Here is a 576,716-nt window from a genome sequence, read left to right as displayed (position 1 = left end):
TTTTTATTTGCGCGTCATCTGAACCGTACGATACACAGACGCGCCATTACCGGATATATATATATATATATATAATTAGTAAACTGTCGGGGGCATTTTGTGCCCCCCTTAACTGATTTTCGAGGGCATTTTGTCCATTTTCAAGGGCATTATGCCCCAAGCCCCCGTTAATTTCGAACCCTGCTCCCACGCGTTACTCCTCGCCACTGAGAGATCGATCTGCGCAGGTGAAAAGATGCGACTGCTGTTACCTCAAGTACCGGAGGGGACTTGTGCTATGTATGACTTAGTCCACATTGCAGCCGGCTTGTGGGAGGCAAGAAACAGCGTTCGTGACAGGGGAGGGTTGAATTGGATGATACGAAATTGGGATGGGAGAAAATATAGAAAATGGGAGAAAAAGTGGATAAAAAAAAGAATCAGCATTTTCGACTAACTTTGATGTGGGATAAAAACCATTTCTCCCATAAGCAGTTTATGAAACTGCCACGGTTGTACTTAGTACTTCTTAGACTACTTGCACAAATAATATGATTTTTTTTTTACTGTGTACTTTTTGAGTAATTTGGGTTTAAAAGTCCTCAAGAATGAGCATTTTCGACTAACTTTGATGTGGGATAAAAACCATTTCTCCCATAAGCAGTTTATGAAACTGCCATGGTTGTACTTAGTACTTCTTAGACTACTTGCACAAATTATATGATTTTTTTTTACTGTGTACTTTTTGAGTAATTTGGGTTTAAAAGTCCTCAAGAATGAGCATTTTCGACTAACTTTGATGTGGGATAAAAACTAGGGATGCCCCGATCACGTTTTTTGCCACCGATCGTCGTGAGCCATATCGGCCGATACCGATCGTTTTTGATTAAAACATTTTTAATTAAATTTTATATATATATATATATATTTTTTATAAAATATATATATTATATAATTAGACTTGTACTTGTATTATCTGCGAGACATCGCCACCACGCAACAAGCTCCACTGTCTGTGTGTACTCTAGTAGCCTCCAGCTACGGCCAGGATTCTCCGGAGCTGCATCTGGACCCTATACTCGAGTAGCCTCGAGCTACGGCAAGGATTCTCCGGAGCTGCAGATGGACCCTATTGGTATAACGTTACTGTAGAGCCATATGAAATCCGTTTTATTATTTTCCAAATTCCATTTTATTTTTTCCCAAATTCCATTTTTTCCGTTTTAATATTTCAGAATTCTGTATTTTGCCTTTTATGCTAATTTTACCATCAGAAATAGTGTCTAATAAGTGGGAATGAATAAATGTCCACAATTGAATACGATATAACAGTCCATTTAATGTTTTTAAGTGCTGCAACTCAGAAATACAGTTCAATTTTACACAATATTTTTCAATTAATATTGTGACAAAATAAAAATACATATTTCAAGTGTAAACAATAGATACAGCTAGCTATTACTGACATTATCACAATGACAATGTCAGTAACCTAGCTATATCTATTATATTGTGATGAAATTTAGTAATGCATAATTTAGGCACCTTTAGTTTAGTTTATTTCGTTTATAAAGGACAGTGTATAATGGCAATCGTTTGCATTAAACAAATGGAAGAAGCTATCATTTCCATCTATAGTCCTATGTACTGTAACGTTTCATAGCTATTTAAGTTTATTTAGATGATAAAGGGCAGTGTATAATGACAATCGTTTGCATTAAACAAATATGGGTGCACCAGATTTAGCTAGAACTTCTAGAAGCTATCATTTCCATAGATAGTCCTATAACGTTACATAGCTATTTAAGTGTATTTAGTTTATAAAGGGCAGTGTATAATGAAATGGATGGGTGCACTAGATTTAGCTAGACGCTAAACGTCCTAACGTTGCGGGTCCAGTCCACGGAACGTTGACAGAATTAGCAAAACACCTTATCACCGGAGGCATAAAAGTCATTAGGATACTGTTCTGCTCTGAATTGAGGGCTTATTGTGGAATTGTTTCGCTTCTTGACGATGTACTGAAGCAGCCAGACGCTTGAGCACCGCGGCTGTGTTGTGTGTAACACGTTGTAGAGTCCCCGCCTCCCCGGTCGCGTGTGCACCAAACGTTCCACCCAAAAACGAAATTTCAGTCCAGATTAGGCCAAATTCTGCAATATTCCACGTTTTGCAGTTGATTCCATTTTTATTGGTTAATTCCGCGATTCCGTCCGCGATTCCGTGAACGCGGATTTCATATGGCTCTACGTTACTGTGGTCATATCACATTCAGCAAGCCCTCAGCTCGAATACGCATCGAATCAGTGTTATAAGACATTGATATCAGGAGCTATCTGTAGCTACTGCTAGCCTGATATATAACGTTAATACAACGCCTCAGTGAATTATTTAGTTCAATGGGACATTTCGTTTTGAACAGTGAACTAACTTGCTCTAACGTATGCTAACAGCTAACAGGTACACGTCTCTACTAGACTTGATGGAGCGTTTGTTGATGTCAGGAGCTATCGGTAGCTGGCCGGCTAGATACTGTTCGGTTAGACAATGCCTCATCATGTATTAAACTAAAAGTGAATAGTTGACTGGGTCATTTTGTAACGTTAGCTAAGCTAACGTTAGCTCAGGGAGACGCCGTCCTCCCGTGTCCCGTCCCACTAGACTACTAGACCCGTGTTTACATGCGTGCGGGAGGGGCTGGAGGGATGAGCAGACGCCGCACAGCTCCCGGTGTCTGAGACGGAACTCAGCGACAGCGAGTGAGATCGGCTTTGACGATCGGCGAAAATAAAGCATTATCACCGATCGCATATTTATACTGATTATCGGCCGATAACGATCGGTGGCCGATCGATCGGGGCATCCCTAATAAAAACCATTTCTCCCATAAGCAGTTTATGAAACTGCCATGGTTGTACTTCTTAGACTACTTGCACAAATTATATGAATTTTTTTTACTGTGTATTTTTTTGAGTAATTTGAGTTTCAAAGTCCTCAAGAATCAGCATTTTCGAGGGCGTCTACGTGGCGTAGTGGGCAAGGCGCTCGCCACGAAATCTGGAGATGCTGGGCTTGCCTGTTCGAGCCCAGCGCTCCACATTTGCTTTCAGTTTAGCTGGTCGTCCGTACTAATACACATTGGCCGTATTAGGGGGTGGGAAACTGATGGGTGGGGATCGGGCGTTGTGGACAGCGACTCCTACAGGTCGGTTGGTGCGCCTGCGCAGTAGAATCAGGAAGTGTCGGGGGCAGCGTGAGCCTCCCACGCGTTACTCCTCGCCACTGAGAGATCGATCTGCGCAGGTGAAAAGATGCGACTGCTGTTACCTCAAGTACCGGAGGGGACTTGTGCTATGTATGACTTAGTCCACATTGCAGCCGGCTTGTGGGAGGCAAGAAACAGCGTTCGTGACAGGGGAGGGTTGAATTGGATGATACGAAATTGGGATGGGAGAAAATATAGAAAATGGGAGAAAAAGTGGATAAAAAAAAGAATCAGCATTTTCGACTAACTTTGATGTGGGATAAAAACCATTTCTCCCATAAGCAGTTTATGAAACTGCCACGGTTGTACTTAGTACTTCTTAGACTACTTGCACAAATAATATGATTTTTTTTTACTGTGTACTTTTTGAGTAATTTGGGTTTAAAAGTCCTCAAGAATGAGCATTTTCGACTAACTTTGATGTGGGATAAAAACCATTTCTCCCATAAGCAGTTTATGAAACTGCCATGGTTGTACTTAGTACTTCTTAGACTACTTGCACAAATTATATGATTTTTTTTTACTGTGTACTTTTTGAGTAATTTGGGTTTAAAAGTCCTCAAGAATGAGCATTTTCGACTAACTTTGATGTGGGATAAAAACTAGGGATGCCCCGATCACGTTTTTTGCCACCGATCGTCGTGAGCCATATCGGCCGATACCGATCGTTTTTGATTAAAACATTTTTAATTAAATTTTATATATATATATATTTTTTTTATAAAATATATATATTATATAATTAGACTTGTACTTGTATTATCTGCGTGACATCGCCACCACGCAACAAGCTCCACTGTCTGTGTGTACTCTAGTAGCCTCCAGCTACGGCCAGGATTCTCCGGAGCTGCATCTGGACCCTATACTCGAGTAGCCTCGAGCTACGGCAAGGATTCTCCTGCGCTGCAGATGGACCCTATTGGTATAACGTTACTGTGGTCATATCACATTCAGCAAGCCCTCAGCTCGAATACGCATCGAATCAGTGTTATAAGACATTGATATCAGGAGCTATCTGTAGCTACTGCTAGCCTGATATATAACGTTAATACAACGCCTCAGTGAATTATTTAGTTCAATGGGACATTTCGTTTTGAACAGTGAACTAACTTGCTCTAACGTATGCTAACAGGTACAGGTACACGTCTCTACTAGACTTGATGGAGCGTTTGTTGATGTCAGGAGCTATCGGTAGCTGGCCGGCTAGATACTGTTCGGTTAGACAATGCCTCATCATGTATTAAACTAAAAGTGAATAGTTGACTGGGTCATTTTGTAACGTTAGCTAAGCTAACGGTAGCTCAGGGAGACGCCGTCCTCCCGTGTCCCGTCCCACTAGACTACTAGACCCGTGTTTACATGCGTGCGGGAGGGGCTGGAGGGATGAGCAGACGCCGCACAGCTCCCGGTGTCTGAGACGGAACTCAGCGACAGCGAGTGAGATCGGCTTTGACGATCGGCGAAAATAAAGCATTATCACCGATCGCATATTTATACTGATTATCGGCCGATAACGATCGGTGGCCGATCGATCGGGGCATCCCTAATAAAAACCATTTCTCCCATAAGCAGTTTATGAAACTGCCATGGTTGTACTTCTTAGACTACTTGCACAAATTATATGAATTTTTTTTACTGTGTATTTTTTGAGTAATTTGAGTTTCAAAGTCCTCAAGAATCAGCATTTTCGAGGGCGTCTACGTGGCGTAGTGGGCAAGGCGCTCGCCACGAAATCTGGAGATGCTGGGCTTGCCTGTTCGAGCCCAGCGCTCCACATTTGCTTTCAGTTTAGCTGGTCGTCCGTACTAATACACATTGGCCGTATTAGGGGGTGGGAAACTGATGGGTGGGGATCGGGCGTTGTGGACAGCGACTCCTACAGGTCGGTTGGTGCGCCTGCGCAGTAGAATCAGGAAGTGTCGGGGGCAGCGTGAGCCTCCCACGCGTTACTCCTCGCCACTGAGAGATCGAGCTGCGCAGGTGAAAAGATGCGACTGCTGTTACCTCAAGTACCGGAGGGGACTTGTGCTATGTATGACTTAGTCCACATTGCAGCCGGCTTGTGGGAGGCAAGAAACAGCGTTCGTGACAGGGGAGGGTTGAATTGGATGATACGAAATTGGGATGGGAGAAAATATAGAAAATGGGAGAAAAAGTGGATAAAAAAAAAAGAATCAGTTTTTTTTTGCATACATTGTGTGTTGAGTACTGACTTTTAATAAGTTTTGTTTTGCAATAATAAAAAAAAATTAAAAAAAAAAAAGAATGAACATTTTCGACTAACTTTGATGTGGGATAAAAACCATTTCTCCCATAAGCAGTTTATGAAACTGCCATGGTTGTACTTAGTACTTCTTAGACTACTTGCACAAATTATATGAATTTTTTTTACTGTGTACTTTTTGAGTAATTTCAGTTTCAAAGTCCTCAAGAATGAGCATTTTCGACTAACTTTGATGTGGGATAAAAACCATTTCTCCCATAAGCAGTTTATGAAACTGCCATGGTTGTACTTCTTAGACTACTTGCACAAATTGTATGCATTTTTTTACTGTGTGTTTTTTGAGTAATTTCAGTTTCAAAGTCCTCAAGAATGAGCATTTTCGACTAACTTTGATGTGGGATAAAAACCATTTCTCCCATAAGCAGTTTATGAAACTGCCATGGTTGTACTTAGTACTTCTTAGACTACTTGCACAAATTATATGAATTTTTCTTACTGTGTACTTTTTGAGTAATTTCAGTTTCAAAGTCTTTTCCATAGAACAATGAGCATTTTCGACTAACTTTGATGTGGGATAAAAGGCATTTCTTCCATAAGCAGTTTATGAAACTGCCATGTCATACTCATTGCCCCTCGTAGTCATTGTTTCACGACAATACACTCAAAATGACCATTTCTAACTAAGAACTACAATGAAACCTAACACTTACCTTTTCCGCCCTAGTGGCACACTCTTTAGGAGCTGGTTGATGTGTGGAGTGATCACTTTAGAGGTAATTTATTATTACTTTGAGTTAATGTGTGCAATAGACAGTGATACTTTCTTGGAATGTTAACTTATTCTTGGGCACTTGGGTTTAGATTTTTCCTTTTTCCTTTTTTTAACATTTCTATTTCGAGGTCGATTCCATGCCGTAGTAAAATTAAAACATTTGGTTATTACTCTGGATATAAAATTAACATAGACAAAACAGAGCCACTGGCTATTGGGGGGAACATTTCTCAACGGGCCATATCCCTCTTCCCTTTTAAATGGCCAAGTACTGGTATTAAATATTTAGGCATACCATAACACCCACATTTGACCAATTGTATAAAGCCAAGTACACGAGGCTTATCAATAAGATCAGAGAGGACGTGGATAGATGGACTGTTCTGCCTCTTTCCTTGATAGGGAGGGTGGAAATAATCAGAATGAACTCCCTAGACTACTGTATCCGTTTCTAATGCTGCCCATCCCAATTGATAACCACACTTTTACTAAATTTACTAAATCAATTACTCTCACGTTTAATATGGCAGGGGAAATTACCTAGAGTGCGTTTCAAAACATTACAGCTGGCCAAAACTGCTGACTGTTTGGCCATCCCTAACCTCAAATATTATTTTTGGGCTGCTCAACTTAGACCCTTGCACACCTGGCTCACAGATGATTTGTCATCAAGATGGTTAAAAATGGAAAAAGCCTTATCTACACAGAAACAACTTACTACCTTATAGTGTTGTCAAAAATATCGAAGTATCGATACATATCGATACTGAATATTTAAAACGGCTTCGATACTCATTTCCCGAAGTACCGATACTTCTTTCTGCAGTATCGGTACCAGCTGGCGAGTGTTCTACCGCAAGTTGTTGACGCGCTGTTCAGAGCGCTCAGCGCGCTTGCCCCCCCGGCTCCTCCGAGTCCAGCACAGAGTCACAGAGAGCAGTCTTCAGTTAGTAAACAAACATTTTAGCTGAAGATGGTAAATGCAGAGCCTCCGCAACTTGTGCTTGTGGATAAAGAAAACAGCAGAAGTGCTGTTTGGAGGTACTTTGGGTTTCAAGTAAACAACGAAGGACAAGCTACAAATGCCCCAATGCTATTTGCAAGCGGTGTTAGAGCAGTGCCAGCGCCGATCTCCATAAAGAAATGAAAGAGGTTCGTGACAGCTGCTCTTTCAACGTCACTGTGACTGAAGCATTAAACCATTAACTCTAGTTTAATTAGGGATGGGTATCGTTAGGATTTTATCGATACTACTACTCCTATCGATACTGCTTAACGGTTCGGTACTTTATCGATACTCTTATCGGTTCTTTTTGATAATTTTTTTATGCTTTTTATATTTGCAGTTGAGAGCATTGGTCATCTCCCTACAGTAAAGATTAGAAATGATTGAATTATTGTAAATGTGTGTGGAGTGGTGGGAATAGCTGCTTCAATAATAACTTATAACAACAACAGACAAGTTAGACAACTATGTATACAAAAAAAACGATATACACTGAATGATTAGTTGTTACCTAAAGTCCTTGGACTCCACTGTAGAGAACGGGTGCAGGCCTTTGACAACAAACTTTGTCACAGCCCTGTGACACTCGTTCACCCTATCCTCTGTCATCTTTCCTCTAGCTGCTAGGGAGAAAGGACTTTGGGTGGTGGAGGTAGAGCCTAGGGAGGATGTGTGGTGGGCTCACTGGCCTGGGACACATTGGTGGCTGACCTCAGCTTGACGATCTATAAAAAGTTTTTAGATTGTAGTATTTGTAGCTAAACAATTATTTTGTTTATTAGCCTATTTGTAATAATTCGTTATTAGCCTAGGAAACTCCGTATCTTGGCTTACCGGCTGCAGTGGACGTGGATGCAGATGGACCACTGCGCGCAAGGCAGTCGAATACGGCGCATTTCTGCACACTAATATAGTGTTTTGCAAACAAATGTTTTGATAGATTGCTCGTATTGCCACCCTTACTGGCAAATGTTTTGTTGCACTTGTGAACGCTTCGCTCTATCCGCCATCACGACTCAGTCCATGCAGAGCTGTCTGTGTCTGTGTGCAGCGCGCGTCGGCACGGAGACAGCGCTGAGATGCTTCCAGCTGCAGCACATCAGGTGTGCGGGGCTTGTATGTGCGGGGCTTGTAAGCGCTGCTGTCTGACGTGCTGCAGCTGCATACTATTGACAGCGCTTTCATTAAGGAGTACCCGTATGTATGTGTAGCGCGACTCGCGAGGAGTGTGTGTAATGACTCGCTGCTTCTCGTGCAGAGACAGAGAGAGGAGAGATCGTTCGCAACTTTTAAATAATAATAATAATAATTTCTCTAGAGTATCGATAGCAGTACCGAGGACGTCGGAGCTTATAAATACTCCGGTATTTTCTAATATAGTACCGGTTCCCGTTTAAAACCGGGGTCCGGGGGGCATCCCTAAGTTTAATACATGATACGTTGTCTACTGATGGCGCATAATGTCAACAGCTGATTCGTTGTAACGTTAGCTACTGCTAGCTCCGTTAGCTTAGCTGGCCACTTTTATAACTACTGCATGGAAACGGAGTAACGTTTAAACGTTATGTCGAGGTCATACAATACTACAGTCGACATAAGGTTAACGTTACCCCGTTTCCATCAAGTGTTTAAATAGCAGCAATCTTGTTGAAAATGTAACGTTACTAAAATGCTCCGAGCATAGTCTCTCTCTCTCTCTCTCCCTCCCTCTCTCTCCCCAACTGTAATACAAACAGTTCAGTTTGTCAGGTACATGCAACACAGATTACAGTGTTTACATCTGTCTGCTTGAGAAAATACCATGTTCTGCATTTGCAATAAAAACGATTGAAGTGAGATGAAGTTATTTTTAAATGTGTGATCTAAAGATAAACAAAGGGTTTTAAAATTGTTATATTTATCTTCTCTTATAGTACCAGAGAGAAGCTAAATTTGTTAAAAAAAAATATATATATATATATATATTTTTTTTTTTGATATCGAAATAATATCGAAGTATCGATACTTTTCAAGGTATCGTGTCGAAATTCCAGTATCGTGACAACACTACTACCTTATTATTCTCTGGACATAAGATAAGGGAGGACTCAATAGGTGTATGGTCCAGATTTACGATACAAGAGCCGTCCAGAAAGAGTTCAGTTTGCCTTTAACATCGGGCCTGACCTCAATTGGTTTCATTGGGGACTTTACACCATCAACTCTGGATGCAGGATTCAGTGGATGGAGGACAAAGGGTCTGAAATTTGTTCACCAATTTATTCACTCCGGCCAGCTTAAATCCTTCGAACAACTCAGAGTGGAGTTTAGCCTTCCTAGTACTGACTTTTTCAGATGTCTCCAATTAACACTTTAACTGCCGAAAACGCCGGAACTCGTCATTCCCCGCCATGCTCAAGTTGCAGAGGACGCCGGAACTCGTCTTTGATATCAATATTTCAAAAATCTGTGATTGGAATCATATTTCCCCTCTGCAGCCTTGACACACAGTTCTGATCTCCTCTCAATCCTCTAGCGGTTCAAGAGCGCCATCTGGTGGCCGATCGGCAGATCGAAAAACCGGTTGTCAACTTTTAACCCGGCAGGACTCACTCCATATGTGGTCCGGGCACTCGCTAATGTTAGAGAGACACAGTCTTCACACAGTGAACATCGATCGGTGGAAATAACTCGAAAAAACAACATGATTTGGACGTATATACTATTATACAACCTGGAAATAGATCCGGTATTTCGACATCCCATAATTGAAAACTGTCTACTCCACGCTGATCGCCCAACGGCCCGAGGAGACTGGGGTGAGTTTTAGCGTTATATTCTAACTAGGGATGCCCCGATCGATCGGCCACCGATCATTATCGGCCGATGATCAGTATAAATATGCGATCGGGGAATTCCGATAATGAGTCATATTCGCCGATCGCGGAAACTGATCAAGTGGATATCTCACTCGCTTGTCTCAGACGCACAGGACCTGCAAACTGCTCCTCCTCCCTAGCCCCGCCCGTACCTGTGTAGAGTTTGTAAACACAGAGGAGGCGGACCTCCTCTGCTGAGTCTAGATAGTGCATTCGACCTGAGCTAACGTTAGCTACCTAGCTATCGTTACTGTTTAAACAAAATTACCCAGTCAACTATTCACTTTTAGTAGGCATTGTCTAACGGTATTTAGCCGGCTAGCTACTGATAGCTCCGGATATCAACAAATGCCCCAGGAAGTCTAGTAGTCCATGTTGATATCTCCGTTAGCTTGCGTTAGCTGACGTTAGTTCACAGTTCAAAACGAAATGTCCGATTGAACTAAATAGTTGTCTTAACGTCATCTAGCCGGCTAGCAGTAGCTACAGATGGCTCCTGATATCAATGTCTTATAACATTGATTGAATGCGTATTCGAGCTGAGGGCTTGCTGAATGTGACAGTAGTAACGTTATACCAATAGGGCCCAGCTGCAGCGCCGGAGAATCCTTTTTGGAGCTGGAGGCTACTAGAGTACACAGACAGTGGTGCGGTTTGCAGATAGCGAGCATTTTGACTTGTTGCGTGGTGGCGATGTCTCGCAGATAATACAAGTACAAGTCTAATTATATAATATATATATTTTATATAAAAAAAAATTATATAAATTTTTTATTTCTTTTTAATCAAAAACGATCGGTATCGGTATCGGCCGATATGGCTCACGACGATCGGTGATCGGTATCGGTGGCAAAAAACGTGATCGGGGCATCCCTAATTCTAACGTGTTCTTTACTAACTGCTATGATGAACATATGACCCACATTAGATGAATGGTATAACGTTGCCCACGGAATTATAAACGCCCCCTCGCCCATCCGGTCAACATCGGATGACGTGTAGTAAATTCTAGAAGTACGTCCAATTGAAATTTTTGATCTCGCACAGATTCCTACCAAACTGTATTTCATCATCAATATAATGCATTTGGGGCTATAAATCACGTTCTGGAGAAAGCTGCAGAAAGAGATGAAAACAGTTATACTTTAGACCAGGGGTCAGCAACCTTTTTGACATGGAGTGCCTGTTTGAAATATAATTGTAAATAGTGTGCCTCAACAATATTCCATGCATCGTAATTTTTTTTTCTCATAATCAGGTCTTTTTAATGATAATTTTTACATTATTACATCATTATTGTTATTGTTATTATTAACAATATTATTATGATGGTTGTATCAACCCTAAATCTGAGTTGGGGGGGGGGGGGGGGGGGTGCAATGCAGACAAACAGCTGCATACAGTGCAACCATTTCATTCACATTTGCCCATTCATTTTTGGACACATCACACACCATCGGTGGGTGTACTGTACGTATGCTGTCATAGCTCCACCTACAGGCCTAATGGAGAACACCAGGAGAACACCAGGATGTGAATGGAGGGTGAATGTGAGGTATATCATGTAAATAAGTTTTGATGGATCGCAAGACTACACTATAAAAAAAACAGAACTTAAAAATATTGAGTTCAGTTACTGTGCATTAAGGTTTTCAGTTTTCAATCCATAATAAGTTAACAGAAAAATAAGTACACAACCACATTATTTCAACCTAATAAAACTGTTTATTGTCATTGTTTTAAGAACACAAGTTGACTTGGTAATACTCACATTTTGAGTAAAAAAAAGGCTTTTAACATGTGCAATGTTCAATGAAATAGAAAAATAAATAATACAATTTGTTGATTAATCCCACTGGTCACAATGGTGACCGTAATAATGTTTTTGTTATAAGGCTCTGCAAATGTTACTGAATGATGTAGCAATGTATTTCCAGCTAAATTGAAATAATAAACAAATAAAAGGTCTCAATTAAATATGTGGTAGTAAAAAGAACCTGTGGGAGGATTTCAACAAGATAAATGCGACAACAGTGCAAAATATTTCACTATAATATTTCAAAGCAAAAAAAAATTAAAAATAAAAAAAATTATATATTATTATTATTATTTTTTTTTATGCTGTCCCCTGTGCCTATGAAAATGCCCCCGCGTGCCTATGCAGGCACGCGTGCCTAGGGTTGCCTACCCCTGCTTTAGACTATATTTTAGTATGAATATGTGAATGAAAAAGTTTAACGTTGCTACACCATGAACAATACATATAGGACCTTGAATGGGCCCTAATAATGGCAATCTAGCAATAGAATTTAAAAAGTTATAGCCCTGCAAAGAAGGGGAACTTCTCCATGTTAATAGAGCTGGCAACGGATGGTATATCATGAATTTAACCTTAGGCAATCAAAGTGTTAAGGAATTTTTTTGAAAACCAGGAAGATTGGGACAAAAAATTCAACACCCTTCTCCAATAGAACGCTTTATAGCTAATATACAAATTGATGCTTCAAAACCAAAAATTCGTTCTAATATCAATGAACCCCAACGACTCGCTATACATTAAGTTGAAGTGGGAGGCTGAGCTCCAACAGGAGATCTCACAAGAAGAGGAGTGGTTCGATGTTTGTACTGAAGCACATAAGGTGACTAATTCTAACTCCTGGAGAGAATATAAATGGAAGGTCATTAGTATGTTTTGTTTTTCAAGACCCCCTTATTGACTGCTAAAGCAGGTACAACTCCCACAAGCCAATGCTGGCGGGGATGTGGTGAACAAATTAACCATAAATTTTCTGGACATGCCCAAAATTATGTCACTTCTGGGTAGGGTGACCAGGTGTCCCCCTTTTGGTTGTACTGTCCCACCATTTGAGACCGCGTCCCACATATTGAGAGGATGTCCCTCTTTCTTGGAATTTGTGATGTCATCGATACAAGTGACACTTTTATTTTAGTTGATCCATTGACATTGAATGCGTGACCTACTTTGTGAGCTCACAGAATATTTGTTTGAGCCGTTACACCCAAATTGGCTTTATTTAAATGTAGGGCCTACAGCACTGAATCAGGAAATGTAGCCTCAGCCTTGGGATTTGCCTTTTGATGACATCCTCAATAGTCTTGTCGCTCAGGTGTTCAGCTTGAGACTCAAGCTTCAGCTTGAGAAGGAGAGACTTATTCATATTCACAAATCAAAACTGAGCTGTTCAATATTATAGAAATAACATGTGATTTCTATCTTAGGGTGGATTTCCCATTGAATCTTTGTGCCAATGCATCCCATTGTTATTATTTATTCACAAAAGCGAATCCCCCTCCATCTCCCCGTTTTCGTATCCAGCTGAAACGGAGCCTCACGAGGGCAAGAGGAAGGTGGAGTCTCTGTGGCCGATCTTCAGGCTGCATCACCAGCGGAGCCGCTACATCTTCGACCTTTTCTACAAAAGAAAGGCCATCAGCAGAGGTAGGTGTTCTTGCAGACGCTGGGTGTTTTTCCCCCCAAGTTCAACAAAGGAGATGCTGGGCATCTTGTTCCTCCTCCACATGTCCCACTGAACTCCACACGGAGGGAGATGCTGACGAGGTTGACCTACTTCACGTCGACCTCAGATCAGCCCCTGGCGTCGTAAGTCACTATGAGAAACCACAACCGATGGTGTCTGTCCACAACACTTGATTCACACAGTATTTAAGATGAATTCAGATACACCAGTGATTCTCAACATGGTGTCCGGGGAGCCCCATGGGTCCTTAACACATTCAGGGCCAACCACGTATATATTTGTGTTTCGGATCCAACGCTTGACAGCCAACCACGTGTATATATACGTGGCAAGGTTGTTTTGGCTTTTATTCCATTCTAATATCCTACTCAATGTCACCGAGCGGCACTGCAGATTTACCCTACTCTTGGAATTCTGAAAAGTGCATTACCGGCCAGATCCTCATAGGGGCGCTGTCTCGATAATGCAGTGTTCCCTGTTAAAGACCGGTGTTTTAAATTTTTTTTATTATGAATGGGCTTTTCTGTTAGCCTAAAGCTATGCGTGTAGCCGATGGCCTGGAATAGTTTTTGGGACGCTGAATTCAGTATGCAGTAAAGGAATATATCATCAGCCAATGGACATATGGATCTACCAGATGGCGATCGATAACTGGGAAATCCTTTTTGGGATCCAACCGGCCACAGGTAAGAGCGATTTGACGTCAATTACAGCCCAATCGGGCCTTGCTCTCATAGCCATCCACCCGGTCAGCGAATAAGGCTACTGAGGCTAATGCCGTTATTGGTAATCAATAATCAGAGACTACGTCCCCCGCCCCCCCCCCCCCCTTTCATGCATTCATGGTGGACCATGATACAGACCATATGCATTTAGAGTTTTAGCTCTAGCTTGTCTATAGCTGAAACGTTATTAGCTTAGCGCCCTATAACTCGCGTTCCAGGAAATACCCCAGAACATTCTGCTATAACGTTCATATTCATGACGCTATAATATGGGAACGTATTGATGAGAATTATTTATTTAAGGCATATTGAAGGGACGGTTTATAGTGTCAATTGACAATGAGAATGGACAGATGGCAATAATATAAAGTATAGATTTAGCTCTACAAACAGCCTCACGCACAATGAAAGTTTGTTTTGATATGCTGACCGTATAGAGTGGGATTAGACGGATCCCAATGGCCCTGAATGTGTTAAGGGTGGTTCAAGGGGTCCCCCAGAAAAAGTGTATTCTTATTTTCACTATTTAATTCACTAGAAGTTAGCTTGAATGAGGGAGTGACTATTCTGATTATACATCTCAATCTCTCCACTGTGACCTCCTCAACTACAGTATAGACGGCTCTTCTCAGATGTCTCTCTGAGATTTGTGATTTGTGATGTGTGTGAAATTTAGTTTATATTGCCAAATGGGTTTCCGAAAAGGAACAAGAGATGCAATCTGAGTGCCAACTCAGAATCTTTGGCGAAAAATCGATAGACCAACAGAAGAAGCTGTATATTTGCTTCATCGATTTCACGAAGGCCTTCGACAGAGTTGAACATACATTGATGAGAACAATGGAAGAATTCGAAATACCAGTTTCTGACCGAAGAATAATTGCCAACTTATACTGGAGGCAGAAGGCTAATGTTAGAATAGGAAAGGAGAAATCAAGAGACTTCCCGGTGGAGAAGGGTGTAAGACAAGGATGCATCTTGTCCCCTGTACTCTTTAATATGTACAGTGAATCACTAATGAAAAAAGGTCAGAGGAGGGAAAGGAGTAAAACTTGGTGAAGAGAACATCACCAATATAAGATACGCTGATGACACTGCTATAGTGTGTGTCGGAGGAAGCATGTGATAGTCTCCGCCCTCCCGGACCGACGGTAGGGGGTAGAGTGGCAACGACCAGGAAACATTGGGATGGGAGAAAAACGGAAAAAGAAGGGGTAAAAAGATAATTAATTAAAAGAAAAATAACGCATGGATATAAATGTACTGACTTTTTATTTATTATTATATTGTAATATATATATTTAATCAAATCCGATATATATTTTCCCCCGATACCTGCTCCAGCTATTTTAGTCATATCCGATATCATTATCGGATCGGTGCATCCCTACTGAAGTATTTGACCAATGTCTCCTTTCCATCTCTCTATCCCTCCCAAGAAACTCCTGGGTTTACTTATGTGTCTGCTCAACTCGACATATGATATTTGAAGATTGCCAACACTCAAAAAAATCCCAACCATGTGATTCTTACTCCAACCCACTGTTTGCTGTCTGTGTGTGTTCCCAGAGCTGTATGACTACTGTATAAAGGAGGGCTATGCAGACAAGAACCTCATCGCCAAGTGGAAGAAGCAGGGTTATGAGAACCTGTGTTGCCTGCGCTGCATACAGACACGAGACACCAACTTTGGAACCAACTGCATCTGCAGAGTTCCCAAGAGCAAGCTGGAAGTAGTAAGTCTCCCAATACAACACTTACTTCTGATCACTGTGCTTGGTCAAGAGACATTCCACGAGTGTTTATACATAGAACCATGTGACCTACCTTACATTAGTGATGCACGATGCACGCCCTTATGACCATATTAGGGCTAGCGTGCCAACACTGAAGTCAATGGGAGGACGGGGAAATTTGCGAACGCATCTTAAATTATGGCTGTGTGTCTAATACACCCGTGGCTTATCAATGACTTGCTTGCAGTCAACATGTACGAAACGGATTGTTTTTTCATTGGTACATTTCCGTTTTATACCGTTTTGAATACAAGTATAGTTTTGGAGATGTCTAGTAATTCCAGAGAAATTCCACGATAATAGCTCTTTAGTGGAATACACAAAACACGTTTTTTCGGCTGATTTATCGTTTTCAAATAAACGCTAGATTATCGATAGTATGTGTACTTATGCACGCTAGAGAAGCGGGCTGAAAAATCTATTGTCCATGCCGTGGTCAGCGCTAACGTTATGCACACACACACACGCTGCGATGGCGGAGAAAAAAACGTCTGATTAACCCAAGACTGGTAAGATAGAGTCCTTACCTCACATCAGATGTTCTGCAAAAAGATTAATCCAATTCCTGATCGCCATTCCAAATATTGATCGCGTTTATTGATCCAACGTTATAGTCCAAAACGCATAATCGAAAGCTGCTCCCAGCCTTCCCAGTGAATGTGATAACAGCTACTGCTTGCCTGAGAAGGGAAACCCCGGGACGCGCGTGCACACAACACAGAAAGGGAGACTGGCTTATATGAACTATCCAGTTCATATATCGATCAACTTATATCAACTATCCAGTTTGTTTTTATAGTGTAACGTTACTTGAAGGAGAGAGAGAGAGAGAGAGAGACACTGAGGGCTAGATCCACAAAGAATGGATTGCACGGAGCAAGTTGCACCCTTACTTACAATTCATTATGAATTGAAAATGGGGGACCCTGATGTAAACAAGACGAAAGTCTTTCTCTGGTCTGCATCCCCTTAACAATTGTGTGTATTGAGCCGTACTGTATTGTACCCATTCTGCAGTAACATTCATTCAATCAATCTGCACGGTGATCGATTGAAAAATTGTATTAACAGATTTCAGAATGGGTACAATACAGTACGGCTCAATACACACAATTGTTAACACACTTTGCCACCCAACCACGAGTTAACTCGGGTTTCGGTGCCATGCGTTGAGGACCGTTGAGTTGTTATTGTTTTATTCCATATTAATAAACTGATCAAGATCCCCGATCGACTCTGCAGATTTACCCGCCTCCTTGAAATCGGCGACATGCAATACCGGCCAGATCCTCTTAGGGGCGCCATCGCTCCACTGCAGTATCATTGAGGGCGAATGGGAAAAAATATTCTTTTACTGTCTATGGGCGTTTCATATGAGCCTGGATCCCAAGTGAACATCCTCCACCGTTGATCACGGTTCGAAGCGCAGATTTCAGCCTGGAATAATGGGATTTATGATCAGCCAATGGACATATCGATCTACCAGATGCCGATGAATAATGGGGAAATGCTGCCGGCGATCACATGGGCTGACGGTAGGACACTCTTCCCCCAAATTACAGCCGGATTGGACATTGTTGTAAAACGCAAGCGATCGATCAGTGAATGTGGCTACTTGAACGCACACTGTATTGCTAATCAATAATACTAATCGGCGTCCCCCGCCGCCCCCATTTCATCCATAGATGCTCTGTAATAGTCCGGATGCTAAGCAGTTTGTTTTATTTCATTCGTATATATAAAACGGAAATGCCGTTCGATATAACGTGACTAGCCTTTAGCCCTATAAATAGCTTTCCAGAAAAAATACGAGACGAAAACTGCGATAAAGCTTATATTCACAACGCTATAAAATGACAACCAACCGATGGATTTTTATTTTCTTTAAGCCATTATGAAGGCACGGTTTATGCACTCAAGTGACCATGAGAATGGACAGATAGCAATACTATAAAGTATATATATAGCTATCAAAAAGTACATCGGTTTGTTTACAAAGCGTTGTCCTCCAGCCACATATTGGATGGCGAGGGCCGGTCGTCAATGTGTTAAGGGGATGCAGACCAGAGAAAGACTTTCATCTTGTTTACATCAGGGTCCCCCATTTTCAATTCATAATGAATTGTAAGTAAGGGTGCAATTTGCTCCGTGCAATCCATTCTTTGTGGATTTAGCCCTGAGACTTGTTACGCGCGACACTAGTCAGTCTCTGAATTGTCTCGGAGTTGTCTCAGAATGGATTTGGTAGTTCTTTTTCTGCGTCTCCGTAGGCCGTGTCGCACCACCGTTTTAAAGTCTTAGTGAAGATTGATTTATATGAAAACCGATGTATGTATAATTTAGCTAGCTCGCCAACGTTACTGTGATTAAAGCAAACTTTAATCACGTTGGCGGGTAGGGGAAACACTTAAAATATATAGCCTACATGAAAGGAATTGGGTCTGCTGAGAGCAGAATGTAGATGTGTGTCCATTCTATTCCACTATAGCTATATCCGTGCAATTATCTTTAGTTCTAAAGTTCCACTTTATTTATATAGCACATTTAAAACAACAAATTTGACAAGTGCTGTACAAGTCCACAAACATAGGATAAAACATAAAACATAAAAATTGAATAAAAGCACACAATAAAACAGTACAATGTGTCACATAAAAAAGGCCAGTCTCTCAAACGGTTTAAAAAACAAAAGCCAGAGCAAATAAGTGTTTTGAGGCGTGATTTAAACACCTGCAGAGTGGGGGCCTGCCTAACATGCAGTGGCAGCTCATTCCAGAGCTTTGGGGCTGCCACTGCAAAAGCACGGTCCCCCCTAAGCTTCAGCCTGGAGTTTGGAACGGCCAAGAGGAGCTGGTCAGAGGACCTGAGGGACCTTGGAGGAACATAGGGTTCCAGCAGGTCTGAGAGGTAACCCGGTGCCAAGCCGTTCAAACATTTAAAAACAAACCGTAAAACCTTAAAATCAATCCTAAAACGCACAGGAAGCCAGTGGAGGGCAGCCAGCACAGGGGAAATGTGCTCCCGCTTTCGCGTTCCCGTCAGCAGACGGGCAGCGGCGTTTTGCACCAACTGCAAACGAGAGAGGGAGGCCTGACTGACGCCCACGTACAGGGCATTACAGTAATCAAGGCGAGAAGTAATTTTTTTTTTTTTTTTTTTTTTTTTTTTTTTTTATATTATTCACATGAAAACAAGACGACACAATACAATAACCATAATAACAATACACAGAACTTCACAGGGAGATAACAGAAACAATAATAAAAGAATAACAAATTATAAAAACAGTACAACATTTTAAATTTTAAGGGGATACTATCCTACAAATGGCCATTCCCAGTATTCAGTACCGTTTCCCGGCCGTGTGGCTCTATATTAATAAGACTTATGTCTTTAATTCTCATCTTAAGATCTTGAGGTAGAAAACGCTGCTTTTGAGTACTTGACCAGAAATACAAAACAATGAACCCCTTCGAAAAACAACCTACAGAGTGTTCCATAGACTCACAGGAATCGTGCAAAAGTTCCCAACTAGTGAAGAAGGAGCAAAATAGCTCCCCCCCCCCCCAATAATATTCCCCCAGTTAAAGTTAAGAAGGACAAGACAAAAGACTAGACAGACGAGACAATTCCACCTCCCACGAGACCTCCGGACTCCCCCGAACACTCACCCCAACCCCGCTCAGCCGCACACGGCGGTCCTGACCTTCTCAGCTGCTGCAAACCACAGGTCAATACCAGCCTGCCCCACCCCAATCACCCGCGCCGTGGATATCTCAAGATAAATCACATCCAACAGTGTTAGGGACCAGTTAATCACTGAGCTTCTCAGGCTCCTTCCATCTCATTGCTATTAGCTTCTTCGCCGCTGTGACGCCCGCCAGGACAACCCTTTTCAGTTGTACGGACGCGGATAGTGTTGTTATATTGTTCAGGAGTAGCGTAACAGCTGTGAATGGGATAGTTAAGCCACACAGATCTGAAAGTTTGTCCGTTATTGATCTCCAGAAGCGGGCCACTGGTGGGCAATCCCAATACATATGCATATAAGTGCCAGCGGCCCTTTGAGAGCACAAAGTGCACTGGGAGTCGGTTACCAGACCCATAGCAAATAGCCTCCTAGGTGTAAGATAGGTCCTATGAATATAATTAAAATTAATTTGCTGGTGATTGGGGTTGCGGGAATACAATGCCACATTTGCCCAAACATCATCCCAGTCAAACTCGGGGTCCAACTCCGGGATATCCACACGCCATATTGTATCCAATGATACATTTTTATACGTGGACTGAATTAAGAGCGTATAAAAGTCTGAGACAAACCCTCTGGAGGTCGTCCTGTCCACTATGAGCCTGAGGAAGGGGTGTGGTTGCAAAGCTTGAGCCCACGGCACGCCATGCGCCCTCAGCGCTGACCTTAGTTGAAGGTAAAGAAAGAAGGACTCGCCGGGAAGATCATAAAAATCTCTTAAGTCCTGAAACGCACGGAGGCCGTTCTTATCATAAATATCCTCCAGAGTATGAACCCCCCTTCTTTGCCATTGAGGAATATTAACCGGCTTGTGCCCAATAAGTAGTTGCTGGCTATTAAAAATTGGAGAATCCAGGTGCCATGGGCATTTAACCCCACATGACTTCTGTACACTACGCCACGTCTGGATCACGTGAGTTATGATCGGTCCATACCTCAGTCGGCATTTCGAAATAGGGACAGTGGAGTACACTACATCCTGCAATCTTAGCGGTGAAACCGCCGCCGCTTCTAAGGATCGCCAAGATACAGCCTCTACAGGGTCTAGCCAGCACATCGGAGGTCTCAGTGAGAAGGACCAGAAATAAAGCTTAAAATCAGGGATTGCGAGGCCCCCCCATCTTGTTTTCTACGTTGAGTAGTAGCTCTTTTGATTCTCGGGCGTTTGTTATTCCAGATAAACTTAGATACCATCGATTGTACCTTGCGCCAGTGGTCTATAGGAGGGGCCAAGGGGAGCATTGAGCTAACAAAATGTATCCTAGGCAGGACGTTCATTTTGATTATGGAAGCCCGGGCTTGTAAGGAGTTAGGAAGGGACGACCACCTGTCTAGATCCTGGCGTATTTTATCATAAGTACCCGTGAAGTTGTACCTAGTAGTTTGACTCAGCGTGGGGAATATCTCTATGCCTAAGTATTTAAAATGTTCCACTATGGGGATATCAGCTGGTAGTCGCACCGCCTTGGCCAGCTCATTAAGAGGTAGGCAGGCTGATTTGTTCCAGTTAATCTTAAAGCCTGACAATTTACCAAAGTCGTCGATTATTCCCAATAATTTTGTGTTCGACCGGGAAGGGTCATCCATAAAAATCAGTAGGTCATCCGCATAGAGAGCAATCTTGTGTGGTGTATTATTGATCATTATGGGGACGATGTCCTCCGATTGCCTAATAAATTGGGCCAACGGTTCGAGGGAAAGCGCAAATAGTCCTGGGCTCAGAGGACAACCCTGTCTAGAAGATCTGGAGACTGGGAAAAGTGTGGAACAATTGTTGCCTGTCGGTATCATTGCCGACGGCGAGGCATACAGGACTTTGATCATATGAATAAAATTCTTTCCAAGACCCATGACCTCAAGTACCTTCCACAGGTATGACCATTCTAGTCTGTCAAACGCCTTCATGGCATCCAAAGACAGAACTGTGGACGGAGCTGTATTGACTTTACTGTTATCGACTACATGCAACAACCTCCTAAGATTATCTGCAGCCAGGCGCCCCGGGATAAAACCAGTTTGATCGCAGTGTACCAATACCGTCATACATTTCTGCAGGTGGCGGGCCAGCACCTTGGCAAACACTTTTAAATCGGCCCGAGAAGACTCAAGGGCCTATAGCTACCACAATCATTGGGATCTTTGTCCTTCTTGAGAAGTAAAGAAATCAATGCCATGTTGACATCTCTTGAGAACTCCCCTTGTTCGATAGCGTAATTGATCATATCGAGCATCAATGGACCCAGTTGGTCCCAGAAAGCTAAATACACCTCGGGTGGAATACCATCCCAGCCTGGTGCCTTACCCCTCTGCATTTCAGCAATCGTCTCCCTCAGTTCCAAAAGAGTGATCGGTTTCCCCAGTTCCTTGGCCTCTTCCTCAGAAATGTGGGGTATCTCAAGCCCGCCAATGAACGACTCAAATTTAGAGTTGTCGAGATTAACCTCTGAGCTATATAACTGAGAAACTCTTTAAAAGTGTTGTTGATCTTTTTCGAATCAGTAGCGACTGTTCCCTGTCGTGTCTTGATCGAAGGGATATCCGAGAATTGATCATTCGAGCGTATTTTCATTGCCAACAGATGGCTAGGCCTGGAACCGTGAAAGTAGTAATTTTGCCTTGTCCTATGTATCAAGAACTCAGACTGTTGTTTAAGTATAGAGTTTATTTCTTTCTTGACTATCTTACGTTGTGTGTTTAGTCGTTCACTATAGTTAATTTGCAAGGATGCGTATAGGTCCGCATATAATGTTTCCAGTCCTTCTAGCTTTTTTGACCGGGATTTACGCAAATTGGAGGCGAAAAGTGTGACATGACCCCTGTTAAATCCTTTCAATGCATTCCACAGGACCCTAGGGTCTTCGACCGTGCCAACGTTGATCTGCAAGAATTCAGCTAGTTTACTCCTGAATTCAGAACAGAAATCATCGTTCTTTAATAAGGTTGAGTTAAAACGCCACCTGGGAGCTCTCGTGGAGAGCCTGCCAAAGGTTGCCGTAAGGAAAATCCCCTTGTGGTCCGAGAGAGCCAGGGGAACCAATGAGACGTCGAAACTATCAAACATATTAGGGGACGCGAATGCATAGTCTATTCGAGAGAAGGTTTTGTGTCTGGCTGACAGGTGAGAGTAATCCTTGAGGGTGGGATTGGATATGCGCCATAGGTCTGCGAGCCCCGTGTCCTGGGCCCACATCCTGAGGGCCTTAGAAGACCGTTTTTGGTCGCCTGTTTCAGAGGACCCGGACCTATCCATCTCCGCATCCCAGCACGCATTAAAATCGCCACCCACAATGAGAGCGTATCCAGTAAGTTCCAACATATTCTTCGTGATTGTATTTTAGAACGCTGAATCAAATGTGTTAGGGGCATACAATGCTATTATTGCCATCTTCCTATGAGAGAACTCAACTTTTGCTATAGTAATCCTTCCCTCCGTGTCCGACCACACGTCCAGGACTTTGATATCAAGGTTACGTCTTGTAACTATGACGACTCCTTTCGTCTTATCATCGGCTGAGGATGAGGAGATAACGTGATATTGTCGATTTGCCAGCCTTGACACATCACCCACCAATAAATGCGTCTCACTAAGGAGAGCAATGTCAATATTTCTTCTCTTCAATAACCAAAGGACACTGGCACGCTTGTGTGGGGCGTTAAGACCCCCAGCGTTCCAAATTAAAATATTCAATTTAGCCATGGTCAAATTTGTCTAAATGCGTAGAGAACATACCAGTGCAGCCAGGCTGAGGCTCGAGGCGCTGATCCAGGCGGGCCCAGGCGGTCAATCCCAGGAGTTCAGAGGAGGAACAATCACACACATATAAGTGTATATGTATAACAGTACATAAAACACAGAACAATACCACCCCAGTTACAACCCCCCCTCCTTCTACTCTAACCCTAACCCACCCGTCCTAGCATTAACCCTCCTATACCCACTCTCCCATCCCCTCACTCTGCCCCATCCACTAAGGATGGTCATCTTCCTATCATTTCCCACTGGAGTCATGGATCCAATAAGACACACTCCACATCGACCCCCCTCTAGATAAACCCCTGATTAAACCCCCACTAGTCCACTAAACACAAATAAAAATTAAATTAAATTCAATAAAGATATCGGTCGAAAACCACCGTGAGCCTAGGCCCTAACATGAGACAACTATAATGGAAAAATTAGCCATTACTATATAATAGCTCAACATCAGCCCTGTAACCATCTACTTCCGAGTCTGCGTATTAATGTCGCAACGTTATAGCATAAATGGATAAAGGAAAATTCAAAATAAAATTCAATTCAAGCATACCAGCAGATAGACTAAGGCAGGATCGGGTCACAATTAAATTGCGCAAATAGATGTCATTTAAACAGCGACAATGAGAAGAAAAGGAAAAAGGGGTTATGGACTAAGTGCAAGCATGTAACAGCCCCTCTGGTCAGGCACAACGGCTGGAATGACATAACCTATGTAAGAAATAGAATTAAACACCTTCATTAACCCGGGGATAATGAGCTATACCTGACACAACCTGTTATCACATATTGCATATATATACTCAACCAACCTTCTACTACTGGAGCCCAAAGCTCAAAACAGCCTGGAAATAAAAATTAAGGCATACAAGAAGTAAGATAAGGACCCGATAACCGTTGAATTGTGCATAGGCAAACATTATCGGGTCTCGAATGTCTCGATGCGGGCGATAGCCGTAGCCTGCTAGTTAGCTCGATGCTAGCGCGCAAGCTAGTGATGAAACCAGCCCGTACGCTCGCATCTGAAATGAACATTGTCGAGCTAGCTCGCTAGCTATCATAGAGGCGACGCACACGTACGACCATGAGGTCAGCATTTAGCAAGTCACAGAAGTCATTGGGCATGACGACCAGCATTTGTGCGTAGTCCGCCCTATCAATGTATCTAGGTCCACCACATCAAGTCACTCACCCGACATAGCTATCAAGCCACCGTCTCGGCTAACCCCCTTAGATATTCCTCCGCCTTGGCCAACGTCCAAAATGAGTGACTGTCATCGCCCTTGCACCGCACAGACAATCTTGCGGGGGCAAATAGTGTAGGCCTCATGCCCAGTTCCCATAGCCTGGCCATGACCACTTTGTATTTGCTTCTCTCCGCTTGAACCACTGGCGTGAAGTCCTCGAAAATGGCAACTTTGTGATTGCCGAGACAGAGTTCCCCCCTCCTGGCACGGGCCGACCGCATGATGAGTTCCCTCTGTTGTAGCCTGTTTAGCTTTACAATGATGGGCCTCGGCTCCCTGCTCACATCAGGACTGGCCTTGCCTGCTCTGTAGGCCGATTCACACACGGGAGGGTCGGAGAGGACTTCCTTCCCCAGTATCTTCTGCAGTAGCTCCGGCATGCTCTCCGAGAGACGTCCTCCTCCCTCACCGCCCTCCGGTACACCGACAATCCTGATGTTGTATCGTCTCTCCCGGGACTGCATATCCATAATCACTGACTGTAGTTGGGAAACGTCAGCCTGCCTAGCCTGCAGGGAGCTCTCCAGACCAGCCACTCTCTCGCTCTGTCGAGAGGCCTCTGTCGTTAGCGAGGCTAGCTCATTAGCATTAGCCGCGGTGGTAGCGTGTAACGACTCCATCTCTTCTCTCATCGGGGCGACCGCCAGCCTGATTTCCTCCGATATTACCCGATGAAAGGTATCAAACAGCTCCGCCTGCGCTTTCCTTTGTGCCTCAGCGAAGCGTTCCTCAAAGTCTGCATGGAGTTTGGTCACGGCCGAGAGAATTTCACTAATTTCTGGCGACAGCGTGGATGGGCCCGGTGTCATTTTGCCGGCTGGGGTGCTCGAGGCTCTGGTTCCCAATGACATCGTGAAAAATTGAAAAAAGGTCGACGAAAGTAGTAGATACTCGACCACTCAACAAAAGGACCAATAAAAAATTTAAATAAAAAAGACTAGTGGGGTGACAAGTGTATTTCGCACAATAATAGGGAGCTCCCGTGAAAACGTGACCTACTCCATGAACGCCTGGCCTCAAGGCGAGAAGTCATAAAAGCATGGATAACCGTTTCAAAAACCGAACGGGATAAAAAAGGTTTGACCTTGGACAGCCTCCTAAGTTGGAAAAAGCTCCTTCCCACCACAGTATTGATCCGCTTGTCCAACTTTAGGTCACAATCAAATTTTACCCCTAGGTTGGTGACTGTTGGCTTCACAAAAAGCCCAAGAGGGCCCAAGTCACCAGGAGGAGGCACATGACCATTGCTCGGACCAAACACCATGACCTCTGTTTTACTGTCATTGAGACAAAGACAGTTTGATGCCAGCCATGCCGTAACATCGTCAAGGCATGCTAATAATAATAATAATAATAATAATAATAACTTTATTTGTATAGCACTTTTCATACAGAGGTTGCAGTTCAAAGTGCTTCACAACAGTAAAAAATACAGGCATAAGCGAGTATAAAAAGATAGACAGGTAGAATCACAGTGTTTCACATTAGGATCTAGCATCCCAATAGGCTCTCCGCTTACAGTTTTCAGTAACACAAATAGTAAAAATAGTTTAAAATGATTCAGTTTAAAAATAGTAAAATAAAAATAAAATAAAATAAAAATTATAAAATAGAACGGACATAAAAAATACAGGCATGAGCGAGCATAGCAAGATATGGCAAGTGACAACAATGCATAAAGTTTACAGACAATCCATGCTGATTGATCTGCCATAAGCAAGTGAAAGTTTACAGACAATCCATGCTGATTGATCTGCCATAAGCTACTACAGCCAGGACACAGTTAACCTGGTTCTACAATGCTACAGCCAGGACACAGTTAACCTGGTTCTACTAACAGCCAGGACACAGTTAACCTGGTTCTACTACAGCCAGGACACAGTTAACCTGGTTCTACTAACCGCTACTAACAGCCAGGACACAGTTAACCTGGTTCTACTACAGCCAGGACAGTTAACCTGGTTCTACAACAGCCAGGACACAGTTAACCTGGTTCTACTACAGCCAGGACACCGTTAACCTGGTTCTACAATGCTACAGCCAGGACACAGTTAACCTGGTTCTACTAACAGCCAGGACACAGTTAACCTGGTTCACTAACCGACGGACATAATAAAAAAAAAAAAAAAAAAAAAAAAAACAGGCATGAGCGAGCATAGCAAATAATAAGAATAGTTTAAAATGATTCAGTTTAAAAATAGTCATCAGTAAGAAGTATAAAGTGCAATAACCGACGCATGAATTTGATAGGCAGTGTAAAAGAGTAGGCAGGGTAAGAATAAATACAAGTTGTGTCAGGATATCCCTGATGTTTCCTCTTGCCACTAGGTGGTAGCAGATATCTATCAGTGAAATGCCTGAGCAAAGAGATGGGTTTTAAGCTTTCTTTGAAAGATGTCTAGCGAGTTGGCTTCCCTGATGTTTTGGGGTAGTTTGCTCCATAGTTTTGGGGCATAGTTGATAAAGGCTGCATTACCGATCCTCTTTTGACTGCTTCTGGGAGCCTCTAGTAGTCCAGCAGCTGATGATCGCAGTGTTCTTGCTGGTGTGTAATTTATTAGAGTGTTGGCGATGTAGCTAGGTCCCTGTCCATTTAGAGCTTTGTATGTAAGGAGAAGGACCTTAAAGTCAATTCTAAATGTTACAGGAAGCCAGTGTAAAGCGGCTAAGACTGGACTAATGTGCTCTCTCCTTTTGGTTCTAGTTAGCAGTCGGGCTGCAGAGTTTTTTGATTAGCTGAAGCCTCTCTGTGGTTTTCTTAGGTGGTTTAATAGTGGTTTTACCGGGTTGCTAGTATTTCTTTTTAATGGCATGTAAATCTGGCTGTCATCTGCGTAGCAGTGAAAGGAGACGCCATGCTTTCGAAGTATAGGCCCTAACTAGGGGAGCAGGTACAACACAAATAGAATTGGCCCCCGAGAATTGAGCCTTGAGGAACCCCGCAGGGGCGAGGTGCTGTGGAGGATACAGCGTCGCCCAGGCTAACACATACATTTATGTATTTATTCACTGTCATTTGCAGTGTTCGTGTAGTACTTATATTTATTTTCGGACATCACGATGCCTCGGCATGACTATAAATGTAAAACGCTATTTTTCATGATCCAAATATTATCGTATTTATTATTATTATAATTATTTAAATCAGAGGATGTCTGTAGAATCGACGTGAACGCAATTACCAAATAATTTTTCCTAAATGAAGTTAAGAACACGGCGCACACCAGTCTGTCCGACTTACGGACTGCTTTTCCGCACTCTTAGCAACGAGCCAATCGCCTAGAAGGAACCGTTCGTGAAATCGCAAAATCGTCCTGAAAAGGTTGTAAGTGGAGTTGCAACCTATTGGGTCAATACCAATTCGGAGTCCTGATAACTATAGTACCGATTGAGATTAATCTAGACTCTGACCATTACTTTCTCAAATATATTGAGTTCAAATGTTCTCCCATCAGAAGTCTCTTTTGTTTTGACTTCTGACCTGGCTGTTATCAGATTCTAATGTTCTTGTTTTAGCCTGGTATCTGCCCACTATCTCAGACCACCTTCATCCCCATCATTCATGTGTGTTTTATTTGCAGTTATCCTGTATTTTAAACAGCTAGATGATGAAAGTCTGTACATCTCATGTTCTAAACCCTGGTTTTTGACTCTCTACAGGGAAGGATCATCGAGTGTACCCACTGTGGATGCAGAGGATGTTCCGGCTGAGTGTTCATGGCTTATTCGTACGTCAGGGCTTCTTTTCCCATGGGACAACAGGGCTCATCCAACCTCCACCTGTGTGCTCTGACGACCCTCAAGCAAGATTGTGTTTTCATTAACCGCAGCCTGGTTCAGAAACAAACCTCATGGAGCCTTCCACCTCTGATCACAGACATCCTTACATGGATGTATATTCAAACGGTGCTTTGGTCAATTCCATTTTAATTCGCCTTGCAAGCCAGAAAGATCTTGCAAGTTGTTCACAATTCCAGGAGAGTCATTTCAATTTGGGGCTGTTGTTGTTTGGCATTATACTAAATACCAAACCAATCGGAACAACTAATACCCAACCAATCGGAACAACCGCTCATGTGACAACAACACTGCTTCATTCCCAGCCGTCGAATGACAACGGAGGCCAGACGAATCTCGCAAGATTCTCTTTTCTGGCTCATGCGGTTGAAACCTGATTTCAACAATTTAAATGGTTTTCTTTTTAAAAGCTCCTCAAAGCTGAAATTGTCATTCAAGTCGGCATTTTGAGTACAAGATGCGTAGAACATGTTGAAGTTGTTATACCTGTAGAATGCCATAAAAATTAAACTAATACACGGCTACAGATGTTACAGAATTATCATCTGTTGTCGGTATATGTTGATTTTTTTTTGTGTATTCCTACTGTGTGCATTTTCTCAGACATAGATGAGTGCATAGGAATGAGGCTCGACTGAATCTGGCCTTTTCTTTTCCAGCATGTTGCTTAACACCTTAACCTGGTGCCCTCAGATCAGTATTATGGTCCAGTGGGAGGAGTTCGATTTTTTGTTTCTGGACCAGGCTCTCCATTCCAGTTGTTAAGTGTACACTGTTGAAGGTAATTCTAAGTGCTATTGTGTTTCATTTAATCTGAATGAGGGAGGGGGGGAAGGGTATTTTGGAGAGAAGGGGTTTGTTGTGTTGTAACATGTCATTGCTTTAAACCTTGTTCTTTATAATTTTAAATAAAATCCTTCTGATTGACTTGTTCTCTTACTCTTTGTGTGTGTGCGGACAAAGGCCAGATCCATAATCAGAATATAGTGTTGCCTGTAGTTTCAGCTTGGCCCCTTTTATTTGCTTTAAAGGTCCCCTATTGTAAAAATGGCATGTTCCAGTGTTTTGCATTGTTTTCAATCAATGTGGGGTTGTACCAACACTGACAAAATGTGAAATCTGTACCAAGTCCCTTTTCTGCAGTTAAGCTGAGACAATAACGCCCCCCACTGTTCGACAGTGTTCCTAATCGTGTCCTAATGATATTGTGCTCCACAATAAATGGGCCAGGGCAGTGGGCAGCAGTTTTTGGGCTACACGCTGTTGTTCAGGAGACTCGGCCACGGCTGAGATGAGACTTGCTTTACCAGCTTCTCTCCTCTCGTCCCTCCCTCTCACAGACACGCACTCGCCAAACTGCAGCGCTTCTCTCCTCCCGTCTCTCCCTCTCAGACACACACACCTGCCCAACTTCACGTACACGCACGCACACACACCCAGAGACGGAGCAGGTGTGTGTGCGCTTTGAAAAGGTTCCTCCATCCTAGCGTATCTGCCAGTGCAGGTGGGTGACTGTCAATCAAAGTGCATTGCGAGTATGGGTGGAGCCCAGCCAAAAACGGCTTGTACTTTGGAAGGGGAGAAAGTGGTGCACCAAAGTACTTGATTAAAAATACAAAACAATGAGTTTTATTGAAAAAAAAACGTACAGATGTGTTCCATAGACTCAGGAATTGTGTACAATTGCCCAAATAGGGGGCCTTTAATGTTACTTTCATCAGACAAAACACTATTATAATTTCTTCTGTGTCTAATTCTTGACACAGAAACTGACCATATAGGGAAGTAACTGTCTTCAAAATGGAGCAATACATGTATTTTGAGGTATAGGGGATCTGAAATCTTATTGATGTTTTTAAATTGTTAAGTTGCTATTTCATTAAAACTTATTAATACCGCTGCAAGTGTTTTAATTTTTTGTGATCAATAATATATTTCATTACATCATATACACAACAGGTAACAACTAGGGCTATCAATTAAACTTGACAGCCCTAGGAAACAACACAAGACATATCCAGTGTTTTTATGAACTTATGCAGTATGTATAATTTGTACAATATGTATATATCATGGAGGATATATAATAATGTAATAATCCATACTTTGCCTGTAGCCATGAACATGTACCCTCATATTCGGCATACCTCCCAGTGCTAGTAGCTTCCTTACCATTTCAGCAAAGCCTGTGGTTTCCCATATAGCAACATCTTGGTAAGAATGGTGAGAAAGTTCCCTTGAAGGATCATAATGGGTTGAGAGAATATGTACAAAAACAAGGTGGTTACTGCTGAGCGTTGTGAATGTTATGCCCCAAATCCATATGACTTATCACTGCAATGTTGATGTTTAAATCACTAGTTTGTTCATTTTTGTTTCTATTAATGTCTCCTCTCGTTTGCCTACCAACATGTCTGCAATGATACTATTGATAGGATACTATTTGAAGTGTGAGCCTAGAAAGTGCACAAAATATCCTCTGTTATCACTGTATAGTCATTTACACATAATCTAAATGGGCAGGAGTCATAAAATCTTCTAGTCAAAGTGCTGTTCTCAAGGTGCAAAGTGTTTCTGCTATGTCAATAATCATCACCACCATCATCATCATTGCCATCATCAGCATGTATCTTTTCACCATTTGTATATGACTTTCTTGAATCTGTGAAACACTGATTGATCGATTAATTCAAGTTAATTCATTTATTGTGTCCCCTTGTCACAATAGTTCTTGTTATCATTCTTAGGCCTGTAGCTTGTTGAGGCTTGTTAATCTGAAAACTCTTATGTAATTTTCCAGAGAACCTAAATAACATTTCAGATTGACAAATACAAAGACTAGACAAAACCCATTTCCGCATTAACCCATAATACAATGTGTAAGTCTGTAAGCCAAGTGCACCTCTGTTATCACTGTATGACTATTCCAAATGCCTCTGGAGACCCCTCAGAGCTGGAAAGCTTTACAAATCCTAATATACAGTCATTTATATATAATATAAATTGTCGCGAGTCATACAATCTTATGTGTGTTGTGCTCAAGGTCAACTAAAACTCCAGGTGCAAGTGTTTCTTTCCTTGTTTTTTGGACCATTAATGTCTTCCTAGGAGACACGTCCAAACTCTATGGTTCCTCAGTACAAGGCCATGGCTAAACTATTATCCAGAGGTGGAAATAATATTTACTACATCTGTTACAAACAACAGAAGAAGGCAATATGAATAAAAAAGGAGTTATCATCATCACCACAGCTGTCATTGCTATTCTACATTTCTCATAAATCCATTGATCAGCTGGCTCAGTTCATTGGTTGGCAGAGCTTAGTTGACATACTGTCCTGTCTGGATATAGTATACAGTACAGCACACACATACACTCATGCATGCATACACACACACACGTAAATATCAGTACATTCCATGCTAGTTACAAAATAAAACACACCAGATTAAAACAGGATTAAAAACATCAGTAGATTATGAGGTACACTCTGGCTCACAAAGCTCTCCCTGTATAGCCAAATCCAACCTAACTGTAATACAGTGAATATGAAAGAATAGACCAAGTCACAGCCAATCTAGCTATCTCTTAGATCAGTGGTTCTCAAAGTGGGGTCTAGGGATCCTTGAGGGGATATCAAATCTCATTAAATGGGGATCTGTATAAAACCAATGCATATTAGTTTGGGGTCCTTGATGTGAAAAAGCATGAGAACCATTGTTTTAGATATAGTATGGACATTCTGAGATACCTTTCAACTGGTGACATGACACTATCTGAGGGACAGTGAAGCCATCTTTGACACTTTGATTGAACAATGGACATTGTTGTTTTTTCCAACTCTGGAAGTGGCAATGCCATTGTACAGGTATTTGAAGGATTGGTTGTTCTCTGCTCTGATGAATGTTGTAGGCTGAAACATGTTGGCTGGTATTATAGTTCAATCATGAATTCATTAAAGCTATACATTTATTTTAATTTGACTCCTAAATATATTTTGATGTGGACACACTGACTGTCAGTCTACTGTGAGGTAGTGTCACTGACCAGTGTAGTAGTAGTGCAGAGATATTCCATTCTGAAGTATAACTGCAAGGCTCCCCCTTCTAACCAATCAGTCTAACCAATATGTCTGTCCCTAATCCTCCATCCCTGATTAAGACAATGGCCCTCATGACCCCCACCCTGTGCCCCCTACAGCCCCCACTCCTGCTACGCCACAAAACTCCTCTGTGAGGCTTATTGATCCCTTTAATGTATTTTATTCATCAATCTTTCAAAATTCAAATAAAAAAAATCTTACAATTGTAGTTTTTCTAGTTGCCTATGATATATATATATATAGGCTATATATATATATATATTATTATATATATAGGCTATATATATTTGAAGGATGTAGAGACAACTGGACCCAGCCTTATTTGTGTTAAAGGGTAAGTTCCAAATTTTGTGGCCCTATTTCCTACTTACCGATGATGTTGTCATCAATTGGTAGACTCCCTCCTCTCTAAAGTTAACGGGCCATTGTAAAAAACACCAAAACATCAAAACACAAACTGCTTTGCTTTGGATCCACTGAGGAGTAGGCTTCAGCATTTATTTCAGGGCTCGTACAGACTAGATCATTGCCCCAATTACTTTACATTAGTTTTGTGGCTAAACTAACCAGAGCTGTGGGATTGTGCTGAGAAAGGATTATATCCTTTAACAACATCATCGATGGACAGGTAATAGGACTGGTAATAGGACTAACTATTTAATTGTAAAATGTCAGCAACAGTGTCATGTTGTATATTTGATTTGTTACAGTCAGAAAGTGAGGAACATCTGATGAAAATAAACCAAGTCTTCAAAGTCATTGTTTGAACTGTAATGGTATCATTAAAGGTGCTATAGATAACATTCAACCACTAGATGTCACACTAGAGCACCAGCATGTCATTTATCCAATCAGGTGCATTCCATGTGGGGAAATGGGAAGTAGGGAGGGAATACATGTAAACAACATACATTTTGGACCCGCACATTTGTTTTAATAAATTCATTTATCAAATTTTTTTGGGGGGGGGGAAGCAATACTTTTATTCCACATCTTTATAAAAGTTCTGTAGATGTTAACATGTTATCTCTATAGCACCTTTAACTCAATCAGCGCCAGACCCGAGGATAGTCGGGGGTTTATTTATTTTATTCAATATTTTTATTCATTTCTCTCACACGAACCTCTGGGTTACCATAGGGAACCACTCTGAGATCGCTAGAGTGCAATACCGGCCGCATCATGATAGGTGGCAGTATCGCCCACCCTTCGAAACCTTTTCTTCACACCCAGTGTTACGTTTAATTCACTCCGGGCGCAGTTTTCTTGATCAGGCGAGTTTAGCGGTTCACTCGATGGCATTGAAACACGTCCAATGCCCCCGATGCATGTGTTGTGGTGTATTATGTTGGCGACACGATGGACACAAATACTGGAAATCGCGATCAGACAATTGGAATATTCTTTTTGGGGTACCTCCTAGTGAAGGAGGACTATATGACATCAATCCTGATTTGATCCGACCATGATTTCACATTGATCGCAACGACCATGTGTAACGTACTCCAGAACGTATGCCGTTGGTGATGATCAAAGCATCAAAAAACTACCCCCCCCCCCTTTCATTCATGATGAAACATAATACCTATTATATACATTTGATTTGGAAATAGTAGCGTGTCCAGGCGAGCAACGCCAACGCTTTTAGTAAAATTCATGTATTCCTCCATAGCGCCGTTTCATGGAATTAGCAAGGATCACTCTGAAACTATACTTATATTCACCACAGTATAACACGCAAACGTATACATGAAAAAATTTATTCTTTTTCACATATTGAACGATGGATAGTTGATGTCAAATGTGCCATAGTATTGTATCCATAGCTAGAATATAGATATAGCCCTGCATGCAAACACGCCACGCATTCCTATCTCTTAGAGCGGTGGCACAGTAGGAACAAAGATGCTCTACGCCCGCGGCGCTGAATGAGTTAAGTACTCATATTGGTACTCTGTATCGGCAACTACCCAAATGTAAGTACTTGTATTTGTACTTGGTCGGGACATCCCTAATATAGCCATATTACATGGGAGATATCTGTCTGCTGTTACAGCAGTATGTTTCAGAGGTCTATACAGTATATTAGAGCATAGAGGAAGGGTGGTGTCAGAGGTCTATACAGTATATAGAGCATACAAGAAGGGTGGTGTCAGATGTCTATACAGTATATTAGAGCATACAGGAAGGGTGGTGTCAGAGGTCTATACAGTATATTAGAGCATACAGGAAGGGTGGTGTCAGAGGTCTAATCAGTATATTAAAGTTTTAAGATTGGTCTGAATGGACAACCTCCCTTATTTCTACAACTCATTATTGGCAAATAGGTACTCACTCACCCCCCCCCCCCCCCTTGCGCACACACATGGCCCTTACACACACAGACAGACAAACACAGAGTATTTGATCTTTAATAATGACCTGTGTACGTTGCATTGGCCTTTCTTAAGAGTATATCTCACAGTGAGATTCAGTAGTAATCAACATGACTCATATAATCAAATAATCAACACAACATATATTGATGTATTAACTAGTCATCAACAACAGATCACAACAAACATCCCAATGTTCTCTAATAATTTAATGGAATAAATGACTGTAATCAATATCACATAGCAGGATCCAGAACCTCAACATATGGTGAAAAACACTAGTACACACACTAGTGTACCAAACTATAAGCCCCCCCCCCCCCAAGGCCAAAGTCAATGTGGTAAAGACATTTTACCCAGATGATAAATACATTAAGACACAAACATACACAATATGGCAACGCAAGGAAGAACACAGGGTTGGAACACATGTTAAGCACACTGTGGTATGGCTTATTCAGATTACATTCACTTTTTTTTTTGCATCAAAAGACAATGGTAACATCATCTCAGAAGAAGTGTAACAATAAAAAATTGAAATAATACAATATAAATGAAGACATCTCATGAGGGTAATGACATTAGTGCTGTGACATGCACAGTGAAATTGCATTCTAACAGAATGTCCATGGAGTCAGGATTATAATTGGATAACACAGTGGATGGAATGGGCAGGTAAAAGATTGCATGGCATTTTTAAATAGCACAGAGAATAATATTTCTGCAGCAGTTTTACACAGTAGTGTCGACACACTAACATTTCTTCAAAATAGAAATGTCTCCCTCCTCCTGGTGTGAATGGGACAACTGTCGACTTGTTCTTTGATTGATTGATTGATTGAAAATTGTATTAACAGATTGCAGAATGGGTACAATACAGTACGCGTGTATATTTTCCCCAACAGAGTTTCACTTCCGCGTTCGGTTTGCGCGATCTGATTGGCCACTGACGTTTCTTTTCAGCGCCAATCGCGTTACTCCTAACAATCGCACCAGCAGGCTGTTACCCTAACCAACTAACCCTAACCAACTTCGAAAGAGAGCGACTTCGAAAGAGTCGCCAAGCTTAACCAGTTTGTTAGGAGTAACGCGATTGGCGCTGAGAGAAGCGTCAGTGGCCAATCAGATCGCGCAAACCGAACGCGGAAGTGAAACTCCGTTGGGAAAAATATACAGGCATACAGTACAGCTCAATACACACAATTGTTAAGGGGATGCAGACCAGAGAAAGACTTTCATCTTGTTTACATCAGGGTCCCCCATTTTCAATTCTTCGTCTATAAACTCTGGACCTGCAGTCATAAGAGGGTTGTTCTCCTCCCAACTACAACTCTACAGTCGGTATAGCATTGTGTTCAACAATTAACGCCTCAGTGTACAGGGTTACCGGCTACGTCATTCTGTACACTCTGAGGACCAACATTCACTTAACATAACCTATGGTATCACTTATTGACAACATAAACATTCTAAATGGACCCAAGTTTATTTCCTGTTGCAATGTTTGCTAATGCAATAACTAACAGTAAATACACGTGACGTGGGTCCAAACTGTTACCTAGCAACATAATTCCAGTGAAACCTATACCATCTATATCTGGGCCCTAATTAGATCAGTAACCTTTATTTATTTATTAAACTGGGTTTTGCCTAGTCTTTGACAGTCTGAAATGTTTGTTTTTATAACATAGATACTCCTTGCCGTTTGGCTGGAGTCTTCAGAAGCCTAAACAAGCTGTTCAGTTTCTTCCCCTCGATGATGTCACAATGGGAGGAATTAGCTTTGATTAATCAATTAGCTGTGCTTTTTGGAGCCAGGAACACTGCCAACCTAATGTACTGCAAGTGGCCAGGCAGGGAAGGAAATAATTCATTTAGAATGTGGTGTGTTGATACACCCGCCAAGAACGACAATAATACAATTCAATACAAGGGAAGAAAGAGGTGCTGCTGGGAAATAAATAATTCTAAATTAGATGTAGACTAGTTTTTTTGCAAAAGAAAAACACAACATGTTACACAGATTCAAGGAAGTTGCATACAATTGTAAAGATACATATTCCCCCTATTTTATTATAAAAAAAAGAAAAGAAAAAAAGTTGTATACAGATCTAATTGGGCCAAGATATCAATGATACCATAGTGGAAGACTGCCTTCAGGCCATGTTAAGTGAATGTTGGTCCTTCAGGTCATGTTAAGTGAATGTTGGTCCTTCAGGTTATGTTAAGTGAATGTTGGTCCTTCAGGTCATGTTAAGTGAATGTTGGTCCTTCAGGTCCTGTTAAGTGAATGTTGGTCCTTCAGGTCATGTTAAGTGAATGTTGGTCCTTCAGGTTATGTTAAGTGGATGTTGGTCCTTCAGGTCCTGTTAAGTGAATGTTGGTCCTTCAGGTTGTTAAGTGAATGTTGGTCATTCAGGTTATGTTAAGTGAATGTTGGTCCTTCAGGTTATGTTAAGTGAATGTTGGTCCTTCAGGTCATGTTAAGTGAATGTTGGTCCTTCAGGTTATGTTAAGTGAATGTTGGTCCTCCAGGTTGTTATGTGAATGTTGGTCCTTCGTCATGTTAAGTGAATGTTGGTCCTTCAGGTCCTGTTAAGTGAATGTTGGTCATTCAGGTTATGTTAAGTGAATGTTGGTCCTCCAGGTTATGCTATGTGAATGTTGGTCCTTCAGGTCATGTTAAGTGAATGGTCCTTCAGGTTGTTATGTGAATGTTGGTCCTTCAGATTATGTTAAGTGAATGTTGGTCCTCCAGGTTATGTTAAGTGAATGTTGGTCCTTCAGGTTATGTTAAGTGAATGTTGGTCCTTCAGGTTATGTTAAGTGAATGTTGGTCCTTCAGGTCCTGTTAAGTGAATGTTGGTCCTTCAGGTTATGTTAAGTGAATGTTGGTCCTCCAGGTTATGTTAAGTGAATGTTGGTCCTTCAGGTTATGTTAAGTGAATGTTGGTCCTCCTGGTGCACTTCAAGAATGACAGTTAGTAACGCAAAAAAGTGCTGCAGAAGTAATCACGCAGGTGGAAGCTCATCTTTGTACTGATCAAAAAAGTCAGTCCTTGATGGTTCTGGGTGACGAGACGACTTGACCGTCTGAATTACTGTTTTTAGTCCGGTTTGTATCGGACATCAATCATTGGGTTTTGCTGCCTCTAGTCAAGATTTTGTGTCTGGAATAAAATATTCTATTACACTTAATTCTGAATACACAGGAGAGTAACCCATTCAATTCCATCCTAATTGGTTTGATGAATCATAAAATCTTGCGATTCAATTGAATTTATGTTGTTACTTTTTAAAAGTTTAACAGATGGGACAAAAGTGTCAGGACTGATTGTATGAAATAATAACCTTTAACTGACTTCACAAAATGTTATTCATAAACAAATTAAACTAAAACACGTTGATGTCAATTATCAATTCATAGACTGATGTAGTTGGATTCCCACATTCATATTGATGCATCAATTAAGCAATAGAACATGAGGGATAGTGTTATAGTAGCTCTATAACATCAGAGCTGTGGTCACAGGCAAGAGCCGCAGGGTTCCATCCATCATCTCAACCATGTTAAATACTAACATTATAGGAAGAATATCTTTGTAATTTTTACCTCTGTCCTCTGCATTTAACACATCCTAACTATCTAAGAGCAGCGCCTAGGGACCAACGCCAGTTGTAATGCCAATGCCATGGTCAATGACAGGAGTATGTACCAAGCAAGCATCCTTAGGGCACCGTCTTTTATACGGTGTGGGAGGAAACCCACGCGAATACACGGGGAGAACATGCAAACTCCACACAGAAAGGCCTGACGCTGGGGGTTCGAACCCAGGACCTTCTCGCTGTGAGGCGACAGTGCTGACCACTGCGCCGCCTCCAGTGTTCTACTGCTTTTATACAATATCTGATTAATATTGTGAAGGAAACACTGAGATATCACGTTTTGATTAAGAGATAATTCTGCTCTGTATAGATGTGTTGCTAAGCAACCCCTAGCCATGAAGTTATAGTGCTTGATATGGACAAACTTTGTTCATCCGAGGGAAGCAGCGGTTGCGATTGGAGGATCAAGAAAAGAGGGCGGGGTTAGAGATAGGTCCATTCACACAAAAGTCTGAACTCCAGACACAGAGTCTGAAGAGGAACAGCATAGTTCAGGTGTCCGAGCTAAAAAACCCACAAGACACAGTGGCATGTGTTTGTAGCGGGGCAACTACTGCCCCTGCCTTTTGTTGTTCTAGGTCCCCTAAGTGCTCATTTCAGATTGAGAAATAACATTTAAAAATAGTTTTCACTAGAACATTGCTGCTGGTGTCTATTTCCTGGCTGGAGAGGTTTCCTAATCAGACACTTTAGAGGCACAATGAGTAGCATTTTCCTAAAAAGAACTCCCTCTCAATCATCACTTATTATGACCCACTAGAAGTTTGTGTTTGTGTCTTTATGACCCACTAGAAGTGTGTGGTGGTGTCTTTATGACCCAATAGAAGTGTGTGGTGGTGTCTTTGACCCACTAGAAGTGTGTGGTGGTGTCTTTATGAGCCACTAGAAGTGTGTGGTGGTGTCTTTGAGCCACTAGAAGTGTGTGGTGGTGTCTTTATGAGCCACTAGAAGTGTGTGGTGGTGTCTTTATGACCCACTAGAAGTGTGTGGTGGTGTCTTTATGAACCACTAGAAGTGTGTGGTGGTGTCTTTATGACCCACTAGAAGTGTGTGGTGGTGTCTTTATGACCCACTAGAAGTGTGTGGTGGTGTCTTTATGAGCCACTAGAAGTGTGTGGTGGTGTCTTTATGACCCACTAGAAGTGTGTGGTGGTGTCTTTATGACCCACTAGAAGTGTGTGGTGGTGTCTTTATGACCCACTAAAAGTGTGTGGTGGTGTCTTTATGAGCCACTAGAAGTGTGTGGTGGTGTCTTTATGAGCCACTAGAAGTGTGTGGTGGTGTCTTTATGAGCCACTAGAAGTGTGTGGTGGTGTCTTTATGAGCCACTAGAAGTGTGTGGTGGTGTCTTTATGAGCCACTAGAAGTGTGTGGTGGTGTCTTTATCTGCAGAGACTCTTCCCTATGTCTGGATTTTCTTATGTCGCTGTGTTTGGGACGTTTCTGGGCACCAACCTTTGGATGGATGTGGTTAACCCTTTCACTGCCACACAACAGAAGGTTAACCCTTTACTATCACACAACCGATGGTAACCGGCTGTTGTGTGGCAGTGAAAGGGTTAATCTTCTGTGAATTGTCCCAGTGAAAGGGTTAACCGTTTTGGTAGTGCGGCAGTGAAAGGGTTAAAGGTCCCATATTGTCAGTGCTTGTGAAATACATCCGAGTCTCTGATGGGCCTCAAACTGTGAAATAAGACAACCCAATCAGATTTTGCACCCAGCCCGTATTCAGAAAGTGTGCCTTTAAACGTGTACAAATGGTGGCTTGCTTGTAAACTTAATCTTTTCTACCTAAAGTTTAACCTAAAATATGTTTCCGACAACTATTTTTGTGGCAAATTGGATTATGATATTGCTGGATCTCAAGTCATATTTGACCCGCAACACCTAGTAGTTCGACAGTTTGATTTTACAAATTTCGTTAGATTGTGAGCCAATCAATTGACTCATGTATTCAAACATATTTTTGTGTGTACAAAATAGCGGCTTGCTCATAAACATTCTCTTCACCAAAATATGTTTCAGACAACATTTTAGGCAGGAAATAGGATATGCAATGGCTGGATCTTAATTCAGTTTGATCTGCAACACCTAGTTTGACAGTTTGATCTGAAATCCATGAGCCAGGCGCGCTGCAGTGCCTACTGTGATTGTTGTGTTTACTACAACAAATACCAATGTTACTCGTTGTGCCTTTAAATATGTAATTTAACCAAGGGTTCATGCCAGAGGGGCACTTGTGCCAGAAAAGACCATGTCTGGACCCCTCTACCATAGGCTACACTCCTAAGTAGTATGGAACTCCGAGTATTTTTAAGGAAGTTTCCTTTTTTTGCCCCTACCCCTGAAAAATCATAGATCGGCCAACAGCCGTCAGTCAAGCGTCAAACTCGCAAGCCATACATCTCTACAATGCCACAGGAAATCACCTTCGTCCTGTAATGGATCAATGACAACAACAATACAAACAGTAATTTCTCAGCAAACTTCATCGGCAGACTTATTCAAAGTCAGTTCGTCATCGGGTTCCTTCGCGGAATACAACAAGAGAGAAATATAATTTTACATTACGCCGATTCACCCTTTTACAATACAGTCTCATGCTGACGCCACGATATAACACTCTCACACAACTTCAAGTTAGACTACAGTGAAATTCAGCACATTTAAGGTTAGGAGCTTTAAAAATGTGACAGAGTATATCCATAACAAAACGCCAGCTAGCAGTCAATAATACAGGGTTGGGTTTTTTTGGCCAGCGTGTGAATGTGTTATGTGTGCCATGACAACGTGTTATTCTGGACATGCAACATTACATGGAGTTGACCGGGACTAACGCACGCTACAAACACACTTTCTCATGCATCATTGTCATCATCATCATCAGCCTCTCGGAACGTAGCTATAGACTCTACGCTCTCCCAAACTAATATTTCAAATATTCTAAAATCAGAACCGCAACCGGGGTTCTATGTTTGGAACAAAATGGACTTTCATCCTGTACTGCATGAATGTGTGGTCGGAACATGGTCTGCAAATTCAGAGTGTTAAAGAAAAGAAGGTATGGCGGAGAGCACTGAAAGAAAACACACATGGCGAGAGAGAGAAAGCTGGTGAGCGGGAAAGAGAAAGACGTACAGAGAGCAAACTGGTTAGCGTCTCCGAAAGGCTACAGCCCCTTGTATATTGTCTTGTAGTTTCTTTAGACAGAGGCCCGTCATAAGACCAGCTTTAACAAGCCTGCTTTACAGTGCAGCAAGAATAACCTCTCCGCTTGTCTAAGACGATTTCATGGACAGATTCAGAGAAAACCTTCTTCTGCTGGAAAGCAGGCGAAGACGGTCAGCAGCAGCACAGAGACCGTTTCATGACATACAATGAATCCATTAATCCAACACGATTATATCTACCCGAGATCGCATTACGGTGGACAAAATCGATCAGTGATCGGTGGATGTTCAAATAGGGCCGTGATTTGTCCCATTGGCAAGCTCGTTAAGGTAAGGCGATCCCTGTGTGCCTATGCGCGCGCAAACAACTAGGCAGCCATCTGGGCTTGTGTTCAGCAAGATGAAAATGTGGTAAAGAAAAAAAACTATGAAAACGTAAACCGATAATGAGTTGGCGATACCGTTTTTCCACGTTAAGCAAAAAGCACCACGAGTGACTTGCAAGACACGGAGAACACCAGGCCAGCAGCAGATAAGCTGCCATATGGGTCTCAGCATGTCGTTCTCCACCATATTATAAACACACGTAAAATACTCATTTACATTCATTTCTCACCCTGTCTCTTCTTCCCTAATGGTAGAGAAGAAAGGAAAGTGAGACAAGAGAAAGGCAGAGAGGGGCAGAGAGAGCGAGAGAGAGATTACACTGATAGAACAATAACCAGAGCTGGGATTTGTCCTGAAACTAAGATATTCTTGGTATCAAGATCAACATCCTTCCATGTTGGACCAGGACGACCTTGGCGCGAAGAATCTCTTGGGAAAACCGGACCCACAACCACAAACAACAAGAACAACGTCAACAACAACAATGCATTCTTCTCCAGTCATCATCACCTCAGCATACTGTCAGATCTTGTATAAAACGCTGGTGGTGTAGTTGAAAGTGAAAGTGGGCGGCGCTGCCGCCGCGTTGGCACCCCCTGTGGTGGCGGGCTGCAGGTACAGCTGAGTGATCAGCTGGCTGAGGTAGAGCAGTATGTTGCTGTCCTCCTCCCCCAGCCCCAGCTGCTCCTGCAGGAAGCCGTGGCGCCTGGCCTGCACGGCCTCCGGCCCCTCCCTGGGGCTGACGGGCAGGTGCAGGTGGTGAGTGAAGGTGAGCAGGTAGGCCTTGGCGGCCAGGCTGCTGAGAGTGCTCTGTACGTGCAGGAAGTAGGTGGAGCCCCGGCGGATGAAGGTGCGGTGGTCGGCCACGTTGGCGAGGAGCTGGCCGCGGTAAGGCGGGCAGCGCAGGGTCTTCTGGTCCGCGTCCAGGATGGAGATGTAGCGGCTGTAGCGAGACAGGGAGCAGAGCATGCTGGAGCCCACGGGAGACGCCACTCTGTGGGAGGACAGGGAGGACAGGGATGATCAGATGTTCCTCAAATGTGCCCCGTGTCCCCAAACAGCTCCGTTTCACACCAATGAGTTAACACAAAACTTGTGTCTAGACCGGATCTGTGTAGCATGGCGATATATGTGACGTAGCAGTGAATAGCGGGGAGTTCTGTGCGAGGACCAGGCTGTCTTTTATTCCATTGAATGGTAAAATGAGTCGTGACTGGAATACAGATGAAGAGGGAGTTGAATGGGGTTAAAAAGATATGGATGTTCTATCAGTCATCAGGTCATTGACTCATAGCTATTTGGATCCGATGAGTAATAAATTGCCATGCGACGTGAATTGGAAAGCTGTTGGACTGTGGTAATTCCATGTACGAATAAATAAATGATGATGAAGTGGCTCCCAACTCCTTTCAATTTCATAATCTTTGTTTGTTAGCTTTATTTTTGTATTAGTTTTCATTTATTTTCTGATCAAACTGAGGTCCAGATATAAACAATGCCATGATGGAAAACTGGCCTCTGGATTATGCTAAGTGGATGAACTAACGGCCTCCAAAAATGCTGGTGATGTACTGTAGCTGGCAACCCTTTATAGAACAAAGTTTAAATATATGATTATGACATATATGATTATCAGACAGCTCTAGGCAACAATCAGAATACAGCTCTGCATAGCTTTTATGTAAAATATTCAGTACAATGACAATCGTATTTTTCGATCCCAGTGCATTTATTTATAGAAGGTATGTTGATGTAAATTTGCCCAACATTTTAGAACTATTGTTGTTGTGAAAATGATGATGAAAGCCTTTTGATATCTATGCCCCTAGATATTAACAACAGAATCAAACCATTTCATATATCCAATCTGCTTCCCTGAAGAGATTGCATAATCTCTTACACTGTACTCATAACTACCTTCATTATACCACTTTATAAAACGGGTAGCTCAAATCAAGCAATATGATTGGTTCATAGCCGTGGTATATTGAGCATATATCCATATCTATGATTCTAATTCCTTTTCACAAAATCATGGTTTAATCAGTATCACTCCGCATCTGAGGAAAAAACCATTAGCCTAGTTAAATGAGACGGTCTGGTCTACGGGGAGACTGGGGTGGATCCAGATCAGGGAATCCCTCGCGTCATGGCACGCACGTATGCCCATATATGCAGCAAATTTCCAAACAGTCGTTATTTGGATGAACTGACTACATATTTGGAATTTAAATGATTAAATTCTCGCCTGAAAAATATTAAAACTATTATAATGGTCCTAGGTCGTAAGTTAAAACAGCGTTTGGCCTTGGTAAATAGTTGGCATATCTGCCCGACTATGAAAAAAAGAATACCAATGGAGGGCGGCTGGGTGGCGCAGCGGACATTGCGCTCGTCACCAACGCAAGAGACACCGGGTTCGACTCCGGCTGTCGGCGTTGCCTCCGGCTTGGGCCAGTCGTCATACTAATTCAATTGGCAGAATAAGCGGGTGGAAGTCGATGGGTGGTAATCTGGACGTTGTGGACAGCGACTCCTACAGGTCGGTTGGGGACGCCTGCACAGCAGAGACAGGAAATGGCGGGGTAGTGTGAGCCTCCCACACGTTACACCTCGCCAATGAGAGTCCGCGCTGGCAGGTGAAAAGATGTGACAGGCTGCCTCCTCGTGTATCGGAGGGGACACGTGATGCAAGGCTTCTATCCTCCCTACAACCGGCCAGTGGGGGGCATATGCGAGCAACGTTCAAGACAGGGGAGGGAAGAATTGGCACGATGGAATTGGGATGGGAGAAAAATAGAAAAGGGAGAAAAAGTGGATAAAAGAAATAAAAAAATAAATAATATCAGCTAGTTGTTATGTATGTATGTTATATTAGTTGTATGTTGCATAGCAACCGCCTTGCAGTGCAGGCAGCCAGGAGAGATTTTATTTTGAACATTATTTACTAATAGAAATGTACTAATAATAACATAAACATTTAAATTGAAGTGCGTCTTACTTTCATATTACCATAGCCTACTTGGTAACGGTTTTATAAAAGCAATAGCTCACTTCAGGCCATGGCAAATGGTTATTATATCACCCATAGCAGCGATCACACTGGTCCCACAAATGTGTTTACATTTGAAAGCTTCATGTATTATGTTTCATATTATTCAATCAGGGGCATCTTGGTCACAGGTGATTGTAATCAAATAGCAGGTGGTCGTCATTAAATGACAACTGTGGCAAATTAACAGTAACTGCACTGCACCATATTGTATGGCAATAAAGAAACCTCATGAGAATACTATGAATAGTAACTTGACATCTCCTTTCAATGAACAGAAGGCCACGGCCACGCCCCCTCAACATACTGAGAGTTGGCTGTGCTCAGAGAGGGTGCACTAAAACATAACGAATCAAATTATACTGATCTGAAGCTGAAAAGATTACACTCCTTACACTCATTAACAAGACAATACGATTTGTCTGACTGAATTAACATCATTGAACTGGTTCTTTAATTTAAAAACACAATAATATTAAAATATTATTACAATATATTAATATATTATAATTTTCAAGGATTTCTCCGCCTTATAATTTATGGTATAATTCTTTCACAAATGTTGGATTATTCCGCTGTTGTGCGTTTACTTTGAAGTGGCTCTGGATCAGGGTGTGTGACTCCTCCGTACCTCTGTAGCCCGATGAGTTTCCACCTCTGCAGGTCCATGAGAGTGAAGGGGCAGGACAGCCAGGGCTGGACCCTCTCTCCACACCTCCCGGGCCAGGGAACGAAGAGGGCCAGGGCTGAGACCAGCCGACGGACCCTCCCCTCGTCCACCCCAAGCACCACCAGTGTCCTGCCGCTCAGCAGACACCACAGGGCCTGCATGGCGAAGGGGTATTGCCGTACGAACCTCAGCGCTCCCTGGCCCGCCTTCTTCCTCTGGCGCAGGGTCACCGCGCCTCCATATCCCAGCGGCGAGGCGGCCCGGTCGGAGCCCGTGGAGGCGCTCATGGTGCAGTCCAACCCATCCTCCGCAGAGCACCGGGAGAAAACGTCCCCCCGGGAGCTCACGGGCAGCTCCAGCCCGGCGGTGGGGCTCTCTGAGCGGGGAGAACCCACGGTGTACTCCCCCTGGAGGGGCAGCGAGGCCTGAGGCTCCTGGTTTACTACCAGCGAGTGAGGGGGTTGGAGGGGGGAGCCGTGCCCGAGATCGGCCACCGTATCCAGGGCTGGAGAGTCGTAGAGAAAGCCCTCCTGGGACATACAGCAGGCTGTGTCTATCTGAACTAACGACTCAGTCTCCGTCTCGCTCGCACCCTCGCTCTCCCCTTCCGCTTCACACTCATCCTCCCTGCTAGCCTCCATCTCCTTCAGACCCTCAGCCAGGGACACAGGAGTCTGGTCGTCGCCGTTTTCAACCTCCTCTTCCCCAGCTGTAGTCTCCACCTCTTCACTGGTGCTCTCCCTCTCTGGGTCAGTGCTATGGTCAGGGTCATGGTTAAGATCAGGGTCAGGGGTAAGATCGGGGTCAGGGGTAAGGTCAGGGGTAAAATCAGGGTCAGGGGTCAAGTCTGGGTCAGGGGTGGGGTCAGGTTGTTCTGATTTGATACTCTGCTCTCCCTCCACACTCCGGTCACTGCTAAAGCTGCCTTTGGTCTCCTCTGAGCTCTCCTGTGTCTCTAGGGTCTGGTCTGAGGGGGAGGACTCCAGGCAGCTCTCCCCAGGTCCCAGCTCACTCTCCTGGGTATGGCTGGTCTCTGAGGTGGGATCCAAAGGATCCAGAGGCTCCAGCTCTAGAGGTTCTGGACACAGCACTATAGGGGGTGGGTGTTTGAGTGTGTTGTTGTCTACAGCATGGTTCACAGCGCAGAATGGTCTCTGTGTTCCTCCCTCCTCCTCCTCCTCCTCAGCATCCCCCAGGTCTTCCTCAAACAGGAAGTTGGTGACCTGCTGCTTCCTGCGCAGCGCCCTGTCCAGCCGGCGGGTGTTCAGGTAACACAAATCCCCGCGGAAGCTCCTCTCAGTCTCCCGCAGCAGCTCCACCGTGGCCTCATAGAACGTCTCGTCGCAGAGCTCAGAGAGCGTCTTCAGACGCTTGTCGAAGCACTTGGCGGACTTCGCTTTTATCAGCTGGGGAGTGTAGGACGGCCTGCGTTTACCACCCCCCTCCTCCCCATCTCCCAGGGCGGTGTGATTGGGTTTCATGGGGTTGGGAGGCGGAGCATATTTTTCCAACAGCGCTTCACACTCGCTCACACACTCCGACATGCACGTCTGGCAGGTGACGGCGTGGGGGTCGCGGCGCGGCCGGCAGGGGAAGCAGCTGATCTGCTTCAGCAGGTCTCTGTGCTCGTAGATGCTCTTCTCCACGTTCGCCAGCTCGTTGGCCTTCTCCACCACGTGTGCAGAGTAGATGCCCGGCGGCGCCGCTTCTCTCTGGAGCCCCTCCTCCTTCTGTAGTACGGAGCGGGTGTACCTGACAGGGAAGACAGCGGGTTAGAGTGGAGTGACGGATTAGAGTGGAGGGACACTGGGACAGGTTAGAGTGGAGGGACAGGTTAGAGTGGAGGGACAGGTTAGAGTGGAGGGACAGGTTAGAGTGGAGGGACAGGTTATCGCCGTACACTCGTAGCCTTGGTGCAAAAAGTGATTAATTGTATTGACAAAATAACTGTTTTGACAAGTATGTCTTTATCACAGTAACGCATACTAGTGCAGTGTGTAGGGCTGCGCCCTCATAGTTGGTTTTTATGCTTTACTCCATGCTTGCTGAATGAGTTATTTCATGAAAGTATTACAAGCACGTATCTGGTATGAATTAGATTTCAAGTGCTCGGTCTCAATTATCACATGTGGATAACTAACATTTTACAGATTTGTCAATTAAATCAACTAATCAATTAGTCGACAAATCCTATTACTCGAATAAATTGTATGAATTAAATTCCTAGCCCTAGTGTGAATTAGAGCAGCAGAGTAATTAGAGTGCCTTAAGAGAACAGAACCAGAGCACAGCTTATCAAAGTGTTCATTCCCAGGGACCAGCACACCGTGTTTTTATCTTGGGGGCTAAGACAACAATGATATTGCTACCGGCTTTTATTTGAGTTTGCTAAGACTATACTTCATACAGGAAAATAGGCGATATCTATGTCAGCTAATAAGGTCAACGACCATCCAGCATCAGTCCCCTAGACCGGAGTTGGAGAAATACTGATTGAATACTCAATGGAATTGGGTTGCTAGGGAATAGATGTTGGGCCTTTATTTCCTGTCAACTATAACAATTAGTAAAGACTGCAACAGGAAATACACTTGTGCCTTGTCTCCATTAGCTATGTTCAGCATGGCTAGCCATGGTATGGTATGGTTGGGTTTGTGTCTCCATTAGCTATGTTCAGCCTGGCAAGGGATAGCCATGGTCTAGCATGGTATGGTAATCCTCCAATGTACAGTTTCTACGTCAAATGTATACCCTCTTTTCTAGACTCTTTTTGTATCACAAACAGTACTGTATTTGCAAATCTGGTATTTCATAAATGTATAGATGTAGCAGTACTGTCTATCTGTATGTCGTGTATGTCATATATGTTATGATGAATTGAAAATGGGGGACCCTGATGTAAACAAGACGAAAGTCTTTCTCTGGTCTGCATCCCCTTAACAATTGTATGTATTGAGCTGTACTGTACCCATTCTGCAATCTGTTAATAAAGTTTTCAATCAATCAATCAATCAATCATGGTATGGTTGGGTTTGTGTCTCCATTGCATTTCTTGTAATCCAGTTGCTAGGCAACCATTCAAAATGCACACCACCAACTGTGCTACACAAGCTAAACCATGATGATACAACAGTCCCAGCCGGCTTTGGCCAGGTCTGGCCAGATTGTGAAAGGTAGCCATAAGCCATCTCAGTCCAGATCCAGCCAGGTTTGTCTAGGTTCTAAAGACAATGGAGACCCTCACTGTGTGCCAAACAGGCCACAACACTGCTAAACTCTGGTTAATGGAGACGCTCACTGTGTGCCAAACAGGCCACAACACGGCTAAACTCTGGCTAATGGAGACGATCACTGTGTGCCAAACAGGCCACAACACGGCTAAACTCTGGCTAATGGAGACAATCACTGTGTGCCAAACAGGCCACAACACGGCTAAACTCTGGCTAATGGAGACGCTCACTGTGTGCCAAACAGGCCACAACACGGCTAAACTCTGGCTAATGGAGACGCTCACTGTGTGCCAAACAGGCCACAACACGGCTAAACTCATGCTCACTGTGTGCCAAACAGGCCACAACACGACTAAACTCATGCTCACTGTGTGCCAAACAGGCCACAACACGACTAAACTCTGGCTAATGGAGACGCTCACTGTGTGCCAAACAGGCCACATTACAACACGGCTAAACTCATGCTCACTGTGTGCCAAACAGGCCACAACACGACTAAACTCTGGCTAATGGAGACGCTCACTGTGTGCCAAACAGGCCACAACACGGCTAAACTCTGGCTAATGGAGACGCTCACTGTGTGCCAAACAGGCCACAACACGGCTAAACTCATGCTCACTGTGTGCCAAACAGGCCACAACACGACTAAACTCATGCTCACTGTGTGCCAAACAGGCCACAACACGGCTAAACTCTGGCTAATGGAGACGCTCACTGTGTGCCAAACAGGCCACATTACAACACGGCTAAACTCATGCTCACTGTGTGCCAAACAGGCCACAACACGACTAAACTCATGCTCACTGTGTGCCAAACAGGCCACAACACGACTAAACTCATGCTCACTGTGTGCCAAACAGGCCACAACACGACTAAACTCTGGCTAGTGGAGACGCTCACTGTGTGCCAAACAGGCCACAACACGGCTAAACTCTGGCTAGTGGAGACGCTCACAGGCCACAACACGGCTAAACTCTGGCTAGTGGAGACGCTCACTGTGTGCCAAACAGGCCACAACACGGCTAAACTCTGGCTAGTGGAGACGAGGCATTGGGCCCATTTAGAATATGTATTTTGTCAAGTTTGAAAAGGTCTACACTAGAGACTCTACATTTATAATAGTTTGGGGATTGACAACGGCCCTTACTCTAGATCCCGTAACTTCCTCTGCAGTTCCCTGGCGAACGCCCGTCGGTTCCCCGTCTTCAGGCACTCTGAGGCTCGGGAGAACCGGAGCGACAGCTCCCTGAACTGCAGCATGATTTTCCTCTCGTCCGCCGAGACGTACGCCATGCAGAAGGGCCGCACGAAGCCCCGAGCCTCCAGGTCGTACAGGGTCAGGTGGTGGACGTAGGCGAAAGCCCCCTCCTTCGAGTCGCCCAGCACCACTCTCGAGTCCTCCACGAAGCTGAGCCGCGGGTAGCCGCTGCCCGGGGGGTGGCCCACGAACGAGGCCTGGTAGTCCACCGACATGATGCGGAGGGAGAAGTAGTTGAGGTCGAAGGTGCCGCAGACTTTAGAGTCATCCGGGATGGTGAGGAGCGGCTGAGGGCCCACCTGCTCCGAGAACTCAGAGATGAGGATGAAGTCTTTGGTGAATTTGGCGTAAGAGGTCTTGGCCCACGGGTTGGAGTTACTGTGGGGGTAGAGAGGGACGGAGAACTCCTCTGGGAGAGCCCAGGGGTCCGGGTGGGAATCATCCCCATACTCATCCTCTTTACTGAACGCCACCACGTCTGGTGAGCCTATCATAGTGCTGTTGTTATACACATGGGAGACACACGGCACCGTCCATCAGATGAGCTGTCAACATCTAGACATGATCAGATCAAAGCAGAGGAGAGACACCCAATGTACTGTCACATTATTCATACTAACTGGTGCCACACTGGTCAATACACTGACTAGTAGGCTAAGTCCAACAACACTAATGACGTTTAGCAGTGGGCATATACAGCACCTGAACCAGAAATGTCAGTCGGTCACTCACTCTGTAAATAAGGGCATAAGCTTGCGACAATCACAGGATGCTGGAGTTTGCTTGGATTTGCTCCAGGCAGTTAGCGAATCGTGCAAGCAGAGAGCGAGACGGAATGTGGCCGAATCTGGAGCGGCATCGGTGAAGAATATATATCCTCCTTTCCAAGCACAGTTGCCATACGGTGTTTTGCGATTAAATCCAATGCACTATCGCGGCAGAGGCACATACATGGGCAAACAGAAACGCTACATGTAAAAATGTTCATTGTGAGAAAGACGCCATGTTTACCCAGCTGGTTGTAGTCGTGTCACGTGACCACCCCATCTTCAGTTTTTTTTGCACCGGTGTCCACAAGTTATTACGTGGTCGCCCCAAAATGTTATGAAACATTAAAGAAATAACAGTCATTAATAATTTCGCAATTATAAAATACTAATAATGTATCTGTACAAGACAATCGATAAGACGTGTTCGACGTTTTACGACAATCATTTTACGACAGTATTTGACAGTCGGGCGCGGAAATGGGAATTTTGTAAACACCGACTTTCATGCAGCAGCCTGGCTAACTCGGTTAGCTCTCGGTTTTATCATTTTCAACTACCCTAACATTACCATAACAAATGTGCAGAAGTGTCTTTACCCAAATTAATGGCCTAGCTTTCGCTCTTTGTTTGTGAGACAAGTTCACAAAATCCTATTCAATCAGACATCTTTCCGCTCATCACGCTAACTGTCTTGGCTATGTCTGCTAGTAGCATGGAACACTGACACTGAGCGGGGCTGCGTGTAGGACGCGCTGCCGCTGCGGGGGGTCGGCAGCGAGACATGCTAGTGCTCACCCTCGGGACAGCTCTGCTCCGAACGGGACTACAGCGGCTCAGGGGGCTCCAGTGGACTGGTTACTGTGGTGGACAGACGGGACGGGACGTGGTACCGCTGCAGTCAGCAGACAACATGATCCGCAGGACTCAGATCAAGCGAGTTCTCTGCGTGGCCGAGAAGAATGATGCTGCCAAGGGGATCTCTGAGATCATGTCCAACGGTGGGGCCAGGAGAGTGAGTGGAGGGTCACCACACACACACACCACACACACACACACTGAAGTCCAGATCGACAGTATGTTAATATGCAATATGGTTGTTATGAATGATAAAGAACCGAGATTACTAGAAACGTATTATTGTAGTAGGTGGCTCTGGATTTACTCATACACATAGGCGGCGGATGGGCTTATGGTCTAGGTAGGCTGTATTGTGACCGCCCCCTCGCGTGTAGCGCGAGAAAAATTTGACCTTTTATTTTTGGTTTCACGCAAACTGTCCAGGTTCTGATTTCATATACACACACACTACTAGGCTATACTACAGCGAGCCCCACTCATTTATATATAGTGCAAATTAAGTGTTCAAATGAAGGCATCCAATAATATATGAACCATTGTCTTACCTTAATGCAGATAAATGCGACGTTTCGTCTTGGTGAGAATTGAATCACAAGTTGCAATGAAGTGAACGTTTTTCGTAATTTAGATCTCATCATGCTTTGAAAACAATGTACATACAGTAGCTCTAAAAAGTTTTCACGATTTGATGAACTCGGACTCTCATCATGTCCTCTTAGAGCAAGCCCTTGTTTGCCAAGATAAAACAACATACAGCCGCTCAGGTGATCGCTAGTTCTGTATCGTTAGTGGCTTAGCTTGGCATCGCTACTGCACTATCTCGCGTACGTGCACGCGTACTGAATAAACCACAAATGTACCTCTAATACCAGTATTAGTCTGACCACACCCCTCATCAGCTTACCTTCATAAGCAGGTGTGTGGTCACCTGCTCTCCTCCTTCTCGCTTTCACCACAAGGAAGAGGTGCCTCGGTAGATCCCCACACTTGACACCATGATGGAAGAAATTGGATTAGGAACAGCTTGGGAAACAAGGATACGTTGACATCATATCTTTATTTTCTCTCTCACTATTTTCGAGAAAATACGGCGATATTGTCTTCGTACTGGAGTGTCTAGAAGATGATGATCATTCTACAAACCCTCCACCGGTTTTCGTATTGGGAGCACGCCGCTGCATGCTTCTCAACTGCAGTTCCTTGCTGTGTTTGTTGGGGTGAAACCTGTCAGGCCACAGCTGAACTGTCGGACATGCCGCTGTTGTGAGGAGCGGTGCGTTCCAGGTTGGGTGAGTAGTGTTTGCTGGCGGGCTCCACTTGTCTGTTAGTGCTATGGGGGCTACTTGACAAAGTTTATGGAAACCGGCCCCAGGCTAGGGTCCTTTGTTTAGCCGTCTAGGCGACAGAAGGCCTTGGTCTGGCGACCATTATAGTTTTAACTAGTGGGCCGCGACCATTGACACTGGTGATCCCTGTGTGTTCTGGACGAGTGGATTCTCTCTGTCACCGTGTTAAGACCCCATCTTTCATATCCAAATGAGAGTATTCCTTCACGAGGGGATATGTGCATGTAATGTGCGATAGCGGCAGATTCATGTTCAAAGTCAGCTATACAGGCCAGTTGGTACTGTGCTGATTCCGCCGGACGTGGTAAAGTCACCGTTGTGAAGCGGTGTTGACGTCTTGTTTTCTCTTTTCTCTTAAAAAGTGAGGAGGGTTCAGAACGGCGGCCTGTCTGGGTGAGTGTTATGTCATTGTTTACATGTTCATAGCTTACGGTTAGCCGGTCGGTGGCCTGGCGCGGGGTAGCTTGGCTTCTCGCGCGCCGCCGGGAGCTCGCTCCTGATCGCGTGCGTCGTAGATCGGCGTCTCGCGAGCGGAAGCAATAGCACCCGAACGGTTGGAGCAGCCGTTAGCTTGATGCTATTCTGTTGAACGTGCTTTGATTTTAACATGTTTTACACTCTTGACCACGACGTCATCCTTGACAGGGGATGTTCGTCGACCCTGCCTGAGCCTAGACGGGGATTGCGTCAACAAAGAGGACTGTAGCGACTGGTGGAGCGGCGACGCTGCCCGGATCGAACAACACGGGACGGCTGTGTTCTACGGTGGCTTGTGACTGCACTTCGCTGATCTGCGTTCCGGGCAGGTACGGGGTTGGCCAGACCTCATAACACGTCTTCTGGTTTTACCTTGCTAAATGTATTGTGAATAACGGTGTTTTTTCCCAAAACGTGTGTTGTTGCAATGCATTTGAGATACGTTGCGGGTTGTGTGTGAGCTGTTTTTGTCACTGACAGTTAGCTTCTCCGTGCAGATCGTGATGTATTGATCTGGTTGTTGTGTGAGAAACATCATGGTGTTTATGTGTACCGTGTACTCACTACTAAGGCAACTAACCTATGAAGCTATGCTTGGTGACGAGTGAGTAAAAGAATGTTCTTTCTCAGACTGTAATGACAATGAACAGTGAGTTCACACATTAACAGGTTTTCCTGTTTTAACTGGCCGTATTGAGGGTAAAATAGGAGGATTGTGTTTTCCCCCCCCGGTTCCCTGGGGACTTTATCACCTCCTATCAGACATGTTGTGCATTAATTGTGTCTTTTGTGTGGTAGGGATACGATGTAACTCTCAGCTTGATTGCTGAGGTTGTGCTAAATCTGCTGGAGAAACTTATTTCCTAAAGGGAAATTGGTTTGGTTGCTGTCATGTGTGCTTAGCAAGGCCTGTGGTCGATACTAATCAAGAATGATGTATTCTCTCATTGTGAAAAAAACGGCGTTCCTCTGTTGAGTGTTTTTGCCATTTTTTGTAGGTGATGATGGGTTGTGTGTGTCATGTGACCTACAACTGGGTTGTACTGGCCACAGAAGCACATGTGTATGTTGGACCGGGGTTCTTAGAGCCCTCTCTATTCTGTGTTTTTCCTTAGTAAAAATCAGATAGCAGGTTAGCTCGTGCGCTGTGTGGAGCTGTGAAACGCTTCATAGAGCTGACTATGACTGTGTCATATTCTCTTTTTGTCGTTACGTCGTATCATGGGTGTGGGGTCGTAAAGGGGTGAACTGGTAACCTTTCCTCTCCCCATTGTTCTGTCGGTCAGGGGTACACCCCCTGTCCTTCAAGGTTCCCGTCACGTGGCGGTTCGGCACGTTACGGGGGGGGGGGGGGGGGGGGGAGGGAGTTCCTGGTCCCACGGCCTGGTATATTGGGCGTGTGCACCGCAGGAATTCCCCCGCCATAGAGTACGTCACCGTGCGCGTCTCTGTTGGTAGGACTTCCGTGTGCTGTTCAGGTCCATGTGATGGATCTGTTTTCAGGGGGGGTGGTCAGGGCTCCTCCTCACCAAGCGCCTACTCAGGCCTTCTGTGAGTTCGGACTCCTTCTTCCATGTGAGGAAGCCTCCATCAGAGTACAGAGCCTTCCTCCTCAGATTGTCAAAGTGAGTGGACCCTCTAGAAGGGTCCTTTTCTATTGTATGTATATTCGATTCAATTCGTTTATTGAGTGTGTATGGGTTCGGTGCCTCTTCCCCGGAGGCCCTAAAACCAGTTTTTTACATGGCTCAAGGTGCAATATATTCTTTTCAATCTGTACAGCTCGCGTGGGAAGTCTCTCTGGGGATCCCCGTCTCTTTCCTATGGGAGGGTGGTGGGATGTAAAAATGTGAACATTTTTTACCCCGGCTGTGTAGACTGGGATACATACTGTTGATGCTTCCTTCTTTCTATTCCAGAAGTGTTGGAGTTAGGGAGTGTCACACCCCTCTTGTCGTTCCCCTGGGCGCCTTGGGGATTCAATGACAGGTCTAAATAGCCTGTTCATTGATGGGGGTGTGTCCCGACGCACGTATAGTGCTAGCTCGCTGTAAACAGGCGATTGACTGGCACGCCTTAGTTGCTTGTGGTTGAAACAGCGTTTTTATAAAGCAACTGAGATGGGGGTTTTTCCTCTTCCGGCGACCACATCCCATGACCTGGGTGGGTTGTCGACGGATTCTCGTTCATGTCTGGGGGATGATGACGGGATGGATCTGAACATATGTAGTGGGGTCTCACGCCCTTGGGGTGGGCCACCAGGCGCGGTTCGTCCCGACGTCTGGGTGGCGCCTTCTTTTCATGTTAAGATCAACACGCATATCTGCCCTTCTCCTGGAGTAGGCATGTCGGCGTGGTTAGGGCACGGGACTGGTTCTGGTCACGCTGGTCCAGATCAGTTGAACCCGTTGTCCGCCGGGGATGCAGATCTGCTGTTCTGGTACCCTGAGGGACTTGGGCTTTTTTCAGGGGGAAAAATGCCAGGTCGGTCTGGGTGTCACAGGGTTAAGCGCTATGGAGACCCTGGTTGGGTATGTTTTTACTCAGCACTGTCGTCATGGCTTACAGCCATGCCATTCTGTACGCGCTCGATCTCGTCGGATCTCGGCCGCTACACAGGTTGGTCCTGGTTAGTACTTGGTTGGGAGACCGCCGGGGAATACCAGGTACGGTGTGCTTAGGGGCTGGTTCTCCATTATTTTTCGCTCCTCTCTCACGCATGGCGAAGAGGGGCCTGTGGGGGTGGTTTTTTGACCTCCTCTGGTGACCCTGTGCTTCCCGTACCGCCAGGCCCGGTCCGAAGTGATGTTTGCGACCCGTAGGCCTGGGTTAACCCTTTTTGGAAACTGAAACACTTGTACTGCGGTATAGCCGGTGTATACCCGCAGGTGTGTTTTGGAGTTTTTTCTTGAGGGGTTATAGGAACGACCACCGCATTGGGTAACACCGAGGTGGTTGATTCCCTGGTGTGTTGGAGCAGTGTCAACTCCCGGGTTCACCGGTTGAGGGTGCCCCTGCACGTTCATGACGTCTGCCAATCGTGTCAGCCTTCTCTGCCTCGACCCCTCTGGGTGGGGGTTGTTAAATGGAGGCTTGGTCATGCAACACCGCCAGCTTACGCTCCTTCCGCCGGGGCGGCTGTGTTCAGCTGTCCCCTCTGGCGCCTGTCTCGTCCGCAGTCTCCAGGCTAGGGTTAACAGCCTGTTGCCTGGTTTTTCCCCGGTGCGCTGCCTGCTTCCGTTGGTTAACCTTTTTTGTGTGCTTACGGCCATGCTGACTGCCTATTCTGCAGGGTCAGTGTGCCAGGCGGTGTACTATTGGGGGGACGGGGCCCGCTCGGCTTACGGCCATACCGACCTGAACACGCCCGGTCTCGTCCGATCTCGGAAGCTGGGCAGGTTCTGGCCTGGTTGGTTCCGCCTGGGAATACCAGGTGCAGTAACTGAGGGGCCTTTGTCCGAATACGCTGGCGATGTGGGGGGCGGGGCACTACGTGCCCACCTGGTGGGGTCTTGATGCTGGCATCATGGACTTCTCCGGGCCCCCATTCCAGGGAGTCCAGTCCTTTTGGTGGGTCTGGGTCTTCCTTCGTGCTCCGCTGCTACGGCCTTGCCACGGGGTTGGGTTTGCCCTTGACCCCGTGATTCTGGGGGCAGTAACGAGGTTGTTCCTCCGTTCGTTCCCGGGTGGCATGCGGGTTGTGCGTGTGTGTAGTCGTGGGGTCAAGCCACGGTCTGCTCACCCTGTGCGTTGAGTTGCTTGAGTGCCTCTTCGCACGGTCGGGTCCGTCGCCCTCCCGTGACGTCCCTAATAGGGGGGCTACCCTCCATTAGGGGGGGTCGGGGGGGCTCGGCCCTCCCTGTTCTGATGGTTTTGGGGGGCTGTCAGCGGGGTGTATTTGTCAGCCAAGTGGCTCCGCTTGGCCTCCCTTGTGCAGTAGCGATGCCAAGCTAAGCCACTAACGATACAGAACGTTGGGTTATGACTATAACCAAGTTCTGTTAGTTAGGGGCGATGCTTGGCATCGGACGCCGCTGCAGCCCTTGTCCTCACCTTGTGGTGAAAGCTTGGGAAGGAGGAGAGCAGGTGACCACACACCTGCTTATGAAGGTAAGCTGATGAGGGGTGTGGTCAGACTAATACTGGTATTAGAGGTACATTTGTGGTTTATTCAGTACGCGTGCACGTACGCGAGATAGTGCAGTAGCGATGCCAAGCATCGCCCCTAACTAACAGAACTTGGTTATAGTCATAACCCAACGTTAAGCCTCCTCGCTTCTCTACAAAGCGATCGGCGGGCTGAAATTCAGAACACAGATGTTTGCTTTACTCTGCCTGCGGGATCAGATTCAGGATGATCATGTGAATGATGTGATTGGCCACATTATTTAACCTGAGCCTATGCGTGATTGGTTACTGCCTGTATACCTGGAATGTTAAACGCTGCCACAGATTGACACCTTCGTCGTTGACACCTCGGCCAGCGAGCCGGCTGCAGCACAAGACACACACTAGCCAGCAGCCTGCGCATATATATTATATACATTTCAACAGTGGCGGCCGCTGGCGCTGGTGCCTTGTGGTTCGCAGTTCACGTTAATAGGTCGAGTTGAAAATGTAATGCTCTGAGATGCTCTGGAGCAATCTCTCTCGGTCTCTCGGATCAATCAAATCAAATAATTAACACATGTATGTTGTCATTTTAAACAACTCACCATTCATTCATTATGCATCAGCAGCAGCTAAATTATGTTTATAATGTTTGTATAATGTTTATACAAACGGGTGCGTGCGATGTGATTGGTACAGACAGTACTGGATGCGGTCTGGAATGTCAACTGTGTCACCACTGAATCCCGCTCAAGCCCATGTCCATCCCACTGCTGTTGTGTCCTTGGGCAAGACACTTAACCTACTTGCCTCGTATGAATGTGTATGCATGTGAATGAATGTTGGTGGTGGTCGGAGGGGCCGTAGGCGATGATTATTCGCCACGCTTCCGTGAGTCTGCCTCAGGGCAGCTCTGGCTGCAATTGTAGTTTACCACCACCGGTATGACTGTGTATGAAGTGAACGAATAATGGACTCTGTAAGCGCTCTGGGGTCTCTGGGGTGTCACGAAGAGCGCTATATAAATCCAATCCATTATTATTATTATTACCACACCTACCCATTGACACCCCCCCCCCCCCCCCACACACACACACAGACAGGCTGCCTAATTCTGCAGTATGCCCAATATTATTTATATATAAATGCTAAATATTTACATCAGACATGTACAGACAATGTACAAACAAACAATAATTCTACATATTAGGTACAGGCAAGCATATGGTGTTAGAGTTCTGCAGGGATGTTGTTGACAAGTTCTTTTTTAACCATGTTTTGAAGTGGGGGTGGGTGGGGGTGGGTGGGGGCTCCTGCCAGTCTTCAGTGTATTCAGGCCGTCTGGAATGTTAAGTGTCACCACACCTATCCATTGACGGACCCCAGCCCCCCCACACACACACAGGTACACAGGGGGAAAAAATAAAGGCTAAAACCCCCCCCCCTTTTTTTTTTTTTTTTTTTTTTTTTTAAATAAATAAAAATAATGTGTCGACTGGTCTGGGAAGGCACAGCCTGCCCCAGCCTTATACACCCGCCGCCCCTGCTCATACAGTACTTATGACTGCAGATAGTATTGGGTATGTATATGTCAGTGATGATGTCACTGTCGTCTTCTTCTTGCTATTCAATGTGTTGTTTGTACATTTGTCTTTGTTTCAGACAGATCCATCTTGTTGCTTATAATTGCCATAGTGTTTACTCTGTTGTTTTCCTTTTGTCAGAGAGAAGGGATGTCAAAGTTTAATAAAATCTACGAATATGAATACCATCTCTTTGGACAGGTAAGTGAGATTGAACATTTATTGTGTGTGTTATTGTGTACATATGTTCACGCATGGTTGTGTGTGGGGGGTGGGGGGTGTGTGAGTGTGTGTGTGTGGATGTATGTGTGTGTCAGTGTGCACTCACTGGCGGACTCGGGGGGCTAAAAAACATTGCGCTAAAGTGCATTTTTGAGTGGAGAAAATGAGACGTGCCCTATTGATGCCCCTCCAATGGTTAAACTTGAACATGTGCCCCCACAGTTGAAAATCATCACGCAAAAGTGCCCTTTTGAGTGGAGAAAATGAGAGGATGTGCCCTATTGTTGAAAAACGTCACGCTAAAGTGCCCTTTCGAGTGGCAAAAACGAGAGGATGTGCCCATTTGTGCCCTTTCAATGGTCTAAACTTGACCATGTGCCCCCAAACAAACATTGCAAACATTGCACTAAAGTGCCCGTTTGAGTGGCGAAAATGAGAGGACGTGCCCTATTGGCTGCCCTTCACATGGGAAAACATAGCAAGAAAATTTAAGAAAATTAGCTTACTAGGGCAGGCTTTCCCAAAGTGGGTGCCATCACTGCCATGATGATGACAATCTAGGGGTGTTGCCAAATAGGTAAACCCTGCTTATTTTCAAAACACATTATATGGCCATTATTAGCAAATATTTTCAGAGTTTTTGCAAGGGACCCATGGGCTATCTAGCTAACATTTTGATGTTAGGTTACTGTGGGGAAGGGGATTGCTCACTCACTGCTGGCTAACAGTAACCTGCGGACTGTCTAAGCAATGGCGAGCGAACTATTGGAGATTATTATGAAGAGGACAAAACTATCACACTTATGGATGATAAGGTGCGTTTTCACCAGACTACATTGGACTCAGCACTTTTGGTAAATCATAGTCGCCGACACTAGAGTTGAGAGCACTCCAGACTAGGGCCAACTAACGTTCGGCAATGGTGTTCGCCTAGACAAGCAAACTATTGGAGATTATTATGAAGAGGACAAACGTGACTATCCATCCATAGCATAAGGTGCGTTTTCACCAGACTATGTTGGATTCTAGTATTTTCAATACGGAGCAAGAGTGGATAGGGGTTTGGTGGACCTGCTGACAAAGGTAACATCTATTTTACCGAACCCCATCATAAAACATGCCTTTGTACGGACCCCCCCCCCCCCATGGTTTGAGAATCATTCTACTATGGTCATGTTACCTTTGACCTGGAAATAAAAATATAGGTGGCAGGCAAGCAACCCGCATGAAATGCGCATATGCGCACAAAACACGTCATATCTCGCATTCCAGGAAACGGAACTGGATTATTTTGAAACGGGGTGATTTTTAGCATGGGATAGCACAGGAATGGAGGTATGTACAGCAGAACTAAACTTTTTTTCCCTGTTGGAGTATACATATTTCCTTTCAAATGAGCCATACTATTGGCTCCATAGCTATAATATAGAATATACGATGGGTCTGCAAACATCGTGAAAATTGTCAAAAAACGCTTGCGCCAGGGAGTACAGATGGAAAAACAGCGTGGCAGTCAAAGAGTTAATGGACATGCAGAGTTATTTTCAAATGAGAACACTTTTCAGTAATCGATTAAATGGTCTTAAAATCATATTCCTTCATATAATTGTCTTGAAACAAGTGTATCTTATAGTTTAACATATAGCATGAAAATAACCTAAATATTTTCTTTGGAGGTGTTTGTGAAATAAACATTTTAAATGTGTATTGTTCCCTGTGTGTTTTTATCATAGAAGTGTGGTTATACTTTTAATAATCTGGATTGCCGCCCTAGACTACATGTTAATCTTAATAAAGGATGAGGACTATTTCATCATACATGACGCATCATAGCTTTTTGCTCGCTGAGGGGGTCCCATTTTGTGCAGTAGGTGCCCTTTTTTCTTTTCGCCCTTGCCCTTCAAACAGCGTGTGCGTGTGTGTGTGTGTGTGTGTGTGTGTGTGTGAGAATAAGTCGGTGCACTTATACAACTGGTTTTATTTTCCTTCTTCCATACAGAATGTGGCGGTGTCTATGACATCAGTATCTGGACATCTGCTGGGCTTGGAGTTTAAAGCACCTTTCCAGAAATGGTAAGCAGGAAATAAACCTTTAGCTGCACAAAATGACAAACGTGCTCCTCTCCCACACAATGAGCTAGGGCTCCTCTACTACCACCTTTACCTCAAGTCAACTTTTACTGGAGGTAAAAGGGCTATATGTCAATCCATGCTGTTCTTCATACTGGATATACTCACAACTCCAGCTAGTTAATAATAACTAGTGCTGTCAGGCGATTAAAAAAATTAATCTAATTAATTACAGGATTTGTAATTAATTAATCTAATTAATCGCATTTTAATCGCATAACTATTTTATGCCTGATATTCTATATTCTATAATCATATTTCAAATTGCATGTGTCCGGATGGCAGAATTCAGTACTGTATCTACAAAACCTTCTGTTTAATCATCTTCCATCTATTAATTTGCTTAGATTTTTCAGGTCTGGTCAATTTGAGCATGGTGTTATTCACAGTCAAAGATAACAAAAAAAATATTGATATTCTCATTTGGTTCATTACAATTTACTCAAAATAAAATTTTCATTCAATCAATCACAGCGCAGATTGAGTGATTGAATGAAAATGTTATTAACAGATTGCAGAATGGGTACAATACAGTACGGCTCAATACTGGGCCGTAAGGGGATGCAGATCAGAGAAAGACTTTCGTCTTGTTTACATCAGGGTCCCCCATTTTCAATTCATAATGAATTAAGTAAGGGTGCAACTTGCACTGTGCAATCCATTCTTTGTGGATCTAGCCCACAGTATTTCTGACACTGGGAATACATTCCCTGAGATTCATAGATGTCCCTAGAATCAGATACCAAGAACATGCAAATGGACCATATTAAAAAAAATCTGTAAATGTGTATTCTACATTCTTATGGAATGAATGAGATACAAAAAAAATATTATTTAAAAAAAAAAAAAAAAAAAAAAAAAAACTTTTTTTTGTAATTAATTTTGAGTTAATTTTCATAACGCGATAATTTGCTGTGTAATTAATTAATCTAATTAACGCGATAAACTGACAGCCCTAATAATAACTGATGGAAAAGTCACTTTAAAGGAATGAGGAATATAAAAGCCACTTTAAGAAAAGAAAAGAAAAGATGTGGCTTTTGTATACTATAGTTTAGATGTAGTAAATATAGCACAATGACGGAGTTAAAATTGTATATATTTTTTTTCATTTACATACATACATAGTACATACATATAGTACACATTACAGTACAGACATATAGTACACATTACAGTATAGTATCCCTGCAGTATATATAATAGTATATAGTACATAATAGTGTATACAGCACATATATAATGTGATATTATATATATAGTACATGATATATACAATATAATATAGTACCATAATATAATAGTATATACTGCAAATATAGTTCAATATAATATACAAATGAATTATAATATGATTATATAATGTAATATGATATAACGTACAATACAGTATCATACGTATTTCTTTTTATTAATATGCAATTAAAGCTCTTCTTCCCTTCTGTACCTAACAAGTCTAGATTTGAATTGATTTATGTTTTCACAATATTAGCGAGCCCATTCCACAGGGTGGCTCCGTAAGAGGAGATACACATTATTTTCAGGTTGGTTTTCATCACAGGTTTTTTGAAGTTCAATGGTCCTCTGAGGTTTATCCAGAAATTTGCTTCTTACATTTACCGGTAATTGATTATTTCTTGCTTTGTACATAACTTGCAGTGTTTTAAAGTTTACCATATCAATGAACTTCAAAATGTGTGATTGTAGAAAAAAACAGTGTGTGTGTGATCCCGATATCCTGCGTTGTTTATTACTCTTATTGCTGTAGGATAGTCAATGTATTTATGGTTGTTTTGTATGTGTTACCCCATACCTCTGTGCAGTAATGCAGGTAAGGCAAGATCATTGCACAGTACAGAGTGTGCAATGAGTTTGGATTGAGTACATGTCTCACCTTACTAATAATTGAGATGCTCTTTGCCATCTTAGCCCTCAAATTTTTTATTATTATCTTTTTCCTCCTTTTTTTTCCGTTTTTCTCCCCTCCCAATGTTAGTCGTTATGCCAATTCCCAATCCCCTTCCTGGTCGTTGCGCACTCTACCCCCTACCGTCGGTCTGGGAGGGCGGAGACTATCGCATGCTTCCTCCGACACATGTGTACCCAGCCCACCACTTCTTTTCACCTGGCAGCGTGGACTCTCACTGAGAGAGTGTAACGTTATTGCACTTTCTTTGCTGAAAAATAAGTGCTACATTGGCTAAATAGCTCACGGAGGCATTTAAAGATGGTGGCATGTTGATTTTTTTGCAGGAAGTCTATTGGCACATCCAAGGTAACTACCTCCCGCGCATGCTCAGTGCTGAATTCGAGACGCGATCCGTTGCGGTCTGACCACGGCTCGTTCTGACAAAACGAAAGTGCTCAGATCGCAAAACAAATGTCTAACTCGGCTGCCACTACGTAGCGCTCTGGAAAGTGAAACTCATCTTGAAAACGAAACGAAAACACCCTGTGTGTAACCGACGCCTTAGATCCTTCCCTCGCTGTGCAGGTGCCCCGACCGAACTGTAGGAGTCGCTGTCCACAACGACCCAGACCCACCCACCGGCTTCCCTCCCGCTGACTCTGCCAGTATGACGGCCGGCCAAGCCGGAAGCAACGCTGACAGCTGGATTCGATACCAGTGTCTTTTGCGTTGGTGACGAGCGCCTTGTCCGCTGCGCCACCCAGCCACAGCCCTCACATATTCTACATGCAATTAGTTGGGTCGCCGATGAGATTGAGTCTCTGCACTTGACCCATCCCGTCGTCCTTCCCCGCCTCGACCAGTCCTTCATGCCAGCGGCCATCAGGCTCCACAACCGCCTCGACCAGTCCTTCATGCCAGCGGCCATCAGGCTCCACAACCGCCTCGGCCAGTCCTTCATGCCAGCGGCCATCAGGCTCCACAACCGCCTCGGCCAGTCCTTCATGCCAGCGGCCATCAGGCTCCACAACCAGGGGCATGGACCGCTGCCAGAAGCTGGAGAACTTAAAGCGGCAGACCTTGAGAACTATTAGAAATGTCTGACTCTTAACCACTAAACCCTGCATGTGTATATGACCAATAGGGTTTACAGACCCTCATCTGCACCTTTGTCTACTGTTTACTCTTATTCATATTTTATATTCATATTCAGTTTCTTTATTGCCTATATTTACTCTCTTCCTATTACCCTGCCAATACTAGGAATGCACCAATACCAGGCTGAAATGCAATATCGTTATCTGAGAATATCTTGATTTGCTGCATTTTTGAGACCTAGAAGCATGTTAGCTCTCTAATGGCTGCTATGGCACTTGCATTTCCCCAAGGGGATCAATAAAGGAGCATCTTATCTTATCTTAAGAGGTAATAGGTAATAATTATTAATAATAATAATATGATCCATAAGTATTCTGATTTTCTTCCTGCTTTGTGGCCTTGAGCACAGATACCAGCACAAACGGTAGCTTGTTTTGTGCGTTTGTGTTTAAGCCTGTATGTGGTCTCTGTCCCCAGGCATAGCTGCAATCCTGTGCTGCTGTTTGATGCTGTGGTGGAGAAGTATTGTCCTGACAACATGGTGCAAATCAAGGTAAGCGCTCGCTGACTACTGTATCAGTCGTCTTGGACCCAGAATAACACATTGTTTGTTTGTTTTTCAAGAGGACTTGGAAGTACGGTCCCATAAGTATGTATTTATTATATATATATATATTTTTTTTTTAAATAGGACGGCTGAGAAGGACAGAGTAGGGTACAGAGAAAGGTCTGACAGGATTAGGTTCTTGGCCAGCAGCACATGTCATATCTCCATAAGCAGACCCTGTCAGTGTGCAATATAGACGGTTATTGACAAAAGAAACAACATAAACAAGCAGCTTTCTAGAGCAGACTGATTGATTTCCTTTCAGCTGTTCATATTAGCAAACACTGCTTCTTAGCAACACACCTCCTCCTCCTCCTGTCTCCCCCCTTCTCCATCTTCCCTTCTCCTCCTCTCTTCCCTTCCTCCACTCCCTCCTTCTCCACTCATCATCTCCTCCATTCCACCTTCTTCTCCTCCACTCCTCCCATCTCCACCTCCACTCCTCCTTTCTCTTCCTCCTACTCCTCCTTTCTCTTCCTCCTACTCCTCCCATCTCCTCCATTTTCCTCCTACTCATCCTCCTCTCTTCTCTTCTCTTCCTCCTGTCTCCTCCTCCACCCCTCCCTCTGTAGCGGACTCTAGAGAAGGAGGTGAGACAGTGCCAGGCCCTGGTCATCTGGACTGACTGTGACAGAGAAGGAGAGAACATCGGCTTTGAAGTCATAGACGTCTGCAGAGCAGGTAACAGTTACACTGTCTAGTAGGGTTTGGTGATGATTCCATATGATCATTAATCTTATAATGATGAAATTATGATATTGTAATATCGTTGCACACAAATCGACATGAATGATAGCAACCACATTATTAACGAAAACCTTTCTCAAAATTAGATCTTCAAGATTTGAGGGGATGTTATTTGAAAAGAATAGAGTCTTGGTTTGATACTGTGGTGGAAAGTAGCCAAAGCTGAATAACTTACTCAGTCAGAGGAGACCTGGTTAATACAGTTTATTAACTCAGTCAAAGTATCAATACAAAAAATGTCAGAGTAGGCTGGATGACTCTCAACGAGGTGACTAGCTGGGACACCCGGAAAGAGAGCACCCCCACTGAATGAGAGCCCCCACTGAATGAGGAACATCTTTATACAAAACTGGAGAGGGTGGGGGTCAATGGAATGAACATCTGGGAGGGTGAAGGCGCTCCCATAGTCCAGCAGACTGTACACAGAGCAGACTCCGCGGATGTCCGCGCGGCTCTTTGAGCTTTCATAGTCGAGCAGATCTCAGCGGACGTCCGCGGTCTATTTCCTACATTTCTCGCACCAGTTTTACTACATTTCCCACAAAAAAAGTTTTACGCACTTGAATAACAGGTATATAGGCAGCGAGATGCAATGTACCGTATAGGCTTGAGGTGGACAGCGCGTGGTGCTGAAATGAAACACGCATTGCATGAAATAAAAGCACCAGTTTTATTTAAAAATGTTGGAAACGGAGATAACATTCTATGTTATCTCCGTTTCCAATATTTCGAAATAAAACTGGCAATTGTACACACTTCATTTAGAAAAGCCATTCAAACATCTCTCTTGGCACGGAGCGAGTGGTCAGAGTAAAATGCAGATCGGCGTCACATTAAATGCAGTTCGATGTCAACCAAAACGCCGAGCAGTGTTTTGTGTGACACCAAGTCAGCGGCGCGGATGTCCGCGCCTCAGAAAATAGGAGCGTCGCACCTGTGGGTCTGCTGTCCGCTGAGATCAAAGCTCAAGAGTCCGCGCGGACGACCCTCTCTGATTGGTTGAGGACATTTCTGCAGACCCCTCTCTGATTGGTTGAGGCCATTTCTGCAGACCCCTCTCTGATTGGTTGAGCGAAGCCCCTCTCTGATTGGCCCCTCTCCGAATCCCGGATCCCAGTTTTCTGATGAATAGCCCCAAAACATGGAGGTCTCGAACGCAATTTATACGCATGGAAGTATTGATTACGCCATAACGAATCATTAAAAAAATATACCGTTAACTGGAATATGTTGTGTGTGCCTTTACACATATGTTGGATAGGATTATGTAATTGGTTTGTATAGCTTCGCGTATAACGTTATTTCGCGTGACTTCGTGGTTTATTCATAACACATTTCACAACACAGCCAGCGTTCAACTTGTTTACACTCCCCACTTACTGTACAATGTAACATTTAGATTAACCCAGTTAATGCTTTAGACAGTTACAATGTAACATTTAGATTAACACAGTTAATGCCTAACTGTACTGTCTATCTGTATGTCATATGTTACGATGAATTGAAAATGGGGGACCCTGATGTAAACAAGACTAAAGTCTTTCTCTGGTCTGCATCCCCTGGCCTTAATTGATTGATTGATTGATTGATTGATTGATTGAAAACTTTATTAACAGATTGCAGAATGGGTACAATACAGTACAGCTCAATACACACAATTGTTAAGGGGATGCAGACCAGAGAAAGACTTTCGTCTTGTTTACATCAGGGTCCCCCATTTTCAATTAATCTGGACATATATGACATACATGACATACAGATAGTCAGTACTGCTACATCTATACATTTATGACATACCAGATTTGCAAATACAGTACTGTTTGTGATACAGAAGGAGTCAGGAAAAGGGAGTATATACATTTGACGTAGAAACTGTACATTGGAGGAGGTTGGGTGGGGGGGGGGGGTTGGGTACACTGGGATATTGACAACCATACTGGGTAATCTACATTGGAGGTGGTTGGGGGGGGGGGCACACTGTATATACAAGCAAAACTGTACATTGAGGGGGGGGGGGGGGGGGGGGGGGAGACACTGTACAAACAAACTAAATTGTACATTGGACTATTGACAAAACCATACTAGGTAAATGACTGTACATTGGAGGGGGTTGGGTTAGGATATTTACAGGGGCCAGTGTTGAATTGCAGTCTCCCGTAGGTGTCCCTTGAGAGAGGTTTTGAAAGTGGGTAGTGATCAGTGTTGTGCTAGTTACTGAAAAATAGTAACTCAGTTACTTTACTAGTTACTTCATTTCAAAGTAACTTCGTTACTGTACTAGTTACTTACACCCAAAAGTAATGAGTTACTGTGAAAAGTAACTATTTAGTTATTTAAAAAAAAAATAAAAAAAAAAATTGCTCAAGTCCCATGCCCCATATACTCAAAATCGGTTGATCAACTTGACAGTTTCCATTCACATCACCGAACTCTGCTAAGCAATGTGGTCTAGAGCGTTTCATTATATATTCCCTCCCCGCTGTATGTATATTTCTCTCCCACCCACCCACCCCCTCCTAATGTACAGTCCCCTCCCCATCATATGTATATACTCTGTCAGGATCTAGGGGTAACAGTACTGTATATTTGAATACCGCTTATGTCACAAATGTATCAGTACTAAATACCTATATGTCCCTATGCCATAAATGTCATGTATGTTGTGTATGTCATAAATGTCTATATGAATTGAAAATGGGGGACCCTGATGGAAACAAGACAAACGTCTTTCTCAGGTCTGCATCCCCTTAACAATTGTATGTATTGAGCCGTACTGTATTGTACCCATTCTGCAATCTGTTAAATAAAGTTTTCATTCATTCATTCATTCATCCATTCATTAATTCATTCATAACCATCTTGCAGCGTTGTTTAAGATATCAATCAAAGCATTGCAACGTTAGAATAGTTAGGATATCAATTGTGCATGAAAGGACTATATTTATATTGTTTGATTAGTATTATGAGATTCCCTGGCAGATTTCGTACAGTCAAAATCCGTTGATCTTGAGTTTCAGTGAACACATTGCACTCACCGTCACCAGTCTGCGGTGGTCGAGATGTAACGTTAGTCCAGTTGACTCCAGCAGCCCTTCAAACATGTTCTTTATCTCGTTTCCATGTTGTATATTAATTATCTCTCCAAGTAGTTGCTAAATGGTTTGTTAGTTCGTTATTATTACTGCATTCTTATTATGTAGATTCATAGCGAGCGTCCTCTTGTTGTTTACTGTAGAGAGCGTCTATTTCTTTCAGAACGTCAGTGGCCAATCAGAAGTGCGAAAACCAGAATGAGGCTACGGAAAGAATAATAATAATAATACTTCGTTTTATATAGCGCCTTTCAGTCTACAGTAAACAAAACAAACGCAGGCGAAATAAGGACGCTCGCTATGAATCTACATAAAAAGAACGCAGTAACGAACTAACAAACCATTCAGTAACGTAAGTAGCGTTACTGAATTTCAAAAGTAATGCGTTAGAGTACTAGTTGCGGCAAAAAGTAACTTCGTTTCTGTAACGCGTTACTTTGTAACGCGTTAGTCCCAACACTGGTAGTGATCCACATTCCTTTACAGCTTTGGGTAGGGCGTTCCACATTGATGTGGCATAATTGCGAAACGTGTTTAGTCCCTTATTTGAGCCGAATCTGGGTTTAACATGATTTGTGGAGCTCCCTCTGGTGTTGTGATCGTGGTATTCACTGACCTTTGGGAAGTATTTTGACATGTACATGGGTACCTTGGTCGTGTAGTGTATCTTGTAGACCAGGCCCATTGCAAGTTGCTGTACTCTGTCGTCTACTCTAAGCCATCCTAGGTTGTCAAAGTGGGCAGGGGTGAGGTGGGTTCTAGGAGTAAGGTCAAGCAGTAGTCTGACCAGTTTGTTTTGAGATGTTTGTAATTTTGTTTTTAGCGCCTTTGAGGTGCTTTGGTACCATGAGGTGCAAGCATAGTCGTAGTACCCCTGAATGAGTGCTCCTGCCAGAGTCTTCAGGGTATTCTTGTTTACCAGAGAGGAGATCCGGTACAAGAATCGAGTTCGTTGGTTGACTTTTTTTATTACATTGGATGCCATTTTGTCACAGGAGAGATTAGCCTCTAGGATAACAATTGTATGTATTGAGCTGTTTACTTGTTTTATTGCACAATGTCATTCTATTGGATTCTATTATATGTTATTACTATTGTATTATGCACATCGTTGCATAATCATTGTAAACTTGTATGCAAATAAACAACTTGTGACAAATAAAATTCTTGACTTGACCACCAGCCTCTCTCTCTTAAGGCATTAACTGGGTTAATTAATCTAAATGTTATATTGTAACTGTCTCTAGTTATTGATTGATTGATTGAAAACTTTATTAACAGATTGCAGAATGGGTACAGTAGTACAGCTCAATACATACAATTGTTAAGGCCAGGGGATGCAGACCAGAGAAAGACTTTCGTCTTGTTTACATCAGGGTCCCCCATTTTCAATTCATCGTAACATATGACATACAGATAGACAGTACAGTTAGGCATTAACTGTGTTAATCTAAATGTTACATTGTAACTGTCTAAAGCATTAACTGGGTTAATCTAAATGTTACATTGTACAGTAAGTGGGGAGTGTAAACAAGTTGAACGCTGGCTGTGTTGTGAAATGTGTTATGAATAAACCACGAAGTCACGCGAAATAACGTTATACGCGAAGCTATACAAACCAATTACATAATCCTATCCAACATATGTGTAAAGGCACACACAACATATTCCAGTTAACGGTATATTTTTTTAATGATTCGTTATGGCGTAATCAATACTTCCATGCGTATAAATTGCGTTCGAGACCTCCATGTTTTGGGGCTATTCATCAGAAAACTGGGATCCGGGATTCGGAGAGGGGCCAATCAGAGAGGGGCTTCGCTCAACCAATCAGAGAGGGGTCTGCAGAAATGGCCTCAACCAATCAGAGAGGGGTCTGCAGAAATGTCCTCAACCAATCAGAGAGGGGTCTGCAGAAATGCGGCTACGAATTGTAGAGACGCAGGAAAGAGAGAGAGGGGAAGGAATGGGAGGAGGGGTGAAGGAAAGATGGGTGAGAGATTAAAGAGAGAGCGGGGGAGGGAGTTTTATCTACCACAATTCACTCTTTCTTATCTTATAATGTTAATAAAAACTTTTGATCAGAAATTACAATCACATAGTAATCCAGTAAATTAAAATAACTAGATACTTTAACCTAATGGTTAACAAAAACACACACTTTACATTATAATGCCATTCAATGCGGTGAACAGCAATTAGATTATTCTGTGTATATGGGTAAAGGGAAGGGGACTGTCGACCCTCAGGTTATTTATATAACCACAACTGCCAGTCATGTAATAAAAGGATGATCTTGACGTGTTTCCAGTGAAGCCCAACCTGCAGGTGTTCCGTGCCAAGTTCTCCGAGATTACTCCTAACTCCATCCGGCGAGCCTGCGAGGCCCTGGTGGAGCCAGATGCTAACGTCAGCGACGCCGTCGACGTTCGCCAGGAGCTGGACCTCAGGATAGGTGTGTTATCACTCACTCACTCACTCACTCACTCACTCACTTACACACTCACTCACTCACTCACTCACTCACTCACTCACTCACTCACTCACTCACTCACTCACTCACTCACTTACACACTCACTCACTCACTCACTCACTTACACACTCAAACACACATTCACTCACTCACTCACTCACTCACTCACTCACGTCACACACACGCATTCACTCACTCACTCACTTACACACTCACTCACACACTCACTCACTCACACACTCACTTACACACTCACTCACACACGCACATTCACTCACTCAGTCAGTCACTCACTCACTCACACACACGCATTCACTCACTCACTCACTCACTCACTTACACACACATTCACTCACTCACTCATACACACACATATTCACTCACTCACTCACACACATACTCACTCACTCACTCACTCACTCACTCACTCACTCACTCACTCACTCACTCACTCACTCACTCCTCTTCCAGGTGCGTCGTTCACTCGTTTCCAGACGCTCCGCCTCCAGAAGATCTTTCCTGAAGCTCTGGCCAATCAGCTCATCTCCTACGGCAGCTGTCAGTTCCCCACACTGGGCTTTGTGGTGGAGCGATTCAAAGCCATCCAGGCCTTCATACCTGAGACCTTCTACAAGATTAAAGGTAAACACACACACACACACACACACACACACACACACACACACACACACACACACACACACACACACACACACACACGACAGTGGCTCGGGAGGTAGAGCAGTCGTCTGGTAATCCAGAGCTTCCTGGTTCCATTCCCTCTCCTCCCGGGCAGCGTGTCGAAGTGTCCTTGAGCAAGAGACTTAAAGGAACACGCCAACATTTTGGGAAATTTGTTTACCGTCTTCTCCAGAGAGAGACAAGAAGTTAGATACCAGTTTCCGCTCTGTGCGTTCAGTAGAAAGCGATCTGTTCTTTTAACCCCTAATTGCTCCCGATGTGCAGGTTGGCACTTTGCATGGTTGCCTCCGCCGTCGGTGTGTGAATGTGTGAGTGAATGGGTAAAGTGTGAGGCACAAATTGTAAAGCGCTTTGGATAAAAGCACTATATAAATGCAGCCATTTTTTACCATTACACACCAGAGCAGGTGGATTTTGAAGTGAGCGTGGAGTGGGTTTTAAAATGGGTTTGAGCGACTCTGGAGCGAGAGCTCTCCTCCGCTCCGAGCCGCTCAGTGCACACGATCACACAGAAACTGATGTAATATACCGTCACTACACATCCTGCTAAGTCCAAAGTAGAATCCGCCATCTTTAAATCACCTCGGGCGAACGCAACATTTATTTTCAGTGAGAAACAAACAAAGTCAAAAAAAAAAAAAAAAAATTATACATTCACTGTGTTCTGCCTCATTTATTGATGAAACGAAACCAACATCAACACAATGTACCACCAAGAGCGGAGAGTTTATGTCTCTCAAAAAGCGAGAGACTAAAGTTAACGCTGTTGTTGTTGTTAGCTTACATGCTAACGTGGATGGGATCGGCCATAGCATTGCGGCTAGGCTAGCTACCATAGCTTAGTACAGCTAGTTGAATGGATAAACGTTATTTAACATTGCAGAATGGGTACAATACAATACGGCTCAATACAAACAATTTTTTTTTTTTTATCCAATTTTTCTATATTTTCTCCCATCCCAATTTCGTATCATCCAATTCAACCCTCCCCTGTCACGAACGCTGTTTCTTGCCTCCCACAAGCCGGCTGCAATGTGGACTAAGTCATACATAGCACAAGTCCCCTCCGGTACTTGAGGTAACAGCAGTCGCATCTTTTTCTCTGTGGCGAGGAGTAACGCGTGGGAGGCTCACGCTGCCCCCGACACTTCCTGATTCTACTGCGCAGGCGCACCAACTGACCTGTAGGAGTCGCTGTCCACAACGCCCGATCCCCACCCATCAGTTTCCCACCCCCTAATACGGCCAATGTGTATTAGTATGAACGACCAGCTAAACTGAAAGCAATGTGGAGCGCTGGGCTCGAACAGGCGAGCCCAGCGTCTCCGCATTCGTGGCGAGCGCCTTGCCCACTACGCCACGTAGCCGCCCAATACAAACAATTGTTAAGGGGCCCAGGGGGTGTAGACTGTTGTAGTTTGGTCAAATCAAGCTAATTTACATCATGTTCCAAAAAAAAATAAAAAATCTGCTGAGCGAGCTGTGGAGCGGGGAGCGCTTGATTCGTAAATGAAGGTGAGCGGTGAGCAAGCGGAGAGCGACTTGGGGGGCGGGCCAACCATGAGCAGAACCAGACGTCTAGAGCGAAGAGCGTATTTCTCGGGCGCTCCGCTCACATGCTCTGGTACACACACACACACACACACACACACACACACACACACACACACACACACACACACACAGAGACAAACACACGCACACACACACTGACATCTTGGTTAATAATAATAATAATTTCTTGGATTTATATAGCGCCTTTCAGGAGACCCAAGGCGCTTAGAACTTAAAATTAGTTATTTTCACTCCAAGGCACATTCGATTCAACATGTCAGCGCCCCAAGAAAACAGAGAGACTTGTTGGACCATTTCAACAACTTCGATGTGTTTGACAAATAAGTGTCCCGTATTTAATGTTTAGGTCATACAAAATGCTTCTGAGTAATTAAAATGAAATTACATAACATACCGTCGCCCGGGAGATAAAAGTTAATTTCAGTCTATGTTAATTTCCCTGGTTATGATATGAATCGAGCAAAGTGTAGTGATACATATACAGCCGGGAACCAGCAAATAGCAGAAGTGCTATAGCTATGAGTTTTATTTAAATATAGGGCTTACAGCTCTGCAAATGTACCCATATCCCAGTCATATCACCATGGGCACTGTCATAGTGTCCTAGGAGTTGTTCCATTATTTACTGTCTATGGAGCAGTAGTACTGTCATAGTGTTCTAGGAGTTGTTCCATTATTCACTGTCTATGGAGAAGCTCCAGGATTTGTCTATTGATGACATCATCACCAGAGTCTTGTCTCTGGTAACTCAAGTAGAGACTTGTTCATATTCACATATTGAAACTGAGCTGTACAGTATTTCAATTAGATTGTTTAAGGAAACTTTAACAAACTCCCTAGAGCACTCATGTAGCTGCTTCTCCGTGAGCTAACACCATGCTGCCACTATTGTTCTGTTGTCCGTCAGTTGTTGTTGTTCAGTTCAGTTGTTCCTCTCTATGCATGTCCTGCCTTTTTAATAATGTTCCTTTGTGTTTTCTTTTTATTTATTTATTTATTTTATTTTATCCCCCATCCCCTTTCCCCTAGGCCTAGGGGGCTTTTTACCCCCAAATAGGCCGTTATTGAGAATAAGAACTTGTTCTTAATTAACCTGCCTATTCAAATAAAGGTTTGATCAAGTTCAAGTTCTTTAATAGTTGTCATACAGAAGTACAGAATACTTTCATACAAAATGCTTCTTACTGTTACGCTCCAGAGACTGTGCTAGACAAGATAGTATCAAATAACATAATATAGCATGTAATTTAGAAGAAGAAAAATGAGGTCACAGTGTTCGGTATAGACATATGTACAATGTTCTGAGTTACCATATAATATACAATACTATGCAGTGTACTAATGTACAGTACTATCTAGTGCAAAGCAGAAATGGGATGAGGTACAATTTTAGGTACAATTTACAGTAAGGTGTACGAGTTGTAGTGCAATCCTTCATCAATAAATATAAAGTGTGGGGAGTGGGTGCTACAGTGTGTTTGTTTAAAGTGGGTGTGTGCTATAAAGTGTGTGGAGTGGGTGCTACAGTGTGTTTGTTTAAAGTGAGTGTGTGCGTGTGGATGTGTGTGCTATGTGCGTTTGGTGGTTGTTGTTGTGTAGTGTTCATTCATTGTTCGTTTAGCAGCCTGATGGCCTGGGGATAGAAGCTTCTTCTGAGTCTTTCTGTGCTCGCCTTGAGACTCCGGTATCGCTTGCCTGACCGCAGCAGTTCAAAGAGGCAGTTGTTCGGGTGACTGGAGTCTTTAATGATTCTCTTAGCCTTGCCCGTGTAACGCTTGTTGTAAATGTTCTGGAGGGTGGGGAGCCCCCCTCCAATTGTGCGTTCGGCTGAACGTGTCACTCTTTGTAGTCTGATGATGATGATGATGTGTGAATTATATTTTAGCATGGACTTTCACTTTAAAGGAACACTCCAACATTTTGGGAAATACCCAATTGCCATTTCCACCAAAGTCAGACAAGAAGATTGATATCAGTTTCATATCTTGTGTGTCCATTAGCCCCAGAGAGAGGTCCAGGTGCATGCTAGCCTAGCTTAGCGCTAGTACTGGAAGCAGTAGGGAGCAGCTAGCCTAACTCAGACAAAAGTGTAGAAATACAACTTCCAACAATTTCTCAATGAACGCACAATGGGCCTCATTCATGAAGCGATATAAGAACATATTTCGTTCTTATTTTGTTCTTACCTGGGATTCAGCAATGTTTTCTTATTGTTGCTTTTCTCTCAGGCAAGATCAAATTCTAAGAGTGGTCGAGAGCACTCTTACCCAGATAAGAAACTCTTACCCAGATGAGAAACATTTAAAAAAGCCTACCATTCATAATAATAATAATAATACATCAGATTTATATAGCGCTTTTCCTAATGCTCAAAGACACTTTACAAAACAAACAATATAATACAATACAGTTTTAGTAGATCAAATTAAAATATATATAAAATGGTGAGAGAGGAAGGAGTTCATGGGTTGAAAGCAAACCATTGGTCAATTGCCCCCAAATACAGTACCCCCAAATACGACTTTATAAACTCAGAACTTTTCAATAATAATAATAATTATTATAACTTATTGCGTGTGTTCTGCTTCTGAAATGGATTATATATTGCTGTTAGAACAGTTAGATGCTGGCTGCAGGCCGTATGCATAGAACGCATGCAACCTCTCCTCTCCTCCCCTCTCTCCTCTCTTCTCTGCTCCACACCTAAAGTTCTGAGCGAACTCTGGGTTTTAGCCACAGCCTGTGTGGTGGAACGGCGTGGTACCGCGTGGCATGAGCACTGCACCTCTGGCCACAGGGACATTTCAGAGAGAGATGACAGGTGACAGATCCGGTATTTCCGAACATATAAATACCTGATCTGTCACCAGTGTCATCTCTCTCTGAAAGGAGAGAGCATAGGATCAGCGGCATATACATATCAGTATACTGCGCGATTGGTTCTTGACAAAGCCTACTTTGCTGGAACGATTTATTTCGCACTATACAGTACGTATACGTATAAGTACAAGTATAAGTCTTTATTTGTCATCAGATTAACACACACATGCGATGAGCGACCCACAGGAACACACATGCATTGAGTCGCAAGTCGTGAGACGTGTGTGTGTGTCATTTTGAGATCAGTCGCGCAAATCGCTTCCTGTTGAATATATCAGACGGGGATTAGATGCCGAACCACATCTGTTTTACACACGCCTCATTCGCCTTATAAGGAAATTGTGGGCGTGTCGGTATGCAAATGTATTAAGCGCGAGCGTGCATTTGAGTTTAAGAATGAGTGGGATAGGGGAGCTCCAGTAGCTCACCACGTACCGCGAGTGCTATTTCAGCGCCGTGGACAACCGTGCTCGTCACGGATCTGGGGCTGAGCGCGTTCGAATCCCGGACGGCAGCCGTGCCTTTCCCAGAGTGTCTTCCCCCCCATCTGAACCCTTTCAGCCTGCTTCTGTCGGTCGAACTTGACCAAGTATGAATGCGATGAAAAAGCGATAAACGCTAAAAGAACCAGCTGACTGGTCAAAGTTAAAAAAAAAAAAAGAATGAGTGGGATTAGGGCAGCTGAGTGGTGCAGTGGGCAAGGCGCTCGCCACTAACGCAGGAGATGCTGGTATCGAGCCCAGCTCTCGGTGTTGCTACCGGCTTGGCCGGTCGTTGATACTAACACAATTGGCAGTGTTAGAGGGTGGGAAAGCCGGTGGGTGGGGATTGGACGTTGTGGACAGCGACTCCTACAGGTCGGTTGGTGCGCCTGTACAGCAGAATCAGGAAGTATCGGGGCCAGCGTGAGCCTCCCACGCGTTACTCCTCGCCACTGAGAGATCGCGCTGTTCAGGTGAAAAGATGCGACAGCTGCCTCCTCGTGTACCGGAGGGGACACGTGATGCAAGGCTTGGTCCTCACTGCAGCCGACCAGTGGGAGGCATAGTCTAGCAACGTTCGAGACAGGGGAGGGGAGAATTGAAGGGGGAATTGGCGAGGCGAAATTGGGATGGGAGAAAAATTGAAAATAAGGAGAAAAAGTGGATTAAAAAAAAAATAAGTGAGTTGGATTCATCATGCAAATCTCTGGGTAAGCACAGAATTCGACGTCAAGAACGGCTTGATGAATGTGGCGGTGGCTTTTCTTATTGTTCTCTTAACAGACGGGTAAGCAAGAATATAAGAAAAATAATAAGAGAGTATTGTTGAATGAGGCCCATTGAGATGAAAGATGGCAAATACGTGTATTTCCAAAAATGATGGAGTGTATCTTTAAGCTGAGCCATACGTAGACACATAGACACAGTGGTAAAGAAGGCGAAACAGCGCCTCTACCACCTGAGACAGTTAAGGAAGTTCAGGGTATCGGGGAAGATACTCCAGTCCTTCTACTCAGGAGCTGTAGAGAGCATCTTGACCGGAAACATCACTGCCTGGTATGGAAACAGCACGGCACAGGACAAGAAGGCCCTACAGAGAGTGGTGCGCTCAGCCGAGCGTACCATGGGTATAGCACTACCTCCCCTGCAGGTTCTATACAACAAGAGGTGCAAATCCAGAGCCTGCAGAATAATGAAAGACCCCCACCACCCCAATAACAGCCTGTTCCAGCTGCTGAGGTCAGGCAGACGCCTGCGAACCCCAGCTACTAGGACAGAGAGGCTTAGGCTCAGCTTCTTCCCCCAGGCCATCAGAGCCTTGACCAATGAACATTGAGTGCCACAGAACACTGAACTATCCACACACAAGCACACATGAGCACACACACGACACGCACGCTGTGCACGCTCACACACTAGCAGCCACTTTAACACTTTAACATGAGCGGGCACACACTCATGCCGCACACACCCACTTATGGCCAAAAGGAAAGGCCACTTTAAATTAGTATAACAACAGTAACAGTGTATTGCACTACCAAAGCTACCTAGCATGTCCTATATGCTCTGTAAATAACTATGTACAGATACCGAGATGTCACACCATGTTACCTGTTACCTGTTTATTGCACAATGTTGTTTTATTGGATTCTATTATACGTTGTACCACTGTATTGCACATCGTTGCGGGCAAGACCACCCGCATTTCATTGTATACTTGTATGCCGTGACAAATAAAACTCTTGACTTGACTTGACTTGACGTCTTATATATCAGAAATACTTTATGGAACATAACACAGTTGAAGCTCTGAGGATCAGAGATGTAGTGGAGGATAAACTTTAAACTTTTTTTCAATTTTATTTGTGAAGTGGAGTTGACCACTTCTACTTCACTTCAATCCAAATAGGATTTTTGTTGTTGTTGTTGATTTGTCGTCGTTGTCATTCTTTTGAGAAATGGCAATATATCTCTCTGTCTTTGTCTCTTTCTCCCTCTTTCTCTCTCCACCCCTCTCTCTCTCTCTGTCTCTCTCTCTCTCTCTCTCTCTCTCTCTCTCTCTCTCTCTCTCTCTCTCTCTCTCTCTCTCTCTCTCTCTCTCTCTCTCTCTCTCTCTCTCTCTCTCTCTGTGTCCCTCCCTCAGTGCTCCATGAGACAGAGGAGGATGCTGTAGAGTTCGGCTGGAGAAGGAACCGCCTCTTTCACCACACAGCGTGTCTGGTTCTCTACCAGATCTGCATGGAGGTGTGTGTCTATGTGTCTCTGTCTGTCTCTGGGTGCTAGCCTGTGTGGGATAGTTGGGTTGGTTGGTTGGTTCGTTGGTTCGTTTGTGCATGGCGTGTGCTTGATTGCTTCCTCAGCCACACAGTTGGTCTCACTGCAATGCTGAATTCCTCACCCACACACTCCATAACTGCACACAACTGTCCCAAGCACCAATACATCTCTAGCAGACTTGTTTTTAATTTAGATTATACATATATCCCAGTTTTCCAGTGTGAGTATGCTATGTATGTATGTATGTATGTATGTATGTATGTATGTATGTATGTATGTATGTATGTATGTATGTATGTATGTATGTATGTATGTATGTATGTATGTATGTATACAGTATGTATACAGTATGTATGTACAGTATGTATACTATGTATACTACTTCCTCCCCCTGCAACTCCTCCTTCTGGTCTTTTGTCGTTGATAAGAATGTGTTCTAACGGGCGGCTACGTGGCGTAGTGGGCAAGGCGCTCGCCACGAATTACGGAGACGCTGGGCTTGCCTGTTCGAGCCCAGCGCTCCACATTGCTTTCAGTTTAGCTGGTCGTTCATACTAATACACATTGGCCGTATTAGGGGGTGGGAAACTGATGGGTGGGGATCGGGCGTTGTGGACAGCGACTCCTACAGGTTGGTTGGTGCGCCTGCGCAGTAGAATCAGGAAGTGTCTGGGGCAGCGTGAGCCTCCCACGCGTTACTCCTCACCACTGAGAGATCGAGCTGCGCAGGTGAAAAGATGCGACTGCTGTTACCTCAAGTACCGGAGGGGACTTGTGCTATGTATGACTTAGTCCACATTGCAGCCGGCTTGTGGGAGGCAAGAAACAGCGTTCATGACAGGGGAGGGTTGAATTGGATGATACGAAATTGGGATGGGAGAAAATATATAGAAAATGGGAGAAAAAGTGGATAAAAAAAAGAAATTGTTCTAACAAGGGTTGTCCTTGACTAGGAATTCTCAGTCAACTTGTAGTCATAGGACATTTTATTTTTGTCAAATCGATTAAATTATTAAATTGACAAATCTGTAAAATAGTGTGGAGCTGCAACAAACACAAGCCTAACATCACTACGCGCCATGATGAGCATCGTCTGGAAAGCAGTAAAGCTCTTCGCTCTTCAGACTCTGGAGCAGCGGAAACGCATTCTCTGGAGCGATGAATCGCGCTTCACCACCCAGCAGTACGACAGACGAATCCGGGTTTGATGGATACCAGAAGATACCAAGAAACACGTCTTAACACATTAATTGCCAATAACAAGTATACTCGTGGCCGCCATGCGTTGAGTGCCAACAACGAGTAAACTCGTTTTTATGATCGTTATTTCTTTTATTCGCTATTGGCATTCATAATTCATCCAGGAAGCCTCCGGGAGCCAGCTGGACCCTGTCTGATATTGCAACGCCTCAATACCGCCGCCTGTTGGATTTCGGGCGAGTTACACTCCACTCTAAACCGGAGGTGGCGCTCGGTGCATCGGGGAAAAAGCTCCGCCAGAGATATGTTGTTACGTGGATCAATATACACACCTCGAGTGCATTGGATCACTTTCGAGACGCAAGAATCAATATGCAGGGCGGCCGGGTGGCGCAGCGGTCTAAGCGTCTGCCCACCACCACAGAGACAGTGGGATCTAATCCAGCTGTGGTGCTTCCGGGTTGGCCGACCGTCCATACTAACACAATTGGCAGTGTTAGAGGGTGGGGAAACCCGGCGAGGGTGGGTCCTGGTCGTTGTAAAACAGCGACTCCTACAGATCGGTCGGGGCGCCTGCACAGCGAGGTCGGATCCTGGGGGAGGTAGTGTCCTCCACACGTTACACTCCCCCAGTGAGAGTCCGCGCTGCCAGGTGAAAAGAAGTGGGGATTGGCTACACATGTGTCGGAGGAAGCATGTGATAGTCTCCGCCCTCCCAGACCGATGGTAGGGGGCAGAGCATGCAACTACCAGGTAGGGGATTGGGAATTGCCATAACGACTAACATTGGGATGGGAGAAAAACGGAAAAAGAAAGGGGGAAAAAGATAAAGTAAAAAAATTAAAAAAGAATCAATATGCTTTCTGCGTTTATTGCGTCATACAAACGGAAAATGGATCTAGCAGATCGACGTCAAATAATTGGATTTTTTTTCTCCAGACGCATCGGCCAGAGGTAAGAGGAATCTAACGTTATTTCCAGCTCGATTGTCCATTTATTTCATTGCAATCTGTCCGATCAACGTATGGTGTCTTACTAAAGAAAGCCGTTAGTGACAATCAAGGAATCATAAACGACCCCCCCCCCCCTTTCCTTCACGCATGATGGAGCATAATGTATAGCGATCATATGCATTTGAAATCTTTAATATAGCGTGTATAGGGTAGAAACGCCAATCGATCATGTATAATACGCATCGGGACCTATAGCGCGCGTTCTAGGAATTACTGCTATACAGTCTAAAAACATACTTATATTCTCGACGGTACAAACACGACAATGTATGAATGGAAAAATATAACGTTCCCACATCCGGAACGATAGATACCCGATGTTGAATGGGCCATAGTAATGTCGATATAGCTATAATATTAAAAAAGTTATAGCCCTGCTAAGAAAGTGAGCCACTCCATAGGCTTACAGCACTGGCAGAGAGTGGTAAAGATAGGCATACTGCATGGCACCCAATGTGTTAACCCTTTAATCGCCAATGACGTGTTAAGACGTCATTCTCCGCCATGCGTAATCTGCCAATGACGTCGTACAGCGTCTTTGAGATCAATATTTCAAATTTCTGTCATGGCAATCATATTTCACCCACGGAGACTTGACGGGTGCTGTAGATCTCCTCTCAACTCTCCAACGGTTCAAGACCGCCACCTGGTGGCCTATCGGCGAGTTGCCAAAACCGGAAGTGAGCTGCCGGAAGTGGTGCTCACCCATATTTCCATCTCGACACACTGGACATGGATCCGTTGCCATAACTCGATAAAAACAACATGATTGGACGTATATTAGTATTATACAACCTGGAACTGGACCAACTAGATCCATAGATATCTATAGAACACTAGATAGCTTAAGGCGGAGTCACCAGCGTCACTGAACCGCCGCCATCTTGCTCCAGTTAGCCTTGAGTGAGAGTGAGTGAGCTGCACAGACAAAAATACTCATAACTCGCTGAAATATTGACGGATTTACAAACGGGTTGGTTTGCTATAAACATCAAAGATGTAGTCATGATACTGCATACTTATAAAAAAGAAATTTTAAAGATGTTTTTTTTTACAAACCGCTTGAATCATAGCCACGTTAATAATGCTTGTAATAAACCAAACCGTTTGTAAATCCGTCAATATTTCAGCGAGTTATGAGTATTTTTGTCTGTGCAGCTCACTCACTCTCACTCAAGGCTAACTGGAGCAAGATGGCGGCGGTTCAGTGACGTCGCTCTCCATTGGCCGGCAGCGCGGGCAAGCTATCTAGTGTTCTATATATATCTTGTCACAAACAAGTAATTTATGACAAATAGGGAGTCCACACGTGATAACAATTTAACAAAGAATGATTTATTTAAACCTATCTAACCACACAAAAACATAAGCACATGAACACTGGAATGTTTTGTATTAGAATCAGTGGTGAGTGCAGTGTGTGGATGAGTGAGTAGATATGCTGTGGTGTGTGTTTGGTGTAAGTATCAGTGTTACAATATGTTAAAGGATGCAGCTTGGGTGTTGGTACAACCTGTGCCTGGGAGTGGAGAAAGCAGACAGAGAGGGAATTAGCCAGAGACACATATATTGAGGTGCAGGCAGCTCTGCTCTGCACAGGTGAGTCTCATACAGTTAACGAGCCACCCACTCCACCATGCTTCCTGGTGAGTCAGACTCTCCATTTAGCAGGTAGAGTGGGGGTCGTCACAATCTATGACTAGATCGACATCCCATAATAACGATCTTTTTGCTCCAGTAGCATCCCCCATCGCTACGAGGAAGCTGCGGTGAGTTTCAGCGTGTTTGATTATTATTATCCATACCAACTGCTCTGATCTATACATCACCCATACTACATAAATGATTTAACGTCGGCCACAGACTTATAAACCCCCCCCCACTCCGGGCACCAGCAGATGATGAGTCATGACGTTTAGGACCTTGTACAATTGAAATTTTTTATCTGAGACACATATATTGAGGTGCAGGCAGCTCTGCTCTGCACAGGTGAGTCTCATACAGTTAACGAGCCACCCACTCCACCATGCTTCCTGGTGAGTCAGACTCTCCATTTAGCAGGTAGAGTGGGGGTCGTCACACCCTCCCCCTAAAGAAAAGGGTTCTTCCCTATTAACAAATTACATTTTTATATACAAGTGACTAACCAAACTAAATCCATACATAAACTCAAGTAACACAATATTTTGTCCCCTATATTCAAATAAAAAATAAACATTGTTTTACCCTTCACCCATTCCCCTCACCATCCTGCCTCCGCTCTCAGCAACATAGGGCCCTAAGAAGCTATTTAAGAGAGCAGGAGACAGTAGGGATTGGGGAACAGATAGAGAGAGGCAAAACAAGGTATCCTCATGGGACCAACTTAGGGTATGCGGGACAATGCGTCCGCAATCACATTCTGAGACCCTTTAATGTGACGAATGTCCAAAGAATAGGGCTGTAAAAACAAAGCCCACCTCATCAACCTCTGGTTGGGATTTTGGAGGGACTTTAAAAAGGTCAAAGGATTATGATCCGTGTACGCCACCAGGGAAGTCACCCCTGACCCCAGATACACGTCAAAATGTTGGAGTGCCCAAATCAGTGATAACGCCTCCTTCTCGATAACTGAGTAGTTAAGTTGGTCGGTGTTAAATTTCCTCGAGTAGAAGGCCACCGATTTATCCACCCCATGCACATCCGCCTGCAGGAGGACTGCCCCTGCCCCCACGTTGGAGGCATCCACCTGTAGTGAAAAGGTGTCATTTAAACGTGGAGCAGTTAACACAGGTTCAGAGCACAATAGGGCCTTCACATTTTCAAATGCCACTTGGCATCTGCCTGACCAGGCATACTTGGAGTCCTTCCTCAACAAGTTAGTCAACGGCTCTACTACGGATGAGAAGTTGCGACAAAAACTCTGATAATAGCCCACTAAACCCAGAAAACGCATCAAATCCTTTTTTGTCGCTGGAGGGGGATAATTTACAATAGCCACAACTTTATCCTGAACCATGCGTACGCTGCCCTGACCGACCACCTTTCCTAAATAGGTGACAGTGGCTCTTGCAAATTCACATTTGGCCAAGTTAATAGTCAACCGTGCCCAGACCAATTTTTTGAACAGTGCCCGGATACGCTGAAGGTGTTCAGACCATGTGTCGCTGTAGATCACCACATCATCCAGGTAGACGGCACACCCATCCAGACCAGCCACTACTTTGTTCATAAGACGCTGGAAAGTAGCGGGGGCGTTTCGAAGACCAAACGGCATGACTAAATATTTGTACAACCCAGAGGGAGTGATAAAAGCGCAAACCTCCTGGCCACGCTTAGACAGCGGGACTTGCCAATAACCTTTTAAAAGGTCAAACTTACTCACGTAAGTAGCCGATCCCACCTGATCTACACAGTCTTCCATGCGGGGAAGAGGAAACGCATCTGGTTTGGTAATGTTATTCACTTTACGAAAGTCAGTACATGGTCTATAGCTTCCGTCGGGTTTACCGACCAACAGGCAAGGCGACGCCCAACTTGACGAACATGATTCGGCAATTTGGTTGTCCAACATATACTGAACCTCATTGTCCAAATGCTTGCGTTTCTCGGGTGAGACACGATAGAAGCGCTGCTTTATTGGGGCTGCCTCTCCCACATCCACATCATGTTCAATTAGATGTGTGCGTGAGGGTACATCTGAAAATAAAGCAGGATAACGGTTAATCAGAGCTATTAACTCAACACGCTTCGAGTCATCCAAATCTGCCAAAATCACATCCAACCTCCCCAATGACTCTGAATTTTTCAACCGCCCCTGCAACACCACATCCGGGTTTACTCCTTCCTCAGGGCCGGCTACTGGAGAGGTGGACCTGTCCACTGTAGTGGTACAAAGAGAAACCTTCTCAGTCTCCCCATTATTCTCCCCATCATTCACCCCCCCTTCAGCACGGCCAGAGTAGTAGGGTTTTAAAAGGTTCACATGACACACCCTATTTGCCCTCCTGCCTTTGGCAATAACATAATTCAGGTCAGACACCCGCCGCACAACAGTGTAAGGGCCCGTGAACTTTGCCTGAAAGGGAGACGTTACTACCGGCTGTAAAAGCAAAACTTGATCGCCAGCCTTAAACTGCCTAAGCTCAGTGCGACGATCATAAAGGGACTTCATCTTTCCCTGAGACCTCCCCAACTTCTCCTTCGCACACTCAACAGACAAAAACAACCTGCGTCTGAAACCATTGACATAATCAACCAATTTCCGAGGGGGTTCCGTCATGTCCCAGCTGTCTTTCAACACAGCCATGGGACCACGGACTTTGTGACCAAAAACCAGGTAATTAGGGCTAAACCCCGTGCTCTCCTGGACTACCTCCCTGGAGGCCAATAGAAGCCAGGGCAGGCCCTCCTCCCAGTCACCCCCTAACTCCACACAATAGGAGCGCAGCAACGACTTCAACGTCTGATGAAAACGCTCTAACGCTCCCTGAGACTGGGCATGATACGCTGACGCTTTGTTGTGCCTGATGTGCAGTTGCCGGACAACTGCCGCAAACATGTGTGAGGTGAAATTGGAACCTTGATCACTCTGAATGATCCTGGGTATCCCGAACACAGAAATGAACTGCGTCAGCGCCTTAACAACAGACTTTGTCGTTATTGACCTAAGCGGAAACGCTGCCGGGTATCTGGTCACCTGACACATTACCGTAAGCAAATACAAATGTCCCTGTTTGGAACGCGGCAATGGCCCAACACAGTCAATAATCAAATGTTCAAATGGCTGATCAACAGCAGGAATAGGAGAGAGCGGGGCCGGTGTGATGGTCTGACTCGGTTTCCCAGTTAACTGACACGTGTGACACGTTTTGATATATGCGGATATATCACGTTTTAAACGGGGCCAAAAACAGTGTCTCAGCGCACGGTCATACGTTTTCCTCACTCCCTGATGCCCTGCCACATTGTCATGACAGGTCTGCAACACCAACGGACGAAATTTGCATGGTACCACAAACTGAAAAATGGGGTCACCCACGAAAGCATCCCCATGCGGTATCCACTTCCAAAACAATAAACCGTCATGAAGACAGTATCCCTGCGCCGAGCTACCTATGTCTTCAAACGGCACGGCCTTCTCAAACAGTTCTCGTAAAGCTGGATCATTAACCTGTTCTGCAACCAAATCAGCCTTCGACATGGACTGGAGTTGCTCAGGCAGAATCAAACCCACATGAACCAATTCAACACCTGTCGCCTGGGTAACACCCGGTGTGTCACCCGCCGATGTCATGGCACGCGTAACCGCACAGGCTGGATACACAATGACATCAGATGAAGTGTCTAACAAAGTTGGACTAGGTGACTTTTGGGTGACTACATTAGGGAGAGGCCCATCGGCCCACACTCGTACCCCGGCCAGATTGTTACCCAAAATGATGTTCACTCCATCAACAGGCAACTCAGCACGCACACATATCTGCACATCACCATTCCCCAAACCTGAAACAAGAGAAATGTTATGCACAGGAACAGGGAACACAGACATCCCCATCCCTCGAATCAAGATAACATCCCCTGTGTCAGAATCAATTGAAAAAGGCAACACCGACTCACGCACAAACGAATCGATTGAGCCAGTGTCCCGCAGTATCTTGACCGGCACCCTAACGTCACTGCCCTGTAAAGACACAAAACCATCAGAAAGAAACGCACCATACTCTTCCAGGCACGTCTGTCCTATGGTCTTAGCAGACGGTACCGATGGTGACACCATGCTTTGGGTGAGGGAATTGGCCAGCAGAGCAGGTTTTACTTGTGCCTTAAACCCACCCCTCGAGCCAAGAAGTGGGCACTCATCCTTCCAATGTCCAGAACGCTTACAGTAGTTACATGTTTTGACAGACGCCGGTGGCTGTCTATACCGTGTGTCAGACGCAGGTGGCTGTCTATACCGTGTGTCAGATGCAGGTGGCTGTCTATACCGTGTGTCACAATCACCCCTCCTCTCCGATCCAAACTTTGGACGAGGAGAAAAAGTCTCTCTGCTATGAGCCTTCTCTATAGCTAAACCACCGAAGTTACCCTTGTGAATCAACACATACTCATCTGCCAATGCTGCAGCCTCCCCCGGCGTCACCGCACCCTGCTGTGTAATGTAAGTTGCCACATTTACAGGAACAGAGTTTTTAAACTGTTCTAACACCAGCAGATCAGAGAGTTGGTCAAAGGTATCGACACCAGACGCTACACACCAACGGGTAAACTGGGTACTTAAATCCCGTGAAAATTCAAGATGAGACTGTTTGTCCCTCTTCTTCCACGTACGGAACCGCTGTCTGTACGCCTCAGGTACAAGTTCGTACACCTTAAGCACTGCCGATTTCACCCGCACATAAACCTTACAGTCCGTGGGACTCAATGCAGAGTACGCTTCCTGGGCTCTACCAGTGAGAACACACTGTAACATCATACAACTATCCTCACTACTCCAGTGCCTTGCATCTGCCAAACGTTCAAACAATGAAAAAAAAACATCGGGGTCCTTTTCATTAAACTGAGGAAGCAAACGCAGTTCACGTAAAACGTCAAATTTACCCCCCTGAGACGGATCCCCAGTACCATCAGTAACATCAGAACCGAGCCACTTTCCTTCCCCGACCAAATCTAGCTTTCTATTCTGCACCTGAGCTTGCACCTCTACTTTGGCAAGCTCAGTCTTTTGCTTAAGTTCCTCCAAAGCCAACTCCTGTCTGTGCTTACCAAGCTGCACCTTTGTATTGACCTCTGCCTGCAGTAGCAGAAGTTCCTTCTGCTGCTCAAAACTGAGAAGCGGTACCCCAGCTGGCTTGAGAACACCTTTCTCCACCAACTCTGCCTTTAAAGTGGCCTTGACTGCCACCTTTGACAGTCTAACGGGTATCTTAATATCATAATTCTCAGCAATCGCTAACTACTGCTCCTTAGTACACTGATCAATCAGTTCTACTGATGGTGACTGCGCAAATTCCTCCACAACAGAGGCCGTAATGTACTGTACCAGTGGCTACAAACAAACCAAACTTATGTCGGGACCATGAAGCGTGAACACCAATAATAAGACAGTCTGATCCAATGAACCTCCCCACCCTGACTAACTACAGGTCCTAACTAACTAACTAACTACCTCAAAACCTCAATCCTCGTGCCACTACTTGTAGGGGGTACTGATGCACTAGAACTCTCTGGGCAGAAAAAGTACCTGTTATACAGCCACTCCTCTGAGCCAGAGACGTGCTCCCGAGAGGACAAAAGCGCCAATGCCAGTGCCTGTCTCTGCCTACGTTTTTGCGGCCGCCTAAAAAAGAAAATACCAAGACAAGTCCCCCTATTGGAAACCTGCCCTCTTCGCCTACCCGGGGATTTTTGGTTCCCAAAACACACAGACTGTATTATTAAGGCATCAAACCCCAAAGCCACAACACAAGCAATAACAAACAAACAAACTGTAAACAAAACAATAAAACAAAATAACAAATCTCTACTACAAGAAATCTGCACAAACAAACTGCTACTCTCTCCCAAATCCCACACAACAAACAACCCCAAAAACAAATCACGTGCTAACTCCCCAACACTGGCATACAAATAATTAGGCTACAAACAAACACTAGCCAACAGGCTACAAATACTAGCTGCAAACCTACAGGTCACAGACACTAGCCAAATTAAGCAGCCTAATTACCTTTCAAAATAGCCCTCCTGTACTCAAGACAGAGCCCAAACAAATTGTCCCCATAGGAACCTAAACACAAATGCCAGCCAAATTACACAATACCAAATGCTAACAAACTACAAATACCAAATGCTAGCATGAATCCAACCAAAAATTCAACCACACTAGGCCAAATACAAACAAATGCACCAACTCCTACAAACAGGCCCTACAAACGGACGAGCCCCCAATTTGTCACAAACAGGTAATTTATGACAAATAGGGAGTCCACACGTGATAACAATTTAACAAAGAATGATTTATTTAAACCTATCTAACCACACAAAAACATAAGCACATGAACACTGGAATGTTTTGTATTAGAATCAGTGGTGAGTGCAGTGTGTGGATGAGTGAGTAGATATGCTGTGGTGTGTGTTTGGTGTAAGTATCAGTGTTACAATATGTTAAAGGATGCAGCTTGGGTGTTGGTACAACCTGTGCCTGGGAGTGGAGAAAGCAGACAGAGAGGGAATTAGCCAGAGACACATATATTGAGGTGCAGGCAGCTCTGCTCTGCACAGGTGAGTCTCATACAGTTAACGAGCCACCCACTCCACCATGCTTCCTGGTGAGTCAGACTCTCCATTTAGCAGGTAGAGTGGGGGTCGTCACAATCTATGACTAGATCGACATCCCATAATAACGATCTTTTTGCTCCAGTAGCATCCCCCATCGCTACGAGGAAGCTGCAGTGAGTTTCAGCGTGTTTGATTATTATTATCCATACCAACTGCTCTGATCTATACATCACCCATACTACATAAATGATTTAACGTCGGCCACAGACTTATAAACCCCCCCCCCACTCCGGGCACCAGCAGATGATGAGTCATGACGTTTAGGACCTTGTACAATTGAAATTTTTAATCTGGCGTCAATCGCTATCAAACTGCATTTGATGATCTAATATATGCATAAATGGCTATAACTCACGTTCTATGAATTACTGCAGAAAACGATAAAAACATATATATATTCTCGACGGTATTTTAGTATGAATGTGTGAATGAAAAAGTAAAACGTTCCTACACCCTGAACAATAGCTAATCGACGTTGAATGGGCCATAGTAATGTCAATTTAGCAATACAATTTAAAAAGTTATAGCCCTGCAAAGTAGGTGAACATCTCCATAGACAAATAGAGCTGGCAGTGATCAAACATTGATGGATATAACTAAGCGTGGCAGAGAAAGGGTTAACTACAACAAGCAATGCTGTTTGTTTTTTAAGATGAGGTCGGACTCGGCACTGACAGATTTGTGTTCATTATGCTGCTTTTATAAAGCCTCAAATGACTGCTTACAATATACAATTTTGGCTGGTAGCTCTCGGCTAGGTGGTAAATTAAAAAGTAGATCTTGGTTCAAAAAAGGTTGGGCACCCCTGCGGTATCTAGCCGGCTAGCTACTGATAGCTCCTGATATCAACAAATGCTCCAGCAATAGTCTAGTAGTGCATGTTGATACCTCCGTTAGCTCATGTTAGCTCACGTTAGCTCACTGTTCAAAACGAAATGTCCCATTAAACTAAATAGTTCACTGAGGCGTTGTCTTAACGTTATCTAGCCGGCTAGCAGTAGCTACAGATAGCTCCTGATATCAATGTCTTATAACATTGATTCGATGCGTATTCGACCCTAACCCTAACTCAAGGAAGATACACCTGGCGCCATAACCAGGTACTGAAGTGCTTGGCTGCCGAACTTGAGAACAAGAGAGTAACCACCAACGCCATGCCTCTAAATGCCCAAACTACCTTCCCACGGAAAACAACCTTCATCCGGGAAGGGGAGAAACGGCGGACCAAGCCATCACCTCCGAACTCAGGCCCACTGAACGCAGCCCGGGATTGGGAAATGCGGGTAGACCTCAGCCAGAGGCTTACCTTCCCACCCGAAATTGCAGCGACTAACCTGCGCCCAGACCTGGTCCTCTGGTCCAAATCTTGCCGGCGTGTCTTCATCGTTGAGCTGACGGTCCCATGGGAGGAAGCCATCGATGAGGCATTCGAACGGAAGAGGCTGCGATATGCCAACTTAGCAGCTGAAGCAGAGGGGCGGGCTGGAACATGAAGGTGTGGCCAGTGGAGGTGAGCTGCAGAGGCTTTGTAGCCAGTTCCACCACAAGGCTCCTGAAGGAATTAGGGATCAGAGGACAGGCCCAACGGAAGGCAACCAAAGAACTTGCCACTGCAGCAGAACGGAGCAGTCACTGGTTGTGGCTGAAACGTAGAGACGCATCATGGGCTGCTAAATGAACATGTGGTGCCACCGTGCGACACACACCCAGGCCTGATCAGCCTGTGGTGGGCCAACCTCGGCAGAGGGTGTATTGTGATAAATGGCCGAAACACCCAATGAGGTCGGGGAACACAACTGAAGATGTGTCGTACTGGTGGCACGTGATCATTGCCAAATTCCACCCCACTCCAACCTCATTCAATTTTTTTTATCCACTTTTTCTCCTGTTTTTTTCTCTGATTTTCTCCCATCCCAATTTCGTCGTTATGCCAATTCCCTCCTCCCCTTCCTGGTCGTTGCTCGCATGTGCCCCCCACTGGTCCGTCTAGGGAGTCCTGAAGTCTTATCAGATGCTTCCTCTGTCACATAGGAGACAGCCAGCAACCTCTTTTCACCTGCCAGTGCGGACTCTCATTGGTGAAGTGTAACGCATGGGAGGTCACACTACCTTCAACATATCCCTTCTTTAGGCGGCTACGTGGCGCAGTGGGCAAGGCGCTCGCAACGAATGCTGGAGACTGAGCTCGAACAGGATGCCTCCTGTTCGAGCCCCGCTCTCCACATTGCTTTCAGTTTAGCTGGTCGTCCACAGTAATACACATTGGCCGTATTACGGGGAGGGAAACTGAAGGGTGGGGATCGGGCGTTGTGGACAGCGACTCCTACAGGTCGGTTGGTGCGCCTGTGCAGTAGAATCAAGAAGCGACGGGGCGGGGCCCCTCCAAAGCCCAGACCCCCGACGCTGGAAGATCGAGTTGCGCAGGTGAAAAGATGCGACGGCTGTTACCTCGAGTATCGGAGGGGACTCGTGCTATGTATGACTTAGTCCACATTGCAGCCGGCTTGTGGGAGGCAAGAAACAACGTTCAAAGACAGGGGAGGGTTGAATTGGACGATATGAAAATTGGGATGGGAGAAAAATAGAAAATGGGAGAAAAAGTGGACCAAAGAAAACATATCCCTTCTTTGCTGTGCAGGCGCCCTGACCAACCTGTAGGAGTCGCTGTTTACAACGACCAGAATACCACCCCACCGGCTTCCCTCCCGCTGACTCTGCCAATTGAGCCAGTATGACGGCCGGCCAAGCCGGAGGCAACGCTGACAGCCGGATTCGATACCGGTGTCTCTTGCGTTGGTGACGAGCGCTTAGACCGCTGCGCCACCCAGCCGGCCCAACCTCATTCAATTGTTGTGCTGAATATTTAGGGGTCTTTAACAACTAGTCCTATTAAGAATCCATGTTAGAATATTTTTTTAAATGTAAAAATAATGGTTATAGATATAGAGGGGCGTGCCAAAACAGCGCCAAGCCAAAAAAAAAACGCCTATATCGCCTGTAGGAAGCTCCGCCCCTAACACCTTATGAGATGACTTGGATCAACGTCTTTGATTGGAACGCTGCCAGCCAGCCGCCTAATCGCCCCAACCTAACTAATGCTCCTGTGGCTGAATGGAAGCAAATCCCCACAGCAATGTTCCAACATCTAGTGGAAAGCCTTCCCACAGGGTTCGCACAAGATCCTTGAAAGTGCTTGATTTTTTACCAAAAAAAGTCAAGGCCTGGAATTCCTTGAAAACAGCCACTTTTTTTAACAAGGTGCTTGAAATAAAAAAAATTGTGCTTGGAAAGTACTTGAAAGTCCTTGAATTTGGGGTGGCTGTGTGGCGCAGCGGACATTGCTCTCGTCACCAACGCAAGAGACACCAGGTTCGACTCCGGCTGTCGGCTTGCCTGCCTTTGGCCGGCCGTCATACTAACTCAATTGGCAGAGTTAGCGGGTGGAAGTCGATGGGTGGTAATCTGGACGTTGTGGACAGCGACTCCTACAGGTCGGCTGGGGACGCCTGCACAGCAGGAACAGGAAATGGCGGGGGTAGTGTGAGCCTCCCACACGTTACACCTCGCCAATGAGAGTCCGCGCTGGCAGGTGAAAAGATGCGACAGGCTGCCTCCTCGTGTATCGGAGGGGACACGTGATGCAAGGCTTCTATCCTCCCTACAACCGGCCAGTGGGGGGCATATGCGAGCAACCTTCAAGACAGGGGAGGGGAGGGCGGCTACGTGGTGCAGTGGGCAAGGCGCTCACCACGAATACTGGAGACGCTGGGTTCGCCTGTTCGAGCCCAGCGCTCCACATTGCTTTCAGTTTAGCTGGTCGTCCGTACTAATACACATTGGCAGTATTAGGGGGTGGGAAACTGATTGGTGGGGATCGGGCGTTGTGGACAGCGACTCCTACAGGTCGGTTGGTGCGCCTGCGCAGTAGAATCACAAAGCGCAGACCCCTGACGCTGAAAGATCGTGCCGCGCAGGTGAAAAGATGCGACTGCTGTTACCTTGAGTATCGGAGGGGACTCGTGCTATGTATGACTTAGTCCACATTGCAGCCGGCTTGTGGGAGGCAAGAAACAGCGTTCGAGACAGGGGAGGGTTGAATTGGATGATACGAAATTGGGATGGGAGAAAAATAGAAAATGGGAGAAAAAGTGGATTAAAAAAAAAAGACAGGGGAGGGGAGAATTGGCACAGCGAAATTGGGATGGGAGATTTTTTTTAAAAAGTGGATAAAAAAAAAGTCCTTGAATTTCATTTTGCAATGTCTGTGGGAACCCTGTTCCCAGAAGAAGCTGTGGAGGCTGTTATAGCAGCAAAGAGGGGACCAACACCTTCTGCAATTCCTCCTCCAGGCCATTGCTGTGGATGAGAATGAAAGTGTTCTTAGTCATCTGGTTAAATCAGGTTTAACATAATAGGAGCTCTAGAAGTCTAGAGAACAATGCATATAATCTTACTCTTTCACAGGATCCCATAGCAACAGTCACCTCAGTAACCAGCAAACCCAAGAGCAAATGGAGACCATTACCCCTGGACACAGTGGTGAGAATATATATATATAATTTGCCTGCAGTAAAAGCCAATACTATACAATACAGCCCAATGCCTAATGATTGTTTCTTATTGGTACTACTCATTCTAGCTAAATTACAACACACAATTAACTTGTTAATTCTAAGCATTTTACGCCTGCTTTGATGTGGTAATAATACATAAATGTTGTAATTAATATTCAAATGTGATTCATACACTCAACACACTTCGTTTTCAGGCAGAATCTACAGTATGTAGTACAGATATTTAGTGAATATTGACGAGAGAATCTCTTCAAGTTGACGAACCAACTCCATAAAGTGGTTCCTTGCTGTGAGCCGTTCTGACAGGCCTGTATTATGTATATCTGTCCAATAGGAAATGGAGAAACTGGCCTCAAGGAAGCTGAAAATAAGTGCCAAAGAGACCATGAAGATTGCAGAAAAACTCTATACTCAAGGGTGAGTGTGTGTATGTGTGCGCTTGTGTGTGTGCGTATGTTTCTGTTTGTCTGATGCTAAAGCAGTATAAACATACTCTAGGGATGGGAAAATATATTGTAATTCAATATATCGCAAATACAAATACATGACAATACATATTGTTGTGATATCGTCTACAGCAGTGGTTCTCAAACTGTGGTACGCGTACCACTAGTGGTACTTGGTGGTACTGCTGGTGGTACTTGAAAACATTTACAAAAAAGCACACTTTCTTTTTTTCAGTCAGGCCACTGAACTTAGAAGCAGGCCAGGCCAGTGTTTCTGGTTGCGGCGGCGCGATAGTTAGATAACCTAAGTGGGGAACAACCAGGAGATCACTGTGACAGAGAGTAATTCAGTCTAAACAGTCATAAATCTTTAATTCAACTTCAGCCCTGATCATAACCTCTTTTATTTTATTTTTTGTAATGTCAGATAAAAAATGAAATACTCCCACTTTTCTGAAAAGAGTTGGTGTTAAATCTGACATTACAAAAAATCCATCAAAATCTGTGTTGCTGCTAATCATTGACATGCCTAGCCTGTAATAATCCCCCCCAGAAAAATTTACTTTGCATTTGATATATTGAAAATATTTTACTTTGTGTGTTTTTTTAACAATAATTTGTGATGCCATCACACAAACTGGCATTTAAAGGGTAAAAATTTAAAAGATTATTGAATATGTGTTTTCTTTTCTTTTTTACAATAATTTGTGATGCCCATCACAAACACTGGCATTTAAAGGGTAAGAATTCAAAAAGTCCTGCACCAGAATGCAGGAAATAAAGTTTTTGTAACAAAATGTGTGTGTGTGTGTGTGTGTGTGTGTGTGTGTGTGTGTGTGTGTGTGTGTGTGTGTGTGTGTGTGTGTGTGTGTGTGTGTGTGTGTGTGTGTGTGTGTGTGTGTGTGTGTGTGTGTGTGTGTGTGTGTGTGTGTGTGTGTGTGTGTGTGTGTGTGTGTGTGTGTGTGTGTGTGTGTGTGTGTGTGTGTGTGTGTGTGTGTGTGTGCGTGCGTGCGTGCGTGCGTTACGATGCCATCAAAGCACTGCATGGCCCCAGGAAGCGGGCGACTGCTCCAGTTCGATCAGTCGACGGTTCTAAACTCTTTAAGGACCGACATGAGATCCTCACCCGCTGGGCAAACCACTTTGAGTCTTTACTCAATCACACCAACCCCACTGACCCACATATCCTGGATAATCTCCCAGACATGCCACCAGTCATGCACCTGGACACCCCACCACACTTCTCTGAGACCAGTCAAGCCATTGCGGGTCTAAAGAACAATAAAAGCCCTGGACCCGATGGCATCCCAGCAGAGGTTTTCAAACACGGAGGGTACCTCCTCACGCGCCGTCTGCACCTCCTGATCTGCAACATCTGGGAACATGAGACCCTCCCACAGGACTGGAAGGATGCAAACATTGTGGTCATCTACAAGCAGAAAGGGGACAGAGCAGTCTGCGGAAACAGCCGTGGAATCTCTCTCCTCTCCATCGCAGGGAAAGTGCTGGCGAAGATCATGCTGAACAGGCTGGTGGAAAACATCTCTGAAGCTGCGCTTCCGGAAACGCAATGTGGCTTTCGGAAGACCAGATCCACCACCGACATGGTCTTTGTCCTGAGGCAGCTGCTAGAGAAGAGCAGAGAGCATCGCAAGGATCTTTACATAGCCTTCATAGACCTAAGCAAAGCCTTCGACACCATCAGCCGTGAGCTGCTCTGGAAACTCCTCAACAAACTTGGGGTACCACCCAAGTTTCTCTCCATCCTTCAGCAGCTGCATGACGGGATGCAAGCCAGAGTCCAGACGGGTGAACTCCAGTCAGAGTCCTTTAAGGTTAATGTTGGGGTGAAGCAGGGCTGTGTCTTGGCTCCGGTGCTCTTTAATCTCCTCCTCTCTGCCGTCACCTGCCTCTTCCGCCGAGCCATGGGACATGAAGACGGTGTCCATGTGGAATACCGCCTTGATGGTAGCCTCTTCAACATCCGCCGGCTCCAGGCACACACAAAGACAAAATCCTGCCAAGTATGTGAGCTACAGTACGCTGATGACTGTGCCATCTTAGCTCACAGTCCAGAGTCTATGCAGCATGCTCTCGACACCATATCCAGCCTGTACCAATCCTTCGGTCTCCAGGTCAACATACAAAAAACCGAAGTCATGTCCCAACTCACTTCCCGAACCTCTACACCTCCCAGTTTTCACATAAACGGTGTTCCACTCAAAACAGTGGATCATTTCACCTACCTCGGCTCCACTCTGTCCTCATGCTGCTCCCTTGACGCGGAGATACACACACGTATCAATAAAGCGGCATCATCCTTTGGACGCCTACGCAGCAGGGTTTTTGAAAACCGAAACCTGAAGATCAGCACCAAGGTTGCCGTTTACAACGCAGTATGTCTCTCCACTCTGCTCTATGGAGCAGAATCCTGGACCCCATACCGCCGGCACATCACCAACTTGGACGCTTTCCACATCCGTTGCCTCCAAAGGATCCTCTGCCTGACCTGGGAAGATCGAGTCCCCCACACAGACATCCTCAACAACACCAACTCAATCTGTATGGCCGCAGCTGTGGCCAAAAAACATCTTCGTTGGATAGGGCACACCATACGTATGCCTGACCACCGCCTGCCCCGCCAAGTCCTCTATGGCCAACTGAGAGGAGCAAAGCGGGCTGCTGGAGGCCAAAAGAGACGCTTTAAGGACTACACCAGGGACCTCCTAAAGTGTGCAAACATCACGCAGCTTGAAACTCTGGCACTCGACAGATCAGCCTGGCAAGTCACTTGTGCCACTGCAGTTTCCCAAATACACCAAACGAACCAAGACCGAAGATCTGAGAGGCGCACGCAACGACACCAGCGGGCGGCTGGCATCCCCCAGGTATCTGGCTTCCCTTGCGCCATCTGTGGACGGGTGTGCGGCTCAAGGATCGGACTCAACGCCCACGAGAAGTGGCACCAGCGGCAGTGTCGCTAACTCCCCTCCCCACCCCCCCCTCTCCCCATCCCTGGAGCAAGCGTCATCATCGAACACGATGGACAGCTAAGAGAGTGTGTGTGTGTGTGTGTGTGTGTGTGTGTGTGTGTGTGTGTGTGTGTGTGTGTGTGAGAGAGATAGAGAGAGAATTAAGTACATTTGCTGAAATACAGTTCTTAATTTTCTCACTTGCTATGTGAGAATGTTAGTTATTATGTTCTCAATGCCCCTTGCATTGTATGAGTTGTGTGGAAGCGTTTGCTAGTTCTAGTGCTATCCCTTTGTACATTGTGGCTGTGTCTGACAAAAGTTAACAATAAATAATAGTATTATTTAGGAATACATTTGCCTCCTGCGTGAACTGTGCATAGCTGAATAGACTGTATTTTAACGCCGGTCATATGGTGGTACTTGGAGAGCCAGCTACATTCTCAGGTGGTACTTGGTGTAAAAAGTTTGAGAACCACTGGTCTACAGTTTATTCTGCCATAGTAGTAATCACATTAGACTATGTTGCCCCGTTACACAGTTTGTACAGCAGAGGGCACATTCACCATTTTGTATGCAATAGATATGCTTGATGTAAGTCATGATGTCAACGAAAAAAGTAGTTCGTATTGCATTGAATTGAATATTGTGGTCGTCCCCACTGTTCAGTGTTGTGTTGTCAGTGTGGCGGAGGCCCGTCACAATATCTGACGGGTCCACCGCAAATAGATTTCAGAAAAGGACGCAGTAAACTAGTGACTGTGCTTCATGGTGTTGCCTGGACACTGACTTCTCTGCTGGCGAGTTAACTCCATCTCGCCCAGTGCAGAACCACAACCAAGCATAACCTACCGACATGTTTGTTTGTTTGTCTGACTGACACAAATGCAGTGTAAGGTTTAGAATGTGGGAAACAGTAGCACATTTCCAGGGCTATACAGTATGCACATTCCTCATCAGGTGCAATGTGTGAAACTCCTTAGGCAATAATCTGTTAATAAGGCTCTAATACAGTGAACGCCTGATGGTTTATGTCCTAATCTGATTCAATTCTCCACATCTTTTTTGTTTTTACACATTTATTTGGTTTATAAACCTAACCTGTAACTGAGGGGTACAATTCCCTGACTGTATTGATAAGTATGGTATCATTAAACCACTACCGCTTGATGTACTTTAACTTCTGGCCATCCAGTACACGATATCTAAGTATGATGAACACTTTCCCACATATGAAACCAGGTCCACACAAATATAACAGTCGAAGGTTTAATATAGCAAAAGGTATATACAACATTCACTTAATTACATTTATGATTTGAATGCACTTGTAAGGCAAATGAGTATTCGTAGGCAAATCAACACTGAATGTCCAATCTCTGGTTACGCAGGAAGCAAGTATACAACCTGGTTCTTTAGGGAAACTATAGCGATGGTACTTAAGGATTATAGCGGGATACTAAAGGGGTCCTGCTGGTTGTAAGTCAGTAAGGGGGGGGGGGGGTTTGGAGAGCCGTCAGCTGCATCCCATCTGGCCAACGATTCCTGGGGAGAATTCAGGTACAGAAAACAGTGCCCGCAGGATCTTGATCCACAGATGAATACACTTGGGCCCTCTTGTAGACGGTAGCTGTAGGTCCACAACGAAGGAGAAGCGAGGCGGCCTCGGTCTGGGTAGAGCGCCGTCTCACCTGGGCTCCTCTCGGGGGTAATTCCAACACTCACTGGCGTTGGCTGTTATCCGCTCCACAAATCAAAGCACCCAAAGCAAATAGATATTCCATGCCGTATAGGCTCAGCAGTCGTCCGGGTAGGTAATCCAATGTGCAGGTCCACTCGTCCTCGCCCAGAACTCCTCGGATGAAAGCACCACGCGTGGTCTGCCCAGCCTGGTTAAGACTCGAGATAACGCGAGGAAACGTTGGGGGTGCTGCTCACTTTAGAACTTTAACCGAACGATGCACCATACATAATAGACTATTATTACTTAATAGAAATACGTCCCACTCGACGGTACAGTGCCAAACTATGACAATTCAGCTATGAATTTACACAAGGTCTCAATGCCTATTCTGGGGCCAAAATAGGCCATACTGCACCACACGTGGGTCGTGGGTGAGGCTTCACGTCTGTTACTAGGTTGGAGGGTAAAGGACTAATGGACTAAAAGAAAGTTCTACTTTACTTGCGCCATATTTATATTCACGGTGAACAAATAGTACCATTCGTATTTCGGTAGCCGTATTCCTACGCGGAACCGGGGCTAGTTGGGACATGTTCGTCGGCACTATTGAACTTGACTCAAGGGGCCTGTCTGCTGGCGCCAGGTTCTTGTCCAATGAGAGAATGAACTATTATGGGCTGTAGTAGACTAAAGGGATATTCAGTGTATATGTACAAAGAATATACAAGGGATATCAAACGATATACAAATACTATTAAATATATATCCATAAATAAATATATATATTCGGTTTAATCTGATCCTTCACAACATAACCCTTACCGTTACCTCAAAGGGCCATACCAGTGTGAAGGTGCATAACAATATACAGGACAGTGTGTAATATACAGTGTATATACAGTCATATACAGTGTAATAAGTGTTTTCAATGGAATACAAAGCTAGTGAGTAAGTGATTACCAGAAATTGCACTCCGTCTTTAACTAATTATGTGTTTGTTGGTTTATATACGGTGTGAGTTGTATCTGATCTCGGCTTACCTTACTAAATACACATTCACACTGCCGTTGAAGTTGAAAAGGTGTGGAAAGTACTCTGAGAGACTTGAAAGTCGCTAGGCACAGGTAATTCACCCTTATGAAAACCACTAAGTCGTATATATATTTAGCTAACGTTACTGTACAAGCCATTCAAATCCCCTTGTCGAACTTTGAGGTTGAGTTTCTGGGTGTGCTTGTTATTAATCCTCAGGTGCTCCTGATTGATGCGATTTGAGGATGACTACAATGGCGAATGTTGTTTTTGAAGGACTTTTAATTATGCTTTTAGGCAGTCAAATGGAATAATGTGTTTAAGAGCTTCTAATGGCTTACACAGTGATATAACACTTAGGGATGAGTGATGTATCGGTGACAATATCAGTATCATGATTTTTTCATATATCAGTATTGGTCCGATGAGCAAAACTGAGCCGATGTGAACAACTGATGATTATTTCTCTGTCTGCCGTTGTGTGTGTGTTTTTTTTCTTCTTTTTTAGACATGTAGAGTTTGTTTGGGTAACGTTACTGGCATGTGACAATGATGAAGCATAGGGTTGTGGGTAGGGATGTTCGATATTGGATTTTTCACCGATATACCGATATTGTCCAACTCTTAATTTCCGATACCGATATCAACCGATATATGCGGGGTTTCCCCCCCAAAACTATGGAATGCATACTTTTCACAATAAATAAAATAAGAATTTGTTCTTACTTGCTTGCCTGGGTAAATAAAGGTTAAATAAATGTTAAACACTTCCGGTTGAGCGAGCTAGGAGATGGCAGCATAGGAAAACATGCTCTCGACCAATTAAGTTAAAAGTAGCCCAATACGACTCGAATCAACTAAAAGTTTTGAGACAACTGGATGCAAGATTGGGCGCCTTGAGAATGCCTAGAAAGACAAAGAACTCAACGAGCAGGGCTATGGAGGGGAATGACCCACCGACCAGCAGTGACACGGAGGATAATGATACGCCGGACGGCGACTGAGAACAAACAGGCGGAGCGGGCCTGGACCTCATACTGAAAGAATTGAGAGAGTTCAGGAAAGACAACAGCCAGCAGCTGAAGAGGATTCGGGAAGAAATAAAGAAAACTAACACTAGAATCGAGATGGCGGAAGAGAGAATAGAGACGGCTGAGACACGGATACAAGCGGCGGAGGGGGCGGTATCTGAACTGTTGTCACTCCAGATACAAATGCACGCTAAACTGACTGACTTGGAGGGTCGCTCCAGGCGTGAAAACATTAGAATCCACGGAGTTAAAGAGGGAGCAGAAGACGGAACTCCGTTAATGGTTTCCTATGTAGAAAGCCTGTTTAGAGAACACCTGGAGCTCCCGGCCACGTTCGAAATACGAGTTGAAAGAGCGCACCGCGCCATGATGCAGAAGCCGCCACCAGAAGCGTCTCCAAGGTCCATAGTAGTCAAACTGGCCAGCTACAGGATGAAAGAAGAAATACTGAAACAGGCATGGCAGAAGCGGGGATTTCAACTTTTCGGGAGAAGGGTAAACCTTGACCATGACTATGCCCCCGATGTCTTGACAAGGCGAAGGGAATACGGCGAAGCGAAATCGGTGCTGAAGGAGAAGAATATTCGTTTTCAAACTCCGTTCCCGGCCAGGCTGAGAGTTTTCTACCAGGAGGGGATGGTGCTATATGGATCAGCGGTGGATGCGACCAGCGACATGGCCAAGAGGGGGCTCCAAGTGACCGTCATCAAACAACCAGCGTCTCTGTTGGAGCAGGTCCAGCGCCTATCGTGGAGCACGAGCAAGAAAACGGGGAACAAAGAAGCTGCTGACGGGAGGGGAAACTACAAAGATAAACTCCAGGCTTTCAGGCGTTAGGACCAGGACTCAGAGTGACTGTAAGTAGAATGGAAAGTGATGGAAATTGACGTTTATCTGGTGAGCCCACCGAAGAGAGATTGAGTTTCAATATATTTTAAAAACTCCGAGCCCAGCCTAGGACATTCGGGACAGACTGTGAATAATTACTGCAAATGAGAAGAGTACTCTGTGGGCAATAACTAACGAATATACATGTGTGGTCGGGGCTGTTTCCTTAGCCTGCACATAACCTAATGGACAGCAGCATGGACTGGAAAATGCTGACAAGTGAAGGCCCTCTCCCACCAATAGGGGGGAGAGGTTATCCCTCAAAGCCCTCTTACAGTCGGGGCTCAATTAGGGTCATAAGGAAGACCCCACAAATGGAAGTCATTTTTGTTGTTAATGTTTGTATTATTATTTTGCTCATTTACGTTTTTTTGGTGGCTGCTGTTCTTTGCAGCCCCAGGGGGGTTAACTTAGATAAAGTGAGTTCACTATTGATAATTGTGTTTAATTCTATTGGACAATATGCAAGCAGTTAAAATTGTAACGTATAATGTGCACGGTTTACTCAATCCAATCAAAAGAAGCAAGATATTAACTAAATTGAAAAGAGATAAAGTGGAAGTGGCTTTTTTGCAGGAAACGCATCTTACAGACATAGAGCATGCAAAACTGAAGAGAATGGGTTTTAAATACCAGTTTTCTTCCTCATATCCGGCGGGCCACAGGAGGGGAGTGGCGATACTAATTTCCAGCAAACTTTGTTTTGAACTCACATTTGAAAAGAAAGATACGGAGGGGAGATATGTTTTGATAAGAGGAAATTTGGGCGGGACATTGATAACTTTACTAAACATTTATGCCCCACCTAACTCGAAATGGGAATTTTATAGGATTCTATTTGATTTGATAATAGCAGAGACTCAGGGGGTCCTGATTTGCGGAGGGGACTTCAACATTAGATTAAATCCTAATCTTGATACATCCAAAACACGCATAACTCAGCCAAAACTGACAAACAAGAAAATAAATACCGCAATGAAGGATATTGGGTTAATAGACGTTTGGAGAGAGTTGAATCCACAAAGGAGGGACTACACATTTTTCTCCAACCCACATTCGATGTACTCAAGGATTGATTACTTCTTTGCTTTTGGTAAAGACTTACACATGATTGGTGACTGTGAAATAGGCACTATGGACCTCTCGGATCACAGCCCTGTCTATTTAAAAATGAATCTAGTACAGGATCAGAGAAATACTCTGTGGAGATTAAATACCCTCGTCCTGAATCATATGAAGGATCAAATTGAGGTGGATATTAGAGAGTACTTGGAACAGAATGACAATGGAGAGGTTTCCCCTCCGATACTGTGGGATGCATGTAAAGCAGTTCTGCGGGGTAAAATAATTGGATACAGTGCTCATTTAAAGAGGTCTCGGCAAAAAAAAATGACGATTTACAATCAGAATTAAAACAATTGGAACGAAACCATAAAGACACAGTAGACCGGATAATTAGAGAACAAATAAATAAGAAAATGAAATAAATGAGATTTATACAGAAGATATTCAAAGAAAGTTGATATTTACAAAACAGAAATACTATGAAGGGGGGGCAAAAGCAAGTAAACTGTTGGCGTATAAATTGAGAAAACAACAGGCGGAGAATTCAATTCATAAAATTAAAGACCCTCTGACTAACCTTATGCAACACAAACTAAGTGATATACAAAACTGTTTCGAAACATTTTTTAAGAAATTATATTCCCAACCCCAATTTGACAAAACAAAGATGGAGGAGTTCTTTAAGACAATTCATCTTCCAAAAATAACCAGTGAACAGAGTAATCCGCTCGCAATTGAAATATCGGAGGAAGAAATTAGTGCGGCCATAGCTCATCTCAAACCAGGTAAAGCCCCGGGACCTGACGGATTTCCTTCAGAGTGGTACAGATTAATGAAAGATTCGCTGATGCCGGTGCTGAAATCCACCTTTAATTGGGTCCTTCAGGAGAGTAAAATACCCCCCTCCTGGAGGGAAGCGGTAATCTCACTGATTCCAAAAGAGGGAAAGGATACATCTGAGTGTGGTTCATTCAGGCCGATAAGTGTTCTCAACCAAGATTATAAGCTCTTTATGCATATACTGGCAAAGCGAATAGAGGGACTTTTACCACAAATCATCAGCCTAGATCAGACAGGTTTTGTCCGCGAAAGACAAACGCAAGACAACATCAGACGGACCTTACATGTAATTAATCATATAAAAGAGCATAATCTAGAGGCAGTGTTGGTGGGGCTGGACGCCGAAAAAGCCTTTGACTGTGTGAATTGGTCATTTTTATACAGGGTTTTGGATACATTTGGCTTCCATAGCAGTTTTATTAAAACAATACAGGCTCTTTATGATAAACCAAGAGCAAGAATTAAGATAAATGGGACAGTGTCTAGTTCCTTCGGACTAGAACGCGGGACTAGGCAGGGTTGCCCAATTAGTCCTTTATTGTTCGCAATTTTTATTGAACCCCTGAGTCAGTGGATTATACAGAATACAAATATTAAAGGGATAGATATGAAGGGGGGAGAACAAAAAAATTCCTTATTTGCGGACGATGTATTAGTGTATTTATCAAGCCCAGAACATTCACTTAAACAGTTATTTTTGCTTTTAGAACAATATGGGTCATTCTCAGGGTATAAATTGAATGTAACGAAAACGCAAATTCTTAGTTTTAAATATAGCCCTTCAAGAAATATAAAGACGAAATTTAAATTACAATGGGAAGCAGAATCCATGAGATATTTGGGAGTAAATATACCAAAAGATTTGTCAAATTTGTTCACCATTAACTTCCTCCCCCTGAATCAAAAGATTAAAGAAGACATAAGGAGATGGGATGCAATACCTCTTCTGAATTTTGGATCGCGAATTGAATCGGTAAAAATGAATATTTTGCCGAGATTACTCTATCTGTTCCAGGCCCTCCCTCTAGACCTACCTGACCAAAAATTTCAGGAATGGGATAAACTTATTTCAAGGTACATCTGGCAAGGACGGAGACCTAGAATTAGATACAAGAGTCTACAACTAGCAAAGAGCAGGGGAGGGGTTGCACTTCCATGTTTGAAGGACTATTATATTGCAGCTCAATTAAGACCAATGACGTGTTGGTGTAATCCAGAATATTTTGCCAGGTGGAAGGAGATTGAGATGGCGGTAACAGCAGAGTATCCAATTCAAGCTGCAATTGGGGATAAGGCTTTGATGAATGATTTAAGGGAGATGGGAAATCCATCGATTAGTTTACCACTTAAGTTGTGGAGTAAGGTAACAGCCCCAAAATTTTTTAAAGAAGCCATAAAAGTTTTGAGATGGTGTGCGTATGACCCATAGTTCGTACCCAAAAGAATGGACGTACGGTTTAAAGGGTGGGAGACTCTAGGCCTAACAGCATATTCTACCTTTTTACATCAGGGGTCAATGAAGAGCTTTCAAGATCTGAAGGTGCAGCATGGTTTGAAAAATGAAGATTTTTACAGATATCTTCAGGTTCGGCACCATATTGAGCAACTACTGAAGCAAAGTAAACAAACACTTTCTGAAAATATTTTATTAAAAGTCTTCAGAGGGGCTTATGTCTCGAACTCGAACCAAAAAACCATCTCAAGACTATAAGGGATTACAACAGACGAAAGGTAATTCATTGTATGTAAAACAGAAGTGGGAAAGGGAGGGAAACCTAAATATAACAGAAGAGGAATGGGAGGATTTATGTGAAATACAATGGAAAACATCAAGTTCACCAGTATGGAGAGAATTTTGTTGGAAATCCCTGATTAGGTTCTTTAGTACTCCAGCTCAAGGGAGCCACCATACCAAATCTTCCAACTGCTGGAGACAGAGTGGCCTCTCAGAGGCAAATCATTACCACATATTCTGGTCATGTCCCTTGCTGATGCCTTTCTGGAGGGAGGTCCATACAATCTTTGAAAAAGTATTCCAGTGGGACATCCCATTTAAATTGGAAAGCCTATACTTCGGCGCCAGGCCATTAGAAAATGGGGATAGATATATATTCCAGATATTAAGTGCGGCCAGCAGGAAAGCCATCACTAGAAAGTGGTTAAGAACAGAAATGCCTACAGTGGATGATTGGATTGATATTATTTATGATATTTTTAAGATGGAAAGAATTACTTTTTCTCTTAGGTTGCAACAGGATAAGTTTAGGAAGAAATGGGAAAGATGGATAATGTACATTACACCGTTACGACCTTCATTTGTTTAAGGTGTATAGAAATGATCATTCGGGATAATTGTTAAGTGAAACTTGTGTAAATGGAGGAGAGTATCAGGAAGATGCACCCCAACATATTATTTGGTTATTTGTTTACTTTATGGTAAATGCAGATATATTGGAGAGGTACCATAACATATAATTTTGTCTTGTTGCGTTTTGTTATTTATTATTTTTTTGTTATCGTTTTTGTTTGTCTAGAAAAAAAAAAGTATAGGATGTTATTGACTGTATGGGTCCTCACGCACGTAATGATACTTCTGCACTGCAACTTTTAAGTTAAGTAATAATTATTAACAATTGATGCAATTAGTACAGCAGAAGGCGAAATCAAGCTATTGTTTGTATGGACCATGGTGAAAATCAATAAAAAGATAATTTCAAAAAAAAAAAAAAAAGCATTTTTTTTTTTTTTTTGCAAACCGATACCGATAATTTCCGATATTACATTTTAATGTCAATATCGGCCGATAATATCGGTAGGCTAACATTGTTCCAGTATGTACAAAAATAATATGTAAAAAATTTGATTATCATAATTTTTTTTATTTATACAGATCATATCGACATTGGTCATTTCGGTTATCGGCCATAACAGAAATGTTAATATTGGTTATCGGTATCGGACAAAATGTTGATATTAGATAGATAGATACCTCCGTAATTACACTATTATAATCTATCATAGATACATATCTCTGTAATTACACTATTATAATTATCATAGATTGATACCTCCGTAATAACACTATTATAATTATCATAGATAGATATCTCCGTAATAACACTATTATAATTATCATAGATGGATACCTCCGTAATAACACTATTATAATTATCATAGATAGATACCTCCGTAATAACACTATTATAATCTATCATAGATAGATATCTCTGTAATAACACTATTATAGATAGATATCTTCGTAATAACACTATTATAATTATCATAGATATAGATACCTCCGTAATAACACTATTATAATCTATCATAGATGGATATCTCTGTAATAACACTATTATAATTATCATATCACCATTGTACTACCAGTATGCTTCTGTGTGTATAGACAATTGTGTGTACATCCACACAGAGACGGAACCGATCATTTTCGTTTTCTTTTTTTTATATATCTTTTCCCCCCTCCATTTTCCGCAGATTTTTCTCCCATCCCAATGTTTAGTCGTATGCCAATTCCCAATCCCCTTCCTGGTCGCTGCGCACTTACCCCCCACAGTCAGATCATCTGGGAGAGTGGAGGCTATCACGTGCTTCCTCCGACACACGTCCAGCCAATCAACCGCTTCTTTTCACCTGGCAGCGCGGATCCTCCCTGAGAGGGCGTAGCGTGTGGAAGGATCACACTATCCCACTCAGGTCCTATCCACGCTTAGCAGGCGCCCCCGACCGAACTGTAGGAGTCGCTGTTTACAATGTCCCGGACCCACCCCGCCAGCTTCTCCCACCCTCTAATACAGCCAATTGTATTAGTGTGAACGGCCAGCCAAGCTCACAGCTCCGGGGTTGGTGACGAACGCAATCTCCGTAAAAAAAAAGTTTCTGTGTTTTAGACTTCACTCTTTTATTTTGAAACCCCCCAACCGGAAGTATTATTGTTGTCGTCCGGTTCTGTGCTTCTGAGCTAACACTAGTTAAGCTAGCTAATATTTGTCTTCCTTTGACTTGTTGAAAATGTCTAGGATACAAATGTTGAGATGGTTGGTGAACAAGCGACTAAGGTCGCTTTCACACAGGGGCTGTTTGGTCCGGATTATCAGACCAGAATTCGATAGTCCGGTTTTTCGGGTTTGTGTGAATGCGGTCGAACTCGGTCCGCCGGACCAAACAGGCGAACTCTGGTCCGCCTGAAAACGTAGGTCTCGGTTCGCTTCATCGGACCAAACACGAACCAAATATAGGAAGTGCTTCACTGCTCGCAGCATTCAATGCAAAACAAGCACACTGCATCTATCTCTCTATTTATCTATCTATATATCTATATATCTAACTGTGCATCTTGGGAAGAAGGAAGAAAAAACGCGGCTTATTATATTGTTATTATTTTATAATTATATATAACAACGTGGTGTACAAGTTGTTTAGCGAGAGGATGGTGGTAATCGGCTTCAATAGAACAACTCGCCTCCGCTGATCTGGAGTCAGACAGAGCTCGCAGTCCACACACAGACACACACACACGCGCGCGCGCACACACGGGCTCGCAGCCACACACACATTTCCACTGTCCAATAGACGAGCGCCCTTTTCGACCGCGTGACATTGTTCAGATAGTTTGGTGCGCCTGACAGATTGCTATGTGAACGCAGGCGAACCAAATGAAGAATGCAACAATGTTGCAACTTCACCACCAGAACCGCACCGAGTCCACCAAAACTATATGTGAAAGCGTCCTAAGTGCAGCTATGTTGCAGTGTGCACACACTGTTGAGTCTTGACTTTAGGCACAAAGCGGACATTTACGCATACAGTATAACGTAGAACATTTGCGCATATTGCTCCGGTCAATAATAGTTAATAAAAGTTGAGACGTATGTAGTACCTACCGTAAATCCTCAAATATAGGACGGGTCTTCTATTTACCTCAGCTGCAAAGAGCACCAGGCCTTTATTAGAGAGAGGCTTATATAAGAGGCAGGCCGTCATTTCTAAAAATGACACTCATGGACATAATCCCTTCATTTTCAGACTTGTATTGCATTATTATTATTATTATTATTATTATTATTATTATTATTATTATTATTATTATTATTATTATTATTATTATTATTATTATTATTATTATTATTATTTTTATTTTTATTTTTTAATACGTACATTGTCTGTCTACATCTATTTAGACTAGCATTGGTATTTAAATATTGAGTGCAGTTGAGTAATTGTGGGATTAACGTAATTCACACACTGAAGTTGGAACTGTCTATACTAGGTTGCGGGGTCCGGGGACGGTTTAGCGTGTGGTATCTTCTCGACTTCCTCAGTCGAATCGAGTTGTTGACATGCAGGGAATAGCTTTAGCTGACGCTATCATAGCATCATGATCTGTAATGTCTCAACTGGACAACGCCAGCCTCGTCTGCCAACGCCATATAGATAGCGAACGTTAACGTTTGCAAACGAAGTCAACGTCATCCAGCTGACACCACAGATCTAGATATTATGACAACGTTAGCTAGCACTAAAGCTAACGCTAATGCTAACGCGAGGGAAACGTTAATGTACGGTAGTCAGTGTAGCGGGAGGCAGCACTTGATTTCCATTGGCAAGAGTTTATCTCATTCTATATCACGGCACGAAAAATAAAAAAATAACTTTTTTTTGCGACCTTATATTGGAGTGAATGAATGAATGAATGAAAACTTTATTTAACAGATTGCAGAATGGGTACAATACAGTACGGCTCAATACATACAATTGTTAAGGGGATGCAGACCTGAGAAAGACGTTTGTCTTGTTTCCATCAGGGTCCCCCATTTTCAATTCATATAGACATTTATGACATACACAACATACATGACATTTATGGCATAGGGACATATAGGTATTTGGTACTGATACATTTGTGACATAAGCGGTATTCAAATATACAGTACTGTTACCCCTAGATCCTGACAGAGTATATACATATGATGGGGAGGGGACTGTACATTAGGAGGGGGTGGGAGGGAAATATACATACGGCGGGGAGGGAATATATACATGCGGTGGGGAGGAGACTGTCTATTAGGAGGTGGTGGGGGTTTTGGGCATTTACGGTGGCTAGTTTCGAATTGCAGCCTCCCGTAGGTGCTCTTTAAGAGCGGTTTTGAATGTGGGCAGGGATTCACATTCCTTTACAGCTTTGGGTAGGGCGTTCCACATTGTTGTGGCATAATTGCGAAACGTGTTTAGTCCCTTGTTTGAGCCGAATCTGGGTTTAACATGATTTGTTGAGCTTCCTCTGGTGTAGTGGTTGTGGTATTCACTGACCTTTGGGAAGTATTTTGACATGTACATGGGCACCCCGGTCGTATAGTGTATCTTGTAGACCAGGCCCATTGCAAGTTGCTGTACTCTGTCGTCTACTCTAAGCCATCCTAGGTTGGGGGCAGGGGTGAGGTGGGTTCTGGGGTTCAGGTCAAGTAGTAGTCTGACCAGTTTGTTTTGTGATGTTTGTAATTTTGTTTTAAGCGCCTTTGAGGTGCTTTGGTACCATGAGGTGCACGCATAGTCATAGTACCCTACCAGAGTCTTCAGGGTATTCTTGTTTACCAGAGAGGAGATCCGGTACAAGAATCTAGTTCGTTGGTTGACTTTTTTTTATTACATTGGATGCCATTTTGTCACAGGAAAGATTTGCCTCTAGGATGGAACCCAGGTAGGTAATTTCGTCTTTCCTTGTGACAATATTGTCACCCACTGTAACTGAGAAGCCGTCGGTCTTGCTGAGTTTGTTATTTGAACCGAAGAGAATGGACTCTGTTTTGCCCATGTGTAATGATAGTTTGTTATCAGCGAGCCATATGCAGATTTTGCCTAGTTCCGTGCTGAGGGTTTTTTCAACCTGCAACTTGTTCTTGTCAGAGACCAGCAGGGCTGAGTCGTCCGCAAACAGGAACAAGTTGCAGTCACAGGCTGACGACATGTCATTTGCATAAATTAGGAAGAGTAGCGGTCCTAGTATGCTTCCTTGTGGAACACCACAGCTCACTGTGAGGGGGGGGGATAGAGTACCGTTTACCTCTACCATCTGTTCTCTCCCCTCCAGGTAGGATTGCATCCAGCTCACTGATAAGCTATCAAAACCAATTGCTTTTAGCTTGTCCATTAGAATGGAGTGATTGACAGTGTCGAAGGCCTTTTGTAGGTCCAGCATGACCATGCCGCAGTATTTGCCCGCGTCCACCTCTTGTTTGATGTGGTCGTTCAAATAGAGGAGGCATGTGTCAGTGGAGTGGGACCAGGGAGCGAAATTAACTTTTTGACTCACCGGCCAGTGGCGGGTAGATGGGAAGAGTCTACCCGCCAAGCATATTTCTTACCTGCCAATATATATTTTATATATACAATTTTTTTTTAAATAAAATATATATTATATAATCATACTTGTAGTTGTATTATCTGCGAGACATCGCCACCACGCAATAAGTCAAAATGCTTGCTATCTGCAAACAGCTCCACTGTCTGTTTTGGCTGTGTTGCTCTTCTAGAAAAATAATCCTTTCAGGGTTGCCTATTGAAATACTGTACACTTTCCTACTGTACACTTTCCTGATTAATTGAAATGGGGGACCCTGATGTAAACAAGACGAAAGTCTTTCTCTGGTCTGCATCCCCTTAACAATTGTGTGTATTGAGCTGTACTGTATTGTACCCATTCTGCAATCTGTTAATAAAGTTTTCAATCAATCAATCAATCACACCTCCAGTACAGAAACATTGTTTGAGTTTGCGTGTCAGGTAGACCATTGATTGACAGTCGAGTCTGCCAATTACATCACATCGCTTGCACTCCGGTGCTGCAGCTGGACCCATTGCCCACCTCTGCTGTTGATAACGCTAGCCAAGTTATTATACACACAGATACACAGTGGGCCAGTGACTTTGGTGTAGGGGTGTAACAATGCATCGATCCTAAGGGGGAAATTCAACTGCATCGATTTGAAAATGTTAGAATAGATTATCGCAATTTTAATGTGTACACGTTATGTTATTGTCATGTCCGTTACAGCCAACACACCGACATACCATAGCTGTCAATGTTTTTTCGAGCTCTGCACAGCCTTTTTTACGGCTCACGGATTGGTACGTATTTTGTACTTATTATTATTATTTTTTTTTTACAAAATGGGTGCAATTCTCCTCCGTGACGACAGGTGGCAGCAGTGTAGAATGGACCGTTATCACAGGAAGTCAGACCGTTGCTACCAGAAGAAGACAGCGACGCGACCGGAGCTCAGAGCTCAGGGGAGAGAGTAGATGATGCACCGAGGCGGCCGCGAACCGAGGGTGTCATCAAATCAACTTAGCCAGTGTCTCTTGATTGCCCACTCTGTGGCTTTTGTCTCTGGAACAAAAGGTTTGCAAATCTTCTGTGGATAAAACAATACAAATGCAGGAATGTGTAAATGTGATGGTTGGTGAACACTAACAGCCGTTTGCTCCTGCTCCTGCCATTCCTCCACGGATAGCATGCTTTCACTGACGCCCAATTTCCTGAATGCGATTTATACATATAAATAAATTGATCCGTTTTAAAAGTTGTCGTGAATTGTCATGGTATGACAAATACAGTTACTGGTAACTCGCAGGCATTGCAGAGATATTGAGGAAAAACACAAAATCGCATTGGCTTTTTTTCTATCTCATTTTTCTCTGTAGAATGAATGAAAACTTTATTTAACAGATTGCAGAATGGGTACAATACAGTACGGCTCAATACAGACATACTACACAGACTTAATAGACACACACACACTGTTCCAAAAATGATATTCCCATTTCCCACTGCTAAATTAATGACCATAGGTATTCTTTATAGCTTTTTCAGGAACATGGCATGTCTTTTTTTTATCATGCATATCCTGTGTCTATATTTTTTTGCATTTTGCACAATCAATGCAGGCGTGACCACCTGCATTTCACTGTATGTGACAAATAAACCTCTTGATTCTTCTTGAGTTGTCGTATTAATATAATATAGGGGCGACAGTGGCTCAGGAGGTAGAGCAGTCGTCTGGCAATCCGGAGGTTCCCGGTTCGATTCCCGCTCCTCCTGGGCAGCGTGTCGATGTGTCCTTGAGCAAGACACTTAACCCCTAATTGCTCCCGATGAGCAGGTTGGCACCTTGCATGGTTGCTTCCGCCGTCGGTGTGTGAATGGGTAATATGTAAGTAACAAATTGTAAAGCGCTTTGGATAAAAGCGCTATATAAAAAAGCAGCCATTTACCATATGTAGCCTACAGTGATGAAGGTATAAAGACACTGGTAATACATTGATTGATTGCTAACTAAGGCGCAGCTCTATTCAGATGCAAAAATACCCCCCCCCCCACCTCTCCTCTGTGGAGAGTACAAACTGTTTCAAAACAGTTTTAAACACAGAATTCTTACAATTAGTTATTATATCTGTTTGCTGTTATACTAAATATGTTCTTCATGTTCTAAGTGGTTGCCTAGTGGAGATTTAGGATTCACTGACTGTAGACTGTAAGAAAAAAAGCTGCAAGAAAACTAAATGTCTGGCATCTATGGTTTCCAAATACTGTCAAATTACAGTAAAATCAAATGCATTTACAGATTACAACCTTTATTTAATGGTTAATATTTTGATAAAAGGTAATTTACTGTATTTATATAGCATTTACACTCTACACAGTAGGAAAACAAAATAATACCGGTTTTGACCAGCAGATGGCAGCGACGAGGCAGCTCCATTGGGCGGGGGCGGGGCCGGGTGGGAGGGGGCGGGCTGAGGGGGCGGGGCCAGGAGAAGGGGCGTGGCTAAAACCTGTACGGATTTTGAAATCCCAATGTTGACAGCTATGCGACATACGCTACTGCATCAACGTTATGATTAACAAAGCAAGGCATTCGTTTTGTTGCATTAACGTTATATTACTATTGCTATCGATAAATCTAGGTGTTCTAAAATCTATTGCTATTGGTAAGAGAGACTATAATAAGTTGGTGTCTCGGAAAACGAGAGCCCTGATCGCGGAGTTTCAGGAAGTAAACAAGAAAAATGAGAGCTTCCGATTGGTCATTTGCTTTATTTCCCATGAAACCAGTCACTTCACTCTACTGTGATTGGACCGTTGGCTTGAGTGCAATGTGGGACTTGTAGTTTTTTAACGATCTCGCAGCGGAGGAAAAAAAAGACGAGAGAGGCTATAATCTGTATTCGCACAGCGTGCGCGTAATTGATTTTTACCGTTCGCATACAAATATTTTTAGGGGCCTGCTTATGAACTACACGTCTACACGCCACACGGCGGGCAGCCCTCTAAGTGTCATGCGCCAAAGGTAAAAACAGACCGCCCCTGGCGGGCGGCGGGCTTTAGTTTCGGTCCCTGAGTGGGACGTTCTGAAGCCAGATTGGAATTCGTAGATTAGATTTTTTTCCGCCAGGTACTTTTCGACCTGTTCGTAGACTATTTTCTCCATGACTTTCGAGATGGAGGTAAGAATAGAAACAGGGCGGTATCTGCCTGGGTCTAATTTGCTGCCCTTTTTGTGCAGAGGGGTCACTCTCGCAATTTTGAAGTCCTTGGGGACGTGCCCCTGTTTTATAGAGAGGTTTATTATGTGTGTGATGACTGGGGTGATGGCGGCTGCTGCGTCTCTGAGGAATTTGGAGGGGATGTTGTCATGGCCAGTGGCCTTGTTAGGTTGGAGGGCGCTCAATTTTTTGAGTACCTCATCGGTTGTTACCATTTCAAGTTTGAAGTCGTCTTTGTGGACCCCTAGGTTTTTGTAGTATGCTACTATGTGTTCTACCCCATAATGCCCTGAGTGGGAGGGTAGTTTGTTTACCAGTGTTGTGGCTATGTTTGTGAAAAAGATGTTTAAGTAATTGGCTACATCCAGCTTGTCTGTGATGAGCGTGTTGTCCGTCTTTATGTTTATGTTTGAGAATCTGGTTTTAAGTTTTTTACTGCAGCCTAGTTGATTATTGAGTAATTTCCAAAGTTCGCGGGGTTTGTTTTTGTTTTCCTCAGTTTTGTCGTTGATGAAATTTCTTTTTGCGGTTCTGATCATGGTGTTTACGTCATTTCTTAGTCTGTTTCTTTGAATTTCTAGTTCAACCACGTGGGCTTGGAGACCGGCCTGTGTTTGTCTAAATGCATCAAACCCCCGGCCATTGTAAGAGGCCCCTCCTTTATTGGAGGTCCCTCCTCTATTAGAGGATTTACGGTACTTATTACTGGTCACAGGAGTCTTCAATAACGTTTGGATGGTAATCAATTTTGTGAATACATTTGTTGAAACAACATATTTGTTGGCAGACGACTCCTTATAAACACTGCTATCTAACGTTAGCAAGCTAAGCGTGCATAGCTCGACCTGTGTAACGTTAAGTAACTTGTTTTCCACTGGGAAAGACCGTTCATCACTGCATACAATTTGAAGTAAGCGGCGCACTCATCTCATGCTACGAACGGACACACAGACACGTCACGTATAGAAGCGACTGCTGACACAGAAGCTATTTTATGAAAATTCAGAAAGTTGGCTCCCAATTTTTGTACACGCCAGGGTGGCGAGTAGCCTCCATAATTTACCAGCCAAAGAGTAAATCTACACGCCATTGGCGCTTGGCGGGTGCTTATTTTGTTCCCTGGGTGGAGAGTATCCAAAAAGCGCTGTCAATACATTTGGTTCAAGATTTGTCTCAATACTTCTCGAGATGGTTTCAAAAATATTTGTCCAATACCTGTGCAAAGAGGGGCATATCCAAAACATGTGAGTATATGTGTCTGGGCCGAATGACATCTATCACATATAGGATCGATATCCTCATACATTTTGGCTAATCAGGTGTACTCGATGAACAATTTTGCATTGTATCAGCCCGTGTCTTGCACAAATAGAAGAAGAATGAACAAGACGTAGAATGTCAACCCAAATGTCATCCGAGATCTCCTCCTCTAAATCCTCCTCCCATTTACTTTTTTTTTTTTATCCACTTTTTCCTCCCATTTTTCTATATTTTTCTCCCATCCCAATTTCGTATCATCCAATTCAACCCTCCCCTGTCACGAACGCTGTTTCTTGCCTCCCACAAGCCGGCTGCAATGTGGACTAAGTCATACATAGCACAAGTCCCCTCCGGTACTTGAGGTAACAGCAGTCGCATCTTTTCACCTGCGCAGCTCGATCTCTCAGTGGCGAGGAGTAACGCATGGGAGGCTCACGCTGCCCCCGACACTTCCTGATTCTACTGCGCAGGCGCACCAACCGACCTGTAGGAGTCGCTGTCCACAACGCCCGATCCCCACCCATCAGTTTCCCACCCCCTAATACGGCCAATGTGTATTAGTATGAACGACCAGCTAAACTGAAAGCAATGTGGAGCGCTGGGCTCGAACAGGCGAGCCCAGCGTCTCCGCATTCGTGGCGAGCGCCTTGCCCACTACGCCACGTAGCCGCCCCCTCCTCCCATTTACTTTTAATATTGTTTATTACATGGCGTTTTCACATTCGCCGAAATGCTTGCTTGTGATTGGTCAATAGCCCCCCGACAGCGGTCATTATCAGACAATAATGACCGCTGTGGGACAATAATGACCGCTGTGCGCAGCTGTTCGCAATCAAGCCCACTGACACACACTGTTTCAGTGCAATTAGACACTGCCGGTGTTCTGCTGCCGGCGATGACAGGGGGCGGAGCCAGAACGCAGCCAGAACCAGTGTTGCGAGTCGATGTAAAATGAATTAGGTATATTGTTAGTAAGTTAGCCATGTAATAAGCGGGATAATGTATAGCTATACTCGATCATTGTCGCAAAATAATTGACTCGCCGAGGCGGCTCGGTATTTTAAACTCTGTCGGTCAATTATTTTGCGACAATGACCTCGTAGCTATACATTATCCCTTACGTATTGGGGTGGGACATAAGGAGAGAATGAGATTATACATAGTCGATATCATGCCCTTGGTGGAAGACATCAGGGTTAAAAAGGAGTCGATGGGTGTTACCTCTGGAAGGTTGGGAAATATAGGGTTAATGCTACAGACATAGCTACGAATCTGTAGATACCAAAAGAAATGTCGGCTATGGATTGAATATTTCTCTGATAATTGCTGAAAAGAGGCAAAAACATTATCTATATACAGGTCACCTAGTGTGTTAATACCGAGTGAGGCCCATAAGGAGAATTCTCCATCCATCAGTGAGGGGTGAAATAAAGGGTTAGCTGCTATCGGGGCCAAGTGGGATTGAGTTTTGAACCCAAAGTGGCGTCTGAATTGATTCCAAATTCTGAATGTAGTTTTAACGATAATATTTTTGAAGTAGGGGGCCGTAATAACACTATTATAATTATCATAGATAGATACCTCCGTAATAACACTATTATAATCTATCATAGATGATATCTCTGTAATAACACTATTATAATCTATCATAGATAGATATCTCTGTAATAACACTATTATAGATAGATATCTCCGTAATAACACTATTATAATTATCATAGATAGATACCTCCGTAATAACACTATTATAATTATCATAGATTGATACCTCCGTAATAACACTATTATAATTATCATAGATAGATACCTCCGTAATAACACTTTTTTTTTTATCCACTTTTTCTTTCTTTTCATATTTTTCTCCCATCCCAATTCCACTGTGCCAATTCTCCCCTGTCTTGAACGTTGCTCGCATATGCCCCCCACTGGCCGGTTGTAGAAGCCTTGCATCACGTGTCCCCTCCGATACACGAAGAGGCAGCCTGTCACATCTTTTCACCTGCCAGCGCGGACTCTCTTTGGCGCGGTGTAACGTGTGGGAGGCTCACACTACCCCCGCCATTTCCTGTCTCTGCTGTTTAGGCGTCCCCAACCGAACCTGTCCACAACGTCCAGATTACCACCCATCGACTTCCACCCACTAACTCTGCCAATTGAGTTAGTATGACGGCTGGCCCAAGCCGGAGGCAACGCCGACAGCCGGAGTCGAACCCGGGGTCTCTTGCGTTGGTGACGAGCGCAATGTCCGCTGCGCCACCCAGCCGCCCGTAATAACACTATTATAATTATCATAGATAGATACCGCCGTAATAACACTATTATAATTATCATAGACGAAGGTTATTACGGAGGTATCTATCTATGTCATGAGTCAAGGACCCCCATATACAACAGCATACAGACCCCCATCTGATTATATTTTGTCTAAGGATTTTTGTCATTAGATACAGAATTGTTTAGGTAGGGAGATAATTAGAGAAAGTGAAACCTAAGACGGGAATAGTCATTCTGACAACTGTATAGAGTATCTATATAATATCTATATTTGTTGTCTGTTTTTCTGATTATTTGTATTTTTGGTCTCACACCTTGTGTAAAGTTGGACATTATGTAAAGTTGGATGCTTACACTGTCTTGTAAGTCCTTCCATATAAGATAAGATAAGATATTCCTTTATTCATCCCTTTGGGGAAATTCGGGATCTAATAAACTATTCATTCCTTCCTATGATCAGAATAGTAATTCTCACACATCTTCTCATTGTACTAATGTCTTATGAATGAAATTGTGAAATGAACCATTACGCATCACACAGGGGACTCCTTCAAGCACCTCAAGCACCCTCAAGCACCCTCAGGGGGCCCAGCGCTCCACTTTTGGGAACACACCACTGATCTAGTATGAATCTCTGTGTCCCTTTTCAGGCTCATCAGCTACCCCCGTACTGAGACCAACAAGTTCCCAGAGGGCTTGGCCCTGGGCCCCCTGGTGGAGCAGCAGACACACAGCCCGGTCTGGGGGACCTTCGCCCAGAGAGTCCTGGCCCAGCCCGGGGGCCCTAACCCACGGCAGGGCAACAAGTCTGACCAGGCCCATCCCCCCATACACCCTACCAAACACACCAACACACTGCAGGTACAACCAGTCAGACCAGGCTGGCCCATCCCCCCATACACCCTACCAAACACACCAACACACTGCAGGTACAACCAGTCAGACCCATCCCCCCATACACCCTACCAAACACACCAACACACTGCAGGTACAACCAGTCAGACCAGACCCATCCCCCCATACACCCTACCAAACACACCAACACACTGCAGGTACAACCAGTCAGACCAGGCCCATCCCCCCATACACCCTACCAAACACACCAACACACTGCAGGTACAACCAGTCAGACCCATCCCCCCATACACCCTACCAAACACACCAACACACTGCAGGTACAACGGCACAGCTGCACCTACAAAACACACACTAGTCTCCAAAACATAATTTATCTGCCACATTAACGGATGGAGGACTTAAAACACTGTGCTTAAGCCTTCCGCTGCTGCTGTGTCCCAGCTGCCATGATATACACACACACAGAGGGAGGGGTGCCTCGCTCTCTCCACCACACACACACGCACACATACTCACACACAGAGGGAGGGGTGACACTGAAACCATGCCCTACACACACACGCACACACACACACAGCTGTGCATAAGTACATACTTGTACACACTCATTTGCACACAGACACTGAACTGTACATACACACACAAATATACTAAAACTAGAACAATGTAGTCGCTACTGGTCCCTGGTGAGAATGGCCCAACAGTAGTCGTCTCCGCCGCCTCTGTTCACTTCTCGGCACACCTTGGTGACATACTTCCGTGATGGGCACACGCACGCGCGGACGGAAGGACGCATCCACAACGCTCATAAACTGTGCACAGGCTACTGTATCACTGTACTGTATGTGTACATATTGTCAGAAACATACATACTCCATAAACATTGTACTGAAGTTATTCCAAACATTTTCAGATGACGGAAGATGACGCATTAAAAGCAGCGCCAACGGGATGACGTGGAGTGGCTCCTGTCTCCTAATAAGTGTGTGTGTGGGGGGGGGGTGACAGTGGCTCAGTAGGTAGAGCAGTCGTCTGGTAATCAGAAGTTCCCGGTTCGATTCCCACTCCTCCTGGGTGAATGAATGAAAAACTTTATTTAACAGATTGCAGAATGGGTACAAAACAGTACGGCTCAATACACACAATTGTTAAGGGGATGCAGACCAGAGAAAGACGTTTGTCTTGTTTACATCAGGGTCCCCCATTTTCAATTCATAGTGACATTTATGACATACACAACATATACATGACATCATGACATTTATGGCATAGGGACATACATGACATACAGGTATATAGTACTGTTACATTTGTGACATATACGATATGCAAATATACAGTACTGTTACTCATAGATCCTAACAGAGATTATATACATATGATGGGGAGGAGACTACATTAGGAGGGGGTGGGTGGGTGGGAGAAAAAAATATACATACGGTGGGGAGAAAATATATACATACGGTGGGTTGGACCTTTACGGTGGCCAGTTTCAAATTGCACCCTCCAAGAGCGGTTTTGAATGTGGGTAGGGATTCACATCTTTTTACAGCTGTAGAGTGTAGGGCGTTCCACATTGTTGTGGCATAATTGCGAAATGTGTTTAGTCCCTTGTTTGGCCGAATCTGAGTTGCACATGATTTGTGGAACACCCTCTGGTGTTGGGGGCGTGGTATTCACTGACCTTTTGGGAAGTATTTCAACATGTACATGGGTACCTGTGTGGTGTAGTGTATCTTGTAGGCCCATTGCAAGTTGCTGTACTCTGTCGTCTACTCTAAGGGGCCTTTCTCACTCACCAATCGGGGTCGAATCAGCGCCCCCGGGGACGGGGGGGGGGGGGGTGTTCTCACTCAGACGGACACACCCCTTTTGGGTTCGAAGCGGCGCTGATTCGTACTACCCCCCGCTGAACCTGGGACGCTTGAAATAGGTGGTCTCGGGTGCGGGCCAGTGGGAGCGGGGGGCGTGACACACAACGTCGTTACTGTAATGCTTTTCATGCTTGCTTGAATTTTGGGCAGATAAAACCACACAGCAACAACTGGACAATACCCACAAAAACGATATTTATGGAGAATTTGAGAGTTCAGACCTCAACCAAAAACAAGCATGTGGGGCCTCACAGCTCAGTGGATGAAAACATGAAGCCGCGTTACAAAGCACAGCACTTCCCTGGCTCGCATTAGGCCTGGCAATTTTGTTTGCCATGCTATGTCTATACATTGGTTTCTTGTTTGAATGCATTTATTTCTATTAGACCAGTGGTGCCCAACCAGTCGGCCGTGGTCGACCAGTAAATCAATGACATGCAATATAATTGCCACGAGCGATGGGATAATGTTAGCTGCTGAACAGGCTAAGCTAACTAGCGTTTGCCACAATGCTATACTATTATACTGGCATATTCCATTCACGTTAGCATGTAAGCTAACAAAATCAGTGCCTATGAGACTAAACTCCGCTTTTGGTGTTCAATTGTGTTGATGTTAGTTTTGTTTCATCAACAAATGAGAGGCAGAACACACAGTGAATGTATCCGTTTTGTTTATTGCACGTTCTTTGCTGAAAAATAAGTGCTACAGTGGCTATACTAGACTAGTACTAGGCTAAGCTAACTAGCGTTAGCCGTTAGCTTAGCGTTAGCCCTGGGAAACGCTCAAAAGCGAACTCTACAACACCATCCATTCGTGAGAAAAGGGGGTGGGTTATATTGACAAGGCTTGACAACAGAGGTTCAAATATAACTTCATTTGATTGGTTATTTGTTTATTTTATATCTGCATCCAGTCTCCACCGTGTGTTAAACTCTTCCTGTTTACATTTTCGAGCGTGACATCATCGCCTACGGCAAGCTTACAAGCTCAAAACGCAAACCGTAAACAAAACCCAGAGCGCACCAAGACTGAGTGTGTACACAAACTAGAGGGGGGAGAGGGGGGGGGAGTTTGCATCAGATCTCGGAACGGACCAGAACGGAATGGAACGGAACCGATTGGGGTGAGTGAGAAAGGCCCCTAAGCCATCCTAGGTAGTCAAAGTGGGCAGGGGTGAGGTGGGTTCTAGGAGTAAGGTCAAGTAGTAGTCTGACCAGTTTGTTTTGTGATGTTTGTAATCTTGTTTTTAGCGCCTTTGAGGTGCTTTGGTACCATGAGGTGCAAGCATAGTCGTAGTACCCTTGAATGAGTCTTCAGGGTATTCTTGTTTACCAGAGAGGAGATCCGGTACAAGAATCTAGTTCGTTGGTTGACTTTTTTGATTACATTGGATGCCATTTTGTCACAGGAAAGATTTGCCTCTAGGATGGAACCCAGGTATGTAATTTCATCTTTCCTTGTGACAATATTGTCACCCACTGTAACTGAGAAGCCGTCGGTCTTGCTGAGTTTGTTATTTGATCCGAAGAGAATGGACTCTGTTTTACCCAGGTGTAATGATAGTTTGTTATCAGCGAGCCAGGTGCAGATTCTGCCGAGTTCTGAGCTGAGGGCTTTTTCAACCTGTAACTTGTTCTTGTCAGGGCTGAGTCGTCCGTGAACAAGAACAAGTTGCAGTCACAAGCTGACGACATGTCATTTGCATAAATTAGGAACAGTAGCGGTCCTAGTATGCTTCCTTGTGGAACACCACAGCTCACTGTGAGGGGGGGGGATAGAGTACCGTTTACCTCCACCATCTGTTCTCTCCCCTCCAGGTAGGATTGCATCCAGCTCACTGATAGACTATCAAAACTAATTGCTTTTAGCTTGTCAATCAGAATGGAGTGATTGACAGTGTCAAATAGGGCTGGGAGATATGGCCTAAATATGATATCACGATATTTTCTGACCTTTCGGCGATACACGATACACATCACAATGTTTTTCCTTTTTTCCCCAAACAATTCATTATGAGGTTTACCAAGACAGTATTTGAGTTTGCAAGCTAACATTAAAGACAAAAGACTCATGCATTTAGCATTTTTATATTATATATTAGATTTAGATTATTGGATTCTTAGATTATATATTTAGCATTTTAGCCTTTCGTTTTTTTAGATTATATATTAGATTAGATTTACATTATTATTTATTTATGTATACATTTATTATTTGAACGGCTTAAGGCTATATCTGTACTTGATGTTTGTTTGTTGTGTTGCATATAAATAAACTTCAATCCAATCAAATCAAACCCCCCCTCTTAAAAACAAAAACCTGTGTTTAACCTAGCCATCTATAAAACATCATGCTAAAACTGTGAAACAAATGTCCTACTCCCCTAAAGAAAGAAATACATAGCAAACATGACTCAGTTATCAAATAGTGCTGCTGCTTTTTATTTTATTTAGTTAATAAGACTAAAAGACTACAATATGACTACAACGATTTAATGATGGCTTCCTGTCCTCGCATTCCATTTCCGGTTAACGTTAAATAAACAGATTGCTGCTAATTAAACACTTCATGGAAACGGAGTAACGTTAACGTTATGTTGAGTTCATACGTGTAGTGTAGTATGAACTCGACATAGCATTAACATTACTCCGTGTCCACTGTCCACTGTTGCGTCGCAGATGGATGGTACACTCTGTTAGCTCCGTAGCTAATCCACTCATAGACTACCGATAGCAGTACCGTTAACGTCGGAGTTTATCAATACTCCTGGGTTTCGGGGGGCATCCCTAGCACAGAGCCACCGCCTCTCTGTCTCTGGCTAGGTGTGTGCGCTTGCGTGCGTGTATGTGCGTGTAGATGACGTAATTTGGGCAAGTGTGTGTGTGACTGACTTTTTTTTCTGCAAGAGGGAGGCGAGAGGCATAGGCGGAGTTTGAACTTGACGCCAGGGGGTGCGACTGCTTGGCGAACGATTTTTTTGACCTTTATTTGATTATTTTAGCGTTTTTACAATGCCCTAACCCCTAATTTTTTATTTTATTTAGGTAGTACAGCAGCACACACACACACTCACACACACAGCACTACGGGGGATCATTTTTAACTGACTTACTCTTAATCATTGACAAAGTGACAAAGATAAAGGAAATACTAAAATAAAAAGACCACAACAAGTATATTGCTGCTCCACTAGACCACTTTACTGTACCAAACATGACATACAAAAATAACAAAATACTGTGCAACACTCTGCCAAGCGCACAGCCGCGCACACGTATGCATACAGTAGGTTGTCAAAGGCTGTACAAACAAAAGTTCACATTTTCTAATAACAGCATTATTAGACATGCCAATCCAACGAAAGATGTGCTGGTCGCACTGGAGAAAAGAAAAAGATGTTGCGTTTGTCTTTTACATGTTATTTGTTATTCTAAGATGCTAATTCATCTGTATCTGGATAACCAATGAACGGATTCTGTCGGGGCAGGTAGCGTTATTTCGGGGAAATTGATATCTATAGTCTGGTATATTTTTCGTCCAGGAAAAATGGAGGCTCTAATTATTATTATTCATAGAGACTCTCGAGCAATAATAATTATTACAGCCTCCATTTTTCGTGGACGAAAAATATACCAGACTATAGATATCAATTTTCCCGAAATAACGCTACCTGCCTCGACAAAATCCGTGCATTGGTTATCCAGATACATTAATTATCATCTCAGAATAAGTGGCTTTGTACAAGCGTTACAATGTACTATCGCGCGGGGCATTCTGCTGCTGCTGCTGCGAATGGTGGTGCTTGGTGGTGCGTTAACCCTTTCACTGCCACACTACAGAAGGTTCGCCTTATAATGTGACATGATTACTACTATAAAATGAATGTATTGTAAAACAAAACATAATAGAATTCAGATTTGTTTCTCACAATTATTATAATTTTATTAAAATAAAAATAATCTTGATAAAAAAAAAAAAAAAGCAATTTCACCCCCGGCCACCCCCTGCACCCCCATAAACTCCGCCCATGGCGAGAGGGAGAGGAAAGCATTTAGCACTGCGCTTGTAAGTCTCATCTCAGCCGCGGCGGCCTCTAACGCGAGGGCAAAACATCACGATATCCACGATACGTTTAAAAAGTATCGTTAATGAACTGTACCCAATATTTATATAATATCGTCATATCGCCCAGCCCTAGTGTCAAAGGCCTTTTGTAGGTCCATGCCGCAGTATTTGCCTGCGTCCACCTCTTGTTTGATGTGGTCGTTCAAATAGAGAAGGCATGCGTCAGTGGAGTGGGATGTTCTGAAGCCAGATTGGAATTCGTAGATTAGATTTTTTTCTGCTAGGTACTTTTCGACCTGTTCGTAGACTATTTTTTCCATGACTTTCGAGATGGAGGTAAGAATAGAAACAGGGCGGTAGTTGCCTGGGTCTAATTTGCTGCCCTTTTTGTGCAGGGGGGTCACTCTCGCAATTTTGAAGTCCTTGGGGACGTGTCCCTGTTTTATGGAGAGGTTTATTATGTGTGTGATGACTGGGGTGATGGCGGCTGCTGAGTCTCTGAGGAATTTGGAGGGGATGTTGTCATGGCCAGTGGCCTTGTTAGGTTGGAGGGCGCTCAGTTATATTTTTATTTTTATCCTATTTTTCTCCGCCTGATTTTCTATTTTTATCCTCCATCCCAATTTAGTCGTTATGCCAATTCCCCCCTCCCCTACCTGGTTGTTGTGCGCATGTTCCTCCTACTGGTCGGTACAAGGGAACCCTGAAGTCTACCACACGCTTCCTCCGACACATGTGGAGACAGCCAGTGGCTCTTTTTTTCACCTGGCAGCGAGGACTCTCATTGGTGAAGCGTAACGCGTGGGAGGTCACGCTGCCTTCACCATTTCCTGCCTTTTTGCTGAGCAGGCGCCCAGACCTGACCTGTAGGCGTCGCTGTCCACAACGCCAAATTACCACCCTCGACTTCCCTCCCGCTAACTCAGCCAAACGAGTTAGTATGACGACCGGCCCAAGCCGCAGGCAATGCTGATTCCGGGAATCGAGACCGCAGCCTCTTGCATTGGTGACGAGCGCAATCTCTGCTACGCCATCCGGCCGCCCAGTTTTTTGAGTACCTCATCTGTTACCATTTCCAGTTTGAAGTCGTTTTTGTAGTATGCTACTATGTGTTCTACCCCATAGTAGCGTGTCGAAGTGTCCTTGAGCAAGACACTTGACCCCTAACTGCTCCCGATGAGCAGGTTGGCACCTTGCATGCCTCACTGTCTGTGTGAATGTGAATGTGAGGAACAAAATTGTAAAGCGATTTGGATAAAATCGCTATATAAACGCACCATTTACCATTTTAGACGGGCACTGTCATTATCACTTTCAGCGCCACGCTTAACACTTTCAGCGCCACGCTTAATCCCCATCCCTGCCGCTAGAAGTTTAAATTAGTCATGTCCGCGGTGTTTCACGATGTTTGCAGAGCTGTGTGTCTGTTCTGTATTATAGCTGTGGAGACAATGGTGTGGCTCATTTGACAGACACTACTTGTAGTTCAACATGGACATTTTTTTTGTTTCTACACACTAGTTTGTAGTTTATTACACGCTAAACGTCGTGCATTTCCAAGATAATCCAGTCTTTTTTCATAGATCAATAAGCCCGAATCGTTCTGGTTGATTCCCTGAACCCCCAAATACTCCCAAATAAAAGGTATATAACATATGTGACTCTGCACCGTCTAGGTCGACTTGTGGCGGTAGATAACATTCCTCAGAAATCGCGAAAATGTCTCATTTCAGAAATCGGTCAAAATAGAAATATTGCATTTTTGACTGATTTGAAATGTTCTATCTCTGTTTCCTTATTTGCAAAACTTAATATAACTGGTAAATTAGTTAATTATTGTTAGATTGTCCGACAGTATGTATTCCGAAGCATTGGAAAAAGACTACATTTGCGGTGGAGCGGAGCCTCGGAAGGGGTGTGGTTTGCGTGTGCGAGCGCCTGTTCATTACGCGTTATTTTTTAACCTAGCCGCACTTTTCGGAGACGCTCTCTGATTGGCCACTGACTGACGCTCTCTGATTGGCCACTGACATGTTTGCCCAATCACGTGACGAGCTGTGTCTTTGCCCATGTCCGGGTCTAACAGCAGCAAACTACCTAACGCCTAGTTTATCACTGGTTAAGCTTAGGCGACTCTTTCGAAGTTGGTTAAGGTTAGAGTTTGGAATCAGGGCTGGTGTTCTATCGCCCTGCTCTAAGACAAACTCTAACCTTAACCAACTTCGAAAGAGTGCCTAAGCTTAACCAGTGTAGAAACAGGCGTCGGCCAATCAGAGAGAGAGCGTCTCCGAAAAATGCAGCTAGGTTTAAAAATAACGCGTTCATTACAGCTCAGCGTCTTGTGAAATCCACCCTTGGCCTGAAGAATAAACTTGACTGTTTGGTGTAGGCCAACCTTAATAAACCGGCAACGCTATGGACAACACAGCATTAGCGTTGGTTTTATTATAAAACCAGAGACAAGCGTCTCTCTCTATGGTTTATCATTACGCGAGTCTATTCTGACTGCCCGTTCTGTGAGCAGTCGCCCGACATTAAACAGCAGTCTGTCATAATCACATTTAACATGTTAAGAATTTTATGAGCGAACGAATTTCGTTAGATTGGATTTAATGTTATCTGATGTCATAAATTAATTGAATCGACTACAGTTGAGGGGGGGAGTGGCTTTTTTGTTCTTGGCCCGCAGTTTTCGATTTACACACACACTCGCGGCTCGAGTCGCTCACACTGTGCACATACGGGTACTTGAGAGGTGCTGAAGCACACACACAGACGGAGAGCTCTGCTTTCATCATAGCGGAGAGAACGAAACGTTCGAAAAAAGCATGCATAGCGCGACCTGTGTAACATTAAGTTACACTGCTATCTTAACGTTAGCAAGCTAAGCATGCATAGCGCGACGTGTGTAACATTAAGTTACACTGCTAACTTAACGTTAGCAAGCTAAGCATGCATAGCGCGACCTGTGTAACGTTAAGTAACTTGTGTTCAGCGGGGAAAGACAGTTCATCACTGCATACAACTTGGTTTAATCCTGTTACATTCAAGCCTAAAATATGGCTCGTCAAGGCCTTGAATGCGACGTGGTGGACACAGGACACTGGACAAAAGTTTATCAAAAATAACTATTTATTTACAACTAACTAAATGGACAGAAATAGTGGGAGCTGGGTGTTCCAGACTCCAAAGTTAAACAACAAAACTATAGGCAAAAGGAAGAACAAGCCGAATGTACAACAAAACAAAGAGAGCAGGTGAGACGCTGGAGAGCTGCGACATCTCCTGTGAAGTGGGGGAGACTTGACTGCTGCCTGCACTCTGCATTTGTAGGGCGTGGTGCCTCATCACCACACCTGTGATGAATTAGAAGGGCGGCCATTTTAATAACAAAAACAGGAAGAAACAGTGTGTCAATTAAACCACCAATTAGTGACAGCACACTTAACCACAATGTGAATATGCACCACAGACAGTAAGTATCCCTCCACCATGTGAAAGTAATACGTAACACCCCCACACCGAATATTTATGTTCTTCTCCCAACTATAGCCCAAAGAAACCATCACCAAGAGAATGAACATAAATAAATAAGGGGATACTTACCAACCTTACCAAAAAAAATGCAACCACACACTCCAACATGTGCAGCGCCTGTACTGTGTTGAGTGTGAGCCCCGGTCAAGAGTCACACTCAACTGTACATAAAAAATTAATTGCGACCCACAGCCCATGAGTCACTACCACAAAGCGATAACGGGTCGGCCCCTGTCGAACACGACCCTCAACACCGTCGAATGCTCCCTACTGAGGAACACTCGACACCGTTGCTCAGCACAAACAACCCCGTCCTGATACCCGCTCAAGCAAGACCCCTCCAAAATGTATCCAGCTGGGCCTGGATGGAGCGGAGCTGGTGGAAACATGTGGGCAACTAAACCCCACTCAGCCCCCACTGAGGCGCAAGGCCTAGAAGAAGATAATCCACCCACCGACACATCACCACCAAACAAAAAACTCATGACATCAGGTCCCTCCGCCGATACAGAACTGACAAACAGAGACAAAACAGGAAAACAACAAGAAATACGTCCCCGTGGCACCGCCACCGAGTCCGCCTCCCCCACTCCTGGCGTCACCAGGTCAGGAGATAGCAAAGCAGGATGAACCGCCACAGGCATGTCGTCCTCACCGCTGGAACACAGTAAACCATTATCCACAGAAACCGACATGACATCCCCACCACAGAAAATGGTGGCACAAAAATCAACGTCATGACTCAAAACGGAGGCACAAAAGACTGCACGGTCATAAGCCACAAATTCTACTTCAACAGGCCGCTCCACCGATACCGACCTGGTAAATAGAGACAACAAACCAAAGTTATGTTCCTGACAAAAGTCAAACTCATTGCGCTCAGGACAACCAACAGGAAAACCACCAGCATACTTCCCCGGTACCATCACAGCGCCCATCTCCTCCCCACCTGGCACTGTCGGTACATGAGACTGTACTGAGGGCTGTACCCCCGTCAGCTGTACAAGAGACTGTGATTCACGAACATCCAGAGCAGGATGTACCACCTCAGGCACGTCCTCACCGTCCCTGGAACATAGCAACACATCGGTCACAAAAGCACTTGGATCACCATTCAAAATGGTGTCACAAAAAATAACGTGGCCAGGATCCAAAATGGTGTCACCCAAATCAGAACTGTCATGAGCAACAATGGTGTCACACACATCAACCTCGTCATGAAACAAAACGGTGTCAGAAACTTCTCTACTGTCACAAGCCAAAATGGTGGCACACACAGTAACATTGTCATGACACAAAATGGTGGCACACACACCAACTTCGTCACGATCAAAATGGTCGTCACCCATTAGACTAGGTCGTGAAGACTGCTCCTGCTGCACAGGACACAGGTAACCAGGTTGACTAGCATACCCAGTGCCTGGCAGAGAGTCAGTGTGGTCACATGAATCAATATCAGAACTACTGACCATACTGGGATCATCACTGCTGACAAGTGAGACATCATGAACGTCAGGCCGGCAGCCCAATTCTGGCCTTGTAGCCTCCTCAACCAGAATGGTGCCACATGAAATGTCAGAAACGGTGCCACATGAAGTAGCAACATCCTTCTCACTCTCATCCTCCTCATTCTCCTCCTCCAATTCGTCTGTGGCCTCAGCCACTGTAAAGGCTGGGAAGCCCACGAGATACTGCTCCGCCACTCGAGTATCTGGCACGCATGTCACCTCCGGGTTCAGCACCGGGCCAGACACTAGGGCACAAACAGGAACAACACTATGCAGAGGTACATTCACAGTGTGCATTCCAAAATCTTCAACAACAACACCTGCCCCTGCAATAACTAAACTACGCCGTGCCATCACACGGTCAAACGCAGCCTGGGCACGTACCTCCTGTGCACGGTCAAACGCAGCCTGGGCACTTACCTCCTGTGCCACCTCAATAGCTTCCCGGGCCCGGGCAGCAGCATACTGAGCCACTTCGATAGCCTCTTGGGCCTCGCGCTCCCGTTGTCTCTCAGCTGCCTTTGCCTTTGCAGCTAGCACTTTAACAGCTCCTATAGCCACTTGAATAGAGCGAAAGCGAGTGCTGAGAACCTGGGCCTCGCCCCCCCGTTTCCTCTCAGCGTGCCATCTATCAAAACACTCACCCATTGCTTGCAGCAATATCTGCTTCTGTTCCTCTATAGGCAACAAGGATATGTCAAGATACATGACAAAATGCAAACATCCAAGCAACTGATATTGCAAGTACTCCCTCTCCAGGCTTGCTTCAAACGTTAACATAGAATAATGAGCCGCTAATTGCACCAACTCATCGTCAGAACATTCTTTTACCTTTGCCACTGTTGGCCTCGCAACAAAATCCTCCATGTCCAACGTCATTTTTACTATGAGTAAAACCAGTAAATGACAACAAATGAAAAACAATATTAACTATTAATTAATTAATCAACCAATTAATTAATTACCAATACAAGGCAATACTACAATTAATCCACAACAAGGGATATAGTTCCGTATCCAAAACACAAGCAACTCACCCACTGTTCCTACGACCTGGGGTTCAAACTCCAATTTCCCTGTATCCACAAAAAGGTGTAGCACGTAATTAAATGACAGTGATTGAAGATACACGGCATAACACAGCACGCAATTAAACTCACAAGCAGTAGTTCAAAACACGGCATTTTATGTTAGCACGCAAAACAAATCACACTGTATTTAAGACACACGGCATAACACATACTGGATCAAAAAGGTCAAGCTCAATAATGCACACAGATCCTATACTAGAGAATCACAGCAGACACTGCTACTGGACACTAGCTACAGGCCTCTGCTGAGATGAACCACCCACAAGACTAACCCTGTGGTAGACATTTATCCCAAAATACTGGAACAAACGCTCTTCAGTAACAAACCAAGTGAGGCAAAACCCCTTGTGTTACTCAACAAACAAATTCTAATACAAACAGGTGCTCCATACAATCTGATTTGACTCACAAATAGCTTCTAAAACCTATACTGCAGTCAAAAGAAGGACTGCTAGGCCCACCACATGTCTAATCTAACAAAAACACTTACATCAGGTCCTAACACACTAATTACATTTCCCGGCCCCCTAACCTACCTATACTGAAAGCTAATACACTGTAGACCTAGCTTTCTTCAACCACACCTGCTACCAGCCAAAGATCATATACCAATCACTTCTTTGACTGCCCCAGGAGTACGTGGTACACAGGAGGCTAACAACAGCCAGAAAACAATGAAATTACCTACCTGTGGTGTCCACTAAACTAAATATTTTAAAGCATACCAGTAGTCAAATCAAATTATAAATTAAGAGCATACTTACCTGTTTGAAGACCGGCTAGAGCCCCCCATGTTACATTCAAGCCTAAAATATGGCTCGTCAAGGCCTTGAATGCGACGTGGTGGACACAGGACACTGGACAAAAGTTTATCAAAAATAACTATTTATTTACAACTAACTAAATGGACAGAAATAGTGGGAGCTGGGTGTTCCAGACTCCAAAGTTAAACAACAAAACTATAGGCAAAAGGAAGAACAAGCCGAATGTACAACAAAACAAAGAGAGCAGGTGAGACGCTGGAGAGCTGCGACATCTCCTGTGAAGTGGGGGAGACTTGACTGCTGCCTGCACTCTGCATTTGTAGGGCGTGGTGCCTCATCACCACACCTGTGATGAATTAGAAGGGCGGCCATTTTAATAACAAAAACAGGAAGAAACAGTGTGTCAATTAAACCACCAATTAGTGACAGCACACTTAACCACAATGTGAATATGCACCACAGACAGTAAGTATCCCTCCACCATGTGAAAGTAATACGTAACAAATCCAAACGTCCATTCAGAAACTTTGTATTATGAAATTATTCTGGGATGTCTGACTATTTCCCTATGCATTGGTGCAAGTTCAGCTGACAGTGCATCCATAAAGTCCACGACATAAGTTCATGAGATGCTCTGTTCTCTTGTTTATCATAACGTTTTTTTTTAAGTACACAAGTCAGGTTTTCATTGCCATCAATTATTTTTAGTTCCTTTTCTCCACAAGTGTACACAAGTATACCCACATACCCCCTCCCACTAGATAAGATTAACCTTTCACTACCACACTACAGAAGGTTAACCTTTCACTACCACACTACATACGGTTAACACTTTCACTTTTGCATGTGCAGCCTGCTGGCTGCCGGCTGACTGCACATGCGTCGGAGGAAAGCATGTGACAGTCTCCGGCCTCTTGGACCAACAGTAGGGGAAAGTGCGCAACAACCAGGAAGGGTGGGATGGGAGAAAAAGAAAAAAAATCGGAAAAAGGAGGGGGAAAAAGATAATAAAAAAATAAATAAAAAAAAAACACTTTCACTACCACACTACAGAAGGTTAACCTTTCACTACCACACTACAGAATGTTAACCTTTCACTACCACACTACAGAAGGTTAACCTTTCACTACCACACTACAGAAGGTTAACCTTTCACTACCATACTACAGAAGGTTAACCTTTCACTACCACACTACAGAAGGTTAACCTTTCACTACCACACTACAGAAGGTTAACCTTTCACTACCACACTAGAGAAGGTTAATTTTTCACTACCACACACATTTTTTAATTACTATCTTGACTATTTTCCTTTATCCTCTGTTTCAAGTTTCTTTAATAGTTGTCATACAGAAGTACAGAATACTTTTATACAAAATGCTTCTTACTGTTACGCTCCAGAGACTGTGCAAGACAAGATAAGTATGAAATAAAATAACATAGTATAGCATGTAAATTAGAAGTAAAAAATGAGGTCACAGTGTTCAGTATAGACATATGTACAATGTTCGATGCAGAATAGACGTAACTGAGTTACCATATAATATACAATATACTATGCAGTGTACTAATATACAATACTATATAGTGCAAGGCAGAAATGGGATGAGGTGCAATTTAGGTACAATTTACAGTAGGTGTACGAGTTGTAGTGCAAATCCTTTATCAATAAATATAAAGTGTGTTCGTGTGATCTAAAGTGTGGAGAGTGGGTGCTGCAGTGTGTTGTTTGTTTAAGTGAGTGTGTGCATGTGGGTGTGTGTGCTGTGTGCATTTGATGGTTGTTGCATAGTGTTTATTGTTCGTTTAGCAGCCTGATGGCCTGGGGATAGAAGCTTCTTCTGAGTCTTTCTGTGCTCGCCTTAAGACTCCGGTATCGCTTGCCTGACCGCAGCAGTTCAAAGAGGCAGTTGTTCGGGTGGCTGGAGTCCTTGATGATTCTCTTAGCCTTCCCCCTGCACCGCTTGTTGTAAATGTTCTGGAGGGTGGGAAGCCCCCCTCCAATTGTGCGTTCGGCTGAACGTGTCACTCTTTCTAGTCTGCTACGGTCTTGTGCAGTGCTATTCCCAAACCAGGAGGTGATGTTGCCAGTCAGGATGCTCTCTATTGTACATGAGTAGAAGTTCCTAAGGATCTTCTGACTGACTTGGAACTTCCTTAGGCGCCTGAGGAAGTAGAGGCGTTGTCGTGCCTTCTTCACAACACTGTCAATGTGTGTGGTCCATGTCAAGTCCTCGGATATGTGGGCTCCGAGGTACTTGAAACTGTTCACTCTCTCAACCGGTGCCCCGTCGATGCTGAGGGGGCTGTAGTCCTTGACCCCCGACCTTCTGAAGTCCACAATCATCTCTTGTTTTGCTGACGTTCAGGGAGAGGCAGTTCTCCTGACACCACTGTGACAGATTCTCTACCTCTTCCAGGTAGGCCCTCTCGTCGTTGGCAGAGATCAGGCCCACCACTACTGTGTCATCAGCAAATTTGATGATTGTGTTGTTGTTTCGCTGTGCCACGCAGTCATGTGTGTACAGGGAGTAGAGGAGGGGGCTCAGAACACAGCCCTGGGGGGCCCCTATGTTGAGCGTGATGGATGAGGAGGTGCAGTTGCCTGCTCTTACCACCTGGGGTCTGCACGTCAGGAAGTCCAAGACCCACTGGCAGAGGTCATAGTTCAAGCCCAGGTCCCTGAGCTTGGCTATGAGTTTGGAGGGGACTATGGTATTGAATGCTGAGCTGTAGTCGATGAACAGCATTCTCACATAGTTCCCCTGCCTCTTGTCCAGGTGTGATGCTGCTGTGTGCAGCACATGGGCTATGGCGTCCTCCGTGGACCTGTTGGGGCGATACGCAAATTGCAGGGGGTCCAGGTTGATGGGGAGGGAGGAACAGATGTAGCCCTTCACTAGCTTCTCAAAGCACTTCATGGCTATGGAGGTGAGGGCTACAGGGCGGTAGTCGTTGAGGCAAGCGGGCGTAGATTTTTTGGGTACAGGGATGATGGTGGACTTCTTCAGACAGGTGGGTGTCAGTGAATACCGGGGCCAGTTGGTCGGCACAGACTTTTAGGACGCGGCCGGGGATGCCATCCGGTCCTGCTGCCTTCCTGATATTCACTTTTTTAAAGGTCCGCCTCACCTCATGCTCTGTTACCCTGAACACTGAGTCTCCATCAGCAGACCCCCCCCCCCCCCCCGCCGATTGCAGTGGTTTGTAGGCTGGTGTTGTTATTCATAGCCTCAAACCTCGCATAGAAGGAATTGAGATCATTTGCTAAGGAGATGTCACTGTTCAGTTTGAGGGAGGTGCCTTTGTAGTCTGTCATTGTTCTGAGGCCCTGCCACATACCTCTAGAGTCAGCCTGTTCAAACTGAAGTTCAACTTTATCCCTGTAACGCCGTTTTGCCTCTATTACTGCTCTCCTGACGTTGTATCTTGCTGGGTGGGTAGGTTGTAGTTTGCAGGGTCACAAGACAGTCATTCTCTTCGGTTCAAATAACAAACTCAGCAAGACCGACGGCTTCTCAGTTACAGTGGGTGACAATATTGTCACAAGGAAAGAAGATATTACCTACCTGGGTTCCATCCTAGAGGCAAATCTTTCCTGTGACAAAATGGCAACCAATGTAATAAAAAAAAAGTCAACCAACGAACTCGATTCTTGTACCGGATCTCCTCACTGGTAAACAAGAATACCCTGAAGACTCTGGCAGGAGCACTCATTCAAGGGTACTACGACTATGCTCATCTCATGGTACCAAAGCACCTCAAAGGCGCTAAAAACAAAATTACAAACATCTCAAAACTAACTGGTCAGACTACTGCTTGACCTTACTCCTAGAACCCACCTCACCCCTGCCCACTTTGACAACCTAGGATGGCTTAGAGTAGACAACAGAGTACAGCAACTTGCAATGGGCCTGGTCTACAAGATACACTACACGACCAAGGTACCCATGTACATGTCAAAATACTTCCCAAAGGTCAGTGAATACCATGATCACAACACCAGAGGGAGCTCCACAAATCATGTTAAACCCAGATTCGGCTCAAACAAGGGACTAAACACGTTTTGCAATTATGCCACATCAATGTGGAACGCCCTACCCAAAGCTGTAAAGGAATGTGAATCACTACCCACTTTCAAAAACACTCTCAAAAAACACCTACGGGAGACTGCAATTCGAAACTGGCCCCTGTAAATGTCCTAACACAACCCCCTCCAATGTACAGTAAATTACCAAGTATGGTCTTGTCAATATTCCAATGTACAGTTTTGCTCGTACAGTTGTACAGTGTGTGTCCCCCCCCCCACCCCTCCTACCTGTCTGTCCTATCTGTACCGAAATCAATTACCACCACCATCGTTGTGTGGCATTAAAGTATCTTGTATCTTGTATCTTGTATCTTATATCTTACCCAACCTCCCCCCCCCCCCCCCCAACCACCTCCAATGTACAGTCCCCCCCAACCCCCCCCACCTACCCAACCTCCTCCAATGTACAGTTTCTACGTCAAATGTATATACTCTTTTTTTCTGGACTCTTTTCGTATCACAAACAGTACTGTATTTGCAAATCTGGTATGTCATAAATGTATAGATGTAGCAGTACTGTCTATCTGTATGTCATGTATGTCATATATGTTACGATGAATTGAAAATGGGGGACCCTGATGTAAACAAGACGAAAGTCTTTCTCTGGTCTGCATCCCCTTAACAATTGTATGTATTGAGCTGTACTGTACTGTACCCATTCTGCAATCTGTTAATAACGTTTTCAATCAATCAATCAATCAATCAATCAATCAACAAAGGTCCTCAGACTGGAAAGCTGCCAGGTGTGAATTGCTGTAGAGGAGGAGGTGACATTGATTACATTGAATTCTGGGTAGAGTAGTGTAGTGATATGCAGTAGGTACCATATAATGCCGGTGTGCAACCCGGACGATATATAAGAGTGCACCAGTATGTATGAGCGTCGCTATGTCAACCAAGTAAACTTGAGTCCAGTCTGCAACTCGGTGTCTTCATTGTCTCGATAACACTTCAAGTAGTTGTCTTACATTGTAACATAATTGTCCCCATTCTCTTTTAAGGCCCTGTATCTCTGAATACGTATTGTGATATCACCATGATTCATAGGACATAGATTGAAAAGTATCCCCCCAATTTTTTCAAGTGATGGCTTATTTTGAAGGTATGAATCTGTACTTTCATATCATGTAAAAAAAAAAAATTATAATAATAATAATAATAATTTAAGACTTCTCTAAAGGACCCAAGGTCTGTACCTAGTCACATATGTACCTTCACAAAATCATCAAGGGGGGGGGGTTGTCTTACCCCGGAAATCCGATCGTTAGAAAAAGCCTAATTTATGACCCATAAAGTAAGCCACTGTGATCGTTACATAAAAATGTTTCACGTTCGGTAAAATAGACATAGGGGTCCTTACCTCATCCAAAAAGAATAGTTCCAATGATCCCATCGGCGATTGCGATTACCCGTTATATGTAATTACACGTGTCTACGGGACACTATAGGTTGCGAGGTGATCAGATCCGCCAGCGATTGCTTTGGAAGAGCTCCTCCCCCACAGAGCGAGCCTCGATAGTCCGTACCGTCCGGTGCATTCACTGACTATCCTGTTGCCTTTCTATCCGAGTTCAAAAGGTACTGCCACCTAGTGATATTCGATCGCCATTGCAATTCCAACGTATACAAACGACCCAGGGACGGCTAGAGTGACCCGGATGATGATTTAGAACAAGGATCAGAGGAAAAAGATCCTTTCTAAAAACGTAATATTACGTGTTTGGCGCTCAACCACTGGCGAGCAAACACGTAATATTGAATGGAGCCTGTGTCCACTCTAGTCTCTAACATGGGTGGGAGTAAGCCAGCCAATGCCAATATTATGTGATTCATGGTTTCATCTGCTGTCTCCAGGGCAACGAGGGCCGCGTGTATGAGTTCATCGTGCGCCACTTCCTGGCCTGCGTGTCCCAGGATGCCGTGGGACAGGAGACAGTGGTGGACATCGATATCGCCCAGGAGAAGTTCTCCGCCTCGGGACTCATGATCATCGCCAGAAATTACCTGGATGTTTACCCTTATGACAGGTGGAGCACCAAGGTAGGTAGGTGTGTGTGTGTGTGTGATATCACTGTAATAACACTATTATACACTTAGTCGCCTCATACATGTAGTTGTTTAAAAACACAGGACATGTAGCGTTCCCATACATGTAGTTGTTTAAAAACACAGGACATGTAGCGTTCCCATACATGTAGTTGTTTAAAGACACAGGACGTGTAGCATACTAGCGTTCCCATACATGTAGTTGTTTAAAGACACAGGACATGTAGCATTCCCATACATGTAGTTGTTTAAAGACACAGGACGTGTAGCGTTCCCATACATGTAGTTGTTTAAAAATGCCCATATTGCAGTGCAATCTTTCCATTCCTTCATATTGTTTTTTTTTGTATCCACTTTTTCTCCTCTTTTTCTATTTTTCTCCCATCCCAATTTCGCTGTGCCAATTTTCCCCTCCCCTGTCTTGAACGTTGCTCGCATATGCCCCACACTGGCCTTGCATCACGTGTCCCCTCCGATACACGAGGAGGCAGCCTGTCACATCTTTTCACCTGCCAGCGCGGACTCTCATTGGCGAGGTGTAACGTGTGGGAGGCTCACACTACCCCCGCCATTTCCTGTCTCTGCTGTGCAGGCGTCCCCCAACCGACCTGTAGGAGACGCTGTCCACAATGTCCAGATTACCACCCATCGACTTCCACCCGCTAACTCTGCCAATTGAGTTAGTATGACGGCCGGCCCAAGCCGGAGGCAACGCCGACAGCCGGATTCAAACCCGGTGTCTCTTGCGTTGGTGACGAGTGCAATGTCCGCTGCGCCACCCAGCCGCCCCCTCCATTCCTTCATATTGTGACATCATTGTGACATCACATCCCTAACAGGAATACAAGCTTGTGTTCAGAGGGATAATTAACTGTAAAACCATCTTTAAATAAAAGTCCTCTGTGCATTTACACTGAATATTCACACTGCATAAACGTGACTCACACAGAAGAGAGGTTAATTGCTTTAGATTCTCTCTGATACATAGGTAGTTAGGCACAGTGTACAGTATGCAGTCACATTTCATTCAAGGAACACATGCTCCTAAATTTAAACATCTATATGAGAACAGGAAAGAAGTGTGAGACCATGACCTGTGAACATGATTGTAAATATCTCCTGTGAATAATAGCTGCTGCTTTATCCCTGTTCTGGCAAGCAGAAACTCGTACTTGGCAGCATAATGCTCCTGAAACAGCTGCAGTATAGAGACTCTTACAGTTTATAAACTATGATGATCATCCAAATGTCTGATTTGATTAATGGAGTCTAATTATACCTTCTACTTCAAGTCATGTTCTGCATTTAAAGGAACACTCCCAACATTCTGTGTAATACACTTATTTGCCATCTTCCCCAGAGTCAGACGAGACGATTGATATCAGTTTCATCTCTGTGTGTCAGTTTTAGACTTGTTGGAAGTTAAGTCCTTGTGCTAAGCTAGGCTAGCATGCACCTGGACCTCTCTCTGGGGCTACTGGAGACAGAGATTAAACTGATATTAATCTTCTTGTCTGACTTTGTGGAAGATGGTAATTGGGTACATTTAGCCCAGGACCCGCTGTCGATGTGTTGTGTATAGTTCAGCGGTTCTCAAACTACGGGTTGCGACCCAAAGTGGAGTCGCGGGTAGGTGACAGTGGGGGCATTGGCAAAAAAAAAAACTCAGATCGAGTTTTCCACCCGGCAGCTGTGTGTATTTGCCATGTCTCGCGACTCTCGCCCCTTCATCAATGGAGGCCGACACACGTATTCCAATACACATCTCACTACACTCTGCACATTTATAATCGCGGGAGGGGGGTCTGGTCTTTTGTGTGTAACCCAGACTTGCAAATTGATAGGTTTGTTGTCAGAAGCGGTGCTGGTTGGCCGCGATGAAATGGGCTCTGCCTCTGATCTCGAGGCAGAGTATTCGCCTTTGTTAACTCGGAGAAGAAGCGCAGATTTTCCTTGCAGACAAAAACAACACATTGGCAGAGAAATGTGCTGATAATGCGCTGGAAACTCCGTTAGTGGCACTCCAGGATAATCAGCGGAGATTTGGGGGTATTTACTCAGCTTGATGGCTTTTTGTAGGAACAGAATGCAGCCAGGAGACGCTCAATGATCTTTCGTGTGACGAGCTACTGAAAGTCAAGTTCACTGGACACTGGACAGGCCCTCGCAAAGTTCTGGATATCAGTCCGGAACGAGTACCAAGTGTTGTGTAATGCTGCGCTGATAAAGCGTGTCCCCTTCGCATCAACATACCTCTGTGAGGGCGGATTTTCAGAGTAGAAGCGGATCTCTGCCAAAGCACACGTGAACGCATTTTCTTTTCATGTTCTGGCAACATATTTTGGCTAAATATGCCTCGTTTTATAGATGTGTATACAGAAACAATTCCATTGCTTTTGTTGATAATATTCATTAATTTAATTGATAACATAGTGCTGTAATTTCATTTTCGAAATAACATGCTTTTATTTTGATATTCCTTATCTCCACGTTGAAATTACGCGATACATTAAGTGTGGGGTCGCCAAAAAATATCTTAAAGGGGAACTATCTTATAAATGGCCTTTTTGAGTGTTTAGCATTGTTTCCTAGCTATGTGAACTTATATTAATATGATCTATGTCTCAAAATTCTCATATTGGCGCATTCTTCCAATTCTCCTCTCACAATATTCACCCTCACTGAACTGAGTCGTTTGAAAATGTGCCTATATGTGATGTCATATAGTCACTGCTGCATGTTAATGTTGGGACGCTCCGCAGTGGTTTAGGTGGCACCTGCAGCCCAGGCTCAAAACAGCTCGAAATCTTGAGGTAGAAAAATGCTGTTTTTGAGGACTTGATTAGAAATACAAAACAATGAATAAAAAAAATATATATATTACAGAGGTGTTCCATAGACTCACAGGAATTGTGTAAAAGTGCCCAAATAGTGAAATAAATAGTAAAATAGTTCCCCTTTAAATAAAATGGGGTTGTGGTATAAAAAAGTTTGAGAACCCCTGGTAGTTAATCCTTCGCTTTGTCAAATGAACAACTTCCAGATCAGTTTATAATTAATAACTGTGTAGATAAGACTATGCAGCAAGCAACCCAGAGTTTCTATTGAGTGGTTTGAGCTAGGGATGCACCGATCCGATATTGGTATCGGTATCGGCCGCCGATATCAGTAAAATAGCTGGATCGGGTATCGGTAAAAAAAAAATATATATATATATCTTATATATTTTTTTATTTCTTATTATAAATAAAATAAGAAATAACCATTCAGTACATTTATATATATGTGTTATTTTGTTACATTTAGTTTCACTAAGTTAGGAAAGTAATGTTTTAAGTCAAGCCTGATGTTGCCTTGCACAAAAGAATGATCCCTCTTCCACACAGTGACAGTGAGGCATACAGTTTATTAATTGAATGAATGAATGAAGTTTATTTTCTGTCTTTGTTTACAACAAATCAAAAACACACTTGTGATCCTTTACAATTCAAACAAAATATATTTGAATATAAAAAAAAACGTGGATTAAATTGTCTTTTTAAACTTTTTTGGGGGGGAAATTTGGACAATGGGTATCGGATCGGTATCGGTATTGGCCGATATTAATTGAATGAATGAATGAAGTTTATTTTCTGTCTTTGTTTACAACAAATCAAAAACACACTTGTGATCCTTTACAATTCTTAACACTTTGGCTGCCATGGGTTCATTCATTATCAACCGTAGGTTGCCGGCTCTATTTGTCTATAGAGAAAGTCCCCTTCTTTGCAGGGCTATAACTTTTTTAATTCTATTGCTACATTGCCATTATTAGGGCCCATTCAAAGTCCTATATGTATTGTTCATTGTGTAGCAACGTTAAACTTTTTCATTCACATATTCATAGTAAAGTATGGTCTAATGTATAAGTATGTTTTCATCTCTTTCTGCAGCTTTCTCCAGAACGTGATCTATAGCCCCAAATACATTATATTGATGATTTGATTTGATTTGATTTTATTGATGGATTAAAAACACAACAAGGATCCAAAGGATAACATGAGAAAGAGTAAAACCTTTATTTCCGTCATGGTCCCAGGGCTGTTAGGCCACAACAAAAAACACGACAATAACACAACACTCATACATTTAAAACATTATAAGACTAACCTATCGCTAAAATTGTATACCCCACAATAACTAAAAACTGATTGGAAACCCATTCAAACTATAGGGGGCTATTCTTCTATTCTGTCCATGAGCCACTTCCTGACGCTTCTCTTGAAGCTGTGGAGGCTCAAGCTCTGCTTGATGGGGATAGGCAGCTTGTTCCAATCCTGGGCTCCAGAGAAAGTAAGGGAGCATTGGCCCAGTTTCGATCGGAAAGAAGCAGGCTTCAGGTTTGCTATGCTTGCTCTAGTTCTGTGGTTGTGGGATTCGTTGACCGGGGTGAAGTAGTTTTGGAGGTATCTAGGGGACCTTTGGTTTATAATATTGTGCACTATGTTCAGTCTGAGCTGGGTAACTCTGGCCTCTATAGGAAGCCAGTTTAGCTCCTGGAAGTGACTCCTCCCTAAGTGGGTGCGAGGGCCAAGTCCCATTACCACCCTTACTAGCTTATTTTGGGAAACCTGAAGCTTCTTTTTTATGTTCACTGTCAGGCCCTCGAACCACGATACGCTACCATAGTCAAAGTGGCAGAGTACTAGGCTATTTGCTAATAGCCTGAGGCTATCTCTGCCAAGGAGGTTGGCTTTCCTAGCTAGGTACCTGGTGCGGGCGTTGACTTTGCCCAGTACTTGGGAGGCCATAGCCTCCCCATCTAGGCACCCGTCTATCATACAGCCTAGATACTTTGCTTTTTTTTGCTGTTTTAGGGTTACAGCTCCTAGCTGGATATTAAACTCCCGTGCTTTCCTGAGCTTGGGCTTGGAGGCTAATAGTACTGCCTCTGTTTTACCTAGGTGAAGAGAAAGCCTGTTGTCCGAAAGCCACCTGCTGACCCCTGCAAGTTCTTCACCTAGCATCTGTTCTAGTGTGTTCTGATCCTTGTGTGAGACTAGCAGGGCTGAGTCGTCTGCAAATAAAAACAAGTTACATGAGCATGCTGCTGACATGTCATTTATGTACAGTAAAAAAAGGAGAGGTCCTAGCACGCTTCCTTGTGGGACCCCACATACAATGGGCTTGGCCTCTGACATAGTGCCACTGACCTCAACCCGCTGCACCCTATCAGCAAGGTAGGAAGAGAACCATCTGACCACTGTCTCAGACATACCCAAGGCCTTAAGCTTGGAGAGCAGTATGTCATGGTTCACTGTGTCGAAAGCCTTCTGTAGGTCTAGAAGATCTAGCCCACACAGCTTACCTGAATCTTTCTCCCTCCTGATACTGTCTGTAAGATAAAGAAGACATGTTTCAGTAGAGTAAGACTTCCTAAAGCCGGATTGGAGGTCGTACAGGAGGTCATGGCTGCTTGCATATTCCTGGACTTGTTCATGGACTATCTTCTCTAGGACTTTGGATAACACACTTAAAATTGAGACTGGTCTATAATTGCTGGGGTCAGATTTGCTCCCTTTTTTATATATAGGGATGACTTTGGCATTCTTGAAGTCGGTGGGTACCTTGCCTATGTCCAGGGAGAGGTTAATAATATGGGTTACTGGTGGAGCTATAACTCCGGCTGCATCCCTCAGAAACCTGGCACTGATGCCATCTACACCTGTGGCCTTCTTGATTTTGAGCTCACCCAGCATCGCAGCCACTTTGACTACTGACACCTTGCTTAAGGAGAACGAGTTTGCCTTAACCCCTCGTTGGCTATAGTAGTTGGAAACAAAGTCATCACCAAACTGCTCTGTCTTGGGAGGTAGGTTAGAGACAAGCTTACCTGCTACCGATGTAAAGAAGTTATTAAAGATTGTGGCTACATTCTTTTTATCAAACTCCATTCCCTTGTCTGTGGACAGGCCTATGTTGGACTCAGTAGTCCTTTGGTTGGCATCGCCCCCACAGCCTAGCTGCTTGAGGGTTTTCCACAGTTTCAGATCATCGTAGAGTAGAAATTTTATCATTATGGGATGGCGATTTACCCGGTCCATCTCCAGCTTGTATAATGGTATATACGTCCAAATCATGTTGTTTATCGAGTTATTGGCAATCGATCGCTATGTAGTGTGTCGAGATTGAGTCCCGGAACCTATATTGAGTGCCCAGAAGTAATACGGCCGACCAGCACAATCTCTATAGCACTTCCTGTTAAGCGATTGCGCTGATCGGCCACCAGATGGCACTCCTGAACCGCCAGAGAGCTCAGTGGGTCCTCCTGGTGGATCTCAGGCCAGCGGAGGGGACATGTGAATCCGATCCCAGATTTTTGAAATATTGATATTAAAGACGCTGTAAAGCGTCTTTGGCAACTTGAGCATGGCCGGGAATGACGTGTTAAAGCGTTTCCCGGCACCCAAAGTGTTAAAAACAAAATATATTTGAATATAAAAAAAAACGTGGATAAAATGTTCTTTTTTAACTTTTTTGGGGGGGGAATTTGGACAATGGGTATCGGATCGGTATCGGTATTGGCCGATACCCAAACCCACATATTGGTATCGGGACTGAAAAAGTCGGATCGGTGCATCCCTAGTTTGAGCCTGGGGGGGGGGGGGGGGAGTAGAGCCTGACCAATTGTGAATTTTTGGGAGTAACACAAATAAATCTGATATCAATATATTGCCGGATATTCGCATGCAAGATCTCTCAAATTTGGTTATCAAAGATTTATGGCAAAGATATGTACTGGAGGCGGGATATTTTATAGTTGAACAAATTTCCTCATAGTATACATAAAGTATGTAGTACTTACAAAAGAATAATAATAAGCTATTTGTACTGCATGCAAAAATAACTGCATGGTTTGGGTCTGCATGGGACTAGCTTAAGCTTCTCTTTACTAGCATGGCTGAAAAGAGAAGACTTGTATGGTTCCAATTAGGGATGCACCGAATGGGAAATTCTTGGCCGAAACCGATACCGAAAATAGAAAACAGTTGGCCGAAAGCCGAAAGGCCGAAAATGATTCATAGAATAGATTTTTTTTTACCAATGTTGCGGAACATTATGATTATGTAAAAATATATGATTATGGCAAAACTTAACTTAAATAATAAATAATCACTATTATGGGTCCATAAAACATTTATTCAGCACTTCTGAATGCATACAGTACATTAATTCCATCTTTTCTCTGGCTGCCGCAGCGGACATCTGTGCTCTACTGAGCACACCTTTCTAGTCCCCAGCTGAATGTGCTCGCTTGACTTTGGCACAGTAGACGCGCGACAGACAGACAGCGTCAATGTGAGAAACACAATCCCCCCCCCCCTCTCGCTCTGAATAATATGCATATTAGATCACTCAGTGATTAACCGTGACGGGCAAAGTAAATAATATAGTAAATAAGGATATAAAAGCATGTTAAAGACGCATTTATTGGACGCGTTGCGCGCAGAGTTTACATAGAAACAGCGCGACTCCCGACAGCGCGACATCATCACAACAACACGCGAATAATATGCATATTAGATCACTCCTACCGCGACGGGCATATAGTAAATAAGGATATAAAAGCATGTTAAAGACGCATTTATTGGCCGCGTTGCGCGCAGAGTTTACATAGAAACAGCGCGACTCCCGACAGCGCAACATCATCACAACAACATGCGAGGTTGTTAGGTTGTTTCTGTTTCGGTGATATATTTTCGGTGAAAAAACTCTTTCGGCCAAAAGCCGAAAGGCCATTTTTTGCCATTTTCGGCCGAAAACTTCCGGTGCCGAAATTTCGGTGCATCCCTAGTTCCAATGAGCCTATTTTCATCCAGATATATTGAGGTGAATGATCAAGGGACCCCTTTGAATGTCGCCAAGCCCCCCCCCCACCTCACCAAATATTGCTTGATTTTGTGGCAATATCTACCCTCTTTGCAGATGAGCTTGGTTGACATCATGGCTGGTATCTATGGATTTCTTGAGAGCTCTAGTAAAATCCTGTGAGTCAGACTAGTCTCTCCTCTACTCTGTCTCCATCTCAGCCTTCCAATCAATTACAAATGATAAGGGGGTGTGAACTGCCAACTCTCCTTTTACAAAACTGAAAGAAATATATAGTCAACTCATCATGGCCTTGACAAGGTCTTTGTCCAGTGTCTCTTCAAATGGAGTCCCTGTGTGTATTACAGGGTTGGAAATCGTGTGTTGTTGTTGTTTTGCCCACACAAGGTGATTTTGGTGGACACTCTACAGCAGTTACAGGCATTTTACTGAAAACCATTTTTAACCTCTTAACTGGCGCCCCCAAAAGTGAATTTTTTTTACTTGAACTTCATACTTTTTTTGCAAACCAAAATACTATACTTTATACTTAAAACAAGCACTTTTAATGCTAATGAAATAGAGTAATTTTTATTTTTATTTTATTTTTATTTTCTATTTTTTTCAACATGAAACAAAACATATCACAATACAATAATAATAATACATAAAAAGACTTCCCAAGACAATAACTTAACACCACATGACAAGACAATAACTGATACAGACTGTACAGTGATCATCCTACATGGACACTCGCTTGTTCTCTCCCCCCCCCCCCCGCTCACCCAAGGACCTCAACATGAGTCACACTCACAATACATTATTCAGTAAAAAACTAAAATCAAAACAAAAATTTCCAAACTTATATGCATTCTTTTAACTGTGCCACTGCAGCCAACCAAATTGCGATATTAGATTCCTTAACCCCTATAACACGTGCCGTGGATATCTCCAAATAGATCACATCAAGGTAGGTGAGAAACCCTACCTTCGGGCAGAGTTTGTCTGGGTGAAACCAACGTGAGGCAATACATTTTTTTGCGGCTGTGAGGCCGGCCAAAATGAGTTATTTCACCTGTATAGAGGTCGGTAATTGAGAGAGATCATTCAATAATAATACAGAAGGAGATACAGGTATGGTCAAAGAGAAAAAGTCTGAGAGCTGAGATGTAACATTTTCCCAAAAAAATCACAACAGGAGGGCATTCCCAGTACATATGCATAAATGTACCTGTGGCGCCGTTTGGACACAAGGTACATAAAGAGTCAGGTCTGAGACCCATTGAATTCAATCGTCTAGGGGTTAAATAAGTCCTGTGAATAAAATGTTGATGAATCTGTTGGTGATCTGGGTTGTGTGAGGATAACCGAACATTTTCCCAGACTGCATCCCAATCAAAATCTACATCCAACTCCGGGACATCCTTTCTCCAAATCGTATCCAAGGGGAGGTCTTTATACGAGGACATGAGTAAATGGCGATAAAAGTCAGAAACGAAGCCTCTCGATGTCTCTTTGTCATAAAATAATTTGTGAAAGCGGTGATGCACTAGTGGAGCGTCCCATGGAACACCATGAGCCTTCAGAGCTGCTCTTATTTGTAAATAAAAGAAAAAGGAGGTTCCGGGGAGATCATTATCTGTTGGATATATCCTGGAAAGAGAGGAGACCAGAGTTATCGAAGATATCCCCCAATGTGTGGATGCCTTTCTTTTCCCATCTAGGGTACCTAATAGGTTGTTGTCCAATAAGGAGAAGATTGTTATTAAATAGAGGGGAATGCGTGTGCCATTGATGGCGGTTAGTACCCAGAGTGTCACGCCAAGTCTGGATCACATGTGTGATAAGAGGGCCAAATCGTAATTTACATTGTTTAATTGATATGTTGGTATACACAATATCCTGAAGTCTATATGGGGACACCAACTTCTCCTCCAATGGTCGCCAAGATACAGCTGCTTGAGCGTCAAACCAAGTGATCAGAGGTCTCAGAGAGAAAATTACGATTTGGCCCGCTTATCACACATGTGATCCAGACTTGGCGTGACACTCAGAAAGTGGGTACTAACCGCCATCAATGGCACACGCATTCCCCTCTATTTAACAACAATACACAATATCCTGAAGTCTATATGGGGACACCAACTTCTCCTCCAATGGTCGCCAAGATACAGCTGCTTGAGCGTCAAACCAAGTGATCAGAGGTCTCAGAGAGAAAGCTTGAAAATAATATTTAAAGTCTGGAAATGCTAAGCCCCCATCGAGTTTACTCCTTTGGGCAGTTGATCTCTTCAAGCGCGGGCGTTTATTGTTCCAAACGAATTTATATGAGGCAGAGTGCAATTTCTGCCAGTAACCAACAGGAGGAGGTAACGGGAGCATGGAGCTGATAAAGTTAATTCTGGGTAAAATATTCATTTTAATTATTGACGCACGGGCCTGTAATGATTTTTTTAATTTGGACCATCTGTTGAAGTCATTCGTAATCCTGTCACCCAAGCTGGAGTAATTATACCTTACCGTCTGGCTAATAGTGGGGAATATTTCAATCCCGAGACATTTAAAGTGCTCCACCATAAGTATGTTTGCCGGTAGGATGGTAGCCTTCGCAGGCTCATTAAGTGGAAGAAAAGCAGATTTTGGCCAGTTGATCTTAAAGCCAGACAGGCTGCCAAATTCATCTATCACGCCGAGCAGATGAGGTAGAGAGACGGAGGGATTCTGCATAAACAGGAGTACATCATCTGCGTATAAGCTAATATGGTGATGTGTGCCCTGAATTGAAATAGGAGATATAATTTGGGATTGTCTTATGTATTGAGCTAGAGGTTCGAGGGATAAAGCGAAGAGTCCGGGACTAAGAGGACAACCCTGTCTAGAAGAGCACGAGATAGAGGAGTGGCGAACAGAACTTTCCTGTGTATAGAACTTTGATCATATGAATGAAACCCTCACCCAACCCCATCCTTCTAAGAACTGCCCATAAGTAAGACCACTCCAATCTGTCAAATGCCTTCATTGCGTCCAAGGACATGACCGCTGTAGGGACTGCAACATCCTTGCTGTCATTAATCACGTGCAGTAACCATCTGATGTTGTCAGTAACCAGGCGGCCTCTTATGAAGCCGGTCTGATCAGGGTGAACTAGAGATGTCATGTGCTTTTGAAGTCGGGTGGCTAGAACCTTGGCATATAGCTTAAGATCGGCTCCAAGGAGACTTCTGTAGTACATGTCCAAATTTCATAAAAATCCGTTCAGAAATTAGTGATTGGGAGCGATTTTGGTAAAAACGAAAAAAAGGCTGCAGAAAATCATTTTTCCATTGACTCCGATGCATTCCGCAGACATTTCTCTTCCTGTTTGCGCTCGTGACTTCACCTAGATCCCTGATTTGCTCATTCCCACGTGGGGTATCATTGGAAAGCCAGACTCATTGGTTACAACCCTGTCCATTTTCGAGATCGCCAAATGATTGACAGAGGTGGAGCCTCGGGAGTCGCGGGTGGTATTCGGAAAAAAAGAAAAGTCTGCCGTGTACTTCGGCGCACGCCTCACATATCGGCATGTAATTCGAGAACCGCTGAATGCATTTTGTCGCCTGAAACAACTGAAGCAATCGACAGGCAACAAATAGGGCTTTAATTTGATATATATATTGTATAAAAAAATATGCACACCCGAGCCGCTAGAGGTCGGCAAAGTGGCGCGGCGCGCCAGTGGACAAATTGTCCTCAAATCGTATACGGGCCATTGCCAGTTAGGGGAATAACACCTATTTTAAGATTTATGTCATTTCTGTGCACCGGGACAGTTCAGTTGATAGTGGAGAACATGCACTAATCTCTCCCAATGCTAGAAATCGGAGAGAGATCCCTTGAACATGTGATGTAAAAGGGGGAAAAAGGAATCGGGGCAGTAAGTTGTAAATTGACATCCAGAGGACATCATTGTATGGAGCAGCCTTACATTTTATATCCAGATTACATCAGTCATTGTATACTGTATGGAACAGCCCTAGATTTGACATCCATTCAATCTTTATTTAATCTCTAAAGATCATTGAGAGCAAGCATGTTCTCTTCCATTCATTTCCTACTCTGATGTATTTTCTGTCAAATCAAAAATCAAAATCAAATCGAAATCAATTGGGTGATCCCAGTGATGTTTACCTCCATTAACTCATTCAGCGCCAGTCACGATGATAGTCGGGTTAACTCGCCATCGCTTGAGCGCCAATCACGAGTATAGTCGGGTTTTAATCGTTATTTCTTTTATTAGCGATATCCATATCGCTATACAACTATAGGCGTAGACCAGGATCTAACCCCTGGTCGTCAAGAGAGACGGGAGATGAGGAAGATGGTGCTGATGGGGAGTGAAGATGAGCTGGAGGACTGATCATACAGTATATACCCCACACACACAAATGCACACACACACTGTGTTTAAGTTATTAAATCATAATAATTGTCCAAATCTCTTGTCGGTTCTATTTATTTTTTAATAGGCCTTTATTTTCACAAGTACATTTCGGACAAGTAAGTTTAGCTTTCGGACAAGTAAAATATCTGAGCCACTTGTCCGAAGAAAAAGTTAATGTCAAGCCCTGCTATATATAAATTTGATCGTTGATCTGATACGTCTTTCTACCGCGATCGCGGCTGTCTCTGTGTGTGTGTGTGTGTGTGGCTGTGTGCCGTTGAGTGGGAGGAGGCGGCGGAGCCCCGCGGTCCAGGGCTCTTTTAATTTTTGCATGAGGAAGGATAATAATGATGATCTAGCGTTGATTTCAGGAAGATTCGATAATCAGACGAAAAATGACAACGTGTTTAGTGTATTCCACTAAAACGCTATTATCGTGTCTTTCTCTGGAATTACTCAGAAGCACCCAAAGTTATATTCATCAAAACGGTATCAAACTGAAATGTACTGATGAAAAAAAACAATCGGTTTTGTACATGTTGACTGGAAGCAACTCACTGATAATCGACGGGTGTATTAGACCCATAGCTATGATTTAAGATATATTTTAAGCAGGCGGCTGAGTGGCACAGTGGGCAAGGCGCTCGCCACTAACGCAGGAGATGCTGGTATCGAGCCCAGCTCTCTGCGTTGCTACCGGCTTGGCCGGCCGTCATACTAACACAATTGGCAGTGTTAGAGGATGGGAAAGCCGGTGGGTGGGGATTGGATGTTGTGGACAGCGACTCCTACAGGTCGGTTGGGTGATGCCGGTACGGCGGAAACAGGAAGTATCGGGGGCAGCGTGAGCCTCCCAAGTGTTACTCTTCGCCACTGAGTTTGAGCTGTTGCGGTGAAAAGATGCGACAGGCTGCCTCCTCGTGTACCGGAGGGGACACGTGATGCAAGGCTTCTATCCTCACTACAGCTGACCAGTGGGAGGCATAGTCTAGCAACGTTCAAGACAGGGGAGGGAAGAATTGGAATTACGAAATTGGGATGGGGGAAAAATAGAAAATGAGGAGAAAAAGTGGATAAAAAAAAGAAGATATATTTTAAGCACTCGCAAATCTCGCAGTCCTCCCATTGACTTACAGCGGTGGCGCAATAGCGCCATCTCGCGGATTAAGCTCCGGCGCTGAATGACTTAAAGGGGCTGTAAGTGATATTTAGTTGTAAAAAAAAGATAAGTGGTCTACATGTTAAAATAATAGCTCTACACTCCGGCAGCCATCACTGATATAGAGTGTTTGATCAGTAACATGGGTCTTCCAGTCCCCTCACTCTGCAATAAACAGAAAATATATGTTCTGGTATCCTGTTCCTACTTTATCCACTCAGGAGAGAGAACACACTCCAAAAATGTATGTCCTACTCTGGTGTATTAGGTGATCCCAGTGATGTTGTCCTCCATTAATGTCCTTCTCTGGTGTATTAGGTGATCCCAGTGTATGAGCAAGGCTCCCAGTTCCAGCCCTCAGCCATAGAGATGGTGGATGGACAGACCAGCCCCCCCCAGCTGCTTACTGAAGCTGACCTCATCTCTCTGATGGAGAAACATGGCATAGGTACAGTACTTACATGTATATTGTTTTATCTAACATAACATAGTTACAGTACTTACATGTATATTGTTTTATCTATATGAGGTGAACTTAAAACACATCACTGGTTCTCTTTCCTTTTTCTTGATTTTGGCGGAAATGTGCCTGCAGTGAAAGCCAATAAATTGGTGTCACAAAGCACTGCCCAGTGCCTAATGATTGCTTCCCATTGGTACTACATATAATAGCAAATTCAACATACAATGAACTTCTTAATCGTAAATAGGCCTGTTGCGATAATTACTACATTGTACGATATATGGACATGAACTCGATCATTTTGCGGATCTCGATATTGCACAATATTTCCATGCGTGTTTGTTTACATAAAGCATGTCACCAACATTTTAGCCAGTCACGCTGCTTCTGTCCCTCTCGTCTCAGTCTGCTCTCTGTGGGAGGCGTGGCTCTCTGTGGGAGGTGGGGCTCTCTGTGGGAGGCGGGGCTTAGCAGCAGTTCCTCCAGCACACACACTATAGGCCTTTCACACCGGCCGGGCTCCGTGCCGGAGTCGGTTCCCGAACGTAATCTCGAACTGGCCGGTGAGTTCAAACCGGGAATAATTGGTTCGGAACATGACGGAAGCTTTAGTTCGGAAAGAACTAAGAAAACACTGAGCACCGATTTTTCATGTTCCGAAGCAATTATTCCCGGTGTGAACGCGCCGGCCGGTTCGAGATTACGTTTGGGAACCGGCTCCGGCACGGTGTGAAAGGCCTAACAGTGAACAGCATGCAGCAGTGAGCCAGCCAGGTGAAGTGTAGAGATAACGTGTTACTCCAGGCTAATAGGTGGACAGCACGCAGCAGTGAGCCAGCCAGGTGAAGTGTAGAGATAACATGTTACTCCAGGCTAATAGGTGAAGTGTAGAGATTAGGGATGTTCGATATTGACTTTTTTACCTATACCGATATTGTCCAACTCTTAATTTCCGATACCGATATCAACCGATACCGATATTTGCAGGGTCCCCCCCCCCCCCCCCCCCCCCCCCCAAAAACGGAATAATTTCAGGTAATTAACATTCCATATCTCTTGTCGTGGAATTAACACAACATTATGCATACTTTTGACAATAAATAAAATCAGAATTTGTTCTTACTTGCTTGCCTGGGTAAATAAAGGTTAAATAAATGTTAAAAAAATAAAAATACAAATTCTATAACCGATACCGATAATTTTCTATATCACATTTTAATGCCAATATCGGCCGATAATATCGGACATCCCTAGTAGAGATAACATGTTACTCCAGGCTAACAGGTGAAGTGTAGAGATAACATGTTACTCCAGGCTAACAGGTGAAGTGTAGAGATAACATGTTACTCCAGGCTAATAGATGGACAGCATGCAGCAGTGAGCCAGGTGAAGTGTAGAGATAACATGTTACTCCAGGCTAATAGGTGTTTTTCCTGATTACTGCACAATTCCAGCCAGAATGTTTGAAAGAATAAATAGACTTGGTTTCAAAGCCTCATTCCACAGCTCTAGTGTGGGAACATTTTGGGTTTAAGCCGAATGAGAGAGGAGAGCCCATTAATAACGTGATTGAGCCGGCATGTCAACTGAATACCCATTTCATTCTCCTCCTCTGAGTAAATATTTTCATCTAAGTGCTGAAAAGCAGTCAGGAGAGGCTCAGTGTTTTGGGTCACGCATCAGACTCACCGAGACAGGGGGGGGATGAGACGGGAGTAAAAATGTGTCGTCATCCGCACCCTTCAGTGGCTGTGTCATCCTCACGTGTCGTCATCCGCACCCTTCAGTGGCTGTGTCATCCTCACGTGTCGTCATCCGCACCCTTCAGTGGCTGTGTCATCCTCACGTGTCGTCATCCGCACCCTTCAGTGGCTGTGTCATCCTCACGTGTCGTCATCCGCACCCTTCAGTGGCTGTGTCATCCTCACATGTGTCGTCATCCGCACCCTTCAGTGGCTGTCATCCTCACGTGTCGTCATCCGCACCCTTCAGTGGCTGTGTCATCCTCACATGTGTCGTCATCTAGGGCTGGGGCGATAAAACGATAACGATAATTATCGCTATATATTTTAACACTTTGATTGCCTAAGGCTAAATTCATGATATACCATCCGTTGCCAGCTCTATTTAACATGGAGAAGTTCCCCTTCTTTGCAGGGCTATAACTTTTTAAATTCTATTGCTAGATTGCCATTATTAGGGCCCATTCAAGGTCCTATATGTATTGTTCATTGTGTAGCAACGTTAAACTTTTTCATTCACATATTCATAGTAAAATATGGTCTAAAGTATAAGTATGTTTTCATCTCTTTCTGCAGCTTTCTCCAGAACGTGATTTATAGCCCCAAATGCATTATATTGATGATGAAATACAGTTTGATAGCGATCGGTGCCAGATGAAAAATTTCAAATGGACGTGCTTCTAGGAGTTTCTACGTATCATCTGATGATGACCGGGCGGGGGATCGTTTATAATTCCGTGGGCAACGTTATACCATTCATCTAATGTGGGTCAAATGTTCATCATAGCAGTTAGTATCGAACACGGTAATAATAAACGCTAAAACTCACCCCAGTCTTTGCGGGCCGTTGGGCGATCAGCGTGGAGAAGACAGTTTTCAATTATGGGATGTCGAAATACCGGATCTATTTCCAGGTTGTATAATAGTATATACGTCCAAATCATGTTGTTTATTGAGTTAGGGCGAGCGATCTATTATCCAGTGTTTCAAGATGGAGTCGCAGGAGCTATAGAGAGTGCCCGGAAGTAATATGGGTGATCACCACTTAATCCACATGACTTCCTTTTTGGCGCTTCTGCCGATCGGCCACCAGATGGCGCTCTTGAACCGCTAGAGGGTTGAGAGGAGGCCAGCACTGTGTCTCGGGGCTGCGGAGGAAAAATATGATTTCGATCACAGATTTTTGAAATATTGATATTAAAGACGAGTTAGGGCGTCCTCGGCAACTTTAGCATGGCTAGGAAAGACGCCTAAACACGTTTTCGGCACTTAAAGTGTTAATAATCGATATCGATCGATAATAAAAAATATATCAATAATTTTTTTTTTTTTGTGACCTGCAACAGGGCAGTTTTAAAACCAGAGACGGTGGACAGACTTGTTTTTCTTGCCTGCAACTTAAAGTAATGGCTTTGCTTGTCCAAATGACATTACTGACCAAATTGAGATTTATTTTTCTCTTGTCCATTTATTTTGTTTGCTTTCTAATTAAAAATACCGTCTGTACACAGTAGGCCAGTGGTTCTCAAACTTTTTACACCAAGTACCACCTGAGAACGTAGCTGGCTCTCCAAGTACCACCATATGACCGGCGTTAAAATACAGTCTATTCAGCTATGCACAGTTCACGCAGGAGGCAAATGTATTCCTAATACCATTATTTATTGTTAACTTTTGTCAGACACAGCCACAATGTACAAAGGGATAGCACTAGAACTAGCAAACGCTTCCACACAACTCATACAATGCAAGGGGCATTGAGAACATAATGAACATACGGCACGGTGGTGTAGTGGTTAACACTGTCGCCTCACAGCAAGAAGGTCCAGGGTTCGATTCCCGCCATGATGCCAGGTACCCAGGTGGGGTATCTCCCAGGCCTTTCTGTGTGGAGTTTGCATGTTCTCCCCGTGCTCGCAAGGGTTTCCCCCCGATAAGATAAACCCAATGGAAAAACATGCACAACAATAGATCGCTAACGCTGTGGCGTCCTTGACGAAGAAGGAGCACTTGGATTGGTCCCCTGGCGCGGCTCACGTTGACGCATGTCTGCTCCCGGCTGCCCTTGGGGGGGAAGGACAACGGGATGGGTTAATCGCAGATACGAATTGCATGCATGCATCGCATGTGTGCCGATTGATGACCTCTGAGCAGGTCCTAAATTATTTATTATAATAACTAGGGATGCCCCGATCACGTTTTTTGCAACCGATACCGATCACCGATCGTCGTGAGCCATATCGGCCGATACCGATCCGATACCGATCGTTTTTGATTAAAAGAAATTAAAATTTATTTTATATACATTTTTTTTTATAAAATATATATATTATATAATTAGACTTGTGAATCAAAACTTGAATACACAGAAAATGCAGAAAAATTTGGAGACCCGAGGATGTATAGAGGCAGTGGGAAGTTTGATCTATTTGGCTACATGCACTAGACCAGATTTAAGTTTTGTAGTCAGTAAACTTTCCCAGCATCTTTCTGAACCAAGTGAAGAGCATTGGAACACTGTAAAACATGTGTTCAGGTATCTTAAGGGTACAACAGACCGTGGCTTATGTTTTAAAAAGAATGATACAGGTGAACTAGGCCTAATAGTCCACAGTGATGCTGACTGGGCATCAGACGTTGTAGACAGACGTAGTACCACAGGGTACTGTGCCAGTCTAAGTGAGAGAAGCTCTCTCATTTCATGGAAGAGTAGAAGACAACCAACAGTTGCACTTTCTACCTGCGAGGCAGGATACATGGCCTTAGCATCAGCCATACAGGAGTGTATGTATTTGCAACAGCTACTCAAGGGTATTGATGGATGTCAGTATGCACAAACCAAGGTTTATGATGATAACCAAGGAGCTATTGCACTAGCCAGGAATCCTGTAAACAGGCAAAGATGTAAACATATTGATATAAAATATCACTTCATAAGAGAAACTGTGAATAGTGGGAGGATATGTTTGGAATATTGTCCTACTGACAACATGATTGCTGATGTGATGACAAAACCAGCCACTAAGCTACAACTGAAGAAGTTTGCTCAGTATTTGTTTGGCACTTAGTTAGAGTGAAAGAAAAGCATGGATGTGCCAATATGTTATTTTTTTTGTTGTTGTTTATTTTGTATTGCAGGCCAAAGAGGGAGAATATATATATATATATATTTGTTTTGTACCACAATAAGCTAAGTTCGAGTGGGGGTGTTAAATATATTATTATTATGTGCGCCCTTGCTCATTTGTGTTCTACAGAGGGCGATGTAGTAAATCCAGTATGTGACGTCACTGACGTTTCCTTTCCATTCCTGTTCCGGTCTATTATTTGTGAATGATTGTTGTTGATATATATAGCGGCACATTTCGCCGTTCTGAATGAGTGAACTCAGCTGTAACATTACTTACTGACTGTGGATCGCTCGTGCTATCGCGCAACGTGATTGGTTGTTTCAAAACAAAGTGGATCTGGGAAATGAAGTGTGGATTCGCGCAAAATGAATTAATATATATACATTTAATAACGTTAATTTTTAATCGTTGGGCATGGGGGGAGGTATCAAGTCTTTTCAAGTCAAGTGAAGTTGCGTAGCAACAACAGACAAGAAGTTGACTCAGAATAACTCATGTACAAATACCGATATGCCCTACTTTGTTTACTTGTTTATTGCACAATGTCGCTCTATTGGTTGGATTCTTATTATATATTATTACTATTGTATTATGCACATCGTTGCGGGCAATTTCATTTTATAAATAATAAAAAAATATATATATTAGACACGCTGGGATTCAAACCCCGGGCGTCGGCTTGAAAGGAATGGGCATAAACCACTAGACCACGGTACTAGACAAAATATATCCATTATATATCCCTTATAAACAGAGCCCACCTGGCACCTCCACTAGCTATCTACACAAAATATACACATTGACTGCTAATTCGACAGGTCTTAACGGTTTAATTATTTTATTCAGCAACATTGCGTACACAAACTTATTGTTACCAAGAAGCATTACACTAACGCTTTCTTTTGATGAAATGAATGGACAAGAGAGCCGTACGTCGGCCATCTAATGAAGTTAGATTTGACACGTTTTAATATATACACTTTGACTGCTGAATTGACACGTTTAACTTATTCATTCTTTAATTCAGCAACATTCATTCATGCAGTCTGTAGACATACTGTAGGACGTTGTAGCATCCTATGAATGAAGTCACCAGCTGTAATGGAACTGAATGGAACTCGAGCTTAGTCCAGCGCGGAGCTCCTCCAATGAATGAACAAAAATACAACGCCTCAGTGAATTATTTAGTTCAATGGGACATTTAGTTTTTAACAGTGAACTAACTTGCGCTAACGTGAGCTAACAGCTAACAGCTAACAGGTATCATACCTACCTACTATACTTGCTAGAGCCGGCGTTTGTTGATGTCAGGAGCTATCGGTAGCTGGCCGGCTAGATACCGTTCGGTTAGACAATGCCTCATCATGTATTAAACTAAAAGTGAATAGTTGACTGGGTCATTTTGTAACGGTAGCTAAGCTAACGTTAGCTCAGGGAGACGCCGACACGACACGCCGTCCTCCCATGTCTCACTAGACTAGACCCGTGTTTACATGCGTGCGGGAGGGGCTGGACTCGAGAGCAGACGCCGCACCACCGGTGTCTGAGACAGAACTCAGCGACAGCGAGTGATCGGGTTTGACGATCGGTGAAAATAAAACATCACCGATCACCGATCGCATATTTATACTGAATATCGGCCGATAACGATCGGTGGCCGATCGATCGGGGCATCCCTAATAATAACTAACATTCTCAAAATTAAGAACAACTGTATTTCAGCAAATGTACTTAATTCTCTCTCTATCTCTCTCTCTCTCACACAGCAAGCAATTGTCCGTCATTCTCTTTCTCTCACACACACACACACACACACACACACACACACACACACACACACACACACACACACACACACACACACACACACACACACAATTATTTTGTTACAAAAAGTTAATTTCCTGCATTCTGGTGCAGGAATTTTTGAATGTTTACCCTTTAAATGCCAGTCTTTGTGATGGGCATCACAAATTATTGTAAAAAAGAAAAGAAAACACATATTCAATACATTTTTGAATGTTTACCCTTTAAATGCCAGTTTGTGTGATGGCATCACAAATTATTGTTAAAAGAAACACACAAAAAGTAAAATATTTTCAATATATCAAATGCAAAGTACATTTTTATGGGGGGGATTATTACAGGCTAGGCATGTGTCAATGATTAGCAGCAACACAGATTTTGATGGATTTTTTGTAATGTCAGATTTAACACCAACTCTTTTCAGAAAAGTGGGAGTATTTCATTTTTATCTGACATTACAAAAAATCAAAAAAGATAAATGGTTATGATCAGGGCTGAAGTTGAATTAAAGATTTATGACTACTCTCTGTCACAGTGATCTCCTGGTTGTTCCCCACTTAGGTTATCTAATTATCGCGCCGCCGCAACCAGAAACACTGGCCTGGCCTGCTTCTAAGTTCAGTGGCCTGACCGCAAAACTTATTTTTTTGCTTTTTTGTAAATGTTTTCAAGTACCACCAGCAGTACCACCAAGTACCACTAGTGGTATGCATACCACAGTTTGAGAACCACTGCAGTAGGCTATGTGTGCTAGCAGAGCTAGTCTCCAGTCGCGAGTCATGGTGCACGTGTGGTGGTTTGTCCACCAAAAAAGCGCCAAAAGATAGAAAAGAAACTAGCAGAGCCAGAACTATTCAACTCCCCTGGAGCCACAGCCAGCAGAGAAGCCGGTTTACTTTAGCTTTCAAACCACCTGCAGTCGGAACTGGAGTGAGGGGCTGTAACACTAAAGATGGCGGCAACGACAAATAATTGCTGCATTGCCTGCGGCTTGGGCCAGTCGTCATACTATCTCAATTGACAGAGGTAGCGGGTGGAAAGTCGATGGGTAGGGATTGGACGTTGTGGACAGCGACTCCTACAGGTCGGTTGGGTGACGCCTGTACAGCAGAGACAGGAAGTATCGGGGGCAGCGTGAGCCTCCCACGCGTTACTCCTCGCCACTGATAGTCCGCGCTGTCTGGTGAAAAGATGCGACAGCTGCCTCCTCGTGTACCGGAGGGGACACGTGATGCAAGGCTTCTATCCTCACTACAGCCGACCAGTGGGAGGCATAGTCTAGCAACGTTCAAGACAGGGGAGGGGAGAATTGGCGATACGAAATTGGGATGGGAGAAAAAATAGAAAAATAAAGAGAAAAAGTGGACACATTTTTTTTTTTTAATGTATTAAATTATTATACTTTTTGTTAATACTATAACAATATCGATAATTATCGAGTGGCTGTGTCATCCTCACATGTGTCGTCATCCGCACCCTTCAGTGGCTGTGTCATCCTCGCATGTGTCGTCATCTCTCCCTCATCATTCTCTCTTCTCTCCCCTTATTTAGCTTTTTAAAAGAATCCGCTATAGACGGCTTAATTTGGGCACTTGCTTGCTTGAATGGGTTGAATAGGTAATAGTCATCACAATGAATACGCTTTTTTTAGACTACGCAAAGTTACCAGTTACGTTATTATAATATAGACTGTAGGTAGACATTCCTGGCATGCTCAACTAATAGAAAGATAAGCAATACCAGTGCAATATGTCAAAATATAATCTTAAAATAGATTCTTTGTTTTAATTAACACAAGTGCCACTAAGTCAAATATGAACTGCACTTCCCAAAAAAGCCCTGAAGTGCCAACTTTGGTTGCGGCAAAATAATATCATTATATCAGTGGCATAAAATGGTCTTAAAATGACAATAATATTGATTATTGCAATTATTTCTGGGACACTATATCGTCCAACAAAAATCATGACAGGCCTAATTGTAAGCATTTCATGCCTACTTTGATGTGGTAATAATGTGTAAATTATATAATTAATATAAAAATGTCATGAGAATTTGCCTCATTTCAGCCTATTCACAGATGAATGGTATTCTTAGGGACAATTGACAGCCATAATGGGCAATATGGAGAAAAGAAAAGATCACAATAGATGATTTTCAATACTGGTATACAGTATATCTGAATATCTGCTGGGTATTGAAAATACATATTAATACAGTTGATCATATTGGACTGCGTGGTTATTTAAAGTGTATCAAACTGAAACTAATTGTCAACTAACATGCTCACATTTCTTAAATAGATTTGTGTGAAATGCGACTCTAAGGTCAGATTCAGATTCCTTTATTGAGCCATTTGTGTAAAAACACATTGGTAATTGTTGCAGCAATACAGTGTATGCATTTTCTTTTCTTTTTTCACAGTAAACAACACCAACACATGACAAGAAACGAAACAGTGCAGTGGAGGATTAATCAATAAAATACATATATATATATAAAGTGAAGAGTGCAGAGTTCCAGTACGGACTAGTGCAGTGCAGTCAGTGTCATTGTGCCAGTGTCACTTGGGGGCAGAGGGGGGGGGGGGGGGGACCTGAGGCATTGATCAGCCTGGCGGCTGAGGGGAAGAAGCTCAGTCTGTGACGAGCTTTCACAGCCTTTGGGATTCTCAGCCTTCTCCCAGAGGGGAGCAGGGTGAAGAGGCTGTGACAGGGGTGGGATGGGTCGGCCATGATCTTCCTCGCCCTCTTCAGCGCCCTGGAGTCGTGCAGGGACCTGAGGGAGGGCAGGGGACAGCCGATCACCCTCTCCGCGGAGCGAATCACCCGCTGCAGCTTGGCGAGATCTTTTGCCGCTGCAGCGGGGAACCAGGAGATGATGGAGTGGATAATGATGGCCGTGTAGAATTGGGCCATCATGGTCCTCGGCAGTTTATATTTGTTTAACTGCCGGAGGAAGAACATCCTCCCCTGGGCCTTCTTGAGCAGGCCCGTGATGTTGAGCTCCCACTTCAAATCCCTGGAGATGGTCATACCGAGGAATCGGCATGACTCCACGGAGGCCACCTGAGTGCCTCCCAGTATGATGGGAGGGGGCAGGGCTGCTTTCTTCCTGAAGTCCACTACCATCTCCACTGTCTTTTGAGCATTGAGCTCCAGGTTGTTGCAGCTGCACCAGCTCTACAGCCTCTCGATCTCACTCCTATAGGCCGACTCGTCCCCCCTGGAGATGAGACCCACCAGGGTGGTGTCATCAGCAAATTTCAGGAGTTTGACCTAGGGGTGTAGAGAGGCACAGCTGTTGGTGTACAGGGAGAACAGTAGTGGGGACAGGACGCAGCCCTGCGGGGAACCGGTGCTGGTGGACCTAGAGCTGGAAATGCTCTTCTCCAGCCTCACCCGCTGAGACCTGTTGGACAGGAAGTCCGTAATCCACCTGCGAGTGGAGGCCGGCACCTGCAGCATGGATAGCTGCTGCTCCAGGATGGGTGGAAGGATGGTGTTAAAGGCCGAGCTGAAGTCCACATACAATATCCTGACATCGTTGCCTGCGTAGTCCAGATGTTCCAGCATGTAGTGCAGAGCCATGTTCACAGCATCCTCTGTGGATCTGTTGGCTCTGTATGCGAACTGCAGCGGGTCCAGCACAGGATCAGTAATGAGCTTCAGGTGGGCCAGGACAAAGCGCTCCAGGACCTTCATGACCACAGAGGTCAGGGCGACAGGTCTGTTGTCATTAAGGCCCGTGACCTTGGCCTTCTTGGGGACGGGGATGATGGTTGAGGCCTTGAAGCATGCTGGGACGTGACACAGCTCCAGCGATGCATTAAAAATGGTGGTAAACACCGGTGCGAGCTGGTCAGCACAGTGCTTCAGGGCAGAGGGGGAGACAGAGTCCGGGCCGGCCGCCTTCCGAGGATTCTGACTAGAAAACAGCCGTTTCACCTCTCTCACACTGACAGAGAGAGGGGAGGGGGGGGGGGGGATGGGAGGGGGGGGGGGGGGATGGGAGGGGGGGGGGGGGATGGGAGGGGGGGGGGATGGGATGGGGGGTGGGGGGGATGGAGGTTGTGACCGAGTGGGTGAAGGAAGAGGGCGGGGGGGAACCTCTTTCTCAAACCTACAGTAAAATGTGTTTAGCTCAATGCTATAAAAATGAATGTCCTGCCAAAGTTTCTTTATATATTTCAGTCCCTCCCAATCCAAGTCCCTTCTAAATTTTTCTCCTCCCTGGACGGATTGATCAGACGGTTTATATGGCGAGGTAAATCTTAATTAAACTTACTTTAGACTATACAAAGGGAGGACTGAAACTTCCTAATTTTAGATTGTATTACTTGGCGGCACAAGCCAGATTTTTGGCTCAAATGTTTGAGGGGGACCTCTCAGCCTCATGGTTGAACATTGAATGTCTAGACATCAACGAGACCGCCCCGTCTGATACCTTGTACAAATGGGACGTGAAATCAATTAAGACCATCACCCAGAACCCCTTCATGATCCATTCAGTCCAAACCTGGTTAAAATTACAAAAAAAACACAATAGCCCTCTATCACCTAAAACCCCCATATGGGGAAATAGGCTTATACCTATCTTATACCAGAATAGAGACTTTGAGTCCTGGCCTTTACAAGGTATCACTCGACTGGAACATTGTTATGAAAATGAGGTTTTTATGTCCTTCCAGCAAATGAAAGAGAAATATCAACTTCCTGGAAGAGATTTCTTTAAATACCTGCAACTGAGAGATTTTGTGAGGGTTAACACTCAAGGTCAATGGAAACTCCCAGAAAAATCTCCCATTGAAAGTCTTTTTCATAATGATCAAAGGATGGTGAGAACCATCTCTCAAGTCTATAACACCTTACTACCCTCTCTGCCGACCACTGAACCTGATAGGTCCAGGACTAGATAAGAGAGAGATTTAGACACAGAAATTGATCCAGGCCTCTGGGAGGACCTATGTAAAGATGGGGTCACATGCACACTAAATTCAAGATATAGACTGATTCAATTCAATTTCCTGCATCAGGTCTATTTTACCCCCTCCAAATTACATGGGTTCAACTCTAGTATCTCGTCCCTCTGTTTTAGGTGTGGCCAGGAGGAGGGCACGTTCCTTCACTCCACTTGGCATTGCATCAAACTGCAAAGTTTCTGGGAGCGGGTCTGTGAGGCCATATCACAAATTCATAATATAACATTTCCGACTGATCCCGAATTATGCCTCCTTGGTAACTTTACAAACTCAAACCTTACACGCAGTCATTCCATCAAGCTTACAGAACTCCTCCTGGTTATTGCCAAAAATGTGATGTGTTTGTTTACATATGTAGGGACCTCTATCACTTTATCTTACACATTTACAACCATTTACCATAGGAGTATATAGGCACCCACATGTACCGGTAGTTGTTGTTATTGTTGCTGTTATTACTGTCCTGTAATTGTCTCAGTATTGTCATTTGTGTATGTTTTGAATAATGGAAAATCAAAACAAAATATAAAAAAAAAAAAAAAATGTGTTTAGCTCGTTCGCCAGGGGGAGGTTATCAGGCGCCTGTGGTGACTTCGGCTTATAGTTTGTAATGGTCTTGAGGCCTTTCCAAACGGAGGAGGAATTCCCCTCAGAGAGCTGCTGCCGCAGTTTCTCTGAGAAGCGAAGTTTCGCCTCCCTCACCTCTTTGGCGAATTTGTACTTGGCCTGCCTGAACCGATGAGCATCACCACTGAGCCTGGCCACCTCCTTCTCCGACCTCAGCCGCCTGAGTTGGGCTGAAAACCAGGGCTTGTTGTTGTTGTAGATCTTCCTAGTGCGGAGGGGGACACACACCTCCTCGCCGAGGCTGATGAAGGATGTCACAGTGTCTGTAGTCATCCAGGTTGTTTCCAGCCTCAGGCCCCGCCATATACCCGTCATATCTGTAGGATGTATGCTTGTTTAGAATGAGAACCATGTTGACTCAAAAGACAGGTTCAGTTTCATGGAATCACCTGGAATTAGGTTCTCCACTCCTTCACTGGCTTCCAATGAACCCTCCTGTTGGTATTTAAGACCAAAAATGGCACAAGTCCAACCTGCCTTCAGGAGCTTCTCACCCCCCAAACCTCATCCCAGACACTAAGGTCCAACCTACCTTCAGGAGCTTCTCACCCCAAACCTCATCCTAACACTCAGGTCTGGCTGCTCAGACCTCCTCACGTGTCCTGGACACTCAGGTCTGGCTTCTCAGACCTCCTCACCGTGTCCTGGACACTCAGGTCTGGCTTCTCAGACCTCCTCACCGTGTCCTGGACACTCAGGTCTGGCTGCTCAGACCTCCTCACCGTGTCCTGGACACTCAGGTCTGGCTGCTTAGACCTCCTCACCACGCCTCAGACACTCAGGTCTGGCTGCTCAGACCTCCTCACCACGCCTCAGACACTCAGGTCTGGCTGCTCAGACCTCCTCACCACGCCTCAGACACTCAGGTCTGGTTGCTCAGACCTCCTCACTGCACCCCGGACAAAGCTGAACACTGTGGGGGAACATGCCTTTTCAGCACTGGGCCCACGACTGTGGAATCAGCTCCCAGAAACAATTGGAGCCTCAATCAGAACTTAAATACACATCTCTTCCACACATGCACAGGGGGCAGACACACACACACACACACACAGTAAGCAACATAAGAAGCACTGTCCATATGTCAGTTTGGGAAATATCTTTGTGGCGGGTCTGTATGATATTGTGGTGGGTTGCCACAAATACATCTACACACTGGAATGGCAGGTTTGGAGCATAATCAGTTCATAAAAGACAGATTTTATTCAACAATTCTATTGTTTATTGTGTTTTATGAGGGAATCTTCTTATGCATGCACAGTCACAGTCTAGGGGAAGCTCGCAGAGGAAGCATCCAAAATTCAATTAGAAATCCACGATGGCAGCATGTCAGTGTCTCTGTTCAGTGTCTACTAGCTACCAGGCCAGCCCCAGGCTACTAGCTACCAGGCCAGCCCCAGGCTACTAGCTACCAGGCCAGCCCCAGGCTACTAGCTACCAGGCCAGCCCCAGGCTACTAGCTACCAGGCCAGCCCCAGGCTACTAGCTACCAGGCCAGCCCCAGGCTACTAGCTACCAGGCCAGCCCCAGGCTACTAGCTACAAGCCCAGCCCCAGGCTACTAGCTACCAGACCAGCCCCAGGCTACTAGCTACCAGGCCAGCCCCAGGCTACTAGCTACCAGCCCAGCCCCAGGCTACTAGCTACCAGGCCAGCCCCAGGCTACCAGCTACCAGCCACCACCACTAGGCCAGCCCCAGGCTACTAGCTACCAGGCCAGCCCCAGGCTACTAGCTACCAGGCCAGCCCCAGGCTACTAGCTACCAGGCCAGCCGGAGGGCTACTAGCTACCAGCCCCAGGCTACCAGCTACCAGCCACCACCACCAGGCCAGCCCCAGGCTACTAGCTACCAGGCCAGCCCCAGGCTACCAACACCAGGCCAGCCCCAGGCTACCAACACCAGGCCAGCCCCAGGCTACTAGCTACCAGGCCAGCCCCAGGTTACCAACACCAGGCCAGCCCCAGGCTACTAGCTACCAGGCCAGCCCCAGGCTACTAGTTACCAGGCCAGCCCCAGGCTACTAGCTACCAGCCCCAGGCTACCAGCTACCAGCCACCACCACCAGGCCAGCCCCAGGCTACTAGCTACCAGGCCAGCCCCAGGCTACCAACACCAGGCCAGCCCCAGGCTACCAACACCAGGCCAGCCCCAGGCTACTAGCTACCAGGCCAGCCCCAGGCTACCAGCTACCAGGCCAGCCCCAGGCTACTAGCTGCCAGCCCCAGGCTACTAGCTACCAGCCCAGCCCCAGGCTACCAGCTACCAGCCACCACCACCAGGCCAGCCCTAGGCTACTAGCTACCAACACCAGGCCAACCCCAGGCTACCAGCCACCACCACCAAGCCAGTGCCAGGCTACCACCACCAGGCCAGCCACAGGCTACCAGCTACCAGCCACCACCACCAGGCCAGTGTCAGGCTACCACCACCAGGCCAGCCCCAGGCTACCAGCCACCACCACCAGGCCAGCCCCAGGCTACCAGCTACCAGCCACCACCACCAGGCCAGCCCCAGGCTACCAGCTACCACCACCAGGCCAACCCCAGGCTACCAGCCACCACCACCAGGCTACCAGCTACCAGCCACCACCATCAGGCCAGCCCCAGGCTACCAGCTACCACAACCAGGCCAGCCTGAATTCCCACTGACTGATCGGATTGGGTAACGTTGTCCTAGCCTAGGCAAGGCTACCACCATCAGGACAGGCCATCAGCCAACTAGACCAGGCTACCAGCCAAGCTACCACCATCACCAGGCCAGGCCATCAGCCAAGCTACCACCATCAGGCCAGGCTACCAAACAAGCTACGCCCAGGTACTGAATGATGGCATCATCTCGCAAAAATCTTAGGAACATAAATGAAGTTGAACCTGAGTTTGTAACTAGGGACACTCTTAAAGAAATGCTGAATCAACAAAAGACTATTTATGAAGAGATGTTGAAAAGACAGGAGGTATCTTTTATGGGCTTTACACAAATGATCCTTGAGTCAACAAACAAAAAAAGGATTGATGGAATTGTGAGAGAGTTCCAGGACATGTGCAACAGTCTGAAATACTCTCAGAAGGACATTGAGGAAATAAAAGCAACACAGGCTGGCTGTGGATAGAAATGCTCTGAAGGACTTCACTCCACTCCAGTTCAGTCTGATGCCATTCTTGAGCAACTTGATTATCTGGAGAACCAAAGCAGAAGGAACAACATCGTAATTGATGGAATAACCTCGGATCATGCAGACAAATCAAATCAAATCAAATCAAATCAAATTTATTTATAGGGCCCGACAACACACGTTAATGTCCCCATGGGCCGTACAGGTCTTCTTTAAACAAGTCAAGAAGACAACATAACAATAAGTCAAGAACAGAACAAGAACACCATAGGGTCCAAACATTTTTTAGATGAATGCAAATAAATGAAAGAATGCAAGCACTCCCAGACATACCCCACGCGAAGGTAAGGAAAAACTCACTAAAACCTAACAATAGGGAAAAAAGCTCCACAGGCAATGTGGAGGAGAGAAACCTTAGAAGGGCCGTTCAAGGGGGGATCTCCCTTCTTAGATGTCGGTGATAGTAGTGTTGCAGACGGACAGTTGGTAAGCATGCACTCATGTGTGTGGTGAAACACAGATGAGTGCATGCAATAGCAACTGTACATTTTGAAAAATTAAAGATCAAGTTCAAGTTCAAGTTCTTTAATAGTTGTCATACAGAAGTACAGAATACTTTCATACAAAATGCTTCTTACTGTTACGCTCCAGAGACTGCTAGACAAGATAGTATCAAATAACATAATAACATAATATAGCATGAATTTAGAAGAAGAAAATGAGGTCACAGTGTTCGGTATAGACATATGTACAATGTTCTGAGTTACCATATAATATACAATACACAATACTATGCAGTGTACTAATGTACAGTACTATCTAGTGCAAAGCAGAAATGGGATGAGGTACAATTTTAGGTACAATTTACAGTAAGGTGTACGAGTTGTAGTGCAATCCTTCATCCATAAATATAAAGTGTGGGGAGTGGGTGCTACAGTGTGTTTGTTTAAAGTGGGTGTGTGCTATAAGTGTGTGGAGTGGGTGCTACAGTGTGTTTGTTTAAAGTGAGTGTGTGCGTGTGGATGTGTGTGCTATGTGCGTTTGGTGGTTGTTGTTGTGTAGTGTTCATTCATTGTTCGTTTAGCAGCCTGATGGCCTGGGGATAGAAGCTACTTCTGAGTCTTTCTGTGCTCGCCTTGAGACTCCGGTATCGCTTGCCTGACCGCAGCAGTTCAAAGAGGCAGTTGTTCGGGTGACTGGAGTCTTTAATGATTCTCTTAGCCTTGCCCTTGCAACGCTTGTAGTAAATGTTCTGGAGGGTGGGGAGCCCCCCTCCAATTGTGCGTTCGGCTGAACGTGTCACTCTTTGTAGTCTGCTTCGGTCTTTTGCAGTGCTATTCCCAAACCAGGAGGTGATGTTGCCGGTCAAGATGCTCTCTATTGTACATGAGTAGAAGTTCTTAAGGATCTTCTGGCTGACTTGGAACTTCTGGTAGCTTGGAAGATAGAGCTAATAGCGATAGCAACTGAACATTTTGAAAGATTAAAGATAGAGTTGATAGCGGATCTATTTGAGGCATGGACTGAGACAGGGAAAAAGGTGCGTGAGCTGTTAAACACCAAACTGAAAATGGAGGCTGACTCAATTCAGATGGAACGAGCCACAGAAGAGGTAGATTCAGACGAGAAGCTGAGAAACCCAGAGGCATCATTGTGAAACTCCTAAGGTTCAAAGACGAGGAGCGCATCATGGAAAGAGCAAGAGCACATCTGAAGAACACCTCAGTGTACATCAATGAGGACTTTTCAGAATGGCTGAGGAAGAAGAGAGCTGAACTTCTGCCTGCAATAATGATATTAATAATTATAATAATAATGCAGGACTTTGGAGAAGTCTTTATTTGGCATGCAGTGACACACATGCGATGGGCGTGCCGCGATGGGCACACACACAGGAACACACACGTGCAATTGTTGGGTCGCCGATGCGAACGAGTCTGAAGAGCTGGTAGCAATGAAAGAAGCTTGAGCAAAGGGTAATTATGCCATAATCAGCTATGGTTTTCTTATTGTGCGTCCAAAGAGAGAGGGATGAGATGGACATCAACCTAATCTTAATGACATTTGTTGACTGTTTTTTGAGGTTGCCACTTGCCAGTGAGAATGTGCCATAATGCTGATTAATCTACCAAAGAAAGGACTAAGAATTGCTCACCTAAATATCTGTAGCCTTAAAAGTAAGGTGCAAGAATTGAGTTCTGTATTATTTGAAAATTATTTACATGTTATAGCCTGATCTGAGACACATTTGGATACATTTATAGAGGATATGGGTAGCAAGGCATGGAGGAGGTGTAGCTTTTTACACTCGAGAACAAATACCAGTCAAAGTGAGAACTGATCTAAGTGTATCAGGTGTGGAAATGCTATGGTTACAGAGGCATCTACCTCATCGTAAACCCATTATAGTAGGTTGCTGCTATAGACCACTAGGCTCAAATACTCAGTACCTGGAGGATATATGCAAACATTTGCAGACCGTTACTGACATAAACAGTGAAATATATTTTGTTGGGGACCTGAACATAGACTGGTTCTCTAAAACATGTACACTGAAAAAGAATTTAAAGGACGCAGCCAGTGTTTATAATCTATCACAGATTGTGCATTTACCCACAAGAGTTAATAGCAGGGGCATGGGAAGATCTTCCTCTACTTGTATAGATCATGTTTTTATTGATACGTGTCCAAAGGTTGTATCGGTATCAGTAGGCTTTAGTGATCATAATATCATTGCAGTGGCAAGGAAAACTAAGGTGCCAAAAGCTGGGCCTAAGGTAATTTACAAAAGAAGTACACTTTTGTGAAAATGCATTTGTTGAAGATCTGAACAATATAGAGTGGGATAGTGTGGTTAAATTAACTCATACAGAGGAGGCCTTACAATTATTTATGAAATTGTTTTTAACCATCTGTGACAAACATGCCCCCGTGAGGAAATTAACCGTCAGAGCAGCAAAAGCCCCCTGGCCTGATTTGGAGTTAAGGTGTCAGAGAGGGAACAACTGAAAATAAACTGCTATTACATCTGGCAGCTCAGATGATTGGCAGGCTTGTCGTTCACTGAGGAACTAAGTCACAAAAATGAATACTCAAAGAAAAAACAATACTACCAATTCAAGTTTGAAGAAATTAAGGGCGACAGCAAAAAGTTATGGAGAACCCTTAATGAAGTAAAATAACATGAAAAAGACTCCCTCATTTATATAATCTGGTGGTGGATTTATCACCAAACCTCTAGATATAGCAAATTATTTTTATAATTATTTCATTGAAAAAAAATAAGGACTCAAATGTTGCCAGTAGTGTTGAGTAGGCTCTCTGAGTCAATAATTAAGCAACAAATTATGTACAACAAAAAATATGAATTTGATTTCATGAACATTAATCTAGAACACATGGAAAAGCTTCTCGTGTCTTTACAGTGTGATAAACCTTGTGGCTACGATAACCTGGATGGTAAACTACTTCAACTGTCAGCAAGAATTGTAGCAATGCCACTGTGTCATATTTTTTATTTAAGTCTGAATGAAGGTGTTGTTCCTCGGATGTGGAAGGTGGCGATGGTCACTCCTCTACCAAAAAATACCAAAGAATCTTTTAACTCATTCAACGCCAGCCACGAGAAAAGTTGGGTTAACTCGCCAACCGTTCAGCGCCATTCACGAGAAAACTTGGGTTTTAATCGTTATTTCTTTCTTTTATTAGAATGGGTCTGAGCTTGCAAAAGGGCAAATACCGCCGCCTACGCCTTCCAGCAGGTATTGCACTCTATTAGAAATGGTGTAGTTTCTTTTCAGGGCCGATCTGAGCCGTGCGGGCAGGGTTTAAATACTCAGACGAGGCAGGCCTTTACAACGATGGCATGGTACACTAACCCCGCTCGCCCGTTCATGTGTAACGCTCTGTAATGTGGGACGGACCTCCACGAGCAGTAGTTCAAATGGTGATCAGATAAATTGGATTATTTGTTTTGCATTACATCAGAGACGAGGTAAGAACACTATATATAAAATCTTGCGTTGATCTGATATTTCTTTCTACCACAATCAAAGCTATGTGTGTGTGTGTGTGTGTGGCTGTTTACCGTTGAGTGGGAGGAGGTGGCGGGGGAGCGCCGCGCTACGAGGGCCATTTCATTCTTGCATGAGGAAGGATAATAATGATAATCTAGCGTTGATTTCAGGAAGATTCGATAATCAGGCGAAAAATGACAACGTGTTTAGTGTATTCCACTACTAAGAATCACCAAAACTATATTCATATTCAAAATGGTATAAAACGGAAATGTACGGATGAAAAAACAATCAGTTTTAGGCCTGCCACGATAACACATTTAGCTGGGCGAGTAATTGCCCCCGAAAATATCGCGATAAGCGATATTATTGCGACCGGTTAGAGATTTTTTTTTTTTTGGGAAATTTATTTCCCAAAAGTTCTCAATTTTCACTAATATAATGATAATAGCATAATAATGCAAGGACACCGTTTCAAAGTGCAATAAACTTTTATTTAACATTGGAAGACATTTTAAATATCCTAAATAAAAAAATGCTCAGTTTGATTTATTATAAAACAAACTGAAACTGAAAACAAGCCCTCTGTCTGGCTTTTTGTGTCATCCTTTTAACATGTACATGTATTATTAATGTACCTTGCGCCGCGGTACCATGTACAAAATGTTAATAAAGTGTGAGGAAAAAACTGGAAACGTAATAAATAAAAAGGCAGTGAAACAATAATCAAATAAAGACCAAAATATATACTATCTCTATTGGAATGGAGACTTCAGCACAGGATAAACTAGGGATGGGCAAAAATAATCCAGATCGATTGATCACATGATGTACTCGAGTACTCGTGGAGGAAAACGCTGTACAAAATAAACGTATTTTCCGGTGTTTTAGACTTTTATTTTGAAGCCCACCGCTCCGTCTTTTCCGGTGTTTTAGACTTTTATTTTGAAGCCCACCGACCGGACCGGAAGTATTGTTGTGATTATCCTAGCAGAACCTATGAGCGGACAACTTGTCTCATCCGGTTCTGTGTTTTTGAGCTAATGATAAAACAAATGTTGAGATTGTTGGTGAACAACTAACTTTAGGTTAGTTTTAACGTTAGCTACTAACGTTAGATGCAGCTACTACAGGCAATCAACGATGAGGAGGAAGCGTCAAATCCGTATATAATAGAATAGTAGCCCTGTGGTGCGTAGGCACGACTCGAAACTACCTGTTATAATAAATTAATTCATGTTTAACTTGTCCCCGTGTCCAGTCCTTTGACTAGCCCCACCCGTTCATTGTAAACAATAATGCATGTAATTGTATTAACGTTATTCTGTGTTGTAGCTATGCTATACGTTGTATTTCGTTTGTTAGCTATTTAGCTAATGTTGTTAGCATTGAATGAGCATCAACGCTCGATCTTTCATCTTTATTTAGCAGTCCAGTTTCTCCGGGCAGTAGCGAGTAACTACTTGGGTCTAAAAATAGCTTTTTTTTTTTTATCCACTTTTTCTCCCATTTTCTATATTTTCTCCCATCCCAATTTCGTATCATCCAATTCAACCCTCCCCTGTCACGAACGCTGTTTCTTGCCTCCCACAAGCCGGCTGCAATGTGGACTAAGTCATACATAGCACAAGTCCCCTCCGGTACTTGAGGTAACAGCAGTCGCATCTTTTCACCTGCGCAGCTCGATCTCTCAGTGGCGAGGAGTAACGCGTGGGAGGCTCACGCTGCCCCCGACACTTCCTGATTCTACTGCGCAGGCGCACCAACCGACCTGTAGGAGTCGCTGTCCACAACGCCCGATCCCCACCCATCAGTTTCCCACCCCCTAATACGGCCAATGTGTATTAGTATGAACGACCAGCTAAACTGAAAGCAATGTGGAGCGCTGGGCTCGAACAGGCAAGCCCAGCGGCTCCGTCATTCGTGGCGAGCGCCTTGCCCACTACGCCACGTAGCCGCCTTGGGTCTAAAAATAGCTAACGTTACACTACAAATAACGCTACTTGGTTAAAAGGAGCAACACTATTGAGAAATGTAGTTAAGCTATGTGGCGTTGCCCCACGGAGCTCCCGTGCTGTGCTCTGTAGTAAAGCCAGCGGCCCGCCTCCCCACACGGAGAGTGACTGACGAGGGGTACTGGTTCCGCCTCATTAAAACAAACTCGCAAATAGCAATTAATCGCGCCCGTCAAAATCATTGCATTCATTTTAATTATAGCGGCAATTAATCGATTTATTGCTTATCGCGGCAGGCCTAAGTTTTGTACATGTTGACTGGAAGCAACTCACTGACAATCGACGGGTGTATTAGACCCATAGCTATAATATAAGATATATATATATATATTTTTTTTATTATCTTTTTCCCCCTCCTCTTTTTCCGATTTTTCTCCCATCCCACTGTTAGTCTTTATGCCAATTCCCAACTCCCTTCCTGGTTGTTGCGCACCCCCCCTACTGTTGGTCCGAGAGGCCGGAGACTATCACATGCTCCGACACATGCGCAGCCAGCCGGCAGCCAGCCTGGCAGCTCAGATTCTCACTGGGAGAGTGTAACGTGTGGAAGGTCACACTACCTCCCTCCAGATCCTTCCTTCACTGAGCAGGCGCCCCGACCGAACTGTAGGAGTATTTTTCTGTTTACAACGCCCAGGACCCACCCATCAGCTTTCCCACCCTCTAATACTGCCAATTGTATTAGTACGGACGACCAGCCAAACTGAAAACAATGTGGAGAGCTGGATTCGAACACGCGAACCCAGCGTCTCCAGCATTGGTGGTGAGTGCCTTGCCCACTGCACCACCTAGCCGCCCTATAAGATATATTTTAAGCACTCGCAAATCTCGCAGTCCCCCCATTGATTAAAGCGATGGCGTACTAGTGCCGTCTGGCGCATTAAAGGAAAACGCCAACATTTTGGGAAATTATGCCTCGTTTTCTGCTTACGCGTCCGGTTCTGTGTTTGTTGGTTTTCGTTTGCTAGCAGCATATCAACACCAGCCATGGGAATACTGTTTTCTAAATTGTGGAGGCTTTTAATCGTTAAGGTAAGAGGATTTGAAGGCATGGTATCCATAAACTTCAATCGGTTCGGATCCTTTGAATGAAATGAGAATGTAAACAAACACTGGCGTCACGTTAGAAAGTATCACTGCGTTGCGTGAAATCACTGACTGAGCCCAGAGAGGAGTGGTTAGGCAAAAAATAGTTCTGAGTATATTTGCTTAGAAAACGTAAATGTCGAATTCAATCATTTTTTATTTCTCCACGTGGTAAATACACAGGTCACAACATGTTTGCAGGAACGTTTTGGAGTTGTATTTGGAGTGTATTTCGTGACTGTAGGGGACTGTAGGGAACTTCAGGGTAAAGGACTGCCCCACTTCCAGTGATGAAGCTAAGCTACTCTAACGGTGCGGGCGTTCCCTAAGCCTACTGCACGCACAGAGAAGAAAAGGGTATGTATCTTCTTGTCTAACTCCAGGGAAGATGGCAAATAAGCTAATTTCCCAAAATGTTGGCGTTTTCCTTTAAGCGATGGCGCAGAATGAGTTAAGGGACAAAATAGTAGACCTATCAGTATCCTTCCTGTTTTGAGCAAAATCATGGAGGGTGTTGTATTTAAACAGATTCAGCACTATCTCAGAAAACAGCATCAACACTGAATTCCAACATGCATATAAAGAGGGTTATTCAACATTTACAGCCCTTAACACAACTAACAGATGACTGGTTACAAAGTTAATGGTGGGCACTGTACTATTGGACTTCAGTGCAGCTTTTGATCTAATAGATCATGAGTTGCTACTAATCAAATTATCTGCTTATGGATTTAAAACATCCGCTATCAATTGGATGAAAAATTATTTATTTAATACTAGACAACAGTGTTTTATTTAATGGTACCAAGCTTTAGATCACTACAATGCGGAATTCCACGAGGGAGCTGTTTAGGACCTCTCCTATACAGCATATTCAATGATATGCTGATGATACTACCATGTATTGTATGCATCAGCAGACAAGACTGAGGAGCTTAGCAAAGTCCTCAAAAGTGAGTTGATGCTGGTAACGGATTGGGTTTCTGAAAACAAGCTAAAATTGTATATCTCAAAAAACGAAGAGTGTTACTAGGCTCCATGCATGCTTTAAAAATAGACCAGAAGCTAATCATATCTTTGCAAGGAGTGATGATTGAGCAGGTTACTGAGGCCAAATTATTGGGTGTCACACTTGACAAAACACTTTCATGGTCCACTCACATTAATAAGCTGGTTGCCCAAATAAGCAGAGGCATTTCAATCATTAGAAGGTGTGCCTATTTCATAACAGAAAATGACAATGGTCATTGACAAAGTAATACAACCCCTAGTCTTATCCCACCTTGACTACTGTCCAGCAGTCTGGTCTAGTAGTGTGGAAGGGATGCATGCCAGGCTGTCATGGTTGAGGGGGGAAGCCAGACTGGCTTGTAGCATCATCCTCTTTGGTAGAAATATCTGTACCTTGAGAGTGCCTATATGTTTATGTACACAGATGATACATACTAAAGATCAACATGTTTATAATACCAGACCTGCAGCTATGGAAAGATTCACGCTTCCACTACCCAAAACTAACTCATTAAAGAAAACTGTAATGTATAGAGCTATGTCAAACTGGAACAAACTGCCATTACATCTAACACATATTACCAGTAAGACGAGTTTCCAAAATAAATTGAGAACAGCGATTTTACAGAAAGAAATAATTTTATGATATACTTTTTTTCTTTTCTTTTTTTAATGCAAATTAGGGCTTTGTGTGGTGGTAGGTGAGAGTTGGGACCTCTGTCACCTCTCCACTTATGTGGAGCTTCATTCATGTAGACATACAAATGACTATCTTTACTGTCATTATTATTCTTTGTTTTGGTGTTGTTGCTTGTACAATGTGCATGGAAGTATTGTTTTATTCTGATTGTACAATGATTTTATGTTTGAATGTGTTATGTTATTTTGAGAGGACCCCAGTAAAAGTAGTTGTTACTAAATAAACTAAACTGCCATTGTACGCATATAATATGTATGTAACAAATAAACTTTGACTTTGTGTTTATACTTTATATACTTGTGTGTATTAGCCAGGCATAAAACGCCACTCTTCTCACAGTTTAGATCAGTTTACATCTAATAAATGCTTCAATGTGTCAAAAAGTTACTTTTTGTTTTGATTTCTGACATGTTACACAATGGCTCTTGGCATCAGACTTATACTCATCAGAGTATCAGGGAAATTCTCAGATACTGATACCCTATTTAGCCTAGTATCAGACCCATCAGATAATGATACCCTATTTCAGCCTGGTAACAGGCTGATATTAGATACTGATACTCTATTTAGCCTAGTATCAGACCCATCAGATAATGATACCCTATTTCATCCTGGTATCAGACCCATATCCCATACCAGTATTGATATCGGTGCATCCCTAACATTTGCTACCCTCCTGAATGTAGTTAGGTCAGAATATGGCAGTTGATGCTATAGTATCTGGGCTCCAAGATGCATATTTCGAGGTATTATGAAGTATTATGTTGTGTGACTATACTATATATTTCTCTCTACTCCAGGTACGGATGCCACCCACGCTGACCACATAGAGACCATAAAGAGTCGTAGTTATGTTGGGCTGACGGCCGACCAGAGGTTTCTGCCAGGAGAGCTAGGCATGGGACTGGTGGAGGGTAGGTATATACACACACACACGCACGCACACGCACGCACACACATGCACACACACACATTTTAATACTTTATTTGGTTCCACAAATTATATTACATAAACAGGGAATCAAATGTATCGGGGCCAAGCAGCACTGAACACTTAAGGGTACACATAGCACCTCCACATAGCACCTCCTTCTCCACACACACACACACACACACACACACACACACACACACACTGACATATATATATATATAAGGCTGTCAAAGTTATCGCGCGCGTGTGTGTGTGTGTGTGTGTGTTCAGGTTATAACTCTATGGGTTATCAGATGTCCAAACCCAACTTGCGCTCTGAGCTGGAGGCGGACCTGAAGCTGGTATCGGAGGGGAGGAAGGGCAAACAGAGCGTGCTGCAACATCACATCCAGAAATACAAGACTGTCTTCATTGAGTCTGTTAGGAAGGCTAAGAAGTGAGTTACAGAGAGAGATGGAGAGATATTTTATGTGGTAGTGAGTGTATGGAGGAAAAAAGACTAATTTCATGCAATCTTTAAATGATCATACAGACCATTATTTTTTGTTGTCTTGTAAACACTGTTGTTAGTTGGTTCCTGTCCACTGTTTGTTGTGACATTGATTTAAAAAAAAAAAAAAAAAATGAATGTGTTTTGTCTCTCAGACTAGATGAAGCTTTGTCTCCATATCTGGGAGTTGCTCAAGAGTTCACTGAAGCAGAGCAGCAGGACATGGAGATCCCTCTCCCCATCAGGACATGTCCCCAGTGTGGGCAGGACATGGTGCTGAAGAAGAAGAGGGAGGGAAACAGGTGAGACGAAGAGAGGGCTCCATAGAGATTGATAGAGTGAGTGAGCACTTAACTCATTTAGCGCCAGCTATTAGTCTTGGCCTTGTAGCTAACATGCCAGGTTTCCATTACATATTATCACTGTGCGTCACTATGTTTGGAGAGCTATATCTATATTCTATATTATAGCTATGGGGACAATACTATGGTCATTTGACAGTGACTTTCTTCCGTCCAAGATGCAAAAGAAATAGATAATTCTTCCATGCATACGTTTGCACGTTATCCTGTGGTGAATATAAGTATAATTTCAGAGTGATCCGGGATAAATCCTGGGAAGCGAGTTCCCTAGGGCGCAACGTGAATTCTACTATAAGCATTGGTGTTTCTTGCCTGGACACTAGGGGTGTAACGATTCAACCTCACAACAATTCGATTCGATTACGATTCTTCAGGCAACGATTCAATGCATCATGAAATCTCTTCATTTGACCACGCTTCGATTCGATTAGATACATTTTCGATTAATTTCCGATACATTTTCTATCAGTTAATTCCCCAAAATAAATTTGAATACACAAATGTGGCTGGGGGAACTGATTCACTCAGTATGAATGGACTATAGGTCAATAAAAACAATACACACCAAAGAAAAACATTACAAAAAAAATATATATATATTTCTTATTTCGATTAATTTAGATTATAATCGATTCTAACATATTCAAATCGATGGAAATGGTAGCGTGTCCAGTAGGGGTGTAACGATGCATCGATTAATCGAAATGCATCGATTCTAATGTGTTCGATTAATCGATGCATCGTTACACCCCTACTGGACACGCTACTATTTCCAAATTAAATGTATATAATAGGTATTATGTTTCATCATGAATGAATGCATGAAAAGGGGGGGGGGGTCGTGTTCTTTTATGCTTTGATGGCCAGTAACGGCATTCGTGTTGAACACTACAGAAGCCAATCAGCTGGATGGATATGAACCGGAACCAAGATGGCGCCGCCCACGGCTGCCTTGGCGCTACAGTGTGTTGCGTTCTGTTTGTTCAGTGTTGTATCTGTGTCCTGTTTAACTTCCTACACTAAAGAAGAGCTTCTGCACATCGGGTGTTCAAACCCATCGGACACTTTCCCAACACTACTCACCCGTTCCATGGATTTATTGGATGTACTGGTCAAGGGGACCGCGTTCTTCGCCAGTGCTGTGCGCTGGATCAGACGGAAATGGGGAAGGAGAGGTGGCTGTCTGGTTCGCCCGGTATATTCCTCGGAAACGTGAACTCTATCCCAAATAAAATGGACGAACTCCGGTGGCTGGTTGCAGGAAACAGGGACTTCCACTCCACAGCTGTCTTTGCGTTCGTGGAGACTCATCTGAAGCCATCAGTTCCAGGCGGGGCTGTACAGCTTGAGGGCAGCTTGAGGCGGTGGGTAAGTCGCGTGGAGGAGGACTTATGTTTTTCGTAAACAATCTCTGGTGTTCCGATGTGACAGTGATTCAACAACACTGTTCCTCTGCTATTGAATCCCTCTTCATCCGCTGTCGTCCATTCTATTCTCCTCGTGAGTTCAACTCTTACATCCTCGTCTGTGTTTACATTCCTCCTGACGCTGACGTCACCCCAGCAGTAGACACGCTGGCCGAACAGCTGACGAACGTTGAACGAAACCACCCGGACAGTTTTGTTGTTGTATTGTGGGATTTTAACCAGGCTAATCTGAGCCGGTCTCTCCCCAAATACAGGCAGCAAGTCACTTGCCCAACTCGGGGAGCGAACACTCTTGATCATTGTTATTGTACAATTCGGCAGGCCTACCATTCTGTCCCCTGTGCTGCGCTGGGCAACAGTGATCATCATCTTATCCACCTGATCCCTCGCTACAGGCAGAGATTAAAACTATCAACCTGTAGTGCGGAGCTTCAGAGTGTGGTCCAGTGAGGCATGCAAGTGTCTCCGCGCCTGGTTGGAGAGGGCAGGCTGTGACCAGGACTTTGTTGAGTGGGCGGGGCCTGAGGCTGGAAACAACCTGGATGAATATACAGATACTGTGACATCATTCATCAGCCTCGGTGAGGAGGTGTGTGTCCCCCTCCGCTCTAGGAAGATCTTCAACAACAACAAGCACTGGTTTTCAGCCCAACTCAGGCAGCTGAGGTCAGAGAAGGAGGTGGCCAGGCGCAGTGGTGATGCTCATCGGTTCAGGCAGGCCAAGTACAACATTCTGTTGTGGAAGGACAGCACATTCACTGAGAGACTTACACTGCATCAGGGTAAGACATTTTAAGTAATTTAGTAATATCTTTAAACTGAGACTTGATTGCTGACCTGACCAGCTGACTTGATTAAGGGGCGTGTTTAAAGCAGCCATTTTGTTTCCTTAAGTGACCCATTAAGGGTCAGGTGTTAGACAACACTAATTAGTGATAGGGATTTAAAGGCTTGCTGGCTTAGCGTCAAGAAACGAAGAGGGACAAAGAGGAATTTTCCTGGAGGAGTTTTCCTGGAGTTATTCGCCGAGGAATCCAGGGATCCACCTAGTGCGAAGTACACCATAATACTATCTTACACTCCACTCTAAAAAATCCCCCTTTCCCTCCCACTCTGCTATTTCTCTACTTCCTCCCTGCCACTCTTGACACCACAATGTGTCTCATATCTATATCCACAATCTGCTCCTCCAGAACAGATTCAACCCACCCACGGCGGTTTGCTAGCAACCCGGCTAATCTCTCCTACCCTCCTACAGCCACTAATACACCTGTCACAGTACGGGGAGGCTTATGGAATTGTCAATCAGCAGTCAAGAAAGCTGACTTCATTACTGCCTACGCCCATAGTCAAAATCTACAGTTCCTGGCTCTAACTGAGACCTGGATAACCCCCAATAACTCAACACCTGCAGCATTATCTACAAACTATAACTTCACTCACACACCTCGACCTTCCAGACGGGGTGGAGGCACTGGCCTCATGACATCTCCTTCATGGGCTACAAACTTAACACCACTCCCAGAACTGTCACTCTCCTCTTTCGAATATCATGCAGTATCTGTCTCTAATCCTTTCAATCTCACCATTGTTACACTCTACCGCCCTCCAGGTCCGCTCGATCACTTCACAGATGAGCTGGACATGCTTCTAAGCTCCTTACCGGAAGATGGTACCCCTCTCCTTCTATTGGGCGACTTCAACCTGCCTGACTCATCTCAGTCAGTCATAGTAGTCTCCCTCCTACAATCGTTTGACCTGACTCCCACTGCCATGCCTCCCACCCACAAAGCAGGCAACTCCTTGGATCTCATATTTTCCCGTAACTCCAGCATCATTAACACCACGGTAACTCCCCTACATGTATCTGACCATTCCTTCATATCCTTCTCACTAACTCTCATGCTTAACCGAAAGGTCTTCACCCCAACTCAAACCGTCTCACTCAGACGCAACCTGGCCTCCCTATCCCCCTCCACCCTCTAATTCAGACATATCACAACCTCTTGTTAACATTCTCCAAAACCATTACTAATGCCAAAGCTTCTTTCTTTCACCATAGGATCGAGGCCTCTGCCAAGAATCTTCGCAAACTGCATGCTACCATGTCCTCCCTCCTCACTCCCCCCCCCCACCCCCCCCCCCCCTCCCTCATCTTTTTCTGCCGAAGACTTTGCTATCTTCTTTGAGGAAAAAGTGGAGAACATCCGCAGCTCCTTCTCCCAACCCCCACCCATTCCAAAAGCTGAATCGAGAACCTCATCCTTCACTCTGTCATCTTTCTCTCCCATTACAGAAGCCGAGACCCTGACACTGGTAACGTCGAACCGTCCGACTACATGCCAGCTGGACCGGCTACCCTCCCCACTCCTCCAGACCATAGCACCAGAGATCCTCCCATTCCTAACTGCAACCATCAACTCCTCACTCAACTCGGGGGTGGTCCCCACCTCCCTAAAACAAGCCAGAGTCACGCCCCTCATAAAAAAACCATCCCTGAACCCTACCGTCATAGGCAACTACCGTCCTGTCTCTCTTCTCTCCTTCCTTTCTAAAACACTTGAACGTGCTCTATCCAACCAACTTACTGCTTATCTCTTACAGAATGACCTCCTAGACCCTAATCAGTCAGGCTTCAGGACTGGTCACTCCACAGAGACAGCCCTCATTGCGGTCACAGAGGCACTTCACTTAGCAAAAGCGAAAGGCCTCTCCTCTGTCCTGATTCTCCTAGATCTATCTGCAGCCTTCGACACAGTCAACCACCAGATCCTCCTCGCGGCCCTCGCAGAAATGGGAGTGGCTGGCTCTGCGCTGACATGGCTGTCATCATACCTCAATGACCGCTCCTACCAAGTGTCATGGAGAGGGACCCTGTCGGCCACCCGCCCCCTGTGGACGGGTGTCCCCCAGGGCTCGGTTTTAGGACCCCTTCTCTTCTCCCTCTACACTAAATCACTGGGTAACATTATCACGTCTCATGGCTTCTCCTACCATTGTTATGCCGACGATACTAAACTCTTCCTCTCCTTCCCTCCCTCAGATATCCACGTCTCTGAGCGGATCTCGGCCTGTCTGTCCGACATCTCCGCCTGGATGACGACCAACCACCTCAAACTGAACCTAAGCTAAACAGAATTGCTCCACCTGCCGGCCAAATCCTCCCCCCTGACGACCTTTCCATCACAGTCGAGAATGCAGCTGTGACCGCGTCCCCGACCGCCAAGAACCTTGGTGTTGTCCTCGACGACCAGTTGAACTTCTCTGCTCACATCGCAGCGACAACCAGAACCTGCCGATTCCTCCTGAGCAACGTCAGAAGGATCCGCCCCTTCCTGACAAAAGAAGCCACCCAACTCCTCGTCCAATCAACAGTCATCTCCCGCCTCGACTACTGCAACGCACTGCTCGCTGGCCTCCCGGCCACTGCCACTAAGCCTCTTCAACTCATTCAGAACGCAGCGGCCCGCCTGATCTCAAACCTACCGAAGTCGGCCCATGTCACCCCACTTCTTATGGACCTGCACTGGCTCCCCATTGCTGCACGAATCCGCTTCAAGGCCCTCGACCTAGCATACCGTGCGGCAAAGGGAACCACTCCCGCCTACCTCCGGTCAATGGTCTCTAACCTCACACCCTCAAGACCCCTACGCTCTGCATCTTCTGGCCGCCTCAGACCTACTCCTATCCAAGCTCCGGGAGGGTCATCAAAGAGAAGTCGCCTATTCTCAGTCCTTGCCCCACAATGGTGGAATGAACTACCCACCCCAGTTAGGACAGCCGAAACACGTCCAATCTTTCGCCGTCGACTAAAGACGCACTTCTTCAACCATCTGAATAAAAAATAAATAAAAAAATCTAACCCTAACTAACCGTACTGTCATGCACGCTCCTAATAAACTAACCTACACTGTAGCACTCAACACTTTGATGAACATTGTTGCTCAGCTGATAGAGTTGTGCCCTTCCTGATGGCTTGTCGTACAGAACATGTAAGTCGCTTTGGATAAAAGCGTCAGCTAAATGACTAAATGTAAATGTACAAGTTCGCCAAAGAGGTGAGGGAAGTCGAAACTTCGCTTCTCAGAGAAACTGCGGCAGCAGCTCTCTGACGGGAATTCCTCCTCCGTATAGAAAGGCCTCAAGACCATTACAAACTATAAGCCGAAGTCACCACAGGCGCCTGATAGCCTCCCCCTTGCAAACGAGCTAAATACATTTTATTGTATGTTTGAGAAAGAGGTTCCCCCAAGGGGCGGCTAAGTGGCGCAGTGGGCAAGGCACTCGCCACTAACGCAGGAGATGCTGGGTTCGAGCCCAGCTCTCGGCGTTGCTTCCGGCTTGGTTGGTTGTTCATACTAATACAATTGGCAGTATTAGGGGGTGGGAAAGCCGGTGGGTGGGGATCGGACGTTGTGGACAGCGACTCCTACAGGTCGTTTGGTGCGCCTGTACAGCAGAATCAGGAAGCAACGGGGGCAGTGTGAGCCTCCCACGCGTTACTCCTCGCCGCTGAGAGATTGCGCTGTACAGGTGAAAAGATGCGACGGCTGCCTCCTCGAGTACCGGAGGGGACACGTGATGCAAGGCTTGGTTCTCATTGCAGCCGACCAGTGGGAGGCATGGTCTAACAACGTTTGAGACGGGAGGGTAGAATTGGATAATACGAAATTGGGATGGGAGAAAAAATTGAAAATGGGGAGAAAAAGTTGATAAAAAAAATGAAAGAGGTTCCCCCCCGCCCTCTTCCTCCATCCACTCGGCCACAACCTCCATCCCCCCACCCAAGTGGGCCCCTGCACGACTCCAGGACGCTGAAGAGGGCAAGAAAGATCATGTCCGACCCCTCCCACCCCGGACATAGCCTCTTCACCCTGCTCCCCTCTGGGAGAAGGCTGAGGATCCCAAAGGCTGTGAAAGCTCGTCACAGACTGAGTTTCTTCCCCTCAGCCGCCAGGCTGATCAATGCCTCAGGACCCCTCCGCCCCCAAGTGACACTGGCACTGCACTGGTCTTTACTGGAACTCTGCACTTTACACTTTATATATATGTATTTTAATTATTAATCCTCCACTGCACTGTTTTTGTCCTGTGTCTGTGTTGTTGTTACTGTGAAAAAAAAGTATGAAAAAATGCATACACTGTAATTGCCGCAACAATTACCAATGTGTTTTACACAAATGGCTTAATAAAGGAATCTGAATCTGAATCTGAATGAAAACGTTGTTGGATCAAGCTGAAATTGATGTCAGATAGTCCTTACCTGTGGTCGGTGGTATGCCAAAAAGAATATTCCAATTGTCTGATCGCGATTTCCAGTATTGGTGTCCATCTGGTCCCGGACATAATTTGGCACAATTTATGGATTGAGTGTGCTACAGGGTTCGAAATTAACGGGGGCTCGGGGCAAAATGCCCTTGAAAATGGACAAAATGCCCCCGAATATCAGTTAAGGGGGGCAGAAAATGCCCCCGACAGTTTACTAATTATATATATAATTATATATATGATCTACAGTGCGAGCATTTCCCTTGTATTTGGCCCTAATAATATGTGTGTGCGCGCCACCCGGAAAAATCATTTACTCGAGACGAGTGACGATTACAAAACAGCTCCGCTGTTATAATAGTCCCACATTACACAAGGCGCATAAACGTCCAATCACAGTAGCGCCCGAAAACAAAGTCACGTTACCGGCTTAGGCAAGTTATACATTCAGAATCAGACAACGCAAAAAAATCAGCCAGCCATGAAGCCCATTCATTTTTATTTTGAGCAAAAGAGAGACGAGGAGAAAGAGAGGAATCCGGCTGACATGGCTTTTGAAGTGATATTCGCACGTGTTTTTGCGGGTCCAGTCCCCACGGTATGTTGACAGAATTCGCAAAACACCTTATCGACTGAAGCATAAAAGTCATTAGGATACTGCTCTGCTCTGAATTTAGGGCTTAGTGGGGAATTTCTTCCGACGTTAACGTTAACGACGCACCGAAGCAGCTAGACCATTTCTCCGTGTTGTGTGTAACACGCAGCGGTCCCCGCCTCCTCCCTCCTTGCAACAAACGTTCCACCCAAAAACGGAATTTCTATTTCATAATGAATTAAATAATTGTATAAAGAATTTTCAATGTTCTGTCATCTAATAATATATTCCATTACCTTTCCTATCTGTATCAAAGTCAAAATGTTGGTATCATAACAACACTACAACATACAAAAGCAGCTTGACAACCGATATCCTTTGCGTTTGATTGATTGAAAACTTTATTAACAGATTGCAGAATGGGTACAATACAGTACAGCTCAATACACACAAGTTAAGGGGATGCAGACCAGAGAAAGACTTTCGTCTTGTTTACATCAGGGTCCCCCATTTTCAATTCATAGTGTGCACACGCACAGTATAATAATGCATGAGATAAATAGTTAATAAACTCTGTTACTTGAACAATTTTCACTGTGCTCCTAAATTTCTTTGTGTGCTCCTAAATTTTTATTTAGATTTTATTTATTAACATTTTATTTAGGAGCACATGTGCTCCTTGGGAAAAAGGTTAGCGTAGAGCCCTATATATGGAGACATTAACATTACATTATCAAACATAGGGACGAAGACTGTAAAAAAAAGTGTCAACAATGTTTTATAATCCTTATGTTAATTTTCATCATAAAAATTCAGTGCCCCCGAAATACAAAAAAAGCCCCCGAAAATCAATTAAGGGGGGCAAAAAAAGCCCTTGAAAAAAATTTTTAATTTCTAACCCTGGTGTGCTAGATGCGTTTCGAAGTGGTCGGATGAAGCGACTTACTCGGCTCTGTCTAAATATAACGCCCGGAGACATTCGAGTGTAACACAGAGTTAGATATAATGGTTCAAAGGGTGGGCAACACTTCCATCTGGCAGGATGTGGCCGGTATTGCATTTTGGCGATCTCAAAATCCTTTCCTATGGCAACACCGATGTCAGTGGATGAATAATGAATACAAATATCGAATAAAAGAAAAGACGACCAAAACCCGAGATATCTCGGGTCTGGCGTCCAAACCCGAGATATCTCTGGCCTGGCAATTAAAGAGTTAATGACAGCAGAACACCATTTTGAGTCGGACCATCATCTTTTATAACACGTGTAGGGGAATAGTTGACCGTTCTCATGTGTCTACCGCCACCTAGAGGCTCCCGATTTATTCTGTAATATGGTTACTGATCCTCCCCATCAAGTTCACTGTTCCAACCACCATTGAATTGCAGATGAGTAGGAAGAGTGTTGTCTTCTGGTTGTACTGTGTAGATAGATTTTGAATCTAAAAGAGTCAGCGGGAGGGGTGGTATTCTGGTCGTTGTAAACAGCGACTCCTACAGGTCGGTCAGGGCGCCTGCACAGCAAGGGAGGGAGATGGCGAGGGTAGTGTGACCTTCCACACGTTACACCTCGCCAATGAGAGTCCGCGCTGGCAGGTGAAAAGATGCTGCTGGCTGTCTCCTATGTCTCGGAGGAAGCATCTGATAGACTTCAGGGCTCCATAGACCGACCAGTGGGGGGCACATGCGAGCAATGACCAGGAAGGGGAGGGGGGAATTGACATAACGACTAAATTGGGATGGGAGAAAAACAGGAGGAGAAAAAGTGGATCAAAAAAAATAATAATAATAATTCTGTTTGGATGGATCCAGTTTAGATTCCATCACCCGTCAAGGAAACTATGAATGAAGGAAAGGTCATCGCGTCAGAATACCAGCGTTTTATTCTCTGCTTGTTGTCAGAGTTTTATTGAAGACTATTAAAATCCAGCTAGTTAACTAGTACAATTGTTGTTAACTTGTAGGGGAATGGTTATGGTTGGGGTTACAGCAACACTAAAAGCAACAATAAAACTGATTAATTATGCTCTTAACACATTGAGCGCCATAAGCGTCCCCCATCCTTCACTGTCTAGCGCCAGCTTTTCATGACAATTTTTGCGATATTTCACGATCTTTGCGAACACTATTGTATATTCTATATTATAGCTATGGAGACAATAGTATGGCTCATTTGACAGACACTATTTCTAGTCCAACATGTAAAAAAGAGTTTGTTTCTACACACTGTAGTTTGTAGTTTCGTGTTTGTCGAGCATGTTTTAGGTCCGGTAAAACACAACACAGCTGACACGATAACATCATGCAGCTGTTTACACAATCTCTTGTTGTCAGTAACTTGGCAACAAGGAGAGCTGCTATTGGTCGAGCGCAAGATACGTGACCGAACTCGCACCAATTGCGTCAGATAAAACTCTGGTGACCAAATATCCGTTTGCGAGGAAAGATCTAGTCCCGACTTTACTAAAATGATTGCGCAAAATGGGCTATTTTGTCAATGGAGAACTTTTTGTTCCTAAATCTACACCAATTGAACTTTCACCCTGAGTGAAAATTGTGTAATTCGCCGAGGTGGAAATGAGAATCGTTTTCTAGCCACTTCTCAGCCTTCACCATACGGCCTATGAGGGGAGGAGCTCTTCCAAAGCAATCACTAGCAGATCTGCTCGCCTCAACCTATAGTGTCCCATAAACACGTGTAATTACATATAAACGAGTAATCGCGATCGCCGATGGGATCATTGGAATTATTCTTTTTGGATTACCTTCTGGCTAAGGACCCCCTATGTCTATTTTACCGAACCTGAAACATGTTTCTGTAACGATCATGAAACGATACAGCCTTCACCATACGTCCTATCAGAGCGAGTCTCGATAGTCCGGTTCATTCATTGCCTCTCCTGACCCATTTGTTTCTGAGTTCAAAAGGTAGGCGATACTACCACCTGGTGAGATTCGATCGGCATTGCAATTCCAACGTAGGTAGCTGTGCCAGGGTGATTCAGAGGGCTCCGCTCGAGTGTGTAGAACGGATATAAAAACGTATTATTACGTGTTTGGTGCTCAAGCGTTGGCGGTGAAACACGTAATATTAGTGTTTCACCCTGAGTGTTTCACCCCGTAGTGTTTGGCCCTGAATGAGTTCATTTCAACACATATCTCAAAACTATAAACTGTCTTGTACTTGTGGTTTGAATGTTATTTAAAGATTTATTTTTTAGCGTTTATCGCTTTTTCCTGGTCAGACATGCCGACAGATGCAGTGAGAGTGAAACGGGAGAGAGAGCAGGGGAGGACATTCGGCAAATAACGGCGGGTCTGGGAATCGAACTCGGGTCGGCCGATCCGCGACGCAGCGCGGTACATGGTGTGCTACTGGAGCGCCCTGAATGTTATTGAATTAGAGTTTTCAGATGCATGATGTCATTATGATGTACATTATTCCTGGAAATGATAAATACTGCTCAATAATAAATACAGCTCTTCCAGGAGAGACAGACATTCTTCCATGTCTACAGTCTTGTCTGTCCTCTTGAAAGCCCACATGTTTAGATGAAATTGGCAAATCCTTTTTCTTACTCTACTATTCCCTTTGTCTCTTTCTCTTTACCTTCTCTCTCACTCTGTCTCTCCAATTATTTCACCATTTCCCTCCCTCCCTTTCTCTTGCTCGCTCTCCATCCACCCCTTCTCTCTTTCTCTCCATCCCTTCTCTTTCTTCCTTCTGTTTTTCTCTCTCCATCCATTCTCTCTCTTGCTCTCCCTACCTTCTCTCTTGCTCCCTCTCTCCCTTTTCTCTCTCTCTTCCAACCCCTTCTCCCCCCCCCCCCCCCTCTCTCTCATGCAGTAAGTACCTCTCCTGTGTGGGTTTCCCAGCCTGTAAGACAGCAGTATGGTTTCCTGAGTCTTTGCTGGAAGTGACCAGAGCTGAGTCTGTGTGTCCCACCTGCCGGCCTCACCCTGTACACATGTGAGTTCACTACTGATGCCACATCCTCACCCTGTATACATGTGAGTTCACTACTGATGCCACATCCTCACCCTGTACACATGTGAGTTCACTACTGATGCCACCATTTCCCACCCTACCTATAACACAAAAAATGGCGGCAACAACGAACCTACCTGCTACAAGACAAACCCATTCAGAGAAAGTCATTAAATGTGTGATTTCATGTTGAGTAAAACTATAATTTACTGCATTTGACTTGTGGTGAAATGTTGATGTTTTAATTTAATCATGATCTGGCTAGGAATCGTGCAGTGCGTGGTTGCCATTGTAGTTTGGTGCATGCATCAATGGTTGAAGAAGCTGGTTGAAGTGGAAAAAGACATTTAGGCATACCGGTCAGGTCTCGTTAGTCTTGTTAATGTAGTTGCCGTTATCAAGATTGCGGTGGAATGAACCGACTTCTCTTTAGACAGACATTGTTAGAGTCTTAACACTTTGGGTGCCATGGGTTAAATTCATTATATAACATAGGTTGCCGGCTCTATTTGTCTATGGAGAAGTACCCCTTCTTTGCATGGCTATAACTTTTTAAATTCTATTGCTACATTGCCATTATTAGGGCCCATTCAAAGTCCTATATGTATTGTTCATTGTGTAGCAACGTTAAACTTTTTCATTCACATATTCATAGTAAAGTATGGTCTAATGTATAAGTATGTTTTCATCTCTTTCTGCAGCTTTCTCCAGAACGTGATATATAGCCCCAAATGCATTATATTGATGATGAAATACAGTTTGATGGCAATCGGGGCGATATAAAAAATGTCAATTGGACGTACTTCTAGAATGATCTACGTATGATCTGATGATGACCGGATGGGCGGGGGATCGTTTATAATTCCGTGGGCAGCGTTATATCATTCATCTAGTGTGGGTGATATGTTCATCATAACAGTTTATATGGAATACGATCAAAAATAACGCTGAATCTTACCGTATCCTCCTCGCGCCGTTGGGCGATGAGCGTGGAACAGTCATTTACCTATTATGGTATGTAGAAATATCGGGTCCATTTCCAGCTTGTATAATAGTATATATGTCCAAATCATGTTGTTTATCGAGTTATTGGCAATCGATCGCTATGTATTGTGTCGAGATCGAGTCCCGTGAGCCAAACAGAGTGCCCGGAAGTAATATGGTCGACCAGCACAACCTCCATAGCACTTCCTGTTTGGCAATTGCGCCGATCGGCCACCAGATGGCGCTCCTGAACCGCCAGAGAGCTCAGTGGGTCCTCCTGGTGGATCTCAGGCCAGCGGAGGGGAAATATGAATCCGATCGCAGATTTTTGAAATATTGATATAAGGACGCTGTACAGCGTCCTCCGGCAACTTGAGCATGGCCGGGAATGACGCTTTAAAGCGTTTTCCGGCAGTCAAAGTGTAACAGATTATTGGCCTCAGAAATCTCACATTTACAGACCTGACATATATCCCGGGAAATGTGAAAAATCACAATTAGAAATTGACCATAAAAGATATTGTCAACCCAGAGGTTAGCACATCATTTAACATACAGTAACATATGCTGTCAACCAGAGGTTAGTACATAATTACCATAATATATGCTGTCAACCCAGAGGTTAGCACATCATTTACCATAACTATGCTGTCAACCCAGAGGTTAGCACATCATTTACCATAACTATGCTGTCAACCCAGAGGTTAGCACATCATTTACCATAACATATGCTGTCAACCCAGAGGTTAGCACATAATTTACCGTAACATATACCATACTGTCAACCCAGAGGTATATTCCATGTATATTCCATAATACTGTCGACCCAGAGATTCGCACATAATTGAACAAAACATACAGTATACTGTCGACCCAGAGGCACATGAAAGCGTAATGCAACACTTAGTTCCAACGTGGACCTCTGTGTTGGAATAAACATCAAAAGACACATCAAATAACACCACATCATATAGAATATCTTTACGTGTGTAATTCTCATGACATGTCATTTCCTACCAATATGAACATTCTATCATTGGTTTCTGTTCATATTTAGATTTGATTGAATTGAATGTAAATTGACCCTGGCAGTCTGGCACACAGATTGTCTTTGAACACTGGCTGACAGATGCTCTGGCTGGCAGATGTTTTGGCTTCCAGATGCTCTGGATTAAGGGTTTAAGGTGGTGTTGGTGAACTTTTAGTCCTAGCCGGTAGCTACTGCAGTGTACACTGACTGCACTGGCCAAGATTCTTCCTTTTAGATTAGTTTTAAATAGGGATGCTCGATATTGGCTTTTTTACCGATACCGATATACCGATATTGTCCAACTCTTATTTTCCGATACCGATATCAACCGATACCGATATATGCAGGGTAATTAACATTACATATCTCTTGTTGTGGAATTAACACAACATTATGCATACTTTTGACAATAAATAAAATCAGAATTTGTTCTTACTTGCTTGCCTGGGTAAATAAAGGTTATAGAAATGTGAAAAATTGAAAACCGATACCGATATTTTCCGATATCACATTTTAACACTTTGTATGCCACTCACGGCTTTTCTCGGGTTTACGCCCCGACCGTTGAATGCCACGTCACGAGTATTCTCGGGTTTATTTTTTTTTATTAGCGATCTGAAATCATATTGCATCACGCGAGCCTACCGTTGGAGATCCAGGGACCGCCGGCACTCAGATGTGAAAAAAGCGCCCCCTATCGTCTCCCAGATGGTAAATCACCCTTTTGGAATGGACTCAATGAAAGTGAATGGGAGAACGGATTTCTGACTCCACATTTTACTTCTCACTGATGCAGCCGGGGTCTACCAGAGTTCATTCTGGAGCCTCTGAGCCACAGCGAATATGGGTTATACTGTACACACGATGGATCAATACAATTATCGATTTTTTCGAATGGCGATCGGAAATTGGAATAAACCATTTGGATACCATCTGACCTCAGGTAAGGAATCTATGTTATCAGTGTTAGGATATTCAGACTCGTTTTCACGGATATATAAGCGTTTATGTGATATGGCTGTTTTGACTGTAAAAGCCATGAGGAAATAAGAGCAGCGATTATCAGCGCACGGCACGAGCGTGCGTGCGCACACATATACTATCGATCATCTAGCGTTTATTTGAAAACGATTCATAAATAGGCAGACAAATGACAACGTTCTGGAATATTCCAGTAAAAGGCGATTATCATAGGCATGGGTTGTTTTTTCCCCGAAAACGGGTGATTTTCAAAATGCTATCAAACGGAAATGAAGCGATAAAAAAAACAATCTGCCTTGACAATGTTGACTGGAAAATGATTCTTTGATAAGCGACGGGCAGATTAGACACATAGCTATAATTTAAAACATAGATTAGGCGATATTAACGTTAACATTGGCCGTGGATGGTGGCATTCAAGGGGGTAAAAAGGAAAACACGGCTGGCGCTCAAAGTGTTAATGCCGATATCGGCCGATAATATCGGTAGGCCGATAATATCGGACATCCCTAGTTTTAAACTTTGGTTGGTTAAACTCTGTATGAAATGTGCTACATAAATCAAGTAATGATTATTCCCTTTTACATTGTCCCCTTCAGTACAGCATCAACGGCAGTTGTTACACAAAGATAAAGCACTCTGACTTTACAGTTGTTACACAAAGATAAAGCACTCTGACTTTACAGTTGTTACACAAAGATAAAGCACTCTGACTTTACAGTTGTTAGACAAAGATAAAGCACTCTGACTTTACCACTTTGTTAAAGATTGGTCAAACTTCCGGTCGGCACCAGTGGGCGGTAACCCCTCACGCACGTGCCTGAACTCTAGCCAAACATATGGTACGCTGACTGCTGCTCCACGCAAACAGCTGTTACCATGGCAACCTAATCTGGTGCAGACCTCAATCAAAGATGTGTTTTTTTTTTATACTACTCAACGTTAAACTATGATTTCAGGCTCAGAAGGCTCACAACACTTTCATCTTGTCAGGATATTAACATCAGATACTGAAAACACAGCATACCTGCACCAGTACACAAGTCATGTCCACTGACTCCAGCACATTGAGAGCAGACTCCGGTCTCCCCTGCATTGTTCCCATAACTCCCAGTGGCAGAAAGTACCTTGTGGAATGTGCCCCCCGCTCGTCTCCTCATCTGGCATTGCCAAAGACTAGATGTGTCGACAGGATAAACACAGTTTCTTGTGGTTCGTTTGAACTGTGTGAAACTAACGGTAGCGAGGTCCAGTGGTGGTGAACAGTGGTCTCCTGTGTGTCTCCTGTGTGTCGCTCACCTCCAGGTTGAAGTTGAAGTTCCGGAGGGGCAGTCTTCCCGCCATGATGCCTCTGGAGTTTGTCGGCTGCATCGGGGGCTGTGACGAGACACTGAGGGAGGTGCTGGACCTGAAATACCTCCGAGGAGGAGGAGGAGCAGGGGGGGGTCCTCCTGGTCCACCAGCCCCCAGAGCCTCCATAGCGAACCCACCCAGAGCCCCCAACCCGAATCCTCGCCCCTCCCTTCCACCTCTGGCTCCCTCCTGGGCCCCTCAGGCCCGGCCTACCCTGGGTGGTGGTGGTGGAGGAGGTGGTGGTGGTGGTGCTGGTGGTGGTGGTGGTGGTGGTGGAGGTGGAGGGGGTGGTGGGGCAAACCCTAGCGGCGATGTCATCGTGTGTAACTGTGGCCAGGACGCCCTCATCCTCACTGTGCGTAAAGACGGCCCCAACCAGGGACGGCTTTTCTACAAGTGCAACGCTGGGAGCTGCAACTTCTTCCTGTGGGCGGAACAGCCGAGCGAGCAGGGGGCATCGCAAAGTCGAGCCCCTCAATTACCACTTTCGAGGACCTCCCACCAGCCTCCCAGACCCTCCATGGGCTTTGGGAACATCCCGGGGGGGGATAGAGGAGGAGGAGGAGGAGGAGGAGGAGGAGGAGATATAGGAGAAACCATGTGTAAATGCAATGAGGCAGCAGTGATACGGAATGTACTGAAAGATGGGCCCAATAAAGGACGTGCATTCCACACCTGTGGGAAGCCCAGAGAGAAACAGTGTGGCTTCTTCCAGTGGGCCGATGAGAACGTCCCTCCTCCAGGTAACAGGCTCACACTCACACACACACACACACACACACACACACACACACACACACACACACACACACACACACACACACACACACACACACACACACACACACATACACACATACATACATACATACATACATACATACATACATACATACATACATACATACATACATACATACATACATACATACATACACACAAGAAAGAAAATACACACCAAGATTGGGGTCAATTCACTCTCAGTGCAGTCAGTTCAGCCTTTAAATCACAAATTCTGCTGTTTTTCCAATCCAACCTATTAAGAAATAGTTGAGAAAGAAGGTTTTATCATTATGCATCATGCTATAACTGTTTAAACTAGTATCTTGGATTGGCTGATTGATTGATTTAATTTAATTGAAAGTTAATTGATAGCAGGCCCCTGAATCGCCCACTTCTGTCCTTTGTCACTCGGCTCCGATGATTCAGCTTGAACGATCGGAATGATCTTGAATAATGGCTTGAATCTAATCATAGAATTATGAAATGTGAAAAAAGAGAAGAGGAGACCCCGGATCCAGACTAGAGTAAAAGTGACTAACAGACATTCCAACCAGACCAGTCACACAGGCAGATCAAAGGATCTCCTCTGCGGTCTCTTACTCTCCCCTCCGACATGCTCACTGCTGCAGGACACACAATACCTGGTCACGACTCACACATGTCACCGCTGAGACCTAGGACTCATTCAATCAAGATTCAAGACAACAGTGTGTCTTTAAATGACAGGACACTGGGTTAGGGCTGCACGTATGCGTGGGCCATGTATCCATACATACAGTACATAGAAATGGTCCACCAGAGATTTGGTAAAGTGCTAAAGGTATTCAAATTCACCAATATCCTTTCTAGTGGATGGGTACACTACACGGCTGTGTGATGCCCCAGTTGACCTATCTCAACTGTTGTGATAGGAGGATCAAGAAAAGAGGGTGGGGCTTGAGATAGGTCAATAGCACTGTTGAGACTTGGTAATAACAAAACAAATATACCCGTGATATATATTGTTACTCATAATGATATTGAAATGCAGGCCACATCCACATTTATCTGCGCAATATGGTAAAACTCAAAATAACATGTTGTGATTATAGAGGTATTGTGATTTGGCTTGCAACATAACTTTTCAAGTCTAGTTTTACAGAGTCTAAACGTACTTATTTGTGTGGTTTAAGGACAGTATTGCTGTTCCTTAACTCAATGGCCGCCAACAACGATTTAATACGTGTTAGCCCGCCAATTGTTGAAAGCCAACCACGTATATATACGTTATTGAATCGTTATTTCTTTTATTTGCTATTCATAAACATGCAGGCAGCTGTGTGTTATCACTGGGGATGGGTCTGAGATCGCAAAAGTCCAATACCGCCGCCTAACACCTTGCGGCCGCTATTGCACTCCATTTGAAACGATGTGGCTTGGTGTGTGGGTCGAGCTGCGGCGTGTGGCCGGGGTCAAACTACTCAAGCAGAGGGCGGCTACGTGGTGCAGTGGGCAAGGCGCTCACCACGAATACTGGCGACGCTGGGTTCGCCTGTTCGAGCCCAGCGCTCTACATTGCTTTCAGTTTAGCTGGTCGTCCGTACTAATACACATTGGCAGTATTAGGGGGTGGGAAACTGATGGGTGGGGATCGGGCGTTGTGGACAGCGACGCCTACAGGTCGGTTGGTGCGCCTGCGCAGTAGAATCAGGAAGCGATGGGGGCGGCGCCCCTCCAAAGCGCAGACCGGTTGGTGCGCCTGCGCAGTAGAATCAGGAAGCGATGGGGGCGGCGCCCCTCCAAAGCGCAGACCCCTGACGCTGAAAGATCGCGCCGAGCAGGTGAAAAGATGCGACTGCTGTTACCTTGAGTATCGGAGGGGACTCGTGCTATGTATGACTTAGTCCACATTGCAGCCGGCTTGTGGGAGGCAAGAAACAGCGTTCGAGACAGGGGAGGGTTGAATTGGATGATACGAAATTGGGATGGGAGAAAAATAGAAAATGGGAGAAAAAGTGGATCAAAAAAAATAACTACTCGGGCAGGGCAAGCGCTTATAACGTATGCATCGACAAGGGTCTGGCCCCCCCGGATCATGTTCAGTGCTGGATTACATTGGCAATACAATCGACATCAGTACTGTATTTGTAAATCTGGGATGTCATAAATGTATAGATGTAGCAGTACTGTATCTGTATGTCATGTATGTCATATATGTTATGATGAATTGAAAATGGGGGACCCTGATGTAAACAAGACGAAAGTCTTTCTCTGGTCTGCATCCCCTTAACAATTGTGTGTATTGAGCTGTATTGTACACATTCTGCAATCTGTTAATAAAATGTTCAATCAATCAATCAAAACTTGGAATGGCAACCAGATAATTGGAATATTCTTTTCGGGACAGATCCTGGTCAAGGTAAGGACTATATGGTATCAATATTGCGTTGATCCAAAAATGCCTTCATGCTGATCGGGGCGTGTGTGTGGCGTGTTCCGTTGGTTCCGATCAAAGCATGGAGGGGCAGCCCCTTTCATGCATCCATGATGAAACATAATACCGATAATCTAAATTTGATTTGAGAACAGTAGCTAGTCCAGGGAAGAAACGATGACGCTTTTACTCTAATACACGTTGCCGGCCATTACGGAGCATTTTGGAAATGACACCAGACCGCCCTGAAACTACACTCATATTCACGACGGTATAAAACGGGAAAAAATTATCTGTTTTTTGCATCTTGACCGGAAGAAACTCAATGACAATCGACTATATTATTAGATCCATAGCTATAGCTTTAGGCCTGCAAACACAGCCACGTATCCCCATGTTAAAAGGCAATGGCATTTCAACGGTAAGGTAAACGGCAACCCCTGGCGCTGAATGAGTTAAGATATTACGCTGCCCCCAGATATTACGCTGTTCCTTAAGATATTACCCTGTCCCCAGATATTACACTGTCTCCATATATTATGCTGTCCCCAGATATTACACTTGTCCCCAGATTGGTTTCCCACTGATAACTAATCTCCTCATACATATAATATTCTCAAACTATTTTAATTGGTATAAAAAAGGATTTTTTAGGATGTAGATGCATTGTGTCATATTGCGATTAAATATGAATTTGATTTGTTCAGCCTGAGGAGAAAGCTATCTGGCTACACGTTAGCCTAGCTTAGCACAATGAATGGAAGCGGACATGACCGGTTAGCCTAGGCATTGTCCAACTAACACCTCTCCCGAAGGCTAACCGGCACTGTCCGCTTCCATTCATTGTGCTAAGCTAGGCTAACGTGCAGCCGGATAGCTTTCTACTGAACGCACAGAGAGGAAACTGGTATCTATCTTCTTGTCTCTCTCTGGAGAAGACTGTAAGCTAATTTCCCAAAATGTTGCCGTGTTCCTTTAATGTAGATCCTTCATCCTTCTTACAGTAATGGAACTTTTTTCCATATTGATGTCTGGCTTCTCTCCCCTAGGCTTGGGTGGTGTTGGCGGTGGTGGTGGGGGTGGTGGTGGTGGGGGCCCCGGTTTTGGCGGCGGGTTCGCTGGATTCAGCGGTGGTGGAGACGGAGGAAGGAAGACAACAGGAGGTCCCAGTTTTGCCAAACCTCCAGCTGCAAAGAAAGCCCGTACCTGTGGCATCTGCCGCATGCCAGGACACACACGCGTCACCTGTCCCCAGAGATGACCACGGCTGACGGGGAGACATGCGCTGCTGCTGGTTGTCACGCGGTTGCTATGGACACTCACTGCTACTGAGTATCACACTGTTCCTGTTAACATCCTGGAACTTAAAGGATTTCATTGGAACATCGCCTATTTGGCTGCTGCATCCTTACAATCTCAAATATTCTACGATCAAATTCGGGCTAGCAAGAACAATTTTGGGGTAACTTTGTCTGAAATATATTTTTTTAAATGTAAATAAAAAATAAAAGAAATAAGAAACTGAGGTTCCGAGCGACCCGGACATCAGGTTTTATTGATGTGGGTCTTTACGTTTCCACTATTGTCATCAGATCCGACAAGAAGAGACCTGAGCTCTGATCACAGGAACAGCATATTCAGTGTTTTTGTCGGTTGAAACTAAATGAAAATATGTTGTATTGGTTTATTGCCTGCTCAGCAAATTGGCAAGTATATTTCAATAGGGGATCTATTGTGAAAGAAATTGCCTTTTTTGTGTGTTTTGCATAGTTTTTTGTACAGAATGAGGGGTTGTTAAATATGTGCATTGTGCCTTTTCTGCAGTTCAGCTGCGACAGTCAGACAGTCTAGTCTTTATATTAACTTGTTTGAAAGGACTAAAATATGTCCCCTTTAAACAGAGGTATGTGTCTCAGATCTGTAGGAATTAGAGTTGGACAAACACAGTCATACTCACAGTTCCATGCAGGCCAGAGTATGACCTGGCTTCCAAGCATGCTTGTATCTGGGTCTAATCTTATTTTGCTTTTTCGAGAGCTCTACCGCAGGCTAGCAGGCTATAGACATGTCCTTCCTCTAAGCCTTGTAAAGTATAGACCTGAATTATAAAAAAGAATGTTACCTAAAGTATGTGCTTCACAACAAACGCAACTTCTACTGTACGTGACCTTGACTTTTGACACACCCATCTCTATTTGACCACGGCCTGAACTTTGAACGATACAGGCGGAAAGGGTGCCATTAGGTGCAATCAAGTTAAAGAGTAGCGTTGGTCCCCTCTTCCAGCATGGGAGGTTTTAGAAAGGGCAGTCAGCGTGACCTTCTGCTGAAAATGTGTTTAGTGAGGAAGTGGCTCCGCTGACCTTGAATCAGCTGTTTCACTCACACCACAATACGAGCGCAACTCCAGAGGCTCCTTACTGCAAGAGAAAGGCAGTGCTATTAATTAAAAATAATAATTTTAAGTAATAAATGTGTTGATATGCGATTATTATTCGTTGACTTGGTAGTCATCGTTATTGGCATCATTCAGTGATGTAGATGGTTGTGAATTCTCTGAAGATATTTGGTATATAGAACCAGAACCAAAACCTTTATTTTTTATATTGTAATTTTCTAAATGTAAGAAAATACATCTTTTTCTATAGTATTTTACGAGTGCAGATAAAGGTCTACATGGCCGAATATAACTGAGGAATAATTAGGCTGTATCCGAGATTTCGAATATAAACCTCTTAGGTCTACAATCTACTGGGTCTTATAAACTAGAACCTCTTAGGTCAATACTAAATATGACACAGAGTGGTCGTTGTAACTGTAAAGAAAATGGGACAACAAAGACTTATTAGTCTTCATTCTCCTACACAGAGTGTTGGACGAGGTTCCACTGTCAAACAAGACAGAAGGTGAATGCTTAGCAGGCCGTGACGTACAAGCACGAGACAGCTCTGCGTTTGATTGATTGATTGAAAATTGTATTAACAGATTGCAGAATGGGTACAATACAGTACGGCTCAATACACAATTATATACAATACACACATAGGAGTGTCATAAGTCCTGCCACCTTCAAGCCCTCGTGGGAAGCTCAGCCAGTTCAGAAGTCTTAAATACAAGTGCTTTGGTTGGAAAAAGGGTTCTTATTGGTCAGACTCTTGGAAACAGGGTTTGAACAAAGTCCTTGAAGTGCTTAAAGTGCTTGATTTTTGACAAAAAAAAGTCAAGGCCCGGAATTCCTTGAAAACAGCCCATTTTTTAACAAGGTGCTTAAAAAGTCCTTGCAATTCAAATCAACCATTCGCATTGAAATCTTTTTTCATCCATGATAAAATTGTTTTGAATCAAGAAATACATTTTTTATTTTATTTATAAGTATAACTAATTGTCGGAAATTGGTTTTAAGCCATAAATATTGGATCAGATATTTTTTTTTCTATAAAACACTTTTTAAAGTGAATTGTATCCTTTTAAATGCCCTTTTAAAATGAAAAATAGTGCTTGGAAAAGTCTGTGGGAACCCTGTGGAAATAACAACATGGAGATATTGTTTTAACTTGTAAATCATGACACACTTATATTACACATAATTTATGTTCCATGTGAGTATAGACACGCCCCTGACTATGTGAGTATAGACACGCCCCCGACTGAGTATAGACACGCCCCTGACCATGCAACTCTGACTTTCCCGCTCGTCATTAGCACGTTGTTGGACTGCGAGCGCGCACTCATGTCATATTTACAATATTTCCGACCTGACTTGAAGGCACCATCTGATACATAGATCACAGAGGTGAAACGCCGTCTGGCCCCGCCCCCTCGCTCATAAGCTCCCAATACTTTACTATGGAGAATATGACATTTTTAAATAAAATAAAAACATGGGATCAGCTTGAAATGTTTCTTGGCATTGATAAGTCTGCTTAAAACTATGAATAACACCAATATACCTTAACTCGGGGCAGCTGGGTAGTATACAGGTCTAAGCACTCATCTACCACCACAGACACCCAAGGTTCAATTCCCTGGCAATGGTACCTCCTCAGGCTTGGTCAGTCAATTGGCAGTGTTCGTCGGTGGTGTATGAGTTCTGGCCATTACAATAGCGACTCCTACTGGTCAGTCTGTTCAGCATTCAGTCTATTAGCCACAAAGCTAATGCAAAGTCGATGGGGCCACATCTCACATAAACACTGATAATTACTCCACAGTGCACCTAAATTGGGTTTCAGCATTTATTTCAGTGCTTATACAATAGGGGTGGGAATGACCAGAGGCCCCACGATACCCTAGAGTCCCGATATTGTAATATTGCATTATATTGTAATGTATTACCTTTTTTCAACTGCAAATTATGTTCCCAATGGAAAACTTTGATCTAATAAGATAACATTTTCAGTCTGTTCACTTCATTCCAATAATTTTATTGCAGCAAAATTGGAATGTCGAGCTAAAAGAAAAAAGTATATTGATACTTGGCACCAATGTATCGATATAATATCAGCATGCAAAATATTGCCATATATGGCTGTATTTCCCCCCACCCTTATACAGGCTGGAGCATGGCCCCCTTTACTTTGCATTAGTGTTGTGGCTGTCTAGCCAGAGCTTTGGGTATCCAGTGTGAAGAACAGCCTGGATCGTACTAAAGGACTCGATCCACAGCATCATTGGTTGAGTAGGAAATAGGACTAGGGCTCCAAAATTCTGAACTTACCCTTTACGCCAGGGGTGGGCAACCTTTTTTAAGATCTACTTTGCCATTTTCCTAGACTGGAGAGATCTACCATCAGTGCCTTTATCAAGCAGAACATCATAAACAGCAGGTCTACAAAGTCTGCCCTGAGAGGACCAGTTCCTTACCAACAGACATACCTACCTGCACCACTTTCACTCTGAATCACATGTCACTTTACTGATTCCTTAAGAACATCTTGCCCAGGGATTGCAGTTTAGAATTAGCCAGCTGGCTAAAACTGGTATACATGAATGTTGATTAATATACATTATCCCTGCAAATAACTGAGACTGAAGCAGACCAATGCCAAGAAACGTTTCATAAACGTTGTTTATTGCATAATCTATACCCTCAAGAGTCACCATAATAAAATATAGGAGCTCGAACCAGGGGGCGGGGCCAAATGGAATGTCAGTTCTACGGTCTATAAAAGTCTAATCACTACAGCAGTTTGTCATCTCATTAACATAATTCATATAAGAGCCTCCCTGAAAAGTACGTGTTCAGAAACATGATATTATATGACGGTATAATAGATATATTGTTCGCCTACACAATTATGGGGGTGGGTGTCCGTAAACTGCAAATCAAACCCACCCTGTTTCACCGCAGCAGTCAACTGTTAAATGTTTGCAGACCTATGGAATGACGGGACGTATGTATTATAGGCGATTCCCAGAAGTGTAACCTCTTGCTCGCTGATGTCCCTGAAGCTAAATGAAATGCACCCCCACAGGAACAACAATTAAAGCATCAGTTCCTGGCATAAAGCTTTAGTGGTCTGTTGATATTCCTCGGAGCGCGAATTTACAAAGAATCCAGGGAGAGAGCGTGATCTGATCTTGCTCTTACTGACACGTTTAGTTTGTGAGTCATGCGTGCGTGAGTCATACATGTGGGTGGGAAATGTACGATGTGATCTGACTCCCCTTGTTTTCCCTGCTCCATCGACTCTTAAACTCATCTAGTATCCAGGCAAATATATCGGTCATGTGATTGTCAAATCTCTCTGAATTTGCAATCATGATGATAATAATAATGTCACTCTGGTGTTGGTTTAAAAAAGGTCAAATGTTGTAATAGGGACAGGCACCGATCATTGTTCAACTCTGACCTCGTTATCAACACCCCCCTCCTCTTTTCTCGTCATCCAGTTTTTCAGCGGTCACCGTAGAAACGGTTACCATGACACCCAGCTGCCCGTAAGTGATGCAAGTGTTCCAGGTGCAGAATGGGCCGTGTGTGTGTGTGTGCGTGCGCGTGTGCGAGTGCGCTGGGATGAAAGTGGAGAACAACTCCCCCCCAAACTCAGTTTACCCACTTTGTGTGTTTTAGGTTGATATGAAATACACACTGCTAGAAGCAGGCCTACTATAGGTTATCCTACCATTATTGATGCAAGTTGTTAAAAGATTCATACGTTATACATTATGTGTTTTTATATTACCTATAGTGATTATGATCACTGACTGGAGTCCATCCCTTCCCCACCTTTTATTTGAGCGCTGCATCAGTGTGTGTGTGTGTGTGTGTGTGTGTGTGTGCGTGCGACTGTGCGTGTGTGTGTGTGTGTGATGGGGGCGGGGGCGTTATAGAGTTCTACTGCACGTGTAAACTGATATGGAGCAGGAACAATAAAGAATAACTGGAATTTGGCTCAGGGCCTTCTTTCCACAGAAGTTGTATTATGTCAACTACATTAACTGCTCTGATCTAGAGGACCCATTGTAAAATTGAATACAAATAAATTGAAATACACTTTTAAAAAGAAAGAAAAATTAGTATTTACCAGCGTGCATGTGTTTGTGTGTATGTGTGGTGAGTGGGTGGGTAATTATGCACATGTATATGCGCTCACAAAACGTACATATTTGTAAATGGTCTCTGGGTTATATATGCAGACCTTTGTCAACATACAATATTTACACTTACGCGTTTTCATGTTCTGGATGCCTATTGATTGTCCTTGTAAACGAGTTCCCTCTCTTGCAGATATCCAATATATTGGGTGTATTCTGATTGTTTTCATTGTTTCACTGCTGGTTAGCTGGAGTTCCATATTTAGAACCATGTGAACTGGAGGTGTGGGCACTGCTACGTAAAATAGCAAAGACTCAGTTTCATACTCAAGATACAGTTCAGTATTGGTTTTATTGCAAACTTGATATAATTGTGAGTTGTGGGCTTGTGGCCAAATGCTGATCCTAAAGGCAAACCAAGCATTGTGCCTTGGGCCACCCCGCCGAACGGAAAAGGGGGGGGACGTGACGTCCTTAATTAGACCGCTTCATTTGTTGAAACCATGGGATGGAAAATTTGGTTTTGTGGTTAGTAGAGAGTGGGGCCCCAACACCCCCCCCCCCAAAGGCACATCTGTTGGATGAGCAAATATGAATGTAAATATTTGTCATTATGGATGATTACTGGAATAATACATATGTAGTTGTTAACGAAAATGCTAAGTATTGTCATGTTTCATTTTCACTTAATTTATTACATCATGTCATATCGCTCTCTCTCTCTCTCTCTCTCTCTCTCTCTCTCTCTCTCTCTCTCTCTCTCTCTCTCTCTCTCTCTCTCTCTCTCTCTCTCTCTCTCTCTCTCTCTCTCTCTAAGTTAGTTTCTCAAATCTCAATACCCCTACTGTTTATAAGTCACCCCTCCCTCCCCCTGCTCTGCCCCGCTTCTGCACTCTGCTCTAATTTGCGTGCGCGGACTCGTGGGCACGCTTCTTGGGGGCTCGGCGCATCGCAATGGAAAGGTGGCGCGCCCGAGTTAAAAAAGCACGCGCCATCCAGTGTTGATGTGTCGCAGATTTTAAAAACTCAGAAAGAGAGGCAGGGACGGCCCCCAACAACACATCGCAATAGTTTCACGCGTGAGAGGGACAGGGAGGCGGCGAACAGAGGAAGCGTTTAAACCAAGGATCCAGTCTCCAGATGATCCGAGCGGCCACTGTGAGAGTTTGAAGGTATTTGTTTTCCCAGTGGAACACGGAGCAGAGCCAGTTGCGTCCTTGTTTTGAGCGTGTGGGCAGCACAGCTCAGTCGAGGAGCGATGGAACTGTCATCAATCGGAGATCAAGTGTTTGCAGTTGAGTCCATAACCAAGAAGAGAGTTCGAAAGGTAAGAAAGATGACTTGTACAGAGATAAACTTATTAGGTACGAGGATGTTCTTTTTTATGACCCATCTCACAATATATGAGCCAACCGTTAGGTATCATCATTACAGTATGTCCAACAAAAAGTAGGCTACGCAGTTTCCTTATAGAGTTTACGCAAGAGATGATAATGGTGTATTATTATCGGCAACTGCGCAAAAGTTTGACATGGCTTTGCTGCATGCATGCCTAAAATGCATCGTGTCTCAATCTCAATGACAGAGGGGGTGTGTGTGTACATTTGAGTTGTGTAGATGCACTTCACATGTTCACAGCGCAGCTGTAATGAGGAATAGCATCTAAGGGGGTGTGTTCCTTGAGAGCGGCTCTCCGCCGCGGGTATAGGATCCTCACGGCCACTGTGGTGGGAGCTACGCAGTTTATTTGTAGGTTACGCCAGTAGGGGAGAGGAGAGGACGGCATGTGTATCTGGGTGAAACTGCTGCGTAATGTCACTCACTAATAACCCATTCGCTGGTAATAGGCTATATAGGCAATAGATGGCTAATAGATCATGTGTTTTATGTTTAGCTATGCACGGATGGGAGATGGGGTTTATTATTGCTGCATTATATGCAATTCGAGAATAGGCTATGGTATCTATTAGTTCAAATGAAACTCGTTTTTAACATGCCTCCACACATAAAGTTCCGAAGGGCAGCACATCACAACATAGCCCTAATAATAGTTTCTGAATGGGTGTAGGTGAGACACATGAGTGTTACGCAACACCAAGTTGTTTACATGTAACCATGGCCCCACCTACTTCCACCGGCTTAATGTTCTAGAAAGTCCTTCTACATTATTAAACCAGCCCATACCCCCCTGCTGCCCATGTGCGTTCACGTCATCACAATAGACGCGAGAAGCTGCTTGGAGGCCACCCAGCCCCGCTGTTATTGACGTCATCCGTCAGAATCACCATTTGAAAAGAAAAGAAATAGCCCATGATCCCCCTCCACACTTTAAAGTGACAGGCGTCCTATTATGTTATTATCGGCAAACAAACGCGCGCACACACGCTGCCTGGCTCCTACACTGCACAGGGCGAGATTCCAAGTGTAAATCTTGTGGGTCTATTGCATCCCTAGACTACTATTTATGTATACTGGGTCCACCCATCCGTTTTATGTGGATTCCCATTCGACACAATACCCAGCTATCAGTCTAAACTCTCCTCCTCAGCTGCAGTACTATAACCTGTGTCTCCTCTCCTCAGGGTCACGTGGAGTATCTTCTGAAGTGGCAGGGCTGGCCCCAAAAGTGAGTCTGAGTCATACATGACCTCATACCTTGAATTCCGGGATGCAGTTATCATTATGCGCTATCTGATGTTATGATATCATCCCTGCATGATCTGGTGGTTAATGTGTGTGTGTATGTGTGTGTGTCTCTCAGGTACAGTACCTGGGAGCCAGAGGAACACATACTGGACCCCCGCCTCGTCTTGGCCTATGAGCAGAAGTGAGTATCACTATCCATAGAAGCCGTTTGGACTTGGGAGTAAATGATAGTAAAGTTAGCCTACCAGGAGAAGTGATAGTAAATAATAGTATAAATTATAATAAATAATAGTAGAAGACTAGAAGTGATATTGATATAATAGTCTACCAGGAGAAGTGGTAGGAAATACTAGTAGTAGTGGTTCCTTGGCAACGTTATCATCTCTCTTTCTTTGTTCTCTCTCTTTCTTTGTCCTTCCCTCCCACCCTCTTTCCATCTGTCTCTCCTCTCTCATCCCTTCCCTCCCTCCATCACTCTCTCACTCACCATCTTCTTCTCTTCATCTCGTTCTCTTTCTTTCTTCCTCCCTCTCTGTCTCACTCTTCCCCACCCCATTTTCTCTCTCTTTCTCTCTCTCTCTCTCTCTCTCTCTCTCTCTCTCTCTCTCTCTCTCTCTCTCTCTCTCTCTCTCTCTCTCTCTCTCTCTCTCTCTCCTTGCTGTTTCTCCACCTCCCTCTCTCTCCATCAGGGAGGAGAAGGACAGAGCTCTGGCATACCGTAGGAAAGGGCTGAGACCCAGGAGACTGGTGTTGAGGGTAGGACACTTTCTCCTTCTACACACACTCTTCTAATGTCACACACTCCTCTAATGTCACACGCTCTTCTGTCACACACCGGCTACATTCAGACTGCAGGAAAAAGTGGCCCAAATCAGATCAATCTTTTTTTCAATTCTGACTGAATTCACTCTACTGTTGATCGACATTCGTCGCAATTCTGCGCTGGGGGGGGGGGGGGGGGGGGGAGTCGCTCGGTGAATACAAACATGGAAGCCGGCTGTGATGGAGGTGGTCAGTGGAGGGACAGTGGGGTGACAGTTTTGTACAAGCAACACTTGAGGGGTCGTATCGTAACCGGTCTGTGTTTGAAAGCATATTGACATTTTCATATAAAATTTGTCTCTTTCTCCTCATCCTCATTATCATCTGCTCATGAATTCGCTGGCTTCCACTGCACATCAACTTATAAATGAAACCATAAACGCTAGCTTCAGTGGCCTTTTAATTTTCTTTTTTTTTAACTTCCGTACGACAGTGTGTTGCGTATGCCGTCTTTGTTATTGTTTATTTTTGCATGCGGGTCAATTCAGGATTGTGACCAGTTCATACTGGGATATGATATTGGCCACATTTAAAAAATAATGTGAACAGCCAAACAAAAAAATCTGTCATGATAGTCTATGATGCTAGAGATTAGCAATAACGTTATAACTGATGCGTAATGCTTATTGTCAATCAAAACAGTCAGTTACTGTACCATTTGTAATATTTTTCTTTTCTTTCTTTTCTTTAACATGAAATACAAAATATAAAAAACATGACAACACACAATACAATAATAATAATAATAATAATAATAATAATAATAATAATAATAATAATAATAATAATAATAATAATAATAATAATAATAATAATAATAATAATAATAATAATAATAATAATAATAATAGACAGGACTTCACAGGACAATAACCGATTTGGGGCCAACCAGGTATATATACGTGATTGGGAGCCAGCGCTTGACGGCCAACCACGTGTTAAGCTTGTTTTTGTTTTTATTCCATTTGAATATCCCGGATGTTGTCACAGAGCTGTATTTTGGCTGGAAAAGGCATATTGGGACTCCGAAAGTGCAGTACCGGCCAGATCCTGGTATTGGCGCTGTCTCGAGAATGCAGTTTCCCCTATTGCAGACCGGGTGTCACTTTTTTTTGCTCCGGGTTAGCTTTTCTGTTAGCCTAAAGCTATGGCTTCACCAGATCGCCTGGAATACTTTTTGCGAGGCCAAATTCAGTATGCAGTAAAGCAGGGGTCTCAAATTCAATTTACCTGGGGGCCGCTGGAGGTAGAGTCTGGGTGAGGCTGGGCCGCATCAAATATTTCACAAAAAAAGGGTTTCAAGTATTAAAAAAAAAAGTACAACTGATCCAATCTTCTCAATCTTTAGCAATAACATTTCAGAACATGAACAGTTCTTCAGAACATGAACGGTTCTTCAGGCTTCTCAGTGGTGTCAGTGGACTCATCCACAGCTATGGAAATGCACTGTGCATTTTTTTTCTATCACAAAGCTGTTTATAAAAAAAATAGGTAAAAACCATATTATGCGTTTTCATCAATAAATAAATGCCCCACATTTTTTTATAGATTGGGGGCCCCACATTTTTTAATAGATTGGGGGCCCACAAATTGAGTTTTTCATGGGGCCCAGAATCTCCAGCTACGCCCCTGGCTGGGACTTTTTCCGTCCATTCACCTTTGAATTGCAGTCGACTTTTCTTTTACTGACCATCTTTGAAAATGCCATATTGTTCTGCTGGCTGCCTGCTGGCGAAAATAGGCTAATAGCTACATTTATCTCACAGAGATAAAACTGGGAGTGAGTTTACTGTAGATGCGCAGCGCTGTTAACTCTGCTCCGACTTGAACTCACTGAAAGAGAGAGACGACATGGAGTCCGTGAAGACCCGCCCTACTCCCCTACTCTGCCTCTGATTCGCAGACTGTGGGTGAGGGGGAAAAACGCTGACGGGACGTGTATGTGATTGGACCAGACTCGTACACAGACAGACGGTGGCAGTGCAGGCGGACAGCGCGCAGCACTGCTCGCAGAGAAGAGAGATAGCGAGGATGCATTTGCTTCCACTTCACTTGATATCATATCACTCCGGAATCACGTTTCAACCAAGTCACTAACATAACGTTGCTGTCATGAGCCTGCGCTAATGCGCTATGGTAGCCTACAAGTGATCAAATAAATAAAACGTCCAACTCTCGCGCAACGACTCGGCAAACAGTAGTGCACGGGCCGCATTAACACTACACTTTGATGTCCAGTAGGGGGCTGCAAAATATCATCCCGCGGGCCGCAATTGGCCCGCGGGCCGCGAGTTTGAGACCCCTGCAGTAAAGGAATATAGCATCAGCCAATGGACATATCGATCTACCAGATGTCGATCAAATAACTGGGAAATTATTTTTGGAATCCAACCGGCCACAGGTAAGAGCGATTTGACGTCAATTTCAGTCTGATCGGGCCTTGTTCTCATAGCCATCCACCCGGTCAGCGTATGATGTTGCAATAACGAATGCCGTTATTGGTAATCAATAATCGAAAACTTGTAATGAAAAGCTGGCCTCATAGAGTGGGGCCTGTCTAATCCCAATGGCCCCGAATGTGATAATAGTACTAACAATAACAATTCAGATTCAGATTCCTTTATTGAGCCATTTGTGTAAAACACATTGGTAATTGTTGCAGCAATACAGTGTATGCATTCTTTCTTTTTTCACAGTAAACAAACACCAACACAGACAAGAAACGAAAACAGTGCAGTGGGGGATTAATCAATAAATAAAATACTGAGGGGGGGGGGCCTGAGGCATTGATCAGCCTGGCGGCTGAGGGGAAGAAGCTCAGTCTGTGTCGAGCTTTCACAGCCTTTGGGATCCTCAGCCTTCTCCCAGAGGGGAGCAGGGTGAAGAGGCTGTGACCGGGGTGGGATGGGTCGGCCATGATCTTTCTCGCCCTCTTCAGCGCCCTGGAGTCGTGCAGGGACCTGAGGGAGGGCAGGGGACAGCCGATCACCCTCTCCGCGGAGCGAATCACCCGCTGCAGCTTGGCAAGATCTTTTGCCGCTGCAGCAGGGAACCAGGAGATGATGGAGTGGGTGAGGATGGACTCAATGATGGCCGTGTAGAATTGGGCCATCATGGTCCTCGGCTGTTTATATTTCTTCAACTGCCGGAGGAAGAACATCCTCCCCTGGGCCTTATTGAGCAGGCCCGTGATGTTGAGCTCCCACTTCAAATCCCGGGAGATGGTCATGCCGAGGAATCGGCATGACTCCACGGAGGTCACCTGAGTGCCTCCCAGTATGATGGGAGGGGGCAGGGCTGCTTTCTTCCTGAAATCCACTACCATCTCCACTGTCTTTTGAGCATTGAGCTCCAGGTTGTTGCAGCTGCACCAGCTCTGCAGCCTCTCGATCTCCCTCCTATAGGCCGACTCGTCCCCCCTGGAGATGAGACCCACCAGGGTGGTGTCGTCAGCGAATTTCAGGAGTTTGACCGAGGGGTGCAGAGAGGCACAGCTGTTTGTGTACAGGGAGAACAGTAGTGGGGATAGAACGCAGCCCTGCGGGGAACCGGTGCTGGTGGACCTAGAGCTGGAAATGCTCTTCCCCAGCCTCACCCGCTGAGACCTGTTGGACAGGAAGTCGGTAATCCACCTGCGAGTGGAGGCCGGCACCTGCAGCAGGGATAGCTGGTGCTCCAGGATGGGTGGAAGGATGGTGTTGAAGGCCGAGCTGAAGTCCACATACAGGATCCTGACATAGTAGACTCCTACAGGTCGGTTGGTGCGCCTGCGCAGTAGAATCAGGAAGTGTCGGGGGCAGCGTGAGCCTCCCACGCGTTACTCCTCGCCACTGAGAGATCGAGCTGCGCAGGTGAAAAGATGCGACTGCTGTTACCTCAAGTACCGGAGGGGACTTGTGCTATGTATGACTTAGTCCACATTGCAGCCGGCTTGTGGGAGGCAAGAAACAGCGTTCGTGACAGGGGAGGGTTGAATTGGATGATACGAAATTGGGATGGGAGAAAATATAGAAAATGGGAGAAAAAGTGGATCAAAAAAAACAATGACAATAGAATAACAAAAATAATAAATAATAATAATAATAAATTCAACCGCACTTTACATTTGTAAAAATCTCAAAGTGCTACAGGAGATAAAAGACAAAAAGTTAAAATGAATAAAACAACCAATGAAAATGGAAGAACATAAAAATAAAATAGATTAAAATAATGAAAAAAATTAATAAAAGTAAAAATAAAAGTAAAAGAAAAATTCAGGCAAAAGCCTGGTTAAAAATAAATGTTTTTAGGCCCCTTTTAAAAGCCTCAACGGATTGTGGTGCTCTCAGGTGGATGGGGAGAGCATTCCACAGTCTGGGTGCGGCAGAAGGCTTGATCGCCCATGGTGTGCAGCTTAGTCCTGGGGGCTTTGAGGAGGTAGGCTGTGCCGGAGCGGAGGGAGCGTGAGGATACAGAACATACAAATCTAAATTAAATTATGCTATTACAGACGCCACAAAAGACATTTCCTCCCCCACCCCAGGACCCCCGGACCCCCCAGGACCAACACCCCGACCCCGCTCCGCTGCTAGATAGTGGCTTCAACTTTTTCGGCCGCCGAGACCCACAGCTCAATGCTGGCCTGTCCAACCCCAATCACACGTGCAGTAGAGATTTCCATATAAATTACATCTAGTAGTGTCAGAGACCAATTAATCATTGTGAGTTTCTCAGGTTGTTTCCACCTCATGACTATCAGCTTCTTGGCTGCAGTAACGCCCGCCAGAATGATAATTTTCTGTTGTATGGATGCCGGTAGTAATGATATATAATTTAGGAGTAGTGTTGCTGCTGTAAGTGGAATTGTTATGTTACATAATGTTTGAACTAGTGCTGTCAGGCGATTAAAAAAATTTATCTAATTAATTACAGGATTTGTAATTAATTAATCTAATTAATCGCATTTTAATCGCATAACCATTTTATGCCTGATATTCTATATTCTATAATCATATTTCAAATTGCATGTGTCCGGATGGCAGAATTCAGTACTGTATCTACAAAACCTTCTGTTTAATCATCTTCCATCTATTAATTTGCTTAGATTTTTCAGGTCTGGTCAATTTGAGCATAGTGTTATTCACAGTCAAAGATACAATTTTTTTTTTATTGATATTCTCATTTGGTTCATTACAATTTACTCAAGCCTAGTAACAGACACAGTATTTCTGACACTGGGAATACATTCCCTGAGATCCATAGATGTCCCTAGAATCAGATACCAAGAACATGCAAATGGACCATATAAAAAAAAGTCTGTAATGTGTATTCTACGTTCTTATGGAATGAATGATATAAAAAAATAATCATAAAAAAAGAAAAGAAAAAAAAAGATTTGTAATTAACACTTTGATTGCCTAAGGCTAAATTCATGATATACCATAGGTTGCCAGCTCTATTTGTCTATGGAGAAGTTCCCCTTCTTTGCAGAGCTATAACTTTTTAAATTCTATTGCTAAATTGCCATTATTAGGGCCCATTCAATGTCCTATATGTATTGTTCAGGGTGAAGCAACGTTAAACTTTTTCATTCACATATTCATACTAAAGTATGGTCTAATGTATAAGTATGTTTTCATCTCTTTCTGCAGCTTTCTCCAGAACGTGATCTATAGCCCCAAATGCATTATATTGATGATGAAATACAGTTTGATGGCAATCGGCGCGATATAAAAAATTCCAACTAGACATGGTTCTAGAAGTTACTACACGTCATCTGATGATGACCGGATGGGCGAGGGGGCGTTTATAATTCCGTGGGCAACATTATACCATTCATCTAGTGTGGGTCATATGTTCATCAGATCAGTTAGTATAGGAGACATTGAAAAATAACGCTGAATCTTACCATATCTTCCTCGCGCCGTTGTGCGATGAGCGTGGAACAGACATTTTCCTATTATGGGATGTAGAAATATCGGGTCCATTTCCAGCTTGTATAATAGTATATACGTCCAAATCATGTTGTTTATCGAGTTATTGGCAACGGATCGCTATGTATTGTGACGAGCTAGAGTGCCGGAACCTATACAGAGTGCCCGGAAGTAATATGGGTGAATAGCACATCGTCCAAGTAACTTCCTCTTTGGCGATTGCGCCGATCGGCCACCAGATGGCGCTCTTGAACCGCTAGAGGGTTCAGTGGGGCTTTTTGGTGGGTCTCAGGCCAGCGGATGGGAAATATGAATCCGATCACAGATTTTTGAAATATTGATATCAAAGACGAGTTACGGTGTCTTCGGCAACTTGAGCATGGCAGGGAAGGACGCCTAAACTCGTCTTCTGGCAGTTAAAGTGTTAATTTTGAGTTCATTTTCATAACGCGATAATTTGCTGTGTAATAACTCATCTAATTAACGCGATAAACTGACAGCCCTAGTTTGAACGTTTAGTTGTTATGGATTTCCAAAAACTAGCTACTGGTGGGCAATCCCAAAACATGTGCATATAAGTGCCAATGGTCCCCAGAGCGCACAAAGTGCACAGAGAGTCGGCCACCAGTCCCATAGCATACAGCTTCCTAGGTGTGAGATACATCCTATGAATATAATTAAAATGTATTTATTTGCTGGTGATTAGGGTTGCGGGAGGCTAATGTAACATTAGTCCAAATATCATCCCAGTCAAACTCAGTCTAATTCCGGGATGTCCCCTCGCCAGACTGTATCCAATGATATGTTTTTATATGTGGATTTGATTAACTCATTGGCTGCCAGCTATTAGCCTTATCCTGTGGTAGCGACTGCCAAGCTGTAAACGATGGGAGTTAGCCACCTTGTTTGTAGAGCTAAATCTATATTCTATATTATAGCCATGGATACAATACTATAGTAATTTGTAGTAAGTTTCTGATGATTTGATTGTCAGTAACGGCATTCGCATTGAACACTAAAAACGGTTATCAGCCCGATCGGTACAAAAGCCTTGCAGGATCAAGCTAAAATTGATGTCAAATCGCCCTTACCTGTGGCCGGGAGTAATCCAAAAAGAATATTCCAATTGTTTGATCGCCATCTGGTATATCCAATGTCCATTTGCTCGACGGCATAATCTACCATAACATATGGATCGGGCATATTTGACGGGCTTTGCCTCGCCCGAGAAGGAAAAAATGAAACCCGAGACCTGGGGCCGTCCCACAGCCCAGGATACAATGTTAGAAAGGGTGCTCGATACCGCCGTCTAGCGTGATGCGGCCCGTATTGCACCTAGGCATTCTCAATGCGATTCCCAATGTTAACCCAGAGTCAGTGGGCCTGTAATGAATAGAAATATCGAATAAAAGAAATAACAATCAAATAACGAGTATACTCGTTGTTGGCCAATAACGAGTATAATCGACGTTGGCAGGGAATGAGTTAAGAGTGTATACAAATCTATTTTTTTGTATCTACTTTTTCTCCCATTTTTCAATTTTTCTCCCATCCCAATTTCGTATCGTCCAATTCTACCCTCCCCTGTCTCGAACGCTGTTAGGCCATGCCTCCCACAAGCCGGCTGCAATGTGGACGAAGCCTTACATCACGTGTCCCCTCCGGTACTCGAGGAAGCAGCCGTTGCATCTTTTCACCTGCACAGCGCGATCTCTCAGCGTCGGGGGTCTGCGTGGGAGGGCAGACACACCAACCGACCTGTAGGAGTCGCTGTCCACAACGTCCGATCCCCACCCATCAGCTTCCCACCCCCTAATACTGCCAATTGCATTAGTATGAACGACCAACCAAGCTGATAGCAATGCGGAGAGCTGGGCTCGAACCCAGCGTCTCCTGCATTGGTGGCGAGCGCCTTGCCCACTACACCACTTAGCCGCTCAGAGTGTATACAAATCTGAGACAAACCCTCTTGAGGTTGTTCTGTCTCTCCCTGATAAGCTTAATAAAAGGATGTGGGTGTAGTGCTTGAGCCCACGGTACCCCATGCGCCTTGAGCGCAGACCTTAGTTGTAAGTAGAGGAAGGACACGCCGGGGAGATCATAAAATTCTCTAAGGTCCTGAAACGCTCGAAGGCCATTTTTATCGTATATATCCCCCAGAGTATGAACTCCCCTTCTCTTCCATTGAGGAATACTAACGGGTTTGTGCCCAACAAGTAGTTGTTGGTTATGAAAAATTGGAGAGTCGAGGTGCCATGGGCATTTGACAGCACAAGACTTCTGTATATTACGCCATGTTTGAATCACGTGGGATATGATCGGTCCATATGGTAATTGGCATTTTGATATAGGGGTACTCGAGTATACTACATCTTGTAATCTTTGCGGTAATACCGCTGCTGCCTCTAAGGAGGGCCACGATACAGCAATTTCAGGGTCAAACCAGCTTATCAGGGGTCTCAGCGAGAAGGACCAGAAGTACAACTTAAAATCAGGGATTGCCAAGCCCCCATCCTGTTTCCAATGTTGAGTGGTAGGTCTTTTGACTCTTGGGCGTTTGTTATTCCAAATAAATTTAGATATCATAGTTTGTGTCTTGCGCCAGTGGTCTATTGGAGGTTGTATGGGGAGTATTGAGCTAACAAAATGTATCCTGGGCAGTACATTCATTTTGACTATGGATGCCTGCAACGAGTTAGGAAGGCTCGACCATCTATTTAGATCTTGGTGTATTTTATTACATGTGCCTGTGAATTTATATTTAGTTGTCTGATTTAGGGTGGGTAAAATCTCTATGCCTAAGTATTTAAAGTGTTCAACTATGGGGATGTCAGCCGGTAGTTGCACCGCTTTGGCCAACTCATTAATTAAGAGGTAAACAAGCTGATTTGGACCAATTCATTTAGATTTTTATGGGGGCGATTTCTTCTGTTTGTCTTATAAATTGAGCTAATGGTTAGAGGGAAAGCGTGAATAGTCCAGGGCTCAGAGGACAACCCTGTCTAGAACAGGGGTTCCCAAACTTTTCAGGCCGGGGCCCAGAAAATAAGGCGTCAGAGAGCCGCGGCCCAATGCACATCGTCTGGCTTTTTTTTTTTTTTTTTTTGTCAGGCGACCGATTTTTTAAGCCAAATATCACTTCAATCCTATTAAGTTAGTTCAAGTTAGTTATTCATTTATATGTGCTATTTATGAGAGGGCTAACCTGTTGCAAAATAATAATGATAATAATAATAGCCTCATTAAAATACTATTGTTGCTTCGGTTGTTTTCAGCGTTTTATGTGCATAATCTGTTATTTAGTTTGAAATGTTCGTTGAAATAAGTAGATTTTTCGTTTTTGTTTATTTATTAAGTTAATATAAAACCATATAGTCACATTTTAGAATACAATAGAATAGAATTTTAGAATACAACTAGAAACACTGTCCTGGCCTGCTTCTAAGTTCAGTGGCCTGACAAAAAAAATTAAAATTAAAAAATAAAAAATAAAAAAATAAAAAATAAAAAAAATATATTCTTTTATTTATTTTTTTTTATTTTTTTTTTTTAATCATCTCGCGGCCCACCAGTGGCTGCTCGCGGCCCACCTTTGGGTCGCGACCCCGACTTTGGGAACCACTGGTCTAGAAGACCTAGAGACCGGGAAGAGTGTGGAGCATATTTTGCTTGTCATTATCATTGCTGAGGGTGAGGCATAAAGTACTTGAATCATATGTATACATTTCTTTCCAAGCCCCATAGTCTCCAGCACCGATATGAGATATGACCATTCTAGTCTATCGAAAGCCTTCATGGCATCCAGAGACAGAACAGTGGCCGGAGTTATATTGTCCTTACTGTTGTCAATTACATGCAATAATCTTCTAAGCGACCCTGAATAAATACGGTTTGATCACTATGTACCAGCACGTTCGTGGCGCCAGCACTTTGGCAAACATTTTAAGATCGGCCCAGAGAAGACTCAGGGGCCTATAGCTGCCACAGTCATTGGCGTCCTTGTCCTTTTTGAGTAGTAAAGAAATTAAAGCCATATTTACATCTCTCTAGAATCCCCCATGTTCAATGGCGTGTTCAATCATCTCAAGCAACAATGGGCCCAACTGGTCCCAGAATGCTAAGTATAATTCAGGTGGTATCCCATCCCAGCCGGGTGCCTTACCCCTCTGGATCTCAGAGTTCTATCAGAGTGATTGGTCTCCCAAATTCCTGGCCTCCTCCTCGGATAACTTTGGTATTTTAAGCCCGCTAGTAAACGCCTCCAATTTAGAATGATCAAAGTTGACCTCTGAGCTATACAGTTGTGAATAAAATTATCTAAAAGTGTCATTGATCTTTTTTGAATCCGTTGTAACTACTCCTTGTTGTGTCCTGATTGAGGGGATATCCAAAATGTATCATTCGATCATTAGTCTTGTCTAAGTATGGAGTTTATTTCCTTTTTAACTATCTTCCATTGTGTGTTTATTTGTTCATTGTAGTTAGTCTGCAATGAAGCATATAGGTATTTAAACAAGTTTTACGCAAGTTGGAAGCAAAAAGTGTGACATGACTTCTGACAAAGCCCTTTACTGCATTCCACAGAACTCTAGGGTCTTCCACCGTGCCAATGTTAATCCTCAAAAATTCCCTTCATTTTTCTCTGAATTCTGTACAAAGGTTTTCGTTTTTTAACAAGGATGAATTAAAACGCCATCTTGGAGCGCTTGTGGATAGTTTGCCAAATGATGCTGTAAAATAAATCCCTTTGTGATCTGAGAGAGCTAAGGGAACCAGCGATACATCAAATTGATCAAACAAATTAGGAGATGAGAATAAGTAGTCAATTCTAGAAAAGAGTTTGTGTCTGGCTGAAAGGCAAGAGTAGTCCTTTAAAGTAGGATTGACTATGCGCCATAGGTCAGTGAGACCAGTATCACGGGCCCACGTCCTAAGGGCATTACAGGACTGTTTTTGGTCATATGTTTCCGAGGAACCGGATCTGTCCATCGTGGAGTCCCAGCACGCATTGAAATCACCACCCACTATGAAAGCGTATTCATGGAGTTCTAACATTACTTTGGTGATTGTTTTGTAAAACTCTGCATCAAATGTATTAGGGGCATATAACGCGATTAGTGCTATTTTCCTGTGAGAATATTCAACCTTTGCCATTGTTATCCTCCCTTCCGTATCCGCCCACATAGGCCTGCCGCGATAAGCAATAAATCGATTAATTGCCGCGATAATTAAAATGAATGCAATGATTTTGACGGGCGCGATTAATTGCTATTTGCGCGTTTGTTTTAATGAGGCGGAACCAGTGCCCCTTGCAGTCTCTCTCCGTGTGGGTTGGCCGCTGGCGTTACTACAGAGCACAGCACGGGAGCTCCATGGGGCAGTAGCAACGCCACATATAGCTTAACTACATTTCTCAATAGTGTTGCTCCTTTTAACCAAGTAGCGTTATTTGTAGTGTAACGTTAGAATAACACAGAATAACGTTAATACAATTACATGCATCATTGTTTACAATGAACGGGTGGGGCTAGTCAAAGGACTGGAGACGGGGACAAGTTAAACATGAATTAATTTATTATAACGGGTCGTTTTCGAGTCGTGCTGCAGTGCCTACGCACCACAGCTATTCTATTATATACTGCTTTGACGCTTCCTCCTCATCGTTGATTGCCTGTAGTAGCTGCATCTAATGTTAGTAGCTAACGTTAAAACTAAAAAACACAACCGGACGAGGACAAGTTGTCGGCTAGGATAATCACAACAATACTTCCGGTCCGGTCGGTGGGCTTCAAAATAAAAGTCTTAAACACCGGAAAAGACGGAGCGGTGGGCTTCAAAATAAAAGTTTTGGGAAATAAATTTCTCAAAAAAATTCTCTAACCGGTCGCAATAATATCGCTTATCGCGATATTTTCGGGGGCAATTAATCGCCCAGCAAAATGTGTTATCTGTGGCAGGCCGCGGCCCCACACATCTAACACCTTGATATCCAGATTTGTAATAATTAAGTTACATTACCTCCACTCCGTCTGCACTGCAGGAAGCTCAGTTAATTCCCCAAAAGAATTTGAATACACAAATGTGGCTGGGGGAACTGTATTCACTGGACTATAGGTCAATAGAAACAATACCAAAAAATAAAAAATAAAAATCACATCCCCCCCCCCCCCCCCCCCCCCCGATTATAATATATTCTAACATTTCAAATCGATGCAGTTGAATCATCACATTAGGATCGATGCATTTAGATTAATCGATGCATCGTTACACCCCTACTTAAGAGTGAACGTGAGATAATCCAACAAGCAAACTAGCTGGCTGCTGTCATTCCTAACAGCCAACGTCAATGACCAAGCTAGCGTATTTCCGGGAACGAAAGCATTCATTTTGAGCGTTACTTCACTGATGACATGATGGCGCTGCAACGAACGGCTGCCTCTCTGATCGCTCCGTCGAGACTGTGCTTTCTTTTGTTAATTTTTATAGTATTAAGAGTTTTATTTGCACCTACTGTTGGTGCATTATACGTGTATGACCGTCAGTCAATCATTGACATTGGATTAAAGAAAACTTACCGATTGGATTGCTCTCTGGATCGGATTGCCGAACAACAACAATGGCCAGCGGAGATCCTTTGTTGTGGCCATGGCCAAAGCCAGGAGACGCCACGACGAAGAGGGAAGAGAGCCGGAGTCCGGAACAGACTGAGGTCCAAACGACACAGAACCACATTGCCCAGCATATTGTTGGCCAATGTGCAATCGATAGGGACTAAACTGGACGACATCAGAGCACGGATCCAATTCCAGAGGGACATTCGGGATTGTAACGTCCTCTGTTTCACAGAAACTTGGCTGAGTCCAGATGTCCCGAATCACGCAATAGAACCGGCAGACCACTTCTTCGTCCTCCGCAAGGACCGGACGGCAGAAGAGTCACTAAAGTAGAAAGGAGGCGGCATTGCCTTCATGATAAACAAGGAGTGGTGCGATGTAGGCAACGCAAAGGAACTGTCTAACCACTGCTCCCCAGACCTGGAGTTTATCACGATAAAATGTCGACCCTTCTTCCTCCCAAGAGAGTTAACGTCCATCATCCTCATCGGAGTGTACATTCCACCACACGCGAACACTGGGGTCGCACTTTCAAAACTTCACGACGAGGTAAACAAACTCCAGACAGCTAATGTTGACGCTGCCATTTTGGTTCTGGGTGATTTCAACAGCGCGCGTCTTAAAAAGGTGTTGCCGAATTTCTATCAGCATGTGACCTGTCCCACCAGAGGCGAGAACATATTAGACCATGTATACTCGCAATTTAAGAATGGGTACAAGTCACAGGCTCTTAGTCCATTCGGTAAAAGCGATCACGCCGCCATCTTTCTTTTGCCAAAGTACAAACAAAGTCTCAAGCGAACGCCGGTGGTCTCGCGAGAGGTTAAGCGTTGGGCCGTGACAGAGGAGTCACTCCAAGCTGCACTTGAATGCACAGACTGGAGTGTATTCCGTGATAACACAGCCAATATTAACGAATACACCGAAACGGTAATTGACTATGTCTGTACTCTGGTAGAAGAAACAATCCCCTCCACCAAAATTAAAATCTACCCAAATCAAAAGCCCTGGGTAGACAAATCCGTCCGTGAGGCTCTGAAAGTGCGCACATCAGCATACAACACCGGGCTGGTGACAGGCAACATGGAAGAACACAAGATGGCAAGATACAACGTCAGGAGAGCAGTAATAGAGGCAAAACGGCGTTACAGGGATAAAGTTGAACTTCAGTTTGAACAGGCTGACTCTAGAGGCATGTGGCAGGGCCTCAGAACAATGACAGACTACAAAGGCACCCCCCTCAAACTGAACAGTGACATCTCCTTAGCAAATGATCTCAATTCCTTCTATGCGAGGTTTGAGGCTGTGAATAACAACACCAGCCTACAAACCACGGCAATGGGGGGGGGGGGGGGGGGGGGGGGGGGTCTGCTGATGGAGACTCAGTGTTCAGGGTAACAGAGCATGAGGTGAGACGGATCTTTAAAAAAGTGAATATCAGGAAGGCAGCAGGACCGGACGGCATCCCCGGCCGCGTCCTAAAAGTCTGTGCCGACCAACTGGCCCCGGTATTCACTGACATCTTCAACCTGTCCTTGGAACAGGCTGTCATCCCCACCTGTCTGAAGAAGTCCACCATCATCCCTGTACCCAAAAAATCTACGCCCGCTTGCCTCAACGACTACCGCCCTGTAGCCCTCACCTCCATAGCCATGAAGTGCTTTGAGAAGCTAGTGAAGGGCTACATCTGTTCCTCCCTCCCCATCAACCTGGACCCTCTGCAATTTGCATATCGCCCCAACAGGTCCACGGAGGACGCCATAGCCCATGTGCTGCACACAGCAGCATCACACCTGGACAAGAGGCAGGGGAACTATGTGAGAATGCTGTTCATCGACTACAGCTCAGCATTCAATACCATAGTCCCCTCCAAACTCATAGCCAAGCTCAGGGACCTGGGCTTGAACTATGACCTCTGCCAGTGGGTCTTGGACTTCCTGACGGGCAGACCCCAGGTGGTAAGAGCCGGCAACTGCACCTCCTCATCCATCACGCTCAACATAGGGGCCCCCCAGGGCTGTGTTCTGAGCCCCCTCCTCTACTCCCTGTACACACATGACTGCGTAGCACAGCGGAACAACAACACCATCATCAAATTTGCTGATGACACAGTAGTGGTGGGCCTGATCTCTGCCAACGACGAAAGGGCCTACCTGGAAGAGGTAGAGAACCTGTCACAGTGGTGTCAGGAGAACTGCCTCTCCCTGAACGTCAGCAAAACAAAAGAGATGATTGTGGACTTCAGGAGGTCGGGGGTCAAGGACTACAGCCCCCTCAGCATCGACGGGGCACCGGTTGAGAGAGTGAACAGTTTCAAGTACCTCGGAGCCCACATATCCGAGGACTTGACATGGACCACACACATTGACAGTGTTGTGAAGAAGGCACGACAACGCCTCTACTTCCTCAGGCGCCTAAGGAAGTTCCAAGTCAGTCAGAAGATCCTTAGGAACTTCTACTCATGTACAATAGAGAGCATCCTGACCGGCAACATCACCTCCTGGTTTGGGAATAGCACTGCACAAGACCGTAGCAGACTACAAAGAGTGACACGTTCAGCCGAACGCACAATTGGAGGGGGGCTTCCCACCCTCCAGAACATTTACAACAAGCGGTGCAAGGGGAAGGCTAAGATAATTATTAAGGACTCGAGCCACCCGAACAACTGCCTCTTTGAACTGCTGCGGTCAGGCAAGCGATACCGGAGTCTTAAGGCGAGCACAGAAAGACTCAGAAGAAGCTTCTATCCCCAGGCCATCAGGCTGCTAAACGAACAATAAACACTATGCAACAACCATCAAATGCACACAGCACACACACCCACACGCACACACTCACTCAAACAAACAACACACTGCAGCACCCACTCTCCACACTTTAGATCACACAAACACACTTTACACTTTATATTTATTGATAAAGGATTTGCACTACAACTCGTACACCTACTGTGAATTGTACCTAAATTGCACCTCGTCCCATTTCTGCCTTGCACTATATAGTATTGTATATTAGTACACTGCACAGTATTGTATATTGTATGGTAACTACGTCTATTCTGCATCGAACATTGTACATATGTCTAAACTGAACACTGTGACCTCATTTTTTACTTCTAATTTTACTATGTTATTTTATTTCATACTTATCTTGTCTTGCACAGTCTCTGGAGCGTAACAGTAAGAAGCATTTTGTATAAAAGTATTCTGTACTTCTGTATGACAAATATTAAAGAAACTTGATACTTGAAATGTGTGAGCTTATAGTGAAACAACATGGCAAACGTACAAAACGATACTACCATGTAACATTTCCAGTCTCTCTCTCTAGGGTCCCTCTCAATAGGGAGGTGTAGTCTGACGTCACTGGTTTTTCCACCCGTATAGGGATTCATCATTGGGAAAATGGATTATCGGCTATTGTAACAATTCTGCTGCATGGAAATTGAAAAGCTTCAATTTTTGCACAAAATGAGTTCCCTTCTACTACTTAACATTATTGTTTAAGCATTTTTGGTTGAAATAAAGGTAGTTATACGGTTTTTAATTAGTTGTTAAAAATAACTACACTTACCAGTGTACGGCAGGAAAATGCCTGGCGTTCTGTGTTGTCGCCTAATACACATCACGGCCAGCTGATACCATGCTAGCTAACGTTACCTAGCTAAAGTTAACGTACTAGACGTTAGCAATTGTCTACTGTCGTGTCCATAAGTTCCCTGGCAGAATACTTTGTTGGTGAGGACAAAAGTATACAAAGAGGAGAGAACCATTTTAAATCGGGGCATGTAGAGGAGTTTCAGGAATGCAGGGTAGCAAGCTACGTTACGTAAAAAACAATAACATTATAAACTATACACAATATGTACAACGAAACAATGATTTACATTAGTATTTACAGTGATTTAATATGCAGCGAAATAACGTTATACGATTTAAATAATAAATACAAATATGGTAACGTGGTTGTGGCTTTTTAAAATAGTGGTTAGCTTTAGAGATAAATGGTTATGATCACCGGAGCGTTGGGTGAAACAGATACTAGCCACAGATTCAGGGTCAGTTATTTTCCCATTGTACGAATAGTTAAGCTTATGGAATGTAAGGGAAATCTGATCCTAGGTCTGCGACTAAAGCCAGGAGTCTACGCTGTGGTGACGTCAGTCAGCAGCGCCAAAGTGAGTGTAGTTCCTCAGTGAACGAAAACATAAACGTTGTTATTTTGCTACCTTTACGATTAATTGTGAATATTTTCATGTTGAGCTATAGATTGTGGATGAATACGCACAGAAAGGTACACCATGCAAATGTCCATGCTTTATTTCTTTTAAACGGGACGATTTAGAAATGGGCAATGGGGAAATACATTGCGTGGGACAGAGGGTGGAAAACAAAAATGACGTAACCACTACACCTCCCTATACACTACAGTGTAGGTGCCTGTAAAAACGAGGGGAAATATAGTTCTTGAGACAAAATGATATTCATCTAAACTAGTGGATTTTTTATAATTTCACGACTACTTGAATATTCAAAAATTATGCCCATCCCTACTGTGTATACTATGCAAAGTGGGTGATGTGTTGTTGGCTCAATTTGGAAATGCACAAACACAAACCATTGTTTAGATAATGCTATGGTAGCTGTATTCCAACGCAAAAAACTTTTTGTGGTAACGTTACTCCATAAAATCATCCTCCAATTCTCTATCATGCTCCAGATTCCACAGTTGTTTGTTTTCCTGTGTGCGTGCTCACTCACGCACGCACGCACGCACGCACATACACACACACACACACACACACACACACACACACACACACACACACACACACACACACACAGGAGAGATTTAAATACGTCGGATTTCAACAGATCTTCCCGGTAAAAAAACAGTAATTACCAGATAACGGAAACCTTGCTCTGGAGTGATGTCACTGGTTGATTAGCCTAGATTTTAACAGTAAGAAAGGTGCATGTATAAAGTGTAGCTACACGCATTTAAAGTTCAGGCTAGATTTGTCATTGGATCCAGTGTTTTTGGCTAGTATTGTACCGATACTGAGTATCGGATTGGCGCATCCCTAGCGCAAAGCTTTCTTTAGGGTGTGAAGGGCCTATGATATCAATTTCATCAACCTTTTCAGGTGTACAATCTCACATGTGGGGTAGAATTTCGAGAACTGAACATTCTAATGGTGATGTAACAATGGCTGTTGGCCATTGGAAGCTATGAGATACAATTCCGGCAGATCATTTAAAAAAGAAAACGGAATCTGAAAGGGTTGAATAACAAAGCATTGTGGGGAACGAGTGCAACTACGTAATCAGTTAGGTCTATTGGTAATCCTGCTAGTATGAATAATGACTAGGTTAACTAGGTTAAATGGGGGACCCTGATGTAAACAAGACGAAAGTCTTTCTCTGGTCTGCATCCCTTTAACAATTGTGTGTATTGAGCTGTACTGTATTGTACCAATTCTGCAATCTGTTAATAAAAATGTCAATCAATCAATCAATAACCAGTCTACTCATTATATAATAATAGCTCAAAAAAGCTGCAGGATTTCTAATGTTTTTCTTTTTTTTGCAACAATATAACAGGTGCTCTGAAGCAGTACATTACGTTATGTTGACCCTTCATCTCTCTCGCTCTCTCTCTCTCTCTGACTCTCTCCCTCTCTCTTCTTCTCTTCCTCTTCCTCTTGACACTCTCGTTCCCCCTTCTCTCTTTCCCCACATCTCCCACACACCCTCTCTTCTGCCGGTTAGAACATCTTTGCCATGGACCTCCGAAGTGCCACCAAAGTCCCAGAGAAGCCCACCCCTCGCCTGCGCCTCTCCCTCACCCACTCCATGAGTACTGACGTGGACCAAGGCGACAGAGGCAGCATCTTCCGCCGCCTGGTCAGGAGAAAGACAACAAAAGGATGTGTAGGCCGCCACACACTCCTCTCTTGCAGGTAAAACACATTTTATTAGGACTATGTTAACCCTTTCACTACCACACTACCAAAGGGTTAACCTAGGGTGACCAAACGTCCTCTTTTGCCCGGACATGTCCTCTTTTCACGCCCTGTCCGGGGCGTCCGGGGGGGGTTTATAAATTCATGGAAATGTCTGGGGTTTCATTGTTTTTCAGTTTCAGTTTCACGGCCCTTTGCGAGCATCTGAAGGCTCGGGACTGCATTTCGCAGAACATATAAATTACCAAATTAAAGCGCTATTTGTTGCCGTTCGAATGCCATCTGAATCGCCAAAATCCGTGCCTTGGTTCTCGAGTTACATGCCGATATGTCAGGCGTGCAACTTTTTACGTGGCGCGCCAGATTATCACCCCGGACTCCCGGAGAAGCATGCAGCTGCAGAGCCGCAGAGCCAGCGGCTGCTCAGCAGCGCCACCCACCCAATGGCTGAATTGGAGTATTGCACTGTGCGGGCACAGCTGTGAGAGCCGCGCGAGGCCAGAGGATGTACATACTGTATGAGTAAATTAACTATACTTTTGCTCACACAATATATATATATATTTATTTTTTTTATTATCTTTCTTCCCCTCCTTTTTCCCGATTTTTCTCCCATCCCACCCTTCCTGGTTGTTGCGTACTTTCCCCTACTGTTGGTCCGGGAGACCGGAGACTGTCACATGCTTTCCTCCGACGCATGTGCAGCCTGGGGCAGGCCAACCTGGCCGCGCAGGTTCTCACCGGGGAGAGTGTAGCGTGTGGGAGGCCACACTATCTCTCCTCAGATCCAACCCTCGCTGAGCAGGCGCCCCGACCGAACTGTAGGGGTCGCTGTCCACAACGCCCAGGACCCACCCTTCAGCTTCCCACCCCCTGATACAGCCAATTGTATCAGCGTGAGAGGACAGCCAAGCTGATAGCAACGCCGGGAGCTGGATTCGAACAGGCGAATCCTAGTGTCTCCCGGTGTTGGTGATGAACGTAGTCTCCGTGCGCCACCTGCCCCCCCCCTCACACAATATCTTGAATGAATGCGTTTATTTATTTCGAACATAAATTGAAAATAAATAATAATAAAAAACAAGTAATAAACAGATTAAAAAACAAACAAGCAGGAGTATAGGATGAAGTGTAAACGTATGTATTCCTACCCCCTTGATTGATTGAAAACTTTATTAACAGATTGCAGAATGGGTACAATACAGTACGGCTCAATACACACAATTGTTAAGGGGATGCAGACCAGAGAAAGACTTTCGTCTTGTTTACATCAGGGTCCCCCATTTTCAATTCATCATAACATATGACATACAGATACAGTATTCAGTATACCTTCACACTATTATCTTATGCAACTCATATTCACTCCACAAACTGAAATATACATACATTGTTGAATGAACAGCCTGTTTCTTGAAGTTAGACTCTCCTCTAAATTGTAACCCCCCCTCTCGATAACAGAATTTTTGGACGTTACCCGGGAGTGAATTGTTTCGTGCATTAAACATGATTTGTGCAGTCTTAAATTCAGCCAGGTCCCAGAGTTTCATGGCATGTGATTTAAAAAATAGTGTGTTTGTGTTTTCTAGATATCCTACCTTATTGATAATCAAATCAAAATCAAATGTATTTGTAAGGCCCGACAACACACATTAATGTCCCTTCAGGTCCATGTCCCTTTAGGCCATAGGTGTCAAACTCACGGCCCGCGGGCCAAATCCGGCCCGCCACGTCATTTGATGTGGCCCCCCAAGAGCTCAGGTAAAAAAAAAAAAAAAAAAAAAAAAAAAAACGTTTTTTTTTTTTTTACATTAATATTGGGTTAAAAAATAGCAGTGTTAAAATAATTGTGGGTTAATGCGTTAATAAAGCTTTAACTTTGACAGCCTTAGTTATTACACATTCTTACACATACATGTATGTTGAACATCTGAGGTAACAAAGGAAAAAAGCCAAAAGCACTTACTCCTCAGACATTCTTTGACAATTTTACAGCCCAAAATACAAAAAAGATCCAGGCGGAATAGGTAACAAAGGGTTGAAGAAATATTGTCTGAACTGTCAGATGCAAACTGGCTGTGTGACATAACCGAGCATCTCGCTCAATTGAATAAGAAGCTGTAGGGACGCAAACAAGTCCCACCCAAAACTTGACCAATATAGTTGTGAACTGAGACAACCCTTATTTTGTTATTTTTTAGTACAGTTACAGTTGTGTGTTCCTGCAGACACATAATAGCAATTTCATTACGAATTGAAAATGGGGGACCCTGATGTAAACAAGTCGAAAGTCTTTCTCTGGTCTGCATCCCCTTAACAATTGTGTGTATTGAGCTGTACTGTACTGTACCCATTCTGCAATCTGTTCATTAAAGTTAATTAAACTATCTTCCATTAGTTGGATGTATGGCCTCTGCAAGGTTGTGCGCAGCCATTTGTTTTTGTAACATCTGCTACATCTGTCCCACGTGTTCTTTGCAGCTCACAGTTGTTAGTTCTGCCCCTCTTGACTGTGACAAAAAGGTTTTGAACAAACTTAATGTCATAGCTTGTATTTGATGATATTCTTCTTTGTTATTTACTTGAATGGTTTGATCATTGATTGGTGGAGTAATATGGGGTTCTGATAAACTAAAATTATTTGTTAAAATAACATAAGCTAACATATATTTTTACATTTATGCAAATGAATATGCAATATGTATAACTTGAATAAGTAATAAATACAGAAACACCATGTTTAACAATATGTAAATGTGTAGCTACATTTATTTTACATTAATTAACATTTATACGGTCTTTGGCCCTTTGAGGGCAACCATAATGCTGATGTGGCCCTCTGTGAAAATGAGTTTGACACCCCTGCTTTAGGCTATGGATTTGCGGTGTTTTCCAGCTTATACAAAAAAATATATATATATTATTTTGGAATATTGCAACTACTACACAAAAACGTGAGTACACAAGTTCAACTCATGTTCAGCCCTATGTTACTCATTGATTGATTGATTGATTGATTGATTGAAAACTTTATTAACAGATTGCAGAATGGGTACAGTACAGTACAGCTCAATACATACAATTGTTAAGGGGATGCAGACCAGAGAAAGACTTTCGTCTTGTTTACATCAGGGTCCCCCATTTTCAATTCATCGTAACATATATGACATACATGACATACAGATAGACAGTACTGCTACATCTATACATTTATGACATACCAGATTTGCAAATACAGTACTGTTTGTGATACGAAAAGAGTCCAGAAAAAAGAGTATATACATTTGACGTAGAAACTGTACATTGGAGGAGGTTGGGTAGGTGGGGGGGACTGTACATTGGAGGTGGTTGGGGGGGGGGTTGGGTAGGAGTGGGGGGGGGGAGGTTGGGTAGGAGGGGTGGGTGGGGGACACTGTACAACTGTACAAGCAAAACTGTACATTGGAATATTGACTAACATTAGCACTAAAAGTGATTTTTCTTTATTGTGTACGAAACTTCAGAATGTTATCTTTCAAAAGAGACCAGGCTTATGCATGTGCTATAAGCATAAAGTATAAAGATAAGCTTTGAAAAAAAGTATGCAGTCCTCAAGTTCAAGTAAAGAAAAATTGCCACTTTTCTGGGTGCATGTTATGTGGTTAAATTTGGGATATTGCAACCACTGCAGAAAAATGTGAGTACACAAGTTCACGTTCAACTCAAGTTCAGACCTATATGCTACTCTATAAGTGATTTTCCTCTTTTGCATTAGTAACTTCAGAAGGTTATCTTTCAAAAGAGACCAGGCTTATGCATGTGCTAGAGCATAACTTTGAGTAAACTTTGAGTAGAGATTCAAGATTCAAGAGGTTTATTCATCACATACAGTACAGTACACAAGACATAGTGAAATGAAGGCGGCCATGCGTGCTTCGATTGTGCAAAGTATTAATGTAAAATCGACCAGAGCCTTCTGATCATATAATCTACTCTTCTGCGTTGTGTTCTTATGGCTCTAAGTCTGTTTACCAAAAACTGTGTAGCCAGGCGGAGGAAAGGAAACAATGAGAGGTTGGTTATTTCTCATGTGGTGGGTTTATTCAAATCCACAAGTATACAAAAATGTTCTGTTTCAATCAATGAACCGCAATGATATTAGTAGAACGAGCACTATGCCGCAAGTCCCTAATATCAGTCTAATAAAAGTAGTTAAGAGTAACAATCTTCAATGTAGCTTCGGTTGTTGATTCTTTGTTGTCAGGGGAGACAACGGCTTCTGTTCCCATTCTCAGCGTCTCAAGCAGGTCCTCCTCCGTTCGGCTGTGCATAAAAGATTTCAGGAGCTTCTCTCTCGTCTGCTCCGTGCAGACCCTTTTAACGGCTAAATCCCGCCCCTGAGCGAACGTCGAACTGGTTCGTCAGGGGGCGGATCTCTAAGTCCTGATTGGCTAAAGCTCACAGCGGCCATTTTGGATTTTAAAGAGGCAGGTACCTCCTATTTTAGAGGACTAGTTACCTTTCTAAAGTTTAGCGTTTAAAGGTATACAGTATCTACTTTTCCTATCTTAATAATTAGAGATTAGTTATTACTTGGCTTAGACAGTTAATTCAAGTCTTTTCCCGAATTCTATGGCCTTCTATATACCTAATTTAGACCTATTGTTAGTTTTAAGACAAACTGTTGCATTATATATATTCTATAATATTGTCTTTGAAGTTAGTTTAGTCTTCTAAGTAAGTTACACATGTTTTTCCACATTAATCTTCTATTTTAAACTATATTACTTTCTTAATTAAACTTAACAATGGTTAATAAGTGTCTGGTTTAGTCTTAAATTAATCAATACACTATTTCATAACTATTGAGGCTATTTTCCATACTGAATTACTATTAGTTTTGGTTGCTGTTTTTCACAACTTTAGACAAATTGTTCCTGTGTTTAAATGTAAACAGGGCTATTTAAGAGCCTTCCTGTCTCCTACCATGTGAGACCAGATGGCTTCTTTGAAGTAGAGCCCCCAAATGGCGGAGGGGGGTTCTTCTCAACAGTTCTATCTTTTACAGCAGACTGTTGAGTAGCATATCTTACCCCCTATTGTTCTGCTCAGCTCGGTAAACAAACCACTCTATTGAAATGCTAACTTTAGCCAGCTAGTGGCTCAGTTTTTATTGTTTTACTGCCCCCAAGGGTGGGGGAGAGAAGAAAACCTATTTAACTTAAGACTGTATGCTAAATTAAGCACTCAGGCTTGTCTTAACCCGTCCCTTTTAGCAAAATAGACCAACCAGTATGACTCCAAGTTTGCCTGACCCTTTTTGGTCCCACTATTATTAGTTTTGCTTACTTTATAGAAATCTAATTGGTGTCTTATCTTTAGCTTTGCCAATTATAATTACTTCTAGAAGAAATGTATCTTAATAAACTATTTGGGGGAAAAGCAGAGCACTTATGTATATCTAACAAAGTGAATCTATTTAGGGTGTATGCACTGGACTCTTACATTTCTCAGTTATCTCCCAGTAGCGGTCGACCTTAATTCAAAACTCATAACAATATTTCATAACTCATAACAGTTTGAGACTGAGATTTTACCACAGTATCATTAAGTATCTCGAGGCTGGGGCCAGCATGTCCTTTTTTTTGGAAATCAAAATATGGTCACCCTAGTTAACCCTTTCACTGCGACAATACAGAAGGTTTTCACTTCCACACGACAAAGGGTTAACCCTTTCACTACCACACTACAGGAGGTTAACCCTAACCGTCTGTAGTGTGGTAGTGAAAGGGTTAAAATCGCCAACAATTTTCCTGTCACCTGCCTTCATCAGGGTGTACACTCACACTGTGAAGGCAGCATAGATAAGGTTCATAGACAACCTGTGTGCAGCGGTTCTCCAATCAGGAGCCACAGAAGACATCAACTACATGTCCACACAGTAAAACATTACAATAGGTACCAAGGTAAGTATCTTAACACAATGGCCGCCAACAACGAGTTAACTCGTTATAGCCCGCCAATCGAATTCTGCCAACAACGAGTATACTCGTTATTATGATCGTTATTTCTTTTATTCACTATTTCCATTCATAATTCATCCTGCTATGCTGTAGGATTGTGTGGCACTCTGTCTGAGACCGCAACGGTCAGATACCGCCGCCTAACGCCTTGCGGCCACTATTGCACTCCATTTGAAACGATCTGGTTTGTTTTCTGGGCCGAGCTGCAGCGTGCAGGTGGGGTCTAAACACTCCAGCAAGACAAGCGCTTATAGGGCGTTCATTTTCTTTGGTGGATAACGTTGGACACATGATCGCGATCAGTATTTGGAATGGCGATCAGATAATTGCATTATTCTTTTTGCAGTACATCATAGACAAGGTAAGGACTATATATTATCAATCTTGCGTTGATCCGATAATTTTTTTCCCGCGATCGCAGCATGTGTCTGTGGTGTGTGTGTGGGCCGTGTCCCATTGGTTGCGATCAAAGCACGGAGGGCCGGCTTCCCCCCCCCTTTCATGCATCGATGATGAAACATAATACCGATAATCTAGCGTTGATTTCAGGATGATTATTGATCCAGGCGAGGAGTGGCACGATTTATAGTGGAATGCAGTAAAGCGCTGTTTGGCGGAGTTTCCTGGGATTACACAGAATCACTCTAGAACTATACTCATATTCACCACGGTATAAAACGGAAATGTATGGATGAAAAAATTATCTGTTTTTTGCATGTTGACCGGAAGAAACTCACTGACAATCGACGTTGTTATTAGATCCATAGCTATAATATTTAATATAGTTTTAGCACTACAAACACCGGCATCTACCCCCATTGCATTACAGCGCTGGCACAAACGGCCATACGCCCACAGCGACCTCTGGCGTCCAATGTGTTAATGAATCATGAAAAACGGTAAACAAAAAAACATTCTGAATAAACATCTTAAAGGAACACGCCAACATTATGGGAAATACGCTTACTGTCTTCTCCAGTGTCAGACAAGAAGATAGATACTAGTTTCCTGTCTTTTAGTAGAAAGCTATTCAGCTAAGCCTAGCTTAGCACAAATGATTGGAAGCAGATACGGATCAGCTAGCCTAGCTGTTGCCCAAAAGTACTTCTCCCGGAGTTATGTTTCATCTGTCTAAGTGTTCCGCTCCAGCCTATTGGGATATTCGTCATTCATGCACTTATTGTGCACCCGTTAAAAAAAACGTCTATGCACCTACATTCACCGTGGCCACGCCTGCCCTGTGTTTACTTAAAACACAGGACGTGGTCACCTCCACGCCCTTCCTCGTTATTTTCACGTGTGAAAGGTAGCTCAAATGCGCCATCAAACAGTGAATTGTGACGTTATGAAGAGAAAAGAAAAGATAAAGAACATTGGACTACCAAAGTCTTTTCCAGGACTTCCCCAGCGCGTCCAGATGGAGTATCGCTGGGTGCCCGTCGCTGGACTTTCTTCAGATTCCCGTCACCAGCTTGGCAGAGGACTGGAGAACGTCGTCACGCGGCATGTGGTAATCGAACCGAGTTGTGTCCAGGTAGGGCCGGCAACGGCAACACGCGGCGTTGATGCTGTCACTGGCGGCATGTGCACAGCGCAGTTGGGTTTGTACTCGGGTGAACGCAGACAACAAGCAATGTTATTACGTGTTTTTCCCAGTATTATGGCGTTCATGGCCACAGCTAATGGGGTTCCACTCCCGTGTGTCGGGGGGGACCCGAGCAGCGGGCGGGGCCGACTGTGTCCGGGGTTTATAACGCTGAAGGACAGATGGTGTCTAGTGTTAAGGGCCTAACCGAGGCTTATCTACCTGGTGGGGGGGCTTAGGACCAGCATGCCGCGCTTAGACAAGCCGCTTGCCTCGGTCCTTTGTCCAGATATGGTAGAGTGGCACCCCGACCGGAAGCCGACGCAGAGGGGCGAGTCGGCCCGGCAGATGGCTGAGTGGGCCGACGAGGCCTATACCGCCGCAGTACAGAACCTGGCAGCAACAACTAACATTGCTCAGCTAGCTGCTTTTCGGTCAAAAATGGTGTCTGGAGGTGGGGTCTTGTGCCCGGAGGACGCCAAGACCCTCACGCAGGGTTTCGAGGTTATGCGGCATCTAACACAGCTGCAAGCTAATAGCCTCAGGGAAAGGGATGACACTTTCAACATTGATGCACAGACATCTGTGGTTGGAGCAATCTCCCCTGGAGGAGGAAAGGAGAATTCCTCTCCTCAGGGCCCCCCTCTCCAAGGATGGACTTTTTGGTTTATCAGCGAAGGCACCGGCGTCCTATAGCCAGGCCCCCACGTGCCCCACACCTCACAGCCAGAGGTGAGAGTATTGTCTCGTCAGTGGCTGCTGCGAGACCCCCGACCAGTGGCCTTGCGACCCCTGCCCGAGACACCCTGGCGCTTAGAGGGCATAATGAAACAGAGACATGGGTCCTCACAGTGCCGACAGACCCGGGCGGCCGTAGGTTCAGGTGAATTTGAAGTGCGCGGCTCCCCCCGGGGAGTAGACCGACACCATCATCTCACTGTGTCTAGCCAAACTCGCTGTTCATCCCCTCGTATGCGATACGAAAAATAAGGGCTCTGTTCCCCCTCTGGTGTTGGGCCACGTTACTATTCCTGCGGGGAAGCGTAAGCGGCCCGACATATCACTTCTCATGGCAGAGGCTGATACCCAGGTCCTTGCTACGCCTGGGTTTGTCTATGAGAATGTTGTATTTTCAGAAGGCCCCTCTGCCACATGCTCTGCGTGTGCGCTTGACGAGCCTGACACTACATATGATGATGGAGCGGGTTCCCCTGTCTCAAAAAAAGGTTGTCAGAGTGGGAACCCTTGGCCACGTCACAGCGACGTAGTGTCACAGCGTGGGTTCCCCCAGCCCCGCCCTCGCCAGGCTGGGTATTACGCTTGTGCTTCCCCTGTCCGGACTACCAGTCCTAGCAGCGGCAGTGTGTCAGGCACGCGTAATTTGAGTGATAGTAATATCATTACAGGGTTACAGTGTGTGAAGAACTTTTACTTAACACATCCACCGCCATAAACGGCTTACGACGGGTTTGCTGATCATGCGAATTCCGCCAATCCATGGCGTACGACGTTATTGAGATCATATTTAATTTTTTCGCCATGGTATTCATAATTCCGCCACCCAGCCTCAGCTGAGACAGTGGGACTCGGCACAACCGTGCAACGCTTCAATACCGCCGCCTGGTGGATGATCGGGCGAGTTACAACCGGAAATGGATCTCTGATGATCTCGGTGCATCACGGAAATCCGTCCGGCAGTCACATATTGTTGCAGGACTCTAGACACACATCCGTGTATATGGATCGCTGCCATAACTCAATAATCGATATGATTTGGGCGTTTATTGCACCATACAAACCGGAAATGCATCTAGTCGATCAACGTCAAATAAGTGGGATCTTTTTCCTCCAGTCTCATCGGCGAACGGTAAGAGGACAGTAACGTTACTTTCAGCTTGATTGTTTATTCTTTTCAATGCAAACAGCTCTGATCAATATATCACCCATACTACATAAAGCATTTACTGACGATCACGGAATTATAAACCACCCCCCCCCTTTCATCCGCGCATGATGAGTCATAACGTTTAGGATCGTATTCAGTTGGATTTTTTAATATAGCGTGTATCGCGAATAAACTGCAATCGATCATCTATATGATGCGTTTAGGCCTATAACTAGCGTTCTAGGAATTACTGCAGAAAACGATAAAAACATACTTATATTCTAGACCAGTGGTGCCCAACCAGTCGATTGCGATCGACAGGTAGATCGCGGGCTGATTTCAAGTAGATCTCGATTAATAAAATTTGATTATTAAAAAAAGAAAATTGGAAAATCAACTCTGGCTCTCTTTGTTAACTACAACATGCAATGCTGTTTGTTATTTAAGATGAGGTCGGACTCGGCACTGACAGATTTGTGTTCATTATGCTGCTTTTATAAAGCCTCAAATGATGGCTTACAATATACAATTTTGGCTGGTAGCTCTCGGCTAGGTGGTAAATTAAAAAGTAGATCTTGGTTCAAAAACGGTTGGCCACCCCTGTTCTAGACGGTATTTTCGTATGAATATATGAATGAAAAAGTATAACGTTCCTACATCCTGAACGATAGATAATCGATGTTGAATGGGCCATAGTAATGTCAATTTAGCAATACAATTTAAAAAAAGTTATAGCCCTGCAAAGAAGGTGAACATCTCTGTAACTGAGGGGTACAATTCCCTGACTGTATTACTAGATATGATACTTACTACCACTACCTTTGTACTTTATATTCTGCCACCCAGTACTCGGCATAAATATATTATGATAAACACTCTCACGTAGATGAAACGGATCCAACACAAATGTACGAAGTCGAAGTATGTATTTATTCCTACACAGCAATGGTGTGTAGAGCAAGCACTTAATCACTTAATTACATTTATGAATTGAAATAGTATGCACTTTTATGGCAAAGAGTATTCGTCGGTATATCAATAGAGAATGTCCAATCTCTGGAGGCGCAGGTGGTACATATACGACCTGGAATAGTTAAGGAATAACAGCAATGATACTTTAATGATTATAAGACTGGATACACTAGGGGGGTAATCCGGTCGCTTGTAAGACAACAGGAGTAGGAGGGGGGGGGGGTAGAGTCTGGCTGCCTCGTCCGGCCAAGGGTATCCTGGGTGAACCCACAGTTGTGCAGCTCGGTGCGCCAGCGATCCTTGGACCACAGATGAAAGCAGGTGGACTCTCTGTGAGCCGGCTCTCTCCGGTCCACGGGGGAGAGACGTGAAGCGACCTCGTCTTGCAGAGCGTCTCCTCACCTTGCGTCCTCTCCAGGGGGGGGGGTTCCAACACACGGCAGTGTCGGGGGTCTTTATCCATGGAATAATCACTGTACACAAAGCATAATCCGTGCCTGGGAAGGCGGGCTGTCGTCGGTAGAATAATCCGGTATACAGGTCCACTCGCTCGTCGGCTCTGGGGCTCCTCGGATGCAGTCTCACATGGGGTCGACCATCCTGGATAAGCAGCCAGTTCTCTGCCCGAAACGATGGGGTGCTGGCTACGGTAGTATTCTCACCGTACGAAGCACTATATATTAACAGACTATTATTAGCTTAATAGACTACGTCCAACTCGACGATATAGTGCCAAATATGACTATTCAAATATTAATATACACGATGTCTCAATACCGATGGTAGGCCGAACTTGGCCTTACTCCCACACGTGGCGTCGCGGGGAGGCTTTACGTCTGTCACTCTATTGGAGGGTAAGAAACTGGACTGAAAAGGAAGTCCTACTTTAGTAGCGCAGTATATATACGCACTATGAACAAATAGTCCCGTTAGTGGTGCGGTAGCCAGATTCCTACGCGGAACTAGGACTTGTTCGTACATGTTGAGCGGTACGTTTGAACTGGGTCTGGGGGGTATGGCAGCCTGGCACCAAGGTCTCGACCAATAGTAGAATGGAGACTATTATGGGATGTTCAGTAGGCTAGAATGGATATTCAATGCATATTGTACAAGGAATATACAAGGGATATCAGGGAATATTAGAGAATATACAAATACAATTAAATATATATATATAATAAATATATATATTCGGTTTAATCTGGCCCTTCACAACAGCCACCCCCTGATTGGTCCCAGACCTAATCAGTTAAGCAGAGACAGATTAATCGCGTTGTCTATTTACACATAAGGGTTTGCTGTAGGGGTCAGTCAACTTCACAAAGTCATAGGGTTATAGGGTCATGGTCATCATCGATTGTGTCTGGGAGTCGGGGCAGTTCTATGAGCCTCGCCACGGGACGGGTGTAAGTGCGACCCTGGACAAGCACTTCAGCTGCTCGGACCTTGCCGTCGGCACCGGTGATCACTTTGCTTACGCGGCCGGCCGGCCACATAGCTCTGGGCAGTGATTGATCAATAATCATGACGACTGTTCCTTCTGTCAAATTGTCTCTCTCCTTTACCCACTTCTGGCGGGTCTGTAGAGACGGTAGGTAGTGCAGTAGGAATGTCCTTTGTTGTGCACTCTCTATGGTAGTGCAATCATCTATGTTGGGGTCTGCGGAGATAACAGTGCTCAATCCACAGAACACAGGCTTCTTATTCTCAGCCTCCTCCTGACTGGCTTCCCTCGGGATAGGCGTGGGCCACTCTCCTTCCGGGAGCTTTAGGAATGCTGGGCCGTCACTGTAGACATTGCGACGGGTGAGGTCATCTAGGGGCATTCCCCGGGTGATGACGTCAGCTGGGTTCTGTTTTGTATCAACGTAGCGCCACTCTGTTTCTCCGGTTAACTCTTCGGTTAAGTCTTGAATCTCGGTGACTCTGACTCCCACGAAGACTTTGTACTTGCATGAGTCCGATTTGATCCAGGCGAGTACTGTCGTGGAATCTGACCACAGGATTGTTCTAGACACCGGTATGGTGAGCTCACGTTGGATGAGCGTGGCTAGGTGCGCTCCGGCTAGGGCTGCGCAGAGCTCTAGGCGTGGGATAGATTGTTGCTTGCGTGGGGCTATTCTCGAGCGGGCGAGGACAAATGCTGTGTAGATCTCTCCCCCCTCTTCTTGGGCCCGCAAGTAGGCTACTGATCCGTATGCGACCTCTGAGGCGTCACTGAAGACGTGTAAGTCCATTTTACATGTCTCTGGCCTCACCGTGGGTGGGAAGTAGCTTCGGCGCATATTAACGCCTGGGAGTGAGTGGAGCTCCATCTCCCACTCTCTCCAGGTGGATGCAAGGTGTGCGGGAATGGGGTCGTCCCAGCCCTGGTCCTTGTCCCACAATGCTCGTACAATCATTTTTGCCCTGGTGGTGTACGGTAGAATACATCCTAGCGGGTCATATTGTCGGGCGAGTGTTGTGTACACACTCCGTCTGGTGGTCGGCGCGGCCTTCCCTGCTCCGTAGTCAGGGGCTTGTGTCTGTAGTGAAGCGAATCTGTTTTGAATCGCCACACCAATCCCAGGGTCATCTCCTGGGCTTCTCCCGGGATTGTAGCCATCCAGGTCTCGCTGCTGGCTGCCTTGTCCTCGGAGGAGAGGCTGCGCAGTACTTGCGGATCGCTGCTGGCCCACTGCCTGAGATCAAAGCCGCCTTTGATCAATGAGGCGCGGAGTTTAATCAGGAGAGCCTCGGCTTCTTCCTGGGTTGAAAGGCTTTGTAGACAGTTGTCTACGTAGAAGCTGTTCTTTACGCTGTGTCGGACCTCTTCGTCCGCTGCTGGGTCCTCTGCTACATGTTTCTGTAGTGCAAATGTAGCACAGCAGGGGCTGCACGTCGTTCCGAAGGGGAGGACTTCCCATTGGTAGATGGCTGGGTGCTCATCTCCTGGCTTCTCTCTCCATAGGAACCGTAACAGGGGCTTGTCCTCCTCTACTAATCTCACCTGCAGGAACATTCCTTTAATGTCCCCGCTGATGGCCACCTTTTCCTGGCGGAAGCGGAGTAGAACGCCGAGTAGGGAGGGGCCGAGTGTGGGACCGGGCAGTAACTCTTTATTCAGATTTTGGGATCCGATCTGGTAGCTGCAGTTAAATACTATGCGGTCTTTACCGTTGTGATGGACCTTGTGGTGAGGCACGTACCACGATTCAGTGGTCTGGTCAGCCTCTTTAATGTCCATCTTTGTGACGTGTCCCGCTGTGATGAGCTTCTCGATCTCAGCGCGGTATACACTCTCTTGGGCGGGGTTCTTGGCTAAGCGCCGCTCCGTGTTCAGCAGGTACCGTTCTGTGGCGTCTGTCTTGGCGTGGAAAGTAGGCATTCCTTCTCGCCGCAGGAGTGGCGTGGCGTATCTCAACACGCCGTTGACCGGGACTCTCTTGGTCCCTGTCTCGAGGAGGTGAATGGCGTAAATGTCATCTTTAGAGCGAATGTCTTTCTTTCCGTTCTTAAAGGGCATTTGTTCCAAGGTCCATAGCCGCTCTACGTGTTGCAGGAGTGCGGTTTCTCCCTCTGTGACTCGGGAGTGGAGACATCTAGTGGCTGTACTTCGGTTGAGAGATTTGGCGAGCGGGCCTTGGAGAGTCCATCCCAAACGGGTCTCGACTGCTGCAGGACAGCCTCGGGGTCCGGTATGAACCCGGTCTATCGGGACAATGAGGTCTGCATGGTCGGAGCCTATCAACAGGGTCGGCATAGCATTGTCTATGAGCGGGATCGGTAACTTGCGCAGATGTGCATATTTCTCCATCAGCTTGGCGACGGGGTATGTGTACCGCGACAGTCCTATTTCTTGGCTGGTGAAAGCGTCTGTAATCTGGTACCGTCGCTCAGGCTGGCCGCTTGCTGCGATAGAGAATGAGACATTCTCGCCCTTTATCGTCTTCAAATCTCGTCTTATTGTCCGAATTGTCATTTGGGTTTCGCTTCCCCGCAGCCCTAGCTGGGCCGCAGCGGAGGCGAGCGGAAGGGTCTTCTCTGACCCGTCATCGAGGACGGCGTAAGTGTCCAGGACTTTATTCTGGTAGCTTAGTGTCACACGCACTACTTTTAGGAGTACTCGGGCTCCACTGCTGCTGGCGGGATCGATGTACATGACGCTCGCTTTGCTGCTGGATGGTGCGGGTGAAGGGCGCCGTCTGTTACTGTCGTGAAGTATGTCCAGATGGGCTCCATCGCACTTGGTGCACCTTTTCTTTAAGCGGCATTCGGCTGCCATGTGTGAGCGCGCACAGCGAAAACAGCGCTTGTTGGACTTTATCCATTGACTTGCTTCCTCCGCGTTCAGCTTGGGGAAGGAGTCACATTGCGCTAGCCAGTGTTCTTTCTCACAGTAGGGGCACACTATCTTCCACTTCTCCGTTCTGGAGGGGGTACTGTGGCTCCTGCTGCTCGGTACTGACTCCGATTGGTGCATCACAGTCACCGATCTTCTTCCATCATTTAGTCGTCTGGTTCCTTCTCTGGAGCCAGGGGTGCTCCGTCCGAATGTATCTAGCCGTAGGCTGCTGACTTCTCTCGCCAGGAAGTCTGCTAGATCGAGGAGGTTCGGTTCGGGGCCATTCGGGTCTCGGTGGTCTCTCTGCCGCCTAAAACGCTCCTGTCGAGCGGGCGGCAGCTTCTCCAAGATCCTTTCCACATTTGAGTTGGCGTAAAGTTCATGCCTCCCCTTCTCTCTCTGCGCTCCCAACATCCCTACCAGGGACTGCACTCTGATGGACAGGTCGTCCAGTGCTCGATTGTCTATTGCTGGGGGTAAGCGGTCGATGTGTCGGATCTCCTGGATCACGTAATCCCATATGCGCCCATACCTCTGGTCCAATGCTACCAGCGCTGCTGTGTATGGGGTGGTGGAAGTCGCGTAGGCGAGCGCTATATTATGTGCGCGGGGTACTTTTAAGTGCTTCAGTAGGATGGTGTATTTATGGCGTTCATCCAATACATCCACCAACATGGTCTCCAGACACATGCGGAGTTCTGTATACTGGGCCCGGTTCTCTTGGGTGAAGTCGGGTACCATAGGCGTGCCAATGTATGACGCTGACTGTGGATACATCGGCGAGCGTTGGGGGAGAGGCCTCCTAGGCGAGTCTCCTCCCGCTCCTTGGTATGGGCTGGTACCGGCAGTGTACCATGGCCCGCTTGTCCAGGTGCTGTTCCTCGGTGCGGGTCGTGCGTCGTGCTCACCCGGGTATAGAGTCGGGGGTCTGTAGCGCAGCTCCGCGGGAGTATAGCCTGGGCTGTACCGGACCTCCTGGTCCGGTAGAGTACTGTGCTGTCGTCGGGCGTGGTTCTCCTCCTCTTCCTCTTCGTCTTCAGTTAGGTCATCCAGTGCTTGTAGTCTCTGGTTTAGCCTCTCCACAGGATATGCTGCTCCTTCCCGGTTGCTAGGTCTCGCTTGGACCGGTGGGGGGAGGTGGTCTGTGGGGGGTATAGACCTCGTCTGTTGGTCAAGTTCAGGGTTGTTTACTCGGCTAGGGGATGCCGCCCTGGAGGTGTGTCTAGACGAGGTCCTGGAGCCTCTGGCGGAGGGAGAGGGTGTTGTCCGTCTGATCAGCTGTTCTATTAGTTGCGCTTGCTGTCTGTCGCGCTCTGCGTCCCGTAGAGCACCAGCAGCTGCTCGCTGGCTGTCTGCTCGGTCTCGGGCCACATTCTCTTCCCTCTGAATGCGTCTTATTTCTAGACGTATATGCTCTTCTTCGCTCCGCTGCTGGATCTGCAGTCGGTCGCGTTCAGCAGCGGCGTTCAGGCTGATGAGGAAGGCCTGCTGTAGGGTCCTCTCTGCCTCGCTGGGAGAAGGCGGTTGTATAGGGGAGCCTTCCCTCGGGGTACTCCTTGCGGAGCCTTGGAGCTCTATCTCCACGGTGCTCTCCCCGTCTTCTTCCGTGCCGAGTTCTCTCTCGGTAGCGTTGTATTCCTCCCGGGACTCATCGGGACTACTTCTTCAGTACTGGCGGGGTGTGAAGTCATGTCTGGTTCCCACTGGTCCCCACCGTGAACTTGGTCAGTTACATTAGAACCCGTAGGGGCCTCTATGGTCGGGGTAGTCTGGGCTTTGGGGTTAGACATACTTTTACTTTCTAGTTTTACCGCGTTTACTGTTAGTAGAAGACTAGGTTGTTGACTGACAGCGTAAGCCTCTAAGTACTGAGGGAGCCGTCGTTCGCGCTGCGGGCGTTGGTTAGGAGGATCGTTTCGTGGAGTGTTCATCATAGGCCATTTCAATATTAATAACACTATATTAATATTACACTAATTACCCTCCGGCTCGAAGGACCAATTGTAACTGAGGGGTACAATTCCCTGACTGTATTACTAGATATGATACTTACTACCACTACCTTTGTACTTTATATTCGGCCACCCAGTACTCGGCATAAATATATTATGATAAACACTCTCACGTAGATGAAACGGATCCAACACAAATGTACGAAGTCGAAGTATGTATTTATTCCTACACAGCAATGGTGTGTAGAGCAAGCACTTAATCACTTAATTACATTTATGAATTGAAATAGTATGCACTTTTATGGCAAAGAGTATTCGTCGGTATATCAATAGAGAATGTCCAATCTCTGGAGGCGCAGGTGGTACATATACGACCTGGAATAGTTAAGGAATAACAGCAATGATACTTTAATGATTATAAGACTGGATACACTAGGGGGGTAATCCGGTCGCTTGTAAAACAACAGGAGTAGGAGGGCGGGGGGGGGTAGAGTCTGGCTGCCTCGTTCGGCCAAGGGTATCCTGGGTGAACCCACAGTTGTGCAGCTCGGTGCGCCAGCGATCCTTGGACCACAGATGAAAGCAGGTGGACTCTCTGTGAGCCGGCTCTCTCCGGTCCACGGGGGAGAGACGTGAAGCGACCTCGTCTTGCAGAGCGTCTCCTCACCTTGCGTCCTCTCCAGGGGGGGGGGTTCCAACACACGGCAGTGTCGGGGGTCTTTATCCATGGAATAATCACTGTACACAAAGCATAATCCGTGCCTGGGAAGGCGGGCTGCCGTCGGTAGAATAATCCGGTATACAGGTCCACTCGCTCGTCGGCTCTGGGGCTCCTCGGATGCAGTCTCACATGGGGTCGACCATCCTGGATAAGCAGCCAGTTCTCTGCCCGAAACGATGGGGTGCTGGCTACGGTAGTATTCTCACCGTACGAAGCACTATATATTAACAGACTATTATTAGCTTAATAGACTACGTCCAACTCGACGATATAGTGCCAAATATGACTATTCAAATATTAATATACACGATGTCTCAATACCGATGGTAGGCCGAACTTGGCCTTACTCCCACACGTGGCGTCGCGGGGAGGCTTTACGTCTGTCACTCTATTGGAGGGTAAGAAACTGGACTGAAAAGGAAGTCCTACTTTAGTAGCGCAGTATATATACGCACTATGAACAAATAGTCCTGTTAGTGGTGCGGTAGCCAGATTCCTACGCGGAACTAGGACTTGTTCGTACATGTTGAGCGGTACGTTTGAACTGGGTCTGGGGGGTATGGCAGCCTGGCACCAAGGTCTCGACCAATAGTAGAATGGAGACTATTATGGGATGTTCAGTAGGCTAGAATGGATATTCAATGCATATTGTACAAGGAATATACAAGGGATATCAGGGAATATTAGAGAATATACAAATACAATTAAATATATATATATAATAAATATATATATTCGGTTTAATCTGGCCCTTCACAACAATCTCCATAGGCTTAGACTGGTGGCAGTGATCATACATTGATGGATAGAAGCGTGGCAGTTAATGTGATGTAAAGACCACATGTTGTGCATGTCCAGCCGTAGAGCAAGCCATCCCCAGCTAGCTCAGTGCTTTGCTAAGACGGGACAATGCTCAGTGGGGGAACTGCGTCATCCACTCCCTGACATAGGCATGGTGACTGCTGTTCTTCCCATTTCAAACCGCCCCTTTCTGTCGAGGTCCTCCCATGGGTGCAATTGCCCCGACCCCAGCCTCGCTGGCGGAGTCAGGGTGCAAAACCCCGACCCCACGAGATACCTCGCTGGCAGAATCAGGGTTCGCAATGCACAGCGGGAGGAACCTGGCCTCCTATCTACAATTCTTAGCAGGTCAGCGCCAGTTAGCTGCGAGACCGCTTTGTGATTGTTACCACATGTGGCTACAGAAGTGCCACATGTCGGCATGGATAGAGAGAACGTTGAGATTGGGGCTCTGCAATTTGCACACCCCCACCCTCCGTTTTTGGGTTTGAAACAGACTCTGTTATCAGAGGCTGCGGCAGTAACAGCCCTGGCCGACGAGATTCAATCTCTGTTGGCGAAGCAGGCCATCATCACGGTCCTGAAGAAGACGCTGGGGGACATGATGAGTGGGGTCTACTCCCGATTTTTTCTAATGCCCAGGAAAACGGGGGGTATCAGACCCATACTGGACCTGTCCTCGTTCAATCATTTGATTGCAGGGAGACGGTTCAGAATGTTGACCCTCACCTCCATAGACCTGAAGGATGCGTATTTTCACATCCCGATTTTCCCTCCTCAAAGGAAATTCCTGCGCTTCCTTTTTCAGGGAATAGCCTGGGCGTGGATGCCTTCTCGACGTACCCGTGGCCGCCCGGGATTCTATATGCGTTCCCCCCCATACATCTGATAAACCAGCTGTTGGAGCGGGTACGTCAGGAGCACAGGACCCTGATCCTGGTTGCGCCAGACCGAGGCACAGCCTTGTGGTTCCCGGTCTTAATTCAACTCCTGGTGGCCCCGCCGTGGCCTATCCCATGGTCGCCGCGGGCCCTCTCTCAGGCACACGGCTCTGTGTTTCTACCACCTGTCCTGGGGCAGCCTCTAATGGCTTGGCTGCTGAGAGGTTGAATTTGGAGGGGATACGTCTTAACACTGCTGTGATTAACACCATCCAGAACACGCGCACTCCGTCCACTACCGTGGTTTATCATGTCCTTCCTCCAGTCTATCCTGGATAGGCTCTCGGCCTCGACAGTGAAAGTATATGCTGCGGCTATATCTTCTTGTCATGTGGGCTTTGAGGGCAGAATGTTATTCAGCCACCCTCTCGTGAGACGTTTCTTGCTGGGCGCACAGCGCCTCAAGCCTGTTGAATGTGCTCTGTCCCCAAGCTGAGACCTCCAACTAGTCCTGGTGGGGCTGTTGGGGGCCCCGTTTGAACCTCTTGAGCAGGCGCCGTTGGATCGGCTGTCTTTCAAGACGGCATTCCTTCTGGCCATCACCTCTGCAAAATGCGTGGGTGAGCTATGTGCTCTTTTGGTTCGGCCCGAGTGTCTGTCTATAGTTTCAAGTTTCAAGTTTCTTTAATAGTTGTCATACAGAAGTACAGAATACTTTTATACAAAATGCTTCTTACTGTTACGCTCCAGAGACTGTGCTAGATAAAATAGTATGAAATAAAATAGTATAGCATGTAAAATAGAAGTAAAAAAAAAAGTCACAGTGTTCAGTATAGACATATGTACAATGTTCGATGCAGAATAGAAGTAACTGAGTTACCATACAATATACAATATACTATGCAATGTACTAATACAATACTATATAGTGCAGAGCAGAAATGGGATGAGGTACAATTTAGGTACAATTTACAGTAAGGTGTACGAGTTGTAGTGCAAATCCTTTACCAATAAATATAAAGTGTAAAGTGTGTTTAGGTGATCTAAAGTGTGGAGAGTGGGTGCTGCAGTGTGTTGTTTGTTTAAGTGAGTGTGTGCGTGTGTGCATTTGATGGTTGTTGCATAGTGTTTATTGTTCGTTGAGCAGCCTGATGGCCTGGTGATAGAAGCTTCTTCTGAGTCTTTCTGTGCTCGCCTTAAGACTCCGGTATCGCTTGCCTGACCGCAGCAGTTCAAAGAGGCAGTTGTTCGGGTGGCTGGAGTCCTTGATGATTCTCTTAGCCTTAGCCCTGCACCGCTTGTTGTAAATGTTCTGGAGGGTGGGAAGCCCCCCTCCAATTGTGCGTTCGGCTGAACGTGTCACTCTTTGTAGTCTGCTACGGTCTTGTGCAGTGCTATTCCCAAACCAGGAGGTGATGTTGCCAGTCAGGATGCTCTCTATTGTACATGAGTAGAAGTTATTAAGGATCTTCTGACTGACTTGGAACTTCCTTAGGCGCCTGAGGAAGTAGAGGCGTTGTCGTGCCTTCTTCACAACACTGTCAATGTGTGTGGTCCATGTCAAGTCCTCGGATATGTGGGCTCCGAGGTACTTGAAACTGTTCACTCTCTCAACCGGTGCCCCGTCGATGCTGAGGGGGCTGTAGTCCTTGACCCCCGACCTCCTGAAGTCCACAATCATCTCTTTTGTTTTGCTGACGTTCAGGGAGAGGCAGTTCTCCTGACACCACTGTGACAGATTCTCTACCTCTTCCAGGTAGGCCCTCTCGTCGTTGGCAGAGATCAGGCTCACCACTACTGTGTCATCAGGGTAATAGCAGCGTTACTCTGAGGCCCAATCCAGCCTTTGTGCCCAAAAATATCCGGAGTTCTTATCGCTCCAGGGATATTGTGCTACAGACTTTTCACCCTCCCCCTCACACAGGTGAGGCGGAGAGGAGCCTTCACCTGTTGTGTCCTGTCCGTGCGCTGACGGTGTACCTTAGACGCACACAGGACCTCAGGGCTACCAGTCAACTACTTATCTGTTACGGTGGCCCCAACACAGGTAAGGCGCTGTCACATTTGTTGTGCGAGGGCATTGCCCTCTGCTACACTTTGGCTGGACAGGTTCCCCCTGCAGGCGTCAGGGCACACTCCACTCGTGGAGTGGCAGCCTCTGCTGCCCTGCTTGGGGGGGTCTCGGTGGAGGACATCTGCGCTGCGGCCTCTTGGTCCTCCCCGGGCTCTTTTGTCATGTTTTACCTCATGGACATGACTGGGGGCTCTGTCTCCCAGGCAGTCCTGAGTACCGGGACTTCTCCTGCACCCCGCCACCAGGTGGGCTAGCAGGAGTGTGTGGGTGTGGACCGCAGGGTGTTTTCATACGTGGTCCCACTCACGTTGTGCGTCCTAGGGTAGCTGTTCCCTATTACGCATATTGGTCGGAGTTTGCTATCCCCCCGCTCCTCGTTAGGACGAGCGGGGGGACGGGACCCCCCTCCCCGTTTGGATGGGCGTAAGGGCCCTCAGGGGGTGCATTTATCAGTGGCTGCGCGTCCGCTCCCACTTTTTGTTCCCAATAGGCTGGAGTGGAATGCTCAGACAGATGAAACATAACGAAGGTTATCCTATAACTCTAGTTATGTGAATACTGGCTGAGCGTTCCGCTCTTCACGCCATGAGGACCCTTGGCTGTTTTTTCACGCATGAAATTCATACTCGGAAGGGCGTGGATGTGACCACGTCCTGTGTTTTAAGGAAACACGGGGCAGGCGTGGCCACGGTGAATGTAGGTGCATAGACGTTTTTTCAACGCGTGCACGGATGACGAATGTCGCAATAGGCTGGAGCGGAACGCTCAGCCAGTATTCACATAACTAGGGTTATAGGATAACCTTCATTTTAAGATAGACTATCATCATCATCATCATCATCACAACCACCATCAACATCATACCAAGTATTTGTATTATTATTAATTTCAGGTTTTTCTTTGGGTTTTAGTAAGTTGGGGTTTAGTAAGTCTGTTCTGGGGTTTTAGTAAGTTGGGTTTTAGTAAGTCTGTTCTGGGGTTTTTGTAGATGTATCCCATTGAATTGTCTTTGGCTATTTGGCAGGAGGTGTTGATTTTCTGCATAAGCTAAAGTATTATGGTCTGGAGTCTGGACTGTAGGTTTGATCTAGAGATCTGTATACATTCCGTCATCATATTGTATCATCCAGAGATCTCATCATATTGTATTGAAAAATTCAGGTCAATGTGAGAGTTGAGAAATTCATGGAAAGCTTGGGAGTTCCTGTTCAGTTTCTTGGAATAGGACACAAAATATCATCCAAAAATCTTTTGGATGGAGCAATATTTTCAAGGAAGGGATTTCTTTGGTCTGTTAAGAATCAAGGTTTGTTCCCACCAGCCAACATAGAGACTGGAGGTCTGGCACAATATAACCTCCCATTGCAGCTCCTCAAGATTGTAGGTCATGTTAAAAAATAATCCAGAATGCATTTGTTAGGAGATAGTTTGTTGTCTCTTCCATTGAGGAAGTGTTCCATTACCTTCAGTCCACCATCATGAGGGATATTTGTGTAAAAGGATTCCACATCAAATGTAGCCAAGATAGTATTTTCCATAATAGTAGTAGAGGAAATATTTTCAATTATATTGATCATATCTCACACATGGCAGAGGTAACCATGCAAGGTGCCAACCTGCTCATCAGAAGCAGTTTGAGGTTAAGTGTCTTTCTCAATGATATTTCAACATGCTGCCGGAAGGAGCCGGAATCAAACCGGGAACCTTCAGATTACCAGACGACTGCTCTACCTCCTGAGCCACTGTCGCTCCTCGACACGTTGTTAGGTAGACTGATTGGAATGGAATGTCTTCTGTGGCTCCTGATTGGAGAACTGCTGCACACAGTTTGTCTGTGAACCTTATCTATGCTGCCTTGACAGTTTGGGTTTACACCCTGGTGAAGGCAGGGGCCAAAACACTTTAAAGGGGAACACCACTCAAAATAATCAAATATGCTATTTCCATGGCACACAAAATATTCAATCAATATTTGTGAAAATGAGCAACTCTCTCCCAAATCCAAAACCTAGAGTGCTAAAACTCAAACTTGTGATCAAGTATAAAGTCTGGAGCTGCTCTATTGACAATGAATGGGAGACAGATTTTATGGGCCGACAGAATGTTTTTCTTTTTTTTATGTCCAAATGAGCTTTATTCTATAGTAGTGTCCTCAGTTCAGAGTTCAGAAAATTTACCTATGAACTCAGAACATTACCCTGGGTGCTCTCATAGGCCTTTCACACCGGCCGGGCTCCGTGCCAGAGCCGGTGGCCGAACATAATTTCGAACTGGCCGGCACGTTCACATTAATTAATTAATTGGTTCGGAACGTGAAAAATCGGTGCTCAGCTGGAACCTTGCGAACCGTGACATCATCAGTGGCAGTGTCATATTCTAGGCTGTCAGGACAAGCGAAAACTAACAGCAGAGGTTCGGCATTGCATTCATTCGATCCCTTCAACAGGAAGCGATTTGCGACTGATCTCAAAATTAGATTAGATTCCAATGTATTGTTATTATACAGCACAAGTACAATACACCATCCAACCAGAGTGGATAAATAAATGCTCCAGGAATAAATATGCATGGAGAAAGGCTTAGTGAGCCTAAGCGTACACACACACACACACACTGTTATGGTTTGTAACCGACCCCAATCGCACAACACAAGACAGGTATGAGAGTGAGCCAAAACAGGGCAAATATTTATTATAGAACAAAAAGCGGCACAGTCCCTTTAAGGGAAAACACAAAAACACTAGAGTCAAGGAAATATGGAAAATGCGGCACTGTGCCTTTAAGAGGCGAACAGGCTAAGGGACTAAGGCTAAGGGCCAGGGCTAAGGACCAGGGCTAAGAGTCAGGGCCAGGACCAGGGGCACTGGAGAGGGGGACAGGGACAGAGGCCCGGAGAGGCGGGCTGGAGACAGGGACAGAGAACAGGGTTAAGGCCTTGGACAGGGCGAGGGCCAGAGCTGCTTACAGGGATGAGGACAGGGTTCCGACGGCGGAGGCCTGGCACGGGAACAGGGGCCCGACGGCGGAGGCCTGGCACGGGAACAGGGGCCCGACAGCGGAGGCCGGGGGGAAGAGGCGCCATCCTCCCGTGGAAAAGGGGAGCGATGACGCGCCGGCTTGACGTCTGGAGTGGGAACACTGGCAACCTCCCGTAGAGAATTAGAGAGCACAAGCGGTGTCCCACTCCAGGCACGGAGATCCTCTTCCTCCTCCTCGGGGGGGGCCGGGCACGGAGACTTGACTTGACTTGACTTGACTTGAGACAGGGGCCCGACAGCGGAGGCCGGGGGGGAGAGGCGCCATCCTCCCGTAGAGAATTAGGGAGCGATGACGCGCCGGCTTGACGTCTGGAGTGGGAACACCACTCCAGGCCTGGCACGGAGATCCTCCTCCTCTTCCTCGGATGCTGCAGACGGGCAGCGCAGAACAAAGGGGGTCCCAGGGGACCGGGATGGGAACACGCCGTCCTCCCGTGGAATACTAGGGAGCGACGACGAGCCTGGGTCCAAGGGGAACGGGATGGGCACACGCCATCCTCCCGTGGAATACTAGGGAGCGACGACGAGCCTCACCCCCGGAACGAGGATCACGAAGAGACGCCTTCCTCCCGTGGAATCGGGAGCGATGACGAGCCGGCTTGACGTCTGGAGTGGGAACACTGGAAAACCTCCCGTCGAGAATTAGAGAGCGAAGACGGTGTCCCACTCCAGGCAAACGGCGACAGGTGGTGATGGCTGGCACGTCGTCTCACGCCGGAGACGCGGCAGGTGATGGTAACGTACAGGATGGTAACGTACAGAACTCCATGAACACAGAGTGAACACAGATACAGAGTCCAGAACACAGAACGACCCGACCAGGACTGGAGGGGAGTCTGCAACCTATGTACTCTCCCGAGGTGATTGCAAACTCCCAACAGGTGCGTGAAGGTAGAGGATCAAGGATGTCCAAGGGTGGGGGCTGGTGAAGAGTAGAGGAGAGTAAATCATCGCAAGGGTGGGGGCTGGTGAAGAGTAGAGGAGAGTAGACAGGGAAAACACAGGAAAAAGGTCCAGGGACAGGCGAATCCTCACACACATACACACACACACACACACACACACACGTACTGTATAAGTTCGAAATGAATCGTTCCAGCAAAGTAGGCTTCTATTATTCTAATGACTTGTTTTATTGGGTATCATAGTAGTAAGTCCTACTGTATAATATGACATATTAGCATGACATCTTATTTATTAATGCCAATACTGAACGACAATTGGCTCTTGACAAGTATAAACTATGGATTATTCAGTTGCAGTCAACGTCAGACCCTTTTGTTCAACTGGTTAGTGCGGATGCCTGTGGATCCTATGATCCTCGGTCGGTTACACACGTTTACATTTTTTTTTTTTTTTTTTTTTTTTTCATATATGCATTTCTTTATTTCTGGAGCATTTCTTTATCCACTCTGGTTGGATGGTGTATTGTACTTGTGCTGTATAATGACAATACATTTGAATCGGATTTCATCTTGAGATCGCTACCTTGAGTGGATCAGCATGGTGAATGAATGAATGAATGAATGAATGAATGGATGCAATGCCGAACCTCTGAAGCTGTTTTATATAGGGCACATTTCGCCACTGTCGTGTTCATATGGTTGTGTTTACCTCCGCCTGAGTAACGCCCCCCGTTGATGACGGAGGACGGTGGAACGTTGGTTCTGCTTAAATAGGTGCCAGAAAACCCCAAGGTTCAGAGGCTCCAGAACGGAGCCGAGCTTGAACCGGAGCCCTGCCGGTGTGAAAGCGCCCTCAGTGTCAACTATCAAATCTTTCCCAATTCTATGGAGCAGCTTCATTATCCTTGATGACATCACAAGTTTGAGTTTTAGCACTCTAGGTTTTGGATTTGCTCATTTTCACAAATATTTTTGTACTGTCTCAGACCAGAGGAATAACATGTATGAATTCAGAAATTGGGCTTGGTTCTCCTTTAACATAGTCCTAATACCTACAACCGCCTCTTTTTGGGTGTGCATTCTTTATTTAATTTCTACAGAAGAAAGACAAAACAGAGGCCATCAAAACGACTGCTAGATGGACCCCCTAACAAACCCCGGCCCGCAAGGCAGAGGGAAGAACCCATGGAGCAGGACTGGGAAGGCACCACCGAAGAAGAGAGACAGGAGTCTGAATGCACTACAGAGACACATGAGGATAGTTTTTACGGTTGGTTTTTCATTGGCATATTTTCACTAATCCGTTGCCAACAGAATGTCTTGTTGTAAGTGTAGCCACGTGGACCTGACTCTAGGGGGAGGGGTTCACACCTCCTTTTCCCCCAAAAAATCTATTTTTTATTCCATAATGAATTGTTTGTTCACCAGCTCTGCGTTTTCATGACCACACGCTTCTGATCAACTTGGCATACGTGCACTACGAAGAAATAATGCCATGCGCCTGGCAAAATCATTATTTGGAATTATTTCTTTGTAGTGTGCCAAGTTGAGTTGTTAGAAGCGCGTGGTCATGGAAACGCTGAGCTGGCGAACAAACTTGAATGTTTTACGTAATAGTGAAAAAATAACAATAAATGAAGTAGAAATAACTTGTGATTTTGTAAAAGGTACTATTTACTTGATTCTAAAGAGACTTCTCTCTCGTTGTCTCCCTTTCACCCACTCTCTCTTTCCCCCTCTATCTCTCAGGTCAGTCAGAGTGTGGCTCTCCTCCCATTCTGGAGAGAGAGTTGGATCTGGAAGTGGAGGAGAAGACAGAAAGGGTGGAGGTTTGTCTTTCAAAACTGCCACTTGGCGGCGGAGCAACGGAAGAAACAATGGTGATGGACAGGCCAGAGAGCGGGACTTCTGAAACGGGAGAGGACACGATACCTGTGCTCGGCAAATCAGAGAGCTGCGTTCTCATGCTGGAGGCGGCACCAAAAGACATTGTCGCCACCGGCGACAAGTTAGAATGGGAGAATGTGGAGTCATGGGGGGGAGATACCTTAGTCAACAGGGCAGCTAAATGCACTATGGTGGACGGGCAGGGGACAGGCTTATCCAATCACAGGGTAGAGAATATCACTTTAGAAGAGGCGGAGCTAGAGGTAGAGGAGGACAGGAAGCAGAACACAGCTTCGGTCATAGTGAGTGTTCAGGGGACCAGCCAGACTCTGAGTGACAGCATCATAGCCCATTTTGGGGCAGAGGCGAAGAAGAAGGAGATCAAGGGTGACAATCAGAACGTAACCACGACAACACAAGGCGAAGCAGAGAACCCCGGGAAGGTGATCGTGACAGACGTGACCATCAACTCCCTGACCATCACTTTCAAAGAGGCCTTGGTGGCCGAGGGCTTCTTTAGGAGCTGTGGGATAGGGAACTGAGAGAGAGAGAGAGAGAGAGAGAGAGAGAGAGAGAGAGAGAGAGAGAGAGAGAAAAGAGGGTGTGCAAAGGCGCAGGAGGTGGGAGAGAAGGGAGAGCAGGAGGGATGAGGAGAGGAAGAGTCGAGTGTCTGAAGGTGACTTGAAAAGCAAGCAAACATAATGTTGAACTTACCACTCATTTTGAAAATCATGTACATAGCCGTATAAGAAACTGTAATATATTTCCAGATGTTTACAAAGCTTATAAGAGAGATATACATACAGACACTTCCTTTTTATGTATTGTTGGATGAAGAAAACTTGCCTTTGAAGAAGAAAAACCAAGTGAGTGGTAATATTAACATTATGTGGGTTAGATTTGACCATCTATTTGCTCTATTGTAAGCCAGCAAACTAAATTAATCTCAGTGGTAGCCGGAGTTGTTATTGGGAACCAGGGGTTTGGGTTAGGGGAGAGGAGAGCGAGGGAGAGATAGAGAGAGGTCGAGACAGCAGCAACCTAGAATGTCATAGCTCTACATTACTACTTCCATGCAGCTACTTCTAAAAGTCATCTGTGCTTTCCAGAATAACTTCCTTCTCATACTTCAAAACTCTGTTTTGGGGGGGGGGGGGGGGGGGGGGGGGGGCTTGTTTCAGTCGCTCCTTTTTTTCTAAACAAGCATTTTGTAAAAGATATCCCTTTTCTGTTGATTTTTCAGTATTCAACACAGTGCTTTCCACATGCCCTGTCAAATTTGTGTCGCCATGCGCACAAGCCCTCGTCCCACGTTTTGTCGGAGAGGTTTATTTCTGTCACACTAAAAAAAACAAGAAATAAACCACAAAGGAGCAAATTAAAGCTCGCCAGGGGGGGGTTCTGTATTGCGAGGAGGACGGATGCATAACAAAAGAAGTAGACTATTCGTATAGTCGTTTAGCTGTCTGTCTGCCCTTTTAATTTTTCAAGTATGAAATGCTATCTGGTTCTATTTTTGTATTACCAACTGATAGTCCACTCCTCCCCGCTAGCCTTGGTGCATTTCAACAGAGGAGACCTCAGTTTACACACCATCACCTCCACCACTATAAAGACAGTGTAGGATAATGTGCAAACTGAAGCAAATGTGCATTAGGTCAAAACAGTGAGCTATATTTATCGCATGTCACAGTTATAAGCTAACTTAAATTATGTCACGTTGTCTAAATTAGTCTCTTTTGACTATGATGTCAAAAAACATGTCTTCTCTATAACAAATGCCTTTTTATTTTGACTGTATTTCCAATAAATATGTACTAAAATATCCACTGCCTCAAACCCTTGCATTCATATTTGGGATCTATTGTGTACTTCGGGTATGGAATTATATTCAGTATAACATAACTATATATATTTTTTTTTGTGCTGTCAGGCGTTACATTTTTTTTATCTAATTAATTACAGGATTTGTAATTAATTAATCGCATTTTAATCGCATAACCATTTTAAGCCTGCTATTCTATATTCTATAATCATATTTCAAATGGCATGTGTCCGGATGGCTTGAAGCCTTTTTACAACGCATCGCCGTTTCCGGGTTCCCGTTTTGCGCTCTGATTGGCCAGGTCATGTGACATGAGCGCCAATCGTGGGACGGCAAGTTTCTACACTGGTTAAGCTTAGGCACTCTTCGAAGTTGGTTAAGGTTAGAGTTTGTCTTAGAGCGTGACGGCAAGTTCTTTCGCCGGTTAAGCTTAGGCACTAATTTCGAAGTTGGTTAAGGTTAGAGTTTGTCTAAGACTTAGAGCATGGCGATAGAACGCCAGGTAGTTTGCAGGCTGTTCGACGCGGAAATGGGCAAACACGCTATTGGGCGCACATGTCACATGACCTGGCCAATCAGAGCGCCGGAAATGCGGATGCGTTGTAAAAAGGCTACACGCGTCCGGATGGCAGAATTCAGTACTGTATCTACAAAATCTTCCGTTTAATCATCTTCCATTTATTCATTTGCTTAGATTTTTCAGGTCTGGTCAATTTCAGCATGGTGTTATTCACAGTAAAAGATACAAAAAAAGTATTGATATTCTCATTTGGTTCATTACAATTTACTCAAGCCTAGTAACAGACACAGTATTTCTGACACTGGGAATACATTCCCTGAGATCCATAGATGTCCCTAGAATCAGATACCAAGAACATGCAAATGAACCATATTAAAAAAAAGTCTGTAAATGTGTATTGTACGTTCTTATGGAATGGATTTTTTTTAAATGTCATAACGCGGTAATTTGCTGTGTAATTAATTAATCTAATTAACGCGATAAACTGACAGCCATAATATTTTTAGATTAAGAGTACATTTATTTTACTCTATTTACAGTGTGTACATTGTTATTCTAGTGTTATATGAATATACTATAGGTTACTGTTTATAGAGTATACTACCGTATAGATATGGTTACTATGGTTTATTGATTGATTGATTGAAAACTTTATTAACAGATTGCAGAATGGGTACAGTACAGTACAGCTCAATACATACAATTGTTAAGGGGATGCAGACCAGAGAAAGACTTTCGTCTTGTTTACATCAGGGTCCCCCATTTTCAATTCATCGTAACATATGACATACATGACATACAGATAGACAGTACTGCTACATCTATACATTTATGACATACCAGATTTGCAATTACAGTACTGTTTGTGATACAAAAAGTATATACATTTGACGTAGAAACTGTACATTGGATTGGGTAGGTGGGGGGGACTGTACATTGGAGGTGGTTGGGTGGGGGGGGGGGTTGGGTAGGAGGGGTGGGTGGGGGACACTGTACAACTGTACAAACAAAACTGTACATTGGAATATTGACAAGACCATACTTGGTAATTTACTGTACATTGGAGGGGGTTGTGTTCGGACATTTACAGGGGCCAGTTTCGAGTTGCAGTCTCCCTTAGGTGTTTTTTGAGAGTGTTTTTGAAAGTGGGTAGTGATTCACATTCCTTTACAGCTTTGGGTAGGGCGTTCCACATTGATGTGGCATAATTGTGAAACGTGTTTAGTCCCTTGTTTGAGCCGAATCTGGGTTTAACATGATTTGTGGAGCTCCCTCTGGTGTTGTGATCGTGGTATTCACTGACCTTTGGGAAGTATTTTGACATGTACATGGGTACCTTGGTCGTGTAGTGTATCTTGTAGACCAGGCCCATTGCAAGTTGCTGTACTCTGTCGTCTACTCTAAGCCATCCTAGGTTGTCAAAGTGGGCAGGGGTGAGGTGGGTTCTAGGAGTAAGGTCAAGCAGTAGTCTGACCAGTTTGTTTTGAGATGTTTGTAATTTTGTTTTTAGCGCCTTTGAGGTGCTTTGGTACCATGAGGTGCAAGCATAGTCGTAGTACCCTTGAATGAGTGCTCCTGCTAGAGTCTTCAGGGTATTCTTGTTTACCAGTGAGGAGATCCGGTACAAGAATCGAGTTTGTTGGTTGACTTTTTTTATTACATTGGATGCCATTTTGTCACAGGAAAGATTTGCCTCTAGGATGGAACCCAGGTAGGTAATATCTTCTTTCCTTGTGACAATATTGTCACCCACTGTAACTGAGAAGCCGTCGGTCTTGCTGAGTTTGTTATTTGAACCGAAGAGAATGGACTCTGTTTTGCCCATGTGTAAAGATAGTTTGTTATCAGCGAGCCATATGCAGATTTTGCCTAGTTCTGAGCTGAGGGTTTTTTCAACCTGTAACTTGTTCTTGTCAGAGACCAGCAGGGCTGAGTCGTCCGCAAACAGGAACAAGTTGCAGTCACAAGCTGACGACATGTCATTTGCATAAATTAGGAACAGTAGCGGACCTAGTATGCTTCCTTGTGGAACACCACAGCTTACTGTGAGGGGGGGGGATAGGGTACCGTTTACCTCCACCATCTGCTCTCTCCCCTCCAGGTAGGATTGCATCCAGCTCACTGATAGACTATCAAAACCAATTGCTTTTAGCTTGTCAATCAGAATGGTGTGATTGACAGTGTCGAAGGCCTTTTGTAGGTCCAGCATGACCATGCCGCAGTATTTGCCCGCGTCCACCTCTTGTTTGATGTGGTCGTTTAAATAGAGAAGGCATGTGTCAGTGGAGTGGGATGTTCTGAAGCCAGATTGGAATTCGTAGATTAGATTTTTTTCCACAAGGTATTTTTCGACCTGTTTGTATACAATTTTTTCCATGACTTTCGAGATGGAGGTAAGGATAGAAACAGGGCGGTAGTTGCCTGGGTCTAATTTACTGCCTTTTTTGTGCAGAGGGGTCACTCTCGCAATTTTGAAGTCCTTGGGGACGTGTCCCTGTTTTATGGAGAGGTTTATTATGTGTGTGATGACTGGGGTGATGGCGGCTGCTGAGTCTCTGAGGAATTTGGAGGGGATGTTGTCATGGCCAGTGGCCTTGTTAGGTTGGAGGGCGCTCAGTTTTTTGAGTACCTCATCTGTTGTTACCATTTCCAGTTTATAGTACAGTATAGATAAGAAGGTAGTGTTACTATGGTTTATATAGTACAGTATAGATAAGGTAGTGTTACTATGGTTTAGAGAGTACAGTATAGATAAGAAGGTAGTGTTACTATGGTTTATAGAGTACAGTATAATAAGGTAGTGTTACTATGGTTTAGAGAGTATAGTAGAGGTGGAGAAGGGATGTATGAACCTGTTAGTTCAACATCACTGCCTAGTTATACTTTGTTGAATATAAATATAAATACTACTAGTATAGTATAGTATTGGAGAATAAATATGCAAGATCCCTAGTTCATAATTACTGCCTTAGTGCTGAACTATATTCTGTAGATTATTATTTTAATGTCAACCATAGGAATATTACTGCAATATATAGTACCAATGAAATAGGGTTAGAGGGGGGCTTGTCCTTTGTCACGGGGAAACATGTAATACGACCCATCGCCACTAGAGAGCGGGGAGGCTTCAACAAAAGACCGCAAACTACTGACTCCACCTATCAATATGCTTTCCATAAAGAATAGTAGTGTGTTGGATGCACTGATAATCTGGCCCGTAAAAGTCATAGTTTACCTTAACATTTAACAAGACACTGATACGATACCTCTGACTCTGAGACAGAGAGGGTCAGTCGACTCAGTCTGTCACCTCACCTACCAGTTCCACTTGAGAAGAGTCACTATAGGCTTGTTCAAGATGGATTTCGGTTTGCCTCGACTAGTAGACGAGAGTAGCCGAGTGAAGCCGGGGGAGGAGTTAAGAGGGCGGACACTGCCGATTTCACGAGAGCCCCTCGCCTAGTCTCGCGCGGCAGATACGCTTTCACGTCACCACACACACATTACACACCTGTCCAGCTCATTATAATGCGATGGCCGTGTGCAAAATTAGATCAGATTCAAATGTACAGCACACCATACTGCTATAGTGGAATATACTATTCATATATACCATAATATATACCATCTTGTTGCGCGCTCCTGGCCGCACGCACACACACCACACTGCTGAATAATTCTGTTTTGCATCAATATATATGTATACTGTGTATATTGAGGCAAAACAGAATTATATATACAGTATTGAGGCAAAACAGACGACGCATGTGTGTATGTATGTGTGTGTGTGTGTGTGTCTGACAGCTTGAAGTTTATCATGATGATATGATGATAACGCATAACATAATAAAGTTTTCAATCAATCAATCAATCAAACGTCTCATAACTCCCTGGCTGTCACGTGGCTGGTGACTGACAACCTTTCTGAGCCAATAGGCGCTTTGCCCGACCATAGCAAGTCGCTTCCCAGCCGGGAGCAGCCGGCTGAGAGGTACTGTGGAGCCTCGCTCTGAAAATCTGACGAGACGAGGCGCGGAACTCCCGCGGGAGCGAGCCGCGCGTCTGAAGGCTGTGCGCGGCTCGCTCCCGCGGGAGTTCCGCGCCTCCTCTTGTCAGATTTTCAGAGCAAGTCGGACAACATTTTCTAACCGTCATGCAACGCGTTTGGCGAGGCCGTAGTAAAACCTGCGCAGATCTGCGTCCGGCCCGCCTATCCCATCTCGAACAAGCCTATATGACTGACGTTGAAAATAGAGCTGATGACGGATCCGTATGGGGGCGGTGTAGAAAGGATTGCATCCTCCGCCGGCCTCTGCATGCTACAGAAACTTCAAAGCAACTGCAACACAACATCGACAAAGCAACGGTGTTTTAGACACTCTGCCTTTATGCTTCTGCAACATCGACGCGCAAAGTTAGTTTAACTAAAGTTAGTTTAGGTTCGTGTTAACGTTAGATAATGTACAAAATAAGCGTATTTCCGGTGATTTTAGACGTCGCTCTTTTATTTTGAAAACCCCCGACCGGAAGTGTTATAGTGTCTGTTGCTAGCAGCTTAACTTTCTGTGCTTTTCGAGCTAACGTTACCGTAACATCATTAGTTTCCAATGGAGAGGACCTCGGCTCACATGCATGCAGCTCAAACTACCTATTGGAATAAATTAATTGATTGATGTTTAACTTGTCCCTGTGTGTGTCCAGTCATTTCGACTAGCAAACGTTGTATTTAACGTTACCTCAGGACGGATACCATTGTATTTACTTGGTTAGCTATGTAGCTAATGTGGATAGCATTTTGAATAGACCCAATGCTAGCTGGCTGGCTACAGCTTTATTTACTAAATTATGGAGGCTTTTTAATCGTCAAGGTAAGAGAGGATTTGTCATGATCAACTGAAGGCGTATGCTATGGAACAATATGTGCTTGGGTTTTCAGAAAAAGGCGAGCTATGTGACGCTAATTATTTAGCGTCAACGCTGGCTTCAACAATGGAGGATATTATTCTCTGCGGGACTAATATTATTCTATGACAGCCCCGCCCCCATTCGCTAACCAACCAATCACTGCTACGCAATATCAACGCAACGGTTGTTCAGATTAGATTCTGGGGACATGTACGCAACGTCCAAGCAACACAGTCTACAAGACCCTCTAAAACAACCGCGCTGAAATCGCGCCGATGTTGTGTTGCAGTTGCTCTGAAGTTTCTGTAGCATGCAGAGGCCTTCCCGCGTATCATTCACCACGGAACGTTATGGCGGGCCATACTTTTTTTCTTCTGGAAAATCATTCGAGCGGGGTGTCTAAAATATGTGTTTTTTTTGTGGGGAATTCAAATATGGGAGAGCTCTACATCTTCACTGGTGGGGGGGGGGGGTACATACAGGGCTACATATTCACTGGTGTTGTTGGCCGAGGGGGTACAGGGCTCTGACTACATCTTCACTGGTGAGGGCCGGGTGCAATATAATATCAATATATTATAATGTGTAATATTAGCCATATATCAATATATTATAATGTAATAATATTATCAATATATTACAATGTAATAATATTAGCAATATATTATAATGTATAATTACATGGCGTTTTAACATTCGCCAAAATGCTTGATTGTGATTGGTCAATAGCGCTCCGTTGTCCCTAGCAGCGGTCAATTATTTCTCGATAAATCACCGCTGCTACGGGCAACGCGCAATAATGACCGCTGCTAGGGGCAACAGAGCGCTATTGACCAATCACAATCAAGCATTTTGATCGCAGTCACGAAAGCTATAACCTCGTTCCCAGCTTTATCTCGCACAGCTGCACTACATCAGGTGCAATCAAGTCCACACCTGCCGATGACAGAAGAGCAACAGAACAACTGTGTCTGCATTTGATCTGGTCTTGTCGATGGTGTAAAATGAATTACGTATATTGTTAGTAAGTTAGCCATGTAATAAGCGGGATAATGTATAGCTATACTCGGTCAAGAGTACAAGATTGACTGTCCCCTCACGTGCACCATGCACTTACCTGGACCTGATAATCACTGATTACCACCCATCATGCACTTTATTATTTAAAATATTCTGTTATGTACAGTGTTATAATTGTGTTATGTGTTCATGTATGTATATATTGTATATTGTACTACGGTCTGTGGGAGCTCCCCTGATATTTCGTTGTATACTGTGCAATGACAATTAAAAGTCTATTCTTAAAAGTCTATTCATTGTCGCAAAATAATTGACCTTCACGCTGTGTCGGTCAATTATTTTGTGACAATGACCTTGTAGCTATACATTATCCCTTACATAATATTGCCATATATTATAATGTAATAATATTAGCAATATATTATAATGTAATAATATTAGCCATATATTATAATGTAATACAGTGACAAGACTGAACTTCTCATTATTGGCACCAAAACCACCCTCACCAGATCCGGACCCATCACACTCACCATCAACGACTCCACCATCACCCCCTCCCCCCTAGTCCGAAACCTTGGTGTCCTCCTTGACCCCACCCTCTCATTTGACCCCCACGTCCGCTCCATCGTAAAAATATCCTACTTTCACCTCCGCAACATTGCAAAAATCCGTCACTGCCTCTCCCCCCCTGCTGCTGAATCCCTCATTCACGCCTTCATCTCCTCCCGCCTGGACTACTGCAACTCCCTCCTCACTGGTATCACCTCCTGCTCCCTCCATAAACTGCAAATGGTCCAAAATTCAGCCGCCCGCCTCCTCACTAACACCCGGTCCCGCGAACACATCACTCCTGTCCTCCACTGGCTCCCGATCAAACACAGCACAAACTTTAAAACACTACTCCTCACCTTCAAAGCCCTCCACAGCCTGGCCCCCCCCTACCTGACTGATCTCCTTCTTCCCTACCGCCCCACCCGTTCCCTCCGGTCCTCCTCCACTGCCTCCCTCACTGTCCCGACATCCAAGCTTTTTTTTTTTGATCCACTTTTTCTCCCATTTTCCATATTTTCTCCCATCCCAATTTCGTATCATCCAATTCAACCCTCCCCTGTCACGAACGCTGTTTCTTGCCTCCCACAAGCCGGCTGCAATGTGGACTAAGTCATACATAGCACAAGTCTTGAGGTAACAGCAGTCGCATCTTTTCACCTGCGCAGCTCGATCTCTCAGTGTCGAGGAGTAACGCGTGGGAGGCTCACGCTGCCCCCGACACTTCCTGATTCTACTGCACAGGCGCACCAACCGACTTGTAGGAGTCGCTTGTTCACAACGTTCGATCCCCACCCATCAGTTTTCCCTCCCCGTAATACGGCCAATGTGTATTACTGCGGACGACCAGCCAAACTGAAAAACAATGTGGAGAGCTGGATTCGAACACGCGAATCCTAGCGTCTCCACACTGGTGGCGAGTGCCTTGCCCACTACACCACCTAGCCGCCCTCCCGACATCCAAGCTTAAAAACTTTGGAGATCGGGCCTTCTCTCGTACTGCACCCCGACTCTGGAACTCCCTCCCCCAGTCCATCAGAAACTCCCCTACACTCTCCACCTTCAAAGCTCGCCTCAAAACCCACCTGTTCTCCTTTGCCTTCAACCCCCCCCACCCATAAACCCCCCCCCCTCCAACCTGATTGATGTCTGTCTCCAGTCTTTTTGTGCTATCATGCTGTCTTCCCTGTTCCCCCCATGTTTTTGTTTCTTTGTTGTTTCTTTGCTTTTGTTTGTACTCTTGCTCCCGACTATTGTCAGCGACTTCGGGTTATTGAGAAGCGCTATATAAATTAAATTAATTATTATTATTATTATTAATAATTTTTGCAATATATTATAATGTAATAATATTATCAATATATTTTAATGTAGGCTTCCGGTTCACGCTCGGATCAGATGGCTGCGTGACTTTTCCGAGCTCCGTGACCACTTCACATTAATATTGATAACGACGCTAATTTTACGCCATACGCTCACATTATACTTCGTAGTTATGGCTAAACAACAAGATTGGAACATTGAATGAGGTTGACGGTGAATTTATCAGGACTTTGTTCCGTGCTGAGCTTGACGCTAGCATGCTGCAGCTAACCAACAGACTGGACTCGCTCCAGGAGGATGTAGCTAGCGCGACCACGCGGCTCACTAGAGTGGAAGAAGAGATGGCCGAGGTTGCGATTGTAGCTGAAACCAACTCCACTGGAATCTCGGTGATTGAAGACAAGTTTCTTTTTTACGAAAATAAGATGGCTGACCTAGAGGACCGGAATAGAAAGTGCAACATCAGAATATACGGCTTGCCCGAAAACATTGAAAACGATGCGCCGATTCAGTACCTTGAAAAGATGATTCCACAGTGGTTTCCGACCGTCATTCTACCGGAGATTGAGCGGGCGCATAGAATATTCAGGAACGGTCCCCCGGAGAAGGGTGAACGTCCACGCACATTTATATTCTGCTGCCTGTTCACTACACGCCAGACTATTCTCAAAGAGGCCAGGAAACACCCTCCAAAAGTGGGTAATCTGTAATTATACCCTTAGATTCGCCGCGGATTTCAGCGACTACACCGCCAGCCGTCGCAGGGCCTTCTCTAAGGCTATGGCATTTGCTCGTGTGAGGGGCATCGAGGTTTACCTACTATACCCTGCAACTTTGAAGATCAAGATGGGCTGCAGAGTTGTCTCCTGCAACCGCCTGTTCACGTCGCCGTCCGAGGCGGAGAGTTTCCTTCGAAGCGGCACGACGGCCCCCCCGGCCGAGGGAGGCGAGCCGGCCCCGGTGGAGCAGACTATGGGCATCGGGGAATAACAAGCCCGGAGCTCTGGTGTGCTAAGTACGAGGCGTGCTTATTTTCCGGCTATCCAAGCTAACAATATCGCTACCACTCACCTACTGCAGCTTTTCGGACCAACAGTACGGTAACACTCAAGGTTTATCTACGCTTATTCCAGAAACGGGTATGCATACTGACTATTTTCAAGTATAATTCAGACGACCTGTGCTTTTTAACGCATTGACCTTTTTATTGTCTGAACATTGAACTCTGCACTGAACTTCGCATAGATTGTTATGCATATTGTCTTTTTTCAAGTTGCACTTGGACTAACTGTGTTTCACAAGTTTCACTCAAACGAACTATGTTTTAACGTATCTGCCGGTCGAGGGGGATGGTCCTTTCTCGGCGGAGCTGCCTACGTGAATCAGGGTATATCAGGCCTTGAGCCTGATTAAGCTAAGCTCGGGGTGTGCTGGTTGTCCAGCTCTCCTAGCTAACATTGCGGTTGCCACGTGCCTACTATGACTTTTTGCTCCAGCTGAACGATAACGCTCAAGGTTTGTCTCCGCTGTATTTTCTCAACGACGGGTACGCATGTTGCCCTTTTTTCAAGTTGAACTCAGACGAGCTGTGTTTTAATGCACCTGTTTTTTTATCGTCTTCACTTTGAACTTCGCATTGAACTCTGCATAGATTTCTTCTCTCAGTTGAGTGAAGTGGGTTCCTTTTTTCTAAATTGTTACAATGTACCTTACAAGTTATTGGTATGGTTAAGTTACATAATGTTGTTGTGGTTGCTGTGTCTCGGTCAAGGGTGATCAACTGATGTTTGATCGATACCGGACAAGTATTCTGATGGGGGGGAGGGGGGAGGGAATGGGGGATTGTGTTGTTTTTAGTTTTTCTTTCCAGTCGACTCGCTCTGTTTTATTTTTGTTTTCACGCTCACGCTCGGTACTCAATAGGACCTTAACAAGTGGATATGTATCTATTATAGTGTTCTACTCCAAACGAATTACATTCAATCATACTGCAGCCTTTTTAGACTATGGCTAATTTGAATATCCTGATCTGGAATACAGGGGGTCTCAATATACCGCATAAACGCACAAGTGTACTAACGTGGCTAAAAAGGAAGGAAGTGGACCTTGCTTTACTGAGTGAAACGCACCTTTTATTGGCGGATAACGCAAGACTGGCAAATAGATTTTACCATAACATAAGTTCTTCTTCTTTTAGCACCAAGGCCAGAGGGGTAGCCATAGTAGCGAAGCGAAATTTGAATATTAAACTGTTGGATGTGTGGTCTGATGCAGAGGGTCGAATTACTATTGCTAAAATAGAATGCTCTAACCGGAAAATTGCGCTGATTTCTGAATACGCCCCTAATTTGTATGACGCTAACTTTTATGCTGTACTAACTGCAGCTATGTTGAAACTACCTGATTACTCATTAATAGTAGGAGCTGATTTTAATGCAGTTTGGGATCCATTGATTGATAGATCCAATCACGCGGAAACCTCTGATCAGAAGCAAGCTACCACAGCCCTACAGGCCTGGTCTAAGGACACGGGTAATTGATATGTGGCGCTCACTCAACCCATCCGCGAGAGATTACTCCTTCTTCTCGTCGAGACATAAGACCTTTTCCAGAATTGATTATGTTTTTTCCTCCCCACGTCTCATTGATAGCTTTGATGTTGACTTATTGGCCATAGCACTTTCAGACCACAAAGGTATCCTCCTCAAGGGTTCACTCAGTAAAATAACGTCCGCGCCCCTAGATGGCACTTTAACTCAACACTACTGAAAAACGGAGAGTTTAACTTGCAATTTGCAGTTTAATGCTGGTTTGGTACAGGACCCCAGAATTCTATGTGATTCGGTTAAGGGTTTTATCAGAAGTAACACTACTCTCTTTGCATCTAATCTCCGCAAGGGACGTCTCTCCAAGCTGGTGGAATTGGAAAAGCTTCATGCCACTTTGATCTCTTCATTGCAGCACAACTACTCCAGTCGACTGGAGCTTCAAATTAAGGTAATGAAAAAAGAGATTAACTCCATTTTATGACAACAATCTGAATTTCAGATGCACAGAACAAGACAGCACTACTACTTTCACGGCTCCAGGCCTAGTCACCTACTAGCTATGAAGATACGTGCCAGTGAGCAATTTGCAGATATCCCTTCCATTAAGAACCAACAGGCGGAGGTAACCACCAACCCCAAAAAGATGAATGATACATTTCACTCTTTTTATTCCAACCTGTACAAGTCAGAGGTGGTCTTTGATCATACCAAGCTGGAGGATTTTCTTGATCAAATCAACCTACCACAGATCTCGGAAGATAGTGCTAAGCTGTTAGCTGCACCTATCACGTTAGTTGAACTTAGAGAGGCGATTGCGGATATGCAACGGGGCAAGGCTCCCGGATGGGACGGCATTCCACCGGAACTCAGCTTATACGCAGATGATGTACTCCTGTTTATGCAGAATCCCTCCGTCTCTCTACCTCATCTGCTCAGTGTGATAGATGAATTTGGAAGCCTGTCCGGTTTTAAGATCAACTGGCCAAAATCTGCTTTTCTTCCACTTAATGAGCCTGCGAAGGCTACCATCCTACCTGCAAACATACTTATGGTGGAGCACTTTAAATGTCTCGGGATTGAAATATTCCCCACTATTAGCCAGACGGTAAGGTATAATTACTCCAGCTTGGGTGACAGGATTACGAATGAATGTGCGTCAATAATTAAAATTAATATTTTACCCAGAATTAACTTTATCAGCTCCATGCTCCCGTTACCTCCTCCTGTTTGTTACTGGCAGAAATTGCACTCTGCCTCATATAAATTTGTTTGGAACAATAAACGCCCGCGCTTGAAGAGATCAACTGCCCAAAGGAGTAAACTCGATGGAGGCTTAGCATTTCCAGACTTGCTTTCTCTCTGAGACCTCTGATCACTTGGTTTGACGCTCAAGCAGCCGTGTCTTGGCGACCATTGGAGGAGAAGATGGTGTCCCCATATAGACTTCAGGATATTGTGTATATCAACATATCAATTAAGCAATGCAAATTACGATTTGTCTATTGACTATATAAAATATAAGCTGAAGCGGGCTGTATGTGAAAACCAGCCCCCTCCAGTAGTGCACTAAGCACGGTCCCGGGCAGGTAAGAAATAAACACAAGGCGTTGTTCCAAAAATAGTAAATTATATTTATTATACAGGGTAGGGATTGAAACCTCCACTGATTTATTATGGTAAGGAGGGGAAGTAATCCCACAAACATATAAACAATTAGGGAAAAAGGTAATTGGAAAACAGACAAGTAAATATAACAAAAGGTAAACACAAGCCCTAGTGACCTAGTGTCACAGGGCACAACCAACCAGCCAGAGGTTGGTACTGGGAAACCCCCAGCAAAACGTACCAAAGGTACAAGTCCACGCTCAGTGGAAATAGGCCTAAAGCCAACAAGAGAATACTCACTCAAATGGAGAAGTGGCTCAGAGGCCAACAATATCTATATATATACTTAGTACTTAGTCCACACGAAGCAGTAGATAAGCACAGTATCGTTCCACAACAGTGGTAAACAATGGCAACCCCACTCCACTCTGGTCACTGGCAATTGACAGAATGAGGCGCCCCGATGTGTGTCATCTCCCACTCTATTATCCACCCATCTCCACTGCCTGTCTGAAAGTGCACCAATCAGGTGCAACCAATCCAATCAGGGAGATGGGTGGCATCTGCGAAACAGAAACAGGAGATTAGGAGATGACACAACATCACACATAGAAAACTACACATTAAATATACTAACCTGATGTTACATGGTGTTAAAATATATGGCAATAATGATAATGAACAACCCACGTACGTGACAGCCCTCTTATCACACATGTGATCCACACTTGGCGTGACACCCAGAAAGTGGGTACTAACCGCCATCAATGGCACACGCATTCCCCTCTATTCAATAACAATCTCCTCCTTATTGGACAACAACCTTAGGTACCCTAGATGGGAAAAGAAAGGCATCCACACGTTGGGGGATATCTTCGATAACTCTGGTCTCCGCTCTTTCCAGGATCTATCCAACGGATATGATCTCCCTGGTACCTCCTTTTTCTTTTATTTACAAATAAGAGCAGCTCTGAAGGCTCATGGCGTTCCATGGGACGTTCCACTAGTGCATCACCGTTTTCACAAATTATTTTATGACAAAGAGACATCGAGAGGCTTCGTTTGACTTTTATCGCCATTTATTTATGTCCTCGTATAAAGACCTCCCCCTGGATACGATTTGGAGAAAGGATGTCCCGGAGTTGGATGTAGATTTTGATTGGGATGCAGTCTGGTAAAATGTTCGGTTATCCTCACGCAACCCAGATCACCAACAGATTCATCTAAATTTAGTTCACAGGACTTATTTAACCCCTAGACGATTTAATCGAATGGGTCTCAGACCTGACTCTCGATATACCTTGTGTCCAAACGGTGCCACAGGAACATTTATGCATATGTACTGGGAATGTCCTCCTGTTGAGATTTTTTGGGAAAATGTTACCTCTCAGCTCTCAGATATTTTCTCTCTGACCATACCTGTATCTCCTTCTGTATTGTTATTGAATGATGTCTCTCAATTACCGACCTCTACACATGTGAAAAGACTCATTTTGGCCGGCCTCACAGCCGCAATTTTTTTTATTTATTTTATTGCCTCACGTTGGATTCACCCAGACAAACTCTGCCCGAAGGTATGGATTCTCACCTATCTTGATGTGATCTATCTGGAGATATCCACTGCACGTGTTATAGGGGTTAATGAATCTAATATCGCGATTTGGTTGGCTGCTGTGGCAAAGTTAAAAGAATGCATATAAAAATACTGAATAATATGTTATGTATGTAGCTCACGTTGAGGTCCTGGGGGGGGGGGGGGAGAACGAGCGAGTGTCTATGTATATCGGTTTTTTTTTGTGTTTTTTGTATAATTAATTATGTATATGTTCTGGGCCCCTTTGGCTTTGGGTCGGATGGTCTCGGGGTGGGGCCTGGTTTGGGGCCTCGGCGGGTCGTGGTGTTTAAGAGGCATGATGCTTTGACCCGCTGGGATGCCGGACTCGGGGTCCCCGAGGGTTGGGGATCGTGGCTGCTGTGTATGGTGATGGAGGGGGCTCAGGATGATCACTGTACAATCTGTCTCAATTATTGTCTTTTCATTGTTGTATTAAGTTATTGTCCTGTCTTTTTGTGTATTATTATTGTATTGTGATATGTTTTGTTTCAGGCTGGAAAAAAATTTAAATAAAAAGATTTGATAAAAAAAATAAAAGATTTAATGTAATAATGTTAGCATATATATTTATGTATTATATATTATCAATGCAAAAGGGCCATTTAGATTTTGTTTTGTTACCTTTTCAACTATTTAATTATTGTTTAATGTATAGAACAAGTTTTGTATAAATCTAATTGTATTTTTTGGATAGGATAACTCTAACCTACATCATTTTTGGATTCCAAAATGCCTGATTTGACCATTTGTAACCCCTTGGTATTTTTTTTTATCCACTTTTTCTCCTCCTATTTTTCTGTATTTTTCTCCCATCCCAATTTAGTTGTTATGCCAATTCCCCCCTCCCCTTCCTGGTCATTGCGCACATTTGCCCCCTACTTGCCGGTCTAGGGAGCCCTGAAGTCTATCACATGCTTCCTCCGATACATAGGAGACAGCCAGCAGCCTCTTTTCACCTGACAGCGCGGACTCTCATTGGTGAAGTGTAACGCGTGGGAGGGTCACACTACCCTCACCAGTTCCTTCCATTGCTGTGCAAGCGCCCTGACCGACCTGTAGGAGTCGTTGTTTACAACAACCAGGATACCACCCACTGGCAAGACATTGAAACCTGGCAAAGTTCAAGAAGTCAGGCGATCAGATGGCTGGGTGGCACAGCGGAGATTGCGCTCGTCACCAATGCAAGAGACTCCGGTCTCGAATCCGGGTGTCAGCATTGCCTCCCTCTAACACTGCCAATTGTGTTAGTATGATGATCGACCAAGCCAGAGGTACCACTGACAGCCGGATTCTATACCAGTGTCTCTGCGGTGGTAGACAGACACTTAGTCCGCTGCGCTACCCGGCCTAAATCTAAGTGCTAAATCTCGATTGCCTGACTTCATTTTTTTTGTATCCACTTTTTCTCCTTATTTTTTAAATTTTTCTCCAATCCCAATTTGTGGTTCCAATTCTCCCCTCCCCTGTCTTGAACGTTGCTCGCATATGTCCCCACTGGTCGGTTGTAGGGAGGATAGAAGCCTTGCATCACGTGTCCCCTCCGGTACACGAGGAGGCAGCCTGTCACATCTTTTCACCTGCCAGCGCGGACTCTCATTGGCGAGGTGTAACGTGTGGGAGGCTCACACTACCCTTGCCATTTCCTGTCTCTGCTGTGCAGGCGTCCCCCAAACGACCTGTAGGCGTCGCTGTCCACAACGTCCAGATTACCACCCATCGACTTCCACCCGCTGACTCTGCCAATTGAGCCAGTATGACGGCTGGCCCAAGCCGGAGGCAATGCTGACACCCGGATTCGAGACCGGAGTCTCTTGCATTGGTGACGAGAGCGCAATCTCCGCTGTGCCACCCAGCCGTCTGATCGCCTGACTTCTTGAACTTTGCCAGGTTTCAATGTCTTGCTTGGACTCATTCTTGGAGCAACATCCTGCTGGTGTCCTACTACTGTACTGCTTTAGCCATCAACCTACAAACACAAACTTAAGTCAACGTCAGCCATGAAATGGTGACAATGGTGACTGAGGCCTCTGCTAAGTAGGGAGACTGGGGTAAATTGAGCATAGGGGTAAATTGAGCCACCCCTTTTTTCTAGGGAAACCGTAAAAAAGAAGAAAGAAAAAAAAGTGAGCATTTGACTAGAAATTTAGGAGGAAGGCGCCATTTCATGGACTCTGTGAAGGTAAGAGGCACATGGCTAAAGTGGTTATAGACATGCATGTCCAAACAACTTTTTTCACTCATGAAAGTGAATTTAATCTATCATCAGTTTCATGAGGATTGTGTTTAGACCAACATGGATAATTTAAAATGTGTTTCATACTGTACCTCAGTTGGGGTATCTTTAAGCTGCAACATGAGGTAGCCCCTTTCCTGACTGTGATGCACGCCAACATGCTTTGGCCAGTGAATAATACACTGGCCAAACCTTGTTGGCGTGCACGATGCATCACAGTCACGAAAGGGGCTACAACATGAGGTAGTAAACCTAGCATGAAAGTCCACCATTTTAGCTGTTGGGGCAAATTAATTACATATTGTATCTCTGGGGTAAATTGAGCCATTTGGCCAGGGGCAAGTTGAGCTGGTGTTTCAGTTCAGAATGTTCAGATGTTCGTTATTCTTCAGATTTAGCGTTTTCTTTTAGACCGCACTTTAAGGCTTTAACTTTCAACTTTAATTTTGGCTGAATTTTGTTTAATAAATAAAAGTAAATACAGATTTGTGTATAACTGTGGAATGTTAATCCAGGGAGGGGAGGAGGTGGTGGTATATGGGGAGGGGTGTTAGAAGATGGGAGGGGAGAAGGGAGGGCTGGGGGAGGAAGTATAGGGATGGAAGGAGGGAGATGGCTCAACTTACCCCATAAGTGCCACAAGACCATTTTTTGGACATGCTATATTATCAAAACGGTTATGTTCACCCTGATTCAGATTATCTGTAGTGATTCACAACATTCTGAAATATATGCAGTTACAGTAGCAACAAAACTATAATTGCCTTCATGTAGTGATCCTGAATATGAAATGTGGCTCAACTTACCCCGGTCTCCCCTACTTTTCACAAGAAAAGAAAAGGGGAAAAGGGATAGAGGAATCAGGGCTCAGGAGACCAGCAGGAGGCTGATGTCCAAGAATGAGTCCAAGCAAGATATTGAAACCTGGCAAAGTTCAAGAAGTCAGGAGATCGACATTTAGCACTTAGATCTTTGTGAGCATTATAAATACAATTTATTATTGTTAGTATTATTATTATTGATCTTTGGAGTTGTATCCAGTTATATGCAGTTCACTTGTTAATCAATTTGATGGCTTTGTCATTATAAATGATCTCCCATATCTTAAAAAATCTTTGAAAGGGATTTGAATGGGTAAATTTGGCAATTTAGAAATACAAAATTATGTAGGTTAGAGTTATCCTATCCCAGAAATTAAGTCATATTTGAATTCCCCATTAAGAAATGCTAAATTTAGACACCTTGCATGATAGGATTTCCTTCAGATTCATGTTGGCACTCATGTATGGCCAAGGGGTTACAAATGGTAAAATCTGCCATTTTGAAATCCAAAATGATGTGGTTAGTTATCCTATTTGGATTCCCCACAACAAAACACATATTTTAGATGTCATGTTAGGATTTCCTTAAAATTCATGTTTGCACAAAAGTATGGCCTGCCCTAACGGGACGTCCACCACTCCGGTCATCACCACGAGACATCCACTCACAGGGAGACGGGGACAGGCATTAGACAGTATTTGTGATGGGCGGACATAGCAATAGATGTAGCATATATCTGAATAGAATAGATACAAGTATAGCATATATGTGAATAGAATAGAAGTACTTAACCCAGCAATGAACTAGAACAGGCATGGTTTAGACGTTGTAGGTCGGACAGAAGACGGTATGAAGCTGATCCATGACCTCAATGGTGCACATAACATATAAAAAAGAAGCCGTGAAGCCAGACCAGCACTCTCAGGTTCAAAATTTAATGGCAGCCTGAAACAAACATGTTTCGGAATTATGTTTGTTTCAGGCTGCCATTAAATTTTGAACCCGAGAGTGCTGGTCTGGCTTCACGGCTTCTTTTATATAATACTTAATGGGATTTCAGCACCCAGTGTCGTATCTTGAGAGCACGGTCTAACTTGACATTTGCACATAACATATAAAAAATGTAAAAAGAAAAATATCTTGTACTACAAAATACTTCAGGCTATGGACCCAGGGTGTCTTCTCAGCCATACCAATGTTTTTGGAAATACTACTTCTGGACTACTTACTACAGAAAAACGTGAGTAACAAGTTTTTCTACAACTCAAGTTCAGACCTATGTTACTCTATTCTATTTCATTAGCACTAAAAGTGAGTTTTCTTTATTGTATCAGAAACTTGTCTTTCAAAAGAGACCAGGCTCATGCATGTGCTATAAGTATAAAGTATAGTATTTTGGTTTGCAAAAAAAGTATGCAGTCCTCAAAAACGAAAACTAAAATGGCCATTTCTACCATGAATCGTAAAAAAGACCACACGCAGCCTACACAACTTATTTGTAATTTTCATTTTATTATAAAAAACAGTATTTGAGTCCACAGTTTGTGTTTTCTTTGTACAGTAAAAAATATTAAATTAACTCCCAAAGTTCTGAGCAGAAAGATAAATTGAGGGGGGGGGTGGAGTGAGCGAGGGAGGGCAAGAGAGAGTGTCTTCTCCTGTGGGAGGGGAAGGCAGGAGGAGACGGGGTGGGTGTGAAGGGGACCAGTGCGTTTTGGACCTCTGCTCTGGGCTGGGGGGGGGGGGGGTGGGCGTGAGGGGCAGGATTTCCGTCCAGGGGAAGCAGCAAAGGGGACGAGGCAGAGAGAGACGATCAGGTCACATCTCCCCCCTCCCTCAGTTCTGTGCAACACAGTTCATTTGGATCAATTTCCTCAGTTTTTCCCCCCAAAACAGTAGAATCCTAAAAAAAAAAAAAAAAACACTGGCGGACGCCCCCCTGGTCCTCACATCCCACCCCGTGTACTCGAAATGTTAGACAGGCACACAGGTATGCACCCCCCCCACCTCCAACCTCCAGTACTCAATAATAAGTGTCTTTTAAAGGAAGGAGTGCACACACATTCGAGGGCGAGGGCTTGCGTGTTTGCAAGTGAAGTCCCTTCCAGCATGGTAGATGTCCCAGTACAGTAGCTGGCTGAGGGGCCTTTTCAAAATGTCCCGTTAGCCCACTGATGAGCCGCAGTGGACCCTAAAACCCACTGCAAAACACTGACATTTCAGAACTCCCGGCTGGACAGACCCAACCGAAGACATCATATGTGAAATGAAATATCTACTATACCCCCATTTCAACAGTCAATAACAAAAATATATTTCTATGTGAATTGTAGCAGTCTTTAGGGTATATACCCACCAAAAAAAATTGTCGAAAACAAAAAATAAATAAAGTAAAGCAAACCCAAACATTAAAAAAAAAAAAAAAAAAAAAATAGAAAGAAAAAAAAGGATGATATGCATCATGTTTGGATTTATAATAATAATAATATTAATAATAATAATCCACATCACTCTGCAAAACTGATAAGACAGACTGAATAATGGAAAGAAGAAAAAAGATAAAAAGTCCATTGCATTAAATCGTTTCCTCTTTAATTCTTCACCACTTTTAAAATCTTAGAAACATTTCTTAAAAAAGGCAAATCCTCCCACTGTTCCCCGAATCCCCAAAAATATCACCTGTCTTGTATTCTCTAAGGGGGGGTAGAGAAACCATCCCCCTCTTTGTACACAATTGGCAAAAAAATATATTAAACAGCAATAACTTACAATTCATTTATTCTAATTCATTTATCGACTTGTTGATTTATTGTTGCATCTCCCATAGGAAGTTCAGTTCAATGTATCTTTATTGAAAACATTTTAAATAACATTTAATAATAGTATAAAAAAGAAAGGCTAAGTAATAATAACAATAACACTGTCCTGGTTGAGTGCAGTCTCTGTGAAGAACCACAGAGTGATTGGGCTCGACTTGACACATAGACTCTCTATATGATGTCCAAGGGGTTGTGATTCATATTCTGGCCCAGTGGGTCTTGGTTGTTCCCCCCAGGCCCATGGAGACCAGCCATCCCACTTAGCTGGGACAGCATAGCGTTCTGATCTGACCCAAATTGCTCCATAGAGTTCTGTTGCTGCTGCTGTTGTTGTTGTGAAGGGACCACCATACCAGGGTGGTGCTGGTTCAGGTGGCCAGGGTGCGGGGAGCCCGTCTGGGTCTGTGGGGAGATGTGGTGCGGGGAAGGCTGGGGCTGCATGCGCGGGGATGGGCTGGAGTGCGGAGGCTGGGACTGGGGCCTGGGTGAGGGTTGAGGGGAACGAACCTGGTTAGCCAAGGACGTGGGTAGAGTCTGGCCCTGGAGATGTGGATGAGGGGACTGAGCCATCTGCTGCTGAGGGCTCATGGGGCTGCTGTGCTGCTGGGCCGGTGAACCCCCAGTGGCCAGATGCTGTTGCTGCTGCTGGAGCAGCCTCTGGTGGATGGCCTGGTGGAGCAGGGCCTGGGATGATGGAGGCTGGGGGCCACCTTGGGGTGGCTGTGGGCCCTGAGGCTGAGGGCCTACACCTCCTCCGCCCGGCCCTCCATCACCCCCCTGCAGGCCAGCCATGGCATTCTGCTGCTGCTGCTGTTGCTGCATCTGGAGGTGGTGCTGGTGTTGGAGCCTCTGCTGCAGAACAGCTGCAGCCTGCTGCTGGGTAACATTCCCTGGGTATCCCTGCCCCTGCTGCCCTGGGGGACCACCAGGTTGCTGGGGGCCCGGTGGGGGACCACCGGGTTGGCCTTGTCCTGCCTGGGGAGGCTGCATCCCAGGCTGACCCATGTAGCCCTGCCCCTGGGGTGGCTGAGGCTGTTGGAATTGCGGATGGTTGACTCCAACTCCCATCTGTTGTTGTTGTTGTTGTTGTTGTTGTTGTTGTTGTTGTTGTTGTTGTTGTTGTAGGTGGTGCCGTCGCATCATCAACTCTCTAAACTGGGGGTTATTTATATTGGCCATCTGAGGCCCCTGGCCCTGCATCCCTCCTGCCCCCTGTTGCTGCTGCTGCTGCAGAGCTGCTACTTGCTGTTGTTGTAAACTACTTAGCATGGGCCGCTGTTGCTGCTGTTGTTGTTGTTGTTGTTGTTGTTGCTGTTGTTGCTGTTGTTGTTGCTGTTGTTGTTGCTGCTGCTGTTGTTGCTGCTGCTGCTGTTGCTGCTGTTGTTGTAACTGCTGCTGCTGGACTTGCTGTAGCTGGGCCATGGAGGCCATGTTGACATTGACCCCTCCCTGACCTCCCATGTGCATCCCTGGCTGCCCACCCCCTGCTGCATTGATGTTGACATTCACTGGTTGACCCCCACCTGGCATGACGTTACCAACAGGAACCCCCGCAGGGCCAGGCCCCCCTGGAACACCTGGACCCACAGGAGCTCCCTGGGCCCCCTTGTACTTGGAGGCCCTCTGCTTGATGAAAGCAGCCATGAGCTGGGGGTTAGAGCGCAGGATGTTGAGGACTTGTTGTTGCTGGAGAGGCGAGCTTGGTGAGCGGAGAGTCCGTAGAAGGTCCTGGAGCGCCCCCTGGGGGAGGTTCCCACCAGCAGCAGGACCACCACCAGGAATAGGTCCACCTGGTACACCACCTTGCTGTTGGACCATGTTCAGCAAGGCAGCACGGCCAGCTTGATGTTGCTGCTGCTGTTGCTGCTGCTGCTGCTGCTGTTGCTGCTGTTGCTGCTGTTGCTGCTGTTGCTGTTGTTGCTGTTGTTGCTGTTGTTGTTGTTGCATTTGTTGTTGCTGAGCTGCTACCATGCCTGGGTGCCCCATCTGCCCCATCATGGCCTGTCTTTGCTGGGGAGACATGCCCTGGGCCGCCCACTGCTGCTGCTGCTGTTGGGGATTCTGGAGAGGAGCACCCATCCTCTGCTGCTGGAGCGGGACCTGAGGAGGGAGCTGGCCCTGGGGCAGGCTACCCGGCTGAGGAGGCTGCTGCATGGGACCACCAGCTCCCACCATCATCCCCGGTGGAGCTCCTTGTTGCTGCTGCTGCTGCTGTTGTTGTTGTTGTTGTTGTTGTTGTTGTTGTTGCTCCATGTGGGCCCTAGCGGCTGCTGCTGCTGCTGCCTGGGCCTGAGGTGGCATCCCCTGTGCCCCAACCATCCCCACTGCCCCTGGGTGGCCCATAGCCATCTGCTGGCCCTGGGGCTGCTGGTGGTGGGGGTGAGGGGGCATCATGCCTGCAGCGGTCTGAGCTGCTCGCAGGGCCATCTTCCTCTGGGCATCAGCTACCTGCTGGATCTTCATGGCAATTTCTACAGCAGCTTGAGGAGGCCCAGACTGGGGTTGTTGCTGCTGGGGAATGGGAGGCTGGCCCTGGTTAGGAGGCTGTGGACCTCCACCTGCACCAACCATGACATTGCCACCAGGCTGCTGCTGAGGTGGTGTTGCGGGACCGAGGCCTGGTTTACCCTGGGACTGGTGGTGTGGAGAGGAGCCAGGGGGTCTGTTGGCATAGGATGGCATGTTGTTGGGGTGCTGCTGGAGGTGCTGGGGGGTGGTGTTTCCTCCTCCAGCCTGTTGCTGCTGGACTTGAGGAAGCATCTGCTGATGTTGGGGTGAGCTCATCATCCCCCCTCCTCCTCCTCCACCACCACCACCTGGCATCGGCTGGAATTGGTGGTGGAGGTGGTGCTGAGGAGGCATCCCACCAGGTTGCTGTTGCTGCTGGACTCCAGGCCCAGGGCCCATCCCCTGCTGAGGGCCTGGAGTCATGGTCTGAGTTGGGGTCTGGGGCGTTGAGGGTTGGGTGCCTACAGATGTCGGAGTACTGGGTGCCGTAGTGCCGTTGTTCCCTGGCGACGGTAACCCTCCTACAGGGCCTGGCGGGCCTCCCGCGGGCTGCCCCACCCTCTGCATGCTGGCCATCCTCCTCCTCAACATTTGGGCCTGTTGGAGGCGGTGCTGCAGCTGCTGCTGCCGGAGCTTGTGCTTGATGTTCAGGCAGAATGGAACCGGACACTTGTTCTCCTGACAGTGCTTGGCGTGGTAGCAGCACAGAGCGATGAGCTGCTTGCAGATGGGACAGCCTCCATTGGTCTTGCGCTTGCATCCCTTGGTGTGCTGGACGACGCGCTTCATCTTCTGACACGACGGCAGGGAGCAGTTGGCGTTGCGACACTGGCAGGCGTGGACCAGGGACTGGATGCAGCGCTGGATGCTGAGGCGGCGAGAGTCTCCGGGGCTCTGGGTGGCTGCGGCCGCCTGGTTGTTGCTCTCGTCGTCTAGACCAAGCCCCAACTTCTCCATCTTGTGCTCATGGCCCTTGGTGTTGTAGCAAGTAATGCACAAGTCATAGTCCTGAGAGAGAAGAGAGAGAAGAGATGTGAATATAAGTGCTTCAATGGCAGTTGATGTTCACTCTACACCATCTGCAGACACCATTTCCTTAACTATTTTCAACTGTAGTAGAAGCCCAACTCGAGGAAAGTTGAAGAAATGGTTGAGGAAATAATGTCTGCACATGTTCACTAGCGGTCTGCTCTCGAGACACGGAACAGGTTGGTGAGTTACATGATTAACACATGTCCTCACAACAGAACCACAGGATTAAGGTTGAACATCAGTGAAGTGCCCTTTAAAAATCATGACACCTTTCTTCTTCTTCAATAAAAAGTTAATTAAAAGACATTTTAAAAAGATTATAATAATCATTTAAAAAAAAAAAAAGAGAAAGAAAGAAAGAAAAAGAGAGAATCATGTTCTAACCTCGCAGACGGTGCAGTGGAAGCGGGTCTCCACGTGGTGCTTGCACTCGTTGCAGGTGTAGACGAAGCGGTCCTGGCTCTGGTTGTGCAGCTCCACCAGCATGCACATGGAACTCCACTTGGACCTCCTCAGCGAGCTGAACTCCAGGTGCTTGTCCCGGGCCAGTGTCAGGAAGGCATCCCGACCGTCCATCAGGTCACAGGCCATCAGGGGGTCTGGGTCAGTGATGGGAGGGAGGGAGTTGGCGGTGGGGCCGGCGATTAGACGGATGACGAAGAACACCTGGAGGGAGGGAGAGAGAATGAGAGAGCGAGAGCGAGAGAAAGAGAGAAAAAGAAAGGGTCAGTGTAGGGAAAGATGAGGAATGTGTATGTGGAAGTGAGTGAATGTGTGTGAAAGAAGGCAAGACAAGTACAAGCATGTTGAAACAAGCCAGGCTAAAAATGCCTAAATGGCCGTAAAATATAAATTACTTCATATAATCTGATGAAGTGGTGAGCTGTACAATCAAATCTGGAAACAAACATGATGCATGTCTTGATAGCCAAAACCAAATGAGAATTCTTGTTTTAGCATCAAATACCTCTTTGTGCTTCTCCATGGTGGCGTAGAGTTTCTGGGAAAGATCGTTGGACACGTTGGGCATCCCTGGCTTCTTCTTATTGGTTCGGCTCAGACTGCCCTTGTTCTTGCTCGTCTTTTTATTGTTCTTCTTTTTGGCATTCTTGCTGTCACCTTTCGTGGCCTGTGGTTGAAGGATAAGGGATTGTGTTTCAAGTAGTTTACATTGTTGTTATTGATTCATAAAACATCAATAATGTGCGATAGCTTGAGCCTAGCATGAGGTGATGCACAAAACTTTTATCAATGGTTGTGTACATCATAAGTAGTCTAATCTAAAATTTGCTCCAACAGAACATCCTGTGTGTGCCAGGTCAACACACACACCTCTGATGTAATTATTAACAGATTAAAATTGTTTATTGATTTTAAATACACTTAGTGTGGAACTAGGCCTACTTTCTTTGCAGGACAAAAATAAATAAAAAATAGTGGGAAAATTCCTCAGGCTATAATCGTACCATCAAAACATTCATACTGCTGCATCTCTATTGTCCACCCACCCTACTCACGTCTACGCTTTCGCTTGACGTGCTATTCTCCTCCCTCTTCCTCTCCTCCTCCTCCTGCTCCAGCTCCTTGATGCTCTCCTCCAGCACGTTGGGCCAGAAGTCTCCCTCGAAGTAGGGCAGCTCGTTGGCACTGGTCAGGCGGTCTTCTGTGGCCTGCTTGAAGACGTCCTGAGACGGAACAGTGGGAGAAGGGAAGGTGAGTCATCAGCTGCAAACACTGACGTCAACATGACTGATGAAAGGGAGGAACGGATAGAAAAGAGAGACAACTATTCTTATGCTATGGTTGACATCATTTTGATCGATGACTGAAAGAAGTGCAGCCATTTTCTTAGAACGGTTGTTTTATTTGGGCTAAAGTGCCTACGGAACAGGATTAGTACTGCAGGACAACGGGATTAGTACTGCAGGACAACAGGATTAGTACTGCAGGATTAGTACTGCAGGACAACAGGATTAGTACTGCAGGACAACAGGATTAGTACTGCAGGACAACAGGATTAGTACTGCAGGACAACAGGATTTAGTACCGTTGACATTTCAAAGAACAATCTGCACGAGATAAAGCTGTTACTTTATTGCTCCAAAAAGAGGTGAACTAACGGCGGCAGAACTTGAGAACTGTTAGAAATGTCTTTCAGGGTATCTGCAGGTTTAGCTCAGTCAGATTTAAGGCTTTTTAATGCCACTCAGAATGAAATTTAATACCAATTTCACAATAACAAAATGGCAAAAATCACGCAACGACACCAATTAGTTTAAGTTTAGGGACACATTGGTCCAAAAATGTTTATTCTCTCTCCCTCTCCACTCTTCTCTCTCTCATGTCAGAAGTCACCTCGCTGGCAGACTGCCGTCCCTCTCTCTCTGTGTCTCTCCTGTCAGAAGTCACCTGACTGGCAGACTGACGTCCCTCTCTTTCTATGTCTCTCAACAGCACTTAGTACAGTTGTACAGTACAACGAAAAGAAGTTTGGCATTCAACCAACTGTAGCAACTGTAACAGTAAAGTGCAACAGTAATATACAATGTACAGGTGATTAAACTGGGTATATAGCATATATTCATTAGTATTACTATTGAGTAATAGTGCTAATCAGATGTATGTACAGAGTTGTATTAGAGTAGTATTAATTAATGTGTACAGTGATACAGGTATAAAGACACTATGGTAGTAAGTCGTACTGGCCAGCAGCGTAACTAAGAGTAAGTAAGAGATATGTACAGATATAGATATAGTATTAATAGGTTGCAGGTAGTCCTACCTGAGATGGCACAGCTGAGGTGGAGGCAGGGGCCGAAAATAAAAGCGAAATACTAGTTTGCAGGGGGGTTTTGTTAACACTTTCAATGCCAACGACGCTATGTCGTTTGTTCATGCCGACCGTTTATTGCCAACAACGCGATATAGCGTTTATTTTTTTATTAGCAATTTGAATTCATATTTCATCAATCTAGTATCACGTTAGTGCTTCAAACTCTGTCTCTCTGAGCTCCATTGGGAAAATACCGCCCCCTATCGTCTCCCGGATGGTAATGCACCCTTTTGGAATGGACTCAATGAAAATGGATGAGAAAAGAAAAATCCGGAATCCACATTTTACTTCTCAGGCAAGTAATCCGAGCCCATCAGACTCATTGTGGACCATCAGAACAGCGTGGAATACATATTTCCAGTACGCAGCGTTGGATCAATAAACGCGATCAATATTTGGAATGGCGATCAGGAATTGGAATAATCTTTTTGGAGAACATCTGATCTGAGGTAAGGAATCTATTTGACCAGTCTTGGGATAATCAGAGCTGTTTTCACAGAGATATCAGCGTTTGCCCTATGTGTGTGTGTGTGTGTGTGCTGATCAGGAAATGAGATTCGATTTTTCAGCTCGCTTCTCTAGCGTGCATAAGTACACATATACTATCGATAATCTAGCGTTTATTTGAAAACGATTCATAAATAGGCCGAAAAATTACAACGTTTTTTGTGTATTCCAGAATATTCCAGTAAATGCCGTTTATCACGGAATCTTTATATTTTCCTGAAAAAAACTAGCGATTTTCAAAATGCTATAAAACGGAAATGACGGAGTTAGCATTGCCTTGGCTTGATCGCTATACTAACTCGTTTGGCTGGGTTAGGGGGAGGGAAGCCGTGGGTGGGAAACTGGCGTTGTGGACAGCGATGCCTACAGGTCAGGTCTGGGCGCTTGCTCAGCGGAGGCAGGACTCGAGGAAGGCAGCGTGACCTCCCACGCGTTACACTTCATCAATGAGAGCCCTCGCTGCCAGGTGAGAAGAGAGCCACTGGCTGTCACCGCACGTGTCGGAGGAAGCGTGCGGATACTTCAGGGTTCCCTTACCAGGTAGGGGAGGGGGGGAATTGGCACAACGACTAAATTGGGACAGGGAGAAAACGGAGACAAATCTGAGAAAGAGAGATAAAAAAAACAAAAGAACGGAAATGAACAGATTAAAAAACAATCCGTTTCAACAACGTTGACTGCAAACAAATCATTGATAAGCGACGGCCAGATTAGACACATATCCATAATTTAAGACATAGATTATGCGTTCACAAATAAGAGCGCTATCATTGAAGTGGGTGGCGGCATTCAAGGGGGTAAAAAGGAAAACACGGCCGGCACGGAAAGTGTTAATAGAGGTATGCTTAGCGCTCAGCATCTGCGACTCGACTGCTTTCACTCCCATCGTCCCCAGTTTAAAATCTTTTTTGCAGCGGGCCTCGTAATGGTCTTTGACTGGGACCAACCATGATGCAAACACTGGGTTGTCGAGCCAGTTCTCGTTAAATTTGCACTTTCCCATAACGAGTGCAAATGCAAATGCTAAAACTAAACGTAACGTTATCGGTTGCTAACGTTAGCTATAGACTCTGTTGCTGAAATAGTTCCCGGTAAACATAAAGACCTCTGTTGGTTCCGCTCCATTCCGGTCTGCGTGATGCTACAAACGGTAAATAAAAAATCCGATTTTATCTCCCGTTACCCGTTTTTCCCCAGATTTCATAATGAAACATAAGATGACATGGCATTTTATCTTTCCTGTCTATGGCATTTTTAAGACCTCTGAAAGATGGATTTAAGACATTTTAAGACAAATTAAGGCCTTAATTGTTGATAAACAAATTTAAGACTTTTTAAGGATCCGTGGACACCCTGTCTTTAGCCCATGCGGTCCACCGGCGGACATCACAGATGACATCACGTCATAAATAAATCTCTCTGCGTTTTCTTTCCAAATGTATCCAAGAGTAAAGACCATAACCATGTCACAACAGCAGTCATAGTAGTGTTGTCAAAAATATCGAAGTATCGAAACATATCGATACTGAATATTTAAAACGGCTTCGATACTCATTTCCCGAAGTACCGATACTTTCTGCAGTATCGGTACCAGCTGGCGAGTGTTCTACCGCAAGTTGTTGACGGCAACGCGCTGTTCAGAGCGCTCAGCGCGCTTGCTCCCCGGTTCCTCCGAGTCCAGCCCTCCCCCTCACAGAGAGCCGTCTTCTTCAGTTAGTAAACAAACATTTTAGCTGAAGATGGTAAATGCAGAGCCTCCGCAACTTGTGCTTGTGGATAAAGAAAACAGCAGAAGTGCTGTTTGGAGGTACTTCGGGTTTCAAGTAAACAACGAAGGACAAGCTACAAATGCCCCAATGATATTTGCAAGCGGTGTTAGAGCAGTGCCAGCGCCGATCTCCATAAAGAAATTAAAGAGGTTCGTGACAGCTGCTCTTTCAACGTCACTGTGACTGAAGCATTAAACCATTAACTCTAGTTTAATACATGATACGTTGTCTACTGATGGCGCATAATATCAACAGCTGATTCGTTGTAACGTTACAGCTACCAGCTAATGTTAGCTACTGCTAGCTCCATTAGCTTAGCTGGCTACTTGTATAATTACTGCATGGTAACGGAGTAACGTTAACGTTTAAACGTTATGTCGAGGTCATACAATACTACAGTCGACATAAGGTTAACGTTACCCCGTTTCCATCAAGTGTTTAAATAGCAGCAATCTTGTTGAAAATGTAACGTTACTAAAATGCTCCGAGCATAGCCTCTCTCTCTCTCTCTCTCTCTCTCTCCCTCCCTCTCTCCTCTCGTTATCTTTATCGATACTTTTCAAGGTATCGTATCGAAGTCGAAATTCCAGTATCGTGACAACACTAAGTCATAGTGTATATTTTCAGCAATACGTTTGTTTACCAATAGGTTAAAGTGTTATTAGTGAGATTTTAGTTTATGGAATGTCTTTATAATTGAGTGAATATCCGGCATTTTGAATTAGCGTCGCTAAAAGTTTTGTGGTCATATGAGAGGGCATCCAGAGCTCTCAATGAGAGTTGAAATTTCGAAAAATTACCTTTCCCGACCTTTCCTGCAAGCAAATTACTTCCTGATAATTTTCTATTTCTCTTATTTCTTGGGATTATCTACCATAAAACTGAATGTTATTGGCATAGATTGGAGCGCAGTTAGTGTGTCTACCTTCTGTGAACATTTAGCAACAATCCCTGTTGCAATCAGATCCAAAATGGCGGATCCATATCCATTATAAGAATGGATTTCATTCTGTTCTTCCTGCACGCCTGGTGATAATAAATCCAAATTTAACTGCCATTGGAAAGAGTAGATTTGGCCCGATCCATAGTTGTGCAACTTGGCTATAATATTCTAATATTCTAGACCTGATATTCTATATTAATATTTCAAATTGCATGTGTCCGGATGGCATAATTCAGTGCTGTATCTACAAAACCTTGTTTAATCATCTGTGGCAGTTTTTCATGTCTGGTAATTTTTTGCATGGTGTTATTCACTGTCAAAGATGCAAAGATCATAATTTATATTCTCCTTTGTTCACAATTTACTCAAGCCTAGTAACAGACACAATATTTCTGACACTGGGAATACATTCCCTGAGATCCATAGATACCAAGAACATGCACATTTTTTTCAAGATTTATTTGAGCATTTTTACAGCTTTTTTACAGGCGGAGAGGGAGAATGGGAGAAGATGTGGGGGGGAGACATGCAGTAAATGTCGCCGGTTCCGGGAGTTGAACACAGTACGGCTGCGTAGCACCGCAGTGCGTTATGCGGTGCGCCACCCTGGCGCCCCTTATCGTTAGGATTTTATCGATACTACTACTCTTATCGATACTGCTTAACACAATGTGCGCCATAAACGAGTTAACTCATTATTGGCCGCCATGCGTTGAGCGCCAGAAACGAGTTAACTCATTTTTGGGATCGCTATTTCATTTATTCGCTATATCTATTCATAATTCATAGCTGCAGCCTCTGGTATCCTCTTCAGAGCCTGTCTGCCCCGCTACGACGGTCATTTCATGTATGGACGAGGCGACATACTAATGATAATCTAGCGTTGATTTCAGGATTAGATAATCAGCCGAAAAATTACAACGTGATGACTGGATTACAGTAAACTCCTTTTTCTTGCCTTTTTCCTGGAATGACTGAAAAACACCCAAACCATACTCTATTCAAAACGGTATAAAACGTAAATGTACTGATGAAAAAACAATCTGTCTTGGGCATGTTGACTAGAAGCAACTCACTGAGACCCGACAGCGTTATTACTATATCCATTGAATAAAGACCTGGCGATGAATGGGGTATCAGTGCCCCCTGGTGCTGGCGGTCAATGTGTTAACAGTTCGGTACTTTATCGATACTCTTATCGGTTCTTTTTGATTATTTTGCAAGAAAGAAAAGACAATTAATTAAGAACAGAATCGACATTGCCTTATTTTTTTTTTTTTTTATCCACTTTTTCTCCCATTTTCTATATTTTCTCCCATCCCAATTTCATATCATCCAATTCAACCCTCCCCTGTCACGAACGCTGTTTCTTGCCTCCCACAAGCCGGCTGCAATGTGGACTAAGTCATACATAGCACAAGTCCCCTCCGGTACTTGAGGTAACAGCAGTCGCATCTTTTCACCTGCGCAGCTCGATCTCTCAGTGGCGAGGAGTAACGCGTGGGAGGCTCACGCTGCCCCCGACACTTCCTGATTCTACTGCGCAGGCGCACCAACCGACCTGTAGGAGTCGCTGTCCACAACGCCCGATCCCCACCCATCAGTTTCCCACCCCCTAATACGGCCAATGTGTATTAGTATGAACGACCAGCTAAACTGAAAGCAATGTGGAGCGCTGGGCGTCTCCGCATTCGTGGCGAGCGCCTTTCCCACTACGCCACGTAGCCGCCCACCTTATTATTCTTTTATATAACTATATTACTGCACATAGCTACTTTTTGTCAGATAAATTAACTATTTTGGGACTTTCTATTTTACTTAAATCAGAATGTCCCACCCAATACCCAGCTGTTAAAAACGGTTCAATACTCCATTTTATTAGTAGAGATACTTTTAGAACAATAGCCTGATTCTGTATTTTCCATGAGTTGAGTGCATGACCGGAGGAGTGTGTGTGTGTCTGTGTGAGAGAGCACACGCTTTGCGTAGTGGGCGTGTCAACAGTGTCAGCTGAACTTATCACGTCGGATCTTATCAATACTCTGTTTTTTTCTAATTTAGAACTGGTTCCCGTTTAGAACCGGGTTTCGGGGGGCATCGCTACTCTGGAGAAGACGATAAGATAAATTCCCAAAATGTTGGCGTGTTCCTTTAAAGGGGCTATGCATTATAAATGTCATTTTTCAGTCTCTAGCATTGTATTATAGTAATAGGAGTTCGTATCAATGTGTTTTAGGGTCTAAATACCATATTGGCGGATTGCTCCGATTCAGCCCAGCCCCTCTCGTCCTCTAGTAAATCGTGTCATTTTGATTTGAAGTCCTGAGTCACGTCATTCGGCGCACAGTGATGCGATTGGCTCTGTGGTTGGAGCTAATGCCCGCCCCCATTCTACCTAGACTAGACAGCGAGTGTAGCTGCGGGGCTGTGCGCTTTGGAGGGAGAGAAAGGAAGAGAGAGCCGAGAGGGAGAGAAAGGAGAGAAAGGAAGAGAGAGGGAGGGAGGGAGAGAGAGGGGGCACTTGGGGGGGGGGGTACCTGCCGGCCGCGCGCCACACGGGAGATTGAAAGAAAGAAAAGAAAAAAGCTGCCCCGTCTCATCAGCGAGAGCCGAGTGGGAGAGAAAGGAGAGAAAGGAAGAGAGAAGGAGGGAGGGAGAGAGAGGGGGCACTTGGGGGGGGGGGGGGTACCTGCCGGCCGCGCGCCACACGGGAGATTGAAAGAAAGAAAAAAGCTGCCCCGTCTCATCAGCGAGAGCCGAGTGGGAGAGAAAGGAAGAGAGAAGGAGGGAGGGAGAGAGAGGGGGCACTTGGGGGGGGGGGGGGGGTACCTGCCGGCCGCGCGCCACACGGGAGATTGAAAGAAAGAAAAAAGCTGCCCCGTCTCATCAGCGAGTGGAGCTGCGGGGCCGTGCGCTTTGGAGGGAGAGAAAGGAAGAGAGAGTCTCTCTCTCTCTCTCTATGATTATTTGTGTAAATAAGGTTATACGCCGACCATTAAGAAAATACATGTTAGTTTAGGAATAAGGGGCAGGTAACTATAAGATGTATTCTTCTTCCTGCTCCTTTTGTCCATGGAATGACTATTTATGATTTTTTAATTAAGAAACTATGATTGTATTATTCCATGTGGCAAATAAAAACTCTGAACTGAACTCTCTCTCTCTTCCCCCCCCTCCCTCCCTCCCTCCCTCTACCAGCGCAGACTGTGGTCTGACTGTCACTCAAAGTGCTTATGGGCGGAGCCAGGCCATAACAGCCTGATTTCTTGAGGCTGAAAAATGATGGTTTCGAGTACTTGATTAGAAATATAAAACAATGATTTTTTTTTGAAAAAAACCTTACAAATGTCTTCAATAGACTAACAGGAATTGTGTAAAGTTGCCCAAATAGTGCTAGGAATAGCAGTGCATAGGCCCTTTAAGCCCTAGCCATATTTTGAGAAAATGTGCCTAAAAGTACATACAGTAGTAAATGGAAGATTGCTCCACTTCTACAAGGTCTATTTGCATGTTACTGGTATCTAGGGACATCTATGGACCTCAGGGAATGTATTCCCAGTGTCAGGAATATTGTGTCTGTTACTAGGCTTGAGTAAATTGTAATGAACCAAATGAGAATATATATAAATATTATATATTTTTTTAATATTTATTTATATATTTTATCTTTGACGGTGAATAACACCATGCTAACATTGACCAGACTTGAAAAATCTAAGCAAATTAATACAATTTGTAGATACAGTACTGAATTCTGCCATCTGGACACATGCAATTTGAAATATGATTATAGAATATAGAATATCAGGCCTAAAATGGTTATGTGATTAAAATGTGATTAATTAGATAAATTAATTACAAATCCTGTAATTAATTAGATAACTTTTTTTAATCGCCTGACAGCACTAATAAAAATATACACTTTGACTGCTGTTTTGACATAGTTAGGGTCTTTCTTTACTCTTGGCTACATTTGGAAAAGAAACACATTAACCCTTTCTCCGCCGATGACGTGTTTACACGTCATTCCTCGCCATGCGTAATCTGCCAATGACCGGTTACGGCGTCTTTGAGATCAATATTTCATATTTCCGTCATGGTATTCACATTTCAGCCACGGAGTCTTTGCTGGTGTTGTAGGACTCCGCTCAACTCTGCAACGCTTCAATACCGCCACCTGGTGGCCGATCGGCGAGTTGCCCAAACCGGAAGTGGCCGGAAGTGCTTAGTCCGTCCCCTATTCCGTCCGGCAACTCGCTTTCGCTCGCGGGACTCTATCCAGACACCGTGCATATCGATCCGTTGCCATAACTCAATAAACAACATGATTGGACGTGTATTAGTATTATACAAACCGGAACTGGATCACCTAGATCAACATCCCATAATAGCGATCTTTTTGCTCCACGCTCATCACCCAACGGTAAGAGGAGACTGGGGTGAGTTTCAGCGTTTTTCTTTACCATTTTCGATACAAACTGCTCTGATCTATATATCACCCATACTACATAAATGATTTAACGTCGGCCACGGAATTATAAACGACCCCCCCCCCCCCCCCCCGGTCAACCGCAGATGATCAGTCAACACGTCTAGGACCATGTACAGTTGACATTTTTTATCTGGCGTCGATCGGTATCAAACTGCATTTGATGATCTAATATATGTATTTATGGCTATATCTCACGTTCTATGAAATACTGCAGAAAACGATAAAAACATATTTATACTCTAGACCGTATTATTGTATGAATGTGTGAATGAAAAAGTAAAACGTTCCTACATCCTGAACAATAGATAATTGATGTTGAATGGGCCATAGTAATGTCAATTTAGCAATACAATTTAAAAAGTTATAGCCCTGCAAAGAAGGTGAACATCTCCATAGACAAATAGTGCTGGCAGAGAGGCTACAAGGATGGATACAAGCTCCGGCAGAGAATGGGTTAATTCATATGGTGCAATGTCAATCTCGTACCGGTACCGGTCCGATCAGGCTTAAGAGGTTAACTACTAAACCCTACATGGACTCTAGCACAGTGTGTATTTATAGGTATAAAGACCCTCATCTGCACCTTTTTGTCTACTGTTTACTTTTATTCATATTTTATATTCATACAAACATTTTGTATTACCTATATTTATTGTCGTTCCATTACCCTGCCCATACCTTCCCCCTTCCCTGTGCCACTATGATACCTGATTGCAATAATGCACATTATCCCTTTCACTGCCAAAACGGTTAACCCTTTGACCGCGACAATACACACTGCCACACGACAGCCGGTTAACCCTTTCACTGCCACACGACAGAAGGTTAACCCTTTACCATCACACAACCGATGGCGACCGTCGGTTGTGTGATAGTAAAGGGTTAACCTTCTGTTGTGTGGCAGTGAAAGGGGTTAAGTGTACAGTGACAAAAACAAAACCCATCTCACTTTGTAGTCGTGGACGATGCGCTCGGCCACGGCCTTGTCCAGCATCTTCTTGTACCACTCCTGCAGACGCTTGGGCTTGGGGATCTTCTGGTCCATGGGGTGACAGTGGAAGATGTAGTCGTCCCCTTCGCTGGGCGGGCAGGCCCAGATGTGACCAGTTACATACCTGAGAAGGGGGAGGTCAAGGGTCAAATTAGTCACTTCAGGTAATAAAAACAGGAAATCTAAGGCAGTCTTAGATTTTCTTAAAAATAAAGAAAATTATAAAAAAAATATTAATTTATTGGCCTCATCATCTAGGTCTCACTAAAGTATCTCTGGTGTGATACTGGTAGCTGTGGCACAATAGGTGTCTTGATACTAACGTATCTCTGGTGTGATACTGGTAGCTGTGGCACAATAGGTGTCTTGATACTAACGTATCTCTGGTGTGATACTGGTAGCTGTGGCACAATAGGTGTCTTGTTACATCTTCAACACAAATATTGTACCAATCATAATGGCAGAATATATGAATAGCTGATTGCTAGGTTTACAACAACAAGGCTTGATTTAATTTTTGAATAAAATCATTAATTTAGCCACTTCCAGATGATCAATATTAAAATGCAAGGTTTTCAAGGTCTTGTCTACATTAATAGAGATCTATTGTCAGGGTTTTGCATTGAAAAGGGTCTCGTCTCTCACCCCAGTCTTCTGACATATTCCAGGTAACCTATGAGGATCTCGTGGTAGACGCCCGTCCGGAGGTGGCGAGGCTGAAAGAAGTGAACACTGTCCAGGTATGAGATGTAAACTCTCCTCTGGTTGGGCTGAGGGCAGTCAGAGCCGTACTCCTGGACGTGCATGCCAAAGAAACACACGTCTGCTCCGTCGATGTCCTCAAATGCGAACAGGGCTTTTGTCCGGTACGGAAAGGACTCCGACATCTCTCCATTGTCTACGAACCTGGAAGAAGAGGGTACGAAAATACAGCTTTTCATTCCACAATCGCACTGGAGCTGGAGGTAATGAGGCAAGGCAGCGCTTACTGCTTTAGGGCCTGGATGGGATTTAATAATGACACCTAAGCACTTGTTTAGTTACGTATTAGAACATGATAATCTCATGCTGCCATCTTTGCGTCTCAAGTCATGGCAGGTAACGGCATCATAATATCGGCCCATGAGCTTTTCCTGTTGTGGCACAAACACACTATAATGGCAAAAGTCGTACATAGCATGAGAAGCCACAAAAAAACAGACTAGAAAAAAGTCAAACCCAGCATTGCACATCAAGTTTATGAGTGAACAGTATGAGTGGAAACTTGGTTGGAGACTCGCCTGGCAGTTGGCCTGGGAGATTTTGGTAACGTAAAAGTATGAACGTTTAGAAAACACAATACTGAATCAACAACTATTACGAATGACCTACACAGTTAAAAGGGGTAGTTCCCATCTACACAGCTAGAGGGGGTAGTTCCCACCTACACAGCTAGACGGGGTAGTTCCCACCTACACAGCTAGAGGGGGTAGTTCCTACCTACACAGCTAGAGGGGGTAGTTCCCACCTACACAGCTAGAGGGGGTAGTTCCCCTCTATACAGCTAGAGGGGGTAGTTCCCATCTACACAGCTAGAGGGGGTAGTTCCCACCTACACAGCTAGAGGGGGTAGTTCCCACCTACACAGCTAGAAGGGGTAGTTCCCACCTACACGCGTGTTGCTTATTAACAGCAGAAGAGTGCAAAAATGCTTCCGCATTCGTCACCGCACGCCACTACGGTAATGCGCCTTTCCTTTCACGCCGCTCAGACAAATGCATATGGCATTTCCGCGTACATTGCAACGAATCACTTGGAACCTCGGCTGTCTTTAACTATGAGTGAACACAACGCAACATTGTAACGTTAACGTGTACTTTACTATGGAATATACATGTATATTATCGCGACGCGTCGTCAGACTAAACAGTGTTGTGAACACAACACATTGTAACGTTAACGTGTACTTTACTATGGAATATACATGTATATTATCGCGACGCGTCGTCACAGACTAAACAGTGTTGTGAACACAACACATTGTAACGTTAACGTGTACTTTACTATGGAATATACATGTATATTATCGCGACGCGTCGTCACAGACTAAACAGTGTTGTGAACACAACACATTGTAACGTTAACGTGTACTTTACTATGGAATATACATGAATATTATCGCGACGCGTCGTCACAGACTAAACAGTGTTGTGAACACAACACATTGTAACGTTAACGTGTACTTTACTATGGAATATACATGTATTGTTAGAAAATGTTTTGGATCTAAATCACTTGGAGTTTGAAAGTGATATCAGAAGAAACTACTCAACCTCGGCTGTCTTTAACTATGAATGAACACAACACTAACTCACCATGTTTAGATAATAAAGTACTCAACCTCTACTTGTCTACTGTCTGACTGAACACAACACTCTAACTTACCATCTTTAGATAATGAAGTACTCAACCTCGGCTGTTTTTAACTATGAATGAACACAACACTCTAACTCACCATGTTTAGATAATAAAGTACTCAACCTCTACTTGTCTACTGTCTGACTGAACACAACACTCTAACTTACCATCTTTAGATAATGAAGTACTCAACCTCGGCTGTTTTTAACTATGAATGAACACAACACTCTAACTCACCATGTTTAGATAATGAAGTACTCAACCTCTACTGTATTTAACTATGAGTGAACACAACACTCTAACTTACCATTTTTAGATAATGAAGTACTCAACCTCTACTGTATTTAACTATGAGTGAACACAGCACTCTAACTTACCATCTTTAGATAATAAAGTATAACCTCTACTGTCTTTAACTATGAAGGAATTACAACCTTTATTTAATGGTTAATATTTTGATAAAAGGTAATTTACTATATTTGTATGGCATTTACACTTAAAGTAGAAAAACAAAAGTAATCTGTAAAATAGTGAATTTCCTGTGAAAAAACATTTATTTTTTACAGTGTACGTTACACACACAAATGCTACATTATGACACATTTTACAAAGAAAGGCCTATGTTAAAGTGCAGCTTGGCTTAGAGGATAATGTCTTGTATGAACTACCAGTAATATAAATAATATTAGCAACAAAAATGTGTTCCATCTTCATGTCAGATGATTTTCAAAAAGGAAAATGTACTACGCCTCTGTCGTCTACTTTAAGCCATCCTAGGTTGTCAAAGTGGGCAGGGGTGAGGTGGGTTCTAGACCCATGTTACTGACCAGACACTCTATATCAGTGATGTCTGTTTACTGCAGAGTGGCAGCGCTAACAGAAATAAAAACAACCCAGACCTATGTTAAAGTGCAGCTTGGCTTATTATTGGCAATCAATCAATCATGTACCTCGGCGCAGCTGAATAACAGTAGGAGTGATCGCCTGCTGCGTCCATCACGTGTATGGTGATTAATATGAACCAAAGCGTGATTAAATTGAACCAAAGCGTGTTAATATGTGTCGAACCAAGCGGGGATCGCATGCGCGCGCGAGCACCTTGCGAGCACGCCGGTGCACCTGGGCGAAGGAAAAGGAAAGGCGCATTACCGTAGTGGCGTGCGGTGACGAATGCGGAAGCATTTTTGCACTCTTCCGCTGTTAATAAGCAACACGCCACCTACACAGCTAGAGGGGGTAGTTCCCATCTACACAGCTAGAGGGGGTAGTTCCCACCTACACAGCTAGAAGGGGTAGTTCCCATCTACACAGCTAGAGGGGGTAGTTCCCACCTACACAGCTAGACGGGGTAGTTCCTACCTACACAGCTAGACGGGGTAGTTCCCACCTACACAGCTGGACGGGGTAGTTCCCACCTACACAGCTAGACGGGGTAGTTCCCACCTACACAGCTGGACGGGGTAGTTCCCACCTACACAGCTGGACGGGGTAGTTCCCACCTACACAGCTGGACGGGGTAGTTCCCACCTACACAGCTAGAGGGGGTAGTTCCCATCTACACAGCTAGAGGGGGTAGTTCCCACCTACACAGCTAGACGGGGTAGTTCCCACCTACACAGCTGGACGGGGTAGTTCCCACCTACACAGCTGGACGGGGTAGTTCCCACCTACACAGCTAGAGGGGGTAGTTCCCATCTACACAGCTAGAGGGGGTAGTTCCCATCTACACAGCTAGACGGGGTAGTTCCCACCTACACAGCTGGACGGGGTAGTTCCCACCTACACAGCTGGACGGGGTAGTTCCCACCTACACAGCTGGACGGGGTAGTTCCCACCTACACAGCTAGAGGGGGTAGTTCCCATCTACACAGCTAGAGGGGGTAGTTCCCACCTACACAGCTATACGGGGTAGTTCCCATCTACACAGCTAGACGGGGTAGTTCCCACCTACACAGCTGGACGGGGTAGTTCCCACCTACACAGCTATACGGGGTAGTTCCCATCTACACAGCTAGAGGGGGTAGTTCCCATCTACACAGCTATACGGGGTAGTTCCCACCTACACAGCTAGAGGGGGTAGTTCCCATCTACACAGCTAGAGGGGGTAGTTCCTACCTACACAGCTAGAGGGGGAGTTCCCATCTAAACAGCTAGAAGGGGTAGTTCCTACCTACACAGCTAGAGGGGGGAGTTCCCATCTACACAGCTAGAGGGGGTAGTTCCTACCTACACAGCTAGAGGGGGAGTTCCCATCTAAACAGCTAGAAGGGGTAGTTCCTACCTACACAGCTAGACGGGGTAGTTCCCACCTACACAGCTAGAGGGGGTAGTTCCTACCTACACAGCTAGAGGGGGTAGTTCCCACCTACACAGCTAGAGGGGGTAGTTCCCATCTATACAGCTAGAGGGGGTAGTTCCCATCTACACAGCTAGAGGGGGTAGTTCACACCTACACAGCTAGAGGGGGTAGTTCCCATCTACACAGCTAGAGGGGGTAGTTCCCATCTACACAGCTAGAGGGGGTAGTTCCCATCTACACAGCTAGAGGGGGGAGTTCCCATCTACACAGCTAGAGGGGGGAGTTCCCATCTACACAGCTAGAGGGGGGAGTTCCCACCTACACAGCTAGACGGGGTAGTTCCCACCTACACAGCTGGACGGGGTAGTTCCCACCTACACAGCTAGACGGGGTAGTTCCCACCTACACAGCCTGACGGGGTAGTTCCCACCTACACAGCTAGAGGGGGTAGTTCCCATCTACACAGCTAGAGGGGGTAGTTCCCACCTACACAGCTAGACGGGGTAGTTCCCATCTACACAGCTATACGGGGTAGTTCCCATCTACACAGCTAGACGGGGTAGTTCCCATCTACACAGCTGGATGGGGTAGTTCCCACCTACACAGCTGGACGGGGTAGTTCCCACCTACACAGCTGGACGGGGTAGTTCCCACCTACACAGCTAGAGGGGGTAGTTCCCATCTACACAGCTAGACGGGGTAGTTCCCACCTACACAGCTAGACGGGGTAGTTCCCACCTACACAGCTGGACGGGGTAGTTCCCACCTACACAGCTAGAGGGGGTAGTTCCCATCTACACAGCTAGAGGGGGTAGTTCCCACCTACACAGCTAGACGGGGTAGTTCCCATCTACACAGCTATACGGGGTAGTTCCCATCTACACAGCTAGACGGGGTAGTTCCCATCTACACAGCTGGATGGGGTAGTTCCCACCTACACAGCTAGAGGGGGTAGTTCCCACCTACACAGCTAGAAGGGGTAGTTCCCATCTACACAGCTAGAGGGGGGAGTTCCCATCTACACAGCTAGAGGGGGTAGTTCCCACCTACACAGCTAGAGGGGGTAGTTCCCACCTACACAGCTAGAGGGGGTAGTTCCCACCTACACAGCTAGAGGGGGTAGTTCCCATCTATACAGCTAGAGGGGGTAGTTCCCATCTACACAGCTAGAGGGGGTAGTTCCCATCTACACAGCTAGAGGGGGTAGTTCCCATCTACACAGCTAGAGGGGGTAGTTCCCACTACACAGCTAGAGGGGGTAGTTCCCATCTACACAGCTAGATGGGGTAGTTCCCACCTATACAGCTAGAAGGGGTAGTTCCCATCTACACAGCTAGAGGGGGTAGTTCCCACCTATACAGCTAGACGGGGTAGTTCCCACCTATACAGCTAGAGGGGGTAGTTCCCATCTACACAGGGTAGTTCCTACCTATACAGCTAGACGGGGTAGTTCCCATCTACACAGCTAGACGGGGTAGTTCCCATCTACACAGCTAGAGGGGGTAGTTCCCATCTACACAGCTAGAGGGGGTAGTTCCCATCTACACAGCTAGAGGGGGTAGTTCCCATCTACACAGCTAGACGGGGTAGTTCCCATCTACACAGCTAGAGGGGGTAGTTCCCATCTACACAGCTAGAGGGGGTAGTTCCCACCTACACAGCTAGAGGGGGTAGTTCCCATCTACACAGCTAGAAGGGGTAGTTCCCATCTATACAGCTGGACGGGGTAGTTCCCATCTACACAGCTAGAGGGGGTAGTTCCCATCTACACAGCTAGAGGGGGTAGTTCCCATCTACACAGCTAGAGGGGGTAGTTCCCACCTACACAGCTAGACGGGGTAGTTCCCACCTACACAGCTGGACGGGGTAGTTCCCACCTACACAGCTAGACGGGGTAGTTCCCACCTACACAGCTGGACGGGGTAGTTCCCACCTACACAGCTGGACGGGGTAGTTCCCACCTACACAGCTAGAGGGGGTAGTTCCCATCTACACAGCTAGAGGGGGTAGTTCCCACCTACACAGCTAGACGGGGTAGTTCCCATCTACACAGCTATACGGGGTAGTTCCCATCTACACAGCTAGACGGGGTAGTTCCCATCTACACAGCTGGATGGGGTAGTTCCCACCTACACAGCTAGAGGGGGTAGTTCCCACCTACACAGCTAGAAGGGGTAGTTCCCATCTACACAGCTAGAGGGGGGAGTTCCCATCTACACAGCTAGAGGGGGGAGTTCCCATCTACACAGCTAGAGGGGGTAGTTCCCATCTACACAGCTAGACGGGGTAGTTCCTACCTACACAGCTAGAGGGGGAGTTCCCATCTAAACAGCTAGAAGGGGTAGTTCCTACCTACACAGCTAGACGGGGTAGTTCCCACCTACACAGCTAGAGGGGGTAGTTCCTACCTACACAGCTAGAGGGGGTAGTTCCCACCTACACAGCTAGAGGGGGTAGTTCCCATCTATACAGCTAGAGGGGGTAGTTCCCATCTACACAGCTAGAGGGGGTAGTTCACACCTACACAGCTAGAGGGGGTAGTTCCCATCTACACAGCTAGAGGGGGTAGTTCCCATCTACACAGCTAGAGGGGGTAGTTCCCATCTACACAGCTAGAGGGGGGAGTTCCCATCTACACAGCTAGAGGGGGGAGTTCCCACCTACACAGCTAGACGGGGTAGTTCCTACCTACACAGCTAGACGGGGTAGTTCCCACCTACACAGCTGGACGGGGTAGTTCCCACCTACACAGCTAGACGGGGTAGTTCCCATCTACACAGCTAGAGGGGGTAGTTCCCACCTACACAGCTAGACGGGGTAGTTCCCATCTACACAGCTATACGGGGTAGTTCCCATCTACACAGCTAGACGGGGTAGTTCCCATCTACACAGCTGGATGGGGTAGTTCCCACCTACACAGCTAGAGGGGGTAGTTCCCACCTACACAGCTAGAAGGGGTAGTTCCCATCTACACAGCTAGAGGGGGGAGTTCCCATCTACACAGCTAGAGGGGGTAGTTCCCACCTACACAGCTAGAGGGGGTAGTTCCCACCTACACAGCTAGAGGGGGTAGTTCCCACCTACACAGCTAGAGGGGGTAGTTCCCATCTATACAGCTAGAGGGGGTAGTTCCCATCTACACAGCTAGAGGGGGTAGTTCCCATCTACACAGCTAGAGGGGGTAGTTCCCATCTACACAGCTAGAGGGGGTAGTTCCCACTACACAGCTAGAGGGGGTAGTTCCCATCTACACAGCTAGATGGGGTAGTTCCCACCTATACAGCTAGAAGGGGTAGTTCCCATCTACACAGCTAGAGGGGGTAGTTCCCACCTATACAGCTAGACGGGGTAGTTCCCACCTATACAGCTAGAGGGGGTAGTTCCCATCTACACAGGGTAGTTCCTACCTATACAGCTAGACGGGGTAGTTCCCATCTACACAGCTAGACGGGGTAGTTCCCATCTACACAGCTAGAGGGGGTAGTTCCCATCTACACAGCTAGAGGGGGTAGTTCCCATCTACACAGCTAGAGGGGGTAGTTCCCATCTACACAGCTAGACGGGGTAGTTCCCATCTACACAGCTAGAGGGGGTAGTTCCCATCTACACAGCTAGAGGGGGTAGTTCCCACCTACACAGCTAGAGGGGGTAGTTCCCATCTACACAGCTAGAAGGGGTAGTTCCCATCTATACAGCTGGACGGGGTAGTTCCCATCTACACAGCTAGAGGGGGTAGTTCCCATCTACACAGCTAGAGGGGGTAGTTCCCATCTACACAGCTAGAGGGGGTAGTTCCCACCTACACAGCTAGACGGGGTAGTTCCCATCTACACAGCTAGAGGGGGTAGTTCCACCTATACTGCTAGACGGGGTAGTTCCCATCTATACAGCTAGACGGGGTAGTTCCCACCTACACAGCTAGAGGGGGGAGTTCCCACCTACACAGCTAGAGGGGGTAGTTCCCACCTACACAGCTAGAGGGGGGAGTTCCCATCTACACAGTATAGCCAATTCGTTCTCACAACTAGCGCGCCATTAGAGGCAAATGCAGAAAATTCTTCTACTACTTTTCGACTAGAGATACAAGGTCGTTTAGTCTGAGATACAAGCCTGTTCAAAAAGATTAAAGCTAGGGCGGCTAAGTGGCGCAGTGGGCAAGGCGCTCGCCACTAACGCAGGAGATGCTGGGTTTGAGCCCAGCTCTCTGCGTTGCTTCCGGCTTGGCTGGTCGTTCATACTAATACAATTGGCAGTATTAGGGGGTGGGAAAGCCGGTGAGTGGGGATCGGACGTTGTGGACAGCGACTCCTACAGGTCGGTTGGTGCGCCTGTACAGCAGAATCAGGAAGTATCGGGGGCAGCGTAAGCCTCCCACGCGTTACTCCTCGCCACTGAGAGATCGCGCTGTACAGGTGAAAAGATGCGACGGCTGCCTCCTCGTATACCGGAGGGGACACGTGATGCAAGGCTTCGTCCACATTGCAGCCGACCAGTGGGAGGCATGGTCTAGCAGCGTTCGAGACAGGGGAGGGAAGAATTGGATAATACGAAATTAGGATGGGAGAAAAATAGAAAAACCGGGAGAAAAAGTAGATAAAAAAATAAAAAAAATAGATTAAAGCTAGAGGAGTACTTCCTATCCACACAGCTACTGAGCCATTAGAGACTAATTCTGAAAACGCCAGCAGTTTTTTACCCAGAGGACAACACTGCTTCATCCTCATTTGAGATTCAGTGGTGGTTGGAAACACTGGATTTTATGCATAACTGCCACTTAGTGGAAAGAGTGATGGGGATCAGTAACCTTTCATTATATAAACCCAGAGCCATTAGGTGGCGGGAGCCACGACACAATAGTCAGTCGCCATTACACACATTTGGCACTGGGCGGTGAGAATCAAGACATAACATAAGTGCACACGCTATGCATCTCTATGACCTGCGACTGCTCACCTGGACTTCATGCCTGGCTTGACCTCCACCACCTTATCAGAGACGTGGACCACGCGGATGGTGACATCACCGGACTCAGGGTGGTTCTGACGCTTGAGGTAGTCGTTGACCCGCGTCTCCAGGAAGCATCCCAACTTAGTCTGAGGAAGCCCTGGGGACAGGATAGGAGAAAGGATCGAGAAAGGGAGAGAATATGACACAAGAGGGAGTCAGGGTGAGAGAGAGGGGTAGGGAGACAGAATAAAGACAGACCGGAAGAAGAAAGAAAGGAAGTAAGCAAAGATGGTTTAGAAAGCCAAGGCCTGTTTAGTCTGAGATGCAGGCTAGTTTAGTCTGAGATACAAGCTAGTTTAGTCTGAGAGAGACAGGCTAGTTTAGTCTGACAGATACAGGCTAGTTTAGTCAGAGATACAAGCTAGTTTATTCTGAGATACAGGCTAGTTTAGTCTGAGAGATGCAGGCTTTCTCTTTCCCTTTCTCTCTTACAGAGACTCCTGTGAGTGAGGACGTGTTTTGGAAGGCTCTCCACAACCTGACTGCGCCTACAACCTATACCTTCATCTCAACTATTCTTCTGTTAGCCAGGTTTGCTCTCTGGGTTACACATTTACCCGATAGATTTGCTCTTTGCTAAAATTGTGATTGTTTGAAGCTTGTTAGTCTGTTGCCTAGCTTGCCGGTTTGCTTCCCGGTGTGCTAGCTGAGGCTCTGTCTGGCTGGTGCGTTCCGTGATTCGTAGCTCATTAGCCAGGTTTGCTCTCTGGGTTACATATTTATCCGATAGATTTGATCTTCGCTGGGGTGCCAGGGTGGCGCACCACGTACAGCACTGCGGTGCAACACGGCCGTCCCGGGTTCGACTCCCGGACCCGGCGACCTTTACCGAATGTCTTCCCCCTCTATCCTCCAATACTTCCTCTCTCTCTCTACCGGAATGCCCGGTAAAAAACCAATACAATATCTACCAAAAAGAAGAAAAAAAAGATTTGGTCTTCGCTAAATTTGTGATTGTTTGAAGCTTGTTAGTCTGTCAGTTGGCTCATCGGTTAGCTTTGCGGTGCACTAGCTGAGGCTCTGTTTGGCTGGTGCGTTCCGTGATTCGTAGCTCATAAACTAATCTCGGGCTGGCTACTCACTGTAGTCTTCAATAGTCTGTAATGAGTAGTCTGTAAATTCAGTCAGCTTGGTCTCTTTGTTCGCCTCTTCTGCCTGTGAGCTTCCATCCTAATAGGCCATTCTATTTTTGTCTTGCCCCGTTAGCTTGTTGGCTAACTATCTCCCGGTCCGCTAGCTTACAGGCTTACCCCGTTAGCCAACAAGCTAACAAAGCAAAGCAAGGCTAACTATCTCCCGGTCCGCCAGTTTACAGGCTTATCCTGCTAGCCCGACCTATTGATTTCAGTCGCGCCGGTGGACAAATCGTCCTCAAGAGGGCCCACATGTGGGCCATTGCATGTAGAACTTTTCCTAACTTTAGGCCCTGCCCTACTTAACATCGTCAACACATCACTGTCTACTGCACTACTGGCGTGGTGCCCTTGGCCTTTAAATGAGTCATCATTAAACCACTACTTAAAAAAACTAACCATGACCCTCTAATCTTGAAAAACTACAGACATATCCAATCTTCCTTTCTTATCCAAAATATTAGAACGGATTGTTGCAATTTACTGACCATCTATCAAGTAACAACCTTCATGAATGTTTTCAATCTGGCTTTAGAACCTTCCACTCCACCGAAACGGCGCTTACCAAATTCACAAACAACTTACTGCTTTCTCTTGATTCTAACTTAACTTCTGTGCTCTTATTGCTTGATCTCAGTGCAGCCTTTGACACGGTTGATCATTCCATTCTTCTGAGTCGGCTTGAGAATCATGTTGGCATTCAGGGTCACGCACTTGCTTGGTTTAAATCTTATTTAACATAAAACACACTCCATGGTCTATAATGATTTAATATCCGAGACCTTCACAGTGCAATGCGGTGTCCGACAAGGCTCTGTTCTGGGCCCTTTGCTATTTTCCATTTATATGCTACCCCTCGGCAATATCATTTGCAAATTTGTACGCAGATGACACCTAAGTATACCTACCTATTAAGCCGAATGATTCCTCCCAATTACAAAATCTCGAGGCTTGCCATTAAAAACTGGATGTCGCAAAATGTTCTGCTCCTTAACACAGATACAACTGAGATGTTAGTCATTGGCCCCAAAATCAGAGAGGCCTGTTTTAAGACATCTCCCTCAAATTTGTTACTCGTCGTGTATCTCAGAGCTCCACCATAAAACATTTTAAATTTTTTATTCCTCCCTCTCATTTATGCACATATTAAAAATGTTGAAGATTCGCCATATTTTAACTCTGGCCGGCGCTGAAACCCTAATTTATGCATTTGTCTCATCACGTCTAGATTACTGTAATTAGGTAGGTCAGGCCTAACTAATTCAAGTGTCAAAAATCTTCAACTTGTGCAAAAATGCGGCTGCACTGATACTAACTAAAACTAGAAAATGTGATCATATCACACCAATTTGTCCTCCCTACACTGGCTTCCCATTCAAGCCAGATCTGACTTTAAAGTGCTACTCCTCACTTACAAAATTTTAAATGGGCTCACACCGCTCTATCTATCCGATCTCATTTCACAATACTCGCCCGCTCGTGCTCTGCGTTCACAAAATGCGGGGCTCCTATTATTCCTAGGGTAAAAAAGAAATCCGTTGGCCAGAGCCTTTGCCTACCGCACTCCCGACCTGTGGAATAAATGACCCGCCGTCGTCAGGGGCGCCTGCTCTGTCGAAGCTTTTAAATCCTCACTAAAGACCCATCTTTTCTCGCTCTCCTTCAACCTACTCTGATTTTACCTGGTCGGGGATAGACCCTTAGTTTAATCTGTCTAGTTCAGTTAGGATGTCTGTTATTTCCTCCCATGTCTGCTTTTTTGCAGATTTTCTAACCCCTGTCCTTGTCTCTCTGAATGGATATAGAGATATAGAGATTCCAGTGACCGTTCTACCTCATACTGGACATGAGCACCACTGGCCCCATGGATCAGCTTCATACCGCTTTCTGTCTGACTTATAACTTCAACCCTTACCTGCTCTACCTCAACTCATTTTGAGTAGTTCTCTTGCCCCCCGGGGCAAATGACCCTGAGCCATCGTCTTGTATCTCATCCTGTATACTAGCGCTTGTAGTAGTTCTTAGTTCTATTTACTACTTTAATATTTGTTTATATACTTTGATTCTATTGCTACTATGTATGCATATTGTTGTGAAGGATCAGATTAAACCGAATATGTATATTTATTTATATATATATATTTAATTGTATTTGTATATCGTTTGATATCCCCTGTATATTCCTTGTACAATATGCATTGAATATCCCCGTTTCTACTAAACAGCCCATAATAGTTTCATTCTACCATTGGACGAGAACCTGGCGCCAGGTTGCCATACCCCTAGGTTCAAGTTCAATCGTGCCGCCTAACATGTCGAGGCAACCCCCGGTTCCGCGCAGTAATATGCCGGGCGAAATACGTGTGGTACTATTTGTTCATAGCGCATATATATATGGCGCTCGTAAAGTAGAACTTTCCTTTTAGTCCAGTTCTTTACCCTCCAACAGAGTAACAGATGCAAAAGCCTCCCCACGAAGCACGTGCGGTGTAGTAAGGCCTACTTGGCCCAGAATAGGCATTGAGATATCGTGTAGATTAATAGTTGAATGGTCATAGTTTGGCACCATACCGTCGAGTTGGACGTATTCTATTAAGCTAATAATAGTCTATTTATGTATGGTGCATCGTTCGGTTCGAGTTCTACAGTTATCAGTACCCCCATCGTTCCTGACGTTATCTGGACGCTTATCCAGGCTGGTCAGACCCCTAGTGGTGATTGCATCCGAGGAGCTCCGGGTCAAGAGCGACTGGACCTGTATATTGGATTACTCTACCCGACGACGGCGAGCCTTCCACGGCTCTTGGATTATGCTTTATGTGCTTTGATTATTCCATGGATAAAGGCCAACACTGTCGAGTGTTGGAATTACCCCCCGGAGAGGACTACAGGTGAGGCGGCGCTCTACACGTGAGGTCGCACCACGTCTCTCCGTTGTGGACCGGCAGATACCGTTCCACAGAGGGTCCAGCTGTATTCGTCTGCGGCCCGAGGTTCTGTGGGCACTGGGTCTAAGACTTTGGATTCTCCCAAGACACCGTCGGCCAGATGGGATACCGCCAGCGACTTCTCTAACCCCCCCCTCCTACTGTCTTACAACCAGCGGGACACCCCCCCCCCCTTAGTGTATCCAGCTATAATCATTTAAGTACTATCGCTATCGTTTCCTAAATATTCCAGGTTGTATACTTACTCCCTGCGCAACCAGAGATTGGACATTCAATGTTGATTTACCTACGAATACTCATTTGCCATAAAAGTGCATATGCAATATTTCAAATCATAAATGTAATTAAGTGAATGTTGTATACACCCTTTGCTGTATTAAATATTCGATTTGGTCCATTTGTGTTGGTTCGTTTCATCAGGTGGGAAAGTGTTCATCATACTTATATCTTGTACTGGGTGGCCAGAAGTTAAAGTACATGAGGTAGTGGTATTAAATATCATATCTAACAATACAGTCAGGGAATTGTACCCCTCAGCTACACATATACTGTATATATGCGTACTACATGTATCTATTGCTCCTGTCTGCCCACTGCAAACTATGGGTGGGACGATACATCGACCCAGATCGATACATCGATCGAATTATCAATGATCCAATAGGATCGATGCAACGTAAAAAGATCGGTTCATATCGATACTCTTATTTTGAAAACCCTGTGGCGAGTCTCACGACCAAGCGCAGCTCCGGCAGCTGGATTCGCGCAAGATTATCACGGGAGATGTGAAAACAAACCATCTGGCAGAGTCAACAAGAGCAGTAGCACATGAAACGCCTGTGTGTGAAGACAGCAGGGCTCCAGAGTGCGCCAGCAATGGGTCAAATGCATCTAACATGCTTTGCATCCTCGCCATTCCTTTATGCCCACGTCGCGGTAAACTAACGTTAGCTGCTTACGCTAACTAAGCTAAGCTAACCCTGCTTAGAAACATAGAGAAAACAGTTCCATTAGTCTCTCTCTTTACGTTCAATGATTTTAAGTAGTTACATTGCGCTCGTCACCAACGCAAGAAACACCGGTATCGAATCCGGCTGTCAGCGTTGCCTCCGGCTTGGGCCGTCCGTCATACTGACTCAATTGGCAGAGTAAGCAGGAGGGGAGTCGATGGGTGGTAATCTGGACGTTGTAAACAGCGACTCCTACAGGTCGGTCAGGGCGCCTGCACAGCAAAGACAGGAAAATGGCGGGGGCAGTGTGAGCCTCCTACACGTTACTCCTCGCCAATGAGAGTCCGCGCTGGCAGGTGAAAAGAAGTGACTGGCTGCCTCCACATGTATCGGAGGGGACATGTGATGGGCTTCTATCCTCCCTACGACCGGCCAGTGGGGGGCACATGCGAGCAACGATCAAGACAGGGGAGGGAAGAATTGGCACGGCTAAATTGGGATGGGAGAAAAATAGAAGAAATGGAGAAAAACTAGATAGTTGATTATAATAAACATTTAACTTCATTAGCTGAAATATTCTAAAATTATTAACCCATTCAGTACCAACCACGAGATTAGTCGGGTTAACTCGCCATGCGTTGAGTGCCAAGACCCGAGAACTGGGGTTTTAATCGTTATTTCTTTTATTAGCAATATCCATTCATTTTTCATCCATCCAGCCTGACGTTATCATTGGGAATGGGTCTGAGCTCGAAAAGGGCAAATACCACCGCCTATCGTCTCCCGGATGGTATTGCACATCATTGGATTGGATTGGGTGGGACTGTGCATCAGAAAAAAATTCCGGTCCCGGGGTTTCCCTTCTCGGGCAAGCAGTATCGTGTTATCACATTCACTGGCGAGGCTGGGAGCAACGTCGATTATGTGTTTTGGTGCTATAACGTTGGATCAATAAACGCGATCAATATTGGAATGCCGATCAGGAATTGAATTAATCTTTTTGCAGAACATCTGATGTGAGGTAAGGACTCTATTTTACCAGTCTTGGGTTAATCAGATGTTTTTTTCTCCGCCATCGCAGCGCGCGCGTGTGTGTGTGCGTAATGTTAGCGCTGACCACGGCATGGATAATCGATTTTTCAGCCCGCTTCTTGACTTCCTTATTGGCACACTAGCCATAATATGGTCAAGGGGCGTGGCTCTGAATGAGTTAAAGGTCCCATGCATTATAAATGGACTTTTCCAGTGTTTAGCATTGTTTCCTAGCAATTGGGGATTATATCAATGTGGTCTGTGTCGTTAATTATCATATTGACTCATCAGTCTAGTCTCGAGTTCACGAGATCTTCCCTCACTCAACTAAGCCGTTCTGATTTGACAGTATTGCTGACGTGAATATAGCACTGATTTGCAGTAACGCTCCCTCTATGGTTGTAGCGCATAGTGTAACCCGACACTTCCTCAAACGGGTTTTGACAGAGAGGCAGAGAACGAGCAAGCGAGCAAGCGGGAGAGAGAGAGAGAGATAGAGGGAGAGAGAGAGGGGGACCGGCGGGACAGCGTGCAGAAGTGTGTGTAAAAATGTGTGTGCGCCATCTCTCTCCCTCGTCGGAGCATTTACACACAAACTTGACTGCGTGTGTGTCGGGGACGCGTGAATACTTTCGACAACAAATGTTTGTTTCCACGTTCGAGTTTTGCGCTCTGATTGGCCAGGTCATGTGACATGTGCGCCAATCGTGGGACAGAAAGTTCTGCGCCGATTTCTGGGTCTAACAGCCTGCAAACTACCTGGCGTTCTATCGCCATGCTCTAAGACAAACTCTAACCTTAACCAACTTCGAAAGAGTGCCTAAGCTTAACCGTCGAAAGAAGGGCAGGCGTTCTATCGCCATGCTCTAAGACAAACTCTAACCTTAACCAACTTCGAAAGAGCGCCTAAGCTTAACCAGTGTATAAACTTGCGGTCCCACGATTGGGCGTACATGTCACATGACCAGAAATGACCTGGCCAATCAGAGACGCGGAAACAAACATTTGTTGTCTAAAGTATTCAGGCGTCGGGGACGCATCTCTCCTCTCTCTCTCCCTCGTCGGAGCATTTACACACAAACTTGACTGCGTGTGTCGGGGACGCATCTCTCCTCTCTCTCGCTCTCTCCCTCGCCGGAGCATTTACACACAAACTTGACTGCGTGTGTCGGGACGCATCTCTCCTCTCTCTATCCCTCTCGCTTGCTCGTTCACTCTCTCTCTCTCTCGTATGTATCAAGCTGTGTGGGTGACTGTCACTCAAATCGCTTATGGGCGGAGCCCATCCAATAACAGCCTGAAATCCTGAGGCTGAAATTATGCTTTTGAGTACTTGATTAGAAATATAAAACAATGAATTTCTTTAAAAACGTACAGATGTCTTCCATAGACTCACAGGAATTGTGTAAAGTTGCCCAAATAGTGCAAGGAATAGCAATGCATGTCCCCTTTATCTGCTTTAAGCCATTCTCCCTTTCTGTGTGTATGCGCGTGTCCGCGTCCCATATCTGGTCTTTGGAAAGAACAGATGAGGTCAGAGGAGTTTGATAGTATTTACAGAGGATGGACAGATAATGTTGATATTTAACCTCTTCGACCAGTGCGGTCCATCGGCGGACCGCAAATGACATCACGTCATAATTCAATCTGTCTAGACTGTCTGACAAAAGTATCGTTTTATTTTTCAAACATATTCAAGTATAAACATCATAACCATGTCACAACAGCAGTTATAATTAGGTATGTCCGATATTATCGGACTACCGATATTATCATTAAAATGTGATATAGGAAAATATCGGTATCGGTTTTCAAATTTCTTTTATCTTCTTTTTTACATTTATTTAACCTTTATTTACCCAGGCAAGCAAGTAAGAACAGATTCTGATTTTATTTATTGTCAAAAGTATGCATAATGTTGTGTTAATTCCACGACAAGAGATATGTAATGTTAATTACCTGATATTATTCCGTTTTTGGGGGGGGAAAACCCTGCATATATCGGTATGGGTTGATATCGGTATTGGAAATTAAGAGTTGGACAATATCGGTATAGGTAAAAAAGGCAATATCGAGCATCCCTAGTTATAATGTATATTATCATCAATATGTTAGTTTACCAATATGTTAAAGTGTTATTAGATAGATTTTCGTTTTCGTTTTTCTATTGTTTTGGTCGCGAAAGTAGACCATTTTGGAAAAATTGAACGTCGGGAATTGTAGTTATTTTTACGCCATTTTGAAGAGGACACAGAGAGCTTTCAATGAGCGTTGGAATTTTTCCGAACGACACTTCCCAAAGGCCTGTATGGGGCTTCAAGCAAATGACTTCTGTATGAATCTTTTTAATATCTCTTATTACTCGGGATAATAAACCACAAAACTTAACGTTATTGGCATATATGGGAGCACAGTTAGTTTGTCTCCCCTATTTCTAGCATGTAGCAACAATCAGATTTGAAATTAGTTTCAAAGATGGTGGCACCCTGGCAAAAATAAAAAAGCTACTGTACATACACATACAGTACATTTCATTATCCGTTCTTATGCACGACTGGTGATACTAAATCCAAATTGAACTCGGGCATTTGAAATATAAGATTTGGCACAATCCATAAATGTGCGAATTGGCTATAATAAAGGTAATTTATAAGCCTGCTATTCTATAATAATATTTCAAATTGCATTGGTCGGGATGGGAGAATTCAGTACTGTATCTACAAAACATTCTGTTTAATCATCTTCCCTTTATTCATTTCCTTAGATTTCTTTCTTGATCTCAAGAAGGTACTGAACGAGATCAGTGGCAGTTTTTCATGTCTGGTCATTTTTAGCATGGTGTTATTCACTGTCAAAGATGCAAAGAAAAATCATAATTCATATTCCCCTTTGTTTCATCACAATATTTCTGACACTGGGAATACATTCACCGAGGTCCATAGATGTCCCTAGATACCAAGAATATGCAAATGGGCCTTGTAGAAGTGGAGCAATATTCCATTTACTTAGGCAGGGGAGGAAACTAACTTTTTGGCTTACCAGCCAACTGGCGAGTATGAATTTTTTTACCAGCCAAACACATTTTTTACCAGCCATAAATAAATCGCTAATTGTGATAATTACTTCTTTGTATGTCTTCGTCTAAATAGATTTTCAATCATAGTAATAATCACACCGTGTCTCTACTCTTTAAAATATTTATTACCATAAAACATTAATAAGTGTCTCAACTCTTCACAATATTAGCATAAAACTAGAGGTGGGCATAGATTAATTTTTTTAATCTAGATTAATCTATCTGCAATCCTGGATTTAATCTAGATTAATCTAGATTAAAATGGATACAAAAAAAGAAAAAAAAACCTGCCGAAGGCATTCAAAATATGTGTGTTCTACCCAAATAATGACCAGAAGTAAGTCCTTACTTTTTCTTTCCTCCTTATGTTTCTCAGGCCAGGTGGCCCATTACACCATGAGCCCATCTCCCGTTTCCAAAATGCATTACAGACTGTTTGAAAAAGCTGTTTTGCTATGATAATTGGTAATGAAATATCAAAATAATGTTCAATAAGATGTACTTGTGTTTAATAAGTTGTTTTATTCAGAAGTTAACACAAATAAATAATATTACCAGTACAGTACAGTATCTAGCACTCTCAGGAGCAAAACAGAAAGAATCATTTCAAACTTGAACTATGTGACATGGCTTGAATCAACTGCTCCAGTGGAGTTGCTCAGTGGCCAATGGTGTCAACTGTGGTTGTACTGGGCAGCTCCCAGGTGTGAATGGAACTGTGTGAATGTGAAGCAGGGCGTTCCTGAAAAAGAGCATTTTTTAGATTAATGCGTTAATTATATTATCGCGCGATACTAGTATAGCGTTAACGCAGCACGTTAACGCCGTTAACGGCCCAGCTCTACATAAAACATTAGGATATCACATATTAACATGAAAGAGGGAACTATTCTGGACTGGGTTGGGCTCAACTGGGCAGTGAAAGATGCTGGGCTGGACTGGTTGGGCTGGTCTAGGTTGGACTGGGTTGGGCTGGACTGGGCTGGGCAGTGAAAGAACCAAGCATTTCACTGTAATGTAATAGCTAAATAAAAGTCTAGGGCATATGGGCGAGTGGTGATATGGGGGGAAACCCGGTAATAATAAAATGTCACTTTTTTTATTAGCGCAACGATGATGTTAATTGGTTATGGATTATTATGAGGCGCAAATGGGAGGAATCATAAGGGGGGAGTCAGAGTTCGGCTTGTGCCAGTGAGCGAATAGGCAGATTGCAGAATGATTTTTTTGTTTTGTTTACTACTCGCCAGTGTGGCGAGTGCTCTTCATGAATCACTCGCCAAACATAAAGAATACTCGCATTTGGCGAGTAAAGTGGCCTAATTTCCTCCCCTGTACTTAGGTATGTATTTTAGGCGGATTTTCAGAAAATAGGGCTCCGGGCTTAACACATTGGACGCCAGACCCGAGATAAGTCGGGGTTTCATCGTCATTTCTTTTATTCGATATTTCCATTCATAATCCATCCATCTAGCCTGATATTATCATTGGGAATGGGTCCGAGATCGCAAACGTCCAATACCGCCGCCTAACGCCTTGTGGCCGGTATTGCACATCCTTGGAAACCCTCTGGCTTGGGCTGTGTCGATCTAAGAAGTCCGGTCCGGGTTTTCCTTCTCGGGCATGAGTAACGTTTATAACACATGGATTGGGGAGACTCGAGCACCGCCGGTTCATGTGCGTTGGTGGATTATCTTGGCAACACGATCGACATCAATACTTGGAATGGCGATCAGATAATTGGAATATTCTTTTTGCAGTACATCCTAGTCAAGGTATATGCTATCAATCTTGCGTTGATCCAATAATTCCTTCCCCGCGATCGGAGCGCGTGTCTGTAATGTACTGTGTAACGTATTCCGTTGGTGACGATCGAAGCATAGACCCCCCCCCCCTTTCATGAAACATAATACCGATAATCTAGCATTGATTTCAGATTGATTGTTGATCCAAGCGAGGAATGGCACGGTTCCTAGTGAAATGCACTAAAACGCAGTTACACACAATTACTCTAAAACTACTCATATTCACCACGGTATAAAACAGGAATGTATGGATGAAAACATTTTCCGTTTCTTGCATCTTGACCAGAAGAAACTCAATGACAATAGACTATATTATTAGATCCATAGCTATAATATTTAATATAGTTCTCTTTTTCTTTTTTATATAAATTCTTTTGCATTTATTGCTTTTCATGGTCAGACATGACCAACAGAGGAGGAGAGGATGAACGGGAAAAGAGGCTGGGAAGACATGCGACAAATGTCACCGGGAGCGGAAGGCGAACCCGGGACGGCCGCGTGGGTGTGCGAGGCACTATGCGGTGCGCCGCGAGGGCGCCCCATATTTAATATAGTTTTAGCACTGCAAACACCGGCATGTATCCCCATTCATTACAGCGCTGGCACACGGCCATACGCCCACAGCGACCTCTGGCGCTGAACTAGTTAAGAGGTTAAACATAAAAAATATAATACATAAATGTATACATGATCATGCAACATAAAGAAAATTGTTGTAGGAACGGTTTGGGAGAGGGAGGTAGGGAGGGGTTTTAGGTTGTGTGTTGAGAGTTTCAAAAAAATGTAACTTAAAGTTTAAAGCTCAATACATCAAAACGTGGCACTTTACAGTGAACAGGAGGACTATTTGTATTAAAATAGATGTCTGGAAGAGCTCAAAAATAAAAATGTCAAATGATATATATATATATTTTTTTTTTATCTACTTTTTCTCCCATTTTCTATTTTTCTCCCATCCCAATTTCGTATCCTCCAATTCTACCCTCCCCTGTCTCGAACGCCGTTTGGCCATGCCTCCCACAAGTCGGCTGTAATGTGGACGAAGCCATACATTGCACGAGTCCCCTCCGGTACTCGAGGTAGCAGCCGTCGCATCTTTTCACCTGCACAGCGCGATCTTTCAGCGTCGGGGGTCTGCGCTTTGGAGGGACGCCGCCCCCGTCGCTTCCTGATTTTACTGCGCAGGCGCACCAACCGACCTGTAGGAGTCGCTGTCCACAACGTCCGATCCCCACCCATCAGCTTCCCACCCCCTAATATTGCCAAATGTATTAGTATGAACGACCAGCAAAGCTGAATGCAATGCGGAGAGCTGGGCTTGAACCCAGCGTCTCCTGCATTGGTGGTATGTTACGAATTGTGTTAAATGGGCATGATATAGTCTCTTATCGATCGTAGGCACCTGAATCGAATCGTATCATGGCAGACTGTGATATCGGCAAATATGGTCCAAAGAATCAATATTGTATCGTATCGTGATGAAACTGGTGATTCCCACCCCTACTGCAAACACAGGAACTATCTAACCCCTCTCGCTGTCTCTCTGAGTCATTGACTTGAGTGTTAGTATGTCATTATACAGACTGCAGTGACTGTTCTACCCCATATTGGTTATGAGCACCACTGAGGTCATGGATCAACTTCATACCGTCTTCTGTCCGACCTACAACGTCTAAACCATGCCTGCTCTACTTCATTGCTGGGCTAGGTACTTCTATTCTATTCCTATATATGCTTATTACATGTATTTATTGCTCCTATGTCCGCCCACTACAAACACAGGAACTCTCTAACGCCTTTTGAGCTCCGAGCCTTGACATTTTGCCTTTATCTTATTTTCATACTAGCGCTAGTTTCCCTATGCTTTTTCTTTTGTTGTTCTTAGCTCTATTCTATTTAAATCTTTCAAAATGTTCTTATGTACCCCCGTTGCTATTGCATGTACATATGTGTTTTATTACACATACATGTACATTAGGGGTGTAACGGTATGTGTATTCATCCGGCAAATTTACGGTACGGCCGTCATGGTGCAGTACGCGCAGCCATACGAAGAATACGTCTCGAAAGTAGGGTTGCACATTTTACAAATCTATGCTTACTTTACACTGGCTTACATTGATCTTTAACGTAGATGATGAATAAAACGTTGAAACTTAGGCACGATGACAAGAGGACAGAATTAACAACTCGCACCGACACTCTGCCCTCTTCCTCTCCTTCTTTACTACAGCCTATTTGTCCCTAAAATAAAACCATGATGAATTAATTAAATGTTTAACACAGCAGGGTCATTACAATTTTGCAGTTTTCTTGTTCGCCCAATAATGGTAACCAATGGAAAGACACACACACGCGCGAACACACACGTCAACTTTCTCCCGTGGACCACAGACTTTCTCACAGCTGATCGGAAGGAAAAAAAAGCACTACATACCACCAGATCATCAGAGCTCCTCTCCAGTTGCTGCTACTGTGTTTACATCCCCAAAATATTGATAATCCTCTGCCTCTGCAATTTAGTCTGAGAGATACAAGCTAGTTTTGTCTGAGAGATACAGGCTAGTTTAGTCTGAGATACAGGCTAGTTTAGCCTGAGATACAGGCTAGTTTAGCCTGAGATACAGGCTAGTTTAGTCTGAGAGATACAGGCTAGTTTAGTCTGAGAGATACAGGCTAGTTTAGTCTGAGAGATACAGGCTAGTTTAGTCTGAGGTCAGGGTTACACGACAGGAAAACAGCGATGTTGCATTTTCGAAAGATTCCGTTTGCACGTCCAAGTCGAATGGCAACAGCGTTTTAGCTGGCCCAGCGGCAACGCTAAAAAGGTGTTTTCTGCAAAAGTCCCTTGGACCGGTGCCATCTAACCTCACGCGAGTCGTTGTTGTAGACATCGACGTCCGCGTGCCCTAGACATCGACGTCCGCATGCCCTCACCAACGCCCGGCGAAAACCGGAAGAAAACACGATCCAGCCATACTTTTCCAGCACTGAATTATTCAACATGAAAGACCAAGTAGCTCAGGTGTTCACAGCCTTTCTTATTTTAAAAGCTATATTACAGATTAAGGAATCACTTAAATCGGTCCAAGTAAATTGTTCTTTCGTACTTTTTTGCTATAGCTACTTACTCTTGTTGTCCTGTACAGTGACTAGCGGACACGCGCGCTCTGTGTTAATAGATCTGTGCTCGCAACGAGTACCTGCCCGCGCATGCTAAGTGTTGAATTCAGTGATGAATGCCTGCCCGCGCTTGCGACATCGTTGCCTTCTGACCTTACCTAGGTTTCTGGCAACGAGGAGAGCTCAGGAGACAACGATCGTCTAACCTGACTGTGTATTTCACGAGTGAAAATGCAACGTCGCTGTTTTCCTGTTGTGTAACCCTGGCCTGAGATACAAGCCTGTTCAAAGAGATTAAAGCTAGAGGGGTACTTCCTATCCACACAGCTACTGAGCCATTAGAGACAAATTCTGAAAACGCCACCCGTTTTCTACCCAGAGGACAACACTGCTTCATCCTCATTTGAGATTCAGTGGTTCACTGGATTTTATGCATTACTGCCACTTAGTGGAAAGAGTGATGGGGATCAGTAACCTCAATAGAAAAGAATATAATAGAATAAATCAAGAGCCTCTAGGTACTGGTGTACAAGAGAACAGTCGTCACACGGAGAAAAAGATCATCCGACTCAAATGGCATAGTGCAGTGAGTAGTGCACACTTTATGGGAAGTCATTCAGAGCAGAGAAGTTCAAAGAAGTTAACTAAGACATCCAGGTACTCCAAAAATTCCTTGTAAATGATGTACGTAATCTAATTAATAGGGAAGTAGCACTGTGCTGTACATTGCCGTTATGTAGTTTTTAACTGCACAAAAAAATCAATTGATTGCCGTTTAACTTGTCCGTGTCCAGTCCTTTCGATTAGCCCCACCGTTCATTGTAAACAATGATGCATGTAATTATATTAACGTTACTGTGCACTGTTGTTGTAGCCACCGGTTAATTCGCGATTTTTTATTGGTTTGTCATGACAAACCAATTACATAATCCAACATATGTGCAAAGAAACAACATATTCCAGTTAACGGTATATTTTTTTAATGATTCGTTACGGCGAAATCAATACTTCCATTTGTATAAATTGCGTTAAGCGGAGCTTAGTACTCCTGCCTGGCTGAGGGGCTTGTTGCAGCTCATGCGCATGCGCGCGCTCGGCCAATCAGAGCAACGCGGAAACACAACTGCATTGCGGAAAGCATACACGCGTCCCGTCTCCCTGTGAGTGGCTGTCTCGGAGTGATGACCGGAGTGTTTGGACGTCCCGTGATGAAGACCGGGAGGATGCTCTGCGCCGCCCCTTTGCCTCAAATAGATCCGCTATCAGCTCTATCTTTAATCTTTCAAAATGTTCAGTTGCTATCGCATGCACTTATCACTTATTATGCGTTTCACTACACATATGAGTGCATGCTTACCAACTGTTCGCCTGTTTTACTGCAACACTACCATCACCGACATCTAAGAAGGGAGATCTCCCCTTGAATGGCCCTTCTAAGGTTTCTCTCCTCCACATTGCCTGTGGTGCATTTTTTCCTATTGCTAGGTTTTAGTGAGTTTTTCCTTACCTTCGCGTGGGGTATGTCTGGGAGTGTTGCATTTATTTAGCATTTATTTGATTTTTTTTTTACTTTATGGTGTTCTTGTTTTGTTCTTGACTTATTGTGATGTTTCTTCTTGATTTGTTTAAAGAAGACGTGTCCGGCCCATGGGGACATTAACGTGTGTTGTCGGGCCTTACAAATAAATTTTATTTTATTTTGATTAGAATTTATTTAATTATCATACTTTTACAACCAATAAAAGGTAAATGTTTTAACTTAATCTTTGAGAAAATGTGCTTTACATATTGTAATCTTTACTCGTTTCTATGGTAACTACTACAGTACCCATAAGCCTCGGAAATCTTCGGCCTGCTCTGATGTTTGAATCCTGTTTGAATCCCTTTACATTCCCGTTGTCTTAATTTTAGCCATCAATAAAACGTTAACATGAAAACTACAGCGTTTAAAAGCAAATGAGTGAGGTAAACATGAGAATATAATTCCAATTGTGTATTATGGTTGTCAGCGTTCGCTTGAGCCTGGTCTTCAAATGCAATTAACCCTTTCCTGGAAAGATTTGCATTAGGTACACAATCTTGTACCAGTTACACTCCCCCCCCCAAATGTAAATGTAAAACACAGATCTCATTTACTATGCTCAACTCTTCTCCCGTCAAATGTCAGACCAGTTGAATAAGTGGAACCATATAAACCCTCTACCTTGAGAAACTCCTTGTGGTAAAAGACCATATCGCTGCTGTCGGGACAAAACCTCATAACTCCATTTTTTTTATATTATTTTTTTTATATAAATCAACTCCGTAGATCATCCTCCATACGTGTGTGTGGGTTTTACAAAGTTTAAACAATGGGAAAGCATTAAACCGATCATCTGTCTAAACCTCCTAACTCTATTCACCCTCAAATCTGTGTTCGTTTTTCTCATCTGCTGAAAAGTTGGGTTTTTGGAGTTATGAGGTTTTGTCCCGACAGCAGCGATATGCAAAAATACATCCGGAACCAGGCGGGTTTTAAAATGATAATGTGACTCCGCAGGACTATAGGAACCAGGCGGGGCAGGTCTATAGGAACCAGGCACGTCTTAACATCTTAAGCCCGAGCGGTCCGGTACGAGATTTATATCACGCCATAAATCCATCTCTACAGAATGTATGAATTAATGTTGCGTTTCCCCCCCCAAATGTAGCCAAGAGTAAAGATCCTAACCCTGTCAAAACAGCAGTCAACGTGTATATTTTCAGCACTACGTTTGTTTACCAATGATTGTTTGATTGTGTTATTAGTGAAATATGAGATTATAGAAATCTCAGCGCATCGAGTCGGGAAAAGGCTCTTATTGGCGCGAGAACTTGGTGCAACCTAACTTGAGTGTAGTCTTTTGAGAGAAGAGACCAGGGCTTTTGAATTTCTAAATACTACACTTTCCAGCTCACGCCAGCCCCTGTCAATCATCTGACTTCTAGCGTGAAGCTTTTTTTTCGGGATCATATCTCACAGGTGGAACAAACCTGAACGTTATTGCCATAAAATAGAACCCAGTTAGTTTCTCTACCTTTCTGTGAACATCTAGCAAAAAAGCATGTTGCAATCTGATGAAAAATGGCAGAGCGATTTACAGTATAAAAAAGTAACTGTACTTACAGTAACTTTCATTCAACACTGATACAGCATAATAAGCAAGAAAAAAATGCAGACCCTCACCTTTACTTTTGGCCGCGTATTTGTTCTCTTTCCGCATCTTATTGGCCTTTTTAAGGCAGTTGTCACACACAAAGCTGTGGATGAGAGAGAGAGGAGAGAGGAGAGAGAGAGAGAGAGAGAGAGAGAGAGAGAGAGAGAGAGAGAGAGAGAGAGAGAGAGAGAGAACCAGATTTAAAATCAGTACAAGTAATTCATACATCGGACAAGATTTACCAGCAGTGTCAGCTATCTCTGTGGCTGCATCAAGTGGCCCGTCTTCCCCCTCGCTTGAGATACAACCATCTGGGAGGAAATTGTCTCAAAACTGCTTTTCGTTTTGCTAGCAAACTGGCTGTATGCACAGAAAAGTGGAATAAAAGCTTTGAGGAGTGAGCTGGGCTTGAACTACATTAAGTTTAAGTGATGCCTGTGCTCCTGCCTAGCAGGCAGGCATATCGGCCTGTGATGGAAAGAGTAACTCACCCAGTCGGCCATATGGTGTCATTATGCAGGACACAGATCTGGTGCATTTTACGACCACAGTCGATACATTCCACGAGCCTGGGGCAGAGAGCGTTGGAAGAGAGAGACAAGAGAAAGGGAGCAAGTTGAGGGTTAACGATGTCACACATGATGGAAAATATTCACTCTTTTCTCTGCAGGAGATTCAACGTGGGCTCAATAACACGGACAATAAGCCATGATAACTAGGGATGTCCCGATCCGATCACGTGATCGGGATCGGCGTCGATCACGTGCTTTTCAGAGGATCGGGGATCGGGAAAAAATAATAATAAAAATCGGCAGTCAAAAAAAGAAATTTTATTCAACAAACATGACCATGTCCACGTCTTAAACTCATACGGAGGCCTTAGTTTTGGTTTTAAATTACATATAATATATCATCATTAATGTATTTATTGTCACACAGAGCAGAATAATTGTCCACAACAAACACATTCCCCTTTTTAATTAAGACCGGCTACACGCTACACGCTCCAAAACAAAACAAAAGCCTCCGCACTCGCGCCCCGGACTATAGGCAACAGATGGGCTTGTCTCGCTCTGCCAGTTTCTGACAAAAATGCGTCAAAATTGATTACTAATGTGAAAGATCGGATCGGAAACGATCGGATCGATAGATATTTAAAATCACATGATCGGGATCGGATCTGGAGCAAAAAAAGGCGATCGGGACATCCCTAATGATAACCAAAACAGATGTGGCTACTTGTGAAATCTTTTTTTACCGTTCGATCAAATCGATATTCTGATATACAGTATACACAACACTGCTAGCAGATAAAGAAAACAATAATATGTCCAGACACGCCATTTCATATCCAAAGGGCTCACATTAGCTGTAAATTTTGAGTACATTTCGTCAGTAAACAACCATCACTTAGCAAGATTGTATATGGGATATTTACAGAGATGAGAAATGAAAGGAGAGAGAAAGAGTACATACAACTCAGGGTCAAGTGTGTCGTTCTTCTTCCTCTGGAACTGCTCTTTGTTGATGGACCTGTGAGGAGGACGAAGGGAGAGAGATCAGAGTTCAGCTATGCCACTCTTGAGCCATGCTAACTTAAAAAGGACCATACCAGTGTTAGTACATGCCAATGTCCATTGTCAACATCGGCCACATTGTTTACATAAATATCAACAATTTTCCCCAAAATTGTGTTTGTTTTACGTTTTGTCCATGTTCAATAAATGTTACAGAATGTACCTGAAAATGTGTGTCAATGTTCGGATCCCATGACTCTGTTGTGACTGATAGCTCAGAACCAAAGTATAATGGAGGTCAACGATTGGCTGAAAGTTATGTGTGTGAATTTGTAAACAGGACGAGGAAGTTGGACTCGCACTCAGTAAAAGATGCGTGCGCGGTTCACGGCTGTGGTAGTTAATCTAGTTATACATAAATACGAATAAGAGAGTAAATACATTTTCACAAGCTGCCCAGTTCGCTCAGACCCTGGGACTGCGTAATAAGGTGATTTGATAGCAATGCACAAATTCGAGTAATTAAGAGTAATAGTGAATTTAGATAAAATAATCAACTTTCAAAAGGGTGAATAACCTATACCTAACCTTTCAAAAGGGTGAATAACCTATACCTAACACATTTCAAAAGGGTGAATAACCTATACCTAACACATTTCAAAAGGGTGAATAACCTATACCTAACACCTTTCAAAAGGGTGAATAACCTATACCTAACACCTTTCAAAAGGGTGAATAACCTATACCTAACAACTTTCAAAAGGGTGAATAACCTATACCTAACAACTTTCAAAATGGTGAATAACCTATAACAACTTTCAAAAGGGTGAATAAACTATACCTAACAACTTTCAAAAGGGTGAATAACCTATACCTAACAACTTTCAAAAGGGTGAATAACCTATACCTAACAACTTTCAAAATGGTGAATAAACTATACCTAACAACTTTCAAAAGGGTGAATAACCTATAGCTAACAACTTTCAAGTCTCCTAGAGCAGTGGTTCTCAACTGGTGGGTCGCGGGGCCAATTTGAGTGCGTCGCGGATGTGTTTTTTCTTCTTCTTTATGCTGCACTTTTATTTTGAAGGACATACATTTCCCATGACGTAGCGCGCGTGCAGTAGCCGTTTTCTGCCAGCATTGTCATGACAGTAACACTAACGTCGTCACATCAGTTAGCGTTCATTGATTCGAGCATTTGTAAACGCAAATACGACTACATTAAATATGGGTTTTCTTACATTGAGGAGAAAAGAGAGGGACCAAAACCTCAGTGTGTTGTGTGCAGTGAAGTGCTAGTACATGAAAGCATGAAGTCATCAAAAATGAATATACTTCATAATACAATGCTGTTCAGTATCCCCTGATAGGGTAATCTCTGCTACAGTTCAATTTAGATTCTTGAAACTTGATGAGCATCACCAGTTTAAACTTGTTTAAAAGGAGGTGTGGCTGGGTGGCGTAGCGGAGATTGCGCTAGTCACCAATGCAAGAGACTCCGGTCTCGAATCCCGGTGTCAGCATTGCCTGTGGCTTGGACCATCTCAATTGACAGAGTCAGCGGGTGGAAGTCGATGGGTGGGGATTGGACGTTGTGGACAGCGACTCCTACAGGTCGGTTGGGTGACGCCTGCACAGCAGAGACAGGAAGTATCGGGGGCAGCGTGAGCCTCCCACACGTTACTCCTCGCCACTGAGAGTCCGCGCTGTCTGGTGAAAAGATGCGACAGGCTGCCTTCCTCGTGTACCGGAGGGGACATGTGATGCAAGGCTTCTATCCTCACTACAGCCGACCAGTGGGAGGCGTAGTCTAGCAACGTTCAAGACAGGGGAGGGGAGAATTGGCAATATGAAATTGGAATGGGAGAAAAATAGAAAAATAAGGAGAAAAAGTGGATAAAAAAAAAACACTTGTTTAAAAGGCATATATGCCTGTAATTCAAGATAAGTCAGCCTTTTTATTTAATATAATAAAAGTCTGCCTTTTTATTTCATGTGTTCAATTTAGATTCTTGAATCATGATCACCAGTTTAAACTTGTTTAAAAAGCATTATGCCTGTAATTCAAGATAGATCTGCCTTCTGTAGTTCTCTGTACTCACTTGGTAAAGCATGGCACTAACAATGCTGAGGTTGTATGTTCGATCCCATGGGACTACATATACTGAAAATCTATGCACTCATGTGCTGTACGTTGCTATGGATAAAAGGGTCTGCTAAGAAGCATATATATTTTTTTGTTTATTTCATGTTTTTTTTTTTTCTCACTTTTTCTGTATTTTTCTCCCATCCCAATTTAGTCGTTATGCCAATTCCCTTCCTGGTCGTTGCGCGCATTGCCCCACTGTCGGCCTGGGGAGGGTGTAGAACTACCACATGCCTCCTCTGATACATGTGGAGTCAGCCAGCCGCTTCTTTTCACCTGACAGCGAGGACTCTCACTGGGGGAATGTAACGCGCAGGAGGTTCACGCTATTTCCCCCCGATCCCCTCCCTGCTGAACAGGCGCTAGGGCTGAACGATTAATCGATTTTAAATCGAAATCACGATTTTAAATGATGCAATTAGCAAATCGCCAAAAAGAATTATCGCATTTTTTTTTCTTCTTTTTATTTAACCAGGAAGTCCCATTGAGATACAAGATCTCCTTTGCAAGTTGTTGTTATTGTTGTAGGAACGGTTTGGGAGAGGGAGGTAAGGGGTTTTAGATTGTGTGTTGTGAAGTTTAGACTTCAGAGAGGGAGATTAAAGTACAGAAAAAAAAGGTACCGTTGGGTACCGGTATCGATTCCCAGGTAAAAAGAAAAATGTTCAGGCTCGGTGTCCCGAACAGACCCAGTGCGTAGGCCAGATGCAAGCCGCATTTTCCAATAAACCTCTGTGGGGCTGCTTTAAAAAAAAATTATCGCAAATTTTATCGCAATTGCAATATCTGTCGTGATTCGATTATTTCCCAAAATCGTGTAGTTTGGTAAAATTAACACAACCTAAAAAGATTTGACCGGACCCAAGAAGATCGATAGGTGTGGAGGTATTAAAGCGACAATGTTTCTCCCCTTGGCCCTACCCCTCTGTTTTGCGCATTCCCGCAAGAGTGTAGTGTTGTCCCATTTCACTTTGGATCAAGAGGTAGTGACTTTTCAGCCCTCTAGATGGCCCTACAAACTGAGTGTTTCAAGATGCAGGCTCGATAATGAGGGAAAGATGATATTTCCCAGAATGCAGTGCAAACTTTTCGCAAATTTTCCGCAAATGTAAGTATTGATTTCTTCGTAACGAATCATTCAAAAAATATACAGTCAACTGGAATATGTTAGTTGTTTACACATAGTTGGATTATGTAATTGGTTTGTCATGACGGATGGCAAGAAAAAACAGTCTGTGTGTGGGTGAGTTGCATCATTACGCTGTCGGCAACTGTTTGTGAGTGCTAGTGTCGTCCCATTTTGTAGTGGAATTCACCCCTCGTAGCTCTGCTCTGAAGTGCTAACCCCATCGAGGGAACTCCAAAACGAGGGCGAGGGTTAAGGGGAAGTAATGGGATGCAGCCTAAGTGGGTCTCACCAGACCATTTGAGGCCAGAGCAGTGATGGTGAGTGCGGTGCTGAAGCACCCGTGTCTCAATGTGCTTTGTACATGCTCCAGAACTTCATTCATCAATAGGGGGAAAAAAACACACATTGTTGCTTTAAGTGGTAGTGTTCCTCAAAATGAAGACAACCTTTCCCATAAACCCGTTTCTTCCTGTCCCAAAGAGGAGGTTCCTGTACTTCCTATGGCTCTATTCCAGGGGTTCTCAGATTTTCTTTGGCGAGCCCACACGTGTATCGCGTCATTTCAACATGGAAATAATGAATATCAAAATAAAAGCACACGTTGTTGGAACTTGATCATGCATATTTATTAGCAAATGAAATTACAGCACAATGTTAATGAAATTAATGAATATTATCAAACGGAATTGTTTCTGTATAGACAATTTTTTTTTGCGTTCACATGCGCTTTTCAAGAATAAACAAAAACAAGACTTAACACTTTGGTCGCCAGGCTTATATTCATAATAAACCATCCCACGCCAGCTCTATTTGTCTATGGAGAAGTTCCCCATATTTGCAGGGCTATAACTTTTTAAATTGTATTGCTAAATTGACATTACTATGGCCCATTCAACGTCAAGTATCTATTGTTCAGGGTGTAGCAACGTTATACTTTTTCATTCACATATTCATACTAAAATACGGTCTAAAGTATAAGTATGTTTTTATCGTTTTCTGCAGCATTCTCCAGAACGTGATTTATAGCCCTAAATGCATTATATTGATGATCAAATACAGTTTGGTAGGAATCTGCGCGAGATAAAAAATGTCAAATGGACGTGCTTCTATAAGTTACTACTTATCATCTGATGTTGACTGGATGGGGGGGGGGGTCGTTTATAATTCCGTGGCCAACGTTAGATGATTCATCTAGTGTGGGTGATATGATCATCAGAGCAGTTTATATCGAACACGTTAAAAAAAAAAGCTGAATCTCACCGTAGCTTCCTCGTAGCGTTGGGCGATGAGCGTGGAGCAGAAATATTCCTATTATGGGATGTAGAAATATGCGATCCATCTCCAGGTTGTATAATAGTATATACGTCCAAATCATGTTGTTTATCGAGTTATTGGTAACGGATTGCTATCCATTGTGTCTAGCTCGAGTCCTGGGACTATTAGCGAGTGATCGGACCGAATTGGAATGAGCACCAGCTTCCGTTTCCTGTTTGGGCGATCCGCCGATCGGCCACCAGATGGCGCTCTTGAACCGTTGGAGAGTTGAGAGGGGATCAACAGTAGATCTCAAGTCTCCGGGGGAGAAATATGATTGCGATCACAGATTTTTGAAATATTGATCTCAAAGACGTGGTACGGCGTCTTTGGCAGAATGAGCATGGCGGGGAATGACGTGGTAAGGCGTTTTTGGCGACCAAAGTGTTAATGGGAAGGGTGTGCTTGTACATTTGAACATAGTTCCATGATACGTGGCTGCGTTGTGCTGCGAAAGAGGCGCAGATCCGCTTCTACTAGAGGCGAGATCTGTATTTATTTTTTATTAATGTCACAGCCGAGAATCCCGCTTCACAAACTTTGTCCACAAAGGACAGAAACCACATCTTTGGTACAGGCCAACCAAAAGCTCTCTGCAAGTGTGTGGGGTTTCCAAGTATTTGCGATCCAATTGGCAACAATAAATGAAGCATAGCATAAGTCCTTTTTCGTTGACGGTTGTTGCAGTTTTCGCTGCTCTAAAACCTTTTTTTTTTTTTTTTTCTGAAAAGGTTCAGTTTTAAATTCAGCATTTGGAACACACGCACGTGACGTGCCGCTTCTGACAACAAACCTATCCATTGCGAGTGTCCAGGTTAAATTAATCAAATCAGCTTTATATGCTTGGCCTGGAAAGTCCCCCCCCCCCCCCACCCCCCGGAAGTGCTTTAATTACGAGACAGTGTCAAATCAATCACAAATATCTGAGTACACATTGACTCACAGAAGACCAGACGATAGATATACCTGCGCAGGGCTGTCACGCACGCTCTCGCATGCACGTCATGGCACAAAAAACCTGTGTCCCCAATTTGGGTCGCGACCCGTAGTTTGAGAACCGCTTCTCTATTCTATTCTATTCATATGAGAGCCGAGCCTAGTGAAGAAGCAAGATGGCAAAGAAGATGGAAGAAACAAATTTTGTTTACCAACGAGTTATGCTAGCGTGAAGTTGTAATAATGCGGTTTTACTCATTCGACAAAATTCCTGCCAAATCATACTCGGCTGTGAAGGTCTACTTTTTTAAGGCCGAATCAGTGATCAGAAAAACAAAAAGAATAGGCCCACCAACCAACAATAAAATAAAATTCAAAACAATACTACATATTTTTTTAGTAGTTTAAAATATATATATTTTTTGTAACTTAACTTTGTCTTTTACTATTATGTGCTGTGCTACTAAGGAATCGACCTTGCCTATATTATTACCTACTAAACTATGCTAATATGCATTACCCTTAGCTGCCAGAGTTGTACCCTGCTGACTTGTTGTACACAACTTGTAAGTGTCAACTAAATGACTAAATGTAAATAATTTTAATCGTTGTATTTTGTGTATGTAAAATGTTTTGATAAAGACCTACATTCTGATTTATGGGCAAAGTAAGGTGATAATACCAAGCTATAAACATTTATTTGACAATGATATATTGTTTAAATCTCAATATGTTACAATTCTGCAAGTAATTGGTTTATTACATGGAAATGGGTGATGATGAAGGAGAGGGGCTCCAATAAACAGACAACTAAAAATCTAAGAAAACAAAGCAATACTGATCAAGGTCTACAACAGATTACACATTGAGATAAGCACGAGTACAGTGATTGTGTCTGTGTTAGTATAATTCTCACATTGACTTTGAAGTCTCTCCATCACTTCAAATGTTATAAAATTTGAACTGCAATATTAACTTAATGCCTTATATAGAAAAGAGTATAATAACGGTGTTCTTTCCACCTAAACTTCATATGCTGCCGTATTGGCACATGTATGCTTCATTCCCAACAAAAATACAGTATTCTTTTGTTGGTATAATGTTTGATTTGCCATCTGCCGAGGGCCCTACCAGGTTTCAACCTCACCGGCACACATTTATATCTTTGTGATGCACTTGTTTTATATTTTATGTATTTTTCCCTATGTAACTGAATAAATAAAACAGTAAAAAAATAAAAATTTGAAAGGATGTGCTGGTACTCACGTTTGAGGCTGGGAGGGGTCGTCTCCCAGGGAAACACTCTCGCCTTGGATTTCGTTGAAACACTTCTCACAGAAGTGGTACCTGTCAGCAAGAAGCCGATATTTTGGTGAACTACACCGTTGGCCAACAGCACAGCCAATCACAGAGAAGGCACGAAGAAGCAGCCACCAATCAGGGCAGGGCAGGACAGGCCAGGGGGGGCGGGCACAGGAAGAGGCAGAGGGCGAGGTAGGTCGTCGCCAGGAGGTAGCAGCCAATCATGATGCAGGGTTTTTGTGTGGGCGGGTGTTTTGATTTTGCGCATAAATTTCGGAGTGGATGATTGGTCACACCAAAGCAGGCCAATGCAGACATCACAAGCGTTAAAAAAGGAGGGGGGAGAGAGGGGAAGGAGGGAGGGGGAGAAGGGTCATATGGGGGGAGGGGGGGGGGGTAAAATGAATATTAAAAAAGCGTGAAGTAAATCGTTACAGGTCAGACAAGGACGGATGGAAGGATGGAGAGGAAATGAGATGGGAGGGAGGGAGGGACAGAGAGCCAAGGCAAAGCTAAGATTAGCGTCAGACGATCAGTGGTCAACAACAATAACATTACAGCAACATGAAAGACCACTAGGAGTGGTGGAGAAGGTGGGGTGGGGGAGGGGTGGCTGGGGAAGGGGGGAGCGGGGCTCCGAACATGAAAGGGTGGATGAAGAAAATAAACAGGTGGTAGTGAAACAAAGACCCATCATCCTTTCAGTGCATTGATGAAGTGGGAATCTTTTCTCTCTTCATTTCTCAAAACAAATAAAAGTAAATTACAAGGTGTGACCTGAAAGTGTTTTGGATCCGCAGAGCCGTCAACTATGGCTCAGAAACCACACGCTTAGCAAAGAAAAGAAACCCACTTTATGAATGACAACAAAATGCAGATTTAAAAAAATGGTGAACTATGAAAATGGAAATGGTGCCAGGGTAACCGTTTGAAGCCAAATTAAAAGTTCGACTCATCTGTGATTGAACAATGCTACGTTTCAGGTAATATCAGTGTGCAAAAAAAATAAAACAACATCACAAGACAGACACTAGCTTGATCTTAGGAAGCGTGGATTTTCATTGCAAAAAAGGCCTAGATGTACTGTATAACTAAATACCATTTGTCTCTGCTCAACACCCACGGCCTGTGTGTGTGTGTATGTATATGTGTGTGTGTATATATAAAAATATATGTATGTATGCATGTATGCATGTATATATGTATGTATGTATGTATGTATGTATGTATGTATGTATGTATGTATGTATGTATGTATGTATGTATGCGGTTGCTAAATATGTCAAGGTGTGTCTACGCCACTTACCTGTTCTGGTAGCTAAAATAAGCAGCATCCCGTTGGATGGTGCATAATTGTTTTCCATAGCAGCATAGAGTTTGGGGGGAAAACTCAAGCTACAATAGAAGAAAAAAAAAAGACAAAAAAAAAAAAAGGTTATTTACATGCCATTCATTTGTGGGTTATTGTACACACACACACTAGAGTAATATATTATAAATTAGTTCCTTAGAGGCAGCAGCAGTCTCGCCGCGAAGATTACAAGATGTAGTATACTCCAATACCCCTATATCAAAATGCCAATTACGATATGGACCGATAATATCCCATGTGATTCAAACATGGCGTAATGTACAGAGGTCTTGTGCTGTCAAATGACCATGGCACCTCGACTCTCCAATTTTTCATAACCAACTGTAACAACTGCTTGTTGGGCACAAACCCGTTAATATTCCTCAATGGGAGAGGAGGGGAGTTCATACTCTCGGAGATATATGATAAATCAGGACCTATGGGAATTTTACGATCTCCCTAGGGCTGGGCGATTCTTGCTAAAATGTGAATCACGATTTTTCTCTCCAAGAATTGAGATCACGATTCTTATTTTCTCAATAAAATCATTTATTGCACTCTTAACTAAACAGACAACACAACATATATCAAAGTGCTTGACTTAAACTTAAAAGTCTCTTGTAAAGGGCGCCCCAGTGGCAAACCACATAGCGCGCTCAGCCGCGACACGGCCGACCCGGGTTCGACTCCCGAACCTGTTGTTATTTGCCGAATGTCTTCCCCCCACTCTGTCTCCCATTCCTCATCTGTCTCTCCCTACTGGACTGCCCAGTAGAAATAAAGCGATAAAAGAAAAACGCAAAAAAGAAAGAAAAAAAGTCTCTTGTAACATACAAAATAACTAAAGTCAGAATCGTCATCATTTAAAAAAGTTAAGTAAAAAAAAAAAAAAAAATCTCGATGAATTGCCCAGCCCTACTCCCCGGCGTGTCCTTCTTCCTCTACTTACAACTAAGGTCGGCGCTCAGGACGCATGGGGTACCGTGGGCTCAAGCACTACACGCACACCCTTTTGTTAAAGGGGAACTCCAACATTTTGGGAAATTTGCTTATTTAACATCTTCCCTGGAGTTAGACAAGAAGATACATACCTTTTTTGTCTCTGTGCGTGCATTTTAGCTTTGGGAATAGACGCTCCGTTAGCATAGCTTAGCTTCATCTCTGGAAGTGAGGCAGGACAGTAGCCTTACAGTGCCTTACAGTGTATTGCAAGGTCTGACATTGACCAAATTTGAAATGCATGACCTTGGTGGGCTCTAGGTCAACTCCTGAAAAGGGGGTCAATGTCAGACCTTGCAATCAAAAGTTAGGGGGCGCACTGAAATTATGGCAAGGGTTATTAGCCCCCTAACTTTTGATTGCAAAGTCTGACATTGACCCCCTTTTCAGGAGTTGACCTAGAGCCCACCAAGGTCATGCATATCAAGTTTGGTCAATGTCAGACCTTGTGTAGCCGGTCTGATCTTGTCTGCGTTGTGTTTAAAGTCGATTCGACCCCTGTTAAGGGATCGCCCTGAGTGGGAGTTGAACCCCGGACGCCGGCGTCGCGGGCGGCATCACAGACCACTAAGCAAGAAGTGAATTCACTGCTTGCTTCCGGGTCTGGATGCCTCTGGGGAGTGAGTTTACTTGCAGTACCGCTTACCATCCACAGACACGTCACTACTTGTACCCGTGACTGCGGATATACTGCGGTACCTCCGTTACACTTGCAATACACTGTAAGGCACTGTAAGGCTACTGTCCTACCTCACTTCCAGTGATGAAGCTAAGCTATGCTAACGGAGCGTCTATTCCAAAGCTAAAATGCACGCACAGAGACAAAAAAGGTATGTATCTTCTTGTCTAACTCCAGGGAAGATGTTAAATAAGCGAATTTCCCAAAATGTTGGAGTTCCCCTTTAAGCTTATATTAGGGACAGAACAACCTCAAGAGGGTTTGTCTCAGATTTGTATACACTCTTAAACAAATCCACATATAAAAACATATCATTGGATACAGTCTGGCGAGGGGACATCCCGGAATTAGACCCTGAATTTGACTGGGATGATATTTGGACTAATGTTACATTAGCCTCCTGCAAACCTAATCACCAGCAAATACATTTTAATTATATTCATAGGATGTATCTCACACCTAGGAAGCTGTTTGCTATGGGACTGGTGGCTGACTCTCTGTGCACTTTGTTCGCTCTGGGGACCACTGGCACTTATATGCACATGTTTTGGGATTGCCCACCATTGGCTTGTTTTTGGAAATCCTTGACAGCTAAACTTTCAAACATATGTAACTTGACAATCCCATCGACAGCAGCGACACTGCTCCTAAATGATATATCACTGCTACCAGCATCCATACAACAGAAAATAATCATTCTGGCAGGCGTTACTGCAGCCAAGAAGCTGATAGCCATGAGGTGGAAAGAAACTGAGAGGCTCACAATGATTAATTGGTCTCGGACACTGTTGGATATAATTTATATGGAAATCTCTACTGCACGGGTGATTGGGGTTGGATAGCGGCCGAGAGAGTAAAGGCCACAATCTAGCGGCGGAGCAGGGTCGGGGTGTTGGTCCTGGGGGGTCCCGGGGTGGGAGTGGAGGAGGAATTGTCTTTTGTGGTGTATATTGGTGTCTGTAATAGTATATATAAAAGTAGATTTTTTATGTTATGTTCTGTGTCTGTTTATTATGTTTGTTATTGCTAATGTCATTGTTGTTATTATTATTGTGGTATTGTGAGATCTTGTTATTGTTATTGTCTCGTTTCGTGTATAAAAAGAAATAAAAATATTTGATAAAAAATAAAGAAAGATTATAAATGACCGTAGTATAATAATAAATTGTACATTTAAAAAGGTATACTATAGATAACATTTGTATGTAGAGTAACCCAGACATTTATATTTAAAAAAGTATCCCCCCCCTCCAAAATAAATTACTGATTAATAAGCTTAGTGGGTCTGCCGGGGGGCCGTCGCACACATCACAGCAGATTTGCCCTAGTCTGTCGATTTTAGGCGTTATTGCCGATCAACTTACACAACCTAAAATGGCAGCCGTTTTTTGACACCCTAATCAACCTATTACGTGCTTCCAATCTCGGGTTATAAAACCAAACAGCCAATGAGCGTCAGTTTGGGAAAAGTGACCACAACCGGTTTTGCCTCCCGGTGAACAGTCACCTCTGACGGTGAAAATTATTGACCGTTTTTGTAACCAATGAAATTCTGGAGCTGACAGTATCTTACATGAGGGATGTTCTCTACGATAAATGGAGAGTAGAACAAGAAAAAAGGAGAATTACTCGCTTGCACAAAATGTATTGGACCGGACGGCCATTTTGGATAAGCATACCGATAAACATTGGACAAAAATTTGTAAAATATAGATTTTTCGTGGTATTGTTATCAACGTTGGACCTGTAGCAGATAAGACCTCTGTAACTCTATTACATTAGCACTGTTACAAAGGATCAGATTAAACCGAATATATATATTTATTGATTGATATATATTGCATAGTATTTGTATATCGTTTGATATCCCTTGTATATTCCTTGTACATATACACGGAATATCCCTTTAGCCTAGTACAGACCATAATATTTCATTCTCCTATTGGACAGCGGTCCACAGGCGCCAGGGCCGTGCCTCCAGAGTCAGGTTCAAAGCCACCGTCAAGACATGTCTGTACATGCCCGGCCTTGCCCAGGAATACGAGACAGAAATGAGGTTGGCACTAGATTGTTCGCCGTGCATATAAATATGGCGCAGGTGAATACAGAAGTAGAGTTACCCAATAAGTTGAAGCCTCACCCACGATACTCCGTGCGGTGAAGTATGGCCGGTTTGGCCCCAAATAAGAGCATTGAGACCGCGTGCGAATTAATAACTGAATTGTCAGAGTTTGGCGCTATACCGTCGAGTGCGACATATTTCTATTAAGTCAGTAATAGTCTATTTGTGTATAGTGTATCGTGCGGCTAAAGTTCTACAGTGACCAGCATCACCAGCGCTTCCTCGTATCAGCTAGAGTGCTTATCCAGGCTGGGCTGCTTTCATGGCGCTTTCACCCGAGGAGACCTAGACGAGAACCGTGTGGACATGTACACTGGATTAATCTACCCGACGACTACATAGCCCTTTGCGGCTGGATTATATTTGTTTTGGTCCTGTGATTTATGGAGCGGAGAATCGCCGACGCCTACACGTGTGGGATTTACCCTGTGAGGAGCCACGTCGAGTCTGCGCCTCAGAGAGCCTGAGGCCGGCTAGCTTTCTTCACTGTGGAGCTACAGTCTACGGAGAACAGCTGTATTCGTCTGTGGATCAAGAGACTATTGCACCGTCTCCTGTACTTGGAGTCTCCTTAGTCATCGTTGACCAGACTCTCTACTACCGACAGATCCTCTACCCCTGCTGGCTTACAACCGGGGGGACCCTTCCAGTATCTCCCGCTATATATTACTAGTGTACCATAGATATAATTCCCTAAGATTCAGGTTGTATAATTACCTCCTGCGTAACCAGAGAATGGACATTCATTATTGATTTGCCTACGCACATTCCTTTGCCTTATAAGCGCATCCAAAGTAAAATAGAGAAGTATATTATGTACCTTTTGCTGCAATAAATACTTAATTACCACTTTGTGTGGAACCGATTCATTGTGGGAAGTGTTCATCATATTTATATATCATGTACTGTATGGCCAGTAATTCAAGTACATAAAGCGGTAGTGGTTTAATGATACCATACTTATCAATACAGTCAGGGAATTGTACCCCTCAGTTACAAGCACTTAAGAGTTATTCTTGTTGTTCTGAATGTTTTCTTTCAAAAGAGACCAAACTCATGCATGTGCTATAAGTGGTTCAAGAATAGTGACCAATTTACTTTGGGTATGCAATCGACAGGCGCTTTATGCAAAATGTGCCGGGTGGATAAGATGTTCATGAATTTATCATTTGTTGCTTTACATGTTGTATGCGTGTATATCCCCTCCCTACTTCCCATCTTCCCCACGTGGAATGCACCCGATTGGATAAATTAATGTTATCTATAGCACCTTTAAAATGAACACAAAACACACAAACACGCCAGTCTCACCTTCCTCCCACAGCAGTAGCCCAGGCCCTGCATGACGGGGTCGATCTCAACCTCGAACACCTCGGCCAGCTTGGAGCAGTACTTGTAGACGCGGGATGTCTTGCGGTTGTACAGCCAGGCGTTGTTGAACATCAGCCAGATGTCCTCCACGTACTGCCAGGGCTCCTGGTACTGGCCCGTGTCCAGCTTCCGCTTGATAGTCGACAGATCCATGGGGTTCTTCACAATGTCAAAGTAGTCCTGGTGGGGGGGGCAAGAAGAGCCACACGGCGGAGGAGGTGGGGTTCAGGGGACGAGCAGGTGCGTCGGGAGACGGGTGGAGAGAGGTGGTGGGTGGGCACAGTAGTTGAGACGGAGACAGGAGAAGTAGGGAAGACCGCCATCATCATCATCATGGTTATAGTGGTTGTTGAAGGAGGTCCGGGATGGAGGTGGTGGAGGAGGTGACACCAGAGCAGAGGAGGTGGGTGGGCACGGTCGTTGAGACGAGACAGGAGAGGTAGGGAAGACCACCGTCATCATCATCATGGTTATAGTGATTGTTGAAGGAGGAGGATGAAGGTGGGAGGTGGTGGAGGAGACCAGAGCAGAGCAGAGGAGAGAAGAGAAGAGAGTGCAGGGGACAATGTTGTTGAGCGCTGCAGAGAGGAGGGTTCACGTGCAGACAGAGAGACATGATAGATTCTACCCTCCAGCCCTCCGCTTTGCAACCGTCTCTCTACTCCCCACCTGGGGAGGGTAACTAGTCCCTTAACATATAAGGGTGGCTAGTCCTACACTGCTAATGCAATGCAATGCAATACACACACACTAAATAGTGTTGAAAGGTATTATCTAGTGATAGGCCTATAAATCACATGATTGCGTCTGAAGCTTTTCATTACTGTAGCATAGAGTAACTCAAGACACAGTGATCATGTCACGACAAGTGTTCTTAAGAAAACCTCTCCTCTAAATACTGTTGTCTTTCTGCACAGTGGTCTGACAGCCTGGAGAGGGGAGGTGATCAGGGTGCAAAGCAGAGGTAAACAGAGCAGTGGTAACAGCAACAGGCAGACAAAAGTCAGGAGATACACATATTCACTCGTTTCAGCAGTGTGGCGGTTGGCATCGCCGGGGCCAGCGGTACGAGTGACAACAGGAGGCATGGTCTAAATAGGGCTGGGCAATATGTAAAAATAAAATAAAAAATACATTCATATTATCAGTATCCATATCTATCACAAGAGCTATCTGCCCAGGTGTGAAAAATGATATTAGATGATCCAATTGAACATCATGTTGGACTGCGGGGAAATGTGTGAACTGTAAGAATCTCAAAGATTTCAGAAAGAAATATTTTTAGAGAATGATGTATAAATATATTTTTGACATTAATTCCTATTAATTAAAAATCACGATAAAATAAATTTTAAAAACACAATGCAATAACGTGATATATATGATAAATATTGATATATTGTCCAGCCCTAAGTCAAAGCCACCAGCACTGCGGCAAAGCAAAAACAAGGGGGATGGTTGAGTCTACAAGTCCTCCCTCAATTGACCATAATCACACAGCGGCTATTTTGCTCTTATGTCATGCTCAGGTTGGGATTCCCAACCCAAAACATGACATAAGAGCAAAATAGCCACCATGTGAATATGGTCAATTACTGTTATCTGTCCTCGGCTCCTCCTCTAATAGAACCCAGGAGTTTGACTTCCGACCAGAGAGGGGAGCCAAGGAAAGGAGGAGAGGGGAAACGAGGAAAGGCTTTTGCGATTCAGCCAAACAGGGGTGTGGGGGGGTGTAAGAGTTGAGGGTCCATCTCAAGTCTCTTATAAAACAGGAAATGGACCCTTCTCTCTACATGCAGCCAGTCACATGACAGGCAAGTGATGCATGTAAACACTGAGATCATCTGCAAAAGGTTTTACTTTCACTTTACTTATAACACTTATAACACGCAAATCAAATAGTTTGCAATCAATTGAACCAAGTCAATGCATTGGATGCGGGGAGTTGGTCGTTATTCCCCTTGGTTCCGGTGGAGGTAATATTACAGAACAGACAGGACAGAGAGAGATAGCATCACTGCATCATGGAGGTCAAGGTGAGCCAATGACTTATAACCCAACATCAATAAACTAGAAACTGTCGTTTTAAACTAGAATCAGGACTTGGATCAGCAGTAAATGGTACAGAATCATCTTTCCTGAGCATGTGAAATAACTAGATTTCTACTGCATATCCAATAATGACTGGTCCGACAGATGCTAATAAATATTGTTGCTGTCCGATTAAAAGCTTGTATCAAAAAATAAATAATAATAACTAAAAGAAAACAACATAACATTTTCGGGGGGGGGGGGGAAATAAGAAGAATTGGTTGACAATAGATTTGAGTAATTATTACAATTGGTTTATATTGGGTTTTATAGCTGCTAATGTCACAAAGTATTAAAAATAATCCAATAATGCAATTGCAGTATAATATAATAATAATAACGAGAAAATAATGTAAAATAGTGGATAGGAAGTGGTGGCACGCCAGCAGCCATGAACAAAGTGCTCTATTCCACTTGATTCTGATGCAGAGGGGTTCAGGTTATTGGCTTCACCTCAACACACAACCAGCCAAAACAAACTCCAACACACTACTAACTACTGGCGAGGAACTGAACTAGGAAGCTATGATGAAACACTAGGATGACAGCTATCAAATCATAATTCTAATCACACATCTAAAATAAGCTTTTGAAGAGCATGAGTGGATACATTTTTTTTCTCATTCATTTAAAAATGAAAGCAGAGTTTGTGAACAATAAAAACAAAGCAACAGGCTATGAATATTTTTTTTTATTGTGTTTGGAAGAAAATGTATTCTGAGGGTAAAGATGTTTTAGTGCATTCAATTAAGATAGTCTAGTCATGTTTAACTCCTTTGAAGAAAAAGAAATCGGGATGCACTCCAGTCAATTTGTTTGAATTTAAAAGATTTAATTGTATAATTTCAGAAGTCCAGTGGGATTAGGTTCCCAGCCCAGTAACGGGATTCTCTCACCCTATAGATCCAGCTCTAGATTCTGAAAAGATGCTATTAAATCTTCAAGACCTCAAACACATCGACTGGACTGCGTCGCAATTTTTCTCCAAAGAAGAAAATAACCTCTTTTGGGCTTGATCATTGATCATTTATTTGCAAAATGGTGACTCTGGGCTGATAAAATGGCTGCTTATTTTAGAGGCTTTGGTATGTGATGAAAGGCAAACACAAACAGCCGTTATTAACTTGAGCCAATAGGCCGATGGACTGTGGACGTTGTGAGGAACAAACAGCTGCTCAAGCTAAACCTCGGCACAAAAAAGCTGCACTGGCTGATGCCAAGGCTTTGAGATACACAAGTTTACAATTAACCAGAACGATATTTACATGTTCAGAATTAATCAAATATGGTTGATTAAATATGTTTATGTCCTCTTAGGTCTAATGCCTATCAATGTGCGCCTGTTTTCCATTTGCCCTTCAATGTTGTTGCGTCAAAAGAAAAATGTTCATGATGATTGCTTTGATTTATCTGCCGGGATGAATGTTTTCTTTTTATGCAGAGAACTTGAGAAGAGAAAGTATGATTTGACGCATGAGCACGCACGCACACACACCTCTCATACACACACAGTTCAACCAACTCCTTTATGACTAGTAACTACTGTAGAAAACGGCATGATCAAAAGCATAACACTCATAAATCCAAGGAATTAATCCTTCAAAAAGATTACACACACGTACACAGGCAGGCACACGTACACACAGGCAGGCAGGCACACATACACTCACATAGGCAGGCGCACACACACACACACGTCTCAGGCACCACCAGGAGGAAGGAAGGATGATGAGGGATGACAGGAACACGTGGGTGAGCTACTGAAATAAACTCCTGAAAACAATGACAGCTATGACAAAAAAGATCAACAAATAAAAAGAGAGAACTAAACAAAAACAAACTAAGTTTTTTTTATAAAGAGCAGAAGCAAAATGGCAGCCAGTGCAGTCCCTTACCAGGTTAGTTTTGTTACTAGTGCGAATACGTACGGGTATTCCCAGTAACTGGGGGTCCACAGGCTGGCGGAAGGGCAGGGACTCTGGGTCCTGCCTGTAAAGAGCCTCCAGAGTGGGCATGAGAGACTGACGAAGCTCCTCTGGTTTAAAGACTGCATGGCGATATGGAGGAAGGGAGACGGAAAGGAGGATAAAGGGAGGGAGACGGAGAGGAGAAAGGGAGGGAGACAGATGAGAGAAAGGGAGGGAGAAGGAGAGAGGGAGGGAGACAGAGAGAGAGAGGGAGACAGACAGAGAGAGGGAGAAGGAGACAGAGAGGAGAGAGGGAGACAGAGGGGGGAGACGGAGAGAGGGAGGGAGACAGATAGAGAGGATGACAGAGAGGAGAGGGAGGGAGATGAAGAGGAGGAGAGGAAGGAAGGGAGATGAAGAGAGGGAGGGAGAAAGAGAGAGAGGGGTGGAGAGGAAAAAGAAAGAAGGAGAGGGAGTGGACATTGGCAGAGATGGAGGGAGAAAAGAGAAAAGGGGAAGGGAAAGACAAGAGGAGGAGGATGAGAGAGAAGACAGTGAGGGATGGTAAGAGGAGGGCATCGAGAGAAGACATAGTGAGGGATGGTAAGAGGAGGGCATCGAGAGGGAGAGAGAGAAGACATAGTGAGGGATGGTAAGAGGAGGGCATCGAGAGGGAGAGAGAGAAGACACAGTGAGGGATGGTAAGAGGAGGGCATCGAGAGGGAGAGAGAGAAGACATAGTGAGGGATGGTAAGAGGAGGGCATCGAGAGGGAGAGAGAGAAGAAATAGTGAGGGATGGTAAGAGGAGGGCATCGAGAGGGAGAAGACATAGTGAGGGATGGTAAGAGGAGGGCATCGAGAGGGAGAAGACATAGTGAGGGATGGTAAGAGGAGGGCATCGAGAGGGAGAGAGAGAAGAAATAGTGAGGGATGGTAAGAGGAGGGCATCGAGAGGGAGAGAATGGAGGGAAAAACAAGAGAAGAGGTTATTTAAATGTTTTATACTGGACTACAGAAAATGAATTAGACATGATGAATGAAGGTTTTATTTGTGTATATAATACAAAGGACTAAGATAGCGACCCAACAAGACGTTCTGACTGAGGGAAGCCATGTGGGGAGAGAGAAGAGGGACTTCCTTACTTTTTTTCTTGCTCTGAGCTGCGGCTGGGCTGCTGGCCGTACCATCCTCTTCCTCTTTGGGTTCCTTCTTCACCTCTGGCTTCCTGTCCTCGCTCGCTACTGCCGACGATGATGAGGATGTCGAGGACGACGAGGAAGATGTGTCCATGGGCTCACCCTTGCACCCGTCTCCTCCTGATGGTTTCTCTTTTTTTATCTAAGAGGGACATTGAGTTCAAATGTCATTAACACTTTGAATGCCCACCACGACATAACACGTGTTAGCAGCCCGCCCCCTGAATGCCCATCACGACAATTAGCATGATATTTTTTTGCCAAGCCACCAGCGTGCATACGTACACATATACTATCGATAATCTAGCGTTTATTTGAAAACGATTCATAAATAGGCCGAAAAATGACAACGTTCTAGAATATTACAGTACAGGGCGTTTATCACAGATTTTTTTTCCACCCTTGAAAACGAGGGCTTTTCAAAATGCTATAAAACGGAAATGAACCGATAAAAAAACAATCCGCTTCGACAATGTTGACTGGAAGATGAGTCATTGATAAGCGACAGCAGCGTTTCCGTTAGCCGGTAATTACCGGTTTTTGACCGGCAAAATCTGTTGAAGTCCGACATATTTAATCTCTCCGGTCATAATGTCCGGTGAAAATAATTCCCTCTAAACACAATTAGATTATTTGAATTGTATTAAAATAGGCTAAAATTAAATAGCCTATGCGATGAACGAAACAAACAATCATTAAGCAGCCGGTCTAATAATGACATTGTCTTGTCAGCGCGAGCTGGCTGCTGATATATTTGCGAGAAGCATCCATCTGCCGGCCGGCAGGGTGCAGTACTCCAATTCAGCCATTGGCAATTCAGCTGTTGGGTGGGGGCGCTGCTGAGCGGTTTCCAGACCGGACCTAAAAACACTGCTGCTCCATGCTTCACGTAAATATATCAGCAGCCAGCTCGCGCTGACAACAGAATGTCATTATTAGACCGGCTGCTTGGTGAAGCAACGATGAAACAAATGATTGTTTGTTTCGTTCATCGCATAGGCTATTTAATTTTAGCCTATTTTAATACAATTCAAATAATCAAATTGTGTTTAGAGGGAATTATTTTCACCGGACATTATGACCAGCACCAAGTCGTTGGGAGGTGGAGATATAAATCACGCAAACCCACGATAATGTTCAGTTCTTCGCTTGATATAATTAATATAAATGTCCAATATAACGGAATTCGTTAGCTCATAAAAATGTGATTATAACAGACTGCTGTTTATTAAGGTCGGGCAGACTGCCCACCGACACCTCAAGTCGGCAGCAGCACGAAGTCTCGAGGGACTTATTTTATTTGGAATATATTAATGACTGTATATACGCAAAAGTAGCCTAGTTTTAAGTTAAAATATTATAAATGCCTTGATGATGTCATTCTTTATATAGGCATATCAATTGTTTTTAAGCTCAATAAACTCTGACCGGAATTTATCCCATTTGTCCGGTAGATTGAAATCTACCGGACACTCAGACCTGCAAAAAAAAATTCTAACGGAAACCCTGAGCGACAGGCAGATTAGACAAATAGCCATAATTTAAAACATAGATTAGGCGATATTAATGCTAACATTGAAGTGGATGGTGGGCATTCAAGCACTAAATGTGCGCCCCCTGCTGGGCACTGAAAGTGTTAAGGCGGATGCTGTTTTTGCCTCACTCACACACACACACACTAGGGCTGCAACTAATGACTATTTTCATAGTTAATTTCTATTGAAACAACTCATCAATTAATAGGATAAAAAGAAAACATGTATGCAAAAAACTAAACAATATTCCTCGTCTTGTACAACGCGCTTTCAAACTACTTGCAATTTGACGATTATAAAACAAAAAGCAAACGTAAGTGTATGCTATATAGTTTAATAGTTCAATATATAGTTTTGTAATATAGTATAATTTTCCTTTATTTTTTTTAAATAAACAAAAACCTGTTTAAGTCTTCCGTTTGAAAATAGCTCCGTAGTTTCAATAATAATAAAGAAAAACATAAAACACAAACTAAGTGTTAACACTTTGAGTGCCAACGACGAGAATTCTCGTTATTTCATGCCAACCGTTCAGTGCCAACGACGAGAAATCTCGTTATTAGTAGTTTATTTTTTATTAGCGATTTCCATTTATTTTTCATCAATCTAGCCTCACGTTACCACTGGGACTCTCTCTGAGCTCGAACAGGGAAAATACCGCCCCCTATCGTCTCCCGGATGATAATGCACCCATTGGATTGGACTGAATGAAAACGCATGGGGAAAAGAAAATCCGGAATCCACATTTTACTTGTCAGGCATGTAATCCGAGCCGATTGCAGTCTTCGTGGTCCCTCAGAACAGTGTGGAATATGTGTTTCGAGCACCCAGCGTTGGATCAATAAAGACGATCGATATTTGGAATGGTGATCAGGAATTGGAATAATCTTTTTGGAGAACATCTGATCTGAGGTAAGGAATCTATTTTACCAGGCTTGGGGTAATCAGAGCTTTTTTCATAGATATATCAACGTGTGTGTGTGTGTGCTGATCAGGAAATAAGATAATTGATTTTTCAGCCCGCTTCTCTAGCGTGCATAAGTACACATATACTATCGATAATCTAGCGTTTATTTGAAAACTATTCATAAATAGGCAGAAAAATTACAACGTTTTTTTGTGTATTCCAGTAAAGGGCGATTCCTGCAGAATCTTTTTTTTCTGGAAATTTCCAAAAATGAGCGTTTTTCAAAATGGTATAAAACGGAAATGTACTGATGAAAAAACAATCCGTTTTGACAATGTTGACTGCAAGAAAGTCATTGATAAGCGACGGGCGTATTAGACACATAGCCATAATTTAAGATATAGTTTATGCGTTCGCAAATGTGCTCGCCCTCTCATTGAATAGAGCACTGGCACTCAAGCGCTAAATCGTGCGCCCCCTGCTGGCACTCAAAGTGTTAACAGGCCTTGCTATACATTAGGGATGCCCCGATCGATCGGCCAGCGATCGGTATCGGCCGATATTCAGTATAAATATGAGATCGGTGAATTCCGATAATGCTTTATTTTCGCCGATCGTGAAAACCTGCCTGCACCAGAATGCAGGAAATTAAGTCTTTGTAACAAGAAATGTCCTGGTGGCCTATAACTGTTCCGTAACTGTAAATTACTTCCGGGGTAGGCCTGATTGGCCCCGACAGGCACGTGACGCGCAACTTTCTCTGCCGCGCGGCACGCTCCGCAGAGCGGAGCGGCAGAGCTTGCGGAATTATGTGACCGCCCTAATCCGCCATGATTTTCATTCGGCGCTTCAGCTCACCTGGCAGAGCAGCGGTCCTGCGGTCCGTTGTTGACGAGTTCGAATCCCATCAATTATTTTTTTTTTTTAACGTGCTTTTTTTTTTACCGTGTATTCTTTCGCCGGTTAAGGTTATGGTTAAGGTTAAGGTTAAGGTTAGGCATTGTTTCGGAGTTGGTTAAGGTTAGAACGGTTAAGTTTAGGCGCTGTTAAGGAGCTGGTTAAGGTTAGAGTTTGTCTTAGAGAATGGCAATATTCTTTCTATGGTTAAGGTTAGGCATGGTTAAGGTTAAGGTTAAGGTTAGGCATTGTTTCGGAGTTGGTTAAGGTTAGAACGGTTAAGTTTAGGCGCTGTTAAGGAGCTGGTTAAGGTTAGAGTTTGTGTTAGAGAATGGCAATAGACAGCCTATTTCCGCGCGACAGCTCTCAGCAGCCTCGTTGCGCGTCCTGAGTTTGCCGCGTCACGTGCCTGTCGGGGCCAATCAGGCCTACCCCGGAAGTAACTTACAGTTGCGGAACGGGTACAGGCGTCCTGGTGGGGGACCCCCAGACCCCCTGCTTAAAAAGTGGCCTGACTGGGGCTATATTTTGCACTATATTTCCTGGCCTGAATGATTTCCCCAGTCCGGCCCTGGTTAAAAGCCTCCAATGCTTATTAGTGTGTGTGCGTTTGAACGTGTGCATGTTCCAACCATACATTTCCATTTATTTATATATATATATATATATATATATATATATATATAAAAAAAAAAAAAAAAGATTACCTCCTATAATAGTGGGGGTCGCGGCTCTCTGACCCCGTTATTTTTGGGTCGCGGCCTGAAAAGTTTGGGAACCCCTGTCATAGACGATCGGTATCGGTGGCAAAAAACGTGATCGGGGCATCCCTACTATACATCAAATGTGACTCGACGTGACCAAACCCGATTTGATCCGGTGAGAAACAAGTGCCAGAAAAGGAACAATTGTCTTGCTCTTCAGAAAATCGAAAAAAATCTAAATCTGTTTTTTTTTACATCTTTGAAATGTCAATAATGTGTTCTCTTAATTGCCCTTATTTGCAAACTTAAATACAACTTGTAAATTAGGTAATTATTGTTATATAGTTCGACAGTATTGTCTCTCAATACTGTGGAAAAACTACAGGTGAGGGCATTTACGGTGTGGGTCTGTCAGCTTAACAGGTACTTAAGAGGTGTTGAAACACACACAGCCAAACGCTCTCCTTTCTTAGCAGGGAGAAGAACAATGTTTATACACTTTATCTTAATGTTATAAGTTATAGCAACGCAACAAACGCAGTGTCCTGTCCATATAAAAAAGATTAAAAAAAACGCGAGTCCGCACGGGTGTATTGTCATTAAATTAAACAACATTAAAACACATTTAGAATGTCACGAATTTGATGAGCGAACGAATTTCATTCGAGTGAATTTATTGCAACCTAATGGTATAAGAAGTAAATTCATTCAATAGGGAAACTCAAAGAAAATAACAAACAACTTATTATCATTATAGGACGCGTTGGTTGTTGTTGTAGACGAACGCGCGCTGGCAATTCATTTGATGACAAGACAAACGTCTTTCTGGGTCTGCATCCCCTTAACAATTGTGTGTATTGAGCTGTACTGTATTATTGCAACTTGGCTTGAATCCGCAGCAATAAGCCAGATAAACAAAATTTTATTAACGCGCCTCGTTAAATCCTCCGCCGTTTCCTCTCTCTCAGTGCTCCACTGTCCGGCTGGCTGCTCTGCCTGTCTGTCTGGCTACTCTGATCCAATCACATTCAGCGTTTCTCCCCCCCCACCCACAGTCTGCGAATCAGAGCAGAGTAGGGCGGGTTTTCACGGAATGGAAACAGTCTCTTTGCTTGTGAAGAGTGGCAGAAACGCAGCTACGAAAAAAAACAGTTATTTTGATGCAGCCTCTTTGGTTTAGTGAGTTAACAGAAGGTTAACCTTTCACTACCACACTACAGAAGGTTAACCCTTTCACTGCCACACTACAGAAGGTTAACCCTTTCACTGCCACACTACAGAAGGTTAACCTTTCACTACCACACTACAGAAGGTTAACCCTTTCACTGCCACACTACAGAAGGTTAACTTGATTGATTGATTGAAAACTTTATTAACAGATTGCAGAATGGGTACAATACAGTACAGCTCAATACACACAATTGTTAAGGGGATGCAGACCAGAGAATTGTTAAGGGGATGCAGACCAGAGAAAGACTTTCATCTTGTTTACATCAGGATCCCCCATTTTCAATTCATCATAGAAAATAATGTTATGAATGCCCGAAAACATTTGTGATGTCACAGTATGATGTCATAATCAAACATTCTAGAACATTTGTGTATCTATTCAACAATTCTCTCACAGCTACAGAAGGTTAACCCTTTCACTGCCACACTACAGAAGGTTAACCTTTAAATCTAAACATCTAAATGCTTATTGATGTAGCCTTTCCTTCAGCCAATACCTTGACCCCCAACATTACATGGCTTATGTGAGGCTTCCAACAAACCTTTCACTACCACACTACAGACGGTTAACCCTTTCACTACCATACTACAGAAGGTTAACCTTTCCTTATAATACATTTACATTTAGTCATTTAGCTTTTAGACTTACAAGGCAAATACTTCAACTGCCACAACAACTTGCCACAAGACAGAGTCATTGCCATAACAAAAGAGCCTGATGCAAGGTGTTAATGTCCCCAGAGAGAGGGGGGCCATGGAATACAATGCATTCTGGGTAGGGTTGTAGTTGATTAAATCACAGGTGTGAACCTCTCCACAAGTTCGAAGACCATTAATCTCTGAATGCGTTTACTGATATCTCCATGATTCATAGGATGTAGCTTGCAAAATATCCCACCAAAATGTTCAAGTGATGGCTTATTTTTAAGGTATGAATCTGTACTTTCACAATATGTAAAAAAAAAAAAATTGGACCTTACCTCAACAAGTCCCGCGCCCCCATGCCCAGTCACAAATGGGGTCAAACAGGCCATGGAGGTGGAGCTTTAACACATTCCCTGCCACGCAATTTGAGCATCTTATACCACTCTCTGCCACCACTCTAAGTCTATGGAGATGTTCACCTTCTTTGCAGGGCTATAACTTTTTAAATTGTATTGCTAAATTGACATTACTATGGCCCATTCAACATCGATTATCTATCGTTCAGGATGTGGGAACGTTATACTTTTTCATTCATACGAAAATACAGTCTAGAATATAAATATGTTTTTATCATTTTCTGCAGTAATTCCTAGAACGCTAGTTATAGGCCTAAACGCATAATATAGATTATCGATTGCAGTTTATTCGTGATACACGCTATATTAAAAAATCCAACTGAATACGATCCTAAACGTTATGACTCATCATGCGCGGATGAACGGGGGGGGGGGGGTCGTTTATAAGTCCGTGATAGTCAGTAAATGCTTTATGTAGTATGGGTTGATTTATTGATCAGTTGGTTTGTAAACAAAGAAATGTACAATCGCCTTGAAAATGACGTCAGCGTCCTCTTACCGTTGGCCGATGAGACTGGAGCAAAAAGATCCCACTTATTTGACAGCGATCGAGTCGATCCATTTCCGGTTTGTATAATAATAATACACGCCCAAATCATGTCGATTATTGAGTTATGGCAGCGATCCCGCTGCGAGCCCGCCACCCGCCATTGGCGCTCAGTTTTTACGTTTGGCGCCTCCCACTGAGAGGTCTGCCCGCCGTGTGGCGTGTAATCAATCAATCAAGTTCATAACGATACTTTTATTTTGAAAATCTGTGCGGGTCTCATTTCCGCCCCAAGCGCATCTCCAGTCATAATATCGATGGCTCCGGCAGTTAGCAACATTCGGTTTGTATGATACTCTTATTTTGAAAAAAAAAACGTGGCAACGAGTCATATCCGCCCAGCCCTGCAGAGGGATACTATTGGCTAAGGGCTTCTGCTCGTATCAACACAGAGGCAGTCTGCTCTAGTCTAGAAGAGCGGACCTCCATGAGCTACCGTTACTGTTTAAACAATGACCCAGTCAACTATTCACTTTTAGTTTAATACATGACGAGGCATTGTCTAACGGTATCTAGCTGGCTAGCTACTGATAGCTGCTGATATCAACAAATGCTCCAGCAATAGTCGACTCGTAATAGTGCATAATACCTCCGTTCCCTCGTTAGCTAGCTCACGTTAGCTAGCTCACGTTAGCTAGCTCACGTTAGATCTATATGTCCCAGTAAACTAAATTGTCTTAACGTTATCTAGTGGGCTAGCAGTAGCTACAGATAGCTCCTGATATCAATGTCTTATAACATTGATTCAATGCGTATTCTAGCTGAGGGCATGTTGAATGTGATTTGACCAAAGAACCGTAACATTATACCAATAGGGTCCAGCTGCATCGCCGGAGAATCCTTGCATGCTGAATGTAGGGTCTAGCTGAATATAGGGTCTAGCTGCAGCGCCGGAGAATCCTTGCTGGAGCTGGAGGCTACTCAAGTATACACACAGACAGTGGAGCTGTTTGCAGATAGCGAGCATTTTGACTTATTGCGTGGTGGCGATGTCTCGCAGATAATACAACTACAAGTATGATTATATATTTTATTTTAAAAAATTTTTTTATATAAAATATATATATATATGTTTTTTTTTTTATCAAAAAAAATTTGGCAGGTAAGAAATATGCTTGGCGGGTAGATTCTTCCCATCTACCCGCCACTGGCCGGTGAGTAAAAAAGTTAATTTCGCTCCCTGGGTGTGTGTCTGGAGTCCCGCGACAATATGAAAGTGCCGGACGCATTTCCCAGACGCACCGAGATCGACTTGTCCATTTCCAGTTTGGTAACTCGCCGATCATCCACCAGGCGGCAGCATTGAAGCGTTGCAGAGTTGTGCAGGCTCCCACTGCATCAGACCAGGCTGCGTAAATATTAAAGGCAACCAACTTGTGTTCAGCTTTTCTCTGATTGGCCACGACCCCACGCCGCTAGCCCGCCCCCTTTTGCCGCGAGTGCGGCAGGAACCTTCAAGTTCCCTGGTGCAAAATAAATCTGGTAGTTCGTTTATGACGTTAATTAATAATAAACACTGTTAGGACTCTTAATAATAAACACTGTTAGGACTATCTGACTCTTAATAATAAACACTGTTAGGACTATCTGACTCTTAATAATAAACACTGTTACAGTGTTAGGACTATCTCGATTCACGCGTCACTACTGTAACTAGAAACTCTGGGTGTCACTGTACATCAGTGTGGAACTGTAAGCTGTAACGTTATGCGTTATTTCGCGTTTTTAACGTCATAAACCAACGCACTACCAGATTCACTCGTCACTGTACATCAGTGGAGGCTGCTTGCTGAAGCGCCAGCGGGGCGATGCGGTGGTTTGTCCCCAGCTTCCGTGCGCCGCCGCCGGCTTGACTCGGTCCAGCTCCAGCAGCAGCGGCCGTGCTCCGTTGTAGAACGAAGCCCTTCAATGACAGAGCTCTCATATTTTGCGAATGCATAAACTATATCTTAAAGTATGGCTATGTGTCTAATATGGCTGTCGCTTATCAATGACTTCGCGACAGCCATATTAGACACATAGCCATAATTTAAGATATAGTTTATGCATTCGCAAATATGAGAGCTCTGTCATTGAAGTGGGTGGTGGCAGTGTAACAGCGTTCACCCTGATGTAAAGTAGCGATTTTTATTGTTTTGTCATGACAACCCAATTACATAATCCAACATATGTGTAAAGAAACAACATATTCCAGTTAACGGTATATTTTTTAATGATTCATTACGGTATAAATTAGGTTAACTGGAGCTGTGAAGGCTGCTTGCTGAAGCGCCAGCGGGGCGATGCAGTGGTTAGTCCCCGCCTTCCGTGCGCCTGATGTAAAGTAGCGATTTTTATTGTTTTGTCATGACAAACCAATTACATAAGCTGGCTCTCATATTTGCGAATACAACAGCGTTCACCCTGATGTAAACAAAACAAGTCATTGGGAAGCGGCGCAACTCTCTGCCGCGCGGTCACGCAACTCTATGCCGCGCGGCAGCGCGGTCACGTGGCCGTGTGGCCAATCAGAGAAACGCTGAACGAAAGGCTGAACACAAGTTGGTTGCCTTTAATATTCACGCGACCAGGCTCCGTGAGGGAATTATGAATAACATGGCGAAAAAATGAAATATGATCTCAATAACGTCGTACGCCGTGAAATGGCAGAATTCGCATGAACTTGAAACACGTCGTAAGCCGTTTCCGGCGTGGGATGTGTTAAAGGAACACGTCACCATTTTGGCAAATTAGCTTATAGTCTTCTCCAGAGAGAGACAAGAAGATAGATACCAGTTTCCTCTCTGTGCGTTCAGTAGATGCATGTTAGCCTAGCTTAGCACAATGAATGGAAGCGGACATGACCGGTTAGCCTTCGGGAGAGGTGTTAGTTGGACAATTCCTAGGCTAACCAGTCATGACCGCTTTCATTCCATAATTTCATTGAGATGTAATTAACATAAGGATTCATTGATGTCACTGGAGGACAAATTCGAACTCATAAAACTCAATAACTGTCAAACTAAATTAATGAGTACAAAACAGTTTACAGTTTTAGGATATGTGAGAGATTATGTACATAATAAATTAAGATTGTTTTTGGTGAAGTGCCCCTTTAAGTTTGTGTTTGGCAAATCTGTGTATCAGCTGGTCACAGAGAATTGATTCATCTCAACTTCTAACGTTAAAACAGATTGTATTACTTTTTGTTTTGGCCTCTTCGCGGAGTTCTCACGCCAAGCGGTTGTGTCCTAGTTTTGAATTACAACCTTTATTTAAGCAGCAAACATTTCAAGAAGGCCCCGTCTTGAGTTACTGTGAAGAAAATAAATGTCCAGCTTCAGGAGAGAGCGGCACATGTTCACAAATATTGCCTGAAGGGCCTTGAGGGGAACAACATGGTGACTCTTCAAATGGGTGGCATGCGTTCCATACCATTATTTTGAAACAATTCCTTCCCATTATTGTAATATATGACGTTTACTTCCCATATCACCATAGTATCAAATGTGAAGTTTGAAAACATTCCAATGATACCACTTTAATTCCTCCTTTTGGGAGGAATAGCTGGAAACATGAGGCACTCGTTTCACAACCTTTAAGCGCAGCCAGCCGGTCAGGCACGCAGTCAGGCCCTGCTCCATCACCCCCCTAGAGCTCACACCTGCTGCCAATCAGACCTGATGTCCAGACTCCCGCACGCCGAGAGCATGCATACCTGAAGCCAATCACACCTGATGTCCAGACTCCCGCACGCAGAGAGCATGCATACCTGAAGCCAATCACACCTGATTACAAGGTTCAGAGCTTTTCAACGGAATTGCGTTGCTAGGGGACCGGCTCGCGCCCAAGTGTATTTCAGCTTATTATTAACAAACATTGCAACGGGGAATAATCCTAGACCCATTTAAAGGGTTTATGTTGTCAAGTTTAAAAAGGAATAGAATGCAAGGTCTAGAAGTGCTCCCTGTGCACAAGTCTAGAATGCACATCTCTATCTCTCCCTTCAATTACCTTCCCGTCTTCTCTCAGTCATAGGTCTGAACTACTAGTGAGGTTGGAGTAATGACTTAGAATATTTCATGCATTACATCTGGTATGAATCCGTCTCGAGTGCAAAGGTGTGGTTTCTCCCAGACTTTATGCTTGCGACAATTATACTAATCCTTTTCCACAATTAGCAATTAGCCTACTGTCTTCTCAGGTCTTCTAACTTATGCTTTATGTCAAGGACAAATGAAAAGTTCAGCAAGTAGCCTCATTGTGACAGTGGCATTCCAAATGCGTTGTACCGTCAATCATACCTAAATGTTTGCTTTAATCTAAAATAAATGTTTTACTCCTCACACGTGATTGAAAAAATATATGCCTCTCGCATGTCGTTTGTTGATATTTCCGTGTTGGTGATGAACTCTCGAGTTCCCAAGTAGTATTTACTGCTGCTGTGAATGTTAGTAATAATAAGTAATAAACTGATAGCTGCCATTCTCTCTCCCCACATGATGAAAATACAGCAAAAGAGCCCTGCTGACTATCTCACCTCTGGCTTCTCCTCCATCTTGATGTCGGGCTGTCCCTTGCCCATCTTCCCCGAGACCTTGCTGTCTTCCTGGGTGTCGGCCTCATCCTCGTCCTCGTCCTGCTTCTTCACCTCCATCTTGACCTCTCCCTGGCTGGCCGCAGGGCCGTCTGCTGAGGCCACCTGGGAGCTGGGATCAGCCGCGCTGCTACTCACTGAGGCTGGAGTGGAGACCTGACCGTCCGCCGTCAGAGAGGACTTCTGTGACAGCTGGGGGGGGGGGGGGGGGGGAGAGAGAGTGGAGATAGAGAGCAAGACAGAGAAGAAGCTTGAGGTTAGATCAGACAGTGTGTAAACAGAAAAAAAGGAAGGAACACACTCATTTGTTTGCTTTCAGTATATTAAAATGGCATAAAGCCTTGAAAGGGTTAAACAAGAGTCAAAACTGGGAGGGGGAGGGGGAGCAGTCAGAAGCCGGCGGGGAGGGGGGGTTGCTGGGGGTCCTACTCACTGGGGTCCGCGGAAGCTGTCCATGAGCATTCTGCGTAGGCACTGATAGAGCCTGTCCTGCCTGGGGGCCTGTGGGAGTCCCACCTCCAAGTGTCGGCTGCTGGATCTGATTGGCCTTCTCAGAGTTCATCCCTTGACCCATTGGCTGCTGCTGTGAAGCTTGTTGTTGTTGTTGTTGTTGTTGTTGTTGTTGTTGTTGCTGTTGTTGCTGCTGTTGTTGCTGCTGTTGTTGTTGTTGTTGTTGTTGTTGTTGTTGTTGCTGCTGTTGTTGCTGTTGTTGTTGTTGTTGTTGTTGTTGCTGCTGCTGCTGCTGTTGTTGCTGCTGCTGTTGTTGTTGCTGCTGCTGCTGCTGCTGGGGGGGCTGCGGAGGGGGTAGCTGGGGTGGGTTGGGCGTGTGGGGCTGTGGGGTTTGCGAGCGAGGTAACGTGGGGGGTGTCTGGTGGGGCTGGGGCGTGAGGCTGCGTGCTGGCGAGGGGGAGTTCTGTCTCATAGGGGGGCAGTGAGGGTGGGAGTTTGGCTGTGTGGAGTTGGAGGACGGGGGCAGGTTAGACAGGGGGCCTCCACCTACACTACCAGGCCCCATGGAGCCTACTGGGGCCCCGGGGCCTGTGGCGGTAGAGCCTGCCTGGGCTGCAGGACTGCCAGCTGGGAGGGAGGGAGGTGTGGGCATCTGGTTGGGCTAGAGGAGACAGGACAGACAGAGCTGGTCACAACCACAGAATGACATCTTTTGACCACCCCAATCTGGTCAAATGGTTTTTTACCAACTTTCTATAGGAAACTTCAAAATGCTCGTTCATGAATGTCAATGATTTTGTGAGAAAGAAGAGTAGGGAAAAATCTGTTAACTCATTCAACGCCAGACCCGATGATAGTCGGGTTAACTCGCCGACCGTTCAGCGGCAATCACGAGTATAGTTTTTTTTTTTTTATTATTATTTATTTAATTTATAGCATTTTCAGCTTTTTTGGTCAACGCAGGACCTTTTGGCCACGCAGGACCGACAGCAGCCACGCAGGACCGATAGAGGAGAGAGGGTGAAACGGGAGGAGAAGAGGGGAAGACATGCGGCATATGGCTACCGGGTCGGGGAATCGAACCCGGGGCGACCACTTCGCGCTTTGTGGTGTGCTACTGGAGCGCCTAGTATAGTTGGGTTTTAATCGTTATTTCTTTTATTAGCGATATCCATTCATTTCCATCCATCCAGCCTGATGTTATCGTTGGAAATGGGTCTGAGCTCGCAAAAGGGCAAATACCGCCGCCTACGACTTCCAGCTGGTATTGCACTCCATTGGGAATGGTGTAGTTTCTTTTCTGGGACGATCCGAGCCGTGCGGGCAGGGTTTAAATACTCAGACGAGGTAGGTCTATACAACGATGGCATGAAACAGTAACCCCGCCCCCCCCGCCCGCCCATATGTAACGGTCGGTAATGTGGTACGGACCTCCACGAGCAGTATTTGGAATGGCAATCAGATAATTGGATTATTTCTTTTGCATTACATCAGATACAAGGTAAGAACACTAGATATAAATTTGATCGTTGATCTGATATTTATTTCTACCCCGATCTAGGCTGTCTCTGTGTGGCTGTGTGCCATTGGGTGCAGGAGGTGGGGGGCGCCGCGGTCCAGGGCTCTTTTCATTCTTGCACGAGGAAGGATAATAATGATGATCTAGCATTGATTTCAGGAAGATTCGATAATCAGGCAAAAAATGACAACGTGTTTAGTGTATTCCACTAAAGGGCTATTATCGCGTCTTTTCCTGGAATTACTAAGAATCACCAAAACTATACTCATATTCAGAACGGTATCAAACGGAAATGTACCGATGAAAAAGCAATCCGTTTTGTACATGTTGACTGGAAGCAACTCACTGATAATCGACGGGTGTATTAGACCCATAGCTATAATTTAAGATATATTTTAAGCACTCGCAAATCTCGCAGTCCCCCCATTGATTAAAGCGGTGGCGTTCCAGCGCCCTCTCGCACACTTAAGTGATGGCGCAGAATGAGTTAATGACAGCTATATTGTTCACGTATCACGTTCATATTGATAACATAAATAGAATATCATGAAGGGACAGCAGATTTAAAATGGTGTAAATCTGACAAAGCCTTTACACAACATTTCCTGTTCACCTGTGTTTTTGAAAAGTTCGATTGGATCTGGTGACAATTTGTTTTGGCCTATCTATCCAACTATCAAAATTATACATATTTAACCCCTTAAGCCCGATCGGCTCTGTACCGGGCCGAGATTTATTTCACGTCATAAATAGATCAATACAGTCCATATTAAGTAATGTTGCGTTAAAGAGTAAAGACCCTAACCCTATCAAAACAGCAGTCAAAGCACGTTTGTTTACCAATGATTTTAAGGGTTATTAGCTAAATATGAGCTTATAAAAAATCTCTGCGCATTGCACTAGAAAACGGACGATTTAGACGCAAGGACAGGAAAGCAGTCATGAAATCGTTGTAGTCCTAAGAAAGAGGAGACCCAGGGCTTTCGATGGATGTCTACATTTCATAAGACTACACAACCCAGCTCACACCAACCATTTTTCTCGTACAAATATTGATGTGAAAATCATGTTTATATCTCACAGGCCGAACAAACCTCAACGTTATTACCATAAAATACAACGTATATTGTTTCTTTACCTTTCTGTGAACGTCTAGGAAAAATCCAGGACGCAATCCGCAAGAAAATTGGCGAAGCTATGGACATTATACAAAAGTAACTGTATTTACAGTAGATTTCATTCACGGTCTTTGCTGCCCTGTAACGGGCGCCTGATGGTACTAAATCCAGAATTGGAAAGAGGAGATTTGGCCCGATCCATAGATGTATGACATGGCCATAATAAGGTAATTTAGAGGCCTGATATTCTATATTCATATTTAAAATGGCATGTGTCCGGATGGCAAAATTCAGTACTGAATTTATTCCTTTATTCATTTGCGTAGATTTTTTTGTACACTTGATCTCAAGAAGGTGCTGAATGAGCTCAGTGGAAATTTTCCACGTCTGGTCAATGAAGGATCTTCCACAAACGTGACAGTCGGGGTACCGTAAATCCTCTAATAGAGGAGGGACCTCCAATAAAGGAGGGGCCTCTTATTATGGCCGGGTGGTTTGATGCATTTAGACAAACACAGGCCGGTCTCTAATATAAGGTCGCAAAAAATAGTATTTAAAAAAAATGTCGTGCCATGATATAGAATGAGATAAACTCTTGCCAATGGAAATCAAGTGCTGCCTCCCGCTACACTGACTACTGTACATTAACGTTTCCCTCTGGTTAGCTTTAGCGCTAGCCGCTAGCTAACGTTGTCATAATATCTAGGTCTGTGGTGTCAGCTGGATGACGTTGACTTCGTTTGCAAACGTTAACGTTCGCTATCTATATGGCGTTGGCAGACGAGGCTGGCGTTGTCCAGTTGACACACAGATCATGCTGCTATGATAACGTTAGTAGCTAAAGCTACTGCATGTCAACAACTCGATTCGACTGAGGAAGTCGAGAAGGTACCACATGCTAAACCGTCCCCGGACCCGCAACCTAGTATAGACAGTTCCAACTTCAGTGTGTGAATTACGTTAATCCGACAATTACTCAACTGCACTCAATATTTAAATACCAATGCTAGTCTAAATAAATGTAGACAGACAATGTACGTATTAAAAATAATAATAATAATAATAATAATAATAATAATAATAATAATAATAATAATAATAATAATAATAATAATAATAATAATGCAATAAAAGTCTGAAAATGAAGGGATTATGTCCATGAGTGTCATTTTTAGAAATTAAGGCCTGCCTCTTATATAAGCCTCTCTCTAATAAAGGCCTGGTGCTCTTTGCAGCTGAGGTAAATAGAAGACCCGTCCTATATTTGAGGATTTACGGTAAGTACATAATATCCTGACACTGTTGTATTATGGGATGTTCAATAGTAGAAACAAAATTAGCTCAAAACTTTGTGGTTCTACTAGGGCTGGGCGATATGGCCAAAATATCATATCACAATATGTTTCATGGTTTTGACATTATTTCATTTTCTAGTACAAATTATAATGTCAATGTTACAATGACACATTTTTATGCGTTCATGTTGTAATACAATTGTCATGGTGCTATCATTCAAAATAGTAATAAAAAAAAAAGTTTTATACTACTGCAAGGAACGGAAGTATCTTTTACAATATGTACACATCGTGGACAATGGTATTGTAAAAATCCATACCATGACAGTATAACTTCATATTGTGTATAGCTTCCAGCCCTGGTTACTACCATTAAGTATTTTGTAGGGTTATGCGTTTGTGCTGAATGCCGATTCATTGTTTTTCCATGTCGTCGCTGTTGGATGAAAACCCCTTATCTCCATTATTCTGGGAATTAATGTTTGCATGGTTCTCTGTGAGCCAGTTTCATGACCCTAGGACCTACGACACATTGAAAACCCAATGTATGAATTTGAAAACGACTGTTTTTCTGAATTCCTGAAAAGTTCTCCTTTTGGAGATAAGTGGTTTTCATCCGACAGCATGAAATATGAATATGCTACATGACTGTAGCTCTCCTGCTAAAGCCATCCTCACCTGAGGCATTCCTCCCTGGCCTCCTGGTTGGCTCATGCCAACAGGGCCAGGACCGAGCCCTGGGCCGGAACCAGGAAATGGGCCTGGGGGGAGGTACTGGTTCTGCAGCTGGCCGACGTTGGGCTGACCCATTCTAGGTGCTCCCATACCCATCTGGAGATTAGAAAATACGTAAACAAGAGGACATGTCTGAGGTTTAGTCTTATGTGGATCAGCAGGATTATGGTAAACACTATCTTAGTACACAGATCTATGCTTAAAGTTTAATCGTATGTGGCTCAGGAGTAGAGTAGGCTACACTGTATTTCAGTAGACCAGGGGTCGCCAACCTTTTTATTAACTCTTTGGGCACCAAAAACGAGTATACTCGTGTTTCGTCGCCAACGATTGGATCCTTTGATCTTTTTCCTTTGATCCCCATTCTAAACACTCGCTCGGAGCTACCTGGGTCTCCCTGGCACAGCTGCCTATGTTGGAATTGCAATGACGATCGAATCCTGCCAGGTGGCAGTATCGCCAAAATATTTTACTTGGGATATAAGTTGTCTTCCAGTACTGAGTTACCTCCGGCTGCTTCTTCCTCAGAGTGGATCAGGACATAGCAATCGGTGGAAGATTTGGTGCCTCAGACCTATTCTTTGAGTTGTTCCGATACCAGTATTGGAAATGCCTCCGATACTGCCTAAAATGCTGGTATAGGTATCGGTGAGTACCCTCTAATTTTGCGCTCCGATACCATATGACGTAATTTATCAACAACACGTGCGGTCTGCTGAGTGAGCATTATAAAACAAACGTGTTTTTAATCGACGTGAATTAAATGCTATCGTCCCGAGAGAGGGGTGTTGACGGGGAGCTCTGATGGGTTCGCTTGCTGGTGTTATTAGCATTAGCTGAAGAGCTAACCGAAAAGCTAGTTTTAGTTTTAACGTTACCTTGGCTAAAGTTGGGGCTATTCATAATCCAGCAATAATGGCTGCAGACCTGCAAGCAAAGTACAGCAAGTTGGCACAGGAGTATTCCAAGGTAAATAACTTTTTCAACAGTAACGTTATATTGTCTTGTTTCCATCTAACGTTAGCTCATGCTAACCTAGCTCACGCTAACGTGGTCACTGATCGACCTCTCGCACACAATTAATGACATGTTGCGGACAGCCATATCGGTGACAATGTTTAGCTTTTAGTGCTAAATGATAAGAGTCTGAGGCGGAGTCTCAAAAGAGAATGTTGAATATTTATTGTGCAAAAATCACAACAGAGCCTCTACTACTAACTGAAGTTACCGGAGCCTTCTGGAGTGCAACAACATATAATGTCCGTGCGGAATCAATGTCCCAACTAGGGCTGTCTTAAATACTTCGAAGCTTCGTTAGATGGCATGAGCTTCGAACATAAAAAAAAATCGAAATGTAAAAAATTTATTTTACATTTTCTTTGCCTCCAAAATGCATCTCCAAGGGAATATTCCTTGGAGTTGTACACGACGGCGACGCCACACAAAACATTAATAAGGCTATGCCTATGCTGCTATGACTAATGTGTTACCAAGTTGGCTAATTTAATTGTAATCATCTGCTTTTGTAGGTGCATTGTCTGATATAATTATAAATTAAATGTAATATAATTGTTTGCTTGATAGACGAAGGTTGCAACATAATTATGTAATGTCATGTCGTTGGCTGTGAGAGCAGCCCCACTGCACCCAGGCAGCGCAGCCGAGTGAAACCTTGTTGGCTGCGTCACAGTCATGAAAGGGGCTACTTAATTAATTAATCCAATCCACTTTATTTATAGAGCACATTTTAAAACAACAAAGTTTACCAAAGTGCTGTACAAGTCCCACAACATAAGATACAAATAAATAAAAATAAATATTGTACTTGTTTTTTTCTCGAAGCTTCGAATTAAAATCGAAGCTCGGCCCCGAAGCTTCGATTGCAAAAAAAAAGCTTCGAAGGTCAGCCCTACAACCATTCCGTGGGTGAACTCATTGAGATAGTTGTCAATTAATGATACTAATACTAATCTATACAATCACCTGTTGAATAAATACCATTACTTTATAGTTATTACTAAAAAACAGTATATATAAAACAGTAGCTGTAAAAATGCACTGGTATCGGATCAGTATCGGTATCGGGCGATACCCAAAGCTTGGGTATCGGAATCCGATCGGGAAGGAAAAAATGGTATCGGAACATCTTTCTTTCCCGTATGGTAGCCATGCCCAATATACACGAGTAATTGCGATCGCCATGGGACGACTGGGATTTATTCATTTTAGAGTACCTTCTGACTGAGGTAAGGTCCATCTTAGGTAACCTGCTGGTATTTCTTTTACCTAAAACATGCTTCTGTACCGATCACAGTGTCGTATTTTACCGGACCTAAAACATGCTTTTGTTAACGATCGCAGTTTCGAGTTAAAACGACCCATCCCCCCCTTGATGATTTAGTGAAGACACATATGTATATGGTATATACACCTTTGATTTGTATTTGGAGTTTCAGGCGAGCAACCCGAATGATTTGGGCATAATGCATATAACAAGTCATATCTCACGATCTATGAAAAAAGATTATTTTGGAAAGGGGCGATGTTTAGCATGGAATAGAGCACAAACTACAGTATGTAGAAATTAACTGGTTAGTCGGTGTTGGACTATGAACAATGCCTGTCAAATGAGCCATACTATCGTCTCCATAGCTATAATACAGAACACACGATGGGTCCGCAAACATTGTTAAAATGGTCAATAACGCTGGCGCCATTGAGTAGAGATGGGAAAACAGCGTGGTGGTCAATGAGTTAATAAAAATAATAATAAGCTACTCATTATATTCCCTTTTGTGGGCTAAATATATCAACTAAACAGCAAACATTGTATGAATTATACCAATCCATGTAACAATCGTCTGAAGCTTTCAGACTACATAGTTAATGTATGATTCATCCATTTTTTTATTTCAGCGGACTGTAGTAGTTACTGTAGTCTGGCTTATTCATAGTTGTGTAACTAGTGACTAATGTGCTCTCTGCTGATTTTGTTGCATCTCCCTCTACACCAAATCTCTAGGTAACATTATCACGTCTCATGCCTTCTCGTATCATTGCTATGCCGATAATACCCAACTCTTCCTCTCCTTTCCTCCCTCAGATATCCATGTCTCCGCCTGGATGACAACCAACCACCTCAAACTGAACCTAAGCCAAACAGAATTGCTTCACCTGCCGGCCAAATCCTCCCCACTGACCAACCTTTCCATCACAGTGGAAAATGTAGCCTTGGCCTCGTCCCCAACCGCCAAGAACCTTGGTGTAGTCCTTGATGATCGGCTGAACTTCTCTGCTCACATCGCCGCAATGACCAAGACCTGCAGATTCCTCTGTCCTGAGCAATGTCAGAAGGATCCGCCCCTTCCTAACAAAAGAAGCCACTCAACCAGTGTGCGATCCATATCAGGATCTTTGGGAGAGCGGGGGGGGGGGGGGGGGGGGTTGGTCAGGCGCAAAAAAAAAAATCAGAGTGTTTCCCTGAGTCTCGCAACTGCCGTGAGAGAGAGAGAGAGACGCCCGCCCGCGGAGCGAGAGAGAGAGAGAGGGGGGGAGAGAGAGAGAGACGCCCGCGGAAAGCGAGAGAGAGACGCCCGCGAGAGAGAGAGAGAAAGGAGAGAGAGAGAGAGTCCAGCTCACTGCACTGCCGCGGAGAGAGAGAGAGAGAGAGAGAGAGGCTCCAGCTCACTGCCGCGGAGAGAATTACATTTGTTTTTCTTGCAGTTTTATTAAAAGTCACTCCTCATCTCCAGTAGTAAAAAAATTCAACATTATCGCCACCGACCTGTCCTGTCCTGATGGTCTGCCCAATTCTCAAAATCTGCATGTCACAGAAGTAGTCCCCGCAGCAAGTTGCTTCGTCTTCTTTGTAAAATCAAAATTGGTTAGAAAAACTTTCGACATTATCCTGGATGCGTGTGTCTATTTGTGCCTGCAGAGTGCAGACTGCAGTGCAGCGCCGCCACGCTCCGAATGGTGAACGCAAGAATAGCATGCATGTTCCATGCGTATTACGAGTAGGGTATATCTGCAGTGCCGCCCGCAACCTATTGTCTATTACGGTGAATTTGTGCAGAAATCATTTATACATCAAAATAGCATTTATTTTCAGTAATTTAGAGACCCCCCAAAGATTCACAAATCATGTATTCAGGTGAGCTGATGTCTGATCTAAGGGAGCCATGGCTCACCGAGCTCCCCTCCTGGATCGCACCCTGCACTCAACTCCTTGTCCAATCAACTCATGTCTCGCCTCGACTACTGCAATGTAGGGCTGAACAATTAATCGATTTAAAATCGAAATCGCGATTTGGAATGATGCAATTAGCAAATCGCAAAAAAGAAAAAGAAATTTATTATTGCAAATTATTATATATATTATTTAAAAAAAAATTAACCAGGAAGTCCCATTGAGATACAAGATCGGTTTGGGAGAGGGAGGTAAGGGGTTTTAGATTGTGTGTTGTGAAGTTTAGACTTCAGAGAGGGAGAGTAAAGTACAGAAAAGAAGGTACCGTTGGGTACCGGTATCGATTCCCAGGTAAAAAGAAACATTTTCAGGCTCGGTGTCCCAAAAAGACCCACGCGTAGGCCCGATGCAAGCCGCATTTTACAATAAACCTCTGTGGGGCTGCTTAAAAAATATATATATTATAATCGCAAATGTTTTAAATCTTTTTATATAATCGCAAATGTAATCGCAATATCCGTCAGAAAAATCGCAATTAGATTTCCCAAAATCGTGCAGCCCTACTGCAATGCACTGCTCCCTGGTCTACCAACCACCGCCACCAAGCCTCTTCAACTCATCCAGAACGCAGCCGCCCGTTTGATCTCTAACCTACCAAAATCAGCCCATGTAACCTCACTTCTCAGGGACCGGCAATGGCTCCCCATAGCCGCATGAATCCGCTTCAAGGTCCTCGACCTGGCATATTGCGCAGCGAAGGGAACGGCCCACGCCTACCTCCGGTCAATGGTCTCCAACTACACACCCTCAAGACCCCTCCTCTCTACATCCTCTGGCCGCCTCAGACCTACTCCTATCGGAGCTCTGCGAGGGTCATCAAAGAGAAGCCGCCTATTCTCGGTCCTTGCTCCACAATGGTGGAATGAACTTCCAATCACAATTAAGACAGCCGAATCCCGTCCAATCTTTCGCTGTTGACTAAAAACACACTTCTTAAATCAATATCTGAAATGAAGAAAAAAGAAAAAAATGCACTAACCTTCTTACTGTCCTACACTACCATGCACTCCTCTTACTATACTAATATGTGTTATGTCTATGCACTCAATACTGCAGCACCCAAGTTTCAGCACTGTTTGATCATTGTTACTCAGCTGAAAGAGTTGTACCCTTCCTACCGACTTGTCGTACAGAACATGCAAGTCGCTTTTTTAGCTTTGGTCAGCTAAATGACAAAATGTAAATGTAATAATACACATCACAACATGACGCAACTAAAAGTTGAGATGAATTATAGTTTGCAAAAACACAGTAATGCCAACCTGGTTCATTGGAGCGAGAGGAAGAGGAGGCGTTGACCTTTGACCTAACGACTGCATGCCCATCTGACCAAACTGGTTCATCCCTAGAGAGAGATAGACACAGACAGACAGAGACAGACAGACGGGGAGAGAGCGAGAGAAATAGAAAGAGAAGATGAATAAAAAACGTGTAGAATAAAAGGTTATTTAGAGCAACAGTGAAACATTTCACATCACACCTTCATGTTGATGGTATAGTTGTGATTTCTGGAACCCTAGCCCTATTTCTTACTTACCAATGACGTCGGGAGAGAGTCCTTTCTGAGTACAATCCATGCTGTTCCTCATACTAGCTCCGGATAGTCAATGGGGTCGAGCTCCTGTACAAGCTGACTTGAGGCTCACTCAAATCTACTTTGTGCATTGCACTGTGAGCCTCAGTCAGCTTACTTTGCATTGGTTTGTGGCTAACTATCCAGAGCTAGTATGAGGAGCAGCATGGATTGTGCCGAGAAATGATTCAACCAATCAATATGATCAGAACTATCCCTTTAACTCACAAATGAGGATTTGTCCACTATTTAATGACCATTTTGTGTGGTCTGTGTGTGTGTGCGTGAGCGTGTGTGTATTAGGGGGCTTTCTCACTCAACATCGGGGTCGAATCAGCTCCGTGGCGTCCTCATTCCGAGTTCCGTGCCGAACCCCCCCCCCCCCCCCCCCCCCCCCCCCTCTAGTTTGTGTACACACTTCAGTCTTTGTGCGCTCTGGGTTTTGTTTACGGTTTGAGCTTGTAAGCTTGCCGTAGTCGATGATGTCACGCTCGAAATGTAAACACAGGAAGTGTTAACACGGAGACTGGATGCTGATATAAAGAAACAAATAACTAATAAATATGAAGTTATATTTGAACCTCTGTTATCAAGCCTCGTCAATATAACCCACCCCCCTTTTCTCACGAATGGAACTCTGTTGTAGAGTCCGCTTTTGATCGTTTTGCAGGGTTAACAACAACACTAAGCTAACGGCTAACGCTAGTTAGCTTAGCCTTTTACTAGTAACATTGCTCGCATCGATTATATTGAATGTCATTGATCTACTGGTCGACCACGGCCGACTGGTTGGGCACCACTGGTCTAATAGAAATAAATGCATTCGAACAAGAAAGTATAGTAGACAGCATAGTAGACGCTAGTTAGCTTAGCCTGTTCAGAAGCTAACATTATCCCATCGCTTGTGGCAATTATATTGCATGTCATTGATCTACTGGTCGACCACGGCCGACTGGTTGGGCACCACTGGTCTAATAGAAATAAATGCATTCGAACAAGAAAGTATAGTAGACAGCATAGTAGACGCTAGTTAGCTTAGCCTGTTCAGAAGCTAACATTATCCCATCGCTTGTGGCAATTATATTGCATGTCATTGATCTACTGGTCGACCACGGCCGACTGGTTGGGCACCACTGGTCTAATAGAAATAAATGCATTCGAACAATGTATAGACATAGCAATGGCAAACAAAATTGCCAGGCCTAATGCGAGCCAGGGAAGTGTTGCGCTTTGTGCTTTGTAACGTGGCTTCATGTTTTCATCCACTGAGCTGTGAGGCTCCACATGCGACGTTGTGTGTGTCACGCCCCCCGCCCCCACTAGTGCGCACCTGAGACCACCTATTTCACCGGCCCAGGTTCAGCGCCCCCGGGGACGAATCAGCGGGGGGCGGGGACGGGGGACAGCGTTCTCACTCAGACAGACACACCCTTTTCTGATGCGAGCCGGGTCTGATTGGACCCAGAGCAGTGAGTGAGAAAGGGCCCTTAGACAGGGCCTAAGGATATACCTGCAGGGTTCTGCATCCTATTGACCATCTGGTTGGGTCCAGTGGGTCGCACCATGGACGGGTCAGGATGGGGACCATCTGAGAGAGAAAGAAAATTCCCATGTTAGGAACAGAGGTCTGGGAGTCTTCTCCAGAGTCAAGACAAGAAGATGGATACTAATTTCCTCTCTGTGCATTCAGTAAAGCTATCCGGCTGCAAGCTAGTCTAGCTTAGCACAAATGAATGGAAGCGGATATGGTATGGGTATGGCGCATTTCCCATAATTATGGCACGTTCCTTTAAGGAGTACATGGTCATGTGACTTGAGCAATGATCCTAGATCAGTACTCCTAATCTTGGAAGTTGTGATAAATACAAAAAATAAACTTTCTTTTGTCTCACTTTTTACCAAATCGCTCCTAATCACTAATTTCTGAATGGATTTTTATGGAATTTGGACATGTACCACACAAGACTTCAGACTTCATGCTATGGACCCAGGGTGTTTCAGCCATACCAATTTTTTGGATATACTACTTCTGAATATTGCAACTACTACAGAAAAACGTGAGTAACAAGTTTTTCTACAACAAATTTTTTCTTTATTGTATCAGACACTTCAGAATGTTATCTTTCAAAAGAGACCAGGCTCATGCATGTGCTATAAGTATAAAGTAGGGATGTCCGATATTATCGGCCTACCGATATTATCGGACGATATTGGCATTAAAATGTGATATCGGAAATTATCTGTAGTATCGGTTTTCAAAAAAATAATATATATATATTTGTTTTACATTTATTTAACCTTTATTTACCCAGGCAAGCAAGTAAGAACAAATTCTGATTTTATTTATTGTCAAAAGTATGCATAATGTTGTGTTAATTCCACGACAAGAGATATGTAATGTTAATTACCTGAAATTATTCCGTTTTTGGGGGGGGACCCTGCATATATCGGTATCGGTTGATATCGGTATCGGAAATTAAGAGTTGGACAATATCGGTATAGGTAAAAAAGGATGCACTTATATCCGTTTGAAGCCATTCGTCAGTGTTTAATCTGTACTCACTAGGGGGCGGCACAGGGGGCATGGTCAGTGTTTAATCTGTACTCACTAGGGGGCGGCACGGGGGGCATGGTCAGTGTTTAATCTGTACTCACTAGGGGGGCGGCACGGGGGGCATGGTCAGTGTTTAATCTGTACTCACTAGGGTGCGGCCCGGGGGGCATGATCAGTATTTAATATGTACTTACTAGGGGGCGGCCCGGGGGGCATGGTCAGTGTTTAATCTGTACTCACTAGGGGGCGGCCCAGGGGGCGGCTGTCCCATGCCGGGGGGGCCCTGTGGCAGCCCCGGCTGGTTGGGCATCATGCCCTGCTTCTGTAGCCGCGTGCGCCTCTTCTCCTCCAGCTCCTTCTGGATCTTGTAGATCTTCTCTGCCAGCAGGTGGTAGTACTCCGCCTGCCAGGACCACCACATGAATTGATGGAGAAGAAGAGAGGAGGATGTTATGGTATTGGCCTGATATAGTAATTAAAAGGGGCACTTTGCCAAAAACAATGCAATTTATTTTGCACATAATCTCACACACATCCAAAAATTCCAAACAGTTTTTCACACATTCATTTAGTTGAGTTTTTGGGAGAAAGTTAGTTTGAATATGGCAACGAGTCATTGGGGTCATTGAATCCTTGTGTTAATTACAGCTTCATAAAATAGTCTATGAGTAATAGCAATACCTCGTCTTATAGGGACTGCTACCTTATCATTTCATTGAGCTGTAATTAACACAGGATCCAATGTCCCTGATGACATCACTGGTACAATATTCAAAAAATGTATTCTCAATAAGTTTGTTTCCCACTGGAGATAGTACCCCCATCAATGGGGGCGAGGTTTGCAGGGATGGCCATCCCTGATTGGTCTAACACACACTGCTGCTTGTGTGTCTGTGTGTCTGTACACCGCTTCATTCATAAAGGTTAAAATGTTAAAAGTAAAGTTAGGCTTTGTTGAATGTTTTTTTTTAAATGACAAGAGAAAAAAAGGGCAGTGGAACAGAGAGAGCAGCATGGTGGAGGTGAGAGAGAGCAGCATGGTGGTGAGAGAGAGAGAGCAGCATGGTGGTGAGAGAGAGAGAGCAGCATGGTGGTGAGAGAGAGCAGCATGGTGGTGGTGAGAGAGAGAGAGCAGCATGGTGGAGCTGAGAGAGAGCAGCATGGTGGTGGTGAGAGAGAGAGAGCAGCATGGTGGAGGTGAGAGAGAGCAGCATGGTGGTGGTGAGAGAGAGAGAGCAGCATGGTGGAGCCGAGAGAGAGCAGCATGGTGGAGATGAGAGAGAGCAGCATGGTGGAGGTGAGAGAGAGAGCAGCATGGTGGAGGTGAGAGAGAGAGCAGCATGGTGGAGGTGAGAGAGAGCAGCATGGTGGAGGTGAGAGAGAGCAGCATGGTGGAGGTGAGAGAGAGAGCAGCATGGTGGAGGTGAGAGAGAGAGCAGCATGGTGGAGGTGAGAGAGAGAGCAGCATGGTGGAGGTGAGAGAGAGAGCAGCATGGTGGAGGTGAGAGAGAGAGCAGCATGGTGGAGGTGAGAGAGAGAGCATGGTGGAGGTGAGAGAGAGAGCAGCATGGTGGAGGTGAGAGAGAGAGCAGCATGGTGGAGGTGAGAGAGAGAGCAGCATGGTGGAGGTGAGAGAGAGAGCAGCATGGTGGAGGTGAGAGAGAGAGCAGCATGGTGGAGGTGAGAGAGAGCAGCATGGTGGAGGTGAGAGAGAGAGCAGCATGGTGGAGGTGAGAGAGAGCAGCATGGTGGAGGTGAGAGAGAGAGCAGCATGGTGGAGGTGAGAGAGAGAGCAGCATGGTGGAGCTGAGAGAGAGAGCAGCATGGTGGAGGTGAGAGAGAGAGCAGCATGGTGGAGCTGAGAGAGAGCAGCATGGTGGTGGTGAGAGAGAGAGAGCAGCATGGTGGAGGTGAGAGAGAGCAGCATGGTGGTGGTGAGAGAGAGAGAGCAGCATGGTGGAGCCGAGAGAGAGCAGCATGGTGGAGATGAGAGAGAGCAGCATGGTGGAGCTGAGAGAGAGAGCAGCATGGTGGAGGTGAGAGAGAGAGCAGCATGGTGGAGGTGAGAGAGAGGGCAGCATGGTGGAGGTGAGAGAGAGAGCAGCATGGTGGAGCTGAGAGAGAGAGCAGCATGGTGGAGCTGAGAGAGAGAGCAGCATGGTGGAGCTGAGAGAGAGGGCAGCATGGTGGAGGTGAGAGAGAGCAGCATGGTGGAGGTGAGAGAGAGAGCAGCATGGTGGAGGTGAGAGAGAGAGCAGCATGGTGGAGGTGAGAGAGAGAGCAGCATGGTGGAGGTGAGAGAGAGAGCAGCATGGTGGAGGTGAGAGAGAGAGCAGCATGGTGGAGGTGAGAGAGAGAGCAGCATGGTGGAGGTGAGAGAGAGAGCAGCATGGTGGAGGTGAGAGAGAGAGCAGCATGGTGGAGGTGAGAGAGAGAGCAGCATGGTGGAGCTGAGAGAGAGCAGCATGGTGGAGCTGAGAGAGAGAGAGCAGCATGGTGGAGGTGAGAGAGAGCAGCATGGTGGAGGTGAGAGAGAGAGCAGCATGGTGGAGGTGAGAGAGAGAGCAGCATGGTGGAGGTGAGAGAGAGAGCAGCATGGTGGAGCTGAGAGAGAGCAGCATGGTGGAGCTGAGAGAGAGAGAGCAGCATGGTGGAGCTGAGAGAGAGAGCAGCATGGTGGAGCTGAGAGAGAGAGCAGCATGGTGGAGGTGAGAGAGAGAGCAGCATGGTGGAGGTGAGAGAGAGAGCAGCATGGTGGAGCTGAGAGAGAGAGCAGCATGGTGGAGGTGAGAGAGAGAGAGAGCAGCATGGTGGAGGTGAGAGAGAGAGCAGCATGGTGGAGCTGAGAGAGAGAGCAGCATGGTGGAGCTGAGAGAGAGAGCAGCATGGTGGAGCTGAGAGAGAGAGCAGCATGGTGGAGGTGAGAGAGAGAGCAGCATGGTGGAGGTGAGAGAGAGAGCAGCATGGTGGAGGTGAGAGAGAGAGCAGCATGGTGGAGCTGAGAGAGAGCAGCATGGTGGAGGTGAGAGAGAGAGCAGCATGGTGGAGCTGAGAGAGAGAGCAGCATGGTGGAGGTGAGAGAGAGCAGCATGGTGGAGGTGAGAGAGAGAGCAGCATGGTGGAGGTGAGAGAGAGCAGCATGGTGGAGCTGAGAGAGAGAGAGCAGCATGGTGGAGCTGAGAGAGAGAGCAGCATGGTGGAGCTGAGAGAGAGCAGCATGGTGGAGGTGAGAGAGAGAGCAGCATGGTGGAGCTGAGAGAGAGCAGCATGGTGGAGGTGAGAGAGAGAGAGCAGCATGGTGGAGGTGAGAGAGAGAGAGCAGCATGGTGGAGCTGAGAGAGAGAGCAGCATGGTGGAGGTGAGAGAGAGAGCAGCATGGTGGAGCTGAGAGAGAGAGAGCAGCATGGTGGAGCTGAGAGAGAGAGAGCAGCATGGTGGAGGTGAGAGAGAGAGCAGCATGGTGGAGCTGAGAGAGAGAGCAGCATGGTGGAGGTGAGAGAGAGAGAGCAGCATGGTGAAGGTGAGAGAGAGAGCAGCATGGTGGAGGTGAGAGAGAGAGCAGCATGGTGGAGGTGAGAGAGAGAGAGAGTAGCATGGTGGAGGTGAGAGAGAGAGCAGCATGGTGGAGGTGAGAGAGAGAGCAGCATGGTGGAGGTGAGAGAGAGAGCAGCATGGTGGAGGTGAGAGAGAGAGCAGCATGGTGGAGCTGAGAGAGAGAGCAGCATGGTGGAGGTGAGAGAGAGCAGCATGGTGGAGGTGAGAGAGAGCAGCATGGTGGAGGTGAGAGAGAGAGCAGCATGGTGGAGGTGAGAGAGAGAGCAGCATGGTGGAGGTGAGAGAGAGAGCAGCATGGTGGAGGTGAGAGAGAGAGCAGCATGGTGGAGCTGAGAGAGAGAGCAGCATGGTGGAGGTGAGAGAGAGCAGCATGGTGGAGGTGAGAGAGAGCAGCATGGTGGAGCTGAGAGAGCAGCATGGTGGAGCTGAGAGAGAGAGCAGCATGGTGGAGCTGAGAGAGAGCAGCATGGTGGAGGTGAGAGAGAGAGCAGCATGGTGGAGCTGAGAGAGAGAGCAGCATGGTGGAGCTGAGAGAGAGAGCAGCATGGTGGAGGTGAGAGAGAGCAGCATGGTGGAGGTGAGAGAGAGAGAGCAGCATGGTGGAGGTGAGAGAGAGAGCAGCATGGTGGAGGTGAGAGAGAGAGCAGCATGGTGGAGGTGAGAGAGAGCAGCATGGTGGAGCTGAGAGAGAGAGCAGCATGGTGGAGCTGAGAGAGAGAGCAGCATGGTGGAGGTGAGAGAGAGAGCAGCATGGTGGAGGTGAGAGAGAGAGCAGCATGGTGGAGGTGAGAGAGAGAGCATGGTGGAGCTGAGAGAGAGAGCAGCATGGTGGAGCTGAGAGAGAGAGCAGCATGGTGGAGGTGAGAGAGAGAGCAGCATGGTGGAGGTGAGAGAGAGAGCAGCATGGTGGAGGTGAGAGAGAGAGCAGCATGGTGGAGGTGAGAGAGAGAGCAGCATGGTGGAGGTGAGAGAGAGAGCAGCATGGTGGAGGTGAGAGAGAGCAGCATGGTGGAGCTGAGAGAGAGAGCAGCATGGTGGAGGTGAGAGAGAGAGCAGCATGGTGGAGCTGAGAGAGAGCAGCATGGTGGAGGTGAGAGAGAGAGCAGCATGGTGGAACTGAGAGAGAGAGCAGCATGGTGGAGCTGAGAGAGAGAGCAGCATGGTGGAGCTGAGAGAGAGAGCAGCATGGTGGAGCTGAGAGAGAGGGCAGCATGGTGGAGGTGAGAGAGAGAGCAGCATGGTGGAGCTGAGAGAGAGAGAGCAGCATGGTGGAGCTGAGAGAGAGAGCAGCATGGTGGAGGTGAGAGAGAGCAGCATGGTGGAGCTGAGAGAGAGAGAGCAGCATGGTGGAGCTGAGAGAGAGAGAGCAGCATGGTGGAGGTGAGAGAGAGAGCAGCATGGTGGAGGTGAGAGAGAGAGCAGCATGGTGGAGGTGAGAGAGAGAGCATGGTGGAGGTGAGAGAGCAGCATGGTGGAGGTGAGAGAGAGAGCAGCATGGTGGAGGTGAGAGAGAGAGCAGCATGGTGGAGGTGAGAGAGAGAGCAGCATGGTGGAGCTGAGAGAGAGAGCAGCATGGTGGAGGTGAGAGAGAGCAGCATGGTGGAGGTGAGAGAGAGAGCAGCATGGTGGAGGTGAGAGAGAGAGCAGCATGGTGGAGGTGAGAGAGAGAGCAGCATGGTGGAGCTGAGAGAGAGAGCAGCATGGTGGAGGTGAGAGAGAGCAGCATGGTGGAGCTGAGAGAGAGAGAGCAGCATGGTGGAGCTGAGAGAGAGAGCAGCATGGTGGAGGTGAGAGAGAGCAGCATGGTGGAGCTGAGAGAGAGAGAGCAGCATGGTGGAGCTGAGAGAGAGAGAGCAGCATGGTGGAGGTGAGAGAGAGAGCAGCATGGTGGAGGTGAGAGAGAGAGCAGCATGGTGGAGGTGAGAGAGAGAGCATGGTGGAGGTGAGAGAGCAGCATGGTGGAGGTGAGAGAGAGAGCAGCATGGTGGAGGTGAGAGAGAGAGCAGCATGGTGGAGGTGAGAGAGATCAGTGTGGAGAGAGAGCAGCTAGGAGAGAGAGCAGTGTGGAGAGAGCAGTGTGGAGAGAGAGCAGCGTGGGGAGAGAGAGCAGCATGGAGAGAGCAGCGAGGAGCATGGAGAGAGAGAGCAGCATGGAGAGAGAGCTTGATATAACATTACATCGTGGAGTCCAGTTGAGCCGGTACCAGTGGAAAAGCACCATTTGAGAACCACTGAGTTAAAGAGTGTCTCACCCTGCTGTTGGCCGACTCGTACATGTCCCCCTCTACCTTCCTGGCATAAGCCACCAAGTTCTCCATCCTTCTGTCCTTCAGCGCAGCTGGGTCTGGTGTGGGGAAGATGGCATGCACACTGCTCACACACACACACACACACACACACACACACACACACACACACACATCTGTTAACCGGACTACTAAATGCCAAACCTATTGTAACTAGGGATGCCCCGATCGATCGGCCAGCGATCGGTATCGGCCGATATTCAGTATAAATATGAGATTGGGGAATTCCGATAATGCTTTCTAGTCGCCGATTGCGAAAACCGATTGATGACGCGTTCGCGAAAAACATGATCCAATTCTCAGCGGAGTTGGAATGAGAGCATGAGAGAGCGAGTGTGTGTGAGAGAGCGTGTGTGCGCGAGCGTGAGAGAGAGCGTGTTGTGTGTGTGCGAGCGAGCATCAGAGGGAGTAAGTGTAGTCGACGGACTATTCTCGCACATTGAGCCTCGCTAACCCATACGCTACACTGCCCCAGGTCGCTGAGAGACAACAACCATTCCGTGAAGACCCGCCCTACTCTGCCTCTGATTCGCAGACTGTGGGTGGGGGAATGTGATTGGACCAAAGCAGAGAAGACAGACACACACAGAGGCGCAGACAGAGACGCTGCTAGCAGTTGAGATAGCGGAGAATTTTGACTCGTTGCGTGTTGACGCTGTCTCGCAGATAATACATATGAAAAGTATAATTTGCTCAGAGTCCAGGCAGGAGACAGTTGTGGTTCGGTCCGGATCTGGACCGGAGTCCGGACTTTGAGAATGCCTGTGTTAGACCTACAGTATAATACTGCCAGCTGCTATAACAAAACCAAAAACTATCTGTATCGGCCGATATGGCTCATATATTACTCATCAACACATGGCAATCGTTCTCTCTTCCATTACCATGTACAAACCAATGGTTGCTATGTTACAAGCAGCCATTTTGGAAGACAGGAATACACAAACATTCCGTGCAAGGTTTCTATTGGCTCCAAGTATGTTAGTGAGTGGAAACGCTGCTGAGTGTTACAGCACTATACACTATATGGGTTGTAAATAATTTTCACAAATAATAGCTTGCAGCAACGTATTGAAAAAATAACTATAAACGATAAACTAGTTCATTTTTGAAACCATGAACTTCAGTTCAAATTTTTTTATTATGAACCATGAACTGAACTGAAGTTAATTTTAAAGTTTGTGAACTGTGAACTGAACTAGTTCATGTAGAAAGTGAACTTTCTAAATGATATCGCAATATTGTTTGGCCATATCACGATACATATCGCGATATTTTGACATTTCCTCTAAAGCACTTAAAAATGCTTGATTTAACCCTTTGATGCATACAGTCACGCCAATATGATGATTATAATAAGTCCCTGCAACATATGTTTGCATTATTAAACCATGAAGATGCTTTAAAAAATAATTAAATTAAAATGTACTAAGAGTAGTCTACTGACACACTAATAAAAAATGTATTTACATCTAAGACAATTTATATAAAAACTCTTGGGTGCCTAAGACTTTTGCACAGTACTGTGTTTTCTATCCACTTTAGCCAAACACACACACATATATATATATATATACACACACACTACTGTCCACTACTTTTTTTTCTTTTTTTTTTTTTATATATATATTTTTCTTATAAGGAAGTTGCATTGTTCATTTCAATACCTGTAATAGTACAGTAGTCCACACACACATGTGCATTCAGTTAAGTTGGAATATGACTAATACAAACAGTTCAGTTTGTCAGGTACATGCAACACAGATTACAGTGTTTACATCTGTCTGCTTGAGAAAATACCATGTTCTGCAATAAAAATGATTGAAGTGAGATGAACAGACTGAACTTTATTTTATTAGATAAAACATGTTGACAGTTTTACTGTGCAGTTGAAAAAAGGTAATAAATCAAATTTGATAAAAAAATAAAAAAAAATAAAAAAAAATTGTTTGCTATACTCAGCGTATCGCGATATATTTACTATCGCGATACTATCGTATCGTGACGCAAGTATCGCGATAGTATCGTAACGTGAGGTCTCTGGCGATTCCCACCCCTAGTGCTTAGTGTGATACAATGAGTGTAAAGATTGATTCGCGTGTTACAATGAGTGGAAAAAAACACTGCTTAGTGTGTTACAATGAGTGGAAAAAACACTGCTTAGTGTGTTAGGTCGCTTTCACATATAGTTTTGGTGGACTCGGTGCGGTTCTGGGGGTGAAGTTGCAACATTGTTGCATTCTTCATTTGGTTCGCCTGCTTTCACACAGATATCTGTCAGGCGGACCGAGACCTTCTGAACAATGTCACGCGGTCGAAAAGGGCGCTTGTCTATTGGACAGTGGAAATGTGTGTGTGGCTGCGATCCTGTGTGTGCGCGCGCGCGCGCGTGTGTGTCTGTGTGTGTACTGCGGAGCCCTCCAGATCAGCGGAGCCGAGTTTTGACATGGCATTGATCCATTGTTCTATTGAAGCACATTACCACCATCCTCTCGCTAAACAACTTGTAGACCACGGTGTTTTTATGAGTGCCCACAAGTAGCTGTTTTAATAATATAATAAGCCGCGCGCCTCGGTAATAATAATAAGCCGCGTTTTTTCTTCCTTCTTCCCAAGATGCACAGACATATATAGATAGATAGATAGAGATTAGATGCAATGTGCTTGTTTTGCAGTGAGTGCTGCGAGCAGTGGTAATAATAATCACTTCCTATATTTGGTTCGCGTTTGGTTCGATGAAGCCGAACCGAGACCTACGTTTTCAGGCGGACTAGAGTTCGCCTGCTTGGTCCGCGGACCGAGTTCGACGCGCATTCACACAGACCCGAAAAACCGGACTATCGAATTCTGGTTCGAAAATCCGGACCAAACAGCCCCTGTGTGAAAGCGACCTTACAGTGAGTGGAAACACTGCTTAGTGTGATACAGTAAGTGTAAACACTGCTTAGTGTGATACAGTGAGTGTAAACACTGCTTAGTGTGTTACACAGGGTATCTGCAGGTTTAGCCCAGTCATATTTAATGCTTTTTAAGACTTTTTAATGCCATTCAGAATTAAATTTAATACCAATTTCACAATAACAAAATGACAAATCATGCAATGACACCAATTAGTTTAAGTTTAGGGACACATTGGTCCAAAGATGTTTATTAAAACATAACTTGGAAACTTAAAAATCTTGAACTTAAAGGAGTAACTGGATTGGATGAATTTCAACAAAGGGGTGACCAAACATAAATAGCAAATATAACAAAATATACCAGGGGCCAAGCAGCAAGTGCAACAGCCACTGTCAGAACACATAACTATTACCACCCTCCCCAGGGTATCAAAAAAGTCAACCAACAAACAAGATTCTTGTGCCGGATCTCCTCTCTGGTAAACAAGAATAGTAATACCCTGAAGACTCTAACAGGAGCACTCATTCAAGGGTACTACGACTATGCTTGCACCTCATGGTACCAATGCACCTCAAAGGCCCTAAAAACAAGATTACAAACATCACAAAACAAACTGGTCAGACTACTGCTTAACCTCACTCCTAAAACCCACTTTACCCCTGCCCACATTCAAAACCGCTCTTAAAGAGCACCTACGGGAGGTTGCAATTAGAAACTGGGCACCGTAAATGTCCAACCCCCCCCCCCCCACCCCCCCTCCTAATGTACAGTCTCCTCCCCATCATATGTATATATTTTCTGTTAGGATCTCTGGGTAACAGTACTGTATATTTGCATATCGTATATGTCACAATTGTAACACTACAGTACTATATAGTATACCTGTATGTAGAGCTGCCGCGGTATCGGTATTACCGCGGTATCGCTGTTACATCATGCCCACCGCAGCGTTGGGCTGAATACCGGCATCACCGCTGTTTTTTATTATATTATTATTATTATTACGCTCTCGTTGGGCTTGCGGCTCTGCAGATATACCCTACTTCTCTGTCGAGATTCCAAGCGACCCTATTGGGTACCAGAAAAGTCACATGAAACACTGCAGACCACTGATTGGTCAGAAGAGATACGCGTCACATGCTGGAGCATCTTGCAGTGCTTTTACTTCCTGAATCTCAGCCATGAGCCATTGATCAGAGCTCACAGTCACAACACGGCTAATAGTACGTTAGCTCCCACCGGAGACCGGAGTGGATTACCGACGCCGTCGCTCCTCAGGGAACGAGGCATAATGATTTTACTGCAACGAAATGTTATAATAAAAGCCCTTCGTTCTATACACTTGTCTGATTGAAAACTTTATTAACAGACCGCAGAATGGGTACAACTCGGCACGCTCTGAGCAAAGAAAGGAACTTAGATATTAATTGAGTAACGCTTGCCTTGCTATGGTCCGGTAAATACGAACGTGTAACTATACTAACGTTAATGCCACAAATCGAATGCCTTTGTAATCATAAGTAGTAACGTTATAATAATAAGAAGAAGAAAGGGTCGGGGGGGGGTAACCGGCGGGCGCGCCGCTACCACCCCTGCTCGCGACACCGAGGGGAGACTTCGAATCCGTGTTTCACTTTTAATAACGAATGCGTGCATGCCGAATCCCAAACAATATTCATGCTGCAAAGTCATCCTCTAAAGATAGACATTTAGACTAGAGGCAGGCTATATGCTATAAAGAGTAGACTACAAAAAAAATGCATTCAAACTTTTTTTTTTGTGTGTGTGTGTGTGTGTACGGTAATAACCGCGGCGGTAGGAAATATTTTGCAAATTTGTGCGGTAAGGAAAACATCAATACCGCGGCAGCTCTACCTGTATGTCATGTATGTCCCTATGCCATAAATGTCATGATGTCATGTATGTTGAGTATGTCATAAATGTCATGTCACTATAATTGAAAATGGGGGACCCTGATGTAAACAAGACACACGTCTTTCTCTGGTCTGCATCCCCTTAACAATTGTGTGTATTGAGCCGTACTGTATTGTACCCATTCTGCAATCTGTTAAATAAAGTTTTCATTCATTCATCCAGTTGTTTTGTTTTTGTGGTTTTGGTTGAATGAATACTTTGTTTAACAGATTGCAGAATGAGTACAATACAGTACGGCTCAATACACACAATTGTTAAGGGGATGCAGACCAGAGAAAGACGTTTGTCTTGTTTACATCAGGGTCCCCCATTTTCAATTCATAGTGACATTTATGACACTCAACATACATGACATTTATGGCATAGGGACATACAGGTATATAGTACTGTACCGTTACATTTGTGACATATACGATATGCAAATATACAGTACTGTTACCCATAGATCCTAACATACATGGGAGGATACTGTACGTCATTAGGAGGGGGTGGGTGGGAGGAAAAAATACATAGTGGGTGAAGATCTCATCGAACATAAACACAAACGTGTCCTTGTTTACATCCGTGAATAGATTATTTTCAAGTTAAGACCTCAGCTTCAAGCTTTGGCGTGGAGCCGAATGTTATCCGGACTTCTGTTGGTGCAGATGTTATAGTCCTACCTGAGATGGCGCAGCTGGTGTGGAGGCAGGGGCCGAAAATCAATGCGAAATAGTAGTTTGCAGGCGGTTTTTGCAGAACGCTCAGCATGTGCGACGCGACTGCTTTTTTTTTTTTTTTGCAGCGGGGCTTGTAATAGTCTTTGACTGGGACCAACCATCGCGCAAACAGTGGATTGTCGAGCCAGTTCTCGTTAAATTGGCACTTAGTTTCCCATATTAACGAGTGCAAATGCTAAACTAAACTAAACGTAACGTTAGCGTTATCGCTTCGCCTTGCTAACGTTAGCTAGACTCCGTTGCTGAAATGGTTCCCAGGCCAACACATTACACAAGGAGTTGTGTTGGTTCCGCCCCATTCCGGTCTGCGTGATTCTACAATGAAAAGTCAAACTTTATCTCCCGTTATAGTTTTCCCCCAGATTTCATAATAAAACATAAGATGACATGGGATTTTATCTTTCCTTTCTATGGCATTTTTAAGACCTCTGAAAATGGATTTAAGACATTTTAAGACAAACTAAGGCCTTAATAATTGATAAACAAATTTAAGACCTTTTAAGACTTTTTAAGGATCCGCGGACACCCTGGTTACAGTGAGTGGAAACACTGCTTAGTGTGATACAGTGAGTGTAAACACTGCTTATTGTGATACAATGAGTGTAAACACTGCTTAGTGTGATACAGTGAGTGTAAACACTGCTTAGTGTGATACAGTGAGTGTAAACACTGCTTATTGTGATACAATGAGTGGAAACACTGCTTAGTGTGTTACAGTGAGTGGAAACACTGCTTAGTGTGTTACAGTGAGGACATGGCAGACTCACAGCTTGTGGACGAGGTGGTTGCGGAGGTCCTGTGTGATGTCTTCATGCCAGGACTTCCTCATGCCTGGCGCAGAGGGAGGGGTGGCTGTGGGCATCGAGCCCAGGTTGCCCACTCCATCATTCATCAAACTGACGAGAGAGCAAGGAGAGACCGAAATATATTAGCCACCAGAGACTCTCTGAAGAGCTCTATAGATGTCCATTACATGATGCGTCTGCACCAATGAAGATGATTAGACAGTCTTTATAGGAAGAAGTCTGCTCCAATGAAGATGAGTCTTTATAGGAATAGGTTTGCAGTCTGCCGTGGCTCATCAAGTTAGACATCCCTTACAGCGACGTCCAGCAATGAAGAATTTGATCCATCGTTTCACCCAATTATATTCTGCTCAGTGCTTGAGACTATGACTAATTGATTGACTAATTTATTAGTAAATCATTTGACTGTAAACAGTGGTGGTTGTTGTGTAGTCTAGTCCACTCAACAGTCATAGTGGCAATCATATCATACCAACATGACCTGTGATTGGTCGATTAACAAGGACAAAGTATCATAGATGTATTGAACTGGTACTACACAAAGTGCAATGCATGTGAGCCGCCACTAGGGTCAGAGTGACTAAACCTGAGTGACTGAAGACATTGTGACATTGCTGGACTGAGGTGCTTCGCATCTAATAAAGATAATAATAATTAGTTATTAATATTAGCGACTCCAGTCAGAACAACCGCTTCATTACCAACTATGGCTTGTCATCTATATCAGTGTTTTTCAACGTGTGGGTCGGCAGTCGGCACCCACATACATGTAGGCTTTGAGAAGGTAAAATGTGTGTCCAAATAATTTTCTTGACATTGTTTAAAAGAAATAATACTCGACATACCTCTGTGCATTCATACTGTTGTGTAGCATGGCGTCTGGGAGCAGGTTAGACTGCTGGTTGGGCTGCACCCCCACCCCCCCATTCACTCCCATGGGGTTGCCTCCTGGGCACGTAGGAAAAAGATTGAAAATTTGTCTCAACATCCAAAACATCATCCTACTGATATTTCAAGGGAGATTCATTTTATTTTGTTACACAAAACGCATACACGTATCCTGATAGCAATACGTTGTAGCGTGACACACTAATCACAAATATGAGTCCGTCTTTTCTTTATTCAGTCAGATTTTTATTGTTTAAACCTGCACTGGTCGTTTTTTGGGGGGTAGGGGAGTAACCTCTGAAAGGTCTAAATAAAGTATGATTATATATTTAGTGTTGAATACATCAAGTATCACCTGGATCCCGGGATCACTGTTTGAAACTAGAAATGCTCTGTTTGGCTGTGGTGCACCTATCCTCCCACCACCTCACCCAGAAGCATCTTCTAAGAGCGATGACGGTTCACTTTGTTTCAAAGGGCAATTTTACAGATTTGTGCCCAGATTATAAACTATATACAAGCATTTGTAACTAGTTATTGTAGAGGTAATTTCTTTCCCCTCAAGACTACCCAGTGCAGCTTTAATTTAAATTGTTATGTTTTTTAAGCACTTTGTAACACTCTTCTGAAAAATAATAGTTAGGTAAATACTAGTAAATATACTATTACAGAGTATATATTCTCCCACTCCGTTGACATGATCCACACACCCAGCATGCCACACTCACCCATGGCGTTGAGGGGCCTCATCCCAGGCAGCGTCTGGTTGGTCATGTTGGCCTGTGGCGGGGGCTGCTGTGGCATCTGGTTGCCCTGGTAGGTGAGGCCCAGGGCGGCGTACGCCCTCTCTATGGAACTGGGGTCTATCTGGCTGGGGGGGTTGAGGTTAGGGACGTTGGGCTGGCCCCCTGGTACCCCCGACCCTAACGAATTCACCAGGCCCACCGCTGCACTGCTGAGGAGAGCTGTGAGAGGGGGAGGCGTGAGGGAGGAGAGAGAAGAGATATATTTATATTTAGGTTAGATTGGAACAGAGTAAGTTGGGATAAAAGAAAAAGTAGGAACATACATGGGAAATTGCCATGTACATAGATGTGAGTGTGACTGAGTGAAGGAAAGAGACAGGGAAAGAGAAGGTGAATATTATGACACCAAACATTCAGGGGTGTAAAAAGTACCCAGAAATTATACTTAAGTGAAAGTATGGGTAGGGTACCGTCTCAAAATCGTACTCAAGTAAAAGTCAGAGTATCTGGCTAGAAACACACTAGTCAAAAAGTTTCTACTTTTAAATGTACTTAAGTACTAAAAAAGTAAAAGTAAAAACTTTTTTTCTGACTGTCTATTCTTCTGATAGCAGGTGTTTAATCAAAGATCCCTGCTTTCTAGTCTTACACAAGGACCAATCAGCATGGGTATGGGCGGGTTCATTTTCCATTGATGGGGATTTGATTGGCTGTTTTTAAATAAAGCGCGGCCGCAGGATTAATAACGCTAACGTTAATTCGGCCAGAGAAACAATATACTAATTAAAATAGTTGGACCTGCGAGATTTGTACTTTGTAGGTCTGCGTTTTAAATGCATGGAGTAAAAAGTATGTTTTTTTCTCTGAAATGTAATCGAGTAAAAGTACAAGTATACAAACCTAGTAATACTCGAGTAAAGTACAAATCCCCAAAAACAGTACTTAAGTATTGTAACGAAGTACAATTACTCAAGTACTTTAAACCCCTGCATTTCACTACCATTGTACTTAACTTAATGTATAATGTGACAAATAAAACACCTTGACACTTAATAAAACAAACGAGAGAGAAGGTAAAGAAACAGAAAGAGAAGAGGTAAATAAACCGGAGAGGTAAAGAAACAGAGAGAGAAGAGAGGTAAAGAAACATACGGTTATCCTATAACCATAGTTATACGAGTATAGCGAGCGCTCTGCGCTCAAGTGGAACACATCCCATAGCCAGTCTAATACTGAATAAATTTCTTCACATGTACAGACCCATCCGCCTGGCCACACCCCCATCCGCTCCTCTACATAAGCAGGGATGTGGCCATACTAACAGCTCCTTCCCAAGTCTTTCACCATCGAAGGCGAAGACCACGGGGTCCTCAGTGAATCCAGCGCAGAGCGCTCACTATACTCATATAACTATGGTTATAGGATAACCGTATGTTATATGAGTATAGCGAGCGCTCTGCGCTCAAGTGGAACACAGGAGCTGAGCAGAGCGGAAGCTCGACAAATGTACCCGCTGAGGCACCCCACAACCATCAGAAACGGGGAGGACCAGAGCCCCCAGACCCCCCTAGTGGAGGACGGGAGGGAATCGGATCAGACTGTGCGAAGAGGGTTTAGCAACTCAACGCACAGGGTGAGCAGACCGTGGGACTTACCTTCCCACAGAAGAACCCACGACTACACAGGCGCGCAACCCACATGCCACTAGGGAACGAACGGGAAGAGGGGAAAAAAATGTTACAACCCCTAATATCACAGGGTCAAGCTCAAGAACCCAACCCCCGTGGCAAGGCCATAGCAGCGGAGCGCGAAGGAGGACCCAGCCCCAGGAAGGGTCAGGGTCCCCGCCCCCGGAAAAAGGGGGCCTGGTGAGGCCAACGACGCCGCAGCATCGAGACCGCACCAGGCGGTCACTAGTGACACCACCCCCCACATCGCCAGCGTATCGGACAGGGCCCATCCAAGAGCAGGCCCTTCCCCCCTACAGCACGCCGCCCTGAAGCCCTCAAGAGGCTAGACCCCCACAGGGGGACCAGGCAGCGCGCCGGGGAGACAACCCCCAAAGAGGTTGATCCCTCAATCCAGGCAACAGGCCAGAAGGACACAACCTGTGCCTGGAGCACTGCGGACTAGACAGGCGCCTAAGGACCAGCTGAAAACAGCACCCCGGCAAAAGGGGCGTTCGGTATGCTGTGCACCATGTCGCAGCCTCCACAAAAAAAAACTACCCTCTAGAGGAGCCGAGGCAGAGAAGGCTGACATGATTGGCAGACGTCATGAAAGGTGCGGGGGCACACTCGCAGGCAGACGGGGTCAAGCCCGGCCTAACCCGAGAGTTGACTCCGCTACCAACAAACCAACCACCACCTAACACGAGGCGGTTGTTCCTATAACCCCCCCCCCCCCCCCAAGAAAAAACTCCAAAACACAACTGCGGCTATACACCGGCTATACAGCAGTACGAGTGTCTCAGTTGTCAAGAAGTTTTTTTTTTTTTTTTTATTATTATTTTTATTATTATCTTTCTTCCCCTCCTTTTTCCCGATTTTTCTCCCATCCCACCCTTCCTGGTTGTTGCGTACTTTCCCCTACTGTTGGTCCGGGAGACCGGAGACTGTCACATGCTTTCCTCCGACGCATGTGCAGCCTGGGGCAGGCCAACCTGGCCGCGCAGGTTCTCACAGGGGAGAGTGTAGCGTGTGGGAGGCCACACTATCTCTCCTTAGTTCCAACCCTTGCTGAGCAGGCGCCCCGACCGAACTGTAGGGGTCGCTGTCCACAACGCCCAGGACCCACCCTTCAGCTTTCCCACCCCCTGATACAGCCAATTGTATCAGTGTGAGAGGCCAGCCAAGCTGATAGCAACGCCGGGAGCTGGATTCGAACAGGCGAATCCAGTGCTCAAGAAGGGGTTAACCCAGGCCAACAGGTCGACGAGAACGAGTCCGGACCTGGGCTCGGCGGACCGGGACGTATACAGGGATGCCAGAGGGGCACGAAACCCACCTCGACAGCCCCCTCCCAGCCCCGCCAAGCAGGAGAAGATAGGGGCGGAAAAAAGAATGGAGAAGGACCAGGCTCCTTTAGCACAGCGCAAGGTACAACACAATATGGACCAAGCAATAGTGAAGGATAACACGCAGTGATATAACCACGAACACCACCATAACATCAACCCCTGCAACACCCGGGCCAACCCGGCATTTTCCCCCCGAAAAAGCACAAGTCCTTCAGGGTACCAGAACAGCAGATCTGCGCCCGGCGGACAACGGGTTAACTGACCTGGTCCGGCACGACCAGAACCAGTCCTGTGTCCTAATCACGCCACCATCCCAAGTCCTAAGAGGACGTCAGAACATAAAAGCACTGGGCCTGAGATGAACGAGAATTCATCGAGACTAACCCAGTACACAGGCGCTCGGAAGAGACAAACTCCATCCCAGTTTCCCCATGAAAACGCTGTTACAATGAAATGAGCAACCAAGGCGTGTGATTCCACACAGAAGCACCCAGGGCCAGCACTATGTACACGTCGAGACTGTTATGTACCAGGAGCCTGATCACTCCTGTGTCACTGTGCATGCAGGCCTGATCACTCCTGTGTCACGGGCATGCAGGTGAGGGCTGCCAATTAGCTAATTGGTGCTGATTGGTTACCTGCTGGCAGCTTTAAAACCAGCCCTGGTAACACACATGCAGGGTCTGTGTTTAGAGGAGTGTTGGGTAACAGATAGCTATCACAGTCTTCTATCCTTGTACTTTAGTTTACACCAGTAATTCCTTGATAGAGTAGCATTTTGAGTTTGAGCACGGGGTTTTGGTGTTGGTTTGCACATAGGTTGCGGGCCTTTGAGCCAGGGTCGTAACAGAGACCCAAAACATATCAATGGTAATTCTAACAAGAACCCAGATAACGTTCCCTCCAAGCCGCCTGGGAGAGCGGCAGGAAGCGGGCCAAGAGACACAGATATGGGTCCCATATGACGGGGAAAAAACACCCCTGTCAAACCTGCTCTGTATAAAAGAGAGGAGACAGGGAACCCCCAGAGACTTCCAATGTGAGTAACAATTTGAAAAACTATATGTAACATTGACCACGTGTAACCACGTGCAACGTGACCAAAAGCTCAAGACATATGCAACAGAGCGCAGAGCAGAAAACTTTTGTTTAAGTTCACACGCACCGCAAAACCCATCTTGACAACAACAGAGGTCCACAACATGGAGCCTGAAAAGAACTCACGGAAGTCTCACAACCAATAGAAACGCGCCCAGTGACGTACTCTATGGCGGGGGGAATTCCGTGACCCACCTGGCCAAAAAAGGCGTGGGACCAGGGAACTCCCCCCCACCCCCCCCCCCCCCTACCCTGTGACTCGCTGACCAAAGAGTGCGACAGGAAGCCCGAAGGACAGAAGGCCCAACCCCCTGACCAATCAGAAAAGAGGGGAGGGGTTTATCAGTTCACCCCCTCATGACCCCACACCCCGGATACGATGAAAAACAACCAGCAGCGATGATACCCTCGTAGCCAGCATGCTATATGAAAAGCGTATATACACAAGGATAAGCTAAAACAATGCACGCCAGCCACAGACGATAACTCGTCTGCGAACAGGTTTTATATACAAGGTTGTAGGCTCATGTGCGAACACGTCACCCGTGTTTTATGTTTTAAGAAAAAACACATACATTTAAGAGAGGGTCAAGACCTCGGTACAAGCTACATATACAAGCACTTCTGTAGGCTAACACTCTAACCAAGTTGTGGACTCGATGCCATGTTTCCAATGTAACAGAATACACACAACCCCCTCAGACAAACGGTAAAATGTACCACTATAAGAAGAACACAGACTTCTTCATGATGAGGGAAGACAAGTATTTCGACCGAGTGCTAGCCACAGGCCTTGCCAAGCACACATATAAATAGCGACCAGAACGATTTATACGAAAACTGTCCAATTCACTTAAACAACACACAACCCCACAGCTAGGTAAGGGTTTATACACCGTATCCCCAATATATAACAGTGAATAAAAACAGTTTGTAACAAAAAAGTCCCACACCAGGAGGGACCTTTTATTTAGTAACAAAAATCATATGTTGGGGCGGGGAAGGGAACAGGGGTAAACAGGGGAGAGTCACTAGCGGCGCCTGCCGCGTGCAGCACGGTGCTTGCCCCCACAAGGAGCCGGCCCGGAGGGACGGTTCTGGGCCGCCTGGTCACATCGATCCCTACCGTCACCTCCGGGCGTGGTGCGGCTGGCTGCGGCACTCCCTCCACTCCTGGCCTTCTTGGACGAAGGCCCAACAGCAGCGGCGATGGTGGCGGTGGCAACGGTCGCGGGCCTCTGCCGGCGTTGTTTCAGTCGGCCATCACCGGTGGCATCGGGTCGGGGGAAATGGGGTTGGAGCACAGAGCGCTCCTCCTCCATCTCTCTGCAGGCAACCGTCATCTGCTGCATGGCCGACCCGAAGAGCCCAGCATCGGAGAGGGGGGCCGTGAGCAGGGGAATCCTCTTCTGTTCCGGCACCCACGCCTGCTCCAGCCAAAGGTGGCGCTGGGACAGAGTGGCCAGGGCGCTCCCCTTCCCAGCGGCTATCGCCTGCAGCTGAGTAAGGTGCAAGATGGCTCCAGCCGCCTGGGCGTGAAGGTACTGTTGATGGTCGTCCAATACCGACCTGCCCGCCATCATCCCCGACATGTAGCGCGCTAGCTGTGCGATGTTGGACGTCGCAGCTAGGCTCTGAGTCGCGGCGATGTACGCCTGGTCACTCCAGTTAGCCATCTGCCTAGCCGATTTCCCTTGGGGAACCGGCTTCCGCAACGGCTCCCACACCACTTCGGGACAAAGAATGGATGTCATCGGGCTATCAAGCCGAGGCACCCCGTCCTTTAGTCCATGGACCAAACCCTCCACCCGCGTGACTGGCACGTAGGCGGGGGTAAGGCCAGTGATGCGGGAGATTACCTGTCCCTGTTTCACGTAGGCCTCCATTGATGGGAAGAATGGGCAGACAACGCCTGTCTCTCTCACAGGACGACGTTGCAAGAGATGACCTATCATGTCATCAGGAACAGGTGCAGGCAGAGCCTGCGTCGCAAATCCCCAGGCACCAGAGGAGCTGTCGACCGTCCGCTGGCGGGGGAACCAGGGCCGGAACTAGGCCATCTCACGGGAGACGGCGGTTCAACGGGCCCTCGGAGAGGCAGACTCACCACCGGGCGCCGCTCGGGCGTATCTGACTGCCACGACCATGGAATTAAGAGCAGCCCCACGCGGCAATAGAGAAACGCTGGTGAAGGGTGACGTTGTGAGCGGTCAAACCCCCCGAAGGTGCAGACATTATGACTTAGCTTTTCTCGAAAATTGGCGAGAGAAAAAATAAGATACAATGGCCACGTAGCTCCTTTCCAACAACTATTTCGGCACTAAACTCAAGTGGTGTATACAGACACTTGTCGGTGGTGAAAATAGGGAAGGAGCTGTTAGTATGGCCACACCCCTGCTTATGTAGAGGAGCGGATGGGGGTGTGGCCAGGCGGATGGGTGTGTACATGTGAAGAAATTTATTCAGTATTACGCCCCGGGCACGAAGTTTCCGCGCGGGTTCTGTGCGAGATCGCACACCAAACTCCGACTTTAGAGCGGGCGGACGACAGCGCGGAGCCCTCTATAGAACCAAAGGAATTCCCAGCAGCACGAGCTCTCTCTCTCTCTCCATCTCCCCCCTCTTTCTCCCCCACTCTCTCTCTCTCTCTCTCTCCGTCTCTCTCTCTTTCGGGTATTTCTATGTTTACTTCTCAGTTCTCACAACTATTGGACTTTCACGTGTCAGGCCAAGCCAGGCATGGGGGGGGGGGGGGGACACACACACACTGTACAAGCAAAACTGTACATTGGAATATTGACAAAACCATACTTGGTCATTTACTGTACATTGGAGGGGGTTGGGTTAGGACATTTACAGGGGCCAGTTGGCTTCATGATAGTGTTCCTTCAGAGACTAGATTCTAGGCCCACTGTTCTTCAGATGGATTCCTACACCACTATAAAACTACATTATGAATGGTTTGGCTGAACAAACAGACAGACAGACAGACAGGCAACCAGATATATAGACAGATAGACAAACAAACAGGCAACCAGATAGACAAACAACAAACAGACAGACAGGCAACCAGATATGACAGATAGACAAACAAACAGACAGACAGACAGACAGACAGACAGACAGACAGACAGACAGGGGGGGTTGGGCGGGGTACTAAGTATAGTAATGGTTTATTTGCATTGGGAAAGATACAGACACATTAGCTGGTTGAACAACGTCTATATGTTGAAAGATAGAGAGAAAAAGAGAGAAAGAAAGAGACTGGAGAGAGAAAGAAAAGCAGGGAGAATAAAGAGAGAGAGAAAAAGAGAGAAAGAAAGAGGGAGAAAGAGAGAAAGAAAGAAATTTGTATTTCTGTGAGAATGCGCGTGGTGCACGTCTCCCGCGCCGCCTCGAATCCAACCAAAGCGGAAAAGATAGCTTGCCGCCCGTGAGGCGCAGCCCGCTTGTGGCTAGTGTGCACAGCTCCGCCCGTTAACATGGGAGCGGAAGTGAGGCGGCAGTCGCCCGTCCGTCCGTCCGTGTTCATTCGTGTTGGGTGTGCCGGGGGCGTGAGACTAGGGGTGGGAATCACCAGTTTAATCACGATACGATACGATATCGATTCTTTGGACAACGATACGATATTATCCGATATCACACAGTCTGCCACGATACGATATGATTCGATTCAGGTGCCTGCGATCGATATGAGACGATATTATGTGCCCATTTAATACAATCAGTAACATTTAAATCAACAAAAAAAAAAGGCAATGGAAATACATGAAATTTTTATTTTTGAGCTCTTCCAGACATTTAAATGAAAAACAATCTATTGTTTTTAATACAAATAGACCTGTTCACTGTTTTTGGTTCATTTTTTTCTCTATATTAATATCCTATTCACTGTCACAGAGCTGTATTTTGGCTGGAAAAGCATATTGGGAGTCCCAAGGTGCAGTACCGGCCAGATCCTGTTAGTGGGGCTATCCCCGAGAATGCACCCTCCCAGTCCCCACTTCTCTCTGCCTATGGCTCTGGGTTAGCTTGTTAGCTTGTTAGCTCACGCTAAAGTAACGTTATTGTTGTGAAGGATCAGATTAAACCGAATATATATATTTATTTATGGATATATATTTAATAGTATTTGTATATCGTTTGATATCCCTTGTATATTCCTTGTACATATACACTGAATATCCCTTTAGTCTACTAACAGCCCATAATAGTTTCATTCTCTCATTGGACAAGAACTTGGCGCCAGCAGCCAAGCCCCTTGGTTCAAGTTCAATCGTGCCGACGAACATGTCGTTACTAGCCCGGTTCCGCGTAGGAATACGTCTGGCGAAATACGAATGGTACTATTTGTTCACAGCGCATATATATATGGCACAAGTAAAGTAGAACTTTCTTTTAGTCCCTTAGCCCTTAGTTCTTTACCCTCCAACCTAGTGGCAAGACGTTAAGCCTCACCCACGATACACGTGTGGTGCAGTATGGTCAACTTGGCCTCAGAATGGCATTGAGACATCGTGTGGATTAATAGTTGAATTGTCATAGTTTGGCACTATACCGTCGAGTGGGACGTATTTCTATTAAGTTAATAATAGTCTATTATGTATGGTGCATCGTTCGGTTAGAGTTATACAGTGAGTAGTACCCCCATCGTTTCCTCGCGTTATCTAGAGTCTTAACCAGGCTGGGCAGACCACGTGTGGTGCTTTCATCCGAGGAGTTCTGGGCTAGGACGAGTGGACCTGCACATTGGATTACCTTACCCGGACGACGGCGAGCCCTACACGGCTTGGATTATCTACTTGCTTTGGGTGCTTTGATTTATGCCATGGATAACAGCCAACACTGGTGAGTGTTGGAACTACCCCCCGAGAGGAGTCCAGGTGAGACGGCGCTCTACCCCGAGTGAGGTCGCCTCACGTCTCTTCGTTGTGGACCGGCAGCTACCGTCTACAAGAGGGCCCAACTGTATTCATCTGTGGACCAAGGTTCTGTGGGCACCGTGATCTGCACTCTGAATTCTCCCAAGAAATCGTTGGCCAGATGGGATATCGCCGGCGGCTCTCCTAACCCCCCCCCCCTACTGATTTACAACCAGCAGGACCCCCCTTTAGTATATCCAGCTATAATCATTAAGTACCATCGCTATAGTTCCCTAAAGAACCAGGTTGTATACTTGCTTCCTGCGTAACCAGAGATTGGACATTCAATGTTGATTTGCCTACGAATACTCATTTGCCTTACAAGTGCATTCAAATCATAAATGTCATTAAGTGAACGTTGTATATACCCTTTGCTATATATTAAATATTCGACTTATACATTTGTGTGGACTTGGTTTCATGGTGGGAAAGTGTTCATCATATCTATATCATGTACTGTGTGGCCAGTAGTTAAAGTACATAAAGCGGTAGTGGTTTAATGATACCATACTTATCAATACAGTCAGGGAATTGTACCCCTCAGTTACAGTTATCTTCGATCTTTAACGCGACGTGGGCATAATGGAGTGACGAGGATTGCAAAGCAGGTTAGATGCATTGGACCCGTTGTGGAATAAAACAGCAGGGACATGTTTTGGGTTACAGAATAGGCACACTAGTGACGCTCTAGACGCTACTGCTGTTGATGTTAACGGAGTTTGAGTTTCACAACACTGGGCGCGGGGCGATGACGTCGCCGGATTTTCAAAATAAGAGTATCGCAATATGAATCGATATTTTGAATCGATATTTTTACGTGGCATCGATCCTATTTGATTATTGATAATAGATCGATATATCGATCTGGATCGATGTATCGTCCCACCCCTACGTGAGACTGGCTATGGGATGTGTTCCACTTGAGCGCAGAGCGTAAGCTAATACGACATATAACAGAGAGAAGAGAGGTAGAGAAACAGAGAGAGGAGAGGTAAATAGAAGATTGAGGGTTGATAGAGAGGAGCGAATAGGTAAGAGACAGAATGAAGACCGCTGATTAACTACACTAGGGATGGTATTTGAATCAATATTCGAATCCACACACAGTTATGTACAGTGCAAAAAAAATTATATTTTATGCCGTGAAACTGGATATAAATAGTTTACAATCAATCCAAAATGTTTGTATTACTAATAAACTGTTAATTTATGTAAAGTTTTTGGATGACGAGCAAACAGCATTTCACATCTCTCATCCTCAGTCAAACCGCAGAGCAAACTGGCCAGCATATCATCCTGACTTGATATTTTAAATAATCTCCAGTTTCAGACCATTATTGTGCAAAAGCTTTTTGGAACCTCGAAAACTCACTCAAATCTTTTTGAATTTCATATCCTTGATGGTTGGAAATTAAATTGAAGAGAATGAAGATACCACAGATTATTAGCTAAATATGAGCTTATAAAAATCTCATAAAATACAACGTATCTTGTTTCTTTACCTTTCTGTGAACGTCTAGAAAAAAATCCATGTCGCAACCAGGTAAAAAATGGCAGAGCTATGGACATTATACAAAAGTAACTGTACTTACAGTAGATTTCATTCACGGTCTTTTGCTGCCCTTTTGGTCAATGTTAGCATGGTGTTATTCACCGTCAAAGATGGAAAAAGACTAAACTTATATTCTCCTTTGGTTCATTACAATTTACTCAAGCATAGTAACATACACAATATTTCTGACACTGGGAATACATTCCCTGAGGTCCCTAGATACCAAGAACATGCAAATGGACCTTGTAGAAGTGAAGCAATCTTCAATTTACTTGGGTATGTACTTTTAGGCAAATTTTCTGAAAATATGGCTAGCAGGGCTTGACATTAACTCTTTCAGGGCCAACAGCGCCCTCTGCCGATGCCCTTCTGGGCCAACGCTGGATCCAATGGCGGAAAGGACTTATTTGTGAGTGCATAAAACATATAAAATATAATAGCAATAGATCTAAATAACATGCGTGGTCGTCAATGAGTTGCTTCCAGTCAACATGCACAAAACAGATAATTTTTTCATACATTTCCATTTTATACTGTGATCAATATCAATTGATCAGACCCCATTGATACAAACCCCCATTGCTAGAAAACAATGCTAAACACTGGAAAATGCTATTTATAAGACAGGGGACCTTTAACTTGTCCGACTGGACAAGTAAAAAAATATATACATATACATATTCCCCAAACGAATAGTAACGTTATTCGATCTGATCAGAAAGTGCCTGTCTCACAGTGTCACACTGGAAACTCTCAATCTCTGTACGTCAATATTACTTGTCCACGGTGAGCGTCTTCTGAGTGCTCGCTTAGTAGTTGACAGTTGACAGCACGAGACCCGTGAAAATATCAGAATGTTAATAAAAGTTCCCGCGATACTGGCCATTCTCTCAGTCAGGGGAGCACTCTGAAACATGCTGCGTTATTTGAAGAGGATAATGTTAAAAACAGCAGAAGAAGATGGAGAACTGAAACAGACTGACCAACAGGGAACTGCATCCAACCCTAGTATAACCCTCGAGTCTAAGGTAAGGACAGAGGTGTTATGTTAGTCTATTGGAACTGTATACAGTAGTCAGCTGCTAGTTAGCGTTCTAGCTTGATAGCAGGCTGCTTGCTAGCTAACGTTAGCCCTGTATGTGAAAAAACTTTACACAGCAGTAATAGCCAACAGTTGAGCAGTTGATTTGATTGAGAGTGTATATCGTTCGCTCAAAGCAGCCCGCCCCATGTTAGCTAGGTGTATCCGTTATATTGACGAGGCTTGACAACCAAGGTTCAAATTTAACTTCACATTTATTGGCTGTTCGTTTACATGTCGTTTAATGCATCCGAGTCCAGTGTACAACTGTGTGTTTGTCTTGACTTCCGGACCTAGTGTGACCTAGGGTAGGGTCTAAACACTCAGGCAAGACAAGCGGTTACCACAGTTGCCTCGACGAGGGCCCCCGCCCCCCGTTCATATTCATTGCTGGATTACGTTGGAAACATGATCGCGATGAGTATGAATGGCGATCAGATAATTGGATTATTCTTTTTGCAGTACATCATAGACAAGGTAAGGGCTATATATTATCAATCTTGCGTTGATCCGATAATCTTTTCCCGTGATCTATGTCTGCGGTGTGTGTGTGGGCTGTTGGTGACGATCGAAGCATAGAAACACGACCCCCCCACCCTTTCTTGCATGCATGATGAAACATAATACCGATAATCTAGCGTTGATTTCAGAATGATTCAATAATCAGGTGAGAAATGGCACGATTTATAATGAAATGCAGTGAAGCGCTGTTTGCTGGAGTTTCCTGGGATTACACAGGATCACTCAAACTATACTCATATTCACCACGGTATAAAACGGAAATGTATGGATGAAAAAATTATCTGTTTTTTGCATGTTGACCGGAAGAAACTCACTGACAATCGACGGTGTTATTAGATCCATAGCTATAATATTTAATATAGGTTTAGCACTGCAAAACACCGGCATTTATCCCCATTGAACAGAGCGCTGGAACTCACGGCCCACAACGCCCTCTGCTACTGAAAGTGTTAAAATAATAGAGTTGCAAATATCCATAATAATCTACAAGACATCATTAACACTAACAATATATATATTTTTTTGTATGTCATAATGATTGTGAAATCATGTAAATGTAATGTAAAATGTAAATGTAAATAATGATCTTTCCACCTGGGAGCCTTTTGACTAAATCAATTTATTTTCTCTTTCTCTACACTGACTGAGGCAACTGACTGAGATTTGATGCTCTCACACACACAGTATTACTCTGACAATAAAGGTGTTTCAATATTGTTATTGTTTTGTTACCTGTTGATCTAATGTGCCTATTGTTAAAATTAATTATTTCAAATAAAAATTAAATTATTTATTTATTTGAATAGTGTTTTTATGGCAATAACAACTATACCGTAATTACAACTATAGGCGTAGACCAGGGTTTAACCCCTGATTGTCAAGAGAGAGGGGAGATGAGGAAGATGGTGCTGATGGGGAGTGAAGATGAGCTGGAGGACTGATCATACAGTATATACCCCACACACACAAATGCACACACACACTGTGTTTAAGTTATTAAATCATAATAATTGTCCAAATCTCTTGTCGGTAATTATAACTTTTTTGAATAGGCCTTTATTTTCACGAGTACATTTCGGACAAGTAAATTTAGCTTTCGGATAGAGTTGTTCAGATACCAGTATCGGAAATGCCTCCGATACTGCCTAAAATGCTGGTATCGGTATCGGCGAGTACCCTCTAATTCTGGGCTCCGATACCATATGACATAATTTATCAACAACACTGCGGTCTGCTGAGTGAGCATTATAAAACAAACGTGTTTTAATCGACCGTGAATTAAAGTGTCAATGCCATTTGTCATTTTAACAGCAGATACTTTCTTAAATGCCATCTTCCCGAGAGGGGTGTTGACAGGGAGCTCTGATGGGTTCGCGTGCTGGTGTTATTAGTAGGGGTGGGAATCACCAGTTTCATCACGATACGATATCGATTCTTTGGACAACGATACGATATTTTCCGATATCACAAAGTCTGCCACGATACGATACGATTCGATTCGATTCAGGTACCTGCGATCGATATGAGACGATATTATATGCCCATTTAACACAATCAGTAACATTTAAATCAACACAAAAAAAAGGCAATGGAAATATCATTTGACATTTTTATTTTTGATCTCTTCCAGACATTTAAATGAAAAACAATCTATTTTTTTTTCTCGATATTAATATCCTATCACAGCACTGTATTTTGGCTGGAAAAGGCATATTGGGAGTCAGAAGGTGCAGTACCGGCCAGATCGTGTTAGTGGGGCTATCTCGAGAATGCAGTAACCCCCCCTCCTTCCCAGTCCCTAGTGGACCTCTGCTGTTCTCTATCGCTCTATCAGCTTAGCTTAGTTAGCTCACGCTAACGCAACGTTAATATATTTAACGCGACGTGGGCATAAAGGAATGGCAAGGATGGAAAGCATGTTAGATGCATTTGACCCCTTGTGGGGGAAAAAACAACAGGCACTTATTTTGGGCAAAATAGGCGGACTCTGAAGCAATGCTGTCTAACGTCTACACACGCTGAGCTGCGCTGAGCTACTGTTGTTGCAGCCGGGCGGATATGCTCACGAGGGGATTTTCAAAATAAGAGTATCGCAATCGATCTTTTTACGTTGCATTGATCCTATTTGATAATTGATAATAGATCGATATATCGATCTGGATCAATGTATCGTCCCACCCCTAGTTATTAGCATTAGCTGAAGCGCTAACCGAAAGCTAGTTTTAGCTTTAACGTTACCTTGGCTAAAGTTGGGGCTATTCATAATCCAGCAATAATGGCTGCAGACCTGCAAGCAAAGTACAGCGAGTTGGCACAGAGTATTCCAAGGTAAATCGCCTTTTCACCAGTAACTTTATATTGCCTTGTTTCCATCTAAAGTTAGCTCATGCTAACCTAGCTCACGCTAACGTGGTCACTGATCGACCTCTCGCACACAATTAATGACATGCAACAGCCATATCGGTGACAATGTTTAGCTTTTAGTGCCAAATGATAAGAGTCTGAGGCGGAGTCTCAAAAGAGAATGTTGAATATTTATTGTGCAAAAATCACAACAGCCTCTGCTACAAACTGAAGTTACCGGAGCCTTCTGGAGTGCAACAACATAACGTCCGTGCGGAATCAATGTCCAAACAACCGTTCCGTGGGTGAACTCATTGAGATAGTTGTCAATTAATGATACCAATACTAATCTATACAATCACCCGTTGTTGAATAAATACCATTACTTTATAGTTATTACTAAAAAAAAACAGTATATATAAAACAGTAGCTGTAAAAAAAACATAATATCTCGTGTTTCGCCTGCAACGCTTGAGCGCCAAAAACGAGATCTCGTTTTTAGATCCGTTGATCTTTTTCCTTTGATCCCCGTTAACTTCTAAACACTCCCTGGGTCTCCCTGGCACAGCTGCCAACATTGGAATCCCGCCAGGTGGCAGTATTGCCTACCTTTTGAACTGGAGATATCACTTGTCTTCCAGTACTGACTTACCTCCGGCTGCTTCCGCCTAGGAGTGGATCACAACATAGCAATCGGTGGAAGATTTGGTGCCTCAGAGCTATTCTTTCCCGTATGGTAGCCATGCCCAATATACACAAGTAATTGCGATCGCCATGGGATTGACTGGGAATTATTCATTATGGAGTAGCTTCTGACTGAAGTAAGGTCCATCTTAGATAACCTGCTGGTATTTATTTTTTTACCTAAAACATGCTTCTGTACCGATCACAGTGTCGTTTACCGGACGTAAAACATGATTTTGGTAACGATCGCAGTTTCGAGTTAAAACGACCCCACCCCCCCCCCCCCCTCCTGATGATTTTGTGAAGACACATATGTATATGGTATATACCTTTGATTTGGAAGTATTTAGAGTTCCAGGCGAGCAACACGAACGATTTGGGTATAATGCATATAACTAGTCTTATCTCGCAATCTATGAAAAAAGACTGGATTATTTTGGAAAGGGGCGATGTTTAGCATGGAATAGCGCACAAACTACAGTATATAGAAATGAACTGGTTAGTAAGTCTTGGACTATGAACAATGCCTGTCAAATGAGCCATACTATTGTCTCCATAGCTATAATACAGAACACATGATGGGTCCGCAAACATCTCTAAAATGGTCAATAACGCTGGCGCCATTGAGTAGAGATAGGAAAACAGCGTGGCAGTCAATGAGTTAACAGGCACCCAGAAAAGTGGAATTTTTTTCTTTTACTTGAACTTGAGGACTGCAAAGCTTAGTTTTATACTTTATATTTATAGCACATGCATAAGCCTGGTCTCTTTTGAAAGATGACATTCTGAAGTTACTAATGCAAAAAAGGAAATTCACTTGTAGTGCTAATGAAATAAAGTAACAGAGGTCTGAAATTGAGTTGAACTTGAACTTGTGTACTCACATTTCTCTGTAGCAGTTGCAATAAAAAATATAAATATTATAAAAGATATATGTATAAGCTGGAAAACACCGCGGATCCATAGCCTGAAGTCTTATGTAGTACAGGTCCAAATTTGATAAAAATCTGTTCAGAAATGAGTCTTTGGGAGAGATCCGGGTAAACTGTGTGCCAAAAAAAACATCCACGGCAATTCATTCTCAAGTGTGATTGACTTCTGGTTTTCGCTAGTCAACTTTCACCTAGATACCTTATTCACTATTGTACAGTATATGCTATCATAATTATATGGGTAGACTATAGTTTGAGATAGTAATCATTAGGGCTGGGCGATATGGCCTAAATATGATATCACGATATTTTCTGACCTTTCGGCGATACACGATACGCATCACGATGTTTTTCTTTTTTTCCCCAAACAATTCATTATGAGGCTTACCAAGACAGTATTTGAGTTTGCAAGCTAACATTAAAGACAAAATAAAATACCCATGCATTTAGCATTTTTATATTATATATTAGATTTAGATTATTGGATTATTAGATTATATATTGCATATATTTAGCAATGAGATATTATATGATTTAGATATGAAATATGATGAATTGAAAATGGGGGACCCTGATGTAAACAAGACGAAAGTCTTTCGCTGGTCTGCATCCCCTTAACAATTGTATGTATTGAGCTGTACTGTACCCTTTCTGCAATATGTTAATAAAGTTTTAAATCAATCAATAGGATTTTAGCATTTTTATGAAACTACTGTATATTTGTATGTCTCTAAATGTTTTGATGAATTGAAAATGGAGGACCCTTATGTAAAAAAGCCGAAAGTCTTTTTCTGGTCTTCATCCTCCAGTCAGTCCACTGTTGTTGTATTGAGCTGTACTGTATTGTACCCATTCTGCAATCGTTAATAACGTTCATTCATTCAATCATTCAGCCGGCAACAGAATAATTTTGATTGACAGTCGAGTCTGCCAATTACGTCACACCGCTTGTACCCGCCCTGCTGTTCTTAGCACCAATCGGCAAGCAGCGCTATTCTTTTTTTACTTCCTGAATGCCCTCCTTGATTTTAACGAGAGCTCAGCTCAACGACAACAACAGCTCACCGCAGCCGACGAGTGATTACTAGCGCACCGCAGCATGACAACGAGGCATAATGATTTTACTGCAACAAATGTTATAATAAAAGCCTTTCCATACATCTGTCTGATTGAAAACTTTATTAACAGACCGCAGAATGGGCACGCACAACTCGGCACGGACTGAGATATGAACAGTAACGCTTGCTATCTATGTCGTCATCGGACGTTGCTATGTTTGGGTAAATACGCTGATGTGTAACTATATAACGTGTAACTATATAATGTTGATGCCACAAAACGAATGCCTTTGTTAATCATAAGTACTAACTAACTTTGATGCAGTAGTGTGTGTGTGGGAGCGGCGTTGTTCAAAAGTTTGAACGGGGTGGACCAGATTGACGCGACACAATCCTCTTGGGCAAAACATCACGATATCCACGATACGTTAAAAAAGTGTATCGTTAATGAACTGTACCCGATATTTATATAATATCGTCATATCGCCCAGCCCTAGTAATCATACAGTAACGGTAACAACCTAACGGTAGGAAGGGGAAGTGTAGCCTACCTTAGTTAAGCTATTGCTTTTGCTATAGATTTGTTTCAGTTTAGTTGTAGTGTCCTATAGACTGTTTCACTGAAACTATGTTGCTTAGATAGTGTTAGTAACGTTAGCAGTCCATGTGGGGTATCATTGGAAAGCTACATTCATTGGCTACAACGCTGACCAATCATTTTCGCCATCAGCGGATGATTGACAGTTCTGGAGCGCCGGGAGTCCTCTTTACGCGCCACGTAAAAAGACGCTCGCCTGACATATCGTCATGTAACTCGAGAACCGAGGCACGGATTTGGTCGAGTGAGGTGGCGTTCAAACGGCAACAAATACATCTTTAATTCTGCCATTTATATGTTTAAAAGCGGTAAGAAATTCAGCCCGAGGCACTAGACCCTCGCAAAGTGCCGTGATTTTGTGCGTTCCATCGGCGGGCACGTCGGCCCGAATACGGGCCGTTGCATGTTAAGAGGCTATCAGCAAGACATTGTTTTATATGAAAGGTTAGTCTACGTTAATCAACACACCCACTCGCTGTGTGAATTCTGTAAACAATGATCTGCTTGTATTCACACATGGGTTCAGTTGGTCAATTGTACAGACTTAGGACTTGGGTGCTGAGAGTAAACTCCATGCAGAATCATTTGAACATTTGCATTCGCACATACGACCACAAAAGATGAATGTGCATATAAGGTCAGGAGTCCAGTGCATGTGTGAAAGAGACTACACACACACCTCAATGACTCTCTCACACACACAGACCTCAATCTCTTACACACAATATCTCGTTCTCAAACACACACAGAGGCTCACCCTGCTGGTTTCTCTTGTCTCCAGCGTTCTTTAGTGGCAGGCAGACGGGACAATCATGTCTCGTACAGTTCTTCCAGTGGGAGATGATCTGTCTGGAGGAGGCACAGTGGGCCACTAGAGAGAGAGAGAGATAGAGAATGTTAAACAATGGGAGGAGAGGGAAGGGAGGAGATGGAGACAGAGGGGGGGGTGCTGAAGACAGTAGTAAGAAGGGGTGAGAGGAGTGTTGGAGAATGAGTATATATGTGTGTGTGTGTGTGTGTGTGTGTGTGTGTGAGAGTGAGTGAGTGAGTGAGTGAGTGAGTGAGTGAGTGAGTGAGTGAGTGAGTGAGTGAGTGAGTGAGTGAGTGAGTGAGTGAGTGAGTGAGTGAGTGAGTGAATGAGTGAGTGAGAGATGGAGAGATGGAGAGATGGAGAGATGGAGTGTTGGACTGAACACTCAAGAGATCCGGCCGACATTACCGTCTTTCAGAGGCCGTAGCAGACAGTGTTAAAGCTAGAGTACTGGTATCATATGAAATGGGAAGGAGGCAAAATAAATGCTCCAAAGTTAGGCTAAAAGTTTTCTTGACTATCCATCTTAAAACTAACAAACGACTGGGCAATCTGATAAATACAATACATACTAGGGCTGACCCCTATTAATCGATTAGTCGACTAATCGGTCGAAAGGAGCCGTAGTCGACTGGCCAACCTCTTAGTCGAATATAATAAAAAAAGAAAATAAAAAGAAAAGTATTAATATTATTATTATATTTTTTTATCATTCTTTCCAAAAGAAAATAGGCCTAGAAGCGTGGCTAACGCTAATGGCACGCATACCAGAGGCTAACTGCCTATGAAAACAGGCACAGAGACACTGAAAGAGGATTTCACCCATCTAATGAACACACTAGACTAGACATAAAGATGTATCCATCAGTGGACCAATTGCATGCTTTTGCAGAGGACAAGAAGCCTTCAGTCGACTCCTTCAGACATTAAGCACCCCCCACAGCCCAAATGGAATGATAACAAAAAAAATAAAAAAAACGTTTAAAAATATTATTTATTTTTATTTAAAAAAAATGTAAGTCGACCAATAGTCGACTAACGGCAAATTTTGGCCAATCCTAGTCGACCATCCAAATCCTTAGTCGGGGACAGCCCTAATACATACTATAGATATCTAAAACAATGTGAACTAATAGAGCACTGTTTTTGCTATGAGTTTGTTGTGTGGTGTTTCTTCCCTCGGCTCCTTGCTCTAAAAGGCATCAACTGAAGGGACTCTTGATGGCCTGATGGTACCAGATTATATCTGGACTATGTACACAAAGCCATGTAAAAAGACTGTCTATTATAGATATATTTCTCAATCTCTGATTTAATATGTCTATGTCCAACACTGGTAAGAGACACAAAGGAGTGACTGGTTGTCTTGTTTTTATTTATTATTATTTTTTTTTTTTTTGGGGAGGGGGAGTGTATATATATTTTTTTGTCATCGTGATGTCTTGATTTTGTCTGCTCTGTCTGCTTTGTTTGTATCGGTGTTAAAACATTGAATAAAAATAATATTAAGAACGTTTTGTGAGGGAAATGCTGGCATGGCCATTTTCAAAGGGGTCCCTTGACCTCGCACCTCAAGATATCAGAATGAAGGGGTAACCACGAGTCTCCCCTTTATAGACATGCCCACTTTATACTAATCCCATGCCGTTTCGCAACCATTTCCCCCCATTGTAAAAAGTGTGTATATGACCATTTCTGCATACTTGGGTCCCTAAGAAGTCTTGGAATTGCATAGATCGGGTCTGACTGGAAAGCCGAGACTCTGAAATAGCCATGTAATTCTTTCTGAGCAATTTATAGTGCTTGCCATCCAATTGCTGAAAAAGCTATTCTTACATAGATTTCCAAATGTCAACGTTTTTTTTTAATACCAAATCACAGGGTGAATTTTTCCATGTTGCTCCTCAAGATCTTGGTGTCTTAAAGGAACACGCCAACTTTTTGGGAAATTAGCTTATTTGCCATCTACCCTGGAGTTAGACAAGCAGATACATAGCCTTTTCTTCTCTGTGTAATGCATTAGGCTTAGGGAACGGCCGCAACGTTAGCCTAGCTTAGCGTCATTCACTGGAAGTAGCGTAGTAGTAGAGTATATATCTGCTTAGAAAAGGAAAATGTCAAATTTTATTTTGTATTTCTCCACATGGTAAATACACAGGTCACAACATGTTTATAGCAACGTTTTAGAGTTGTATTTCGTGACTGTTGGGAACTAGGCTACACTGGCACACCTACTTAAAAAAGCAGCCATTACTTCCAGTTAGGGCTGTCCCCGACTAAGGATTTGGATGGTCGACTACGATTGGCAAAAATGTGCCGTTAGTCGACTATTGGTCGACAAAAAAACGTATAATATTTTTACATTACATTTTTTTTTTATTATAATTTTTTTTTTTTTTTACTAATCGACTAATAGGGGTCAGCCCTACTTCCAGTGAATGACGCTAAGCTAGGCTAACGGTGCGGCCGTTCCCTAAGCCTAATGCATGCAGAGAATAAAAGGGTATGCATCTGCTTGTCTAACTCCAGGGTTAGGGTCTGAGCTCGAAAAGGGCAAATACCGCCGCCTATCGCCTCCCGGATGGTAATGCACATCATTGGATTGGATTGAGTGGCCATGTGCATCAGAAAAATACTCCGGTCCAGGGTTTCCCCATCTCTGGCAAGCAGTGTCTGTTACCACATTCACTGGGGAGGCTCGGAGCAGCTTTCGATTATGTGTTTCGGACTATAACGTTGGGTCCAGCGTTTCCGTTAGCCGGTAATTACCGGTATTTGACCGGCAAAATCTGTTGAAGTCCGACATATTTAATCTCTCCGGTCATAGTGTCCGGTGAAAATAGTTCCCTCTGGGCACAGTTTGATTATTTGAATTGTATTTGGATGGGCTGGAGTTGGGTGGCCTATGCGATGAACGAAACAATCATTGCGTTTGTTGTCGTTGCTTCGCTCAGCGAGAGCTTGCTGCTGGATTTGCGGAAGGCATGCAGCTGCAGACCCACAGAACCCACCAGCTTTGCTGGCACAGTGCGGTCCCCAGACCTGGAAAGCTGCTCTGCGGGTCTGCAGCTGGATGCTTCTTGCAAACTAACTGCGGCCGGCTCGCGCTGATAACAGCTTTCATTGTTGGACCGGCTGCTTGGTGGAGCAACGATGAAACGAATGTAATGAATCGTTCGTCGCATGGGCTATTTAATTTTGGCCTGTTTTGGTACGGTTCGGGTGGTCAAGTTGTGCTTGGAGGGAGTTGTTTTCACCGGACATTATGACCAGCACCAAGTCGTTGGGAGGTGGAGATATACATCACGCAAACCCACGATAATGTTGCCGTCTCTCTCTGCAAAATTTCTCAGTTCTTCGCTTGATATAATTAATACAAATGTCCAATATAACGGAATTCGTTAGCTCATAAAAATTTGATTATAACAGACTGCTGTTTAGTGTCGGACCGACTGCCCACATACGCGGTCTTATTTTATTTCAAGTCAGCAGCAGCACGGAGTATCGAGGGACTTATTTTATTTGGAATATATTAATGACTGTATACGCAAAAGTAGCCTCGTTTTAAGTAATAATATTATAAATCTACATGCCTTGAGGATGACATTCTTTATATAGCCTGCCTATCAATTGTTTTAAAGCTCAATAAACTATGACCGGAATTAATCTCATTTGTCCGGTAGATTGAAATCTTGCAGGTCACGGAGACCGGCAACAATTTTTTCTAACGGAAACCCTGGTTGGGTCAATAAACGCGATCAATATTTGGAATGGCGATCAGGAATTGGAATAATCTTTTTGCAGAACATCTGATGCGAGGTAAGGACTCTATTTTACCAGTATTGGGTTAATCAGATGTTTTTTTCATAGCAATCACAACGTGTCTGTTTGCGTGTGTGTGCGTGTATGATGTTAGCGCTGACCAGGTCATGGATAATAGATTTTTCAGCCCGCTTCTCTAGCGTGCATAAGTACACATATACTATCGATAATCTAGCGATTTGAAAACGATTCATAAATCAGCCGAAAAATGACAATGTGTTTTGTGTATTCCACTAAAGGGCTATTATCGCGGAATTTCTCTGAAATTACTAGAACTCTCAGAAACTATACGCATATTCAAAACGGTATAAAACGGAAATGTACCAATGAAAAAACTATCCGTTTCGTACATGTTGACTGCAAGCAAGTCATTGATAAGCCAATCGCCTAGGTCCATTTCCGGTTTGTATGGCGCAATAAACGCCAAAATCATATCGATTATTACGTTTAGAAAGCGATCCATATGTACTATAGTGTCTGTCTGGAGTCCCGTAAAGAGATGTGACTGCCGGAGGACTTTCCTCGATGCACCGATGGCACTTCCGGTTTTTGCGAGAGTGTAACTCGCCCGACCATCCACCAGTATTGAGCCATTGCAGTCACTTCTAGGGTCCAGCTAGGGCATCGGGGGTTGGGTGGATGAATTATTAAAAATTAAATATTGATCTCAAAAACGCTGTACAGCGATCTTGGCAGACAACGCATCGCGGGCAATAACGCTGGAAAGCGATTTTGGCGACCAATGTGTTAATAACGCACCCTTGGGTAGTGAGGTTTTGACCTGCCTTAGTCCCTAAATCAAACACACCCACACTTTACTCAGTTTGGTTGTTGCTCCATGTAACTACCGTAATTTTCGGACTATAAGCCGCGCCTTTCCCCCCCATTTTTCGACCCTGCGGCTTATATGTGACTCGACGTGACCAAACCCGAAAATGTAAAAATCTAAATATTGCTTTTTTGACTGCATTGAAATGTTATTTATCTGTTCCCTCATTTGCTAAACTTAATACAACTTGTACATGAGTTAATTCTTGTTATTACATGGCGTTTTCACATTCGCCGAAATGCTTGCTTGTGATTAGTCAATAGCGCGCGTCAGAGGTCAGTTATCAGACAATAAGGTATATTGTTAGTAAGTTAGCCATGTAATAAGCGGGATAATGTATAGCTATACTCGATCATTGTCGCAAAATAATTGAGCTTCACTGACGTTTAAAACACCTCGCCGAGGCGGCTCGGTATTTTAAACTCCATGTCGGTCAATTATTTTGCGACAATGACCTCGTAGCTATACATTATCCCTTACTTATTTGTCCGACAGTATTGTGTCCCAATGCTAATTACATATGGTAATTAAACATTAAAACACCTGCGGCTTACAGTCCAGTGCGGCTTATATATGTACACATCATTCAATTTAGCTGCTGCGGCTTATATTCAGGTGCGGCTTATAGTGCGAAAATTACGGTATATGAGATTCCAGACTCAAGATTGTGATAATATTCCCCAATATAGTGTGGATGTAGTTGAATTATTTTGAAAGTAGTTCAGATTTAGTTTAACTACTTTTTATTGTGAAGTAACTAGTTGTTTGGTAAAACTACAGTTTTAGAGTAGTTTCTCGACTGCGACAGTCCGATCCTACCTGGAAGGACTAGGTGGGCGAGGTTTGCCACAGTGGACAAGACATTGCACGTTAAAGGGTTTTAGACTATGTTTAAGTCAATTTAGTGTACTTTTCTGTGATTTACAACGTTACATGGCGATGTCTGAATTGTCCTGAGTGAACCCACCCATCTTACTTAAAAGCAGGTAAAATCGAACTAAGTAGCAGGGAGAGAATTCATTAAGACGCTAAAGACCAACTGGAAGGATAACTAATATAACTTTTCACAGTGGCCATTTTGATGCGTCATTGAGTGTCATAGCAGAGTTACCGCAAGTGTTACTAGTGACATTAATTGGTTCCATTCCATTTAGGACTACACGTCGGTACTACCGTGTATCGATTCACGTGAGATCCAACGGTCCAATTTTCGGTACAATGCGGGGGAAAAAAATCAGATGACGTCACATTTTTCAAACTCTCTTTGGGTGTTTGCAATTCATGGGGACTGGGGAGTATATGTCTCTGATATCTATCTTGGTAGTGGGCAGGTTGTTAGAAAGTGTAGCTCAGTTTCCACATCTGCTCTGTCTGACATGGCTGTTAGCCTAGCCACGGAGCATCTTTAGAGGAGAGGAGATTGAATCCGGGACACAATGGGACACTGGCTCTGTTCATGGTCACGAATGGATTCCAGCTTCATTTATTTACTACAGATGACAAACGTGTTGTTTCTGTTTTTCTTTTTTACATACTTGCGCCACACGGAACAACTGATCACTACAGCCCAACATCATATTACTGTAGCCAGTCTCTTGAAACACTACTGTCTATCTCCAAACTTCCACTCCTCTCGAAACGTTCTTTTGCTATGTGCTCGCACTGCCTCTGTGGGTTTTATTTTTAGCGGTCGGCTTACTCCTTTCATAGTTTCACATATTTGTAACCTGTATAAAGTTCTTAAGCTAACGTTAGCTAAGCTAATCGTCGGACATAACGTTAGCTCCTAGGGCTACAGTGCAAGCCGGCACAACTCAGAGTCGGGACAGAAGAGTAGAGGATGTGACGTTGGTAAACAAGCGCCACACACACCGCAGAGCGGGTCTTCTCCAAAGCGGGGGAGGAGCAAAAATAACTGCTAGAATACTCAATCAGCAGCAGAGTAGTTCATTGCTGCTAGATTGTCTGTTTGTTTAATCAGTTGTAAAATACTTTACATCAGTAAGATGTAAATAATAATAATGTAATAATACATTATTTATTTATTAAATATTAAGTTTGGATTTTTTTTTTTACAACTGAGGTAGGTAGATACAATTTTTAGAGACTAAAGTACCGAAAAAAGGTACCGTTGGGTACCGGTATCGATTCACAGGTACCGGTATCGGTTCAAATGTGAAAGGTACCCATCCCTACACGTAATACAGTTGTAGTGTGTAGTTCCATAGTAAGTATTTATAGGCATGTTGGACTATCTTCTGGCCCACTGGCAATGAGAGTGGGTTTCTTCATTGAGCGCTTATCTTTATCATTAGGGCACAAGTATCTTGTGTTTTATAATAAATGCTTGGAGGACAAGATGGGTAAGGTTTACCGACTAGGACAGTATGATCGTACTTGGAGTAGCTGATGGGGTCGGGTTGTGTAATTGCAAATTAACGTCTAATGTTTACACTCCCAATATACCATAATATCAACTAGGCGCATCATGCAGCTAGCTTCTCAGGTGATGTAACCACCAGCCGTGCGCGTCACAGTCAGCCGGCACGCTGTAATTCCACCAGAACCGCCAGACTCACCCTGACAAGCCTTGCCGGCCTGGCAGTGGGTCATGTGGTTGAGCACGTTCTTCATGGTGCGACAGTGAGGCAGGTTACACTGCCGCACCTCCCCGTTGGCCTGCTCCCGTCGCTGGCACTTGTGCGCGTGGAGCAGGAGCACCAGCTGCTGCTGGATCAGCTTCCGCTTCTCGGGGTCGGCCGTTGGGGGCGCCGCGCCGGGACCCGCCCCTACGGCGCCGAGGCCAACCTGGGCCCCGCCCATACCCGCCGCCGGCCCGCCCAACGCCGAGGGCTGCTGCTGCTGGGAGGCCTGGGGATGGGAAAAGAGTAGGAGTGTAATTGCAATGTTTAGCACCTGAACACTTAGGACTCTGGAGTCCGTTTGAGGAAAACATTAACCCGCCTTCAGTATCGACAACATTTCAAGTCCAAAGACCCGTTATTACACACATACACATCAGAGCATACAATATTAAACAGTGGATGGTTATAATTTTATCGGGCAGTTCTAGGGTGCATTCCTCACAAGGATCTTTGCATTAAGATGATCTTAGTGGTATTATCTAGTTGACAGAGGAACTGTACACCAAGATGCTTGTTGAGCCACAGCCCTGAGCGGGACATGCTCATCTGACGTGTCTCAACACACAGGAGGACACAATAAATGAACAGAGAGTGCCGACGCTTTGCACACTACGAGAGTTGGAAGCTGCCGTAGAGTGTGCGGTTATACCAGAAGCAATTGAAGAGGCCCCCACTGTGAAGGAACAGTGAACTAATGCTATACAACAAATTAGCTTGGCGTCACGACAGTAACAAACATACTTGTGGGTAGGTGTTCACAATACACTCAGGACAAGATTCAATACATGAGTATTGGGTTCACTCAGATTCAATATAATCACCATTCAATATTCTTAACAAAGGTTAAATTAAGAAGATTTGATAGAAAAGATTTGTTTAATTTTAAAAGCATAAAATAAGCTAAATGTAATTTTCCTTATATTTCCATTTCTTATGAAATTGTAAACAAAATGTAGTGACATGTTATAGCCTAAATAATGTAGTGACATGTTATAGCCTAATGTAGTGACATGTTATAGCCTAATGTAGTGACATGTTATAGCCTAATGTAGTGACATGTTAACTTATAGCCTAATCATGTAGTCATAAATGTCAACAAACAAAAGGTTGTGCCGAGTCTGACATTCTGAGTTTTGGTGATATAATTAAAGAACCATGTGCCGATATTACCGGACAAATGGCTTGAAAATAAGATGGTCATATCAACTACCAAAGCACACAGAAACGGAGCGAGAAAGGGAGCAATATGCGATACCATATGTAACTCCAGAGGCAGAGAGCACCCAGCCTACGGTAGGAGGGCTAGAAAACCATTTCACTTCACTTACAATTTCATGTTAGCTAGTGATTCATAGGTTATGCATCTGTAAAACCGGTTTCATCTGACGCTGTTGCGCTGATGATGGGCTAATTAAGGCATTGCATGCAGACCTCAAACAGCAGTTTTTGGAAATTTCTATAGCTCAAGTTGGTTAGCTTAGAGCCAACTTGTGCTTCAAATTTCTACTAGGGATGTTCGATATTGGCTTTTTTACCGATACCGATATTGTCCAACTCTTAATTTCCGATACCGATATCAACAGATACCGATATATGCAGGGTTCCCCCCCCCAAAATACGGAATAATTTCAGGTAATTAACATTACTTATTACATGGCGTTTTAACATTCGCCGAAATGCTTGATTGTGATTGGTCAATAGCGCTCGTCAGAGGTCCGTTATTACTCGATAACGGACCTCTGCCGAGCAATAATGAACGCTGTTCGCAGCTGTAGCAATCAAGCCCACTGACACACACTGCATCAGTGCAGCCAATCAGACACATTTGATCTCGTCTTGTCGATGGTGTAAAATGAATTAGGTATATTGTTAGTAAGTTAGCCATGTAATAAGCGGGATAATGTATAGCCTATACTCGGTCATTGTCGCAAAATAATTGACCTTCACTGACGTTTATAACACCTCGGCGAGGCGCCTCAGTATTCTAAACTCTGTGTCGGTAAATCTTTTTGCGACAATGACCTCGTAGCTACATTATCCCTTACATATCTCTTGTTGTGGAATTAACACAACATTATGCATACTTTTGACAATAAATAAAATCAGAATTTGTTCTTACTTGCTTGCCTGGGTAAATAAAGGTTAAATAAATGTTAAAAAAAAAGTTTTTTTTTTTTTTTTTTTTTTTTTACAGATACCGATCATTTCCGATATCACATTTTAATGCCAATATCGGCCGATAATATCGGACATCCCTAGTTTCTACACTTGCCAATGTTTTACTGTAGTTACATTTAGGATGTTTTCTATCCAGAAGTATTGTCAAGTCCTTTGTTTACTTACAAAGATTATTTGGTCTTTTTTACAGACCAAATAGACACCCAGTCCATAGAAAACAGCTGACAAATACTAGGTCCATATGATACAGCTGAGAAATACTAGGTCCATATTTTTTTTATTTGTCATCACTCACCAGTGAAAAATCCAATAGTAGATGGTGCAATGCCATAGGGTTATGCTTACATAGTAGGGGTGGGAATCACCAGTTTCATCACGATACGATACGATATCGATTCTTTAGACAACGATACAATATTTGCCGATATCACAAAGTCTGCCACGATACGATACGATTCGATTCAGGTGCCTGCGATCGATATGAGGCGATAGTATGTGCCCATTTAACACAGTCACATTTAGATCAACTAAAAAAAGGCTACGGAAATATCAATTGATGTTTTTATTTTTGAGCTCTTCCAGACATTTAAATGAAAAACAATCCATTGTTTTAATACAAATAGACCTCCTGTTCACTTTTTATATATTGAGCTTTAAACTTTAAGTAAAATGTTTTGGAACTCACAACACGCAAGCTAAAACCCCTTCCTCTCCCAAACTTCCTACAATTGTTTTATGTTGCATGATGCGTTGCATGAGGGCTGCAACGATTAGTCGACATATGAAAAATCGTCGACGAGATATTGTTGCGTCGATTAGTCATAAAAACAATTATATATATATTTTTTTGCACTACCTATCTTTGTGAAAGTGGCTTCTCAGCTCTGGTCCAGCCAGCTGAAGACTTCTTAGCTTAACATAACAGACCGACAGTAAGTTTGGGGGAACTAATGGGATAACTGGGGATGTTGTTTGGTCCGGACAAGAGTCTCAAAGCAACTCTGAGGTCATGCTCAATGTCCAATCTGTTCCTCTGCTCTGTCTTCAGCTGGACCAGAGCTGAGAAGCCACTTTCACAAAGATAGGTAGTGGGAAAAAAAAATATATATATATAATTGTTTTTTGATTAGTCGACTAATCGAAAAAATAAGACAGATTAGTCGACTACCAAAATAGTCATTAGTTGCAGCCCTCATGTTTAAATATCAACATTATCTGTCCATCCTCAGTAACACACACACACACAGAATGCCCCTCCCCCAGTCCCCCACAGAAAGGTAGACTGCCCCCGCCCCTCCTCCTTCCCCTCTGTTCTCTCTCACGGTTAGCTGCTTAGCTTAATTATCCCTTAGATATTCATTTAGATATTTAACGCGACGTGGGCATAAAGGAATGGCGACGATGCAATGCATGTTAGATGCATTTGACCCGTTGCGGGGAAAAAACTGCACAGACTTATATCAGGTCGCAAAATAGACGCTCTGTAGTGCTTTACAGCAGACGCAAACACTGCTGTAATGTCTACACAGAGTTTCACAATACTGGGCGCCGGCGGATATGACTCGCAGGATTTTCAAAATAAGAGTAACGCAATATGAATCGATCTTTTTACGTTGCATCGATCCTATTTGATTATTGATAATAGATCGATATATCGATCTGAATCGATGTATCGTCCCACCCCCTAAACGATTCCAAACTTAAGATAAAAATGTTCCCTCTATTGACTAAAATAAATGACAAAATCAAATCAAATATGGATCTGTGTGCCTCACCATCCCAGACATTCCTTGTCCTGGCGGTGTGTTCTTCTTGTCCATGTTGAACTGGGCGGCCAGGCTGTTGGGCAGGCCTGCCTTGTTCTGGAGCTGAGGGCCCAGCCCTGCTCCAGGCAGCCCCTGGCCGGAAGGCTGGCCGTACGGACCACCATAGGGGCCCGCATTGGCCATCATATTCATCTGGAGGGAGGAAGAGAGGGGTGGAGGAAAATAAAGAGGGGTGGAAGAAGACAGAGAGGAAGAGAGGGGTGGAGGAAGATTGAGAGGGGTGGCGGAAGATAAAGAGGGGTGTAGGAAGATAAAGAGGGGAGGGAGGAAGAGAGGGGTGGAGGAAGATAAAGAGGGGTGGAGGAAGATCGAGGGGAGGGGGAAGATCGAGGGGAGGGGGAAGATGGAGGGGAGGGGGAAGATCGAGGGGAGGGGGAAGATCGAGGGGAGGGAGGAAGATGGAGGGGAGGGAGGAAGATAAAGAGGGGAGGGGGAAGAGAGAGAGGGGTGGAGGAAGATAAAGAGGGGAGGGAAGAAGATAAAGAGGGGAGGGAAGAAGATAGAGGGGAGGGAGGAAGATAAAGAGGGGTGGAGGAAGATTGGAAGGGGAGGGAGGAAGGGGGGTGTGAAGGAAGATAGAGGAGGGAGGAAGATTGAGAGGGGTGGAGGAAGATTGGAAGGGGAGGGAGGAAGGGGGGTGTGAAGGAAGATAGAGGGGAGGGAGGAAGATTGAGAGGGGTGGCGGAAGATAAAGAGGGGTGGAGGAAGATATAGGGGAGGGAGGAAGAGAGAGAGGGTTGGAGGAAGATAGAGAGGGTTGGAGGAAGATAAAGAGGGGAGGGAGGAAGATAAAGAGGGGAGGGAGGAAGATAGAGGGGTGGAAGAAGATAAAGAGGGTTGGAGGAAGATAAAGAGGGGAGGGAGGAAGATAAAGAGGGGAGGGAGGAAGATAAAGAAGGGAGGGAGGAAGTTAAAGAGGGGAGCGAGGAAGATAGATGGGGTGGAAGAAGATAGAGGGGAGCGAGGAAGACAGAGGAAGAAGACAGAGGGGTGGAGGAAGATAAAGAGGGGTGGAGGAAGATAGAGAGGGGAGGGAGGAAGATAGGGAGGGGAGGGAGGAAGATAGGGAGGGGAGGGAGGGAGAGATGTAGTGTAAAATGGAGGAGAGATACGTAATTTGTGTTAGGTGGAAAGACGCATGGCAGCGTTTGCAACTCAAACAATGACACATTTTGTTTGGCTTCTGATTGCAACTTGTCTTTTTAGACACTTTTTTTTTTGTATTTTTTACTCCTCTTTTTCTCCGCCTGATTTTCTATGCTTTTCGCCCCATCCCAATTTTTGTCGTTATGCCAATTCCCCCCCTCCCCTACCTGGTTGTTGTGCGCATGTTCCCCCTACTGGTCGGTACAAGGGAACCCTGAAGTCTACCACATGCTTCCTCCGACACATGCGGAGACAGCCAGCGGCTCTCTTTTCACCTGGCAGTGAGGACTCTCATTGGTGAAGTGTGACGCGTGGGAGGTCACGCTGCCTTCACCACTTCCTGCCTTTTGCTGAGAAGGCGCCCAGACCTGACCTGTAGGCGTCGCTGTCCACAACGCCAGATTACCACCCACGACTTCCCTCACGCTAACTCAGCCAAACGAGTTAGTATGACGATCGGCCCAAGCCGCAGGCAATGCTGACTCCGGAAGTCGAGACTGCAGCCTCTTGCATTGGTGACGAACGCAATCTCCGCTACGCCACTCGACCGCCTGCAACTTGTCTTTTTAGCCAACATAGTAGCAAGCAGGCAGCCACCCGGCTATAAAAGGTCTAATCAGTGATCCAAAAATAAACAAATGGGTAGCCCCACCACCAAAAACAAGAAATAAGAATGTAAAAGCTTTTTCATTGTCTAGTTGATTGACGGAGCTCTTGATACAGTACAATGACCAATACTAGTAAACAGGTCAATATGAGAGTTGTATTTTGTGACTGAAAGATTTGTTTACATTGGCAAGGCATTTTCTCCATTCCAAGTCATTAGGACTAAGAGTATCTCAGGGTGTTTTCACACTATTTCGGCAAGTGGACTTGGGACTTTTACTCAGCATTTTAGCTCCAAACTAACTCAGAGCCCCAAAAAGTGAACCGAACCGAGACAGTGTTGGGAGCCGGTCCGAGCGCAGTTTGCTTTTGAATCCGTTTTGGTGACACGCACCAAGCGCTCTCTGTTCCGTTTGCAGGCGCTCACTGTTGGAAGCTGTTTATTGATTAAACAAAAGCGCAAGTTGGGTGCCGTTCGTGTTAAGTATCTTACGGTATAATTATTGCATGCTGTTCAGTAGTCTTATTCCAAGACAACACATTTCAAACAACACTGTAGGCGAGAGATAAATAATGGCTGCTGCTTATGCAGCAACTGTCAAATTAGCTAATGTCATTATTCAAAAGGTAGAAAAGGGTAACCACTGCGCTCAGACAGGTGCGTAGTCCAATATTAATTATGCAAAAAAGGGAGGTAGGGACCGCACTCTGAATATCGTTGTTTTTTATTTTCAAAGGACACAAAACGTTTTCAGCCACACTGATGAAGGCCGGATGGCTGAAAACGTTTTGTGTCCTTTGAAAATAAAAAACAACGATATTCAGAGTGCGGTCCCTACCTCCCTTTTTTGCATTATTCAAAAGGTACCATCAGCATTATGGCTTCTACATCATGTCTGTACTACTATGCACTCAGAGCAAAGGACTCAAGTTCCGACACTGCTTGACGAGCAATACCACTTACCCTTAACGGCTAGAGGTGTACCCCTCCTGCTGACTTTTCATACGCAATAAAAGTCGCTTTGGATAAAAGAGTCAGTTAAATGACTAAATGTAAATGTTAAGTGTCCTGATAGTGGAGGTTTCATGGCAGTCCAGCAATCGGGCTCAGGGTCCATTCAATGACCACCGAACACTATTCCACAATCATACTTGAAGAATTAGAATGGTGTTAGCAGCTGGGATCATATTGATTGGTCATTGTTGTGCATGTATGGCTTAAAATGGCTGACAAAGATCTTTGAAGATGTCACTCATAATTAGAGATGTTCCGATACCATTTTTTCCTTCCCGATCCGATTCCGATACCTAAGCTTTGGGTATCGGCCGATACCGATACTGATCCGATACCAGTGCATACATATAAAAAATTAAAATGTATACAGCTACTGTTTTATATACTGTTTTTTAGTAGGGATGCACCGAAATTTCGGTGGCCGAAAACTTTCGGCCGTAAGAGTTTTTTCACCGAAAATATGTCACCGAAACAGAAACAACCTGTAACCTAACGCGTGTTGTGATGATGTCGCGCTGTCAGGAGTCGCGCTGTTTCTATATGTAAACTCTGCGCGCAACGCGTCCAATAAATGTGTCTTTAACATGCTTTTATATCCTTATTTACTATATGCCCGTCGCGGTTAATCACTGAGTGATCTAATATGCATATTATTCAGAGCGAGAGGGGGGGGGGTTGTGTTTCTCACATTGACGCTGTCTGTCTGTCGCGCGTCTACTGTGCCGAGTCAAGCGAGCACATTCAGCTGGGGACTAGAAAGGTGCGCTGAGTAGAGCACAGATGTCCGCTGCGCAGCCAGAGAAAAGATGGAAATAATGTACTGTATGCATTCAGAAGTGCTGAATAAATGTTTTATGGACCCATAATAGTGATTATTTATTATTTAAGTTAAGTTTTGCCATAATCATATATTTTTCCATAATCATAATGTTCCACAACATTGGTAAAAAAAATCTATTCTATGAATCATTTTCGGCCTTTCGGCTTTCGGCCAACTGTTTTCTATTTTCTGTATCGGTTTCGGCCAAGAATTTCCCATTCGGTGCATCCAGGGAGCGAAATTAACTTTTTGACTCACCGGCCAGTGGCGGGTAGATGGGAAGAATCTACCCGCCAAGCATATTTCTTACCCGCCAACTTTTTTTTTGATACATTTTTTTTTATTATTATTTTATATAAATTTTTTTTTAATAAAATATATATATTATATAATCATACTTGTGATTGTGTTATCTGCGAGACATCGCCACCTCGCTGTCTGCAAACAGCTCCACTGTCTGTGTGTATAATCGAGGGGCCTCCAGCTCCAGCAAGGATTCTCCGGCGCTGCAGCTGGACCCTAAACGCTACATTCAGCATGCAAAAGGATTCTCCTGAGCTACAGCTGGACCTATTCAGCAGCCCTCACTCATGCGATGTAAGCCAGGGACTCGAATACGCATGTTGTTGTTGTAGGACAGTGGTGCCCAACCAGTCGATCGCGATAGACAGGTAGATCGCGGGCTGATTTCAAGTAGATCTTGATTAATAAAATTTGATTATTAAATTTTTTATTTTTTTTTGCTAAATCAACTCTTTCTCTCCTTGTTAACTACAACAAGCAATGCTGTTTGTTATTTAAGATGAGGTCGGACTCGGCACTGACAGATTTGTGTTCATTATGCTGCTTTTATAAAGCCTCAAATGACGGCTTACAATATACAATTTTGGCTGGTAGCTCTCAGGCTAGGTGGTAAATAAAAAAGTAGATCTTGGTTCAAAAAAGGTTGGCCACCCCTGTTGTAGGACATTGATGCCAGGAGCTATCTGTAGCTACTGCTGGGTGAACTATTTAGTTTACTGCGACATTTCGTAGTGACTAGTGAGCTACCTAGCCAACGGAGGTATTATGCACTGGACTATTGCTGGAGGATTTGTTGATGTCTGGACAGGGTTCGAAATTAACGGGGGCTTGGGGCATAATGCCCTTGAAAATGGACAAAATGCCCTCGAAAATCAGTTAAGGGGGGCACTTAATGCCCCAGACAGTTTACTAATTATATATATTTATCCGGTAATGGAGCGTCTGTGTATCGTACGGTTCAGATGACACGCAAATAAAAAAATTCATTTGGCGGAGCCGGTGTTCTGCACTGGCTGCAGGCAGCAGCAGCAAGGTGCTAGTCAGTTTGTGTAAAAATGGCACGCACAATATAAATCAATCTTCATTACGACTTTAAAAACATAGCCATTAACATTACATAGGCCTACACACATCTTGCCATAGCTTTAGCAGTTTGTAAACACAACGCACGTTTTACCTATGGTAGCCCGACGCAGCCCGCAAGCTAATACTGTACAGTCAATGAAATGTCACCGTAGCTAGAGCTGCCGCGATTACCGCATTACCGCGGTATCGCTGTTACATCACGGCCACCGCAGAGTAGGCTGAATACCGCGTCACCGTTGTTTTTTATAATAATAATAATAAATTACCCTCCTCTCGTTGGGCTTGCGGCTCTGCAGATATACCCTACTCGTCTATCGAGGTTCCAAGCAACCCTATTGGGTACCAGAAAAGTCACGTGAAACATTGCAGACCACTGATTGGTCAGAAGAGAGACGCGTCACACGTTTTTACGTCCTGAATGTCAGATCATCACAACACGGCTAATAACGTTAGCTTTAACTCTCCGCCGGAGTGGACTAACATCGCGCCTCAGGAGTACTAAACGAGACATAATGATTTTACTGTCTGCAACGAATGTTATAATAAAAGCCCTTCGTTCTATACACTTGTCTGATTGAAAACTTTATTAACAGACCGCAGAATGGGACAACTCAGCACGCTCTGAGCAAAGAAAGGAACTGAGATATGAATAGAGTATTGCTTGCTATGGTCCGGTAAATACGCTGATGTTATTGAACGTATAACTATATAATGTCAATGCCACAAAACGAATGCCTTTATTATAAAGTAGTAACTTTATAGTAATAATAATAAGAAAGGGTCGGGGGGGTTAGGGGTAACCACCCCTGCCCGCGACACCGAGTGAACTGCGCATCCGTGTTTCACTTTCAATAACTAATGCGTGCTTGCCGAATCCCAAACAATATTCATGCTGCAAAGTCATCCTCTAAAGATAGACATTTAGACTAGAGGCAGGCTATATGCTATAAAGAGTAGACTACTACTAAAAAAAAAAAAATGCATTCAAACTTTTTATTTTTATTTTTTGTGTGCGTGCGGTAAAAACCGCGGCGGTAGGAAATATTTTGCAAATTTGTGCGGTAAGGAAATAATCAATACCGCGGCAGCTCTAACCGTAGCTACTGTAGCAGAGGAGGAAATGGGAGTCTGAGAGGCGGGGTGTTTAAAGACAATGATAGGCGTTTATTCAACATCCAAGAAGGCTAACATACAACTGTGTTTTACTAACTCCAACCGGGACTATTTCCGCTTTCGCGCTGCTTGTTGATGTTATGAACTCCTCCTAACGTGACCGGAGCTGAAGGTGCCACACGCTAAAATGTCCGTGGGGACCCGGCGCCAACCCATAGATAGTTCCAACTCACCGAATTACGTAATCCACCACAGTTGCACTCAATATTTAAATAATGTTAGTCTAAATAAATGTAGACAGAAACATAATAATTTCAAGCAGAAAACGAATCTTTCCATTAAGAACTGACAATCAGGGAATTTAAACATGGTTGACATTGTTTTTGTGTGTTTATATTAATTAAAGAAAGGAAAGTCTAGTGCTGGCTGAGCATATTGTTTGTTTGCACTAAGTTAATACTTTGACAAATGTAGCCTATATTTTTCAGTCAGTTCGGTCTTTGTGTGCCAAACATTATTTAAGGCTGTAAACACTGTAAACCTTTTATTTTATTTTTAATAAATGAGAAGCATGTTTAGATTTGAGTGTTAATTTTTTTTTAATAAAAATTAACATATATCGAACTGAAAACCGTGACCCCAAAATCGTGATACGAACCAAACCGTCCATTTTGTGAACCGTCCCACCCCTACCGTTTATCATAAAAATTCAGTGCCCCCGAAATACAAAAAAAAGCCCCCGAAAATCAATTAAGGGGGGCAAAAAAAGCCATTGAATTTTTTTTTTTAATTTCTAACCCTGTGTCTGGAGCTATCAGTAGCTAGCCGGCTGGATAACGTTACACAGTGCCTCATGTATTAAACTAAGTGAATAGTCATTTTGTAACGGTAGCTAACGTTATCTCACGAAGGTCCCACACTGACTAGACTAACATCACGGTGACTCGGAGGCAATAGCCTCTGTTTACATGCAGGCATACAGAAACAGGTGGGGAGGGGGTAGGAGCAGCAGCAGCAGCAGCAGTGTGCTGCATGTCTGTGCTGAGACAGCGAGTGAGAAGTAACTCCGCTAAAGAATTGGATCATGATTTTCGGTTTTCACATGACTATTTGATTGCCCGCCACACGGCGGTCAGACCTCTCAGTGGGAGGCGCCAAACGTAAAAACTGAGCGCAAATGGCGGGTGGCGCTCTCTAGTTTCGGTCCCTGGGTGCATCCCTATTTTTTAGTAATAACTATAAAGTAATGGTATTTATTCAACAACAGGTGATTGTATAGATTAGTATTAGTATCAGTAATTGAAAACTATCTCAATGAGTTCACCCACAGAAAGGTTGTTGGCACATTAGTTCCACACGGACATTATTCGTTGCTGCACTTGCTTCCACAAGGCTCCGTTTAAGTAGCAGAGGATCTGTTGTGATTTTTGCACAATAAATATTCAACATTCTCTTTTGAGACTCCGCCTCACTCTTATCATTTGGCACTAAAAGCTAAACATTGTCACCGATATGGCTGTCCGCAACATGTCATTAATTGTGTACGCAAGGTGGTCGATCACTGACGACGTTAACGTGAGCTAGGTTAGCTAGCATGAGCTACCGGTAGATGGAAAGACTAACTTTACTGGTGAAAATGTGATTTACGTTGGAATACTCCTTTGCCAACTTGCTGTACTTTGCTTGCAGGTCTGCAGCCATTATTGCTGGATTATGAATAGCCCCAACTTTAGCCAAGGTAACATTAAAGCTAAACCTTTAACGTTAGTTAACGCTAGCTTTCGGTTAGCTGTTCAATGCTAATAACACCACCAAGCGAATGCATCAGAGCTCCCCGTCAACACCGCTCTGTCGGGAGGATGGCATTTAAGAAAGTATCTGCTGTTAAAATGACAAACAGCATTGACACTTTAATTCACGGTCGGTTAAAAACACGTTTGTTTTATAATGCTCACTCAGCAAACCGCAGTGTTGTTGATAAATTACGTCATATGGTATCGGAGCGCAGAATTAGAGGGTACTCGCCGATACAGATACCAGCATTTTAGGCAGTATCGGCGGCATTTCCGATACTGGTATCGGAACAACTCTACTCATAATGCAAAATAAGTTAAAGAAAATCAGTTTGTTGCATGAGAGCAAAGAATCTGGTGTGCAACCATTATTAAAAAGGAGATTACCATGAAACGCTGGAAAGATACCTTTCTATCTATTCCAGTTATATGAAATTTGTGTTCATGTGCTCTGAAACAGCCAATCACAGCCTTTCTTACACACATTTTACTAAATAAGAAGACCCAAATGTGAGATTACTAGGGCTGACCTTCGATGAGATTCGATTTTAATTCGAAGCTTCGAAATATAAAAAAAAAAAAAAAAAATATATATATATATAATTCTTTTTTTATGTTGTGGGACTTGTACAGCACTTTGTTCAACTTTGTCAGTGCTGTAAAGTTTAAACCTTTTTAAATCTTAGACAAACTAAACACTTTGCTTCCATGAAATATTGTAAGCCGTCATTTGAGGCTTTATAAAAGCAGCACAATGAACACAAATCTGTCAGTGCAGAGTCCGACCTCATCTTAAATAACAAACAGCATTACTTGTTCTAATTAACAAAGAGAGGCAGAGTTGATTTTGCACACAAAATTCAAAAAATATATATTTTTCTTTTACATAATCAATTTTTTTTTTCATATTCGAAGTCCATGCCCATCGAACGAAGCTTCAAAGCTTCGAAGTATTTAAGACAGCCCTAGAGATTACTTTTCATTATTAGTTATCTTCGGATATATTATTTGGTCAGTTTGCATAAGGAAATACTGACAGCTTAGTATTTAAAAAGGAACAGAGTTTGAAAACAGACCATGATTAGCTCAACGTTTGCAGTGGTTGTTGCATAGTGTTTAATTGTACTGAGTTTTTCTCCACTTGCTCACGGACCTTGCAATTTGGCTAAGGAGGCTGAGAGGAGACTTGCTTTAGCACAGCAACAGGCTAACGTTAGCCGCTAAGCTAGCATTCTAACATGACGCAGCATTTGAGAGCAAACTCCAACATAGAGCAGTCTCTATGCTGAGGTTTCAGTTAGCTGGTATTTACCGGCCAATGGTCGACTCGTTTGGAATTTCAATTGCCGGCAAATATAAATCTTGATGGCCATCATGACCGAAGAAATATCGACTGTGGCAAGTGAATATGTAATTTTTGGTTCTTATTTATAAAAAGAGGCAAAAAGAATATAGACAATCAAAAATATAATGTTATTTATTATTATTTTTTTATCTAGCCTTTCTCCCCATTTTTCTATTTTTCTCCCGTCCCCAATTTCGCATTGTCCAATTCTACCCTCCCCTGTCTCGAACGTTGTTAGGCCATGCCTCCCACAAGCCGTGTCCCCTCCGGTACTCGAGGAGGCAGCCGTCGCATCTTTTCACCTGCACAGCGCGATCTCTCAGCGGCGAGGGTCTGCGTGGGAGGGACACGGCGCCCTCGTCGCTTCCTGATTCTACTGCGCAGGCGCACCAACCGACCTGTAGGAGTCGCTGTCCACAACGTCCAATCCACACCCACCAGCTTCCCACCCCCTAATACTGCCAATTGTATTAGTATGAACGACCAGCCAAGCTGGTAGCAACGCCCAGAGCTGGGCTCAGACCTAATGTTATTTATTAAATATGTTAACCGATTCAGGGCCAACCACGTGTATATATACGTGATTGGGAGCCAGCGCTTGACGGCCAACCACATATATACGTGATAAGCTTGTTTTTGTTTTTATTCCATTTTAATATCCCAGATGTTGTCACGGAGCTGTATTTTGGCTGGAAAAGGCATATTGGGACTCCGAAAGTGCAGTACCGGCCAGATCATCGTATTGGCGCTGTCTCGAGAACGCAGTTTCCCCTGTTGCAGACCGGCCGTCATTTTTTTTTTCCGCTCCGGGTTAGCTTTTCTGTTAGCCTAAAGCTATGGCTTCACCAGATCGCCTGGAATACTTTTTGCGATGCCGAATTCAGTATGCAGTAAAGGAATATAGCATCAGCCAATGGACATATCGATCTACCAGATGGCGATCAAATAACTGGGAAATTCTTTTTGGAATCCAACCGGCCACAGGTAAGAGCGATTTGACGTCAATTTCAGTCTGATCGGGCCTTGTTCTCATAGCCATCCACCCGGTCAACGTATGATGTTGCAATAACGAATGCCGTTATTGGTAATCAATAATCAGAAACGACTTCCCCCGCCACCCCCCCTTTCATGCATTCATGGTGGAACATGATACCGATCATATGCATTTTGATTTTTAACTAGCTTGTGTAGGGCCGAAACGCCAATCGATTTAACGTCATTAGTAGGGCTGCAACTAACGATTATTTTGGTAGTCGACTAATCTGTCGATTTTTTTTCCGATTAGTCGACTAATCTAACGATTATTTCTGTCACACCCTCCATCTCTGCTTCCTGTGGGCGCTGCTCCTTTTCCGGGCTCTTAGCAGACTTCTTAGCTTAACATAACAGACCGACAGTAAGTTGGGGGAACTAATGGGATAACTGGTGGGGTTGCAACAAAAGTGCAACTAGGGCTAAAAACACAATGAAATAAAATAATAAATAATAATAATAATAATAATATATCCTTCTCAGCTTAACACTTTAATCGCCGGAGACGCCGAAACTCGTAATTCCCCGCCATGCTCATTCTGCCGAAGACGCCGTAACACGTCTTTGATATCAATATTTCAAAAATCTGTGATCGAAATCATATTTCTCCCCCGGGGACCTGAGATATACTGCTGAGCTCCACTCAACTCTCTAACTGTTCAAGAGCGCCATCTGGTGGCCGATCGGCAGATCGCCCCAACAGGAAGTGATCTGTGGATGAAGTGGTGCTCACCCATATTTCGTCCGGGCACTCGCTATCGTTAGAGGGACTCCCATCTTGACACAGTGAACACCGATCGGTGCAAATAACTCGATAAACATGATTTGGACGTATATACTATCATACAACCTGGAAATGGATTGGGTATTTATACATCCCATAATAGGAATATCTCTGCTCCACGCTCATCGCCCAACGGCGCGAGGAAGATACGGTAAGATCCAGCGTTATTTTCCAACGTGTTCTTTACTAACTGCTCTGATGATCATATCACCCACACTAGATGAATGATATAACGTTGCCCACGGAATTATAAACGACCCCCCGCCCATCCGGTCAACATCAGATCATACGTAGTAACTCCTAGAAGCACATCCAGTTGAAATTTTTTATCTCGCACAGATTCCTACCAAACTGTATTTGATCATCAATATAATGCATTTAGGGCTATAAATCAAGTTCTGGAGAAAGCTGCAGAAAACGATAAAAACATACTTATACTGTAGACCGTAATTTAATATGAATATGTGAATGAAATAGTATAACGTTGCTACACCCTGAACAATAGTTGAATGGGCCATAATAATGTCAATTTAGCAATACAATTAAAAAAGTTATAGCCCTGCAAAGAAGGGGAACTTCTCCATAGACAAATGGAGATGGCGAGGGATGGTAAATTATGATTTTAACCATGGCGATCAAAGTGTTAACATCCCAGGGAACTAATGGGATAACTGGGGATGAGTCTCAAAGTCTGGGGTGATGGTAGACAAAGCAACTCTGAGGTCATGCTCAGGGTGCTTTCTCACGTCGAATCAGAGCCGGATCGCATCAGAAAAGGGTGTGTCTGTCCTAGTGAGAACGCTCCCCCCCCCCGTCCCCGGGGACGCTGAAATAGGTGGTTCCGGGTGCGCGCCAGTAGGAGCGGGGGAGGCTTTTGTATCAACTTGATGACACACACAACGTCGTTACTTCCTTGAATTTTGGGCAGATAAAAACACACAGCAACAACTGGACAATACCCACAAAAACGATATTTATGGGCAATTTGCGAGTTCAGACCTCAACTAAAACAAGCATGTGGAGCCTCACAGCTCAGTGGATGAAAACATGAAGCCACGTTACAAAGCACAACACTTCCCTGGCTCGCATTAGGCCTGGCAATTTTGTTTGCCATTGCTATGTCTATACATTGGTTTCTTGTTCGAATGCATTTATTTCTATTAGACCAGTGGTGCCCAACCAGTCGGCCGTGGTCGACCAGTAGATCAATGACATGCAATATAATTGCCACGAGCGATGGGCTAATGTTAGCTGCTGAACAGCTGCTGAACAGGCTAAGCTAACTAGCGTTAGCGTAGCTTAGCATTAACCCTGGGAAACGCTCAAAGCGGAATCCACAACACCAGTTCCATCAACTGACATGCAATATAATTGCCGCGAGTGATGGGCTAATGCAGGGTTCGAAATTAACGGGGGCTTGGGGCATAATGCCCTTGAAAATGGACAAAATGCCCTCTAAAATCAGTTAAGGGGGGCAGAAAATGCCCCCGACAGTTTACTAATTATATATATATATTTATCCGGTAATGGAGCGTCTGTGTATCGTACGGTTCAGATGACGCGCAAATAAAAAGAATCATTTGGCGGAGCCGGGAGAGGTGAGCACTGGCTGCAGCACTGCAGCCAGGTGCTAGTCAGTTTGTGTAAAAATGGCAAGCACAATATAAATCAATCTTCATTACGACTTTAAAAACATAGCCATTAACATTACATAGGCCTACACACATCTTGCCATAGCGTTAGCAGTTTGTACAACACAACGCACGTTTTAACTATGGTAGGCCGACGCAGCTTGCAAGCCAATACTGTACAGTCAATGAAATGTCACCGTAGCTACTAGCTACTGTAGCAGAGGAGGAAATGGGAGTCTGAGAGGCGGGGTGTTTAAAGACAATGATAGGCGTTTATTCAACATCCAAGAAGGCTAACATACAACTGTGTTTTACTAACTCCAAACCGGGACTATTGCCGCTTTCGTGCTGCTTGTTGATGTTATGATCTCCTCCTAACGTTACCGGAGCTGAAGGTGCCACACGCTAAAATGTCCGTGGGGACCCGGCGGCAACCCATAGATAGTTCCAACTCACCGAATTACGTAATCCACCACAGTTGCACTCAATATTTAAATAATGTTAGTTAGTGATGCACGATATATCGGCCGCCGATATAATATCGGCCGATATGGCAGTTTTTTTACACATCGGTATCGGTCCGATATCAAGATAGGGCCGATATTAAAAAAAGTAAATCTTTCTTTTTTCTTTTTACATGTTTTGGCCTTAAATAGTTTCAAAATATCAGTAATTTCTGAAAATAAGTTACAAAAGTAAAAAAATATGCGTTTTGGAAAATAGCTCTTTATATGATTATCATAAAAAAGTGTTTTCTATACAGAGATATCGACATCGGTAAATATCGGTATCGGCCAGAACAGCAATATTAATATCGGTTATCGGTATCGGCCACAATTTTCACATCGGTGCATCACTAATGTTAGTCTAAATAAATGTAGACAGATACATAATAATTTCAAGCCGAAAACGAATCTTTCCATTAAGAACTGACAATCAGGAAATTTAAACATGGTTGACAGTTTTTTTTGTGTTTATATTAAAGAAAGGAAAGTCTAGTGCTGGCTGAGCATATTGTTTGTTTGCACTAAATTAATACTTTGACAAATGTAGCCTGTATTTTTCAGTCAGTTCGGTCTTTGTGTGCCAAACATTATTTAAGGCTGTAAACACTAACACTGTAAACCTTTTTATTTATTTTTTTATAAATGAGAAACATGTTTAATAAAAGATTTTAATAAAAATTAACGTATATCGAACCGAACCGAAAACCGTGACCCCAAAACCGTGATACGAACCGAACCGTCCATTTTGTGAACCGTCCCACCCCTACCGTTTATCATAAAAATTCAGTGCCCCCGAAATACAAAAAAAAAGCCCCCGAAAATCAATTAACACTTTAACTGCCGGAAGACGCTTTTAGGAGTCCTTCCCCGCCATGCTCAAGTTGCCGAAGACGCCGTAACTCGTCTTTGATATCAATATTTCAAAAATCTGTGATCGGAATCATATTTCCTTTCCGGGGCCCTGAGACACAAGTGTGATCTCCTCTCAATCCTCTAGCGGTTCAAGACCGCCATCTGGTGGCCGATCGGCAGATCGAAAAAACGGATGTTACCTTTAACCCGGTAGGACTCACTCCATATGGGGTCCGGGCACTCGCTAGTGTTAGAGAGACTCAGTCTTCACACAGTGAACATCGATCGCTGCAAATAACTCGAAAAAACAACATGATTTGGACGTATATATTATTATACAACCTGGAAATGGACCGGATATTTCTATATCCCATAATAGGAAAATGTCTGTTCCACGCTCATCGCCCAACGGCGCGAGGAAGATACGGTAAGATTCAGAGTTATTTTTCAATGTGTACGATACTAACTGCTATGATGAACATTTGACCCACATTAGATGAATGGTATAACGCTGCCCACGGAATTATAAACGCCCCCTCGGCCATCCGGTCAACATCAGATTACGTGTAGTAACTTCCAGAAGTCCGTCCAGTTGGATTTTTTTATATTGCGCCGATTGCTATCAAACTATTTCATCATCAATATAATGCATTTGGAGCTATAAATCACGTTCTGAAGAAAGCTGCAGAAAACGATAAAAACATACTTATACTTAGACCATATTTTACTATGAATATGTGAATGAAAAAGTTTAACGTTGCTACACAATGAACAATACATATAGGACTTTGAATGGGCCCTAATAATGGCAATCTAGCAATAGGATTTAAAAGGTTATAGCCCTGCAAAGAAGGGGAACTTATCCATAGACAAATAGAGCTGGCAACAGATGGTATATCATGAATTTAACCTCCGGCAGCCAAAGTGTTAAGGGGGGGGCAAAAAAAGCCCTTGAAATTTTTTTTTAATTTCTAACCCTGGGCTAATGTTAGCTGCTAACTAGTAGATAGGTCTAGTAGACTATAGACTAGTAATAGGCTAAGCTAACTAGCGTTAGCTTAGCGTTAACCCTGGAGCGGACTGCACGACACCAGTTCCATTTGTGAGAAAAGGGGGGTGGGTTATATTGACAAGGCTTGACAGAGGTTCAAATATAACTTCATATTTATTGGTTATTTGTTTCTTTTATATCAGCATCCAGTCTCCACCGCCGTGTTAATACTCTTCCTGTGTTTACATTTTCGAGTGTGACATCATCGCCTACGGCAAGCTTACACCGTTACACGCTCAAAACGCAAACCGTAAACAAAACCCAGAGCGCACAAAGACTGAGTGTGTACGCAAACTAGAGGGGGGAGAGGGAGGGGGGAAGTTCGCACCCAAGGACGGAACGAGGACGGAACGGACCCGAATGGTGAGTGAGAAAGCACCCTCAATGTCCAATCTGTTCCTCTGCAAAAAAAATATATAATAATTTGTTACGACTAATCGACGCAAAAATTCTGCGTCGACGAGTTTTTATGATCGACGTCGTCGATTATGTCGACTAATCGTTGCAGCCCTAGCTATTAGCTTAGCGCCCTATAACTAGCTTTGCAGGAATTACCCCAGACCATTCCGGTATATAGTTCATATTCACAACGCTATAAAACGGGAACGTATCGATGAAAAAAATGATTTCTTTATGGAATTTTCTTTTTTTAAGATTTTTTTTTTTTGCGTTTATCGCTTTATTCTACTGGGCAGTCCAGTAGAGAGAGAGAGCGAGAGCGAGAGAGCGAGAGAGAGAGAGAGAGAGAGAGAGAGAGAGGTGAAACGGGAGACAGAGTGGGGGGGGAAGACATTCAACAAATAACGACGGGTTCGGGAATCGAACCCGGGTCGGCCGTGCCGCGACTCAGCACGTTATGTGGTTCGCCACTGGGGCGCCCTCTTTATGGCATATTGAAGGGAAGGTTAATACTGTCAATTGACAATGACAATGGACACATAGCAATAATATAAAATATAGATTTAGCTCTACAAACAAGTGAAAACTTGTAATGAAAAGCTGGCCTCTAGGGCTGACCTTCGAATTTTCTTTGGAATTCGAAGCTTCGGGGCCGAGATTCGATTTTAATATATATATATATATATATATTTTTTTTTTTTATGTTGTGGGACTTGTAAAGCACTTTGTTCAACTTAGTCAGTGCTGTAAAGTTTAAACCTTTTTAAATCTTAGACAAACTAAACACTTTGCTTTCATGAAATATTGTAAGCAGTCATTTGAGGCTTTATAAAAGCAGCACAATGAACACAAATCTGTCAGTGCCGAGTCCGACCTCATCTTAAATAACAAACAGCATTGCTTGTTCCAATTAACAAAGAGAGGCAGAGTTGATTTTGCACAAAAAAAGCCCATGCCCATCGAACGAAGCTTCGAAGTATTTAAGGCAGCCCTACTGGCCTCATAGTCTAATCCCAATGGCCCAGAATGTGTTAAAGACACAACGAGTAGATTTGTTGTTGTAGTAAAGATTAAAAAAGGTGGTGTTGCAAGGCTCCTGGCTCACGAAATTCTGATCAAACTAGGCGTTGCCGATCAAAGATAAAGCAGTTGCATATCCTATTTCACCCCTAAATCGTCAGAAACATTATTTTAGTGAACCGTTTAGGTGGAAAAGGAGTTTACTTACGAGCGAGTGGTCATGTTTTCCTGCTTCACACGACTGAGCTTGCACCCTCGGAGGCGTCCAGCTCACAAAATTCAGATCAAACTGTCAAACTAGGCATTGCAGATCAAATATGAATTGAGATCCAGCAATTGCATGTCCCATTTCCCTGAACCGTTTGGTGGGAATTGAGAACGTTTACGAGAAAGCCGCCATTTTGTACACAAGCATTTTTCACACCCACACCGCCTGTTTGAAAAGCGGAGACACATAAAAGATTGACGCCCAGAAACGTACCTAAGACCGCAAAATAAGAAACTAAAAGGCAGAGGGAAGGGTCCCCCTAGATGCATATTTTTTTCAATTGAGCACCCACCCTGAGTGTTGGGTATTGGGATGTGCATGTTTTCTAGCGGCTCATACGTGATCATTGAGAGGGACTATTTTTCTATGAGTCTGTAAACTTTTGGGGGAATTGTGCCTTTAAGGTAGGGGTGGACGGTATGGTCTAAAATGTATATCACGGTATAATTTGAAGCATAGACGGTAACGGTATATATCACGGTATCATCGTTTTTGATAAAAAAAAATTTTTATTTTATATATATATTTTTTTTTTATAAAATATATATATTATATAATTAGACTTGTACTGGTATTATCTGCGAGACATCGCCACCACGCAACAAGCTCCACTGTCTGTGTGTACTCTAGTAGCCTCCAGCTACGGCCAGAATTCTCCGGAGCTGCACCTGCCCTATACTCGAGTAGCCTCGAGCAGAGCTACGGCCAGGATTCTCCGGCGCTGCACCTGGACCCTATTGTATTGGTATTATAACGTTAGCAAGCCCTCAGCTCGAATACGCATCGAATCAGTGTTATAAGACATTGATATCATGAGCTATCTGTAGCTACTGCATATATAACGTTAATACAACGCCTCAGTGAATTATTTAGTTCAATGGGACATTTAGTTTTGAACGGTGAACTAACTTGTGTTAACGTGAGCTAACAGGTAGCATACACGTCTCTAGTACTAGACTTTGTGGAGCGTTTGTTGATGTCAGGAGCTATCGGTAGCTGGCCGACTAGATACCGTTCGGTTAGACAATGCCCCATCATGTATTAAACTAAAAGTGAATAGTTGACTGGGTCATTTTGTAACGGTAGCTAAGCTAACGTTAGCTCAGGGAGACGCCGACAGCTCCCGTGTCCCGTCCCACTAGACTACTAGACCCGCGTTTACATGCGTGCGGTAGGGGCTGGCACGCCCACTGCGCGAAGCCTCCTAAATAACTTTTTCCAGTTCGCACATATCTATTATCTATGACTAATTCTATCTATTTTTAGGGGCAAATGCCAGTGAAATAGTCGCGCTGTGGTTACATGACGTCATTGCTATTTTAGAGCTGCACTACCGGTTACACAGTATACTCAAAATCCATACCGTAGAGCAAATTCATACCGTTTATACCGTATACCGTTTATACCGTCCACCCCTACTTTAAGGGGAAATAATATGAGCATGTAGCACTGGTTAGTTTACTTCCTCTTCAGGCAGAGATGTTTGACAGTGGAACGTCATCCAACCTTCTGTGTAGGAGGAGTGTGGAGTTGGAAGAACTGGAAGTAAATACAGCTCAGTAAAATGATGAAAATGGAAAAAATACCAAGACCTTAATGAGTAATTAACAGTTTCTGGAAAGTTATAGAACATATTGATATATATCCTTTTCATTTTCATCATCATGTCACTGAGCTGTACTTGGTACTTCAACAACTTGAATTTGTACAAGATAGTTTGTAGTTTGGGGATATGTGAGATCATGGGCATAATAAATTTACTTTGTTTTTTTGGGTGGACCTTCAATGTAGAGTTGGATACTTTAGCCCAGATCCACATTAGTCATGTCATTATCAATCAACCTAATGAAATACGAGAAATACCAGTTAATTCCTCTTTCCACACCTTTACATATCCAAACGTTATGCATTTAAAAAGCAGAAATGCAAAATCCGCCCTGTGGGTACGGAACGGATTCACCCAAGACACTTTATTACAAGCAACAATGTGAATTAGCAAGCAGGTAGCTAACTAGCCGAGTTTCATGATGAGCTGTAAAACATATCCTTTTCATAGTAAACAACAAGGGAAAGACACAATCGGAAAAAGGTGGTTTTGTATCCTAACCGATGCTAAACTATCCTAGCGTGAAAGTGCCTTTTCATATTTGCCTATGACGATACGATAGCGGTCAGACAGTCACGATAACAGAGCCAAGGCAGATGATTCCACACAATCATGCCATTACGTGATAAGCTCTCCAAGAAGACACTTCATGCCCTTGGCTTCATCGTCTTACAAGTTTTACCCCCCCCCCCCTCCCCCCCACAGAACTTTTCCACCCAATATATTCATCAATAAACCAATCTTGACACAAGCCCTCTGCTCCCCAGTCTATCCAAAGGAACCCAGTCGGGTGGAGGATTGGATAATGACGAGGTTAACCACCTATACCGCACAGTGAGCGCCGATATGGCTGCTGAGGCCCGTATGCATCTACTCCCTGCAGCCACCATTAAGTAGTGTAGTCCCCCACAACCGGACATGAATAACCAATAGAGTTCAGCCTCAATGTTTCACTTTGTGGCCCGTGTGGTACAATGAAATACCACGATAACTCATCTGTTGATGCCCCCCTTGGAGAGGCTGTGGTAGGATTGCCCGTTATGCTTTTTAAGCCTTCTTCCACCTCAAATAGATTTCCAAAACAGACTAATTACATTTTTGTATGTACACACAAGTCACGCCGGCTGCCGACAACACACATCTCATCTGCCCCGGCCTGCTATGCCGCAGCTAACCTGAGAACCACTGGTTAACAGAAACACAAGCCTTACCTTGTTCAGTGCTCCAGGCTGCTGTGGCCTCATCCCGCCCGGTCCCCCGGGACCCATCTGCTGACCCCCCTGCTGCTGCAGGGTCTCCGCCAACAGATTATTATTACTCCCCATCCCCGTGTTGCCAGGGTAACCCATCCTGGGCGAACCGTTCATCACCTGCCCTCCCATAAGGCCTTGCTGCGGCTGTCCATTGTTGCCCTTCTGGGCGCCCATCATGGCCGCCGCCCGATTCATCCCGGCCACTCCTCCCACCATCCCCTGCTGCATAAGCCCGGACTGTTGCTGGCCCTGCGGCCCCAGGCCCTGAGGTCCACCCGGGGAGGCGTGCATGCCCCCCATCATGCCCATGGAGGCCCCTGGCCCCGTGCTGTTGGGGGTGGGCCCCCCCTGCTGGGGCGGTGCTCGACTGAGGAGCTCGGAGAGCTGTTTGTGTTTGGCGGCCGCGTCCTGGCCTCCTCCCACACCCATCCCTCCCATGCCTCCTCCTCCAAGGCTGGTATGGAGTTGGCTGAGGTCCCCTCCGTTGACAAGCCCCAGTTCCGAGGAGTTGATGAGCTCATCCGGGAGGTCGTGCTCCAAGTCGAAGAGTGAACCAAAATCTAGGGAGGGAGGAGAGAAGGGGCAATGTTATTTACCAAGCAAACCCAAGAGGCCTCTCAGGAAGCATTAGCTAAGTCAATTCCAATGAATACCTAGAATTTGCATTTCCATGTGGCCACTAATTTTCAACGGTTGAATAATTCAAATACCTGACATTTTCAATAATGTAAAACAGCTCAGACATTAATTTAGGAAAGTGACTATGCTCTCTCTATCAACTATCCTACATGGGAGCACTCTGCGGAACAATCCGTCTCCTATCTGGTGACTGAGCCAGACAGCCAGTGCAGCGGCAGCTGCCTCCCAGAGACCAGACTCCTCTCCTGGGCATCAGTTTGTGGTTTGATGGGGTGCCAAACATGGAAAGTGGATGGGGTAGGGTAAGGGTGAGAAGCCACAGAGGGGTAAATACTGGCCGGGCAGGTGTGTGTACTCGGTCTACAGTAATAAGGTGCAACAGCAGAGAGAGGAAAGCTCCTGACTACATCCCTACTGGATACTGACAGAGAGGGGAAAGCAGCAGACTAGATGCCTACTGGATACTGTCTGACGGAGAGGGAAAAGCTACAGACTAGATGCCTACTGGATACTGACCGAGAGGGGAAAGCTACAGACTACATCCCTACTGGATAATGACAGAGAGGGAAAAGCTAGACTACATCCCTACCGGATACTGACAGAGGTAAAAGCTAGACTACATCCCTACTGGATACTGATGGAGGGAACAGCTACAGACTACATGCCTACTGGATACCGACAGAGGGAAAAGCTACAGACTACTGGATACTGACATAGAAAGGAGAGTAGATAAAGCGTAAAGTTTTGAACCCGTTTGAATGAAATACAAAACAAGACAAAAAACTAAACAAAAAATGCCCTACACAAACATAACCTGGATAAATCAATGATTTTCTCATCTATAAACACTCACATTGGTGGAAACTAACTAACTAATGCATGATGGCAGAACAGTGCCCAGGTCTTACTGCACAAGGCAAGCCAGCCTGGCTACTGTAGTGCCAACAGACTAGGCGTATTCACTCCCATCAACACCACAAGCCAAAGCTCTTGATCTTTTATGGTGACATTTGGCATTCCAACACCTCCAGGGTTAAACTCTCCTGAATAGGAGAGCAAGTGGCCGTTTATGACACTAGGGTGAAGTTCTACTATACCCCTGTATCAGATTTGACCATGCCTGAGAGGCTCACTGCCCCACACTCTCTCATTTACCAACACAAACTTGCCACTTGCCGATGGCAGTAGCAAAGTGCAGACATCTTAGGAAATGTAACACCTATCCACAGCCTCATTTTGAAAACAATCACTCTAGGATGGGTTGGACTAATCCTGCCGGGTACAGAGTAGAATCATGGTTCAGCAGACAGCATGCAAGGGAAAGTAAGAGACAATTGTACTCATTCAAATCAGTTTATACACATTCAAAAGAAGCATTCCTAGAATGGCAGCATTTTAAACTACATGCTCCGATAAAACAAAGCGTCGGTCTGTGTCACAACGGGATGCAACAAGCCGAGGCCCTTGCAGGGAATAGATTAACGACATAGAATTTGTGCTACAAAACAAACGCCAAGGCCTTTCGCGTTGTGTTCATTGACTGAACATTATCATACAAATGGGGTTGTAAAGTAACCAACGTTTAATGTTATAACATAAAAGGGATTAATCGTTGGGAAATCTAGCTCCCTCTTAACAAAACGCACTGTGAGAAACTTCAAAGCAGACGAGTGATATAAACGTGTCCACTGCTTGTTAACGTTGCAGCGCAGCGCGCAGTTAAAGGACGGTATTAGAATGTAACAACATTCCATCCCAGCGAGCTGCGAGACAACAATGCAACAGCGCAACTTCTTCATTGATGAAGTGAGGGCCAAACAATAGCTAGCTAGTTAGCTAACACCAATAGTTCGTTAAAATTGTGAGTATCCCCGCAGGTTAGCACAAACACACGCTGTGTCAATTAAGATATGTTTCTATAATCACCAGAAGGGTGCAAACCATTAAAAAATGTATTCTGGTCACCCGGTGGTTAACGACTTCTTGCCCCTTTTCGTCGTTAGCTCAGCTGAGCCGGTAACGTTAGCTGCCTGATGTTAGCTAGTCGGCTATCTCGCTGGGATACCGTTATTTCTCTCTTCGAACAGGACCTTCGGCTCAAATTAGTTTGGTGCTTTTGTCACTGTATTTGGACATCAATTCCGATGCCCTGTCCTTTATCGCAGGGTCACGTTGCATGTTTTAACTGCCTCACATGAACTAAGAAGCTGGCTAACTTGAGCAAACTGGGGTGACTCGACTCTTCCATTGTTTGCGTTGGATGGACCAGCTACTACTAGTTAGCTATAGCCAGGTAGGCTAGTACATCAAAACATCACTGCTCGAGAGTTGTTCAAGGCGCCGACAACCGATGTTCTAACTTATCTAATGCAAATTCAAAACAATCTCATTTCGAAACACATTCGCTTTGAACACAAACGCATACATGTCATGGAAGTTTATGAACTATGCAGCAACTAAGTTAGAGCAAGTAACTTGCATGGCAAGTCTGCTGCAGACTCTTGGAACAGCTTCACATTAAACCACGTCGCAGCTAGTTATGTTTCATACATGGCCAAAGAATGCATTTTAAGATACTTACCATTTCCATCACTTGCAGACACTGAGAGAGCTGGAGAGGACAGCTTGGGCCTCTTGGCTGAAGGCGGGCCGGACTCCAAGACATTATCGGCCATATTTTTCACGAATTAAAAATTTCTGTGGATCCACAAAGGGCAAACGTATTTCCCTTGTTTGCGTCTCCTTATTCCTCTTCAAGAATTGTTTTTTTTATTCTTCCCCCACCGCTTGGCGACGGTAGGGGAAAGACGGCAATGTTCAACTCCTTCGTTTCAGAATTCCCACTTTCGATGTATCCCTCTCCGTAGATCTAAATCCCCCTCCCCTGTCGGAGATGTTGTTTCTTCACAGATGTCTCCGAGTGGAGCAGGGGGAGGTGGGAAGGTGGAGTCGGCGAAAAAGACGAGCGAACGGGCCGTCGACAACCTCATGTAGCCTCTTCTGCGACATAAAAACCGTCCCAAGACCTGTCCTCCATGGCAGCATCAGTGTTTTCCGCCATAGTCGGCGGAGAAATCTTGTTTCAACTCTGGAGCGCTCCAATGAAAAGGTCTCGGCGAGGGAATATAGATGAGAAATGTAATACAAGTAGTAAAGGCCAAAACGTACCCCAGTAACTTCGGGGTCTTCCCTCATGCAACAGTTATAAGAACCCCGAACGCGTTGATCATATATTTCCACTTTATCCGAATTATCACTGCTGCCAAAGCATCCCTTCCCCGATATCACCAAAACAAGGTGTGGGATGAAGGGTCACAGTGGATGACGATAGGTTTCAAATGCAATTAAAGCGTGAATGGCAATCTCAAGTGCAATACTGAGAAAACAACTTGCATTGATTTCAACTCAATAAATAGCATTGCCTGCAACAGTTAAGAGAAATATGAACATATCAAGTCTCACACTGCCACTAAACTCGGTTAAAATGATTCTTGCACATTTGTATTTTCATGCATCTGTAAGTTATCTCTTGTATGTGTATGTCAACTACACTGTGCAGATAATGTATGCGTCTGTCCATGCAAGGCACTGGGTCAAAAATAACGGACTCATATTGCACATTTGGTTGTTGCACCCCTTTGCGCGACTATGCAAATTGCAGCCAGTGGGGTTGGAAATGGTTGCAAAATCGTCCGAAAAAATTATTGTCAAAATCACCGCTTATCTGCAGACTGAGAATTGCCAATCAACTGTGGTGCAGATTTTTCTTAACCAGAATAGTTCGTACGGGCCATCAATTGCCAATCAGTGGGCGATCAGAACGATCCAATTAGTTTTATTTTGCAAAGGACGTTCCACGGGGTTACTTATCCTGTGCTTCTGGGAAGATTTCTTGTCCAATTTTCTCTGGCGATAACACTGCAAAGGATTTCCGTTGGTTGGAGAAAATAAACGTTTGTAAATATTGCACACAAAAAATGTCAGCCACTGCGTATACTGATATATCTTGCCATGCAAGCGAAGAAAAAAGATCCTGATCAAAAACAAGAATACAGTGATTGGCGAGAATGTGATGAAACGACGGGGGTCGCTCAGATATATGGCGATTTTAGAAGTGGGAACCCTCGGAAAGGCAAGAGAATGATAGCAACACCCCCCAAAATATTTTGGGTTCACAAAATCCTTTCATTGACTCTTTGTGATGGAGAATGCCCCCCTTCGCGTTTATCCTGGCAAATGTCCCTTATCTTTAAACCCGTCTTTCTTCTTTCCACCTATCTTTTGCGCCCGGTAGCAATTTATTTGTATAATTGTCTATGCGGGCTTTTTCCTTCCTCCGCGATGGACACATAATGATTTTTCATGTTCATTTTTTCTTTCGCAGGTTTTCCTTCGTTATAATATATTGCCCTCTTCCGCCTCTCCTCTCCGTCTCCGCTCCGTAAAAACACCCCCTTCCTTGGATTTTCAAAGACAATTTCCTTTTTTAAATCACCGACTCGTTTTCCTGAAGTCTTATCTTTTGTTTATGCTTTCTCTTTCCGCTCTTTATGCTCGGACACGATTTAGCCACTCTTTTCACCGGCGGTTCCCGGAGTGGCTGTTATCGGTGCTGGAGTCGCTCCTTCTCTCGGTATCTCCTGTTTCTTACGGTCTGTCCGCACAAACAAAATGGCGGCTTGTTGTTTCTACTCCTCTGATACGGGGGGAGGGTTGGAGGTACAGCAACATTAGGCGTGAAGGGGGGTTGGTTGGTGCTCGGGATTGCCCGGAATACACTTTCGTATTCTCTCGGAGTTGCATTACTATCGCAATCATCTGTAGGGGACACTCGCGCTCCACCGCTAGCGGCCCTTGACAGGGCACTTGACACATCTTGTTCATATTTGGCTACATATAATAGCAAATATAACCTTGTAACCCCGATGTTACATTTTCACCAGTGCATTCCTCTTGTGATTTGCTCACGGTTTTGAGACAAATGTATCCAGCAGTCCTCTTATCAATTAGTATCACTCAACCAACCTTTCACAAAGTCATGACATCAAGTTGTTCTTGTGATTACTCAGTCAAAAATAAAATGATGAAGTCACTAAATGCAGTCTCGACACTACTAAAACCTAAAGGAACCTATGCGATTTATTAGTTTCGTGTTCTTATAAAAGAGAAGGATGAGAACATCAACATATTTTACATCTATAGAACAAAACTTTTCTTGACCCACATACAGAAACGCAACCTTGCTGTTTCACTTCGAAGGTTCTCACATTTGCTTCTCTTAACACACAGACACAAGCACGCAAATACAATCCTGTTGATATAGCCTATTTGATTTCAGTGCACAGTGATTTCACTGAAATCATCCATTTCTGGTTTATCAGTAGTAACTGTTTAGGACACAGTTCTCTTCATCCACACCTTGAATTTGACCAAGTTCATAAAGATGGCAACCTTTTGAATTGACGCCATTTGAACTGCCATGCCAATTCTACTGTATAATGCACAGCTAGGGCACATCCAATGGGCTTGCAGGGACCTGTATAGGGAACGACTCAGGGAAGATGAGTAATATTCACCAAACTATTGTTCAACTTCGAGGTAAAAAGGATAAATGTGCTTTAAAGTCATGACATTGTATGTATCAATAGCTTCTTTCCATGAAAACATATAGGCTATACATTTATCCCTGAAACAGATAGGAAGTGGGAGCAGAACGGCTGGAGGAATATGTTGGTGTTGGAGCAAAGACACCAAGCACTGGGTTTTAAAATGTATTCTGGAGTCGCTGCAAGTGAGTCAGTGTATTTCTATGTAAGCGGCGTGCACTGAGAATATCACCCAGATACAGATTTGATCCCTACCCCTCCACGAGCGGAGCTCCATACCAGGCGGGTGCAGTGTGGACAACAGCAGCGCCAAAGTGAAGGAGTGCCATTCAGTGACACATTCCACTTCCAGTCTGTTTCAAGGGTTAGGGTGTAGGGCATAGATCCCTATTGATTGGAATTTGACCCTGGTGATCTACCTCTTCCTCCATGTCCAAATTAAAAGTGAGTGGAGGTGGGCATTTGGTGCTTTGCACTATGGGACTGGTATGGAATAAAGTGATGTCATACCGGGAGGCCACTGTCTTTGTGCACCTGGACAAGACCCATCCTCTGATCAGATTTTTCCTGTTTTATTTATTTGTTCTGTGCCTATATACATAAAGGAGCACTGATCTGAGACATGAGTCCTGACCGTCAGTCTTAGATCCGTTCTTTAAGCTTTAGGGTGGATGCACACTACAAGATTTCTTAAACTATTTAAGTGATAATTTCCAAAGTAGGGTGGTGCAAGCGAACTTGAGGGTGAAAACAATGATGATCATGACAGGACTTTCACCCCAGGTCTCTGTGTGGGGTGCCTTGATTGACCAGGTGCCTAAAGACGGAGGCCCTTAGGTTTTACATAATTATATGTCTCACAGAGTAAAGCATCCAAGTGTCAACTTCTGTCTTGGTAATTTAGTTTGGAAACTGTATGCACAACTCTTTGCGGGTGGCGTGGTCGGACCAAATTACATCATTCAAAAAAACTGCCATTTTTACAACAACCCTCATTCACTAGGGTTTAATCTCGTCAAAACTTGTAGTATGCGTCTTCCCATTCGACATATGGCGCCCGCCTGACCCCTACTCTATGCAGCGGAGAAGGCAGAAATGCACAGTACACTTCCTGTCCGCGCTGCTGTCGGCCAATCAGTTAACCCTCTTGGCCTGCCCTATCGCTGGGCACAGGCCCATTCTACATCAGCGATGGTCTTTGGTGCATCGGAGGACAGTATAAGGGGAGCTCCCCTGTCTTGGATCATGACGTCATCCTCGATCCTCACCCCCAGGCCACGGAAACGCTCTGGGGCCTGATCGTCCTCCTCACTAATATACAAGCCTGTGGGGAGACAGGAGAGAGGGGGAGAGATGAGTGTTCGGCTCAACTTGGACCATCCCACACAAAATGCGCATTTTGTCTTGAAGCAGTAGTGACAGGAGGCATGGAAATAGAATGAAGGCGAAGCTAAATGTTAACAACAGCATGGCTTAAACTAAATGTTAACAACAGCATGGCTTAAACTAAATGTTAACAACAGCATGGCTTAAACTAAATGTTAACAACAGCATGCCTTAACCTAAATGTATGCATGATGCAAGGAATTGACACTGGTGTTGATGCGACTATAATGATCCTGGATCACACAGGCTAGAATCTGTGGAGGAGGGAGACCAGTAAGGTAGAAGTTTACTTCTGGGAAATTGTTTGTGTGTGTGTGTGTATTTCTGACAGATGGAGAAAATATATGTCAGTGTGACTGAGGACATGTATGACAAGAGAGCAAAATTCAAAGTGAGTGCGTGCATGCTCATAGGCTAGACCCAACAGTGGCTTTGGAGATAGTTTTGATATGTGGATATTTGGACAGACACTATGCCAAAGCCACAGTGTTAAATCTGGCTCACCTATGGTGCTCTCCGGCTTGTTCATTGCGGCGTCTACAGGAGTTGTGGTCCATGGTCACTCAAAAATATGGTGAAATTACCACTACTTTGTGTGCTGTTACGGTTTAACTTTAGTTGTAATTTGGTCATTAATGGTCTAGTTTTTCCACAATATGACTTTAGTGGCACAATACTAGGCTGACAAGCATGCATGGAAGATGTCAGAAGACAGGAAGTATCAAGGTAAAAGCTTGTGGGTTATCCACCGTGTCTGATACACACCTTACCCTCTCTTTCCCCCCCTCATCCAAGTAGAGCTTTTATTTTGAAAACATCCTGACTTCCGTGCATAGCTGCATGCCTGTACGGTATCAGCCTAAGCCTTGCTTAGCCTTACTTAAGTACACATTTCGAGGTATGGACACAAAACATGGGACTATGCAACAGGGACACTATGCTCAATCAAAACATGGGACTACACAACAGGGACACTATGCTCAATCAAAACATGGGACTACACAACAGGGACACTATGCTCAATCAAAACATGGGACTACACAACAGGGACACTGCTCAATGAAAACATGGGACTACACAACAGGGACACTATGCTCAATGAAAACATGGGACTATACAACAGGAACACTATGCTCAATGAAAACATGGGACTACACAACAGGGACACTATGCTCAATGAAAACATGGGACTACGCAACAGGCACACTGCTCAATCAAAACATGGGACTACACAACAGGGACACTATGCTCAATGAAAACATGGGACTACGCAACAGGCACACTGCTCAATCAAAACATGGGACTACACAACAGGGAGATACTATGCTCAATCAAAACATGGGACTACGCTCAGATTTTGGGGTATTTAAATAATCTCTCCCTCCCAGAGAGGAGATATTGTAAATAAATTGTTCAGAAGAGAGGCTTTTTGGATATGTATACACTAAACACAGTTTAGCCACTTAACCCTTTCACAACCACACTACAGGTTAACCCTTTCACTGCTACACTACAAAGGGTTAACCCTTTCACTACCACACTACAGAAGGTTAACCTTTCAATACCACACAGCAAAGATTTATGAAGATAATGTACTTTCACATTTGAAGCCTGCCAACTTCAGGAAGACGTAATCACAGCAGCATAGCTGGACCACATAACTGTTAACACAACCTTTAGAGGTCAATGGATCGAGGATTGAATGCTCTCAAGCCCTGGAATACACAAACATCATATAATGTGTACCACTCTTATGCCGATGACGCCCAAATCTACCTTCCCCTCAACCCCTCTGACACAGCTAACCTAGACTCCCTTAAAAACGGTCTCAGGGACATAAAAAGCTGGATGGCCCTCACCCTCAACTTCCTTCAGCTAAATGAAAATAAAACCGATCATTTTGTTTGCTGCCTCCCACTTTCACGCCCTAGCCTTCAATAAACCCTGATTTTCCCACACCCTAACTCACACACCCCCATGCAATTTTACCCTGCCCCCTCCCCCTATCTCTTCTTGTGCTCCTCTGTCCCCTGTGTGCTATACTGTACTTTGTGCTCCCCTATCCACGTGTTGGCCTACTGTTGTCTTAATCTCTGAATGTACTGTCTTGTCCTGCTGTGCCTTTTGTATTTTTGTATTTTATATTATGACATTGTATGCTCTGATTGTACAGCACTTTGGTTGGCTCTTGAGTTTTTAAACGTGCTTTATAAGTAAATGACTTGACTTGACTTAGTAGCACTGTTACAGCCAGTTAGAGCGACCGCGGAGCGATCCCTATGGACGCAACAAACAAGCTTTAGAGAACACCATAGGTAAGTCAGATCAAATGCTGTGGCTTTGGAATATTGTCCATCCAAATATCTAAACACCATCTCCGCAGCCACTGTTCTATGGGCTACTTATGGTCAAGTGTTGGAGAAAGCACTCTAAAACTGTAGTTAACCAAACAACTAACTACTTCACAGTGAAAGAAGTTGAAATGAATCTGAACTACTCTTAAGAAATGTAGTTTGAACTAACACTACTTTGAAAAAGTAGTCCCGCTAACTACATTCACATTACGCTGTAGAAAATGACTCATCACGATCTGACTCTGGAATGTCATATGTAGGTACATGGAGCAACAACTGAACTGATACAAAAGGAGGGAAAAGTGTTGGTGTGTTTGGCCAGTCCTCACTCGGGACATGCCTTGAGGCTGTGTTTTATAAGGAGACACCTTTTGAGGCGGAATCAAGAAAATTACAAATCTTAAATTTGAAATGAACTACCTAAACTACATGAGTACCAAACGTAATTAACCATTGAAAAACCTACTAAGATTTTGAATGTTAAACGACCACCCCTAGTACGGCAAAATGTCATGACTGTGTGCGTGCGTCTGTGTGTGTGTGTGTGTGTGTGTGTGTGTGTGTGTGTGTGTGTGTGAGAGAAAGAGGGAAGAAGGGAGGGAGGGAGAACTGTAAATCCCATTGACCATATCACATGGCGGCCATTTTGCTCTATGGCATGACATAAAAATGGCCACCATGTGAATACGGTCAATGAGGCCCAGGTCCTCTGTACCTGGCTCTATGGTGATGGCCATCCCTGGCTGGAGGGGCTGAGAGCGGGAGAGCTCCGGCGTGTCATGGACGTCCATACCCAGATAGTGACCCACGTGGTGGGGGCAGTACCGGCGCGCAGCCTGGGAGCACCAGAAATAAAACACTATGGTTATCATTAAGATACTGGGAACACAGATGTAACGTAGCACAGATTCAGGATTAGAAAGTTGTGTATACGATGCAAAAAAAAATTGGAAAATGGAACAACATTTAGTCAAATTTATGAAACGAGTAGTACTACTACACAGTTAGTTTAGCATGTAAAAAAAATAAAACATCATGGAACGTTTTGATTGATTGATTGAAAATGTTATAAAAAAATTGCAGAATAGGTACAATACAGTACGGCTCAATACACACAATTGTTAAGGGGATGCAAACCAGAGAAAGACTTTCGTCTAGTTTACATCAGGGTCCCCCATTTTCAATTCATCATAACATTTATGACATCTGTATACTGTTACATCCAGACATTTATGACATGCAAGATATACACATATACAGTAGTTTTTTTTTTTTTTTACAGACAGAGTTTCTAAAAGAGAGTATATACATTTGAGGTGGAAGAAACTGTACATTGGAGGGGGTTGGGTGTTTTTTTTGGACATTTACTGGGGCCAGTTTCGAATTGCAGCCTCCCGTAGGTGCTCTTTTAGAGCGGTTTTGAAGGTGGGTAGGGATTCACATTCTTTTACGGCTGTGGGTAGGGTGTTCCACATTCTTGTGGCATAATTGCAAAACGTTTTTAGTCCCTTGTTTGAGCCGAATCTGGGTTGAACATGATTTGTGGAACTGCCTCTGGTGTTGTCGTGGTCGTGGTATTCACTGACCTTTGGGAAGTATTTCGAGAGGTACATGGATACCTTAGTGGTGTAGTGTATCTTGTAGACCACCAGGCCCATTGCAAGTTCCTGTACTCTGTTGTCTATTCTAAGCCATCCTAGGTTGTCAAAATGGGCAGGGGTGAGGTGGGTTTTAGGAGTAAGGTAATTTGCCTCTAGGATGGAACCCAGGTATGTAATTTCATCTTTCCGTGTGACAATATTGTCACCCACTGTAACAGAGAAGCCGTTGGCCTTGCTGAGTTTGTTATTTGATCCAAAGAGAATGGACTCTGTTTTACCCAGGTGTAATGATAGTTTGTTATCAGCGAGCCAGGTGCAGATTCTGCAGAGTTCAGAGCTGAGGGCTTTTTCAACCTGCAACTTGTCCCTGTCAGAGACCAGCAGGGCTGAGTCGTCCGCGAACAGGAACAAGTTGCAGTCACAAGCTGATGACGTCATTTGCATAAATTAGGAACAGTAACGGTCCTAGTATGCTTCCTTGTGGAACACCACAGCTCACTGGGAGGGGGGGGGGGGTAGTGTACCGTTTACCTCCATCTGCTCTCTCCCCTCCAGGTAGGATTGCATCCAGCTCACTGATGAACTATCAAAACCAATTGCTTTTAGCTTTATCAGAATGGAGTGATTGACAGTGTCGAAAGCCTTTTGGAGGTCCAGCATGACCATGCCGCAGTATTTGGCTCTTGTTTGATGTGGTCGTTCAAATAGAGAAGGCATGCGTCAGTGGAGTGGGATGTTCTGAAGCCAGATTGGAATTCGTAGATGTTTTTTTCCACGAGGTACTTTTCGACCTGTTCGTAGAAATTATTTTCCATGACTTTCGAGATGGAGGTAAGAATAGAAACAGGGCGGTAGTTGCCTGGGTCTAATTTGCTGCCTTCTTTGTGCAGGGGGGTCTCGCACGTACCCATCTCAAACCCACCCCTTTTTATTTTTTTACATTTACATTTACATTTTGTCATTTAGCTGATGCTTTTATCCAAAGCGACTTACAAGTTCTGTACGACAAGTCAGCAGGAAGGGTACAACTCTTTCAGCTGAGTAACAATGATCAAACAGTGCTGAAACTTGGGTGCTGCAATATTGAGTGCATAAACATAAGACATATTAGTATAGTAGGAGGAGTGCATGGTAGTATAGGACAGTAAGACGTTTTCTTTAAAAAATTTCAGATATTGATTGAAGGGTGGGTCTGTAGTGGCTAGAAGATGTAGAGCGGAGGGGTCTTGAGGGTGTCCCTTAGGTCGAGGACCTTGAAGCCGATTCGTGCGGCAATGGGGAGCCAGTGCAGGTCCCTGAGAAGTGGGGGAACATGGGCTGATTTTGGTAGGTTGGAGATCAAACAGGCTGCCGCGTTCTGGATGAGTTGAAGAGGCTTGGTGGCGGTGGTCGGTAGACCAGCGAGCAATGCATTGCAGTAGTTGAGGCGAGACATGACAGTTGATTGGATGAGGAGTTGAGTGGCTTCTTTTGTCAGGAAGGGGCGAATCCTTCCGACATTGCTCAGGAGGAATCTGCAGGTCTTGGTTGGCGATGTGAGCTGATCACAGCTGATCATCAAGGACTACACCAAGGTTCTTGGCGGTCAGGGACGAGGCCATGGCTACATTTTCCACTGTGATGGAAAGGTTGGTCAGTGGGGAGGGTGTGGCCGGCAGGTGAAGCAATTCTGTTTAGCTTAGGTTCAGTTTGAGGTTTGATCGTCATCCAGGCAGAGATGTCGGACAGACAGGCAGAGATCCGCTCAGAGACATGGATATCTGAGGGAGGAAAGGAGATTAGGGTCTAGGAGGTCATTCTGTAAGAGATAATCAGTAAGTTGGTTGGATACAGCATGTTCATGTGATTTAGAAAGGAAGGAGAGAAGAGAGACAGGACGATAGTTGTTTGGCTTGTTTTAGGGAGGTGGGAATCAACCCTGAGTTGCGGGAGGAGTTGATGGTTGCCGTTAGGAATGGGAGGATGTCTGGTGCTATGGTCTGGAGGAGTGGGGAGGGTATTGGGTCCAGTTGGCATGTAGTGGGATGGTTCGAGGTGTTAAGGCCTCGGTGTCTGTAATGGGAGAGAAGGATGACAGGGTAAAGGATGAGGTTCTCGATTCAGCATTTGGAATCAGCTGCGGATGCTCTCCACTTTTTTCCTCGAAGAAAATCGCAGAGAGTCTTCGGCAGAGAGAGAGGAGGGGGTGGAGGGGGAGTGAGGAGGGAGGACATGGTGGCGTGCAGTTTGCGAAGGTTCTTAGCCGAGGCCTCTTTTTTTTTTTGGATCCACTTTTTCTCCCATTTTTTCTATATTTTTTCTCCCATCCCAATTTCGTATCATCCAATTCAACCCTCCCCTGTCACGGACGCTGTTTCTTGCCTCCCACAAGCCGGCTGCAATGTGGACTAAGTCATACATAGCACAAGTCCCCTCCGGTACTTGAGGTAACAGCAGTCGCATCTTTTCACCTGCGCAGCTCGATCTCTCAGTGGCGAGGAATAACGCGTGGGAGGCTCACGCTGCCCCCGACACTTCCTGATTCTACTGCGCAGGCGCACCAACCGACCTGTAGGAGTCGCTGTCCACAACGCCCGATCCCCACCCATCAGTTTCCCACCCCCTAATACGGCCAATGTGTATTAGTACGGACGACCAGCTAAACTGAAAGCAAATGTGGAGCGCTGGGCAGCCGAGGCCTCAATCTTATGGTGAAAGAAAGAAGCTTTGGCAGTAGTAATGGTTTGAGAAAGCTGACAAGTTCAAGTTTCTTTATTAGTTGTCATACAGAAGTACAGAATACTTTTATACAAAATGCTTCTTTCTGTTTCACTCCGGAGACTGTGGTAGGCAAAAATAGATAATAAAATAAGTATAGCAAGTATAAAATAGAAGTCAAGTACGTAGACAAAAATGTTCAGTATATACATATATACAATGCTCTATGTAGAGTAGAAGTAACTGAGTTACCATACAATATACTATACAGTGCAAAGTAGAAGTGGGATGAGGTACAATTTAGGTACAATATAATTTGTAGTGCAAATTCTTTACTGATAAATATAAAATGTGCTTAGGTGTACTAAAGTGGTTAAAGTGGGTGCTGCAGTGAGTTGTATGTTTAAAGTGAGTGTGTGCGTGTGGATGTGTGTGCTGTGAGTGCATTTGATGGTTGTTACATAGTGTTATTGTTCGTTGAGCATCCTGATGGCCTGGGGATAGAAGCTTCTTTTGAGTCTCTGTGCTTGCCATGAGACTCCTGTATCGCTTGCCTGACCGCAGCAGTTCAAAGAGGCAGTTGTTTGGGTGGCTCGAGTCTTTGATAATTCTCTTAGCCTTGCCCATGCACCGCTTGTTGTAAATGCCCTGGAGAGTGGGAAGCCCCCCTCCAATTGTGCGTTCGGCTGAGCGGGCCGCGTGAATATTAAAGGCAACCAACTTGTGTTCGGCTTTTCTCTGATTGGCCGCGACCCCCCGCCCCCACGCGCAGGCAAGCGGCAGTCGTCCCACGTCCCAAATGAAATCCAAGGAGCAAGCGAGCGGCAGCGCGGGCAACCAACTTGTGTACCAACCAACTTGTGTTCGCTGTTCCAACCAACTTGTGTTCAGCTGCGGTAGCAGTGGAGCGCTATGAAATGCGCTGAACTAGAAAGCGTAACGTTATTTTGTTTCGCGTTTTTAACAACCAACTACCAGATTCACTCGTACCAGATTCACTCGTGTATAAACAAAGCCCATACAGTTATGAAATGCGCTGAACTAGAAAGCGTAACGTTATTATGTTTCGCGTTTTTAACAACCAACTACCAGATTCACTCGTCACTGTACATCACTTCAGCTCCAGCAGCAGCAGCGCTCCGTTGTAGGAAGCCCTTCAATGACAGCGCTCTCATATTTTGCGAATGCATAAACTGTACATCACTTCAGCTCCAGCAGCAGCACCGTTGTAGAAGCCCTTCAATGACAGCGCTCTCATATTTTGCGAATGCATAAACTATATCTTAAATTATGGCTATGTGTCTAATATGGCTGTCGCTTATCAATGACTTCGCGACAGTCATATTAGACACATCGCCATAATTTAAGATATAGTTTATGCATTCGCAAATATGAGAGCTCTGTCATTGAAGTGGGTGGTGGCACTAACAGTAGCGATTTTTATTGTTTTGTCATGACCAAACATAATCCCAACATAGGAGGTGTACTATGTCAAATGTCGGTCATGTGGTGGAAGAGTTTAGTACAGTCACACAACAGAACACCAGTGTTTCTAGTAGATATGTTTATTAATATAAATAAACACCTCTGTCTGAACTGGTTCGACCAGCGCGTTGGTTCGACCAGCGCTTCTGCCGCGTCTCTCAGCGGAAAAGGGCGTGTGCTAGGGCGGTCACGTGGCCGTGTGGCCAATCAGAGAAACGCTACACAACGCTACACAACAACCACCAAACGCACATAGCACACACATCCACACGCACACACTCACTTTAAACAAACACACTGTAGCACCCACTCCACACACGTTATAGCACACACCCACTTTAAACAAACACACTGTAGCACCCACTCCCCACACTTTATATTTATTGATGAAGGATTGCACTACAACTCGTACACCTTACTGTAAATTGTACCTAAATTGTACCTCATCCCATTTCTGCTTTGCACTAGATAGTACTGTACATTAGTACACTGCATAGTATTGTATATTATATGGTAACTCAGAACATTGTACATATGTCTATACCGAACACTGTGACCTCATTTTCTTCTTCTAAATTACATGCTATACTATGTTATTTGATACTATCTTGTCTAGCACAGTCTCTGGAGCGTAACAGTAAGAAGCATTTTGTATGAAAGTATTCTGTACTTCTGTATGACAACTATTAAAGAAACTTGAACGAAAAGCTGAACACAAGTTGGTTGCCTTTAATATTCACGCGAGCGGGCCACTCTCTGTAGTCTGCTACGGTCTTGTGCGGTGCTATTCCAAAACCAGGAGGTGATATTGCCAGTCAGTATGCTCTCTATTGTGCATGAGTAGACGTTCTTGTTCAACAAGAGGTTGTGATAGGTGGTGATGTCAGCTGTGAGGCGTGACTTCCTTTTCTTGTCTGAGGAAGCGACAGTTGTGATTGGAGGATCAAAAAAGAGGGTGGGATTTGAGATAGGTCAATTGCGAAACACTTGTTTTCAACCCTACAATTATAAAAATATAACATTCTCCTGTTCTGCCTTTCATTTCTCATTCAACTCATTCAACACTATAACTTGATAAGGAATTAGTGTAAGCAATTACCTATAAAAACCTTTACGCAGTCATAGCAGGATAAACACAGCTGCAGCTAATATAACATTAATAATGGTTTATTTAAATATGTTAGTGAGCCAGCATTGACAATTCATAGTATTCTCATAACATGCTTTGCCAGATTACCGGCCACGGTTGTCATTTAATGATGCAATGATCACCTGCAATTTGATTTACAATCACCTGTTGTTTGCAATCAAATACTATGAATAGTCAATAGTATTGTATTGAATTGTATTGTATTGTAAATGCTCGTACACGAAAAATCAAGCAGACCATTGCAAAAAGAGTCCAGAATAATAAAGAACAGTTGGGGACATTATTATTGACATTTATAACAAAGAAAACGTCAAAATGAGTGAAAGTGACGTTAACAAAGGAAGGTTTTGAAGGTGTGCACATCATCAAGGGCCAGAACATTGCTTTCTAAAGACACTCTCCACGTCCTCCAAAGGCACTGAAGCAGTCCTCGCACATTATCATGAACTAATGTCACGCACCATAACGCCTTTGGAATTTCAATGTTACCACAAAATGTTAGGGCTTGTTTCACTGCGGTGGAGTAGCTTAGTCATAATTGTTACATTACAGTACCGTTCTTAACGGAGGGCTCGAGGAATGAGACGTCTAAAGCAGTCGGAGCAGAGCAGCATGCAGGCGTACCACGACCACGGTAGCCTACGCCTCAGAACTGAACACAGAATTAAAAATAGTAGCTTACATCACAGTAAGGGTTCATCAGAAAAGGTGCCGTGCATATCATCAACAATTTTCATGTTCATGTTGTGACTGCAACTTGTTCCTGTTCGCGGACGACTCAGCCCTGCTGGTCTCTAACAAGAACAAGTTACAGGTTGAAAAAACCCTCAGCTCGGAACTAGGCAAAATCTGCACCTGGCTCGCTGACAACAAACTATCATTACACCTGGGTAAAACAGAGTCCATTCTCTTCGGTTCAAATAACAAACTCAGCAAGGCAGACGGCTTCTCAGTTACAGTGGGTGACAATATTGTCACAAGGAAAGATGAAATTACATACCTAGTTTCCATCCTAGAGGCTAATCTTTTAACAAAATGGCATCCAATGTAATAATAATACCCTGAAGACTCTGGCAGGAGCACTCATTACATACTACTGTACGTACTACGACTATGCTTGCACCTCATGGTACCAAAGCACCTCAAAGGCGCTAAAAACTAAATTACAAACATCACAAAACAAACTGGTCAGACTACTGCTTGACCTTACTCCTAGAACCCACCTCACCCCTGCCCACTTTGACAACCTAGGATGGCTTAGAGTAGACGACAGAGTACAGCAACTTGCAATGGGCCTGGTCTACAAGATACACTACACGACTAAGGTACCCATGTACATGTCAAAATACTTCCCAAAGGTCAGTGAATACCACGACCACAACACCAGAGGGAGCTCCACAAATCATGTTAAACCCAGATTCGACTCAAACAAAGGGACTAAACACGTTTCGCAATTATGCCACATCAATGTGGAACGCCCTACCCACAGCTGTAAAGGAATGTGAACCACCTACGGGAGACTCGAAACTGGCCCCTGTAAATGTCCTAACCCAACCCCCTCCAATGTACAGTAAATGTCCTAACCAAATAATACACGAGACCCTCTTCTTGGGACCAAGTAAGGTTTCGTCGATAATCCAATGTACAGTTACCCCCCCCCCCCATCACCCAGCCTACCCCCCCCCCCCCCCACCCACCCAACCACTCCAAGATAACAATAAATAAATAAATCACACCCATCTGTACTTTTACTACGTTCAGACTGCAGGTGAAAGTGGCCCAAATCAGATCTTCATATGTGGTCCTAAATCAGATACAGGTCTGATTTTTTGCAATGCAACCTCTGAACAGTCATGTCTGAATTCATGCGACTTTTACGTCGCATCACTAATGAATTAGCTGGCCTCCACTGCACAACTTATGAATTAAACCATGAACCGTGACTTCAGTGTCCTCCATGTTTACGTCCAACTTTGTTATTGTTTGTTTGCGCATTTTAGGAGGGTGACCAGTTCACAGTGGTGTCTGATATTGTCTCCATTTAAAATAGAATGTGAACAGCCAAATAAAACAATCTGAGTAACAAATCAGAATTGAGCACTAAGGCTTGTAGTGTGAATGTAGCCTAGTGACAGGAGGGTGAACCCAGAGGGACAAACTCAGAGGTCACGGTGTGGCTTAGGAGCAGTTGTTTGGTAAACCTGAAGGTTCCCGGTTCGATTCCAGCCCCTCCCGACTTCATGTCCAAGTGTCCATGAGCAAGGCACTGAACCCCTAACTACTCACAACAAGCTGGTTGTCACCTTGCATGGCTGCCATCGCTGTCGGCATGTGTGTGTGTATGTGTGCATGTGCAAAATGCTCTGCGCAAACACACGCATTCTTGATTATTTCCATTGGTGTGTTGGAATCTATGTTCAGAGCAAGTAGCAAAAAATAGTTCAAAGTATATCTGCTTAGAAAATGGAAATGTCTAATTCAATTATTTTTTATTTCTCCACGTGGTAAATACACAGGTCACAACATGTTTACAGGAACGTTTTGGAGTTGTATTTTGATTGTATTTGGAGTGTATTTCGTGACTGTTGGGAACTAGGCTAAATGTGTAACCTACTTCCAGTGAATGACGCTAAGCTAGGCTAACGGTGCGGCTGTTCCCTAAGCCTAATGCATGTACAGAGACGAGAAAGGTATGTATCTTCTTGTCTAACTCCAGGGTAGATGGCAAATAAGCTAATTTCCCAAAATGTTGGAGTGTTCCTTTAAGTCCTTGTGTTGTGTTAATAATGAATGATAGATGAACAAAGATGAACAAATAGTGATAGGGATTGCAATAGGGATTGCCTTTTTGTCCACCTACATTATTTCATTGAGTTCATTGTAAATAACACAACACAAGGACACACAACACATGGAGGACATATTCAAACTCATGAACTCTCGATAACCGTCAAACTAAATGACTGTGCACAAAACAGTTTACAGCTCTGGCATTTGTGTGAGAATAAGCTCAAAATACATCAGCGTTGTTTTTCGGAGGAGCGCCCCCTTTAAAAACGGGTCTTCCCCAATTTTCTATCGAGTAAAACGAGTGAACTTGGCATCGTTCTCCTCTTTTTAGACGAGATCGTTATTCTTTGTCTTGGTGAAGGATTGGCTTGTCGGTCTGCTATGCATTTTAAACAAACAGCTTCCTGACCACTACAAATCATCCTTTGTTCTACTACTAACATTCACTTCTGTTTCCAAACTCCTCCAAAAGGAGGCTTATGATTTTAGGAAACCAGATGAAGAAGCGTACATTAGCTTTGGGTTTGGCTCACTCATCTCGTCTCCCTGAGGGGAACTGCTGCAGGAAAGGAGTGCCTCTATTATAGGTAGTTACACTGGCATATTGTGCTTTATGAAGGGTGTAATTAGGTCACTATTTCATCGTTTAAATTGGCCAGAGGAGGTTACGGTCATTTCCTGACCATAGCCTGTTGGGTAAAAGGTAAAAATAAGAACAAGATGTATACCCAAGACGTTCCTAGATTCCATGCCCAGCTAAGACGTTGTCAGATTTGATAGCACCCTGGCTTACTGTTTATGTGGCTGCTTCTTCTTTGATATACATTACTCAAATGTAAGCAAAGACAGTATGTTTGGTTAAGAGCACGGAAATAATAAATTTCTTTGGGAAAAATTGAAACACTCAATTTAGAAGGAAAGACAATTTTATCCTGGCCTTTTATGCTCCATTTGAGTCTTTGTGGTAAAGCTTCCTTTTGCCATAAATAAGTACCGTTTAGAAGGTAATAATAGAGATGAATTAGTGATTAATTGATTTGGCACAAAGTATACTATAAAACCATTAGCATTTACTATGGTCTTTAATCCATACACTATTTAACCAATTAACCACACAAATGAATCCATACACTATTTAACCACACTAATGAACCCATACACTCTAACCACACTAATGAATCCATACACTATTGAATCCATACACTATGTAACCACACTAATGAATCCATACACTATTTAACCACACTAATTAAATGGTAAATGGCTGCATTTATATAGCGCTTTTATCCAAAGTGCTTTACAATTTGTTCCTCACATTTTACCCATTCACTCACACATTGACACACCAACGGCGGAGGCAACCATGCAAGGTGCCAACCTGCTCATCAGGAGCAATTAGGGGTAAAGTGTCTTGCTCAAGGACACTTCGACACGCTGCCCGGGAGGAGCAGGAATCGAACTGGTCTACCTCCTGAGCCACTGTCGCCCCCCAATTAATTAATCCATACACTAATTAACCACACAAATTAATCCATACACTATAACCACACGAATTAATCCATACACTATTTAATCACACGAATTAATCCATACACTATTCAACCACACTAATATAATGCATACACTATTCAACCACACTAATGAATCCATACACTATTCAACCACACTAATATAATACATACACTATTCAACCACACTAATGTAATGCATACACTATTCAACCACACTAAGTTATCCATACACTATTTAACCACACTAATGTAATTCACATAGCGGGCACAGCAACATTTCCCTTCATCTACCAGACAATACTTTTCAATTACATGTGACTTGACTTACATAATCAAACACCTTTTAAAAGGGGATATATTATGAATCTTTAAAAATATTTTGTAAGACTTCCTTGAAATCTTGAAAACAAGTCTAAATCTAATTTGAATTATTTATTTTTCAGCACCTCTTTCTTCCCTTGTATTGGCCATAATAATCTTTATGAATTATTTCCTTCCCTGTCTGGCTATCACACACCCAAGAGTAAAGAACGTTTACAAACTGGGAAGTACATTAGGTAAGCAATATTCCTGGCTCCAAAAAGCACAGCTAATTGATGAATGAAAGCTAATTCACTGCTTGTTTCCCCCTTGTTACATCACAATAAGCAATAATTCCGAACAGTTTGTTTAAGCCTGTTAATCTGAAGACTTGGCCAAATGGCAAGAAGGACCTACGTGGCAAGGGGAGCTATGTCATTATTCCCCAGCTCCTAAATAACATTTCAGACAGCCAAAACCCATGTTTCATACTATGTCTCGTTTAAGGGGTGTTGCAATAGTGTGGTCAAAAGGTGTATGGATTGGGCGCTCCAGTAGCACACCACATAGCGCGCTGAGTCGTGAAGCGGTCGTCCCGGGTTCGTTTCCCAGTCCCGGCGACCATTTTGCTCCCCTTTGCATACAGGACAAACAGGTCCACTGACGACGCGGTCTCCCAGGTACTGCACAGCACCCTCTCTCACCTTGACCGCCAGAAGGGGGGCTATGTGAGACTGTTGTTCATTGACTACAGCTCAGCGTTCAACACCATAGTCCCCACCAGACTGGTGGACAAGCTGATCGAGCTGGGTCTGAGCTCCGCTCTGAGCGCCTGGGTACTGGACTTTGAGTGAAAGACCCCAGGCGGTCAGGGTGGGGGGTCAGACCTCCAACACCATCACCCTGAGCATCGGGTCCCCCCAGGGCTGTGTTCTGAGCCCCCTGCTGTACTCACTCTACACACACGACTGTGTGGCCAAGTTCAGCTCCAACTCCATAGTGAAGTTTGCAGACGACACAGTGGTGGTGGGGCTGATCTCGGACAACGACGAGAAGGCCTACCGGGAGGAGGTTGAGGTACTGGAACGCTGGTGCCAGGACAACAGCCTGCTCCTGAACATTGGTAAAACCAAGGAGCTGATCGTGGATTATAGGAGAGGACAGCAGGAGACACACACACCACTGAGGATAAACGGGGCTACCGTGGACAGGGTGAGCAGCTTTAAGTACCTGGGGGTCCACATCTCAGAGGATCTGACATGGTCAACACACATAGACACAGTCGTAAAAAAGGCAAAGCAGCGCCTCTACCACCTGAGACAGTTAAGGAAGTTCAGAGTATCTGGGAAGATACTCCAGTCCTTCTACTCCGGAGCTGTAGAGAGCATCTTGACTGGAAACATCACTGCCTGGTATGGTAACAGCACGGCACAGGACAAGAAGGCCCTACAGAGAGTGGTGCGCTCAGCCGAGCGTACCACGGGTATTGCACTACCTCCTGCAGGTTCTATACAACAAGAGGTGCAAATCCAGAGCCTGCAGAATAATGAAAGACCCTCACCACCCCAATAACAGCCTGTTCCAGCTGCTGAGGTCAGGCAGACGCCTGCGAACCCCAGCTACTAGGACAGAGAGGCTTCGGCTCAGCTTCTTCCCCCAGGCCATCAGAGCCTTGAACACTGAACACTGAGTGCCACAGAACACTGAACTCTCCACACACAAGCGCACATGAGCACACACACGACACGCACGCTGTACACGCTCGCACACTAGCAGCCACTTTAACATGAGCAAGCACACACTCATGATGCACACGCCCACACTTATGGCCACAAAGGAAGGGTCACTTTAAAAATAGTATAGCAACAGTAACAGTGTATTGCACTACCAAGGGACCTAGCATGTCCTCCATGCTCTGTAAATAACTATGTACAAATACCGAGATGCCCCACTATGTTACCTGTTTATTGCACAATGTTGTTTTATTGGATTCTATTATATGTTGTACCACTGTATTGCACATCGTTGCGGGCAAGACCACCCGCATTTCATTGTATACTTGTATGCCGTGACAAATAAAACTCTTGACTTGACTTGACATTTGCCGCATGTCTTCCCTACCTCTCCTCCCGTTCTCCCTCTCTCCCTCTATCGGTCCTGCGTGGCCAGAAAAAGCTGAAAATGCTATAAATAAAAGTAAAAAAATTAAAAAGTGTATGGATTGAAGGGGTTATACCACCATGCAGCTAACAGAGCATCAACAAATCCATCTTTATCATCATCATCATCCTCTTCTAAAAAGTACAGATTTATGTAAAAAGACTAAAATAGAGGGTTAAAGGTCAAGATGATGTTTTATGGTTTGTTCTAAACTGAGGACAAAAGTGTAGTACATTTCAGCCTCACTCATGGTATTGTTTTTGTACCCTTTAATATAAGGCCGGCCAGAGTGGAGCCCGCTGGCAAATATTGGCCCTCAATGGCATTATTTATAACCCTCCAAAGGGTTCCAGTGAGTGATAGGATATTCCATTAGGTCTACAATGATGCAATTTAATTATATTTGAGGAATGATCTTGAAGTAACATTTTCAACATCCAGTCACAACAGAATCCCTTCATTTTGTACCTTAATAAATCCTTAAAATAACCTTATTATTAAATAGGAATTAAGGTAAATTAAGTAGGAAATTGAATAGAAATGTAGAAGTAGAATCGTGTATGGACTAAGTACTGAATTTACCCTTAAAAACCAATTACAACCCCTTAACTTACCATGACATTACTGATTAAGGTGTTTAACCCCTGATTGAAATTAAGCTATGTTTAAGGGGTCTGCAATATTTATTTTCAAGGGGTATGTGCATAGATTAAGACATTCTTAAGCATTTCTAAGTGATTTTGAGGGCATTTTAAGAGATGATTGTCCCCTAGCGAGTCCTGGGGCGAAATCCACAAAGAATGGCTTGCACGGTGCTAATTGCACCCGTACTTACAATTCATTATGAATTGAAAATGGGGGACCCTGATGTAAACAAGACGAAAGTCTTTCTCTGGTCTGCATCCCCTTAACAATTGTGTGTATTGAGCCGTACTGTATTGTACCCATTCTTCAATCTGTCAATCCGCGGTGATTGATTGATTGAAAATCTTATTAACAGATTGCAGAATGGGTACAAATTGTAAGTAAGGGTGCAATTAGCACCGTGCAATCCATTCTTTGTGGATGGTCTTTGGCTCATGGCCCACACCATGTTTTGGACCTTCGCCCTCCATGTAAAACATGTAGGCACCTACCTGATAGGAGGCACACCAACACTTATTGTCTGAGAGTTGTATGTTGAGTTTTTTTTTTGTGGAGGACATCTTCAGTTTTGCAGGATTTTTGGAGAAAGCATGGCACTTGAGACAAAACACACTATATCCTATATAATTGTATATGAATTCCTCTTGTTTCTTTGTTTACATACATTGCTTACAGCTTGTGTTATATTATGTTTTATTGTATTTTCATTTTCTTGTGGCCATCTTGGTCTATATGTCATAATATGTCAAGTAATTTGTCAAGTATACTATTATATACTTATTGTTTATGTGTCTTGTAAGCCCATATGGGCTGGGCATACACCTGTATGTAAGACACGAAAATAAAAAACATCAAATCAATGTACCAGGCCTCCTACCAAGGGCCAGTAGGGACAGGCCTAATATCCATCCCCCACACACATATCCACTCTTTATCCTACTCTCTATGTAAACTCTGTTTTCTAAATGCTGCTATTAAGTTTTATTATTATGACCTTACCATTGTCATTATTATTATTATTATTATTATTATTATTATTATTATTATTGTTATCATCATCATCATCCTCATCCTGTCCCAACCCTAACTAGATTCTTTTAGCATAAAAAAAGCTTTGCCAAAGAGTCTGGTGAGTCTCTTTGATGTAGCTGACAGAAGGGATCCAGCTGGCTTTAATCTGACTCTGACTATAGCATCGTTTTTTTATTAGAGCAATCGCATACAAGATCTCTGTCCACCCTCCGCTTAGCAAGTTAAAATTAATACTGCTAGTGATATATCTGCAAACCAATCAATCACTACGCTCCCAATTTTGAGAGCATACCTTCCATCTTCTTCGACCCCACCCTCTCATTGCTGCCCCAGTGTAAAGCACACCACCAAAACAGCCTTTTAGCACCTCAGGAACACGGCCCCTCTCCGACCCTCCCTATCGCTCTCCGCCGCTGAAACACTGCACTCCTTTCATTCAGGCTCCATTATTGCAACAGCATCCTATATGACTCATCAAACAACATCCTCAATAAGCTCCAATATGTCAAACTCTGCTGCCCGCATGCTCACCTCCACCCGCCGCTCTGACCACATCACCCCTGTCATCCACGACCTCCAAATCAAATGCAGAATACACTTCATGATACTTCTCATCACCTTCAACAACCTGCCCCCCCCCCCCCCCCCCCCCCCCCACAACCTCTCTGACCTCCACCGCCGCACCTCTACCTGTCGCCTCAGGTCTGCGGACGCCAAACTTTTACTTCCCATCAGGACCAGGCTCCGGACCTGGCAACAGGTCTTTTGCTGCAGGTGCAGCTGCACCCCCCCTCTGGTATTCCCTCCCCAGCCACATCCACAATGTCCTTTAAAAAAGCCTCAAAACCCACATTTTCACTCTTGCTTTTGACCCAGTTGTTTTGTTTCATTTTGTTTGTTGTGCCGTTTTTAACCCATACTGTAAAGCGTCTTTGAGCACTGTGAAGAGTGCTATATAAATAGAATGCATTATTATTATTATTATTATTATTATTATTATTATTATTATTATTATTAGACCAACATGCTACAGCTTACAGCTCTGGTGTAGCTCATTAGTCTTTTCTCAAACGTTTGCTCTCTGGGACCAGCAAACTATTGCCTTTTTTACGGGCAAGCAATAATGGGTAACCCTTCAGCGACCACTTTAAATAAAACCAATACAAGAAAACAGCCTTTCCAGCTGTCAGCGGTACCTCCGGCTTGGTCAGTCGTCCCTACTAACACAATTGGTAGTGTTAGCGGGTGGGAAGCCGGTGGGGTATGTATCCTGGTCGTTGTAAACAGCGACTCCTACTGGTCGGTCAGGGCGCCTGCTCAGCAGGGAAGGGAGCTGGGGGAGGTAGTGTGATCCTCTTACGCGTTACACTCCCCCAGTGAGAGTCCTCGCTGTCAGGTGAAAAGAAGCGGCTGGCTGACTCCACATGTATCGGAGGAGACATGTGATAGTCTTCAACCCTCCCTAGGCCGGCAAGTGGGGGGGAAATGCGCGCAACGACCAGGAAGGGAATTGGCATAACGACTAAATTGCGATGGGAGAAAAATACGGAAAAAAGGGGGAGAAAAAATAGATAAAATAAATAAGTAAACAGCCTTTTCCTGCACGGGTCCCTGAACCAAAACTTGAGCAACACTGAGCAGGGAAGATGACTTCTTTTTCACTGAGCCACTGTAGCTTTTTTCATGGCAGATAACAGTTCTTATCAGTATTATGACTCTGCATGTTTCAAAACAATAACTTAGTGTTCCGAGCTGCTTCCTGGAAAGGCTTTCCATAAGAATGTCACTGTGTGTAGTTCATAGAGATGATCCCCATTCCCTATCCAGTGGACACCCCCCACACACCTCCGTGGTCCATTGTACACTGTACCTTTAGTGCGTCAGCATCGCTGGTGCTGGCCTTGATAATACCCAGCTGTCTGAGATGCCGTGTCACCAGAGCCAGCATGGTGGTGTAGATGTGATCCAGACTGACCCCTGGGGAACACAGAGACAGACAGGACCGCTGGATCTCCAGAACCGCCTCGTACAGCTCAGCCTGGGCCAGGCTGAATCTGGGGGAGCGGGGTGGAAAGAGACACAACAGGAAGGAAATAGAGGTTTGTTTGTATGTTTCTCTTGTAATGTGAGTAAAGTGGACCTTTCAATGGGAGACTAACCAACACGTTCCTACTTCCTCCAATGAGTCATGTGAACTATACAAGGCACAGCATTGGTGGCAGTGTTAATGATGGCGCCCACTCAGGAGACAGGAAATGGTCCATTTTGATTCCATTGACGCAGCTTTTAATGAGACATCTTCCTTTATTCAAATTCCGCGCCATTTTAGATGGCATATTTTTTTACAATTTCCATGAACAATAAGAAGGTCAAATTTGAAGGTCAGCACCCTGTTTTGGGTAGCTACAACTCTTACTTACATAATCAGGAAATTTGCTATTTGGGTTATTATTCCTTCGAAAGAATGTGGCGAGACCCAAATGGCATCCAAGTTTGACATTAATGACCCAAAGATCAACAAATTTCCATAACTTCTTGTAAAATGTTCCTTCATTTTCCCAGACCTGAATTCTTTTTTTTCCGATTCTATGACTCTCCGGGTTTTCCATGATTGTATAAAGTCTATATGAAGTGTGTAAAACATGTCCATTTTATTAGGAGAGTATACTATAACCTCACGTTGGGTCACGCGTGCTGCATACACATGATGTACGTGTATACGTGCAATTGTGTTGTGAGTCAATGGTGGGTTCGCTAACCACACACTCCACAACTGCACGCCATTCTGAGCACCTATAAAAACGCTGGTGCATGAAGGACAGGTCCTACTTACTTCCCATTCACCGGCCAGGTGCGTGTGACGTCACTGACATAACCAAAGTATTCACAGCCACCGTCGAGCAGTACCATCTCACCGGCCTGACAGGAAGACGGCAAGGAAAAGATACAAGAGTCTAAGGTTTTCATTCACGGGGCAAAAAAGTGCAAGATATTCTACCACAGAGAATCCTCAGAACTTCCGATAGAGGGTAGGATTCTAAAACTATAAATAACCTAGTAGAATGAACTACTAGAATAATAAATAACCTGGTAGAATGAACTACTACAGTATAATTATAAATAACCTAGTAGAATGAACTACTAGAATAATACATAGCCTAGTAGAATTAACAACTAGAATTATAAATAACCTAATAGCATTAACTACTAGAATTATAAATAACCTAGTAGAATGAACTACTACAGACAGTAGAATTATAAATAACCTAGTAGAATGAACTTCTAGAATCATAAAAAGCCTAGTAGAATTATCAACTAGAATTATAAATAACCTAGTAGAATGAGCTACTAGAATAATACATAGCCTAGTAGAATTAACTACTAGAATTATAAATAACCTAGTAGAATGAAGTACTACAGTAGAATTATAAATAACCTAGTAGAGGGCGGCTAGGTGGTGTAGTGGGCAAGGCACTCGCCACCAACGCAGGAGACGCTGCCGGGTTCGAGCCCAGCTCTCGGCGTTGCTACCAGCTTGGCTGGTCGTTCATACTAACACAATTGGCAGTGTTAGGGGTGGGAAAGCTGGTGGGTGGGTCCGGGTCGTTGTAAACAGCGACTCCTACAGTTCGGTCGGGGCGCCTGCTCAGCGAGGAAAGGATCTAAGGGGGGTAGTGTGATCCTTCCACACGTTACACCCTCTCAGTGAGAGTCCGCGCTGCCAGGTGGAAAGAAGCGGTTGATGTGTTCGGAGGAAACATGTGATAGCCTCCACTCTCCCAGACCGACTGTAGGGGGTAGGTGCGCAGCGACCAGGAAGGGGATTGGGAATTGGCATAACGACTAACATTGGGATGGGAGAAAAACTGAGGAAAAAGGAGGGGGGAAAAGATTTAAAAAAAAAATAACCTAGTAGAATGAACTTCTAGAATCATAAAAAGCCTAGTAGAATTATCAACTAGAATTATAAATAACCTAGTAGAATGAGTTACTAAAATTATAAATAACCTAATAGCATTAACTACTAGAATTACAAATAAGATAGTAGAATTAACTACTAGAATTAGGGATGCTCGATATTGGCTTTTTTACTGATACCGATATTCCGATATTGTCCAACTCTTAATTTCCGATACCGATATCAACCGATACCGATATATGCAGGGTTTCCCCCCCAAAAAAACTGAATAATTTCAGGTAACTAATAATTTCACTGGATGCAATATTGTTATTGTTTTTTCTTTTTCTTTTTACCGATACCGATATTTTCCGATATCACATTTTACTGCCGATATCGGCCGATAATATCGGCCATCCCTAACTAGAATCATAAATAACCTAGTAGAATTAACTACTAGAATTATAAATAACCTAGTAGAATGAAGTACTACAGTAGAATTATAAATAACCTAGTAGAATGAACGAAGGTTATCCTATAACCCTAGTTATAGGCGAGCGCTCTGCTCATATTGGAACATTCCCCATCACTTATTGTGAACTTGAAAACGTTCTGCCACAGTGCACCTACACCTGTCCGGCCACGCCCACATCCACCCATGTATATAAGCGAGGGGTGTGACCGTACTTCCGCTCTTCCCTAGTCTTGACCGTTAAAACGGAAGACCAATAGGGGTCCTCAGTGAGTGAGAGCAGAGCACTCGCCATTACTCATATAACTAGGGTTATAGGATAACCTTTGTTATATAGTGTAATGGCTTACGCTCTGCTCATATTGGAACACAAGAGCGGAGCAGAGCGGAGAGCCCGACCCGCTGAGGTCCCCTACAACCATCAGAACACGGGAGAGGATCCGGGCCCCCCCACCCCGCCTAGTGAGGGGAGGGGGGGGGAACAGGACACTGACTGTGAGAAAGAGGGGACAGCACCCAACAAACGCACAGGGTGAGCAGACCGCGGGACAGAAGGGCCCGCGACTACCCGCACGTGAACCCTGCACGCTACCAAGGAATGTACCTGAAAACAAAAGCCTGTGTTATTGCTTCCACACCTCGTGGGGTCGGGGTGCTGCCCGCAAGGTATTCCGAGGGGTTGGGATTTAAAAGAAAACGACCCCACAGGCGAAGCCGTAGCAGCGGGGCGCGAAGGGGGTCCCCCCGGAAAAGCTCAGGGCCCTTTGGGTTCATCAGAACGTATCTGCACTGGCGGGCACTGGGTTGAACTGATCCGGTCCGGCGTGACCAGGATGAGTCCTGTGCCCTTTCACGCTGCCGCACCTCTCCAAAGGAGAGGGGGATAGGTACACGTTTTGATAAAAAAACATCACAGGGGGTGCCACCAAGACGGTCTGCACGCGAACGCACAGCTCCCGGTGGCCCACTTAACGGGTGTGAAACCCCCCTGCCGATGTTTGATCTACCCCGTCATTTCCCCCCGGAGATGCACGCGAGCCCTCGAGCTGCCTAGTGAGCTGGCGCTCGGTAGAGATAAAAAAAAAAACTTCCCGGCCGACCGCATAAAACGCTGTTTATGCCGTTGGACAGACCAGGGGCGCTGGTCCCGAAGACTGATTCAAATAAACACCTGAAAAACACGCCCGGGCCAGAGCTGATACCGGTCCCGTAAGACCAAGCGCTGATATCGAACAGCGTGTAGGCTTGTGGCGGGCGTATTCAGACAAGAAAGAGCCCCCACAACGTTTTCCCCCCCTGTCTGGGTAGAACCAGGGGGGAACCGGTGCCCAAAAGGACCTGACACAGGGTTTATATACAGAGCCTGGGGGAAAAACCATCAGTCACAAATTCCGCTCACCCAAGAGGGGAAGACGCCAGGTTTATCCCGGAGAGACCTCCCAATTGACATTGTGAGTCTGGACCTGCCATGCAGATCCCAACTCACGGATATATCTCTCGAGCCAATAAGAAAACGCAAAGCCTGCGCCGTTTTCAATGGCCGCACAGGGTTTACACACAGAGCCGGAGTTATTTTCTAAATTATTTTCTATTTTCTAGGGATAATACAATTGAACTTCAATATGAACAGGCTGACTCTAGAGGTATGTGGCAGGGCCTCAGAACGATGACAGACTACAAAGGCACCTCCCTCAAGCTGAACAGTGACATCCAATTGGCAAATGATCTCAATACCTTCTATGCAAGGTTTGAGGCTGTGAATAACAACACCAGCCTACAAACCACTGCAATGGAGGGGGGGGGGGGGGGGGCACTGCCGATGGAGACTCAGGGTGCGGTTACACCTTTCGTTTCATTTTCGTATTGTTGTCATATGCGTTTCGCCGCGACGTCGTGCGCCTCGAGTCACACTTTCGTTTTTTTTCCGTTTTTGTCACCCGAGCACACTGATGTAGTACACTGCCAAAGCAGTAGGTGGCAGTAGGTGGCAAACATGAAGGCAATTTCAACCAATCAGAACTTGAATGTGCCTGCAAAGCAAATGTCAACAAGGCGGCCACCATCTTTTGCCTAGTTACCCAATGCAGCAATTCTTTTTCAGCAAAGCCTAATAAAAGTGCAATAAACAAAACGGATACATTCACTGTGTGTTCTGCCTGTCATTTGTTGATGAAACAAAACTAACATCAACACAAGTGACCACCAAGAGCGGATAGTTTAGTCTAAAAAAAGATCGGTAGCATTGTTAGCTGCATGCTAACGTCAATGGAGTATGCCATTATAACAATATAGCATTGTGGCTAGAAGCTAACGTTAGCTCACGCTACTTAGCCAGCACCAAACTGATGATATCGCGAGCTATCAGTAGTTAGATAACATTAGAGACAACGCTGTGTCGTGTGTATTAAACAAAGGTGAATAGATGACTGGGCCATTTTGTTTAATGCTTGTTAAGTTGAAAGAGGAGCTCTGAGCTAACAGGGTCTGAATCCTGATAGCTCACGTTAGCCAGCTGCTCATGCAATCGGTAATGCTAGCAGAATGAATGGATGTAAACTTTATTTAACATATTGCATATGGGTATAATACAATACGGCTCAATACAAACAATTGTTAAGGGAATGCAGACTGTTGTAGCTTGGACTGGGGTCCTTATAACAATAACTTGACAACACATGGTAGCTGAAGCTATTTGGGACACGGAGCTATGTCCCAAACACACACACACTGTTGTCACCGGAAGGGCACGCAGATGGTATCTACTGCGCATGGGCGTTTTCGCAACAACGGCTCCGTGCAGACTACACGCTGTTGTCGACGCGTTTTTTTGCGTTTCTCCAAAACGCAAACACAATTTAGCGTTTCAGCCGTATCCACAAAAAAACGCCAAAAAACGCATTTCTGTGTAATAGGGACATGAAACGTATTCAAAAACGTATAAAAAAACGCCACAAATACACTAGTCTAACCATGGCCTCAGTGTTCAGGTTAATAGAACATGAGGTGAGGAGGACCTTTAAGAAAGTGAATATCAGGAAGGCAGCAGGACCGGACGGTATCCCCGGCCGCGTCCTAAAAGTCTGTGCCGACCAACTGGCCCCGGTATTCACTGACATATTTAACCTGTCCTTAGAACAGACTGTCATCCCCACCTGTCTGAAGAAGTCCACCATTATCCCTGTACCAAAAAAATCCATGCCTGCTTGCCTCAACGACTACCGCCCTGTAGCTCTCACCTCCATAGCCATGAAGTGCTTTGAGAAGCTAGTAAAGGGCTACATCTGTTTCTCCCTCCCCATCAACCTGGACCCCCTGCAATTTGCATATCGCCCCAACAGGTCCACGGAGGACGCCATAGCCCATGTGCTGCACCCATCAGCATCACACCTGGACAAGAGGCAGGGGAACTATGTGAGAATGCTATTCATCGACTACAGCTCAGCATTCAATACCATAGTCCCCTCCAAACTCATAGCCAAGCTCAGGGACCTGGGCTTGAACTATGACCTCTGCCAGTGGGTCTTGGACTTCCTGACGGGCAGACCCCAGGTGGTGAGAGCAGGCAACTGCACCTCCTCATCCATCGCTCTCAACATAGGGGCCCCCCAGGGCTGTGTTCTGAGTCCCCTCCTCTACTCCCTGTACACACATGACTGTGTGGCACAGCGGAACAACAACACAATCATCAAATTTGCTGACGACACAGTAGTGGTGGGCCTGATCTCTGCAAACGACGACAGGCCTACCTGGAAGAGGTAAAGGTTCTAGCAGGATGGTGTCAAGAGAACAGCCTCTCCCTGAACGTCAGCAAAACAAAGGAGATGATTGTGGACTTTAGGAGGTCGGGGGTCAGGGACTACAGCCCCCTCAGCATCGACGGAGCACCGGTTGAGAGAGTGAACAGTTTTAAGTACCTCGGAGTCCACATATCCGAGGACTTAACATGGACCACACACATTGACAGTGTTATCAAGAAGGCACGACAACGCCTCTACTTCCTTAGGCGCCTAAGGAAGTTCAAAGTGAGTCAGAAGATCCTCAAGAACTTCTACTCATGCACAATAGAGAGCATCCTGACTGGCAATATCACCTCCTGGGCCCTCATTCATCAATAGTGTGCGTAGAACATTTCTATTTCCACACGTAAGCACGGAATGTAGAACTAGTGTACGCACAGGGAAGTCGGGATTCATCACACGGTGCGTAAGCAGGCTCTATGCTCCTCCGTGTTGATGAATACCACTTTGTTCTACCGTCAATGCTCGTGCATGATTATCCATATATGGTCATAAAAATGAGGAAACACCCCCCATGGGATGTGAAATAATGGACTGACCCGAGCGGGACTCTGAGAAACTCCACGGAGAATTCACTGCTGTCGAACCAAGAAGACACTATCGCGTATTATGGGATAAATAAAAGGCGGATTTGTAAACGGTGATGTCAGATATCAACGGCTCCCTAAGACCATTGCTGCAATTCTGCCTGGACAGCTCAAAATACTAATAAAGACCGTTCGTTGACCACTGTTTGGCGTTGGTTGTGTGTCATTATAACCGTGCTGTAATATGAATGCCTTTATTAGTTGTGTTCGATTGGCTATATGATTTTTAGAGGCATCTATTTTGTTGTCGGCTAATAAAGACCGCGCTGGAATATGACTGCCTTTTCCTGTGTTATTTGATTAATACCCAGGGGCAGGGATTAAAGTTCTCCTCAATTCTATTCCAAATCGCGATGGATCTTCCGTCAATTTTCTACCTGCTAGAGGCATACTACAATCTATTTTGATGTCAGTATTGGGTAGCCTATATAAACAATATAATACGAGAGCATATACAAGAACAATGAATCTCACTGCATGTATGATGTAGCCTGCCTTTCAATACATGAACTTGAATTCCATCATGTTTGTGTGCGGGACTCACAAGGCTGTTGTCACAATGGGTGGTACCGGTGTACAGTAATAATAACAGTCCACACAATATCACGATCCATGCCATAGCCTATGTTCTATTAGGACATGATCTGTGACGACAAATGTTCTAGAATGTTTGATTAAGATATCATACTCTGACAGCATGCCTATGAGCAACAACAACGCGAACTTGAATCCCATCATATAGTCTGTCCACTATCTGCATGGTGTCATTGCAATGCGTTTTCTTTCTTATACAGTAAAAAGGGGGAAGAACACTATATTCATATGACTTGTATTCTGCTTACAGCTTCGAAATTCCACTTGTTTCGTTTAACGTAAAGCCTTTTAAATATAATCAAAACGTTCCCGTGTTTCGGCGGTCTGTGCGCAAAATAATAACGAGTTGAGCTTTATGATTTATGATGAATTGAAAATGGGGGACCCTGATGTAAACAAGACGAAAGTTGGTCTGCATCCCCAATTAACAATTGTATGTACTGAGCTGTACTGACTGTACCCATTCTGCAATCTGTTAATAAACTTTTCAATCAATCAATCAATCAAGCTACGCGGAGCGCAGTCAGTCAGTAGCCTACACCCCGTATATTCCGATAACGCTATATAAACCATGCTGCATTCATTCTGAGAGAAAGATCTATTATTCCAAATGCTATTTATAGGGTTTTGACCATAATTACACTACTGTTGCTATTTTACAATGAACTATAATGAACTACGGTTCGTACAGAACATGCCAGTGTTATTATGCACAGAAGCTCATTTCCTTGTTGTAATAATATATTCTACCACTGGGCGTCAGCTAAGTGTGGTCTGACCTGTGCGTAGATGTAAGCACGGAGTCAAGTTCAAATCGAAATTGATGAATCCCACTCTTTGCTTAGAAATGATCGTACGCACAGGGTAAGCACAGATCTGTGCGTAGAACACGTTGATGAATGAGGGCCCTGGTTTGGGAATAGCACTGCACAAGACCGTAGCAGACTACAGCGAGTGGCCCGTTCAGCCGAATGCACAATTGGAGGGGGGATTCCCACTCTCCAAGACACTTACAACAAGCGCTGTATGGGTAAGGCTAAGAAAATAATCAAAGACCCCAGCCACCCAAACAACTGCCTCTTTGAACTGCTGCGGTCAGGCAAGCGATACCGGAGTCTCATGGCAAGCACAGATAGACTTAGAAGGAGCTTCTATCCCCAGGCCATCAGGATGCTCAATGAACAATAACAGACCATCAATTACACCCACAACACACACATCCACACGCACACACTTACTTTAAATAAACAACACACTGTAGCACCCACTTTACCCACTTTAGACACTAACACACACTTTATATTTATACTTTATATTATATATTGTGCCACAAGGTGGCACCACAAGCTAAGCTATACCTCACCATTCTACACTGTACTGTATAGTAGCTGACTGTATAGACTGTACAGAAGTATAGACTGTACATATACTGTACATATACTGTATATATGTATATTGAACATTTGTTTTGTTTACACTTGTTTACGTACTTGACTTTCTATTTTATACTTATATTATACTATTTTACACTATCTTGTTATTTTTTATCTAGCACACTCAGGAGCAAAACAGAAAGAAGCATTTCATGCAAAAGTATTCTGTATTTCTGTATGACAACTAATAAAGAAACTTGAAACTTGAACTTTTCCTTTGTGTGGAACACAGAGGGTTCAGACACAGAGACCCCAGGCAGGCAGGCGCTCGTACCCCAGGCAGGCGCTCGTACCCCACTGGCAGGTCGTATCAGACTAGGGTTACGTCCAAACATTCGGGCGACATCGCTGAAATATTGGGAGTAAGCACCACCCGTGGGACCGCAACGATGGTCTGCCTTGCCAACAGAGATTGAATCTCGTAGGCCAGGGCTGTCGTTGCCGCGGACTCCGATAGCAGAGTCGGTTTCAGAACCCAAAAACGGAGGGCGAGGGCGTGCAAATTGCCACACGAGCCCCACTCTCAACGTTCTCTCCATCCACACCGACATGTGGTACTGCTGTAGCCACGCGGTAAGAATCACAAAGCGGCCTCGTAGCCAACTGGCCCTGGCCTGCTAAGAATCGGAGATAGGTAACCCGGTCCCTCCCGCTGTACTTTGCGAACCCTGGCTTCGCCGACGAGGGGTCCCGTGGCGCGGGGTTCCTCCCAACCATGCCAGCAAGGTATCTCGTGGGGTTGGGGTTTCGTACCCTGACTCAGCCAACGAGGCTGGGGTCGGGGCAATTGCTCGTCTTGTCCACATCAGGGTCCCCCATTTTCAATTTATTTCAATACATACGCCCTACGGCTTCATCCCACAAGATAGACATTTGTCTACCTGACATGAATTTTTATAACTAGAGTTATAGAATGTTCAAACATGTTTGAGTGACATCGCTACACGTTTGTTCCAAGCAAACAACGACCTGGGTGCCTGTGACGTTTTACAATGGCCGGGAATCCGGGGGGGGGGCCCTTTCCCCACGACGGGCAGGGGACACAAATAGTTGCCCTAACGTCGGGGGAGGCGACGGAGTGGAATCCTACGTACCAGCGTGATGCTAACGGAGGAACCCCAAATGAAGAAAGGCGCGCTCGTTTTGAGCTGCGTCATCCCCCTCCGTCGCCAGTATTATCCGGGATACAAAACATCCCCAGGGGAGGGTTTATCCTCACCCCCCCCCCCCCCACCCAGCCAGCCTCACGTAAAACGAAAGCATGTACTGTATATGAGGCGAAAAGCGGTGCCGCTAGCCGTGCGCTGTGTTTACCATGAACAGACACATATAAGCATGTGCACGCCCTATCGTCTTGAAAACACCTAAAACACACCAGCTAACCAGCTAACCACCGAAAACCGGGGCTAGGCGGCCGTGCCTGTTTAAAAGACACGTCCACATAGAGCCGGCTGTTTCTTAAGCGAAAAACGTGTTGCCCGTCATGTGTTTTTACCCTAGCACGTAAGGTAACACACAACGGGCTCTGGGGAGAGGGGTAGCGCCCTTGGTTGCACGTTAACACAAAGTAGCAAAACCACTAGCTGATTCAAGTTATATGACTGTTTAAAAGACGCGTTCCCATGAATCAAGCAATCTCTCCTCACAAGAGAAACGCTGCTCGCCAGCCCTTAGCTGGTAAACAGAAGGACAGCAAGCCCTCATAGGCAATATCTCAAAATACACAGTGAATAATCACACGCTTTATTTGAAACATAGTATTTTGAGGAGGAGGTGAGAACAACAGGAGGCTAACTAAGACAGGGGCTCATGAGCCCTGCCTTTCGTTACCTCCCATTCTACGTTTTGAGGTATACACAAACACATTCAGTGAAAAGGTTATTTACACATTGCTTCAATAAGAGTACAACCTACGAGGGTATCTACATTGAAAGGAAACGTAGTTGCATTCTTCGCGGGGGAATATGGAGGTTTTTAGGCGTAAGAGGGAGAGATAAGGAATTAAAGGGGCATACGGCTCACAGCCTGCCCCCCTACCTTGACGGTGTGTATCGCCTGAGATGCGTCCAGCTGCCGTGTCTCTCTCTCCCTTGACTCCTATGAGCTCAGGACGAGAGCCTCCTCTACCGTCCGCTCGCAACTCGCCATTTGGTTTGCCCCGGCGCTGCAAGAGCCTCGTCAGACCACCCGCCTAGCCGCTTCACCACCGATGGTGGGAGCGAGCCGAGGCAGGAGATTTTCTCCTGCAATCGGCTCGCCACCTCACCACAAGCATGGGATTAGGGAGCCCCGTGGCGTATGGAGGAGGTCGTGACGGTGACCGCTGGCGTTTCCCAGGCGGTGGTGATGCCATTTTCAGTTTTCCAAAAGAGGACTTTTTAAGAAAAAAGAAAAAGAAACAGCAACACAATTGAAATCTAACAAACAACTAACTAACTTTTCGCTGCGAAGTGTGCATGTAGCCACGGACTTCCGTGAGTGAAAGCTATGGAAGAGCGGAAGTACGGTCACACCCCTCGCTTATATACATGGGCGGATGTGGGCGTGGCCGGACAGGTGTAGGTGCACTGTGGCAGAAAGTTTTCAAGTTCACAATAAGTGATAGAGAATGTTCCAATATGAGCAGAGCGTAAGCCATTACGCTATATAACTACTAGAATCATAAAAAGCCTAGTAGAATTAGCAACTAGAATTATAAATAACCTAGTAGAATGAAGTACTACAGTAGAATTATAAATAACCTAGTAGAATGAACTACTAGAATCATAAAAAGCCTAGTAGAATTAACAACTAGAATTATAAATAACCTAGTAGAATGAGCTACTAGAATTATGAATAACCTAATAGCCTTAACTACTAGAATTATAAATAACGTAGTAGAATTAACTACTAGAATTATAAATAACGTAGTAGAATTAACTACTAGAATTATAAAGGGCGGCTAGGTGGTGTAGTGGGCAAGGCACTCGCCACCAGTGTGGAGACGCTAGGATTCGCGTGTTCGAATCCAGCTCTCCACATTGTTTTTCAGTTTGGCTGGTCGTCCGCAGTAATACACATTGGCCGTATTACGGGGAGGGAAAACTGAAGGGTGGGGATCGAACGTTGTGAACAAGCGACTCCTACAAGTCGGTTGGTGCGCCTGCGCAGTAGAATCAGGAAGTGTCGGGGGCAGCGTGAGCCTCCCACGCGTTACTCCTCGACACTGAGAGATCGAGCTGCGCAGGTGAAAAGATGCGACTGCTGTTACCTCAAGTACCGGAGGGGACTTGTGCTATGTATGACTTAGTCCACATTGCAGCCGGCTTGTGGGAGGCAAGAAACAGCGTTCGTGACAGGGGAGGGTTGAATTGGATGATACGAAAATTGGGATGGGAGAAAATATGGAAAAATGGGAGAAAAAGTGGATCAAAAAAAAAACTACTAGAATTATAAATAACCTAGTACAATTAACTACTGGAATCATAAATAACCTAGTAGAATTAACTACTAGAATTATAAATAACCTAGTATAATTAATTACTAAAATTCAGCAGATTTTTCGCGCAAAAAAAGGAAATGAGAGAAAAAGGGAACACAGATTATGTTTGGGTCCGCTTATAATTTAATTGCTAATTAAATATCAACAATCTCTGCAGAATAACAAGTATAATCATACTAGGGCTGTCCCTGACTAAGGATTTGGATGGTCGACTATGATTGGCCAAAATTTGCCGTTAGTTGACTATTGGTAAAAAAATATATATATATATTTTTTTTATTTTGTATCATTCCATTTGGGCTGTGGGGGGTGCTTAATGTCTAAAGGAGTTGACTGAAGGCTTCTTGTCCTCTGCAAAAGCATGCAATTGGTCCACTGATGGATACATCTTGATATTTGTCTAGTCTAGTGTGTTCATTAGATGGGTGAAATCCTCTTTCAGTGCCTCTGTGCCTGTTTTCGTAGGCAGTTAGCCTCTGGTATGCGTGCCATTAGCATTAGCCACACTTCTAGGCCTCTTTTCTTTTGGAAAGAATGATAAAAAAAATAAAGAAATATTATAAATATTATTATTATTTTATATATTCGACTAAGAGGTTGGCCAGTCGACTACGGCTCCTTTCGACCAATTAGTCGACTAATCGCCTAATAGGGGTCAGCCCTAAATCATACACACTGAATTTTCTGTGATTTGGGTGTTGAATGCACCTTCATCTGACGGAGTATGCCAAGAAGATAGTGTAATAATTTCTGACCTGTGACAACACCTCCAACACGTTCCATTACCTTGACAATCTGGTTGTTGTTGATGTAGTGGAGTGTGTTGGCTCGGTTTCCCCCGGCAACCACAGGCGGATAGGCCAGGAAGTTGGCGCCATGGGCACGGCTTTCAAAATCAAACTGAGGGAAGATGAAATAATGAATGAATGAATGGCTGCATTTCTAGTACTAGTACAGACAGAAATTAGTACTACTACACAATTGATTTTTTCATCTTTGCATTTTATTTTTATTTTTTTATCTGTGGCCCCAGTGGGAATCAAACCCTCCAACCGTGGCAGAGCACCAAGCACTCTACCCTGAGCTGCACAGGACCACATACCAGATGACACAGCAGGGAGATTCCCTTTACTTGAAAGTGACTGTAGGCCGTGTCCATTTTGTGTGTGTGAGTCAGATACTAGTCATCTCCATTTTCCTGCTATTTGCTGAAGAGGCATTTATGAGTGAAGCTGAACACCACAGTACTCGCTAAAGAATCAATGGACAATAGTCACTCGACAACAGAGCCAGATCAATACTATAGGCCCTGCTATCACCATTACAGAGATCAGAACATGATGCAACATAATATAGCATTAGTGGCAGCCAGCAGCCATGGACAAGCTGTCTTTCACTCACCTTAGCATACAGAACTGCTTCATCAATGTCCCCTTGAGACATGGCCATCGTCTTCCTGAATGCCTGGAAGGGAAAGGGATTCCAACAGCTTGTGTCATTGTTACTTCACACATACCTGTACAACTACATTTGCAGTCGTAACATGTTGTTGCATTGCAGTGGGGGGAGGCCATACATACATTGCAGTGGAGTTAAAAAGGCCACTTTAGTCAAACACTTCTCAAATACAACTAGAGTTCTCCTGTGGGTAGTTTGTTGAAACAGCTGGCAACGCATTTCTCTAATATGATTTAACATGTAAACGAATACAATATACGTATATGCAGAATCAATCATTCATGTATTATTATTTTTATATATATATTTTTTAGATGCAAAGCACCTCATAGAAGACCAGCAATGTCACTAACTCACATTCATTCAGTCATTCATTCATGGTCAGCCATCTTGTCCCTAGTGGCGGCTCACAGGCATGGCATCTTGTGTAAGACCAGTTCAATCCATATGACCGCTTTTCATCTATGATCATATGTGTCCTTGTTTGTTTTTTGTTTTCAGTTTTTTTACTCAATTTGAGTATGAAGACATTAAAAGCTGGGAAGAGAATTGGCCATATTAAAGCACAAGTATTAATTATCTGGTATGGATCTCACCTCTGTTTTGACAGTTCTAAAAGATCACAGACTGAAGGTTATCCTATAACCCTAGTTATATGAATGCTGGCTGAGCGTCTCACTCATCCGTTGCTCATAGTACCTAATGTACCTAAAAAAACGTTCTCTTGCACCTTTACATCTACCACCGCCACGCCCACCTCCGGTCCCATAAATCCCGGGGTGGGGCCCATACTTCCTCCTTCCGAGTCTGAATTTCACATGAGAAAACAGCCAAGGGTCCTCAGGGCTTGAAAGCGAGACGCTCAGCCAGCATCCATATAACTAGGGTTATAGGATAACCTTTGTTATATTTCATTACTGGCTGAGCGTCTCGCTCTGCCTTACAAACAGTTGACTGGTAGCCCTGAGGTCCTGTGTGCGTTTAATGTATATCGCAAGCGCACGAATAGGACCCAATAGGTGAAGGCTCCTCTCCACCTCACCTGCGTGAGGGGGAGGGTGAAACGCCCTTAGCACAATATCCCTGGAGCGATAAGAACTCCGGATATTAGGGCGGCTAGGTGGCGCAGTGGGCAAGGCGCTCGCCACCAATGCAGGAGATGCTGGGTTCGAGCCCAGCTCTCTGCGTTGCTACCAGCTTGGCTGGTCGTTCATACTAATACAATTGGCAGTATTAGGGGGTGGGAAGCTGGTGGGTGGGGATCGGACGTTGTGGACAGCGACTCCTACAGGTCGGTTGGTGCGCCTGCGCAGTAGAATCAGGAAGCGACGAGGGCGGCGTGTCCCTCCCACGCAGACCCTCAACGCTGAGAGATTGCGCTGTGCAGGTGAAAAGATGCGACGGCTGCCTCCTCGAGTACCGGAGGGGACACGTGATGCAAGGCTTCGTCCACATTGCAGCCGGCTTGTGGGAGGCATGGCCTAACAACGTTCGAGACAGGGGAGGGTAGAATTGGACAATACGAAATTGGGGACGGGAGAAAAATTTTAAAATGGGGAGAAAAAGTAGATAAAAAAAAATACCTCTGGATATTTTTTGGCACAAAGGCTGGATTGGGCCTCAGAGTAACGCTGCTATTATCTCCCTGTATAGACAGACACTCTGGCCGAACCGAAAGAGTGCATAATTCACCCACGCGTTTAGCGGAGGTGATGGCCAGAAGAAACGTTGTCTTGAAAGACAGCTGATTCAACGGCGCATGCTCAAGAGGTTCAACAATGGCATCAGAGTAGTTGCATTCGTGTTACAGAAGCTAAAGAAAAAAAAGCTAAGAAGTTAAATACAGACAACGTTTGCTAGTCGAAATGACTGGACACACACAGGGACAAGTTAAACATCAATCAATTAATTTATTCCAACAGGTAGTTTGAGCTGCATGTGAGCCGCGGTCTTTCTCTCCTCTCCTTTGGAAACTAATGACGTTACGTTAGCTCGAAAAGCACAGAACCGGCCGACACAAGTTAAACTGCTAGCAACAGACACTATAACACTTCCGGTCTGGGGTTTTCAAAATAAAAGAAACAGGAAAGACATTTATTTTGTAAATTTGTGGCATGCACTTATTATCTTGAGACGTTTTCGTTTTTACGGAAACCTTAAAACGAAACGAAAACTAAACAGATCAAAATTGTTTTAGTCTGGACAAGGCCTCAGACAACTAGCAGACTCATGTATGGTCTGGCACCTCCTCCACTGTGCGACTTTGTACACATCGTCAGTGATGCGTTCCTCATGGGACGGGGTTGCACGCAGTGCAGCCAAAGTTGTGAGCAGAAGCGCGTGCACGCACACGCACGGATGTGCACGGCACGCGCGTGCACACAGGAATGCGCTGCACTCGCCAACTCGCTATAAGTACCCACCTGGGCTACTTTGCATATCGATAGCGCCGGTCGTCAGGTGTGTTAAATACGTTCTCAGATACATTCACACAGAACTTGTGAATGAAATGTGTTACATTCCATTCGTAGAGGCAATTAGGCATTGTCTTTAGTCTGTGCTTAAGCGAGGGAACATTTATGCGCACGCGCGTGGCGTCATTAGCGTGCGTGCAACCAGTGTTGATATGACGAACGCAACACTGCACATCGTACAAATTCCATCAGAGCTCCAAGAACAGTGTCAGCACTTGATTGTGTTAAACCGTTCCACTACACTGTGTTTGGACAGTAATCTTTTTCTGTAAAAGCAATAACTCAGTGGAACAGTCTGCCAGAAGAGATGAGGAGGTGCAGCTCAATTGTCTCCTTCAAAGCCCACCTAAAAGGCCAGCTGCTGGCCAATCCGGTTCCCATTTAAGGGAGGGGGGGGGGGGGGGGGGGGGGGGTGCATGACGAGAATCAACCACTGGGGCCTCTGGCTTCTGTGTAAGTACCGCCGTACTTTTCGCACTATAAGCCGCACCTGACTATAAGCCGCAGCAGCTAAATTGAATGATGTGTACATATATAAGCCGCACTGGACTATAAGCCGCATGTGTTTTAATGTTTAATTACCATATGTAAGGAGTGGAGCCTGCGGCTTAATTTGACTTAACACGGGAAACCTCACCCGGCCCGGACACAGAAAGGATTGACAGATTGATTGCTCTTTCTCGATTCTGTGAGTGGTGGTGCATGGCCGTTCTTATATTGAGCTTTAAGTTCCCACCTCTACAGAGAATGACTCCCATTGGGACACAATACTGTCGGACAAATAACATTAACTCATTTACAAGTTGTATTAAGTTTAGCAAATAAGGGAACAGATAAATAACATTTCAATGCAGTAAAAAAAGCAATATTTCGATTTTCGGGTTTTGTCCACATATAAGCCGCACCGTTATATAAGCCGCAGGGTCGAAAAATGGGGAAAAAAGCCACGGCTTATAGTCCGAAAAGTACGGTAGGCTCATTGACTGTAGGGTCTTCTTTTAATATGTTATTGTATGTTTTTATTGTATTGTTTTACATTGTATGTTTTTATTGTATTGTTTTACATTGTATATTTTTATTGTATTGTTTTATATTGTATGTACAAGGGACTGGAGATGTAAAATAGCAAAAGCTACAATCTAGTGCAATGCATCTTTTCTCTTCGGAGAATAATGTTTTTTTTGTATGTTGTCCCTGCACTCTGTCCTCTGGACTAGTCAGTAACTAACAACACCCCTGTTACGGTGATAGGGACACTGTATAGCTGCGAGTGCCGTTCTTCGGATGAGACGCTAAACCAAGGTCCCAACTGAATTTGGTTGTTAAAGAACCCAGGGCGCCTATCGCAAAGAGTAGGGGGTTCCTTGACGTTTCTGGACGAATTCCCAATCAGGTCTCTGACATTAAGCCCCCCTAATCATCCTTCCCCATTAATTGGTTGATATCAATCCCTGTCTCCTGAGCCTTTCAGCCATTGTGAAGTGTGCCTGGTGCCAGTGTTGGGTGCTACACAATGGTGGTGAAGGAGTACATTTCCACCCTACATTGTAAAGCTATATAAATGCAAATACAATGATCACAGACCTATATACAATACCAGTGGGGACACACTCTAAACACCTCATGTTAATAATATATAGACACTAAATATGTATTAGTTAATTAGATTATTGAATTAGATTATTTAATTAGATAGACTCCAGATTAATTAATACATGACACTGTATTAGATACATTTGCTATACCTGCAAATATCTAACCAGCCAATCATGTGACAGCAACTAAAAGCATGCAGACATGGTCAAGAGGTTCAGTTGTTATTCAGACCAAACATCAGAATGAGGAACAAATGTGATCCAAGTGACTTTGATCGTGGAATTATTGTTGGAGCCAACAATAGTCTGAGTATCTCAGGAACTGCTGATCTCCTGGGGGTTCACAGTAAGGCTGTCAAAGTTATCGCGTTATTAACGAGTTAATGCAGAATTCCTTTAACGGCACTATTTTTTTTGATGAAAGATTATTTTTTTTACCATTATTTACCCAGGGTAGGTTCGATACTCTCATTGACACTATGTTTGTTTCTGAGAGAGAGAGAGAGAGAGAGAGAGAGAGAGAGAGAGAGAGAGAGAGAGAGAGAGAGAGAGAGAGAGAGAGAGAGAGAGAGAGAGAGAGATGAGGAAGGGGCAAGAGAGAAAGAAATCTGTGTGTGTGTGTGTGTGTGTGTGTGTGTGTGTGTGTGTGTGTGTGTGTGTGTGTGTGTGTGTGTGTGTGTGTGTGTGTGTGTGTGAGAGAGAGAGAGGGGGGGGGTCCTCAGCCCTTGTGTGGGTGAATGTAACAAGTTCCTAACTTTTTCTTTCCCCTATTATTTCATGCACACTTTATTCATTGTTTTAAATTATTATTTTCTTTTAAGTTATTTAGTGCATCACTCTGTTGAATTTGATGCAAATTTGCAATGCATGAGGGTCATCCTTTTGTGTTAAATGGCTGCTTAAAACAAAAAAATTGGGATGAATAGTTCAAGTGTAAAGTTCAACACACTACTGTGTTAGTAATCATTACTATGTAATGTTACAGTTAGTAAATTGGTATGCCCATCTGTTCTTTTTTTGTTGGGCTTTTATTAAAAAAAACGTCATGATTTCAGCATTTTGTTTTACAATTAGTTACTTGAAGATTCTGGACAGTATTTCTCATTGTGGCAATAAATAAACATGAATTTATTTTGCATAAAGCAAGCAAGAGTATTAAAACTTGAAAAATATCCGTTTAAGGTAGATTTAGAACAGATAAAAAATATGCGATTAATTTGCGATTAATCGCGATTAACTATGGACAATCATGCGATTAATCAGATTAAATATTTTCATAGATTGACAGCCTTAGTTCACACACAACATTTACATTTACATTTACATTTAGTCATTTAGCTGACGCTTTTATCCAAAGCGATTTACAAGTTCTGTACGACAAGTCATCAGGAAGGGCACGACTCTATCAGCTCAGAAACAGAAACAGAGTTTACCAAGAATAGTGCAAAAAAACATCCAAAGAGCAGCAGTTCTGTGGGTGAAAACGCCTCGTTAACGAGAGAGAGAGGTCAGAGCAGAACAGCCAGAGTGGTTCACGCTGACAGGAAGGCGACAGTAACTCAAATAACCACGCATTGCAACAGTGGTATACACAGCAGAGCATCTCTGAACACACAATGTGTGGAACCTTGAAGTGGACGTGTCATGGCAGCACAGGACCACACCGGGCTCCACTCCCTACCTAACAAACCTACAGTACCTGTGCCGTGATGCGACCAGCCTCCTGCATGAGGGCCACTTCTGCTGCACTCTTGACAGCTCTGAGAGAGTGTATGAGGGGCCTGAGAGTGCGAGCCATGGCCCCCCCTTCCAGCACGGGACGGACATACGTCTGATGGAGCCGGGGGTGGCAAGGCTGAGAGCTGTCATACCACACCATATCACCTGGAAGAGGGAGAGAGAGAGAGAGAGAGAGAGAGAGAGAGAGAGAGAGAGAGAGAGAGAGAGAGAGAGAGAGAGAGAGAGAGAGAGAGAAGTTAGAGAGAATGAAGACAGAAAGAAAGAGCGGGAGAAAAAGAGGGAGAAAGTTCCAACGTTTGATTTGTCATCATTTGGAGAGCTGCAGTTGACCGTACAATTAATTAGATTAGATTCTAATTTATTGTCATTATACAGCACAAGTACAAAAATAAATTGGCATCTAACCAGAGTGCAAATGTAGTAGTAAAGTGAAATAGCAATATACAATGTAGTATAATGTAAGTGACTAAACTGGAGGATATATAAATGAGTCCTACTGAGTGATAATGAATTAGATATGTACAGTGTTATAGTATTATGCACAGTGATACAGGTATAAACACTATGGTAGTAAGTCTTACTGGCCAGCGGTATGACTATTAAGAGTAGGTAAGGGATAGGAGTAGGTAAGGGATATACACGTATATATATAGATATAGTATACAGCATAGGTGTCAAACTCACGGCCCGCGGGCCAAATCCGGCCCGCCACGTCATTTGATGTGGCCCCCCAAGAGCTCAGGTAAAAAAAAAAAAAAAAAAAAAAAAAAAAACGTTTTTTTTTTTTTACATTAATATTGGGTTAAAAAATAGCAGTGTTAAAATAATTGTGGGTTAATGCGTTAATAAAGCTTTAACTTTGACAGCCTTAGTTATTACACATTCTTACACATACATGTATGTTGAACATCTGAGGTAACAAAGGAAAAAAGCCAAAAGCACTTACTCCTCAGACATTCTTTGACAATTTTACAGCCCAAAATACAAAAAAGATCCAGGCGGAATAGGTAACAAAGGGTTGAAGAAATATTGTCTGAACTGTCAGATGCAAACTGGCTGTGTGACATAACCGAGCATCTCGCTCAATTGAATAAGAAGCTGTAGGGACGCAAACAAGTCCCACCCAAAACTTGACCAATATAGTTGTGAACTGAGACAACCCTTATTTTGTTATTTTTTAGTACAGTTACAGTTGTGTGTTCCTGCAGACACATAATAGCAATTTCATTACGAATTGAAAATGGGGGACCCTGATGTAAACAAGTCGAAAGTCTTTCTCTGGTCTGCATCCCCTTAACAATTGTGTGTATTGAGCTGTACTGTACTGTACCCATTCTGCAATCTGTTCATTAAAGTTAATTAAACTATCTTCCATTAGTTGGATGTATGGCCTCTGCAAGGTTGTGCGCAGCCATTTGTTTTTGTAACATCTGCTACATCTGTCCCACGTGTTCTTTGCAGCTCACAGTTGTTAGTTCTGCCCCTCTTGACTGTGACAAAAAGGTTTTGAACAAACTTAATGTCATAGCTTGTATTTGATGATATTCTTCTTTGTTATTTACTTGAATGGTTTGATCATTGATTGGTGGAGTAATATGGGGTTCTGATAAACTAAAATTATTTGTTAAAATAACATAAGCTAACATATATTTTTACATTTATGCAAATGAATATGCAATATGTATAACTTGAATAAGTAATAAATACAGAAACACCATGTTTAACAATATGTAAATGTGTAGCTACATTTATTTTACATTAATTAACATTTATACGGTCTTTGGCCCTTTGAGGGCAACCATAATGCTGATGTGGCCCTCTGTGAAAATGAGTTTGACACCCCTGGTATACAGGTATGTAAAAAGGATTATATGCAGGCATATTCAGACAGATGTGGATACATATATATATATATATGGTAAATATATAATATGGTATATACAGCATTATTGTACATGATAGAGTTATATGTAGTTATATAACCCCCCCCCCCCCTCCAACCTGATTGATGTCTGTCTCCAGTCTTTTTGTGCTATCATGCTGTCTTCCCTGTTCCCCCCATGGTCTCATGTTCCTTTTGTTTTTGTTTCTTTGTTGTTTCTTTGTTTTTGTTTCTTTGCTTTTGTTTCTTTGTTTTTACTTTTGCTCCCGACTATTGTCAGCGACTTCGGGTTATTGAGAAGAGCTATATAAATCAAATGAATTATTATTATTATTATATAGGTAGACTATAGTTTGAGGTAGATAGTTATAATTACAGTGTGAGACAGTTGTAGACAGGGATGGCAGTAGGCAGAGGTCAGAGGTCATACATGGCGTGTCCTCTTCTCTCCAAGGCATCCATCTACTCACCTTTCAGGGTCTTGAGCACCAGACCCAACTCTTCGGTGCAGTGAACCCTCTCTATACCCGTCAGCGCGGTCGCCCCGTCCTTCCCCGACCTGGGCCCATCCCACAGCTCCCTGGCCGGATCCCTGCGGGGTACAAACAAGATGGCCTGATCTGGTCGGCCCTTCCCATGCAGAACCAGGGCACTGTCGGGCTCCAGAATACCGCTGAGGTAGAGAAAGTCCTGGGGAGCATACACAGGTGTCAAATACTTGCTCCAGAAATGGTTAAAAACATGCATATTGGAAAAAGACAAAGAAATAAGGTGGTGGTGTTAGTGGTAGTAGTAGTAGTAGTAGTAGTAGTAGTAGTAGTAGTAGTATAGTAGTAGTAGTAGTAGTAGTAGTAGTAGTAGCAGTAGCAGTAGTAGTAATAGTATCCAAAATATTAGAGCGGATTGTCGCAACGCAAGTTACAGACCATCTATCAAGTAACAACCTTCACAAATCTGGCTTTAGAACCTTCCATTCCACCGAAACAGCGCTTACCAAAGTCAAACGACTTACTGCTCTCTCTTGATTCTAATTTAACCTCTGTGCTTTTATTGCTTGACCTCAGTGCAGCCTTTGACACTGTTGATCATTCCATTCTTCTGAGTCGGCTTGAGAATCATGTTGGCATTCAGGGTCACTCACTCGTATTTAACCAATAGAACACACTGCGTGGTATATAATGATTTAACATCCGAGACCTCCACAGTGCAATGCGGTGTCCCACAAGACTCTGTCCTGGGCCCTTTGCTATTCTCCATTTATATGCTACCCCTCGGCAATATCATATGCAAATTTGGTATTAACTTAATTCTTTACGCACATGACACCCAATTATACCTACCTATTAAGCTGAATGATTCTTCCCAATTACAAAATCTCATAATATGCCTGCTTGCCATTAAAAACCGGATGTCGCAGGTAAAACTGAGATGATAGTCGTTGGCCCCCCAAATCAGAGAGGCCTGTTTGAGGACATTTCCCTCAAATTTGATATTTGTAATGTCTCTCAGAGCTCCACCATAAAAAACCTTGGAGTCATTTTTTATTCCTCCCTCTCATTTAATGCACATATAAAAAATGTCACAAAAATGTCCTTCTTCTATCTCCATAATATCGCAAAAACTCTCATTTGTCTCATCACGTTTAGATTACTTTTTTCAAAATGCGGCTGCATGGATAATAACTAAAACTAGAACATTTTGGGGCGACCGAGTGGCGCACCGCATACAGCACTACGGTGCAACACAGCCGACCCGGGTTCGACTCCCGGACCCGGTGATCTTTGCCGAATGTCTTCCCCCGTCTATCTCCCATTCCTCCTCTCTCTCTCTCTCTACCGGACTGCCCGGTAGCAAAAACCTATAAAAACATAACTTGTCCGAAAGGACAAGTAACATTTAAAACTAGACAATTTTATCATATCACACCAATTTTGTCCTCCCTACACTGGCTTCCCATCTAGGCCAGATTTGACTTTAAAGTGCTGCTCCTCATTTACAAAATTCTAAATGAGCTCTATCTATCGATCTCATTATATGATACTCGCCCGCTCATGCTCTTCGTTCACAAAATGCGAGGCTCCTATCGATTCCTAGGATAAAAAAGAAATCCGCTGGCCACAGAGCCTTTGCCTACCGCGCCCCCTACCTGTGGTATAAATTACCCGCCGTTGTCAGGGGCGCCTGATCTGTCGAAGTTTAAAAATCTTCGCTTAAGAGTTAAGACCCATCTTTTCTCTCTCTCTTTCAGCCTACCCTGATCTCACCTGGTTGGGGATAGACCCTTAGTTTAATCTGGTTAGTTCAGATGTTAGGATGTCTGTTTATTTGCTCCTGCTTATTGCAGACGGCTTCTGTCCGACCTACAACGTCTAACCATGCCTGCTCTACTTCAACCTGTTCTGAGTGGTTCTCCTGCCCCCCTGCCCCCTTCCCTGCGCTGTCCTTGATGTGGCTAATAGTGTCGACAGCAGCGGCTATTCTTCCTCAAACCGGTTCTGACTACCACAGACGCGATGGATCCACTCTACATCTCCCTCAGTTTTCCTATGCTTTCTTTTTTGTTGTTGTTGTCCTTAGCTCATACTTATATACCTTACCTTGTGTGTGTATATATATATATATATATATATATATATATATATATATATATATATATATATATTGCTAGGTTTTTAGTGAGTCGTTCCTTGTTATCTTCATTGGGGAACGTCTGGGAGTGTTATATTTGGATCTCATGCTCCACCCTGAAGACTCTGGCAGGAGCACTCATTCAAGGTACTACGACTATGCTTGCACCTCATGGTACCAAAGCACCTCAAAGGCGCTAAAAACAAGATTACAAACATCGCAAAACAAACTGGTCAGACTACTGCTTGACCTTACTCCTAGAACCCACCTCACCCCTGCCCACTTTGACTACCTAGGATGGCTTAGAGTAGACGACAGAGTACAGCAACTTGCAATGGGCCTGGTCTACAAGATACACTACACCACTCAGGTACTGTACATGTCGAAATACTTCCCAAAGGTCAGTGAATACCACGCCCACAACACCAGAGGGAGTTCCACAAATCATGTTAAACCCAGATTCGGCTCAAACAAGGGACTAAACACGTTTCGCAATTATGCCACAACAATGTGGAACGCCCTACCCACAGCGGGAAAAAAATGTGAATCCCTACCCACATTCAAAACCACTCTTAAAGAGCACATACGGGAGGCTGCAATTCTTTTTTTTTTATCCACTTTTTCTCCCATTTTCTATATTTTCTCCCATCCCAATTTCGTATCATCCAATTCAACCCTCCCCTGTCACGAACGCTGTTTCTGGCCTCCCACAAGCCGGCTGCAATGTGGACTAAGTCATACATAGCACAAGTCCCCTCCGGTACTTGAGGTAACAGCAGTCGCATCTTTTCACCTGCGCAGCTCGATCTCTCAGTGGCGAGGAGTAACGCGTGGGAGGCTCACGCTGCCCCCGACACTTCCTGATTCTACTGCGCAGGCGCACCAACCGACCTGTAGGAGTCGCTGTCCACAACGCCCGATCCCCACCCATCAGTTTCCCACCCCCTAATACGGCCAATGTGTATTAGTATGAACGACCAGCTAAACTGAAAGCAATGTGGAGCGCTGGGCTCGAACAGGTGAGCCCAGCGTCTCCGCATTCGTGGCGAGCGCCTTGCCCACTACGCCACGTAGCCGCCCGGGAGGCTGCAATTCTAAACTGGCCCCCGTAAATGTCCACCCCCCCCCCCCCCCCCCCCCCCCCCCCCCCCCCTCCTAATGGACAGTCTCCTCCCCATCATATGTATATATTTTCTCCCACCCACCCGCCCCCTCCTAATGTACTGTCTCCTCCCCATCATATGTATATATTTTCTGTTAGAATCTCTACTGTATATTTGCATATCGTATATGTCACAAATGTAATAGTACTATATACCTGTATGTCATGTATGTCCCTATGTCATAAATGTCATGATGTCATGTATGTTGTGTATGTCATAAATGTCACTATGAATTGAAAATGGGGGACCCTGATGTACAACTGTACATTGGAGGGGGTTGGGTTAGGACATTTACTGTACATTGGAGGGAGTTGGGTTAGGTTGGGTTAGGACACTTATAGGGGCCAGTTTCGAATTGCAGTCTCCCGTAGGTGCTCTTTGAGAGTGGTTTTGAAAGTGGGTAGTGATTCACATTCCTTTACAGCTTTGGGTAGGGCGTTCCACATTGATGTGGCATAATTGCTAAACGTATTTAGTCCATCCTAGGTTGTCAAAGTGGGCAGGGGTGAGGTGGGTTCTAGGAGTAAGGTCAAGTAGTAGTCTGACGAGTTTGTTTTGTGATGTTTGTAATTTTGTTTTTAGCACCTTTGAGGTGCTTTGGTACCATGAGGTGCAAGCATAGTCGTAGTACCCTTGGATGAGTGCTCCTGCCAGAGTCTTCAGGGTATTCTTGTTTACCAGAGAGGAGATCCGGTACAAGAATCTAGTTCGTTGGTTGACTTTTTTGATTACATTGGATGCCATTTTGTCACAGGAAAGATTTGCCTCTAGGATGGAACCTAGGTATGTAATTTCATCTTTCCTTGTGACAATATTGTCACCCACTGTAACTGAGAAGCCGTCGGTCTTGCTGAGTTTGTTATTTGAACCGAATAACAGTGGTAGTGGTGGTGGTGCTAGTAGAAGTAGTGGTGAATGAATGAATGAATGAAAACTTTATTTAACAGATTGCAGAATGGGTACAATACAGTACGGCTCAATACATACAATTGTTAAGGGGATGCAGACCTGAGAAAGACGTTTGTCTTGTTTCCATCAGGGTCCCCCATTTTCATTTCATATAGGTAGTGGTGGTAGTGGTAGTAGAAGTAGTGGTAGTATTAGTGGTAGTGGTAGCGTAGTAATAGTAGTAGTAGTGGCAGTAGTAGTGGTGGTGGTAGTAGTAGTAGTAGTAGTAGTAGTAGTAGTAGTAGTAGTAGTAGTAGTAGTAGTAGTAGTAGTAGTAGTAGTAGTAGTAGTGGTAGTGGTAGTGGTAGTAGTAGAAGTAAAAGAAATGTAACTATGAGTTGAACGTGCACCTGGTTTTGGTGGAAAGGATAGGGGATGTCATTGGTCATGTATCGGGTCGGGTGGGACAGAAGGATGACCATATGAGAGGTAGAGGAGGGGGTGGGTCCCAGGCGGTCAGCCTGGGCCTCGATGAGGGAGGCCAGCTTGTGTCTCCGGAGCTCATACTCGGTCTGAGACAAGCCTGGAGTCACTTCACCTGAGAGACACGAGAGAAATAAGAACAAAGCTTGTATTCTGTAGTCTTTATACTTGGCTAATCTTGTTCATCTGTAGGATTTAGTGAGCAAACAAAATATAATTATATGGTCATGAGCAGGTTGAAACCATATCACAAGACAGAGAAATCAACTTCTAGAATTTGTGAATCGATTTTTAATCATAGAAAATAGAACTCTGGACTCTGTTATGGTAAAACCATTGTATGGTACATGTGTAGAAGCTGGTCTATGTGGTCATGTGTTTCTTTTCGACCAAATTAACCATTCTGTGTTGTCAGTAATTTAGCTGTGACTTCAAGAAGAACCCATTCTTCCCATTCAAAGAGACAGGGGTCAGGTCTTGTTAGTCCCTGTTATCAAGATGGCGTCAGACAGAGACAAACTTCTCTTTAGACAGACTTTGGTAATACTACCTCACTACAACTACAAAGGCTGAACACTGCTATTGGAATGATGGAGTATACCATTGTGATCTAGAGTTATCAAACCATGAGAAGTAGCATTAAATATATTGTGATGAAGATAGAAACAGTGCTAGATTTATCTCTCCAACAGCAACAGCCAAATAACACCATAGAGCACAAATCCTATAGTGTTGTGTCTGTTCCCTGCCTCGTTTGGCACTTTGAATAATCCAGTAGTTGTTGTTTGATAGTTAACATTTAGCAAGAATACAAGGGAAGCAATGAGCTTGTGGCATGTTAAACCAAGACTAGATCATAGGTGGTAACTCTCACATTAAGTAAACAATGACATCAAAATGGACCATCAGGCCTCTTTGTGATGATGGCCAATCTCTACATACAGTATGTCTGGTATTATGGGACATCTATGGGCACGTCTACCTGATGCCTCTCATCACATTATTGAAATACTGTACAAACTCTGAACTCTGTTGCCTATACTCAATTTATACCTGCCTACTGCCTTCACTGTTTACAACTGCCTTACACTATAATCATAACTACCTACCTTAAACTATAGTCTACCCTGGGAGCTCCAGTAGCTCACCACGTACCGCGAGTGCTATTTCAGCGCCGTGGACAACCGTGCTCGCACGGATCTGGGGCTGAGCGAGTTCGAATCCCGGACTGCAGCCGTGCCTTTCCCAGAGTGTCTTCCCCCCCATCTGAACCCTTTCAGCCTGCTTCTGTCGGTCGAACTTGACCAAGTATAAATGCGATAAACGTATAAAAGAGCCAGGGAAATGGCCAAAGTAAAAAAAAAAAAAAAAAAAACTATAGTCTACCCATATAACTCTGTATTAGATCAAATTAGATTCATATTGTCATTATACAACACAAGTACAGTACAACAAAAATAAGTTTGGCATCCAACCAGAGTGCAAATGTAACAGTAAAGTGCAATAGTAATATACAATGTACAGGTGATTAAACTGGGTATAAAATATATAGATTAGTACTGAGTAATAGTGCTAATCAGATGTATGTACAGAGTTGTAGTATTAATATGTACAGTGATACAGGTATAAAGACACTATGGTAGTAAGTCATACTGGCCAGAAGTGTAAATAAAAGTAGGTAAGGGATATGTATAGATATAGTATCTATGCAGGGGTGGCTGGGTGGCACAGCGGAGATTGCGCTCGTCACCAATGCAAGAGACTCCGGTCTCGACTCCGGGTGTCAGCATTGCCTCCGGCTTGGGCCGGCCGTCATACTGGCTCAATTGGCAGAGTCAGCGGGTGGAAGTCGATGGGTGGTAATCTGGACGTTGTGGACAGTGACTCCTACAGGTCGGTTGGGGGACGCCTGCACAGCAGAGACCGGAAATAGCGGGGGTAGTGTGAGCCTCCCACACGTTACACCTCGCCAATGAGAGTCCGCGCTGGCAGGTGAAAAGATGCGACAGGCTGCCTCCTCGTGTACCGGAGGGGACACTTGATGCAATGCTTCTATCCTGCCTACAACCGACCAGTGGGGGGCATATGCGAGCAACGTTCAAGACAGGGGAGGGGAGAATTGGAAACACGAAATTGGGATGGGAGAAAATTAGGAGAAAGAGTGAAAAAAAAAAGATAAAAAGATATAGTATCTATGCAGGTATGTACAGACAGATGTGGATATATTGAATATATATATTGTGGCAGATATAATCCCCCGTCCCATGGCTACATGAAGGATGGGAGATACTACTGCCACGAGGAGAGGAGAAGCAATTAGGCAGCTGATTAGGACTGATAGAACACACCTGTGCACCACGAGATCACCCACATCCCACACACACACACCAGACATGCATAACATAAAACACTAGGACAGACAGAGTATAGTTGAGTGGAGGTGAGGTAGGAGCGGAGTACAGAGAGAGAGATTGTGATACGGAGTTTTGTGAGGTGAGAGGTAGTTGAGAGGAGAGGTGAAGGCGAGAAGGTGTTCGTTGTGTACTGGACCCTAGACTGGCTGAGAAACCCCCTTGTGTCCTGACCCTGGACCGGAAGACAAACTCTGAACAATCCCTTTTTTGTACGAGAGCCTCATACGTGTTTTGACCCTGGACTATTATACGATTAGTCGATTACCCTATTGCCCATTGGACTTGTTCTATTAATCAATAAATATTAGGGATGCCCCGATCGATCGGCCAGCGATCGGTATCAGCCGATATTTAGTATAAATATGAGATCTGTGAATTCCGATAATGCTTTATTTTCGCAGATCGTGAAAACCGATTGAAAAACATGATCCAATTCTCAGCGGAGATCTCACTCGCTGACTTCTCTCTCAAGCACACAGCTTGCTGCTGCTGCAGCGCACTGCCCCTCCTCCCCCTGCCCCTCCCAGACGCTTCATTACTTAAGGCAACCATCTTGCGCCTAGCACGCCCCCGCGGCGACGCGGCAGCGCCAGAGCGGAGCGGCAGGCGGCAGCGGCGCGCAGGTTGCTGCACGCAATCCCCCGTTTTAACATTGACGGTTAGCTCAACTCGTTCGCCAGCTTGCTGTGGAGCCTGCGGTCCAGTTGGTGACAAGTTCGAATCACTTGATTTTTTTTTTTTTTTAACGTTTAATTAATTTATCGCCTCTATATAAAAGTCTTTCTTTCGCCGGTTAAGTTTAGGCATTCTTTCGGAGTTGGTTAAGGTTAGGGTTAAGTTTAGGCATTCTTTCGGAGTTGGTTAAGGTTAGTTTGTCTTAGAGCATGGCAATATTTCTTTCGCCGGTTAAGTTTAGGCATTCTTTCGGAGTTGGTTAAGGTTAGGGTTAAGTTTAGGCATTCTTTCGGAGTTTGTTAAGGTTAGGGTTAAGTTTAGGCATTCTTTTGGAGTTGGTTAAGGTTAGGGTTAAGTTTAGGCATTCTTTCGGAGTTGGTTAAGGTTAGAGTTTGTCGCAGAGCATGGCAATAGAATGCAGCCTATTTCCGCTCTGCCGCTCTCTCGCTCTGCCGCGGTCACATGGGCGTCGTGGTCAATCAGAGAAACGCTCAACGCAAGTTGGTTGCCTGAAGTGTTGACGCCTCCCAGACTCATGTCAACAGAGGCATAGTCCTCCATGAGACCTACGTATACTAACGTTAGCTGCCTACACACAGACAGTGGAGCTGTTTGCAGATAGCAAGCATTTTGACTTGTTGCGTGGTGGCGATGTCTCGCAGATAATACAACTACAAGTATAATTATATAATATATATATTTAATAATAATTATTATTATTTTTTTATAAACCAAAAACGATCGGTATTGGCCGATATGGCTCATAGACGATTGGTGATCGGTGGCAAAAAACGTGATCGGGGCATCCCTAATAAATATCATTTATTTATTGAAATTGTGCGGACATTGAAATAGTTTGTTTTGGTCCGTGTCGAGCCTGAACACCACCAGGCTCGTCACAATACTGTATATACAGTATATACAGCATTATTGTACATGCTATCATATAGAGTTATATGGGTTATATGAAGGTGTATAAGTAGGTATATAGAAAGATTATATGCTTGTACACACACACACTCACGTTTATGCGCATATATATATATGCACACTCGTGCGCGACCATACACACATACTGTATATTACACACAAACACTAAATGCTTCCTATTAAATTTATAACATGGAATATTCACACAGGCTAAATTAATTAAAATCATGAACCACCTAGTGGAACTAGAATGAATTAATGAATGAATGAAAACTTTATTTAACAGATTGCAGAATGGGTACAATACAGTACGGCTCAATACATACAATTGTTAAGGGGATGCAGACCAGAGAAAGACGTTTGTCTTGTTTACATCAGAGTCCCCCATTTTCAATTCATAGTGACATTTATGACATACACAACATACATGACATCATGACATTTATGGCATAGGGACATACATGACATACAGGTATATAGTACTGTTACATTTGTGACATATGTTATGCAAATATACAGTACTGTTTCCCATAGATCCTGACAGAGAGTATATACATATGATGGGGAGGAGACTGTACATTAGGAGGGGGTGGGTGGGTGGGAGAGAGAGAAATATACATACGGTGGGGAGAGAATATATACATACGGTGGGGAGGAGACTGTACATTAGGAGGGGGTGGGTGGGTGGGAGAGAAATATACATACGGTGGGGAGAGAATATATACATACGGTGGGGAGGAGACTGTCTATTAGGAGGGGGTGGGGGGGTTTGGACATTTACGGTGGCCAGTTTCGAATTGCAGCCTCCCGTTGGTGCTCTTTTAGAGCGGTTTTGAATGTGGGTAGGGATTCACATTCCTTTACAGCTTTGGGTAGGGCGTTAATGGCATAATTGCAAAACGTGTTTAGTCCCTTGTTTTTTTTTTTTTTTTTTTTAATATTTTATTTTGATTTTCCATTATTCAAAACATACACAAATGACAATACTGAGACAATTACAGGACAGTAATAACAGCAACAATAACAACAACTATATGTGGGTGCCTATATACGCCTATGGTAAATGGTTGTAAATGTGCAAGATAAAGTGATAAAGGTCCCTACATATGTAAACAAACACAACAGGAAAACAGAAACAAACGACAACAAAAAAACAGAACAAAAAATTACAATATTTTCAGAGACATTGAGAGATACAGGATGTCCTCAACACATCTTTAACACATCTTTACCAGAATGGAGCTACTAGAGAGATCAATGAGAAGGTCATTCAGTCAAGTCGGGTGGGAGATCTCCAAGATAGTCCAGAAAAGGCTGCCAAATTGTTTAGTCCCTTGTTTGAGCCGAATCTGGGTTTAACATGATTTGTTGAGCTTCCTCTGGTGTTGTGGTCGTGGTATTCACTGACCTTTGGGAAGTATTTTAACATGTACATGGGTACCTTAGTCGTATAGTGTATCTTGTAGACCAGGCCCATTGCAAGTTGCTGTACTCTGTAGTCTACTCTAAGCCATCCTAGGTTGTCAAAGTGGGCAGGGGTGAGGTGGGTTCTAGGGGTAAGGTCAAGTAGAAGTCTGACCAGTTTGTTTTGTGATGTTTGTAACCTTTGAGGTGCTTTGGTACCATGAGGTGCAAGCATAGTCGTAGTACCCTTGAATGAGTGCTCCTGCCAGAGTCTTCAGGGTATTCTTGTTTACCAGAGAGGAGATCCGGTACAAGAATCGAGTTTGTTTGTTGACTTTTTTTATTACATTGGATGCCATTTTGTCACAGGAAAGATTTGCCTCTAGGATGGACCCTAGATATGTAATTTCATCTTTCCTTGTGACAATATTGTCACCCACTGTAACTGAGAAGCCGTCGGTCTTGCAGAGTTTGTTATTTGATCAGAAGAGAATGGACTCTGTTTTACCCAGGTGTAATGATAGTTTGTTATCAGCGAGCCAGGTGCAGATTCTGCCGAATTCTGAGCTGAGGGTTTTTTCAACCTGTAACTTGTTCTTGTTGGAGACCAGCAGGACTGAGTCGTCCGCGAACAAGAAGCAGACATCCATCTATTACAGGAAACCCACCAAGCAGAATCTGACCATCACAAATTTAAATCTGTACATTTCCCTCAAACCTTCTCAGCAACATATAATTCAAAGCAAAGAGGAGTTTCCATTTTAATTAATAAACGATTGCTACTCACTCACAATTTCACATTTTCAGACCCAGAGGGTCGTTTCATCATTGTCAACTGCTCTGTTTATAATCACAACATGACCATTGCCAGTATTTACGGTCCTAATGCTGATGACCCCACTTTTTTCACTCTCTTCTCAGCACTAAGTAATCACCCCAACTCAACTATCATAATTGGAGGTGACTTCAACACAGTTATTAATCCCACTATTGACAGAACAAGCAAATCAAGAAATTGGCATTCCACTGACACACTGAAGCAATATATGACAGATTTTGGTCTTGGCGACAGCTGGCGCACGAGCCATCCCTCCTCTAAAGAGTATACACATTTCTCACATGTCCATAAGTCTCTCTCTTGAATTGATTTCTTTCTTACCAGCAACTCAATCCAACCAGACATCTGTGATTCTAAAATCCATCCCATTACAATCAGTGACCCGTTTCCCTCACTCTAAATACTAATCACCCCAAACCACCTTCCCAGAGATGGCGCTTCAACACATCACTGCTGGAAGACCCTGAATTCGACACATATTTCAAGAAAGAGTGGACATTAGGGGTGTAACAATGTGACCTCACAACGATTAATTTTGATTACGATTATTCAGGCAACGATTCAATAAATGAAATGAAATATCTATTTTTTTTTATTCCGATAATAATCGATTCTAACATTTTCAAATCGATGCAGTTGAATCGTCACATTAGAATCGATGCATTTCGATTAATCGATGCATCGTTACACCCCTAGTGGACATCTTTGATGGAAATGAATGACTCCAGAAATTTCATCCACATTACTATGGGAAACGGCCAAAGAAGTATTGAGGAAACATCATATCATATTCATCACATAAGAAAAAAAAAGATCTCCAATTAGAAAATAATCTAAAACAGGGCGGTTAGGTGGCCGAGCGGAGATTGCGTTCGTCACCAACCCCGGAGCTGTGAGCTGGATTCGCCTGTTCGAATCCAGCTCACAGCTCCGGGGTTGTCACCAGCTTGGCTGGCCGTCTGCACTAATACAATTGGCTGTATTAGAGGGTGGGAGAAGCTGGCGGGGTGGGTCCGGGTCGTTGTAAACAGCGACTCCTACAGTTTGGTCGGGGCGCCTGCTAAGCGCGGATAGGACTTGAGGGGGATAGTGTGATCCTCCCACACGCTACGCCCTCTCGATGAGAATCCGCGCTGCCAGGTGAAAAGAAGCGGTGATTGGCTGGACGTGTGTCGGAGGAAGCACGTGGTAGCCTCCACTCTCCCAGATGATCTGACTGTGGGGGGTAAGTGCGCAGCGACCAGGAAGGGACTGGGAATTGGCATACGACTAACATTGGGATGGGAGAAAATCGGAGAAAAATGGAGAAAAAAAAAAAAAAAAAAATCTGAAACAAATAATCGAGGAATTAACTAACCAAATTAATTTTTTAAGAAAAATCAATTATACTTGCAGTAAAGGACTCAGCAGGGAAGACGCTGACAGCACCTCAAGATATCAACGACACATTTAAAACATTCTATAGTAAATTATACACACCTGACATTAATCCAAGCACTGCTGATATGATGGACGCCTTCCTCAATGCAATAAATCTTCCCCAAATATCCAAAGAGCATGCACAATCACTGGACAATCCATTAACCCTAACACATTCGGGGCCATTGGGGCCCGTCTAATCCCACTCTATGAGGCCAGCTTTTCATTACAAGTTTTCACTGTGCGTGAGGTTGTTTGTAGAGCTAAATCTATATTTTATATTATTGCTATGTGTCCATTGTCATTGTCAATTGACAGTATAAACCTTCCCTTCAATATGCCATAAAGAAATAATTTTTTCATCAATACGTTCCCGTTTTATAGCGTCGCGAATATAAACTATATACCGCAATGGTCGGGGGTAATTCCTGCAAAGCTAGTTATAGGGCGCTAAGCTAATAACGTTAAATCGATTGGCGTTTCGGCCCTACACAAGCTAGAGATAAAAATCTAAATGCATATGATCGGTATCATGTTCCACCATGAATGCATGAAAGGGGGGGGGGGGCGGGGGAAGTCGTTTCTGATTATTGATTACCAATAACGGCATTCGTTATTGCAACATCATACGCTGACCGGTTGGATGGCTATGAGAACAAGGCCCGATCAGACTGAAATTGACGTGAAATCGCTCTTACATGTGGCCGGTTGGATTCCAAAAAGAATTTCCCAGTTATTTGATCGCCATCTGGTAGATCGATATGTCCATTGGCTGATGCTATATTCCTTTACTGCATACTGAATTTTGCGTCGCAAAAAGTATTCTAGGCGATCTGGTAAAGCAGCTTTAGGCTAACAGAAAAGCTAACACAGAGCGAAAAAAAGGTGACACCCGGTCTGCAACAGGGGAAACTGCATTATCGAGACAGCGCCAATACCAGGATCTGGCCGGTACTGCACTTTCGGAGTCCCGATATGCCGTTTCCAGCCAAACTACAGCTCTGTGACATTGAGTAGGATATTAAAATGGAATAAAAGCAAAACAGAGTTTACAACGTATATATACGTGGTTGGCCTTCAAAGGATGGCGCCCAATCAATATACACGTGGTTGGCCGCGAATCGGTTAACTGAATTCCACAAAGCATTACTTCAGATGCCCAAAAAATCCCCAGGACCCGACGGCTTCCCTGCTGAATTCTTCAAACATTTCTGGTCAACAATATCTCCACTATTCATAAGAATGGCTAATGAAATAAAACATACTTCCAGAATCCCCCCACACATGAACACAGCACTCATCCCACTACTGCTCAAGCCGGACAAAGACCCAACCCTACCCTCTAGCTACCGCCCCCTCTCATTGATCCAACACAGATATTAAAATAACTCAATTGCTAACCACCAGACTGGAAACAGTCATATCCACCTTAATTCACCCCGACCAAACAGGATTTATTAAAGGACGCCTCGCGTCAAATAACATGCGCAGATTATTCCATCTAATGAATATAACAAAACAACAAAACCTCGATGTAATAATCACCTCACTAGATGCAGAAAAAGCTTTTGATAGAGTAAACTGGTAATTTTTATTCCGGACATTACAAAGATTTGGTTTTGGAGAGTTGTTTATTCACTGGATTAAAACACTATACACGTCACCCAGGGCCACTGTTACTACTAACGGACTAACATCACAAAGCTTCACGCTTCACACAGGGGAACCAGGCAGGGATGTCCACTCTCCCCCTCTCTTTTTGCCCTTTTTATTGAACCTCTCGCAGCAGCAATCAGACAAACTGATGATATCAAAGGAATCATTACACACAATACTCACCATAAGATCAGCCTCTATGCAGACGATGTGTTGTTATACCTACAGGAACCAACCAATTCACTACAAGCAACTACCAAACTCATAGACTCCTTCTCTAAAATATCAGACTACGCTATAAATTGGTTGAAGTCAATCATCTTGCCATTGTGGGGGGGTGATGGAGTCCTGCAGCTCAGAGCCCATCCTTCCCCTCAGGGAATATCAGATATCTAGGAATCAACATTTCACCCAGGCTATCAGAGTTATTTCAACTCAATTTCATCCCACTGTTAAAAACAATAGAAGACGACACACAAAGATGGCTAAACGTACCACGCTCACTAATAGGTAGAATAGCAACAGTCAAAATGTCAATTCTCCCAAAAAAAGATTATCTATTCACTATGATCCCAACCCAGCCTACCACCAACTGGTTCAACTCCCTGGACTCCATCATTACTAAGTTTTACTGGAAGAATAAAAAAGCAAGAATTTATTTAACCACCCTTCAAAAAAGAAAAACCCAAGGAGCACCCAACTTTCTCAACTACTATCTGGCCAACCAATTAATATACATCTACAAATGGATTCACCCTACCCAACAATACAACCCATGGGAAGACATTGAGAAGGACGTGTGCATGGAAATCTCACCACAAGATCTGCCATTCCTTAGCACAAGCATAAAACATCACCGTTGTTTTAGGAATAGTCATTTCCACAACTCTGACAGCCTGGGCCTAAAAATAAATAGTTTGGTTCCTGTTGGTTGTCAGTTAAGGCCATGGGTAGGTAGGGAATTTGTTTTATTTAATTTTTTCCCACGGCGACTATGGATAGGGAATTTCTTTATTTAATTAAAATGTTCACGACAACATGGATGCATGTACTCTGCCAGCATGTTTAATATCCATAATACTAAAGGTTTGACTAAGATTTTTATTTTTTTTAATCCACTTTTTCTCCCATTTTCTATTTTTCTCCCATCCCAATTTCGTATCGTCCAATTCAACCCTCCCCTATCTCGAACGCTGTTTCATGCCTCCCACAAGCCAGCTGCAATGTGGACGTGTAAGCCATACATAGCACGAGTCCCCTCCGATACTCGAGGTAGCAGCCGTCGCATCTTTCCACCTGCGCAGCGCAATCTTTCAGCGTCAGGGGTCTGCGCTTTGGAGGGATGCCGCCCCCATCGCTTCTTGATTCTACTGCGCAGACGCACCAACCGACCTGTAGGAGTCGCTGTCCACAACGTCCGATCCCCACCCATCACTTTTCACGGACGACCAGCCCAACTGAAAACAATGTGGAGAGTTGGGCTCGAACCCAGCGTCTCCAGCATTGGTGGTGAGTACCTTGCCCACTGCACCACCTAGCCGCCTGACTAAGATTTTGATTAAACTTTATTGTATATAAAAATAAATAAAAAGATTTTACTATTTATTTTTTTAACTCATAAAATAAATTGGGTCGCACCTAAATCGGCAGGGTCGGTCGGCAACCGGAACCAAACCATTTATTTTGATAAGCCCTGGTGGAAAGCCAACAAAATCACTGGTAACACCCCCTGTAAATACACCCCAATCTGGCATAACTCTGCAAATCACCCATATACTTCCCAGCTTGGAAACAAAAAGGCATTACTCATCTTCACCACACCACAGCCTAATCACTTATCAAGATTTGACTGAAGGATACGGCATTGGGACAGACCAACACTTCCAATTTCTACAGCTGAAATCAATTTTGAAATCTAAAATTAACACTACACAAAATGATCTTGAACCACCTCCAATTATATTAGCAATGAATAAAATAACATCACAGAAGAAAATATTTTCAAATATATACAAAATACTGGCAAGCGCAGACACTACATTCCATCTCCCCTTCACAAAATGGGAACAGGACTTGGCTTTCTCTCCCAATGCCGTATCCTGGGAACAAATTTGCACCAACACATTCACAATGACTAACAACACTAACCTTCAATTAATCCAATATAAGGTGTTACACAGAGTACATATCACACAGCACAGGATGTTTCAAATGGGATTTGCAAGCACAGATGTATGCTCCCATTGCACCCTCAACACCCCAGACAACTATTTCCATGCCACCTGGCTCTGCCCACCTGTTCAAGACTTCTGGAATTCCGTCATCAATACACTATCCCGGGTCATGAGCTGCAGCATTCCTCTCTCCCCCTCCCTCTGTCTACTTGGGGATACTACTGCTATCAATTTATTAGTCCAGAACACCAAACCCCTGCTCGTCTCCCTAGCTGTTGCCAAGAAAACTATCCTCTTAAACTGGAAGACAAGAAAAAATTTGAATACTGGGCAATGGTTGGGCCTTCTCTCAAATTACATATCACAGGAAACAATCTCAACCGTGGATCACATCGAAGTCTCACAATTTAATAGCATCTGGGAATTGCTTGTGGATAATCTAGGCTCCTAATCATAGGAGATTGACCTGTGAGCCCCCCCTCCTCACCCCCTACTTTACTTACTCCCCTCTCTGCCCCCCCCCCTTTCCCTTGTCATGTGTATTCGTTGTTGTCCTTCATTGTCCTTAGTTGTAATTTGTTTGTCAATGTCTAGTCTGAGTTCCCCCCCTCCGAGAGGGCAATGAAATGTCACTATTTTTCTTATTTTACTACACTTTTTATTGAATTTTGCACTGTAAATAGTTAAAACGTATAATAAATAATAAGGTTGTCCCCCGAAGAGGGGGGGTGGATGGAGTGCCCTCAAAAAAGGGCAAAAAAGAAAAATAAAGATTATATGCAGGTATATTCAGACAGATATGGATATATACGTACTGTATATATAATGCGGTAAATATAAATATTTTTTTTTTATCCACTTTTTCTCCCATTTTTCTATATTTTCTCCCATCCCAATTTCGTATCATCCAATTCAACCCTCCCCTGTCACGGACGCTGTTTCTTGCCTCCCACAAGCCAGCTGCAATGTGGACTAAGTCATACATAGCACAAGTCCCCTCCGGTACTTGAGGTAACAGCAGTCGCATCTTTTCACCTGCGCAGCTCGATCTCTCAGTGGCGAGGAGTGGGAGGCCACGCTGCCCCCGACACTTCCCGATTCTACTGCGCAGGCGCACCAACCGACCTGTAGGAGTCGCTGTCCACAACGCCCGATCCCCACCCATCAGTTTCCCACCCCCTAATACGGCCAATGTGTATTAGTACGGACGACCAGCTAAACTGAAAGCAAATGTGGAGCGCTGGGCTCGAACTGACGAGCCGAGCGTCTCCAGCATTTCGTGGCGAGCGCCTTACCCACTACGCCACGTAGCCGCCGGGGTAAATATAAATATATATACATTATATACAGCACTATTGTACATGCCATCATACAGTTAAATGAGTAGACTATAGTATGACGTAGGTAGTTATGATTATTATAATAATAACAGGGGAGGAAATTAGGCCATTTTACTCGCCAAATGAGAGTATTTTTTATGTTTGGCGAGTGATTCATGAAGACCACTCGCCACACTGGCGAGTAAAGACAATCGCCAGGGCCAACGTTAGGTAGCTGGTCACATAGATATAAAACACTAGATGGCTCAAGGCGGAGTCTCCCGCGTACTTCTGCGGCGGCCATCTTGCGAGAGTACATGCACCATAGACATGCATGTTATGAGTGGGTGTGCTCCACCCTTGCAAGATGGCCACCATGTGGCAACGTTGGTCTCCGTTGGCCAGCAGCGCGGGTAAGCCATCTAGTGATATATATCTATGGCTAGTCAACCTGTAGCTTGCTTGCAAACTAACGTTAGATGCTGGGTTCCCCGACCAGCAAGTTAGCTAGCTAACTTTGCTAACCGTTACCAACGCCAGCTATGGTGGTTTTACTTTTGATTGATTGAAAACTTTATTAACAGATTGCAGAATGGGTACAATTTATGAGGGCCGACGGTCCACTCTACTGGTTAAAGTTGCTTACTTGTGAGTAGTACGTTCATTGATAGCAGGAAAATAATGTCCATAGCCACTCCGGTGTAAAACAAAGATATCCAAACGGTTTATTTCTCTTCCACAGTGAAGTCCTCTTTACAGAAGTGATCCTAAAGCAATTTTCCTACACCAAAACTGTACATTGGAGGGGGTTGGTAGGTGGGGTGGGGACTGGTGGTTATGGTAACGTCAGTTTAACAAGCTAATAATCACCCATTTTGTCTCTGCAGTTTAGATGAGAAGTAAGGGCTACCGGTGGGGGACACATACGCAATTTATTTTTAGCTGGTAAAAAATCTGTTTGGCTGGTAAAAAAAATTATCTACTCGCCAGTTGGCTGGTAAGCCAAAAAGTTTGTTTCCTCCCTGAATAATAATAATAATAATAATAATAATAATAATAATAAACTTTATTTATATAGCACTTTTCATACAGACATTTCAGTTCAAAGTGCTTCACAGCAGTAAAAAAGTACAGGCATAAAGTGCAGACATATAAAACCTCATTGGTTACAGACAAAAAAGGTAGCAGCAAGGTAAGGCTAATCAGTTTTTCCAACATCCCAATAGGCCTCTCTGTTTACGGTTTGATTCAGTTTTAAAATAGGCAGTAATACAAATAATAAAATAGAATAGACAGAGTAAAAAAGTGCAATAAAATAGTTAGTAAAATAGAAAAGAGTAAAATGATGCAGTAGTGCGATAAAATAGCTCAATAAAATAATAAGATACAATAACATTTACGACAGAGCAGTGCATCACTCTTAACTAAATTACAGTGCATAGGAGGTAGTGAGCATAGAACTGACACATGAATTTGATTGTCTATACAAGTAGGCAGAATAAGAATAGTGCAGGTAAAATACAATTTGTGTCAAGATAAAGAGTCCCTGATATTTCATTTAAATGCCTGAGCAAAGAGAGTTTTAAGCTGTCTTTTGAAGATATCTAGCGAGTTGGCTTCCCTGATGGTTTCGGGTAGTTTGTTCCATAGTTTTGGGGCGTAGTTGATAAAGGCTGCATCACCGATCCTCTTTTGACTGTTTCTGGGAGCCTCTAGTAGTCCAGCAGCTGATGATCGCAGCTTCTTGCTGGCCTGTAATTTTTTTTTTTTTTCACTTTTTCTCCCATTTTTTTCTATGTTTTCTCCCATCCCAATTTCGTATCATCCAATTCAACCCTCCCCTGTCACGGACGCTGTTTCTTGCCTCCCACAAGCCGGCTGCAATGTGGACTAAGTCATACATAGCACAAGTCCCCTCCGGTACTTGAGGTAACAGCAGTCGCATCTTTTCACCTGCGCAGCTCGATCTCTCAGTGGCGAGGAGTAACGCGTGGGAGGCTCACGCTGCCCCCGACACTTTCCTGATTCTACTGCGCAGGCGCACCAACCGACCTGTAGGAGTCGCTGTCCACAACGCCCAATCCTCACCCATCAGTTTCCCACCCCCTAATACGGCCAATGTGTATTAGTACGGACGACCAGCTAAACTGAAAGCAAATGTGGAGCGCTGGGCTCGAACTGACGAGCCCAGCGTCTCCAGCATTTCGTGGCGAGCGCCTTGCCCACTACGCCACGTAGCCGCCCTTTGCTGGCCTGTAATTTATGAGTGTTGGCGATTTAGCTAGGTCCCCGTCCATTTAAGGCTTTGTATGTAAGGAAAAGGACCTTGAAGTAAATTCTAAATGTTACAGGAAGCCAGTGTAAAGCAGCTAAGACTGGACTAATGTGCTCTCTCTTTTTGGTTTTGGTTAGCAGTCGTGCTGCAGAGTTTTAGATGAGCTGAAGCCTCTCTGTGGTTTTCTTAGGGAGACCTGTGAAAAGTGCATTACAGTAGTCTAACCGGCTAGATATGAATGCATGAATTCGCTTCTCAGCATCGTTTTGATTAATAAGTGGTTGTACTTTTGCTATGTTTCTGAGATGAAAGAACGATGTTTTGGTTGCTTTGTTAATATGAGAATTGAAGTTCAGTTCTGAATCTATGATAACCCCAAGACTTGTGACCTCAGATTTTATCCAAGGGGTTAGTCCTCCCAGGTTCTTAATTAACGTTTCTTTTTTTGTTTTGGGGCCGATAATTAATATTATGATTACAGTGCAGGGCCGTTGTAGACCGTGAAAGCAATAGGTAGGTATACATTTTGTTTAGGCAACAAACAAAGTTCGTACAGTAGGGATAACAGAGCCACCCTAGGGTATAGGCAATGGAGTTCAGAGTTTATGTGGTATGGGGGGGGGGCTGTCATTGTGGTACAGAGTTCAGTGACAAGTTGTTGAGGGTCCAAGAGAGGTCCTCTGTGATGTGGACTCCCAAAAATTTGAAGCTGGAGACACACTCGGCCTCTGTCCTGTTTATTAAGGACGGGGATGTGCGTGTCTGCGCTAGTCTTCCTGAAGTCCTTGGTTTCCACGAGAAGTTTGGAGATGCATTTAGAGGGGATGATGGTGTTACAACATCACTTTTAGCTATTTACATAGTCAATGGGTCCTGTTGTTACAATGCTATTGGATAGTAAATGTGTATATAGGTCCCACATTCTGGCCTCTGAAGTTGATAATGTCAATTTAAAGGGGCTATGTATTATAAATGTCATTTTTCAGTCTCTAGCATTGTATTATAGTAATAGGAGTTCGTATCAATGTGTTTTAGGGTCTAAATACCATATTGGCGGATTGCTCAGATTCAGCCCAGCCCCTTTCCTCGTCTAGTAAATCAGGTCATATTTTTTTTGACCGGCCAATACGCGTCATATGGCCGCTGGGTAGCGCACAGTGATGCGATTGGCTCTGTGGTTGGAGCTAATGCCCGCCCCCATTCTACCTAGACTGACTGTACACAGCGAAACCATTTCCTCATACTCGAGAGGGAGAGAAAGGAAGAGAGAGGGAGAGAGATAGAGATCACTTGGGGGGGGGGGGGGGGGGGGGGGGACCTGCAGTGCGCCACACACACGCAAACGGGAGATTGAAAGAAAGAAAAAGAAAAACCACAAGCTGCCGGCGGAGGGAGAGAAAGGAAGAGAGATAGAGAGCACTTGGGGGGGGGGGGACCTGCAGCGCGCCACACACACGCAAACGGGAGATTGAAAGAAAGAAAAAAAAAACCACAAGCTGCCGGCGGACTGTCTTTTTTTTCTCTCTCTCTCTCTCTCTCTCTCTCTCCCACCCCCTCCCTCTCTCGCTCTCTCTCTCTCTCTCTCTCTCTCTCTCTTCCCCCCCCTCCCTCCCTCCCTCTACCAGTGCAGACTGTGTGGCACTGTCACTCAAAGTGCTTATGGGCGGAGCCAGGCCATAACAGCCTGATTTCTTGAGGCTGAAAAATTATGGTTTTGAGTACTTGATTAGAAATATAAAACAATGCATTTTTTTGAAAAAAACCTTACAAATGTCTTCAATAGACTAACAGGAATTGTGTAAAGTTGCCCAAATAGTGCTAGGAATAGCAATACATAGCCCCTTTAATTTGGGCCTTACAGGGTTAAATGCTGAGCTGAAGTCGATGAACAGCATTCTCACATGGGTATTGCTCTCATCCAGGTGGGAGAGGGTGGAATGTAGCACTGAGGAGATAGTGTCCTCCGTGCTCCTCTTCTTACAGTAGGCAAATTGGTGTCTGTCCAGTGAGGGTGAAAGGCCAGATTTGAGGTGAGCCAGGACCAGCCTCTCGAAGCACTTCATCCAATCCAATCCACTTTATTTAAAAACAACAAAGTTGACCAAAGTGCTGTAAAAGTCCCACAACATAAGATAAAAACATAAAAACATAAAAAGATAAAAACACACAATAAAAACATAGACAATATGTCACATAAAAAGGCAAGTCTCTCAAACTTTAAAAACCAAAGCAAATAAATGTGTTTTGAGGCGTGATTTAAACACCTGCAGAGTGGGGGCCTGTCTAACATGCAGTGGCAGCTCATTCCAGAGCTTTGGGTCTGCCACAGCGAAAGCACGGTCCCCCCTAAGCTTCAGCCTGGACTGGACTTGAGAACAGCCAAGAGGAGCTGATGATAGTGGGGGTAAGTGCTACGGGGCGGCAGTCATTGCGAATCGTGGCAGAGGAGTGTTTCAGCACTGGCACGATGGAGGTGGTTTTAGAGCACGCTGGGACAACTGCCTGGGCTAGTGACATCGTGGAGATGTCAGTTAAGACCTTGGTCAGCTTGATAGCGCGTGTATACCATATATATATTTATATATTCATATTTACTGTATATACTTATCCACGTCTGTTTAAAACGTATTGGCATTATACAGCACATTATACACAACAAAAAATAAGTTTGGCATCCAACCAGAGTGCAAATGTAGCAGTAAAGTGCAACAGCAATATACAATGTACAGGTGGTTAACCCTTTCTGCGCCAACAACGAGTTAACTCGTTATTGCCGTCCAATCGTTGAGCACCAGACAACGAGTATACTCGTTATTGGATCCGTTTTTCTTTTATTCGCTATTTCCATTCATAATTCATCCAGCAAGGCTCTGGGAAAATCTGGCACTCTGTCTGAGATCGCAACGGCCCGATACCGCCGCCCTGAATCCAGAGGAACAGTCGAGTGCATTGAATCGCCTTCGAGACGCAAGAATCAATATGCTTTTGGAGTTTATGGCGTCGGCCAAACGGAAATAGGATCTAGCAGATGGCCATCAAATAATTGGAATATTCTTTCTGCAGTCTCATCGGCAAGCGGTAAGAGCAATCTAACGTTAATTCCAGCTTGATTGTCCATTTCTTTCATTGCAAACGATCTGATCAGCGTATGGGGTTGTACTAACGAATGCCGTTATTGATAATCAATCAATCATAAACGACCCCCCCCCCCCCCCCATTTCCTGCATGCATGATGGAACATAATATATACCGATCATATGCATTTGAATTTTTAATTGTAGCGTGTATAGGGACAAAATGCCAATGGTTTAAGTATAATATACGTTGCAGGCTATTACTAGCTTTCTAGGAATTATCCTAGACCACTCTAAAACTATACTTATATTCACCACGGTATAAAACGGCAATGTATGAATGTAAAAAATATTACTTTCCCACATCTTGAACGATAGATACCCGATGTCAACTGGGCCATAGTAATGCACATATAGCTATAATATTTAAATAGTTATAGCCCTGCAAACAAGGTGAGCGACTCCCACCGTTTACAGTGATGGCGTGAGCTGCTAAGGATGCGGCTAATCCCCGGCGGCCAATGTGTTAAACTGGGTACAAAATATACAAGTTAGTACTACAGAGTGTAATGCTAATCAGATGCATGTACAGAGTGCATTATATAAATAGACAGTATGACTACTACTGGCCAGTGGCCAGCAGTGTAACTAGTAAGAGTAGGATAATTTATGTACATATATAGATATAGTAAGTGACTATGTGCAGACAGAGGATAGGTATATATGCGGTGAATAAATATATATATATGGTATATACAGCATTATAGTACATGCTATCATACAGCGCTATGGGTTATGTGCAGGTGTACAAGCAAGTATATGAGGGGTTATATGCAGGTATATTTAGACAAATATAGTTATATATATATATATGCGGTGATATAAATATAAAAGTGTAAATATGCGGTATATTCAGCACTGTTGTACATGCTATCATACAGAGTATATGGGTAGACACTAGACCGTGAAAGCAGTTGGTAGGTATAAATAAAGTATAGAGAGTATAGGCAACAGAGTTCAGAGTCGTACAGTATATACCTAGGGTGTAGGCAATGGAGTCAGAGTTCAGAGTTTATCTGGTGGGGTGGGGGTGGGGGGCTGTCAATGTAACACAGAGTCCAGAGAGATGACAGCTGAGGGAAAGAAGCTGTTCCTGAGTCTGCTTGACCTGGAGCGGAGGTTCCTGTAGTGCCTCCCGGAGGGGTGGAGGGCAAACAGTCCATGATTGGGGTGAGAGGTGTCCTTGACAATGCTGCGTGCCTTCCTCAGACACTGTTGTTAAATACATACCTATATATACTATATCTATATCTGTATATATCCCTACCTACTAGGGGTGTAACGGTACACAAAAACCACGGTACGGTACGTAAATCGGTTTTGAAGTCAAGGTTCGGTACCGGTTTTCGGTACAGTGGGTGAAAGTTTGGCTTTCCATGTTCCACTCAGGGGTGATGTAGTGCACTGTGCAGTAACAAATTGTACTTGTAGGGTTGTCAACGAATATTCTATATTGAAATGAATAATTGACTTGTACATTTATTTATTTTTTATTTATAATTATATTAGATTGGGAAAAAAACAGCCCCCGGTGGGCGGTCGTTAGTGGTTAACATACCGTTGTATTCGTTCAGTACACTACACAGCCGTTCGGTACGGTACACACTGAAACGGTTCGGTACGGATACGTGTACCTTTACACCCCTACTACCTACTCTTACTAGTTATACCGCTGGCCAGTATGGACTTACCATACCTGTATCACTGTACAGTGTGTACACAATACTATAAACACTGTACATACATCTGATTATCATTATTACTCAGCAGGACTCATTTATATATACTCCAGTTCAATCATTTGTACATTGTATATTGCTATTGCACGTTATTGCTACATTTGCACTCTGGTTAGATGCAAACTCCTTTCGTTGTACTGTACTTGTGCTGTATAATGACAATACATGAATCTAATGTAAAACGGTTAGCCGTGGTGTCCCAGCATGCTATACGCTAACAAGCTTAACATATATTATTATCATTGTGGCTATTGAACTGTCTGTGTCCATTACTCAGTGGAATTCTAAAATTGCCTTTATTGTAGCCATTGTAACAGATGTTGGTCTCTTTTCATACTGCAATGTCAATACAGACTCAACTCCACCTAGTGTTGTCTTTCTTCTCTTGGGAACACATGGTCTTCGGACTACAGCAAGATGTATGTGTAAATATGGAGGCATTTTAACTTCTATGTCTATGGACCAACAACAATGCTCTTTGGGAGTTTATTTATATATTTATTTTGAAAGATTAATATAATATGATAGTGAAGTGAACCAAACAATGTGGGACTGACAAACTGGAGCCAGGTTCTGCTGCCACACACCTGACACTTATCTGGTCCTTCTAGTAATATTATACTGTTTCCCGTGATGCCAGGACGCTACATCAGGTTTTATTTTTGTGAAAGAAAATGTATAAATAGAATCATTAAAAGATTTTCAAGATAAATACAATAGTCATGTACACACTATGGTCTAGAACAGTGGTTCCCAAAGTCGGGGTCGCGACCCAAAGGTGGGCCGCGAGCAGCCACGGGTGGGCCGCGAGATGATTAAAAAAAAATAAAAAATAAAATAAAAATAAAAATAAAAAAAAGTTTTTTTTTATTTTTAATTTTTTAATTTTTAATTTTTTTATTTAAATTTTTTTGGTCAGGCCACTGAACTTAGAAGCATGCCAGGACAGTGTTTCTAGTTGTATTCTAAAATTCTATTCTATTGTATTCTAAAATGTGACTATATGGTTTTATATTAACTTAATAAATAAACAAAAACGAAAAATCTACTTATTTCAACGAACATTTCAAACTAAATAACAGATTATGCACATAAAACGCTGAAAACAACCGAAGCAACAATAGTATTTTAATGAGGCTATTATTATTATCATTATTATTTTGCAACAAGTTAGCCCTCTCATAAATAGCACATATAAATGAATAACTAACTTGAACTAACTTAATAGGATTGAAGTGATATTTGGCTTAAAAAATCGGTCGCCTGGCAAAAAAATAAAAATAAAAAGCCTGACGATGTGCATTGGGCCGCGGCTCTCTGACGCCTTATTTTCTGGGCCCCGGCCTGAAAAGTTTGGGAACCCCTGGTCTAGAAGAAGGTCAGGAAAAAGAATTGCATGTGTCGTTATTGAAAATATCTGACAGGTGACCACGGTCAGACTGCCATGAACAGCCTCACCGTGCTTGATGAGGTGGGGATGGGTGAAGGGGCTTGGCTGGCCCAGGTATCGCGGTGGAATGGTCCTCGGCTTCAAACCCCCCGTCTTCACCGATATGTTCCTGCATGGACACCAGACACATCCTGTAGTGTAGACAATCAAACACAATAATCTAACATGAACACCTCCTGGGTTGTTGTTTTTCTTAACCTTTATTGAGCATGGATGCTCTCTTTCAACACCCTGCTTCATATTCACAACAGTTCCACACATTCACACCTGGGAGACGTCCAATGACTCATTCCCCCCCCGACACTCAACTAACCGCCTCGGACAGTCCTTCATACCAGCGGCCATCAGGCTCCACAACAGTGGGCAGCGACTAGCAGCCTCCAGGCTCCACAACAGGGGGCAGCGACAGCGACTGCTACCAGACATTGACCTGGGACTTATAGGAACCCAAGGAGGACAACCTACACTACCTTAGGCTTACTGCACCCTATGTGGACACTGTGATACTGTGAATAATGTATATTTCAGTGGATACCGTGATACTGTGAATAATGTAGTAGATAGTAAATTATAACACTACCTCATGCATACTGCACCTTATGTGACACTGTGAATAATGTGAATATTCCTCAGTTAGTCAGATAGTAAATTATATTGACCATATTGATCAAATTGTTTACACTGCCTGTGTTGTTTCTTACTACCTGTATACTGTGTTGTTTTACTACCTGTACCCCCCCCCCTTCCCCCCCATGCTGCTATGATGCCTGAATTTCCCCAAGGGGATCAATAAAGGAATATCCTATCTTAATACAACCACAGCCTGCTGTCCACTGGAGCAGTTGGGGGTTAAGTATCTGCTCAAGGACACCTCAACACAAGGAAACTATAAATGAAGGAAGGGTCATTACGTCACTGTGTAGTGCGTGCAACACACATTGGTGCCAAGTGTGAAAACGTTCAGTTCGGCCGACATTAAGTTGAATGGGATCAGCCATCTCCTCATCATTTAAACAGGTTATTATCTCGGATGTCAGAATTATTGGCAATTTGTTGCATTGTTGCAATTTGTTGATGTATTTCCTCATATAGCTTGTATATATCTCCCATAGGCTTCAATAGAACTGGCACCAAAGTTTGGCACCAAGCAGAGCATAGAAAGCTGGTATTCTGAAGTGATGATGAAGACTCTGGCAGGAGCACTCATTCAAGGGTACTACGACTATGCTTGCACCTCATGGTACCAAAGCACCTCAAAGGCGCTAAAAACAAGATTACAAACATCACAAAACAAACTGGTCAGACTTCTACTTGACCTTACCCCTAGAACCCCACCCCTGCCCACTTTGACAACCTAGGATGGCTTAGAGTAGACGACAGAGTACAGCAACTTGCAATGGGCCTGGTTTACAAGATACACTATACGACTAAGGTACCCATGTACATGTCAAAATACTTCCCAAAGGTCAGTGAATACCACGACCACAACACCAGAGGAAGCTCAACAAATCATGTTAAACCCAGATTCGGCTCAAACAAGGGACTAAACACGTTTTGCAATTATGCCACATCAATGTGGAACGCCCTACCCAAAGCTGTAAAGGAATGTGAATCCCTACCCACATTCAAAACCACTCTAAAAGAGGACCTACGGGAGGCTGCAATTCGAAACTGGCCACCGTAAATGTCCAAACCCCCCCACCCCCACCTAATACAGTCTCCTCCCCACGCATGTATATATTCCCTCCCCACCGTATGTATATTTCTCTCCCACCCACCCACCCCCTCCTAATGTACAGTCTCCTCCCCACCTTATGTATATATTCTCTCCCCACCGTATGTATATTTCTCTCCCACCCACCCACCCCCTCCTAATGTACAGTCCCCTCCCCATCATATGTATATTCTCTGTCAGGATCTATGGGTAACAGTACTGTATATTTGCATATCATATATGTCACAAATGTAACGGTACTAAATGTTGGCGTGCATCACAGTCACGAAAGGGGCTATCATCCCCACCTGCCTGAAGAAGTCCACTATTATCCCTGTACCCAAGAAATCCAAGCCTGCTTGCCTCAACGACTACCGCCCTGTAGCTCTCACCTCCATAGCCATGAAGTGCTTTGAGAAGCTAGTAAAGGGCTACATCTGCTCCTCCCTCCCCATCAACATGGACCCCCTGCAATTTGCATACCGCCCCAACAGGTCCACGGAGGACGCCATAGCCCATGTGCTGCACACAGCAGCATCACACCTGGACAAGAGGCAGGGGAACTATGTGAGAATGCTATTCATCGACTACAGCTCGGCATTCAATACCATAGTCCCCTCCATACTCATAGCCAAGCTCAGGGACCTGGGCTTGAACTATGACCTCTGCCAGTGGGTCTTGGACTTCCTGACTGGCAGACCCCAGGTGGTGAGAGCAGGCAACTGCACCTCCTCATCCATCACCCTCAACATAGGGGCCCCCCAGGGCTGTGTTCTGAGTCCCCTCCTCTACTCCCTGTACACACACGACTGTGTGGCTCAGCGGAGTAGCAATACAATCATCAAATTTGCTGACGACACAGTGGTGGTGGGCCTGATCTCTGCCAACGACGAGAGGGCCTACCTGGAAGAGGTCAAGGTCCTGGCGGGATGGTGCCAGGAAAACAGCCTCTCCCTGAACGTCAGCAAAACAAAGGAGATGATTGTGGACTTCAGGAGGTCGGGGGTCAAGGACTACAGCCCCCTCAGCATCGACGGGGCACCGGTTGAGAGAGTCAACAGCTTTAAGTACCTCAGAGCCTACATATCCGAGGACTTGACATGGACCACACACATTGACAGTGTTGTGAAGAAGGCACGACAACGCCTCTACTTCCTCAGGCGCCTAAGGAAGTTCCAAGTCAGTCAGAAGATCCTTAAGAACTTCTACTCATGTACAATAGAGAGCATCTTGACCGGCAACATCACCTCCTGGTTTGGGAATAGCACTGCACAAGACCGAAGCAGACTACAAAGAGTGACACGTTCAGCCGAACGCACAATTGGAGGGGGGCTCCCCACCCTCCAGAACATTTACAACAAGCGTTGCAAGGGCAAGGCTAAGAGAATCATTAAAGACTCCAGTCACCCGAACAACTGCCTCTTTGAACTGCTGCGGTCAGGCAAGCGATACCGGAGTCTCAAGGCGAGCACAGAAAGACTCAGAAGAAGCTTCTATCCCCAGGCCATCAGGCTGCTAAACGAACAATGAATGAACACTACACAACAACAACCACCAAACGCACATAGCACACACATCCACACGCACACACTCACTTTAAACAAACACACTGTAGCACCCACTCCACACACTTTATAGCACACACCCACTTTAAACAAACACTGTAGCACCCACTCCCCACACTTTATATTTATTGATGAAGGATTGCACTACAACTCGTACACCTTACTGTAAATTGTACCTAAATTGTACCTCATCCCATTTCTGCTTTGCACTAGATAGTACTGTACATTAGTACACTGCATAGTATTGTATATTATATGGTAACTCAGAACATTGTACATATGTCTATACCGAACACTGTGACCTCATTTTCTTCTTCTAAATTACATGCTATACTATGTTATTTGATACTATCTTGTCTAGCACAGTCTCTGGAGCGTAACAGTAAGAAGCATTTTGTATGAAAGTATTCTGTACTTCTGTATGACAACTATTAAAGAAACTAAACTAAACATCATTCTGTCAAATCATTCTGTCCTATGAGTCCACACTGTGCAGCAGAATATCAGGGGATATATCTATGACCACAGCTGTGATGTCTTGGTATGATATACAGCATGTTGGCTAGATTCATAGATATGATCCCATGCCATTATTTTCAGTTTTCTGATGCATTTCAAGTATGATGACAAAAAAGGCAGCAAAACAACCCTGTCAAACCCACAATCTCAACACATTATTAGAGATTACACTAATAAATGACAACCAGTCAATCCCAAATATCACACCTGACCTCGAGTCCAATTAGAGCGTGACAGTAGCTTGACAGACGATCTGACGAGAATGTTGTGCAGCGGGGGCAACATTGTTGCAAGTCGGCGAGACTAGTCAGTCAAACTCCACCATGATGTCTGCCTGGTCTGTGTCTGCAGGGCAGTTGTATCAAATGATCACATGAAGCCGATTTAATTAAAGCGTAGAGCATTGATGTAAACCGGATAGTTACAGTGATGGTCTAATGTATACTGTCAAACGTCTATGTGAGATGGAACACAGAAAGCGTTATAACCTAAAAGGTCCCGAGTATGGTGATCAAACGCTGAGCGCTTTCTACCAGAAGGTGACAAGTTTGGCCTTCCCTTTAAGACCCTTCCGCTGATTGGTCAGAACGAGGATACACGGTCTTTCTGGTTGGATGAAGCAGAATGACCTATTATGCATGCGACGCATTCGTCTTAAGGGAGGACCCTGTGTTTTCATTATACGTCTAATTAACGCCTGAATAAAAATATCGGAGGAAAGCCACCTCCATTAGTGTGTGATCGTAGTGGGAAACCGACCAGCGTTATACGTCTTCTGCACTTATCAGCCGTTGAAGATTTAACTCTCCACACAGGTACCTAGCCTTTCAGTCGATATGGATTATCGCAATTGTATGTCGATATCTCTTGTTTATAATATTGTTCGCTTACTATCATCACGTCATGCGCCAAACAATCAGCGCAGCGCGGCTCGCAACGTTATTCCAGAAGCTTCTCGCCCCACGCGCTCATTAAGTTGTGCAGTGCGTGTGTAAATGTGTAAATGATTGCAAGTGCCTTCAACTGTGGTGGATTGAACTGATTTCCACACATTAGTTGGTATATTTAGAGGCTATGTCACCCCATCATTCATTCATTCATTGAAATTACGTTAACTAGCCAGCCACCCACCACGTTAGCCTTGCTAGCTAATCTTGTGTTGTGTTGTGTGCAGCGCGCTGTGTGCTGCTGGACCTGAGGGAACAGGATGGACCCCCGGAAAGTGTTCGAGTTGAAGGCCTTCGTGAAGATGTGTGACTCCAACCCCGGAGTCTTGCACCAGCCAGAGATGGCCTTCCTGAGAACCTGGCTGCATGGGTCAGTATCAGTACAGCACCAAGCGTCTTGTCTGCCTTTCTGTCGCAGCACGTGTCACACACGGCACGCACTGTCAGTTGTATATTGGGGGACTTTTGTATTGTATTTTTCACAGGTAGAGCTTAGCTAATAGTGGATTTAGATATCATATTAAATCATTCAGATCATCTGGTACTAGATATGGGTGACTATACATTTACATACTACTATACAGTATACACTATACTGCAGGCACACAGGCCAATTTACTGCTGCTAAAATGCCTTTCCACTTAAGTTAGAATCTGTAATTCCATAAAACAAGTTACCTCTTGGTAAAAGAGCCCCTTGTGGTATTGCTTTTTGTTTTAAATGTGTTGTTTTGGTCTGATGTTGGAGTTGCGTGGGGGAGGGGTTGTTACTGCAGGCTGCACCTCAGACTCTGCCAAGCTTTTAGTCTTCAGTGTGTAGAAAAATTGCTTTAAAAGTTTGAGTTTTTTTTAAGCCTATAAGTTACTGTTGATAACCACACCCCCTCTGTGAAATTCATGTTTCATGTCTTTTGATTTCTGAGGAATTGGCACAAGCCTCCCTTCATTTGTTCATGCTAATGCAAGTCAATGGGATACACATACAACCAGTTTCCTCAAAATCCTCAAACAGGTTTACTACTTATTGTTGTTATTAGAATCGGAATCATCTTTTATTGTCGCATCTTTCTCTTTTTTTTTTGATCCACTTTTTCTCCCATTTATCTATTTTTCTCCCATCCCAATTTTCATATCGTCCAATTCAACCCTCCCCTGTCTTCGAATGTTGTTTCTTGCCTCCCACAAGCCGGGCGGCTCGATCTTTCAGCGTCGGGGGTCTGGGCTTTGGAGGGGCCCCGCCCCCATCGCTTCTTGATTCTACTGCGCAGGCGCACCAACCGACCTGTAGGAGTTGCTGTCCACAACGCCCGATCCCCACCCTTCAGTTTCCCTCCCCGTAATACGGCCAATGTGTATTACTGTGGACGACCAGCTAAACTGAAAGCAATGTGGAGAGCGGGGCTCGAACAGGAGGCGTCCTGTTCGAGCCTAGTCTCCAGCATTCGTTGCGAGCGCCTTGCCCACTGCGCCACGTAGCCGCTCTGTCGCATCTTTCTCTTATGTTACAGCATAGAAGAGTGAGATGATTTGTTCTTAGCTCCTGTGCCAAAAAAATGAGCAGCATAGCAATGATATAAAAAAAAAATTAAAAAAAAACATTACGGTCATTTACAATATTCACAATGTAGTCACAGTGCAGGGCTTTCCCCAGGATCTTCAAACAAGGATTTTCAAACAAACTAGGGTTTGGTCCAGGAGGCAAAACATTTGCAATAAAGACATGTCTGTAATTTCCTGCAACTTAAAAACATGATTTCAATAAAATAGCAAACACACAGGTAAGTTCCAAATAAGTTATTTATTTAAGTACAGTGTATATGGTTGCACAATAGTTTAACATTGAACATGAAAACACCCATGCAAACACACAGTACACAGAGGACAGGGCAATCGCGTATTATACAATGACTTGTCGGTTTATAAGCTGGCCCCAAGCTTTCACTGCAAAAACACATGGTGGCGCTGTGCCCCTATTCTCGAAGTCAACTTCCTGTCTGTTGTTGCTAGGCAACTACGGCTTGGGGGGGGGAATTCACTCCCAGTACATTGTTTACGCTTCATTTAGTGCAGAAAACGGATCGGAAAAGCGGCAAATTAAACGCAATCGAGGGTAATTTTCTTCGGTGCATCACAATGCCAAAGAGCTGCTGTGTACGTTTTGTACTAATGACGGAATCAAAAATCCAAATCGAAAGCCTTATATAAGGTTATGAAATGAACAAGAATGTGATAAAAGATGTAATAAAAACTGAGCTCAACGCATACATTTGATCTAGAAACCCGTTTGTTGTCCCCTATACGAAGATGGCCGGCGGTCTTGTGACGTCTGAGTGTCTTCCAGAATTTGTTTAGGGAAAGCCCTGCAGTGTGGGTGCAAAGTGGCGGTAGAATCGGTGATGAAGTAGCTCTGGCTACTGTAACAACCGCAGCATGGGTGTAGTCTGTGCAAGAAACGGTAGTGTGTGCATCAGTAGCAGAGACGGTGATGAAATGCCACTGTATTACTCTAGTCACAGGTTGGTAGCCGGCCAGTGCGGCCACTAGTGTTACTTGTTCACTAGTCTGACTGCCTGGAGAAAACCTACTAAAGCTTATAGAAGTAGGCTAAATGGGGGCGGCTAGGTGGCGCAGTGGGCAAGGCGCTCGCCACCAACGCAGGATATGCTGGGTTCGAGCCAGCGTTGGCGTTGCTACCAGCTTGGCTGGTCGTTCATACTAATACAATTGGCAGTATTAGGGGGTGTGAAGCTGGTGGGTGGGGATCGGACGTTGTGGACAGCGACTCCTACAGTTCGGTTGGTGCACCTGCGCAGTAGAATCAGGAAGCAACAGGGGCGGCGTGTCCCTCCCACGCAGACCCTCGCCGCTGAGAGATCGCGCTGTGCAGGTGAAAAGATGCGACGGCTGCCTCAAGTACCGGAGGGGACACGTGATGCAAGGCTTTGTTCACATTGCAGCCGGCTTGTGGGAGGCATGGCCTACCAACGTTCGAGACGGGGGAGGGTAGAATTGGACAATACGAAATTGGGGAAGGGAGAAAAAATAGAAAATGGGGAGAAAAAGTAGATAAAAAAAAGGAGTAGGCTAAATGGAATAGCCTGCATGTCATATTCACAGACATTATTTCATACCCCATTGACTTGCACTAGCATTGCTAATAAAAACAAGTGGTAACAGGAGGCTGTTTGATGAAAGACACAGGCACAATAAACCTTCTGAATGTCATAAAGACGCTTTGTAAGTCAGCTATAGACATCTAAAATGAACCTTCCCTTTTAACACTGAGCGCCGGCCGTGTTTTCCTTTTTACTCCCTTGAATGCCACGGTCCACGGCCAATGTTAACGTTAATATCGCCTAATCTATGTTTTAAATTATGGCTATGTGTCTAATCTGCCCGTCGCTTATCAAAGACTCATTTTCCAGTCAACATTGGCAAGGCAGATTGTATTTTTATCGCTTCATTTCCGTTTGATAGCATTTTGAAAATCACCCGTTTTCCGGGGGAAAACAACCCATGCCTATGATAATCGCCTTTTACTGGAATATTCCAGAACGTTGTCATTTGTCGGCCTATTTATGAATCGTTTTCAAATAAACGCTAGATGATCGATAGTATATGTGTGCGCACGCACGCTCGTGCCGTATTTCCTCATGGCTTTTACAGTAAAAACAGCCATATCACATATCACATAAACGCTTATATCTCTGTGAAAACGAGTCTGATTATCCTAACACTTGATAACATAGATTCCTTACCTGAGGTCAGATGGTATCCAAATGGTTTATTCCAATTTCCGATCGCCATTCGAAAAAATCGATAAATGTATTTATCAACCGTGTATACAGTAGAATACATGATCCGCGTGGCTCAGAGGCTCCAGAATGAACTCTGGTAGACCCCGGCTGCATCAGTGAGAAGTAAAATGTGGAGTCAGAAATACGTTCTCATTCACTTTCATTGAGTCCATTCCAAAAGGGTGATTTACCATCTGGGAGACGATAGGGGGTGCTTTTTTCACATCTGATCGCCGGCGGTCCCTGGATCTCCAACGGTAGGCTTGCGTGATGCAATATGATTTCAGATCGCTAATAAAAAAATAAACACCAGAGAATAGCCTTGACGTGGCATTCAACGGTCAGGTCGTAAACCCGAATATTCTCGGGCATGGCACTCAAAGTGTTAAGCATCCGATATGTGATCTGCAGTTAAACAGGAGATTGATTTGCATCCTCTTGGGGACTCTCTCCATGGCGTCTAAATGAAGTGATTGGTTCAAGTACAGGTGGATGACCTTTTTAAATGCATGCGTTTGAGACAATGTCTTGCTAATAGAATCCTCCACCATGTCTGTCTGTTGCAGAATGGGTGCCACACTTCCACCACAACCCAAGACTGAAGGTTCATGCAAGGTGAGAAATGCAGAGTAATTTCTACTCTTTATATGCATTATAAAGTCTGACACAATGTATTTATGTAGTATCATCAGTCTTAAAGAGTTGGGGATGTCCCGATACCACTTTTCATTTACACTTGGGTACTTAATATGAGTACTTAAAAACCTGTTCCCCCCCCCACGGGGTCGGTACCGACCCCTTTTGACATTATTATCATATATTAATATTTTTATGAGTGATGCAATAAATTAGCGTTTTTAAAATCAAACGTTTTCAAGTATTATTATCACTACTATGTCACAAATACATGTAGAATGTAAAACGTTAGGTTGGCAATAGTTTAGCAATAGGTTAAAAGTGTACTTATATCGTTTTAAGTTTTCTATTTGCAATCGTTTTTTGACCCGGAAATGGAAATGTTGAACCATGGGAATTGGAATCTTTTTGCGGCCATTTTGTAGAGGGGATTTGTAGCTATCTTTCAGCGTTGGAATTTCTCCGTTCTACACTTCCTGTGGTCCACTATGGTGGTTCAAAGTTCAGCGTTCTGAATGAATCATATCAATAATTGTTATGATTTGCGATAATAAGCTACAAAAGGTAATGTTTTTGACAAATATTGAAACGCAGTCAGTTTCTCCACACTATTGTTATCATGTAGGAAGAATTAGATCTGAAATTAGTTACAAAATGGTTATACTGTGGGGGAAATAAAATAGTACAGTCGATTACAGTAAATATCAGTATCTGTTATTATGCAAGCCTGGTGATACTATATCCAAATTGAACTCGGCCATTTGAAAGATACTATATGTATATAAATGTGCGAATTGGCTATAATAAGGTAATGTATAAGCATATATTCTATAATAATATTTCAAATTGCATTGGTCCGGATGGGAGAATTCAGTACTGTATATACAGAACCTTCAGTTTGATCATCTTCCCTTTATTAATTTCCTTAGATCTTTTGTACACATGATCTCAAGAGGGTACTGAATGAGCTCAGTGGCAGTTTTTTAAGTTTGACAGTGAATAAAACCATGATAATAATGACCAAAGATGAAAAGAGAAATCATAATTCATATTTTCCTTTGTTTCATCACAATTTAAGCAAGCCTAGTAATAGACACAATATTTTTTTTTTTATGACTTATATACAATATTTCTGACACTGAGAATACATTCATTGAGGTCCATAGATGTTCCTAGATACCAAGAATATGCAAATAGCCCTTGTAGAAGTGGAGCAATATTCCATTTACCTAGGTATACATTTTATGCAGATTGCAGATTTTCACCTGGGGTGGAACAGGTTACCGTTACAATTCTAACAATGACTTTTTAGTTTCATCGCATGTTCCTCACTTTCTGACTAACAAATAAAATATACAACATGATGCTGTTGCTGACATTTTAAGTTAAAATAATATAAATATAAAAATTGTAACATGTGTTTTCCTGAACCAAACATGGCACTGAGTAATTGTATCCGAGTAGTTTTACGAGTACATGAGCACCGTAGTATTGGTCTCACAACATCCTAAAGAGTGATCAAATGCAACTCTATACATTGTACATAGCTTTAGCCATTTTGTAAGTTTATTTCTTAGGTTTACAGACCTAAGACATTATATTCTGACTAACAGTGTTGTGCCGTTTTCAGGGTGGCTGTCCTTGTGGCCCTTCCCCTAGCTCTGCCCCGCCACCTGCAGCCTCCGGCACATCAGAGAGTGAGGAGAGTGAAGTTGGTATGTCCTCATCACGTGCAGCCATGTTTCTGTAAAAGGAAAATTCAGATTATTTTAGTCTGATTGGCTTCTAAATATCCTCAGGGCTTAACATGAGTCCAGGCCCTCTTCTGGTGGGTCCCAGTTTTGGCACTTCAATGTGATTTTTACGAGATAAATACAATATTTGATCATAAAGATCTGATTTTGTGAGACTGCATTGATGTGTGTGTACAGTTTCCACTGGGTGTCCAATATGTCTCCTGTCTGCATTACTTCCCACTATTCCTGTGTCCCACTATTCCTCTGTGTCTCACCACTATTCCATGTTTCACTATTCCTCCCATGTTTCATGTCCCACTATTCCAGTAGTGTCATTTCAGTAAAGGGGGGGGGGGGGGTGAGTTGTTTCTATACATTCACTTGTGACATTTAGGTAACATTAATGAACAAAGCAGACAACTACAGTATGTAAGTAGTAAACCTGTTTTTTTTTTATTCCAGTCGATCATAATGATCGTTCGAGAGGGAGACAGAGACTCATTACACGCAAGTCTCGGAGCGCACTGCGTTCAGAGAGAGAGACTCGCGCACAGCGCAAGTCTTGACTATTACGGAGCGCACACTGCGTCGCGGTTTCACGGAATGGATTTGTAGTTGTCATTTCTCACAAATGACATGCAAATGAGAGGATTTTGTCACAAATGACAAAGTATTTCAGATTGATTTCAAATGTCAAATTTGGCTAGAAGCCAACTACCAAGATGTGGCGAGTGCCATACCAAAACTACGCCTATGCACTATTCCTCCATGCCCCACTATTCCTCCATGCCCCACTATTCCTCCGTGTTCCACTATTCCTCCATGTTCCTACACACCCTCAAGACCCCTCCTCTCTACATCCTCTGGCCGCCTCAGACCCACTCCTATCCGAGCTCCGGCAGGGTCATCAGAGAGAAGCTGCCTATTCCCTGTCCTTGCTCCACAATGGTGGAACGAACTTCCCACCACAGTTAAGACAGCCGAAACCTGGCCAATCAATATCTGAAATGGGGGGGGGGGGGGTGGGGGGACATATTAACCTTCTTACTGTCGTTTATCATGCACTCTTCCTACTATACTAAGATGTCGTCTACTATGCACTCAACACTGCAGCACTCAAGTTTCAACACTGTTTGATGAACATTGTTACTCGGCTGAAAGAGTTGTACCCTTCCTGTTGACTAGTCGTACAGAACTTTTAAGTCGCTTTGGATAAAAGCGTCAGCTAAATGTAAACGTAATCCATGTCCCACTGTTCCTCCATGTCCCACTATTCCTCCATGTTTCATGTTCCACTATTCCTCCATGTCCCACTGTTCCTTCACGTTTCATGTCCCACTGTTCCTTCACGTTTCATGTCCCACTGTTCCTTCATGTTTCATGTTCCACTATTCCTCCGTGTCTCATTGTTCCTCCATGTTCCACTATTCCTCCGTGTCCCACTATTCCTCTGTGTTTACTTACTTACCGTGTTGCGTCTAGACCATGTTGAATTCCGATCACAATACGAGCCTGACCACTTCGGGATGTGATCTGGCTCATTTAGGGGTGTAACGATGTGACCTCACAACGATTAATTTCGATTATTCAGGCAACGATTCAATGCATCATGAAATCTCTTCATTTGACCACGAATCAGTTAATTCCCCAAAAGAATTTTGAATACACAAATGTGGCTGGGGGAACTGATTCACTCAGCATGAATGGACTAGAGGTCAATAAAAACAATACACACAAAAAGTAAACATTAATTTCCATTATCGATTCTAATATATTCAAATCGATCCAGTTTAATCGTCACATTAGAATCGATACATTTCGATTAAACGATGCATTGTTACACTCCTAGGCTCATTGGATCCCACTGCTAGTTAAATCCAATTTGTCCAGACCTTTTCACCAGGTGATGAAAATCAGACTGAAACAACATGTAGCGTAAGTTTGGTTCCCAAACTGAACCAATGTAAACCTTTTCCATATAATTATTCTGCTACAGCACACATCACCCTGGAACCTGAGGCTGTAATGGCTAAGAGTGCATAAGAGTATGTTTGTCATAAAAGGAAAGGTTGATTAATAAGAGATTGATCTGCTTCCTTCCTCAGAGATTGACATGGAGGGAGTGATTGAACCAGACACCGATGACCCTCAGGAGATGGGGGACCCTGACAACCTGGAGGTGAGTAAATCTGTATTCCCTATAATGTTTGTCCCATCTGCTCGGAATGCGTACCTCCATTAACGCACCGGAATAGATGTGTGTGTGTGTGAACTGCTTGCTTACCGATTTGTCTAGACATTCAAACCTTGGAAATTTGAACTACTTCCAGTTTACCAGGATATTTGTCAAGGTTTTGTTTACCCTGCCTTTTAACACTTTGATTACCAGCCATGCGGTGCGCCTTACCCCCGTTGAATGCCACCACCCACTTCAATGATAGCGCTCTAAACGCATAAACTACCGTACTTTTTGCACTATAAGCCGCACCTGAATATAAGCTGCAGCAGCTAAATTGAATGATGTGTACATGTATAAGCCGCACTGGACTATAAGCCGCAGGTGTTTTAATGTTTAATTACCATATGTAAGGGTTCGTGCACAGAGGGTATTGTCGGGAAAGAGATGGCTGTTTGAGGAAGCTCCCATTTATTAACATTTTTGTTTAAACAGGAACGATAGCCAGTTTGCAGCTCCGGGTACAGTAGGTAGCAACGTTAGCTCTCATAACGTTAGCCAGTTAGCAGCTCCGGGTACAGTAGGTACCAACGTTAGCTCTCATAACGTTAGCCAGTTAGCAGCTCCGGGTACAGTAGGTACCAACGTTAGCTCTCATAACGTTAGCCAGTTAGCAGCTCCGGGTACAGTAGGTACCAACGTTAGCTCTCATAACGTTAGCCAGTTAGCAGCTCCGGGTACATTAGGTAGGCAGCATGTTGAAAGAGGAGCCCTGAGCTGCTCATACACTAGACCAGGGGTGGGCAATTATTTTTCCCGGGGGGCCGAATGAGCAACTGAAAATATGTTGGAGGGCCGGGCCAAAATTCCAAACTCAATTATGCATAATATACATTTTATTTCTATATAAAAAGCAGTAAATGGCATTGTTTTGACCCCTGGTAAGAGTGTGTTATTATTTGGCAATTAAAAGGTGAGGTTAGCTTTCAAAAATATCATTTATTCAAATAGAATTTATTTCCAAAATGAAAAACAAAATGTGAAACATTAATAACAAAGGGCATGTATGAAAAAGTGCTATACAAATAAAGTTATTATTTTGAGTTTCATATGCTATTGAAACAAGGATTTTCTTAGCTTTCTAAAGACATCGCATCATCTTATAGCCAAAATAAACAAGACATGGATGTCACTGAACTGTGTAAAGAAAAGTGTCCCAGTGGCCTTTTTTACTTTACATGCCTATATTAAACATTTAATGTTTTCAGAACTGTGCAAAAAAAATAAAAAATAAAGATCAAGTGTCCTATTTCACTTGTTATATTTCCACATTTTAGTTTTCTTCATTTTTTTTTCATTCAGTGTGATAAATCCAGTCTCTGTTGAGCTTTAACAAGTCCATCAAAGTCAGGTTGCATGTCTGAGGTGGAGATGCGAAGCACAGCTGCCAGATGTTCATCAGTGAGAGTGGATCTGTACCTGGACTTGGTAAACGTCATGACTGAGTGTCTGTTCACATATAGGTGGATCCAAAGAGAACCAACATCTTCTGAGCATGTCTCCTCATGTTTGGAAAGTTCTCCTCCTTGAGAGCAGAGTAGAACTCTAGCAGTGATGCTGACTTAAAGTGCTCTTTCAGTAGTGAATCAGACTGCAGGTCAATGAGTTCAAGCTGAACATCAGTGGGTGCACTATCAACACTGCAGGTAAAGGGAGAGGAAACCAGCTGCATTTCATCCTCAACCTTTTTGAAATCTTAAACGCCTTGAAAATTCATCATGCAAGTGCTCCCAACATGGATGAGTGCCGGTGATCAGCTGATGGTTTGACTTCTTTCAGGGTTTTCATGTGTTTGAGATTGTTGCTGCCTAGTTGCCTTGAAATTAATTGCAACTTTGTCATGAAGGCTTTCACATGGCTATGCATTTCATGAGCAAAAATGCCCTTGCCCTGCAGTTGTGTGTTCAGTAGGGATGGGTACCGTTCACATTTGAACCGGTACCGGTACCTGTGAATCGATACCTTTTTTCTGTACTTTAGTCTCTAAAAATTGAATCTACCTACCTCAGTTGTGAAAAAAGAAATCCAAACTTCAAATAACCACACTTTCGACCGTTTTCGGCTTGCCCCAACTGCTTTGTTGTTGAATCAGGTCAAATCCTAGGTAAGCGTATATTGTGCGTGTGAACGTTGACATGAAAAAAAAAAATATATATATATATATATATATATATATATATATATAAAAAAAAAAAAAAAATTATTATCATGTAATCATTTGCGGGCCGGTCAGAATCATCCCGCGGGCCGTACAATGCCCAGGTCTGCACTAGACTCTTGCTGTAATGGTTTGTTGACGTGAGGGGGAGGAGGAGTGGCAAGGCGTGCACTGCTGCAGCAGATTTAGGAGTCTGATCTGATGGTCACAGAGCTGAAGGAGCACGCCCAGTTAGCTGTAAAAATCCATAGATTAGCCGCACCGTTATATAAGCCGCAGGGTCGAAAAATCGGGGGAAAAGCCGCGGCTTATAGTCCGAAAAGTACGGTATGTCGGCTAGGTGGTGTAGTGGGCGGCTAGGTGGTGTAGTGGGCAAGGCGCTCGCCACCAACGCTTGGTTCGAGCCCAGCTCTCGGCATTGCTACCAGCTTGGCTGGTCGTTCACACTAACACAATTGGCAGTGTTAGGGGTGGGAAAGCTGGTGGGTGGGTCCTGGTCGTTGTAAACAGCGACTCCTACAGTTTGGTCTGGGCGTCTGCTCAGCAAGGGAAGGATCTGGAGGTAGTAGTAGGGTCATCTGTGGCACTTCTGTGACCGTGGAGAGCGAATGTCCGTTTCTCAATGGATTTGTCATCTAGGAGGGTTAATAAAAAATCTAGCCGGGGTGTATTTATTTTTAAAGGCGGGGGAAATTCGTGAGACCAAAATCCAAAATGGCTGCCGTGGAAATGAACTTTTTAATGGTTTGACCTACAATGATGCACAATACATGGTTTCAGAGCTTATTTTGATCAAGGAATACATATTTGGTGTTTATATAATGATTTGACCTATTGTTGACCTTCAAATGCAAGATGGCTACCAATTTTGAGCTCAAATGGATTTTTTTCAAAATTGTCACAGCCTTCATATTAGGCTCTAATGAAAGCTCTGCTCATGATGAGTTAAGTTATGGACAGAGGGGATCCATCTGTGAAAGTTGGAGACATGATCACCCCTGTTTGCTTCAGCAGGGTGGGTTATTGGCCCCAGATGCTGTTTCCACAAGGTTGTCTGACAGCTCTGACCTCTCACCCTAGACCTGTCCGGTTTGGTAAAACCTGCTAGGAGTTTCCTCCTACTGGCATAGCTCTCAGGGTTCACTGAGGTACTCAAGCGCCCTTACCACGACAAGGTGAACAGTCAAAAGGGAGCCTAAGGGCAGATTTGGAGGCAACAGCATCTCCCTCTGGCTGACACAGCAACTGAACCATGTAATGTCAAACTGAAAATATAATTGTTAGAATAAAAACACTAATGTTCACGTCACAATATAAAAAATAAGGGTGGAGAGAAAAGGCTGGTAGAAAACACAAAATACAGAGTATAGGGATGGATATAAAGTAAGCTAAGCAGATGATGTAACGTAACAACTTGTTGATGGATGATGAGAACGGGAGACAGAATCCCTATTCTTCATCAGAATCTGTTGATTCTCCACACTGACTCCATTCATCATCACTGCTACTCTCATCTGAGCAGTCATGAGATGTGAGCTGCTGGGGCAAGGGGGGAAGGGTATGATACACTGACCGGCACTTCCCATTCACTAGTTCCCAGCCATGACCAATGGGGAAAGGATGTTCTTGACGGTTGTAATGGAGCTGGCAATATTATTATTATTATTTTTAATTTTTTCCTGGTGACAAACTAAAATGTTATAGCAGATCCATGATCAAGAGAATCTTAGTTACACTTTTATTTTCACACTTAATCTCACATCTAAATTCAAAGTTAATTTAGTTCGACAGTTCGTAAATGAGTTTGAATATGGCCAACAGTGATGTCGGGACAGTGAATCCTTGTTGATTAAATTACAGCCGCATTAAATGATATGGAAGCAGCCAGCAGTCCATATAAGACATGGTATTGCATAATTTCATGGAGCTGTAAATAAATGCAAGGATTCAATGTCGTGATGTGAGATTATGTGCAAAATAAATGAGCCGTTTTTTGGCGACGTCACCCTTTCGGCTAAACATTATCAAGTTTGTTTCGACGGATATACCAGGACTCCAGACACAGCATTGTCATGGAGACCAACGATGTCAAAATGTCGACCTTTTCTAGGACTGACTTGAGCTGGCAATATGTAATGTAGTTTGTCCTTTCCACATGAATCCAAGGAGTCCTCATCAGGTGGGAGACGAATCGTACACTTCTTCTTCAATTTGTGCCACTTGGAAGCTCTGGCCGGGCCACACAACATCTGCACTCTCAGCGTAAACAATTGTGAGGACAAATGCTTTCATATCTGCTCTCACTTCATCTTTCTACTCCAGACTCACCCACTCGTCCCAGGAGCTCTCTTGCCTCAGGAACAACCATCACCTTCTCCAACACTTTTTTCTTTCCATGCCCATAGAAGCCTGAGGTGTGGTCACTGCCATGGAGAGGTATGATGATGTCTGCAACCTCTTCAGAGAGCATTGCACGGCAGTTGATGAATGCATTCTTGCGCTTGATCAGCAGATCACCTCTGATTTGTTGCGAGACATAAGCTGCTTGGACAAACACGTCTGTGTCCGTCTAGAACAACAGGTCCAGTGTAGTTGGTGGTCCTCACCTTTGCATAGGCGGAGAGCAGCATTGTATCTGCCTCTGGATGTTTGAAGACATACACTCCATTATCGATGCCAGTGCTGAGGTTGGTTGACACTTCTCCCTCACAGTATATGATATCACCCTGCACTTGACCAACTTTTGTTTTCAGCTGTTCTTTCACAAGTTTTTGCAATCTGACCTTGTTTCCTGAGTTGACCATGAGTTCACCTGGGAACCTGTCTTCGGGTTTCAGGAAAACATTTGGGACGTGTGGATGTTTTGCTCATCATCATGCTCATCATCCTTGATGCTGAAGGGAAGGTCATACTTGTCGTTGATGAGAATGATGAGGTAAGCATTGGCATGGCGTGAGAAGATGATTGCGCAGATTTTATGCAGGTATTCATTCCAGCGGTACTCTGAACCATCCCGCTTCCTAGCCTCTCAGTCATCAGGTGTGGGGGTGGCAAGCTGCCATATCAGACCCATGTCTACAAGGCTCACGTAGTTCTGCGGTTCCTCAGGAACTGGTTCTAGGGTGAAAAGCTCTAACAACTTGCTCTTCACAGTCTTGCACATTGACCCATCCACATTGAAGAGTGAAAGGCACTCCTCTGTCACTCTTCTCTCAAGGGATGATTCAAGTTGTATCATACCAGATCCCTCTGCTAGGTCCACCAGGGCCGCTAGTCCTGATCTCTCCATATGGGCCACCTGCATATGAGCACCAGAAGGTGCGCAGCTCTTTTCGCTTGCAAAATTCCCTCTCTTATTCCTGTGGATGGTTGCAGTAAGAGGCTTGATCTTGGTGAACACCCGCTCTTGCAGAAAAGTCTCAATCTGGAATTGCAGTCTTAAAGTGGAGATGAAGCAGTGCGATAAATACATATTCATAGCATCACATTAGTATTTCGATAAGCCACAGAAGAAATCGCGTTATAAAAATAAGCAGTTTCTAAGAAAAAACGATTTGTTGTGTGCATTTCTGAAGCATTTAGCATTATGGGCGCGGCCATTTTGTTGCTGACGTCATGCCACTGGTTGGGTGTATACACTGCCTATAGTGAATGGGTCAGTCGGTAAATAAAATGTTGCCTACAAAACAACGGGACCGCGGTGGTTCTGTTTGTATTGCTCCTGAGTCCTGGCTGTTCAAACTAATTTTACCATGTGAGAGAGGAAAGTTGGTTAATTTCCACAAACTACCAGTGAAAAAAACAGTGTTGTTGGCTCGGGCTGGCTGCACTCAGGCGGCGCGACCAGCCTGTTGGACAGGGAAGGAGGATCTGCAGAGAACACTTCATTGCCTCGGATTATGTTGTTGGGGTGGGATGTTTGTCCAGAAGACCACTAATCAGCTGAAGCCGGACGCGGTTCCCTCGGTCTTCGACAGACAGACCGGCGTTAGCTCTCGGGAGCGATCGCTAGCTAGTTAGCACCAGCCGGGGACCGGCGTTAGCTCTCGGGAGCGATGGCTAGCTAGTTAGCACCAGCCGGCGACCGGCGTTAGCAACCGGAGCGTCGCGGAGCATTCAGCCTGCTGGCTACCTAGACCCACTTCAACCAGCGTCGCGGAGCATTCAGCCTGCTGGCTACACAGCTTGTCGGTGTGCTGGAGCCTCTGCAAGCTAACGGTAGCTGGCTACACAGCTTGTCGGTGTGCTGGAGCCTCTGCAAGCTAACGGTAGCTGGCTCCAGGCTCCAGCACACCGACAAGCTGTGTAGCCAGCAGGCTGAATGCTCCGCGACGCTGGTTGAAGTGGGTCTAGGTAGCCAGCAGGCTGAATGCTCCGCGACGCTCCGGTTGCTAACGCCGGTCGCCGGCTGGTGCTAACTAGCTAGCCATCGCTCCCGAGAGCTAACGCCGGTCCCCGGCTGGTGCCAACTAGCTAGCGATCGCTCCCGAGAGCTAACGCCGGTCTGTCTGTCGAAGACCGAGGGAACCGCGTCCGGCTTCAGCTGATTAGTGGTCTTCTGGACAAACATCCCACCCCAACAACATAATCCGAGGCAATGAAGTGTTCTCTGCAGATCCTCCTTCCCTGTCCAACAGGCTGGTCGCGCCGCCTGAGTGCAGCCAGCCCGAGCCAACATGCCAACAACACTGTTTTTTTCACTGGTAGTTTGTGGAAATTAACCAACTTTCCTCTCTCTCACATGGTAAAATTAGTTTGAACAGCCAGGAGCAATACAAACGGAACCACCGCGGTCCCGTTGTTTTGTAGGCAACATTTTATCTACTGACTGACCCATTCACTATAGGCAGTGTATACACCCAACCAGTGGCATGACGTCAGCCATGACGTCAGCAACAAAATGGCGGCGCCCATGTTGAAAACAGGGATATTATATTTGATTTTTCAGACAAATAAGATTGATTTCACATTTGATTATAGAACCCTGTCTTACACAAGGTACACAACAAACAAACTAGGATCACATTGCTCACTGCTTCATTTCCACTTTAAGGTCATGCAGTAACTCTGGTGAGGCGATGAGGCCAGACTGTAGTGACCTCAGTGTAGGTGAGGAGACGTCAAATGGATCAGCTTCAAAATCCCTCATACATGCCTGCAGGTCCTGAACTGCTTGCTTATCCTTCTTCATCCTCGCTGGCTGGCATTCGACATGTTTCCTGTGACGACGCTGGCACTGGAGGCCCCGCTTCACACTTCACCCTTGCAACGTTGTTTGCATTCCTTGTTGTTGAGAACAATTGTTTCTCATTCTTTAAAAGCTGAGTCCATCCTTGCTTTAGCTTTGAGTTCAGATTCATAGTTGTTTCTATCCAAAGATTGAGGGGCTGGCAGGAGTAGGGTAGCCCTGTCATTGACTGGGTAAAGTGATCGTTGAAGAACTCTTATTTGTTCATCCGACGGTGAAGAGAGCATTGCCCAGTAGTCTGGCAACCACCTCCCAATGGTTGTCGTATGTCATCAGTCCTGGCAGCATGTTGTAGGTTGACGATAGGTACTCGAAGCCATTTCTTGCATGACATGCATCAAGACATTGTACAAGTGGGTCAGACATCTCCAAGAACGAGACCCCAAAAGTCCCCCATGTCTGTGCCAGGCTTCTTATAAACTCTGATCAACTCCTTCATGTCGCCATCATTCTCAAGATCATAGTAAGCTGTCTGTAGAGCCTCTTGAGTTTCAGTCAGTGCATTCCGCAGAATGTTGAGGTTCTCCTTGATGTCTTACGATAGTTCTTTGTGCTCGAATCTTTGACCGTTGATTTTGGATAAGAACCTCTCAAGAGCAGGATGCACCGCACGCCCCGTCTGTAGTGCTTTCCTCGTAGTGCTTGGTCTACTGACCCCTCCACTACTACCCCTGCTGTAACCAGAGTGTCTGCCATTCCAGAGCCCTTGAATCTTGTGTAGATGGCATAGATGTAGGACATCAGCTGGTGGAAAGCTGGATTGGGATGATGTCCTTGAACATTTCTGGATTCTCCGCCTTGAGCTGAGTGATCGTCTTGTAGGTGGGCAGGTCACCAACAAGAAAGGAGAATGGAATATTCTTCAGCCGCATGGCCTCCACATGTTTTGCCATGATGTCATTCACCACTGACTTGCTTGGAGGTTCATTGTATGTTGTGTGGTAGTAAGGCTTGCTCTTGTTGGGTGGTGGATGACAGCAGGACTGGGCACCACTGTATCCTGGAACTCGCTGCTCTTCAGGTGGTGGTCTTGTACCATGATTGTCTACACGAGACGGTGCATGTATCACAGAGCGAGCACGCTGCGGAGCTGACCCATCCACTGGTGGATCTACCCTGGGACGAGCAGATGGCTCACTCTTGCTACCAGGGGGGCATCTGTACTGGCAAACCTTTGTCAGTTCTGCACACTTCTGCTCCACATCCATCAGAGCCCAGTGGTCATAGAGGAGCAGTGTATCTGCATAGCTGATGCAGACACCACTCTTGTGCAGAGTGTCTACCAGATCTTTACTCCTTGTCATGCCATGGACATTTACGCCCAGGTTGATAGCAGTGGTAGTGCGCTGTCCAGTGAGGTGGTACATTCGGACCCAGAGTTTTTGTTAACACCAAAGTAAGATAGATAAATAAGTAGCGCACAAGGGTTAAATTCGGCTCAAGCTACTAATTCCTTGATCAAAATAAGCTCTGAAACCATGTATTGTGCATCATTGTAGGTCAAACCATTAAAAAGTTCATTTCCACGGCAGCCATTTTGGTTTTTGGTCTAATGAATTTTTCCAGCCTTTTTAAAAAAAAATACACCCCGGCTAAATTTGTTTATTAACCCTCCTAGATGACAAATCCATTGAGAAACGGACCTTCGCTCTCCACGGTCACGGAAGTGCCACAGATGACCCTACTATAGTGTGACCTTCCACACGTTACACTCTCCCAGTGAGAGTCTGCGCTGCCAGGCTGGCTGCCGGCTGGCTGCACATGTGTCGGAGGAAAGCATGTGATAGTCTCCGGCCTCCCGGACCAACAGTAGGGGGGGGGGGGGGATGCGCAACGACCAGGAAGGGGGTTGGGAATTGGCATAACGACTAACGGTGGGATGGGAGAAAAATCGGAAAAAAGGAGGGGAAAGATAAAAAAAATAAAACATTGTCGAAACGGATTGTTTTTTTAATCTGTTTTATACCATTTTGAAAAACTCGTTTTCTTGAAAGTTTCAGGAAAATATAGAGATTCTGTGATAAACGCCCTTTACTTTAATATTCTGGAATACACAAACGTTGTCATTTTTCGGCCTATTTATGAATCGTTTTCAAATAAAAGCTAGATTATCGATAGTATGTGTACTTATGCACGCTAGAGAAGCGAGCTGAAAAATCGATTCTCTCATTTCCTGATCCGCACGTGTACACACACACACACATAGGGCACACGCTGATATCTCTGTGAAAACAGCTCCGATTATCCCAAGACTGGTCAAATAGATTCCTTACCTCAGATGTTCTCTCAAAAGATTATTCCAATTCCTGATCGCCATTCCAAATATCGATCGCGTTTATTGATCCAACACTGGGTGGTCGAAAGACATATTCCACACTGTTCTGATGGTGGGCGATGACTGCAATAGGCTCGGATTACAAGCCTGACAAGTAAAATGTGGAATCCAGACTATTTTTTCCCCCCATCCATTTCATTCAGTCCAATCCAATGGGGTGCAATACCATCCGGAGAGACGATAGGGGGCGGTATTTCCCCTGTTCGAGCTCAGACAGATCCCCACTGGTAACGTGAGGCTAGATTGATGAAAAATGAATGGAAATCGATAATAAAAGAAATAACGATTTTAAAAGCGAGATTTCTCGTCTGTTGGCATGAACTAACGAGAATTCTCATCGCTGGCACTCAAAGTGTTAACAGAGGAATGGGAGGGGCTGCTGAGCCTGATAGGCTGATACCCTTTCTCTCCCTCCGTCTCTCTTTCTCTTCCTCTGTCTTTCTCTCTCTCTCTTTACACTGAACCCTAAAATCCCCGGGGTGCTGCTCCAGGGGTGTGTAGGGTACTGTGTGTATGTGTATCAAGGGCTACGTGGAAAGATGCGTTCGTATGTCCCTGTGTGAACTAACTGAGTACTTTTGTAACTATTCTCTCAGGTCACTGAGGAGATGGTGGATCAAGCCAATGAGAAGAAGATGGAGGCCATCAATGCACTAGGAGAGGGTGAGCTGCTGATTGTCCTCCTCTGCAAGTTGAAAGAAAATGGTGAAGCGAGTGTTGAGATTTTTCTTAAAGGGATATTTCACTTAACTCTTGACTCTTAACTACTATCTATTTTGTTATTGAGGTTGAATATGTCCACCAGTGATGTCATTCGATGACATTGAATCATTGTGTTGTGTTACTTACAGCTCAATGAAATGATGATGGGGGGGGGGGGGGGGGTAGAAAATGTAATAGGGATTGCCATTTTTTCATCTACATAATTTAATTGAGCTGTAATTAACGCAAGGATTCAGTGTCCTCTGATGACATCAATGGAGGACATATTCAACCTCAATAACTGTCGAAACTAAATGAATGTGTGCATTCATTGGGATTGCCAGTCAGTTGTGTGAGCCTGTCCTTTGGCGTTGGTTTGTTAAGGACTTTTGTCGTAAACCCGCTGCTACATTTACGTCGACATGGCAGATCAGCTGACAGCCGATTACTGAGTTCAAGGAGGCGTTCTCGCCCTTTGAAAAGGATGGCACCATCACCACCAAAGAACTTGGCACATCATGCGCTCTCTGGGCCAGAACCCCACAGAGGCAGAGCTGCAGCACATGATCAACGAGGTGGACGACGCTGACGGTAATGGAAAGATAGACATCCCAAAGTTCCTGACCATGATGGCCAGGAAGATGAAGGACAGCGAGGAGATCGGAGAAGTGTTCCATGTCTTTGATAAGGATGGCACCGGATACATCAGTGCTGCTGTGCTGTGCCACGTGATGACAAACCTGGTGGAGAAGCTGACTGACTAGGAAGTGGATGATATGATCAGAGAAGCACACATTGAGACGGTCAGGTCAACTATGAAGAATTCATACATTCATTCATAAGTGATGGCCTTGTACAGCTTTTTCTTATATAAATAATTTGCCTTTTTTCTGTGTAATTTATCTGTAAAATCTGAATAGCCCCCCTTCGTCCTCGTACCCCTGCTGTCCAAAGGAACTGCATGTAAACTGCATAGGCTCTTGTCCCCATGTCCCTTTCTTTTGCTGTCATGGTGTTTTGGAGTGACTGAGCGGTCATACAACCAGATGCTCGTGGAGGCCTTAGGGGGCTAGAGAACTTTGAATCTTCCCCGTCATGTGGGCTCAGGCCCCCTCCATGCATGGCATCATTGGAAACCTGTCTGCTCGTTGTCACTTGGCAACGCTGTTGGCATGGAAACAATGTAGAGGAGTTAAACTCTGCATAGACAATATGGATGGGCATTTTTAAGACTAATCCAGATAGATTGATCGCATGCTCGAGTGATCGTGTATTACTCGTAAAGGGAAAACAAATAAATAATTTACTTCATTTTGTTCATTCACGTATATGTTTAAGGAAACCAACAAACGGTTATAATCGTACACATACACGTGAAACAAATATGTAAAAAAATAAAATCAATTTTTTTCATAAAAATGATTAATAATTTAAGATCGATTTTTCTTATAGCTACGAGTAATCGATTACTCACGCCCATCCCTAATAGACAACGGACAAAGTATATATAGAAAATCTCAGCATTACACTGGTGTATCCTAGGTATGAAATGAGAAAAAATATATATATCTAACCTTACTGTCATGCACTTGTCCTAATATACTAACCTACACTGTAGCACTCTGCCTGGAAGACTTAAGCGTGGGAAGGGGACTAACAGACCAACTCCACTGACTGCTTGGGCCAATCACCCACCCAGCCGTGGGTGGTTTCGGATTCTGAATGATTACAGAATCCGAAACCAGAACAAAGCAATTTCACCTGAATCAAGCATGCCACCTTACCAGTAGGAGACGAATGAGTTCCTTGGGCCAAACCCTGAGAGAAGCCCAAGGGAGGAAAGGCCTGCTGCAGTTCAAGTCCAAGACCAAAATAGGATGCTGGAATGTGAGAACTCTTCATCAAGCAGGAAAGCAGCACAACTAGCAAAGGAGGTGAGAAGATACAATGTCAGTGTAATGGGAGTTAGTGAGTGTAGATGGAACACCTTTGGGGAAGTTACTACAGCCACAGGAGAGCTGTTTCTGTATTCGGGGAGGGAGAACGAAGAGGATCCACATATGCAAGGTGTGGGCCTAATTCTCTAAAGATGCTGCAAGAAGCCTCCTTGATTGTGAACCAGTTTCTGAATGGATAATCACTCCCAGGTTTTTATCCAAGGGTCAAAACATCACCATCATTCAGTGCTATGCACTGACAAACTCTGCTGAAACTGAAGAAAAGGAGAAGTTTTACTAGCGACCCCAAGGAGAGACATCCAGATAATCATGGGAGATATGAATGCCAAGGTTGGAAGGGACAACAGGCACTGGAAGAACACCATGGGAACAGAAGGTCTCAGAGAAATGAACGAGAATGGAACCCTCCTTGCGCACTTTTGATGAACTAATCATCGGAGGGGCTTTATTCCCACACACAAAGCTACGTGGATCTCTCCCAGTCTAAAGACGGAGAACCAGATCGACCATATAGCAATAACAAGAAAATGGAGAAAACTACTCTTAAGATGTTAGGGTAAAGAGGGGAGCAGACATTGACTCTGACCATCACCTGCTGATAGGAGAGTTTAGACTCAAACTAGCTGTAAGGAAAAGGGAATAAAATGGAGCACAGAAAATTCAACATCAGAAAACTAAGTGATCACCAGGTTAGGCAGGAAGCGGGGCTTGCACTTAAACAGATTTCAAGTACTAGCAGAAACGGGAGATGTTGATGTTGAGGAACAGTGGGGAAGCTGTAAGAAGGCCCTCATTGACGCATGTGAACAGGTTTTGGGCTATTCTCAAAGACACTGACATCACGAGACCGCCGCCATCTTAGTTTAGGGGACAACCAAAAGTGAGCTCTGTTTTTAAATAGTAACTAAACAATTTTTTTTGCTCCCGATCATGTGATTTTGAGTATCTACCGATACCGATCTTTCCCGATCCGATCTTTCACATTAGTAACCGATTAAAAAAAAAATATATATATATATTAAAAAAAATGTATTTTTTTTTTCAATTTTTCTCTCATCCCAATTTCGTCTCGCCAATTCTTCCTTCAATTCTCCCCTCCCCTGTCTCAAACGTTGCTAGACTATGCCTCCCACTGGTCTGCAGTGAGGACCAAGCCTTGCATCACGTGTCCCCTCCGGTACACGAGGAGGCAGCTGTCTCATCTTTTCACCTGAACAGCGCGATCTCAGTGGCAAGGAGTAACGCGTGGGAGGCTCACGCTGTCCCCGATACTTCCTGATTCTGCTGTACAGGCGCACCAACCGACCTGTAGGAGTCTCTGTCCACAACGTCCAATCCCCACCCACTGGCTTTCCCACCCCTAACACTGCCAATTGTGTTAGTATGAACGACCAGCCAAGCCAGTAGCAACGCCGAGAGCTGGGCTCGAACCCAGCATCTCCTGCGTTAGTGGCGAGCGCCTTGCCATTAGTAACCGATTTTGACGCATTTGTCAACTGGCGAAGCGAGACTGTTGCCTCAATAGTCCCTCGAGGTGGATCGAGCGCCGGTGGCTCACATTACATTCACCCTGAATGTTGTCGTTATCCAGGTGAAAAGTTAACTTCATTCAAGCGAGGCATTGCAACCGGAGTAATCTAAAAACTCTGCCTCCAACCTGCTGCTTCATGAGAGCAATGGCGCCATCGTCTGTAAAAATCAGGTGACTGCAAGTTCTGCAACTAGTGGATGTCCCTCATCCTTGACATAAATCATTTGATGTATAATTAAATCAAAGGAAATGAGTTTGTTTTGGCAAAATTCTTCTGCTCTCTGTGACAATAAATAAATGAATGATTATATGCAATTTAAAACCAAAACGAAGGCATCGGTATGAGTTTAAGACATGAACATGGTCATGTTTGTTGAATTAAATTTTTTAGTAGTAACATATGTGACTGGGCATGGGGGCGCGGGACTTGTTGAGGTAAGGTCCAATTTTTTTTTTTAACATATTGTGAAAGTACAGATTCATACCTTAAAAATAAGCCATCACTTGAAAATTTTGGTGGGATATTTTTCAAGCTACATCCTATAAATCATGGTGATATCAGTAAACGCATTCAGAGATGAATGGTCTTCGAACTTGTGGAGAGGTTCACACCTGTGATTTAATCAACTACAACCCTACCCAGAATGCATTGTATTCCATGGCCCCCCTCTCTCTGGGGACATTAACACCTTGCATCAGGCTCTTTTGTTATGGCAATGACTGTCTTGTGGCAAGTTGTTGTGGCAGTTGAAGTATTTGCCTTGTAAGTCTAAAAGCTAAATGTAAATGTATTATAAGGAAAGGTTAACCTTCTGTAGTGTGGTAGTGAAAGGTTAACCTTCTGTAGTGTGGTAGTGAAAGAGTTAACCTTCTGTAGTGTGGTAGTGAAAGGTTAACCTTCTGTAGTGTTGTAGTGAAAGAGTCAACCTTCTGTAGTGTGGTAGTGAAAGGTTAACCTTCTGTAGCTGTGAGAGAATTGTTGAATAGATACACAAATGTTCTAGAATGTTTGATTATGACATCATACTGTGACATCACAAATGTTTTCGGGCATTCATAACATTATTTTCTACGATGAATTGAAAATGGGGGGGCCCTGATGTAAACAAGACGAGTCTTTCTCTGGTCTGCATCCCCCATGCCCTGCGCGCCTCATCTCTCCTGCCTCGAGCAGCAGCAGCAGCCCCCATGTCCCGCGCGCCTCATCTCTCCTGCCTCGAGCAGCACCGAGCAGCAGCCCCCATGCCCCGCGCGCCTCATCTCTCCTGCCTCGAGCAGCACCGAGCAGCAGCCCCCATGTCCCGCGCGCCTCATCTCTCCTGCCTCGAGCAGCAGCAGCAGCCCCCATGTCCCGCGCGCCTCATCTCTCCTGCCTCGAGCAGCACCGAGCAGCAGCAGCAGCCCCCATGTCCCGCGCGCCTCATCTCGCCTGCCTCGAGCAGCAGCAGCAGCCCCCATGTCCCGCGCGCCTCATCTCGCCTGCCTCGAGCAGCAGCAGCAGCCCCCATGTCCCGCGCGCCTCATCTCTCCTGCCTCGAGCAGCAGCAGCAGCCCCCATGTCCCGCGCGCCTCATCTCTCCTGCCTGCAGCAGCAGCAGCAGCCCCCATGTCCCGCGCGCCTCATCTCTCCTGCCTCGAGCAGCACCAGCCCCCATGCCCCGCGCGATTGTACATTGTAACGTTAACGCAGCCCAGCTGTCGACTGTACTTTGTAATGCTATGTTATTTAGATGTATTTAGCCATTAGGTTGCAAAATGCACCCTAACGAAATTCGTTCGCTCATAAAATTCTAACTGTGTTTTAATGGTTTTTAATTAAGTTAAAACACGCGTTTTATAACTGCCGTCAATGCCTCTTTTTTATTTAGACTGCGTTTGTCACACGTTACGTTGCTTATAACTTATAACATTAAGATAGTGTATTAACATTGTTATTCTCTCTCTGAGAAAGGAGAGCTAAATAATGTGTGTTTTTTAACACAAGTACCACCACTTGATACCCGGACAGGCCGCACCCAGCGATAGCCCGCGTGTGTAGTTTTTCCACCTCATGAGAGAAAATCCTTGTGGAACTATATAACAATAATTACCTCATTTACAAGTTGTATTTAAGTTTGCAAATAAGGGAACACATTAATGACAGTTCAAATATGTAAAAAAAAATCAAGATTTCGATTTTTAGGATTTTCTGAACAGCAAGACGTTTTTTCACTTAGCCACATTTCTCTCTGCCCGAATCAAATCGGGTTTGGTCACGGCGAGTCACATATAAACATGAAGCCTCCAGTGCACATACACTGAGAATGGACTATATGGCGAAGTAGCTAGCAGCTAACATTTATCTGCCGTTTACAGCCTCACAGCCAATAATTAATTTACGATATAAATATTTGTTCATTATTCTCACCTGTTATGAAATGGGTAGAGCAGATATACGTATGATTTGACTTGGGGGACCAGTGTCTGCTTTGATCGACTCTCTGTCTGCATCTACGTGTGCCCTCTTGATAGCCGCCAGCCACTTTTCCCTCTGTGATGCCTCAGCTGGTATTATATAAAACTTGCGATTGAAATTATTTATTTCGTTTTTTTTTTTTTTTAACGTTTTTATTGTAAATTTTTTCTTTTACACAAACATACATATATACAAACAGCACATGACAAAAATGAAAAAGACACCCTTCAATCCCCTCCCTTCCCCAATTACAACACAATTGACCTTTCCGCAGACATATTACCATAGAAACAATTATTGTTAATGCTTAATCGTTAAAGGGGAACTATTCTATAAATGGCCTTCCTCAGTGTCCAGTACCGTCCCCCAGCTATGTGGGTTCATATCTACAGGCTCCACGTCTCCGACTCCCAATGTCCAAGATTCCTCAACCACCTAATAATGTGGCAGTCAGTGTCACTTTTGGCCTTTGGCCCCAGGCCACCCAGTGGTAGGAGCCCAGCCTTAATATGTCCCAAGATCCTGAGGTAGAACACTGCTGCTTTTCAGTACCTGATTAGAAATATAGAACAATGATCCCTTTTTTTTTTTTTTTTCAAACCTTTCAGAAGTGTTCCATAGACTCACAGGAACTGTGCAAAAGTTCCCACACCGTGAAAGAAACAGCAAAATAGCTCTCCTTTTTAAATTACCTACAAGAAATCACGGAAATATCAGCATAAAAAAAAAAAAAAAAACAATATAAAAATACAATACAAGATACACTAATAAAATAACATAAAATGAATTAAAAAAATAATAATAAAGAAAAAAAAAGTCCTTCGGCTTCTCCTATCACTCTCCTTCAGATTCTTACATTTTCCAGGAAGTGTATAAACTATGTCCATGTCCTTTCAAACTGCTCTGTTTTTCCCTTCTGTATGTATGTTAGTTTCTCCATTGCTAAGTTTTCTGACACTTCCTTTAACCACTGTTTAGCTCCTGGTCTCTGTATCTCCTTCCAGTTCAAAGCTATCACTCTCTTGGCCTGTAACAAACAAAAATTAATCAATTTCCTCTTTCTAATATAAGCTGGGAACTTCTCCGGGTATAAGTGTAGTATACATAACTTAGGATCGGTCGGGATTTCTATCTCATCTCCGATATGAGTTCCAATATCTCCTTCCAATATTCCTGTATCTTCTCACATTCCCACATACAGTGGTACAGGGTCCCCACCTCTACCCCACACCTAGTACATTCATCCGGGATCATGGGATAAAACTTGTGTAATTTCTCTGGTGTCATATATACTCTGTGTATCCACTTATATTGTAGGAGTTTACATCTGGTGTTAATTGAAAGTGTCTGTGACATCTCACATGCTTGTTCCCAGTCCTCTTCTGCTATTTCTACCCCCATGTCCCTCTCCCATGCCCGCAAACTGCTCAAAGAGCTCTCTTCCGATCCTGATAACAACACCTCATAAAACTTGGATAATTGTCCTCTTCCCACCATATTGTTCCTCGTAAGTCTTTCTATTATGGATGTGGGTGGTTCCTCTGTGCCCCCGTTCTTTGAGACTACGTAGCTCCTGATTTGAAAGTATTTAAATCTATGTGATCTTGGGATTTCAAATGTGCTTACTATCTGTTCGAAGGTCATCAATTCTCCCTCTAAGTATACGTTTTTAATCTTACCCAAACCTCTTTCTGCCCAATTTTTGAATCTCATCATTCCTTCCCAGTTTAAATTCCTCATTCCCCCAGATTGGTGTATATGCCGATAGCTTATCTCTTCTACCTAAGTGTAAGTGCGCCTTGTGCCAGATCCTTCCTTACTGTATTCTGGAGGAACGGGTTCTTTGTATTTTTTATCAACAAGTTACTCTGTCGTGCATATATATATATGCGTCTAGTGTTATCTTTGTCTCTTCTTTTTCTATCTCCATCCACGCCGGTATATCTGCATGTTGAAAGTAGAACATTGCTGTCCTGAGCTGTGCCGCCCAGTAATAAAGCCTCATATCTGGAAGTCTAAGCCCTCCTCTGTCATACGGGAGGTAAAGGAGTGTCAGTCTCAACCTGGGTCTTTTATTGTTCCATATGAAACGTGTGAACATCGTTTTCAATCTCCGAAAAAGAAAGTTTCCGGTAAGGGCATTGGGATTGACTGGAACAGGTAAAGGAATTTAGGCAATATAGTCATTTTAATAATATTCACTCTGCCTATCATTGATATTGGTAATTTGCTCAATCTTTCAAGGCTATTTTCTACATCTGACATTATTGGATCGTAATTACTTTGTACGAAGTCTTTAATCTCCGGGGTTATCTTTATCCCCAAGTATGTAAACCCCTTGGGGGAGCTCGCAAACTGCGTGTGCACGGCGCTTTTTCCCTTTCTCTTTTATTAAGTAACATAACATAACATATTTTGATTCGTTTTATATCCTGAAAATAATCCAAATTTCTCTAGTATTTCGTTCGCGTTTCTAATTGAGGTATCCAATTTTGTTAAGTATAGTATTATATCGTCCGCGAAAAGCGATAGGCGATGCTCCATTCCCCCTATTCTCATCCCTGTGATTCCCGGGTCCTGCCTAATCGTCATCGCTAATGGTTCTATTGCGAATAAAAATAGCAACGGAGAAATCGGACATCCCTGTCTGGTAGATCTCTGTAGTTTAAACGGTGTCGATATTTGGTTGTTTGTAGTTATTTCGACCATTGGGTCTGTGTATAGAATCCTGATCCATTTTATATATCCTAACCCAAACCCGACCCTTTTAAGTGTTTCAAACAGATATCCCCACTCAATCCTGTCTAATGATGGAGTCTTTTTCGTTTTTGAAGTTGTGTCTGAGGGTGGGTTTCCTAAGTACCGAAATCATCGCCGATCTTAAGGATGGAGGCAAAGTCCCTTCCTCATATGCTTCATTGAACATTTCCAGTAGGTGGGGTAGCAGTTTCCCTGCGAATCTCTTGTATATTTCTGTTGGTATCCCATCTGGGCCCGCCACCTTCCCTCTATTCATAACCGTAAGCGCCTTGTTTAATTCTTCTATTGTTAGCTCTTGGTCAAACTGTTTCTGTTCCTCCTCCGTTATTTTTGGGAATTCTAACTTGTCTAGGAATTCATTTTGTTGTTCTGTGTCCTTTCGGTATTCCGATTTATATAATTTTTCATAATATTCTTTAAAGGCGTTATTGGGTCATTCGTTTCCACCCCGTTCCCTAATTTGATCGTATTTATCATCCTTTCCGTTTGTGCCTTTCTAATTCTCCATGCCAGTATCTTGCCTGCTTTTTCCCCCTGGTCGTAGTATGATTGTTTTAGCCACTGTAAGTCCGATGTTGTTTTTTTTTTTGTATTTTATTTTTTTATTATTTTTTAAACAAACATATAAACAAACATGACAACACACGATAAGATATACAAGCATTAATTGTCAGGGCACATCCAATGAGATCACATTTGAGTTAGTTGTCTTATATAAGATATACCCCTAACGATATACCCCTAATACCTGTTATCTAAAAAAACCTACACACATATGCTCAGCTCGAACCCCCCCCTCCCGGACCCCACCTTGAGAAGTACCTCCACTATCCCTCGCACCTAACCAGACACTACCATTATAAGCTAGCTTTTATTCTCTCCACCACTTCTAACCACATTGACATTTTGGATTCATTGAGACCCAGAATTCTTGCTGTAGATATTTCATGGTAAATTACATCGAGATATGTAAGAAACCAAACTTTACGGCACATTTTTTCCGGTTGAAACCAGCGTGATGCGATCAGCTTTTTGGCTACTGTGATACCCGATAAAACCAATCTCTTTAGCTGTGGATTCACTGCAAACTCAAAAACATCATTCAATAATAATACCGAGGGGTGTACAGGTATATTCCAAGATACGAGTTTTGATATTTGTTGGGTCACATCTTTCCAGAATGCCTTAACTGGTGAGCAGTCCCAATACATGTGCATAAATGTCCCTTCGTCCCCATTTGCACATTGGGTGCATTTGGAATCTCGGCACAGTCTTTTTTTTTTTTTATCCACTTTTTCTCCCATTTTTCTATATTTTCTCCCATCCCAATTTCGTATCATCCAATTCAACCCTTCCCTGTCACGAACGCTGTTTCTTGCCTCCCACAAGCCGGCTGCAATGTGGACTAAGTCATACATAGCACAAGTCCCCTCCGGTACTTGAGGTAACAGCAGTCGCATCTTTTCACCTGCGCAGCTCGATCTCTGTGTCGAGGAGTAACGCGTGGGAGGCTCACGCTGCCCCCGACACTTCCTGCTTCTACTGCGCAGGCGCACCAACCGACTTGTAGGAGTCGCTTGTTCACAACGTTCGATCCCCACCCTTCAGTTTTCCCTCCCCGTAATACGGCCAATGTGTATTACTGCGGACGACCAGCTAAAACAATGTGGAGAGCTGGATTCGAACACGCGAATCCTAGCGTCTCCACACTGGTGGCGAGTGCCTTGCCCACTACACCACCTAGCCGCCCCCCATTCGGCACAGTCTTATAGGAGTCAAGTATGTCCTGTGAATATAGTTAAGATTGATTTGTTGATGATCCGGGTTCCTTGATGTAAGTCGGACATTTGCCCAGGCTCCTTGCCAATCAAAGTCATTTTCCAGGTCTGGTATATCCCTCCTCCAGACAGAGTCAAGTTGGAGGGTTTCATACGAGGACGTTAGTAATTGATGATAAAATTCTGAAACAAAACCTCTCGATGTCTCTCTTGCGTAGAAGAATTTGTGGTATCTGTGGTGTTCAATTGGTCTGTCTAATGGAACACCGTGAGACTTCAAACATAGCTCTAACTGTTTGTGAAAAAGCCATGTGGACTTGGTGAGATTAAATTTTTTGCGTATTTCTTTATCACTACAAAAACCCTGTTTGATGTTATCTTTGTAGTGGATAGATGCTTGTACTGGGCCTTTAAAGGGGAACTATCTTATAAATGGCCTTTTTCATTGTTTAGCATTGTTTCCTAGCTATGTGAACTTATATTAATATGATCTATGTCTCAAAATTCTCATATTGGCGCATTCTTCCAATTCTCCTCTCACAATATTCACCCTCACTGAACTGAGTCATTTGAAAATGTGCGCGATTTGTGATGTCAGAGAGACACCGCTGCATGTTAATGTTCAGGCGAACCAGAACCATTACCATTGTGGTTGGAGCCCAGGCTCAAAACGGCTTAAGATCTTGAGGTAGAAAAATGCTGTTTTTGAGGACTTGATTAGAAATACAAAACAATGAATAAAAAAAATATATATATTACAGAGGTGTTCCATAGACTCACAGGAATTGTGTAAAAGTGCCCAAATAGTGAAAGAAATAGTAAAATAGTTCCCCTTTAATACCCGTAGTTCTCTCTGTTTTGCTGGGTCTTCTCCCCTGTTCTTCCACTTCGTCTTCTATGTCCTCCATTTGCTTATAGTGTTCCTTAGATTTATGTTTAGTATAGCTTATCTCTCCCCTTATATACGCCTTAAATGCCTCCCATCTCATCGTTGCACTCGTCTGGTCTGTATTTATGGAGAAGTATGTCTATTTTTTCATCTATAAAAGTCATACATTTCGGGTTGTTGAGCCACTTGGTTTGGAGTCTGAATCTAGGTGGTGCCTTTGCTATTTCCGGCATGTTCCTAGTTCACGTCATCGGAGAATGGTCAGACAGTAATCTACTGTCATATTCACTTCCTGTAAATTTAGATATCAAGCTTGTCGAAACAAAAAAATAGTCTATTCTAGAGAACGATGGCCTACTTAGTAATTTTGAAGCGCACGAATATTCCCTCTTGCCTGGGTTTAGTTTTCTCCATATCTCAACCAAGTCGAGGTCTCTCATAAACGCATCTATCACTTTCCTTGTTCTTCCGTGGGAGGTATCCACTCCCCCTGATTTATCTATTTCCGGCCTCCTCACGCAGTTAAAGTCTCCCCCCATGATGAACTGGCCTGTGAGAGTTGCCATTTTCATAAACAGTTCTTGAAAAAAAAACAGCGGGTCATCATTGTTTGGTCCATATATATTTACTAGGTTCACCTGCGTGGAGACTATAGTACCGCTTAATATTATAAATCTCCCTCCCGGCCGGATCGACTTGTCTATTAGTATCATTACTCCTCTAGCTTGTGAGTTGAATGGCGCCGAGTATACCTGTCCCTTCCATCTATTCTCGACCCTCTTGAGATCTTCCCCAGTGCTGTGTGTCCGACTTCCTACAGGTCCTTTCCTGCTTCCTTTTGACGGGATGCATCTTACCTGCCTTTCTCACTTTCCTGCCGCTCTTACCTCCTAGTATGCTCTAACCACATGCTCCCTTTTTCTCATTTCTGCTATTTTAAAGTCTAACTTGACTAAACTATCTTCAACTTGATCCTGTATCCCTACTCTCCCCCCCCCCCCCCCCCCCCTTCCTCCTCTCGTAACCCTCTATTTCAGCCTCTAAACTCCTGGATCTCTATCACCTTAAAACAAAACCATTGAAACAAAACCAAATCCGCCACCAACCGGGCATCGACCATATCCAATACCTGTTAAGAAAGGGGATATGACCTACCAAAACCTCTAAGCTATACCCTTTAAGAAGTGGGGTATCTTTTGTAGAGTTAAATCAGAACTTGCTGCACCTTTATGTATTATACCCATAATACCCTTCCCCTTCCTCCCAAAATCCTAACTATCCACTCCTCCTCACGCCTATGCTGGGTCCTTGACCTCTCCGCAGTGTCCCTATATAACTATCCTGTTTACCTGTCTGTGTGTGTCCAGTACCTATACTGAACGGTAGAGGTCACCAGACCTTATACCCTATACATTTTTCTCCCTCTATTAGTTTCCCCTATCTAAACCAAAAATTGCAGTGCCTTTATGAAATATACATTTTCCCTTCCTTCCCCATTCCTAGCTAACCACTCCTCCTTCTGTCTATGTTTGGCCCTCGGTCTCTCCGTAGTGCCCTTAACTAACTATAACTACTTAACTATAACTGCTCATTCAACGTATTGAAAAATAGAAATTACCCTTTTCCATAGAATATACCATTCTCCCCTCCCCCCCCCCTTCCCACTTTTAAGTTGGGTCCTTGAACCTCTTATTCCTACATAAAGCCCCTATATATATCTTATATTCATATCAATTATCCGGCAAGAAGGGGGGCCTGCCATACATATACAAGCCTTTTCCCTTTGCATTTCAAGAATGGGGGTATGTCTCCTAGAGACTTCAATCAGAAATTACAATCCATAGTGTCTCCGTACCTGTACAGCCTATATATTGAACCATTGAAATTGCCAGATTTGATAGATTATTTCCCTTCCCCCCCCCCTCCCCTCCCTTCTATATACCATTCTTAGCTACCCGCGTCATCCACCTGTGGCGGTCTCTCCTGTTGCTCCTCTTCTGGTCCTTGCCCCGCAAGTGTCTGTCTCAGTCGCGTTGGGTCTGTCCTTACCGTCATACCACAGGCTCGTCGTGCTTGTTCCGGAGTATCACACAAAGTAGTTCTTCCTTCCCACATCACCTTCAGAATGGTTCCTCTCACAAAGCCCGTCTGTCCTTTCCCCTGAAAGCAGTAGTCTCTCACTTCCCTGTATTCCTCCCGCTTCTTGACCAGGGACGGGGCGAGGTCTTGGTATATCCTCACTTGTAATCCTTCGTGTGCCAAAACTCGCTTCTTTTTTGCGATGTCTAACATGGCTTCTTTGTCCCGTTGGTTGGAGAATACCCCTATGAGTGGCCTCCTCCCGGTTCCGTTTTCGCCTCTTTTTCCTTCTCGCAGGAGCCCCTCTGTATGCCGCTTCCAGCCTGGGATTTTTAGTGAAGACTCCTACCCCCGCTAGCCCCCCCGAGTATCTTTCAGTAGTATTCTGTCATTGTTCCTCTCTGTCCTTTCGGGTCTTGTTCCTCTGGTATGCCGATCACTCTCAGATTCTTCCGTTTAGCATAGTTGATCATATTTTCCATATTCTCTCCCATCTCCTTACTGTCAGTTCGGAGCCTCTGGCACTCCCTCTCCCAACGACCCTCCGTAGCTCTGCTATCCAAAGAGGCCTCTCTTTCCGTGTATCGTCTCTCCTGTTCCTTCATCCTCATTTCTAGGTTAGCCACGGTAGCTTCACATGCCTCCATCTTTCCATCCACCCTGTCTTTTATCTTTCTTTCCCAACTTGCCAATAAAGTTTCGTTTTGTTTCTCCAGCTTTTCCTCCAACCGTGCAAATTCCCCCATTAACTGCAGGTTCCTCCTTTCCGCTTCTTCCTTCAACAGTGCGCGCATGGCCTCCATTGTTTGTTGGTTTCTCTTCTCGGCTTCTTCTGACAAGAGCTCTCTCAATAGCGAGCGCATGTTTTCCATTGTCATAGCAGTCTTTCCCTCTCCAGTCTCTACACCCGCTGCTCTCTCTTCCTTGCGTACCTCTTTGCCAGCGCTTATTTCAGCCCTACTAGCCATCTGTGTCCTGGTGTCTACCGCCGTTAGCTTCTTGCTAATCGCTCCTAGACCCAAAGCCTCCGGTACATGGGTCTGTCTGTGCCTAGTGGAGCGCCTATTTATCTCCGACTCTCCATCGCCTTTTCCTTCCGACTCAAGAGTTTTCCATTTCATTTTCTCAATATAGTAGTCTTGAAACTGTTTTCCCCTTCGCTTTTCTCGGGGGGTATTCGGGAAGCCGTGTTTTCAGATAGTTTAGTCAATTATCACCGGGAGCATGTGGTGCGAGTTGTCTACTGCACGGTCGCCATCTTGAAGTCCCCTTTTATTTAGTTATTAGTACAAAACGTAACACGGCAGCTCTTTTGGCATTGTGATGCACTGACAAATTACCCTTGATTGTGTTTAATTTGCCGCTTTTCTGATCCGTTTTCTGCACTAAATGAAGAGTACACAATGTACCCGGGGTGAATGTTTCCCCCAGACAGGAAGTTGACTTCGAGAATAGGAAAGGTGAAGGAAAAGACTGGATTGCAGATGACACCTGAATGAATGAATGATGTTTATTTTTCGGTCTTGTTTGCAGAAAATCAAACGCACTCGTGTGGACTTACAAAAAAAAATATGTATATATTTTTAATCACAAATATTACATATTCAAGGCAAGCTCACACAAAATCCAAAATCAACGACTGAAAAAAAGGAATAGGCTGAATGAAGCACATGCTTATGTTTGCCTATCCCTTACAAATTCTTAAAAACGAAATATATTTTAATACAAGAAAGAGAAACTTAAAATATGCTGCAAGATAAAAACAATTGAAAGAAAAAACAAATGTTTTTTTTTACTCAAAACTACTCCTGAATTATTTTATCCTTTTAAGGCTTTTTTTTAAGTCTCCCCTGAGAAGTACACAACTTCAACCCGTCACTAAGGCTATTCCATAATTTAACTCTCAAAATTGAAACGGGTCTAGCTTTTACATTACCGTAGTTCTTATCTTTTTTACATGTTTTAAAAATACATAACCCTCTTAAATTATAATTTCCTTCTCTTGGTTGAAAGAGACATTGAATACAAACTGGTAGGCTTTTACTCTTTTTTATGTACACCATATATATATATATTTTTTTTATCAAATTTTCTTTATTATTAATCACATGAAACAAGACAACACATTAACCACAATCATAATACACAGAACTTCACCGGAAAATAACAAAAACAATAATAATACAGAATAACGATTTATAAATTATAAAGACAAAAAGAAAAGAAAATAGAGTTCAACCTTTTTAAGTTTCAAGGTTTCAAGGGGGGCTATCTAATAAATGACCAAATGGCTAATATAGCTGCCCCCCAATAAAATCCCCAGTTAAATTCAAGACATGACAAAAGACAAGACAGACGAGACATTTCCTCCTCCCCCTCCCATGAGACCGCTGGACTCCCCCGCACAAGCACCCCAACCCCGCTCAGCCGCACACGGCGGTCCTGACCTTCTCAGCTGCTGAGAACCACAGGTCAATCCCAGCCTGCCCTACCCCAATCACCCGCGCCGTGGATATCTCAAGATAAATCACATCCAACAGTGTTAGGGACCAGTTAATCACTGTGAGCTTCTCCGGCTCCTTCCATCTCATTGCTATTCGCTTCTTCGCCGCTGTGACGCCCGCTAGGACAACCCTTTTCAGTTGTACAGACGCTGGTAGTGTTGTTATATCGTTCAGGAGTAGCGTAACAGCTGTGAATGGGATAGTTAAGCCACACAGATCTGAAAGTTTGTCCGTTATTGACCTCCAGAAGCGGGCCACTGGTGGGCAATCCCAGTACATATGCATATAAGTGCCAGTGGCCTTTTGAGAGCACAAAGTGCACCGAGAGTCTTATCAGTCCCATAGCAAATAGCCTCCTAGGTGTAAGATGGGTCCTATGAATATAATTAAAATTAATTTGCTGGTGATTGGGGTTGCGGGAAGACAATGCCACATTTGCCCAAACATCATCCCAGTCAAACTCGGGGTCCAACTCCGGGATATCCACACGCCAGATTGTATCCAATGATACATTTTTATACGTGGATTGAATTAAGAGCGTATAAAAGTCTGAAACAAACCCTCTGGAGGTCGACCTGTCCACTATGAGCCTGAGGAAGGGGGGTGGGTGCAAAGCTTGAGCCCACGGCACGCCATGCGCCCTCAGCGCTGACCTTAGTTGAAGGTAAAGAAAGAAGGACTCGCCGGGAAGATCATAAAATTCTCTTAAGTCCTGAAACGCACGGAGGCCGTTCTTATCATAAATATCCTCCAGAGTATGAACTCCCCTCCTCTGCCATTGAGGAATATTAACCGGCTTGTGCCCCACAAGTAGTTGCTGGTTATTAAAAATTGGAGAGTCCAGGTGCCATGGGCATTTAACCCCACACGACTTCTGTACATTACGCCACGTTTCGATCACGTGAGTTATGATCGGTCCATACCTCAGCCGGCATTTCGAAATAGAGACAGTGGAGTACACCACATCCTGCAATCTTAGCGGTGAGACCGCCGCCGCTTCTAAGGAGCGCCAAGAAACATCATCTACAGGGTCTAGCCAGCACATCAGAGGTCTCAGTGAAAAGGACCAGAAATAAAGCTTAAAATCAGGGATTGCGAGGCCCCCATCTTGTTTCCTACGTTGAGTAGTAGCTCTTTTGATTCTCGAGCGTTTGTTATTCCAGATAAACTTAGATACCATCGATTGTACCTTGCGCCAGTGGTCTATCGGAGGGGGCAAATGTACACCATATCTACACATTTTAATGTGCAGGACTTTATGAATAATGGATTTGTCGATTCAAGGTAACTAGCTTTGTTTATTATTCTAATAGCTCTTTTCTGTAGTTTAATAATATGATCTATATTTGTTTTATAAACATTCCCCCAGACCTCAACACAATATGACATGTATGGCACAACAAGTGAAAAATACAATATATGCAAAAATACACCTGGCAAGACATAGAGGAAAGGAAGAACCTTAAAAACAAGTGCAATAGGGAACCAGATATGACAAAGAGAGAAAAATGGAGGCAAGAATACCAACAAAAGAGCAGGGTAGTGAAGAAGGGACAAGAGAAGATATGTTGACAACGTAGCGTGTGAGGCAGGAGTAGCAGCCAGATGGAGGAACATGAAAGATCTTTACAGAATCACAAGACAACTAGCGGGGAAGAGCAACCATTAGTTGACCAGTGAAGAATAAACAGGGACAACTCATCACACAGGAAGCCCAACAGCTGGACCGCTGGAGGGAACATTTCCAGGAACTCCTAAATAGACCTCTCCCAGAAATAACACCAGAGATCAGCAGTGTACCATCAGAAACATTGAAGGTCAACTGTGGGAGGATATCTAAGGATGAAATAACCAGAGCCATCAAAAAGATGAAGGCTGGAAAAGCACCAGGGCCCTCATTTATCAATAATGCGTAGAAAGTGTTCTATTTTCGTTCCTATGCACAGAATTTATAATGTATCTACGCACTGAAAAATCGGGATTTATCAACCGTGCGTGCACAGGTCGTACCCACACTCCGTGTTGATAAATACCAATTGTTCTTACCGTCTATGCTTGTGCACGATTGTAACCATTTGCATACAGAACCGCCCATAATTAACCATATATGGTAATGAAACACCCCCATGGAATGTGAAATAAGGGACTAAGCGAACTATGAGAAACTTCACTGAGCAAGATTGATCACAGAGGTCTAACCAACAAATTGAACGTATACAGCATTTCCCGTTGTGAACAATCTTATTTGTAAACATGACGCACAGAATAATAGTATTTAGCATTTTATTTTAAACAATATTTAATCGTGTTTGGCGGTGGGTGTTCTGCGTCTGACCCCCCCCCCCTGCAGGCCAAATGCGCTCTAAATGGCTCTTGTCCGCACGTGAGCTTGTTATAATTGCGCTCCTGTTGCGTCGGGTTGGTCAGAGTCTGCATGTACATTCAGATTCAGAGTTTTATTTGCCACATGGAAGCAATACAATCATAGTTTTCATACAAAATCATAAATACCATACCATGGCCAAAAGGAGCAGGAAGAAGAATAATTCTTATAGTTACCTGCCCCCTATTCCTAAACTAAACAAGTATTACTTGATGGTCGGCGTACAACCTAATTTACACAATAATAATTTATACCATATTATACAAAGAAACATTGACTGCGTGGAATCCCTTTCTATTCACATAACTGAATTTGTGATAGAGCTTTGACGGCTACATGGGTGGTACAGTCTATTGCTCGATCCATCTCCAATATCACGATGGACCAACACCCGAGGGTGGAGAGGACTTGAATGTGCACAGGATGGAATTTATGCGTTTTGTTCCACACTCTAATTTGGGTCCCAAATTGTGGTACAAATCAAGGAGAATGTGTCTCGGGTAGCGGCAGCGGACTCTATTAATATTATGTTCTCTCGGCAAATGGACTGCCCTGAAAACAGCTCCCCGCGTAGTGCACACAATGTTGCAAAATACCTATTCCAAATGCTATTTATAGGGTTTGACAATAATTACACTACTGTCGCTATTTTACAATTGCCTATAATTAATTACGGGTCATACCGAGGACGTCTGTGTTGAAACGAATGCATGAAAGCGTATTCCGTCCGTCTGCAGTTTTCCTATTCTACCGCTTGGTGACAGGTATGCACGGTCTGAGCTGTGCGTATATATACGCACACGTTCATGTTGATAAATCCCACACTTTGCTTAGAAATGATCGTACACACGGTTTACGCACATATCTGTGCGTACGCAGCATTGATAAATGAGGGCCCAGGAGTTGACAACATCCCCCTGATATTCTGAAAGCTGATCCAAAAGCGACCAGAGGTTCTATACCACCTCCTCAACAAGATCTGGGATACAGAGGTAATCCCAATAGAATGGAAAACGGGCTTAATGGTCACCATTCCAAAAAGAGGAAGCCTCCGTGAATGCAACAACTGGAGAGGCATAATGCTCCTGTCCGTCCCTAGCAAGGTTCTTTTTTTTTTTTGTCCACTTTTTCTCCCATTCCAATTTTGTATCATCCAATTCAACCCCCCCCTGTCACGGACGCCGTTTCTTGCCTCCCACAAGCCGGCTGCAATGTGGACTAAGTCATACATAGCACAAGTCCCCTCCGGTACTTGAGGTAACAGCAGTCGCATCTTTTCACCTGCGCAGCTCGATCTCTGTGGCGAGGAGTAACGCGTGGGAGGCTCACGCTGCCCCCGACACTTCCTGATTCTACTGCGCAGGCGCACCAACCGACCTGTAGGAGTCGCTGTCCACAACGCCCGATCCCCACCCATCAGTTTCCCACCCCCTAATACGGCCAATGTGTATTAGTACGGACGACCAGCTAAACTGAAAGCAAATGTGGAGCGCTGGGCTCGAACTGACGAGCCCAGCGTCTCCAGCATTTTGTGGCGAGCGCCTTGCCCACTACGCCACGTAGCCGCCCTAGCAAGGTTCTTTGTAGGATTATCTTAGATAGGATACAAGCAGCCTTAGACGGTCAGTTGAGGAAAGAGCAAGCAGGTTTTAGGAAGGATAAGTCATGCACAGACCATATTGCTACTTTAAGAATTATCATCGAGCAGTGAGTGGCAAAACTCCCTGTACATGAATTTTGTAGACTTTGAAAAGCCTAGATAGGGAAGTGCTTTGGAAACTCCTAGGTCACTATGGCCTACCCTCTAGGATCATCAACCTAATAAAGAACATGCATCAGGATTTCAATGGCCGGGTGATCTGCAAGGGCAAACTGTCAGACACCTTTGCCTGACACCTTTGGCAGGGTTGTCTTCTTTCTCCTTTGATTTTCCTCATTGCCATTGACTGGATCATGAGAAGAAGAACTGAAAATCAACGGGACAGGAATCCAGTGGACCTTGTTTACCCAGCTTGAGGACCTGTATTTCCCAGACGACCTTGCACTAGTCTCTGAAAGCCACACACGCATGTAACAGAAGACAGATAGGTTACAGACTAACGGTGACCAGCCTGGACTCAAGATCAACACTGGAAAAACCAAGACCATGAGGTTAAATCCAACAACCCATGATCCAATCACACTGAGGATAGACGACGTGGAGCACTTCACCTACCTAGGGAGTAACATCAGCAGGGATGGAGGAGCAGACGGGGACATAATGGCACGCATCAGCAAAGCACAAGTAGCATTCAGGATACTCTGGCCAACCTGGTTGTCCAAGCAACTCTCCAACAACACCAAGCTACGGATCTTCAATACCAATGTGAAGACTGTCCTGCTCTGAAACGTGAAGACTACCGAGGGCCTCGCAAGCAAGATCCAGGTGTTTGTCAACAAATGCCTGCGCTACATCCTCAAGCTGTGGTGGCCCATCAAAACCACAAATGAAGAGCTGTGCAGAATAGCCAACCAGGACAGCATAGCTACCACCATCAAAAGGAGAAAGTGGAACTGGATAGGGCATACCCTTAGGAAGGACTCAAACAATATCACTAGACAGGCCTTGGACTACCACCCGCAGGGGAAGAGGAAAGCCGGTAGGCCGAGAAACGCCTGGAGACGTTCCACACTCCAAGACCTAAAGAACATCAGAGTGAGCTGGCAAGAAGCAAAGGCCCTGGCCCAGAAGAGAGTGAGATGGAGAGCTCTGGTGGACGCCCTATGCCCCCCAACAGGGTAAAGAGGATTAAGTCACACTGTAGCACTCCACACTTTGATGAACATTGTTACTCAGCTAAGCTGATTCCTGATGACTTGTCGTACAGAACTTGTAAGTCTCTTTGGATAAAAGCGACAGCTAAATGACTAAATGTAGAGTTGAGACATGTGTGAAAATAAATTGGCATTTATTTTCAGTGAAGTACCCCTTTTTTAATAGCAACATGACCAAAGCCAGTGGAATTTGCTTTTGTCACAGGATGTATCAAACACTGGGCTCTACATCATATATATATATATGCTGCAACGATGAGAACATCCACGCATAATTTAGCATCACATAAACGAATGAATATAATATGAGAAGTAGTGATTTAGATTGGCAAATTGAAAAATTATTAAATGATTATAATTAAACATGATTCTAATCATGTGGATCTTACACGCACGAGACTGTCTTAAGATGTCTTCTCTGCCATCCCGTGTAGGTGAATTACAGAAAGCCCTGGACCTCTTCACTGATGCCATCAAGCTCAACCCAACTTCAGCCATCCTGTATGCAAAGAGGGCAAGGTGTGTTATGGTGCTGGATCATATTTACAGTTGTAATATTAACATCATTCTCTTGGTTGATCTGGAAAGTGAGTCATGATGGAAATGCAAGATCTTACCCTTTGGGCTCTTCAGTTTTACTTGTGTTACATTATGATAGTGTGAGTTGTTACTTTATGATATCTGTAGTGAGTTGTCATTATGATACATGTAGTGAGTTGTTGTATTATGATATCTGTAGTGAGTTGTTACATTATGATATCTGTAGTGAGTTACATTATATCTGGACTGTAGTGAGTTGTTACATTATATCTGTACTGTAGTGAGTTGTTACATATCTGTAGTGAGTTGTTGTATTATGATATCTGTAGTGAGTTGTTACATTATGATATCTGTAGTGAGTTACATTATATCTGGACTGTAGTGAGTTGTTACATTATATCTGTACTGTAGTGAGTTGTTACATTATGATATCTGTAGTGAGTTGTTACATTATGATATCTTTAGTGAGTTGTTACATTGAGTCAACACTTAAGAGGTGAATGTTAAAATAACTTTTTGTGTTTATATCAGTGTCTACATCCGGATGCAGAAACCCAACGCAGCCATAAGGGACTGCGACAGAGCAATCGCCATCAACCCAGACTCTGCACAGCCGTATAAGTGGAGGGGGAAAGCTCACAAGTACGTTTCAATATGAATTTCTTAACGCAATCAAAATGCAGCTTAACCCTTCCAGGTGAGGGGGAATTTAGTTCTTGTTCTTATAATGATGCAACAATGGCTACTGGCGATTGAGCGTTGAGAAAACACTTAAAAGAAGATGTCCCCCTGAGGGTTAAGAGATGATGTCCCCCTGAGGGTTAAGAGATGATGTCCCCCTGAAGGTTCAGAGATGATGTCCCCCTGAGGGTTAAGAGATGATGTCCCCCTGAGGGTTAAGAGATGATGTCCCCCTGAGGGTTAAGAGATGATGTCCCCCTGAGGGTTAAGAGATGATGTCCCCCTGAGGGTTAAGAGATGATGTCCCCCTGAGGGTTAAGAGATGATGTCCCCCTGAGGGTTAAGAGATGATGTCCCCCTGAGGGTTAAGAGATGATGTCCCCCTGAGGGTTAAGAGATGATGTCCCCCTGAAGGTGTCCCCCTGAAGGTTAAGAGATGATGTCCCCCTGAAGGTTAAGAGATGATGTCCCCCTGAGGGTTAAGAGATGATGTCCCCCTGAAGGTTAAGAGATGATGTCCCCCTGAAGGTTCAGAGATGATGTCCCCCTGAAGGTTCAGAGATGATGTCCCCCTGAGGGTTAAGAGATGATGTCCCCCTGAGGGTTAAGAGATGATGTCCCCCTGAGGGTTAAGAGATGATGTCCCCCTGAAGGTTAAGAGATGATGTCCCCCTGAAGGTTCAGAGATGATGTCCCCCTGAAGGTTAAGAGATGACTGTCTGTGGTCAAATATGGTGTCTGTGGTCAAATATGCACAGCAGCAGAAAGGACTGCATGCAACCCTAGAAGCGCTGTTCGCATTGTCAGTTTGTGAATTATATTTGTGGTGGTCCTGTCTGATATCATGGTGGGCCACCATGTAAGGGAAACGCTGACTTATGGAAAAACACAAATGCATTCATGTGCTTGTAAAGATATGACCTTGTGGTGCTTTTGCATGACATGAACCGCTTAACCACTCCTTAGTTGTGTAAATGCACGTCTCCATGCTGAGCCACTAGAGCCAGGGGTGGTATATGTCTGGAAATGCACAGCTAATTTGATGAACTGGGCAATCTGAGCTTACTTTCTAGTTGGTTAGCAGCTAACATGTTAGTGTTTGCTTTGTCAAATAATGATCTAAGATCTCAACCGCTCACTCTGCAAAGCAGGATGACTACGCTGCTGGAGGAGGTAATCGTCCACACTCTCGGATCAATGCAGTTTCCATCTAATAAATACTAAGCCTTTGGTCCAACGACCTTCATCGGAGCATTCTTTGCAAACCTTAACTACCGTACCACCAACTTGGTCCAAATAGAACATTGTCTGTTAGTCCACTATAACAATATGGACATCTTTCAGGAAAGATAATTATTAATGGTGCACTCTCCTTTCTAGAGAAAATATATTTTAAAAATGTGTATTTCTGTTTTCATTGTTTACCTCAGTGCCATACTACTGAAGCTGCCTATAGGTTGTCAGGGCCGGGGGAGATCACTACATCTCATAGTACTGTCTGATAGGGTTATGGTGCCTATAGGTTGTCAGATCCGGGGGAGATCATTACATCTCATGGTACCGTCTCTGTGTCTCAGGCTGCTGGGCCACTGGGAAGAGTCGGCTAAAGATCTGGCCACAGCCTGCAAACTGGACTACGATGAAGACGCCAGCGCTATGCTGAAAGACGTCCAACCTAAGGTATGGGACCTAAGACTAAATACATTAACTCAGTAATTAACTCTGCCACTATTTTAAAGGCACTACTAGGAGGATTTGACATCAGTATATCATTGTGAATCCAGACTTTGGCAGAATCACTGCAGAAACATATTGATCTGCTGAAGGCATTACAGAGCAAAGGAAGCCTTTCCAAACAACTTGCTTTATCAACAAAAGGATCTCTATGTTCACCGTTGGCAAGGCTGTTTTTTTCCCTTGTCATCAAAACAAATTCCATGCTGGGGGGCAGGAACAAACCCTTGCAACAGGAAGCAGCAGGGTTTGTGGGAAATGTGGCATTATGAGAATTGAGCTACTAATTGTTTCAGCAATGGTCTCATTTATTGAATTATTCCAGTGTTATATTTTGTTGACAATTCTCCTTGTAGCTTTAAACTTCCATTTCTATCTTACAATAGAATACAAATGAGTCAAATATAGGTAGATATTTTATCTCAACTGCTCCTGATGAGCAGGTTGGCACCTTGCATGGCTGCCTTCACCGTTGGTGTGAATGAATGTGAGGCATAAGTTGTGAAGTGGATCATTTCTATTATTTCAGGCAAAAAAACTGGTGGAGCACAGGCGCAAGTACGAGCGGAAGAGAGAAGAGCAGGACATCAAGGAGAAGAAGGAGAGGATAAAGAAGGCCAGGGAGGAACACGAGCGCGTCCAGAAGGTGAGTAGCCGCTTGGGAAGGAAGTTTAATGAACAATGCTGACCCCCTCCGGCTGGCGGGGGAACCTATGGCTTCCCATGCGCGAGACCTGGTGTTTGAATGCAGATGTTGTTCGGGGGAAAGCAGACTTCAGCATCAGAATGACGCCGGCGCTCTGCTGTGCCGGAGGCGCCTGCGTGTTTCCCATTAACCATATTCACACGGCAGCCATTTTGCTCATGTCATGCTCAGGTTGGGATTCCTTTCCTAACCTGAGCATGACTTAACATAACGTATCTAAAATAGTCATTTGAAATGGGCATCAAACCTAATGTTTCTGACCGGTTTCCTTTCTTCCTGGTTGTGTTTCTCCAGGAGGAAGAAGCCAGACAAGCTGCTGGAGGAGGAGGAGGAGGAGGAGGAGGAGGAGGATCTGGTGGATTCCCAGGTGAGTGTTCATATAGAGGAGGATCTGGTGGATTCCCAGGTGAGGGTTCATATAGAGCAGGGGTGCCCAACCTTTTTTGAACCAAGATCTACTTTTTAATTTACCACCTAGCCGAGAGCTACCAGCCAAAATTGTATATTCTAAGCAGTCATTTGAGGCTTTATAAAAGCAGCATAATTAACACAAATCTGTCGGTGCCGAGTCCGACCTCATCTTAAATAACAAACGGCATTGCTTGTTGTAGTTAACAAGGAGAGGCAGAGTTGATTTTGCAAAAAAAAAAGTCTAGATCGACTGGTTGGGCACCACTGATATAGAGTATTGCTGATTGGCTCGAACACGGTAGTTTACAAACGGTGAAGCACAATTCAAGTCAATAGAAACTGTAATTTATTTCTTTAATTTGATTTAATATCTATTCAATTAGGCTTGATGGTGCTGGTTTCAGGGGTCCAGCACCTGCCATTGTTGTAAAAAGATGTAATTTGTTGAACTGTGTAGTAAATGGTAATTCCGCACAAGGCAAACTAGCGACATCTGCAGGACTGGAGGCGCACTAGAAATATAATTTAACGTTTTAGATCTTCACACATCCACTGAAAAAAAGGATAGATTAAAAGAGATTTTTGGATTTTAAGTGAACCAATTCAATATACATTTATATTTTCCTGGCCCAAGTCTCACCATGTATCACAAGTGAATTTAATCAGATAAACTGGTGTAGGATTATTCATATTATTATTCATATTCTCAACCATTACATCTCTTGTAATTATGATGTGCATGGTGTGAATGACATGGTATCCATTGGGTATTAAAAAGTCTTAAGAAGTATTACATTCATAATTCTCAATTTAAGACTTTAAAAGGTACGGTATTAGAAAGTCTTAAATTGCACAGGTATTACATTTGGGGGGGCAGCCTGGCTGTTGGGAGATTAAATAATATTACATGTTTTTGTATTCAAGTGGTTGTTTTTTGTGGGGCTACCAGGAGCTTGATGCGTCTGGCGAGAGCTTGTATGAAACGGAGCGCAGGTGCTTTGGTTCCATGTGTCCAGTTCCTGGTGTGATTCACGCATGAAACCCACCAGGCACGGGCGCAAGCACTGGCGGGTTTCGTGCGAGAACGGCGCGCGTGGCCATCCACACAGAGTCCGACTTCAGAGCGGGCGAAAGTGCACGGAGGAAGGCACATTTACATTGGATTTCCAGTTCTATTGTCCATTTTGCATGTATAATCAGTTATTATATAATTAATTAGAATGTTAGAATTCATTTTAGAATGATTAAATCAGTGCGACTGTACTCCTGAAAAAGTATAGTATGGTTTATTTGTATTGGGAAAGATACAGACACATTAGCTGGTTGAACAACATCTATATGTGTGGTAATAATGCAGATATTGAGTATTTCTGTGGAAATGCGCATGGTGCACGTCTCTGAATCCAACCAAATTGATTAAATTCGCTTCCCGCCCGCGTGCGGCCAGTGCGAACAGCCTGTTAACATGGGAGCGAAAGTGAAACTCGAATCGCCTCACGCCCGCGTCCCGCGCCTGGTGGGTTTTGTGCGTCACACATTCACATGTAGCCGCCGACATAACAACAGGCTGCTATTTCATTCATAGGATTGATTTCATGATTATGTAACTAATGGCAAGCTGTACATAACATTGGCAACTCATTATGATTAGATATAATATTGCACACAGCAGAATTGAGAAGGATGTAGCTGTGGACACATGCGCTCTCTCTCTCTCATACACACCATCTTAAAACCTAAACTTTCTGTGTGTGCATGTGTCGCTATGTTTTTTTTTCTTTTTATATATATATATTTTGCTAGTATGGTCGCAAAATTTGCTCTAAGTGATATTAAAAAAAGTCTTAAATTTAACTTGTCGAAACCTGCAGATACCCTGAAAGTCCATATACCGTAATTCCTCTAATAGTAACCGGGTCTCAAATACAAGCCGGGTCTCTATTAATGGCCGGGTGCGCTCTTGAGCTAAGCAATTATAAGCCGGCCTCCTAATACAAGCCGGGTTACTAATATACTGAGCTGCATACTGAGCTAGTTACTTGATTTCACTTTGAAAACGTGGAAATGACCAGTGACCACCTGTAATTGCACTGTTTACTATTTCATACAGTACTTGGTTTCAATAAATGAACCCAGTACATTTTACTGGGTTCAAACTGACACAAAATGTTGATTTATTCATTATGATCCATTTAAAAATTTGAAATATAGGCCTCCCTCTTATACAGGCCTCCTCCTAATACAAGCCTGGTACCCGCTACAGTTGAAACAAATACAAGCCGGGGTTACTATTAGAGGAATTACGGTAGTCGAACTTGCTACTAGAGTTACTAAAGCTAATCCTGATTGTAGGTGGAGCTGGCTTCCCAGGCGGAGGTGCCTTCGGTATGCCTGGACTGGGGGATCTCTTCAAAGACCCTGAAGTGCTCAACGCCATGAAGGTGAGTCACTTTTAAGTCACTCTTCCAGAAATCTGGGTGTGGGAAGCGAATGATTGACACTCTGTTGTAATTCTGACATTCATTGTTGTAATTCTGAATGTTGCCAGGTCAAACCGCATGACCGCTACACCGGGTTGAATTTTAGAAAACACAAGTGATGAGTCACTCGTGAAACATCTTCTGATTTACACCAAACTCGACATGCGTGTTTTGTCTGTGACGGGGACGACATGTTGTGCAAAGCTTTGGTGCTATAGACCACCGCAGCAACACTTCCGTTATTCTGAAATCCTGGGAGAGGGAGCGGGGGGAGAAAATGTATTAATGTGGATGAGAGCCTTGGCATTAAGTGGTTGTAGCTACGGCTGTGGGGGTGCTGGAGACATGATCCAATAGACTTTTATACACCCGGGTCTCCTGAACACGGAGCGACCAATCTCAACTTTCTCTGCCGAGCTATAGTCACTTTTCCGCACCTACTCTGAACTCTGCATGCGCAGATTGATAAACCTAGATCTGTGGACAATCCAGAGAGACTCCGTGGGCAATCTGCGCATGCGGAGTTCGGGAGTAGGTGCTGAAAAGTGACTATAGCTCGGCCGAGAAAGTGCCGATCGACTTGGGATTGGTCGCTCCGTGTTCAGGAGACCCGGGTGTATAAAAGTCTATTGGATCATGTCTCCAGCACCCCCACAGCCGTAGCTACAACCACTTAATGTCAAGGCTCTCATCCACATTAATACATTTTCTTCCCCTGCTCCCTCTCCCATGAGCTCAATGTAACACGGAAGTGCAATGGTGTGCCAGTGCCTCAAATACCACACCAATCGGCCAGATGGTGACCTGTAAAGGTCAAAATGTACAACTTTGACGACAACTTTGACACAAGACTTATTTATAGCCATCCTTTGTCTACAACGTTGCCACTACACGTGTGGTCTCTGACAAGAACAAGTTACAGGTTGAAAAACCCCTCAGTTCTGAACTAGGCAAAATCTGCACCTGGCTCACTGATAACTAACTATCATTACACCTGGGTAAAACTGAGTCCATTCTATTCGGTTCAAATAACAAACTCGGCAAGACCGACGGCTTCTCGGTTACAGTGGGTGACAATATTGTCACAAGGAAAGATGAAATTACCTACCTAGGTTCCATCCTAGAGGCAAATCTTTCCTGTGACAAAATGGCATCCAATGTAATAAAAAAAGTCAACCAACGAACTAGATTCTTGTACCGGATCTCCTCTCTGGTAAACAAGAATACCCTGAAGACTCTGGCAGGAGCACTCATTCAAGGGTACTACGACTATGCTTGCACCTCAAAGGCGCTAAAAACAAAATTACAAACATCACAAAATAAACTGGTCCGACTACTGCTTGACCTTACTCCTAGAACCCACCTCACCCCTGCCCACTTTGACAACCTAGGGTGGCTTAGAGTAGACGACAGAGTACAGCAACTTGCAATGGGCCTGGTCTACAAGATACACTACACGACCAAGGTACCCATGTACATGTCAAAATACTTCCCAAAGATCAGTGAATACCACGACCACAACACCAGAGGGGGCTCCACAAATCATGTTAAACCCAGATTCGGCTCAAACGAGGGACTAAACGCGTTTCGCAATTATGCCACATCAATGTGGAACGCCCTACCCACAGCTGTAAAGGAATGTGAATCGCTACCCACTTTCAAAACCACTCTCAAAGAGCACCTACGAGAGACTGCAATTCGAAACTGACCCCCTCCAATGTACAGTAAATGTCCTATTAAACCCAATAATACACGGTAGGGATGGGTACCGAATTCGGTACTTTTGAGGTACCGAACCGAAACACGTCGGTACTACAGAGTATCGAATCAAGTGAGAAAAAAAAAAAAAAAAGTACTTTTTTCTTCATGTCAACGTTCACACGCACAACAAACAAAGCAGTCGGAGCAATGACAAGCCGAAAACTGTCGAAATTGTAGTTATTTGAAGTTTGGATTATTTTTTTACGACTGAGGTAGGTAAATTAAATTTCTTGAGACTAAAGTACCGAAAAAAGGTACCGTTGGGTACCGGTATCGATTCACAGGTACCGGTATCGGTTCAAATGTGAAAGGTACCCATCCCTATACACGAGACCCTCTTCTTGGGACCAAGTAAGGTTTCGTCGATAATCCAGTGTACCCCCCACCCCACCTACCAAACCCCCCCCTCCACCCCACCTACCAACCTCAAATGTACAGTTTCTTCGTCAAATGTATATACTCTCTCTTTTAGACTCTTTTTGTATCTCAAACGGTACTGTATTTGTAAATCTGGTATGTCATAAATGTATAGATGTAGCAGTACTGTCTATCTGTATAGGTTATGATGAATTGAAAATGGGGGATCCTGATGTAAACAAGATTAAAGTCTTTCTCTGGTCTGCATCCCCTTAACAATTGTGTGTATTGAGCTGTACTGTATTGTACCCATTCTGCAATCTGTTAATAACATTTTCAATCAATCAATACGTGCATAAAGAGTGACTCCAGTACTCTGGTTGAAGCACATGTCAAGGCAGAAGTAACGGTAAGAATGGGGGGGGTTACATTTCGTCTTTGGTCACGTTCTGCTCCCTTATGGGATATCCTGTGTCACCTAGCGTGACCTTGAAAGAATTCCGCTACTTGCACCTTTACTTGTCCGGCCATGCCCCCTTCCGCCCATATGCATATAAGCGAGGGGCGTGACCGTACTCCGCCTTCCCAATTCTTTCACTTCAGGAAGTGTTTCGCTATACGCACACGGCATGCAAGTGGCTTTTACCTTAGTTATTCTCTGTGGTTGCTATTTTTCGGATCCCGAGGATGGCATCACCAGCAATTTCCGTCGCGACCGCCTCTATGCGCCGCGGGGGTTCCCTAGTCCCATGTTCGTGGTGAGAGGGTGAGCCTCGGCGGCGTGCAGGGCTGGGTGCGCACCGTCCGGAGACCGTTGAGCGCCTCTCTTCAGTGAGGAGGCCCTCCGGCGTCCCCTCCAGGGATGACTTACGGCGCAAGCTCCCCGCTGCTGCTCACTCCCGTCATTCGGTGAGCGGCTGTGGTCGGGCGGTTCCACTAGCACTCCCTCCTCCCAACCTCCGCCGTTCGCTGTGGCAAACGGCGCAGAGTCCGGTGTCGACATCAAACGGACCCCCGACAAGAACGGGCGCGGTCTCTCTGATGGCAGACGATTGCGGCACAAGCTCTCCGCCTGCTTGCTCCCGCCGTTGCTCCCAGTGGTGAAGCAGGCAGGGCGGGTGGTCAGTAGTAGGAGGAAGAGTATGCGGGCCGTGAGATTCAAGTCCCCCGGTCTCTGCGGAAATGCTGGTGCCGGAGTGGGCCCTGCGCCCCCTACCAGCACATCCCAGAATGTTGCATGGAGGGGGCGTCATCTTTGGTGCCTCGACTCCAAATGGCGAGAGACACGAGATGTAAACACGGAGAGAGAAGCTGCTGTTGGAGCTCACCTCGAGGGGAATGCACCACGCCCCGGCAGCAGGTAAGGGGAGCGGGGCTATGCCTAGCAGGCTGTACCCCCCCCCCCCCCCCCCATTTTTCCTTCATCTCTCTCCCTCCGTTTTCTCTCTCTTGTAAACCAAACCCCCATATCCCCCCCCCCCCCATATTCCCCCCTAAACAACTACGTTTCCTTCGATAAAAAGACCCTCTTAGGAGGGGCAGGTTTTTATTGAAGCAGCGTCTAAACTGAACGTGTTGTGTATGCCTCGACGTAGAGTGAGTGAGTTTTACGGGGCAATTTCTTGCTTGTGAATAGGAGCCGCTAGTGCTCGTGTGGCCAAGTTTCAGATAAACGTGGACCTAGGGCTCCCGGTTGGTGGCTAGCTCGTGCTGTGGTTTTCCTAAGCGATGGCGCGTGCATATGCGTATGCTCGCGTGTGGGTTCGCTTGGGAAAACGACTCTGGCTACACTCTGCCCCTCTTCCCCGTTAAGGAAAAAGCTCTCTTCTGCCTTTTTCATTTTACCCCCTATTCTCCCCCCCCCCCCCCTCCTCAAAATACTATGTTTTAAATAAAAAGTCCCTCTAAAGACGAGTTTGTTTGTAACGAGCGTGTGTTTATTCACTGTGTATTTTGAGGTAGCCCTCGTACGAAATAAGTAATGAGGGCCTGTTTGTCTGTTGTAATAGCTAAAGTTGACAGGTGGCGTTCTCTTGTGTGTGGGGAGAGTTGCAGGATTCATGTGGGAACACGCCTTTTTAAACGGGCGTAGACTCTGAATTCACAATAGGTGTTGCTATCATGTTCGCTTGCAAGCAATGTACATAACCAAGGGCGCGGCCTTGTATACGCAGTGTTTCCCCTGAGAAAATATTCAACAGCGGTGATGTGCTGCGCGCACTCTGCCGGAATCCGTGCGTGCGCGTGTGCTGCCGGAATCCATATTAGTGCACGCTGGAGAAATAACTTAAAACTAGGGATGCACGATAATTATCGGGTCGATGATTATCGGGCCGATATCAGCAATTATGACGTCATCCCCGATGAACCCGATAAAATGATTGATAGCTCCGATAATATATAATTCTTTTGGTTAAAAAAATGCGGTGTGGGTGGATTGGGATGAAGGGCGTTTGTTTTTACTGTAGGCAGCGGCTCCTCCCGTTTTGCCAGTACTGTGGTACGACTGATAGCGTGTGGTTTAGGAAGAGGGAGTTTTTCACAAATCCAGCGCTCCCTTTCTCATGCCTGGCTGTGACGTAGTCACGTAACTTTCATAAGCAGCACACTCGGATAGTAAACAAATAAGGTGTCGGTAGTGTGGGACTTTTTCAAAGTTTCAGAGAAACCGTTCGCTTGCTATTTGTAACAAATGCACAAGTTCCACGAGGAGGGAAAGGGGCAACAAGCTATAACACACCCAACCTAATAAGTCACCTGAAACATCACCACCGCTACGATGGTGTATTAAAATCCGACGACGCGCGAGCAGCTAAAGGCTAAGCTGCTGCGAATCCAAAGCCAGCGGCAAAGGAACCGGCGGGGCTTGTACCTATTGACGAGGCGTTTGCAAAATTAAAGACGTTTGACAGATGGCTCAAGCGATCTCTAATTTGATCACAGAAATGATGGCACTTGACGACCAGCCCTTTTCCCTCGTTGAAGACAAATGATTCTGTCGGCTATTTAGTCATTTAGAGCAGGGGTTCCCAAACTTTTCAGGCCGGGACCCAGAAAATAAGGCGTCAGAGAGCCGCGGCCCAATGCACATCGTCAGGCTTTTTTTTTTTTTTTTTGCCAGGCGACCGATTTTTTAAGCCAAATATCACTTCAATCCCATTAAGTTAGTTCAAGTTATAGTTATTCATTTATATGTGCTATTTATGAGAGGGCTAACTTGTTGCAAAATAATAATAATAATAATAATAGCCTCATTAAAATACTATTGTTGCTTCGGTTGTTTTCAGCGTTTTATGTGCATAATCTGTTATTTAGTTTGAAATGTTCATTGAAATAGGTAGATTTTTCGTTTTTATTTATTAAGTTAAAGGGGAACTATTTTACTATTTCTTTCACTATTTGGGCACTTTTACACTTCCTGTGAGTCTATGGAACACCTCAATTTTCTTTTATTCATTGTTTTGTATTTCTAATCAAGTCCTCAAAAACAGCATTTTTCTACCTCAAGATCTCGAGCCGTTTTGAGCCTGGGCTCCAACCACTGTGTGCAGCTCATCATGTACCTGATGCCACACAGCCACATTATCATGCAGCGGTGTCTCTCTGACATCACAAATCAGTACATTTTCAGATGACTCAGTTCAGTGAGGGTGAATATTGTGAGAGGAGAATTGGAAGAATGCGCCAATATGAGAATTAGAGACATAGATCATATTAATATAAGTTCACATAGCTAGGAAACAATGCTGAACACTCAAAGGCCATTTATAAGATAGTTCCCCTTTAATATAAAACCATATAGTCACATTTTTTAATACAACTAGAAACACTGTCCTGGCCTGCTTCTAGTTCAGTGGCCTGGAAAAAAAGAGAGAAAAATTTACCATCTCGCGGCCCTCCCGTGGCTGCTCGCGGCCCACCTTTTGGTTGCGACCCCGACTTTGGGAACCACTGATTTAGAGCCCAGGTTCATAATTCCATTATTTGGAAAATAAATATGGTCACTTTATTAACAGTCAAAACTGTTGTCTTGGCTTTGTTTTGCTCATAGTAGTAACGCTCATGTCATGATAAATCTGGTTAGGTCAATAATAATACAATAAATATATATATATCGGTATCGACCTTGAGGAGCAGAAAGTTATCGATATCGGGGTAAAAAAAATCGATATCGTGCACCCCTACTTAAAACTACCGTAGAATTGTTCGTCAGGTGGCGTAGCGGAGATTGCGCTCGTCACCAATGCAAGAGGCTGCGGTCTCGACTCCCGGAGTCGGCATTGCCTTGGCTTGATCGTCATACTAACTCGTTTGGCTGAGTTAGGGGGAGGGAAGTCATGGGTGGGAATCTGGCATTGTGGACAGCGACGCCTACAGGTCAGGTCTGGGCGCTTGCTCAGCGGAGGCAGGACTTGATGAAGGCAGCGTGACCTCCCACACGTTACACTTCACCAATGAGAGTCCTCTCTGCCAGGTGAAAAAAGAGTCACTGGCTGTCGCCGCGTGTCGGAGGAAGCGTGCGGATGACTTCAGGGTTCCCTTGTACCGACCAGTAGGAGAACATGCGCACAACAACCAGGCGGGGGGGGGGGGGGGGATTGGCACAACGACTAAATTGGGACGGGGAGAAAAACAGAGAAATCTGAGAGGATAAAATAATAAAAAATTGTTTGAGATACTAACTGTAACATACACATCATAACACTACAACAGCACTTTACACCTAAGAAGTCTCAGTGGCATAGCTCTTTGGTAGGGGAATTCACTGGTAGGGGGCCCATTGATGCTGAGACGCATACAAGCGGCCAGATGGTCTCCCTGCAGCCTTTTCCTTAGGTCAGTCTTTTACATTAAGCACCCCCCACAGCCCAAATGAAATTATGAAAAAATATATATATATTATTATTATATATTTTTTTTAATAGTCTAGTACTCTAGTTCATAGCAGCGGCGGTCCTAATTCAGCAGCGGAGTGCGGCCTCAATAGGGGGGGTGGGGGGGCCCGGACCCTCCCCGGTGTTCTGATGGTTGTAGGGGACCTCAGCGGGTGCATTTGTCGTCTCTCCGCGTCCTGCTCCGACCTTATGTCGCAGAACGTGACCAAAGACTAAATGTAACTAAGGTTATCCTATAACTGTAGTTACATGAGTCTTTGGGAGCGTTCTGCTCCCGAACTCACTGAGGACCCCTGTCTGTCTTCCTACCGAAGGTCAAGACTCGGGGAAGGCCGGTACTCGGGGAGTACCGTCACGCCCCTCGCTTATATGCATATGGGCGGAAGGGGGCGTTGGCTGGACAAGTAAAGGTGCAAGTAGCGGAATTCTTTCAAGGTCACGCTAGGTGACACGGGATATCCCATAAGGGAGCAGAATGCTCCCAAAGACTCATGTAACTACAGTTATAGGATAACCTTTGTTTCCTGTAGCCAGAGTTACATGCTTGTTTAACCCCTTGTTGATCCTGCTCAGGAAATCAAACCAACAGCTACATTATTGATTATCATGTAAATCACATGTATTTGTACAGAGATCACATGGAATAGCCCAAGGCGAGAAGAAACATCACAATAGATCAAAAACAAAAACACCATAAAATCGAAATATGCGACACTCTCAGACTTTCCCCAATGAAGATGAGGAACGACTCACTAAAAACCTAGCAATAGGGGGAAAAAAGCACCACAGGCGACGTGGAGGAGAGAAACCTCAGATGGGCTGTTCTCAAAGGGTATCCCCCAACAGGATGTTGGTGATAATTAGTGTTTCAATGGATGATAGATGGATGGAGATTGGAGAATAGAACAGGCGAATCATTGTAATGAATGTGTAGAATAGAACGGGCGAATCATTGGAATTAATGTGTATACATGTAATGAAGCATAGAAAAGGAATCTGATCCCATTTGTCTCGTCTCGAACTCCAGGACCCAGAGGTGATGGCAGCCTTCCAGGATGTGGCCCAGAACCCAGCCAACATCTCCAAGTACCAGAGCAACCCCAAGATCATGGCCCTCATCACCAAGCTGAGTGCCAAGTTCGGGGCCCCGCCACAACCCTAGGGGGGGAGGAGAGAAGAGGACGGAAGTGAGAGGAGGAGGAAGAGGTGGTGCGAGAGCACGGGTGTGTGGTCAGGAGCATCTGGAGAGCCGCAAAGCTTCTTAACAATATTATTCCACTGTGTATGGATGGGAATGGATATGAAAGAATGATGTCACACAGTGACTAAAGGCATGCTGATAATTTTCTACTAGACACAGGTTTGGGAGGTGATGATGGGACAACTGTCCTCCCTCTCATCCCCTCACTTTACTAGGGCTTTGCTTTAACAATGAGAACCTGTATCTGGAATAACTTAAAGGGGCACTTCACCAAAAAAGAACAATGCTAATTTATTATGCACATAATCACACACACAAACTTATATTTAGTTTAACAGTTATTGAGAGTTAATGAGTTTGAATATGTCCTCCAGTGATGTCATCGGTGGACATTGAATCTTTGTGTTGTGCTAATTACGGCTCAATTCAATTATGTGTTGATGGAAAACATTGCAGTAGGAATCGACTGTCGGCGTGTATGATTTACATGCAAAGTAAATCTGCATTGTTTTTTTAGTGCAGGTGGCGTTCTTGCATTACCACCAGCTCAGAGGAAAATCTTGGAGCCATTTCTCTGATCATGGGGCATCTACTGCTGTGTGTGTCTCTCTCTCTATGTAGTGAGCCATTCAAATGTTGTCGTTTTCTTCTCCCTGTTACTGTACCTGATTTTTATTTTTCCTCTCAAATTTTGTAATGTTTTTCCCCCCTCTCCTTTACAGTAAAGTAATACCTTCCGTCAAATCCTTCCAAATGCAAAAAAAAATGTTACTATCCTTTTTTTGATTTTGATTATGTAAAAAAAAAAAAATCAGTAAACCTTTGGTTGTTGCAAAAATGGCTTTGATATTCTCTCCTTTATTCACTTTGTATTCTCATAGCTGACGTCTCGTGTGACTAGACTAAACCAGAGATTATTGTTGAGAATCTGATTTATTGAATATGAAGATCCCTTTGATTTATCTGAACAGGCAGACACTTTGTCATGTTCTTGAAGGGGACATGGGTTTGACGGTGTGAACATTTAGGTGCAGGAAAAGGACATTAGTGCTCCTTGCCGTTTGACCGGGGTTTAGATTAACAACTCTAAACAAGCTGTCTAGTATTCTTGCCTGTTGTGATGTACACAAGACGCAAGCAATATATTGGCTTTAATTAATAAGTGCTTTATGGGGGGGGGGGGGGGTTTGACTACCACTTCCATTAAACCTCATTCCGTTCAATTCATGGCTACTGCTGAATATTTTGGACAAGCCCTGTCTGAAGGTTTCTAGCCACAGGTTTATTAAACCAACCCTGCATTTGGGGTTCAGGGACAGGACAAAATGTTGATTAACATTTTAATAACTTGATACTACAGGTTGTGAGATCCAGGCAACTAATCTAATTTTCTTTTTTATATACACTGCTCAAAATTAAGGGAACACTTAAACAATACATCCTAGATCTCGAATGAAATATTCCAGTTGAAAATCTTTATTCATTACATAGTGGAATACGTTGAGAACAAAATAACAAGAATGATCAATGGAAATCAAAATCATTAACCCATGGAGGTCTGGATTCAGAATCATACTCGAGGAAAAATCTGATCACAGGCTGATCCAACTTCTGGAAACCCCTCAAGACAATTCTAAATTAGGCTCAGTAGTGTGTGTGTGGCCTCCACGTGCCTGTATGCACTCCCTACAACATCTGGGCATGCTCCTGATGAGACAACGGATGTTCTCCTGAGGGATCTCCTCCCAGACCTGGATCAGGGAATCAGTCAACTCCTGGACAGTCTGTGGTGCGATGTGGCGTCTGTGATGGAACGAGACATGATGTCCCAGAGATGCTCGATTGGATTCAGGTCTGGGGAACGGGCAGGCCAGGCCATAGCATCAATGCCTTCGTCGTGCAGGAACTTCTGACACACCCCAGCCACATGAGGCCGAGCATCGTCATGCATGAGAAGGAACCCAGGGCCCACTGCACCAGCATATGATCTGACAATGGGTCTGAGGATCTCATCCCGGCAGTCATGGTACCTCTGGCTAGCACATGGTCTGTGCGGCCCTCCAAGGATATGCCTCCATCACTGACCCACCGCCAAACCGGTCATGCTGGAGGATGTTGCAAGCAGAACGTTCTCCACGGCGTCTCCAGACTCTTGTCACATGTGCTCAGTGTGAACCTGCTCTCATCCGTGAAGAGCACAGGGTGCCAACGGCGAATCTGCCAATCTTTGTTCTCTGACAAATCCCAATTGGGCTGTGAGCACAGGCTTGAGCAGAAACATGCACATTAGTGGCCTACTGGAGGTCGTTTTGTAGGGCTCTGGCAGTGCTCCTCCTGTTCCTCCTTGCACAAAGGACCAGATGGCGGTCCTGCTGCTGGGTTGTTGGCCTCCTCCGCGTCGTCTCCTGGTATCTCCTCCATGCTCTTTGACACTGCTGGGAGACAGCAAACCTTCTTGCCACAGCGCGCATTGATGTGCCATCCTGAATGAGCTGCACTACCTGAACAACTTCTGTGGGTTGCAGACGCGCAATTTTTTTCCGTACCCATAAAAGCCGTAGTTTGCGAAGACGCTCTCTGATTGGCTAGCCCGCGTACAGCGAAGACGCTCTCTGATTGGTTTATCTCCGAAGGGCTCTGGGATATAAATGTCCGCCTTGTACATATATATTCTCTGCTTCGAAATGGTTATGCTTTGGCCCTCTTTCGAAGTGGGTTATGCTTAGAGTTTGGAATCAGGGCTGGTGGTCAATCGCCCTGCTCTAAAGATGAAACTCTTCGAAAGAGGGCCAAAGCCAGGGGTGCAGTCGTAATATGGGCGAAGGCCAAACGCCTGCACGCTCCCGCGTGCACGCGCATACATGTTCCCTCGGTTGCGCACGGAACAGATGATACACCTTGTCTCATCCTTCCAGTCGAGAGATCAAGCAACCCCCCACCTACAGGGCTTGTATTTGGTTGTCGGTATCCTATTATTATGCAAAGTCTAGGTGATAAGTGCCGGCGACGAGTCATTTTTGTGTACGCGGGCGGCCTATAGCTTATTCCCAGCGGAAGAGTGCTGCTGCCGAGTGCTTCCGCATTTTCCCTGATTGGCTGCGACACGCCCCGCGGCAGACGCAGAGCGGAGCGGCAGAGCTTGCGGCATTATGTAGCTGTAATCCCTGATGTTTTTCATTCGACGCTTAGCTCAACTGGCAGCGCTGCGGTCCGTTGGTGACAAGTTCGAATCCCTTCAATTTTTTCTTTTTTTTGACGTGCATTCTTTCGCCGGTTAAGTTTAGGCATGTTAACTTTAAGCATTGTTTCGGAGTTGGTTATGGTTAAGGTTAGGCATTGTTTCGGAGTTGGTTAAGGTTAGAAGGGTTAAGTTTAGGCGCTGTTAAGGAGCTGGTTATGGTTAGAGTTTGTCTTAGAGAATGGCAATAGACAGCCTATTTCCGCGCTGCAGCGCGAGGCAATAGACAGCCTATTTCCGTGCTGCAGGTCTCGCGCTGCCGTGGTCACATGGGCGTCATGGCCAATCAGAGAAAACGCGGAAGCACGCGACGCACTCTTCCGCTGGGAATAAGCTACACGCGGCCGGGCGGCACTTATCACCTAGACTTTGCATAATAATAGGATGCGCGCACTTCGGCCTCAGTGACGAAGCCCAAACGTCGTTTGACCGTGTGTGCCCAGCACTGCACCCCTGGCCAAAGCATAACCACTTCGAAGCAGAGAATATATATGTACAAGGCACCAATCTTCACAAACTACGGCTTTTACGGGTACGGAAAAAAGTCACGCCTGCCAGACACCGCCTCATGCTACCTCTAGTGGTGAGGGCACTGGCAAAATGCAAAAGTAACAATCTGCCAGAATGGATGAGTACAGGGAAATGGTCTGTGGCCACCACCTGCAAAACCATTCCTTTATAGGGGTTGTCTTGCAAATCGCCTCTCATTTCCAATGTATTCACAATCAGTGTTGCTTCCTAGCTGGACAGGTTGATATCCCAGAAGTGTGATTCACTAGGAAGGAAAACTCCCAACATTTTGGGAAATTTGCTTATTTGCAATCTACCCTGGAGTTAGACAAGAAGATGCATACCTTTTTCTTCTCTGTGCATGCAGTAGGAGTAGGAAGATGTTTACTTTGGAACTAGGCTAATGGAGGAACCTACTTCCAGTGACTGACGCTAAGCTAGGCTAAAGGTGCGCGTCTTCCTACAGAGAAGAAAAAAGGTATGCATCTTCTTGTCTAACTCCAGGGTAGATGGCAAATAAGCTAATTTCCCCAAATTTTGGAGTTTTCCTTTAAAGGCCCAGAGAGGATGGACCGCTGGAGTAAAGTCACCAGGTCCACTGTGCTAATCCTTCCTGTCAGTTTCTTTCAGGTGCAGGATTACCAAGGTATCCTAATGCCTCTGGGTTAGTCAAAGCCGTCTACATTAGTCTGGCCACACTCACTCCTGCCACTAAGTACAGCCAGCTGGCATCAGCTATAAGTTTGTGGGGTGTATATGTGAAAGGCTACAATGCTTTAGAGTTAAGTATTATATTCTACAAAGGTTGAAGCTCTTCTTCCCTTAAAAGGGCACTTCCTTTTAAAACCAAGTTCCTCTTTCACAATGGCGGCTTATTGACCAGACTAGGCTGTCTGAAGTGTCCTCTCCAGAGTATTATTCAAGAGTAGCTGAGTAGTCTGGACCACTGTTAGCCGTTGGCCATCAGTCTGAGCAGCAGCATTAACAAAATATGATAACTATATATAAATAAATTTTTTTATCCACTTTTTCTTGTTTTTCTGTATTTTCCTCCATCCCAATTTTAGTAGTTATGACAATTCCCCCCTCCCTGGTCGTTGCGCACATGTGCCCCCCACTGGTCGGTCTAGGGAGCCCTGAAGTCTTATCACATGCTTCCTCCGATACATAGGAGACAGCCAGCAGCCTCTTTTCACCGGACAGCGTGGACTCATTGGTGAAGTGTAACGCTTGGGAGGTCACACTACCTTCACCATTTCCCTCCCTCGGTGTGCAGGCGCCCTGACCGACCTGTAGGAGTCGCTGTTTACAATGACCAGATTACCACCCACCGGCTTCCCTCTCGATGACTGCCAATTGTGTCTGTATGACTGCCTGGCGAAGCCGGCGGCACCGCTGACAGCAGGATTCGATACCAGTGTCTCTGCGGTGGTAGACTGATGCTTAGTCCGCTGTACTACCCGCCCCTGCTCTCAATTTTTATGTTTTCCATCTTAAATAATTCATGGATTACTATGGAGGAGTATCATTCTTGAGTGCGGACATAAAGAACCAGTGCATCATTTGATTTGTTAGTGCAGCACAGCCAACTGAGGGGGCGTGGCCTTTGCTCATTGGAAGGAGATGTTAGTATCATTCCTAATACATGAAGCTTTCAAATGTAAACAAATTCATGGGACCAGTGATCAACATTGGCTAAATGGTGATAAGCACCCCTAAAATGTACTTAATAGTAAACTAGTTTAATTTAGTTAGAGTAGCTAACGGATATCCTTTACAATTACACTGACAAGACTGGCTGATGGGCCAATCAGGGTAACCAGAGTAGATTTCGCCATGTTTTCAGAGAAGCAGATCTGAATTCAGATCCGATTCTGTTGATATACATTTACATTAGTCATTTAGCCGACGCTTTTATCCAAAGCGACTTACAAGTTCTGTACGACAAGCCCAACTCTATCAGCTGAGCAACAATGTTCATCAAAGTGTTGAGTGCTACAGTGTAGGTTAGTTTATTAGGACAAGTGCATGACAGTACGGTTAGATTTTAGTTTTTTTTTTATCCAGTGGGATATAGATCAAAGGGCTTTTAAAGCCATAATTTTCACAACAACATACCTTCTGTTGCAATGAGATTGAAAAATACATGTCTCATTGTACTGAAGTCAAACGGATACAATGTAGCCCCAAATATACAGATCACCTTGCCAATGTTTGGATTGTTTTTCATGCCATTTCTACTTCAAAAAGCAACCAGACACTGACTACTAGCCTGCCAAGCTGGATGACCTATTTACTACAAAAATCAAGTCTGTTCTGGTAGAAGATACATTTTTAATTTACAACAACATTGCAAATTTAACTAAAAGTTGTAGACAGGAGGTGACGCCAACAGCCAGTGTGACACATCCAGAAGGCCCAGAAGTGATGGTCCAGAATGTTGCACCTAGTGTCCATATCTGTTTGAATAGGAGATAAAACAGAGGAATGAGTGTCAGTTATAGTTTGCAGCCTCATATCGCCTCCATGAAGTCAGCAATGATCCATCTCAAACCATGCCCTCTTTTCTCAATCCTCCAATCACAACTGTTGCTTCCCTCTGGGTTTAAACACAGGTTTTGCTGAGAATGGTAACAACATAATTGGTAGGCAATAAATATAGCTAGGGTTCCAAAAATCTGAACTATACCTTTAAAAAGGAACACACCTTTATGGGAAATGTGCTTAGTCTTCTCCAGAATCAGATAAGAAGATAGATACCAGTGTCCTCTCTGCGTTCAGTAGAAGGCGATCTGGCTGCTAGCCTAGCACAAATGAATGGAAGCGGATACGGACCAGCTAGCCTAGCTGTTGGCCAAGAACACCTCTCCTGGAGTTTTAAGCTAGGCTAGTGGTCCACATCCACTTCCATTCATTTGTGCTAGGCTAGCAGCCAGATCGCCTTCTACTGAACGCAGAGAGGACATTTGTATCCGTCTTCTTGTAGTGCATTTCATATAATGTTGGCATGTTCCTTTTTTTGTATTTTATTTTATTATTTTTTAAACAAACATGACAACACACAATAAGATACACAAGCATTAGTTGACAGTGCACATCCAATGAAATCACATTTTAGTTAATTGTCATATAGGATATACCCTTAATACCTGTTATCTAAAAACCTACACACATGCTCCAGCTCGTACCCCCCCCTCCCGGACCCCCCAGGCATGTTCCTTTAAGAAACATATTTGATGACAACTATTAATGTTCCACACGATGTGAAAATCCACATAAAATATATACCTAGGTAAATGGAATATTGCTCCACTTCTACAAGGGCTATTTGCATATTATTGGTATCTAGGTACATCTATGGACCTCAGGGAATGTATTCACAGTGTCAGAAATATTGTGTATTACTAGGCTTGCTTAAATTGTGATGAAACAGAATATGAATTATGATTTCTTTGCATCATTGACAGTGAATAACACCATGATAATAATGACCAAACTTAAACTGCCACTGATCTTGTTCAGTACCCTCTTGAGATCATGTACAAAAAATCTAAGGAAATTAATAAAGGGAAAATGATAAAACCGAAGGTTCTGTAGATACAGTACTGAATTCTCCCATCCGGACCAATGCTATTTGAAATTTTATTATAGAATATGCTTATACATTACCTTAATATAGCCAATTCGCACACACACATCTTTCAAATGCCTGAGTTCAATTTGGATTTAGTATCACCAGGCGTGCATAAGAACAGATGATATCGGGAGCTCCAGTAGCTCACCGCGTATCTCGGCGCTATTTCAGCGTCGGGGACAACCGTGCGCGTCACGGATCTGGGGTACACGAGTTTGACTCCCGGACTCGCCGTATTTTCTCAGAGTGTCTTCCCCTGATCTATATCCCATTCAACCTGTTTCTGTCGGTCATGCTTGACCAGAAAAAGCAATAAACACTAAAAAATGAAGTTTAAAAAAAAACAGATGATATCTACTGTAATCTAGTGTACTTTTTTATTTTCCCCACAGTGCAACAGTTTTGAAACTAATTTCAGATCCAATTGTTCCTACATGCTAACAATAGGGAGGAGAAACTAACTGCGTTTCAATATTTGTCAAAAACATTACCTTTTGTGGCTTATTATCGCGAATCATAACAATTATTGATATGATTCATTCAGAACGCTGAACCACCACAGTAAGTGACAGGAAGTGTAGTTTGGAAAAATTCCAACGCTGGTCGACAGCTATGATATGTCCTCTACAAAATGGCTGCAAAAAGACTACAATTCCCATGGTTCAAAATTTCCATTTCCGGTTTGGCTAGAGCCAGTGGTTCTCAAACTTTTTACACCAAGTACCACCCGAGAACGTAGCTGGCTCTCCAAGTACCACCATATGACCGGCATTAAAATACAGTCTATTCAGCTATGCACAGTTCAGGCAGGAGGCAAATGTATTCCTAATACCATTATTTATTGTTAACTTTTGTCAGACACAGCCACAATGTAGGTAGGGATAGCACTAGAACTAGCAAACGCTTCCACACAACTCATACGATGCAAGGGGCATTGAGAACATATAACTAACATTCTCACATAGCAAGTGAGAAAATTAAGAACTGTATTTCAGCAAATGTACCTCTCTCTCTCTCAGCAATTGTCAGTCATTCTCTCACACACACAATTATTTTGTTACAAAAACTTAATTTCCTGCATTCTGGTGCAGGAATTTTTGAATTTTTACTAGGGATGCACCGATTGTTCAACTAACACTATCGGCCGATATTTGTATATAAGTATTTGTAATTTTTTTTTTTTTTTTTCTTTTTTTTTATGAAACTACTGTATATTTGTATGTGTATGTTTGTATTTGTAGGCCTCTTTACTTACTTAAAAAAAGGAAACATCAAGAAATATGTTTATGGTATCACTATCTCTCGTTGGGTACGGAATGAGCAACGGAATGGAACAGAGCTATGAACGGACTAACGGAGTAATGCCTTGTTTACTGCTATCTTCGGGTAAATAATATGCTTGTTATTGAACGTGTAACACTAACTATATAACGTTAATGCCACAAAACGAATGTTTGTGTCATTTTAACAGCAGATACTTTCTTAAATGCCATCTTCCCGAGAGAGGGTGTTGACGGGGAGTTGGGTTATTAATAGCATTGAACAGCTAACCGAAAGCTAGCGTTAACTATTGTTAAAGGTTTAGCCATAACGTTACCTTGGCTAAAGTTGGGGCTATTCATAATGCAGCAATAATGGCTGCAGACCTGCAAGCAAAGTACAGCAAGTTGGCAAAGGAGTATTCCAACGCAAATCACATTTTCACCAGTAACGTTAGTCTTGCATCTCCCGGTAGCTAATGAACGGACTCAGAGTAATGCCTTGCTGCTATGGGTAATAATAATATGCTGATGTTATTGTCCGTGTAACACTAACTATATAACGTTAATGCCACAAAACGAATGCCTTGTTAATCATAAGTAGTTACTTTGATGCAGTAGCTTGTGTGTGTGTGTGTGGGGGACGGCGGGCGTTGTGCAGGTAGGTTGCTTCTTTTTTTTTTTGCCTTTTGACGCTACACAAATTGATGGGTATTTATCGGCGACTGCTATCGGCACATTTGAGCTTATCGGCCGATAGCAGTCAACAAGGCACTTATCGGCCGATACCGATAACCGACCGATATATCGGTGCACCCCTAATTTTTACCCTTTAAATGCCAGTTTGTGTGATGGCATCACAAATTAGTTAAAAAAAACACAAAAAGTAAAATATTTTCAATATATCAAATGCAAAGTACATTTCTGGGGAGGATTATTACAGGCTAGGCATGTGTCAATGATTAGCAGCAACACAGATTTTGATGGATTTTTTTGTAATGTCAGATTTAACACCAACTCTTTTCAGAAAAGTGGGAGTATTTAATTTTTTATCTGACATTACAAAAAAATCTAAAGATAAATGGTTATGATCAGGGCTGAAGTTGAATTAAAGATTTATGACTGTTTAGACTGCATTACTCTGTCAGTGATCTCCTGGTTTTTCCCCACTTCTAACTATCACGCCGCCGCAACCAGAAACACTGGCCTGGCTTGCTTCTAAGTTCAGTGGCCTGACTGCAAAAAAAAAATTTTTTTTTGCTTTTTTGTAATTGTTTTCAAGTACCACCAGCAGTACCACTAGTGGTACGCGTACCACAGTTTGAGAACCACTGGGCTAGACGATCGAAAACTTAAAACTATCTTATGGCACTTTTAACCTATTGCTAAACTAACGTATTGATGATAATATACATTCTATATGCTTTTGTGACATGTTAGTGATGTTAATACTTGAAAACGTTTGATTTTAAAATCGCAATTTTTTGCATCACTGAAAAATATGGATCTATGATCATAATGTCATTTTGGGGTCGGTACCGACCCTAAGGGGTGGAACAGGTTAAAAAGTTCTGATACTTACTTCTGAAACTCCCACTCCCTATTATCTAGGGGACACACCTGCCTGGTCTTCAGCCAGCGAGAGATACAATGGAAATGAAACGCGTGCTGTAGGAGAGCAGAGGAGGAGGTTGAGCAACATGTATCAGTCAATAAACATGCTCAACTAAAATACTCCAATACATTATGCAGTGTCAGCTCATAACCGTGCCATTTCACTATACTACATTTGTAACGTTGAAAATTGTGAATTGACCCTTTAAACTGCCTAGAGCAAAAGAGGTAAAGCAGTCATCTGGTAATCCGGAGGTTTCCAGTTTGATTCCCGCTCCTCCAGGGCAGCGTGTCCAAGTGTCCCTTAGCAAAACACTTAACCACTAATTGATCCCGATGAGCAAGTTGGCACCTTGCATGGTTGGCTTCGCTGTCGGTGTGTGAATGTGAGGAACAAATTGTAAAGCGCTTTGTATAAAAGCACTATATAAATGCACCATATGTTATACTTCTTTAGTAAGTAGTAAGACAAATAGTGGTTACAAGAAAATAAGACATGACGAACATAGAATTGACCATATTCACACAGTGGCCATTTTGCTCTTATGTCATGGTACACCCTTCAATATAGATTATGATATTTGTAAATAAAAATACCAATATGTTTCCCTACTAGAAGATTCTGATGTAATGGAATACTATAAATAAATACACACCATCAATCAAATATGTTTCAGAGGCAGATGTTTTCTAACAGTAGATCAATTTAAGTTCAATACACATGTTCTTTATGAACAACGTGTGCGCACAATCCAACAGGTCTCACTCACATTGCACACACCCCAGGCTACAGTGCACTCCTCAGACGTGGCAGAGGCTTGGTTGGCCTGGCATTCTATACCTGCATGAGAAAGGAAATGAGTTTTAAATGTGTCGAGGACCTGCCGTCACTTGGGGTGACCATCAGCACAAAGCTTATTCTTAGAACAGGGTCCATGTAAATTCACAAGGCCTCTCGGAGTGAGAGAGCTGATCTAAAGGTAGCTTCCATCGGTTACTTTGAATAAAACCATGAAGACATGTGCTCAAATGAGAAATAATTGGCATTTATTGTAGATCTGCACATCTTAACTGTCCAGTTTAAACTGCCATCCCCGGGGACGGTGAGTCAAATGAGTCAGTTTCAAGTCCTAAAGTGTGTGAAAGTCAACTCACACAGGTCCATGATGTGATTCCGGCAAATAGCGCAGTTGTCCACCACAATGTCCCAGGCCCACAGTGCCACAGCGTTCCACTGGTAGGAAACAGATACAGAATAGTAATGTTATTTGTACTTTTTCACAAAATTATATGGTTGTCTGTGAAGCTTTCATGAGTTCAGATGAACTTGTAAAGATGACATGGATGAGGTAAAAATCAACATTTTCAACTGACAGCAAACAAATGCAATATTGATGAGGACAGGAGCTTGTGGTGGCATTTGTGTTTAGCTAACGTTAGGGAAGAAGACGCCCGTGGTCGCGGAGCCATCGATATTGGTTTTTAGACTACGTAACGTTAACATGTCAATGTCTAGATTTCCACAATATAACTTTGATTCGCCAAGTTGTCATACTTTCAACAGTTTGCCAGGTAGTAACGTAGAGGGCCGTCTGTTAACATGTAGCCATTGCTACTCACATGATACAGTGAAATGCTAATTCATTCCCCATGTTATGGATGCTAAGCTAACACGTTAGCTAATATTAAGCTGCTGTTATCTTGGTAGCAAATTATACTGGCAGTAGTTAGCAATAATGGAATGGTAGCATTTTAGACATTGCTCATTCAGTATACCTTATCTAAAGTTTCACTGAAATAAAAGTACCTTTTTAACTTCGAAACGTTTCTTGCTTGCGCCACTGTTCGTGCTACTCGGGGTATCAACATCCATAGCTGCTGCTGCCATCTTGACTCGCGAATGTTCGCGCATTATAACCCATGTGACGTCAGTTTAAAGGGGATGTTGAGTCAGTGATGACATTTCTGTCGACAGAACTGAAACATTATGGCCACTTGCATAATATAATTATTATATAAAGAAAAAGGTCACTTGTAAAACTATATTATTAATATTATATATTATATTGGATATAATATAGTTACGTTCCGTCTAGATTAGATGGAATGTATTTAGTACAAGAACTTCAAAACGTTAGGTTCTACCGAGATTTGAACTCGGATCGCTGGATTCAGAGTCCAGAGTGCTAACCATTACACCATAGAACCGCTAAAAAACCCACCTGAAAGTTGACGATTTGAAGGAAATAAATCAAGGATGTATTGTATTTGATTAATCCAAATGTCATTGTGCGTAATAATGATTATGTTCACATCTTACACGTTTGAATGACATACACACGAAGAACATACAATTATTAAATAAACCAAATGTATTTTTGTTTATTATTATATTTGCATGCTGTGGATCAACTCATGGCTCTTGTGGTTAACAAACGGTTGGCAGGATATGAATGAATGAAATGAATGAATGAATGAAAACTTTATTTAACAGATTGCAGAATGGGTACAATACAGTACGGCTCAATACATAAGGGGATGCAGACCTGAGAAAGACGTTTGTCTTGTTTCCATCAGGGTCCCCCATTTTCAATTCATATAGACATTTATGACATACACAACATACATGACATTTATGGCATAGGGACATATGATATAGGTATTTAGTACTGATACATTTGTGACATAAGCGGTATTCAAATATACAGTACTGTTACCCCTAGATCCTGACAGAGTATATACATATGATGGGGAGGGGACTGTACATTAGGAGGGGGTGGGTGGGTGGGTGGGAGGGAAATATACATACGGCGGGGAGGGAATATATACATGCGGTGGGGAGGAGACTGTCTATTAGGAGGTGGTGGGGGTTTTGGGCATTTACGGTGGCCAGTTTCGAATTGCAGCCTCCCGTAGGTGCTCTTTAAGAGCGGTTTTGAATGTGGGCAGGGATTCACATTCCTTTACGGCTTTGGATAGGGCGTTCCACATTGTTGTGGCATAATTGCGAAACGTTTAGTCCCTTGTTTGAGCCGAATCTGGGTTTAACATGATTTGTTGAGCTTCCTCTGGTGTAGTGGTTGTGGTATTCACTGACCTTTGGGAAGTATTTTGACATGTACATGGGCACCCCGGTCGTATAGTGTATCTTGTAGACCAGGCCCATTGCAAGTTGCTGTACTCTGTCGTCTACTCTAAGCCATCCTAGGTTGTCAAAGTGGGCAGGGGTGAGGTGGGTTCTGGGGTTCAGGTCAAGTAGTAGTCTGACCAGTTTGTTTTGTGGTGTTTGTAATTTTGTTTTAAGCGCCTTTGAGGTGCTTTGGTACCATGAGGTGCACGCATAGTCATAGTACCCTTGAATGAGTGCTCCTGCCAGAGTCTTCAGGGTATTCTTGTTTACCAGAGAGGAGATCCGGTACAAGAATCTAGTTCGTTGGTTGACTTTTTTTATTACATTGGATGCCATTTTGTCACAGGAAAGATTTGCCTCTAGGATGGAACCCAGGTAGGTAATTTCGTCTTTCCTTGTGACAATATTGTCACCCACTGTAACTGAGAAGCCGTCGGTCTTGCTGAGTTTGTTATTTGAACCGAAGAGAATGGACTCTGTTTTGCCCATGTGTAATGATAGTTTGTTATCAGCGAGCCATATGCAGATTTTGCCTCGTTCCGTGCTGAGGGTTTTTTCAACCTGCAACTTGTTCTTGTCAGAGACCAGCAGGGCTGAGTCATCCGCAAACAGGAACAAGTTGCAGTCACAGGCTGACGACATGTCATTTGCATAAATTAGGAAGAGTAGCGGTCCTAGTATGCTTCCTTGTGGAACACCACAGCTCACTGCAAGGGGGGGGGATAGAGTACCGTTTACCTCTACCATCTGTTCTCTCCCCTCCAGGTAGGATTGCATCCAGCTCACTGATAAGCTATCAAAACCAATAGCTTTTAGCTTGTCCATTAGAATGGAGTGATTGACAGTGTCGAAGGCCTTTTGTAGGTCCAGCATGACCATGCCGCAGTATTTGCCCGCGTCCACCTCTTGTTTGATGTGGTCGTTCAAATATATATCCCCTGCTACACTTCACCATAGTTCTGAATTAATCTATACGTTTGACATACCAGTTCTTTGCACGTGCAAAGGTGCAATATGCAACAAAAACACACTATTCAATATAATTTCCAAGCCATTGTTTTACTACAGCATAAAAAACCACTGTAATCCCTGTCCTTAACCGAAAGGAATGGCAAGCTAGTGTCTTCTACTTCCACCCAGTGGCTGAGAGCAGAATGTCATGCTCCTATCCATCCTCGAAACCCTCTGTATTATACTGACGCTAATGTATAAGATCATATCAAAAACAAGAATTACATAGAACGTGCAGCAGACTTGGGTGCTATACCCCCTGGGTTTGAACCAACTTAAGATAAGATATTCCTTTATTGATCCCCTTGGCCTTGGGGACATTTGGGCATCATAGCAGCATGAGGGAGGGTATGTACAGATATGGGCGGGGTAATAGTAGAAAAAAGACATAATATATGGAATAAAATTGTATCTGAATATAAAAATATGAGAAAAATAAACAGTGTAAACAATATAATTAAGTGTAAACAAATGTGCAGATGAGGGTCTGTATGCTGTATCGGTTATATTATACGTTACAATAGATAATATAGGCAATAACTAATTTGAATCTGAATAATACTATGAGTAAGAGTAAAAGTAAACAGTATAGCAAGGTATCTCTTCTTCGCTGTGGTAATTCGGCTTACAATGCCAGCCGAATTATAAAAGTGGGTTATGGGGCACTAGCCCAGCATACCAAATTTGGTGGCCATATCCAATTCTAATAACCTCCAGAATTTTGACAGGATGGTTGCTATGGACATCAAATTTATAATCAGCTTAATAGTAATTATTGATCAAATTCAGCTATTTCCATGACCAATAAATGTGTCTATATTCAAATATTACTTTTCTGTACTTCAGTTAATAACCAAAGATGTTTTTTTTCTGACCTTGTTTTGGTTTTAGTTCAACTTAGTTTACACCAGAATTATTTTGCACCTCACACATATCCAAATACTATTATTATTAGTTTATAATAGTATATTATTAGAATTCTTTTGGTGAAGTGCCCCAATGGTGCAAGGCGGGTAATGTTTTCACTTTGGGATATATCCCATTGGTTGTACTGTGTCAGTTGCAAACTCACCTGTGCATTGCTACAGTAGTATCGTTAATTATTTCAAAAAGGGAAGAATACAGCCCTTACATTTGAGACACAGCTCATGTAATCATCTCTGAATCAATTACATTATTGTAGTAAACTATCTCACTTTTCAACTCTTCGTGCCCCCTGCTGTAAAAACAAGCTTGTGATTTCAGAAACACGTGGAATGCCCAAATATCACAGTTCACCACCCATGTCTGCCTCTGTCCAACCAGAGCTGTAGAAGTGATTTTGTAAGGGTCCACCTGTCCTAGGACCCTCCCCTCCTTTCTGTCCTCAACGCGTGTAGCTTTATGCCAAGCAAGCAGTGCAAAATTTTACCGTAGTGGCGTGCAGTAATGCGCCTTTCATTTTCCGCCGCCCAGCGCCCAGGTCGCACGGAAATAGGCTGTCTATTGCCATTCTCTTTGACAAACTCTAACCTTAACCAGCTCCTTAACAGCGCCTAAACTTAACCGTTCTAACCTTAACCAACTCCGAAACAATGCCTAACCTTAACCTTAACCTTAACCATGCCTAACCTTAACCATAGAAATTATATTGCCATTCTCTTTGACAAACTCTAACCTTAACCAGCTCCTTAACAGCGCCTAAACTTAACCGTTCTAACCTTAACCAACTCCGAAACAATGCCTAACCTTAACCTTAACCTTAACCATGCCTAACCTTAACCGGCGAAAGAATACACGTTAAAAAAAAATCACGTTAAAAAATATTTTCAATGGGATTCGAACTCGCCAGCAAACGAGCGATAGGATCCACAGCCATGTGGCCTTGCCAATTGAGCTATTTTCTAGATACTGAATAAGGGGCGGTGACTTATATATATTGTCGAACCAAGGCGGGATCTCATGCGCATGCGCGGGCACCTCGCGCGAGCACGCCGGCGCACGCACGCACCTGAGCGAGCACGCCGCCGCCGGTGCACGCACGGTAGCATTTGTCTAAGCGGGGCCTGAAAAGAAGGG

At 44.2% G+C, this 576,716-nt stretch overlaps 8 protein-coding genes and 1 pseudogene across 14 annotated transcripts in view; 5 read left to right on the top strand and 4 right to left on the bottom strand.

Moving 5' to 3' along the window:
• The window catches only part of bud31 (BUD31 homolog), a 36,764-nt gene extending 6,189 nt beyond the window's left edge, over window positions 1-30,575 (top strand). The window contains exons 2-4 of the mRNA XM_084328977.1: window positions 13,442-13,564; window positions 15,899-16,065; window positions 28,538-30,575. Coding sequence (XP_084185103.1) covers window positions 13,442-13,564; window positions 15,899-16,065; window positions 28,538-28,588 — 341 coding nt within the window. The 3' untranslated portion in view covers window positions 28,589-30,575. The remainder of the gene's footprint in view (window positions 1-13,441; window positions 13,565-15,898; window positions 16,066-28,537) is intronic.
• A 12,323-nt stretch (window positions 30,576-42,898) lies between these two features.
• Window positions 42,899-51,355, bottom strand: smcr8a (Smith-Magenis syndrome chromosome region, candidate 8a; the record flags this gene model as incomplete). Its single annotated transcript, XM_084328893.1, has 3 exons — window positions 50,476-51,355; window positions 46,060-47,850; window positions 42,899-43,370 (listed from the first exon to the last, which is right to left on the bottom strand). Exons 1-3 carry the CDS (start codon window positions 51,078-51,080, stop codon window positions 42,899-42,901), a joined length of 2,868 nt encoding a protein of 955 aa, XP_084185019.1. The 5' UTR covers window positions 51,081-51,355.
• Window positions 51,356-52,145: 790 nt separating this feature from the next.
• Window positions 52,146-200,076, top strand: top3a (DNA topoisomerase III alpha). Its single transcript, XM_084329100.1, has 20 exons — window positions 52,146-52,368; window positions 59,872-59,931; window positions 61,952-62,025; window positions 65,567-65,642; window positions 66,269-66,377; window positions 71,847-71,990; window positions 72,481-72,651; window positions 79,792-79,892; window positions 94,919-94,993; window positions 95,363-95,445; window positions 119,728-119,938; window positions 138,722-138,907; window positions 152,665-152,794; window positions 177,838-177,951; window positions 178,242-178,407; window positions 178,617-178,763; window positions 189,961-190,083; window positions 194,402-194,651; window positions 194,787-195,192; window positions 198,695-200,076. The coding sequence occupies exons 1-20, from the start codon at window positions 52,267-52,269 to the stop codon at window positions 198,904-198,906; spliced, it is 2,940 nt and encodes a 979-aa protein (XP_084185226.1). The 5' UTR covers window positions 52,146-52,266; the 3' UTR covers window positions 198,907-200,076.
• Window positions 200,077-205,223: 5,147 nt separating this feature from the next.
• cbx7a (chromobox homolog 7a) lies at window positions 205,224-254,190 on the top strand. The gene is made up of 7 exons (XM_084330014.1): window positions 205,224-205,509; window positions 206,765-206,808; window positions 206,944-207,009; window positions 207,518-207,584; window positions 225,948-226,138; window positions 252,382-252,551; window positions 253,031-254,190. The coding sequence occupies exons 1-7, from the start codon at window positions 205,441-205,443 to the stop codon at window positions 253,708-253,710; spliced, it is 1,287 nt and encodes a 428-aa protein (XP_084186140.1). The 5' UTR covers window positions 205,224-205,440; the 3' UTR covers window positions 253,711-254,190.
• A 19,535-nt stretch (window positions 254,191-273,725) lies between these two features.
• Window positions 273,726-429,219, bottom strand: ep300b (EP300 lysine acetyltransferase b). 4 transcript variants are annotated; one of them, XM_084328213.1, is made up of 30 exons: window positions 428,618-429,219; window positions 425,356-425,957; window positions 405,718-405,900; window positions 401,699-401,990; window positions 394,415-394,528; window positions 375,831-376,067; window positions 375,060-375,162; window positions 374,176-374,304; window positions 367,800-367,917; window positions 362,233-362,395; window positions 360,949-361,026; window positions 359,128-359,210; window positions 353,560-353,712; window positions 348,933-349,610; window positions 348,443-348,691; window positions 336,989-337,184; window positions 335,833-335,984; window positions 331,787-332,026; window positions 326,631-326,719; window positions 325,289-325,369; window positions 318,454-318,510; window positions 317,469-317,546; window positions 317,007-317,080; window positions 299,681-299,831; window positions 290,677-290,937; window positions 289,990-290,155; window positions 280,005-280,181; window positions 279,464-279,625; window positions 278,881-279,162; window positions 273,726-278,472 (listed from the first exon to the last, which is right to left on the bottom strand). In XM_084328213.1, exons 1-30 carry the CDS (start codon window positions 428,709-428,711, stop codon window positions 275,128-275,130), a joined length of 8,787 nt encoding a protein of 2,928 aa, XP_084184339.1. In that variant the 5' UTR covers window positions 428,712-429,219; the 3' UTR covers window positions 273,726-275,127. The 4 variants fall into 4 exon arrangements, with proteins under 4 accessions (XP_084184339.1, XP_084184340.1, XP_084184341.1 ...); XM_084328214.1 differs by having other exon boundaries at window positions 280,014-280,181; XM_084328215.1 differs by having other exon boundaries at window positions 335,866-335,984.
• Window positions 429,220-431,180: 1,961 nt separating this feature from the next.
• Window positions 431,181-505,084, bottom strand: xpnpep3 (X-prolyl aminopeptidase 3, mitochondrial). Its single transcript, XM_084329986.1, has 11 exons — window positions 504,764-505,084; window positions 500,762-500,884; window positions 479,254-479,441; window positions 474,635-474,854; window positions 472,242-472,426; window positions 466,417-466,479; window positions 465,802-465,915; window positions 453,587-453,672; window positions 452,624-452,807; window positions 436,098-436,218; window positions 431,181-432,966 (listed from the first exon to the last, which is right to left on the bottom strand). The coding sequence occupies exons 1-11, from the start codon at window positions 504,834-504,836 to the stop codon at window positions 432,800-432,802; spliced, it is 1,524 nt and encodes a 507-aa protein (XP_084186112.1). The 5' UTR covers window positions 504,837-505,084; the 3' UTR covers window positions 431,181-432,799.
• Window positions 505,085-505,228: 144 nt separating this feature from the next.
• On the top strand, window positions 505,229-561,103 carry st13 (ST13 Hsp70 interacting protein). 2 transcript variants are annotated; one of them, XM_084328182.1, is made up of 13 exons: window positions 505,229-505,366; window positions 505,726-505,868; window positions 509,861-509,909; window positions 511,561-511,645; window positions 513,772-513,845; window positions 524,240-524,306; window positions 545,931-546,015; window positions 546,568-546,678; window positions 548,295-548,397; window positions 548,981-549,097; window positions 549,452-549,524; window positions 551,921-552,009; window positions 560,089-561,103. In XM_084328182.1, the coding sequence occupies exons 2-13, from the start codon at window positions 505,759-505,761 to the stop codon at window positions 560,221-560,223; spliced, it is 1,098 nt and encodes a 365-aa protein (XP_084184308.1). In that variant the 5' UTR covers window positions 505,229-505,366; window positions 505,726-505,758; the 3' UTR covers window positions 560,224-561,103. The 2 variants fall into 2 exon arrangements, with proteins under 2 accessions (XP_084184308.1, XP_084184307.1); XM_084328181.1 differs by having other exon boundaries at window positions 549,452-549,563.
• On the top strand, window positions 524,768-529,513 carry LOC311239839 (neo-calmodulin-like; annotated as a pseudogene). Its single transcript has 2 exons — window positions 524,768-525,198; window positions 529,217-529,513. The product of its transcript is annotated as a neo-calmodulin-like (transcript).
• A 5,221-nt stretch (window positions 561,104-566,324) lies between the features above and the next one.
• Window positions 566,325-572,422, bottom strand: LOC311240931 (E3 ubiquitin-protein ligase RBX1-like; the record flags this gene model as incomplete). 2 transcript variants are annotated; one of them, XM_084329552.1, is made up of 5 exons in its annotated part: window positions 572,325-572,422; window positions 571,673-571,751; window positions 571,288-571,358; window positions 570,486-570,571; window positions 566,325-566,469 (listed from the first exon to the last, which is right to left on the bottom strand). In XM_084329552.1, the coding sequence occupies exons 1-5, from the start codon at window positions 572,403-572,405 to the stop codon at window positions 566,457-566,459; spliced, it is 330 nt and encodes a 109-aa protein (XP_084185678.1). In that variant the 5' UTR covers window positions 572,406-572,422. The 2 variants fall into 2 exon arrangements, with proteins under 2 accessions (XP_084185678.1, XP_084185679.1); XM_084329553.1 differs by lacking the exon at window positions 566,325-566,469 and having other exon boundaries at window positions 570,482-570,571.
• Between the last annotated feature and the right edge of the window lie 4,294 nt (window positions 572,423-576,716).

Source organism: Notolepis coatsorum, assembly GCF_963971535.1.
Source record: "Notolepis coatsorum genome assembly, chromosome: 14".
Taxonomy (NCBI): Eukaryota; Metazoa; Chordata; class Actinopteri; order Aulopiformes; family Paralepididae; genus Notolepis; species Notolepis coatsorum.
This window is presented reverse-complemented; position numbering and strand designations above follow the sequence as displayed.

Excerpts from the sequence above, each read along its gene's own strand:
- top3a (XM_084329100.1), top strand. The coding sequence starts at position 52,267 with ATGATCCGCAGGACTCAGATCAAGCGAGTTCTCTGCGTGGCCGAGAAG. Across the intron at positions 138,908-152,664 it reads ATGACAGGTGGAGCACCAAG|GTGATCCCAGTGTATGAGCA; the intron begins GTAGGTAGGTGT and ends CTGGTGTATTAG. Across the intron at positions 152,795-177,837 it reads GATGGAGAAACATGGCATAG|GTACGGATGCCACCCACGCT; the intron begins GTACAGTACTTA and ends TCTCTACTCCAG.
- st13 (XM_084328181.1), top strand. The coding sequence starts at position 505,759 with ATGGACCCCCGGAAAGTGTTCGAGTTGAAGGCCTTCGTGAAGATGTGT. Across the intron at positions 509,910-511,560 it reads AGACTGAAGGTTCATGCAAG|GGTGGCTGTCCTTGTGGCCC; the intron begins GTGAGAAATGCA and ends TGCCGTTTTCAG. Across the intron at positions 546,679-548,294 it reads TGGAGGGGGAAAGCTCACAA|GCTGCTGGGCCACTGGGAAG; the intron begins GTACGTTTCAAT and ends TCTGTGTCTCAG.
- cbx7a (XM_084330014.1), top strand. The coding sequence starts at position 205,441 with ATGGAACTGTCATCAATCGGAGATCAAGTGTTTGCAGTTGAGTCCATA. Across the intron at positions 206,809-206,943 it reads TGGCAGGGCTGGCCCCAAAA|GTACAGTACCTGGGAGCCAG; the intron begins GTGAGTCTGAGT and ends TGTGTCTCTCAG. Across the intron at positions 226,139-252,381 it reads CACACACTCCTCTCTTGCAG|AAGAAAGACAAAACAGAGGC; the intron begins GTAAAACACATT and ends TAATTTCTACAG.
- xpnpep3 (XM_084329986.1), bottom strand. The coding sequence starts at position 504,836 with ATGTTGCCCCCGCTGCACAACATTCTCGTCAGATCGTCTGTCAAGCTA. Across the intron at positions 466,480-472,241 it reads CTGGTCGCATCACGGCACAG|GCATTCAGGAAGACGATGGC; the intron begins GTACTGTAGGTT and ends TTTCCCTTCCAG. Across the intron at positions 452,808-453,586 it reads ACCTGGCCGGTGAATGGGAA|ATTCAGCCTGGCCCAGGCTG; the intron begins GTAAGTAGGACC and ends CCGCTCCCCCAG.
- ep300b (XM_084328213.1), bottom strand. The coding sequence starts at position 428,711 with ATGGCCGATAATGTCTTGGAGTCCGGCCCGCCTTCAGCCAAGAGGCCC. Across the intron at positions 290,156-290,676 it reads GAATATGTCAGAAGACTGGG|GTATGTAACTGGTCACATCT; the intron begins GTGAGAGACGAG and ends CCCCCTTCTCAG. Across the intron at positions 280,182-289,989 it reads GCATCGTCCACGACTACAAA|GACGTCTTCAAGCAGGCCAC; the intron begins GTGAGATGGGTT and ends GTTCCGTCTCAG.